Source organism: Anser cygnoides, chromosome 12 (genome assembly GCF_040182565.1).
Source record: "Anser cygnoides isolate HZ-2024a breed goose chromosome 12, Taihu_goose_T2T_genome, whole genome shotgun sequence".
Lineage (NCBI taxonomy): Eukaryota > Metazoa > Chordata > Aves > Anseriformes > Anatidae > Anser > Anser cygnoides.
Genome location: NC_089884.1, coordinates 18596396 through 19173111, shown reverse-complemented (window position 1 = coordinate 19173111; position 576716 = coordinate 18596396). Strand labels below are relative to the sequence as shown.

At 38.0% G+C, this 576716-nt stretch overlaps 6 protein-coding genes and 2 long non-coding RNA genes across 19 annotated transcripts; 3 read left to right on the top strand and 5 right to left on the bottom strand.

Moving 5' to 3' along the window:
• The first annotated feature begins 5901 nt into the window (after positions 1-5901).
• LONP2 (lon peptidase 2, peroxisomal) lies at positions 5902-51834 on the top strand. Of its 2 annotated transcripts, none has more exons than XM_013186832.3 (15): positions 5902-6184; positions 7047-7281; positions 8091-8222; positions 9530-9652; positions 10545-10708; positions 11409-11503; positions 13323-13581; positions 21329-21470; positions 26888-27038; positions 28688-28814; positions 29879-30012; positions 38163-38305; positions 41790-41997; positions 43269-43459; positions 45407-51834. In XM_013186832.3, the coding sequence occupies exons 1-15, from the start codon at positions 5952-5954 to the stop codon at positions 45626-45628; spliced, it is 2559 nt and encodes an 852-aa protein (XP_013042286.3). In that variant the 5' UTR covers positions 5902-5951; the 3' UTR covers positions 45629-51834. The 2 variants fall into 2 exon arrangements, with proteins under 2 accessions (XP_013042286.3, XP_013042288.3); XM_013186834.3 differs by lacking the exon at positions 5902-6184 and adding an exon at positions 6458-6747.
• On the bottom strand, positions 9648-10632 carry LOC136791781 (uncharacterized). The gene is made up of 3 exons (XR_010834412.1): positions 10493-10632; positions 10193-10303; positions 9648-9835 (listed from the first exon to the last, which is right to left on the bottom strand). It is a non-coding gene; the product is annotated as an uncharacterized lncRNA (long non-coding RNA).
• Positions 49459-116246, bottom strand: SIAH1 (siah E3 ubiquitin protein ligase 1). The gene is made up of 2 exons (XM_013186837.3): positions 116138-116246; positions 49459-51834 (listed from the first exon to the last, which is right to left on the bottom strand). Exons 1-2 carry the CDS (start codon positions 116184-116186, stop codon positions 50984-50986), a joined length of 900 nt encoding a protein of 299 aa, XP_013042291.2. The 5' UTR covers positions 116187-116246; the 3' UTR covers positions 49459-50983.
• An 8554-nt stretch (positions 116247-124800) lies between these two features.
• On the top strand, positions 124801-399059 carry LOC125184179 (uncharacterized). Of its 9 annotated transcripts, none has more exons than XR_010834401.1 (10): positions 147460-147882; positions 148381-148510; positions 192230-192320; positions 197349-197466; positions 311722-311787; positions 388155-388234; positions 389275-389506; positions 392605-392774; positions 394226-394339; positions 395660-399059. XR_010834401.1 is itself a non-coding variant. In XM_067004331.1 (7 exons), exons 1-7 carry the CDS (start codon positions 251524-251526, stop codon positions 395927-395929), a joined length of 789 nt encoding a protein of 262 aa, XP_066860432.1. In that variant the 5' UTR covers positions 251213-251523; the 3' UTR covers positions 395930-399059. The 9 variants fall into 9 exon arrangements, 1 of the variants encoding a protein (XP_066860432.1); XR_010834399.1 differs by lacking the exon at positions 192230-192320 and adding an exon at positions 173981-174142; XR_010834400.1 differs by lacking the exon at positions 192230-192320 and having other exon boundaries at positions 147463-147882.
• Positions 128786-147457, bottom strand: N4BP1 (NEDD4 binding protein 1). 3 transcript variants are annotated; one of them, XM_048073347.2, is made up of 7 exons: positions 147043-147457; positions 142774-144536; positions 135570-135700; positions 135051-135147; positions 133143-133250; positions 131493-131600; positions 128786-129310 (listed from the first exon to the last, which is right to left on the bottom strand). In XM_048073347.2, exons 1-7 carry the CDS (start codon positions 147307-147309, stop codon positions 128974-128976), a joined length of 2811 nt encoding a protein of 936 aa, XP_047929304.1. In that variant the 5' UTR covers positions 147310-147457; the 3' UTR covers positions 128786-128973. The 3 variants fall into 3 exon arrangements, with proteins under 3 accessions (XP_047929304.1, XP_047929305.1, XP_066860427.1); XM_067004326.1 differs by lacking the exon at positions 128786-129310 and adding an exon at positions 129318-131301; XM_048073348.2 differs by lacking the exon at positions 133143-133250.
• Positions 389506-424291, bottom strand: LOC106039609 (transcription initiation factor TFIID subunit 4-like). The gene is made up of 8 exons (XM_067004602.1): positions 424282-424291; positions 423246-423801; positions 421726-422040; positions 403446-403539; positions 396207-396269; positions 393907-393988; positions 392486-392625; positions 389506-391425 (listed from the first exon to the last, which is right to left on the bottom strand). Exons 1-3 carry the CDS (start codon positions 424289-424291, stop codon positions 421905-421907), a joined length of 702 nt encoding a protein of 233 aa, XP_066860703.1. The 3' UTR covers positions 389506-391425; positions 392486-392625; positions 393907-393988; positions 396207-396269; positions 403446-403539; positions 421726-421904.
• Positions 423837-426985, bottom strand: CBLN1 (cerebellin 1 precursor). The gene is made up of 3 exons (XM_067004333.1): positions 426507-426985; positions 426294-426413; positions 423837-425136 (listed from the first exon to the last, which is right to left on the bottom strand). Exons 1-3 carry the CDS (start codon positions 426777-426779, stop codon positions 424939-424941), a joined length of 591 nt encoding a protein of 196 aa, XP_066860434.1. The 5' UTR covers positions 426780-426985; the 3' UTR covers positions 423837-424938.
• Positions 426986-435468: 8483 nt separating this feature from the next.
• LOC136791822 (uncharacterized) lies at positions 435469-443822 on the top strand. Its single transcript, XR_010834626.1, has 2 exons — positions 435469-437096; positions 443010-443822. It is a non-coding gene; the product is annotated as an uncharacterized lncRNA (long non-coding RNA).
• Positions 443823-576716: the final 132894 nt, after the last annotated feature.

Sequence of the window (576716 nt, the reverse complement as noted above, 5' to 3'; positions counted from 1 at the left end):
GAAAAATCAGATATTCCTTTGTGTGAAGAAAGAACGATTGAGGATATGTAATAAAGAGCCTACATTAAAAAACAGACTTTAGAATTTCCACTTCAACCTTATAGTGAGTAGAAAAATTAGACATTAAAAACAAATGAACTTTAAAATGCAGTTGGGTTACATTATGGCATCCTTTGAATAGCTTACATAAGCTTACTTCCTAGATACAGTATTTTAAAGGTTTTTGAGGAGTTTGTGATTCATGCCAAGATGGTAGGAAACAGAATTCATGCAGCACTTGGGGAAAATGAAATACTCCTGAGGGAAATACTCTTGAGGGAAATAATCTAATGAACAGCTGATTTTGTAAATTCATCTTGTGCATGGGGGTGGACAGTGTCTCTATATAGTCTCTCACCTGGTAAGGCTGCAAAATGTACATTGTTTCATCAGATGTATTGCAAAATCCTTGCAGTAACTTCTTTATACCACATCAGTCTTACATATTTTTTTTCTTCATATTAACTGATGTATAAAAATACAGCTTGGAATCAATTCAAAGCATCAGTTTGCGTCTTCAAGCAGTGTGCTTAAATACTTTGTTGCATTGTGAGCCAGATGATATGTTTGCGAAGAGAAGCTCTTCAATTTTTATATTGTAGAGAGAAAATTTGAAAAGAAAATTGGCAAACTTTGTTTTTCTCTTTCATTCACATGCACAGCAGTTGAGGCTGACAAGAAATAGTTTTGAAAGAACACCACTGCATCAAACAATCTATAAGTTTAAACTAAAAACAGCATGAGAAAGGGAAAGTCTGATGGGAGATTGTGTCATCTTATAACATAGCTGCAGGAGGTTGAGCCAAGGGCCTGAGAACCCTATGAAAGTGCCAGTGAGGGGGCAGAAAGAAGAAAGTATGTGCATCTTATGCAGAAGAAGAGAATTAAGTTCAGAGAGGTGATAAAACGTTAATAGGCTAGGAGTTTATATTGCGTGGAAACTTAGCAGTAGATGTTGTTAGTCAGAACAGTGTTTTTAATATTCAACATGTACTACTCTGTAGGCACTATGAAGATGTATCATTTTACAATTCAGTTTTGCAAACAAATTCAAATGGTTGCTGAGATTAACCTCTACAGAATTTACTACAGGTTTTAGATTTCTACCACAACCCACAAGAAAAAACGTCCTCAGTTTATGCAGAATGGCAGCTGCAAAAACAGCTTGTACCTCTTTCCTAACTTTTAAAAAGACAGAATCACTTTTATTTGCCCTCAGATCATGAGCCTCTGGAAAAGGCTAATTTCATATAAAGGAAGTTTTTATGTAGTCAAAGCATTTATAATATGGGAACTTTAAAGTCCTAAAACTAGGATATGGAGTAGAAAGACTTCACTACTTTTTTATTATTTATAATTGGTATCTAGTGGGCAAAAATAAATATCATTGGGATTAATAAGCAAGTTAAGGATATAGCAGCTCTAAAACATGTAACATCAAATATGCACAACCTTAGTTAAGCCAATCAAAATGCAAAATGGCTTAATTCCTATGCATTGATAAAAGTAATATTTGTTATAATTGTATTTTGTATCTTTGTATTAAATTACATCCACTTTAAAGTAATTCTAAATACTATTTCCAACCAATAATAGTGAGTGCAAAATACTAGAAACATACTTGAAATGAAAATAGATGTACAGCAAGTATATGATACATTTCAATTGGAAGTTTTTATTACTTGACAAATGCAAATTTTCAAAAATATGAAGTAGATCAAGAAGGACAAAGAAACTACCAGTTTTTAAAGGAAAACTGCCTAGGATATGCTACATTATCTAAGAAATCTTCCCAGCCCTCATGTACTAATAAATTCTAAAGCTCTTCTAAAACATTTAAGTGTTGAAGCATTTAAAGGTACTATGCGGATATGAATATAGGCAGAAGCAGTGGCCAGACAGCAGGGAGATTCTATCAACACTCCTATCAGGAAAAATTAGGGAGAACTCAGCCATTTTCAGTTGCATTTGTAATCTACCAGCAGGTGAATTAGTATGCTCAGTGTTCCAGCTGAGCTGCTTTGTTTTGTACTGTTTATTGCTTGGCTGTCTGGTGTGAAACAACCTATATAAGGACTGTGTGAGGAATCCAGAAGTATTTGGTAGGGTGCATCGACATCTACTCATGCCTATTAAACCTCAAAGAATGATGATTCTGGAGAAAAAAAGATGAATAACACTGTTTCAATTCTGAATTTTCATTTCAAAATCTTTGTAAAGTATATTTATTTCAAAATATCAAATAAAACACTTTCATAATACAAATCATCACTATATGGTATAAAACTTAGATTATCTCATGAGTTACTCCACTTACTCTATTAAAATATTTTTTTCCATTGGCCATAAATCTTGAGGCAAGTGTTTTTATATACAGTTGTACTGTAGCAATTTCTGTGCCTAATTAATATAAAGGTTAGGTCATGTTATGTTAATTTAGACAATCATTGTATGCAGTTCTAGCTGCAGCATTAATATGAACAAAAATGTCTTGATGTGAAAGTCAGTCCAGTGCTTACAGAAGTGAAGAGTAAGAAGAACTGAGGTTAAAATTTGTTTATATTATGTCTTATCCTTCAGTACAGCAATCAGTTCCTAAGTCCTTCAATTGAGAGCAATGTATATGGAATGAGGTATATATGTGGTGCAAGGGAAATGATTAGATATATTCAAAGTAGAGAATTCTGGATTAGGAATCCTGAGTTGTTTTCATGATTGTTCTGCTGATATGCTGTAAGCCTGGGGACAGCAACATTACTAATTTCAAGCCTTCCTTGTGAAGTACCTTGATCTTATTTTATGGAGATACTGAATTCTTTCATGTTCATACAAGTGAAAGAAAGAGCAGAGCTGGGGGAGAGTGGAACAACTTGAGTGAGTTTTATAGGTACGAAATAAACACATCTCTGAATTGCTTGATTTTTTTTGAAGAAATATGTCTTGCAGAAGACCCATGTTAAAAAATGATTAATATATTCTTGTCAACAAGCTCAGGGAGATCATTGCTAGCTATCCTTTCAGTCTTTGAAAGATATGAAATTAATGGGACTCTTTACGTGCTTAATGTGGAAGAGGTGGTTTTGTACCTTACTGAACTGAGATCTAAAGCCCATCTGTTTTAGTCACTGAAAATTCCGTGAGGTCTAACTGTTGTGTCAGTCTAGCTTCAGAGAGTGGAAGCAGGAGACTCTGTGGAGCTCAGGTAATAGACACAGATTTATGAGGTGGGAATCACAGTTGTACCATGCCATCTGGGATAGTATGCACTACCTTGTACCAGATATCATATTGATGCAGATCTCTGTCAGTCAGATTTGTACAGCATCCACCACAAAGTGTTAGTGCATAAGCTGTGTGAAGCAGCTACAAACTTCAGGTTTGATTTTATAAGAAGGGAATATCAAATGTGAACACTAAGAAGGTATTATCTCTTTTATATACAGTTGCAAGGCCACTACTGGAATACTACTTTTAGGTCATCTACCATTTAATGAGGATGAAATCTTAAAAATAAATAAATAAATCAGAAATATACTTTAACAGAGAAGATTAATAAGTTAAGTGGTGGCTTGATCTTGGAGTATTGGTAGTGATCACAGGGGAAGGATTTTTCTCATAGTAGGCAACTTCAATCTAATAGGTAACGATACAGCAGCAGCTGGTCTTAAACTGGTATTACAAGCAGGATGCAAATTCTAACAACGTAATCAACTGTTGAAACACTTAGCTGTGGAGGTGGTTGGTTCTCTTTTATAGCAAGTCTTTAAATCACGGCTGAATTCCTCTCCAGGCAATACAGTGCATCTCAGATATTGTGGACTTGATGCAGAAGTTGCTGGTGAGATGCAAAGGAGGTCAGGTCATGTGGCCATTGTCCCTTCTGATCTAAAAGCTTCCGAGTTGGAGGCACAGAATTCTCTTAATATCTTAATGCTAGCCTGTTTCTCAATGTGCCGAGAGATTCAGCTAGTCAGAAAAAAGTTCAAAACAGCTGTTGCTTAAATGTCATCTGATTGTATTTAAGCAGAAAACAATTTAGAGGAATAAAGTACTATCTAGACATCCTAATCAAGATGTGTCCCTATTGTACTGGACACTTAGTTTGTGCAGTAAAATACAGTCCTGGATATTGGGAATTGCTTGTGGAAATTGAAAGGGATTTTAAATCACTCATTGAAATTTTCTGATACGGTTCCAGAATGAGTTAAACTATTTTTAATGACCAGAGGGACTAGTCATTTCTGAAGAAGGGAAGAAAATTATGGCCTGGAGAATAAACATGATGAAATTGGTAATTTTTTTTTTTAATGAAAAGATTCAGATTGAGCAAATTCATCAATAAATACGATGAGCAAATGTTTAACCTTTAGGTTTGGTTTGTGTTCGCATTCCAAACTAATATAATTAGAGAAGCTTAAACATATGTGAATGTTGAACATATGTTTACAGAGTAATTATGTTTAACATCAGGAAGTTCACAAAACATTTTCTATATTCTTGTGTTAAGTACTCTTTTGCATTAGTATTTTCTAAATGTCATGTTGAATAGTACATTAAATTCTAGGTTCTTTCTAAGTTGTCTGAAGTGACTGTTTTACAGAGAAAAAATTTTTCTCAGCTGTAGTAATTTCTTGCATTTAACCATTGTTATTACTTCCATATGTCTTTTTACTGTGACATTTTCTTCTAGTAGGCCAACAGATTAAGGCATTAATAAACTGCGTGACTAAGCAAGTTTCTTACTGTAGCTATACTTGTGCGTTTCAAAGTGCCAGCTTGTATAAACAGTCCTTGCTACTACACTTTCACCTTTGTATAGGATTACCTTTGTTCAAAGCATACCGAGTCAGTCAGTGATTAACAAGGGATTGGCTAACATAGCTCATTGCATTATGCAATTTTAATATTGCACCTCTTTTCACCAGTGGAGGGTAGGGGGAAAAAAAAAGGGCAAGTTTCTGCAATCAGCTTGTTCATCTGAACTCTCCATAGGCCTGAGTGCTCACAGTCCATCCCTCGAGCAGGCTTTTGCATGAATGAGCAAAGCAGTATTACTAGAGCAAAAGGAGCTAGACACAGCACAGCTGTAACAAATGGTGTTGCCTCCAGCTCTGCTGAACCCCATTACACTGCACTGAATGTTGCCCTGCATTAGTGGCGTCCTGGGATCAGCCTCAGCCCACAGGTGGCCCTGTGAAAAGGCGGGGAGTGGATTTGGCTGTGTCCTGGGCACCACCACTTGGTGCTTGAATCCTCGCGTGGCGAAAGCTTGAGGTGAAGGTTTGGGCCTTGGTCCCTATACTGCTGCAGAGGGGTGTTTCTGCATGTCTTCCGTTGGGGTCAGGGCTGCCTGGAGCACTGGGGAGCCCCTGCCCCAACAACAGCCTAAGGAAAGAGGGCCTGGGCCAAACATGTGGGAGCCGTGGGAGCGTGCCTTTTACTCAAGGAACTAAGCACTTGCAACCAGTAAATGGAATCCCCAAAGCCTTGCCTTTCACTATTTACCTTTCTATTAATGGAGCCTAATGTTATTACAAACTCATTTATAGCACTTTTTGGTGTTATTTATTTATTTAACAGGCACACAAAAGGAAACCCTGAGCCTATTGCAAGAGCTAGCCTGCCATCTGGTGGCCGAGGCTGCCGAGGCACAGCACTGTCCCCGTGCCATCACCCCCAGAAGGGGCGACAACAAAACAAAACAACCCGAGGTTGGGCCGGGGCCCGGCGCCTGGCGCGGCGGCAGGCGGGGCCCCTGAGAGGACCGGGCCGCTTGGCGGCAGGTGCCGCGGGGCCTCCCCTCCAGGCCCGTGCCTCCGGGCCCGGCCGGTCCCTCTCGGGTGCCCGTAGCGGGCGGGGCCGGGCCGGGCCGTGGGCGGGCGGCGGGGCGCAGCGCAGCGCAGCGGGCGGCCATGGCGGCGGGCAGCGCCATCCAGATCCCCAGCCGCCTGCCGCTGCTGCTCACCCACGAGGGCGTCCTGCTGCCCGGCTCCACCATGCGGACCAGCGTGGACTCGCCGCGCAACATGCAGCTGGTGCGCAGCCGGCTCCTGAAGGGCACGTCGCTGCGCAGCACCATCATCGGCGTCATCCCCAACACCAGCGACCCCACGTCCGACTGCGACGACCTGCCCTCCCTGCACAGGTGCCACCGCCAGCTCGTCCCGGCCGTCGCCTCGCCCCGGCTGGCACCTCCGGGGAGCCGGGCCTTGGGGACGGGGCTTTGCTGCTCGGCCTCCCTGGGGCTGCCTCTCCCCTACCCGGAGCTTCTCCGGAGGGGACGCGGTGGCAGGGACTGGGGGGCTGGCGCATGCCAGAAGGTTGGGAAAGCAAGACCGGGGTGCAAGAGAATAACGCGATTCGATAAAGTTTAGGGTCATTAAGGCTCTACCCATATTGTTTTTTGTTGTGGTTTAATAAAAGTAACACAGGTAGAGACCTAGGTTCCTAAAAGCTAATTATATTTCTGTGGGATGAAGTACAAATAGAACTAATATGCTTTATTCCTTACAAAACTTTGTTGCATTAGTGGATTCAGTAACGTTTTGCAAGAATGTATTTTAATTCTGCTTAAGCAGGTAGTTTAATCATAGTTTAATCAGGTAAATGTGAACTAAAACATTAATTCTGGATGAGACAGACAATTTCACTGAAGAACAGTAGTTTACAAACGCTCCGTTTTCTAGTGCAAATAGTTCAAGCAGAAAGGTAAGCATTCCTTTCCTGTTCCAAGATCCCTTAAATTATTTATGAAAAAGTTACTTGTTCCCAAAAAGGATGTGTGTATTATATTGCTATTGTTAGTTTGTCAGTTACCTCATTCCTTTTCAAGTTTTAAGGTTTGGTTTTGTTAATTTGTGTGCAAAAGAGGTCATGTAATTCTGTTACCTTTGTTGATAATGAACTATGACCTCAGAGGTCCTACAGTTCAGTTTCTTGTTGGTAAGGGACACGTGAAATGTTCTGTGGAAGGTGCCGAGTAATACAAAGATTTGATCTGTTTTTAGGATTGGCACTGCTGCTCTGGCAGTTCAGGTGGTTGGCAGCAACTGGCCCAAGCCGCATTATACATTGCTCGTTACGGGCCTCTGCCGATTCCAGATACTGCAGTTGCTGAAAGAGAAGCCGTATCCAGTTGCTGAAGTTGAACAGTTGGATCGACTTGAGCAGTTTACTAACCAGCATAAATCTGAGGAGGAGCTTGGAGAGTTGTCAGAGCAATTCTATAAGTATGCAGTACAGGTAAATTATTCTAATCCTATTTAGTGTATCGGTGTACTTCTGCTTGTACTTAGACTTTTCTTTGTTTCTTCTTTTTGCCTTTCTCTCCCCCCTCTATCATGTTTTTCAGTGACAGGTAAAGTTTCAGTTCTGCTAGAAAATAAATTTTTGACATAGCTTACGGTTTCTGTGTTGGGTTCCAGGGTCTCAGTACAGTTCATTGCAGGATGGGTGTAAAATGCATATATTAGTATTACAATAGCTTGATAGTGTTTCATATATGGTAATGCTATAAGTATACTCTTGTAAAAGGAACACTTGAATAAGTGTTTTTTCCAGGATTCATGATACACATAACTGATTTATTTACTTTTAAGTATACGTTATAGTATTTATTAATTTTAAGTATGTTATTAAACAGGAAAAAACATATAGAATCTTGATTATAAACAGTTGTCCCCAGGGTATATTGAATTTGTGTTTAAAGGAAGCGGAGAAGAAAAATTATAATAGCCTTAAGGTAACTGCAAATATTTGTAATCAGGATGTTTGGGGGCTACTAAGAGATGTAGGCATTGAAAAAAGCACTGGAAACTATGATGATACTTTTGAACTTCTTGAACCAGTAGAAAGCCCAAAGTCTCAATTGTCCTATGCTGAGTTAGTGCTTCTTCTGCGTGCAGTTTTTTTCTATGTTTTTGGTAAAGCATCTAGACACATTTCGTACTAATACTTAAAGATGCACTGCTTTTTAGGTCAGATAGTTGCTTACATAATTTAAAAAGAAACATCAACAACTAAAAATATTGTTCATTGTGTGTTCATTACAGTTGGTTGAGATGCTGGATATGTCTGTTCCTGCAGTTGCAAAGCTGAGACGTCTTCTGGACAACCTGCCTAGAGAAGCTTTGCCAGATATACTTACTTCTATCATCCGTACATCCAACCAAGAGAAGCTTCAGGTATTGTGTTTTTAAACTATTTAAGGAGAATTAGGTGTTGGCTATTTTCTTATAGTTAATCACTTTTTAGATAATTTTGAAGTTGCTTACACATGATATTGAACAGCAATAATGTCGTGCTAGAAAGTATTTGTGTTACAACTGATAGTGAATATATTTAACAAATTTCGTGCTGTTTTTAAAATATTTTTCCTTATGTCTTTATGTCAGAATTCACCTAAAAGTTAAATATTAGTTAGTGCTGGAAACGGATTATTTTATACAACAACCAGAAATAGAACATGGATTTCCCAATCCCGTGGTAAAGATTATAAATCTATCTTCAAATTGTGTTGAAATCTTGCTTGCTTATCAGAGTTGACAGATCACTATATATTTAATGCTAAGAATTTCAGGATCAGGTTCCTTTTAATCATTTTAAAAAAAACATTTAAACTTGTGGCTTTTTAAATACTGAGACACTAGTGAAATTCGCATCTTATGTCACAATAATGTTATATAAAAATAATGCTTATGTTAGGATACTTACTAGTCTATCTATAGTTAATTGCTGTTTTTGTAAGTTGTGTTGTTCCTTTTCTTTTGTCGCTGCCAGTGCTATGAACTCAACTTTCAATTGAAAACGTAACATAAATTGTTTCAGAGTACAACAGATAAAAATAAATGCAGTACTTTGAAGAGAAGTTGTGCACTGTAGCACAACCTCCTGCTAGAGGAAGGTATATCAAACAACAAATTTACCATGTCCAGTTTTTGTCTGAAGTGATAAAGAAGAGAGCAAGTAGTGGAAGTTGTGGAAATAGAGCCAGATTCTACCCATTTCCGCACATTAACATAATTAAACATGAAAATAAAATAATGTATAAAGTCAAAAAAAACAACAACAAACCAAAAAAAAAAAAGAACAACACCTTAACGCACAAGGTGATTTTTTCTGGGTTAGCTGAGGAGATCAGGCTGTAGTTTATTCAAGAGAGAGCTCTTTTCTGAGGCTCTGTAACTGAGAAATAGAATGCTGGTAGATGTTTGACACAGAAAATGTAACTGAACTAACAAGGCACTTTAAAAACGGGACAAACTTTTGTTCTTTGAGGTACTTTGTAGTTTTGGCATACAGACCTTAAGGCTAGATTTTGTATGCTGTAATCTCTTTCATTTTCTTGCTACTTCCTTTTTTCCCAAACCATCTATTTCATAACAGTGATCAAAAAACAGTAACAGCATCAACAGGGTTTTCCTTCCACAAAATCCACATTGATAATCCATTAGCGTGAACTTGTTGGTTTCTTATAACTCCATGCTCTTAGATTTTAGATGCTGTTAGGCTGGAGGAGCGGTTCAAGATGACTATACCATTGCTTGTTAGACAAATTGAAGGACTGAAGCTGCTTCAAAAAACAAGAAAACCCAAACAGGATGATGATAAAAGGGTATGGACCTTTATATCTGGCATACTTAAATATCGTAAATAAGTATAAAGTTGCACTTTTAAACAGGCTAATGAACATACATGATTCTAATCTGTGCAAAGTGTTGATCTGTGGCCATAATATCTCATGGTCATTCTGTATCAGCAGAGAACACCCAGCTGTCAACTTCGGTTGTTCAGGTACCTAACAAAGAAAACATTCTTTTAAAGTTACCCAGGCATCATTTCTTTTAATCTGGGCATTTTCTGATTTTGAATAAATGCTCTTCTTTTTTTTTTTCTTTAAAGAATCATCTGATGACCAGTATACACACATGGTATGTGCATACTGTGCAGTGAAAGATGTACATTTTATTAATAGCATTGAAGGTGAATGACACCTTTTGAAATGCAGATACGTGTTTGAAATGCAAATGTGTGTTGTGAAATGTAGCTGGCTAAACTGGGGCAACCTAGACTTTTGCTGCATCTAATTATATATATGCAATTTAGAAATCAGAAAGTAATTGAGAAATGAACAGGAGTAAGAGAGATGGCTTACCTGTTTTGTATGGATTATTCTTATTCTGCCCAATATGATGGGCTGCAATGCTAAGCCATTCAAAATATCACAGTAATTCTTCTCAGTTTTGTCCTGGTCGTCTGTTACCTACTACATAAGACGACAAATACACTTAGCGAATAACGTACAGTAAAATAAAAACTAACTTTTTAAAAGTTATACCAGCAACACCTTTTCAAGTAATTTAGTAGATTAAAATCTGACTTTTTCTATTAAGTGGGCTTTCCCAAAATCTTGCATGTTTTTCTCATGGTTTCTATTCAAAGTCAAAGTACCCACCTTCTTTAAAAAAATGGTGCTATTATCTGGCTCTCTGTTATCTATTTCATAGGTTGTAGCTATTCGTCCTAATAGAAGAATCAATCACATTCCAAGCACTACAGAAGATGAGGAGGAGGAGGAAGATCATGATGATGTTGTCATGCTGGAAAAAAAGATAAGAACATCCAGTATGTCAGAACAAGCTCTTAAAGTTTGTCTTAAGGAAATAAAGAGGTAGGAGACTTTCAAATGAGGGTTTCATTTCTTTCTTTTAGAAAGAAATATTGCATTCGCCTTTTACGTGATTATGTATTTGTGTTGGTTGTGTTTTAGAAACAATTTTTAGAATTTTGGTAAAGTGCTACTTTTTGCTTATAAATTTGATCATTTTGTCTTTTTGTCATCCTCTCAGATTTTCCAAATACAAAGTCTTCTACATGTGGATTATATATTAATAAAGCATTAAATTGTAAGCTCTAAACCTCGATGTTATGAAGTGAAAACGTAAAAGAAAAGGGGGAGACAAACAATACTACTGCTGTTAATAATCAGTGGTTCAAAAGATCCAGATACTAGTCTTTTTTCCTCCTTCTTTGGTGAGGAGATAACTGGTATCGGTGGTAGATGTGATAAGGTTAACAACCTCCTCAGTGATAATGTATATGTATTGTGTTGCATGCATTGTGTATGCAACGTATGCATAGGTATATGATACATTTTTTTTTTTTCCTTTTTTGGTTACATAACGCAAGTAAACTTGTTTTATATTCTGCAAAGACAATCTCCTAATTGATATAATAGTTACTTTTTTTAGTATTGCAGATGTTGGAAAGTTAAGAGGGTTTGCTAAATATCTTTCTTGTAGTACAGGAGAGTGTCCTACTTTGCAGTTAGTTCTTCATTAGCCTTATGAAGTCTGTGCATGTACTTCCAGATTAAAGAAGATGCCGCAGTCAATGCCAGAATATGCTTTGACAAGAAATTACTTGGAACTTATGGTAGAATTGCCATGGAACAAGAGTACGAAAGGTAAATGCTTCTTTTATTGTATGTCTTTTGCACGGACATTTTAGGACAAGTACCTACAATGCAAAGACTGCATACTTAGTTCTCTCTTGCAAAAATTTTTTTCATTGCTTCATAGTAAAAATGTTATTAGTTGTACTAAAGCCTTTCAGCTTACCTTGTTTAAGGTAAGATCTGTATACTGAATATTTTAGCCAAGTTTGGTTAAGAACAAGAGGGTGAAAAAGAAAAGTTGTAGGTTTTTTTTTTTTTTGTAGTAAAATTTTTGAGTACAATAGAAAAAAACAAGTATCCTCTCAGCTTTTTACCACAGTTTTCAAAAGCTTTGAGCAGAGATTGATATTATTCATATAAGAACAGGATGCAAAAATGGAAAGCAAGAAAAAGGTAGAAAATCAAGGCTGACGTTTCTTTCTGACCAACATGAGTAGATTAATTGGGCAACATGACTTTCCAGAAGGTGTTCTGCTGGGGTAAGGGGTTTTAGTTCCTTCTAGCTTTTGAAGAATGAAGCTTTTAAATGACTTTTAAAACAATCTGATCTTAAACAGAAATTTAATATACCACACCATCAGAAACATGTCTTTTGCCTTCTTCGCACACATGGTGACAAATCTTGGTCTTTTTGAACTAGAGCCTTGTGTGTTCACGAATTTTCTTGTAAATATTTTCTTTAATCACTAAATTGTAAAAAGGTCTGCATACAAATGCAGTATTACTCAAAGAATCCCAAAGTGGGTAAAGTGTTTGTTGACTCTCATGTCCTATTGGAGAAAGGTGCTCTTTAATCTTGCAGAATTATGCCATGTCACATGGTTCGAAGTTTTTCCTTGAAGCAAAGTTGCAAAGTTTGTTTTCGTGTTCATGTTAGTGATACTTCAGACTTCATAGGTACAGTGAATAAAAATATACGTGAATAGAAAAATGGAAAATCGAATTAAAAAAATCCAGAAAATTATGGTCATTAATTTTTTGTTCAGTGTTTCATTACCAAAAAAAAAATCACATGGCTGATGGGACTAATAACTGCTGTCTATATGCGAAACATGCACAATTATTGGTATGAGGAGGTTTGTATGTGCAGCATGTAGAAGTTGAAAGGTAGGTATGTGCAGAGTTGATAGACTTCATTGCTTCCTGCCTTCTCTCTTTATATTATAGACGAAAGGACAGAGTTTTGTGCCAGAAATTTGTGCTAAGCATTAGTTAATGTTTGGTGAGGCCTGACAATTTATCTCAAATTATGGCAATTGCAAAAGCTTAACTGTCCCAGTCCTAGTATCACAGGGGTATTTTATATAGTGCACAATCACTTAAAATGTTGTATACCAGGTAAAGCCTGCCATTCAAGCCAATAGGATCTTGCTTTGTTACTCAGATGGTAGCATAAGTAGATGATGAAGAGGAGGTAAGGATGAATTTGTCGTTTGGTAAGACCTGACAGGATCAGACTTGTTTCTGTAAGAAAGCAAATGCTGAAAAATTTATACATCACTGAATTGCTGTTTAAGGACAGGTATAAAGTTCATTTGAACCAGATTTCAAATCTCCGACACAGTGGAAGGGTGTTTTGTTTGTGTTTGTTTTTAAATTCCATTATCAATAGTATCTCTCTAGCTGAAGTTTACTTTCCTTATTAAGGAAAAGAGGATTATAACAACTTTGTTTCAGTGAAACATTGTGTACAATTGTATGTGTTGGGAGGATTCCATTAATGAATGTGTTTGAGAATGTATTTGTTTCTGTTGTACTGTAGAATGAATTGTTTCCATTTCAAAAGGGAAATGTGCTTGATATCCTTTCTGTTGTCAATGATCGATAGATCGCCTTGAAATTCGTGCAGCTCGAATTCTTTTGGATAATGATCACTATGCTATGGAGAAGTTGAAGAAGAGAGTTTTGGAGTACTTAGCTGTCAGACAGCTTAAAAACAACCTCAAGGGACCCATTCTTTGTTTTGTGGGGCCCCCAGGAGTTGGTAAAACTAGTGTTGGAAGATCAATTGCAAAGACTTTGGGTCGAGAATTCCACAGAATTGCCTTAGGAGGAGTCTGTGATCAGTCTGATATTCGAGGCCACAGGTAACAATTTACTCCTTTCCTACATGTATTTTTTTCCTTTATTATGGAACATATTGATTATTTTAATTGTTCAGCTGATGTAGAGAGATTTTACTCATTTCAAACACTGGTAGTTATTAATTGATTTTCATTGGTATTCAGTAATATAATTCAGGAGATGATAATGGGAGAGTACATTCAGTGTTGAGATAGGTATTTATCCTTCTGCTATTGCCCTTTATCGTAACAATGGAGAACAGAATAATCACAAATGGATCTAGAAATGCAACACAAAAATCATCAACTGCAAAGTTCACAAATTTGTGACTTAAGAAATGACATATGCTTGGGATAATTAAAAGTGCATTTATATTTCTAAGCCATTTAATCTTCCGTTTTATTTTGGCCCTGTGTACTAAAATTCAGTAGGAAGTCTAATGCAAACAACTTTCTTAATGTTGGATCTGATTTTTCTACTTTGAAGGGGAATGCAAAGATTTAGTTACAAGAAATAGTGTTTTATCAACAATTCAGTATGTTATAACAATGTTTGATACTAAAGCCAGAGTAAAAACTGTAAGAGTGATGCTTAAAAGTTGCTAGAGAATAGCAACTGAGTTATTAATAGTATTTCACACTTGTTGGTGTACTACTTTTCCGTTTTTTCAAGGAACTTAAGCCGAAAGACTTCAAAGGAGATTTTTTGGTTAACTTTCCTTAGGAATTTTGTTTTCATCTTACATCTCTTTACACATCTATTCCTTAGTCTTCTAAACCATTTGTTTATATTAGTCTGTTTCCCATACCTCACAATTGGAAGCATGACAAATGGGTAATGTAGATAAGTAACTGCTAAACATCAGTGCAGCATTTTTGGTTCCGTTAACCATCTTCTATGCTTACTGCATGCAGTGTAAGAAGTTTGGAATAATGAGTTTGTTAGGGCTCTAGAGATCTGTAAAACTATGTGATTTGTCCTTACAGCAGTTGGCAAATTATTGCAAATTAAAACTATCACTTCTTTGATGATGCCGTGTAGCAGATAATTTTGCCCCATGGCTGTGCTGCTGTTTTCAGCTCTCAGAATACACCGTCAGTGTTGCTTCAGTTCCAGATTATCCTGTGATTTCTTTTTGTTTTCAAGGCATAAAAAAGACTTTGGTATTCTTATCACTTCACTTCTGATTTTAATGAAAACTTAAATGCCTAACAAAAGTTTATTTTGTGGTATCAAACTTGTCAGTGCGTAAGCTCATTGTATGGGTGAGCACATTGGAGTGGTGGAAGTTCAGAGTCCCAGCTGGGAGGAATGTAGAAGACTTACTGGGGAATCTTGTGATGAAATTCTTGTGCATAAACTTCTAGGAATCCGGAATGTAATGTATTACTAGGAATCTAGAGTTTAATATATTATTGATCAGTCACTTCTTCACCCAGAACATGGGAGAAAAAGTATTGAAACAGTGGTTTTGTACTTGATGACAACTTGAAAATTCAGAGTTGTTTTGTAAACCTTTAGTTGAGCTCCCTTGGGAAAATGAGTGATACGTGTTTATTCCTATACACATTCTTCTGTCGCAAATCTGCAGGGTTTTGTTTTCCACTGTTGGACACACCTAGCTTGGCCTAGAGCATGTAGCTTGAATGATCATCTGTAAGTTTTTTCTTAGGGTAGGTTTAATCAACATACCCAGCAGCCACTGGAGGGCTAAATATTGCATAGTAGAAGGTTGTAGATACATTTGTTTTAATATATCATTTTTCAGTGTCTAGCAACACTGTGTCTGTGATTGTTTTGTAAACCTTTGCAATATCTGGCCTTCTTGCCAGTTTACTTGGATACTAATGGAAAAAGAAGCAAGACTGCCCTCCTTCTTCACTGGATGTTATTCCTGTAATTCACAAAGTGTCATTGTTTTAGTAAGTAAGGATTCTCATGTTTCAAATTACTTATGGTATGGATCCTAAAAGCAATTTAAACATAATTCAACTACCAGTTGCTGTTTGAACTGGAACCACTAGAGGCTGTTGAATACTAAGCATTTACAGACATTAAGTAACTTTTTCCAGAGCTCAGTACAAATCAAGCATTTCTGAAAGGGAGACCATGACTGTGAAACAGACATTATGAACAAAAGTAAAACTGTCATCAACTCTTACTCAATTGCTGGTAATTCCTTACTGTTTATTTTATTTTTGGCTTTCTGTCTTGCACTTACACCTAATACAGAAGGCTACAGTTATGTAATGACTTTAAAAACCGTCAAATTCAGGTGCTTGTGGCTGTCATTATAGTATTTTTGAAGGCATTATTAAATTGTTAATGCATGTGAGAAGCTAATCTTCATTATAAAAAAAATGCAAAAAATTAGCTGATGGGAAGTATTTGATAAGACAAAAGGAAAAACACTATTCAGAACTGACAAGAGTTTTATGTGGTTACTCTTCAACAAATGACTGTATGGTTGAATACTAGAATTTCATGGCAGCTAGTAGGAGTCCCTTGTAACCGACTGCTTTTGCAAGGTTTGTGTAAGTAAAAATCAAGTTGAATACTTTTTTTTTAATTCTACTTCAGTTTTTGTTCTGCATTTCTGCTTCTCAGATTTAATCAAGTTAAAACTACAGCCTTTCTGTAAACTGTTCTCTGTAATGTCCTTTTGCATGAATAGATCCTCCAAGTTAATCCCAGTCAAGTGAATCCGTATCGTGCTTCCAGCAGCAGTCATAGAAAGGAATTACAGAAGCTGTCTGAACGTGGAGGAGACATAGGCTCCTGTTTCCTGAGTTTTACTGTTAAGTAGGTTGATCGTCCAGTACTACATGTTGGGAGCCCTTCTTTTTCTCCTCAAAGCTCCCATTTGGGCTTTAAGGTGTAAGTTAAAAGTTTCTATTAACACTGCAGAAAAACAATAGTATATGTATCTACTAATGTACTAAACATTTACAGAATGTACTGAGTGTACTAAAACATTAAGAAAGAAACTGTGGATCCATTTCATTTGCAAGCAGATAGTGCCTGAAATGACATTCGCTTTGGCAGCATGTTACTGTCGCAGGTGAAAGGGGTGTACTGCTAGATTCAGCAAGCAAAGCAAAACGTATTGGATTGCAGCACAGAGGGCGGTGGTGTCTCAGTCAGTGTGCTGTTCTGTGTGAGGTGTAACTAGGGCAATCTGCAAGTGCCCAGTTTCTACCGTCGAAGCTTGGATCATGTGCCTGCAGCTGGGGTTTCTGTGAGTCTCTTTTGATTGGGTGCGGAGCAGCTACTACTGTTCTGCATTCCCCAAATGAAGTCATCATCTTGGTACAAAAACAGAACTACTTTATCAGACATCCTCCAGCTGTTGTTACATGTACAACTCAACTACACCATATGTAAAAGTTTGCTCTTTTATTCTTGTTGGTAACTTGTATTTAAAAAAAAAAATCTGTTACCCAAGAAGTTCACTGAGTGTAAGATCTCCTCAGTACTGATACTTTGTTCCGTGCATGAACTGTATGATCTTCTGTATTGCATGTGTGTAATTTTCTATTTTTAAAAAGGAAAGATGTAATTGCACCGTTCATTTATAGAAGTGCTAGTGAGATCACCGTGTATCTCTTTCTCTCCCCTGTGTGAAGCACTCTTTCGTTTATTATCAGCACTTTTCACTTTCCAGAAGCTTGGATAGTTTACTTCTGGCTTAGCTATATGCTGAAGATTTGTTCAGGTGCATCTGTGTGTGAAAAGGTGCAGTTCTTGACCAGTCATAGTACAGGCCTTGTTGTACTAGGAAAAAACAAACAAACAGTTTGACCCCTGCAGAATAGCTTTGTTACACAACTATGAAGTGTAGATGCATCTACGCAAGTGCTTTACAAATGTAACCTTTGACCTTGGGAAAAAAAAAAAAAAACTGTGGTGTTTTGCAAGTAGGTTCATAAATAATATCTCCAGAGGCATTAGCTTTGTTATCTTTTCCTAATTCTGCTGTTTGAAAACCACTGTAGTTAAAAACAATTTAAAACTTTTTGTCATAGAACAACATGAAGAAATTGGGTCATGTTTTTGTCCATAATACTAAGACTGCTTTAAGGGTTCTGATTCATTAACATTCCTAGTGTACCTTGGGAGAGCTGATCAAGTTAGATTTTCCACCTGTCTTTTCTATGATAGGTAGCTCCTGATGCCAGGCTGTGCATCTCTAGTGTTTCTTAAGGGTAACTTTTCACTGATTTAAAAATAAAAAGATTACTAAATTATAGACCTTCTGTGGCATGAACTCTTAAGGTGTTTTTCAGCTGCTACTAGAGAGGAGAGACAGCCAGGAAACTTGATCTGAACTTCCTGTTTTAAATGGAAAGGAGCTGATTCTGTTTCTAGACTGAATGCATGGAGAGAAACAATGTGTCAAAAAATGAGCAAAGGCACATTATATCAAAATGCTAATGTTAGAATATCATTTTTCTTTCTTTTAACCCTTGTTAAAATAATGAAAATAGAGAATAACATCCTTACAATCGGTGGCTGCTGCTCACAAACAGCAATGTTCATTTTCACAAGTTACAAGGCAAAGGTTGATGTCCAGACAGATAAAAGGCCATATCTGCTTGTAATTTTAATGTTACAATATTGTAGTGTTTTTATATGTAAATATCTGCCGAGTCTCCCTCTCAGAGGACTCTTTCATTGAGTTGTGTTTCATAGTAACTGTTTAGAAATAAAACAGGCTGTTTGTATTTTTAAGGTAAAATACTAGGTTATTGTTCTTTGTCGTTAAACATATGGCATTAGCATTCGTTACTCACCTTGAGGATCGTGAGTCTTTGATAAGTAGCATAATGAAATAGGCATTTGTCCATCTCTGATAAATGAAGGTGTATCACAGATTTAGACTGTTACACATGAGAAGAGTAAATTGATACCTAGGTATTTGTTATCCTAAAATTTATAGGCCCAAGTTTCTATTGTGTAGATAAACTTGAACATGCTTTTATCTGAAATGTAATATGTTGATTAAACATTTACATTGAAGTTAATTGTTTGATTTACCAAATCTAGAGACAATTTAAATTGCAAATGAGAAGAAGAATGTACAAGAGGGAGGAAGAGAAAGACTAGTCAATTGTTAAGTAGTGAAAGGAAGAGCAGAATACTTTAGCCACCATGTACTTTTATCATCTATTATCCTTAATTCTGTGGAGACGATGGTATTTTGCAGAACTCCTCCATATTTCTTGCAAAAAGTTCCTTTAATTTTGGCCTTTGATTTCTTGAAGATCTTTTGGGTTGTATAGGTAACCATTTCATCCTTTTAGTAACAGTAGATCCATTTCAGTTGGACTGTCGTTCCTATTTTTTATGTGGTAGCTCATGACCCAGGGCTTATTTTGGATAGAATGCATTTAAACAAAGAATCTTTTAATAATTTGCTGTAACTGTTGGAATCTTTTTCTCATCTCTTGCTTTAAAAGCCCTTTGATTTTGATACTCTTGATATTCTCTGATCTGTTAATTTCATGTGACTTGTTACAAATTGGCTTGAGTACCTGTCTGTTTTTCTGTTTTTCCATCACTGCATCTTGATGCATTGTTTCATCCTTCCTAGTGCTTGGTTTTTGTGCAATATTAAGGAACTTGAATGTGTACAACAATTTTACTGAAAGATTTTGTATATATGAGAATCTTCTGCAAGTGTTCACGTGTCATTAAATACCCAAATCTACTTTAAACTAAAATGACTGTGAATTGAAGTCTGGTTTCAGGGTTGAGGGGGAAAAGTGCATTTCAATCTGTGAATAACAATTTCTGCTGTTTATCAGGGAAGAAAATCCCTGTTTTTTTTTAAGTGTTTCTTTTTGGAAAAAAAAAAGTTTTTTTTAAAGCGGTGAGGGGTACAAGGGTGTGAACGAACACGTGCTATTCAGAAAATCTTTTGGTACCTAGTACTTTTATTTTTGAACTGTTTTGCTGCAGTCAGATGGTAAAGGCAGAGAAAGAGCTGGTTGTTCTCAGTACTTTCCCTGGACTAGAGAAACCCAGTATACCTCCATTCAGTTTATAAGCCAAAGCTGTTTTTCTATAACCAGTCGGAACACAGTTATCTCAAAAATGTATAGAATTTAAAAGGATCAGCTAAAACTTAGTGTGTGTAAATACACACGTGTGCTCAGTGTATTGTCTTTAAGCATGTACTTGAGAATAGTGTATCAAGCAAGTAAGAAGGTTTAATGTTTACTTAAATACGTTATCTTATTACTGGTATAGATAGAATATTAAAAATATTCAGGCTGCATTGTCTGTGAAGCATATAAAATTATTTACTGGTGCAGTAAGCACCCTGTTGAAAAAAACAGAAAATTGGTACAGTGATTAGTTTGGTTGCACTGCTACGTGATTCACTTCTGTGAACTTCAGTTCTGCTTCTGTCTCATAATTTTTTGATAGCATTTTATGGGATCCTTTCATGCTTTTGGCAAGGTTGGTGTGTGCAGATGGAGAATGAAGTGACATGCTAGTATAATAGCTCCCCCGTGCAGATTCTGGATCAGTAATAAATGTTATATAGTGTACTTCTCAGTGGAGAGGAGTGCACTTGTTCACTGCAGAGTACAGCTCTACAAAAAAAGCAGTGAGGTGACGACAAACTAGTGCATACTGCATTGGTCTGCTCCAGTCTGTAACAGCTGTCTCATGGAGGTGGTAATAAGCAAACTAAAATTCTATTGTACTTCTGCCTATTTAAAAGATCTTATCAACTTTTATTTTTGCTCAGATCCAGAATTAAATACAGTAACTGCAGTTTGTGCCCTCTGTTGTCAAATATTATATGGAACTAACATAACTGCTGTGTGTTTTGAGAGTGGTTGTTGGTGTTTTTTATCTAGTATATTTAAGGTCTTCTCTAGTATGTTTTGAAATTACTCCCATGATACTTTTGGTTTCATCATTCTAAATGTCATCCTGTTTATTTTGGACTGTGTTAAAACAGATCATGCGGCAAAGCAGGCCTGTTCTGCATATCTGCTCTCTGAGTGTCATGAGATAGGTACTCTAATTCAGCACTTCATGTATCTCTTTCTTCTGAGTGGTCGGCATTTTGTACTGTTAATTATTGTATTTTGATTAGTTAAACACAAGCAGAAAAAGCTATGATAAATACAGCAAACAATTGATATGTATGGATGTAAAATATCTGTATTTATTGTGAAAAAAGTTTTACTAGCTTTGCAGAATAAATTCAGATACCTTTTTGTTCCACTGTGCTGTTCCAGATCCCATTTCATGTTGATAGGATTCTTTTTACGAGTATCAGTTAAAGGAGTACATATCAACATTTCAGCATATTTGGAATTTGGACCTAATTTGTAACGTGCTGTGTAAACTCTATTGTGATGACAAAAACCCAGTATCATCTTATTAAAATTGTAGTATTAACGTTCCCAAATCTGTTTCTGCTTGCTCGTACAGTAGAAGGATGCTTGTACAATCATGCAGAATGCCTGTAAGCCATAAAGTTTCCATATTCTTTAGTGGATATGTAGTTCATCTTTCTAGACCAACTAGTGCAACATGGAACTGGAATTTCCATGTTCTAATATAATTGCTTATATTAGTTTAGATGCATATTCCGTATTTCTATCTACTAGTTCCGAAAAGTTGTGCAAGAAAGGAAGAATTGTTATAAGGCGCTTATTATTGCATTTTTGAGTTTTGTTTTCAATGTTTCTACTCCTGTTTCGTGCATCTGACTCCTCTTTCCCCACATGCATTTATTTCTCACAGACGCACCTACGTTGGCAGTATGCCTGGCAGAATAATCAATGGGCTGAAGACGGTTGGAGTTAACAATCCAGTATTCCTTTTAGATGAGGTTGATAAACTGGGCAAGAGCTTGCAGGGAGATCCTGCAGCAGCCTTACTAGAGGTAAGAGATATCAAATTACAAGTATTTTTTCATTTGTAACTAAAAAGAATTAAAATATTGGACTTGGAAAATAGGAATTACTGGAGGAAAAATAGCATGAAGTGTTAGCTTTTTTACTCAAATACCAGATACTATGTTTGAAGTTCATGAATTTCTCTCAATTGTGCACAAAGCAAATGCTGTCATACAGTATACTAAGAAAGATGTTTTTAATGTCAGTGATCTGTACTTAAGCTCGAAGATGTATGTTGTACTATGTGTTCTGTATATTTAAAGACTCTTCAGGCCTTAAATATATTTGGAGGATTTTTAAGGCATTGGTTTTTAATGACCAAATGCTGCTAGCTATCTGAAAGAACTGTTGACCAGCCTGAAGGTAGCCAAATTTTTTTCAAGTTTTCCCTTTATTTCTAGGAACAATTTTAATACAAGCTTATTTTGGAGCTAAGCACTGTTCCTAGCATGGAATATGAATTACTTGCATGTTCTTTTAGCAGCATTTCTTTAATTTATGTTATGATTAACTTGCTGAAGCAAAATTTTTCATGTAAGTCACGGTTTCCGACTCCTTGACTGATTATGATGTGGCACATGGCTTTGCTTTCCATAAGTCAGCTATTATGTTTGCCTGGGAGTGTGCTTTTTCTTTAACTTTGGGACTCAGATCAAGATACAAATGAATCTAATTTTGAAGTACGTGGTATAGTTTTACCACAAAGAGTTGAGACTTCCGTAAAGATACAGGTAAATCCGGGACTTTGGTGAAGAAGATAACTGTTGTAATATCTATCAATTGTTGAGATATTATTAATTAGGATTACAGGAGGCTATTATGATGAAGATGAATTTAGGCCTGGGCTTTGCAGGTTTCATTTATCAAAGGAGTCTGCAGTACAGAGCAGTAATGAGTTGCCAGAACCTTGCTTGTCCCTTCTCTTTCCCTGGCGTATGAAATACGATGATATTCCAGTGTAATTCCTTCTCCCACTGACTTGCATATTTAGCAGTTTTGTTCTAGTAGTGTGCTATAGAGAGGAAGAAGTATCTTCAAGGGTATGGGGAAGAGATGAGGAGCCTTGCCCTTCCTCATCATCTTAGCACTGAAGATTGTGCACATCTTTCTGTCCTAGCACTGCTGAAGAGGAAAGGAGGGGATGAGGAAGGTAATGGCACAGCAAGGGTTCACTAAACTGGAACACTTCAGACTGTTCACTGTTAGCGTACTTAATGATTTTGGTATTGTGTATATTTAGTAGTTCGTTAAACTGCTGTACTGTTATCCTGTACGTTATATGTTACTGTTACCCTTTGTACGTTCTCTCTGACTATAGAGGCTACCATGCCATCACTGAAAAGCTTGAACTGCTTCTGTGATTGTTCTTTACCTGTTTCAGTCAAAATGAGTTGGATTAGTAAAATATTTATCTAAATTTTTTGAGCTAGCCTGGCACATTTTCACTGAAATGATTTAGCAAATAATCCTATAAGCTTCTCAGTTGTCAGACTGAAGTATGGTTAACTTCTGTAGCTGGGAGGTTGTGGCTGGGGATAAAAGTAAATGATTCTAGTGGTATTTGCCTACAGAGTCATTTTATTGACTCTTTTTTAATGGTAGTGTTTAATATAGTGTTTAGAATATGAAAAATGCTGTGTTAGAGCAAATTAAATTATTATTTTTTAATTATTTGTGTTTGAATTTTGGGTATTTTTTTGTTGTTTTGGGATGCTTCTGCTTTCCATATTTTAAAGCCTTATTCTCAGTGGTACTCAGCTCAGCTTCTACTGTGGATTATTCCAGTAGAGGCTTGTTAGGTTAGCTTCCAACTGTCTGCTTGGGCTGCGGTCTTTATGTAAGTTATTGCTAATTGACCAGAAGTTGCATCTGGAGAAGTAATTGCTCTGCTAACCATGTCGGGGCTGCTCTCACATGAGATGTGTATATCTCTGCTGCTGTCTAAACATCCTGCAGCAGGTGCTTTACCTCTTGTAAAGGAGAACTCATGCCTGAACGTGACAGCTTTTCGTGGTGTACACTGTTGGAAAGTCCATCTGGAATGAGCGAAGGGGGCTATTATGTAAAAGAACAATAGCAACTGGTCACCTAGATAGCATATTTGTTTTTCAGACTGCTGATTCTTGTTTGGTAAGTGCCATCATTAAGTATAAATTGCGCGTTCTTTTTTTTCCTTACTGTGTAGGTGTGTTAAACACTCACTGACTGTCCACAGTGTGGGAAATTGCCATGCCCTATAAGCTTGGAAGCAAAGCTTGATGTTTTATAATTGCCGGATATGTGTTTAGGTCTAGTGCTGCTGGAGAGTTGTTGCTTAGGCAAAGCAGAATGTCTTCTTATTTCCAGTTACTGTTCATCAACAAGGGAATGCTTTAGTCTAAATTTAGATGACCTCACTTTAAAACAGAAGAAAATAGAAATGGATCCAAGTGCTTGATAGCGAGTATTTGTATGCAGGAAATTAGACCAGGAGCATAGCCAGGCAATTAAATGTTCATGGAACTGATTCTGGATTTTGTGGTAATAAAATGCTGGTACAGAGAAGCCTTTGTAGACATGTGAGCTATTGGCCATAAATTAATCAAGATGTTTTGTTCATTAAATGTTCTTTTTGTACTTAATATTTTTCTATTAGTTGTGTATCTGAAAACTTTTGAACTTGAACTTTAGCACAGATAACTAGCTAAAGAACAGTTCTATTTGCTTTGGAAAATCTGTTTTGATTGTGTAGGCATGGTCCTGTTTTATGTCTTAAGAAATTGATACCGTAACAAAGAATTATTAGTCCAAAGAAACTCTAACCCTTGTAGAAAATGTCAGATAATTCATATTTTTAGGTATTCCTTAGATAAGTTGTTTTTTATTACAGCTTGCTTTACCTTTATCAGATAGCATTTTGCACACAAGTACAACTATTTTATAATAATACGATGTTATAATGAGCAGCCTAGCACTTAGTACAAATTGTAAGAATTTCTAGTTAGAGACTAGAAGGAGAAAGAGATAAACATGCATGCAGACACCTGCTATAAAAAGTGATAGTTTGTTCTGACCATAAAACATTTCTATTCTGAAGATTTTTAACTTTTCAAAGATTTAACAGAATTTAAGAGTAATGAAAATTAAGAATTGTTTCTTTCCTAACTAGCTAAGAAGTGTTCAAATTCTTTTTTTTTTTTTTTTTAGAATTATAAACACTGTTCTTGGCTATAATTCAAGTTGCTAAGACAAGGCATGCATTCATTTGGGTATGGGCAGATAAATTATTTTGACAGTAGTGTGCCATTTCTCAGGAGATGCATAGGTCCCATTATTTGAAACATGAGAATTCATGTGAGCATAGCATTGATAATTCATCATGTGGGAAGAAAAAATGTGGCAATACTTCAAGGGGGGATGGAGTGAGGGCGGTACATAGGTGGTGGTAAACAACGCATTTCTGAGTGCCTGAGCAGGAGCACAGTGAATTGGAGCAGTCACTGCATTTACCCAGGTAAATCAGTCCCGACTGACCAGGTTACTATTTGTGATGGACAAATGACTGAATTTGTGCATAAAGGAAGAATGGTGAGTGTAGCTGACCTTGACTTTAGCAAGACTTGGGCCAGTTGCACCCACAACATTATTCTTTTCGAATTGCAGCCTGGCTGGGTGGACACCTAGACAGGTATAAAACTGGTTGGATGATCAGGCTCAGACTGTAGTGATTAGTGGGTCTGGCTCTGTCTGCAGGCCTGTAATATTCTGAGTACCACAGGCTGTACAGGGACCTGTCCTCTTTATTGCTATTATCAGGAACCTCGAGGAGGTGATGGCATGCACTTGCATCACATCAGCAGATGTCACCAAATTAAGGGAGACCGGTCACAGCCTTGAGGGCAGGGCTGCTATCCAAGGAAACCTAGACAGGCTGGAAGCATGGGCCAGCAAGAACCTGACAAATTCAGCAAGGATAAGTGCAGAGTCCTGAGCTTGGAAAAGAACAGTGTTATGCCAGAATACAAGCTGAGGAAAGGCTGTCTGAGCAGATCAGTTGAAAAGGAGCTGGGAATCTTTGTTAATACCAAGGTGAATGTGGTCCAGCAGCACATTCTTATCAGCCAAGAAGGCCGACAGCATCCTGGGTTATGTTAACTGGACATAGCCCATAAATAAAGGGATGTGATTGTCCCCTTACTTGGCACTTGTTAGGCTGCATCTAGAATATTGCACCCCACTTTGGGTTCCCCAAAACAAATAAGATACCAAGAGATTATGTGGAAAATTAATTTGAAAGCCTGTTACTAATATGCTAAGTGAAAATTCCAGCAGTCTTGAACTTTTTTAGTGTAAAATGATCATTTGAAAAATAAACAGGAAGAAAATCACTGCGAGCTGAAAATACTTATTCAGATATATTTGCCATCACCTTTGTCTTTACCTCTGCATAAATTGGTTAGAAATGTCAGTTTCTGATACTATGAACTGAATGTGATAGTGAATTTTAAGGTGAGGAAGAACTTTGTTCACCGATTATTTTTATGTGTGACCCAGCCAAAAGAGAAGTTGATAGTTTCATTTATGGAAGAAAATGGTGGAGTGAGTTTTATTTTGTTCATTCACTGAAGAAAAACTACTATTTTAAAAATAATTGTAAGTATACTAACAATGAAAGGAACTGTTACCTTCCAACAGTATAAATCAGAAGGAAGGGTAGAATCTTGGATGCAGAGTTAAATGGCTCGCAGTGACCTCAGTCCCATGAGAAGTGACCTACACAGGACCTCTTCAGCCTTTGGCATCAACTGCCGGTCTAAAGAGTTATGCTGGCTACAGTGGTTGGAGCTGTTGCTGGTATTGCATATTAGAAAACTTGAAGAGCAATCATCAGGAAGTTTAAAAAAAAAAAAAAAAGGGGGAGAAGCTGAAAGAGAAGATTCAGAAAACATTTTAAGCAAGTAAATTCTTAAAATCAGCAGTGTTCTGTAGCGGAGGTACATTAGTGGTCACAGAAACGTTTGGTAGCAATATGTGATATATCCCTTGTGCTGAGTTAATTAGCTTCCAGCAGTTTCTGATATGCAACTTTATAATTTAACCTCATTATGCACATTTTATGTTAAAAATAATTGTGCTGTTTGAATTGTTCATGTTGAATGCAAAGCGATGGACAGGTAGGATCTATTTCAGTACTGCTGTCAATAGGACAGAATTAAAGGTTCTTTTACCAACTTTTTTTTTTGGTATGTGGTATGGAATCTAGTTTAAAGTAGTCAGAGCTAGGCAGAGTATTGAGGCTTTAATAATATTCGTATTATATTTTGTGAATGTAAAGTCAGATTGACAGATCCAATTAAAAAAATGTGTATAGTTTATTTACGTCTAGTGGAGCAAATGCCTCAATTTTATTTTCACTCTTGTTAAGGTCTTGGATCCAGAACAAAATCACAGTTTCACCGATCACTACTTAAATGTAGCCTTCGATCTGTCCCAAGTCCTTTTCATAGCTACAGCCAATACTACAGCTACTATCCCACCTGCGCTGCTGGACAGGATGGAAGTCATTCAAGTTCCAGGTAACACTAAAGTGGTTTTTATTAAAATGGCTAGTGCAAGTCCTTAAGGTTGGGTGTTTTTCCTGAAATAAAAAGCAGTTCTTTAAGCCTCCTGGGAAACTAGACTTTATAGCCAGAATCATCAAAAGAGACTGTTCACAATGCCTCCATTACAGACTCCGTCATGAGACTGGAAGGGTTTAGTATAGCACTTACTGAAGTTCAGTTTCAATTATATGGAGATACATTACATTCTCTAACAATGTTTTCACTAATTGATGTGTTTGTCTGTTGGTGGGTGCATCTTTTTAAGATTCCAATGAAGAAAGAGATCTTTGAAAGACTAAAATTATATTATTCTTCACATGAAGTTATGAATAACCACAAAGTTATCATACCAACAGCCCTTTAAGTTGTAGCTGGTTAAAGACTAATTGCAGCAACTGACTAGGTCTGACATTGAATTAAGTACTGGCATGAAACGGAAAAGCTCCTCCAGAGACCTGCATAGTTACTGTAAAGAGAAGAATCTCTTGAGCATTTTCTGTCAGCCCACACATTTATAATTCTGTGTGAAAATTGCTTAGAAATTATTAGGACTTGAGAAAATGAAGCTGGATGTGAGCATCACAGGAGTTAGAGCCCATAAGTATTATACTTTGGTAAGTATGCAAAGAAAAATAGCATAGCTCTGTAATGTACTTAGGATATGCTTATTCCTCTTTCTCATTGTGTATTTGCTACAGCAAAGTAAGTTCTTTAGGGTGTCCAAAGCCTACTAGTACAAAATTTTTCAATTTTTAGAAATACTGTTTATGAACTAATAGCGTGAGAAGAAAACTTACTGCATTGAACTATTTTCTGAAAATATGTTTTCTAATCTGTGTGAAGTAATTCAGTAAACTAAGGACTAGATCTTCAGAGAAATACAGGAAGTGTAAATTTTAGGCCTCGCATAAGCAACCTGAAGTGGGAAGCCTGCATCTGATATACAGTAGCCAGTCTTTTGTCTGAGCACGGGCTAGACTGGGGGAAATCTTGGTCCTACTTTTTGCTCTGAAGATTGTGTGTTTTTATATTAAATCACAATTTGATAATACACTGCACCTATCCCTTTCCTTTCCTAATGACAGCCCTAACAATTAAGATAACTCTCCAGTGTGGCTACCACCTTGCAAGGCATCAAAATGACTTTCAGGATTGCTGAAACAGTGACTGATGCTGTCATTGTGTGTGCGCACGCACGTGCATGCATATGTGCATACGAAATCCAGTTTTCTAGACATATACAGAATATGCTTTATGTTTTATTCTGTCACATTAAGCTCTCTTTAGAACCCTTTAGATAGGAACTTGTGCATCTAGATGGCAAGTACCTGAGCAGAATGTTTCTTAAATAGGGGAATTATTTCTAGACATGAGTGACAAGCAGTTTAGGTACCTAGAATTTAACTACTATAAATGTAAATGAGAATGTTTTTCTGATTCTTCTGAAGTCTTACTTTAGGGGCCTGAGTAATTTTTTGTGATCTGGAGGTAAGTATATTGTTTGTTTATTGTTTATTATTATTATTAAATTCAATCAGGTAAAATTATAACTGGTATGAAATTTGATGATATTATAGTATAAAAGCAAAAAGATCAGTAAACATGCACTTTTTCTTCTGAAGGATACACTCAAGAAGAAAAAATTGAAATTGCTCATAGACACTTGATTCCTAAACAGCTTGAACAACATGGCCTTACTCCGCAGCAGATACAGATTCCACAAGTAACCACTTTAGACATCATTACTAGGTAAATCCGTTGTTCATTGCTTTAAGTTTTCAATAACTTCTTTTTCTTGTAACTAGTGAATTAATTTTAGAGCGATAATACAAAGCATTTCTTAAGATCTGTTGTCCTTAATACCTTTAGAAGTTCAACAGTTGGTAACTTGTGGAATTGCTCTTTCTGAGGTCAGTCAGGTTCTGCTCTCTAAACCCAATCATTCTTCCTTCCCTAGAGAATTCCTTGCCTTTGGCTCTAAGAGTGTAGCTCTGGATCAGTTGTGTTGGCACAATTGATAAGGCAGCATGAATAAATAGAAGCACTTGATGCTAGTATTGCTGCAGTGTTCAGTGTGAATCCATGGTCTTGGCAGCAGACAAGCTTTATTTTAAAGAATGAAATTTTATTTCTGTCGTCTTCATAGAAAAAAAAAACGTAATTATCATTTTGTTTCTTGTGATTTGATGGGCCACATTTGTCTAAAAATTGGAATTCGTTTTAAAAATTAAAAATGCATTTTTAAACAGCTTGTACTAATTAGAACTACTGTTTTAATTGGACAGGAGAGCAAAGATACTAATCAGAACATCTTTTGAACTTGAAAGTGACTTGTTTACAATGGAAGAAGTGTATTAATGAATTGATATATTTTATGACCAGGAACAGCATTTTGGCATTTAGTAAATGTTTTTGCCTGACATTTCTTCTTAATTCATAGATTAAAAGAAAATATTCTTTTCTAGTCGGCTCATCTAATTTCAGTGAATTTTATTTTTAACTTAAAAACAGTACTCTCTTGATTTTTTTATGCACTTGAGAAGAGTTCAGTGTTATTGGAGTATTGTTTAGCATTTCACTGAGGTTCAACTCCAAGCGTTACTCATGTCTTCTTCCCACTCAGTAGTTTTCTTTCTAAACTTCTATCAGCAAACAACAGTTACTTTGATACTAGCACATGACATTTTTTATGTTTATTACAGCAGCCCAAGGTCTCACTGCTTTCTACGTTTCATTTTATTAGGATGTATTTTTTAAAAATAAAATGTGTTTACATTCAAAAGAAATCTCTCTTACAATTGTCTCTATGCTAGATACACTAGAGAGGCAGGAGTACGCTCTCTGGATCGAAAGCTGGGAGCTATTTGCAGAGCAGTGGCAGTGAAAGTGGCAGAAGGACAACACAAAGAAACAAAGCCAGATCGTGCTGAAGTGGGTGAAGGAGAAGGTGTGTATTTTTTGCATGTTTTACTAAAAAGAAATCTTCTAACACTGTAGTCACTAGTTAGCTGATTTATCAATGTTTTCTTCTTTTTTTATGCTTCTTGAAGGGTTTTTAAAGTTTTGTGAATAGAGTAACATTCTTACGTATGTTCAAGTAGTGCTGAATTACAGCTTGGGACGCAAATAGAGTGATTTCAGCCTACCAGAGTGGTAACTGAGAAGTACAATGGATCTGTTCCATATCTTAAGTATGCAGTTCTGATTTGTGTATATTTTCATATCTTGTTGGGCTTTTTTATGCAAATCTTTCACTTTTCTCTTTCTTTAATAAAAGGCTAAGCAGTAGCTTAGTTATTGTATTTGAAGAGTTTCTTTAACTGTGTTCTGCATGCTCTACCAGCTCAGAACTCAATCACATTGTTTTGCTGTATTCTGAAATAAATGTCTGCTTGAAGACCTCTGAAATTAGGAAGGTTCTTTTTATGCACCGTTGACTGCAACATAATCATCACTTGAGGGGTTATGGCCATTTGTAAAACTCATTGGTTAGAATAGTATCCTAAGAAATATGCTTCAGTGATCTTTAGTGATAAAGATTTAGTACTTTCAATTGTTTGTTTGTTTGTTGTTATTCACTGTCTTGAAGAATGGGAAGCTTAGATTTTTCCTTTAGCTCTGCACAGTAGAATTTGATTATTTTACTCTTGACAAATAGTAGAGTTTGTATTTGATCCAAACATGTAGTAGCACTTGATGCTTGTCATCTTTATTAAGTTTGTTCTTTCCCATGTATACAGAAGACAGTGACTTCATATTCCCAGTGATCTGTAATCTTTGTTGGCAATTGCATCAGTTGAAGGTAGATGAGAAGTATGAAAGGACAGAATCCCAATCCAAAGCTGAACTTCTAGAATATGGATGGATAGTCTCTAGAATCATCTAGGTTGGAAAAGATCTTTACGATCATCAAGTCCAACCATCAACCTGACCTACTGAGTCCCATCAGTAAACCATGCCCCTTAGTGCTGCTTTAGTCTTAATAAAACCTAGCAAATGGGGTGTTGGATGTTTTGTTTGTTTCTTAAAGACTGCAGTGAGTCTGACTGACACTTTATGACAAGAAGTACTGCCAGTCTTTTGAAGAACAACTGTGTCCCAAAGGACACCAGAAAGCAAAAACTGCAGAAAGGCTGCTTACGTTTGCTCCAGAATATTCACAAACATAAAATACTAAATAGATATCAATTGGTTTGATCACAGAATCATCTAGGTTGGAAGAGACCTCCAAGATCATCTAGTCCAACCTCTGACCTAACACTAACAAGTCCTCCACTAAAGCATATCGCTAACCTCTACATCTAAATGTCTTTTAAAGGCCTCCAGGGATGGTGACTCAACCACTTCCCTGGGCAGCCTATTCCAATGCCTAACAACCCTTTCCGTAAAGAAGTTCTTCCTAATATCCAACCTAAACCTCCCCTGGCGCAACTTTAGCCCGTCCCCCTCGTCCTGTCACCAGGCACGTGGGAGAACAGACCAACCCCCACCTCGCTACAGCCTCCTTTAAGGTACCTGTAGAGTGCGATAAGGTCTCCCCTGAGCCTCCTCTTCTCTAGACTGAACAATCCCAGCTCCCTCAGCCGCTCCTCCTAAGACTTGTTCTCCAGACCCCTCACCAGCTTAGTTGCCCTTCTTGTCCTCGATGTCCTTCTTGTAGCGAGGGGCCCAAAACTGAACACAGTACTCGAGGTGCGGCCTCACCAGAGCCATTGTTGTGAAAGATTCCACAACCAAGCCAATGTGGGGGAAAAAAATACTAACTTTTTTCCCACAGCTAGAATAAGTTCCGATTGGTATTAGAGGACAAATAGAGAGACTCATTATCTTTTCCTTCAAAATAAGGCAGCTTTCAGGTCTGAACGGTGACCCCTGACTTCAGAGAGTAAAACCTGGAGGAGGAATTATAACTGATATTTGTACGAATACAGTGTTATTAATTAGAAGAGCATATGAAAGAGTCTTACTCATAGTAAAAACTCCATAATTTTTCTCTAGAAATCTGTTTTTTGATGGTCTTTTAGCTTTTCCTTGCTTTTTTCCCCTAAGTTGGTATTCATTTCTGAAAATTAAATCTTCTTTTACATTGTTGAGTTTTTTAAGATCGTCATAATGTCTGTGGAAACTGCCTGTAATATCAGAAGTTTGAACTTGGGTCAGTTTAATCAGTGGTTGCTTAACTGGATTCAGCTCAGTTTTGAAGGTAGAAAGTAGGTAGACTCTCACAGTAGCAATGGTTGTGCATGCATGAATGACTGTGGTTTAAACTTTCCCATCTACGTGCATATTTATTATTGTTTGCCATTTAGATTGTATGTATCTTGTCTCTCTCCTTTGTGTTGGATGTTTCTGAAGTCAGATACTGAGTTTGTCAATACTTCATGATACCTGAATTAGCTCTTGAACCAGAATGCTGAGCCTTTAGGCTGTGGTGGCTGTGCTTACTGGCAGCAAGAAAATCAGGTTGTCTTGGCTACTGGGAGTCGTGTTTTTGAAGTATTTCTTTGCACTGAAATATAGTTGTATCTAAGATGTGTTTAAAAGGCCTAATATGATTGCTGAATAAGAAACCTAGTACCATTCTGCTCCTCAAGCCTTCTGATTAAATAGAAGTAGCTTCAGAGCACAACTCCCGATACTGTCAGAAGGATCATTTTACTATTAATGCACAGCACAAAAAGGAACTATATTAGACATCTCAATCCAGTGAGAGAGGTATTTGCAATGTTAAAATTAGCACTGTACTTGCAACTTAGGAGAGGTATTTACACTGTTAAAATTAGTACTGGATTTGCAACTTACCAAAGCTAAGAGAAAACAGCAAGTTAAGTGATCCAAAAGAGGACGAAATGCTAGGATTTTTGGTTGACACGTGATTTGGAGTAGGCCCAAAAGAAATGGTCTGTGAACAGTTGCCTTTGTGCCTCTGGACTTGGAATTATTCATAATAAGAAGCTGTATTAATAAAAGGGAGTTCAAGGGAAAAGTGGATCTATAGTTAAACTTTGGTGTTACAAAGATGTGTGTAGAATGATGTAGTCAACAAAATGTGGCTTATTTTGTACTAATGACGTGCTCATACCTAGCTGTATTTTTAGCAGAGTGTGTCACTTGCTGGGAATGTATGAGAGTGAGACATGTTTTAAAAATATTGTTTAGATTTTATTCAATCTGTTGGAAGCAACCAAGTATTTAAAACAAAACCTGGAAATAATCCTCAAACAAATACTTGCAAGTTGACACAAATAATGTAGCCTAAATTTCTTTCTTTGGTTGTATTGCATGTTTTTTTCCTGTTGATGAGTGGACGTGTGCAGTTGTGTGTAGAGATGGTGAATTTTTATTTCATATAGTTAATGACTCTGGAGGAATACTTAGTCAAGTTGTTGTATCTTAATAGCTTAATTTTAAATTTTCTAAATTTTTCTTATGTATCTGTATAAAAAGACAATTCAGTTTTGCTTTAAACATCTGTCAGTGACTAATGTGGGATTAAGACTCTGCAGTTAATGCATTTGTACATCACAAGATTTGAATATGAGAGAGTAAGTAAGCTACAAGCTCACCTTGTGGATTCTAACATGCTAAACTATTTTTTGTATCTGATTTGTAGCACATCAGACTAGTAATATTGTGCCTGTGCTGTTTATTCAGCTGAGTGCCTTCTGGCTTGTGACTTTATAATAAAAGGTGAAAGAAATGAGGTACTAGAACCACAAATTTTCCATCATTATATTGATTAAATCAGATGATTAAATTAAAGTGGAGCAACTGTTTCCAAGTCTTTGTAAACACGCGGCTTTTGACACTCTTCAGTAGTGGGGTCTCGAAATGCAGAATATTGGCAGTAGCAAAACTGATGCAAGGAGATAAGCTGTCAAGAGATGTTTAGCGCTTTCCAAAAATCTGTGCCTGAAATACACTGGCAGCTTTGTATTGCCTTCATTGCTCCTTTTATTCCTGAGCTTTATGACAAAGTTGGGAAGTGGAAGAGTGTTAGTTTGCATCAGTCATTGAATTTGTACAGTGAACTTCAGGAAAAGCAAATGGAGTCATTTTTCAGACCTCTCCAGGGAGGCATCCTTGTGTACAGCAACACTACCTGCTATTTTACTGAAACACTATCTGAGGTTTATGAGACACTCATCTAGTGTTTGACACTAAAGAAAATTCCAGGAGTCACAAAAATAGGTGAGACTTTCCTATTTTGGAGCAACTGCCTCAAGACTACAATGCAGTAGCTGGGATCAGATCATGATACAGCAGTTGAAACCCAGAGTGAAAAATGATGTATCGAATTCAGACTTGAAAAGGAGGTTTAGGAAAGTTTATGTTTAGTAACTAAAAGTGATTAATTGAGGATCCTATCTACATTGAAACCAAGGTTTTGAAAATGCTTAAGTATTTCTATAACCCAGTAATGAAACACAGCTTGTTCTACTACCTGGGGATGAAACTACACTTGTTTGTGAGTTTATATGCAAGCATTACTAGTGCTTAACTAAATAAATCATATGAGGAGCTGAGAAATTTTACATGTTGAAGTTTTCTTCATCTCTTCCAGTTACTTGCTTCCATTATATCTCTAGAAGAAAGCAGCAGTCTTAAATTCCTAAACCTTTGTTTTTGTGCCATGGAATTCCTTTTTAGATGAAATCCTGACATATATAGTAAGTAGTTCATTGTCTGTGTGTTCTTGCAGGAATCCATTTTCTTACAAATCCAGTATTTAAATGCAAGGTTTTGTTTCATTTTGGGAACTGCAGATGTCTGAGGAACATTGTCTCAGTCTTTGCTGAATAGCTGTACTGAGTAGCTGTGAATTTTACTTTCAAGCATTATCTGTTTTTTTGTTGTTTTTTTCCCCCCCCCCCCTTCTTTGACCTAACCAAAAAAGTCCTCTTTCTGGAAACTGAAATTTTACTGATTCATTTTAGATAAATGTGTCATTTAACTTTTAATATAATTTATGGTCATTCCTCTGCTATAGGTAGGGAAACATGTATATGCCATCATTAATGGAATCTTGATTACTTGTGCCTTTATAGATTCTTCACAGTCAGCAGTAATGTAAAGGTGATGAAATAATACATTTTTTTCCATCAAAGAAAAAGTTAGTGTTTGTAATATATTTGAAACGTGACTTTATGCTTTTATAGCAAATCAGTTTATGTCAGAATTTAGGTTAATATTTTTTTAAAAAAGGATTAAAAAAAAAGATGTCTGGAATTTGTTATTCTTACAAATTATAAAGTGGGGTCTCCCAATTAGATTATATAAGCTCAAAGAAAGAGGTTTTGATTCTTTTAATAGGGCAGGTGGCCTCAAAAACTAACTTACTGATTTGTTTACGAGAAGTCTGTCTGCTTCAGCTGCATACATAGAACCAGGTGAAATATAAGAGCAAGCAGAAATGGGAAATTGTGTTTGTTAGGTAGTAAAATCCTGCTATAGAACAAAAGTAGTTTCTTTTAAGGTCAGTTTTGTTTTAAAATATGAATTGCCATATCAAATTATTTGGGTTTTAAAGATCTGTAGTACTGGAATTGGAATCTGAGTTGCAGAAATAGAATGCAGGGTTATGTTTCCAAGACTTGTTAGTATTTGTGTATTTAAATTTATTATGTACAGAAATAGTAGTTCAACAAAAATATAGAGACATGCTGGAACAACAGGGGGACCATCTGACTAAGGCAGTGTTTACAATAAAGGAATGGAATTTATGCATTGAGCAATGAGATGTACAGTGGAAAGATTAATGGCTGTTGGATAATAAATATTAGATTTGAGTGCTGAATGAAAGCTGAGTTGGTACTGTTATAGTAATAACGATGTAGAATATTTTCCCTGAAACTGCATGGACACATTAGTGAGAATTGCACTGTAAATAAATTAACTGTAAAAAGGTTTTCTTTATATGCCAGGATTAATAAAAGGGTAGTTTATATCTCATGAAATGAGACATCCGCTTTTCATCCATTCTGAGAATTACTTCTGTAGCACAGAACACCTGTTAATGTTACATTAAATAGATCAGATCATTGATCTGTATTTTCCCATAATTGTTTAAAGTCCTGGATCTTCAGTTAGTGTGCATGAATTAATATGCAAAGAAAGACAGTTTCTTCATTGAATGGGAAAAAAATCAAAGAAAGGAAGCGACTGTAAATAATTTTCCAAAATACACTACAGAAGGCTTGGAGCTCAGTATACGTTCCTGCATAATAAAGACTTGCTTAAAATTTATCTTAGGTTTGTATATTTGGGGTGGGAAGAAATATCTCCGCTGTATGGATGTGTACAATGCTTTTCTTAATGGCAGCCTCAGGGCAGGGAGGCACTGCTGTAAAGCTCTGCCACAGAACCTTAGAAACATCTGGATTGTTCAAGTATTTTTCATTTCTCTGATAAATGTTTCACTAAAACATTGCTTTGGGCTCTCAAGAAAATGGTAATGAGTCCTTTGCATCTGGATCAAATTCTGTGGGGAAATGACTCCCTGCTTGCCTTCTCCTTCTGTATACAGTCACTGAAGTATATGTACAGTGTAGGCCTACTACAAATGATGTTTAAGTTCTTCAGCTTATTCATGCAAATAAACAGCTGCACAGTCTGATTTGAAACAATTCTGAGGCTTTGATATTTGTATGGTCTGCATTACAGTTCACTTTTGTACAGAAAACACATTTGTATAGAAAAATAAAAATTTTACCACGAAACAATCGTATGGATAAGCAATACAATCATACTTTAAATGGAGGAAGGAAAGAGCATGCTTTTGAATGCACAAATACTGCTCTAATTGCTTGGTCTCTTCGTAGTGACACTTGAGTGTATTGTATTCAAAAGTGTCAGGCTAATTGGGTTTTATAGCCCATCCTGGAGAGTGCATCACACCTATACATATTTCTGAAGACAAATAATTTGATCTTTGAGGAATGTTGCTGCTACTGTTTATTGTTCAAGACACGTTGAAATATCCAACGAAAGAGAGGAGCAGAGCCCTGTTAAAGGTTAATATTACAAGATAAAATCAGTAGATGAAGTTAATTGTACAGAAATTGTTTGGAGCTTTTCCACTGAGCAAGGACTTATATGCTGTGAGCCAACTGGGTATTGGAAAAATGAGGGACATTGATTTTGTGAATTAAGATTTACATTGAGTAAAGCCGTAATAGTCCTTAGAGACAAGCATTAAAGTAAAAAGTGTAGTGTGAAAATATCTGCTGTGTAGGTAGCCCTAAAGGTGGGCTGTGTTATATTGGGGCTGTGGTTCCCACAGGGGTGGGATGAGCTAGGCTTCCTTCCACAGGAGCTGTCTTCGGCATGACCTGCAAGCACTGGTTTCTGCAGCTGGTCTGTTTGGCGTAGGGGGTGTGCGAGCTTGGGGTATGGAGCCAGGAGGGCAGAGCCACGAGGTGTGATGTCCTTGTTGGATACTACCGAATGAGATGTTAAGGAACAGGATGTGGACTAGCTCTAAGTAATGGATGCAGCTGCATGGCAAAGCAATGTGTGGAAGTCTGTCCAAGATGCGCCTACTTTATTTGACAGGGCTTAATTATTCGTCAGAGGCTAAGCATTTAAAATCCTTTTATAAGGAGACCACAGAGAGCACAGTAGCAAACCCCTCCCATCATAAAAGAGAACTTTAATTATAGAACTTCCAGTAAGATTTCCACATTCAGCTCCATTTTCTGTATTACACTACATTAAACACGATCACTCCTGCGCTGTTTACTCCTTACACTGTTTTTATGCACAAATCTGATGAAAAGTGCAAAGTCCTAAATGAACTTAATGTATTTTTGCTATTTGGCCTGGCTTAAAATGTATTTGAGCAGGTGAGTTGTATGTCTGTCAGTGGTCTAGACTTAATAGTATCATTGCTGAACTCTTAGAACAAGTTTAGTCTTAATAATTAAATTTGATGCCATATTACCTTTAATTTGACAAGATTTTTGTGAAAGATGCTTTAAACTCGTTTTCATGAACTTTTCTAAATATTTCTTTGAGTGTTTTTTCTTGTTATGGTTTTTCTAATTCCTGTGTCAAGAAAGGCTGCCAGAAATCCTAAAATAGATCTTCTTCTCTTAGATTGCAAAGAACATGTCACCGAAGACACAAAAGCAGAATCCATCAGTGACACGGCTGACCTGGCTCTGCCACCTGAAATGCCAATTTTAATTGATTTCCATGCCTTAAAAGATATCCTGGGGCCACCCATGTATGAAATGGAGGTAACATCCTCATTTTTTTCTGCTTCACTGTTGTTTCTGTCTATTTTGACTAGTTGACTATTTTATTGCTATTGGCTGAGTTTATACAATGTTAACTTTAAAAAATACGTGTTAGAAACAGGATTGTGTTTGTGTTCCACCAGGCATTTTTTCACCTAAAGAATATATATATGTGTTTGTGTGTGTGTATATATATGTATACTTTCTTTTAATTGGGAGCACATAAATAATGTAATGGCATGACTTTCTGTTGGTAAAGATGCCTGCAGCAGTGCTTAAGAATGTGGTAGTGTTTTTTTTCACTTCATAACATCTTTGCTTTTGTTTGGGGGATGTTTTTGTGGTCTTGGGAAGGAAGCCAAAATAGAACCCAGGAATCCTGTCTCTGAGGCAGCTTTCTTAAGGACTATCCCACATACCTCCTTAAAGCCAGTCAGCATTCTTGGGTATTTAAACCACTTCACTTTACACCAGAGTTCTCAAACATTCTTCAAATTAATGCAACACTTAGCCAGTAAAAATAAATGTTATCGTCAGTCACCTCCAGCCTCCTAGTGTCTGCTTTGCTCCTCAGTAGGCATATTCCAGAATATTTCCTCCATCTGTATGTTCCTACATTTTATGAAAATGCCGTCAATTCAAGTAGTTACTTTGGGGTTCTTTTTTCACCCTTTATGTTGCAATTATTCTCTGCTTTACTTTAGATCCGGGGAAACTGGCCAGGTATAAGTAGGATATATAAAACTCTGACAGGAATCCAGTTGCTGATGGAACCCTAAACCCTTTTGTTATTTTTTTTTTGTTGTTGTTTTCCAGGGAAATAACTTTGTATCTAATATACTTCCAATGACAGTTCATCTGGCCTTTAGGGCTAAAATACTGCAGGATTACTTGTCTCTTCTAAGCTTGAAATGCAGATGCATATAAAGCTGTTATAGTGAATTGAACATAATAATCAAGCCAGTATTCTGATTTCTACAAATGTTGTATATTAGTTTTGTAAAGGTGCTAAAAACTAGATTAAATTGTGTAAATCTGTGCAAAAGTTCTGGTCACTTCCAACTGTAGTCCCGTAAGAGTAGAATTAATTCAAATAAGTATGAAAGATTGTAGGCCAAGAAGTGCATGTGACTTTCCTTAGATGTTCTGACTAGTTTTGAACTTGCTCTGGAGTTGATTATTCTTTTAAATTTGGTAGTGCAGCTGTGTTGACAAATAATCTGTGCTATTTTGTTCTCTTTCTACAGGAAAGTAGTGCAAGTAAAACTTTTAAAGTGTGCTTCTTAACTCCAAATATATAAATGCAGGAGTGCTGGGTTGGTTTGGTTTTTCTTACATGAACAGTTGCCATGAACATGCATATAAGCATTTGATGTTGGCCTATATAACCTGAAATAAGACTGACTGAAGCTTTTGACTTTTATATCGAAGGCTTTTAAAATGTTTCTATATTTAGTAGGCAAATTAAGGAGTGGATAAATAGAAGCAGAGATGAATCCACACAGCATCAATTCCCTGAGCAGTTTAAGATTAATTTTCATGTGCTATTTGCTGCATGTAATAATGAGGAAATATTTTTCAATACACATCCCTCTATAATTTTTCTCAGTGCAAGTTGCTCAGGTAGCCATGTAAGTCCTGTTTTAGTGAATTTTCCCCACTAACCTATAATTACTTTGATTTTTTTTTTTCAAGTGTCCCCAAGATTCTTCCAAATGAAGAGTATAACTCCCATCTCAATGACAAGAATTTCAGATTGGCTAGTGTTGTTTTTTTCTGGTTTTGTAGTCTGCAGCACACCTCTTTTCCTTCTATACCTAGCCTTTAAAGCTTTGCCTTTGACCTGCATTTTGCCATTTATAATTAGTTGAAATGAAGATACAGTGGAGGCAACCCCTGTGTCAGTACTTGGGTGAGACTAAGCAAATAGAACAGAAGACATGATGTGACTTAATTGATTTGTTGTCCTCCAGGGAATACCTTAAAATGAGTGATTCATCTTCTGCCTTTTCAGTGCATTGCTTGTATGTTTTCTGCAAAGGTCTCCCAGCAGAAAGGCATGACAGATTACTCAGCTCATACTTGTAGAATTAATTCATTTATCACAAATAAATAATTTTACATGCCACTCTCCAGAACAATGTTGGAATAAATCACATGTTATGGCTTTGGAAGAATAATCTTGACGACAGTTGAAAGTGTAAAAGACTTGATGAAACATTTCAGCACAGCATGCTTTGGGGGGAAGAGCTTTATGACATGTCCAGCGTGTTTGCAGTACAGTATTTCTCTTTTGACTTGGAATTTAGCATATTTATTTATTTATTTATTTGTTTTGTCTTCCTTCAATCACTAATTCTGCTCAGGTAGCAAAGCACTACTGGCTTTGCATGGAGAATTCATCCATTTCAGAAATGAATCAAATTAATTTTCAATTCTGTATTTCAGTAGCAGACAAAATATTTTAAAATGGCCTATCGCTTTACTTTACAAAGGCATATTTGTCTTTGCTCTATGCACTGCCTGACGCAGTAAAAACTCTTCCAGTTTCTGTTCTGCCTTGTAATAAATACCTAACTTGGTAGTTCAGAACACGCTGAATAACTGTATGATCCGTCATCGGGGTTTCTTCCACTCCTTGTAGCTCAGGAGAACAAAAGGACTTTCTGTAGATTCTAAAACTGTCTTTCACATAAAGGAAAAAAAAATTAAAAACTGGAACCTTCATGGAAAATATCCTGCCTCTCTTTTCTTCTCTTAACGCAGGAGACTGGCATTCAGACACTTGCATTGCTCACATCAGTGACTGGACACAGAGCTTAGATAAGTAGATCATAGTCTTGTATGGAGCAGAGAGCTTGCTTAATTACTTTTAATTACTAACGAAGGCAGTCAGATTCTCTATCCTTTCACATCTAGCCTGCTAGCACACTCAAGTACTTTAATTATTCAAAATTATTTGTAAATGTTTGCTATGAACATTTGAAATAAGTGCATGAATCATTGTGTTGTGAGACAGGAGTTCAGGCAATGAAACCACTTTTTAAAAAGCCCAAATGTTAGGGAACATTCAGGCTTAGAATTGATTTTTCATGTAAGTAACAAGAATCAGGACAGATATGACTTAATCCATCTGCTGGAGGTATATAAGCATTCAGTCAGGATTGACTAAATACTTGAAGTCCTTTGAAGTGAAAAGAAAGATTCTCATTGAACGGTTGGGGGTGGGGAAGGTTGCAAGAGCGATATATCCAGATGTTTGCCATTGCCTCAAGCTAAGCAGCCACATACAGGTCCTAACGCTGTAATTAATGTTTACATGTAGGCAGAATTACTGCTGCATAAAAAAAGTAAATGAGATCAGACACTTGGGCTTAACCCTTGTGTTTTAATCAGTACAGCTGTTTTGAAGGCAACTATCAAATTGTTTTTGCAATAGCTTTGTTAGGACTGTTTCTGAAATTGTTTCCTGTGTTCCCTTCAGGTATCTGAACGCTTAAGCCAGCCAGGAGTGGCCATAGGCTTGGCTTGGACTCCACTAGGGGGAGAGATCATGTTCGTAGAAGCCAGCCGCATGGATGGAGAAGGTCAGCTGACTTTGACTGGTCAACTCGGAGATGTCATGAAGGAGTCGGCACATCTTGCAATTAGCTGGCTGCGCAGCAATGCAAAGAGATACCAGCTGACTAATGGTAGGTAGGGAAAAAATGACAGATGTTCCACAGTCGTATTGCCTTACAGATGTTGTGTGTATCCATTGACCTCTTATTGTAGGAGGTGTGCACATTTAGGAAATATTAATATCACATGAAAATTAAACGTCCTAAAACATGGTATTTTTCAGTAATTCAATAGATTGCAGCATTGCTAAATAACAGTAGAAGTTACTCATACTTGTGGAAATGTAGCAAGTGTTAACAGAGGAAAGGTTTTTCCAGCAATCAGTGCTGTATGGAAGTTGAAATCAGCTCTAGCGTTCCTTGTTGTTTCTTCTGCTGATTTCTGCCCAGCTGAGGTTTTAGTGGCCTCGTGAGCAGGCTTGGTGTAGGCAGAACACGAGTTGTCACTGCAGTCTCCCACTCTGGTCAGTCCCTGCCTGCAACAGCCTGGGATTAGCCTCTGTGCCCAGATGCTTCTGGGAGTTGTGGCAGACATCCTTACGCATTTTTCTACAGCCTTTCCAGCAGCAGTTTTGTGCCATGTGATAGGTACTCAAGGCTGTAGTTCTCCTCTGAAATTAAGGTAAAGCTTCTGGTAAAAGTAGGTTTTTATAGTTTGCTTTAATATTTTGAGAATTATTTAGGCTTATATGGTAACTGTTGAAGTGCAGTGAAATAGGAATTTCATCCATATTAGTTTTAACTCTTTTTATTACCTTCTTTGAATTTCCAAAGATTTCTGGAAACATGCTTTGTAGTTTGATCATTGTCTGAATAGTCAAATAATAGCTAAATAATTGTCTGCCATCTATCATTATTTATAGAAGTTTAAATAGATTTAAAAAAAATATCTTGAACATAGGAAATGCTGCTAGCATTAACAGTGTAAACTAGAGAGGTAAACATATACACAGTTATGTCCTATAGGTGAAGTAATGTGAAAAGACGTAAATGAGAGAGCTACTTTATTATATTAATACTGCATTTTTTTTAAAGAGAGCTGCTTTTGTGTGGTATGGTCTCTGAAAATTTATATTTAAGGTTTGGGACATAAAACTAAAAAACTGTATGTAGGAATTCCTTAGTCTCTACATTAATCCCTACTCTGAATTTCCCAAGACATGCAAATGAGTTATGTCCCCTCGCCCCCCCCTCCAGTACCTTTGCAATATAGTGTTGTTTTTTTTCAGCACAGTTTAAAAAATAGTGGTAAGACTTAGTTCTCCGGTGGCCTTTCAGAATGAAGACCAGGAACAAAATGGGTTTAGATTTTTCACATTCAAACCCTTCTTTTTTTCTTTCAGCTTCTGGAAGTTTTGATCTCCTTGACAACACTGACATCCATCTGCACTTCCCAGCTGGAGCTGTCACAAAAGATGGACCATCTGCTGGCGTTACCATAGTAACCTGCCTTGCTTCTCTCTTCAGTGGGCGGCTGGTGTGTTCAGATGTAGCCATGACAGGAGAAATCACACTAAGAGGCCTTGTTCTTCCAGTATGTATCGTTTGAGAAAAGAGCTAAGTTGTATTAATTCTCCATATTGTAGGTGTAAAGTCTGTTTCTAGCCATTTACAAAAGCACAGTCTTGCTGGATCATTCCCTTAGCAGCAATCCAGGCTCTTTTGGTGTAATTGTAAGAGGCTGATGGAAGCCAGCCTAGGCTAGTGCTGTATACTCATGTGTCTGCTTTGCATTTAATGTTAAAAACAGCCTTGATGCTGTTTTCAGGAAGTGCACATTGTTAGCATGTCTAGTTAGAAGGGAAACCTAGAAATCCTACAATTCAAGATAGTTCCAAGATAAATATATTGCAATTTCAAAACATGTTACCTAAAACTATTAGTACAAAAGTATCTCTGGTTTGACTGAAAAGTTGGGGGTTTTTTTGAGCTCTCACGGTAATTTCATATAGGTTACTCTCAAAATTCTCTATGTATTTTTAGACTCTTACATGTTGTTACTTATATGTAGTTCAGCTGAATGATGTTCCCATAAAGCTCGTTAAAAGCATATGAGGGCAAAGGGAACTTTCAGCAAATAAAATTTTAGTTTTAAGTATCAAATGGAGACTGGCATAATTGATTAGAACAGATATAGATGATTTATCATCTCATACCAAATAATGGACAAAGGAAGGATGAGGTTGGAAAACAGTATTCTGTTTCATGCAGTAGAGTAAACCAGAGCTAACATAATTAAAGTAACGGACTGGAAGGCTCTCAGAAGTAGCGTTCTGGTGGCAGTTAGACTGACAAGATTGCCTGTTGTTCAAGGCTCTGGTGAAAAATAAACAACTGCCTTAACTCTGATTTGGTTTAAGTTTGCTGAGCTTTCCAAATAAATTGCTTTTATTGCACCAGTGACCAAATATTGCCTATTGTTTAAGGTAGGTGCAGAAACTACTTGTCTGTACTAAATCATTTTTTATAAATGACTCTTACCTTCTTTCTGAATGTTGGCTAGGATCTATTATTAGTAATTTTAATTCATGCGAGCATGCCAGTAACTGCATCTGCTGCCTGAAAGAAAGCAATGTGGTGAGTATGCAGTAGCAGTGTCCAGACTAGACTGTGATCACCATGAGGATTTATGGCTCTCTGTTACTTGATTTGCAGAAGCCTAAATAGTACTTTTTGCTATAACACGAGGCTTTCCTTTCCTTTAAAGCATCATAAAAGTACAGGTTTCTTCTGTAAGATGGTCTTAAAATAGGATTTGAAAAAAGTTTATGGGGAAGAAGCTACAGCTGTGACTAAAAGAAAAACTAATTTTACAACCGTCTTTACATGTGATTACAAACTCAAAACAGGTAGCTTATTGAAGTGATGCTTACTTTCCTAGAGCAAAGCCATCTTTGCGCGTTTGGGGTACAGGTTTGCATTTTCTTTTAACTCAAGTTATTTGTTGTGTAGCATTGCATCTGTAAGATTTTTCCCCCTTTCCCCTTCTAATGCTGCCTTTATTTTGAAAAACTTTTGTTCTTACGTAGGCATAGGATTTCAGCATGCTGTAAGAGAAAAAAATGCATTAAAGCCACCTTTATTTAGAAAATAATTTCTGAAAATGGATTACTTTTCAACTTTTGATACATGTACCTGCATTCCTAGATGAATTTTTAATCCAGAGAGATTTTTTCCTTCTGTTATTAACTGTTATGGAAAAAGAGTGCTGTAGCATAACATATTTGGAACTAGGTGATCTTTAAAGTTCCTTGCAATCCAAACCATTAAATATATTTCCCTTGTTAAGCACATAATGAGGTAAAACTACTGCTAAATTTTTAATTACTTCACTAAATGATTGGGGGAAGGAGAACCTCATTAAAATTTAACTCCTGCTGTGACTTCTAAATTTGTTACAATAATTACTTTATGAGAGTAGCATCATAGGTTGTTTTTTTACATATATATATATATATATATATCTCCTTTTCCTCATTAGGTTGGGGGAATTAAAGACAAAGTCCTGGCAGCACACCGAGCTGGACTGAAGAGAATTATCATTCCTCAAAGAAATGAAAAAGATCTTGAAGAAATTGCAGTGAACGTACGGCAAGATTTGACTTTTATTATGGCAAGCTGTCTGGATGAAGTTCTTAATGCAGCTTTTGATGGAGGATTTTCAGTTAAGCCCAGAGTTGAGCGTTTGAATAGTAAACTTTAAGTAGACAGGCTGAGATTAATTTCTATATCAAGTTCTAATAGAGATCAGTAACTATCAAGTATAAATATGAGGTACACTTGATTGTTTAAACGTGGGTGTAAGTGCAATCAAAATAAAAAAATTACTTTAGCAGTTAACAACCCAAAACCGCATTTTATGGGCATGTGCTACTACAAAGAATCTTGGGGAAAAAAAAAAAAAATTATTTCTTCATAGTGGGTTTCAAGTATAAAAAAGCTGAAGTTCTTGAGAAATATTTGCTTACTTTATCCGGTATGTATTTATAGAAACGTCAACAGCTGATTATATCCGTAAAGGGGGAAAAACCCCTAGACAGGGAATAGTATGCAATTTGTGTATTCAGAGGCCACAAACTGCAGCAAATGCTGCCTAGCAAGAGGAGCTAATAGAGATGGGATGTCACCCTGATTTGGTGCAGTTTTCTTACTTAGGAAATAGCATTGAAGCAATATACTAAGGAGCAGTGGCATCACAGGAAAAACATTTTTTGAAATTAAAAAAAATACTTAAAGGATTTAACCAGATACAATATAGTCTAAATTAAGTTAGTAAATCCTTTCAGCACTCACAAGAGTTGTAGCCTGTAGCAATGTCAACGTAGATATTATTTTTCAAACCTAAATATAGGAATGCATTAACTTTTGTCTAGGAAAGGAGATAATGCACTAAGGTTCACATATGCAAAGTTGTACTTACAGCACTGGAAGGAGGTGGAGTGTACTTGAAAACTTCATGAGAAAGACTGAGCACGGTAACATTTTGGAGGGACAAAGTACACGTCCTTAATTCTTACCCAATACAGAACTAGGAATATTGATTCTGGGATGCTTGTTTAGACTCTAAAATTGCTTAAATTGATTTAATGTCAAGAAGACTACTGGATAGTTAAATTGCATTAGGTACTGCACACTGTGAATAATGTAAGGTTTGAGAAAGTGTATCAGTATCCTATCTGAGCTGATAGCTTTGTGTCTTATCTTCCCTTGAATGCTAGAGAAGAAGATAGAAATTTAACCTTACGTAAGCTACAATTCTTGAGTTTTTCACTGTTTTACACTAGGGTCAAGCACAAGAGAAAACCCAGTATCATAGTCTGTTCTTGCTCATTAATCCTGAAACAAACTCAAGTGTGCTTATGAAGTGCAAATTGTATCAGTTACAAAAGCCTCTTAAAAAGCAACCAATAAATCAAAATTAGTAGCTTGTTTTGCTTTAATTTCCATAGATACAAACAAAGCTGGTTTACCTATTTACCTGGAACTTAAGAGTAATTGTATTAATAAATTCAGTGGGTATTTCTGCACCTGACTTATAAGATCTCAAAACTTTCACAGAAGACTTCATCAAATAAAACGTTTCAAAAAAAAAAACTTTGTTTTAGTCTTTTAAGAATTGATTATACTCTTAAGTCATTCACTAGCTAAGTTCCAAGGGTAAGAGGCAACAAAGAGTCTTTATGTTCTCTGCCTTACAGAATACTTGAACACAAAAAGTGCAAAAAAAAAAAAATGACAATCAGTAAAATAGCAGAAAGGAATGGTAACTAATATCCTGCTTGGCCTTCACTCAACACCAGTAGGGGAGAAAAAAGTGTTCTCTTTACCAAACTTAATTAATATCAAATAGCAATCCTGCACTACTTTATGCTAGTAAGAAAACAGACGTGCATGGAATTCCAGTGCAGTCTGTTTATACATATAGAAAAAATGCATTTTTTGAAAGACAGTAAATATAGTTTTGTTTGTTTGTTTGAAAAAAAAAAAAAAATAAAAGGCTTCTACAGCAATTTCACTTCAGAAGAACAGGGAGTTGCTCCCAAAAAAAGTTGAGCAATGACTTTCTGCCACACCACTCCACTGTCTTGTGTACATGGACTTTATCTAAAAGGTGAGGAATTTAATGCAACTCTAAAGATCTTTATCTGGATTTACTTACAGATTTTCATGTTCCCACTTGTCACCACAAAAGGTGACTTGGTTATGTTACTTTGTTGGGATATATATATATATTTTTAATATAACCTAAGCATTATCCATTATAACAACAGATAGTTACGTTTAAGTGTATTTTCTATTGTTTTCATGAAACACTCTAAAGAATAACAATCTGTGCAGCAGCAAACCAGAATAACGATCTTTTAAAGTAATTTTGATACACTGTGGATTATTCTGCTTTGCACTGACATTTAAACAGACCTGATAATAAACATGAGCGTGTCCCTCAGAATGTACTATAAGGTAACTAAACTTATCAAAGGTAAAAGGCAGCAGTGGTAGTTCCTTTCCTCTATGCACAGTCCACACTCTAAGTTGCTACAGATAAAACTATCCCACTAGTGCAATTCATGCTTTTAATCATAGTAGCCTTGAAACAATACTGAATAATGCAATGGTATAGATAGCAATACAAAACAGTTCATCTGCTTCAATTTAAAGCAATATTGCAAACAAAAACTAATCAGACATGTCAAAACAGAAGCCAAATACATCCATATTTGTCAAACATTTTCCTTTTAAGGCTTTTTTTTTCAAGGCAATGAAAAACAATGGAGGTAGTAATAGGGGATAAATATAAGATCTACTGCATTTTATCTATTAAAGACAAATTTGAATACTCTCCCAATACAGCAAAGAAAAATAGTACTTTCTAAAATAAATAGCTAATGCTAAGACATTGGCAGGCTTTAATACACCATTTATTTTAGATAAGGTAGTAAGCTGTACAGATTTTTAGTACGTTTTCTTTTTTCATATATAACAGAGCAAGGTTTACTTACCAGATCCTCAATCTACTTAGAGGAGATCCACTGAATTATGCTTCCAATACTTTTGAGGATCTGGGCCTAAGTATAATTTGTTTAGTCATTCCATCTGATAATGGGCATCAAATGTTTCATATAGGTTTTTGTTGTTTTGTCTGTTACACCAAATAGAGTATCAATTTACATCATAGTAGTAAGTCCAGCATATGTTAGTTGTGCTATAGCGTGTCATCTGTAAAACACAATGAAAAAACAGCCTGACCATATCAGTTAGCTTCTAAAGCTCATTATAAATGCCCTTTTTAGTCCCCTTCAGAATCATACTCTCAAGTTCCAGCCTAAATAAAAATCACTGTATATCAATGCAGAAAGGTTTCAAGATTCACAGTTCTTTTGGGGACACAACATGAGTACAAGCAGCAGCAATCTCAAGTAACTCGCACGCTTACACAGCCCTGTGACACTCCAGTTGCAACTATCAGGCTGCTTAGGGCAACCCGTACAGGTTCTTAGCCAGATTTCCTTACAGAACTTGAGCCGAAAAGCAGATAACCTTGGCAGGTAAACTTCAGTCCAAGCCAGCCAATGAGGAGTGAATGGGTGAGCTGGTGAGTAAATGTATGCCTATAAAATCTATTTGCGTATTTAGCTGAGTTTCTGTCAGTAGACAAGAAGACAAAACTTGGGTAAATATAGACAAGCTTAATTAGGTGAGAGTAATTACTGAGTTCAGAAGACTGCAAATAATTAGTTGTCTATTTGGTAAAGAAAAAAAAATGCTAGAGTGAAAGATTTGTTTTGAAACATCTATCTACTGTTACAGTACATCTTTTAACTGAAATTTGTGCAAAATTTCAACAGCCTAAGAAACAAATTATAACTATTTTTTTCTTTCATTACACGAAACCAATTGTTTCTGTAGTAGTGTATGTATCCAACCTGATGAGTTTTATGCTCCTTTTACCTGTACAACTACTTACCTTATGCACCAAAATAATATGAACAACACTTAACAAAGCAATTTCTGATAAGAAAGTTAAAGACAGTGCACAGTAAATAAACTGTATTTTAATGTGTTACAAAAGTAATTCATAGCCAGACTACCTCTCTGAACAGATGCCCATTACTACTAGGTTTGACAAAGATTTCCTTTAAATAGCTTAAGATGAAACAGCTTTTCACCTTATTCTTTTTTTGTCTCTGCGTCTATGTTTTGTAACACAAATACCATTATACATTCATGGTTATTTTTTCACATATAGGCAGTCTGCATAAAGCCCAGTATCCTACAAAAGCTTTTATGGCTGGTGAATCATACCTGTAAGAGATTACTTGCATCTGACTGTGTATCATGTCACTAAAACGATATACAAAAATCAGTTCAAGAAATTACTTTAGTAACAACCAAGAGACGTGAGGACAAGAAATTGAGCGAGTGTAGTAGTAATGTGTCAAACTTTGAGCTAAAGCAAAAAGCAAAAAGTTGTATTTTAATTTGCCAGGTATTCTTTTAATGAGAAATATAAAAAGACTGCAAACATCTCATTCTGACTGCCTTTTTTTTTTTTTTTCTCCTTTTTTTAAACAAATGGTCTGTTTTATGGTTACAAATACTGTGCAAGACAATACCTTCTTTGTACTGGAAAACCAACAAATACAAGGATGCAATAGAGTTTCTAAGCATCTCTAAATTTGAAACGTGATTTTTTTTTTTTTTTAATTTGGAAAAATCTTGGTAATTCATTTATGTTAGATCATAACTCAAAGTACAACAACATCTAGACCTGTTTTTAAAGGAGCTTTCTTTCCTGATACATCTTTGAACATAATTACTCCTTTCAAGTTCAATACATTCACAAAATAGCTCAGTTAAGAACAGTATCACCAATGAATTGACTACTGGAAAGAGACAAAATTTACCAAACATACAGAAATATTAATTTTACCATAGCAATTATGCATATCAAAAGATGACACCTGTAGTTAATTTTAAAAAGATACAAAAAAAAGAGAAAAACCTGAATTACAGAAAAGAAAGTCATATTTATTTAATGAAAAACTAGAAGTTAATAAAAATTAGCAAATACACAAAAAATATACACAAACAGCAGCAATACTATGTAGTGACTTACAAAGGAGGGGGGGAGGAGGGGAGCGGGACGCAGCGGCCAGAGACCAAACCGCTCAACATGGCTTGTCAGTCAAAGGGGGAGGAAAAGAACACGAACAAAAACACGAAACAGTATCCTTTTCAACAGTACAATCAATCTACAAACAAGTTTTTAGAATTATTTTACAACATTTCCTGTAGAATCAATTCTTAATACAAAAGATGCCCATTTTGGGTGTATATATATTTTCAGTGGTTTACTGTTGACTTATTTAAATATATTAGTGTTACTACATGCAACTGCTTCCTGTAATTTAACAGCCTTTCCTTTTATTTACCTTCATATATGTCTATCCTCCATCTACCAAATAATTTGTCTGACAGTCAACGATGGTTACCCTAGTTTCTGCTAAGTTAAATGCGACTGTTTTCAACACTGGCCTGAAAAGGTTTGATTGCCATTTCAACACATTGATATAGTTACATTGATGCCTAAATTGCCATTTTCTGCAAAGAGCTGTGCAATGCTGGTGTCAAAGACTAGACAGTCACTATTCATAATGGCTGTTGCAATTCCCTCATGGATAGATCGAGGAGTTGCTTCCCAAGTCAATCGCCGCCTATGACCGTTTAACTCAAGTCGATAAGCAAAGTTTTCTGCTTGCTTGCGTGTTCCTATCAGCTGTACAATCGCAAAGAACTGCTGGTGACCATCATATTTTTCCTGTTTCTCCAATACTAACATGAAATGAAAGCCAAAACAAGACTGCATCATAACCCAGTCAACAGCACCAGGAAGATTAATGTCTGTAGCAAGGAACACTATATCTTCTCCCTGAAGTGTAGTAATTGACTTATGTTGATGCATCAGATGTGGCATTACAGCATCCAGAGAACCTTGCCATTTACATGAAGCACCAGGACATGGACAGGAATAAGGCCTAAACTCACACAGCTCCTCATGGTCTGCTTTTTCTGTGTGTGGCAAAGTTATCTCACATCCGGAAGAGGCATATTTACATGGGAATAGTACAGAATTGGCAACTTTCTCCATAGCCAGGTTACGAATGGAGCCCAGCGGGCCTCGGCAAGTTGGACAGCACGTAAGTTTGGGGCGACAGTTGCTACAAACAAGATGGCCACTCTGACACTGAAGAATTGGTGGCAGCACATAGTCAAAACAAACAGGACACTCAAAGAGACTAGCCAAGTCATTATTGGAAGCTGTAGTGCCAGTCAGTGCAGGCACCCTCTGTGATGGCGTACACTTTGAAGTACCTGTAGGTAGTGCTGTAGCAGTCTGACGGCTCATTTCTGTAAGAGAAGAGAGGAAAAAAAAGAATGAGGATAGAGTAGAGATTACATCTAAATGCATTTTGTTTTCTTCTGCATACACTATTTCTTGATTTACAAAGAAGGTTCAAAAGAAACTAGATAGAAATGGAAGCAAACCCTAAATATGTAATGCCAACTGTGGATACTTTACATGTAGATTATCAGCTGTGCTCCACAGAACAGACAGATCTATGCCATGCAAATTTAACAAGGGATGAATTTCTGCTAGTTACTCTGAAGTGGAATTTACCTATTGGAAGCTGCAGGGTAAATGAGTAAAGATATGCTTAATGTAACTGAAATCCTTAAAGGTTTGTGTTGTTTTTTCTGTTGTTGTTTGGGGGGTGGGAGTGTTTTGTTTTTTACTATTGTACTTTCAAAACATTCCATCCAGATCACTTGACTGTAACAAACGGGTACACTACACTACAATTCTCAAGCTGAATTTTAAGTTGCTGTGTATTTAGTGAGATAAGAAACTAGCCATTTTTAATGAACACGCAAACTTCAGGATAGGACCTCAGTAATCATGTTTACTGTATAACCATTAAAAAAAAGTAACAAGGAAAAACACAAATAAAAAGATCACTACACTGCTTTTTCCCAGGATAGAATACCAACTCATTTTCTTATTTTTAAGTCCTACAGCTTAAGCACAGCTATTGCTTTCACTTGCTGAACTAAACCATTTGCGAAAATACCAGAAAAGAAACACAAAACATTTAATTGAATATCCCAAACAAAGAAATTCACAAGATGAAATTTGAGAATTAGTTTTAACATTTAAGCACTCAAGTATGCCCAGTACCTTGAAAAGGCACTGTTTATGAAGTTTTCCATTCAGTGGAACAGAACTAAAGTTCAATTTTTTCAAATGTCCTCAAACCGAAGTTAACGGCTGTCTGACCAAATAGTTCTCTCAAGGGTTCAACAGTGGTAAAAGTCCCATATTTCTTACCAAATATACATGCTACACTTTGTACTGCACCCCCTCAACTCTCCTCCTACTTGTGCAAAAGGAATCACTAGTAGTACCAGGCAAAATAATCCCTCAATTTTGAAAAAATGAACTTTACGTTAAGTAAAATGCTATCCAAAATTGGATTTCATTACACAGTGACATTCTCAACCACCTTAAGTGTTTCTCTGCAAGTACACCAGCTCTGTACCCATCATGTATGTATAAAGCTCTCAAAATAAACCTCATCTTTAATCTCCTTTGTATTTGACATGGGAATATTAGGCAATAGGCAAGCTTCCCATATTTAGAATCATTTCAACCACAAACAAACTTACTCATACTTGGACCAGATACCTCAACGCAGCATACTGTGCATGCTTTTGCAAGACACACGTTATTCAGGGCATCAAGTGAACAAACAAAGAGATCCCAACAGGCAAAATAACTTATCCCTTGACGTTCTCAAAGTAACCAACCATAAGCAGGCAATTTTACCCTTCTACAAAACCAGCTCTCTAATCCAGAGGCTAGTAAAACATGGGTGGCTAAGATTCGGTGTTCAGCTGCTGACTGTCTCTCACACACCCACTAGCAGCAGCATCTCACCCCTCCCAAGTCTCTTTCAACTCCAACTTGTTGGACACACAATACCCAGTTCTCATCTTTGGAAATAAAGCCATACAATGGTTTGCGTTGCTGGACCTTAACTGATATTGTCGAGATAGGAAAGGAAGGCTTGTTTCTTTAGCCATATTTTCCTACTGTAAGGCATTCTACCGAGATGGAAAGTTCAAGTTATCTGTGACAAATCAAATCTACGTTCTGGGGAAGTGATACTGCACCAGCTTGCTGCAGCACAGGGATTCAAATGATAAGCCCCTATGACAACTGATCACTGCTGCTATTTTTCCCCAACACCCGTAGGTGGGAGACTCACGATGGCACACTGCAGTTCTGTGGTCTAGGAGAACAAATTACACACAGAATGATTGTACACAGCAGAACAAACTCTTACCATGCCATTTGCTTGGGAAGAGCTTAGAAATTGCATGCATATTCATACATAAAATTCTAAAAACATTTCCTTTCAGAAATTGCAAACATTTCAGAAAAGCTTGTGCACACTTCATCTTACCTGAACCCATATATCCTGATCCAGGGACCCCCAATAACCCACAGATAACACTGGTGAAAACCAGGGTGTCAGACCAGTTTCCTAGGCAGTCAGACTAGCTTGGTGAGCTTTGGTTTGCCTAATTACACCTCCCAGAGCCCATACAACAGTTAAATTAAGCAACCTACAAGCTTTGCAAAAGACCTTATGCACAGAGGCACTTCGCACTTCAGCTTTCTAAGCTCCAAAAGCACTGAGGAAGATGAGAATTGTACAGCTGTGCTTTACCACTTCTGAATGGGACCAGCCTTTACGCACAAATTCCACAACCAAGGGCCATCCAAATGAGCGGGGAATGGAAATGAGCAGGAAATCTGTGAACCAGACCATTGAGATTAACAAGCATTGAAGAAACTGAATAAATCTATAAACTGTAATTTACCAAGCCTAAACCTGCCCAGAGCCTACATTTTCATCTCCCCTGTTAACATAAAAGATGAATAATGCATCATGATGGCAAATAAATTGATTGTTTATAGCTGTCTTAACAGATACAAGTTTATCACAAGTAGAAGTGCTAATAGTGTAACACAGTAAACCTCTATTCACCCCTGCTGAATTCCCCAAAAAATATAATTACAAACCAAGTAAAACTGGAAATAAAGTTTAAAGGTATTTTTAGTTATAAAAGCCTTGCTATAGGTAAAACCAAAACAAACCAAACTACATGCACTATTACTCTCTTCCCCCACAGTGGAGATAAGTCTCCAGGCAGCACTGACAATCTACAGTGCTGGGTGTGCGTCTGCAAAAAAACTAGTTCCCACAACACAAATTATTCAAATACTGTACAAATTTGTAAAAGTTCACCCAATGGGAAGAGTGAAAAGGGAAAAATGGTATTTTAAGAATTCCTTGTTCTAGATCAAGGAAGAGCAATGCCCTTGGCAGAAGCAGCAGGCACCAACCTCTCGTGGAAAGCCCCCTGCACCCCAAAATGCACCCCCCCGCTGCGCCATGGGCCAAAGCACCGCCCCAAGGCCCAGTTCCCACTGGGGCCAGCCAGTGGTTCCCATGGAGCCCAGCAAGGCACAGCCCCATGGCTGCAGCACCAGGTGCCCAAACCACCACCGGGGCAACCCCAGGGCAGAGCAATGGGACGGCACCAGAGCACAGCTGCACAGGGCTCCGGGCTGAGGCAGCACCGTGGGGGTACCAGCTTCAGCCAAGGCGTGTTGCGATCAGTGGTTCTGTCAGCACACAAACTGAGGCGACAGCCTCTGGGTCAAGAAAGTCACCTTAATAATGCTTTCCTCCTGCTCAAAAATCACATCCTGCTGAAGAAAGGCTGTGGAACCTTGTATCAACCCTGTAACATGCAAATAGAGGCCACCTTCCAGAAAGGTCAGTAACTAACGAAATACAAGCAATGTTTAACATTCACCACCATATGTGCAATGTGCAACATCCCCACCTGTTACGTGTCAAGAAAGTTTCCAGCCAAAGCAGGCATGGTTGAGAAAAGCCACAGAAATGGCCTTTAAGAAATTCACCAGGATTGCGCCCTGGAGTGCTGGACACAGGCCCTGGGCTCTCCCTCCCGCGGCTGTCCCCTGAGCAAAGCCACCAGCACGCACCCCTCAATGCACTGTGACCTGGGGCACGGGGCCTGCGGAGTCTGCGCAGCCCCAGCAGGGTGAGAAGAACCACGATGCGAACGGGAAGAGGTGGGAATCTGACTGGGGAAAAAGCTGGGCTGAGGTGCAGACAAGAGGAAAGCAGTTTCAAGAAAAGTTCATAAAGAGAGAAGATCTCACATGCCATGGCAGTAACGGCAGCGTACGTGAATAGATTGACACCCGCTCAGCTTCTCACCTTTCAAAGGCATTAACTCCAGACCCATCCTTGAAACTAAATCTCTCCCATCTCACCGAAATAGAGGGCACCTTCGACAGCTTCAGGTTAACACCAGCCACTTCTGAAATATCTTCACTCATTTTGAATAGACTTGGGGTTAGTGTTTTAAATTCCTTTCGAGAGGGTAACTGAATATGAGTTTTGGGAAAAAAAGGAAACACCACAAAACCCACAAAACTTCACATAGTCATCTTAATGGCTGGGACAGAAAAAAATATCTAATTATATAATGCTGAAAGAATGGTTCAAGGACAGAAAAAATGCCTTATCACAAGTTTCTAGATGTAATGCAATAAAATCTTCAATCACATTTTCGAACTAATTGAATCCAGAGACTCACATTCAAAATTTATAAACTCTTAATGCCTTACAGCGATCAACAAGATAATACAAAATCTTTTAACTTTTTCAACTGTACAATCATATTTGAAAATCAGACTTTTTTTTTTTTTAAATACCCATTACAGAGCACTGGAAATTAGATCACTTCATAACAATGTTCAAACTTGTGGCAAACACTGACAGTTTACTCTCTGAGATGCTACATCAGCCAAAGAATGTCAAAACCCAAAGGCTAAATGAACTGTTGAAAATAATGATTAGACTAGTCTAAATAATAACATGAAAGTAGATACAGAAAAGTTAGAGAACATCATCAGAAATTTGTATAATGTAATATCTGTAACATCTGTAAATATTACATGCAACAAATTAAAAAGATTCAAAACCCACTGATATTGCCCTGGTGGCAGAAGGAAGGTTTACTGAATGCAACAGAAGCATGTGTGCCTATTTAGAAAAAAGGATGGTGAGTGTGTATGTATACACATACATACAAAGTACATAATCTCATGCTCAAGTAACTCCAAGTGTTACTGATAAAGAAAACCCAAGTGAATATTATCTTAAGAATGAAGGTAATTAAAAAGCACACTTTGTTCCTATTAAAAACGGGCACCAGTGTATTTTAAGTAGGGAACTTCCTTGCCATTTTTAAAGTGGCACTAGGTTAATTTCATATTAAAAGTCCTTAGGACACCGTATTTTTGTTCCATGGCTGCTCAATTATGAAAAAGTCTTAATCTGCTGGGGATAGAGACTCCAGGACTACAGCACTATGTACAAGCCAGTTGCCCAACTGCATGTGCTTAATATTTCTGAAAATAATTTTCCAAGCAATTTATCTTTCCTCTGTCCCCTCTCTTGCACTCATATTCACCCAATGTACAGCAAAACAGAAGGGAAAGAGGTTTCAGCAGGCTCTATTGAAAATACCATATATTGCCCTCACCACTACCACGCCTCAGCACATACATACGGCACTAAGTGTATTATGCACAAGTATCTCAGAGAGCAACTTCAAAGTATTTTTTTTTTTATTTCTGTTATTTTTAAACTCATTTGGGGGCCCAATTTTTTTCCATTTTGAATTCTGGAAAACTTTAGATCACAAAGAGCCTGGCATGGTTAACGTCAAATGTATGGCTCCCTATGGAAACCCGACGCTGTTAGACACAAAAGTACATTGCTGCTCACACAGCCTCTGTGCGTACTGACCTGCTTCAAAATTTTAGAAGCATTTACAGATCATGACATAAATTATTAATCAACTACATAACCCAATTTAGTCTCCATCTATTGTTTTTAATTTATGAATTAAGAATTTTTCCAACCCTTCCAGACACCGTTTGCTTTGGTGCCCTTAACGATACTCTGTTATTTCAGACACCTCAGGGCTGCTCTCCATAACAACCAAAAGCCAGAACAACCCAATCTAACAGTGTATTTTAAGCCAATACAAAAATTTAAAAAAATAAAAAAAATAGGCAGATCTCATGATTATTTCATTTTGGAAATGAAAATTAATATTCCAAATTCATTTCCAAATGCATTTTGGAAAGTATCACCTCTCCAGCTCACCTCCTTGTCATACAAGGTTACTGTAATTTCCACTACCTTGTAGTGACCCCATCTGCCTGAAATTGCAGGTACTTATTTCTTGCCTCCAGAAAGCAGCTCTCTATGAACACCTCCTCCTAATAATCAGGAAAGGAAACCCCCATGGATTTACAATCATGGGACCGGTCATGCTCTTTGTGGCTACATCTGCAGCGAACCACCAGACCCTAAACCTCAACATGTGTCTGATGCTATCCAGTCTGTCCTCTTGCACAGAATGCTATCACCAGTGAGTCACTGCTAGTGGGCAATCCAGATCGTCTCCAAATTCAGCACACGTTACGTAGCAAATGCAAACAGCACTCTGTAAACAAAATCAGTATATTATTACGCCCATTAAATTATAGTGACCTGTTTCTAATCCAATACAAAAACTTGAGCCTTGGCCAGTGTTGTTAATATTAATCATTAATATTCTGGCATAGATAGAAGAATAGTTGAACATCCAGCCAGAAGGTGGCCTATTTCTAGCTGCCAAAGATTTTCTTCCCAACAACCTTATAATGTACAATTAGGAAGGAAGAACATCCTATAGAAGATGTACAACAACCACATAAAACGTGGCATTCATTTTTAAATGCAAAGAACTTTATCAATTTCAAGAAGCGAATAACCCATACTCTGCTAGCCTGGGATATCAGACTAAACTGTTGGGATAATTCCAGTCTTGCAATGAAAGATGAGCTCAGAAACAAAGTACACAGACAATAAATAACTAACTGATAAACCCCCAAATTTCATTCTACAATGAAAACTAGAAATGTCTGATCAATAGCAAAAAACTAAGTTTTGCCCACTCACTGTACTACACAATCAGAGAACACCCCAGCTCTCACAGGTCTTATAGTAATGCTTAGAACTAAATAAGAAAACATGTTTCTTTGTCAATTCAGACCATCAACAAATTATTATAAAGCAATACATGACATTTATCTCCCCCTCCTTTTGAGCTTGGAAGGAGAAAGCTAAGGGAACTATAAAGGACGTTTCTGAAAATTCAAGCTAGACCAAAAGCAACTTATCAAATGCCTCCACTAGAAAAAGAAAACAGTGATACGTTAAACAAACTGGTATAAGCAACAATAGCAAAAATTATTGATATTTGGCAGTCTATTGGAATAAAATAAAGTTAGGCTAGTGAAACAACTTTTTCCATTACATATAGCTACAAATACGGAAGAAAAAAAAACATTCTTTAAATACAAATCAAAAGCAAATGCTTGCATTAAAAGGCTGTGGACCATTTCCACATTGGAGTTTACCATAGTTTTCCTTTTTCAAAAGGAGCAAATAACTTAGCTTGCTGATACTGCAGAACACCCCCACCTACTACAGAGGCGTCAGGATGGTGATACAGAAACGCTGTTCAAAGATGCATATTCTTGCACTGTACCTTAAGTGGGGTTCTGGGACCAAATCCTCCTCTTTTCTCAGCTCACCAGCTCTGTGTCCTCCACATCAATACCAGCAGGCAGCAGCCAGAGCATTCCTTGACAGAGGACACCTGAACCTCCAGCATGCCTGCACCTGGAACCTACAGCATCACAAACTACGGTTTGAATTCAAAACACTGCTTGTCCCATGCTAGCCTCCTCTAGACACCACACTGGAAGTGCTTTTCTGCAGTCTGCCAGAGCTTGAGCACAGTACTGCTGAGATAAAGCAGAAGTACTGATTTCAAAATAAAGATCACGGCAGAAACCACAGAATCTAACAAAATAAAGACAAACTTCATATGAAAATACAAACAACTCTACAGAAACAACAAATATCAGGGAAAACAGTTTTATTTTTTAGTAACATTTTGTTTCCTTTTACTGTGCACACAGCACTACATCAGGATCCTCTTCCAGCAGTAACTCTGAACACTCATTTCTACAAACGCAGGTAAACAGTTACCTTTTTAAAAGTTCCAGGCTCAGCATGTTGCAATAAAAAGGCAGGCAGGCATACAGGGTGGCCAGCTACAAAGCAAGTTATTAACAGCACCGGAAAAAAAAGCAAGTTATTTTTCATGCTGTAACATATGCCACCACCCAGAAGCATCTAAAGCAGGAAGCATTTAATTCTGCTTTTTGAGATATCATAGCTGGACTCTGTATACAAGTTAAGAAAAAAAACAACAGCACGCGAAACAACTCTGTAAGCATTAACAACAAATCCTACCAAGTGTGGCAATTTGGGTGCTGTGTTTCTGTCCTCAGTCTGACTTTGCAAAAACTATATTCTTCGCTGTATACTGTAATTGCCATGCAATATTGCATCACCATTCCTGTGTCTGTGGCAGACACAGGGAAGAGGGTGTGGTATGGAAGTGCCTACCTTAATTCAATAAAGCGCAACGAAAAGAAATACCTGTACTCTGAAGTGCTTTCACATGCAAAGTCTTCCAGAGATAACTATTCCAGTTCAGATTCCAGATCTGTTTTATGCTCAGTTACTTTCCTGCATAACTAAATAGGGAGCAGACCATCAAAATAACCAGACCTGATGAAAGAAAAAGTCGTGGCCCACAAGAGACCGATCCCAATGCAGACAGCTGCTTTGCAGGAGGAGGAGTCAGAACACAATTATGTATATAGACTATTTTTTTTTTAAAGATCTCTCTATTTTGTGCATTGCGTAGGTTCATACATATTTCCATCTTAGATAATAATCTATTCCTGTGATTTTTAATCTGTTCTGAATTGCTGTATGCAGGGCTGCACCCTGGAACACAGTGGAGCCCTCTGAAGAATGGGAACATGGCCTGTGGAGGGTGCATGGGAGGGCTTCGGGAACTGAGAGCAGAGATCTTTGTGCCACAAGGTACATCAAACATGAACTCGTGCATAAGGAGAACATCCAAGTACCGCAGATCCCACAGCAGTGGCACTGGGGGCCGATTCACAGATTTGATTCTTTCCTATAAAAACAGATGCCCATCTGTACAGGAGGACTGAATCAAACTCCAGTGTTTTCAGTTTTCCCTTTTTCAGTCCCTCTTACCAACAACTGGAACTTTTACATGATCTGAAATTAATAATTCATCAGAACTTCTGCAACCAACCTACCCAGAATCTCTAACTACCTCAGTCATTTTGAGGGAGAAGTTGTACAATGTCTATATTTTAAATCCAACTATTTAACCTTCTGAAGTGAGAACATTTAGAACAATGACGGATAAAGACAACATCCTTACTTTCACATACACACACCAAATGGATAAAGCGTATAACATTTCAGATGTAAAGGAATGAGTCCGTACTTTTAAAATGGGCATTTCTACATTTTTAAAATAAGATTTAATACTATGGACAAGTAACTCAAAAGGAAAACTCTAAAAATCTAGGACGGGATACTGGCTTTTGTATTTTGATTATATAGTGCAGAAAATAAAAAGCAGTGAAATTGTCTACTTTATAACAAATATATCACCTTAGTAAAAGAATTGCATAAATACGGTTGCATTTTCACATTCTTGATAGCTTTAAACCTTTCACTATTTCCTTTCTTTAAACTTCCATTATCTACATGCCTTGTGTTTCTAGCGTCAATTCTCTTTAGTACATGTGCCTCCACTAAAACCAACACAGTTTACTTAAGTGACTTATTTTTTCCCTGCTCATTAGTTTTAAATCAAGTGTTTCTGTGGTACCGTAGCACAGGGATTCGACTGTCACCATTAACAGTCTTTTGTTTATTTTTAAATTAATTATAGCAATGTTATTTGCATTCTCAAACTTGACTACTGGTAAGTTACCACGGTCGTATTTGCGTCCAGAGCACCAGCGCTGCTGTCCGTAGCCCTGCAGAACATGCTTCCCATGAAAACGCAAGTTAGAACGTGGCTTTATGTCACAAATATAAGCACTCTTCAGCCAGCATTATCAACCTGAGGCACAGCAACCATATGCTGTGAACTGCTGACTTCACAGACCACCACGTTACACAAGAAGATTCAGCATTCCTTGAAACCTGACAAGCAGAATTAGTGGTACTAGAGCAGTCTGCGGCATGGGAAACCTGCGTTTAGTTCCTGCTCTGTCACAAGTTTCTGAGTCACCGCAGGCAAGCACTTCCCTGCCTGTTCAAGGTTTTAAAACACTGTAAGTAGCTGCAAGTCTCAGACACCAATGCAAAAGGGAATGAATTAACACAGTAAGGATACTAAATTTACTCTGTAGACCCTTTTCAAATTTACTTCAGGTTAGTAGTTAACTAAACGTTATTACATGCTAAGTGACACTATGTTAAATCATTGTTAAATTATTTTAACATCTCAAACTTTAAAGTCAACAATAGCCAAACTGCAATCACTGCTTACTTTCCAGAGAAATGGTCCAAGTCCTGCTCACATATGGAGGCTTCTATTCCTTCCAGTATTTCTACATCAAGAGACAAATTAGAGATGAGACATTTGCAACACCCTTCTCATTAATTTTATTTTACCTAACCTGAAGACTTTCTTCCATCAACTCCACATTGACATTTTATGAAGAACTGGTAATAGAAACCTCTCTTTAGAGGAATCCTTGTATTACCAAAAAATTCTCTCAACTTTCCCTGTAAAGATCCAACAACCCAGCTTTTGAAGCAAATGATTCATATTCAGCAGAAAAAGAGCTCTCAGGCGAGAGAATTACATTTATTTTTTTATATTCCCATTAAATTTGCTTCAGGTTTATCTAAATCACAAAACAAAATGGGCTATTTCATGTGTTCTTATTGCCTGGGAAATGCTTCACGGTGTACAAAATTAAAATCCAGCCATAATCACTCCGAAGTCAGGCTTGAGTCTGTATCAGAAAATGAAACACAAGATATTACAAATGCTTTGGAAATGACAGGCACAAATACATCTTTCTGCCACTTCATGCTCCCTTTCTCAGCACTTTCTAGATGCAAACATTACTACATCCTTCTCTGCAAAATACCATCCCCTCTTCTGTTATGTAGTTAAAGCAAAACTTAAGTCTATGTTGCAGTGCTTGATCTGGAACACCGAATCCTAACAATGACTCATTAAAGCTTAACTGTAACCTTTAGTATTTTTTTTAAAGTTTTTCTTTTACAAGAGTGTTATAAAAAACGTGTTAGGTCAGAAGATCAAGCATTCAAGAATTAGTTAAGAACAAAGTTACATAGGTGACTCTCCTCTGCATATGAAGGAACAACCTTCATGAAACAATATTTTCCCCCCACTCAACTCTTTTGGCAGAAGAGCATGTGTATACACACGGAAGAAGTATAATTGCACAAAGAACAGCAGTTTTTCTTTAAATTGAACACCTGATTTAAAATAAAACCAGGGCAGCAGTTGTTTTTGACATGCATAGAAACGCTCTTAAAATTACTGCTTCACAGGTGCTGTTTTAGAAGAATGTCCATCTAAAGTTCTGTTATGAAATGCATACTTTTATTTGTAAAACATCATTTTTAATGGTATTAATGACATACTTGACCTAGCACAAAGCCAAACTAAAATTTTACAGTACACCATCAACATCTGCCAGCCAAATTATCCCCTAGTCACACCTGTGCAACCAGTCTTCAAATTACACCCTTGGCATACTTGCATAATCACACAGATATCAGCCATGAAGAGCTAAGCCATACACAAATCTCTCAACTGTATCGACACTTCCACGCTCCAGAATGGAAGGAAAATTCCTGTGAATTGAACTCATTTCATAACTCTAACTTCATAACTCTATATATACACATATATATGTGTGAATATTTTTCAAAATCAATGTATACATAGAGATCATAGTTATATATAATTCAGTAATCAAAGGATCAGCTAAGAAGAGCATTTTCACTGCTTTTTACTGTAAAAACTCACATCAATTAAAAAAATAGCTTTAATTAAACGAGAAGTTTACCACGTGTACCTTAAAATGAGATAATATATGTGTCAACACCCAAATGTATATAAAAGTATGCTGCAAATATGATCTCCAAAACAACACTAGATAAATTAAGAAGATACCTGATCCTAAGACTAGCAAATTCTGAGGCCCATGTCTGGTCAAAAAAAACCCTACCACCACCACCAAAAAGGTCCATTTTCATAGACTGGAGCCCTGGAGTAAGGTCCAGGTGCTAAGCTGATACAATGAGTTATAGACACTACATTTTTAAAGAGAAAGTAGCAGTATTACACACTTTAAAGGCTATTAAATATCTTAATAGCACTTTTAAGAACTGCTCAGTTACATATTTGTTAAGAGCCTTCAGATACCATTACAAACAATTAAAAGAAAATGGTTTATCTACAGTACAAAGAACAATCCACCAGATACAGGCTCCATGGCTCCAGACACGTGCACACAGTGTGTCAGAGTGCAATTCCACCATTTCTGCAAGAAACAAAAGCAAGCTGCCACCGAAAGGGACGGCTGTGCTGCCTGTCTTTCACGTACTGGTCTCCTCTCTCTTTAAGGTAACACATTGAGTAAAATCAGTCTTGCACAACTATGTGAGTGCTTACACTGGCACAAGGAAGACATCAAAAACAAGCCGGCAATAGAGGGCACGACACTGGGCTGTAAGCCTGCACTTAGACCGAACCCCACATGCTCCTAGGAGAGAGGATGACTTCTCTTGCAGCAGCACTGGCTCTTATGTTACCATGTCGCAAGCTGTTCTGGGAAGTGAATCAGATAATAGTTACCCATTTCTCACAGGTGATTGATTAGTTTTCAACTAAACCTGGAACTGAAACAGGCCTGTTTCACATTCACGTTGGTGCCAGCTTCACTGCCAACGATAACACTACTGTTATCGCTGGCATCCTGCACAGAGACTGTCTTCAGGTGCTGCAGAACCGTACCCTCAGTGCACTCCAACTAGCTCAGCACTACATCTTCTGCTACTTCTTGTCTAGCACTGATGTGTCAACAGCAACTTATCATGTCGTTTAGAAATAAAGCTATCTGACTTCAAATCACTACCGACATCACATCGTGACATAAAGCAACATGTACTGAGATTTACAAACCAACTTTTAAACCTAATTATTTCAGTTATCAATCCCTTATAAAATGTGGAAAACACAGACACTCTTCTCATAACAGATCTGTAATACAGAGTCAAAGAACAAGATAAGCCTTTAAATACACCTACAATTCTAGGCTAAACATCCAGCGATTTTTACATAAATGAATTTATTTTCAGGCTTTCCCTCCTCTAATTTAACACCAAGTTGCTTTAAAATACTCTTCCTCTAGTCAAAACCTTTTCAATCTTTTGACAATCTGCACATTAGAAAAACTTAACATACAATTTTCCTTCATATATATTTTTCCTTTGACATATTTCATCTGAACATGTGTTTGAGAATAACTCTTAAAAAGTGGGACATTGTAAATGCTCCTCCTTGACAGCACTCAAAATACAAACACTGAAAAGCCACTTCAGTCTTTCATCAAAGACTAAATGAATTTTTGCTCTGCTTAGCTCTGTGTGTGAGAAATGTAGGAAAGAACGTCAAAATATGAATTTATAGATTTTTATACCACACACACCAAAGTTCAAAGAATTACTGTTTCACATTAAAGGAGCTGATAACTACTTCTCTAAGCAACAGAAGCTACTGTAACACACTGCTTTTCATGTCTCAGGAAGGTCACCAATTCTTATAAGAAAAGATACAAACAACTGTTTCTAGATAAAGCAAACCAAAAAGGAAATGGTTGACAACAACTGTCAACAGGTGAATTTGCTGCTCTAAATCAATTTCCCTGCAGAAATATATCTACAGTATTTTTTTTAATGCATTTCCGGATGGAAAAAGACAAATACAATTGTCACCATTCAAATAATATTTTACTTCCCTACTGAAAGCACAGCCCATCTCAGCTTCCATGCTCAGCTCTCAGCCCTATGCTTCTACAAAGAGAAACGAGTCAAAATCAGAAATGCACCATTTGGTTAACTGTAATTATCTAGCACTTTATCAGATTAAAGTACTATGGTATTAGTAACCAAATCTCTCATTACTCCTGTAATACCATAAAGAATCACCATTTTATAGATTAACTCAAACAGGAATATACTTAAAATAGTTGTCCAGGGCTTTACAGAAACACAGCAGGCTCTCTGGACTAGAACATGTGTGTTGTATGTGTGCGCGTGTATCTACATTTTATGAAGTGTGGCACAAAACTGGAGAGCATTAATGGTAGCATTAATTACAGGTTTTGTCTTCTTTACCTAGCATAGCTCACATCTGAACACTGTGTAGCATGGCAGCAAACAACCCCAAGTCAATGACTTGGAAAGATCTGTTACAAACAGTTGGGTACTAAGAGGAAAAACTCAGGTAAACCTGCAATACCAAGTCACAGTGACCAGTATTTGTCTCTCTCTCTCCATTTCTAGTCCACCATGTGATATCATACACAGAGAACACAGACCCAAATTGCATTTCTGTCCTGACACTATTTAAGATGTTAACAGTACATGCACTTTGAAACACTGTAAATTGCCTACAAGTTTTCTTATTAATGAGGCAAAACATTTTATTAAGGGTAAAAATGTCTTTACTTGCAGTGTATTTCTGCTAGTGCTAAAAGGGATATCTCCTACTATTTCTTTATTCCCACAACTATTTTTCACTTTTCTTCATGCCATTTTTCCTTAAAAACAAAAAATAGCCAGTAACGTGATGTCCTCCATATACGATGTTCATGCTTAATAGAGTAAATTTCAGAGAAGAAATCCTGAACTGTGGGCCTTAACTGATGGGTGAGATAAATACAGCTTGCTGGTGCCCTCACAGGATACTTCGCTGCCACTGGAGCACTTAACCAGGGATTCAGGGAACTCTACGGTCAACAGCTGGAAACACCATTTTTACCTCAGCTGTCCACAGGCTGGGAAGGTGCACCACAGCTGCATAACCTAGTTCCTTATGTGTGTCCAGAATTTCAGATACTGTTGATTTACCTTGATTATTCTGGTTCAGCTTAGTTCCCAAAAATGAGACAACCACTAAAGCAAAATACCCAATGATAACGTATTTGGCACAACAGTCCAACTTTTAAAGCTAACAGTTAGAAGAGCAAAAACAACGTTACAAGCAGAAAAATAAAACAAAGCTCTTTTAATTTACAATTATGAACGCCACGTTTCTCATAAGAGTTGTATGTATAGTCTTCCAAGATATTTCAAGTGAAGACCAGAGCTCATAAAACTGTCCCGCTCAATTTCTTTGAGCATTCAGACCAGTACGAGTTGCTTCTGATACAAACTCACCCATGCTCCCCTCTCTTGTGCATTACAAGCAGGTGTCTTTGATATCCGACTAGTACTACTTTCTCAGTTCGCACTAAGCAGACAACAGCAACAATGCTCATGCTTCAGTACAGAAAGCACTTCTGCTATTTAAAATATTTACTTTCCTTAGTTCACACCTACTTAGCTGGAGCCACTGGATTTCTGAGCTAACTCCTCTAGTACAGTCTAATAAGACTACGGTATTAGAACCCTACCAACACAACCGATAGATTAATGGACACCGTAACCTGTGCATGCTTTCAGGATGAAAATACTCATCATCTCATCAGTATTAGCATTCTTAGGTCACAACAGGCTCCTAGAAGTATACAAGTGAAAGCTCTTACCCTTATGCTTTCCTGCACTTCTCACTACTGTGAAAAGCGCTGAAGGTAATTACAAACGTGAGTTTCCACTGAAGTTTGTGTAATTATCGTTTCTAGCACTCAGTTTCAACATCAGTGTTACAGCATAGAACAAGTGATAAAACCCGATCCGATCCAATTTTTTCTTTAGGTACACTCCCCAAAGTTATTTTCTGCAGCACATACCTAGCTCAGAGATCTGAATTTCACCCTAATATCGGCCTCAGTGTTTGAGCACCTGTACTCCAATACCCCAAATCTTGAAGACCAGCTTGAAGATCTCAGGGCTGAGAAGAGCCCCTTCCCTTTTTCCTCCCCCTCTGGAATGCATCGTGCTTGCCTCAGAGCTTAGGAGGGAGATAGAGACAACTGAAACTATGTTCCTGCCTGTGGAACGTCCCGTGTCCTTCATGACCTAGTCTAATTAGCTACGAGCCTCCTAATATCCACTCATCTGCCACCTTAAACAAATTAACTCACTTTATCTATTTACTTAGTGCATAAGTAAACGGCTCGTTACAGGGGGACGGCAGCATTCACCAAGACTGCTTGAAAGAGAGACTGAGAACACCGAAGAAATACGGTACGTTTTACAAGCAAAACGTGACTTGGTAATACGTAAAAGGGCCACGAGCTCACCACTGGAAAAGTCACTTAGCTCTCCTCCCAACTGCGTTGTGTTTCCCAACAAACGCTATTGTTTCCAAGCCAGGGTTAACCCAGAGGGGCGCAGGGGCAGGAGCCGCGGGCCCCCCGCCGTTAAACTCGCCCGGCACGCAGCGGGGCAGGCGGCGCGGCCCCCGCCGGGCTGGAGCCGAGGCGGCGCGGCGGGGCAGCCGGGCCCGGTGCCTCCCCCGACCGCTTCCCGCAGCGCCTGGGCCGAGCGCGCAGGCCCCGGGCCGCCCCCCGGCCCCGCCGGGCCCCGCTGACCTTGGCCGCGCCGCTCCGCTCGCACAAAGCGCGGCCGGGCCGGGCCGGGCCCACAAAGGGGCAGCCCCAGGCGCGCAGGCCCGGGCGCGGCGGACCCTCGGCAGGAGCCGGGCCCGGCCTCCGCCCGCCGCACAATGGCCTCCCTCCCTCGCTCCGTCCCTGCGTGTCTCCACAGGCCCGGCCGGGCAGCAGCAGGGCCCCGCCGCCCGCCCGGGCTACGCTTAGGCCGCGCCGGGGCCTCGGCCCTGACGCTCCCCCTCGCCGGGGCCTCGCGCGGGCAGCGGCCTGCGGGGCCTCCCCTCCGCGCCGCCATCGCCGCCTCCCCACCCCGGGCCGCTCACCTGCGGGCGCCGGGCTGGGCGGGACCCCGCTGCGGCGGCCTGGCTCCGCGGATGGCGACGGGGCTGCGCGGCTCTCGCCCAGACGCTGGTGCCCGGCCCGAGCCCGCGGCGCGCTCCCTGCCGCCCGACGAGACACCGCCACGGGGGCGCGCCAGCTGCGGCGGAGCTCTGCTGCCTCCCTGCCTGCCTGCCAGGCGCGCTCCCGAGGCGGGCGGGCGGAGGCGCGCACCCGGCAGCGTCCCCGTTCTTCCTCCCCCCCCGCCCCCGCCCCCCCGCGCACGCGCACCCGGCGGCGCCGCGCGGCCCGGGCTCGCCCCGCTGCCGGCACAGGGCTGGCGGCGCCGGGGAAACAAAGGCCGCGGCCCCCCCTGTGCTGCCCCCGGCCCGGGCCCGGCCCTCACCCGCCTCTGCCCGCAGCCTTCGGCGGCCCCCGCGGCCAGGCCCCGGCCGAAGTGACGGGGGCGCCGCGGGGCGGTCGCTTCCACCCCCCGGCTCCGTGCGGCCCAGCAGCACGGGGGTGAGGGGCTGCTCCCGCCGCCGCCTCCCCCGGCCTTAGCGGCACGCTGGGCCCCGCTCCGGCGGCGCTCTCAGGGCGCGCGGAACTTTCAGCGCTGCGGTGGAACTAAATTCAGGGGAATGCCTGGCGTGCCGGGTGCAGGGCCGGTGCTGCACCAGGCCCTTGGTTCGGCTACTGCAGCTATTCAGAGGTTTGCCAGAGGAGAGCCACTGTTAATTTTATTTTCAGTAAAATATTTAAAAATAAGTGTCTTTTTTTTTTTTTTTTGACTGACCAAGCACTTTCTTGGTTGGTTTAAGTGGTTATCCAGATGGTTCTCCATACCCTACTCACACCTTTCAGGGACCAGACAGCACAGCTTTTTGTATAACGTTCTTACGTCAGCTCTGCCCATTCTGCTCTTATTCAGAGGTTTTTATGACTAGCTTTAAAGCAGCTTCGTAGAAGTACATCACTGTAGTGATGTGGCACAATATGTATCCAACCCCCCTTTGAGAACCTTCCCAAGCATAGTACTAGCTATTTATTGCCAAAGAACGACAACTGCAGAAGTAAAACTTATTTGCACATACTTTTTTCCTGCACATCTTGAAGCTTTGCAGTGTGGTGGCTGAGCCTTTTCCTTAAGCATTCACGAGGAGCCATACACATGGCAAGGACTGCTAACCCACCATGGGGTTGACTTATTGAATACTTAAGGAAATACATCATGATGAAGTATTATTTTTGTTCTGAATATGGACACATTCCCAAAGGAACATGTTATCAATATTAGAGGCTTTTTTTCCAACTTTGATTTCAGTTCAGAGTAAGGCCAATCATTTGACGTATTTTTAAACATACAGAAGTCTATACAGTACTGGAAACTTCAAAGGTAGTCCTTCATAGACAACGAGGAGGAAAAAAACCTTCCCTAGCAGTGGCAATTAGTATTTTTAGATAGGAGAACCAGAATGCTTATCATTTCCAGCAGTCTGCGTGGTTTATTACAAAGTATATCTGTGGTTGAGGCTTTAATCCTGCAAACATGCACTAACATTTTGCTTAAAAAAAAAAGTTAGTCTCACAGTCCTGTATCAGATCGATGCCTTGCTGTTTTATAAGTATTATTAAACATTTGCCTTTCACTGAATAGAAATTACTTCCTTGAGCAGTGAAACTAATTAAGCCCAGTTTCTATGGGACTTTTATCCTACCTCTCTCCTCACCACAATATCCTCCCACTTTGCTCCTGTGTTCTTGCTGCTGAAACGCCTCCAGCTTCCCCATGTGTGAACCCTTCTCAGTGCCCGGCTCGCTCATGCCTGTAACTAACAGCTGTCCAAGAGGGAGCCACCCAACGCAGCTGTGTGCATACACCCACTGGTCCATCACCCAGCTCACCTCTTCGCATCTTGATGCTCTACAGCAGGCAGACCAAGGAGTTCACGTTCCCCTCCTTTCAAGAGGACCCCGTATTTCAGCCTAGATCCACTATATTATAACACTTCAAGAAAGGCAAAAGTTGAGGCTTATTCCTCTCAAACTGGGGTGAAATTAGGCCACAGGTTCAAAAGTTAGTAGTGAGGGCTTAATGGAATGGACCCCGTAGCAAGATTGCATGGGCCCCATTACAGTAGGAAATCAGGGTAAAAAAAATGTCCGAAAGGCATGTCAAAAGGTCATATAACCCATCTTCCTGCTCCAAGGTAGAATCAACTGTGCCCCTTCTTTATTCCTGACAAATGTTTGTCTCAGCAGCTCATAAAAAAAAAAAACCTCCTGTAGTAGAAATTTCAAAATGTGACTTGTAATGCCTGTTCTGTAGTGTTTATCTTCCTTACCGTTACATTGTTTCTCCCCACATATAACCTGAGTCTCCCATTTTAACTTCAGCCCATTCATAGAATGCTTCAGTGAACACAAAGAGTTTTTCCTCTTCTCTATTTCTGAAGACTCTAATCTTCAGTAAATTACATCAGTTCCCTTCCATCCATAGGTCACCACTGCAAGGCCTCTGACTATTCTTGTCTTTTTTTCCCTGCAACGGTTCCTTTTATTCTTTTTTTGACTATCGTTCTGGGAACTGGACACAGCACTCCCACTGAGGCCCTTTTAAATGCTGAGTAATAAAGGCTGACTCTACGGACACGCTGCTAAATCAGCGGTATCAGTCAATGTTATAATTGCAAATTGAGGTTAGTCTTTTTAACATCAAGTTTTAATAATTATTAATTTAATGAGAATTTTTGTATGCATTGTTTAGTAAGAAAAGAATTTATTATCACTATGGAAGTGTACAACACCACTGTGGTTGATAAAGTTATATTCATGTAGACCTGTAGTCTAACGGGATTACCATGTTTCCTTATTAGACAAAAGCATCCATAAGTCTTAAGTTTCATACTAAGATGTATAAAACTGTTTTTTTCTCTAAAATTTAGAAAATATTCTTTCTTAAAAGTACTATTATTTCGTATTTATTAATTAAAATGGATAAACTGATTCACACTGTTGCTTTAATATTTTTGAAATTCACGTACATTATTTAATACACATGAGACTTTAAGTGGCATTGAAGTTATTAGTTTTGTGTTTATGTAAAACTCATTCTTTATTTCAAGATTGAAGATGATATTACCAACTCTATTCTCTAGATAACAGTGTATTAGCAACACATGGTAGCATTCTCTTGAGCTTTAGAAATACGATTGCTAATGGTTGCTAAACTGGATACTCAGATTTTGTGGCTGTATCTGGTTTCTTGGGCAGAAGCACTGCTTCTGAGCATTCGTAGTAACACTTGATCCTGGTAGCTAAGTGCCTAAGTCCTAAGCAAAGCAGCCAAAAATAAACTATTTTGTAAGCTTGCATGTAATATCACTGAAGCCAGCAAAAATACACATGCTTAAGTGAACTTTCTCCTTACAGCATTTTAGAGTCTCTAGAAGTAATGAAGAATTGATTTTCACCCAGTTTTGAATATCCTATTTTTAGTACTTTTTTTTTTTTTTTGCATTGAAATTAGAACATTCAGCCATTAAGAAAAATGAGTACATAGGTCCAACAAAACACAATCATTTTGAGACTTGAGTAAGAGAAGTACCTGGAAGTAACATTGTACACTTCTTACAAATTTGTGACTACACAAATTACAAAAGGGGATCTAAGATAATCATTCATAAAAGTACTAAATATAGCATGATTTTACAAGAAAAATACTATCCTTCATATGGAAAATGATACATGCTATTTACAAATATAAAAATATTTTTATCCTTTTTGTCTAAACAACTAATATCTTCCTCATACATATTAGTGCATTGGATGCATTACTTAGGATTTCTGCAGTCCATAATTTCCCAGTATCACAGAAACAAAAATGACAAACTTTCAAAGTTTGTCTCAAACATTCAGTAGGGCTCTTAAAGACAATAATACTGATTAAGATGGAAGACCAGTTATTGATCTCTGCTATCTTTTTTTTTTTTTCCTCCCCATTTATATTCTTCATTTCACAGGCTGCAAAACACCTACAGGTCCCAACCGGTTTGTTTAGGAATTTTCTGATGGCAAACAAACTTGCAAATGAGTGGAAGAATAGCACGACTACTTAGAGCAGGTCATTAAAAAAATAAATACAAATCTTACTTTTTCAGGTAAACACTGACATCTGTTTTCATCCCATCACACTTTTTCCACAGAAATAAAATTCTGAACTGACAAGAACTTCACTAAAAAGCAGTCTGGGGATACGCTGAAGACCTTTATATATAGAACGTTGAACTAAACGTCATTTGTAAGGAAGCACAGATTCTCTGAAACATGTATGATATCCTACTCTTAACTGCAAAGCGTCATATATGTATAGTATTGTCGACTCCTATAATTGTACTGATAAATACTTAATATGACAAAAGGCCTGTTTTTCTTCCTGCAAGGCTTTCTTTAACATTTTTGATATTGAAGTTGTTCCTTCAAATTTGGTTTCTACTACAAAAAGGGAACAAAGCCTTCAAAAAGCAGAAGCTGAAGTTTCAAAAAGTTTTTTAAAAAATCCCAAACTTGATATTTTAAATAATAAATATTTCATTTTGAATCTAATGTTATGTTAGACTGGTTGGATTTGACAGTCCTGATGTACCAGTTGACTCCATTGGATATATTCATAGAAAACGTATGTTATAATCTATTGTTAATTACTGAGCAGCTATGTAGTAAGTCTTCAAACATTTAAACACAGCCTGAAAAAATACCAGACTCTACTTAATAGTTATTATAATTGACTAATTTAACTGATCTCAGTTATTTTGTAGAGAAACATTTTCTGCATTTTATTTGAACTTCATAAATTTGATTTATTTACCATTTATGTTCTTTTTCAGAATTTATAAAAACCTGAAATTAAAAGAAGAGGAAGAAGGCAGTTTTTATAGAAAGATAAAGGGAAGAAAGAATAATTTTTAGGTTAGCCATAGACACAGAGTTAGGAATACATAAAAACAATATTATTAAATTGGAAAAAAATTGCTAAATGCTTTAAAAAAGTTATTCTGGGGAAGAAAAGGTGCCTTTACACTCTTTAAAATCAGATATACATATTACGGAAGCATTTTCAGAACTGTAGATTTCATACAATACCAGATCTACTAACTCTTCAGAAGCACTGTATAGTTAATATAAGACTTGCCCTTTTACCCCAGCCTCATCCTTTCTGGTAACAGCCAGCAGCTTGACATTTTGTAGATACCCTAGCATGCAGAAAACATAGAATTAGCTTGCACATGTGTTTTTTTCTTCCCTTTATGTAATATTTATTTAAAAATAAATCTTAAAAACCTATCAACTAATGGTAACTCTAGCAACTCTGATACGTTATGGAGCTCCACAGAAATATGTGTGACCATCATATCTCTAGACAATTGTTATCTTGCTATTTTAAGTGGGAAACAAGTGGCTGTCTGCCCATATGGGTGAAGTAATTCATCTAAATTCTGCTTTAGAACAACAAACTCTGATTTTTCAAGACAGTAGTACGCTATTAGCGACACAAGAGCCAACACAAGCACTGTCCTCCTGAGAATCAGTATGAATCCAGAGAGAGACTTAAGACCATCAAGTTCTTTTGCAAGAGTCCATAACTAGTCATTAGACAAAATACAATTCCAGTCAGCACTGACCTGTTTTAGATTACAACTGCCTAACTAAATTTAAAAGCCTTTAAAACCAATTAAAATCTCCCGAATCACCCAGTTCTTATATATGTAAATATGCAGTCTTCATTTGACTCCTGAGTAAAGAAAGAAATGTGTAATTATATAGCATTTAAAATTGTTTAACATTGGAAAATTTCTGTGGACATGTAGCACACAGAACTATATATAAATTCATAACTGTGTAACAATTCAGTAAGTCAATTACAAGATGAAAAACTGATTTTAAAATAACATTAAACTTGCGTAATAACTTTCTCTCATTTTGAGATTTAAATGTCTTTAGTAAGGTTGAACAAGATAAGGTGTTTTTGAGGGTTTTCTTTGGCAAGGTTTTTGGAGGTTATGCCTGGGTGGAACAAATTAGTCTTGCACCATGACCTAAGAACAACATAACTGGGCAGTGGTAGGCAATTAGAAACAATACCAAGAAATAAGCCATCTGTTAAACAAATAAATAAATCTGTTTACATCAGAGACAATTACCAGATCTATTCTTTTTTTTTTTTTTTGACAGGCAAACTGTATACACAGATAATCAAGTTCTAGCTAAAGCCTAAATGTTACATATAAAGTTCTGAACCAGACTCAAATACCTTTAATTTAACCCAGAAGCAAACAACAAGCAGTGTACACAAACATCTTCAGCTACTAGCACAAATATGTAATTTTTCCAAGAGGTGCTGAGTCCCATACTGAGCTTCATTATAAGCAGTTCCTATCTGAATTCTTGCAGATTTTGTTATGTTATATTGCTACTCGTGGTTCAGGCAAACAGCCAACATTTAGAGCCTTCCTAAAACATTTCAATCAGGAGGAGACCTGTATAGGATTTAGGTGGGTCTTTGGCATAAGCCTATTTATTTAAGAAATTGCTTCCCTGAACATACTGAAGGGAAAAGGAGAGCAGCACCGCTTTCCTTGCTTACAAATTCTTTTTGTCCTTTTATAAAATACTTCTGAAAGAGGCTCATGGCTGCTCTTCAAGCTTTCTGATAAGGAAACACCCGTTAATCCCCATTTCTATGCTTGCAACCAGTTTCCTGAGGCACATGATTAACACCTCGCTCCGGCCCTGCCACATTCACCAATTCCCACTGTTCCGGCTCTCCCACCACACATGAATGTTACATTGTTCCTGTTTAGCCCTTACTTACTGACTGTGCCCAGGCCCATGACTGAGCACAGTCACGAACATTTGCCAGAATAAGAGCACTTTGAGAATACCTCCAAAGAAAATGGTCATGCTTCCACCCCCCACCTTCCTCTCACCATACAAACAGGGACAAAGTGTCTTGTTCTTCATCTTCTTCATGAATCAGTAAGAATGAGAGCACCAGCGTGGGGAGGCCTGGACAAAGCAGCGAGGTTTGCATTCAGCTTTAAGGGAAGGGAGATTAGGGAGGTTTGGTTCGTCCTTGTTAGTAACAGTTTTTCAGGAGACCTGGGGTGGGCAGCAAGATCATACACTACAGTAAGGGTCACTTGATTCCCATTCCTGTCCATGCTTTGAATGTGTTTAGAAATCATTATCATTCACAAGAATGTCTCGTCACCGGAAATACATCAGCAAGTCACGCACTGGCTAAATATAACACCGTACATCAGGTGCTCCGGAAACAGTACAAAGTCAGGGTCTTTATTACGAGGTAGCCTTTGTCATGCAACATTCGTCTTCATTTTGCTGGGGGTTTAGTCTGAGCAGACACCACCGAGAGCGTAATGAGGATTACAGAATCGGAGGGGCCGCCTCACTGAAGAAGCTGTGGGCCACAAAGAAATCTGATTATGTGCTTTATCCCTGACACTTCTGATTTACCAGAAAAGAGGGAAAATTACCAGAGACAACATTCTGTTTTTCACACCTGAGAACAGATAAAGCTTGAGGCATTATAATGTTCTTTGATACGTGTGCCTATTTTATACTGCAATTGGGGTTTTTCACGCTACTGTGATACCATTTACCATCATAGCACCCCTCGTTCCCAGCCCTTCGCTTCTGCCTGTACTGCACAGGAAAGCTTTTGACTCACAGGCTTCCTTTTACTCAGTGAGCTCATTAAAACACCGTTATCCCTGGGCTCAAGTGATTTTTTTTTTTTTTTTGAAAAAAACAGCCTGCTTTTCAACAAGATAATTCAAATAATATAATATGACAAGAACAGGTTAGCCATCCCATTTGGTGTGGTGACACTGGACATAAATAACACCACTGTAATGTTCTCCACTGGATTTTTATTATTATTATGGTTGTGTGTGTGTTTTATTTTTTTTTCCATCTTTTTTTCCTCAGTTGTGTGGAAAAGACATGTCTTTGGTTAAAGTGAAAGACTTTTTTTTTTAATGATTAGGCTTCATCCATTAAAGATTAAGCATATGCACAAAAGCAAACCTAAAATTATGTACACTCTTAGATAGCTATAAATAAATCTATGCTTGTTTTGATTATTTCATGCATTTACTTAAAATGAAAAGCTCTCGGGAAGATCATACATTTACAGAGCTGCCTGAGAGAAAATTTATAGCTTGTCAGCTGCATAAAGATATCATCTTCCAAAGTATTTTTGGGTGACACGGTAACAACATTCAATAAGATGTTAAACAGAAATCCTTTGCTAGCTCTGCCTGTGTTCACTGTGATACTGTTTAGAAGTTTATTTTTATTGAAATGAAAGAAAGTACATCATCTGAAAATAGAGAAATACACTTTTTTTTTTTTTTTAATTATGGTGCAAATCCTGCCCTGTTAGCCCAGCGGGGATGAGGAGAAGCATTATATAGTACATCCATTGCCACGTGGATCCCACAAGCCAGGACTGAATTCCAGCAGGCACACCCCAGGGAGGCACTTCAAGACATGATAAAATACCGTAACCTTGTCTGCCTGCACAGCCTTACATACAGTGCTAGGAAAACCTACAGTATCAACATCTTATTTTAAATAATCTGCAATTGAAGGTATATCCAGTAGAAGCCTGCAACAGTCTCAATTTTTCTATTTCTTAATGTATTATTGTAACCCATGCTTCCTTAAATATTTATGAAAGGAGTACCAATGGAAAAAATAATTTGTTCAGAAGAACATAAGCTCTACAACATGGGAATTTCTTGCTGCAGAACTGTTCTTGCTGCTGACCATGGAAATTTTGGAGTAGTGGTAGGGAAAGCTACTGCCATCACAACAAAATCAATCATCTCTGTATGTATCCTAAAGTACGCTACTTGGAGACCAATTTCAAATAAATTAACTCCAATAGTTTCAACAAACGTGTCTGTCCCTTTAGTCATCACATTGTAGACAATTTTCACAACCAATAAATTTCATCTGTGAGCTTCCAATAAACAACCCTTGTAAGTGGTACAAAGGCAAGCCCTGGAATGTGACCTATCCTGGTAACCAACCAACACAGCGTCTTCCCCAGCTGCACACCAAAGCAGCTGTAAAACTGCTTTTAGCAAGAAAATAGAGTTCATATGAAAAATCCAACTAATTTTCCCCATCAAAATTCTCCTCATCATTGACTCTAAAGTTCATATAGTGCTGCATCTAAAGTAATTCGTATTTATTTAGAACAGAAATTTCCGTGCATTCCTGAATGGCGGAAAGAACTTGATTCCAACTACTAAATCTGCCACCTCTCCTCATTTCCTATTTCATTTTGACTGTTTTGCACCCTTTCGCAATGACTGCTCTCTTGCAGGGTTTTAATCTACTGTTCAGGTTCAACTGCTAGAATTGCGCATTGTGTTTTTCAGGGTTGCAGATCTCCCTTATTCTCCTTAGCTAGGAATTCCATTAAGAACTACATCAAGCTATGGCCACTTTACCCTCTTCCTCCTTTTTTACTCCATTTTATGGTGTTTGCCATAAGCTCCCCCCTTTTCTCCCAACATTGTCATCACCTTCTCGATTGCTGACTAACAATTAGACATTGAAAAAGCAAAAGGGTATCTGGGGTTGCTACCAAGGAGAAAGTACCCCCTGGGAATGAAAACAACCCAGGGCTGCTGCATCTGCTGGATTCTAATGGAAATGAATTTAATTTATCTAGAGGATAGACAATGGGCCTTATTAGTGCCAGAGGCCATCTGAAGTGTGCACATGTTTATAATAAATCCTCACAAACTATTTGAAATTTCATTCATCTTTGGAGCTTTCTAGCTTTGATATAACATGGTGCTTAATGAAGCCATAACAAAACCCTTTCACTATGCAATTTTTTTTTCCAATATGGCTTTATGCAATGCAACCTGGCTACCAGCACCAGTGAAAGCTGTGTGGCCGTGGTGGACACCTGTTTATGTCAGTAGTGCTAAATACACTGTCTCAGCAGCCTAAGCTTGCATGCCTCAAACCCATAACAGTATTTAAAATACTATACCCAAGACCTGCTTACCCTAAACAGGGTGATAAAAAGATTTCCTCACACCCAAGAAAGGAAACAAATTTCTACTGAGTTCATCAATGCAAATTAAGCACGGAGGTTATCAATTACAACCTTTCATGCTGATGGAGGGCAAAAAGCAAGCAAAAAGTGACTCTCGCTCCTAAAATTCTTCACCTGAGAGAAGCACTTTCCTAAACCATTCCCAGTTTATTACCTTCGCCATTCCCATTTTCTTACCTTGAGTTTTGAACTGCAGTTGCAATGACAGTGCATTTTGATCTGGCCTAAGGGTGTTAAAATGCTACAGAACTAGCTAACTTCAGACAGAAGCCCTAAGAAAGGTTAATTTCTCTGCTTTCCAGATCAGTTGCCATATGCAGTTTTTGTGTAGCAGAAGAAATTAACTCAGACCAAGTGCAATAACTGTGCTCTTAGCCATATAGAGAAGTTACAACGATAACACAAAAATATCATCTGACAGATGTTATTTCTTACTACAAAAGAATTAACTCCAACATAAACTATGAGTAATGTATTCTGTATGCAGTATATTGTGTTAGTACAACATTCATTTAGGCAGGCCTTATTTAGGCAGGCCCTTTTTAATGTGCCCCCTTTGTACATGCTTAATACACACAGTACCAATCTTCCATATTCTAGACTACCCCAAATTCAGACAGACAATTAACAACAGAAGCAGAACAGGACTTGGAACACTGTCTCTATTCCTAGGAGCAGATTCTGTGTGTCCCAGGGGAGGATGGAATAGTTGCTACACTTCCCCAATTGCAATTTTTCCTTTGTTTCCAAAGCATGCAGGAAAAGACCACCAGCACGTTTGATTTGCTACCTCGACAGTACCCACAAGAGGACTAGGAAAAATCCTACTCTTCATGACTGTAATTCATGGAGTAGCCCAACTGAACAACCATGACACTAGAACGCTGGTGGACTACTACTCATCCTTTTGGTGTCACAACTGAGACTACACAGGGAAAAGCAGTCAAGCTGCCATGAGCAAGCCCCATGGCTAAGGCGTACATACATGGCTCAGATGCAGATGGCTCAGTTTCTGTGATGTAAAACTGAATTCAGTTTTTTCCCCCTCTACAAATGGCAACTGACCACCTCTCAAATTAGAGGATGCTAAAATGTATTATGCAAAACCACATCAATTGGATTTTCAGATATCTTGATCATGCTTTCCTACTTTTACTTGCATAGCCTTAATAATATCAAGACCAGCTTCACACCAGGCTAAGTTACACAGCTAATTCTTCTTTTATTAAAAGCACCCATGCTTGTAATTCATAATCATATGCCAGGGTTGCAGTACACCAGTTTTTGAATGAGCATACAATTGGAAGGAGAGTTCCTGCCCCATAGAGTTCATTATATAAGATGTAAGAGAGAAAGGAAAATTCAGCCAAAAGAAAGTGGCAAGACAATAAGAGCTAGCAATATAGGAAGTAGTTACAGTGTACTGACATCCTGATATTTATCCTCTGTTTTGTAGGTGTGACAAAAAAAGTTTACTGGGTTTTGAATGAAAACAACAGTTTTGCAGATGTGCAAAACCTATTTTGAAGCACAAAAAGCAAAACAGAAAAACGTGAATATTTTAACTGAGTAATTAAAATAGAAATGCACAGATCATACTGTGTTGAGATTATTGAAGGAAGTATTTAACCACTCAGTACCAGAGGTAACAGTTAAGGACATGCTGTGAATGGATTTAAGGAGGAGGATAGTTTGTTTGTTTGATGCAATATATAAAACAGAACCATATGATCTCAGAAAGAGATCATATTCCCAAAGTCACTGTCTAGAGGGGGGAAACACATTTTAGCAAGACAGCAGCAGAGAGAAGTACCAGAATATGTTCATCTATTATGAAGCACAGATGCGTGATCTTAAAAATACTTTTTTTTTTTTTTTTCCTGGCTGACATACCATAGCCATTGAGAAGCAGTGAATTATAGTGCTGAGAATCAACCCTCCCAGTGTGGCTTTGGAAGGCATTTCACATTCACTAGTTACACATTTAAACAGAAGAATCCCCTGGCATCACCGCTGGCTTACACACAGCTTCACTTATACATACTCCATTCTTCATGAGGTGCCCCCACCAGCCATATAACATTACCTAGTGGAGAGAAATCAGCAAGGCTTCTCTGCTCTTTCTTAGTAAGACAAGGCTTCTCTTTCCTCTGGGTCCTACCATTTCCTTTTTGCTACTTTATGTCCTGAGGCACAAAAGAGCAGCAGCTGCCTTTCATTGTATTCCTCTGCTGGCTGTGGGGAGTAGTTTTCATGCTTGATGCGTATAAGACCATCATTAGGAGAGATCCATTTTAGCCATAAAACCTCTCTCTGATTTGGGAAAAGATAAGGTTATTTCTTTGGTTACATCTTTGTGTTATGCCTTCTCCACTTGCTGAAGGTCTAGGCTGAATTTCATCTTCTACAGAAGCAGAGCTTTGTATGTTTATGCTTCTGCATTAACAGTTACATAGAACTTACACAGGAGTGCTTCCAGCTTATAAAAGGCCTTGGAATTCCCAAAGCATTAGAATTGTGTGAATAGCAGGAACATTTGTACCCCCATTTGTGCTACAGGAACACAGCCCTTTACTGTCTCTGCAGCAGACATGCAGGAAGATTTGAGGGCCAAGCATGAACAGATGAGCTATAGCCAAACAGATCTCCCAGGCTAACTCATACATTGCATCAAGAACTGCAGGTATTTCTGTCCCTCTGATGGTGGTGCAGTGGTGAACAAAAAGCTCTGCATTCTACTTCCAGTTCCATGGAAACTGCTGTCATAATTCTTCTGTAAATATATGCCAACATTCCGAGCTGTAATTCATGGAAATTCTCCCATGGGCTTCAATAGTTGGTACAGAAGATCTGAAAGCGTTAACAGTGTTCATCAGTAGTTTGGGGCATTAATCCTGTCTGATCTTCATCAATTCAAATGTAATTGGTCAGGCATCAGATCTTCAGGAAGCTCTCCAGGTACTTGCTGATAGTCCTCAGGAAAAGTTCTATTTTATTATATTCCTTTACTGAAACATTGGCAACAGAACTGCTTTAAACCTTTTGCGTTTTTCAGGGGAATTTCTAACAAACCCTGTGTTAGAATCTCCATGGCTTTAGCAATTTGAGCCTAATGAACAGACTAATTGCTCAAGTCTTTGAATCTCTCAGCTGGAAAGAGATTGCTACCTGTAATTTAATTTATTAACTGTGCACATACCTTTAATTCTCTGTAGAAATTAAGTAGAGGATAAGAAGGCGAATAATCTCTCTTAAAGCCATAAATTTAAGTGGCTATGAATTAACTCCCTCAGTTACCACATAATCCATCATATTTTGCTTCTCTTATCCTCACATTACAGAAAAACCTGACTAGAAAAAAAGGAAACAAAGAGAACTTGTGAAAAAATAGTTAGGACCACTGACACACATACCTGGATATGTGCAGCAGGAAATTAAAATCATTGTCACAGGCAGGTTTTCACTTTACCCTACTAACCTTTATAGGGAATTTTGCAGGCAACTTCCTATTTAGAGAAGAATAGAATATAAGAGTCTACACGGTGAGAAGGGACCTTCCAAGCTAGACTGAGACATTGTACAGGGAGCCACGTATGCTCCTCTGTATTCCAAGACCTCTGTTGAAGTTTTTGCAAGTCTGCATTACTTGAGAAATGAAGAACGGGGCAGCATCTGCACCTCTTGCCTAGAGCATAATTCAAAAAGGAAAATAGTATTCTTTTTAAACATACAACTGAAAAACTTACAAATGATGAAATAATAAGGTTTTGGACTTCATATAACCTGAGCATAGTCTCCTTTCCAGTTACCATAATCTAATTTCACCCACAGTAAGATTTGAAATAATTTCATTACTAGAGAGGTAAAATATACTGCACATCTGTAAATTAATCATGAGGGATGGAGGGAATATTTTCATGTGGCTCATGAAGGAAGATGGGGTTATGATAGACATAATTACTTCCCACTATTGAATAGTGCTCTCCAGTTCAACATATCCAGAATTTTCTGGCTACACAGCACTTACAGCCCCTACAATGACAACAGCTCACAATACAAATGAGTTACTCCTTGGTAACAACTCAGCGATGTTACAAAGGACGTGGCTGTCAGACTATCAAATTCCTCCCTCACAGAAGGGCCATAAGGCAAATCTTCAAATCTAAGCCAGCATTCAAGCACGGAGGAACAAAAAGCATACCCTCTCAAGTCTTCAAGGAAACATGGAGTCAGTACTTATCAAGACACAGTTTTCTTTGAACATTATAATGCTTGCTATTGTCTTATTTTAATTCCCCGTATGGATTCGTTATAACCATTGTCCTCCTTGCTCTGCGTCACCATTCTAATCCCACAGTGACTGTGATGCTGCTCACATTCGGTAATTACTGTACCACTCTACAGTGGAAGCGTGTTAGATTGCCAATGTTTATATTGCGATTTACAGTGCAAGAAAAAGGCCACAAGTGAACCTTATCTGCCCATCTGTCACCAAAAACTCTGAATCGCATGTCAGAATTCTGATTTTCCCCCAAAATACAACTTGTATTTCTTCAATATTTTTCAAGCAGTCTTTCCCCCCCCCCCCCCCCTCCCCAAAGGGGATGGGGTATCAAGGGTTCAAAAATGAAAGCCAGGGTGGATTCAAGCACACCATGCAAGAACACCTAATCTCTCAGCATCATACAAAGCAGACAGATTCAGTTATGTTACGGTACAGATAACCTTCTCCATTATTCCAAAGTAAAAAGTGTTTGTTTAAACTAAATATAACCATAACAAATGCATATTTCTTCATTTTATAAGTCAAACTGAAGAATATTTAAAGCATTGTAAAAATTATTATTAGTAAGATAAATGGCATTTTCCTCTTAATGTGTATTTTGTGTGCTTTGACATGATCTGGGAAACCAACCAGAAGAAGAGAACTAAATAGATTTATTTACACGGTGATACTCTGCCAACAAGCACTGGATACAAGGGCTAGAAGTCAAGTTCCAATCCTCTGAGTGAAATCCACAATAGAAAATGATGTCACCACTTCACTTTTTCTGGAAACATCGTCTGTCTTTTTTGCTACCCATTTGTCAGCACTCCATCAAGCTTCTGCCACGCTATAGTAAACTGTTAGCTACCTCAGATTATTATTAATGTAACATCTTGCACTATTTGGCTTGATAATTTTGAAGCCTCATTAGCAAAGGTTACATCATTAGTGAAGACAACTCATTACAAAGAAAAGCTGAGCTTTTATACTATGTAGTAATTTCACAAATTATATTAGTGATACCAATCAAACTACTTCTGCACTTCGTACAACTGTGCTTGTATTAGGTATTTTGTCAGTATGAAGAGAAAGTGTAATTATCAAACATTCACTCTGTGAGCAGTGAGATCAATAACATCTGGTCTCCTGTCCGGAATTCGAGCACTTGGGACATCTGACCACTTACTATCGCAAACATAGTAAGAACAACAACAACAACCAAAATAAACGCCACTTAATTGAATACATTAGCATAAAATGCTTCTTAAGGAAACATACTCAAGACACTCTGCTCCTATCACCAACTGCAGACACCTGTACGTGATACACACAGGATAAAAATAATAGAGATCTATGGAACTGCCTGCCATCTTTAGCATACTATGCTTCTACACTCCGCTGCGGACACAGCTTGAAGCCTAGCACTTACTTAGTTTTATTTTTCAGGGATTCTAGGAAGTCCTAAGAGGACCTCCAGATGTTGTCAGAATGCCTTCAATTTACTCTGAAATGCGTAAGCCAACTGCACTTCAATTGCTGCTAAATGTTTTCCACCATTCTTACCCTGCTGGCATTACACTCCCTTTGCAGAACCTGAGCTTAGCATGCAGCAGCCATTAAACTTATCTTGACCCATGCGAGGGGCCAGAAGAACTGAATACACTGTCTATTTTAATTTCTTTACAGTCAGCTTGTGGAAAAAGGTCAGTATGCAGAGTACGGGTGTGTCAAAGCCCATTGACACAGATGGCAATGTTACGTAGGCACACAGGGGTGGAAGTTTGCACAGGAAGTTGCAACTCCAGGTTATTTTTTGGAGACACATCACACACACCAGAAATCCCTGCAATTAGCTTGGTTGATCCTAAGGAAAGAAGGGTTAAAAATGGTGGAACCGTATCTACTTTCTCCATCCACTGCTTTCAAGAGCAACATCATGCAGCAACAGAGATACTCTGGGCACTGGCACCACTCTTAGGTGGCCATGACCCCATAACCCACCCTGCTTTAAGCTAAATTCTTTCTCAAGTCACATCAAAAGCCCTGTCCACCCCGCTTACTGTCTAGTCTGAACATATCCCACAGTATATATTTTGCTTTCAGAACCTTTTTTTTTTTTTATTATTATTTCAGCTACAACCTTCCTCCTTTACTGATATTCCTTGGAATATATACCAGGTTTAAAAGAAGAGTCATTTATAAAATGCTAATAAGTAGTCTGTAACTCTGGAGAGTAACATACTGCCATTAGGCTCTGTGACAGAATGCTTTCTAAAGCACGCGTATGCATTTTTCACAAGGTATGTAGAATTAATCTTTTTTACCCTAGTATGCGCAGAAATAAAAATGCAAGAAGGCAAGTTTCCCAAAACATGCTTTTGCTAGAGTTTGATGGATTTGCCTTTATTTCACATATGGAAAACAGCAGAATACATTGTGCCTTCCCTGGTATATGCATTTGTTCATATTTCCTCTTGAACTCCCCTACTCAGGAGGGAGTTTCCCAAACGAAGACCTTCCAAGTAGTGCTCCATATCAACTTTGACCCTGAAGCATCTAGCTGACATGCCAGTATCTTCCAATGGTGACATATCTATTCCCCTGATACATGAGCACCTTGAACTCAGTGTTATGTACTCCAAATTGCAGGGATGAATTCATCAAGATGCAATGCTGCTGATTTAGTAGGATTGCATAGGGTTGTATTTGGGTTGTTCAACTTGGCAATATTTTCATCTCTATTTCGAAAGCATACCGGAGAAAGGCAAGAAAACCCCAGACTACCCCATTAGCTTCATTTCTATTTTTCTCCACTGCTAGTACTCTGACAGATGTTAGTAAAAAAAAAAAAAAAAAAAAAAAGGAAAAACTGCAGCACGCCAGAATACTATTCCTTTGGAAAGTGTCATTCTGCCCTGTTTCTTGCATTCTCATTTTCAATACTGTTCATATCTTTATCAGCAGGTCTTCTGAATACCTGATGCACTCTGAAATAATTACATTTTTCTTCCATTTCTGTTTCTACCCCCATACTAATGTCTTAAGTTACACAGGTAAAGACAGAATATAATCACAGTACAGACACCAGAATCTAACCATTCCTATATACAGAACTTCCATAATGAACCCACAGGTAATTACCCACAGGTAATATCAGTATACCAGTAAAATCCTCTCCTGAAGAACTCAGTCACATCCTTGCTGTCCCACTGAGGCCAGTAAACACGTAAAAAGACAGTATTTGTCCCGTAATAAAAATACCCCACCATGCAAAACCAAACCTTCCAAGTGCCAGTTTTCTCCAAATATATATTTAAATACATATATATTTAAAACAGCAACATTTAGTCTCCCAAGTACTTAGTTCATACTTCCAGATTTAAAACCTAATACTAGCAAAGCAGTTTTGAAAACATTATCCCAAGCTAATAAATAAATAAATAAAAGGAATTTTTGAGTTGAGAATTCCCCTCTTGAAATGCAGCATGGATACTTAATACAACACCTCATTTGTTTTCCCAGCATTTTTAAATACAGGACAATTGTGCATTCACATGTTCATTGAAATTTTATACTTTGTTTCCAATAAAAATATTTTTGTACAATTTGCTAATTCTCCAGAAGGCTTTCAACATGCTTTGCTGGCCAGGTTGGACCATCTGCAAAAGCATTATGGTATTAGCCTATCATTTCATGTTCCTGTATTGTTTGTCCAGTTTATACTAATGCTGCATGAGCTTAGAGAGGAAGGGAGAAGGACAAAGTGTGATCCATAGCTGGCACATCCGGAGTCCCCCTTTTTCAGGGGAACTATAAAAATCATTAAGTTTTTTATTATTAAAGAAATATCGCCCTATTCTTGTGGCAAAAGCAGCACCAAATCCATTAGTTTTGCTCAGTCACAGAGAAACAGAACAATTCAGGTCCAACACCCTGCTCAAAGCAGGTGCAAAAAGACCATTTGGAACAGGGTTTTTGTCCTGTCCTGTTCACCAAGGACAAAGATCCTATGACTTCTCTGGACATCCCTTCCAGTGTCTGACCACCCTCACAATTAAATCATTTTTAATTCATATCTAGCTGAAGTTTCTTGTGTTCCATCTATTGGTTTTTTTGCCCTATCACTGTGCAACCCCCGAGAACAGTCTCTGTCTGCCTTTCCTATACCTTCCCATTAAACAGCTGTAGAAAGCAATAAGGCTTCACCTTCTCTTCTTCAGGTTCAACAAATTCAGTTCTCAGACTCTCCCCTTGTATCATGTGCTTCAGCCCCCAGGCTATCTTGGTGGCAGTTTGCTGAAGTAACTTCAGGAGAATCGTAGAAAACTTTGGGTCAGAAGGGAAGATCATTTAGTCCAACTCCACTGCCATGGGCAGGGCCACCTTGGTGCTGCAGAGCCATTAAAGGGTTTCTATCACTTGTGTACCAGACAGATATATCTCAGTTAATTGACTGAAAGGTTTCAAATTCTTTCCAAAGCAACAGTAGATTGTTATTTTTTTAACCAATTGATCATAATGTATCATACTTTCACATTTTATGTCCTCAATCTTGCACAAAGATTTTACATGCTACAATACACATGATTTAATATGTATCAATACAAGAACTGTCAAACTTCTGTTTTCTAAAGTTTTTCTGCTGGAATGAGGAGCTAGAAAGTAGGACACTCGCTGCGTAAGGCTTACCTTCACTCACAATAAAAAGAAATATTAACAAGGACATCAGGACTTTGAAATGTGTCAAAGTTTTGCTGTCCTAGTTTTAAAAAAGAAACAGCAATGCAGTGTCTGCTACATTGAGACTGACTCCTGGGAGCCAGAGGGAAACCAGATGAAAAGCAACTTTTTTTATTTAATGACAGCACAGGTTACTAAATTTAAACCTCCAAATAGAGACATCTTACAAAGATTTTTAAATGATACCTTATTCCACTTTAAAAAAAGTTTCTAAAAGTGCTATCCATATACAGAAAAATAACAGCACAGGGATTATGTCACTTCAAGAATACATAAAACAACAGTCAATGATTGCGCACTTCAAAAAGAAAGAATGCAAACAGCCGCCTTCTCTCAGTTAGTATTGACAAAAGCTAAACAAAACCATACGCCTCCTGCTCACGCTGTACCTCACAGAGCATGGTTCCAATGGGGCTCATGCAAACAGGGCAGAGGAAAGGCAATGGCCTCATGCAGGCTGGAGTGCTGGACCAAGTACTGCTTTTCTTTCTAAGAAAAGACTGCATAGATCCCCACATAATACTGCACCTGTATCTGTCTGGTAGTAGCAGAACGCCTCACATTTTCTCTGGATGGTTTCTGAAGCACTCAGAGGATCTCCATGGTTCCAATAGGGAGCCAGGTCATGTCCAATAAATAAATTGGGAGCCCACTTAAACGTGCACTCAGCCAATAATACAGCTTTCAAACTATTTTTTTTTTTTTTAAACTAAGGGACACCTGGAGCAAAACAGGGATTCAACAATCTTAATTCCCATATTAAATTACTGACTACATTCCTCAGATATTTACCTTTCAGATACATTAGCCTACACTGGAGGCACAAAATCTTTGACCTCATTTAAGCTACTGCAAAAACAGAGACATAAAGATGACAGTGAAAAATATACCTAAAATTAGAAACTGAGATATTCAGACAGCATGTGCTAAATGCTGTTTTATTCACTGTCAGAGAGGGAGTGTTGGAATCAGGAAGTTCCCCAAAAACTGAAAATGAGAGTGGCTTGAGGAGTGAGAAGGAAGTGAGAATTAGTCTAACTAGCTCCTCAGTCTGCCTGTAGGCAACATAATTCTTTATATTTATTTTGTATGATTCTCCAAGGAGTCTAACCCCAAACAGTGAAGATTTTCAGCCCCTGGCAGGTGTCTAAGGCTACTAGGTTATGGTGACAGGAGTTAAACAGACCTACTGCAGCCTTCTTGCATAAAAAGCCACAGCCTGCATGGAAGCATCTGACCTTTGTTGAAAGTCATACCAGTGTAAACACAAGTGTTGTCTTTCCATAACAAGTACTTGCATAACCAGGGCAATCCTCTGATCAGATGAATTCATGTACCTTCACAAAATACATGGAAGCAAGACTGTAGCTGGAAATGACCCAACTCAAAAAGAATCTATTTATTCTCCTTTCATTTAAGGAAATATTCAGAAAGATTGTCACTTCCAGTCTTGTGAGTAGTGGTTCAGGAAAAACAACCAGCCCTCCTAATTTTCTTTCTTAGCAAAAGAGGATTTATTTTTATTTTTTTGAGTGTCTTAGTCTCTCATATTCAAATCTCACTCATTGTAGCAGGCTGGAGTTGGTGTTTCCTCCAGCTCATATCTGGTCTTTGTTTGCAGTCTCATTTTCTACCCTTAATTTTTGCCAAATAAGACGTTAGTGGCACATCTAGTAATTTTAGACTTTTCTAATGGATAATAATCAATACAGTTAGTGAAACTCATCTAATATAATTACAGGATAATTAATGGGGGGAAAAAGGGCTTTTGTCTGAAACACTAAGATACCTTGGGGGAAAAAAAAGTACTATCTATGCATAAAACTTCAAAATAAACTTTTTTTCTTTGAAATATTGCCATGAGTGCCAATATTATTGTTTTTCTGAAGAGCAATGTAAAATATGACACTCTATAATGACCTAACTAGTAAAAGCAACCAAAATGAAAACGATATATGTACACACATTTTAAAGAGCTACCAATAGAGGAAGAATGCACTGTTTTGAACTGTCCTACCTAACTTGTCTTCCTATATATATATTTTTTTAACTAAATATAAGAGGCGCACAGGCATCTGGCTTCTTGACACAACATAGTTAAAATGGATCTCTGGTCTTGCCCAGCTCACCACACCACATTGGAAACTTAATCCATTATACCTCCGAATAATCTAGAAGAGACCTAGAAATAAAAATACTAAAATGAATTCAAAGTAGTCATTGGAGGAAATGGGCCGGGAAGAATTTGTTCCTTTTCAATACAACATTTAGGAAGAGACAAAGTAAATACAGCACAATCTCAATCATTTAGATGCCAAGAAAAAGGATCAACTATGTTTGAAACAAGTGATTTATTATGGTTTATGTAGTCCACGTATGCGCCCACATCCCCCTACAGGGATTTGGATACCAATGTCACGTGGACTTTTACCTACTACAAGCTGGGAAGGAGGCCAAAAACAACCTTTCCACTGGCCTTTGATAGCTATGTTTTCTATCAAGCCAAGGAAAATTGCAGAGGGACACTCAAAAAGTAACTGTATTTTTATGCTTCAAAAATCTGGACTGATTATTTTTATAAATAAAATTTTGGAAATGAAATTGTGTAAAAAATCTCAGAGAAAACCTTCATATCAGGTACAAGAGATATTCACATAGTTGACATGCATAGAACAGATCCCACATCAATGTTCTGCACATCCACATTGCTACACCGTGCAAAAAGAAAAACCAAAAAAGAAAAACCCCGAACTTAACACAGAGCCTTCGCACTGATATTTACTGTTTGATTTCTGAGCATTTTTTTCCCCTCTTTCCTGCCAATAGTAAATATTTCTACAGTTTCCACCAACACTGGAACTTTAAGTTGAAGTGAAACACTGCATCTGAACAAATATATCAATAGCTGGCCTGACTGACCAGCTGGCTCTCAAGAATCCCTCTGGCTTTCTGGCATAGTTAGGGTTTAGTCTTTTAGGATCATACCTATAGCTTTTAATATTTAGAACGGTTGTAAAACATACACTACTCCAGTTTCAAATTATTTAGAAAATTTATTTATATTCTCTCTATTATGTAATGTCTAAAGGAGATCTGTTCCCCTATGAAGAGGCAGCCAGGATAGAACTTAAATATTCTAGATCACTGCAATAGCATTGGGCATTTATGTTTAAGTAACTGATTCATGCCCCAGTAACAAAGTCCCAAAGCCTACGGGAAGTAGGACAGAGCATGCAGGATTTGTGCCCGGTCTGCTGTGTCTAAGTCAAAGTAGCTGAATAACACTAATTGTATCCCTTATGAGGATGCAAGAGTTAATTAAACCTTAGGTAAGATTTCCCACAGTCAGAAGATGATACAAAATTGATCTTTATAGCCTGTAACATATTGGCATATCATAGTTTTACAAATTGATAAAAACAAATATTTGTATTAGCTCAACACAAAGGACTAAAAAAGTGCAAGGGATCAGGATAGAGAACTGAGTACAGTAGTTTATCACAGAATCAGCTAGGCTGGGAAAGATCTTCAAGATGATCAAGCCCAACCATCAACAAACCCACCAAGTCCCATCACTAAATGGCATCTCTCAGTGCCACTTCCACATGTTTCTTAAATACCTCCAGGGACAAGAACTCCAACACTTCCCTGGGCAGCCCAGTCCACTGCTCAACCACCCTCTCAGTGAAGAAATTCTTTGTGGTATTCAATCAACCTCTGTAACTTAAGACCACTTCTCCATGTCCTATCACTTATCACATGAGAAAAAGCTGCCACCTCCTTTCAGGTAGTTGTTGATGGCAATGAGGTCTGCTGTCAGCCTCCTCTTCTCCAAGCTAAACCACCCCAGTTCACTCAGCTGCTCCTCCTAAGACTTGTTTTCTAGTCCCTTCACCAGCTTCACTGCTCTTTTCTGTATACACTCCAGCAACTCAATATCCTCCTTGCAGTGCAGGGCCCAAAAGTGAACACAACATTTGAGGTGCAGTCTCCCCAGGGCCAAGTACAGGTGGATAATCACTTCCCTAGTCCTACTGGCCACATGACTTCCGATGGGTCAGGATGCCATTGGCCTTCTTGGCCACCTGGGCACACTGCTGGCTCATGTTCAGCCGGCTGTCAACCAGTGTCCTCAGGTCCTTTTCTGCTTGGCAGCTTTCCAGCCACTCTTCCCCATACCTATAGCACTGCATGGTGGATGCTCAAAACAAGAGAAGCTTAATACAGGCTGGAGTGCTTATGTTCAACTAGACCTCTCCCCACCTCCTTACTACCCAACATGCTTTTATTACATACGAAAAGGGCTTCCAATGACGTTTATGAACTTCAAAATGAACAAGACTTGACCATGCAACTTAAATTCAACCAAAAATGCTCATCACTTCGAAGTTACAGCTACTTTATAGTAGTAAGGAGTTACATTTACAGATTCACAGATTTCTCTAGGTTGGAAGAGACCTCAAGATCATCGAGTCCAACCTCCGACCTAACACTAAGTACTCCACTAAACCATATCCCTAAGCTCTACATCTAAACGTCTTTTAAAGACCTCCAGGGATGGTGACTCCACCACCTCCCTGGGCAGCCCGTTCCAATGCTTAATAACCCTTTCGGTAAAGAAGTACTTCCTAACATCCAACCTAAAACTCCCCTGTCGCAACTTTAGCCCATTCCCCCTCGTCCTGTCACTAGGCACGTGGGAGAATAGACCAACCCCCACCTCTCTACAGCCTCCTTTCAGGTAACTGTAGAGAGCGATGAGGTCGCCCCTGAGCCTCCTCTTCTCCAGGCTGAACAAGCCCAGCTCCCTCAGCCGCTCCTCGTAAGACTTGTTCTCCAGACCCCTCACAAGCTTGGTCGCCCTTCTCTGGACTCGCTCGAGCACGTCCATGTCCTTCCTGTAGCGAGGGGCCCAAAACTGAACACAGTACTCGAGGTGCGGCCTCACCAGAGCCGAGTACAGGGGCACAATCACTTCCCTCGACCTGCTGGCCACACTGCTTCTTATACAGGCCAGGATGCCGTTGGCCCTCTTGGCCACCTGAGCACACTGCTGGCTCATATTCAGCCGACTATCCACCAATACTCCCAGGTCCTTCTCGGCCAGGCAGCTTTCCAGCCACTCATCTCCCAGCCTGTAGCTCTGCTTGGGGTTGTTGCAGCCCAGGTGCAGGACCCGGCACTTGGCCTTGTTGAACTTCATGCAGTTGACCTCAGCCCATCGCTCCAGCCTATCCAGATCCTCCTGCAGAGCCTTCCTGCCCTCGAGCAGATCGACACACGCACTTAGCTTGGTGTCATCTGCAAACTTACTGAGGGTGCACTGGACGCCCTCTTTGTTCACTAATTAGTCAACAGTATCAATGCACTTCATGGATAATAATGCTCATAGACAATAATAAATATTATCACCAAGGGATATTTCTTTCATGAATTCATGACAGCGTTGCCTTTTCATTTATTATTTAGTACGTCAGTAGAGTTGCTCAGATTTGGTCATAATGATCTAAATTAATTTACTCTTGCAGGAAATAAACTGGAAATGTGCCAAAGGCTAACAAAGCAGCCTATCATATTTATAACATCAAATGGCGAAGAACAAAAATCAATTCATAGAATCAGAGAATGGTTTGGGTTGGAAGGGACCTTAAAGATCATCTAATTTCACCCCAACCTGCCATGGGCATGGCCACCTCCTGCTAGATCAGGCTGCCCAAAGCAATTCAGAGTGATAGCTTCCACTGGCCAGGCTTAGAAGTTATTTTGCTGTTATATCTTTGCCATGCAATTCTGAAATATTTTCGTACACCTCTATTACATATTCTATTATTTTTACACTGTAGTGTAGCGTATTCTGCACTTGAACACTTCTATTTTTTCTTAAGATACTTAGTATTAAAGGGCACTTACTGGATCTCAGTTAGTTGGATTGACAGTAAATTTTATCTCAGAAGAGTAATGCAAACAAAGTATTCAATCCTCCAGACACCTATTGCAGTGCATTGGAGAGAGGCCAGTTCTCACTCACAATGTTCTTGGACTAAATTGAATCCAGATGTTTACATTGAATAAAATATTAACAAATGTCTCCCAAGGGCAGCCAGTCATTATTGAGTGCTTTAATAACCTAAACCAAAAATTCTTTAAGGTGACAACTAGCTTTTAGCCAGAAAGATACTTTTGTTTATTTTACTTTATATTTTTAATAATGTAGGGTATATTATTCTAATTTAATTCCAGCTTGTCATCAACAAAATACTTATCTGGGATAATTATGAAAAGCTGTAGAACAAACCATTTATGAAAGCAGTAATAACTTAGTTCTGAGCATATGGTTCCAATTTTGTTTTTCTTTTTTCCCCCCATAAACATAAGTTACTTGTTGTAGCTTTATTTTCATAACACAAATCAGATATCTTTGAGAGAGAGATCTAGACATAAAAGAAACACTGTATATGTATTTCAAAACTTGGCTCCAATAGCCCACCATTTCATCCCTGTAACAATATAGTCCTATTTAACAGTCTCCCCATTCTTGGGGATTAAATTCAGAAAAAGGCTATTATTTAATAGGAAGTTCCTGGGAAGATATTTCATCTATACATTTCTTGGGAAGATTATTTGACTCTCTCTACACAAACAAGTACTGCAGCTTGTATACACACAAATCTCAATTCTAGGTTTCACACATGTCAGTGCAAAGTTGACCTGTGAGGACTCAATAGCACGTAAAGAAATGAATATTCATTTTCAGTATGTTTGTTCATGCAGCAAGGTAGAATGTGATTCTTATTTACATTTCTACTTCCATCTTGAGTAGTTTGTCCTAATTTGCTTCATCAGGAACTTACAACATGCAGGAAACATGGTTCATTTTACTTCCATGAAGTATTTTGAAAATTAAAAACGCATACTAAATTTTCTGTTCTGTAAATGTATATTTTTCCACTCACTTTAAATGCACTTACCAACCTGACACCACCAGCACCACCCCCAGTCCAAATATAAGCCATTTTCCTGTCTCTGAAGACGAAAGATGCCCATTTTTCTCATATGCAGAAGTATCACCCTGAAATGCCACTAAGTTTTAGTCAAGAAAACTCCTTCATTACTAAGACTCTCCAGGCATTCTTTTTTCTTCCTCCTTAAAATGACTCTGACAAAGCTCTTCCCCTTCCCCATTCCAGCTGTTGCAACCATTTTTCATGCAAGGAGTCTCTGGCCTCCTGTTTTACCAGGTGTATTTACCACATCAGAGTGGTGAAACATGGCTGTATCACAAGGAGAAGTCTGACCCAGAGACTTCAAAAGAAATTAGTTTTGCGTCCAAGAGAACTGTTTACATTATGTGTGTTAAAATGTAGATTTTCCAAAAGCTGGAAATCCCTGCAAGGTACAGACATTTCTAGAGAACCTTTAAACACAAATGCTGTGAGGAGTTACTACTAAGTTCAAAGAATGATCAATGTCAGATACACCAGAGAATTTAACAATCCCATTTTATACTTCTCTAAAATAAGAGATGGAAATATCTGGGACATGTTAAAAGCTTTCAGTGCATTTGTCACAAAGATACAATGGAATGGACAAAAGTGCATCAGCTACATCTCTCAGCTACTATTCAGACAGAAATACTTGCAGGACTTCCACACTAGGGACGCAAAGGCCAAGCCAACAAACATGCTTGGTGAGGCCCTATTCAGTGACAAGGCAGGAGAAGGTATCACATTAATTTGCAACCTGAAATTAGGCAAAGAGTCTGAATGCCTTAATCTGTTTTGCAACAACAGATATGCATCCTAAAACTGTCAATGATGTAAGAAGTAGACTTTCTGGTCTTGCCTTCTGGTTTACAACCAAGGAGTTTTTTTCAGAACTGTTTCAGGGTAGCAGGCTGACAAGCCTCCTTGGCCATTGACATATACATGGCTACTACCTTCTCTGCTGCTGAGTTTCCTATCAGTTACTGTAATGATTGACCAAGTATGTCAATGACAAAAAGTCCAGTGTTATACTTAATTGTGGAAAAGATGTCACAGAGCAGATTCTTCTTTCTTCTACATGGACTGGATAGTATCACTGAAAATATTCCATTTACATATATTTTATATTTTGGAGATTCTTGATACTTAGCTAATGGAAAAGCAGTAGGTCCTAAGAATGTACTCAGACACTACAAAAATAACTGTAGTACACAGATCTGTAACAACTGGATTACAGCTCACTCCTTCCAGGCCCTTCTCCTCCCTTGAAAATCCTGGCATATTAGTCTAAGGGAGTTATATACTTCAGGTTCCCCATGTTTTTCCAGAGGAGTTTCTAACTTCTAGGTGTTTGTACACAAACTACATACAAAATGTCAATACAACCATAAAACCAGCACTACCTCTCAGAAGAACACTTAAGCCTAGATGGAAATTAAGAAGATAAGATTAATTCAGCTGTAAAACTCAAAGTTCCAATTTCCACAATTGTTCACAACCTCTGCTGAGCCAGATCCTGAAGCAACAACCAAACTACTCTGATTTGCCTAGGATCCATCAGTATATCTGATTATGCTTTCACCTACCACTACAGTATCTCCATACTTTCTATTTAAAAATCAGTAAAATCAAAGGTGTATTTCAAAGTCTTTGTCATTCTTCTTTCTTGTAAAATCAAATGCTTGAGAAAGGTTTACTTAAGGAATATAAATGTTCTTTATCATCATAATTATTTGATGCTGCCTGGGTTTTCTTGGATTGAAGTGGTTCTCTAGATTATATATGTAATTCTAATAGTAAGAAGACCTTTCCAATGAAAATTTTGAAGAAGTTCCCAAAGATGTTCAGTGCCTGGGTTTAATCTGCCCTGCAAGCATACTTCAAAGCCAGAACCACTTAAATGAAAAAAAACTGTATTCAGGGCTTTCTGATCTCCATCATCCCGGGGACTGCAGCTGGTATCTTAACATTTCAGAGACTGAAATTCTATCTTCAGTGTAGCTGTGGTTTGATCTATTAACTACTGTGTCCTGTCACCAACTTAATGAAAAAAACTTGGAAGACAATATGTTATGTAAATTTAATCCATGTAGCAGCAGCATTATCTAGCCAAACATTACCCCTGGAGAAATGCATATTTCACTAAGTGTGACTGCCACAATAGAAGATGTTCTGAACTTTGTTTAGAAACAATCTAAACAGCCACATCATGTCTCTAACTCTTGTCCTATAACTGATAATGAACAATTCAAGCACAAGACTGATGACAGGAAACATCCAGAGAAAATGTTTTGTGTGTACAGTCCTCCTGAGAAAGAACTGATGCTGGTAAATAGGAACCACAAAATATGCAAACTTCCTGTTTGTAATGGTAGAGCTGTCACAAGGGAAGAATCACGGGCACAAACAGTTTGAACTTAAAATAATAAAGTATGTTAAACAGAAAACAACAGGTTCAAATACCTCCACACAGTGTTTCACAGCCTAAAGAATGTTGCTTTAAAGTCAATACAAGTTTCTAAGCAAATAACTGGAATTTATCTGCAAAGTTATCCCAGATGGTCCTTCTTGGCTTGACACCACAGTAGCTGCCTCAATAACAGGCGTGATAAAACTCAGTCATCGTATTAAGATAACAAAGCAGCTTAGGGAATATATTACCATTTGGAAATTCCCTGGAGGATTCCCATGAGCCAGTTAAATGTCAGATATTATCAGTGTCTAAAAGAGACCAGCATGCCCTCTTACAGATGTGCTGGGATGAGTGTAGGAGCTTCCTGGGAGACACAAGAAATGGAACTCCTCCCAGAACGCCAAATGACTAAGAAGTGGTTGCAGAAAAAGCCTTAACTTCAGAATATGCATCTTTGTTAATAGTCCTTCACAAATAAAGCCTCATACAAGAAACAAAGACTCATTCACTCTGAAAATTGCCCAAGAAATGAACTCTGAAACTAATACGTTCAGAGAGGAAACAAAAATCCTCCTAAACTTTGACCAATGAGTAGCACCATTTGGCTAAGCAAAGCACTTGAAATGGATATTAAGAAGTCCTTTAGCCTTCATTCTTAATTTGTGACCTCTGACTCTCCCTCAGATCCTCCTCTTCTGCTCATTACCATCTCTCATTGCATTAATTTAAGAGTTTGCTCATAAGATCCTCTAATGCTAGTTCTGTTCATACCATACGCTCTTCAGCTCCCAGTAGGATGCTATGGGTAAATACTTGTGTACTCCAGAAACACACCAGAATCTCTTCACATGGCAATCACATGAACATTCCCTAGCCAAGAACAGACTGGTAATAAATATTAACTTTATCCAATGGCTTGGTAAGAATTTTAGAGCCAAATTCAATTGAATACTGGCCTTTACAAATTTCATGGGGACTAAGGTATGCAATTCTTGTGTATCATTTAAAGGAGCTGGTAATTACTCAAGTACTGCTTAAAGAAAACTGTGTAAGTGCACACTGAGTGAGAAATAATACCTAATCTTGAGATTATGTGGTAGGAGAAAGAAAAATTTCAGAACTTTCATTTTTCAAAATCAAAGTGTTTAGACATGGCAGAACTATCATCTTGTATTCACCATCATCGCATCATTTACCATGCTGTACTTTTAATTTCAAACTTGAAAAGCTACACTGAAGCTATTTCACCATCAAAAAGAGAACTGAATTTGCCCAATTGAAAGTTTCAGAATTTAGACACAAAGAACTGTGTTTATGGATGAAATTTTTTTCTTTTGTGACAAACAGTTTCTTTGGAAGTACAAGAGAGAAATATTCTCGGTAAATTAAATACATCTTGGAAAAAATCTTTCAAAGGCTTCTTAACTGAAGTTGCTTAGGCTCACAAGAATATTTTAAATAGCACATAGACATTTGAAAGTCAATGGGAACAAAGCATCTTTAAGTTTTATTTCATAAGAATTAGCAACAAATAGCTATTGAAAAGACAGTTTGTTACTAGCATAGAAATACGGCTTTTTTTTTTTTAAAAAAAAAAAAAAACAACTGTGCTCTTGTAAAACCAAACCAACACCTGATTCCTTGTTCAAACACTTTCTGAAAGTCTGCAGAGCCAACGTAGAAAAGGTTCGAAGCATTAGAGGTGATTTTAATCCCTTTAATGAGGTAGCAGTAATTGCCTTTACTGTTCTCTTCTAATCAGCAATGTGCTAACACACTTGCTGCTCTGCCAGGCAGCTGTGAAGTGTACTCTTCCTTTTCCCAGGGCCTTGATTATTGCTTCCTCCAGTGACCACAACAATCCATTCTGATTTTCATTAGGGATGGCTGTGGAGTGGAATCCTCTTCTACAGACAGAGCCACATGAAACTAAAATGCTAACATTAAGTTAAGTGAATTCTTCAGAGCATTCGATGGGCACTTTAAAATATGCAAGACAACTTAAACAATCAATCACCTGCAATTTCAGCAGTATTTCCACTTAGCCAAAACTAAAAGAAGAAGTGCTATTAAGAAAACACAGGTATATTCAGAGCCTCTAAGTCCATGCCAAAAATCAAATCCCACAATGTTGTCTTCTATGCCCCAGCTCCCCAAGCACAGAATTTGCAAAACAGTAGGTTAATTTTGGGTGAATCAACTCTTCCTTACTGCAGCTTTCTCTTACTTAAGATGAGGCCATCCACTTGCCTTGGATGAGAATATTTTAAATAAACCCATTCATATGGGATTTATCCTAGACTCTTCTGCAAGTCCTAAACATTTATGAACAGTATGAAGCACATACCAAATCCTATTTCAAAACAACACAAATTAGCTTAAATAGCTACATTGACAATGCCATGGATGGTGTTAACTAGATCTGAACTTTCCTAGAATGCAAAGATCTTTGAAATCACTTCTGCCTTTTGTCTTCGAAATGAGAACCTCTTTATTAACAAGGGTTTTGTATCTGCCTCTGGAATGGAAGAATTACTGTTACCATACCCAGCTCTGCAGCCCTACACACCGACTTTTCCAATAAAGAAATAATACAGAAAGCACAAAACCATACCAAGCACCAGCCAAGAATTGCACATAAACATATTCAGAAACTCACAGTTTTTGTCATCTCTGACAACCAAACACTGTGCAAGTTACTTGACCAGATCTGAAATCTGATATACTTACACAGTCTAGCCCTGGCAGGGAGTTTTCCCCTTTCTCACGCTAGGAATGTGACTTTAAACAAAACTACATAGCTGAATTACGCTCCCACATAATCATTTAAAAATAAACTAAATTTAATTTTTTTTTTGTGAATTCATTTTCAAAACTTTTCTGTTGATTTGTATGCTTAATCCCTCAGAGAAGTACCATGCCCAGACTATAACCTTCTACATAATTATTGACAATTAGCAGGGCTATCTGTGTACTAGTTATCTAGGACTTTGTTGAATACACGTACACTACAAAGCACATCTCAAAAATAGAAGCTTCCATTTAATCTCCTCTGCATTACAGGGAAATATTTGGCACTTGTTCATAATACATTAGCTTCTAAGTAACATAATAACAGAGCTAGCTGTCTGACTCCAGGCTATTTCTGAAGCTGCTAATTTGATTTTTTTCCAATAAACAGAAGAGTTTCCCCATTATACATAATATTATGTAGCTTTTTTGCTTGCAATGAATTATCCCAGGTTGCCACATAACTAGATAAACTGAAAAGACAAATGTTGTTTGTGTCAAATAACCTTCATTGGTAGCATCCACTACGCACAATGTTGGATGTAAAGTGACAGTATAATGATTTTTTAATAAACATACTTTATACTTTTGACTGATTTATGTGACAGTAATGTGTCTTATGTATCAAACGAGGAGGGGTGTATGCTCAGAGGGCCACACTAGCACAAAGTTGTAGCACGGGCATGGCCCAGGGTGGCTGGACAGCTGAAAGTCATGCAAGTTCCATGTGCAGATGAAGTTGTTCTAGATTAACACTGTTTTTATAGATAAATTTACTTGGCATACAGGAGGACATTCCCATATCTAAGGAGAAAAAGGAAGCCAAAACCCTTTGGAACCATCAATATAACCGTGTCCATTTAAAAAAATGCACACCAGTACAGCATGCAAGTGTTTTTATGTCAATAATGAGCTTCCAGTTTAAGTCACAACTTCAGGATAACTCCAGTACTGTACATACACATTCTGTCCCATCTCAGACTTGCTCTTGAGCTCAATGGAGCAGTTTCAAGGAGAAATGAGGGAAATTTTTTTAAATTTTATGTCTAAAGAGCCAGTAAAACAGAGCTGAGGGGCTTTTAAAAGAGAAAAAGTGAGAGTTCTCTTGCCCAGTGTGTACATGGAAACTTATTTGGTACTTAAACATTTCAGATTTAGGTTTTGGTTTCATTATTGGTCATTGCAGACTCTTTCGAAACACAGAAGACTGAATTTAGAATTGAATTCACATAACTTTGTTCTTAACTCCTCTTACTGTAAGAATAAGACTAGCAATCAATCACAATTTAAAGAATGCATTGCTGTATGACTGACTTGATCCTACACTTTGTTCAGTTAAATACTCTGAAAATGATGTGAACTTTTCCAGTGATGACGCAACTACCCCTGCCCCCAGACCATCAAAGAAGAACTAACATTAATTTAGTAGTTTATTAAATCACACAGATCGTGTAAGCAGGTTTTTGGTACAGGTGCCAGTTTCTCCTAGATGACATGCTGCTGTTTAGCTGAGATTAGCCAGACTGCCAAGGATATGCAAGTATACATATTTTGCCTTGTAGGAAGCCATAAATCAAAGATGTACAGTTTCCCCCCCAAAAAAGAGAGATATAATTGTTGTTAATAATCTCTAAATGTATCTTTGATTGATATGCAGCTGATACTAAGAATGTATTTGCATTTCAATGATAAAACCCAAAATAACCTGAGAATTTACTCGGACTTGCTGATTCCACATTTCAGATTTTATTTGGTATAGTCAAACTATTTACTTTTCAAAATATCAATCTGAAGATTGATAGGTTTACTGTTATTTTGACAATTTGTTAGAGTTGAAAAAAATAATTCAGAAATAGTCATTTTCTGGTCATTCAAATCCAAAACACGCAACACTCAATAAAACCTTGGAAAACAAAAATGGACAATTTGAGAAACAAATTAAATGATTACAATACTCTGTTTAAAATGATAATCATCTCCTTGAGTGTTAGAGAACAGAGTAAATAAAAAAAAAACAGGAGTCCCTCTGATTACTACCTTAGGATTTAGTCACAAACGTTCCACATGTTGAGAGGAAAGGATTCAAAGAAAGGAAAAGATCCATAGCCTGGACAGCAGAGATAACAGTGATGATGCCACTAGTGGGAGAGTAAGAGTGGAAAGAATTGAGAGAGAATTTTCCTATAGTGAACAGTTTCCTACATGACCCTTTTCTTATTAACATTGCTGGTACACAGTCCAATCCTTGAAGACAACGGGTTAGCAGTGCATAAATATGATAGCTCACTCATGCAACAATTCTGAAGCTTTTAGTACTGCTGTCCAAGACGCTCCTTTTGTAAATGAGGTCTTCGGCAACCACATTTAGATTTCTTAGTCATTTTATCCATCAACTTAAAGTAGTAATATTTAAATAAATACATTCTTTATTCCACCTTTCATATCTGCTTTCATGAAAAGAAAGCAAGTAATGACTGCTACAGACATCATTCATAATAGTTTATTTCTTGTGATCTCACATAAAAGTCATTCTCATCACTGCCTTCTGAAAAAAGAGCATCACCTCCTCACCGAAGTCATTTCTAGAAGGGCCAAACAACTGCAGTACAAGCTGACAATAACAGGACATGCATAAGCAACATCTCTTTCCAAGTGATGAGTACCCAGAGAAATTCCACACTTATAACAAGCTGGGAACATTTTTCTTGTTGGTCACGAGGATCCAGTGCGCCAGTTCAGGGGCAGGAGGGAAAGAAGTACGAAGTACTAAACCATCTACTTCCAACTCCCAAGGAGACTTCAACTACACATTTTTTTCCTGTAGCTCTTTTTGTTCTTTCAACTGGAAGATAAAATAGTAGTATGAACATTGATGCCACCTTATGCTGCTCATATTGACCTGAGAACCATAAATATTTTTTTCACAGCCACAGGCAATACAGGACCTGGACTGCAGCATGTCAGTTCCACATATTGGCTGCTCTAGAATTTTCTCAAGCTAAAGGGAGACGTATATTTCTGGTAGGATGGAAACAAGCAGCGGGTAATCAAGCATCTGGAGATGTGTAGCGTATGTTAGGAAGGGAGTTGAAGAATAATAGATGGAAGTTTCTTGTTAAAACAAAAAGAATGCATGCCCCCAGGCTTCAGTAAAGAACAAGACATCTGAATTCCTATTGTCCTTAAGTAACCACTGCAGCCATCTCTGCAGACATCTTCATGGCATTAATATCATGCTATTATTCAGGTATTTCCTCTTCCGAGTACTTAGTCTAAAACTTCTAGTTGTAGGTTTGGTCACCTGCACTTTCATGTATAGGTCACATAAGGAAAATGAAATTCCCTAAAACCAGCTTAATTGTGTAAGGCCTCCAAGAAATGTTTAGTTGGCATCATTCAGTTTATTCCGTGTTGTACTGAGAGAATTCTGCTAATAAAAGACAAAGTTGCCTTCATGGCATGAAAAAAAATAACCTTATTTCAGCTTATAAATGATTCATTATTTGAAAGAAAAAAGGTGCCCTGTATGCAGAAAGATCAAGCAAGAAACCAGAATAACTCTCATACAAAATTATTTTAATAGTTAGGGTACCGTCACTTCAGTAAACAATTGTGTAGAAATCTGGAAGCATTTTTTGTTATAGAAAATGTATTATGAAAAAGGTCCTTTCAGGCTGGGAAGGGAGTGCTGGATTGCAAACCACGTTATGCAAGCTTGCTTCTCTAGAAGCCAAAAACCCTGCCCCATCAATTGCATAACCAGCTCCAAGGGAGAGCTGAGCCCTGTTCCTTAATGAAGGAGCCCCGATGGAAATTCAGCAAGCTACCAGCCTTCCCCAGGCAATAAACAAGGCATTTACTGTCACTTGGTATTTACTGGAGCCAATTGTGTACAGTTTGATTCCCGCCCCCCCCCCCCCCCCCCCCTTCTCATTTCACAGTGTAAACAAAGAAACAACTTACAAAAAAATGACACTAGGCAGACTGTCTCCTGTTGACACCATCCTGATCTGGGAATCATATTGCCCCTTTGAAATGCTGAAAAAGCCTGTAGGCTGCGGGTACGATTCTGAAAGGAAGTGGGAGAGGCAAAAGCAAAAACAAGATGCTCTGCAATGGAATGCAGTAAAGAAAAACGAACATTTCAACCAAGATTTAAATTCCTCAAGTGTGGGACAAGACCTACTGATCTCATCCTAACAGCTGAAACCAATACATAAACCCCACATATATAGACATAATGTCTATATATAGACGGTAAAAATCATGCTTCACTACAGATCAAGATAACCATTTGGTAACCGTGTTTTTACTGTATTGTACATTCTAGATTGTAGCTCTCAGTCCTGTTACAGGCCATGCCAAACTGTTTTGTTAGGTTTGTACACGTAAAAAGTTTACATAGCAAAGTGTAACTAAAAATAATGGGATAACTTGCATTTTCCACGTACACCTGCACTGAGTCTCAATCAGCATTAGTATTATTCTCCCTCTGATATTAGCACTGCACTACTTAAGCTTTCTGTGTGTATACTGCTCTTGCTTTTACTGTTCTCTGTGAACTGATTTAACATACAGGATGCTGCACTGTTGCTTTCCCATTACAGTAAAAAGGAGAAAAGGAGGATACAAAATCCAACGGAATCTTGACAGTCTGTTGGACAAGTCTGGTGAAGGGATGACACTTCACTTTCCACAGCCAAAAGCACATGAAGAACTACTAAGAATATTGGAATTTATGTGCATCCCTCCCTGACCACCCCACTGCCCCCCCCCCCCCCCCCTTTTTTTTTCCTTTAAATTTCTTCCCTTAGCCTTCCAATCACATCCAGCTTGGAAAGGCTGACTAGAGATTTCACTGAGACGCCGTGCTGAAATTAAGAACGGCAAATGTTGAGATAGACCGGTAAATGTTGTTTAAATGTAGTTTTTCACGCAACATGGCTTTACCCTTGATATAATGGCAGAATTTTTATGGCTAGTATTGTATTTTTCTAAATATTACACTTGTTGATTACTGGTTAGGGTAAAGATTTTATTTATTTTTTATTTTTTACATATATATAACAACATTCAAATTTGCATAGTTTTTTTTATAGCAGCAGTTTACAAACAGTATCTCCTGGAAAAGTCTTGTGTTATTCATATAATACATTGCTTTGTCAATCTTTTTTTCCTGCAAAGCACTCAGCAGAACTGAAAGATCTGTAAAAACTTCAACTGTTTTTCTTTAAAACCACTAGTATCCGAGTTACATTTCCTTCACAGATTTACAGAGAGACTTAAGTATGACAAAAGTACCCACAACTGAAGAAAGCAGCTGCACAGTCACCCAACAGGAAAACACACACCATTTTTTATATTGTGTCACATTTTACTCGAAAAAAAGTGCTACCAACTAAATATCTAGTTCAATATTTCTAAGTCCATATAAGCAATCGACTGCAAAAAGCAAAACAATGTTTCTGTTCATAATATAGAGCCCAGCAATTAAAGATCTGTGCACTAACAGGAAACACTCAAAGAAAGGCCTTTTGATTTTTCAGTTATTAAGATTCCTTAGGTATGATTCATAAGATTAAAATTGATGAAATTCAGAGTCAGCACAAACCCTCATCTCTTTCTTGGATCAGCCTGCACAACTCAAAGGATTGAGCAACATATCCTAGCTGCCTTTAAGATAGATTCAATTACCCTGGCCATGACTCAGGATAGCCTTGATTATAAACAACTAGATAACCAAACACAAAGATAGAAATTATAAGAGATACATTAACAGGAGCATTTTTGCACATGATACACAAGGAGTGAGATAGAACTATCAAGAACTATCAAGTGCCATTAGTGAGCATCTACAACCAAACCAGCTCTGAGCACATAATATTTTCCCCTTCACTATCAATTTTCCTACAAGTGATGTTACAGCATGCATACGGGTGATTCCCTTTGTTCTGTTGCTTTATTAAAGTGACTGCTTTACTCCCCTTTCTTCCCGATTGCTTAGAAATCCAGCATCTTTTTTTTGAGATATTAAACTTCCCCTAGAAGGATGTTTTGGCCATACCTATTTCTGTAGCATCCTAAAAGTTACTTTAAACACTGATGAAATTAAGTAACACACGACTGATCGACCAGAGCTTAGCAAGTGAAGGCCTTTTCAGCCATCACCTTTGCCCTCACATTGTTTTCTAATTAGTTACTGTGTTTGAATCTATGCCGAAACACACACACAGTTAGCTAAGCATCCATTAAAACTTCACGCAGTAAATTAATCAAGTTGAGCAATCCTTTTTCACTCTGTTAAGCCAAATATATATTGCCTTGGCATTATGGAAACGCTTCAAGTAACCAAAGTGAAATACGTGCATTATATATAACTCTGAAATGTTTTCAATTAATGGAAAAGTTTTGGCAGAAAGAACACTTACTTTCCCTCGAAATCAATGGGAAGGAGTCAATTAATGCAGTTTTGAAAATTCCCTTAGGTGTACAGATGAATATTCAGTTACCAAATACAATTGTAGTCAAAATTTTCAGTGAACTAGAGTGGCCTGGATAAATTGCTTATTTATGATTCACTGTAGTAGCTAATGTCATGTAACACACTCTAAATAGAGGCACATCTTCTGAGGCAAAACATATCCAAATGTATTCCTTGTATGATTTTAAACAAGTTAATAGAGATTATATCATCCCATGACGTGAACTACTCATGTTTTTGATCCAAAGTATAAAATTCCCATAAAACAAAAAAGACATTAGGGCAGATATCTGTAGATACAACACAATTGGGCTACTTCATAAATAAGCAACCTGCGACCATTGCTCTTAATCTACAATATTAGTCTCACCCTACTAATTGCCTCCACAAACTCAATTACACCAAATTCAGTTTCCATCTAGGAACTCTCATTAAAACAAAAGAATTTGCAGCTGTATCTACTTACAGATAGATTTGCTTAACAGTTATAATCTCAGTCAATTTCCCAAGATTTAGTACTTTTATTAAAGATATTTAATAATCAGTTTTGCTAATAAAGAAACAGAAATGCAAGTGAGACAAAGTCAATTTTGACATTTCCTACCAGTGAGGTTCCATTATTTTTTGAAAAATATCTTTATCGGTGTAGGTGACAAAAGAATCTCTCACCTAGTCATTTACTTATACACAGATGGGTCTTAATGGCATGATCTCTCTTAATTCTCTGCCTGCAGCATTTTATCTCCCAGAATGCAAAATCCAGACCTTAGGACTACCATCCGAATTATTATGTGAACGACAATTACTTATCATCTACACGTCAGGCTATGTGATTTTCTGGTCATGTTTGGCTTTAGACTCTATGAAAGCACAATATATCATTAACTACATACAACATGTAGGCTAAGTATGAACACAGAAGAATGATAGTAGCTTCTGGAGAAGCAGAACAATAACTCCTTGCATAGCGAACTATTTAAAAAGACATAACTTAATTATAATGGACTGCAAATAATGAAGAAGCCCAAGTTAAAAAGCAAGTCAGAAATCTGCCATGCTTGACTTTGAATAAGAATGAAGTTGTTATATCAAGGAAGCATCTTGCCTCCGTATAAACATCAAGTTTTTTTGTTTTTTTTTTTTTTTTTGGTATGACGTATTTATATATACAATTACAATAAATATCCTAAAACATATGGATCCAACAAATACATGAATATTGCATTCCTTTCTTCCCTATATGCTTTAAGAACGCAACAGTATGCCTGTGAGCCTGCCAAGCAAGTCTTCTGAACTCATTGGTAAAGAATATACATATTGAATAAAGCCTCATAAATTGAGCACCAATTCTCTATTACCATGTTCAAACCAAGTTGCAAGAGGAAACTACTAACAAACAACTCTGTAGTTCCAAAGCTGCAAAATTCAAGTCATTTCATGCTTTCAGTGGACCTCTTTACACTTTGTAACATAACTTACAGAACAAGGCTGGTGTGATTAAGACTAATAATGTGCATAGCAAAATGCATAGTATACCTTTTCCTATAAAACTCAAATGTAGAGAACTATAGTGGTTTAAGATTTAATGGCACTACCAGCAAAGTATGGATACGTCTAAGATATATTTTCTTTAAATCTCCTACGTTACCACCAACAGTAGCACTTGCAGGCACTCTTTTTAATAAAGTAACTCATTATTAAACTGCCAGACCAGACTTTCAGCAGATGGAGTTAATTAACAAATGTAGCATACCAGGCCGGCAAAGAACATCTCAAAAAGAGTTAAAAGCAAAATGGTAATACATGGAACATTGATCAATTCCATACCATTTGGTAATTGTGTTACCATTAAGCAGATCCTGTCTTCCACAGATTTACCTTGGTGACTAAACAAGCATATGATCTGTGAAATTTATACCTACTGTGATTAAAAAAAAAAAAAGCTGTCCGTTGGAAACTTTCATAGGCTATTTCCTGTTGATTTGTTCTACTTAGGTATCTAGCTAGTTTTTGTTGGCAGAATTTGCTGTTGTTGAACAACTGGAATGCTTCAACTTTTACATTGACAGGCAGGTTTTCTGTATGTGTGTGTGATCTCCCTATTTTACATGTCCTGGCTGTTCTGAAAATGACAAATCAGGTTGAAAGGCTGCAGATGAAGATTATTTCCCTTCCATAAAGTATATTCTGGTATTGTTGTGTCTGCAACTGTGCACCAACATATGTACATAGAAACCAACACATACAGCACTCTGTTTTGTTTCTGAACAAAAACATGCCATGCTTCTCAACCTAAGGTTTGTTCCACAACAAACTTGAAGAGATTCAGAAAGAGTTTCAACAGTCACCTTCTCAATCACCTCCAAGCATGCAGTTCTATAGACTAAAATTTTAATGAGAAAGCTCTTAAGTATTTTCAACTTTATCAAAATTTTAGCTTCAACAATTACAACTGTGACCCCCCTTTGGGTTCCCCAGTACAAGCAAGACATCGACAAACTGGCAAGAGACTGCCCAGCAGAGGACTGCCAGGATGGCTGAGGCCTGGAGCACTTGCCCGGTGAGGAGAGGCAGCTGAAAGAAGGCAGGTGCAGCCTGGAGAAAAGTGCAGGGCTTTGGGGAGGCCTAGCAGCAGTCCCCCAGCACCTGCAAGGAGGTTATTGAGGAGCCACAGATAGGCTCCTCACAGCAATATATGGTGCGAGAGTGAGAGAGAAGAGACAAAAAACAATCAAGAGAAGTTCAGACTGGATACAAGGAAAAAGTCTTTCAAGCATGAGGCCAGCTGAACAGTGGAACAGCTTGTCTCAGTTGTTGGAGGTTTTTAAGACCCAGCAGGATTAAGGCCCTGAGCAGCCCGATCATGTAGCTGATCCTGCTTTCAATAAGAGGTTGGACTAGATAACTTCTGAGATTCCTTCCAACCTGAATTAACCTATGATGATACTAATTTTGAAAGCACCACTGGGCCCTGCTTTGTACTAATTGTTGACCAAGTTCAAAAGCAGGGAGAATAAAATAGTTATGACCTTTTACCAGACACACTTAGGCTTCACAAAGAACATAAAGAACTTTGGTACCAATAATGGCAAAATAATGAAAGAAGCACTTCATTTTAAAAACGGAGAAATAATTAACTAGATGCCAACTATGCTACTCTGAAAAGAGGAACTGCATAGACATGACACTGCAATATTCATGGAAACAAGGGTTAACATAACAAAATTCTTGTATTTGTACACAAGCAATTTCCTTTCGCCCATCCTCCCCAAAGGGAGGTTCTGTAAAGTCATCCTGGGGTTTGAGACACAAGCTTGGTGCTTTATTTTTGCTTCAACTACAGTATAATTTACAGTTACTGTGTTTATGGGTAATCTCAAATCCTAACTTGCATACATACAGCTGTAAAGTCTACCAATACAGAAGGATCCCTAAAGCTACACTGTTATATTTACGCAGATACAAGAATATTCATAGACTCCACATAAAGTTTTTTCAGCATATAGTAAGTTAGTTACATTTACCTCCAAAAATATTCTTATCCAAGAATTGTTTTATGCTTATAACTTCATAAGCAGTGAACAACCATAGATCTTTAGAGGGATACCTTGAATCTATAAATGAAATTCTATGCTATTTTTTTAAATTCAAGACCATTTGTTTGCCCTTGAGTATACAAACAGTCCCAATTAATTAAAAAACAAACAAACAACAAAGCAAAACAAAACTTTTTTTTTTTTTTTTTAATTCTTTCAGAATAGAATCTTATTTCAAATACATAATGCAAGTACTTTATGTAAGGGTCAGGCAAGAGGGCTGGGACTGAAATCAGAAACCTAATGAACTGAGATTATAACAAAACATGGTCACAAGGAGTCAAAGGCAGGACAGAAAGAATTAAAAAGTTAGGGGGAGTAGGAACAGAAGATCAAGCTTGTGAGAAATGGCCAGATTAATCTATTTCTAGAACATTAAACTATTTACAAATGCAACTCATACTGCTTGAAACAGAATTACTATAATACTCTGAAAACTGCATACCCAAAATTAAGGGATTTTGTAATCTCCCTGTGTTCACGTCGTCATTATCATAAAATAGCAATAACAGCCTCTTATCTCATCAGTTCATAGCAAAAATAAAGTTTGTAGAGCAGTGGACTCTAATAATGAGAAAAATATGAAATTGCAGAAAAAATAATTGTTCTATCTTCAAAGTAGAGTTTAAACAATGTTTAGTTAAAAAAAGATAAAAGACTGTACAGTACAGTTATAAGAAAAGGAAAATATTTAATAGTGGTATATTAAATCAGCAGCATTCATTTTGTTTAGTGAGTGAAGAGAACCACAGAAACAAAATCTGTAATTAGAGTCTGGGATTTTTACTACTAGAAGGAAAATAAATGAAGTTAAGAAATGTAGATGGCTTGTTTTCAACAGCCCCCACACACAGTTCCAATGACAGACTCGGTCAAGCTGTGATAAATTGGGGGAACTCTGGTAACACTTGACCAAAAAAAAAAAAATGTTGTGTACTATGAATCTTCTAAAAACCGTAAAATGTACATATAATAGTACTAATAAATTAATGATTCTTCAACTTGTTGCACTGGGTTTAGTTTAGCTCAATAAGAAACAGCATAACTTGTGAATGTAACAGCATATTTGAAAAGTCTCTAAAGAAATTATATTTTGATAGGAGTTTTTTCTTTTTTTTTCCTATAAGCAAGACTGAAGAGTGAGTGTGATAAGATACAGAGTAAGATATTCTTCAGATAACTTTAAAGCCTAATGCTTTCTACCTGAGCTTAGCAGAATTTCTTAGCATTGGATCTGCACAGGCACAGGATTTGGGGCTGGGTTCCATCCCACTGCTCAGAAGCCAGGGCTGCAAGCTGCTACTTCTCAGAGGCTTGAGACTTGGCCGAAATGCAGTGAATTTCCACAGAAATAGCAGAACAACTGTACTTGATACAAAAGTCTATTAACCACACCAAAGCTGTTGCTTCCAAACAAGCACTCCTGAGAGCTTTCCCTCAATAATTGCTAATTGATATTGTGACATATTTTTGCTATCTCCATTTTTGGGGGATACTTCACATTCAAATAACTTCATTATGCTGTAGGCAGCACGTGTATGTTTAGGCCCAATCCTGATTGCTTAACTTCAGAAATCCCCTTACAGTTCTATAGCATATTACAATTAAACCAAGTCATTGAAGTGGAAGCTACAGACCTGTCTTGTGGTCACGGCTCATCAAAGTGCAAAGCAAGATCATGTCTTTGTTCAATATCAAGTGATAGAACCATCGATTCCAAATATCAGTCCTGCTCCTTAGCCAAAATATACCATTACTTCTCTCCTCCCCTTCCTATTCCTCACTTCTTCATTAATAAGATGTTATCATTGTAGAGTCATGACTTCTCAAGTACCCTCTATGACCTACCATTTATTCTCCTTAGCTCACTAAGGCTGGTGAGCAAAATGTTAGGAGCTTGCATACATTACTCCTCAAAACAAATAAATAAAAGGAATAAAGTAACTTTGCAATGTTTTCCAAGCTGAATTTTCAGTGATATGAACATACAATTATATGATTATAAAAAAACATGGGCAGATTGGACATATAAAATTTTTTTCACTTCCACTACCCAATTGAAAAGCTTTTTCAAGATTTTCCTTCCCTCTTACTGATTTTTTTTTTAAATTATTGAATACATTTTCATAATTCTGTCTCTAACTTAAGAAATTAAGCTATGTCGTAATGCTTAATAAAATTCAGGCCAAATAGAACTAACATATGGTAATACCAAAACCATCAGCCACTCGAATAACACAATTACTGGCAAAAAGTTCAGTCATTGAGACTATTTTTTCGTAACTAAAAACAAACAAACAAAACAAAAAACACCAACAAACCAACAACCACAAATGTAGACCCATTAAGATCAGCTGAATGAGAGCTGCATGGCTAGGCTGCTGATCTGTGATATCAAAGTCAAATTTTAAAGTATTTATTAGACTTTGTTAGTGAAACTGAGAAGGCCATAAGCTTCCCAAACAGCAATAAACAGCAATTTCACTGTCGTGGATTATTTCCAGAGATTGCCTTTGTGGCCAAGGCTTTTCCTTAGCTTTTGAGCTTTTTTTTTTCCTTCCTTCTTTTTGAGAGAAAGAAAACAGCTCCAGTGAATAGGTTACAATGGCAGATGAGCATCCTGGCTCAAATAATGAAACCTTCTAATGATTCCTAGGTAGACACGTAGGCTTTCCCAGTGAACTCCTAATTTTTTCCTATAGCTAGTGCTGCAGAACCTTTCCAGCTGGTTTATGATGAACACATGCCCCCCCCCCAAGAGCATATGCCCTTCGTTACAGTCCCAGATTAACCCAGTTTGTGTCAACTCAGAACCCACACGTTGCACCTTTGCAGGCTCTGGGAACACCTCGAAGAGCCTCTCTCTCTCTAAACAAACAAACAAAAAACCACCACAAAACAAAAACAACAAAACTCTCCTCTTCCCCCAAATGCAGCTCCCACCAAACAAAAACAAAACAAACAAAAAAAACGAACCAAAGAAAACAAACAAACAACGACACCCCCTAAATAAAACCCAAAACACACAATTTATTTAGAGAACTATTACAGAATTTTATCATGCAGAGAAGGGAAGTTTTAAATTTTTTTTTTTGGCAGGTGCAGTAGAATCAAGGGTAGAAATACTAAAAAGATTTCCTCTATTAAACTAGTTAAACCAAAAAAAAAAAAAAACAAATAAGGTCACTTCCAAATTAAACTCTAACTGTACACCAGTTATGACACTTCCAGAATTTAGAAGGATGCGTCTGCAAGTCTTATCTTCTTTAAATCCAAAACCAATTTTGTTTCATGAAGGAAAGTAGTGGTACACTCAATATCCCATTTGCAAGTGCATTGGCTCTTGCAACGTAATTACCTGGCTCGCTAACCTCACATATCCAAGAATTTTTACATGGTAACTTCATATTAAGCAATTCACAAGAAACAGAAGATATCACAGAACACTTCTGTAATCAGATATGCCGCTACACTATAAATTATTTTTGTGCAATAAAAACCTATACTAATAAATACTGAGGCAGCTGTTAGAGGAGCCCTTATGGTTAAACAGATCATCATCTCTTTATCACTGGTTAAGCACAGGGAAATTCCTCAGGAGACAAACCCTTGTAAGAAGCTTACCTCCCAACTGCCAGGATAGGGAGATTAATGGCACCGTCAGTCACACCAAATCACCATGATTGTTGCTTCACTTTTATGCAAGCCTTCTGTTGCTTGCTAGTTATTTCAAAACCACCATGGCTTATTTTTCTAAGCATAACAATAAAAAGCATACAAAAGTTTCAAAGAAACGTTTACACTTACTACCATACTGAACAGCAGTCACAAAGGAATGGTAGAGGGGGAACTAAAGGCATGGAAACTGACGCGAGCGAAACAAAAGCTCATGAGAGAGACTGGGAGTTTATGACAAGGATCTTTCAGGCCAAGAGAGCTCTGATTTCATATTAACCTAAGACCAAAGCATCAGCACAATTTAACGGGCCAAAGACATTCAGAAAGTCTGTGTGGCATACTTTATACTAGAAATGGTCTTTCTCCTTTGGAGAAGCACCATCCTGTACCAGATTTAAACAAAAACAGATACTTTGAAGTAAGCTGAAGCACCTAAGTCAGCCTCTGCAATGAGATCCCGAACCATTAATGCCTGCAAGTGACAACTATTAGCTCTGACGCTGAGTATCTTAGGATTCCTAAAGAAGCGAGCACATAAGAAAGTTTAGCACCAAACACATGATGGCCCCTTAAAACAATATCTTGGCCTGCACTAACAATTGCGATGAACAATGAGCACTGTAACATTCCCCACACACTTGAAAGTTCAGGCTGCTTGTTCCTACATAGCTTGCAGGTTGTACTGGAACCTGCATCTCGCAAGTTTACCAAGTCCCTGTTTCATTACTGTGAAATTAGTCCTACTTTATTCATCTCTGAGTACAGGAGATCCTGCAATGACCCGTAGCCACATTTGGAGCAGGCACTGTTGCAGTTTACATGGAAGTGCTGCACAGCCACGTAGCTGCAGTTGTGCATTCCTGCGGCATATGACACATCGCTCCAGACAGTGCGAATAGCAGGCAACCTGAAGTATATTTACCTCCCACTGTAAATCCACATCTGACCTTCCTTTATGGAGGCAGCCACATTTTGGTGATGCTATACAAATTCAAAAGATGTGCTTTTCAAAAATATAAGTGCTAAGGTTCTACAGGCACACCATCCAAAGATCCTTAAATATAACTGAAAACACGCAATGCTTATGTACCTATACACTTTCAAAAATTCTGTAGAGCTCCTGTTTCATCTAGACCTTTATTGCCCTGTAAAGCTCCTGAGTGCTTTTTCAAAAAAAGTTGATCTGTTGAAAAAAAAAAAAAGAAGAAAAAAAAAGTTGAAAGTCCTGAAGCACTATCCATTACAAATGGATGAGTTGACAGTAAGAAATTTGTTTATATCTTCATGTCCACAAAATAAGTCTAATGTAAAAAAGAATCAGAAAAAGAAAGCCAATAACAGAAGAGCTGAGCGATAGCTAGCTACCTACTGAAAAGCAGAAAACAAAAGGATAAGAAAATTGATCTCCACTGGTTTCATTTCCTCAAACACACATAATATTTCTTCTTAAAATTATTGAAAAAGTTTATTATATTAACTACCTAGTCACAACAAGGAAAGAAAATGCAGTGTACTTGGAAAGCATTTATAAATCAACAGATAACAGATTTTATAAGATGATGCAGATTATATGTTTTTTTTCTGCAAAATTTTGGAAATATTGCAAAGGTAATGGCCTCATCTTTGCAAACATTATTCTCTCTAAAATATTTGTTTCTATAAGTCAATAATAATATAACATTGGAACAAATATACACAGGCAAAAGTTCATTCAAAGGTGCTAATTTACATCAGGACTGATATGCACATACCTAACTTGGAGAGAAATATTATATCTAGCTACCTCAAAGGGTATTTGGGCACTTGAATATACCAGTGAGAACTATAGTAAGATTTTCAACAATTACTTTTGCTTTTAAATTCATTCTACTATGTTTTACAGTTTTCATGTAGACTTAAACCAACATAATGGAATAGCTGGTTTATCCAACTACCTGCTAGCTTATTTATAAATAACTCATAAATATCTACTTTTTTCACTAAAATATTATGATATACCTTCCTACTTAAGACACAAAAAGATGATTAAATCCAACATGAAAATGGACTTGTGTAGACATAACAAAACATCACATTAAAAAACTGACATTGTGAATTATGAGTTGTTCATATGTTTTTCCATCTCAAAATTCTATGTTTTCATTACTGGTTTGTTCCTCCAACTCATCAATACATCAAAACACAATAAAACACATCATAGGCTTTCAACAAAATAAGTAAACACGTACATAGATAAAACAACAAGAAACTGACAAAAAAAAAAAAAAAAAAAAGAAAAACACAAAACTACTAGTAGAAAATGAGTGGAAAAAAAACCAAACCTTACCTGTATAACATCCATCAAACCCTTCACATGACTGTGTAATCACAGTCATTTTTTTAAATTTTCATTTCAGAATAGAAAGTCTCCCTGAGAGGACCTCTTGCTCTGAACTTGCAGGCCACTTAGCATAGCAAAACCTTAATTCAGGTGGATCTGTTGGGTTTTTCATAATACCAATTACCAATTATTTCAGTATATATTCTGTTTCCCTGTGAGCTAACTTACATTGCCAGTGTATAGCCTTAGGAGTCATGGGGGTGTGGGCTATCACAGGTATTTTCAATATAATCATGGCAGAAAGCTTCAGAGAAAAACCTGGTTGAAGAGTGAACACAGGTAAGATTGCAGCCCACCACAGCACAGGTTGTATTTTCTTCTCCACAACTCTGTTAAGAGATGGTGAAATCCTTTCTGCTCTTTTTCTGTCATAGCAGGAATGTCATCAAAGCAGCTTTGTCCTTTTGCAAGCGCAGGGACTGCAAATCTTCCCCTGATGAGCTGCATAATGATAGGTTCTGATACTGACATTCGGACACTCAAAAGCCAAGAGCTGTGTAAACTATGAACGATAGAGTATGCTTCAGTGGGCCATTTAGAAAAAAATACACTATGTTATGAAGCTTAAGTTTAATCAACATATTTTCAGTTTAAAGGTGTCCTCCTGGTTTTTTTTTTCTGTTCTGCAGGGCCAAAAGTTATTCTAGCACCTAAGCCACATATATAAGCTCTGGTTTAAATTTCTTTGGTTTGGTTTTTAGACAACTATGCCTCATCTTGACTTTCTACCAATATTCACGAGGCATGACAGGTACATGACATTCATATTTTGACACAAATATATATTTTTCTACTGAAAAACTTGATGAATACTGTTTTTAATATTTTTAATATATTTTAATATTTTTTATTATATTTAATATGATTTTTAAATATTTTTAAAATATGTTATAGTATGAGTTACTGCTCTCTGTTAGCAGCCAGCATTTTGGGACAGAACTATATCATTTGATATAAAAGTTGTTCACCATGACAACTTCTTCAACTATGTGATTTCATGTCCTGTAAATGCAAAGTGTGGGAATACAATCTCCATAAAATTAACATGGATTTCCTGGTTGTTATAAGCAACTGCTATACTGTGTGTCTTATCAGAAGCTCATCACTCAGCAGAAGTAAAATACTACTTCCCACAAGTCTATCTACATCTGTGTGCAGAGAACATTGCTTTGTTCTATCTTCCACCTCTGCCCTAGAATATGATAGCTTCCATTTCAATTCTATATTTTATATATCGCTTTTTTTCTTCAGAAATGTGCACAACAGAAAATATGGATCTATTCACAATGTTGCTCAGCAATAGTGTCAAAACAATTAGTAGAACTGACAGTTGGCAGAAAGGTGGTTAACTCAGCTCAAATGTCAGTAAGAATAAAATGTTAAGCCTGTGTATTTTACAAGCCAGCTTGTATTCAACAATAGGATACAATTTAACACCCAGCTCCTTCCATAATGACAGTCCGTGCAGAGACACAGTGAGGCAATAGGACCATCTATGGTAGTTTGGTAAGTTGTCATAACTCATGAGCACAATTTATTCAGAAATATAACCATTGAATTTTCAAATATATTGTCAAATTTTTACTTGTGGACTAGAACTCATTCCATATACACACTCAATGTGTTTCAGAGACTTCTGCTAAATACTGCTTATCAAATTTCTCACCCTTTGCACACTGATACCTGATCAGGCCTTCTGCCCCATGTCTGCATTCTCTAACCACAAGACAGCCTTAAACAAAGTTCTGGCAAACAGACTTTGTGTTTGTTTCACTCAGGAAGAAAGTGGAAAGAAATCTTCATAATTTCAAATCTTCCTTTTTTAATTCTTTTTTTAAACAGTTTTAGAGCAGAGCATAGAAAGGCTAATCACTTTATCGTATCATCCATTGGACTGGAAAGACCTTTCCAGTCAGAACAGCGCACAATCTCTACTGTTTGTTTTAATACCAAAAAGATATCTTCCTTGACCAACAGCTTGCCTTCCTTAATTTAGTGGAAATCATCTTGTGAATGAATGTTTGTGTATGTTTACAGCATTAGGAAATCCTATCTTAAAACTTTCAAAGTATACCTACTCTCCATTTTATAGGAGGGAGAGAATACATGCAAGCAGCACCAGTATTTAATCCATTACCACTACAACTAAATAGCAGTTCCCGTAATGAGATGGTACCACATATGCCTTAGATGGGGAAGAAAGATCTGCAATCTATTTCTGTTTCAGCCACTACAGCACTGACTAACTGCTGGTAAGTCACTCCACTAATGCTCTGCTGCTTCTTCCCCTCCCACCTAACGGTTTATGAACAGATACACACAATTTAGGGCTGACTCCTATTATGTCCTTCTTACTATGTATCACTCACTATTAACGCACTATGATACAAACGAGGCAAGCAAGAGCTCATCAGTGATGAGAGAAATAAAGGGCTATAATATTTTTACAGGAACATTATAAACTCATTTAAGCTGCTTTACTATTTGTATATAATTAAATATTACATTAAAAGAAATCCTAACCTCCCCTCTCAAATAGCTCCTCAAGTAGCAATTACTTTCACCTCCTACCAGAAACATCTGAATAATGTCCATGGAAGGCCCTGAGACTAAACCCACCAGATGGGCTAGATGAGATATTCTGGACTTTTGCATGAATTATTTCACTCCATCATAATTTGGAAGGCTCATAGCTGCTGTAATACTGGAAAGCCTGATTTGATTTCTGTTTATAAAGTTGAGCTTTGATGGATGTTATAAAACAAAGGATAGGCAGACAGCTTCTATATCTTCTCTGCATTTTTGTTGACAGCAGAGATCTGAGGGCTCTGACTCATGACCTAGAGCAGTTTAAACCAATATGCCAGCTGTGACAACTGAGAAACCAGCACACAGCACTCTTGCAGTAGCAAGGGTAGCTAAAGTGAATCTCCTGCAAATAACACCAGTAACATTTTAAGCTACTATAATACATACCAGTTACGAATCAGAGCCCTAAATAATTTCTAGTCAAAACTAATATATTGGAAGTTTTCATATAAAACATTTGTGTGCATACTGAATCAGCACAAACTCTACAAGTTTATTTAATTTCCATGCTAGTATTCTCTTAAACCATTTAATTTTCAGTGCTATCTCCTTACTCATGTACTCAAAAAAACAGTTTCTGGCTCAACTCTGTAAAGGAAACAAGTTTAAACATTGTGAAACTGAGTATTGATGTTATGTGTTTCAGACTATGTTACTAAGCCCTGGAAATTTCTCCTTAGGTTAGGTGCTAGCAGCTGCTAGACCTCCATATGTGCATGCCAAGAGAACAAAAAAAAAAAAAAAAATTGGCTAAGAAGTTAAAATACAGAAAATTCTATTTCTGTAACGTAAAGAGTATTTGGGTAGCTGCATATGCAACAGAAAACATTAATTTGTTTCCAACAAATGTCAAATATTACTATTTTAAAGCCCCTTCACTTCAGAATGTCAAGAATGTCATTATCCATATTCTTGGTGTTCTGCCAGTAGGAGATCTGGCAAAGGACTCTGATGTGCTCTTTTTAATTCAAGGCCTCTGCTGCAAAGATCTCCCACAGAGAAGTATTTATAAACCACAATGTATCTCCTCCTCTCAGAAAATATTGCCAGATCTTCATGCTCTGCCTTTTAGATATTCCCAATTTCCTCCTGTCTTTGCAAGACACACAACTGACTGGGGCTCATTTGGATTCAAGGTGCAGCGATGCACCTCACACAAAGAGTCAGAGTGGCTTCAGTGTCATTTAGTCTTGCATGCTCTTAAGTCACTGTCCCAGTGAAAGGGCTGGCCCCTTCCTGCCTTTGCTTTTGGATTCTGCTTTGCTGCTTACCTGGGGTCTGGCAAAACTAGACAGGCAGCTCTGCCCTTGTCCTGTTATGCGAGTCTCTGGGGTATCTTCTCTGTTTTTTAACATAATCCCTCTGAATTTCTTTTTTCTTTCTTTCTTTTTTTTTTTTTTTTTTTTGATTTCTTATGCACTGATATCTTAATTTTTGGCAAGCAGAATTGTCCAAACAGAAGATTTCTGGTTGCAAAGTTGAATTCAAAGAACTTATATCAACTTACTACCAATTTCACTCTCGTCTCAAACCTGAGATATTAGCAAAGAAAAAGTAACATCCCTGAGCCAAGAAGCAAAAGTTAAAGCTAACATATGGCAGTAAGAATACCAATAAAGGGGTAAAATGATACAGTAAGACATACAATTGAACTTGTGCACTAAGACTGAGTAAGTGTACAAATATTTATTAAGTTCATATATCATCCCATAACATTCTGCATTTTCTTTGGAGACCAAAAATGCAACTGTTTACCTTTAAACTAAAGAATTAACAAGTGGCTCCCTCTACAGTTACAAGACTGTTATCACTATTAATATTTCCAGAAACTTTGAAATGGTTTTGTGGCCAAAAACACTGTATAAAATTAGAGAATTGAAACACTCATAGTTTGCGCGTACCTTCAGCATTTGTTTTAAAAAGGAAGAGAGGGGTAATGTGCCTATATATTTGTGAGCTGGCTTTTTTTTTTTTTTTGTAGTAACAAATTGAATAAAATTTTGCTCAACAAACCTTTCTGTTAATAATATGAAGACTCTAATTCAAATAGTGTATGCTTATTCAACAGCTAGGTTGAAAAATTATAGGTTACTTTGGGTTTAAACAACAGTGATTCCTATACTTAGTGACAAATGAAAATGTAAAATTAATCAGTATATTCCAGCAGAACTCTGTTTTTGGAGCATAGTTTTCATTTTTTTATTAAAAATAGATACCATTTTAGTACTCTTATGTACATCAAAATTACCAGTCCTTAAACTATTAAAAGATGTACTCAAGTGGAGACTGGAAAAGAGGAACCAATATATTCAAAAACAGCTTTCTTTTCAAAAATGCTTCCTTTGAATTATCCATTAAAAATTATATAGGAGAACCCTGCAGAGTTTAGATGTAAATGCAGGCAGCAAAACTTGGTTTTTATCATACACAGCTGTGAAACTTCAGCAGTACAATGGAGATCCATTCTAAGCATAAGTGCATACAAACAAAGGTGAAAAACATACATATCTAAAATCCATCTATTTTTTAAAATTCATCATCTATTAATTTCGATTGAACATTGTGATATTTCTACTGTGTCCATAGATTTACATACCAACATATTTGTGCAAAATTGAGTACACACCGTAGCCGTCAGGAGCACTAAAATACATAGAACATAATTAGTTGCACTGCTGCAAGACCCTTGGGTTTATGTTCTGTGTTAAAAGGGAGAATCTGCACATATCAGAGACACACCCAGTTTTGTAACCAGACTCCTCCAAATACCAGGATCCCCTACCAGAGTTTATACAGCTTCTCACAGCAGAGTATGTAGTCTTTGAATCTGCAAGGTAGTTATTATTCTAAATAGCATTTATTAAAATAACAGGTCATATGCATGAATTGTAGCAGAGCTGCAAACTTCCCAATAAAACAGAAGCATTCAGAACATAAATCAGACCCAGATCTAAAAATAGCATTGGATGCAACTACAAAAAATTCCAGCAAGTAAGGCATTCATAGCAAACACAGCCTGAGAGCTTGCGAAACAGAAGGAAACACTGTCAGAATTAGAAAGACACTGCGTGATTCACTGTTTTTCATGGAACTTTCTCAGGCACTTCCTCTGCTGTTGCAAAAGGCAGTTCAGAAATGCTCTTCCAAAAAAACAGACTATCCTAATATGGCACTGACAGAGAAAGGAAAAACAGCAGCACCAGCATGGAATTCTAGGACTTATTTGTAGCTTTGTTTACTTAAAACCTGATAAAATTAGTTGTATTACATAATGCATATCTTAAAATGTAGAGGACAAACTTCTTTCAACAGTGAACTCTTCAATTTACCAAAAAATCTTGTCCTCATACCAGGAATCAGAGTCCAAAGACTTTATCCCGGAAATGGAGATTCTATAAAATATTAACGGATGGAAGAGGATAACTCTGTACCACTCATTGATAGAAGATGGTTCCTGTTATCTTCCACTCAAAACACTGCTTTTAATCAAAATATTTTTATTTAATTTATTAGCACATAAAAGGAGAAAAATGTATCTATTATCAAAGTATTCCCCTCTTGATTCTGTCATAGGGAAGTGCTGGGAAGTTGCATTTGTCTTACAGAGCCTGTAAACGAGGAGCAGTCACAGGGAGTTAGTACAACACTTAAATCCTTAACTTCTCTCTGGAAAACACAGAAGAGAATCCTGTGTCCCCAAAACCTATTCCCCAAGCTAACATAATTTGATTAGGTTGAGCTGAGATTTTTTCAGCAAAGAAAGGCTGAGTAGCACAATGTATACTTTAAGAGCAGACCTTAGAGAAATAAAGATTGCCACATACATATATTCTCACAGCAGCTCCTAAAAATGAAAATGTGTGAGGTCAGAATCCACATATGTGAAAGAAGATATGTTCTTCAAGAAGTGTGTTCAGACATGTACACAGGCTCCAGACAGTTTAAAGGAGCCAATAGCTACCACCAGACCAAACGTAACAAAGAGTAGCCATTTCCCTTTACACCAAGAACAAACAAACAAAGCCCCAAAATCCTGCTGGCATTCTGTCTACACTTCACCAAGTAATTGTGCGACTATGAAGTGATTAATCTATTCTTGATTAAGTCCAAGTATGCATATCTATTTTGGAATAAGTACATAATACTTAACATTTTTTAGGCATAGCTCAATCACTCAGGACAAGAAAAACAACTCCCCAGACCTCTGCCTTCAGTTGTGGCAAACCAATTTTTACCAATAGAGGTATTAAGACTGAAACCCATCACCTTTAATACAGATAGCTATGTTGTTTACACAGCATTCGCAGCATTAAATCATAGACGTAACAGGAAACACATCTGATTATCTCTTTTATCAATTAAGTAAAAACAGAAGTACAATTTTGACCTCTGACACCTCTTGCTCTGTGTGGAGGTGCTCAGCAGGGTAGTCTACCTACAGTTTGCCACCTCAGTTTAGTACTGACATTACTATATTCTGTCAGGGCTACCAGTGCGGATACAGAGTTGACATTTAAGCTTACCTAAAACACATACCTACTTTAGAGCTGCTCTGTGCATGGCTGAGGGATTTGCAGTTGCTGCCTGTTCCACCACCACCAGGCAGGGGTTTGGCTTGTGCTCTGCCGTCCCCTACGAGTTTCCCAGCAGCCTCTCTCCCCTCAGGGTCTTGCATTCGCCCTCGGCCTTGACCTGCCTGCTTTGGCTGCAAAACTGGACCAACACACAAAAACCCAGCTCAGTTGCTGCCTAGGCTGCCATATGAGGTTGCAAAGCCTTCTGCTGAGACATTTTGGCCATCGGCCATTTCCCAGCCTTCCTGATTCCTCACGCTCCTTTTCCCTCCCTCTCCACAACAGCTCACCTGAGGTGAAACAAGATGGACGCCCCCAGAGGCCTCTCAGAGGAGCAGGGCTGCCTTGGTGCTGGTTGTGGAGTGAATGATGCCAGAGCCAGCTGGGGAAAACTTTCATGTCAGTACTGGACATCTGCCTAGACAGAACAGATACTGGGATGTAGTGGGATGAGGAGAATTTACAGAGGAGGCCACTGCTGTGGTAAAGCTTGGCCCTCAGTCACCACTTCCACCCACCGTACTGCGTGGTTTTAGGTAAGTTGGCTCTTACTTGTGCCCCATTGTCTCTGTTTGAAAAATGGGAATTATTATGCTGACCATCTGTGCGGAACATTTTGGGTAATAAGCAAAAAAAAAAAAAAATATTCTTTGCAATTCTGTAATTCCTCGCATCCTAGCCCATTTTTTTCCTTGTTTTCCACCCATTAAAATTTAAGCATTCTCTCAGATCTGTCTATAAAAATAATGGGACTTACATAGTAATATTTACTCTACACAATGACACTCTGTGTGCTCATTCTCTATGTTAAACAAAAGGTCATATACAATTACTTTGTTAACTTATCATTAATTAATAATTTTTTTTCATAGGCAAAAAGAACACATGGGCATTTGCTATATAGCCAGTGAGTTACCTGCTGCCGGCAGGTACTCAAACAGCAAACTTGTGAGTGGACCTTTATGATGCTTCCACGTTAATGTGTAGAAAAAGAACCTTGATTTTGCTCCGTTCATTTCTGTAACAGTCTCTTCCTAGAGATTTTACCTACTCATATTACGGTTTCCATCTTAACTTTTTTTCATCAAAGAACAGCTTTCCCAGATATCACAATATTTTGACAGCTTTTCATGTTTTTTTTTTTTTTTCCATACGAGTTAACTTTAGGAAATATACTAGTATTTTGCAGTAAATACAACTGTCTACTTCATGTTTTCAAACTGATTTACTTTTTCCTGTTAGGTACAGTCAACTCTGTTTTCCAAGATGATGGGAAAGATGCGCACGACATTAATGCTGGTAGGAGAAAAAAGCCCAGATACCAAATTATAGGGGACACTGGGAAGCACTTGTCCTGGTTCCAGTTAGGACAGAGTTAATTTTTCCTCATAGTAGCAATATATAGGGGTGGCTGGCTGGGGTAGGGGGCCGGCTGCTCGGGGATAGGCTGGGCATCGGTCAGCGGGTGGTGAGCAATTGCATTGTGCATCACTTGTTTCTTACACATTATTATTATTAATACTATTATCATTATCACTATTATTATTGTTGTTATTATTATATTCCTGCCTTAATAAACTGTCTTTATCTCAACTCACAGGCTTCACTTTCCCGTTTCTCTCCCCCATCCCAGAGAGGGAGAGGGGAGGGTGAGCGAACGGCTGTGTGGTGTTTAGCTGCCGGCCGGGTTAAACCACAACAGCACTGTACAAGGACACTTGATGGAATTAGCTCAGGTTCAGCCGGAATGACAAGTTCAGGCTCACCATCAGTGTATTACTTGCTTGCAAAACCACATCACCTAATGTACACTTCTTCTGCCAGCAGAGAACCCAGCAGTATCTGCAGTGTGAGCTATCTAGGATCTGGAACACTGCAGGAAGCAGAGAGCTCCAAGATCATTACTTAGAGCTGGATTATGTTGGTCCCAGACTGACACATCCAGAGCACAATGGATATCTGAATTGCAGTTCTCTCTCTACACGAGGATCACAACACAGCTAAACCACAGTTACATGTTAGTTATTACACAGACAACTACTTGAATGTACTCAAGTGATTGCGATATTTTACTATTTTAGTATCGAGTTGGGCAACCACACGGGTATGCAGTGTGTTTTTTATTGCCCCTTTTTTTTTTAATCTTTTGCTGGTAAACTCAGGGCTATTCTGCCAGGTAAAAATTATACCTACCTGGAATTATAAGCGTCTTAGCCTGGACAACAAGGAAATTCTGAGCAGGATCAAAAAAATATTCCTTTCAGTAGAAATATCAGTAAATTGAAAGCTGTATTAGCAATATGTACCACCTCAGAAAATTAGTTTATTCTAGGCATCAGGAACATTCTGGTTACATTCAGACTTATGGACATCACACTTGGACTTTACCTTCTCCTTTGATCATTCCACTCTGAATACTTTGTACCGTTGATAAAGGAATGTCACAGGCCAACTTCCATGTGTAAGAAAAGCATATTTTCTTTGCCATAAAAAATTCTAAGAAAAAAGAAAACTTGTTCTGGTGCATTTTTACTTATGTTAGACTGAAGGAGGCTTTCTAGGCTGCTCTTCTTCATACAGGGCTAGTTCTGTTGTGCACTGAAATAGAGGATTTTATGGCTGTTTATATTTCCAGCAAGTAAGCGAAACCTAAGTGAAAATAAAACTGAAAGACACTGATGATTTTGTTTTAAGTGTGAGATGGAACCCTGGGTGTTGCTCTGTCATACAGCACAGCATTACAAAAGTTCCATCCATTTTGTTCTAGGAAAATCAAACCATACTGACCATGGTTGTCACTTTCCCCATTAGCAGAGATGCAATGCATAAAACTCAAACCTGAAGGCACAACAGAACCTTAAAAAAAGGAGGGGAGGAGGGTGGCAAAGAACCTTTGGCCATCAGTAGGCTTCTGCCATCAAATTCAGTCATTTTTTTCATTAATCAGTCTGTACTCCATCTGGGAAAAAATGTTAAGATCACAGGTTTTAGATAGCTACTATTCCCAGCTAGGCTTCTTGTGTCATACAAAAGTAATCAGCTACTACTCCACTGAGCACTTGACACTACATCCTTCTTTAATTCCTTTCAAATTGGATGTTTAGAACAGAAATGAACGGCACGTTTGCATTTACTGGCATTGATGTAGCCCTTGAATTTGTTGCCATTTAGTGAAGACTCTACATATTCCATCAAGTCTCCCATACTGGATAGCAGTCAACATGGTACTTATCTTTTGCTGTCTCTGCAGGGTCATAGTTCAATTTTCTTCTTCCTTCCTTGTGACAAAAATTGAAAACGAAACCATACTTTATTTGCATCGCTGTACTATACAGTTCCAGTTTTTCAGTTGTGAGTATACTGATACACAAAGGAGATAGGGGGTAGTTTGTATAGGTTTGGGCCCATTTTCTTGATTCTCCTGATAACTTCTAGAAAAGCCGCTTAGGTATTAAGATGACAACCCCATGTCTCTGTGTCTCACACCAATGTAGAACTAAGCAGAATTATCAAACTCACTATCAGTCCTCCTCAGGATCCTATTCCTCCAGAAGAGAAGCCCTTATCTGATTGCAATTTACTCCCTTACTGCTTACTAGAACACCATCCCAAAACAGTGACAGCAGGCTTTAGGGACCTGCCTAAGGTTTTGTGGGGACAGACCTTGCTGAACACATAGGACTTAGTAGGTGAGCATTGCTTCTTTGCAAAGATGTGCTGGTCAGAATAATTTTGCCCACCTGACCCATGAATCATCCCCTCAAGCATTCAGGAAAAAAAAAAATAAGCTCTGTCCATTTGGATGTACAACCATATTCAAATAATTTATTCATCCTCACTATTTTTTTGAGATGCTACAAAAATTGTTCCTAATATTTTTAGTTTGCTCTTGCTGCAACTCCTGTTGAGAGAACAACAGGACTGCCTTCTATTTCTGACCTCATAATGCATATGAAAAGGCCATCCAAGACAGACTTTCAACACCTGATTTTCCTCAGTATATTCCAACTCTTTTGCAGCCAAAAAAGTGATTTCAGAACCTAGCACACTACTGGAGAACAAATCACTATTCATATGCTTTAGGGTAAAGCTAAGCATGCCAGAAGTTTAACACAGGCTCTGAACTCCATGTTTTCTTTTCAGTCTAATTTGATCACCTATCACAAGAAACCTGTTAAAAGGGCAACATGACTTAAGTGTGTTCATAGGCACAGTAACCTTCACTTTGCTCCTACTCTCAAAAGTCTCACTGGTCAGTTCTTGAAAATTATGTCCTCTTTCCTCCCCCCATTTTTGGGCTAGATCCCAAAACATATTTGAGGGAGTGGAGCTGACTGTTAACTGCATCCTATTAGTTCTGCTCAAGATGGCATGTCATTTCTATATAAACAGCATCGCATTCTGTTAATAGCTGATCACAGCATTCTTAGTTCAAATAGGCAGGGCAAAGACAAACAGAAAACAGCACAGATTGTTAAAGGTACTTAAGTTATTCTGAAAGTGTATTGATGGTCAGAAGAACTTCTAATTTGAAAGCAATGTTAATATCACAGATCTTTTAAAGCATTACAAGTAACTTCAACTGATGGGAGTTGTGGTTTTAAATTTTCCTGCTGAAGTCTTACTTCTAACTACTCTAACGTAGTATCCCACAATCTGGATGAACAAGTGCATTTTTTTTGGTCAGTGTCCATAGACTGAAGAGACATTTTAGCCACATATACAGAGCTTACTAGTCAGCTGTAATATCAGAAGACTGCTTAGCATCCCTAAGTTCTTCATATAATGTTCGGTTTTATCCATAGCAACACGTACTGTTATCCGTCTTGCATTTTAATCTTTCTTTATAGAAAAACTAGCGCTTCTGAGTACAGGTCAGTAACCTTGCTTTAGAACACTACAAACCAACAGATGAATAATGCCATCTTGTGACAGTACTGCAACAGTACACCAGACTCCCACACAGCAGATCTTCAAATGGTTGTCCACAGACCTTATGAGCATAGACCATTTCCAAAATAAATGATGCAGGCCTAAGGAAAGCAGGTACACATATACATTATACAGCAGCCCTTGCATCTGGAAATGTTAGAAGGGTCTGCTTGTATTTTTATGGAGAAATATGTGAAGGTTTGTAAGCAAAGGAGGTACTACTATAAGAGCATAGGTTTTCTAAGAATATCTATACCCTAGATACAAAACAACAATATCTGACAGGTGCATGGCTTATCTTATAGGATCTTGTCCATGCATCTGGAAAACATATCTGAAAATGAGTCATTTTTAAACCTATGATATGACTTATCCCCTTAGAGTTTGTGTGCTAACACACTATTTAAAGTGATAGCAGTTCTTTAGAACTGCTACTGCTTTAACAAGCAATTAAAGGGAAGCAGAAGAATTTTTCATAGAAAATATTAATACAAATCTGTAGTAGCAGCAGTTTTTAATTTACCAAAAACTGGCATCTATTAGCAACAGAACATACACAAAAATACCTTTGTTTATACAAATAAAATTAGGTTCTGAATATTCACAAAGTGAAAGAGCAACATTTTTCTTCACATTGACATTCATTGTTAATCAGATCAGTTGCGATATAAAAACCCTGCATGGTATTCAGTCAAGCACCATGGCAGACAGTGCATTAAGATCTCTCATGAATGGGTGATCAGCTAGTATTTGATCAATTTTTTGTCTCTGCTCATAATCAGGAAATATTTTTCTCAGGGCTTCTCTTAGCTGTACTGTTTCTGAGGCAGATCTCTGGGGTGGAATTGCTAGACAAGCCTTCATGTTTGTTTCCAGCGGAAGCCACGTTGCTGAACAATCACCGTGTACTCGGTTTTTAGGCTGTCGACTGCTACTGGTTGGTTTGGGGACTTGCATGAAGAAAGGTGTCTCAGAAGAATATTGTCCACTGTTCTGTAAAGCTTTTTGTCCTGACAGAAAATCTCTGTGGAACAAAATTAAAGTTTTGGTTAAATTAAGGTAGAGGGAATGCTGTGTCTGTACAACCACAGAAGAAAAAAAGCCTGCAGCTCTTATACTTCACTGCTGCTCAGCTAGCTACTGACTGAAAAATGTGTATCCCTTGATTCCAAAAGTGAAGCAAAACTGTAGCTAAAACATTTTTCAGCTTGAGTCTGGCATGCTTAACAACATTAACTAACATTATCTAGGACTATTTCCAATATGGTGTGAATAATAGGACATTTACTTGGCAGAATACAGCAATAGTCAAAGCTCATTTTATGGAAGTATCAACACCAGTATCGAGCTAAATGGATGTACTGAACACATATACTCTGACTCAGAACACGTGAAAACGTGGACAGACCAGAGGGCTTCAGCTGCTCCGCAAGATCATTCCTCATCTACATTTGTTCATGACTGAGAGCTGTCAGCTGTGCCCATTTTTAGGTCAAAGCCAGGTTTTTCTCATTTAATATCCTTAGTGGGGCAAAAAAGTTTTTCAGGATCTGAATACCTTAATTACTGAGATTTCATTTCAGACTATTTAAAAAGTTGTAGCTAATCAAAGCTGCTAAATTTAGGGCCAATTCTACTTCAGACATCACCAAAATAACACAGATGCATGAACTGGAAATCACATTACAGTCCATTTTCCTATGACCACGGGGAAACTATAAAAATTACAGGGCTCTATTTTAAAAGCATTTAGGGTACCACCACCCACTACTCAGCATGGAACAGTTCTCTAATTGCTTAAGATCCTTCCAGTTTCTGATCTTATGCCCAGCAACCAATGGTGCCATTTATGTTTTCTGTGTCATTTAACTCAGAAAAGTCACAGGGAAGGAACAAAAACTTTTTACACTGGCACCTTTTCTCTGTATTAAACAAACAAAACCCAAGACAGACCACCACAAACCCACAAACCAAAATCAATTTCCGGTTCCAAATTTCCAGGTAGGAAACCAAGCTCTTCTAGACTCCTTTCAAAAGAGGTTGTTTCCCCCAACACTCCCCTTCCCTACTTCTACAATCACAGCCACCTCAGGACACACTGTTATCACTTGATTTTCCTTGGACACAGGCAGCTAAAACAATGCTCCAAATAACATCTCATAAGGGCTTTATATTAGAGCTTCAGTACTTGCCCAGCTTTTCCTTTTGCAATTCCAGTACCACATTTTCTTTTTTTAATGTCAACATTACACAGTTATCTTCAAGTCAACCTACAACTTATAGATATATAGATATAGACATCTCCTCTTCCTCAGAGTTTTTCAGTAGCCAATATTCCTGCTTATACTTTTCATTAATCCTGAAGTGCACGTGTTTGGATTTTGTATCACTGATTTTTAACTCCTTCACTTGTTTCTGAAAACCTCTCTCATTATTCTTCACTGTCATTAGTATTTATAATTTCTGAGCTGGTAAAAGAAGAGCAAAGATCACCTTAATTTCTTGTGCAAAAACAGTAAAACCATTCTCAAATCTTGGCACATAATGGAGAGCAAATTCATAGTTATGAATCAATGCACAGAGTAAAATAATCTTAAGTAACAATATGTTTATTAATATTAAAAATTATGAATCAAATATGAATGCACTTAATAGCAACAGCTCTCCAAAACGGATTTATCAGTACCATACCCTCAAGTGTGAAGTGAAATGCCTCTCCTGTGACAAAGAATATGAATTCAGAGTGTTTCTTTTGTAATACCCCTTGTCCCACTATGAATAACGAGTAAGTGATCAACCAAAATATTTTAAATACCACCACACTGTAATTAGCAGGCAGACCACCACATACCCAAACTACCAGTAGGTTTAGGCAATTACTAGCACGCTGCTTGGACCACCTTTACATGAAAGCCACCACAGTCAAAACCTCAGAGGAAGTTAAGGCATTTGTCTTACTTATCTTAGTTCTGAGAGAAATGTTGATGCAAATGTCACCAGCACTTTCTGAACAGACTGAAGTAACAGGGAAAAAAAACATGTTTTTGTTAAGCAACTACATGCTACAGTGTTTTGGTCTGATTTCACTGTACCGTTACTATATAGGTCTAAATAAGTCTTCAAGTGAGCCACAAAAACAGGTCAGTGCCCATTTGATATCATAACTGTCTCAAAAAAAAAAAAAAAAGAGAAAACAGTGCTTATACCTGGAACAGCCTTCACTTTGAAGGAAGTCATCTAATCTAGGTCCGTTTCTTCCCAAAGGATCATCAGGAACCATAAATATGTCCCCCGCAAAAGTGTACTGGAGCAACCTGCAAGAGAGTTCTTTCAACAATCTTCACTTGTTAACAATGAATTCATCACTCCCCACCCTTCACTTCCAAAGCACAGGACAACCTCTCTTAGAGCAAACACTTCCTACCATATCAGGAGCTAGTGAAGCTTAACTAGTGAATACCCACTTTAATTACAACCAGCATTCACTGTCAACAAAATTTTATGGGCGCTTATTCCCACTGCACTGCAAAGTACTGAGGGTTTTTTTTTTTTTTTTTGACAATACCTGTTGGGTGACTGCAGGGAACAGGATGGAATTTTCTAGATGATTAGAAAGGATTGTTTTTTTTTTTTCAAATTTGTAAGGATCCTCAAACATGTACCAAAAATGCTCGTGTTATCAGAAAGCTGGACAGCCAACAAACATTGTTTAGATGCTTACAGTTAAGAGACAAAGAAGCCTTTTTTCTGGAATCATTTTGGGACAGTGAGAAATCTGCATTCAAAGAAACCAGTTCAACTAAAATTTGTCTGTGAGAAGAGGATTTGGTATAGTGGAATTTCCCCAGAAGTAAAACTAATAGCAGATGTTAACACAAGATCTTGAAAAAAAAAACACAAAAAAAACAAACCACAGCCTAAGAATGACGTGCTAAGTATTCTTGCTAAAGAAGCATATGAGAACAGAACCTGACTTGGGTAAAACTTGCTAAAGAAATAGCAAAAATATCTATGTGACTAGATAAGAACTCAAGCAAGTTTTCAATTATTTATTTCAGTATGCCTACGCAGAACCCAGTCACTGCTGTAGATGTATGCTCAGAAGGTTATCAGGAAAATTGAGAGACTAATAGGAAATTTAGGCAGATTAACAGAAGACCATCCTTTAATAGTAAGGGGGCCTGATCTAACTGGAGGAAAAAAAGCAACAACAAAAGAAGTTCACAGGAGAAACTATAATCCCCAGAGAATCTACAAATTGAAACAGCAATACTTGACAGCTAAGCAAACTTATCTAAACCCACAGGACACAACAATTGCAGGGAGACAGCTGCAGGGATATGTTGCAAGTGTTCATTACATTGTTTTGCCATGCCTATTTGTTGTACTACAGTAAGTGTGAGTGATTCTGAAACCTTAACAGTGACACTGTGCGTCTGCATCAGCCATTATATCTCCTTGAAGAAATGAAATGTGTAACAAGAAAGACTGTGAGAACGGACCTAACAGGATACTACTCTAACAGGACGTGACACTGAACTTCAGAAGAGGCATAACTTGGCTGCCATACAGAGTTTCTACTTACATGAGCAATTAAGAGATACTTATACGAGCAATTAACAGACATGTATTAGAGGATACATGAATAATAGGCACATTAGGCTACTCAACACACAATTATAAGGCCATTAATCAAAGTAGTGAAACAAACAGTAATTTCTTCATTTCTACCAGAATTGCATCACAGATTACCTTCCTGTGGGACTTTTTTTTATTTTTTTTTTTTTTTTAATTATAGTGCCTACAACTGTAAGGACAGACATCCTTTAAACTTTCATAGAAATCTAAGTAATTACCTTTTCTGAATAATTTCTCTCCAGGCAAATGATTCTGTCACAAATTCTCTGAAGTTATCATTAGTCACAATGACACCTCCAGTTTTATCAGCAAGATGTAATAAAAATCTGTAACATTCATTTCCAAGACAGTTAAGGTAGTCTGCTGTGCTGAAAATTGTTCAAAGATCTAGAAAACTAAATATTTTCACCATCCAAAAGTAACTTATTTACATGAAAACAAACATTTGAATTACCAGAAAATTACTTCATTTTGACCCATTATATAGCTTTAAACAACAAAGTTTTAGGTAGCATTTATTTATTTAGTGCAGTAGAATCTTTATGGAGGCTTTTTTCATTTGTGGGGGGGGATGACAAACACCACAAAACCACAACCCCCCCCCAAACCCACAGATTCATCTGATTCTGAGGTATTTGTAGACATACATTGCTTGCTTTACAAGAGTACAATATTCACTAAACATTCTAACCCAAACTTATTTTTGACATACCTTCTTGTTTTAACTTTAATGTCTGTGTCCTCCAAGATAGTATTATGCATGTTACTTAATTATTTGCTTTGTCAACATTTGCTAACAGAGTGCTGCTATCGTTTTGTTGTTAAATAATGACACACTAACTATTAATTTATTTAGAAAAACCCATGATTTTTACCTGTCTGAAAATAAGCTTTTTGCTAGCTGAAACACTGTGTGGAGACTTTATCAACAAGATAATAGATGTTACTTTTTTTTTGAAGACAGATGGTTACACTTCTGAACAAAATGCAAATATGTTATCATAACATTCATTTCCACAGTAATCTCAAGTAAAATTACTGCACCTGCACAGCATTATATATGAAAGCCAGGTGTATATAAAAATATTAGTGTGTAACCAAGTCCAACTTGGCTGTCTTCTACAAACTACTGGGATTGTTTTTGCTACATCATTAAGAGATTGGAGTTCCTCTGTTTTAAAGTATAGAGCACTTAATTTAGCTTTTGCATATCAAATTTTGCACTCAGGTACATGATTGTACAATTAACAAAATAAGCATTGCCCATGGTGTAAAGAACTTGACAATTCTGCAGTCAGAGAAAAGTATGACTGATTATTAGTTAGAACACTGCACTTGCTGTCAGGAACAGTTTCGAAGCTACCAACTGCTCATCCAAGCACAGTTAGGAAAGATGGTTGTCGAGGGGAAAAAAATCAGCACAAAACCCCCTTAACCATTTTGTTCTTCTAACTGTGTACCAAGACTGGCAAAATTTGGCAATACCAATGAAATCACTAGCACACCCTGCTACACCCACAATAAGACCTAAAGCTTAGTAGCGCACTGTTCATTGAAAAATGATTCCCACAGTCTGAAGCTAAACTTGGTTGCTGAAATTAACTTGGAAATTGAATAGCCCACACGTTGTTACAAATACACTGGAACAAGTATACGCCTGTATTTATATGCAATAATGACTTAAGAGAAAAAAAATATATATTACCTGAACAGTAGCTAATTTATGTTAGTGCTCCCCAAACTTAAGAGATAAATCAATTTTCAGGGGATTTATCAAGGGATAAATCAATTATCAGTAAAGCATAAAAACCTTACTGGAAGATTCATTTCTTCCTCAATGTAAGTCATGACATTTGAAATGGATTCACTTTTTTTTCCTTACAATTGCCATGAGAATTTTCAGAAATTCATAGAAAGTAGCAAACAGTATGTACAAAAATATTAAGAGATTTACTTTCTTGCACTGTTATAAGAAAATTTTATAAATAAAGCTCAGTCTTGTGTTGAATGCACAGAGCTCTGTTTAGACAGATTGAACAGCTGGCCAGTACTACCGATCATGAAGTACTAAGCTTTTACAACCATTAGTTGGGTTTAAAGATTTTATAACTATGCATATTCCGCACCTGTCATCATGAGCAGCAATCCTTGCTCCCAAAACCATCCTTGCAGGGGTTAAAGACAATATTCCAACATCCTGGAGCTGCGTTAAGAAATCCTGTTCTGTTAAAACATGAAACAACTGTTCAGTTTTAAAAACAAAAGCTTTCCTCTTAAGCTATTTATAGATGACAATTAGTCTGATATAATTATCAGAGAAGATGGGTTATTTTTGTACCTATTAATTTACAGAAATGACATTGATAGTTGGAGAATTACTAATATAGAAACAGAAGAGGAAGATGTTGAACAAGAAATTAAAGGGCAAACAAAAATAATTAAAAGAGGGCTTCCACTTATGGTATGGCCTAGCAGTTAAACAGCATTTCAGAGTGCCTCACACTGTACGTTGAAATCAGATTACTCATGCTGAACAGCCAAACACTGCTCATGCTTTCTTTTTCATTTATTTTCACAGAAATACCCCAATAATTAGTTACAATTTACTTTAAATAAAGAAAACATTAGGAAACTATTTGCCTTACCTGTAATGTAAGGATCTCGTCTTGTTCTCCACTGCGGAACAAATACAGTAATATTTCTGTGGCCACGTTTCCAGAAGTAATCAACAGCTATTGCAATTCCTCGACAGGAGAAGAATTTCTTTAAACCATGACTTGGGGAGGAACGGAAGGAATGGGAAGAAAAAGGTGATGAGATTAAGTTCACTAGAGTCTATGAATATAAAGAAAACAGAACAGAACATCGCAATGTGAAGTTGGAAATTATACCTACAGCCTCAGCAAAATAAAGGTTGATTAATGTTACAGATGAGGAATCTTATACATTGAAAAATGTCTTTTGCACAAGAAGAGAATAGAAATGTCACCTGCAACTTAACATAGCTCAGTCCCCTTTAAGTTTTCTTAGCACAGCAATACCTAAGTAATTAGAAATGGATTTACCTTTAAAAAGAGGCTAATAGCAATGGTTTCAAAAAACCTATTGGTTATACATTAAAACAATCAGCACGTATATATGATAGTTCCAAATACAGTCCTAATACAAAATGAAACAAAACCTTTAAGTGGTATCCCAGGATTAACTCTAAGAAATTCCATGATAATCTAAGACATTAGGGCCTCCTTTCCCTCCATTTCAACCAACTCAGTTACTATTTTCAAACAAAATAATGAAACTTCTCTGGAGAAAGTTCCAAAACACTGTATGCGGCAATCCTTTCTCCTTTAGAAAGTAAGATGCTCTACTTGTTTTTTGCAACTCAATTAAGTGACTTCCATGAAAATCAACAATTGCCTACTATGAATGATGCAGAGGATGGAGTTGATAACCCTTTAAGGTTCTTCCCAATATGAATTATCCAATGATCTATCCAATTATCTATTTAACAAATGGCAGGAAGTCCTCCTTTGTGTGACTAGACTCCAGGAATTGAGCTTCAAGAGAATAAAGAAACACCATAAAATAAATCACAGAAGATGGAACAAAAGCTACCTCTAGAATAAACTCCTACAAAACACCTATTAGGAGCTTACATAAGGCTAAATATATTAGAGGCTAGACTTAGACAGAACAAAGACGTACATAGAAAAGACATTTAGGCTGATTAAAACACACTATAATTGAGAACTGATGGCATAAACATACAAAGCATCTCTTACAAAGTAATTCATATTCTATATTTTGAGTTAGATGTTCAAAGACTGTTCCAACAATCACTTTGTAGTAAGTGGTATTCATATTTTAAACTGTTCTTCAATTAATGTGTAATGTTAGGCTTAATATAAGCCTAATCATAAGCCTTATTAGTTTTGAATGAAATCTTATCTTTAAACCCCTAGTTTAACCAACCAGGAAGTCTTCTAAACCCTAAGTTCTCTACAAGATCTCCATTCAAGTATTTTACAGTGAAATTCAGCCTTTAGTAGGATTCAAGAAACCCCTTTCAAATTTCTGTATGCCCTTTACAATAAATGTATCAAAATGTGAATCTATTAAGATTCTGACTAAGTTCAGAGAGAAGCATTTTATGCAGAAGGGCAGAAAAATCAGTAAGCTACATCTGAACTATAAAAGGCAGAACATCTGACTTACTAACAGTTTGGGGGGGGAGAACAGATATGCTACACTTGTCCTACTAAAATTAACAGCAGAGAAAAATCTCATCACAGGAGAGATTCCTCATAAGCCTTCTAGATCAAACCTAAGGGCAGTCATTGTCCCTCTAGTTTAGTGTTGGATATCCCACTACAGTAACCCGAAAAGCTTTGTTAAATACTTTTACTATTTAAATGGTTCTCGGCTGGACTTCAAGAGATGCAAAGGTCTCAATGTTCATGTTGAACATGCCTTCTCTACTTCTCCATTCTCCCGTTTTAAACCTTTACATCTGCTAACTACTACATGACTGTATTCTCAATTTTTAAATGTTTTTTTATTTTTTTCTCAAATTTTAAATGTTTTCACGCAAGGCAGCCAGAAAGAAACCCACAGCAGCAGCTCCTGATTTGTACCCCATGATCACCAACTTCCGCTCGAAAGCGATTAAAAATAAAAAGCAAGTATGCTATTAGAAACAATACACTTTCTCAAATACCATGTAGAATTAAGCTAGGCTGTAACACGAATAAATACATTAGTGCTAGATAAGCAGAAATCTGATACTTTATTTGAACTAGGTAGGTGTTTGAAGGACAGCAGGCCATCACAGCAAGGTGGTCTTTTCAAGACATCCATCTCAAAGACTGCACCTGTTCCCTAACTGCCACTGTAAATACAATCAGCTATCCAAGTTATTTAAAAACCTAGGATGACCCTAAATAGGTATTTCTAAAGATAAAGAAGAGATGATCATGGAGAGCTTAAAGCAGCAAACAGCAGATTGCTTTCCAGGACACGTAAAGTCTTCCCTTTGGTTCTGTAATGACATTAAGGAAAGCATGTATCACAATTCACAAGCCATTCTAGCAAAAATTCTAATTCCATCAAATTACTTTTATTCTGTTCTGAGTTTCTTCAGCAATTTAGTAACATTTAAAATGACCTGCTAACTATCTGGACACTTCAGTCTACCCTGAAAGGTCTGTTTTTAGCACAGGAAAAGAGGCAGTTTTAAAAAAATACTTCTTAGCAGTTGGAGTAAACTGGGCTCCTTCTCATTCAACAAATACTGAAACTACAGTTAGCATTAATATATTAATGTGCAGTTTTTACTGGGCTGCATGTGACAAGAGAACAATTCTTCAGCTTCTTGCAGTTTTCCAGAGTTAAGACCCAATGCAAGTGGAGATTCAAGCCCATTCAACCTTAGTCCAAGCTTGTGAGCAAAGCATTTGTATCTGCCTTAAAAAAACCAGGCATGACACTTAGGGTGCAAAAATACATATGAATGGAAAGGGATGTCCATAACCTCAAGGTACTGAGAAGCAAAACTGAACACAATTCAAAGCAAAACTGAAAACAATTCTTCACCTTCTAAGATGTAAGAAAATAACAAGGCTTGATTTAGCCAGAAGGAAGCTACAGAATAACTACGTTAAAACAACAACAAAACACACAAAAAAACCAAACCAACACACAAGCTCCCCTGCATTGATTCAGTAGGATGTTTAAACATCTATCATTCTGCTACTTTTGGTTGGTTCCTCCGCCCACTGCTTTACCCACCCACCTTTTTTTTTTTTCATAAGGAGAGTTTTCATATAGTTGAGCAACAGGAGGCAGATGTTACAGAACCGTATTTGGGGACTGTCTGTACATCAGTGGGACCCAGCTGCTCCACCCTTCAGCAGTGGTCTCCTAAGTACTAACCCCAGTGGGTACACAAGACAATCCATTGGGGCAAGCAAAGAAAACATGAGAACTTCAGTAATGCACATATACTTATTCATTTGTCAATTATATACATGTATTGGGGGGGGTGCATGCTCAATTTTATTTATTTATTTTTACTGACAAGGATATACAAACGAAAGTCTGGAGACTCTGGTCTCAGCCTTCAGAGCACTAAGTGGGTGCTTATTCACTGCCTTGTTAATTCATTGGTTTTAGGTGCATTTGGTTGTTCTTAAAGCAAACAGTCTCAAAACACCATGTTTCATACTATGCTTTATCTTCTGACATGTCATAAACATTCTTCTCTGTAGGAAGAACTATACATTCTCTTACAACAGAATGCTGAGTTTAACAGTTTCAGATTAAATATGTAGATAAAAAAATCTCCCTGCACTTAGAAAAAAAACAGACAAAGAGGATGTGGTATATTTGTTAATTTCTACATGACCCCAACAATTTACATTTCTCTTCCACTAATACACGTTTGGGAAATGTTTCTAAAAAATTCAAGGTAGCTTATGACTCAGTTGTGACTTGCACTTCTACATCACTATTTCCTAAATAACAGAGTCTGAACAATGAGGAAGTACGCTTGCTTTATGAACTGTTTACTGTAACAAGATGCTGTACTTGAATTAAGGCAGTGACAAGAGTAATGGATCATGTAGGGCTTCCCCTTCAAAGCTAGCAAGACTGCAAGTCAAATGTCAGAAGACCTTACTCACCTAATTTGATTAATCCTTCAGTGATTGACTTTAAAAGTTTTACTGTTGTCCCTCTCAAACAAGCTCTATGCTCTTTAATGTGTGCAAATCTATTGTAAGGATGATCACCACCTTCAATTAGTTGTCACTTGGTAGGAAAGGTTACATATTTGAAACCTTCCTGCACCCCTCCTCATAAAGTTACTTAGATTTACTTTTGACAATTAGTCTATGGCATAGATTTCTGGACTAACTACAATTTTTTTTTTATGACTACATTACTATATCCTTGTTCCTTAACTTGCATTTGAAGCTAAGTCATTTAAAAAGTATGCTTTGTTCTGAATGGGGGACAAATGGTGACCTAGCAGGAACATGTGCAAATACATACAAAGCCTGTTGAAAAATAGGTAATAAGGTATTGTTATATGAAATAAGTTTAAAGTACCAGCAGCAATATTCTTGAATATTTGTCCAGGAATTTCAAGGTTATCGTATGTTACATGTTAGAAGTTGAGACTGATTCCCAAACTTGCTGAAGAGCATTAACAGTTCTAAGAGCACTTCACAAAAATGTCTCAAAATTTCAGTTCTTAAGCAAAACTCACACATATTATTAGACAGATGTTGTGCGAAGAAAAGAAGTTAGAAGCATTTATTAGCACTAACAATTGAGGAAGTCTGGGTATTCCATAAATTCTGGTAAAGCATTTAGGATTTCCAGTAGACTCTTCATAACCATGAAACAACAATAACCAAGGGCATCTTTGTCCATCTCTTTGAAACTAGATGCATCTTCGCCCCCAAGAAAATTGTGTGCATGCAAATGCAGATCTGTGTTTATATAGATGCATCCATGAAACTATACGTGCTGTCAGCTGTCAAAAATAGCAAATTCATTTTAGGACAAAACTTTGACATTATTTTCTTACAGTACATAACATTATAATCCCCCCCCCCCCCCCAAATATTTTCTTCCCCTAAACAGCATATAAACCCATTCTTTAAGGAAACTTCTTTTATCTAATAGCTAGAAATAGATGACATCTTAATCAGCCAGACACATTTTTCTCAGCATAAACGGGCATTGTACAGAATTCCTGGAAACTCTGGTAGTATTCTAGCCTACTATTAGAAAACATCCCATTCAAGAATTAGTATCCCAGATCTAGCTCTTCTAAGACTGATAAAAGGCTCTTCAGGATTTCTGACCTTTCAAAGTAAGCTCTTTTTTGGTTCTGGCAGCAAGGTTTCCATTTGAAAACTAGTGTTTGTACTCTGAAGGATTATGCATGTTTAGCAGAGAAACTTTGAAAACACACACACACTTAAATAATAAGTTCTCAGAGTAAGTTTACTCTTACCTATTGTTACATTTACCAGTGGAGCAGAAAGACTGTCAGAGAAAAAAAAGTTTGGTCTTAAAAATTACTACTTCCTCATTAAGAAGAAATCCTGCATAAAACTTATTACTGCTCACACTTTCACGTTCTAAAACTATGAAAACAGTCTCAAAGCAAGCACTGACAAACAGTTTGACATGCCTGTCAAAACTACTTAGTATAAAGAGAAAAAAAAATAATTTTCTTCCTGACTAGAGAACAGCAATCAATTCAAGGGTAGTTTTGATGAGACAAAAGTTAAAATCAACCAAGCAAAACACTAAATTTTTAGAGATATAGGTTCTAATTGATTTTTGCTATTCCAATTGGTTATGATAGTAAACTTAAAAGAAAAAAAGGAAAAGAAAATGTAATTGGCAGCACTCTCCAAAGTTGCCTACAATGAAAACAATGGGAAAAAAAGGAAAGGGAATTAGAAGATATCTATACTAACAGAAAACCCCTGCATCACTGTCAGTGAAAGGGATTTCTTAATCTTTTAACTGTGCCCATTTCATAGGGTTTGTTTGTCTGCATACTGCCTTGTCAGCCAATCTATTAAAATTAGCAAACAGCCCTGTAAATGTGTATTGCTGTTTGCATATGTTCTTTCAGATAACAGGAGTAATAGGAGATGAGGTACGTGCGTGCTCACACAGTTCCTTATTCTGAGAGTTTTTTGGATGGATACCTACATTTGCAAAAAAAAAAAAAAGAAAGCAGATTCAAGCACTAATATGCAATGTTGTCAAAGGACAAGCATGTTACTATTATACAAGAACTGCCACTTTAAAATTGCAAGACTCTATAAGCAGAAGTGGGGAAAAAACACACTTTACTCTTAAATTGATGGTAACTCAATTTTTCTCTTAGGTGCCAGGAGAGCAAGGTAAGTTTCATGCATAAAATTGCTTGCAACAGAGCTCACTGAAATTACTTTGGACTGACGCATTATGTATCGAGATGGAACACTGATTATTCCAAGTAGGTAGCTTTAAAAGAGCACACATCAGCCTTCAAGTTTAACAGTTGCATAGTAAGAAATACTGTAGAGTTAACTGATCTTTCATTTTCAGAAATCTTGTTATCAAAAAGGATCCCATTTACCTCTAAGGTATAGCTGGTTTTAGATTCCATCACCCTGTTGTTTTTTTATTTTTTTTTTTTTCAGATTTTAATATTTGGGTTTCATGTATCTGAGCTGTTTTACAAATTACCAACGTTCTACCAAAGAAGGCTAGTTTGGACTTAAAAGGCTATAGGGTAAATCTTTCCAAGAATATTGCAATCACCAATCATTTTAAATCAAACCTTTCCATATTCTAATTAATCAACTTCAAAGCATGGATGTTTTTTAAATCAAAAGTTAATCCTACAAGAATTGTTTCATGATACGTCTCAACCACACTATTATTAGTTGAATTTGTGTATTGCTCTAATTGTCACACAACGAATCAGCTAAAAACTTCTCAATTTCCTTCTACGCACTGTATCTCAACAGTGACTAATTTTCAACAAGTCAGTCATAAACATGACTTATTAAACGCGAAATAAAAACTATAAAAATTGCAACGTGTTAGAAATTAAAATGGCTGTTTATCTCACATAACTTTTCATTAATAAACTTTCCCATAACTAATCTATGCAGCCACTACCAGTATCTGAAGGACCCCACACAATACACGGACTGCTGATCACCAAGAAACTAGTTAGCAAAAACTTTACCTATGCCACAGCAGCCTCCTTATTCCAACTTCATTTGAAAGTTTATTAAACTTTAAGAGATAGCTGATAAGAACAATACTTACGACATTGCAACGTTGCTTCCATCAATAATGATATGTTTTAAATACGGATTCCCAGGTTCGTTTTTCAACTCCAGCCTGTATGGCTTTTTGAGAGATTCCAGGAATCTTTGAACCCCGGTAACTGAAGGATCAATATGACGTCCGTATGGTCCCACCGTCTCTCTATCAGGACTTGAAGGATGTATTTTTACATGGGCTGTAGTAGATTTGTCAAAATCTGATGTTTGGAAAGTGTGTTGGTTGCGCGATCTCACTTGAGAAGAGCTGCTGTGTCCTAACTGGTCCTCAGCAACAGGATGAAGATTCTGTACAGCTGAGAGCCCTGCAGATTTTTGCTGAGCTGCAGTTTTAGTCTTAGCTGAGATACGCTGCATATCCGAGCTCCCTCTGGCTACAAAATCAACATCTTTTGGAACTCCTGACTGTATATGGCTGAAAGTTATAACACCATCAGTTTCTGTATCACTTGATGTTGAACTGCGATTCTTACCAGAGCAGTAAGTATCTCTTTGCTTACAGCATAGAGTTGAACTCTTACCAGAAGGAGAAACGGGTTTGCATATCACTGTATGCATTTTATCTTCTCCATCAGCTTGTGTGCTTGGCACATCTCTTATATTGTGATGTTCATTTTTTGTCTCCTTTGAAGCATGACCGGATTTAAGTAGATTTTTACTGCTAGAAATGCCTTTGTCTTCTAGTTTTTGTGAATTATTTGTATTACTTCCTAAAGGAGGATTTATAGTTCTGGGTTTTTGAGATGATAGTTCATGTTCTTTTTGAAATTTTAAGTTTTCCTTTTCAATTTCTTCTAGCAACGTTAATGGTTCCACAGATTGTCCTAGAATGCCAATAACTTTTTCTACAATACTCTGGGAATAGCCCATTGTTCTGAAAAAGTTCACAAGAATCTTATATTCCATTTCCTCACTGATGTCATCGTCTTCTTTAATAAAGTAATTGGGATCATCTAATTCACCACAGCTATCTGAAAGCAAATCAATAACTGCATCCTTCTCAGAAGGATCACTGTGGGAAGTGGATTTCATTTCCTGGTCATTTTCCAAAGAGAATTGCTTTTTAGGGAGCCTTTCCTCAGCATCAGAGGATCTTCTTTTACATGATTGCCTTTCTTTAGGCACAACTGCCTCTAATGAAGGCACAACATTTATGGGAACAAAACTTGTCTCAGGAGCATCAGAAAACACCGTGTCCATTTGCTTTGTAAGTTCAGTTACAGGTGTCCCAGCATTGTTTCTTGCTTCCTCACCACCTGTTCTTCCATCTCTGTTTGTAACAATTACTTTGGAAGCTTTGTCCTGTAAAAACTCTGTTGGACTCTCAGAACCCGTAAGATCTATGATATTGCTCTCTGCCTCACAACATTCAGTTTGCGTGAGACTTAGGAGTTCTCTTTTCAGTGAGCTAGGCAAAATTAGCAAATCCATTGTATATTTATCTGCATGTGCTTCCACAAATTGTCTAAATTGCTTTTTAATCTCTGATTCATTGTCACTTGGTAAGCTTTCATTATTCTCGAAAAGGTTCACAAACTGCTGAACATGACTTTGAGCCATAACAACAGCCTCTGCACCCCCTTTAATTATAAGCAGTCCTATTTCCAGCACTGTTATATCAGCACAGGTATCCTGAATAAGACTGTTGAGAAACACACTCTGTGCGCCAACAAAAATGCAGTGCATGTCCTTTGGGTAGTACTGCTTTTCTTCGAGTTCAGGCTCACACAGTCCCTTAATATACTCCTAGGAGGAGAAAAGGACAGCAGAATGAATACTTATGAAAAACTGACACACAAAATTATTCAGTAACAGACAAATACATTAGAAAATAAAGCCAGCACAGCAAATGTGACGAAGTAAATACTGCCAGTAAACCAGGTAACAAAGAGAAGTCAGGTGTTAAAACAGACTTCATGGAACGTAACTTCCTTTGTCATCCCATTCTTTATAAGTTCACTTGAAACTGACAGTAACGGAGTATATTAGTTATACACACTGTATTATGTACTTTATTAATGCAAAAAATCCTTACCATTCTTGATTCTGAGAGCTCTTCCTATCTGGAAGCCCTCACGATCATACAAGTATAGGCATTGCCATTTGTATCTCAAATTTAAGAATGGTTAAAATTTTAGTATTTGCACCAAATTCAACTTTACTGCTAATATTTACAGAGTAACTTATTCCATTGGGCTCTAGAACAGTATCTATGGTATATACAGAACTGAATAAAAAATTGATTAGCTAGCTTTCAATTGTGCCACCCCTTTTTTATTTACTAGGTCAACTCATTTGAAACAAATCTTGATTTTTCCACACAGTCTTTAGCGTAAAGAGTGCAAGCATTTATTATTTAAAAAGACAAGCCAGAACATATTTGTCATCCCCATTCTTCGGTCAGACAATACACACTGCATGAAGTGTGAGGTTGTAAAGACAGTTTCTGAAGAATTTCCAAAGGCTTATTGAAATGGTATTCTATACTTGTAAGTAGTTATTATGTGTGTTATTTGTTTTGTACTTCTCACTGTGGTATGGCAATGACAACTAGTAGCCCCAGTAGTATGCATTAAAATATGTCCTATCAAAAAATCATGCTAAAACACAAGACAAAAAACACTATCTGGACTCTGAAAGATTACATTAATAACATACATTTAAATTTTAAAGCTACAAGTGACAAAAAAGACTACTACCGAAAAAAAAATCAGACTCTAAAAGCTTAGCAGCAAGGCAGCTTTTCACAAAGCTTTGGAACACAGCGTCTTGAAAAAGCAGATGATACTGACAAATGATTGAGAAGCTAGTTCTGAGTTAAACATGGAAAGCATAACTGGAAGTTATTTTTTTTATTTATTTAAATAGGTTAAAGATATCACATTATGATTTTTGCCACTCAGAAGTTACTATAATTAAAGTAAATTCACTATACTGCCTCATTCTATCATAGTTCAGAAATTTTGTCAAAACACTATATTATTTTTTCAGTCAGCATTATTTTTCACCAAGCTGTCCCTTTCTGCACTTAAAATCGTATAATACAGTGAAACCAATTTCTAAGCTGCAGTCATTGCATGTGCAGATTCCCAAGCAGGCCAATTTTTATTGTCTTTCCTTACTCTGGGAATTTGAAATTCTCTTTTAAACGAAACTGATTTCTCTTTTAAATGAAACGGTTCATTACAAGGTAACCAACAACACAAGGCCACTTTCTATCATCTCTGAGTCACATCAGAGTAAACATCGAGGCGGGATGCTTCAACACTGTACTAGCACAAACTGCTTCTGCAACAAATCCACAGAATCATGTTTTGTCCCTTAGCCATCACATGACTGCTTTTGCTGAGATTAAAAAGAGAAACTCAAGATAGGGTCTGAAGACTGCTCTGCACGGAAGTGAAAAGTCTCCCATACCCTTTCAAGTATGTAGAGTAAGAAGCATTTTCCATGTGACCAAGAAAAGAAATAATTAGAATATTAAAATCATCTGCTGTTTTTCAGGAGGAATATCCTTTACACTACCTGTAGCAGTTTCTAAAGTCTCTGAGCCCAACTGTTACAAGCAAATTGGCTTAGAGCCAGAGTCAATTAATCCAACAACCTTAACGTTCATAATATTTTTCCCAGAAGTTTTATGCATTATACAGGTAAGGAAGCAAGTATTTAAAAGTGGAATGCAGTTCTGAGAGTGAATTAAGTCATAAAATACAAGCTAAGGATCCCCACCAATTTATGGCTTCACAGCAAGTAGCGTTACAAGCAAAGACGGGAACGGCCTAGACGACTCTTTTTTAGTTAGTTTAGCGCTCGCTTAGGAAGAGAGCTATGGCCCGGAGGGCTGGCCCTGCCGGCTCGCACACCGAGGACAAGCCAGCTCCACGAAGCTGGAGCCCTGCCAACAGCTGCCTGAACGCCACGGAACGGGCTACGTGTGCAAGGCACCGTGACACTTGGCAACACCCAGCCGGTCCCCAGCAACTCCCCGTGCAGGGCAGAAGGAGGAAACGCCCGGGGGACGCGCCTTGGCCGCACAGCCGCGGGCCCCGTGCCAGGCGCCGAGGCCCCTCGCAGCTCCGCCGCCATCTGCCAGCGCAACCGCTCCCGAGGCGGCGGCCGCGAACTCGGCCCCGGGCGTTTCTCTTCCCCTTCCTCCGCCCGCGTCAGCGGCGCGGGGCAGCCCTGCGCGCCCGGAAGGCCCCGTTCTCCTGGCCCTGCAGGCAGCGTCCCCGGCCCACCCGCATCCGCGTACCTTGGCGCAGCGCACCGCCTTGCCGCCGCCCGCCAGCTGCACCCAGATCCTGGCAGCGGCCGGCGGCCGGCCCGGCGGAGGGAGGGAGGCCCGCCAGTCCTCCTGCGCCCCCAGCACGGCCAGCCGCACCTCGAACAAGCCCTCGATTCGGCCCCGGCTCCCCTCCAGCAAACGGCTTTTCTCCGCCGGGACGGTGAACTCGTCCGGCCCCGGCCCCGGCCCCAGCCCTGGCCGGGAGCCGCAGCCCGCCCCGCAGCGAGTCGCCATCAGCGCCAGCCGCGCCGCGCCGCGCTCCGGTCTCGCATCCCGCCGGGCCGCGGGACAACAACACGGGGAATCCCCGGGCGGGCGCACCGCGGCCGCGCGTCATCACCCCGCGACGGCAGCAACAACAGCGGTGGCACCACCCCGTCTGCGGCCGCGCCGCCATCTTGTGGAGGGCGGCGGCCGCCGCACCCGTCGCTCGGCTAGGGCTCGCTCCGCCTCTCGCTGCTCGCTGGGGCAGCTTAGCCCAGAGCAGTGCAGGGCGCGGGGTACGGCACCTCCCGCTGAGCTCCGCCCCGCGGTTCTCGCCTTCTCAAAGCGCCCCGAACGTGCCCTTCCGAGCGCTCAGTCCCGGGCGCCCTCCTCAGCCCCCTTACGGAGTCCCCCTCACAGAGACGGTCCTGAGGAAGGCAGACTGGGGGGGGCTCCTCCGGCCCCCCTGTTGGGGACAAACCTTCCCTTCGTACGCTTGTATAGCCCAGAGGCTCTGTATTAAGTCACGGTTGTGCTCTGCTGTCGTCGTGATGGATTTCATTTGGAAAAAAAACAAAAAACAAACCACCACATGCGGAAAAAGTAAGTCATCCCCTGTGATCGTAAGGGGAGCAGTACGGTTCTACCCAGCCCCACATCGTTAACTTTGATATAATAAAAATAGAATGATAAAATTTGATAAAAAAAAAAGACAGGTATTTGCTTAAAAACAAACAAACCAACAAAAAGAAAACACCCAAAACAAGCAAGCAAACAAAAAATCTTAAAATGAAATGTAAAGGATAAAATTAATTCATATAAAGTAGCTCTGTGGCTTTACTAGTCTTGAATGCCTGGAGTTGATAAAACTGAATAACCGTTGTAGAAAGGAGTAAACATTTAAGGTTTTTTTTTCTTTCTTTTCTCACCATTGACAAGTATCTTGTATTCTCCCTGATTATTTGATTCCCATTTATATCATCTATCTCTTTGTCATTACTGTGAAATTAGTTTTTGGCAGCTGTTCATTAAATGTGGCCTCCAAAGGGAGGATGAATGTTTTATGGTTTTGTATCTAAATCTACTTTTTTTTTTTTTCAGTACCCTTCATGCTACACTGGAAAAGAATAAATATATAATACTGTTTCTCCAAAGACATTTGTATCCCTATTTAGAAACTTCTTGACCAAATGAGAGTTTGCACTTAGGCAGCACATCTGAAAATCTCCAGGTATGGCTATATACTTTTTGCTACCTGCATTTAAATTTTTATTTCTCTCAGTGCAGTGTAATTTTTGTCTGTGGCATGGTTAAATGAGTGAAGTTACATCTGTGCATACTGTGTTTACACACATCTATGCATTTTAAACACGATATGGTTCTGATGTTGGGTGCCATACTTGAAAAAAGACGCTCTATTTTCCAGAAGATATATATATATGTGTTCTTAAAGAATCCCCTTACGTGTAGTTTAAACACTTAGGTTTTGCTCTCCTGTCAGTTACATTATTCCATAACACTCCCTTTCTCCAACATTCACATTATGTAATGCTCAGCTGGGCAATTTCTTGAGGTGATTGGTGCCATCAACTGTTAAATTGTGGTCACTGCAGCCGTTGTTGCATTATAGACCATTAACCACACATGAAGTTATAAGCAAGAAGCTTTATATTAAACAAACAAACAAAAAAAAACCCCACGAAAGACAGTATTTTGAGATACAAAATATAATTAACAATCTGAAAGAAAATGCTTTTATTTCTTTCTACTATGTCAACACTGCCTTTTGGAAAGTCCCAGGATAGCTGAAAGCTTGCTGGTTTCAAAATAAAGTGGATAATGTTTAGTGCTCTTTATACTTTCTTTTGGTGTTTTGCCACACTTGTTGTTATAAAACTTGTTCTCAGAGCTGAATTTATTGTAATCTGTATAATTCTGAAATAATTCTTTACAGTCTGTGTTCAAAGGTGATTTACATCATTGCAATGGCCTGCAACTGCTTCCAGGGAAGTCATTCTGAGTGACTGTGGTTCTGTAAGATATGATAAGACTAAGTAGCATGTGACATTTTAACATACAAGACAAACTAAAGCCCTTTGTAAGTGGAAAAGACTAATGCTATAGAAAAGGCTTACTTCTGTTTACAAAGACAGATGAATGTTTGTAAACAGTTGGATTTTTTGGGGCTTTGAATGTTTGTAAAACAAGTTCGATTTTTCTCCCTGCATTGTTGTGACTGAGAACTAGAAAAAATATTTTGATTATATCAGTTACTTTTTTTTTTTTTTTTCCATTTTGAAACTGCAGACTTAAGCTTCCTCATACTTCGGAGGAGTTGCAAGCCTCTTGTCCCAAGCTTATATTCAGGTGTACTAAAACCAGACATGCGCTAGGTTGAGAACACCAGAAATTCTGTTACTTTTTATAATAGGCTGCTTACAAAGAGGATTTGTCAAGGAAGAAAGACTATTCCAACCTACAAGCTGTTCACAGTAGAATATCCAGAATGATAGGCCCTGTTCAGTTGGAGGGGAGATTTCAGTTTCCTGACCTTTTGGGCACATCTCCTAAGCTGACTTTAGAGAAGGCAAAATGCAGCGTGTAACTGGTAGCAGTCGAGGCAATTGGTGACACACAGTGCCTGCTCTTGCATTTCCAGCTGGAACACCAGTGGGACATCTCACAAATGGTTCTGACTGTACAGTAAGCAAGTTGTTGGCAAGTTGTTCATTATTTGTATTAGTGTTAGAGAAATACTGTAATCCATAAGTATTTTTTAATTTCATCTTTTAAAATAGCTTGCTTCAGCTGCCACCTACAACTTCCTGCTTTTCATTAAAGCGCTGCAATTGAAAAATAGTTGTATAAATGGTTTTGTGAAACTGTGTCTTCCTGAAGTGTTTGGGCTTGAGTTGTATACTTGAAATAGGACCTGTGCTAGTTCAAACAATGTGGAAATAGAATCTTTTAAGTTATTTCTGATCATAGATAGCTATGCAGTCTATGATGATGCACTTTACAGATTCTGCTATGATCCTCATCATTAGTCATATGGTCTTCACAGGGGTTATTCTTATGCATAAATTTAAATATATGTTCTACTATTTGCAGGGTGGAGACCTACAATACTGGTTTATAGAAAATATCCTGCATTAATTTGAGTAGCAGAAACTTTAATTGGTAGTCATAACATAAATAATGTAGTAGCATAATATTTCTAAAAACAATACCTTAAATTCCATATATCTCCGACCAGGAAAACAACCGTACTAGGGCTCTCAAATCTTTGTGTAACATAATCCTAAAACTTTAGACAGTTTCTGATTATATCGAGCTCTCATTAGGCGATTTTGCTATACGCTTGAATTATTTTTTGTTTGTTTACAGAAGTACAAAACAAATAAAAATGGTTTGATATAAAATAACTTTACAATGCTTTATAAGGATGAACTTCTAGACTTTTTTCAAGTCTCCAGGTATGCAGTGGCAGACTTTATATTTGCTTGAAGCCCTGGTGACACTTGTGATTAAGAAGGTTTCCCTTTTGTGGAGCTTATTGCAATGCAGAGGCCTTAATGAACTCATAGATCAAAGCTTTTTTCACTTATTTCTTCAGTATCAAGAGGCAAACTTTTTGAAAATAATCCAAGACGTAGGTTCTGTAACTAGCAGTTTCTGTTATTGATCTTTTTCTGTCCCTTAATTTTAATCGATTACTTTTTTTTTGTTCCAAACTATTTTAAAAAGAATCTGTTGTGAATATTTGAATCTTTATAAAAGAAAAGACAAAAGTATTGCAATTATATATGCATCAGTCGCTGAAAGTTGGTAATATTTTTCTCTGCGTAATGGAGTCTGTATTTGTTTTTTGAGGCTTTTTGAGTGTGTTTGCTGGAGTTTCTTAATTAGTTACAAAAAGCTGCAGGTGTATTGGCAAAGACTGGTATTTAGTCTGGGAAATGTTCCAGAAGACAATTTTTTTTTTTATTAAATGTAAATATTTAACTCTATTATTATGAGTCACTTTAAAGGTGCCATACTATGTGTTTGCTGTGTATTTAAATGCTATGGCTTCAGTGGAATAACTGCCAAAACACCTGATCATGTTAAGAGTATAATCGTGAGAGGGCACTGAACACTATTGAATGACTTACAGAGATGACAAGTGGTATTTGAAGGGAAGTCACCCTCATGCAGCTGTCTGAGGAATACATAGCCCAGCTTCAGCTGCAAAGAAAGTGTGCCTTGCTCAGTTGCCACTCTGTGAATTAAGAAGTGGTTAACTTTAGCAAAGTTTCTGCAACTGCAAAAAGGAAAGCGGTAGTCTTGCTAAAGCTCTTTCAAATATTTTTTTTTTAGTTCATGAAAAGCTAGACTTAGAATCCGTTATGGTTTACTTCTGCAGCCTGATTTTTTTTTTTAATTATTATTATTTTCATAAATGAACATCTTGCTCTTATTCTCACTACAGGAATTTAAACCCTTTCTGTAAAGCACTGACTATGGTGACTGAGCAGTGTTCTTGTATGTACTGTGCCTGTTTGGTAGCTGACTGCTTTTAGGCTGGGGCCTTCCAGGGGGTTTCTGCTGTTCTGGGAAGTTTACTCCAGTGTAAAGGAGATGGTGGAAAGCAGCACCAACAGTTGAAAGGTGTAATGTGTGTAATAAGCTCCAAGGCTTACAGACTTTCTGTGAGAATACTGTCTAATGTAATCATACTAAAGTAAGTGGGATTAATTGTCAGCTGTTGTAAAATAGAGTATTTTCACCAATTTCAGTTAAATTTGACGTGAACCAACTGGACATGGTAGGCTTGCATAATAGTGGTGAAAACAGCAAACTGAGCTGTCCTTCTTTACATAAAAACAGTGATGCGTTAACATTTGATTCCAGTGTATTTTACTGCATGTCTCAGAGCAAAGATAGTTCAATTAAATATCAGTGAAGGGCTTTTTCTAGACAGAGACCTCTGGGAATTGTTTTAACCCTCTAACATTTAGAAAGCATATTTAGAGAAATGGGATGCCTCTTTTTATGCGCTTGTATTAGCAGCGGTGGAAAAAAAGAAGGCGTTTTCAGGAAGGTATGATCCTATTTCATCCTGCTCCACCAGACATCATAGAAGTTAGCTCTACATTTTGTATTCTAATGAAGACTCCTAGATCAAACTCTTGGAGAAACTTGGAAGTTACTTTATATGATAGATGATATTTTTCATGAAATCATGAACATCTTCATATTGGTATCCTGTCAGTCTCCAGTTATCTGCAGTCTATTAAGTCCTAAAACAACAAACTTTTTCATAGATGTAGAAGTACAAGAAGTCAGGACTATCTCTGACTGTATTTGAGCACTGCTAAATGCAGTTTTGCCATGGAGATAAAATATTATTATTAGAATTCCCTGCCTGGTCAATGTCTACTGTTCAGTGGTTTAAAACCATGCCCTATGACTTAAAACACTTTATATTTATTTAAACCTGTGTATTGCTTCTGAGTCCAGTTAACTGATAGTGATTTATATTAGGTGAGGATTGGAAAGGGATTAATGCTTACTGATTTAAATGCTGACTGATTTAATTTTGGTTATTTTTGTACTGTAAACAATTTTGAACTGTAGCCTTTTCACTCAGTCCTTGAACAAATAAAGGTGATAGAAATTTTAAGATTTATCTTTTTAAAGATTCTCAGTCATGCCAAAGATCAGATTATTGAAGGCAATAATGTACCCAATGTCTATTTATGTGACTAAGTTACTTTGGAATAGAGCAGTTCTGTCCAAATACCTTTAAGAAGCTCCAGATTATTTTTTGCTTGCACCAACGTAATTTGGGAGTTAACTGTGTTGGTATCATTGGGTCTTTTGTCGCTTGAATGCAAAATGAATTAAAAAGACTTGGTTAGTAGTTCTTCGGTGTTTGATCTCTTTCCCTGAAAGGCATTTCAAACTGTAACCCTGGTGCCTTACTTGCCCATCAAGAAACTCCTTACCATCGTAGCTGTAGTACCAGAACTACCCACTGAGTTGGGAACCAACCTGCGGTCTGCCACACCTCAGAGGCACTGCGTGACCTACGTTAGTTGTTAATGAATTGTGTCACCTTGTAGCTGACAGATCTATTCTATCAGCTTCACTATTTGAGAAACATCATTGCTGTATAGAAGTTACTACTTGAAATTTGATTTATTCAGAAATACATTAAGAAAAATCAAGTTTATATGGTTTCTTTACCAAAAAATATAACTTCTATGAACTGTAGGTTTTATGTTCACTCTAGCTGTTTGTTTCTGAGAGTTTCCTCTACAAGGCAAAACTCTTCATATATTTTAATTAAAAGCCAGAGAAGAAATAAATTGTCCTTGGCATATGTTGTGCTAATGAGCACTGGTTAGTTTGAAAATACATGTTCATTGGTTTTACATGATAATTTCCCTTTGAACCAAAAGACCCTGCTTATACAGAAACATTTTCTGGTAGCAGTAGGGGGCATCATTTCACTTTTGTAATTCTTCAGAGACGTTATCCCAGTGCATTATGTGTGCAAACTGAATTTTCTTTTTTGTTTATGGCATTAATCCTGGGGTTAAGGTTGGCCTGTGGTGAGCAATAATAAGTTTAACCTTTGACTTCACACAATAAGATGTAATTTATCATTTCTAGACTCCTTTGTAAGTGCCATTACCCTCACTTCTGTTTAAGATAAATTGAGACAAGTGAGTACTTGATATCACTTAATATCAGTGATCTTTAGATGCATAACATAAATCAAGTTTACTTATTGTATGAGCTTAGTTCTTTATCCTATAATTAAGTCTTTTAAACAGTACAGACTTTTTTTTAAAGTTTGTATTAGTCATTTTTTGTAATTCATAGAATATGTCCTTTACATAGATTTCAAACCAGTAAGTATAAATCATGGAATGCCTAAATACAGAAACTGTAAGAAATGTGGAAACAAACCAAACAAGATATTTACACTCATATATTTAATTGCTGTATAACTGTAATCAGGAAAGCATTTTAAAATTATGACAGTGCTCATTTAAAGACAACCTAAAGGCAATTTAACAAGTAGCAGCAGGTAAATAGACTGTTTTTAATGGCCATTATTTTCACTTACAAGGTATGTGTATCTGCTATTTATAAAAACTCACTATATTTGAATTGTTAGTGAAAGTTTAATTTTATTTTAAAGCACCGTTTTTTAATTTGCATTGTATATTTACATTGCTTTTTGTCTTGTAATTGAACAAATAGCAGGTTTATTACTTGATACTTTTCAAGGAAGAAAAATATATACTTTTAAATTGCACATACTGTGAGTGTAGAGAGTATACTTGATCTTTTTTTTTCTATGATGAGAAAGTGCTGATTCATCATAAGTATTTGGGCAGGGTGGGAGGCATGAAGCATATGCTGATTTCATACAGCGTGTTTTGGTTTCAGGGAAGAACTACTTAGATACAATAATTCAGGCTTGTGTCCCTCAGTAAGACCAGAATTTTGACTCTCTCTTTCTACCGTATCAGACCTATTATATTTTGATAATGGGACCTGTTTTTATCATAGCAACCATCACCCAAAATTTTGCTATTTTCATGAAATTTAAGTAGAATTTAAAAGAAAAAAAACTGAATAGAAATAAAGGTTCTGTAATGCTATTTTGGAAGAGTACTAATGTTTGGTAAAGTTCAAAATGTATTTTTCAGCCTTGATTTAATCTTTTGGCAGAGAAAAACAACTGTAGGAACTCAGCCTGTTTATGGGCCCTTCACATGAAAGCTTATATAGAAAATGTTTGTAATTATGTAATTTGCATGGTAGTACAACCATGATCAGTACATTTGGTCTTTGTATCACTAAGGGCTACTTGATCGTAGTTTCAGTCCAGCTCCTAATTTTAGAATAATTGTTTAGCAATTATTCTGTATAATATTTAGCAATTATACTGGCTGACAGTATTTGTAATATGTGCTGATATTTGAATCTTCACTAGTTCGTTTAAGAGAAGCTGTCTTTTGGCTGAACTTTCTCACAAAAAAAAAAAAGAAAAAAAAAGGCAATTAGTTGATTAGTGTAGCCCTTGCTGGATAGTTATAGGTAAGAGATGAATATAATATTATGAATCCAACAGTACCAGCTGCCTCTTATAATACACCACAGACAGTGGTGGATTGTGATGGTAATTAGATTCCTCAAAATCATAGAAGGATAATTTTGAAAATCTTCCTTCAGCCTGTATGGCAGAGAGATTCTTTGTAATTTCCATTAAGTTTGAGTTATTTTAGGTAATGAAGATGTAATAGTAAGAATGGAAGATACCATTGGTTACACTACCGTTATACACTACAGCTATACTGAGTCGAATGTGCATAAATGTGAATTAAGGAAGGAGAAGTTATTCTAGTGATATGGGGGGGAAAAAAGGGGGGAGAGAAGGAATTTTTTTTTTTTGAAATGTCATACACGTTCAAAAAGATTGTTTTTTAATAGACCAGAATGCTGTATTTGAGAACAGAAGAGCTACGTGAAGAATGAAGGGTGTATTGGCTGTTGGTGAACCAAGAACATGTATTCTACTAAGCTATTATACACACTGTAATATGCCATATGAAATTAAGTATGTTTTTAATACATACTAAATCTTAGGAGTGGCAATCCTTCTTACAGTGTTGGAGCATCAAGTAACTTGGTAACTTCCACAAAAAAACAAAGGAGTATTCTTCAGCTAACGATATTAAACCAATACTTTGCATATTGATCAGTTGTTAGAATACCTATAAAGTTTTGAAGCTTGGAAAGCAAATTCTCTTGTACTCTAAGATTTTCTAGATAGAAACGTGTCTACATGCCGAGTGTGTGCATTTGACTCACGAACTCACAATAAAAAGATGATCCAATTTTGTGCACCTGCTATTTTCTCCACAGTTCAGGATGCCTGGTAAGGTTATCAGAACTGTTATGACTGGAAATCCCAGTCTGGAAGTTGAAAATCCCAGATAAAGGAAATAAAATGAAAGGATACTACATAACACTTAAACGCATTAGTCTGCCATTGAAAGTGGTGAAGATGAGGTTTATACTGCAAAATGCTATGGTTTCTACTTTGCAACCATTCTCAGGATAAGTCAAGAGGCTCTTTTGTCTGGCATACTAGCAGCTATTAATATTTAATGCACAGTTATGATAAAAGACAAAATACTGGGACAAGACAGATGATATTTCTTCTGAAATGTCTGTATTGGATAGCTCCTACTACTAAAGTGCTGCCTTGACTACGAGGACCAAGAGAAATACGGGAATGCCATGTATTTTATCTGCTTTAAAGGAGTTGTCCCTGTGGACCCACCGGAAACACAGCTAACACAGTTGCTGCTACTTTTGCTGTCACTGTGTCATTCCCAAGTTGACTGAGGAAGTCATACTCATAGGAGGAGAGAGGGGAATGGAAAGGGGAGTCCTCACCTGAAGATGTTAGTCCTACATGTACATAGTACATACTTCCTGCACTTTCATCCCTCATATCCTCCAATGTGTTGAATGGTAACAAATAGAAGATGCTATCAAAAGTATAGCTCTGAAGTCTTTCTTAATTCAAATATTTCTTCTCCAAGATGGAAAAAAGTTGAGAGAGCAAGGGGCAAACCGTCTGTATGACTGATGATGTCTGCTGAGGATAAAACATATGTCTGATATCCACATGTGGTATGCCTAAAATATAAATATGTATAAACAAACAAATTACTAAACTAATGGTAGCCATTGAAAGGCTAAGCTCAGGTGAAATATGGCTCTGAGCCCTGATGGGTGAATATACAACCTCATTTTCCTTTTGTATTTCTTTGTGCATTTGATATAGAAGTTGTAATCACCAAATACTGAAAATAAGTATGTCACCTATGGGGAGGGAAGGAACATTTCTTGCTTGTCAGAGGCAGCAGACATGAAGGTCTTGCATGACTCTTCATTGTAACTAAGTGGAAATGTCCTTTTTCCACTGGGTAAATAGTAATTGTGGCAGCTTTGCAGGCTTTATATCAAGCAGCGTGAGGTTGTGTGCGCAGTATAATGTTTTTTGTTCCTGACGTTTTTTAAGCCACATCTCAGTGGCACTGAACATGGATTGGGATCTTCATTCTACCTTCCCTTCCTGGTGAGTTTCTCCTTCCTTACAGCAGGCTTTTTTAGGTCAGAAGAATGGTTAGACTTTAGAAATTGCAGTTTAAGATTTGGAGAAAAAGAAAGTTGTGGCTCATGTGAAGAAGAGGAGATAAGGATGGTAGATGAAGATGAATAAAAGTCTTGCAGCAGGGGGCTTCTGCTGACCCATTTCTTTTAATCGTTCCAAAGCTTTTCTGTGGTGGATGCTAGCTCCAGCTGCAGCTGAATCATTGGTGTATCTAAACTGGTGCAGCTTCTGGGAAAGTTTCTTTTTGCAGGAGCAGAATGTTTCAAATAAGGATAAATTCTCCTGGTGCAATTATTTGCTTATACGCATTACAAATGTGTGCTGGTGCTGCTGGCTATCAGTGGCTTTTCACTGGGGCATGTTCCCTTTTATAGGCAGGGACTTAAATACTGAGAAAATTAAGTGGGAAACTATAAAGTGAGTGAAAATTCCCCCTCATACAAATAAAAATGAAATGCTAAGAATTGTTTTGAAATTTTCTTGTGTGGGAGAGGCTGTACTAATTGTGATTATTTATTCTGTCCTCTAAAATCTGCACTGCTTTGGCCAGTGGCCAGGAGAAGAATTGCATTCTGACAGTTTTGCCTTTTTATAATCCTATCAAATACTCTTAACTACCCAATTAAGGCAGTTTTTCTTCCACTAACATGCTTTTTTCCTTGTATTTTCTGTCAAGATTTTTTTTTCTGGGTTTAAATGCTTGAATTACTGCTTCAAAAGGACAGTTGAACATTTTTAGATATGCTGAGATCGCTTCAGGTGATTTTTTTCTGATGGGCTGTTATGACTTAAGGGTTCTACAGATCCTAATGCAGTGGCATCTGAAAGAAGTTTCTGTGCAGGTGGAGTCTGGCTGTGGGTTTCAATGTGTTGCATTTTCTCTCTATTCTTCTTGTAATACAAAAAAATTCTGGGGAATTTTCAAGGATTGCAGTACACTTCATTTTCAGTTGTCAAGATAGCTGACAGTTCATTGTAGTATTATGAATAAATTATTCTCGGGTTCACATGTAAAGGCACAAGTGCTTCCTTTTTATTTATTTATTTTTTCTGTCTGACAGTTTAAACTTATATTAAGCATAGCATCATCTGGATACATACTGCATGAAAATATAGACTATTAAGAATGAATTATTAACCCAAAGCGTTTGCTATCTCAGATGCGTTGGAATTACTCTGCAGGCTACTAGGGGCATATGTATGTGAGAGAGAATAGGAGGCCTTCTAATAAAATGTATAACAGGCTGCAGTATCAGCAGATGTCATTGTTCAGCAACTATTTTCCGTAAGAGAGAGTTATTTATTGCAAAGTGGTGTGCAGAGATGCCTAACCATGTTAGGAGAACAGGAGCACTGTAGTTTGTATATTTACTTTAGGTAATGTTTTGATATCTAAGGTAACTGCATCGCTAGGACTGTGGTTTAAATGTAGCTGGTAAACCCATAATCCAATCAGCCATTGTATTTGGTACATGTTTTTTAACAGTGATATTTGAAATATCAAAGTTTAATCTCGTCTCAGTGCTGTCCGAGGAGCTGCCAGTCTCCATACACTTCTGCAAGACTCTTTAGAACAGTCAGCTTGCTGGAAACTGAAAGAATGAGCTGTAAATATGGTCTTTTAAATTAAATGTTTGGTGAACTTTGGTGGTGACTTGGAAATAACATAAATGTATAGGCAGCATCTGCCAAAATCAAGATTGCAAAGTTTGTCTTTTGTTCTTTGGTTTGTTTATATTGGATGAGTAACTGAAGAGCATCAGGGTACATGTTTACAGCTTTAGGAAGACTACCTTTGATTTTGGTGGATTTTGAATCATATTCTCAGTGATTTATTACTGATTGTCAGAAGGAATAGTATAGTTTGGGCCTGATTCTTTTTTTCCACTGTAGATCTAGAATGCCTAAAGATATGGAGAGGTATTGTCAGAATGCTCCATATAAAGAAAATGACTATGACCTGAACAATTTGAGAAGGTTTCCTTTTGCTTTTAATGTAAAATTTAATGCCAAGACCTTTTTTTTTTTTTTCTTTTTGTAAAAGGAAAACTCAAAATCACCTGTCACTATGGAAAAAAGTGTTGATCCCAAAATAGTTCAGATAGTTAATATGCCATCCTCAAAACCCTCAGTTAGTTGTCATGCAGGGTTGGAGAAAATGAAGTTTAAAGTTGGCTAAACTATATACATTTTTTTTCCAGGTGACTTCAGCTCTGCCCAGTAACTTTAGTATCCAATGGAGAGTTAGAGTATGCTCAAAGTCAGCCTTTGTGATTGTTTTAAAATGTACAGAGGAGGTGAAATGATGCTGTTCTTCCCACTTTTACTATCTCCCAGGCTACTCTGCTTTTAATGTTTAGATAATCATCTCCACTGTTTCTTCTATCACCTTCTTTCAAGTTTGAAACCTTGATTTTTTTTTTTTTTTATTTTTATTTTTTTAACAGTATATCAGCATCTAGAGGTGGAATGAATGCAAGTATTTGTTAGGGGTAGGGAAAACAAACAAAATAAAAACAATTAAAAAATTAGGTTATTTCAAACATTCTAGTCCACCATATTTGAAGTATGACCTGCAGAACTGCTGTCTCAATGCTCTTTGCTATTGTCATGCTTTGCAGCAAACAGCATTGTTTAAAGGGGTCTGGACTTGACAGATTCTTATATGCATTCTTTGGAAAGTTCATGGCTGCGTGAAGGTCTGCTTGATTTATTTTTTAGCTGCAAAGTTGAAGTTGGTATTTAGGGATTATTTTACCCATTGAAGATAACAGGGATGAATTTGAACTCAAGCTTGACAAGTTTCATTCAACTCTAGTATGTGGGACATTTTTCTGGTTCTTTTTCAGGTGGAATCAAATAAGTTATAAATATGTCTCTAGGTACATTGAAGAATTTAAATAAATGTGAAAATGTCTTTGAAAATAAAACCTGAAAGAATAAGAACAGTGCCCTTTTTCAGCACTGAGTTCTGGTCTTGTGCACGGATGCTTGAATTTCTAAAGATCAGAAGGAATTAATAGCTCTTATTCTGTAATAACAATGCAGCCAGCCAGGAGATAAGTTGCACCCTGGTTTTCAACTATCTTTACAGACCTATGATTCCCAGTTTCCAAGGATGTTTGTGACTTTTAAGAAAGCAGTTGTATAATTTATTTGAAATTGGACGTACATAGAAATACCTGGTGTTCACAAAGCAACTTACTAGTGATCCGAGTGACAGAAAATTCATTCCCTTTGATTAACAGAACCACCTTTACTGTTATGGATGTAGAAGACAGTAATTAAAATATATTTAATATAAGCCACCCTCATTTTGAAGCTGCCTCAGTTTGCAGCCCTGAGGGAAGCGAAGTAATTAAGTTTGGAGGCAGCACTGAAGTGAAGATACATGGTACTAGCAAAAAGATAAATAATAATTTGGACAGCACTAGCATAATAGAAGGCTTCCATTAGATTCTAGAACACTGCTTGTGACCCTTAGTGGATGCACTGCACTAAGTGATGTTAATTTCATTAAATGTTAATGTTGGATATTTTACATAGAGACAACAATGTTAAGCCATTATTATATGTGGTTATTCTCCACAATGTCCATTCCGTGCTACAAAAGTGATGCTGTACCACTCAAGAGCCTGGTTGGAGTTGGCAATCAAAATCTCTCCAACAGTGAAAACAAACAACAACAAAAAAGCAACCCCCCAAACAATCAAACAAACAAACCCCACATACAATCTGAAAACTGTTGCAAGATCAGAAAATAAAGAGGAGTCATTTCAGATGGAATTAAAAGCAGCAATTGGAGCTGTCTGTGGATGGAGTGGGAGTGGTAGATAGAGAGGATGTGAGCAGGAGTGGTGATGCTGGCCTTGGAAATAATCATTTCTGTGGGCTGGGTAAAACAAGCAATTACATGATCCTAATTCCATGGGAAGTGGGAGTTAAGTACCCATCTCTGAAGCTAAAACTTGGGGATCTTGATATTTGCAGGGAAGATAAATACATCACTGTCTGAAACATTCCATTTTCTGAGAATCTGCAGCTGTATTTGTCTCTTCACAAGCTCTGTGAGAGTTTGAATGAATAATTCCAGAATGACTGTTGGTTTCATTTCTGTTATTTCAGTTCTGCAACTTAGATTCTGGTGTTTCCTATATGTTAGCTGTGATGTAACATACGCTAACAGTCTGTGTGTGTGTGTGAATTGGTAGGGATACGTTTCCTATTTCACTGACTGAAGTAAATTAAATTGACGGCACTAGGAATTTTATTGTCTGTAATAATATCAGCAGGAGTATATGGTTCTTTTTTTTGCAGATTTCAGAACACATAACGGTTTCATCAAGACAGTGTAAGTTACACTAAACTTCAGAATGCCTGTACCATGGAAGTATTTTCAGCACAGTTTTGTTCAGGCTTCCACTCGCAATATTTTGCTAGGTGGTGTGAAAGAATGCATCTTCTAACTGAAATCAGTTAACACATCTGATGTGAAGAGCCTAAGAGGATCCTTATCTTGTTGAGGAAAAACTTGTGTCAGGTCTTTCTTATGAAAAAGAACAGAAATAAACCCTGTGTTCCTGGGCAACAAGTCTTCTCAATAAAAGAATTTCTATTGGCTATGAATATATGTGAGCTTTTGCTGAGAGCATACTGGCTGGCACATTTTCCTGTACTCACTGCGCTGTCGGTAAGCTGCTGTGTTATAAAGTGCTTTGGGACACTCTGTCCATAAAGAGGTACAATACAGAACCAAATTCTGTTTTATTTGATTCCCTGAAATGGTGCAATTCATTTTAAGTAAATACTGTTGTCAAAGTGATCTGAAATCATTCTATTTAGGCATCTGACAATGTCAATACAACGCTCTTCTGAACAGCTAATCTGAATACCAAAAGGAAATAATAGGAGATTACATTGGTAGGAATAGTCAGGAAATACTATGATGGATAATGTGTTTCAGGGGTAAAGGATGTTCATTGTACCTAGTAAATTTCAGGATTTTGTATCCTCTCTCCGTAGTGTTGTCAGTTAATTTTTTTCAAAAGGTTTTGCTACACAAAAAATGATAAAGCCAGTGGCGTTACAGTAGCATAAAATCTGCATGTACATTAGAATTATTCTGGTATTTTAATGTGTTGAAGTGCTGGAAGTTTTGCGTGAACATTTGTGTCTAATATTTTGTATTTTAGTGGGTCACAATTAAATGCATATCTGTTGTATCTTGAATGCTAGCTGGAAATATAAGTGAGGTGGCAAAGAATTGCATGTAAGAATGAGGAAGTAACCCCATTCACATTCCTTTTGTGTCTTTTTTTTTCTGTTCTTTTCTTTTTTTCTTTTTCTGCTATCTATTTACACATTTCTATCTTTATGAGATTGCCTGTTAGGCATGCTCCAGAAAGGATCCTCATTTTTCATCTTTGTTATTCCTTAACTAGAATCCACAGAATCAGCAACACTGCATCAACTATGATCTCAGAAGAGTTGGTAACTATGCACTTTGATTTCAGAGAAGTAATTGTTAAGAATATATTGCAGTTTTGTGAAGTGCACATCTACTTAACTGTCTAACAGTCCATTATTGTTGTATGTACTGCATACAATAAGATCAGTCTGCTGTGATAAATATTTTAGAAAGGGTGAAGGAAAGCTGCAGAGGAGTAGTTGGACTGTTTGCCCTAAATGTATTGTCTGGAAACCAGGTGTAAAGGGAATCTTCAGTGGTTACTCTATCTTGTACTTGGACAGCAGTGAGAGTCTGTCAAGGTTTAACCGAGAATGGGTTTTGGATCCATGACTGAGGAGTTTTTGAAAGGATGACTGCAGACAGAAAGAAGTGCTGTTGGCCCTACAGTATATGTAGCATTCTCTAAACAAACTTGAATTGCTATTGCTAAATTTCTTGAAAGTTTACCTTCTGCCTCTTATTTTATGTTCAATATCCTCTAAGAATTTTTAGTTTTACAGAAAAATAATAGGCTGTATTTTGCTGTTTACATTTTGCAGTTCTACAGCTGCCAGTGCTAACAGTTTCCCAGTAATAGAGTGATTGCATTCAGATTTCTCAGCCTTTGTGAAGGTTTGTGTTCTGGATGGGGCTGTTTCTTGCAGGAGTCTGGACCTTCACTGCAAGGATAATGATTTGGTCCTACTTGAAAAATGTTAATTTTTTTTTCTGATCCCTCATGACTCTTTTCTGCTAATATAAAGTCCCATAAAGTAATACTGCCTGGAGCTGTCATGTTCATACATACACCTTGTTTACTAATTCTTCTGAAAAGCCAACAAATGCAAATTGGGAATCTGATTGAAAAGATATAAATAGGAGTGATATGCATGCAGAACCTTTGCTGTTGCCCCACTGCTGAGGGGTAGCTGAAATTCTATTGCGTTTGCTTTTTAATGATGTACGTATCAGTTCTTTCCCATCCTCGGGTTTTAGCAGTTTTGTAGAGTTAGCTTATACAAGAATGACAGTGGGGAAGAAGGGCTCATAATAGACTATAGCTTCTACCACTAACTTCTTTGGCTCTGTAGATGCTATGTATTATAGCCAAAGACTGTATTCTTATTTGGATACCAGAATTCCAGTTTTCTAGTGTCCCATAGGAAAAAGAAAGCAAATTTTTGAGAAATAAAAAATATGGAAACGTGTCTGCCATTCTGAATGTGTTTTTTTTTTTTTTTTGGAATGCAAAGTAGTTGGATACTGTTTTGGGTGAAATGCATCTGAAATGATCTGTTCTCAGTCAGCTTAGTGATTTCACATGTCAGCTGAAGTCTCACAACCCTGTTAGTGTTATGGTTCACTTCCTTCATCACTTCTTTCTGGCAGCGTTGTTTAACTCAGTTGCTGTCTAGTCTTTGTAAGGAGTAAAACCATTAGATACAAGGCCAAAAGTTAACATTCACAAGGGAATAAATAAGGAAACAGTAGGATTTCCTACTATAATACTTTTCTGAGTTGTAATTCTACCAGAGAGGATCTCCAGAGTAACCACACATAGTTGATAACTGTTGTGCGCAAGCTCAAAGTGGATTAATTCTTTAACTCTCTGCAGCATAACTTAGTTTAGGTTAGAGACAAGAGAAGAAATATAAAGATTTCCAGGGCAATTAGCATCAAGGTGATTTCAATTATTAGATCAGAAATGAAGAGGAAGGATCAAAATGTTAATGTGTGCCATAGGATCAATACAAAATTTAAACTGCGAGAAACACAGAAACCTCAGAGAGGAAATGCATAGTTCAATTAGAATAGTGGTTTTTTTTTTTTTTTTTGGTGGTTTTGAGTCAAATAGCTTTTGTAGCAATGATTCATGAGTAGTCAGTAAGAAGCATTGGTGGCTAACTTCTTGTCTTTGTCACATACTTTACATTGGTTGAAGTTATTTTACCTGGATCAGTTTTATATCTTTGTAAGGGTATAGAATTGCTAGAGAGGGAGAGAACAAGCAGTAAAATGCTGGAAATAACACTTAAACTTTGTAGTGGAAAACCACTTTGTGAAGGGATACTCTTTTTCTTAGAATTCTCTTTCACATTTAGTGTTCATCATGGCAGTTTATGTTTCTGATGAATTTCTCTGATGCTTTAGAACAAGAAAATGTATATATTGTACATATGAAAGAAAGACACAAAAGTGAAATTCAACCCGGGGTCTTGGACTGATTCATTTTGTGTTCACCAAGCCTTGGTGAGAAGCTGACAACTTGAAATAGGTATTCTGAGGTGAGAAAAAATGTGCACTGCATTCACCAAATGTTCACCCTTTTTTCAGATTATTATCCATCTGCTATTTTCAGATATTTGTTGTTACTATATTTTTTGTTATTTCTCCCCTAAATTCATTTAAGTATTTCTTAATTTTCCTGCCAAGTTGTTTTCTTTAATTTCAATTAGATTCAGCATTTTTTACTTTCAAATGGCAAAGTCCTTGAATGACTTTAGCATCAAAGTGATCAAAAGAAGTCACCTGAATACCCAATTGCAGTAAAGGTGTGTGTGTGAATGATACACATAGGAGACGTGAGAAGAGCAGAAGATGCACTGTAAAGTAGTGACTGGGCTGTGGAACAGATACTGTTTCTGGCTGCTTATAAAAGGTCCCATCTACTCTGTTTTTCAAAGGAACTTGTGATAATGTTACTTTTGTCCATTATATATTTATACTCCAAAGTATTGAAGGAGAGTCGTGTATGTTTTCACAATAATATTGCTCTTCTTGTGACTGGCATTATTATTTTTCAAAACAATTCCTCTCACCTCCCCTTGCTGCTGATTCTCCAGTAATTTCCCAGTATTACAAATTCACGTTTGGTTCTTAGTATTCTTGTGCATCATCAGTGAATGCTGTATGGACCGCTTGTGGTACAGGGAACACAGAACTAGTGCTGCAAATGGTTTTGCTCAGATTTTCTGTAAAGTGAGAGGCCACATAAGGGATTCTCAATCAAGGCATAAGGTTACCTAACAAATGATTTCTCAATACCAGAGCTTTTACTTATGAAAAACTTTAAGAAAATCCACAGGGAAAATCTTTGGTTCTTTAGCTTCATATTTAGATTATAGTAGTTGGAAGTTAATTAGCCCTGCTAGCCTTTTTCTTTTAGGCTAATTAGTAAGAAAACTGGATTTAAAAAAAGTCAGTCATTTTGAGAGAAAGAACCTCAACATTTTGTACATAACAGTCCCTTTGGAGGATATTATCTCCATAATGACCATAGGATACTCTCTGTTCTGACAGAATGTAGTTCTGCAATCTCTGGACTCATTTAGATGATGTCTTAGTCATTAATGATTTTAGGCCTAGCTGCTTGCGATTGCCAGATGAAACCACATGACATGTTGTTTAATTATGCAATGATCAGCAGCCTTTACATTTTAATTAGGAAGCCACTGTAATGAAGCCGTCCCATTTTACATGTGGCTTATTGGGCTGAAAGGTAGTCTTCACTAATTGCTTGTTTGGAAATGTAATTTTGACACAGCAATACAGGTAGACTGGTCTTCCCTTCTAATGTGTTTTCCAGTCTTTTTTTATTATTATTTGGCTAATTAGTGCTAATAATTTAAAAGCTGCATGGCGTTCCAGAACTCCTGCTGTTTATGATACGTATAGTAGTTTCATTAACAGATTTTAGTACTGTTAACACTTGGTGACATACTGCTAGTATCTACTCACAATTTTCTTTGGTTTTGCCAAATTACAGGGACTGTCACACATTTCATTCAGATAGTTGTGCATGAAAGGGATTCCTGATGCAAGCAGTTTAAAGAACTATGTTTTAATAACCGTTTGCTGTACTCTTTAGAGAATATTGGCATTGAAAAATGCATGATTTGTTTGTGTTAAGATTTTCAGTGATTAATTCATGAATATATCTGCAAGACTGCCAAGGTCCCCAGCATAATGAAAGCCTATCCTTTTGTAGTTGTTTGTTTTCATTTCAAATCAAAGCTGTCTTGTTAGTTTGTTTGCTTTTTTAAAGCATAGTCTGTTCTTTCTACCGGGGTGTTGATAACATTTTGACAAGTAAAAGAATTAATTTGCATTTAAAGACTCAAATAGGTAAAGTTTCCTTCTCCCACTGCATTATTTTGAGATATGATAAGCGGGAACATTTCCCAGCCTGCTCCACCAATCCAGTCTGCATGCTATATTAAGTCCCTCTCCTATTTAGTTTTTCATTTTATTTGGAACAATAAAATAAAGTGCATTGAAGTTCCTCAAAGGGCTGGTACTTGGCTCTGTGTCCTTTCTCCCTTGAATGTAATTTTGCTTATATACAGTTGGGCAAAAAAAAAAAAAAAAAGTTGCTTCAGTTAGTCAAGAGACTCAGCAGGAGTGTTTCAGACATGCGCTGCTGCTGCTCAATTGGTAGAGCTTTCTAATGGTCAGACTCATATCGATTAAATCCAGGGTTGCTTACTTTCACATGGCATTCACAACCCTTCATTTACACAACTTCCAAAATCACTAACTTTAGGTTTTTTACTCAGCAGCTTCTGCCAGCTATATGGGATTAAGATACAGATGAGTATCTCTAAAAAAGACCGTTTCATTGAAAAGGTTTCCTGTGCTTTTTAGTAAATCAATCCCATAGTTTTATCATCTGTTCCTAAGATAAAATAACAGATGAGGAGTAAGGACATCTTTTATTGTGTATTTTCTATTGTACCTAGTAAAGTAAAGATTAGAGCTTGATGATATCATTTGGCAATACTGAATACATTACAGAAAACTTTGGTTTCACTGGTTTGACCCAGTACAGTTCTTGGTTTCGGGAAACCAGAATGCTGGACTAAGGAGATAAGAAGTGATTGCTGGTAATCTAAAAGCTGAAGTGTTTGGGGAATACTGTGGGCCCTGGGGACTAAGTGCACAGGGTATGGCCCTGCAGCAGCAGTGGGAGATGATACTGGCTCTTGGGATTCTCTGGAATTGCTATAGAAAGAAAGGGAGCTCAAGACCTCTAGCAGGAAGGGAGATTTCCAGCTGTGAAAAGAATAGAATGTAAAATAGGAATGTGCAACAATATGGAGCTCTGACAGTAAGAATTGTATTTTTGGCATACATACAGCAAAATAAGGTTAGGGTAAAAGCAGAGTGTGAGGAGAGGAATGGAACTGAAGCTTCTAAGAACATATAGCCAGCATACTTATGTGTGTACATTGACAGGAAGGCACAAACATTTTTTTTTTTTTGTCTTATTCCTTACCTGATGTGGCAGCCTTAAAATATAGCTGGAACGTTCTCTTATGATGGTATAGCAGGAAATATTCACTTAAACACTTGACACATGCATCATATAGAAGATTTGGTAGCAACCTTCCATTGCAGGCTGTAAGTGATATGACATAAAAATGAATTGTAGCAAATGATTTGCTTTTAAACATTTACTGTGAGGCTACACAGCTATCTTCAGCTACAAAAGTTGTTAGTCATGGCCTATTAGGGCAGAGACAGGATATCTGGAAAAGACTGAACGTCAGGATATTTGAGCAGCACATCTCAACTAAAAAAATTTCATCAGAATGGATTTTGGCAATAGGTTGCTCTTGGCTTTGGCCATGCATCTTCCTGTTGGTTACAGGAATAAAAGATGTTTTTGTTGAAACATGGGCAGTGAGCTGCTCTGATGTTTTACTCACTGAACTGCAGTTGTAAATGCAGCTTTGCAAATTCACGGGTTTCAACTTTCTCCTGCCAAAACTTTAGCTTTCAGCCAAATTAGTTTTGTGTGTGCATGCAAAGTGGACAGGGGTTGCAAAAGACAACATGGGTGCATAGAGATCTGAAGTAACTTTTCTATCAAAAATATGACACAAATGAGTTGGTAAGCAGAATTTAATGATGCATGTACTGCTTGTTTCTGATCTTCTTTATATCATTTCAAAAACTAAAATCTTACGCTTTAAGCAATGGGACTTGGCTATCTATCGTTTTCATGTTAATTTTCCATGTCCATCTGTCAGGACTTGATCGTTCATGACGCTAAGTATCTTTGCCTTTATTTCACATAGCACATGAGCAAATGCTTCATTTTTACTGTCTCAGTGGTCTAATTGTATTGAGTGTACTTTTGTAGTCTAAAGTCATAACTCCATAGAAGTCAGCAGGGTCATTTATGTGCTTAAAACATTGCCAAATGATGAACAAAGTGCTCAGGAAATTGTATTTTAATAGGATGAAACAGACCTTGCTCTTAATCCAAATGGTAAGCCGTTAAAAGAAATTTTCTCAGTGCCCCCAACTTCTCACCTGAAGCATTCTCTGCACAGACTAAATTTCTTGTTATCCACTTCTAGCCAGGCCACGCCCATGACATATTGACACGTTTTCATGTTGATTTGGCTAAAAAAAAATAAATCTTTTCAATAAACGAGTACATTTCAGTTCAAGCTAACATGAAACAATTTATTTGCCTCTGGTCTTGCAAGCTGAAATTTCTTTTCAGCAAGAAAAAAAAAATCTCTGGAAAATTTAGTTCTGCTGATCTTGCAATCTCTTGAAAAATGCCCTCCTTGTTCTGATAACCATCCATCTTCTTCCCTTTCTGTTCTGCTTTTCATGTGCTGAATTTTAAATATTTATTTGGACTTTAGAAAGCTGCCTTTAGTGCAGCTAGTCTTTTAAAAATGGAGTTATCACTAGGTATGGAAAAGAAGATAGCAATGTGAATAACCATGTTACTTTATTTTCTCAAATATGTCAACGTGTTTAATATAAGCATACAGTTATTTTCTCCAGTAAATTTAGGTTTCTTTTCTTCATAGCTTTGCAGCTTGATGTTTTAAAAACCTTTAAAATGAGAGGCCTGGAGATGAAGATCATTAAATTTGCATGGAAAAATGAATATCAAACATAAATGATAGCTGCATTTTTCAGTAATGTGAAGGTCTTGAGAATCTGACCTGTGCAAAGAACAATATTTGCAAAAGTGCCCTCAAGTGATCTGAAATGGTAGGAGGCTTCCCTTTACAGTACAGAGAGACTAGAGCTTGATTTTGCATGCTCTCAACCTCGTGCTATCTAAATAGACTTTGAGAACAGGATATATAGTCCTTTACTGTGTTTTCAGTTGTTTTGAGATTATAATTTGATCATGCTTTTCTGTAATTTATTCAAGATATTTTCAGTTTTATGCTGACTGCATATGAACTATTTGTTAATATTAAAATCCTATTTTTTAAGTTAAACAATAGCAAAATGGGCTTACTTTTAAACTTAGATAACCAGACCTTTCTTCACCTTCATAAGAGAAATTCAAAGCTATGTTATTTGTGTGTATGTTTAAATTTTACAACTTTGGTAGAACTGCACAGAAGATGAACTTGGCCTTACTTATCATGTTAAACCCTGAACTTAAATTTGTATTTCTCTTGAGGAAAGGATGGTGTATGCCCACTTCTGACTTGTACAAAAGACATGAATGATTCGTCTGTTGTCAGTAAAATTATATGTGGTGGTTGAGACTCACTGTCTGTTGTGTACTAAATCCTTGGCCTATTGTTTGAGGGGTATATGCACTCAGGTTATGATGTCATTGTGATTAATTGTTTCTCTTGCCTATATTCATATTGAGAACTCTAGTCTAAATCAGGATAGAAAATCTTGCTGAATGGTAACAGTGTTATTCACATTATTAAGAAAGAGGTTACATTTTTTCTACCATTCTTTAGCTGTTTTGGAACGCAATGGCAAGAATAATAACCTCCATATATACTATATGCTTATTTCTGGTTAAAAAAAAAAAAGATATATCTGTTTTGATATCAACATGTAATCTATTTTCTCTTCCATAATACAATGTTTATTTGAAAATGTTAATAGGAAAGCTCTGGTGGACTAGCTTAATTTTATTAACATTTCCAAAACAACAACAAAAATATGTTTAAGAGTTTTCATTTTACATTTATTCCATTAGAGTTCTTGTAGACAATTTTGAAAAAAATAATTAGTCTCACTCATACCACAGAATAAACAAATGAGTATGGAATACATAGCATATGGAAATAAACTTTGTGTAATTTCAAGAAAAAAATTTTGGTGGACAGAAATTTACACTTGTTTAAAAATGTTACAGTACCCTCTCTTTCTCCCCCAATAGGACTTAATAAGCTCTCCTACTTTCATCTGTTTAATTCTAAGTCCATTTGGTTTCTTAATAGCTTGGATTACACTGATGAATTTAAATGTAATTAAATTGAGGAGACTTAAATATTTGAAAAGCTTTTAAATTCTCAGAATATAGCTAAAATATGAAGAAATTTACTATGATTTGTCTTTTCAAGAGAGTGGCTTTGGATGTATCTAAATTCAATATATGATTAGATAAATCTGACCTGTAGAATATCTAAGTAGCCACTATTTTTAAATTGCACCTATTGAATAAAAGAAAGAATGGAGTATCAAATTATCCAATAAAATATTTTTTACCTCTATTCTTTTAAAATCAAGTACAGTGTTAAAATTCCATTTAGAATAATTGTTTATGGTTGCATATCGTACAGTATTTTGTCTCTTGGCACTCCTAGCAGCATATTAGCAACTGAAGCTTATGGATTTTTCCAGACAGATTTGTTAAAGTATGTTTTATGTCATTTGTTCAAAAGTTTATGGAAATCTTTTTCTCATTTGAAATGGTGCGTGATTCCATCCCTGATATAAACTGAAGTAATGATTCTGCCATGTACTGTTCTTTGCTGGCTTTTGTATTGTTCTTATCAGCCCCTACTGCTAAATTAAGTGGCATAATTTAGGGACTCATGTGCTTATTTGGCTCTGAAATCACAGTAAGAGCACAACAGTCTCTCAGGCTTGACTTTAAAAACTGTTCCACCAGGTGATTACTTCTGAAATGAATAATCCTCATTGCCAAAATATCCCCTTATTGTATCTAAAGCTGGAAAAGAACAGATCAACATTCAGGCATTTTTTTTTTTCCATCCTGCATTATGGCATATTACTTAGTATGCTATATGACATGCTGTAGGTAGATGTCACACAACCTTATATTGATATCAATTTCATTATAAACTGCCTTTTTAAGAGAGAAACAAACAAAATTAAAGGTAGGCAAGTACATATCGGGTATGCAGCTGAAGTAGTTAAAGGTGCTTAAATCACCAGCTGGTGGTTTTTCTGTTAATCATGTCTGCTTCAGGTTTGTAACATTACTATTTGCCATATTAGATTTAAATTAGATACTTCTGTAATTCAAATCAACTATCCAACATGTAATAAGATGTTGAAATATTAGTGGTTGCATTAGGATTTTTATGATCCTGAATTTTAATTATGCTATGTTAGCATAGCTGGTAAAATACCTGAGAAGAATGAACAGGATTATTGTCCCTGTGGTTAACTCAAAATACTAAGTATTAGCTCTGTTATTTGTGCATTGCACAGTACTACATAGCATTTTAACAAACTGATCTATTTTGTAAAACAAGTGAGCGAAGGGGATAGCTTCTATATGTGCTTAGCAAAGGCCTGAGCCAAAGTCTACCAAAGGCAATGGGAACACTTCGGTGGATTTGAGTTGTTTTAAATCAGGACTGGGTATAGCAGGTTGATCACAGGATACACAGGTCATTATCTAAAACCAGGTTAACTGTAGAATTCCACTCATACAGCAGAACAGGAACAAGAAATGTTTGTACCATGCAGAAGTGCAGATTCCTTGCTGATGAGACATTCTCACCACGTCTGAAAGGAAAATTGTTGCTCTTGTCGCTGACAAAACTCATTCCTGGAATGTGAAGGAGTCTGTCTCACAAGGAGAACAGATTTTACAGATAGAGAAGAGAAATGCAAGCAGAGTAAGGAGGTCTCTCTGCAAAGAAACACATCACAGAGCAGAGAACTGCGCCAGAACCCAAGGCAATGCAAACACACCAGCTAAAAGGCAGAGCTTACTGGCTTTTTAACTGAGCGCTGTTAAGACGTGCTTTCTTCTGTAGTCTCCTCATGTATTTACAAGCTGGTTCAGGGAAGCAAGAGCACAGGGTCCCCACTTCATTAATACATGTTCACAGTGACTTTTGAGATACGTGGTCCTCTATAACACACATCAAGGCATAAAATTTGGATCTATATCATCTAATTTGGTGCCTGGGTTGGTCATTTCTCTTTAGAAGTATCTAAGAATCTACAGCACGCTTACCACGTTGTCTAGATGTTGCGTGTAGCCAACAGTCAGCCCCACAAATCCACAACTAAATACTTGATATGAGAAGAAAACCAGCTTTCTCTGTTATATTTTCCATGTTCATTCCCAGCAAATATTTGAAAATTTTAGGGATTTTGTCTGAGAGGTAGTTAAATTCTGCCTTTTGTTGTTTTACAAAAATAAGTCTGGAAATATATACTACTTAAATTTATCATGTAAAGAGAATGGGATAGGAATTAGCATTGCAACTACCCTGAAAGTAATAGAGAAACCTTAAATATTTTCATTTTGTACCATGAAAGATGCTTCACATTACAGAACTGGCCTTGATATATCTCAGAATGAGCATGCTGGGGCTCATTTATACTGAGAAGGCTTTTGGTCATCAGGATGGAGAGAGAAAAAAAGCAAAGCACTTCTAACAGATCAGGATGCTCTGCTGGAGAGTCCTTGTACTGAAAGACACATGTGCAGTGCCCTGAAAATTAAAATTCCTCACTCTGTTACTCATCAAAAGAATCTTCTGCTGGCAAAGAAAATCCTTCCTTTTTGTTTCTTCATATGAATTACTAAATGTTAACTAATGCTCAGTGTTCTCACTGTCTGACTACCTCATTCTAAATCTTGAGCATACCAGCTGGTACTAAATTGCCTTTTTACTAACTTGGGCCTTATGAAAAAGACAATGGTTAACAAATGTGATCAATTAAAGGTTTATTTTTATTTCCTCAAGGTGAGACACAGTCAATTATCTCACCTGTTTAGAAGAGTTGACTTCATGTTAACCCAATTAAATGTTTTAAGCAGTGACTATATTATTTTTTTCTTCTAGCACAGCTGCCCCTTAGAGTGAGAAGAAGAACAACGCTGCACTGAGTACTTTGCTTGTACAGAGAGCAGCTGCACAGCTCCAGTAGTGCACTGAGGCTGCCTTTCTGACTTCTGTTGGGTCTGGGGGTTGTCCTGTCATGAAACCTGGAAGTAGACATTGCTTGTAAGCGAACCTACCATGCTGACTGTTCTCTCTAGTTGATGTTACATTGTGTTAAATTAAAAAAAAAAAAAAAAAAAGAGGGGAAGAAAACAGTAAAAAGAATCATTGTAGTTAGAGGGGGGGAAAAAAGACCTGTTACTATTGTAGTGTGCACACAGACAGCATGACAACATTCTGTGTGGTTTCTAATGCTTTGCAGAGTCTGCCTTTAAATGATTAATTAACATAAACATTAGTTAATATACCTTTCTGATGTTGTGTTTTAAATAATAATAATAATAAAAAAAATTAGGTTCCTTCAATGAGCTCTAAGGAAACTTCAAATCCTTGTACCCCAGAGTCCTATCTATTGCTTTCAGCACCTGTTTTTCAATGGTTCTTCCATCTGAGAAGAATTTGAACCTTCATTTAACCGTTTCCCTGCTAAAATTGCCTCCTTACAGAAACATATTTGTTAATCACAGTGATATGCTGCCATCATAATCATCACTGCAGGCATACTGGCTGTGTATTTAAGTGAGGGATCCTACCGATTTGGATTACCAGAAATAAGCTATTACTGTAATATCTGAAGTTGACTGGAAAATTCTCATTGCGCTACTTTTTGTTGTAAAAACTGGACAAGTTCCCAGGTGTATTTTCTTCATCCAAACACAGACTTTCTTGTCTGACAAAATACATTTTTTTTCACCTGAGTCCTAGTTTATTTAAATAAATTACCTAATATACGTATATACAAATGCTAAGTGACCTTGTAGTGACAGGTACTGGTGAGACATTAGAGACACTCAAAAGTAGCATAACTTTCAAACATAGGTGAAAATTTTATAATTCAAGACATTGTTTAATAGAAGCTAGGTCTAGAAGATTAGTTCAAGCAGAGGGAGAGAACTCAGGAAGTTAGTGTTTTATTTATTTATTTATGTATTTATTTATTGTTTAAATACAATTTGAAAGGAATAGCAGCCATGGCTTTATAAGGAAAAATACTTACCGTTATTAGAGATAGCAATAGAATAACAACACAGCTCATCACTTTGTTAACAAAGCTATTAAAGTGAAAGCTTGAACTGTCTTTTAAAAGCAATATTTTGAACCCTGGTTCAACAGAACGTTTGAGCTTGTGTTTAAGAACATGCTTAAGGTCCTTTTCAAACTTAAATTCCTCAGAAGTGTTGCTGAATTGGAGTGGGCCTATATATACACATTTATATATCTTTTTTTCTAATCAGAATCTTATTGTTCTTTTAATTGGTGTTACTTCCCAAATGTAGTCCTTTTCCATATTTGGAAGAAAATTAACATGAGGAGCATAATCAGAAACTACATTATTTCTGCATTTTCTTTACAATTTGAGAGCTATTTGCTGAATGATAGTTTAAAGAAAATGTGCATCTTTTGCCTTTCCTCTAAAATTATTCTAACATATACTTACTGAGGTTCTTTAAATCTTCCGTGGACTGCTTTTACTGGGTTGGTTACATTCAAGGTTTAGCACATCTCTAGCAGTAAACAAGCGTGTTGGGCATGTTATTTGATGAACTTCAAAGATTTAAGCACTCAGCTTTAATTACTGATGGTTTTAGCAACAGCACAATAAAGATAGACTCCTGCTTCACTAAATCAAAGAAATGTGACTGAGGGCCTTCTGATCCAATTGTTCTCATTTAGTTCAGTTCTCACAAACATGGTTGTAAAATATTATTGTGGCTTGAGCTGACATGAAACACTATTGTCATCAATCAAATGAAAAAAAAGTGTGAGAATCAATGCATAACACAAAAGCGGTGGCTTCAGCTACTTAATCAATAGTGCATGTATTTCACAGTTTTGTTGCCCCACCGCCCCATTTTTTTCTCTAACTTCTGTTTGTTTATTTTATTATTATTTTTTAATATGTTATTGTGCAATCTGGTAAGGTTTAGCAGTTGTGGGGATGAAAGGAACACTTCCCAACCTGGATGGCCCCTGAAAGACACTGCTACTATATAACATTCAAGTGTTAATGCTACTCAGTAAAGCTCTGTACCTTTTAGTTGTTCAGTGATAATAATAATATTTGTTTCCCTGCTTGATACAATTATGCACACTATATTGAATAGTTATGATTGTGTGGCTTGACAGGATTCCAAGGTTTTTCCAGAGATCCTGCTATATGAACACATTCAGAGCAGTAAGGCAGGTTTAATGGGCAAGTTGGATGAAGCGTGAGGCCAGCTGGTGTCAGCTGCCTCTTAACAATGGTAATATGTATCAATCATTCAGCATGGTTTTTTTTTTTAGTTTTTAATCTTTGAGGTCTCTTACCAATAAAAATTATTTACTGGAATTTAAAGGGGAGTATTATTTGGAGGGAGGAGATGAGATGTTCCCTGCTGGCTTAATTTAAGCTTGTGCTGAATAGATAATCTTCAGCCAAAACGAGCATTACCAGCTGACACATCTACTGTCAGAAAGTTAACTGATGAAAACAAAAAGAGATTCTTGTCTGGTGAAAGAACTCTATCTCTGTAGAGAATCCAATGCATGATTTATGCAGTATCAGGTTATTCTTAATTTTTGCTTGATTTCTTCTTTTTTATTTGTTTATTTTTCCATATCTCAGTGAGGAAAAAAGAAAAACAACACAAAACAAAACAGAAAAACAGTATCTAGGCGTGTGCTTTTTTTGGTTTCATCTAAATGTTGCAGACTGCTCTGAACACAGGTTGCTGTCCAATTTCTTGATTTTAAAAACCTAGCAATCTAAAAAAGCATGTCAATGGTTTCTTCTACTAGCAATTGGGCTCAGATCCTTTCTTTTCTGTATTAAGTCTCCTATGGATCGAGTGTCCTCAAAAACATTCTGTATAGCTTTGAAATTTACCGAAGTTGATTTTTCTGGATATCACAATGTATCATCCCATATTAGCTATTGCCTGGCAAATTTTTTCTATGCTAGGTGCTCTTCTAAATGAGCTACTTTCATACCTTCCAATAGAAAGATACACACCAATTTCAGATACCTCCAAAGAAGTATCACAGTCATCTGTGGATATGTTCTGGAAGTCTTAGGTAAAGTAGGTTTCAGTGGAACTTTCAAACTTGGAAAGTTGATGGTATGTTTACATTGCACTTAGATCACACCTACTTAATGAAGCAAAGCAGAAAGTCATTGTGGTAATTTATGTTTTTCATCAGTTAGCATATATTCTAGAGCATACATTCTATAGCAAACCCATTCTGGAGTCAAAGTAAGCAAAGGTTTGTCTCCTTATACACCTATGTTATTTCTAGCACAAGGTCATGTGAGGTATGCATACTAAAGCTGCGGACACGTGAATGAAATAAATTCTGGCCTAAAAAAAGCCATAAACACATCCTCTCTCATGACCCCAGAGTGGAATTTATATTGAGATTAAAGATCTCTAAGAATATTGGATACTATAATGGTAGTGATTTATTTTTCTGAACTATAAACTTGATATCAATGCTATACATCTGCTATGGATAGCTTAGCAAGGTTTTCTTTGCTTAATGTAAGCTTTAGTAAAAGGTGAAGTAACATCCTCAAGAAGCTGAACTGATTATTGTTCCACCACATTAACTATGTTGTTATCTTTAAAAAAAAAAAAAATAAAAATTCAGCCATGACAAAAGCAAAAAAAAAAAATCCTTCTGGAATTTTGTCTGATCTGTTTCCTTCAAAAATACCCCACAAATTACACAATGCTTTGTTTGGAAAAAAAAGAAAAATAATAAGTGTAATATCAGTTGGGGAAAGATTTTCAATTTTTGCACTGATATTTTGGAGGGGGAGAGAGGGTACACAGAGGATGGACTTTGAAGACAAAAATATTGTAGCCAATTAGCTAAAATGTTACAATTGGTGCATTCTAAGCTTGATGGGCTCATTAAGCATTAAAACTCCTTGACATTTCCCTGTTGTAGTGATAAATAGGAATGAACAGTATGCATTTATACTTTACTAAATTGTGTCTTTTTGGCTTCTTCATCTGTTGTGTTTTACATGTTTAATTTTGCATCCATTTTATTAAAAAATTCAGCATTAAAGATTCTTTGTTGTTCTTCTAATTATCTTCCTTCAAAAAACCAACCAATCAACCAAACAAAAAAAAAAAAAACAAAAAACCCTCTTAGCTTTGTATCAGTGATATTGTTTGGTTTTAAAGTTTCATAGTTAATGCTCATTGTTAATTTGCCAAAAGGATATAGACTAATTTAGCATGTCACTGCTACTTGGTGAAAATGTCATCATTACTGATCCATGAGTTTTCACAGAAACACAGAAAGGAAGGAAGGCCACCAGTCTTTAAAACAGTCCAAATGATTTTAAGTCCATTTTTAATAAAGGGTTGGTGAAGAGAACCCTCTAAACCTTTTTTTTTTTTTTTCTTTCCTTGACATAGTTAAATACATTTAAATTGAGTTACATTTAAATGGAGTCACAACTGTATCAAATTCAACAAAGAGGCAAGGAGTGTTTTTTTTGTTTGTTTTGTTTTTGTTTTGTTTTATTTCTTGAATGAGATTGTGTTAGTCTTTTTATATCCACGAAATTAACATCAGGACTACCTACCTTCTTTTAAAACAAAACAAAACAAATTTTACCCCTTTTTTAATTATCACAAACCTATTCCAAGTTCTGAAAACAAACCACCTGCATGGATACTAGTGACATGGACTGGAGACTAAGGCTTATTCTGTCCTTTTATTTTTCTTTTCTTATTCATAACTAGTGGATTCTGAAGTCCTCAATTATTCAAACATACATTCCCTACCTCTCTGTTAGGAGAAAAAACTCATTTTTTCTAGAGTTTAACAGACAAGTAGTAGGCTAATAATTCTTAACTTCTTTATTGGATCTAAATGACAAGGTTTTAGAAGCAGATGTGGCTGCTGGGGTGGCCTCTGTGGAAGGAATTCAAGGGCTGCCGTGTGCAGGACACAGCTGGTTCTAGCCAGCTTTGCAATGGACCCACCACTTGCCAAAGCAGAGCCATTTGAAGGAGGTTGTGTTGCCTCCATGAAAATGTTTTTAGGAAGGTGTAAAAAACATGGAGGAGGAGAGAACAGAGGGAGCAAGAAGATCAGAGGTGCAGGAGGTTTTCCATGGTACAGCAGTCACAGCCTGGAGGGGACTTTGACCCGTGGATGAGCCCATACCAGAGCAGGTTCATAACCGAAATGACTGCAGCCTGTGGAGGACTTACGCTGGAGCACAGGAAAACTGTGGGAACATTTGTGCCAGGGGAGGTTTAGGTTGGATATTAGGAAGAACTTCTTTACGGAAAGGGTTGTTAGGCATTGGAATGGGCTGCCCAGGGAAGTGGTTGAGTCACCATCCCTGGAGGTCTTTAAGAGACATTTAGATGTAGAGCTTAGTGATATGGTTTAGTGGAGGACTTGTTAGTGTTAGGTCAGAGGTTGGACTGGGTGATCTTGGAGGTCTCTTCCAACCCAGATGATTCTGTGAATCTGTGATTTCTCCGACCCTCTCTGAACTTCTCTGATCCTCTTTGACCCTTCTCAGAAGTTCTTCCAACTCTTCTACTTTCTTTGACCTTCTCTGAAGTTCTCCAAGCTTCTCTTACCTTCTTCAATATCTTTGACCTCTTAAGACTGTCAAATAAGGTCAAAAAAGATTTCTTCTGTCCTCTTTTCGTCTCTATCCTTCTCTTTTCTGATCTTGTCTTTGACCATCTTTTTCTCCATGTTGTCCAATATTTTCTCTGACCTTCTCTTCCCCTAGCTGACAATCTCTTTTTTTTTTTTTTTGTCTTCCCTAGCATCTTTTTTCTATCTTCTCCTGTTTCCTTCCCTTTTATAGTGCTGGATTCTCAGAATCACATTTGAGACAGGGTCTTATAAGTCATTGTTTTCAATTACAGGTTCACGTGGAGCTGGATTAACTTATTTCTTTGGTCAACTATGAGTTGTCAACACTTTCTCTTTGTATTGCGCATCATCAAGTCAATATACGTAAATGTTCTTTTGAATTTTTTATTTTTTAATTTGAGCATAAAGCTATATGAGAATTTTTGCTCTGGTCCTCAATATATATATAATATATATTTAAATATAATAATATATTTATAAATATATATATATAATTTAGGTTGTTCCAATTGGATACGGAGGTGACATTATTTTGTAGAAATTTTGGTAGAAAAAAGCTCTTGTTCATTTTTTTTTTTTCTGTAACACTGTATTGCTCCTGACTGGGAGCCCTGTGGACACTGAGGAGTTGGTGATTCACAATACGGTTACTCTCAGTAACCCCAAAGCTGTGCTGTGCCGCCAGCACAGATCCTTTGGCTGTAGAATAACCTCGGCAGCTCAGTGTGATGGAGAAACCTGCAGCAGCTCCTGCTTGGTACTGCCATTGCACTACCTCGGTGTCCTTGCCTTTGTCTGAAAGTGCAGCAAGAAGTCTCATGTAAACTTCTTTTCTGTGTGATGGTAGAAATAATGAATAGAATTATTTTCTTGTAAGAAAAATCATATAATATCTGGATTGATCCAAAAGGAGAAGCTTCTCTCCACAGACAGGGGCTGTTCAGTGTGCCATGGAAAAATCCATGCAGGATCTGTCCAATGCTAAACAAATACAGGGTTCCCAGAATCTTGTAAGATTTACTCACTACCTATGTTCCTCTTTTTATTCTTTCTTATCAGAACAGCTAATTTATTAAGCCATTTCTTGTCAGGCCCTTGTTACTGAGATCCAGAAATAAACCTGCAGCATTTCTCTCTGTGCCTCCTCCCCAGCCCCTGCCGATTCTTCCCCATTGTGAAGCAAACACCTTTTACATTATGGTATCTCTATTTATCTCTTTGGAAATTGTCCCAGCTTACATTACATTCAACTCTTTTTCATATCATTGCTATCACTTAAAACACTATATAGCATTGTGTGGTTTTGCTGTTTTTGTTAGGAAAATTCCCACTGTATGTATGTTTGGGGAAGAGGTTCAAGCTATTATCTAATATGCTGTGCAGCTAACCACAGAGTTGTTTTTCCCTATTTTATAGAGAGGGTGATAACAAGGTAAATTCAGCTTAGGAAATGAAATCTTTTTTCCCATTCCTAAATTTTAATTCTTCTCCTCAGTGTTCCAAACTTCAGGTTAATGGACAATCAGATTTCAGCCAAGATGTCTCATAGCATTGTAAAAAGAAAGCATTTGAAGATATTTTCTCTTCTTTCTTATTTGAAATGGAGTTTTCCTTAGTGCTGTGTTCTCATTTTTACAGTGGTTATATTCATCTGTCATTTTGCTTAAGCAGTCACTCTTTAGGTCTTGATTACCCTTGCTTTGGGCAATCCCTTCTCTTTTAAATAATACGATGAAAGCAAATCCAGTGAGGCTTGCACAATGAGACCTTTAAGGTGCCGCCCAATCCTATTTGGTCTTGCTGCGACAAAGATTGGTCTTTCCTTTCATAGAATTCATGAGCACAAATGCAGTTGTCATTATACTTATAAAAAGCAGCCTATGCATGCAAATAGTTATTAACTGTATCAATGCAAGGCTCTTTCTGATGCTGGTTGAATTACTCGTAACAGAGATGTTTGTCAGTACCAGGGAATAAAAGCATTTCTTTTGGGAAGATCACTGCAGTCTTTCTGGACAAAACACTGCATGGGTTCTTAATATTTTAATATAATTTGAATATAATTTTAGTATTAATAATATTAATATATTAATATTCTTTTGATTCATTTTAAAAGGAATTATGACACACACACACACAAATTTAATTGGGTTTTACTTAAATTGATAAAAAGCCAAGATTGAATATCTATTCAATATCCAGTTTAGGAGGTTGGTTCATGTGCCTCAGTGTAATCTATGTGGATGAATCCTGTTGGTTCTTCCTGGGGTCTTCAGGGTAGATTTATAAATAACTAGTAATGCAAACAGGAGGGGAAAAACAAAACAACACCACAGGCTTGACACAATGAAAGCTGATAAGAGTTCCTTGCATCTCTGGGGCCATTGATTTAAAAACCTAAATACCTCTTAAACCTGTGTTACAGATTGTGAATTGTTGTTCTCCTAGATGGCTTTATGAATAATTCAAGTAACTGAACAGTACAGCCTGATCTTTATCACAACCTAGGAGAAAGAGCAACAGTTTCTTCTAGTATCTTTGGTTTTGGGGGTGAGGTTGCAAAATCTTCAAGTGCTTTGCATCAAACCTCTTCTTCTGCATTGTGTCTGCCTGGCAAGTGGAGACACTCATCACTATTTATACCTCAGTTACAGGCAGAGAGTGAGTAGCTATGTTGCCACTTTGTGCAAATAAATCAAAGATGCTAAGTCCTTATGGAGGTGTTTGGTAGATCATATAGCACAGAGACAAAGGAAACAAGAAACCTCTAAGTCATAATTTAGCTCATGTAATCAGTTTCTGAACATAAAATATTTGTAGAACTTATATAAATTTTATGGACTTATAATGGTAAATGCAACCCATTATCGAACTCAACATTTATTTATTTATTCATTTACAAAGCCAACAATGCTGAGCTAAAAGTGAGAACCAGAAACAAAGCTAACTGATCAACCTGAACAGAATTGGACTGTTTAAAAAAAAAAAAAAAGTATTAGGAAAAAACATGGAAACAACAATATTTTGTGTTCAAATTTTGAAACCTAGATACATTGGAAAAGCATCTGTTTACTTTTTGTGCAATAATTACATTGACATGTGAAAGAGCTATAGATAGCTATATTAATGTAACTGAGAACTAGGAAGGGTTATTTGATATAGGCTATTATTTTTGATGCCCCAGTCAGTGTACAGGAAAAGCGGCCTGGATGAAAAAGGCTTGATAAAACTTCATTGTTCAAATATATGAATAGAAATGTTTAGCTTACTGCTTTAACTTAGATTGTTTAGCAGAAAATCATAGGAAAAGGTGAAAGCTTAAAATTAAAATAAGTAATTGCAACTGAAAAATGTTTCTCTTTCTGGCTCAGTTAGGCATGTACTTAAAATCAATTTATTGGAACGGAGTCTGAAGAGGAGGCTGAAATTAGCACACTCTTTTAAGTGGTTAGTGAGTTTTTATACTTTGATACTGGAATTTATAGAGTGAAGCCAAAGGATTTTTTTTTTCCCTTTTGGTTTGTTTAGGAAAAGTTACACAGAGCTAGGTAAATATAATCACTGCAGAATTTAATGTTTTGCTATGGGGTTATTTTCACCAAGAAACAAGCAAACAATGAAAAAGAAAAGAAATCTGAAGCCAAAAGAGATAAATGAGATTGCTACAAGTAGGAAGAAAAAAAAAATCATTTGTGAATATGAATGCTGAATAATTCAAATTTTCTGAAATGGAATACACCATATAGTTTCCTTCCTAAAGTTACTGAAAAGTATTTTTAAATATGCAAATAAGCAGCAGTAAGTTGCACCAACGTTTTTGTGGGAAACCATGAGATTTTCTGATAGTTTCCACAGTAGAAATGCAAAGCTAGACAAAAATACCAAGCTTTCTTCTCAAATGAAGTTTACAAATCTGCACAGCCATTTTTTCTTTGCTTTTTTGATGTTTGCACAATATAATTCAGCAGCCTGGTATACTTCTAATCACAATAGCATAATACTCCACTGATGACACCTGCCATCAGTTCCTTAGTTTCTGTTATCTCTATGGTGGCCCTAGCTTTTAAAGAGTTCATTCACTGGAGAGGAAGGAAATGTCAGTGATCTCTTATTGTTCAACAACACCAAGGGGTTTTCTGAGATTGGCAACCAGCAGAACGTTGCAGTGCAAGTATTGTATAAAGCTGCCAGCATAGACTTGCATAGTAGATTAGCATTTTATTGCAAATATAGAAAATGACTGATGTATTTTCTAGGTCAGGGCGGAAGAAGTTAAATAAATAAGGATACTAATGATTTGAGTAGGAGAAGGTTGTTATTAGACACATTTTGCATCAACTGTGAATGGGCAATAGTAATTTTTTTTTTCTTGCACTCTACTACAATATATAAAGTCCTGAGCACTAAAATGCTAACTGTGATTTTAACAAATTGCAAATAATACCATGCTTATCTTCACTTATGTATCTCTTAGATATAACATCACTGAAATAGTAGGCATTAGTGTGGATAGAGTTGACATATTTTCCGTTCTAGGAGAATTATTTTGAAGAGAAACTTCCAGACAGTCGCTGTAGTACTTGGAGGTGTTTTTTATTTCTCTTCTTCCCTTGAAATGTATTGTTTGTTTGGATATGAAAGAGGAGTCTAGCTACAAGTGCCTTACTTTTAAGGAATTTTAAATGTCTGTAATTGTTTGCGGGGGGGGGGAAGTAGTTTAGTAAATGCTTTAAATCATTTGCTTCGTTCCAAAAAAAAGTTCTTCATAGCCATAGCAAGTCTCAGATAAGCTGGTGGAACTCTGGGTTTTCTGAGATACTACTTAAGAGATTGAAGGCAGCAAGGGGAGGAATGATTCCTAAGGCAACAGGATGGTTTCTCCAGATCTTTAAAGGTCTGACCCTATGCTTCAATTTGGAAGTGTGTGAGTAAGGCCTATGTTGTCTGAAGGAAAAGTAATTAGGAAGAACAGGCTCAACAGGAAAAAGAGCATTGAAAGACCATTTAAGGTTCTTAAAGAAAACTAATTTGTTTCTCGACTCTATTTATTCTTCATTTGTAGCTATTTCTTGTTTTACTCGTCTGAACTAAGTTTAAAAAACGAAAGTTTTGCCATTGAACAGCTCATAAGGGTAACCTTTATTAGAAATTTATCAGCTTTAGTACAATGCTGAGCAAATTTCTAACTGCCTTTTGAAAAATTTGATGAAAGTCATTTCTTTTCCCTTTTTTTCTTTCTTACAAATGATTACCTTTCTCCTATGTAGTCTTGCTCCTTCTTTGTAGAAAGAACAAGATGAGGTTAAAATATCATTGTTTATTTAAGATAATTGTTTGACAACTTTTAGAATTTGCACAATTCAAAAAGAAGTCTGTGTAAATGTGACATAGGCACAAGTGACAGGAGCTGATCCTTAGCCTTCAGAATGCTTCTCTAAAGGGAGTTTTGATGCAGAACAGGTGGCTTGGCAGATAAATCTCCACCTGGGTAAATCCTGAGACAACAAAGTAGCCTCTTCTGACCTTTTTGCTGTAAATTCAGACAACTCTTCTGCTACCTAAGGTGGAACCAAAGAAGATATAATTTTCTGCTTTGGCTTTATAGTGAATTTTTCTTATTTTTCCTTATTTGTTCTTTAGTTATTTTTGTCATTCATTTCTATGTTTTTAAGTAATTTTGGATTATTGCAAGGGTAAAATATGTGCAGAAAAGTTATAATGTTTGTATATTTGTAATAGAAGAAAAAAATTAAATCTACAAGGTTTAATTCTGAGGTCATTTCTCATTTCTTACCAGGTAAGACCTGACAGGGGTTACGTGAGACTTTGGCCCTCTCTTTGGAACAATTTAAAGCAGAACTTCTTTTTTTAAAAAACTGAATTTATTTCAGGTAAAAATAAAAAGGCATTTTATTTTTAGCCTTTGCAAAAAAAAATCAGAGTCTATATCCACAAGGCAACTTAAGACTTGTCACCAAACTGCCAGATAACAGGCTTATATTGGTCAGGAAAATATATTACAATTTTATCTACTTGTACTGTTCAATAAAACATTAGTATCTCAGCATTTTTATTTAACAATAGGCAACCTTAGGCCAGTAATTATGCAACAATTATAATCATAAAAACTGTCCCCTGCTGCTCACCTAGAAACAAGAATATATTAAACCAGAACTAACCATCTAAGAGGAAAGCAACAAACTACACTCATTTTTAATGCCCCTGCAGTGCACCATGGGAAGATAATAATTCACCCTCTAATTAGTATCCCTTCTGCTGCTGTTGGCGCAAGGACAGACAAAGAGGTATCCGCTTCATTACAAACTTGCCTTGGTAATCTTTAAATGTCTTTCTTCTCTGCAGGTTGAATGCATGCAATAGGGGCAAATAGAATGTGCAATTAAAAAAGGTTTGCTGGTATTGTTATTCTGACCATGCATGCTAAGTCTAATGAGTATACTGAAAAATCAAAAACAGCCATTTAAATGCACTTTTTTTCTTTTTGGCTATGGTATATTTCTTCCTTTTTGTCCTTCATTAGTTTCTACATTAGTAGGAAAAAAAGAGAATACACCAATGGGATAAGAGAGTGATAAATTTGCAGCATAACTGCAATAATTGTGTTGTTCAGACTTTGAGAAGTTGGTAGATGTCCTTAATCTGGTTTGAGAAAAACTGAATGACGATAGGCCTTAGTGCTTTAGAAGATTGAGTTTATTTGTTTCAAGAAAGTATATCAATAATAATGCATTTTATTTTAAAAACCAGAATAATTTTGCCACAGGCCACTATGGGTTTGAAATACTATGAAGTACTTCTATGTTATTTTTAGTGTAGAAATTAGTGATAATATTACTTTTACATTACTACTTTCCTTTAACTGACTTGTTTACATACGCACAGTGTACTTGTTGATTAATTTAAGCTTATTAAAGAAAATGTTACATGCCTGAGGGTATTTTCAGCTTGCCAATGTACAGCCAATTCCAGTCATTATCAAGAAATTTTAGTTGTTGCAATGACCTGCTGGTACAGTAAAAAACAAGGCAGCAGTGCTAAGAACTTGTGCTCTGGTTTGAATATGGCTTAAGTCAGTTCACTTATTTCCATTTGATAATGATCTGGGTCAAGTCCATTAGCAGTTCTGTAACAAAACCAGGTGAAATATTGCCTCTTGAGTTAATTTTGAGGATTATCTTCTGAGTTTCAAATTACCTGCCTGTAACTTCCATTTATATCCAGTCCTGCCCTATGTGAACTTCTTGTATAATCACTAGGAGAGTTGTGTATGCTTAGGGGAGATGAGTATCATATCTTATTTTTTGTGGACAGTCAAGAGAAAAATCAAAAGTAATTCATAATCACTTCCATTTGAATATGCTCAACTAAGAGCTGGTGGGGGCTGTGTTATCAATGTGAAAGGATGCAACACTCTTATTCAGCAACTCTCTAGCCTTGGTGGTAGAACTATTGCTTGTGGGACAGAACTGAAGTCAAAGGTGACTCAAAGGACATATAGTACATAAGTTGCAAGTACAAAGGGCATATGGTTTATTTTCATTCAAATAGTGTTTCCCTGTTAATCCCGATTTGTGTTAATTCAAATATGGACAAATTAAGAAATGGATAAATTTGCTATCTTAGACTACGTGTACATTTGAAGAAGGAATTTGATGCCATTTTAAGCTATCTTAGGACTCATGCTGGGAAATAAAAGGTCTGGAGGTTGTCCTGTTTTAAAATCAAAGAACAGGTATCTTATGGAAAGCTTACAAGCTCTTATCATTGATGTATCTCTCTGGAGAATAAATGGAGAATGTGATTAATTATTTCCATAAATTTACCCTTAGCATTAAATTCACTTTAAAACGTCAAAATTTGATTTGCTCAGCACTCAGTCATATCAAAATTACTTTCTAGAGTTACTTCAAAAGGTAATTCAGTAACAGAAATTGTGCATAAGAAAATAATTGGATATAAATTACTGTTATGTGGTGTTTTAGTGTAGCATGAAGCCACATTTTGCATGAGTAAGAATAGAAATAAAAACAAAATATCCTAATGATATTCTCTTTAAAAACAACCATACACTTGTAATAAAGACTAAACCATAGGGCAATTGCTAAATCACCAATGACATTGTGGAGTTAATGGATCTGAATGTAGTACTAGAACACTCCCCCACATGGCCATTAATCTCAATGGAGATGCTTTCTGCCTCAGTCATTATTGCTTATTGATCTGACACGTTTGACCATAACTTCTCATCTAATTATGTCATAGACATTTCTTCTTATCCAATTATGTGGTGCACTGTATCAGGTTACATTGTTTTTCATAACTTTACTTTAAGTCTCTCTCTCTTTTTTTATTCTTTTTTTGTAATACTGTTTATCTGGTAAAAATGTGCTTAAATGTCTGGGACAAATTGTGGAAATACTTCCTTAAACACACTAATTTCTCTGGGGCAGGCCAGAATCTGCGAAAGGGAAACATGAACATCAGCTAGCCATGTTGGTTGTTTTTGCTTTGTTAGAACTAGTCTTTCTCAGAATAAATGTCAAGGTTTTACTCTGTAAGAGGATGGGGGGTGGGGGTGGGGGGGAGGAGTCATCATGAAAAACTTTGTTTTTATGCTTTTTAACTCCATATGTCTTTTATCTTAAATGGGAGCTTCCCATTGCTAGTCTTTGACACTCGGTCTCAAGGAGATGTTGTGCTTCACTTACGTCCTCTGTGTCATGTTATATTCAAAGTTTAATGCAGGGAAATGGAGCCAAACAAAGAAAACATCTCAATGACAAACATCTCTGATTTTGCTTGTTCTAGTAATGAATGATGGCACCTTGGGGAATTATTATAGTAGTAAATATAATAGAGTTATAAATACCAGTAAATAAATTAGTATAGATTCAAGCTTCATAAATGATATTTTAATTATATTACTTTATTTTTTCTTGGCTTTTATTTTCAGAGGTATCACTATTTCTGCAAAAATTGGTCATGTTAATCAAATTATCATTGATTGTTTTTAATCCAGAAAACCTTTTTCCTAAATTTATTTCTAAACTATAGGAAACTATCAACAGTTAGAGGGTCTGTTACTCTAGTAGAAAATGTTTTAATTCAAGATTACAATTTTTAAATGTAATTATTTGTTGTTATTATCCAAATATATTGAATTTCTACTGTAAATACAATATTTTTCTTTAACAAAACACACTACTATTTGGTGAGATGTGAGGTTTTTGCTAAGGAGAAAAGCAAAAGCTTAGAAGTTCTTGTTTTAACTGATCTTTACTACCAGCAATTTATATTGTCTGTTAATGAAACCCTTGGCATAGCAAAAATTATAGTGGAGACTTTGCTGAGAAGGAGAAAAGGCATAAAAGGGGTGAAGATGTTAGAAGGATGGAAAGGAATGGAGTACTCTATTATCAACATTCTAGTTTAAGTTTCTGGTGTATCTGAAGTCCTCTAGATTACATTCAGCTGACATGCTAATTTTTTGCATCCCTTGGGCTTTAGAACACAGTTTTGTACCTAATAAGTCACTGAGTTTTCACTCTTAGCTTCAATGCAATTGACTTCAATTTCTAGTTTCTGCAGGTGAGACTGAGAATAAACAGCAATAAAAAATGGAATAGTAACTAACAAAACAGATAAAAGTATTTTAACATCATTCTTAAATAGCTTTTTAAAGAGGCCAGTATTTTACATAATGGTCCATTATTACTCAATCCTATATTAATCATCTATAAAATAATCTTGATTTAAGGTGTATAATGTGTAATATACCTGCCAGTAAAGCGTATCTAAAGATATAATTACTGTTGTGTAGAGTAACCATTTTCTGAGGCAACCTTTCACAAGCAAGGTAATGTAGCATTATGCTAGTTTTTTATATACCACAGCTCCTCCACTCATTATATGTTTTCACAGATTATTTAGTGATAATCCACATATTGACCTAGTTCGCACAAAGTATAAACAACAATATTTCTCACTGTTTATGATTAATCACTTGAATATTTTAAAGATTAGAAGATTCTAGAATATTCATGGTATCTTAGACCTAAACTTCTGGAAACTAGAAAAGAAATCTTTAATGGAGTTTTATGATGTTTGTATAACAATGCATAATTGAGAGTAATTGATAGTAAGACTATCAGCATCATCACTTTGAGCTCTTGATCTGTTACTTTGAACACAAAGTATCTGTAGCCTATATGATTCCATTTAAATGGAATGAGATCCAGGACTCTAAACATGTTAGAAAGTGGTGTTTAGCATAATGGAAATGTCACCAAATGTTAGTGGTGATGGTGAAGACTTGACTGGCTACTCTACGTAGGTGTAGGCACGTAGGGAGCTATGGCTTTGTTAAAATATATTTGTACCTGTATTTGAACAGTTCTTGTTTTCCACTTATATTAATTGAGAATTATTTAACACTCCATGGTTCTTTAAAGGACTACATTGTAAATTGCATTTCTTTTCTGAGCTGGGCTAATGTTATTGGGCTGAATATTTTGTGCATGCACAGGATCAAATGATTATTAATAGTTCTAGTCTTTCCTGGGTTGCTAGCTGCACAATAATGAAAAAAACAGCATGGTCAAGGTACAAATCAGCTTGAAACATCTCCTGTGAACTTTTAATTCTAAATTAATACAGAGCAATTAAAAAGCTTGTACTTACATATTTCTTTTAGACTACAGTAATGGTTTGGAAGTAACAAAGACAGACATTCTGATTAGAAGAGACCAGGAGTTCACAGATCAATAACAGAATGTTGCAATTCTTTCTATAATTCCGGATGATGTATTTTCTTTCAGTGACTTTCACTTTAGAAGTAATCATGGAAATTTGTAATTGTAAGATGAGAGGGCTTTGCTCCACAAATTCTAAAATAATGTAAAATTTAATATATCTATGAATATACCTGTCCTGCTGTACACATTGCAGTAAAAATCATATGGTTTACATCAGCTGAAGAATATAGTCACACTGTCTTCTATATCAACAGAGACTATTTATGATGGAATCTCCTTTTGGGAGTGACAACAGTATTTTAGAGCCCACAGAGTATGAGCGGTTTTCTTAGAAACATGGGGCTCTCTTACCTTTTTGACCTTAGTTATAGTGACAGAATGCAACTAGTGACTTGGCTCCTGGGAGTCAAGGTTTCTCACATAAACTGCACAACCGTTCTGGAGAAGGTATAGCCAACAAATGTATCTCATAGACAGGTGAGGGCTCTGTGATCTACAACGGAGGAAAGGATTTCTGAGTTCTTTCATAACTTCAGAAATTATTGATGGATGAAGAAGAGTTAGAAAACCCACAGATTTCAGACAATGAAGCAGTTAGAACAAATTTTCCATTTAGTGAAAATTAAAATGTTTTGTTATGATAACTAAATAATTAAATATTGGATGAAGACAATTCAGAATAAAGATGAATAAATTTATTTAATTTTCTTCTGACTTTCCCACTTTATTATAGTCAATGCTATCAAGAATCATTCACTCTGGATGTTGGATTTTGATATATATATTTTTTTTCCACTGACTAATTGCGTTTGACTTTTTGTCTTGTGTATTTCTGCTTTGGACTCATATTTTTTTTTTTTTTTGTCTTTTAATCTGCAATGTCATTGATGCATCATCTTTTTCTCTGTTGAAAGAAACAGGTTGAGGGGTTGGATTGCTGAGACAGGATTACAACAGTGTATTAGCAATGTCTTTCTGTTTCTAGAGATGTTGCAGGCTGCTTCTGCTGTGTAGCGTAGCAATTATTAATTAATTTACTCTACTTCATGAAGTCTGCCCTCAACCCTTCCAACCCCCGTTCTTCAAAATGAAAAGTTGGACTTTAAAGTAGTAGGTGCCTAAGAAGAAGGAAGGTTTTTGATGCTATCGCTAAGGCAAGTACTGAAGAGCTTGCATTATCCATCTCGGAGCTGGCGTCTAAGAGATGTGCTATTTGAACACCAGTAAAAATTATCTGAGAAGTTTATTTCATCCATAGAGTTGAGCGGGAAGGTGAGAGATACCCATCCCTGGACATCTGAGCTTTTCTTATAGAGAATCTGTAGGGTTATTTCTGTAGCATTAGAACCATGTAGCCTACCACAGAGACTTGGCCTTTAATGCCAAGTCATTTTGCTTGCTACACCTCACATTCTTTCAAATGTGCTGCACTTCAAACCTGTCTCTGCTCATACAGTCTCTGTGTTTTTGCTGCTGCTGGAGGATATGTCTGACAGCCTTTTTAGAGTCTTTCTGTGATTTTTCAGGTTCTTGACATGGTCTTTGACCTAGCTGCCTCAATGTGCTGCTGCTACTCCCTTGTCTCTGTTCTCTCTATTCTTGTACAAAATTTATAGCTGGATTGTACAGCTTCTGTCTTATGTTATAATTTAAAACTTTGATGCGATCTTTAACAGAAATACCTCAATTGCAGGAGTGCAACATCACAAGTATGGATGATTACTGCAATCTTCACTTCCGCCACCTTGGACAGGCAGGTCCCCAAAGGCTTACTGTTAAAGCAGGTACAAAAGGGGGGCAAGATGTCGACTGTCTATGCCTATGTCAGCTCTAACATTAGGGCACAGATGAAACAATTCTAGTATCTCCTAAAGGGCTGCACAGCAGGATACATTGCACCAGCAGCTGCAGTATGTGTTGAAAGGCTGGAGCAGATGCTCTCTATTCACTGTAGTCACCACTGCAAATTTAGCACCAGCAACTTTCACAGACTTTGAGCCCTAGATATCGGGACAATATATTGACACTCAGTAGGGAATCATACTAGAATAAAGGAATAGTCTTTCATTACTTCCAGTCTTGTTCACAAAACTCTAGAAACAACATGAATCTTACTGTTCAGGATATTCTGGTAGTTCATGAACTGAAACCTATTTTCATGCTTGTAGAAAGCTATGAAGAGTATTATTCATAAAATGTCTACTGTAAAATATAAGTAGTGCTATCTGAAACTGCTGATTTCACCATGGCCTAAAGTGACTTTTTTTTTTTAAACTATTCCTAATAAACAAAGATTCCTATCTGCATTTGCTTGCTTTGAATTCTATGGAAGCAGCAGTTTTCTCACTACAATAAACCCAGATCAAAAAGTGTTTTCTTTTGAATTCAGATCAGCCAAATGGGCATCTCTTTCTGAATTCAGTTGTGCAGCTGATTTCTGATCTGCAGCGTAGCTAGGGGTTTCATGTGGTAAAAGGGGTATAACTCATTTACACTGAATAATGTATGCATATATAATATGTGCAAAACAGCCAGAAGCCAGAGAAATATCCTCCAGCTAACTACCTGTGTTTAATAAAATTTACTGTCCTTTCATGGAACTCCAGTCTTACAAGTATCCTTTAAAATTTAGATTAGATGTGTTTTACCTAAATTATTGTACTATCAGAGAGTACTATACTACCATCTTTCAGTGTGTTTCTGTGATTCTGTGAACAAATGGGCCTAGGACTTTAGAGCAAGCTTCATTCTTTATATGTGCACGTTAGCAATAAAAAATGACTTTGCATTTTGATGCATTTCTATAGAGATATACTTGAGGTTACCCACATGATGCAGGACTTCCCTGGTGAAATGCTTCAGCTGTTAAGCAGGAGGTTGGATTTGAACTACTGTAATGGCTCTTTCTTATATGGTCTTAAACTCTGCAAACAAGTGCAAAGCTTCACTGTATTTCCAAACACCAGAATCAGGCTGAGTGGTCTTTAACTGTTTCCTTGTCTTTCAGGAGAACTAGGGTTCCGCATTAGCCAGCATTTGATTCATAAGCAGTTGCTACAGGTAAATAGAAAGCTGCATTGTTGTCTGCAGGAGACTGAAAGCTCTCAGACAGAGATAGTTACTGAGAAAATGAAGTTTTGTAGGGAAGCATGCTAAGCAATCAAATAGGAGCCATTAAGCATGTTGTTTTTTTTCCTCCAGTTTAGATTCATTTAGCTGTTGAACTTAGTGATATGGTTTAGTGGAGGACTTGTTAGTGTTAGGTCAGAGGTTGGACTGGGTGATCTTGGAGGTCTCTTCCAACCTAGACGATTCTGTGATTCTTTTACAAAGCAGGACAGGAAGTTTAGTTCAAAAGGATGTAGATAACTATTTTACATTACTTATGAATTCCATGCGCCATTTAAGAATCCATTAATTTTGGTCTACTTGTTAAGATACTGAATACCTCTAATTCTTAGGATTTCCCATAGATGTCAGTGTAGAAGACAAGTGCACCTATTTTCCATTGTTACTGTTTCATACGAGCTCTTTTTCTCTTATAACCTGAAAATGATTTCTGTATCGACAAAACTATTAGAATGTATTTTTCTGGAATTTGACTGATATTAAATTTTTTTTTCAGTCATGTCAAAATCTTATGGGAACCCTTTGCAGAGGGAATGCAGATCATTAGGCAGGTTACTATTATTCAAGTTATGCAAATCTTCATCATGCCCTGTTGTGGCAAAAAGTATTGGGCCCATTAGTCATGGCTGCTGAGCACTTATAGCTTCAAGTGAAGACAGTAGGAGGTAAAGGTGCTCAACCTCTCTGAAAGTAGGGGTTATTACATTAAAATAGATCTATCATAGTAAATTGAAATGTTACAAGTATAGTAAGAGTTCTCTGACGTCTACTTTAAAATATGAACCTCTGGGGACTGGTCTCACACCATAATCTGAGCTGCAATATGAAAGATTATACTTTCAGAGAAAGCTCTATAAGTATTAGGGCTGTTTCCTATTGTTCACATATCTTTTTCTTTTTTTCTTTTACTTTTTTTTTTTTTTGGTAGACATTTGTTCTTCTTCTACAAGTTGAAGCTGTCACTCTCCTCTGTTTTACCTTGTTAGCTGGTATTTAAATATATACTCTCCTAGCTCCCAGCTGCTCCCCAGTCCTGGTTGCTGTAGGATCAGTGCCAAGCATGGAGCGTGCATTATGATCAGGTGTGCACTCACAGCTCAACCTCACAACCAACAAGCTTGGAATCCTTTGCAGTCCCATGGGTTTGTAGCCCTGGACTGGGTCCTTGTATCAAAATTGTGTTAGCAGACTGCAGCAGATAGCTACAGCTTAGGTGGCCAAGAAAGCCTATGTACCTATGTGGGCATAATATATATTGGACTTTCAATATACTTATCATTACTAAGATATCACCATTATCATCATTTGTGCCGTTTAAAAGCTTCCCTGGAAATAATATTCTGAACAGTACAATGATTAGAGAAATTCTCTTTTCTTTGTTAATCCAGGTTTAGAAAGACTACCAAAGCATTCTCAGACATTGATGACACAATTGGATGATCTGTGTTAGCAGCTGACACAATTCTTCCAACACTCTTCTTTCTCTCAGGTTAAGTGTTGTAGCCGTACTTGTTTTACCCATGATGTAAAAAGCAGCCTTGGAACTTTTCTGTTAACCTAAACTGTTGGGTACCCCTATGATGATGCAGGACAGATGCATGAAATCATCTAACATCCATTCAGGTAGCACATTAGATAACGAGAGAGGGCATGCAGTTAACAGATTTTTATTTATTTATTTTTAATAAAAATGCTTTTCAGCTTGCATTCATTAATGGCCCAACTGCTAATGACTTAGGGTTGTGAGGTGTGGCCAAGTAACACAAGGTAAATTATTCATTTGCTTAAAGCAAGTCTATAGGCCAGTGCTCTGCTTAAGGCTGCCTTAGACCTGCATCTTAGTGCTGTCAGGATTTCTCTGACTGAGAAGGATTTTTTGAAACTTATTTGATGTGGACTTTTATTATATTTGAACTGAAAATGAGCTGTTCTGGAGGAGATCCTTGGAGAAGCTCCACCAGTACAGGACACAACAAACACAGCAGCAGCTGCAGCATCAGCATGCTCCTCACACTTTCAACTAACAGCTCAATGAAAGATTTTGGCAAGGCAGAAGGCCCAGTGGATGCCAGGTTGGCACTGGTACCTGTTGTGTTTTCTTTGCCTTATAGGATTGAAAAAAATAATAAAAAAAGGTAGCCTGTTTTTATGATACTGCAGCTTGAGATGAGGGGGAAAGGGAAAATAAATTATTCTTTTTAGGGTCTCTCCCCTGTCGTGGCCTTTTACCTTTGTTCTTCTGCATTCTTCATCATATTAATTAGGAAAAATATTCAAAGTACTGATGTCAAGGACAGTTTCTGGAGTTGGATGATAAGTTTTAAGGATAATAATTTAATGAATATTAACACTACAATTTCTTCCATATATTGGTCCATGTTTTCATATTTAAGTGCTTAAAGGCATGCTGATCCCATGCAGTATCTCTCAGCGCAGAACAGGTTTGCCCTCTTTCCCCAGCCAAAAGAAAACAGCTGTGCCACTGTGGTGTAATGCAAAAGCTAAGTGGGGGACCTGTTGAGGACAGAGACTATCAATTCAAGAGAACTGGCAATATGACTGGTGGGACTAAGTAGCTTCACGTGGCTATGCATTATATAAATATATCAGCTGAGGTTGGTGCTAGCTGGCAAGTTGCTGCACTGTGTTCTATTGCAAGATAGAGAGATCCCGAAACTAATTGCTTATTTGGCATACTGTTACACTTATTTGTCACAAGCAGCTAACCATAAACCTTTAGGTCTTGAAGGACGTTCTAGTTAAATGTACACATTTCTTTATATTATATATCTGTGATGTTACTATGTTTATCTATCTTAATAAATAGTCTCTCTAAAACAGGACAGACTGTGTACGAAGTCTCGCTTGCTTAATCTAGAAGGAAACAGAGGCAATTACCTTAATTACTGTACCACACCTTTTTGAGGAAATACACCCTTACTGGAACTTGTTTTTATTTTTTTCCATTTGAGTTACCTCTTTTCTTCATATACTGTCCCCTTTCTAAAACATATCCAGCAAAACCTCCCTATGCAGATAATGTGACATTCCTTGGCAGCTTTTGATTTGTTGCATGGGAGAATTGCATTTTGCTATTTTAAATTAAATACTTATAATAACACCTTGGGTTTTCAAAGGATAATATTTCGTTTTCCTAAATGACTGATTTTAGTTTATCTTCATTTCCTATTCTCAGGGATCATAGGGATTTTTTTTTATTATTATTCTTAACTGGAACAATATGAAAACTTTTTAATAATTAAAAAATCTTAGAAGTAGACCTAATTTATATATGTACAATTATTTGAATTATACTGACATCACATATCCTTTCATAATCTAGCAATTGATTTTCCCTTATGGTAATACTATGACTTTGTTTAACATTTTGTAATTACTGGAACGAGGAGGGAATGGAACCTTCTTAATGTATGTTTTGTGCCATCTCTTAGAATGATTTCCAGAGCTACATATATGGGCTTTCTTTGGCAATTTCAGCAGAAACTAAATTTGTGATGAAATGCGTCCTCAGTATCTGTCTTCCTGAGGTGTGTTGAGGTTCTGCAGATACCACTAGTTTCCAATTAACTTGCAGGCTAAGTTCAAGTTGCTGATCTTGACCTGTAAAACCACAAATGCCTTGGGACTAGGTCACCTGATACCATTTGTGACATTTCTTGCAGGTGCCATCAACGAATCACCTGTGACAATGGGCCTCATCTTTAACAGAGTGGACCTGGTGGAGAGGATGTGTTGGGCTTGTTTCTTCAGTCTTCTCTTCACCCTGTGGAGTTTCTAAGGGTGAGCTGATTGATTTAAAGGGTCTAATGGAATATATGGGTGCACAAATTATGAATACCAAACTTATTTTGTTAGTTTGTACTTAAACAGCAAGATACGCTTTGTCAAAGCAAGTCAGATCCTCCTAGTTCTTCTCTATGGAATGATTCCTGTTGTGTTCAAACAGAATGCCAAGGTAAGGCGTAATTTGATTATGAGTGTTTTCTCTATGACAGAAACGAAAAGTAAGGAGAGAGCATTTAAATGAAATATGTTATTGAAAAGGAATAAAGGTGTGCTGAGTTTCATATGCTAAAGAGCTGAACTTGGTTCTCCTTCCTGGAACAGAAGCCATACAGGACACTGGGTAAATCACTTAAATTCCTAACTCCAATTAATTTCAAGAGGAATAAAATATCTAAATACTGATGAAGAGGTAGGCTTCAGCTACTCTATGAATTGGTTAGTAAAAGTGGAAAATAGCTTTTTTTAACTTTGAGTATTATGAAGAGGCATTCTGTGCATGGGAAGTAGTCACATGTTGCAGTGATGGAAACCATATACCTCCAAGGTTTGCTTGTATGCATCTCTAGAGCATTACTGAAAATGTCTGTGTGATAACAGAAGTATACAATTTTTTTTTCCTGTCAGTAGACCTGATGAAAATACAGCTAGATCCAAATTATTCTCTCAGTAGGGAGAATTACTTAATCACAGAGAGAATCATTTAAACACTTTAATCACATTGTGGATATAAACTGTTTTTTGTGGACTCAATCCATATGTCAATCTTCTATGTTCTATTCTTGGAAGTTCAGCACATTTAATAGGGGTGTATGTTGTTAATCTGAATGATTTTTACTTCCAGACTTATGAATGAACAGAAAAAAAAATAGGACTTATTTTTTGTGGAGATTACACAGACAACAGAGGAAAGTATAAAAGGGGAAACACTGGCAAAACAGAAGTAAGATCAGAAAAGAAATTTGTTTTTCTACTATATCAGGTGAAACTAAAAAATGGAAGGCAAAGGATCTAAATGAAACTCAGTTTCTGATTTCCTCTAAGATCAAGTATGTAGCAATAGATAACACATTTAGATTTAATAGAAGCTCATAATGAAAGGTAAGTTAGTAAGAATTTTAGAGAAGCTCAGAGTAAATAATTTTATTCACACTTGTCAGCTAGACTGAAAAACTTGTTTAGAACAAATGTGAAAAGATAGTAGTTGCCTTTGCAAAAGATACAAATCTTCTTAAACTATCTAAATAGGTGATTATATTTTATATTATGAACAGGTATGCTCAGAAGTATGTTTCTGGAGAAAAAGAAATACTAGGTGTCAGCATGATTCCTGCTTCAATCACAGCTGTAGCAGATTTGAGCAATAGCTTATTTTAAAGAAATGCAAGTGCAAATCTATAAGGAGATCAAAGCAAGTTTGATATAGTACAGCAGTTGTAGAAAAGACTTAAAATTCTCTAAGTAGAGTTTGACAGTCTTGTTTTGAAAAAAGTATTTTGATAATTAGGTTCTGTATTTTGCAAAGACATGGATGCTTGTTTGGCTTTATGCGTCTCACTGAAGTCAGTGAATTTATGCATGGAGAGTTAAACTACTTATGTCTTTATGCAGTCGAAGATTTTGACATTATTTATTGTTTAGCTGTTCCATGGTGCAGTTGTCTTCTGAAAGCAAAGTGGATGAAATGCAGAAATGTTTTTTAAAAGGGGGAAGAAAAATGTGCTAAATGAATTAGTACTTATTGGCACTTGAGAATTTTGCAACAAGATTTAAAACAACACCAAGAGACAGTAATTATTTACTGTGCTTCAGTTCCTTGAATGCAAATTAAGCATAAGCTAAGTAGATCATTACCTCTGTTTTTATGTCCGCATAGATAAACTATGAGGAAAAAATATCACTGATATAAGAAAGCGTACCTATACAATCATCTGCTCTCTTGCTGTTTACCATGCAAAAGTACAAATGTTTTATTTCACCCTGACCATGTTAGCATGAGCAGGGAGGTCAAAACCATTAGCAGATTGATCCTTCTCACACTCCATTTTATGGCCCCTATCCACTGCTGGTTTCACTTCAATGAGTTTTCTATTTCTCTTTTACCAAGCTAATTTAAATAAACAAAGTTTGGGGTTTTCAACTTGGTTTGTCTGCCACTTTCTTTCTCTGTACTTGCCTTTTTTTTTTTTTTTTTCCTGAGCTCTCTCCTCTTCATCTCCTTAGTCATTACCTCCTGCATGCTATCTTACTGGTTTTCAATTCTTTTCATTATTTTTATGACTCTTTCTATTGGATAGAAGTGTCTTATCTTAGATAATCTCTATTAATTTTTGGAATGAGTATGTTTCCAGATTTGTTATTCTTTTTTTTTTTTCTTGTGGAAAGCTACGGGTTTTCTTAAGCATTGGAATTCAGCAAATACAGCCAATTGTAATGTAAGACTTATTAGCAGCTTTAATTATTGAGAATCTACATTTACATCCACATTTACATGCCTATGTCTTAGTCATTTTCCTTACACTTCTTCTACAATAAGATATTCTTCAACATAAAATTAACATTTATCCTAACAAATTTGACTGAATTGCTCATCACTCTTCTAACAATGTTTGATCAAACTACCAGTCATTCAGCTTATTAGTGTCAGTATTTGTTACTGATTTTATTCTTCAAGCAGTATTATTTTCAATTCACTCACTAGTATCCTTGGTTTCTGCACCCTTCAGTACTCCTTATACATAGGGCTCTTTTCTGGCTCACCTAATCTTTCACGACTGGATTCCCGCATCAGAGCTCCCCAGAAACCTGAGGTCTCTGGCGGTATCTGAACAGCTGTGCATAGTTGAACTCTGCTTCTCCATTTTATTTCCTATGGCATTGTTTCTCCTTGTGTGTTTACATTGTGCTCTCAGGAACTGGGAGTGAAGCGATTGTGCAAGCAGGTATGGCAACTTCAGTGCGCTTGTGTGAGTGTTTGTGCAGAAACCCTTTCCAAGAGACTGGTTACTCACTTTGGCTTCTGAGAAATGCAAGGGGGAGTTGTGCATTGTACACACAGAGAATCCAGCGACTTTGAGAGGGTTGTGTAACATCTGCTTTGAAGTAGAATGCTTCTAACAGAGTAAGCATTACTGAAAGGTAATGGGATGACAAAATAACATATAGAAAGATCCAGATGTAAATTATATGGGAAGGGCAGTTTAGTGGAGAATCTAGCACTAGGCTTGAAGAGCCCATAGAATCAATGAAATAAACTTTCTAGGTTTATAGAAACACATTGCAAAGATTTTAAAAATATATAAATATGAAAGTAATGGCAAATGGGTATAGAAAAGAAAGGACAGGATACATAAGGAAATAATACTGAAGTATAACATAATGACATAACGTGAATTTGTTCTTTCAGTTATGGTCACCCCATCTCATAACGATTGCAAAAGAAAAGTAATTCATAGTAATTATAATAGACATAACCAACTGATACTGTAAATCTTATTAATTGATCAGGTGAGAGTGGGGCAGACAGGTTAAAAAAAGAAAAACCCTTTGCATGTTTTATTTAGTGTAGTGTCACAAATACATGTTGGCACAAGGCCCTGTTTGGGTGTACAGTACAAAAAGCGTATATCATGAAGATCTTAATAAATCAAATGAAAATCATGTATGTGTGGTTGTGTTTCTCTGCAAAATAACAGGTGTTTAATGCATGTATTAGGGCACCTGTTTTATTTGGCTGTTATTTGTCCAGAGATGCTTATTCATGCTAAATTTAGCAAGGCTGTGGCAGAGCATGAGTTCACTTGGGAATGTGAATCTTTGAAATATGCTCTCGCTGGAGCTTGGTGAATAATTTAACTCGCTAAATCTCTTTTCCAGCTTGCCATTTAACTGTGAATAGATTTCAATTTTGATTTATTTTGTTCTTTATTCAAGTTATTCAACAAAAAGTTTATGCAAATGCATTGCAGCCTCAGGATAGCTCGTATATTACTCACAGACTATAGGTTCTGCTGCTGGTGATGGGACTGATTTGATACCCGTTTAAATAATTGGAAAGGCTCCCATACACTTCAGTTACAAAATTCTACAGATATTTTTCCATTGACTTCCGTGAGTGTGGGATGAAGCTGTGTTCTCAGCTGGCTACTCGTGCTGTGTGACTGGGCTGATAGCTCATATAATACGATTTCTGCTACTTGACAAAATGACTTGAAAATCCAGAGTTTTTAAAGATTTTCATGAGAATGTTCTCTCAACAGATGTGTATGTCTTCGTGATATTTTACCTTTCTGCAAAAATTCATTGAAACATATATAGACTTGCCAAAATGTCAGCAGAAAGCAATTCAACAATTGTATGGTACATTTGCAAACTCATTAAATAACCAATATATTTTTAGTATTTACCAATCTAAAACCAGCTTAATGCATAAACTCCGAAAGGTATACTACATATATAAATGGAAAAGTCTAATCTGGAAAGAATTTTTACTAACTTATAGCATCACTGTTTTTGAAAGACTTTATAACATTGCTTTTAATATTTAAGAATGTATCTGTTTTATTTTTAGCTAGCAGTTCAGCAAGTTTGGGTTTCATTTCTTATAGTCAGAAGTCCTGTTGGGAAACACATCTGAATGAGAACTGCAGGATAGCAACCTTGCACTATATGATTCACAGAACTGAAATATTCATACATTTCTAAATTATTTTCTTTAATCCCTGATTTTTCTTTAGAAGAGAAAAATGAACAGATAATTTTTGTCTGAAGTAAAATCTCTTGAGATGCTTGTTTCAGTGATCATAATTTAGAAGAGTGTGTCTATTAGGATTCTGTACTATCAAATCTAAAGTATACCCGGGGGTATTTATGAATCTGATTTTATGATTATTAGGCCTTCTTTAGTTGTTTAGGAATTTAGAAAATACTTGTTTTATTGTTTTATTTACAGTGACTAACCATAGAATAGCCTCTAATCATATTATTTGCTTAACCAAGTGAAAGATTTAGTAATATGTACGTTTTCTTAGTAGTTTGGCTATATTTTTGTCGGTCAGTGCCTTGAATTCCCTCCTGAAAAAATTGATGATAAAGCAGTTATAGAGACTTCATTTATATGCATAAGTATCACTCAATCTATCAATATTCTTTCAGTTTGCAAAGTTTCCAAAGTAGCTTATAAACACTTCTTCTATATACACCCATCATCTTAATGTTACTAAGCCGTAACTGTTTTGATGATGAATCTTCATCCCCTGCTCCTCTCTCTGGAGGCAGTTTGATGAATTTTCAGTGGAAGGCCTAGAAGTACTTAGCTTTCTCAGTGTTTGCTTATGAGGCTTGTGTGGTTAAACCTCGCTGTATGTACCTCAATCAGTTCTTTTGCTATTACCAAAACATCTTTACATCCCTCACATTCTGCCCCCCCCCCCCCAATCATTTCAAATATTTTCCTTTTGTACTCAAGACACTTAGGTGGTGGTATGAACCCTTGGTAATCTTTCTTCACATTTCTTTTAATGTTATATGCTGGATTGGCTATTTGCAAAAACGTTAAGTGTATATATACATATTTTCTGTTTTATATAGTTGCTTGCAAGTTACAGGCGTATAATTTCTTGTAACATTTAATGGCTGACCGTGCTCCTTGGACTACCTTGGACTGTTCCAAGTATTCTGTGCTCACGTGAGGTTCTTTACAGTGTCTTTGCAAATAGTGTAGTATCTTTGAAAAGAATAACTTTATTTCTTCTGCAAATAAGATTTTGAAATTCAATAGTGGCAAAGGAAATACAGCAGTTGCTGAGTGATTTGAAGCATCTTTACAGCAATTTACTATTAAATTAACTGGATGACAACTTCCCCAGTACAGTGATCAACTGATGAGAGATGTTTTTTAGTTATGTTTTAAAGAGCTCAGTTAATTCAGTAGATGGCACTATTCCTCCTGCGTCGCTGGGCTAATAACTCAGTTACAAGATGGTTCTCTACTATGATAGTCATCTTGTTTTTCCAGATGAGATGAAATAAGATTTTTTAATATTTTGAATCTATTAAAAGTTCCCATGAGATTACCTGCAAGAACGTATGCCTTGGCAAGCCTTCTGCCAAGATTCCAGTATGATTTAGATAAATTTATGGTTGTCTTCCTGTACGTCTGAGCTATGCCTAGACCTCTCTTTTGAATTCAAATTTTCTGTGCAATGTCATGGCTAATACTGTTGTTCTACAAATCACATAGGTCAGCATAAGCCATTACTGTTACTTAAAAAAAAAAAAAAGTCTGTGTGGACTGGCAAACTGATCTGGAATATAACTAGGCCAGCAAAGAAGCAGCACGCCAAAAAGTAAGCCTGGGTACTTTTTCTGATCTGGTTCACTGTGCAATAACCAAGAAAGTGGCATAAGAGGGAGTGACACCATCAGGAATCATAGAATGGCTTGGGTTGGAAGAGACCGTAAAGCTCACCTAGTTCCAACACCCTGCTTTTTTATCATGGTTATCTTGAAGATAATTAATTCCATGATTTTCGTACTTTTAGGAAACCGTGATTCTACTTAGTTTGGTGGGTGTAAGAGAAATAGTGATGGTGACAGTTTCATTGATGATATTCAAAGCTGCCAGAATAAATCCTGAGTTTCCTTGAAAAATTATTAAAAAATTGGAGATCAACAAAATCAAATGAGGTAGTCCAAAGGACTGAACCAATGATCTGTGGAAGATATTTCATTCAACCAGGCATAAGGTTGCTTCTTTCATACATTCTCCTTCTCTCAAAATAGGAACAATTCTTTCTTCTTTCTTATTTTTGAAGGTTTAACTTTTTTGATGTGCCTGATTTTGATGATATGACAAATCTATATCTTTAAAGCCTTGACACAATTTTCCTGAAACTAAAGGGATGATAGCTAACTGCAAATGTCTGACACAGAAAATCCCCCTCCCACACCTCTCAAGTCAATAAATATTAAATTTCATTTAGGATGCAAGTAATTCAGTGCAAGCATTTTCCTTGATTTTATTGGTGGCTTGGTCATATCCTCTGTTAGTATGATCTAAAAATTCCTTAATGTGGGAATAAAAATGTTGTTTTTGCAAAGTTACATTGTTTAACGGTAAGGAATGGGGTATTGAGATATGCTTGCAGTGATAAGAAAACTTAGCAGGCGACCTTGTAAAATGCAGACAACCAGACTCCTTAGAACAATTAGGTGAAAATCACGGTGTTAAGTCAAGACAGATAAGTGAAGAAACATTACCACTTCAAAGAGTAAAAAAGTCAAAAGAAATTTGAAAGATAACAGGCCGGCAACTGAAGGCCATGTCTGTGAAGCATCGGATAGGTTGTGAACCTGGATTTCCCAGTCAATGGGGAAACAGGGGAGGGTCCTGTCATCAAAAAGTATATAAACTGTGTTTTGGAACCAGTAGGTGCGCTCCTGCTTGTGGGACGCCCGCCATTGCAATCGCGAATAAATTATTACTTCACTGAGATCCTCACCTGAGCCTAAGTTATTGGCTGCGGAGTGTTTCTCACATTAAGAAGCAGTATTGCAGAGTCCTGATGCATAAGTATCATGAGCTTGGTTTGAAATGATGAGACTGGAAAAAAAAAATTCCTCTAGCTTTCTGGCAGAGACTCCTGTGGGTTACATCACTTTTTTTCTTTAAAATCAAAATAAAATCAAAATATTTAATGTATGGCAAAACTGAGTTGTAATTAAAATACTTGTTTTAACTTGGACTACGAAGCCTGTCATTTTCATTATATATAACAAATAATTTTATCTATTAGATCTGTAATTATCCTAGAGATGGAAGATATTTTGAGGGTAGGAAAAGATTTCTCCCATCTTTTTCTGTCACCTTATATATACTTTTATGTAGCTGTGTATAACTTTGTTTGCAAAATACTGTGATATTCACAGCAATCATCTCTATATTTCAAAAGTAGTTAAAACAGAAGCCAAATAGTATTGATTTGTATTAATTGCTTCAGGTCCAAGCAGTCATTCCCCCATTGTGTTGAGTATTGTATAAACAGTATAGAAAGTCTTTACCGTCTTTGCTCCAACTCCAGCATTAAGATTACTGCTCAAAACAGGACAATAAATGACCTGACTTGCTTTCCCTCAAATTAAAGATACCTAAATTTCCAATGTGCTGCTTGTGGTTTGCTTTCAAATATTCAAAAAGTCTGGCAATAAATACATTCTTTACTTTCTGTACAGAACAATATTGATTCTCCTTGCATTCCTTCAAATTCCTCCTGAGTTCTGTCACTCAATAATACGGCATTCCTGTCATCCTAAAAGGATCCAAGATGGACATAGCAAATCAGCAATGAATGCATCCTTCCTTCATTTATTTTGTTTAATAAGGTAATATTGGTCTTCCGTCACTACTGTCAGATTCGAGTGCTCTCTTTAAAGCAGTTTCAAGTTCCATGGATGAATGTTTGAGCTCTCAGCATATGCATTGTGCTAAACCAGCTTCTGCTACCTTCCCAAGGCAAAGCAATTAAAACATTACATTTCCCTCAGCCACCCTGGCTAATGATGGCTACTTATATTTTCTGTGTAGGTGATGGGAGAATGAACAGATCTCCTTGTCATAGAATGTTGCTATTAAATGATACTGACTTTCTTTAAAAAAAAAAAAAAGTTTTTTTTTTTCTTTGCCATGCTGAATGCTTTCTTATCCCTTCAAACTGTGTGGGTCTTGGCCACTTTTTTTCTTCTTTTTGTCCTTGCAGACAAAAAAAAAAAGTTTCTGTGCTAATGAAGACTTAGCTTTTTAGCTCTGGTAGGAGAGAGAAATTTTCATTTGTGGTTGTGATGGCCATGAAAGAGAGTCAACACTATGGCTTGTGTAAAATTTGTTTTCATCAGAGTACACCCACGTGGGAGATTCAGTTAATTTTAGCTCTAGGTGAGGCCCTGAAAGCTCTACACATTTTTTCTCTTTAGGGATGTCCAAGGTTCCTTTTTTCTTTTTTTTTTTATACAGTTCCGGTTGCTCCTCTGTGAAATTGAGGCATGTGCATGTGACAGTCAGTTTTCATGAAGACAGATCACTGTCTGTGCAAGGTCAAACTTCCTCAAGTCCATGAGTTTTGGCAGCCACATCGCTCAGAAATGGCCACAATCACCTTTCAGTCCCTTGTCTGTCTGACCTGCCAAAAGCTTTTGTGGAGCATATTATGTTATTTAGAACACTTTTCTAATGAGTATGAGTATGAAAGGTTAGTTTGCAATATGAGCAACTTAAAATAAACAGAAGTATTTAACTGCTAGAAGGAACACAAGAACAGTAATTAGTTTGAAGCTACTTTGTTGAAAAATGTGGCTGAGAAAGTGATATAAAAACCAGATTTTATCATTTTCCAACAATGAATAACCAGAATTTCTAGAAATGAGTATAGGCCTGTTATTCATACATGTTGAGTGTCCAGTGATTGTGTGAACTTAAACAGCTATGTGCTCAGCACCTCTGGAAAGCATCTATTTAGAAATAATAAAGAAATTGAAGAACCCAAATAGTAATCTTCAAGCATTTGTAGTAGGAGAAAGCATTTTAAAAGACATTAACTCCCATTTGGGCACATATATCAGGACCAGATTTTCAAATACATTTATCAGTAGAGTTCCTATTGTAACACCTGTGATGAAAATTCATAGTCACTTTAGCCATCAGCTTGCTTACTTTCAAAAATTTGTAGGTGTAATAAATTCCTTCTCTGAAGCATAAATATCTAAAGCTAAGAATAAGGGAACTCTTACAGAGCAGTTTTTTGTGTGTGTGTGTGTGAATGAAATAATTCTCCTGTTCTTCTGATATTCTCTCCCTCACATGGAAATGCCTGAAACTACAATAAAACTTCCATGACCACTGGGATAAATAGGATTCAAGCAGATAATGTAAGAGTAGTTATGTATCATCTATTTTAGGTGAAGCAGGGAGATGGGAGACCTACTTCTCTAGTTTCTAGACAAGTGTTTTCTGTTGCTTTCATTAATGTCAGAGTAACCAAAATTAATGAGTCCAGGATACTCTTAGTAGAAGTTCTACAAGAAAAAACTTGTTTGCTTATTCATTGTTAAATGAAACAAAAACATTTCTGAAGCTACTAGTTGATAGTACAAATAACACTTACTGAAAAGTGTTTTTTTTTTTTTAAGTTTTGCTAAAATAAATGTCACAGCTCATAGCTTTTTAAAAAGATTTTAAAATAAAAACTTCAAGGAGATAACTGGATTTTGCATAACATCCAACAACATCCAATAAAATGGTTCAAAAAGTATTTACTTTAAATAGGGAAAGGTAGTCATGAGGAAACTAAACTGGAGATATTTTCTCACTTTCTTCAGTTATAAATCATATTTTAAAACTAGGAAAATGTGAAGTATATTAAATGAAAGAAACAATGTTAAATTTTAATTTTCAATGTCACTAATTAAAAAAAACAAAACATACACAGAGATAACATTGATCTTAAATTTTTAAAAAACAGTGTGATTCACAATTTTCCTTTTTAATATTTAACAGACAAGATTGGTATGACTTTATACACTTAAATGTGTTTTTTGTTGTTGTTCTTTAATGTAAACTAGAACTCATATGAAAGAATGCCCTAAGTGTGTAAGTATAATTAGTCTGGCTATTATGAACCAAATCCTTCATAATCCTAGTGCATACAGAGACCAAAGGAGACTGGATTTGTTTGTCTCTGTAACTCCTGAAATAGAGCTAATTTTCAATGGTTACACTAATTTAGCTTATCTACAAAATGAGCACATATTACAAGTGTTGTTTTATAGTTTTAATATGCTGTTATTAATTTTGTAGTTAATTTAAAGACTTTGGTGCTAATTGATGCTCACCCTCCTCCTATCTCCCTGAGCAAAATACCTTAATTCCATAAAACATTGGGGCAAGAAATAAACCAGATAACCTCTTGTAATCTCTTCTACTTTTTATTTAATGATAAATTAAATAATAAATCTACTATTTATTTGATGATAATATAGGCAACATGTATTGTAAGGGCTTAAGAAATAGTAAATAGTTCCTGAGATAATCTTCACTGTTGCTGTATATGGAATCCCTTTCCCCCAGTATTACACTGTGTTGAATTCCTCCTGTGAAGGAAATTACCTCACCTGTGAAGATGAAAACCAATGAAGAGAGAAAAAAAAAAAACAAAACACAATGAAATTAATGCTATATGGCAAATATACTGCTTAAATATAATGTCTTTTCTACCACGTATAGATGAATATGCAAATACCCACCTACATGTTGACATGGCAGTTTCCAGTCTGTTAACATCTGTGGGCTAGGAGAGACAATTTTTGAGTAGTGGAACTTTGCTGTGATGATTTAAGTTCAGCAGGACTTTGTAAAACTTCTCTAAAAGTTGTTTCATGCTTCTCTGTTTAACCATATTCTAGACAGATCTGAAATTACCTGCAGTTTTCTTAAGGTATTAGATGAAATAAAGCCTTTCAGAAGCCTTTACATGATTCAAAGCAGCTGATATAAATTCATTATTTTAAGGATGAGTAGTGTCACTACTTTATTTGACAGCATTATTTGTTAGAAACTATTTTCATTCTGTAGAAGTAATTGTCTGAACATTTACATTTGTTTTTACAGCCAACATAGGTCACTACTAAAATACTGTGTCACTGACAGGTTTATAATTCTGCTGACACAGGCTGGCAGATAGACGAGCGTCTCCCATGGAATATAAACATAAATTTCAATGAATAAATAGAACAGGGCCTGTTAGTGCAGTCATCAAAAGAGAAAAGCCCCATAAGAAAATAACAGAAGGCTTTTGACCCTTTAAATTATAGCTCACTAGCTCACTGCTACAATCAACTGAGCTTCTTAGCACTGATGATGCTTTGACTGCTCCTGACATCATGTTGTGTGGTATTCACATCAAAATCCAAATGGAAGGTCAAATTGCTCCAAAAATTAAGTGGGTAATAGACCATCTGAATAGCCCAGGTTCTAGGTCAGAGAAAAACTTTTATGCTGTTCTGCAAGATTCTGAGTAGTGTATCTTTAGTGAATTATAGAAAAAGGAAGATATATTTAAATACCTCTGAGTGTTTTCTGTTTAATTTTTGTGATTGTTCAAATCACTCATTCTAACTAGTCTCTTCAAGGTTTATTGCACAAATATTAAAGCAGTGAGGTGCCTTCATGTTATTAATTAGCACTCACTTTCTTGGGAGCATTTCACAGGCGTGGGGTTAGAATTTTCCCCCCCTGACTTTGTTAGGGGTAAACTGGGTAACCAGGTTATCTGCTGGTCTGACATCAACCACTTTTTCCAAAGGGAAATATAGTCCCATTAAACTTTTAAAATATCTTTGAGCACTACTTACAGTTTTTCCTCCTTTTAGAAATTAAGAAAAAGATGAGCAAAGTCAAGGAGTTCAGCATATTGAAGTCAGTGAAGTTGATCCTGTCAATTGTGAATTTAGCCCATTAAAACCAACATGATTTCCTCCTTGTCAGAAGACAATTTCTGTTACAGCTAAGACTGAGTTCAGCAGTTTAAGACACTTTTTTCTAAAGCAGAAAGGTGATCAAAATTGTTTATCAGGCAAAGTCATTGCACCTTGCTTACATTTATACATAATATATTGTGTATATGTAGCTTCACATGCATAGGAAACCTCTATCTATACAGCCAAATAATACATGCTCCAAACATGGGCATGATGTGACTACAGCTACTTGTAAATGGATGGGAGGGTCTATTTCAGAGAACGAAATCCTCACATCTTAGACGATGTAATTTCCTTTTTTTTTTTTTTTTTAATTAGCCAGGCATTGATGCTTGGTCCATTCCTAGATCCTAGCCTGCTTTAGGGCTCTGAGGTCATTACCAATTTGTGTTAGCCATGTTCACTTATGACATTGTGATTAGCAATAGCTACACTAAAATTTACTGGCATCCTTTCAGGGAACTGAAATGTGTGACTAAATATAACCAAGCTACATTTAAGCTTGCTAATTATGATAGTGATATGAGTCAGCCTTTCAAATGTGAGACTCAGTCTGGGCTGTTGCCATCTTTCAATGACTCTGCCTTCCTCGCTTATAGCTGTGGCCCCAGCTGAGCTAGCTGAATTACAGCTAGTTAGATGATGTTCACTAATGTTCCAAACATTACTCCTTTTAGAACCTGTTTTTACTTTCATTGACAGTCCCTTTACTGCTTGTACCATTGCTTATTCTCATACCTGTTATTTCTATTACTCCCATTACTGTCTTTGAACCTTCAGTGAAAGACTCATCTATGTTGTCAGAACAGCAAACCGGGGAATTTCCATAACAAAAGACGTTTTTGTGAATCAGCTGCATTCAGCTTTTTACAATAAGCCTCTTAAAGTGTAGAGGAAAGACTTGTGGACTTGTGTTTTTTTTTTTTTTTTTTTTTTTTCCTTGCAGAAACTCTGTATAATTCAATGTTTGTAATGGTTCCAGAGATGAATTATTGGAACTTTCATAATAGATTCAATAATATATGTAGGAAAGTCTTGTTTTGTCTCTAAACAGATTCAGGCTGTCAGCAGGAAATTTTTACAATGTTAGTCCTTTGATTTCTCTATGTATGGTTGTGGGTTTTTTGTTTCTGTTTATCCATGTTTATTTATTTTTATAGGAAAATTAAGTTTGCCTCTGGCTGAAATTTGTCATTGGCACTTTGGCTTTTCATTATTGACTGATATTTTTGAAAGGCATTGCATGTTTATGCTAGATTTCTCAAATATGAGCATCTTAAGTTGATTAGGTACAATGTGTGGGAGAGTTCTTGAAAAAAATCAAGTAGAGTTGGGTAATTTATAATTGCTCTAATAGCTGAAAACAGGTCTGAAAGCAATTTACAAATAATAGATTAATTCAGAGGTATAATCATCTGTATTCATTAAGAAGAATTTATTTTCAGTTGAAATCTTTTCCTTTAACAGCAACTCTTTGCTGTATTAGATTTTTTTTTTTCTTGAAGACTATTTACAATTGCTAGCATACCTTTTTTCTCATTCAGCATTTACTCTGATGTTCTGTTAAACTTCTGCCTCTTCCTACTCCTATCTCTACTTTACCTCAGTTAACAGTTGTAAGTTAACCCTAGGAAAAAATGCATTGGAGAAGGCAATGAGTACTGTGACACTACAAACTCCTTGAAGCAGACTTAAGCTACCTTGCAGAACAGATGCATTTCTTTAAGGGGAACACATCATGTTGAGAGTCATAGTTAGTCTCTGGAAGAACTTGTAGTAATATGTGTACTTGAAAATGTGTGTGTCTTCGAATGCAGTGGTTCATGCCATCGCTTCCTGGCTTTTTTGTGTGGTGTTTGTAATGCGAACCTGAATGCTTCAGTATGTTTGTGTTGTTCTTTTTTGTAATAGTAAAACATAGTCAGATGTACAGCTGCTGTAAGCATAGTTGCATAGTTCTAGTGAATTTTCTCTAGACTAATTTCAAATATCCTTTGTAAGTTACGAATAACAGTCAAATGTATGCAGACTAACATTATTCTAATAGGCTCTGTGTCTGGAGATGGGGATGGGTTTACTGATGAAGCTTTCAGTCTTCATTCAAACAAAATTTCATTCTTGAATTCTGTGAGTTAAAGACAAAGATATTTTGGCTGACAACTATGGCTAATTTTAGTGTTTATAATATTTTTTTATTTTTCTCCCATTTATTATCCCTATAGACTGAAATAATGGTTTTGTATTTAATGTGATATAATTTCTCAGTCCTTTTTGAGCAGTAGTATTTCTTTGTTATATAAATATCTGATTTAAAATAGGTGCACTGTAGGAGACCATATGAAGATATAATGTCCAACTTGAAATCAAACCCAGTTTATCCAGAGGTCAAAGACAAAGTAAAGAGATCAGGTAGATAAGAAGAGAGATGAATCCGTCATACTTCCTGACCAGAGTTCTTCATACAGTGTTTAAACTCTAGGGATTAAAAATAAATAAACAAAAAAGACGTTCAGAGAACAATATGAGGTATCCACTTGCCTTCAGAGTAGGTAAAATACTTCCAAGCTCTGTAGTCCACTGCCAAAGTTAGGATATGTTTTTGAACTCTCTAATCTTGTGTTATGAGGTAATATAATGCAACCTTCTCCATTGTATTTTTATGGAGTATCACTGCCTTGTGGCTTGGAAGATTTCAAAAGCTTTTCTCATTTTTCACTGACTGTGTATAATCAGGGCATGCTATTTTTCTGTTCAGAACTTTAATTACACATTTTGTGTTCCTGATATAGGGCTATTGTGTAGATGACTTCTATTTGAAGGAAGGAACTCTATTTTCATGCCTGGCCACTCTTACTAATTTGTAAGACTTTTTTTTTTTTTTCTTCTTCTTTTAAATTCAATGTTATAACACTCCTGAGTGTTTAAATTTCTCATGTAAAAATGATCATAGCAACAACTTCCAGACTTAGTGGTCAAAAAGTAAACTGAATCTAAGCAGTAATGTTGCATTTCAGTAATAATATACAATAGGACATTAGGATCATTTTATGGTTATTACATCCACAGATCTGCAGTAAGGTGAAAAATGAGACATGAGATGAAAAGAAAAAGCTTTCAGCAGATATTTAAGATTGGTTAATGCATGATAATTTTTCACTCTGGAATGGTTTATTCCTGAATATGATCAAACCTATGTTATAACGTAGCATAATTCGTGAATAAATTAACCCAAACCCAGACACACTCCACTTTCATAAGACCTGTGAAATTCTAGAACATCAAGTTTAAACACTGTAGAATTCTCCTTGTTCGTGCTGCTGCCATACCTTGCACAGTTACAGCTTCCCTTGAGGCCTTTTTTCCAGCATGTAAATACCTCTTTGTAATAGCAACATCTAATACAATTTCATTAACTAAATATTAAGGACTGATTGGAAATCACTATCAGCCTAATCAAAACCCCATTAATTTTTTGTTGGCTACAGGACTTGGATAAAGGAAGCTACAAGAAATATAAATAACTTATTGTGGAGAACAAGAACATTCTGACACTGCAAATTCAGGGCATATACAAGGGATGACAGATTCCTCTACAGCACTCACCAGTAGCTGTATTTAGAAAAAAGAGGTGGGATTTTATGTTAAATTTTATATTGCACCAAGATTTATTGCACCAAGATTATTGTAAAGACATATATTGATCTGAAGGAAAGAAGGAGTTGGTCTTCAGTCTGTTCTGGCGGGATAGACCTCTAGCTCTGACCCTAATGATCCTGTACATTAAAAAAAAAAAAAAAAAAAAGACTTGCAAAAACACATTACTTCATTACTCTCCCTTTAGTTAGTTCATTTTGTATGAAGCAATAATTACAGTCTCACTGGGGAGAGGGATAGTGCCCTGTATGTCCTGTAGACTGTCTAGCACAATAGTCATCATGACCTTTAAACTGAAGGTTTTAGATTCTAATCCATTAGAAATAATGAAATATATATACATATCACTACATTGACTTTTCTGTTTAGCTTTCTCTAAACATCAAAACAAAAAATCTTACCAAATCTACATGTTTTTAAATTTCACATACACTAGCTTTCAGTAAGATGGAAGTTTTTTTCAGAATTCACAAGGTGAATGATTTCCCAAAATTCTGACAGATATTAAGAAATACAATTTCATCTTGCATTATTGAGCTACAGAACAAGAGTTATTTAAGCCGCTGGTCTGGTAATCTGCTGACCGGAGATTAGTTTCTGGTATGCTTTGAACTATTTACATGATGATAAGTTATATTTCATCTGTAAAAGTCAGTCTTAAAGCACTTCATTCCTTCTGTTTGAGTTGACTTGTACATATATTGTACAAGTAAATAAAATACACTAGATACTGCATGTATTTATTTATCTGCTATATGAGTTAAAAACAAACAAAAATCAAAACCAGAAAGCATTGAAACTTTATTATTGTAGACTACATTGTTCTGTCACAATGGAAATGTTTCGTAAAATTGAAGTCGTCTTTCTCCAGAACTTCATTTGAAAAAAGCAAAAAATAAAGTTTTCCTATTGTTGACATGGGACTTTTCAAATTTTGTTTTAAATTTACTTCTCTCTCTCTTTTTTTTTTTTTTTTTTTTTTTTTTCCTAATACTAGTTTGCCTTACACTGAAATTAAAAAGCTTGTGTTTTTGGCCAGGACTTTTTTGGCTGTTTGTTGGGGTGGGGAACTCAGTAATACTCTATTTCTGTTCTGATTTTATGAATCAAGAATTTCACCCTCTCCACAAATCTACCATCCAGTAAGCACTGGAATTAACTCAGACCCTTCTTTGTAAAGCCAAGTTTTTCTGTGATGCTACCCAACTTGTAGGCTATCTTGTAGACAAAATACTGCATCTTTCAAGTTCTCTCATCACTCAGTTGCACTGACAGCAAGTTTTTCTAAATTTCTTGAAAAGAATAATCACAAATACTGGTTTCTCATGAGAGTTCTTATTCAAAATGCTGGTGAAGCACAGTCAGTGAATTGTGGATTTAATGAGAAGTACCCATTTTGATTCTTTGCATCATTGTAAATTGGGAATAACTTATTTAGCTCTTAATAAAGCATATTAAAAAAGTAATGGGAAGTAGTGTTGTGTCAGAACGCTTGTGCAAAAGAAAACTACTGGAAAGGCTAATTTGTAACAATCATGTCAAAACAACATGGAAATACTTTGACATAGAAAATCTTTCTGTATAATACATTCTCAGTTATTTTAAAAATCCATTTTATTCTGATCCCCTTTATTTATTACCAAGTAGCTAACAGATGGAGCAATTTTTCTGAAAGCAGTTTGAAAGAGATGTATTGTTCCACACACTGCAACTCCACTGATTTATAGCTTCTACAGCTTGGGAAGCATCTTCGGATGTGCTTCTCTAGTTCTGTTCAATGCAAGGGAAAAGGGTTTTCAGTGCAATCTCTCTTTTATGACATAACTTCTAAATTAAAGAACTACACAGTGAAACATTGTACTGCCAGTCATTAATATATAAACAAATTTAAATCATCAGATATTGTGTTTTTACAAACGCTGTTTTTAAAGCTTTTAGCTGTTTTTTTTTTAGCTGTTTTTCTAATTTTATTTTTAAAATAAATCTAGCTTGAGGGAATGAAAGATTAAACACCAATTTAAACAAAGACTATTTTCTTGTGCCCATACAAGCAAACTGTATCAATGTGAGGAAGTAGTCTCACGTTGTGCCAGGGGAGTTTTAGATTGGATATTAGAAAGCATTTCTTCACAGAGAGGGTAGTCAAGCATTGGAACAGGCTGCCCAGGGAAGTGATGGGGTACCCATCCCTGGAGGTATTTAAAAGATGTATAAACATGGCCGTAAGAGGCAAGGTTTAGTGGTAGGATTTGGTAAGTCAGGTTGATGGTTGGGCTTGATCATCTTGAAGGTCTGTTCCAACCTAGATGTTTCTATGATTCTATTCCTACAAGTATCAGTATAGCTTCAGAGCCATGTCATTTATAGACTCTCATACAGGCCTATTTTTACTTAAATTTCCTCTTACTACTGAGATTTTTAGACTGTTACACCTAAACAGGAGTTCTGACAACACGGCTTTTATGTAGTATTTTATTTATTCACAACACTGATTCTAGGCATGAGAAGTATTTCTCAAACACTAATAACTGAGTTGCTACAAACATTATCACCTAACAAGATAAAACTGAAGAAGAAGGATGAAGTCTTTGGCCTTAAGATAAAGGCAGTGAAAGAATGAGTATCTGTGTTTGGGAATTTTCATATATTAATCTTGAGGTATTGTTATTTCAAATTTAAGCCTCTTGTTTAATGAGATAACGCTTGTAAGTGACATTTTAAGAACTAATGGGACTGAGAAGTGGTGTGAAACCACAGGAAGAATAAACCTTTTTAGAATCTTTGCTAATGAAGTATTTGTATTTATGTTATGAGATGAACTCTTTCACTGTTATAATAGTGATGGAAAAGAGGAGGAGCAAGTTACAGGGAGATATTTGGTGCAATATCTGGCTTCCCAGAAAATGGACAATTTATTTGGTAACAGGCACTTCCAGATCACACACTGAGCCATGTCCTTACCAGAAACTCGGGTATTTTCTAGTGGGGTAAGTAGCTGTAAATGCATACCTCCTTCCTGATGGATTGAATATGATGTTATCCTTGACTTTCTCAGTAAAACAAGAGGCCTGTTGGAAAATCTACTTTGGCCATTTGAAATGGAAGGTAGATGAATACTGATGTACAGAATGAACAAAGATGGAATAAGATAACCTAGGTGTTTCATTGTTAGAAAGAGAAATAAGCCTTGAACATATCCATGAATATTATTTCATTAAGTATTGGAAATATACTACCATGTAGAGCTCAAGAATGTGCAGACAGCAAGAAAAAATAAAACATCACCTTTGTAATAAGGATATTGCCCATTGTACCAAACTGCTACTGTCTAAAATCACTTTGTGTTCTCCTGCCAATCCCATCTAATTTGCATTGAAAGAGGTTAAAAGATGATGACAGCTGTGCACAGTGTATCAGTGCATGAGAGAGTACACTTTGCAGTACATTTTGTCAAACTGCGATGTAGCACTGGCGCTGGTCCAGAAGCATGAAAAGTCCTGGCTTGACTTGAAAGGAAAGTAATAACTAAACTCTGTAAGGTAACGGAATAAATGAACCAGTCATTGCTTTTATAGTTGGTAATAGCTCCTGTATTATCATTATTATTGTAGCTCTTGTATTATTATTATTATTGTTGCTTTTGTTGTTTTTGTATATTAACAGACTACCTCAGGGCTGCTTATGACAGATGCTGCACATGTGCATACATAAATAAGCCTACATGCACATATATAAGCACAGACAATAGTGAGAACATGATTGGCTTAAGCAGCTATGATTTGGAGCAGATACACAATATGTAAGATGTGCCATGAGGGAAGGAATGTCATTTCTTCTTACTGATCATTGTAATGCCAGAAGAAGTAATGAATGGAACCGAAGAGAAAAAAAATAAAAATAACAGATTGAAAGGAGTGAGAGTGTTAGTAGAGGATGTAAAACTAAAAGACACTGACGATTGATTTGATACAGAATATATCAATGTAGGAGAAAGGAGGTAAATAGCAATTTCAGCTATACCTGTGGGTTCTAATCCTACATTATTGGGAACAGCTTATAGACTTCAGTGAGCATAGATTCCTGCCATGACAGGATTAAATCTAGAAAATCAAGAAGAAGACAAACGATACATTAATCCAATTTCCTCATTAACTTCAGTTTCTGCATTCACCAGAACTCTTCAATGAATGTCTTCCAAGTTGGTGTTCTTTTTTCTTTGGACTTGTTCAGTAAAAAAAAAAAAAAAAAAAAAAAGGAAATACTGAGATGATAGTTTTCTTTCCTCAACCAGTTGCAGCTACATTATGAAACAGCTTAAAAATCTTCATACTTTGAAGCCTAGGGAGATGCAACAGCCCCAAACTTCATTTGAAGCTAATTCTTGGCTTATTTCTGCAGCTGTCTACTATCACCTTTATTCATGTTGACTTTGCTGAGCCAGCACTGCCTTCTGTCAGTCTTGTACACTGGAAGAACTACATCTAGAAGAGCAGGTTGACTCAGCAAGTGTAAGACCAGCAGGCTGGTGGCAGCCAATTTCAGCAGGAGGATTTGAAAGTTATTATATAACTTGCTCTGCAACCTGTTCAGCAAAACAGATGGAGAGTAGAGGCCAGATGCAAGGGCAAAAAAGAGTAAAACTACAAGGATAATAGGACAGAGAGGAGAACATCAGAAATGGATAAGTAGAGGAGTGAGGAAGAAGAGTTTTCTTTAAAAACAAAAACTGTAGCCCTAGAATACCTGAAAGCAATAAAATTGCTGGGATTTTTTTCATAGTCTCTAATGGGAACTTCATATTTACCTATATAACATGATTCTTGTATGAATGCACAGATGCACTTTTTTTTTTTTTGGTAGAAGTATTTTCCTAAAATTCATAAACAGGCCTTTAATAGCTGTGGTTTATTGCTGATACATTTTATCTGACCTAAGTGTTATCTTATATAGTGGCTTATTCCAAGACCAAGTTAGTTTTCTCTTGTAGGTCCTTGCACACAAATTGCTCAATGAGGGAGGGGAAAGGGGGGAGAGGGGAAGACACCCCCTCCCCAAGCCCCCCACCTACTATTTAATAGTATCATTCATCATTGTTATACAATATGAAATGATCAACATTGCAGATTTGGGAGGATGTCATTTCACTTTGAACATCTCTTGCTTATTCATGTAGAGCATTATAGAATAGTCTGGCTGAAGTCAGTGACCTTGCTCTTTACTGCTGGACAAAGATATAGTATATACTTTTCTGTTAAGTGTTCTGTTGTGGTGATTACTAATTTTGATATGTTTTGCTAGTATTCAGTGTTCAGTATAATATCACAAATTGGTGTTTGAAAGGTAATACAACTCATCTAATCATTATTCATATGTTATTTTACTCATAATTTAATTAGTTTTGCCGTGCTACACGTTTTCATTATTCCGTAAGTCCTTTAGCAAATATTTATTAAAGATTTGAATGTAATTATTGTATTTATTTATTATATTATAATTATAATTACATTATATTATATCATAATTAATAATTATATATTATATTATAATTATATTATATGTAATTATTATTATGAACTGATTATATTACTTGTTTTACATCTGTTTGCTTTTTTATGTGGTATCTAATGAAATCTTAATATTTATGTAAAGCACTTACATAACTTACTGGTATACCTCTGTTAAACTATGGAACTGTAGCCTGCTCTGAAGTTTTCTGGAAGAAAATAGGGGTCCTTTTGTTAATCACAAAGACTTCAAAGTAAGTCCATTAACTAATCTGTTTTGTAGCTTCTTGTATAGCACAGATAGGCTGAAAAATAAAGCTAAAGTTGGTTCATTTAAGCCAAACACATACTAATTACACATTTTTAGCTCATGAACTGTAACATTGGCTGGTTAATCTGTTAAGAGTTTGATCAACTTTTGTACACTGTTTCAAGATCAGAGAAGGATGACATTAAGAAGCACACTGCTAAGGAAAATTAATAATCTAATTTTGCCTAAGATTAACAAAATTAACCTTCATTTGAATATGAAAGCATATAGAGCATTTGGCAATTTAAAACTGTCCTTCTCTGAGGACACAGGAGGCAGTGATGAAACTGCCTATATACCAACTTAAAACTTCATTCTTAGAGGCTTTTACACATGAGTAAGTGCTAAATAATAATAATAAGCAGAGACTGAAACAAACTACTGGTATCTGAAGGGTGTCAACGCAGTCAAGATAAAGAACTGGGAGCTCTTCAAGTGAGTCGGGGTGTGACAAAATCTGTACTGATGAATGCTGACATCCTGAATAAAATCACTACATGACTTCACGTAGGTCAAGAAACTACATTGTTTCCCTGAGCCACAATGACAGCGGGGTGACAGAGATTAATAGCTTTGTATTGACTGAGCAACTTCCAGTTCCTTATCTTTGTCAAGTCAAGGCTCTGTCCAAGAGCTGAAATTGTTATTAGACTTATAATTGCAAAGACATTTAAAGGGTTTCCCCTTAAGGGACTATGAAATCCAATAAACCTTTCATAAAACCTCAAGCATTCAAGTGCAAAACCCTTGTCTCAGAGACAGTCATGCTCACAGCCATAACAGGGGAAACCTTGAAGCTTCATGTATTGAATAATGTTTGATTTATGAAGTTGGTTTTGAATTTGTAAAAGTTTTATTAAAAATATATGAAAGAATGTTTTAAATATGAGTGAGCTGTGTTCACTTCTGTCTTGATCAAGTACTCTGTGTCTGAGCTGGAGGTCTTTCTTCACCTGTCACTTAGATTCATGAGAGCTCAGGAATACTGAATTTGTATCGCTAATTTAAGGCGCTTAATTCAATTTGGTTCAGATTAAATCTCAATTCCTCACTGAAGTTTCAAAATAAAAGCCTTAAGATCAAGCTAGGGTTTCTTTATTATTGTTGATTTGTAAGGAAATGTGTGGAGCATGTAGAGGGTTTTCAGTGCTGCATGTCAGATTTACTTAATGAACCTCTTTGAATGAGAGAATGCAGTGTTTTAAAGCAGTAGATTTAATGCTTATCTTTGTGTCTTGCTTACACTGTCTTATACTGGAACAGTCTAAATTGAGAGATTGCATTGGCCTCAGGAGATACCAGATTCTTTCTGTTGTTTAAGAAGCTTGAGCTTTGCTGGGAATTTGTGGCTTGTTGGTAACCCACACTGTGCTGAATTTTCTGTTACTCTGTTTATTTACTTAGTCCAGAACTTAAAGGGCTTGGATTTATGCCAATCATAACAGTGATCATTGCAGTCATTTTGCAGTGGAGCATGTGATATCGCAGTATTCACAGTGATGTAGAATCTGTCCTGTGATCTTAAAAAAGGAAAATCTTATAAAACATTACTGTGACGTATTTATTTTCTAAACAGTCTTTTTTTATGTTTGTTTTTTTTTTTGCTAAGACATTAAGGCATGGTTAGTATAATTAAAAACTATCTTTATAATATAATCAGTTTTATAGCCGTAATATATTCAGGCAAAATACCTTTTAATAAGTATTCATTAGTTCTTCCACTTTCAACAAAAACTGGATGACTTTCACCAGACTAGTTACTCCCAGTTACACAGTTCTAGATGTGTCTATAGCCACAACAGAATACTCTTTAAATATTCAGAATACAGTTTATTCAAGTAATTTACTGTGCCTTTCCACCTCCTGTAGTTATAATCCACATCCTAGGACCATCAGACCAAGATATAGAGCTTATGCCTGGCCTTCCATTTTGCTCAAGAGAAGACAGGTCTAGTTTTTGACAAAAGAAAATGTTTTGATTTTAGGGACTCATAAACCTGAATATTGAAGTGACTGTAACATCCACATGTATCTGCTGGCCTATAAAAAGGTGTATCACTTGTTGGTCGTGTGTTCAGTTAATTCCCATGCATGTATTAGACTAATGCAATGTTTATCAGGCTCCAGGCTTTTTCTATATTTGAATAATAAAGCACCTCACAAAGATCATGCCGTGTTAAATATTACTGGGAGATCCTGTCTACACTCAAGAGTATAATATCTAAAAAAATTAACAGTGAAAATTAACAGTGAAATTTTAGAATTGATTTTTCTACCTTGTCTTCAGATTCATCCAAAGATTTGATGAGCTATGTTGCTGGGCAGGATAAAGAAAAATAAAAAGCAGCTTCAAGTGCCATGAATTTCAGTCAGTATAAGAACTAAAACCAACACAGCTAAAACTAGCTGGTCTTCATGACATTGAAGAACCATAAATTGCAGGATTAGAAAGAGTTTCTGGATTGCTCAGACTGGGAGCATTTACAAATATAGTGCTAGATGATTCTAGGTTGCCTTAAGGGCAGACTTTCAGACTTTCCTCTTTTTTTTTTTTTTAATGAATTTTTGCTTCTACATTTAAATATTCAAAGTATTAGACTTAATAAAATAAGATCAAGCTTTTTTTTTTTTGTCTTTCTTGAGTTTCTGAGAATTTCTCTGACAACTTTGCTATTGACTGACTTAGTGATTTACATTAAAAAAAAAAAAAAAGTAAAATGAGGAAAGAGGGAGGGCTGTGACCGATGTACTTCAGATTAAGAAGAAGTAAGTATTCATTAATTCCAGGCCCTTTTGACTTGGCCTTTAGATAGAATAATTAGTAATCTTATTGCCCGAAATATTTTTTATTTTCTAATTTGCTATTTTTTTCTTTCCTCTAAGAGCTTTCCAGCAGTTATAGTATAATTCAAATGACAAAGTTATATTAGTCCTTCCATTTGTATATACATTTACAGGTGTGTATATATATATATAAGCATATTGGGATGTATTGTGATGATCTGTTCCAGTCCTAAAATTGTCTTTTGATTATGATAATATACTTAGACATAAATAATAATTAAAGAAGTTTTAAGCTGGTATCAAGGTTAGAAATTCTTACAGTTTGTTTTAACCCTGTTGGGAAAATAAATAATTTTATTTATTACATGTTTATTGCATAGGAATGCAATTAAAGATTAACATTATTTAAAACTCATTTTATACATCTCATATATATCTTTTATATGGATAACATCATTGATGATCTGGCCACATCAGAAAAGCTTTTAAATAAATGGCATTCCATCTTTAACACATGATAGAAGGCTTTCTTATATTCAGATCTCTTATTTTTCTGCCTAGAAATGTTTCTAGAAAAGAGTTTTACTACTTCTGGTTCTTTTTCGGCAGGTTAGTTAAAAACAAAATCCTGAGTAAACTGTGCTATACATATGCGTGCCAGTCCTACTGTAGCTGTGCAGACTGGACTTTACATACCCAGTAAATTCTGCATACCTAGAACTGTTGTGATTTGCTGTACATGTGTGACAAAGCACCCTCTTCTTTCCTGAAAATCCTGTAAGGAAATACAGGAGTTTTGGTTTCATAAGGCTGGCTGACCTTTAATGCTGTGAACATAAGCAGCTTCTCCAGTGGTGTGCCTTCCATCATGGTTTAGTGTTGCTTCTAACAGAAGATTTTGCTTTTATAAGGATATTTTCTCCCGAAGTAGCTTTTTGGACATGGCCATTGAGCTCTGTTTGGGTAAGAGCTGCATTTTTAAAGCAGCCGTTTCAGAAGTATTTGCTGCTTTTGCTGCATTGTTCTCTTATCTGGTAGCTTTTTTCCATACCTGAGAAAGTGGGAGCATTGTAATAACTTAAACCAGTTAGAAATACCTTGTTTTATAACAGAGCATTATATGTATATTATCTAAAGCAGTTGTTAGAAAGTCTGAAGTGTAAGGTGAAAATTGAAGAAAGCCTTAGTGCTTCTATTTGGTATTTTGGAGTCCATGGAAAAAGGAATATCATTAAACCTTCTGAGTAGTTCTGCAAATATTTGATTTTTCATATTATGCTATTTTCCTCCAAAGTTTTCATATATCAATGATATTGCTCACTTCCGATTGCATTGCCATAAATTAACTTGTCTTTGTTATTCAGTGTGTGGTATAAAAATTAAATGGCGTAATTGTAACTTAGAGAAAACTGTACTCAATTGTTAGCCACCGTCTCTTGGCAGAAGATAAGCAGTTCAGCCATTTTTTTTCTTTTCTTGACTGTTTACCTTTCATTGTATTTACATGTATATTATTTTGCCTTTGTTGTTCTGAAATATAAACTCTCTGGATTCTTATTTACATAAATATACACCATTATGGACAGAAAACATATTATATAAGAAAGAAACGAAGAAAGAAATTAACATGTTATGATCCTAAGCCATTTGGTTCCTACACTGTTTTATGGTTTGTTTATCCGATTTGTTGCCTGTTAATGCAACAAGTCAAGAAGCTAGAGAGTTGGTGACCTATTGATCGCATTTCAAAGAATAATGGAGTGAGCAAACTTGTTCGATGCCTGCAAAGTACAATTCAAGTTCTTATGTCCAGTTTTTCAAGCAAAATTTGAATCCTTAAGTAATAATTCAGTTGTGTGACAATAGAATAAAAAATAGAATAAAAGCTACAAATTGGGTGACTTCTTAACTCTCAGCTTAAAAAGCCAGTTGGCAGCTGCCTTGCCATTAATCACCTAAAACTGGAAGATTCATTGCAGCTGGTTTTTCTTTCCTCTCTTCCCCCTCTAAGGCCTCTCCAAACATTACAGTTTTATGTTAGGCCACCTGAATAACGATGTTATATAGTTGTGATTAGATTTATTTATTTATTGGAACAAACACTGCAAATGCTAGCAGCATCTTTAACAAAAATTTTGTTAACAAATACAAATGCAGAAGACAAAATGGTGATTGGTCCACTAGTAAACTAACATTTTAGTATCCATATTTTGTTTTACGCAATGGCCAGTTTTAGAATCATTCATTTTTAGACATCATAGTACCAAAGCTTCAAAACCCTATGCAAGCTTTATTATACCTAGGGGGGGGGAGTATTAGTCAATACAATTTCTGCTGAGCCATGGCCTTCATGCATGTCTTTAGGAAACGTACAATTTCTCACTTTCTCTGTTAATCTGTAAAACAGGGTTAATATTCTGTGAAATATAGATATTTATAACATACCTTGAAATCCATGTTTAGCAGATTCAGTGATCACTCACTGTTTCATATGGTGATTTTTCAATATATTTGAACTTTTGGGGGAATAACAAGTAATATTAATGTGGCTAATGGATAATCGGAAGCTTCCCTGTTAAATATTTCCCAGTGATTCATACCAAAGCTCATAGATGACAATATACTGGAGAAATAAAAATTTTCTAGCATGAATAAATAATTGATTGCAGAAATGTGCAAAAATTCTATCTACAATTGTACTTTATCAGTTATGCTAGGAAGTGATTACAGTGATCATTTAGTTGCCATTTAATCATTTATGCCAACAAATGATTTATTATGAATAATTTTGCTGCAGTCAATGACATGCTTAAAGCACTCACAGAAGCCAGACATAGTGAGCCTAAACCTGTCCTTTACTACATTAATACTGTTAAAAATGTACACAGTATGAATGTAGCTTAGGTTATATCACTTAGCTCTCACTCTGTTACTCTCCCTGTATGCCTCTATCTTGTTAAGATACCTTTTGGCTACAAAAACTACACCATAAAGTTCTATGATCTCATGAGATATTACTATCGCTTCCCATTATAGGCAACAATCACTATTTATGGGCTCTTCATACTGTAGTCAGTGGGTATACTGTTGCCACCGATGAGAAGCTAGCGTTTAGTGGGAGCTGTGGCAACCATTGTTTTGCCAAATGAAGTTTGGCCATATGTTTTGCTACTAAGCAGTTAGTAGTTGTCTGTTAAATTTTGATTTAAAAAAAAATCCTAATTTTAATAGATTTACCTGTGTTTGTTTTTTTCCCTTAAGGACTTGAAATCATCACTATAAAGGTGAAAAGAAAAAACAGATGAGTTATCTTGCTGCATTGTATAAAAGGCATTGGTTAGTGAAAGATAAGCAAATAATTTTACTGACTTCTTTTGAAATACATTCAAGCAAACGGTGGATGCTGAAGACAGCCCAGTGCTATACAAGACAGTCTGTGCTCCCAACACTGTGCTTTTCTCATGGTGTTTTCTTGTTTATCCTGAGCTAGATTTTAGCCAAGCTTCTGAGTCCAAATGAGCTTTGCCGTGCAATCTATTTTACCTTTTTACGTTCCAGAGGGAGATCCAAAACAGTTTTACTCTGTTCATAACAGTGTTAATCTAACTGTGCAGAACTGTAGAGAAGATGAGAAAGGATAAAATAAAATATATTGCATTTTCATTACAGGAAAGCATGATATTTTTTTCTAAAGTTTGGATGGAAGTGCAAAGAGATGAAAAGATAAAGCCAAAGTATTCTCGTCTCCAATTCCTTTTTCCTCAGGATTGAATTTAAATTAAGAAGCCTTAAAGGATAGTAATTATTGAACTAAGTAGAGTTCCTAAACTATAATAAAATAAAGGTTTTCCTTTTCTTCTTAACTATGGTAGTAAAGCACTTGAAAGAAAGAAAAATAGAAAATAAGAAACAGAGAATAATAAAAACTGCAGCAGTTGATGAATGTGTTGCATAAAAATCAAGCTAGAAAATGTTTTTTATTGATTATTGATACTGGATTTTATTTCAGTACAACTGAAAGCTCATTTAAGACTGTATATCTACTGACTAAATGTGATAAGTTTACCAGGTATATCTTCAGAGATGATTCCTGCCCTGAATACTTAGCAGCCCTTCTAATTCAGTGACATGCATAAATACGAATCACATAAATGTAATGTAGTTTAAAGGTGTCCTTATCCTACATCCAGGATTTAAAGTGCAGTAGTGGATTGAATGCTTTGCTGAATCAGGGCCTTATTTAGAATGGGGTGCCATAGTGGCAAGTAATAAACCTTACAAGGGAAAGGAAATTAGGTTAACTGTAGCAAATACATGTAATCGTTTGTCACCTCTGAGCATGACTCCATGGTTTAAATTCAAGTGAATTGCAAAGACACATGAAGCTATGACTATTACAGCTTTCTAATGTTAGGTCTCCTTCCAAGCAATAAAAAGTGCTTTAAGAACATTTAGTGAAGAAAAACTTTCGACCTCTCTATTGATTGCTATTATTTTATTTATTATTATTATTATTTTCATGTGGAAAGTGAGAAACAACTTATTTTTGGAAACTATTGACTTAAAGGATCCTAGGTCTGGGAGAAGAATCTTTATTAGTTTTATATAATCAAAATGTTGAAAATGTTTTGGTTTCTGTAGCCTTAGTTCTGTTTCTTTCTTAAAAGTAATAAACACTGTACACAGGAGTATTGCGAAAGCAGACTTCTGATGGCAACCCAGGGTGTTGGATAAAGTTACATTGCTCTGGGAAAAAAGAATAGTGGTGTTTTTATGAGTATTTTTATAGATGAAAATGCTTGGGAGAGGGTAGGGGAACAGAAGGGTATTTGAGCTATCATCACACAAATCTACTATTCTGAAGTTGTTTGAATGCATGGCATTGCTTCTCACAGGTTGCCTAAGTGAACAGAATATTTTTTAATATTTTGGATTTACCTGAATTTTCCTGCTAGATGCTTACATGTGCAAGATGCAGGTTATTTTTTTGTGTGGAGAGCTTCAAGCCATGTTATGTCCTATTTTCTCCATCCTCCTCTTTAGTCTGTACTTGGGCATATTCCTCGTATAGTTTCACATACAAGCATGTACACAGTGTCTGCTGACTTCTCTGCTATTACTATTTATGAGACAAAAAACTTTGTCAACATCCTTTCATTTTTTATACAGTTTAGTTATGTGTCTATTAGCCTTTAAAAATAACTTGTTGGTCATGTTAATAGTACTGTTAAAAATATTTCATATTTCTATAATTATTTTCTTGACAGCAAGAGGTCTTTGGACTAGCTGGAAAGAAGAGACCTTCAGCTGAGCATTGCTAGAGATAAACTAGGTGAAACTGAGGGAAAAAGTCACTATGAAAAGATGAGAAAATAGTCAAAAACTTGAGAGAGGTTCTGATTTTTGCATTAGTCCTTACTACTCTGTTCATACATAACTAGCCTTCTGATGAGTACTTTTTAGCAACATGTTCTTGATTTGCTGAGTTTTACTTTATGTTGGAACATATAATTTAATCTCAAGAGACTAGGGAAAAGTGCCCAATATATTTCAAATACAGTAGTTATGGAGTAAAATTGATCACTAAAATTGGTACCTACTGAATCACACTAGAATTCACTGATCTGTCAAGAAACTGATATAGTGGTTTATATGAAGTGATCGGTGATTGTCTGAAATTCAACAGCTGTCAGCTGGTGGGGAATAGTATGTTGATAAATTGATAGAATATCTCCCTATACTTTTTGATCTGTGAAAAGGAGGATGGTACAATTTTGATATTTAGTGTCATTTGTGCAAGAAGTATACCAAATTTGATTTATCTTATGGAAAATGTAAACAGTTCAAATCAGATAAAGTTTAGTAGCAGGGATATGTGAAAATTTGCAGCCTCGGTAGCATTGCAATTGACACTTTGGTAATCACTGAAATAGAAGTAGACAACTGGACAGAATGATTTAGAAAACGCTCATCACATCTAGAAACTACAGATGAGAAGGCTGCTGCAACTAGAGTGGTGGGCTGTTCCATTTAGATCTAATGAGAAGGTGGCTAGAAGAATAACAGGGATAAACTGAAGATCATGGTTTCACAAAGGGGATATTAAGAAAATGGAGGAAGCAGAAACAAACTAGTTAAAGGGTTGTAAAGATTGGTCAATGTTGTTCAGTATAAATAGACGGATTTGTATTCAGAGGCAAGATGGTCATGCTCTAAGTGAAGACAAAAGAGAGAGCATTCAAAACAATGACCAAAACAGCTTTGCTCAATGTGAAGATAATACCAAGCGATTATCAAAGTTTTCCTTTTGAGTAGTTCTTGCCTCAAGTGTAGGGGAATGTACTGCTCCTAAGCTAGAACATAGTTGCCATTGAATATTCAAATATTTGCCATTAGAGGAGAAAAAATCAACTTAGTTAATTGTCACATTACTAGTAATTTAAGCAATGTTATTTCTATTACCATGAGGGTACTTTTTTTTTTTTTTTTTTAATATCAAAGTAATAGTGGTAGAGTATTCTTGGGAATTTGTTGTGGAATTATGATCAGCTCTGAATGTCCTAAAAAGGCTGCAAATTTTCGTGTATCCCTACTGCCATATGTAGCCAATAATTTCCATCACAACATCTCTGTGGAAATTGAACAAAATGTCTTGATAAGAACAAAATTAACACAGGTCACACATCACCCCATATGGCAAGTCACCGTGCCAAGACAACTCAAGGTGCTTTGTAGTAGACGGAAAGTCACTAACAAAAACCTTTCTCTGTCAAGCAGTGTTTCTGTTATCTAAAGAAAGTTTGACATACATGTCTTCAGCCAAGATCCTTCAGTGGTTTTCCATTACTTTATTACATTAGCTTACTTTGACCTAGAAGCAAATATAGATGCCTGACTCCAGGTATCTCTCAACTAAGCACAAGCTCTGTGTCCCTGTGTACTCACTTCAGATATCCTGAGAAGGGGAAAAACAAACAAACAAACACCACAAACAAAAAAAACTTGGAATATTTAAAATTAATTATAAATTCTTCCTTACTGTATTTGTACTTGACCCCTGGAATTTTCATATTCTCTTGTTGCGTCTGTTCATCTCCCCCCTTTTTTTGTGTTTCAGCTCGGAAAAACGGGCACATATTGCTTTGTGGATAGTGTATGGGAAGTTGTCCTCAACTAAGACTATGTGCTGAGAATAGGAATTGTAAGGGTTTTTTTCCTGATTGATTCATATGCTTTTGACTGCAGTGTGAAGAATCTTTAATGTAGCTAGACCATTTTAGTCTTATAGCATCACTGAACAGGAAGCTCCCAGCTGAACTCCTCCCTGCAGGGCCAACATTTTGCCTATTTGCAACTGCATCTTCCACATACAATCAAGTATGTGAAAGCACTGTGGAGCTCTTACTGAATCTCTGCTTGTGTCTAGAATTATTAGAATCCATAATACTGCCTCTAGCCTAGCATTTTCCTGCTGTATTCTATGTGCAGGTTTAGAACCTGTTTCTGAAAATGCCTCAGTAGTAATGCAAGGTTGTACCTTGCGTCTTGTAATGCACCTCATCTTGTAATTGGCGCAAAATCAAATGTAAACGTACAGTATATGCAGCTACAGAGTTTCCAGTTTGCTAAGATCACACACAGAATCACAGAATCGAAGGGGTTGGAAGGGACCTTGAAAGATCATCGGGTCCAACCCCCCTGCCAAAGCAGGCTCCTTAGAGCAGGCTGCCCAGGTAGGCATCCAGACGTGCCTTGAATATCTCCAGAGAGGGAGACTCCACAACCTCCCTGGGCAGCCTGTTCCAGTGCTCCGTCACACAATTTGTTTTTAACTTGGTTTTGTGAGACATCTTGGTTTTATTCAACTGCTCCAGCACCTTCCAAATGTATAATTTGTGACATCCTTAATTTGGGGATGTTATTGTTCTCCAGATAGCATATAATAAAATAGAGTTTATTAAATATACAGGGTTGAAAAGGGGTATTGACAGCAGTTCTCCTAGCGAGATTAGATGTTCAAATGCAGTATTGTTTTGCATTGCTCGGACTAGATTACTTGCATTCCAAACTTTTGGGGACATGATTGCTCTAACAATTTAGGAAAGTAGCATAATGTATATTCCTTTTTATTGCTGTTTGTAGGATTATCAACAGAGGAAAGGTAAATCCTTTCTGTGAATCTTCACTCTCCATATTTTTAATAAGGCTGAGAGGAATCTGGTTCTTATGGCCAGCTTCAAGCGTCTTTGAAGTCAAAAAATTTTTTTCTAACTCCCTTAATGAATCTGTATTGGACATAAACCAAATTGTTATTCCTGAGTTAGGAACTAAAGGAGTTATCCAGATTTAGAGAATGCATTTTAATTTTCATATCAATTTGAGGGAAATTTTATTTGATTTAAAGTATCTTTCATGTATTTTTTTCATAAATAAATGGGTAGGGGTGGGCAGATGACTGCATTTTCTGGTTAAGTAAACTACTCTGTATGGCTAGAAGGTTTACAAGAATTTCATAACTACGAAATTACTACAGGCAATGAGGATTGGTATTTTTAGGTGGTGTTCAGCATTATGATTGTGAAAAATAGGTGTATTCTAAATCCTGTTAGCTTTTGCAGCTAAGTACACTGAGAGCTGTTGAAGACTTCTGTTTGTGGACTGAAAAACTATCAAAACATTGGAGATGAACATTTGAGGCAGTGCAGAAAAGCATATTGACCTTTCAGGGTGCTTACAGTGTGAAAGAGAAGGTTATTCCCTATATGATCATGACTGAAGGAATCCATATTTGAACAATTACTCTGTTCTTCATGGACTTTCATGAAGATGCACTGTGGGTTTTCTAATGTAATAATTATTTCCTGTGTTAACCACCATTTCCTGTGTTACAACATGCATAATCACTCACAAAAAAACAGCCTGTGTGTTACTCCATCTACTTATGTCTGTTTCTATAAACATATAAAATGTCTAAATAGAAAGTCAGGATTAAAGATGGAAAAGAGACAAGCCCAAATGTGGTGTAGTAATCACATATGACATAGACATATTTTATCTTCTGGGAACATGACTAATGGTGTTTTGTGTACTTTTTTGTCTACTCTCCAAATTAATGCCTTTCAAAACGTTTTGTGAAGTTCTCAGGAGAATGGTGTTTTCCCAGAGTATACCTTTACAGTAGCACCGAGAAGCAAGGTTTCCTGTCCCAAGTGGTTTTTTTTTTTTTTCCTGTTGTTCTGTGAGGACCAAACTTGACACCCATCCTCCTGTTACCTGGTGTATGAAGCTCCCAAGTTCCTACTTTGTAATCTCAAAGTTCAGAATTAACTTCCACTATGGGCTGCTTTCATTTTGGGGAGATTTACAGTATTGAAAGACAGGATGATATAAATGGAATAGAACGCCTGGGTCTTGCTCCCTATCTCATTCTCAGTGTGCTTTGATCTTTTCTCTGCTTCCTCCAGGAAGCTCAGTATCAGAAAGGGAAAAGATTCTACCTATTAAGCGTAAAAGATTTCTGATTTTTGATGCAAGAGCATCCACCATGTTAATAGATTTGCTCACTGAGCAAATCTAAGTGCAGAGGTACTATCTTTTGTTCTTGGTTTGCACAGTGCCTAAAAAAATCAGTACTGACGTGAGTGAAGTTCTCAAGAATGTTGTGTATTTTACTGACTTTTACGGGAAACTGGCCCTGTGATATTTATTTAGAAGAAATAATACAAATGCTATTCTTTTAACACCTGAATTCCTAAGGTGCTGTGTATTATTTATCTCTGTTATGCAGAATTACATGTGATTGTGACATAGCTGAGCAAATCTTTCAAGAAGTGTTGAAAACTCTCATCTGTTGAGAAAGTTAAAATCTGGGTAAATACTCCAAACGTTGGTCTGCTTGCAGGCTAGGACTGCTCTTCTTCCCTCCCTCATCAAATCAAAAATGGAAGGCTTCTTCTTTCTGCCTCTGAATGATAGTATCCTGACTAACTTATTATACTAACTATACCTGAAAGCCTGGATTTAACAGAGCTTTGGCTAAAGATTTAACAGACTCTGTTACTCTCCACACATTTCTCAGACTTCATTGTACATAACTTTCCACAGAGTCTTGAGCCTCCTGTGTAATATAAGGCGTTAGAAACTCGGGTTATTACTGAAGTGGCAGCCTCAGGCGGGAGAGAAAATTGACACAAAAAGACACATGCTTACTTTCCTCCTCCCTTCTGCCTTTACCCTCACCCAATGTACCACAAAATTTCAGAACTCTGGTTTCTGAAGCATGCCATTTTTTTGTTCTATTTGCTGTGCTAAATATAATCTTTTAAAATGTAGAAAAAAAAATGATTAAAACATCTTTGCCTACACTTTTATTTCTCTTTAACTCAGTCTATCAATTGTGTACGTGAAATTGTGGCAGGATGCCACTCCCATAGCAATAGTTAAGCCTTCAATGAAGCTGCCTCAGTTGCCTTTTCCTCTTTCCTAATGACTTATTTGTAGCTTGAATAGCTTTTTCTGCACACAAACAACTCTCCTCCAAACCTTCTCCTCTAAACCCCCATGGCAGCCTCCCCCACAAGTATAATATGACAATCTTATTCCCCTAAGGCACTGATCTAACTGAAAACTGAAGCATCTTCCCTGACTTCATAAAGATCCAGTACAGCTTATATAGAGACAAATCTAAGAACTCCTACTTGATAAAAACTAAAACTATATGATTATAAATTTGCCCTTTCCTTCAGGCTGCTCAAGTATCCAGATTTCCATGGAAAGTCCTGAGAAGGTGTATTTTCTTGGCCCTCTTGGAAGCTCAAAGGCTGAAAATAAACATCCCTTTCCATCTGTATTCTTCTGGAGCAAGTAGCAGAGTGTTAACATTTCAGATTTTGCCAAAATACCCTACTTGAGGATCTGACTTATGATCTATATGAGGATTCATTTTCTTTCGGTTTTGTTCTTTATCTGTCTCAGCCTCTAACCACATGTATTAGGTTTCATCTGTCATACAGAAGTGACAAGATATAGTACTATTTTAACAGTTCATACAACCACATTTGGCACTGCATTTTAAGATTTCCTGATCTGAACTCTGGTTTTGTGTTTGATACGTCACCCTGTGGAAATGTAATGTTGCATTTTTATTTAAATCCTTTACTTAATGGGCTGAAAGAAAGTTGGCCAAACAAATCCCCAAGCAATTGTGTTGTATACATATTACTACTGTGAAAGAAAGAGATAGGGAGCTGAATACTTCTGAATTTGCTGAAGTAGTTCTGTGGTGTTACTCACAGGTGGCTGGAATTAAATTGACTAAGTGGTTTCTCCAAGCACAGCACCTGTCATATCTTGTCTCCTTTTCATAACTTCAAAGATATGAAAGTCATAAAACCAAGCCTGGAAAGGGTCAGAAGTCACTAGCTTCTTTGATTGATGTTTTGTCATATTTTGGCTCATTACTTCACCAGAAATCTTCTCTTCTAAATTTCAGAATTTATGAGCTCCCACAAAATAAATATTATTAAAAACAAGGCAAGACGGTCAGAGTGAATCTAAACAAACAACATGCATGAATCAAACTCTTATGCCTCCAGGTTGCACTCAGAATAAGAAGATACAATAGAGATTACATTCAATGTATTTGTTATCTATTTCTTTGACCTTACAGCCACCTTACAGTGGCTGAACCATTGTTCAAGGAAATATTTTTTTGCTGTTGTGTACAGAAGATTCTTTTTAATGAACACCACAGGGTTTACTGATCGCTCTTAATGAGTTAGGAACAAGTGTCCTGCAGGTAAATTGTCACATATCTTTAGAAATAAACCAATCAATGAAGGTGATGTATAGGATGATAGAGTTATCTGTACTTCTCCAAAAGAGAAAACAAATATATCAATGTCCTTAATGTTTTATATAAAAGACACTTAAGGAGCTGGCAAAAACTTTGTTAGACTCGTATTTCAGATCTTCAGAATCAATAACAGCAGTTAAACTGAGATTTAGGGACTCTTACAAACTGTAGCAGCAACAACACTCAAAGAAACTGAGGGTTGTCATGAGGAAAAGAGGTCTGCTGTTGGCACAGTCTTTCAGTGTGACTTTTTATTTTTTCCAAGAGGTATCTTAGAAGAGAAGTAGCAATCTCTCAACGGTACTGTAACATACTTTGTTTTAGGCAATAACCTTACCAGTACAATTTAACAGTGACTTTGACTACCTTAATAATGTGTGGCATAAATCTGCTGTTCTGCTAGAATTCAACCATGGAAACAAAAAAATTTTTTTGTTGTTGTTTGTTTTTTAAAGTTGTATTTACTTCTGAATATTTGAACTAGGATCTACTATTTATAAAATTTTCTTATTTTTTTCAATTGGATTTGATGCAAGAGAAGCATACTCCTTTACTTTATGTATAATGTATTCATAAAGCTGTTACTAACCTTGAAGATGCATTTATATCTTTCTGCAATATTTACATATGTGTTACAGATATTTATATGTAAAGATTGCTTAATCTGCTTCTCAGATACAGGAGGTGTTGGCCAGACAGCTTGCATTGCCTAATGCACAGGAAAAGAAGGGTCATTGAGGCCTTCTTTTATGGGAGAGGCCCTTCTCCAGTGGATGTCTGTTCTGTCTCTGTCATGTTGGCCCTCAGCTTTTCAATAGGGAATTTTCATGAGTTTTTGAGAGTTCTGTTTTCAGAATTTGGTGATATGAGGCTTATCGTAATAAACCCTTTAATAGTTTTCTTGATTGTTTGTTTATTCAGTTGAAATACTTTTAGTCCGGGCATCTACTCTGTACAGGTCAAACATAGCATCTCAGTGAGAAGGATGTATAGCTGACCTAACTCTAATGCACTTTCAACATAATCCTATGTATTTTGTGTGTGATATGTAATACAGCAACTCCCTTACTACTAAGCTTTTCAACATGTAAAATGGAAAGTAACGTTATTGTACAGTTCTTTAACATTTTCCTTTTCTACATGCAAGCAATGTTTTGCTTAAACAGATAATACATTTTAAAAAAAGGAACAAGTTTAAAAGTGCTTTTAACTTATTTAAGGATGTTCTTTCTGTGGGGGGAAAAAAAGTTATTCTATACTGTTCTGTTATTCTTCATACTGAAATGCATGCTTATAGAAGTATATTTCTAGTTCTTGTAAAAATTGCAAAATTTCACATTAGGATGTTTTTTTTTTGCCATGGCTGTACTTCTCTGAAACTCCTTCCCCTAACACCGTAAGGAGCAAGCAGACTGGGTTATTGTATAAGAGGTAGGTTTGTACTTCAAGTTTGTTAGCTGAAACATAATTACTTCAGGAATCTAGAGTATTATAATTAAGCCAGAATAAACACGTACAGCTGCTTCTGACTTCAGGGACTAGACATTATTGAGTAGGTCAAAATGTATCAAAACTGAAGGGAAATTCTGAAAAAGTTTTTCAGTTTATTGGAAAATTTTCAATCAACTTGCGATGGCACTTTTTTGATTTTCAGTGGTTAAAAATATTTCTAATTTCAATGAAAAAAATATTTATAAACACTTGGTTTTTAATTTACCTTTTCCTTCTTTCTTTCCTGTGAATACAAGAATATGAAGGCTATTTAGAATTTAGAGTGCCGTTTCTCATACATTTCCAGGTTTATTTTTTCATGCTGAATATCCCCAACACAAGAAAAATTAGAAAGGAGAAAGGGAAAAAGCAATTGATTTCCACATAGAGTTCTCTGAGCTAACGCTACTAAAAAGTTGGCAAATTTAGTGTAGGAGAAAAAGAGAGAGGTGAGATTGGAGGTCCCTTATAGCACATCTTGTTACTGTACTTGCCAGACCAATGGAAGAAAAAGGACCTGGACTTCTGTGTGATGACTTTCTTGAGCATCATTTGCTGTTTAACTTTTTATAACAGTAGTGACAAAACTTTTTGTTATCTTGTGTAAAATTAATTTTATAAAGCATTGAAGTGCATAGTTGTTTGTACAAAGTTCACCTGGGTGGTGGTACAAAACTTTGCAGTAACACCAGTTATTTGCTGTCACAGCTGCAGAACATGCCCCAGATCGTCTTACTCCAATTTTAAACAGCAAAAATTCACTGGAATTGAAAAGTTTCAGCAATAGAAGAACAGGTTTCTGTACTTGGGTAACAGCTACATTAATTTATGCAAAACTAAGAAGTGGCACTAAATATTTATCTTATTTATCTGAAACTAATGCACAATAAAGAACAGAGTTCTTTTGGGTTGTTAATAACCGGTCAGATTTTCTGACCTGGATGTAGATCTTGGAATACTGTTCTTGAAATTGTCACTTTGTATGAGACATTCCAAGAAGTGACAACACTTCTGAAGTGTGTGAAGAGCACAAGCTTGTTTGTTTAAGTGACCTCAGAACATCCTTTAGATAGTTCTACTGTTGTTGTCTTCACTGGTTCATTTCAAGAATATAATTCTCATGCCAGTTGTATTTGTTTTGCTTATACCATTTAGGTAAATTAAAGAAATTTCTTTTTCTTAATATATCCATTTAGTACATTCCTATCATTGCCAGACTTCTGCTTCTGACTCAGTCATTTCTTGTCTGCTGTAAATAGGATGTTCAGCCACCAATATTAGCTATGCTGTTACCTGGAGAGAGGCAATATGGAAAATGTTATTTACGGAGAAAACATGCAACCATTGCACTGCATGAAAAAGTCTTCAATTTCGTAACAACTGAGACTAGAGCTGCAGAATTTTCTTAATGACTGATTTGTTTTTTACTTTATAGATAATATTCATTGTTACTTGTAATTCAATTTTGTGAATACTGCTTTTCTGTGGAAAAGGCGTTGCGTTTCTGTAGGGTTTGTAGGGTTTTGCTGCTTTGGGTTGCAGAACGTAATGTTACATTTTATCATATTTTTTAACTAATGTATATTTTTCTTGTACTTGAATTTTAAAAAATGATCTCTCACTCTGGAAGCACTCAAACTGATGCAAGAAGTAAAATACAAAATTTCTGAATGCCTTTAGAAATGCTGGTGGTCTGAAAAAATCAGAGGTATCAATAGATATTTGATCGTTTTCTGTCACAACAGATTAATGGTTATTTTACAACAGCATGACTATATAATCTTGTATATGGTAGTTCATTTTTGATGAGTCTGCTTTGTAGTATATTTCCATTTCTATGCTATTTACCCACATAATTTTTCTGAAGCCTGTACAATAGTATGGGTTCAATTTAGAACAGGAGTTAGTTCCTTCTCTGTAATTAAGGTTAATTGTTAATTGCTTTGTTAATTTTGCTAAAGTTTACAGTGTATTTACAGACCAGTCTTGAATACACCACTTCAAATGATAAACCTAATTGTGTTACTACCAGTTGATTGAATTTGTGAAAGCTGATTTCACTTCATGAAATAAATGTCTAGAAGCTCAAACTTGGATGTAAACCCCCCAAAACTTGCAAAGGCATCACTAGTACATTGATTAAGCTGGGATTATGACAAGGTATGAGATACAAATCTTGTCTAGTGTTTGAACTACACTTAAGTTGTAAGATCAGAACTAGTGATGCATGGCCCATGAAATCTGTGGTAATTTATAATATGCAGAAGCCCAGCATTTTGCCTGGAATTTTTTTTTAGTTGTGTATATTTAGTATATATAGTCTCACTGTTAGGTGATCCTGAAATGCTTTGAGAGATTTACTCTCAATCTCATAGAGAAGAATAAACTTTGTCTAGCAGGAGATACGAAAGAATGTGACAAAATAAATTTTTTCATAGTAAGTTAATCAGTTACTCATGAGCACTGAGAATGTACTGCTTTTTTAACTTCTCAGCTGGTTTTGAAAGATGACCTAAGTAGGATTTTATTTTTATCTAATTTGCTTTTCTTGTCTCTAATGAGACTGAGTTGTAGCTATTTGAATTGTAGTTGGTGTTTCAGTTTGATCCATTAGTTCAAAGATGCTATGTCACAGCAAGAAACCCTTGATTTATTTCCAGATCTCTTGCAGATGGTTTTGTCAAGCAATAAATTTTCTTAGAATTATTTAGATTATTTTTGGCATTTTGGATTTAGCGAGAAAAGTGCAATAGATCACATTTTTATTAACACTTCTAAATGTGTGCTGATTATACTGTATGCATCTACGCAGAAAATCAATATTAGTTTAAGCTTGTTAAGATAACTGACAGGCTGGTTATTGCTTCTGCCCTCAAGTGTCCACATGTATATTGCTAGCCATTCACAAATAGTTATTTTGGCTTAAAAATGAACCTCCTTAAGGTTCCATATATTCATAGATTGTTTCTTTCCCTCAGATTAGTGTTGTATAGATTTTACCAGTAAAACAGTATTTGTTTCATAATTTGTTCATAATAACGTATAATGGATGTTGGGTTAGAGTTTTGTTTACTCATACTCAGAAAGACTATGTCTATATTTACAGTTCTGACAAGTAGAAGTGTAGAAGAGAGAGATTTGAAATCCGTCAACAGAATTTCTTTTCTTAAATAGACATATTGGAGTGAAACAAGAAAATTTTATTAAGAAGGTTTAAAAGCTATTTGAAATCATCCATATAATAGATTACCATGTAAATAAAATGTGTTAATCTTGCTACTGTGTGCTGTGTCTTGAGTGGAGAGGCAGTGAAAAATGAAAATCAGATTTCAAAAAAAAAAAATCAGGCAAACTGAACATAAACTTTTTTTATCTTTTGGAATTGGGAGATATGACAATAAGGTTATTTGCATATATTAGAAGAAAATCAGTGCAGCGATTTTACTTTCTGTTTTGCTCTGCTGCTATATGGAGTTGTAGTAAGTCATCTTGACTAGCTGAGCAAGGAGTGATCCCGGAAGCCGTGGGTCTTTCCCTTTATTTCCCAAGCTGTGCATGTAACAGCTCAGGAACAGATTCTTACCCTATCTTCGCTTTCTGCTGTCCCTTTCAGTTTTATATTGAATAGTTTATTAAAAAACAAACAAAAAAAAACCGCTGATGCTCTTTTGCACAGCTGTTTCTGAATTCCTCCTTTTTAGGCTCAGTAGATAGTACTGACATTGGCATCTCATCTTTTGATCAGTCTTAAACCTCACCAATGGTGGTTACAGGCAGAATACACTTAAACTGCCAAAGGCTATGGCTGAGTCCTTCTATGTGCATTTAGAACTAAAGAAAAGAAGAATATGCCTTTTATTTGGTTGTCACAAAACTGTCCATCAAATAAACAAGTGGGAGGTCAAATCTCCTTTAGCAAGTCTTGCTTTTCTTAATCAATGAGGTTTCTAAGACATTAGGTTGCTTATTGGTAAAAGAATATTGTTAAATCTTGTCCTGAAATTAGAAAATAATTTGTGAATAAATAAGTGTTCTGATCTTCCTGCATTCTCAGGTGGTCACACAATACCAAGAATATGCCCAAGAAATGACCACCTAGGTCTTGAACTCTTGCTTTTCCTTTAACTGAAGAGATGTAGGATGTTATTTCCTGTTTTGCTATCTTCCACGAATAATTTCATAGTTTATCTTTCACAATGATGTCTTGCATGCTTCAACCACCCTTAGAATTCTACCTGTGGAGCTGGAAAATTACATGTTCTTGATAAGAAACACCTTGCCATTGCAATGCTTTTCAAATTTGGACACATTTGTAGCAAATGACACTAAGTTAGAATTTATCGTCAGTACTTGGAATTCAGAAATAAATCTTCTAAATCAAAACTTGAATGCACTACTTGAAATAAACGTTGGCTTTAGAAAACCACCTGGATGCGTTACTGCACAAAAACTGAACTTTCCTCAAGATAAACTGCAGGTTGTGTTTGTGCAATGCACTATATGAATCACAGTTTTCCCCCTCTTTGAGTTCATCTCATCTGCTACAGGGAATTATACGAAGAAGTCCAGCGTTCTTATGAAATCTATTTCTGTTCTCAGGTCAGTTTTTCGTGGTCAGACATCCAAATTACTGAGGCTGTGATTACATTTGACTCTAGATGCCACCCTGCCAAATCAGTTTTTATTTTTTTTTTTTTACACTTACACTGCAATTAGTATCAGTGAAACAAATGCAGAATTGCACGGGAAGGTTGTTCTCTCAGAATAAAAATGAAACACACCTTTTGTGTTGGATTCCAGGATCTTTGTGGATCATTTCACTTGTCTTATGTTTTTTTAAACATGTTCCTTCTCTATTTGCAGCTTTGTAACTTTGCCAAATATCAAGCAGGAGGAGAAAGTCATTCCAAAGGAGAGAACCTTGATTCAAAACAAATACATGCAACAATGGCAAAATGAGTACAGAATATTAATTGACCTAAATTTCACTTTACATAAACATTCTCTTCTAAACTCTGTGAAAGTTGCTCCTTAGTGTAAATATATGCACAAGAGTACAGCACTGAATATCACTCAATTTGTAGGAAATTTTTCAACCTAGGACCCCAAACAAGTCATGCCATGAAAGGCAGAAAGGATGCCAAAAAGTTGTTTTCCTCAGTCCCACGTGAATTTGTGCAAAACCAGATTTTGATGTATTTCCCACTTTGCCAAAAGCACAAAATTGAATATTTCCCTTGTTATTAAGTTCTCCATAGAGAGGCTATTTTTAGATATATCATTCATTTCTTGAATCATATTGGAGATAGATACATAAGAAACAGGTAGTGTTCCGTTTAATTTTAATATTTATTTCAACATATGCTTTCTTCCCACAGTTTTTAAAGTACATTCATATTAAATGGAAAGTAAAGCACAGGCATAGGTACTGAATATGTTTTGTTGTTGTTGTTTTTTTAGTGTTTACAGGAAGAACTTGGAAAGAAATGATGTTCCGTAGGGAGGTAAATTATATGCAATGGATCAGTGCTCTGCTACTGTTCTAAGCAGGAGGAGAAGTTGTTCAACTGTCTGCATGATGTTGAATGAGATCATGCAGTTTTCCTGTCTATATTCATCTTATGCCAATTCACTACAGGTAGCAGCTATTTCAAAGGCCTGGTTCCGTATTCCCATTAAGGCAGCTAAATATATTGATGAAGTCATTAGAAATAAAAGCTTTCACTATTCTTGCGGAAATGATGTAAATGCTACAGAAAGCATTAGCATCATAACACATGGTATATGCTTTAGGATCTTCTCTCTTATTGTGTTCCAGTATTAAAAGACCAGAGTTTGATCTTTATTTTTCAGGAAGAAAAAATATCTCGTTTGCATAAAATGCTTTTGAACAGATTTATTGCTTTGTTATTCTGGTGGGATGAGGAAGGAAACGGGATAGGATAACAAGTTTTACTGATTGCTGCAAACTGCAGACAATAGAACTAGCACACAGCTCTTTTGCTACAGAGTACCTACATCTTTGTACCTGCTCAGAGTTCTTTCTTTGGATCAGATATAATGATCACCATGTTGTGCCCTTCTTGGCACACTGAACACAATGTGTGTGTTAGGGCTTCAGTAGTGTTTTAATTTTAACTGTGGGTTGAATCTTAACCTCTTGCACATTAATGTTCTAAGATGACCAAAGAAGTTCAGTAGGAGGAAACCTTTATAACTTGATATTATATAAAGGGGCCATATAAACTCAAGGCTAATTGATCTTATGTAGGTTTTTGAAAGAAGTGAGCACTGTAAATGTAAACTGAAAATAAAAAGTCACGTTTTGACAATGAATCTTGGTTTAAAAATGTGGTTTTGAATAGTCCTTCTCATGCATGCGTACTTTCATTAGCGATCTAAATCTTTCAGTCACTGAATTAGATGATTATTAAGATAGGCTGCTGCCTTCGGAGTGATGCCCTCCTCTGTAAATTGATTATAAAATGAATTCAGTATTGTATCTTACAATGCACTAAAGCTTGATCGTAAAAATGGAAGTGTGGCATCATCATTCCCCCCATAGTTTTATGAAGTCTTGCAGTGAAATATTGCAAACTACTAAAATTTATAAACTGTGAAAAGCAAAATATCCTGTATTTCTGAATTACCTGTTGAAATTAAAAATTATAGTTTCTGTCTACTTGTGGATGCCAGTGGCTTCAAGTGGATATTTTTAGAACTCAGAACTTCTGAAATCAGATACTTGGTGTCTCAAATGGAGCAGCAGCTTGCTCTATAACTGTGTATCTTTGGTGGATGTTGTAGTGCTTGGGAAAAGGGTTTAATGGAGATGTCACACATTGATTCTGGCATGCTTGGATACTGTCTTATTACAGTGAAGAGCAGGAGGTACCAATAAGAATATGCTTTTAGCTTAACTGATTGTTTTCTTAGGAATCAGGATATTTTTTTTAGCCTTTAAGACAAGAGCTATCCTAGTGAACGAGCATAGATAAGAGGTGTCTATTGATGTGCTATTTACTATTTGCTCATTGTATGTCAAGTATTACAACTCCTTTTTTATCTGCTATGTTGAACAAAGAATCAAATAATAAAACAGCAGTGAAAGTTCTCGCCTGGACTGTATTTTTAGTCCTAATTTGCAGGGAAGAAAACTGAAGCAGAAGTATAAGAAGCGAAGTGCCAGATAAAGCAGTGTGGTCACTCTCCTCAACCTGTTGGAAGAAATTCTCCTTGAATTCCATCTGCTGAAGCAGGCAGACTGGGACCTGAACAGTTTCTTTCTTGCAAGGGGGTTCTGTTAAACAGAAGTCTAAAACAGAGCTTTCCATCATTTCTCTCAACTGTAAGTTGGAACAAACCTACCCACAGAGGTGACAGCAATTGAAACTAATCTTTTAAGTGTTTACTGGCTGATGTCTAAGTAATTCACCCACCATTTCTACAGAGCTCACTGATATCAGTTGTCTTTTTTTCCACAGATTACAACGACAGTAGAATTTAGAAGTGTACTTTCTGTGAGGTGTAAAACACATGGCCAATGCATAATTTTCCTTGCTACTGTTTACAGAAATTTTGCAAGTGGACTTGGAACAAGATCAATTGTTCTGTAAAATTTATTATAAAAATATGGAAGGCTCTTGAGGTAAAAATGTTCTTTTTTTTTTTTTTTTTTTTCTCAACAAGAAGAGTAAACATTTTTGGAGCACAGGTTCTCCAGAAATTAACTCTGATTTTTTTTGAAGCCAGTTCCCTAAAACAAATGGTGTCTTTGCAACCCTGTAACATGTGCCTTCTTAGTAATATTTCAACACATTGACCAATTTTTAACAAATTTAGCAGAGGGTAGAAGTCTCAGATATTAAGTACCTTTGCATTTCATGAAAATTGGCATTAGATATTGCAGAGAAGCATGTTTTTATTTTTACTCAGGGAAGAGAACAACAAAACTAATCTTTTATTAGACATCAGGGACTCTGCATGGAATCTCCCTTGAGATATAAATCTCAGCTAAGATATTTGACTTTGATAGTTTTGAGGCTCAGAAAATAATCAGATGTGGCTTGGGGAGGGTTTGTGTTTTTTTTTTTTCTTCCCAATCTAAAAGAGCATTCATATACTCTGAATCTGAATGATTTCAGACATTAAAATAAATAAATTGCAATTAGAGTTGTGATGAGAGCATTCAGAATACATGTCACTTGTGACAACCTGAATTGAACATGAAATTGTTCTACAAATAGCAAAGCACTTAGAAAACTGAAGGGGAAGCATACAGAAAATACATGTTTACATGGCTCATAAGACTGAATGAGTAAATATGGGGATTTGCTACTGTTTCTGTTGCTGCTTCATCACCTAAAGAAGAAAGGGTTGAGGACTTCCATATAGTTTGGGGTTTAAGGAATAATGAATGTGTGTTTTTTCATCCCTGAGTTACCATAGTATCTGGTTTCCCTGGTTACCAATGACCAAGGAAGGGATGCTAGGGGAGCTGGAGAATTTTATTTTTTTTTTTAATGGCGGGGGGAAAAAGAGAGGTCAGAGAAGATTTTTTGTGTGTGAGAACAGAAGAACAGAATGTGAGAATAGTGCCGGAGGATAACTGTCGGGAAGAGATTTTCTCTGAAATGGAATTTATAGATTTCTCTTCAGTGGAAACAGCTGAAGTAGTTAAAAGAAAAGAATCACTTGTGAGAAACAAATCCTGCTTTTTTTTAATGGACTCTAGAATTCAATGGTTCAAGGTTGCAGACTATCAGTGGTGTGATGATTTAAAAAAAAAAAAGAGGAGAGAAAAGATGTATAGCTGTCTGGAAATAAGTAACCAGTTGTGTCTATACAGGTGATACAAGGTGGATTTGACCAGATTTTCTCTTCCAGGGGTACAAGCTTTGGCTTGACTTCTATTCCAGATTCTCCAGAATACTGCCTTCATGAGTCGCCAGGGATGGTGCATCTACTAACTGATACTCAGAAAGGACAGTGTTGGCCAATACAGATTACTGCAGTAGCACTTGGGGACTGTGGTTCTGAACCAGTCTTTTCTGTGTTGGAGACTTCATGACAGAGTTATCTTGGTTCTCTGTAAAGAGAATGTTATCCTGGTTCTTCACAATCCAGAGGATTTCTTTGGTAATTCAAAAGCTGGGACCTCAAAGTGGTGTCCAGAAGGTAAATTTATGGAAATCCTTTTATTGTTTCCTTAGGGTGTGCTGCAGAACTGTAAGTGGAAGATTAAATATGGCAGCTTAGAACAAAGAGAATTCTCAGTGTTTGGGTGGGTTTGTTTGTTTTAAATCAAAACATTGTTGATTTTCCTTTTTTGCTTTCAAATCATCTATTTCACGTCCAGAAAGCTTTCTGAGCTATCCAGCACTTTAACAGTGACCAAATAAAACAAACACTCCTACGCAGCTTCCAGTTTAATAGCAGATAGCAAAGGAAAGCAGTAATTGCTTTCATCCTTTAGACTGGTTGACATGTAATCAGAGCTCTGATCTCCAAGGAGGAATTATTCAGGCTTGGAGAATTTTTGACACCTTTACATTAGTAAAATATTTTTTTTGACATTTTTAATATTTTTATTCCACAAAGACATGTTCATGCCAGAGAAACTCAGTGAACTCCCACAAATATGAGTGATTCTGCTGCCCCACTTCCAGTATCAGAGGCAGCTTAGATGGAAGCATATTCATGGTTTCTTGCTAGTGTTTTTTCAGCCATATATTTGTTTGATTCCTTAATTTCTCTGGCAAATTACAGATAATTGACTGGCCCTGCTCCTCCCTAACCCTAGCTCAAGACTATATAAAGGCTTAAATATAAGAATAATAAACTTTATTGTGTGTAAACTCTTGTATATGGATGAAAATTAATTCAGTCTTTAATATGGTCTTTTATTTCTCTTCATGTGGGCCAGATGGTAGGAAGCAGGTGATTTTGCTAGCCAGAGAATTTTAAGCATGCTTGCAATGTTATTAGTAAACATATTAGTAGACACATCATTTTGCTACTTTTGATTGTTGGGTTTGTTGATGGCCCATTCAATCAAAGTTCAGTAAACAAGTTTTGTTTTCCAAAGGTTTATTTCACAATTCTATTTTCAGTTATTTAAAATGTCAAAAACACTTCACTTCTTGTCTTCTAAGGCAGAAATTTATATATAAAAAAACAAAACAAAACAAAAAACGCATACGCAAAAAAGCGTATGGGTCCTTAAATTCATTGAGTCTAATGGACTCTAGACTTCACTGGTTCAAGGTTGCAGACTATCAGTGGTGTGATGACTTTAATATCCAAAGCATTTCACTAGCCTAAAGAACGCCTTAATTCATCAAACTGCTTCTGTAGTACTGTAAAAATACTCTTGGCTTTCTAATATGTTACTAATTACTCTTAACTTAGATTAGCAGTTACAGTGACTTTAGTATAGCTATATATTGAGTACATGAAGGTAGAATGTGGTCTTGCATTTTGAATCTTCAGTTTTATTGTGCTCATATTCTCTTTTATTTGTCAATATAACTGAAAATATTTTTAACTTTCAAGTTCCCAAATTAACTCTCAATTTCTCTTATTTATCGGATTTTTTTACCCTCAACCTTCCAAAAGGGTATTTCTATTTTTATCCTTATTTGCATGAGTACAATGTCAAATGTACATATGGAAATGCGTTTGCATCTGCATATTATCATGCATGCAGTCTTATGCAGGTGTGTTTTTTTTTTGCATTTGCAGGTATGCAATAGTTAAAATATAATTGCAAGCTAGTCTCAATATCATCAAGATTCTCATTCATGTGGCAGCAAATGAGAATTTTATAAAAGGATTGGAAGAAGATGTTCAAGGAGAGCCTTCCCAGCTTAGAGGCAACATGGGAAAATGCACAAATGTGGTTTCTTGAAAATATAAGAGGTTTGGGCCAAGATTATGAGCTGATCAAAGGAACAAATCTTTTAATCACATGCATGGCTTTATTATTCCCCAACAGCATTTTGTGTGCAGGAATAACTTGGTTCCTTGCAGACGCTTCTGCCTTCAGTAGTAGTTGTTTGCTGTGCTTGTGCCATGAGTCAGGTTTTCTATGCAATGCATCTCTGCAAATTCTACATTTTGGTACTTGTAATCAGAGCTGAAATCACTGTTGCCCACCTACAGGGTTTAAGAGACCAAGTGACATCTGCAAGCCTCTAAAGTGCCTTTGGCAAAGAGAGCCACGGCAGCTGCTTCAGCTACCAGGGCCATTCCCTAAAGTAGCCCAGGGAGCTACTTTCAGTTGTACAAATTAAAGTGTGATCTTGGCCACTGATGGTCAAACTGGATCTCCCCAGTTCTGAAAGAGAGGAAAGCCACTCTACTCACCAGCATCCCTATAGGAACATGCAACAAGTCCTTGGTTACTGAATAGTGGGAACTTTTAGTCATCCTCCTGTGCCAGATGCTGATTCTCTGGAATTGTCATCTTCAATATCTAGATGGAGTCTGATCTGATCAGAGATAGGAAGGTTTTCAGAAATGAGATTTCCCCTCCCCAGCTTTAAAGGTAAAAATTTACCTTACCTCAGGCAGAAGTACTCGTCTGATTTTTTTGATAGATCACAGAATCACAGAATCATCTAGGTTGGAAGAGACCTCCAAGATCACCCAGTCCAACCTCTGACCTAACACTAACAAGTCCTCCACTAAACCATATCGCTAAGTTCAACATCTAAACATCTCTTAAAGACTTCCAGGGATGGTGACTCAACCACTTCCCTGGGCAGTCCATTCCAATGCCTAACAACCCTTTCAGTAGAGAAGTTCTTCCTAACATCCAACCTAAACCTCCCCTGGCACAACTTTAGCCCATTCCCCCTCGTCCTGTCACCAGGCACGTGGGAGAACAGACCAACCCCCACCTCTCTACAGCCTCCTTTAAGGTACCTGTAGAGAGCGATGAGGTCTCCCCTGAGCCTCCTCTTCTCCAGGCTGAACAAGCCCAGCTCCCTCAGCCGCTCCTCCTAAGACTTGTTCTCCAGACCCCTCACCAGCTTCGTTGCCCTTCTCTGGACTCTCTCGAGCACCTCCATGTCCTTCTTGTAGTGAGGGGCCCAAAACTGAACACAGTACTCGAGGTGTGGCCTCACCAGAGCTGAGTACAGGGGGACAATCACTTCCCTAGACCTGCTGGCCACACTGCTTCTTATGCAAGCCAGGATGCTGTTGGCCTTCTTGGCCACCTGAGCACACTGCTGGCTCATATTCAGCCGACTATCAACCAGTACTCCCAGGTCCTTCTCCGCCAGGCAGCTTTCCAGCCACTCATCTCCCAGCCTGTAGCGCTGCTTGATATTAGCTAACTTTTATTTAATATAACAACTATATGTTCTTTTTTTTTTTAATATATAACAATGTTTTCTCATAATATTTCTCAAATATGAATCTTTTGGTAAATATTATTCCTTTCAGACTGCTGAAAAATATTCAATTCAAAATGTGACTCATTTAGTGGCTAATATTTAATACTTAAAATTATATTTCACTTTTCAGTGTCCAGATGAGTTTAAAAAAAAGTCATAATTACCTAACTCTGAGACAAACAGTATGAAATTTTGTATAAAAGCTGCCTTAAAAAAGGGCAGTCTTTTAGAATTCAGTCAAAAGGTTGCCAGTGTATATATTTTGCTACTTGTGCATAAATAGTAATTTAATTTGCTGTTCTGTATTGCTGACATATTCTAAAAATGTCTATTGGAAGAGTATACTAAATTGACCTTTCCTTTGCTTATTAATTTTACAAGCAGTGTTAGTTAATTCACTTGAACAAGGTATTGTTGCCAGTAGTTACCATTAGATGTAACCCAAAATATCCCATAAGTGTTAAGAAATTTTCTCATTTCAAAAGTGAGAGAAAATAAAATAAAATAAAATAAAATTAAAAAAAAATAACCCTGCAATAAATAAATAACTGCAACTTGTTAGATGAATGCCTGAAGAACACTCAAATCACCTGGAGAATCCAGTGCTGGTACAGGTGCTGTGCCTCTGTTCTTATAATTTGCAAGTGAAGCCAACCAAAATGATAAATCAGCTGTTGAAAAGTTTTGAAGGAAGCATGCTAGTAATCTTCCATTAATATAGCATTTTCACTCAGAAGATCTTTAATTGTTGTACAATAATTCTCCGGAGACTCAGAAGATGCTAGTAATTGGTAGAAAGACATTAATTTGTTTTCTGAAATGCAGTGCCTTCTGGAGTGAGAAATACCTCTTATGGAGCAGGAGTGAAAATTCACTAAAAGCTAGAAGGGTAGGGAGAAGACTCCAGGTAAGTGTGATGTAGTAATGTGCGCAGTTTTCTCTGTAAGTGGGCAAGAAAGGTGTATTAATGAACTTCTGGAAATATTTTAATGTCTCATGTTGTACATAGTTTCCTTGTGTGCCAGGAGACTGTAGAAGGGGTGCATGCCTATACTGTCACACACTGATCACTACTGCTGTATGGGAAGCTGAAGAGGTCTTATAATTTGTTTACAGAATTTTACTGATTGCTTTCATAGTGTAGTTTGAAACTTACTGTGCTTTATGGAAAGGATTCATAGTGTGAGGAATGTGAATGCTGTGCAAGCATAAAAAGTTAGAAAAAAAAATGTTTTTTTTTTTTTTCTGTTCTTCCTTCCCCTCTTTTTAAATTTGAGTTTCCCAAATCTGATTCAGGCAACACTTTAAAAGTGATGAAAATCTGCAAATCACTTGTTAGTATTAAATGTTCTGTCTTTCTATACGTAAAAGACTGGATGTGCTATACATTATCATTCAGTTGTGGGAGAAAAAGATTTCATATTAACTGTGCAGTATTTCATGTTAAGACATTTACCTTTTAACGACTGATGGCCTAAAGATGTCACTTATGTTAAAAAATAATAGTAATTGCTATTCAATTGAAGTCATCTTTTGGATGCAGGTTTTCACATTCCTAAAAGATGAATGTTTTTCTAAAGTGAAGGTATTGTTAAATGAAGGTAGCCAGTCAGCACAACTCTGTTGTTTTATCAGTGTCTTTAGAGCTGCTTTGTTTTATGCTCTCTTTCCTGAGGAGATCAATAATGGATGGCTGACATCATTCCTTCACCACTCAGAAATGAGAAAGCCTAAATGCATTTCTTTAGGGCAGGCATGTTTTTCATCCTGAGCTGAAAAGCCTGTAATTGAGTAAGGTTTATAAGTGTGATTGCTATTGGTGTGTGTTCCAGTTTGACGTGCCTGTGAAAGGTTCCACTGGCATTTACCTGGCTCTTAGGGATGTTGACCTCATCTCCCAGACCAGCCAGCATGTGAAATGTCTCTGTTGAGAGGCACATATACAGAATGATCCTAATATTGAGAAGCATTAAGGTTCACTTTGTGATTGCGTTGGTAACTTTCTTGAAGTTGGCTGGCTCTACGTAATTTGTGCATACTTTATCTTTGTGTTTAATTAAAAGATAAATAAATAAATAGAAGGCATAGTAAAGAACAGATGGGGATGGCCCCTTGCATCATCGACTTAACACCTCTGTCTTCCTGTTGAAGAGAATAGGAAGGCTTTATTAAGTTTGCAGTCAGTAAAAACATGGGAAAACTGGATGGCTTATCTGACAGGACTTTCTACTGCTATTCACAGGTCTAAAAAGTCAGGAGAAATGTATGCCTCTGCAATGATGTGTCAGCGTAAACATATTTATTCTGGGGGGACAATGAGTCTAATTAAAGAACTGTTACTATCACTTGCCAATTTCAGCAGCATTTAGCTCTCTAGTCATTAATTCAAATGGAAATGTACCTAAATGAAAGTTACTGGGACAAAGCAGTGGAAACAAAGAATGGCAGGTTCAGTATCAGTCCAAAGTCATGATCCCTCTCCCGTGTTATGTATCCTTTTACCACTCAGAATATCTTATGGAATCGTAGGCAGCCACCATTGGCACAGCAGGTCTCTGATCTTGCCAGGACACTCTGTTACCTACCAAATGGACATTGAGAATGGCAGAAGTACGTTCCAGATCCAGACAGCTGGTCTGATTTTGTTTTTGTTGATTTTTATTTTACCTTTTAGAAATCTTTCCATGATACACTTGCAATATATATTCTTGAGACTGGCCCAGGTGCACAGGGGGCCACAGTGAAGGTCAGGCTGACGTTGCTGCTGTTGAAAATTTTGTCCTAATCTGCTTGTTTCACCCAACTATTTGATTTGACCGGTTGTCTGCTTTCTGTCATGTGCATCACAGAAGTTTATTGGAAAACCTAGCAAAATTCTGTAATTTAACGTATTATTGCTTTCATCTGTTAATTTGGAAAGAAGCAGATAAAACATACTGGTTTACAATGTATATGAAACCGTACTGGGATACAGAAGCACCAATCTTTTCGCATCTTTTGTACTGAATTTTGATTTATAAATAGATTTTATAAATATAAATAAATTTATAAATGTAAACAAATTTAATAAATTTAGTTAAATTTAATAAATTTAGTTAAATTTAATAAATTTAACAAATTAATAAATAAAATAATAATTTTAATAAATATAAATATAAATACATTTTGATTTTTAAATAGATTTGCATTTCTAGAGTGGCTTGGTGGCTTATTTTTCAGTTCCTTTGTTTCCTTTTTAAAGGAAGCAACAACTTTGTGATATGTCTTGTGAATCTTGGATGCTGTGACAGTGCTGGTACTTGTAATTGAGATGATTGCTAATACTAAACAAGGCTGAAAGTCGCAGCTGCTCTGTAAGAGCATGCATGGGCTGTCTGGGCCTGGGGGCTGGTGGTGGGGCCTTCGTTAGGAAAGGTCAGGGTTGCCCCAGGCCCACCACAGCTGGTTCCGGGTGGTTCTGGATGGTTCTGGAATGCAGGGCGCAGCTGAGCCTGTCAGCAGTGCTGCAGGTGCTTCTGTGGAAACATGTTGGGGAGAGGGCAGAAAATGCAGGAAAAAGAGAGGAAGAGAAAAGAAGTGAGAGACAGCCGAGGGAACACCACGATCACAGGAGGAGGTGCTCCATGGTGGAGCAGATGCCCACTGCAACCCCGCAGCAGGGCAGGTGAATATTCCTGACAGGAAGAGGTGCTGAGGGGCGACAGCCCATGCTGAAGCAGGGGAACTTGTGAGGGGAAGGAGGGAACCATCAGGCTGAGGTGTGGGCGGGCAGCTGGGAGATACCCGGCCCTGAGCTGAGGGGAACCTGCCTCAGGGTGGGAGGTTGTGCTGCTGGCAGTGTGTGTGTGTTGGGAGGTGATGTTTCTCTCCTAGGTGTGAGCACAGAACTTTATCTCCAGAAGTAAAGTAACCCCACAAATGCTGTAAATCAGAGCCACTTTTGAAATCTGACCTGTATCTTCCTGACCACATGAGCTCAGTTCTAGCAGAAGTGCTCCTGTGTTTGTTTTGATACACAGTGAAAATAAGTGCTGGTTCTCTTACACATAAATATGCTATCTATTTGTGAATTGCGTTCCAAACTCTTTTATCAATGCTGATTGCTGCCTGGGGAAATGATTCCAATATATCAAAGCCTGAGAGAACAGAAATACAGGATTGGCTGGGTATTTCAAAGCAGAATAAAAAATGAACGTTAGAATTTATGACAAATAAAAGCAATTTGTGGTACAGAGGTGTAGGCATTGTATTAAATAAATGCATTTAAAGTATTGCATGTAAATTAAATAGATATCTGAGTTTAAGAGGGAAGGAAAATGTGCCATGCATCAGTGTTTAATAAAGTATTTGTAGGTAGTAAGAGACTTAAAAATTAGATTACCTATAATTCACTCTGGCTACTTAGAGTTAATTTTTTTTTTTCCTGTCACAGAATAGGTCACATTTACTTCCATTGAGTACTATTTTATTCTTAAAGGGGGATTCTTCATTTGCTTTGTCTACAGCAGAAAATACTACTCAGTGTTGGAAACACGGGGAGCACATTCCCTACAGCAAGGTATTTAAAGACAGCAAAAGGGATACCTTTCACTTTCTCTGTTATGGTGTGGCAAGGATAGCCTACTGGAAAGGATGAAAAATATTTTAGGTGTCCAAATTAAGTGGCATTCACCATTTAACCTTTTTTCCTGAAGCATTTCTTTTTTTTAAAAAAAACTTTTATTTTAAGTAAATCTATTGGTTATTTTCCATTTTCCAAATGAGACATTGTGATGGGAGACATTTTATTTCTTTATGTTAACAACTTATATGAAACAGTACCATTAAGAGTACATAGAGGTAGCTGTGTGACACAATGACTATGGGGTATGTCTTAGGGATCCTGTTATGTCTATCCCATATGCTCCAATGCTTGAAGTGTAAAGCTGACAGCACTTGGTATCTTATTTCAATCATCATTTGACACCTCAGTCACTCTTACAAACGTAGCTAGCCAGCTCATCTGTTACCTGGACTGTATAATTTTGACTTGTCTCAATTTATTGCACAATTATGTTACATGTGGCAGTCACTTGTGAATATTCTTTTTCAGCTGAAGAGCAAGTTGACAAAAAAAAATATGTTGAAAGTTATGATACTTCAAAGGACATATAATCTGCTGTGCTTTTCAAAACCCCAAAATAGGTAAGATAAAATCAAATTTTATACTAGATTGTGTTTTGCCAGTCAGACACCATTAAAATTTGACAGGCATGATGTGATCCAATGAAATGTGAATGACATAACCCAGTGTGACATAACTGATAGGCCAACATAGAAATTTAATAAACGTTTCCAATAAGTTTGCTATACTCTGCCTGTCATGTCTCCAACCATTCCCCTGTGTTATGTCAACATTTGGGTCAGGTACTTGGTTTTAAACAGATTATGAAATGTAACAATTTTGCTTATTTATAAGAAAAGCAGTAGATATTTCCTTGTACCCTTTCTGGATAGTTTAGATATGAATAGTGTTGTAACTGTAAAGAATATTAGTTCACTTATGTGGAAATCATTTTGGTTGTAAATGGTCAGTAGAGCAGCTACAAAATATATGGACTCACTTAGCCAACTTACGTATAACTTGCATAATAGAGACGTGGTGATGTGACTAGCTACAGCCCAACTTGCTTCTTTCTTAAGTTACTGAAAAACTGCCCCAGTTTTTTTCCTAAAACTAATCATGTCAGGGGCTTACTCTAAGAATTATAAATGAAGTGTCTACTGATCTACTGCTTCCGGTTTACTCTCCTGCTGCTGTGAGGTTTTTATTCTAATTTGATGAAAACCAGATTTTGCAGCAAGACTTCCAAACCTCCTAAAATGACATTTAATACCTAAAATTAACACAACATAAAATATTATTAAAAAAACCAAAACTCTATACACTCAGCCAGATAGCAGTTCTGCATTTCCCTATTTTATTGTCTATAGAAAGTTAATAAATTAGAATCTAAAGCTCTAAAATTTTTGTAGTCGTATAATTCTTATGACTTCTGTGAGAGTCGACAGCCTCACAAATATAGCTCATAATTAGAATTCATTCTCATATTTGCATTATTGGTATTTTATATGGAAAATATATTAATACTACACACCACAAAGAATGTACTTGCGCATGTCAGTTCTAGGAACTTTATCTAAAAGCCTTGTAAGCAATTTATGCTTTATTAAACAACAGCCAATATAACTAACAGTACTTACATAACAGTTGCTTTCACCACCTGAGTCAAAACGGCTCTATGATCTACTTCAAATTAGTCAATGTAAGTGTTTGCTAAAAATGGACTGCATTATGGAAACCAGAGGGCAATTGTAATGCAGTACATTACTTCTGCATTTGAAATGTGGACTAAGGAATCAGCATAAGCTAATTTAATGTACAGGTATCACCTTCTCAAAAAGAAAGAAAAAACCCTCTACATGCAAATCATTATCAAAACTGTCACAGCTGTATTTGGAGACTAGGGATTATATGAATAGACTTTGTTTTATTTATTGCAACACTAAAGTGAAAAATATTGATTTGAAATTCTAGGACTAGGTCCTAGGTATCTGATATCTAGATATCTGATACTGGATATCTTTCTTTTGAGCTTTGAGATCCAGCTGTAGAATTTAGTTGTAGAGGTGCACGGACGCTCTACTGAGGTTAAAAAAAAAAAATAAAATCTCCTCATAAATCTCTAAGGAATAAAATCATGGATGCATATAAAACAAACTAGTAATTTGTCACTAGTGTAATCTAATTCAGTTTTTTTTGTGCATAAAAGTTCAAACATTTGCAGGTTCAATTCTTTACATTGTTTTGTGCTGAAATTTAGTATAATAGAATTTATTTCCAAAAGAGGTTTCCCATAGTTCATTTAAGTGGTACAAAACCAGAGCTTTTTTCACATATTTTTGAAAGTTTTGTGTTTTATTTTAAAATGTATTTAATTAAATAAATTATGGCAGAGCTTTTTAGGGGGCAGCAAGGGGAGGCAGTGAAAGGAGACTGAATTGCTCCGTGGCTTAATACATGGAGCTGGGGAAGGAGTTGTGGAAAGGGAGAGTTTTGAGAGTATTAGAAGACCATTCAAGTTCACGTTTGGAACGCTCCCTACCTGTGAATGGTTGTTTTATTGAAAGCTTGATCACTATAAACTTTGTCTTCATGTGCTACCATTGCACAATGAATGGCAGAAAGCCCAGGAAATCTATCTAAATATTACTGTCTGTATGACTGGAGTCAATTGGCATTGGCAGGTGGGGATTTACACCTCTATGAAAAAGTAAGTTTATTTTACTGCTGCAGTTTTAAACCTGAAAAGACCTTCCCAAGGCAGCTTAGAAGCATAGCCAATATTCCTTAGTATTTCCTAAATGTGCGTATTTGCTAGAAGCAAACAGGAAAGTGCCTTGATAGTTTTTTATACAGGCACTGCCTCAACTCAAAGTGTTTCACCTTTGTGGCCGAGGTGAGAGTGGATTAAAGCTTGTTGTACTCCCTGACCCACTTTCATCCATCTACTGCTTGTGGGGTGTCTGTTGATTGGCACAGATCACATCTATCTGCCCTGATGGCAGGCAGTGTTAAAGCAAAGTCCTTGCAGAAATGGTCCAGGGCTGCCTGTTCAATGTCAAATGTGTGATACTGCAGAAAGAATAGCAAATATGATTAGTGACGGTGAGTGTACGTGGCATAATATACTCACACACCTGCGTTGCAAACTGTGGTACAGTGTGGAAGGGATAATACTCACCTCATCTCCATCAAGTTGTCTGAAGCTTGCCCCAGTGCAAACCTGGAGGTGAATTTTGGCTGGAATTTAGCTGCCAATCTATATTCAAAGTACAGCATGAATATACTCAGTTGTTTCCGTAAAAATAAGAAACTGTTATCTCCACATGACTCCCACTTTGAAGGTGCCTTATGCCTTCATAATAAGGCATAGAGTCCACAGAGTTGCTCTGAATACATATTTTACTTGAAATTCATGCACTCCTTTATTATGGAATAACTTTATTGATGAAGGGCGTTCGAGTAACTCTTGAGTCCTGAAATGTACTGGTTAAAGACAGGAATAAACTGCGTGTGTATAATAGAAAGAATGAAACTGTTCAGCTCCTCATGCCTGATGTATCAAGCCTCTGTGATGTTCCCCGCAAAGGCCAGGAGCAACAGAGGTGGTGACTGTAACTTTTTTTGGAAATTGCCAGATGGTCTTGTTATTTTATTCACATGAATAGATAATAGGTAGCTCAGGAAAGAAGTGCTTATTGTCAGCTGAGATATAATTATTTCTGGACATGGAATATTTCCATTTAAATTTGCTCTTATTATCTTAGTCCCTATCTGAAATAATTTTCTTAAGGATGCTAGATTATACAAACTAAATGTGAATGAAAATATTGAATGGTACAGAGTCATGGGAATAATACTCTGTCTAGTGTTTTTAGAAAATAAGCCTCGGATACAAATGTCATGATCTGGTATTACATTTAATATAGGTATTTGTCATCATAATGCATTTATGGGATATTTTTCTTGAAAAGCAAGCAATACAATACATTTCAGTAAAATTGAAATATAAATTCTAAGGGCAAAATAAGTAAAAGATAGAATGCAAGTAATGATAGTGTCCAAAAGAGATTTGAGATTTGTTGCTAATGAATACAAATCTTTTGTAAGTTATATTGAATGGCTGCATTCAGCAAGTCCAAAAATATTTTCTTCTGAAATCTTTAACTGCATTCATCTGTACAAGAGTCTCTGCATGTGTTTTGTCCGTTTTCTACCTGTCTCTTATATGTGTGTCTCTATGGCTAGCCCCACAAGGATATCCAGAGGCAGGAGCAATGCAAATCTTCTGAAACTACTACCAGCTCACTGATGCGCTCTTGTTTTAATTTCCTCTTCCCCTACCTTTCTAAGATTATATGCTTCAACAAGCAATCCAGAGATGTCTTGCTAATTATTGTGTCATAGATGTGTTTGCTGACTACCAACAAAAACCAATAAATGTTTTTCACCAAAGATAAAAAGGAATCAGAGACACGTTGGTGCTTAACTAACGGACAGTGGGTCAGATTCACCCCTGAAGTAACTTCCATCCCCTATGCCTTGTCATAGTTGTCATTTCACAACTCCTTCTTTACCTACAGAAACAGTTAGTTTCACAAACCTGTAATTGGCATGATTGGACAATTGCTCCATGCAAAAGGATTTGTTAAGGTTCAAAACCAAATCTGTTATTAGTTGCTAGTAGCAAGAGATTAAGGAGCCTCGTGTGAAATTAGACATTTTTCTCTTCATTCCAACCTTAGGTTTGTGCTTATACAGATAAAGTGCCCTGCTGGTACATTCCCTCTCCTTTATTCACCTGAGAAGGAAAATTCATGTAATGCTATTCCATGCATTGTATACATTTCATTTGCTGACGAAAGTATTTCCTGTTTCTTGCCTGCCTTCCATTCTATGCAATGTCAAGTGAAATTAGTGATAGAATGAACCCTTTCTGGTAACCAATGAATTGCTCACATGTTCTTTTCCAGATTTGCTAGGGGTTTATCAATGTTTGATACTTTTTGCCCCACTCTGATTATATTTTTGTGTACGTCTGGAGGAGAAGGTATCATCCACTAAAGATGCTTTACAACAAAAAGAATTAATCTCCCCTTGGAAATGCACCCTGGTTACTTAGCATTTATGCCATTTGTTGCAAGCCTTATTTTCAAGTGCCTGCATTTACACTAGGTGTTTGTCACACTACCACATTTGCTGTAGCTGTAACAAGAGCTACCTCCCCTGCCCAGCCTCAATGTAGGGTCTAAGTGATGAATATGATAATTAACTATACATTACAATTCATTAAATATTCTTAATTCTGATGTGGGAACAAATGAAATTCATCATTAACGATTGAGTTTTAGGGTGAATGTGTGTGGGTGCATGAGAATATGTATGCTTGAAGAAATTTATGCAGATTAAATCCATTAGCAATTTTCTGCACACCTCATTAAGCAAAATATCAAATCCCACTTAGCTCTTCTGCTCTCATTAGACAATTTAAACTGTACTATTCCATATCACGGAAAAAAAAAAATCCCTAGTGTAATACCCCACTAGTGAATTCTCAAAATCTACAGATGTCATACTAACACCTTGGACTAATCACATTTTCTCACTGTACTGTATCATTGTTAAGTCTGCCAAGAGACAGACTGCCTGGCTCCTATAGAGGGGTTCTCTGGAAAATAAGTACTTCTTGTCGCAGAGTAGTGTGTGTTCCCAAGCACCTAAACTTGCCTAAAGCATGTGTGCAGCTGTGTATCTGGTGTTGAAAATACTTAACAGTGAAGAGTGTTGAAAAAGTTGCCCTTTCACTGCTTTTGTCAGAAAAATACAGATTCATCAGAAAATTGTTTTCTGTGGGAAGATGTTACCCTTGCTAGAACTTGATAATGGAGTCATTTTTTGGGTCCGTGATAGCGTATCTGTTGTGGCTACATCTATGTCAGGGGCCATAGTTGAGTAGTTATTTCAAGCCAATGTAAGGTGACTTCACTTTTAAAACAGGACTTCTCATCTTGCCCTACCTCCAGCAACTGCTCCAGTCCTCCTTTATGAGATCTTACGTATTCCCATTAATTGGCAACAAAAGGGGACAAGCTGGCTTTAAATTAACCTGGCAAAATAAGACTGGATTAGTTTTGCTATAGTTAGGTTTGCTGATCTGGTTCACCACCTGGCTTTGAAAATACTCTGACACAAAAGAAGGAAAGAAATTACAGGTTGAGGCTAGAAAGAGGGAGAGCAGAAATTGCTTCTTTTAGAGGTAATACTGCCTTATGGCTGTTTAAAGGCTTCATGATACTGTGGCAGTATTGTGATCAGTAACTGAAAGGAAGCTCTAGAAACTAAAGTCAAATGAGAGTAGGTGGAAAACCATAAATGGAATTGGTTTGCAAGAATTTGTCACTATTTTTGAAGAAAAAAGGGAAGAAATGTGATTCCCCTTGTCTGTCCATTCACGCAGGACAAGAAAAGATGCAAAAGAAAATACAAGCTATTATTGTGATTTAGTCTATACTGAGTGAAGATCCAGAGAGAATGGCAAAACTTCTATTCCTTTCTCTACCTACTGTTTGACTGCTTTCCCTGTTTTTGAGACTGAAAAGCACCAACCAGTTTTTATTTCCATGCCCAAACTCTTTTGTCCAATGCAAGTTCTCATAGTCTAGAAACAAACAGAGGAAGGATTCTCAGCTGAATACTCAGGGTTGAGGTCCATTTACCTTTTTTTTATTACTTATTACAAATGAAAACACAATAGAGCCAGAAAACACTAACAGATACTTAGTTCCTTTCTGCATAGGATATGTCAGTATTTTGTTTTTAAACTAGGCTAATAGTATTTTTAGCTTCTGTCCTCTCCTTCCCTCTTGCAGGTGTCAGAACAGGTAGAATTTCTGTTTTTACCTCACCCTGGAAGCAGCAATATATAAAAGAGTAGATGAATTCTTGCAGTGCCACATATAGTGTCCTTTGCTGCCTTTGATCATTCGTCATTTTGATCATTACACAGTTTGAACAAAGTAGCTAATCAATCCCTTCTCATTGTGTCCTTCACATGCTGCCTGCTACCAGCTTTGTTCATTTCCTTTATATTCCAAACTGTACAGTAAATAGTACTGTAGGTCTGCTCAGCACCAGTGGGTGGGCCTGCCACTTCTGCTGAGAGAGGAGAGGTGTTCCTGCCACCAGCTGGCACCGCACTCGGTCAATCAGGAATGCTTTCGAGCCTCACCAGGGTACGTGACTCCTTGTGGGAAATATTTTGTACCTCATTATGCTTTTTTTAGTCAGTGAAGTGCACCCCACATGCTGAGAAGCAGGGCCATAAGAAGAAATTGGCAGGTAGAAAAATTTCTGGAGCACTAGCAAAGTCTCCTGAACCCTATTTCCTCTTCTGTTCAGTTGCACAAAAGCAGACCCAACTTGGCATATATGAAAGTAGCCAAGTAGGTTAGTGATTTGTGGTTTTATTGGCTTTGTATAGACTTGTGGGGGTTACAGTTCCCAGATATCCTGGTGAAACTGGGACAGTCCTAACTGTGTAAGCAATTCTACTTCTTTCTGTATGAGTCATCCAGCAGTCCCAGCCTCAGCCTTCATTGACCCCAGCCCTGCATGAGCGAAAGGGGTTGCTGGTGGCTTCCCACAGTGTGGGTCACTGAGACACAGGCTGGGGTTCTCAAAGCCGTGGGACCTCTGAAATGATCTAATGCACTGTGTTTAGACCTCTGGAGGGAAAAACTTAATTTTCTTAATTATTTTCTGTGTCATCTGGCAACCCAGAAAGTTGAATCTTCCCTCAGCTGCTGTGAAGTCCATAGTTCTCTGGTCTTGCCAAGGGAAGGGAAGTTTGTCAGCTACAGTCTTGTTTGCTTATGAGCAAGTGCTCGTAGCCATGGGTAAGCTCATGGCAGAGAATCGTGTTCTCAGTTTCATTTGAATTGAAGGAAGATTAAAAAGAGGATGGGAAAGAAGTAATTGTTTGTTTGTTTTTAATGTCATTTTTGCCTTTTCTCCTGGACCATAACCCATTCCACATCCCTTTGTTAAACCATGAATACATTGTATGCTAACCAAATAATTTCTCCTATTATACTTTACATGCAATAAAATTCTTCAAATTCAAAGGTCACCAGCCAGACATGTAAAATGACTTCATGAACGGCTTCAGCTCATTAATCATGCCTCAGTGTAGTGGTGGCTCTCCTCTGTTCATTAGAATAACATTTCTTTGCACTTTATGGCAAACCATCATTATAATGCAGAACAAGGACAACAGTGTGAAAGACTTTTTTTAATGAGACTTCATAGCTGCTCATGGTCGGACTCCCCATCCTGTTTGCTCTCGAAAGAGCCATCTGACAAAGGTTCAGAAGGATTTTACCTGATGAGGAGAACTATGAAGAAAGTTTCACAGGGAAAACTGTCAATGAGCTTACAGAAAGCTGCATAAACCTGGCTGCCCTGTTGGCTGAGCTGTCAGTCTTCAAACAAATGCAGAGAGAAAATCTTTAATTGTACTCACCCCACAAATGACATTTTATGCTGTGTCATTGTCATTTGCAGCAGTTCTTAAATTGCAGAGAAAAAGCAGTGGTTCAGGATCCCCAGGATCTTGAGTGGACTCTGCAGTTAATAAAGAGAAACTCTTTAGTTTAATAATTATCAATTATTGAGGAAAATAAACTCTTCAGAACCTCTGAAACTAGGTTTTATCATCAATGCTTTTGCTGTTAGTCTAATATTGTTTTAGTCCTTACCTTGGATATAACAAAGAAATGGAATCATTCCAGTAGTGCTGGACTGAGCTAATTTAAATCTCCCTTAATAAATATTTTAAGGGATGTTAATAATATTTTAGTATCTTTCTTCTTTAGCTGGAATAATGAAATTGCAAAAATGGCTTATAAAGTTTTGTGGATGTTCATTTTTAATTAAAATGTTCTCCTCTGTTTTCCCTCAGGAGTGTAGCTACTTTGTTAAGCACTAGAAAAGATAGCAAGGTTCCTCACAAAAAGAAGCACAACTTGACTACTGACCTCACGATTCTATTACTCTTTCATTTCCTGTCTGTGAGGCCAGTACAGGTTATTTCCCCAATATAAATACTTACAAATCCAGGGCCTAATCTTGTCCTCTTGCCCAATTTTCAACTTCAAATGCAATTTTAATTCATATGGCAAGCAGCATAAAAACAGTTTTGCTCAATCCTGGTAGAGGAGGTGAGTAATGATGAGAGGAGACATACCTTGTAGTATTGCCAGCCTCAACAGGCAAAATCAAGTGTTATAATCAGTGCAGTTATATGGCATTGCATTGGTTTCTTTCTTTTTTTTTGGCTGTTACCAAAAACCTGTAAACTCTTTATATGCCCCTAGTCGCTACATCATGAAATGGTCTACATCCAAGGCTTCAGCAGCTTTGCTGCTGTTCATCGCTGCAGCTCCTCTGGTATTCTGTACATCTATCTCTTTTTCTTCTTTGCTGGCCAGCGTTTCTTTCCACAAGGGTACTGGGTGGGCTAAGGGCAGGGAATTGTCTTCTGTCAAGCCTGGAGTTAGGAAGAGGTGGTATTCTTCTCCAGTTCCCCAAGTACTCCTGTCAACACTGCGTGAAGCAAGAGCAGTGGAAGTAGAAAAAGCTGCTAAAAGTATAAATTGTAATTACTAAAATGTCCATGAGATGCTTCCTACAGCTGCTGTCTTCTCCAAATCATGAAGTTGCTTTTTGTAGCGTCTCTTGCTATATTTTCCATCTTTCTCTCTAATAAACCAATAAAAGACTCCCCCCCCCCCCCCCGTAATCTCTTGTTCTCTTTCCCTTGTGTTGCTCTGATCTGTTTTTTCAAGTGATCAAAGACCCTGTTCAGGTGGTCTGTTGCTTAGTTGCCACCTGCTTGGAATTCACTCTTAAGAAATTGCTTTGTCTTGACAAGTAGCCTTTTTTTTAATTTTTTTTGTATTTTTTCCCCTGGGTGCTCCATTTAAATGTATGATCAAAGTTTATTGGCCTGCTCTATTTGTACCATGTTAGGTACAACAATTTTTCTTGTCACCTTCTCTGGATTTTAGATTAATCTGGAGAAGAGAAGAAGCAAGAATGCTCTGCAGTTTAGAAAAAAGTTTTCCAGACAGGAGTCTGACAACAAAACAAAATGCAGTCTCCAACACCAACCAGGCTGTGCATAGGTAGACATCACAGTTTCAAGTACAAAGAAAGGTATTTTAGTGTTGGAAAATTTTCTAGACTATTGCTTCTAGGATTTTGTTTTTCTTGTAGACTTTGGATAGAAGGCTAATTCCATCTATGTATACAAAAGTACCTCCCAATGATAACATATAAAAAAAAAACATCCAACAGTCTGTGATGTAAATATTTGTCCTACATAGGCAGGCTTGCCTAGAGAGAAATACCTGTACTACTGATATGCTATTGCCCTTCCTGTTACTCTTTTCCAGATTATGTCCTAGTGGCAGAACGAAAGTAGCATATGCACTTGCCATGTGCATGCTAGCGTACTGCATTAACTTCATGCTTCCTTTTCAAGCATATGAATGAGAACAGAGCAAATTGACTGTCACAATTCATCAGCCATGCATTAAGCAAGAGGCCCATTGATGTGTAGAGCAGTGTTCACACCAGACATGAGATCAGGAGCTGTTAGCAGCAAACACCTGCAATAGCAGGATCAAAAGAAAAGGTAGACTTGAGGTGAGAAATGTGGTTATAAATCTGTATGCAAAACTGCGTCTATCAGCACCAGCAGAAATGGAAGACTGAACAACACAAGGATCACATGTTTTACCCAGTCCATTATTGATGTGTATGTGCTCTATGCTATATGCAGGTAGAAGACTGCAAACAGTGTATGAACTCTAGACTAAAACTATATCAAAGTTGGTAGAAACATCTGCTAGCTTTGTTCCCAGCCAGGAACTTATCCCACGGTTGCCAGTGAATGTCTACTGCATTACTGAAATTTCTGTGATCTTCAGTGGACTTGAGTGGAAACTTCCTGATGATTCATTGGATGGCAGATAGCAGAGAGGGCTGCGGACCTATGTCAGTGGAGAGCAGTGACTCTATCACAGTATGGGGATTTCTTCTGGGAAGTGCAGGGGCTCAAGGGAAGTGAATGAGACAGGCCCGGAGCAGGCTTCTGGCGAGTGCTATATTTCCAAGTTGCCAGGTCTATAGTTTAGGCATATTGTGACATGCCGGATGTGGTCTACAGTTAAAAGAAAGTTCTCTGCTAAGTCATTTTTTTTTTTTTTTCCCAAAAGCAGCTATGAGGTTGCTTTTCTTTACAGATGAAAACAGGTTGAACTCTTGTTGTAGTGTTTCTGCACCTCTCCACCTCCTCCTTTTTTTCAATGAAAAATAAAATTGTAAGTAATGACAGAGGTTATTGGAAACAGTTTTGCTTATTCAACCAGCAAGCAACAAATTCTTACTGTACTATTGATCATGTGCTGTGCTATATTTTCACAATATGAAAATATCAGTCACAAAAATCACTATTTATAAAATAATTTGATATCTAAGTATGGAATGTATGCTTCTTTTACGCTTTTTTAGAATGGAACTATATTTTTTGTGGAAAGGCAATTTACCAAAGTGACACTTACGTTAGTTTCAGCTAATACACAACCTAATGCCAAGTGAGTTCTCCTAGTACTCTTTTTGTATTCTCTGAGGCTGTTTTTATATTAAATCTATTTCAAGTTCTCATTATACAGTATTGGCTGTAATTATTAACTTATTCCTAGAATTATAGAATTAGAGAACCATAGAATCAGAGTATTTGAGGTTTGAGGGGGCCTCTGAAGAGCCTAGTCCACCACCTTCCTGTTCAAAGCAGGGTCTGCTTAGAGAAGTATGCTCAGGGCTGTGTCTAGTGGAGTTTTGGATATGTCCAAGAATGAGGTCTCTACAATCAATGTCTGGACAACTTGTACTAGTTTGTGACAATCCTCACAGCTTTTTTTTTTTTTTAAGTGGAATTTCCTGTATTTCAGTCTGTATCCATTGCCTCTGACCCAGTCACTGAGCACTAGCTACAATTCCTTTTCTTTCTACCATCAGTTATTTACACATGCTTAAAAAATAGAAATAAATTTAAAAATATGCAGATGAAGATGATGATTCTGAGGAACAGCAAAATGTGCTGTAGATACAGCAATATCTAATTTCTACATGAATCAGCTTGCAGCATGGGAAATAAAAGCAGGTAAAAGATTTTAAAAAAAAAAGTCAGGATCAATACTTTGATCAATTGTGGAGCACCTGATTCAGCTGTGGCTGAGCCAGATTTTCTTTTTCTTCATTGCCTAGCTAAATTTTCTGGGGAACTAGCAATCATGAAGTTATCACTACAGTATGATTGTCTATTCTGTTTTTCACTACTTGTTTTTATATATATATATATATATAAATAAACAATGCTGACAATGAGAAAATATTTTTGTTACTTTGTTTGCGTAGGTACAATGTCAGCATAGAAGCAGCTACCAGGGAGATCAAAACTGTGAAAGATCAAACATTGGGAGCATACTTTACTTCTTACAATTTGTCAAAATTACTAGGGGTCTGTTTCATTTAAAAGTGTTACAAATTGAGAAGGAACGAACAGTTTTGCATCATCAAAAGAGATTTAAGTTAGAAGCATGTGTGTTGAGTCTGAGATTGTTTAGACGCAGGGGTTGCAAAGGATGTAGAAACATTAATAAAACTGAGTAGCATATGAATCCAAACGATATAGGAGTTCAGAAAGAGGATCTGGGCCCAATTCTGTCTCATGCTCCTAATAGTGAAAGTAATGACTTTAAAAGTACATTGAAGAATCAGGCCCTATTCTGTTTAAAACAGTGCGTCAAACTATTTTCCTCTATAGCATCGTTTCCATGTCTCTATGCCATACTCATAGAAGGGACTATAAGGGCAATGTTTCTATATTAAATGTTTTCATGAAGCATCTGGGTTCTATTTAAACTCCACATTTCAGAATATTGAGAAGTTTTGTTAATTGCTAGGTTATAAATCCTCTGACGAACCAACCTAAGTATTTTCCTTTTTAACTGGTGGTAGTCACAAGAATCGACTTTTTTACTCCCACTATTTTCGTACCTAATAGCTTAGAGCCTTGCAGAATTTAAAATTATCAAACCTTAAACAGCTTTGTTCTGTTGAGGGGGCTCTAATGCATGAAATTCCTTTGCCAGGTGATATTTGTTAGATTTCAAAACAAGAACAGAGTCAGAAACTCCCAACCTTGAAGTTAATTAGAATTCTGATGTTACCATGATTTTGTGATGTCTGAATGTCTACGCTAGAACTGTGAATTTAACTAGAGAAAATCTTTTCAGCTTCTATCACAGAATGCAAAAGCCCCCTTTTCTGAATCTGAATGCACTTGCAGCACACAAAGGATTAGGACCTTAATGTTGTAGGCAGGCAGAGTCTGACTGGACCTGCATTGAAGACAGTTTGGCTGTACCTGGCTACAAAATCTGTCTTCTGTGAAGTGTGTGTGACTGAATAGTTTTCTTAGATAGGATTTTCCTGTTTTTCAGGGTTCAGGGGAGGGTGGCACTGTTTTGGCATCCTTTCCACAGTTATTTGTTAACCTACTGTAAAAGGATCATCCAGATTTAGCAAACTGGTTTTGCTGCCCATTCTGCCAATTCCAGTTGGCTATGTCTCCTACAGCTACACAATGTTCTAATTTTTCTCACTCACAGTTTTGTAATCAGAGACAAGTCAAAGAAATAAGCTGCCCAAGTAGCCCTTGCCCAGATACCTAGAAAATGAGATTTTTCTTTAGTATTGATTCATTTTCTATTATTTTCTGCAGGTTAAGGACGTTTATCAGTCACTTTTTGCCAGCTGTCTTTCCAACTTAAAAGTGTAGGTAAATAAGATCTGTGTGTATTTAAATGTATGTAGTCTAACAGAAAAGTTCCGATGATTAACTGACCCTGTTTGTATTCATGTAGGGCTGATGGCAGAGGGTACAGGCCTCTGGTTTACTGGTTTTTGCACCCCTTTCTGTGAAATAATTACATCCCCAAAGAAGGTAACTGAGGTCCGAGACCTTTGGTTTCCTACAGGTGTCTGAAAAACCTGGTATGTTAAAATCATACTTGGCCACTAGGTTCTAGTAATTGCAGATGTATCTTTTTATTTATGGCAACAAAGGTAGTTCTTGTGCCTGAAGACTAGGTGACTGTACAAAGATATTTATATGAAGATGCAGTGGCAGGGACTTATTAGGGATGCCTCCTGACATTTGGCCTGTGTATACGCAAGGCAGCAAAGCGTGAAAACTTGGTGAGTTGTATCTATTCAATAATTACAATGAGATTTCTTTTTCATTACAAAACTGAATTTTGTAGGTCATTTAACGTCTTACCTGTTTTTAGATTTTTTTGAAGGATGGGTGCATACAGTACTAACTTCAGTATGCCTTTAACAAAACTGATTATATTAGTGGTTGTTTCAATATTATTAATGATTTGCAAAAGTATTAAGTACATATGTCAATTGATTACTTAGAATTAAAAGTAACATTTTCTAGGCAATGAATTCTTATAGCAGGCCATTGGTATTTTGAAAACATCCAACAGCTTTAAAGCAACAAAGATATTTTAGTTTGGACTGTGTCTGTCTGAGTACTACACACACAGTCTGATTTACCAACCAAGAGAAGGTGAGGCTACAAGTAATGCATATCTTGTATGCGCACTGGGGCTATTTTTCTGAGTGTGGGATTATACATAGAAATCTTGTTGTTTTTTGTTTTTATTCATCCCAAGAATGCATATGCACATCAGATCTGCCATTTCCCCACAAACTGTACATAGATTTATAATTTCTGTCTCATAAACAAGGACTGAGAATTGTACATTAGGCTATACTTCGAGCAGTAACTTACAGACTGGCCTCATAAATGCAAATCCTTGCAGTTTCTGGATTAAGTTCTTTTAAAAAGACCTACACAAAACAGGGGTGGGAACTTCTGTTAGAGAAATTATTGACTTTATTCTGAAGCTGTGGTTGGTCCAGTTTCAGCACAAGTTAGAGAAGTCCCAGTTGAGCTGAGAATTGATAAGGGAAAGTGAAACACTTTTCTGCTTCACCAGCTATCTCGTCTCCTTGGCTGCCTCTGCAGTTCATGGGGGTGTGAGCTCTTCCATTTGTAGAAGAATTGAAAGCTTCCCTTCCCCCAGGGAGCAGAGGAAATCCATATGACTATATTTTGGCTCTTCACGCTGCTCAAGGGCACAATTTCAAATACAAGAGAATGTAGCTTGCCTTTATTAAGACCAGTCAAAAATGTCTGGATTGTCATTTTTTATCCACAGAACTGATGAAATTTTGACATAAAACCAAAAAAAAGGTTTCTAGCACTTTTGCATTTTGATACTTCTTTATAACAGGGAAAGTTAGTATGAATGTACAGAAAGATATTTTTTGAAAAGAAATAGGGAAGATTGAAGTGTTTATATTACTTGATATGGAATTTCAATGTATTAAAATTAATAAATCTGTGCTTTTTCTTTTTCTGAAGAAGGCTCATAAGGGTGATCTCTTAGTTCCTACAGTCTGTGTATGAAAAAGGCAGTTACCAAGCATAGAATAATAATCTGTGTCCTGTTAATATATTGACCTTCAATTTTCAAACTGAACATATTCCTATACAATTGATTAGTGGCCCTACAGGCCACCTTTCACTCTGTTGAAACACAGGAACAGGTGAAGCCCCGAAAGTACAAACTTTCCTCTTCTGTTCCATCTTGAGTTTTTTTCATTCCTATTCCAGAGGAGACTGAAGAATAAGACAGTTCAGTTTCCAGACCTGCTGTCCCCTTGGGGTCTTGTAGCAGAGATCTCAGTTAATGCCAGTTCTGTGCGTGAGTTTTAAGACCTGGGTGTTTTTCCGCCCAAAACTGAGTTGAATATACTGTTATATTTTTTTCATATAGGTCATCTAAACAGCTGTTGAAATGTGGAAGCTTCCAGTCACTGCTGATCTGAGTCAGGTTTTGAACTGATGACCTGCCGACGAAAAGCTTGAGTCAGATTTCAGTCCCCAGAGTCATTTAGACTGCCTGCAAATGCATAATTAACATTTAAGATGCAAGTCTTTTTTTAGTAGCAGGAGATGAGGGAAGAAGGTAGTTAGTGTTTAATAATCTGAAACGCCCTGATAAAACACTTTGAAGAAAATGTCTATGCAGCTGTAAAGTGCAAAATTTGGTGTTACAAAGGAAATACGTTGAATCACAAGTCAGGCAGGCAGCATTTAAATGAAATAAACAGCAACACTTCCTTTTTCTTGCCAGTTCGAGGATTTGGAGGGAGGGAGCACAGTGGTAATTAGACATGTTTCCTATAATTCAGGTGGGTGTCTTAAGTCCTTTCTCTAAAGAAGAACTATATCTTACGAAAGGCCTTGCAAATACAGGCATTCTGTTTAGGAGAATGGTGTCTTCTTCCCATTCTACTACACAGAAGTCTCTTTTCAAAAGATTTTGATTTCATCTTGGTACAGAACGCCCTTTTGATTATAGTCCTTTTTTTTTTTCTTTTTCTCTTTTTTTTTTTTTTTCTTCATGAGAACTATCCTTAGTCTGTTTAGGGGAGTGAGTTTGCTGATTTCCTTCTAAAATAGCAATGTTTTCTGTGTTAAGCTAAGTTTAATTTAAAATTTGCCAGTGATAGAATTTTTCCATGGCATCTCTTTGAAGACTTTCTGGTGAACTAACAGATGTGTCATTGACTCTCTGTTGATAGACACAGTAACTGTATCTTCTCTTAATACTGCCTGATGACTCCAAATTATGCACATTCAACCTTTGCCCTGTTCTCCTTTGATGTGCTTATAGACTTTTATATCTGCAAATTTTCATCATAGATGAGCGACTGTTATGACCATCAACAGAGACAGATGGAAGGTAGTTATAAGCTCAGTTTTACACAGAAAAAACCTATAGAAACATAAATGAGATGCAGGTTTCTTGGCATGCTTTCTTTTTATGTGAAAGACTTCCATTGTCCCAAACCTCCCAAATACACAAAGAAACAACTCCCCTCTTTATCAGCTTCTCTTTTCCAAACAGGATTTTTCAGATCAAATTTGTAATTAAATGGGAACATTCCCCTGGTTGAACTACAATAATAAATGTTCTTGAGTGAAGACCAGGCTGTCAAGCCATGGTTCTCAGCTGTCAAGTTGCACTGTTATACTGGGGAGCCTGTGTGAATGAGCTCTGCTTGTTTAATTTGATTTTATAAAGAGGCAGGTTTGATGTCTCTGTAGTGTTGTTGAATGGAGAGGGCTAGGATACATGTTGTGAAGACATTTGAATGCTTGCAGATGGAGTCAGGTGAGATTATTACACCCGTTGCATGTGGCAACTGACAGTAGAGCTGCTGTTAGTGGGATAGAAATATCTGCTACTCAGAAAAGATAAGAAGGAATAGGAGCTCCAGGATGGTCAGATCTACCGACACACTAGTATTGTCAAAAGTTTGGGAGCAGGATGTCTTGGAGGTGATCCGTTCTCCTAGGTAATACTTAGCTGTTATCATTTGTGCAAGGCCTCACCTAAGTTAACAGGCTAATTCCTGGTTACATGTGATGAATAGAAGAGAAAAGATGAATAAGGAACTAGAATATGACTGGAAGGGGTTTCCTCACTGCTTTGGTTATTGAAAAGCCCGTTTCTTATTTTTGGCCTCTATTAATTCATGTCCTGTTTGCTTCTGTTTAGTCTTATTGTTCATTAGCTCAAGAAATGCTCTTCCCTCAGTGATGCTTCTCTCCCCTCTTGCATTTAGAGAGCCATCGCATTCCCCTCAGCCTTCATTTTGCTAGACTGAGGGAGCTGAGCTCTTTTACCATCCGCTTTCAAGTTCTTCATGCACCTTTTCAGTCTAATATCTTTCCTGATGATTTTCCAGGTTGAGTTCATCTTTTTAGACAAAGGTCATGATCAGCATTATACATACATATAGATAGTACTCCAGATAAGATTTCATTTTCCCTCCTCTCACAAAAAGATTATTCATGTTACAGTCTGACAGTTGACTTGCTGAGAATGTCAAGATTTTGCACAGGTCAGAGCAATCTCCCTCCTTATTAGAGCTGTAGGTCTTTCCTCTTTCACTTTGTCTCATAATTTCAATTACTTTTGATAATATGCGTGAATCATTTTTTTTTTCATCTACAGGAACAAAAAGCAAAATTGAAATCTGATTTTTAAAATTTTAGTGAAGGATTTTTTCCTCCTTTATCCTAAACACTATGCTAGATTAAAAATACTTCTGTTTGTAACAAAACTGTGTATTAAGTAGCTATCAATGATCAGTAAATGAGCAAATCAACAGAAATAAACAATTATTAAAGAAATATTTAAGAAGAATTTAAATGATTTTTTAAATGTTTTTTTAAATTAAAATGTTTTTTTAAATTTAAATGTTTTAAGCATGCATTGTAAAAGCGTTCAGTGTTCTCTGCATGGAAATGTCTTAAGTTTTCATAACCTACTTTTGGTAAAAAAAAAAAAAAATATTATTAAGATAAGTTCTAAGACATACCAGGTTTATATACCAAGAGTTAAGAAGAGCACAGCTTTTAAGGACATACTATATTAGCTCTAAAATTTCACATTACACTGTGAAAGACTAAGAAATGCAGCTCCTCACTTCATTTAATTTTATGCCACATTGTGGTACAGTTAATTATGTGAAAGTGAGTCCAACAAAAATAACTCACTGATATTCATAGAATCATTTGTGGTAGAAAAATATATCTCCCTGAGTGAGGTCCTACCTCTGTTGGAATCTATGAGATTTTTTGACTGTCTTGATTAGGTAGATTTTTGACCTAAGTGTATCATAGTATAGTTTATGTTTGCTTTCTGTCAAAAACAAAGTTACAGCATGTTTAATTTATTTACCGTTTGTTGGAAACAAATACCTTCCCATCACTGAAATGTCTAACCAAGAAAAGTTAAGATTTACATGAATGACAAATAGAAGATGAACACCGTAGTAAGGAGGACAGTTCCACCAGGATGTATATAAAAAAAAATGCTGAACTGGAAAGTAAATTGCAGTTCTCTGAATAACTAATTTAATTTTTACTTACCCAGTAAGAAAGTCTGCAATAACAATAATAATTGGAAGAACCTCCAGAGGGCTTTGTTAATGAATTACTAACTACTCACAACAGCAGTGAAATATTTTTAATATGTCTGCTTGTGTGAAGTCAGCCCCAGGTCAGACCAGCGCTATTTCTCTGCATCACTCACACCCTTACAGAAAGGTCATTGGCAAAAGCTTATGCTGGCCTTTCTCAGAGAAGAGAATTTCAAGCCAGGAGAATTCTTTGCCAGAGTTGCTAACAATCTGTGCTATTAGAGATCTTTGTATAAAGCAGGATGCATGGTCATTTTACAGTGCTGTCAGCAGGAATTTGCAAATACTTACTAGGTTGTGGAAGGGAAATGCTAACATTTACTGGAGAAGTTGCTCTAAAACCAGTATTTACTCAAATGCAAATATGAATTACCCTAGTGTTAACAAATGGTTGTCTGAAATACTTGCAGTGTTACATACACCCATAAGGAGTTGATATTTATCTGCTAGTTGTGTTGGCCACACAAGCTTTCATATTCCATTGAAAAGCAAAATGCAAGAACATATTTTAACCAAGATGAAGTTGCAGTATTTTCCTGTATTCTTAGTGGATGAAAAATAGCCAGTACAAAAGGCTTTTTGGGGAGATGTTAAACAGTCAAATCACTTTAATATTTCTCTTTTTATATTAATTTCACCATATCTTAGGTAGGATACATCCTGCACTTTCTTATAATCTTTGGGCAACAGCAGTGATTGATGCTTCTTTGCCACTTCAAATTCTGTTGATCTTCATGGAATACAGAAGAATAGGGCCAAGAAGTTTGTTTTGTTTTGTTTTGTTTTGTTTTGTTTTTCTTCCCTCTTTCAGACATTCATAGCATCCATGTGTACTTCTGTGGGGGCAGTGATTCTTAATTCTGTCTTGTTACAATCAGAAGAGTAAGAATGATTTTTTTTTCTTTTTTTTCCCCCAGCCTCCCTAATAGTGCCTTTAGAAAATCTTTTTTTTCTTTTAATTATATCACGTTTTGTTATACATTCCATTTGTGATGGAGGGTTCTAGATGATAAACAATTTTAGTGGGAAAAAAATGAGGTCCCGCAGAATTAATTAGCAAAGTTTAAAAATAGTAAAATATTACTAATACTTTACCCTAATACTGTGTTTTTTTCAGGACAATTTTCACATCAAATCAATCATTGCCATGAAAGATAGCCTGAAGTGCTTTCAGGTGCTTTTTCATTTGCAACAGCATCCTTCTTTTGTGCCAACCAGTCTTATTACCAGTCTAGCTAGTCTCTGAAGTGAAGCCCAAACACAGAGTACAAGGAAGGTACCCTTCTCTTCTTCCTTTACACTGAAGTTATCCCCTCTCTGAAAAGACCAGAATCTAGGAAACTTTATGCTCATTAGTAGGAAAAACATTAAAGATACTCTTCACATTCATGTTCTGACTGCAGTGGAAAAAGGTCAGCCCTAAGTTGCAGAGCTGATAGTGCATATTACGCTATTATGCTGTAAACTAGTGTATATTGGTTTGCTTGAAAATCACAGTATTTAGTTCACTGACTGAAGGAAAAAAATAGAGCCAATAAGAAAAAGGAGAGGTCAGGTAGCAATTTCTTCTATTTGTTCTTTAATTATTTTTTTTACTGTATTCCTTGATTCCTTTTTTTTTTTTTTTTTTTCAAATAGCAGTAGAAAGAAATATAGGTCAAAAATCAGTAACATCACATCTCTTCCAGGTTATGCATAAATATTTTGAACAAGTGATAAGGGTCAAAGAGGGAGGCCTCAATGGTTTTCAAAAACGTAACTTCATTTAAAATGAAGCTATCCTGTATAAATAGAAGCTCACCTCACATTTGAGAGCCGTCTCTTCTAGAAATAAATTATGTGGGTAACAAGTCATATTAAAGTACTTTTACCTAATGAAAACAACCACTAAGGAATTTCAAAGAATGGAACTTGGTATGTGATGTTGTGTACTATAATCTCTAATTGCTAGAGAGAAATAGAAAAAGAATAACAAGATATGAACTCCCAATAACCTAGCCACCTTCTAGAGGATGTTTAAAGCAAATTCTGCCAAAATTTCTTGCCAAAACTTGTACAGCCAGTGCAATACTGCTACCTTCAGCAGTGGTGAAATGCTAGTTTTGTCTGAGTCATCTAAAATGCTTTGCAGGAGTGATAGGAAATGCACTGCTTAAGACCTTACTAGCTTTCAGCATTGATATTGCTCTTATTATTGGTATCAACTATGTAACTAGTTGTGTAACTATGTATATAGTCGGGTGCAGTTCTTCAATGTGACAAGAAAGAATGGTTTCCAGGTAAGAAGTTTTTTATTGCATTGATCATGCCAGCTGGCCAAGAGTCAAAAAATAATGATTGCTGAGTCCTCAGTACAATTGATTTTCAAATTACAGCTTCAGATTAGAGGGTGGCACTTTTTTTTTTCTTCAGTGAATGAGGTAATACCAGGACACCCAAGTAAGTCATTAGTTTAAATTGGTATCACTTGAGTCACATGGTAACAGAAAAACTAAAGGTGATAGCTACAACACCCAGGGAGTACTCAAATAAACAGCACAGAAGTAGTGTATGGATAACTTGCATTGTGCTGGCAAGTTCCAAGACTGGCATCCATTCCCAGTAGCAGAATTCCAGTTTGATTCCAGAGCTGACCCACCAGTTTAATATACTTCCTTGGATTTCAAAGTCAGGTTGACAAAAGTCAAATTTTGTTTTGGAAAGCTCATTGCACTCTGAACTGGTATTGTTACTGCCATTTTTTTCATCTCCTGTCTTGCTATGAGATATGATTTGGTTATTTTACATTTTTTATTTGCTGTCAAGGTCTTTTTGAAGGAAATTTATTTAAAGGAAGGAAAATTGTTTAAAAGGTGCAAATTTGAAACACTTCATTCTTGTGAACAGGCAGGTGTTTAAAATGTGATGAGAATACAGCATAACTTCAGATTATCCATCTTTTCTGTTTTCATTTTGCACCTGAGCATTGTAGTATCCGATACGTTTTTCTGATACAATACTGTGCATAGATTAGATTACACTATTATATTATTCCTTATAGGAAAGCTCAGTAAGAATAGAGGATTGTTTTGCATTTTAAAATGCACATGATGTCTTTGTGATGAAAATACAATAATGTAGAGATGCTGCACTCTTCATTGCTTCATCTTACATGGTGGTGTTTTCCCTAAGGTCATTTCAAGCCCTGCTCTTTTCTACATGAAAAGTGTCTTCAGACATTTGTACATCCTTGAAGCATCTCTGTCTTTCCTCTAGTGTCTGTGGTTTGCCAAATACTGGAAGAGTTAGAACCTGTCATTCTGGAATACAGAAGGAGTTCTGTATTTTCTTTCCCTCTGCTTTTTCTTTTTTCCCCTCCTTAATTAGGTGTCAGTGAACAAAGCTAAGAGTGAAGTTATACAAAGCATTGAATACAACAGCACGTTACAAGAGAGGGGCCTAGTACAGCAGCAGGGGGTTCTTTAGGAGTGGTCAGCCTGACCATCCAAGCCTGTAGTCACTTGCCACCTCAAATAAACAGTCTGAGGAGTCTGACCAAGTGATGAGTAGGCAGAGTGCCACCTGAACACATGGGCATGAGTTTGGGTAGCAAAGAAGCAATGTCTGAGCACCAAATGCATTTGCTGGATCCTAGATGCAGAGCCTGGCATCCCAAGCAGCTGTCCACATTGCAGTTATGCATCAGTGGACATGAGAATGTGAAAATGCTAATCTAGCTAACTTTTGGCTGGATTGCTTTAGAAAATCCTGTTTATCTGCATAGAGATCTTGGCTTTTTTACATTAATCATGGTGATGTGCAGAAAGATGTAAGAGAGCCCCAGAGAATCCCCTATTATTTGTCAGACTGAGAAAAATTAACATATCCAACCAAAATAAAAGCAGTTGGCTTTCTGCTGAGATGCCAGAAATGTATTGGCTTTTGTGTAAGTGGTAACAGTGGCTATATCCATTTCAGAGGTGCCTTGTTTCACTTCTGTAAAACTGTTACCAGTGCCATGTTCCTACTCAAAGGACACAAGGCAAAGCATTTTTTTAGCATATCTGGTAAATCTTCTATTATGGCATCAAGACAAGTACAATACCTTCTTTCCAAAAGTAGCGGACAATACTTCTTCAGACCTTTAAAATATACTTACCAGCACTAGATGTAAAATTTTATTTTTTATTTTTTTATTTTTTAATTCTTAATTGGATTTTCTTGAGTAGCAAAGAGGCTTCTCCAAAACTGTAAGCTGAACCTTTGTAATCAAGTTTTTTATTCAAGAATGACAAGTGACATTTTCTAGGAGCTTGGCTTTTTGATTTAAGAGTCAAAATCTTGTACTGAGGCCTTTGAGTCTATGTAGTCACAGGTGTAAGAAGAGCAATTTCCCAGTAATATGCTGTAACGTTACAGATGAAGTAGAAACTGAACCTCAGTGAACATGTCTATGGGTATCTTCATTTTTTTTTTCCTTTGAGAATGGTTTCACTGAGGCACTTAATTCAGAAAGAAAGGACAAAACAGACCCACGCTTTGCCACCATCTCATGCCTATTTGGTTGGTCCAGCGCCAGTAGTTTCCAGTGCAAACAAATTGCTTAGCAACTGTTTGTATACAATTCCTAGATGCTTTCAGTGAATCAAAAGACATGCCAAGTGCATGTGCCTGTCAGCATCTCCATTCAATGTAGTGCTCACAGCCATCTGCTCTGGATTCTTGCTGGTCCCACTCTCTCCTGCAACCATTCTGTGCTTCAGCTCACAGCTAGTAGGCAGTAAGACTGATACAAGCAGGAAACAGAACAGCCTGATGTCTCCAAACAATCACCTTTCTGTCAAAACTTTATGTTCCTTGATTTCTTTTGCTGCTTCTCCTGTGTCCTCCCTTATCCTTTTTTCACTTGGCACATGTAGAAACAGAACAAATCCTGTGGCAATGTATACTAGTGGTTTCTCTTGACTCACAGGAACTTCAGGAGGATGGTAGTTGGTCAATGATGACTATAAAATTTATTTTCCTATGCAGATTGAAGAAAAAAGTCTCAAAAAAGGGTTGTAAATTAAATGCAGTGGTACTATTTTTTATATGTTACCAGTACAGTGGCACTTAGTTTCAGAAAGTCTAACTTTTAAAACAGAGATCTAGTCTCTATGCACATCTTTGTGACAGCATCTAGGACAATAGAAAGATTGAGACCTTGATATTGTATATCCTGGAAATAGTGCATCTTTACTGTTTGATTGCAGGTGAAAAAGCAGAGTATACTGCAGAAAATGGTAGCAACTTAATCTGGATCTCTTCACCAGTTAGATAACTTGAATTCATGTCACTGCTGTTTGCTTGTTACTGCATTTTTTCTGAATAGTAAAAGATTCTTAAACAGAATACATTTTGTAGTGAAACTCATGTTTGCTATTTTCTTGTAAAAGATAACTGACTTGTCAGCCAGTCATAGAGTAGAAACAATATTGACTAATGTATTTCACACCATACATTTTCAGAGGTATAGTACTGAAGAGTTATAGCAAGCGATTTCTCTTCAGTCTGGAAATTATCTGTTTAAAACCATATGGAAAAGTCTCTAAACTTTCCATACAGTTTAAAACTTCATGGAAATATATATGGAGATATAGCAAATATAGTATATAGAAATCTCAATGATTTCTTACTTCAAATCAAAATTCACTCCGTTTTTTATTCTCCTGGGGGCAAATTGTTTTTTTCAATGAGAATGCAGATTACATGGCTGGTGGCAGGTAAACATAGTAGCTTTTAAAGAACACTTTTCTATTTTTTCCAAAGTAAAATGTAGTCCTGGTTTTATGTCATGTTTATTGGTTCCCTTGTTGATTAAAAGTGCATAGTTCTTCTGTAATGTCATTTTCCTCAAGCTTTTATATACTGTTTGTTATTCATGTGGCAAACACAAAACCAAGCAAACCCATTTTTCCAGTGCTAATATGTTTTTGTGTGCTCCAGGTTTCCCAGGGTATTCTGAAGCCAGAGAGGCTGAAAGTAGAAAGGAGTCAAGTCTGATAATGATAGGCATCCCTACAGCTGAGAGTTAACATAAGCACATTTCCCCCTTGAAACTTGAATATTGAGCTTTCAAAATTCAATTTCCTTACAGAGATATTTTCATTTAGCCAGCAAACCACTGTGCTGCTTGAGTTAATATAGTACATTAGAATCTACATGAGATTGCCACATCATCCCTATTTATTTATTATGTAGAGAATAGATTTGTGCTGTCCGAGCAAGGAGATAACCTGGTCATTTGGCTTATAATAGGATATATGGGTTATTTTGTGTATGTATGTAACATTTAGGATGGGATTTGTCATAGAATCATAGAATGATTTGGGTTGGAAGGGACCTTAAAGATCATTTAATTCCACCCCCCTGCCATAGGCAGTGACATGTACCGCTAGCCTGGGTTGTTCAAAGCCTTAAATAATTGCTAAAGTCTTAAATAATTACAGTCTTCTAAAATGTGTTATCTAAGCTATAGGTTCTCACTATAATACTTGAAGGGATATAAGCACTGTCAGAAGGTAATAAGTACTGCCTTAAAATAAAATAAAATTATTTTAGACGTGGGAATCTGCAGGTCTCTCCCTCCCTATCCCCTCTGTTAACTTTAGGGGTAACTGCAAGACTGGCTTAGATCAGTTTTCTAACTTTTACAGAGATTAAATTAGGTGATGTAGTTTTAGAGGACTTAGTATTTGATATGTATATCATCCATCATTCCTTGAGTTATCGTGTCTTGGGATCAACTGAATAAAAATCTTTACTTTTTTCTGAAGTTATGTCATATTTTTGCCATAATTTTTAAGTATTCCTTCCTCCTTTGAGCATCTCCTTTTATTTAAGATTGCCCACCATGCTGCTAATTGGACTATATTTCATTTGATTAGCTTATTCTGGCATGGACATATTGACATCAACAACGCTTGCTCCATTATTCATATTTGCATAATGATGCATGCATGAGATTTGTAAGGCTATTATGCAATAATAAGCTATGTATTTCCATAATTATGTCATAAGCAGTTCTCTCATGAGTAGTGTCAGTGAAGTCAAACAGGAATGACATTACAGTCATAAAAACATGAGAAAAGCACTTGTCTGCAATAATATCAGCAATGACCTTACAACTTGTGGTGCCTCAAGTGAAACTAGATCATTGCTAACCACATAGTTTGATGGATGGGTATATTTATAAGCGGGATCTAGCTTGGTAAATTGGAAGCTATTGATTGCAACTTTTCCAGAGAAATAGTTGCCACAAGAGTTCATCCTTCTTATGTGGGTACCATAAAAACATTTGCAAACAATCACAGGAAGCTGGATGTTTGTCATATTGAAATCAGAGGGGATGCAAATCTCAGCCAGTACAGATCACCATGTCCTGAACTGTGAAGAGGAAGATGGGATGAGAATTTTAATCTGAAAGTGAATTTTTCACTTGACTCTTATCTGTATAAGTGATACATGAAAGAGCACCTGTATCCCTTCCAGTTCCTTTATGCACCCTTGGCTGCTGTACAGAGGGCCATTAAGAGAATCGAGTTTGAATTCTTTGATACAGACCCACCTGTAGGTTTCAAAATAAAAAAATAAAAGTTATATATGCCTTGCAGCCAAGTTGTATGCGTTTTTCTTTTCTTGGATTGCTGTGATGCTCTCTTCTTGTTTTTACAACTTTCATTAAAGCCCACCTTTGAGTTAGACAAATCAGAATGTCAATTTTACTCTTTTTCCTTTAAGGTTTTCTCTTTGAACCTTTGTTGTAAACATCAATAAGAGATTATTCAAGTCTGAAAATTATGTACGCATTTTTTAAAAATAGAAATGTGGAAGCTCTGCCAACATACAGCAGTTGTTATAGAGTGAAGCTGAAGGGAGCAGCAACAAGTTGTTTAATAAGAATAAATGAATAGTCAGGTGACCTACACATCTGACTGCACCTTACACGTGGGTAATGCAGACAGTTTATTTAAAGTATTTTTACCGTATCACATCGTTGTCTGTGCGAGTATCTTTAATGATTTTTTTCATTTTTGTATAACATTGTGATTATGCTTCTGTACTTTATTTTGGTGTTTCCCCAAAATAATAATTTGTAGTCATGAATCAATAGTATTTTGGGGTCATTTTAAGGTCTTAAACTATTATGTAATGGAGCTAACTAGAAAATAATTTATAGTCAAAGTTATCTTAATTGTGTCTTCATTTACTTGTCTGTAAATAATTACCCTGGTTTTGAATCTTGTGCTTTATTTTCATACTTACTGTGCCATTTTGCATCACTGAGTGATCATTTAAATATTGTAACAGTGACATTCCCAGGATTGTTACTATGAAAAGTAAATGTGATAGAACAGACACTAACCTGACATTACCAAAAGTCATTGATGCTGCTTATGAAAGGAGACATTCCTGTTCGAAGCATTAAAAAGTCATCGTGAAATTTGCTGAACTTTTCATCAACTACTTTTATTCTAAACAAAGGTATAATAAATGTGTGTGTATATATATATATATAAAATATGATGTAATACAAGGACCAGGTTAATCCTTTTGAGATTGTAAACACATGCTTAACGATGTCCATGTTGTACAGTCAATTAATTTGTCTGTTTATGAGACAAATGTGGGTGTGTTCAAGTGGGTGTTTAATCTGAACAGAAACCAAATAATTTATAGAACTGATAAGGAAGATTTTTTTATTCTAATATGGTCATTTTTTATTACATATAAATTTATTTTACTTAGTGAAAAGCAATACAGCCATACACCTCTGTCTCTGTTAACTGTGATTTTGCATGTAAGAAGCAAACTACATATATAAAGAAATTACAGATTGAAAATAAGTTCACATCTCTCTCAATCTTCCAATAAAAGCTTTTGAACCAAGGGCACAGACTGCCTGACCAGTGAGCCGTGTGATAAAGCACAAACAGTGCAGGAAATGAAAACCCTAGGAGTAGCAGATGATGTGGGCAGGAGGCACAGGTATTTCACTCAACTCTATCTGGTTCACTCCCCAGGCTCTCAAAGAAAACTTAAACATTATTTACTCAACCATGTGCTAGTTAAAACCAATATCTCTGGACCATCTGTTCAGGAAGATGACCTCATGCAACTTTCTGCTCCAACATTACATCAGTGTAATTCTGACTAATCAATCTCTGCTTGATCGCATTTTCTTAGAATTTTACTTACCTATAGGAAAGGATAAGGAAGGAAATGATATTTCAGCGTCATTTTAAGAAACGAAGGAAGACCCTTAGTTATTATAAAGTAGCTTAGCTTTGCTGGGTCATGTGAGTTTCTCAGATATAACCAGATGAAGGGCTGGCCCAGGTATATTTAATATATCAATCCTATAATTATATTTTACAGTCTGTTCACTATGAAATTTGTTCCTTTTCAGGACACTTTTCAAAGGTGAGCTTATATGTTAAAGTGGCAGTTGTCTGTAACAAAAGAATCTTGCAAATACACAAATAAAGCTCAAAGTAGAAAGGCAGTTCAGTGCCTCAGCGGAGGGGTTTCTGAGTGGAAAGAAATGTGGGAAATGAGCACTGGTCTTTCAAATTGTGCACAATTTGTGTGCATGTGTGTGTGCACTTGGTTTCCAGGAGTTTAGCACCAAAATGAGTGCCTGATGCCAATCCTATTTCATCTACTCAAGGTAGTATTGGACCCTTAATCTGTATTTGTATTTAATAGCTAAACTGATGGTAATGCATTTTTTTAATGTGTTTTATCTCTAGATTTTATACTGAGCTTGTTTAGTCAAATCTAGTTAATGTGTACATACCTTAATTACACTTGAACACTGAGCAGAATTTGGTCCAACATTCCCCTTGAAATGCTGTGAAAGCCTAGTCAGACATTCTAGCACCAAACTTGGTTTTACAGGGCATTTTCACGTTACTGTCACTTCTGTTTACTCATTCACACCTTTGCTGCTTTCTGGTATAGTTCCTGTTTGTTGCCAGGCAACTCTAGCTGTATTATGCAGTGTTCTGCAGTACACCCAGAACTAAATTGCAGTGTACTGTAAAGCAATAGCTGATGTTAGGCTGTACTATTTTTTTTTTATTACACCATACCTTTGTTTTCTGACTGTTTGTTTCTAATTAAGTGGTGTTCATTGAAAAGATGCAAACTTTCCAGATACATAGTCAACAGAAACATTAAGAATGCATAGAAATGGGGAAAAAATCTAAAGGCATTCTTAGTTTTTATTCTTGAATCTTTTGAAATACCTTTGTGATGTGCCATGGCTCTTTTGAGGCATCAACTCTTATGGCATGTGTTGTTATGCTTCTCAGATTAAGTACATTGCATCAGATTTCTAGCAAGCATCAGCACTATGAAGAAACAGGCAGGAATGCAAGGTGGCTGATTAATCTGTTCTTATTTAGATGGTTGTAAAACCTCCGGACACAAAGAGATTCTCTGTATGTGTTTTATAGCATGGTGATATGTGGAGCCAGTGGCTATGCTGTTCTATCCATTAGAGCTATAAACTTCTTTAATGAACCTGGACAGGAGATTGTGGGGAAAACATTTTGTGTAAGATCCTGAAAAATCTCTCTGAAAAGACAAGTAAGGAATGAAATTTACAGTTGCTGGGAATGAATACATGTCTAATGCTGAGGAGGATAAATCTCACACAAGGGAATTCATTTACATACTATTAAAGTTGACATGTTAATATCAAAGCATTAAAATATGTAAATAGGATAAACATGCACAAAATCCTAATTACTGCTTTACGTTATCAACTCATTTACTCTTAATGATATTTTATGACTGTTCAGCTGTGTCAGCAAGCCATTATATATATACATGAAAAAAAACCCTACTACAACTTGATGATAATGCATTTTTGTAGATTTCTGTTTCTTCCTGAAAAAAATTCTTTCAGTCCTAAAAGAGTATGATATGGAAAAGATCCCTGCTGCTGAATGTCCTTTTTGCATGAACAACATATGCTTTGGGTTTCTAGTGGTTCACTGGTCTTTCCTTTATCCTGCTTACCAAAACAGGCAGATTTATATGCAAGCTAATGAGAACTGACATTCCTTACACTATCTGCTACAGTTACAGTACAGATTTAATCCATTGCAGGTGTTATATCATTACAAAATAAGCTAGAGGCATATGAGCATTGAGGAAAACCTTAACAGTTATTATCATAGAAAAAGATGCTTCATTTTATGAAGCATTCTACCTTTTCAGTTGTAAAGTCTTTATAGCAGGGACGAAATTTGTCATAAAATCTGTACTGCCAACCTGTAATAAGACAGTTGCTTTTTTCCCCAGTAATTTCAAGCAGTTATTGAAATCAGAAAGCAGTGGTATGATATTTCTTGATTTCACTAAAAATGTCTGACTTTTGATCATGTTTTATTCATTTCAAACAGTTGCTTTAAATTAAATGTACATTTCTTTTGGGATGTCACACTACTATTGTGAGTCTCTTGATTTATGACAAGAAACCTTTCATGTCAGAGCAACTTGAGACTTACTGGATTGTGTTATGTCAGTGTCTTTAGTGGTCTTGAAAAGCAGTATTATAGAAAAACAAAATGTTGGGTCAATTCATAGAGTATTTGTATAGAAAATATTACTGTTACAGTCAGTCTTGTATATGTTAGAAAACTCTTAGTTTGAAAAATTTACTTTAAATTTAACTGGGATTTTTTTAAAAGGTATTTTGGAATGTTTTTATTTATTGCTTGCTCATAGAGGATCAGGTCCTATATAAACTGTTTAGTTCTTTTTGCTATTCTATAAATAAACATGAAGGGAGTCAAATCCTGGAGGACTGGGACTATAATCTGAGTCTATGCTTTTGCTGAGGATCTGATGTGATAAAGAGGATAAGCGGAGCTAAGAGATTGACAGAAACAACTTCTGTTAAAGAGGAAGTTAGAGACAAAAGGCTCACACAAAACTATTTTAAGCCAAGGGCAGATGACACAAAATTCAGAATTTAATGAGCCTTAAATGCCATAGAAGGTGCCAGATGTACAATTATAGCATAAAGCCTCTGCACAGTTGCATACCTTCCCAAACAGTTTTAAAGGCCCCTCAAAATTCACACTCTCATTAATTCATATCATAACATGCTCAGAAATAGTCCAAACCATTTCAGATAGTCTGTTCCAGGGTAGGTCTCGTTTTATCTGTGAGAATTTGTTGCTCAGTTTTCCTGACACTACAGATCCCTTCCACAGAAGCATTGTTTTGCAGCCTCGCTGCTCACCTGCATCATCTTGATGGGTGTAACTTAAGAGGCACTCTGGAACAGGCTGAGTCCCTGTGCAAACAGGCATTTCCCTGGTGTGTCTTGGAAATTTCAGTTCCAGTGTGCCACTTGTTGCCCATGCTTGCTTTCTTTGCTCTTCCTAATTTCTGACTTCATATTCAGAGATTTTTATTTACCACAGTTTCCACTGATGTTTTCTTTTGGTTCTTAGGGCTGTATTCATCTCTCATCTGAATAATGGTTATAAACCATTTTTGCATCTAAGTGCAAGAGAATTAATACTGATTTAGACTGTTTCCTGCCAGATTTAGAAGACATTGCAAGCCTATGCAGATGATCAGGATGGGGGTACCCTATTCAGATAATTTTGGAATGCAATCATAGAATGGTTTGGGTTGGAAGGGACCTTAAAGACCATCCAGTTCCAACCCCCCCTGCCATGGTCAGGGACACCTCCCACCAGATCAGGTTGCTGAAACCCCATCTAACCTGACCTTAAACACCTTCAAGGATGGGGCATCCACAACATCGCTGGGCAAAATCATACCCTTAGTTTACAGTTATCTTAGTTTACAGTTTGAATTGTTCTTTTAAATTTAGGCTATGCAGGAGACACCAGCATCTGTCCTGTTTCTGATAGCAGTAGGCCTGTGTGATCCCTGTTTCAGACAAGCTGAAAATACTGTCTTTGAGATACCACGTATGTGTGTACAAAATTGTTTTTATCAACAGCGGTTTTTCAAAGAATGCTATTTCGGTGGGATGAAATGCTCTGCTTGTGACTACTGGCTGAGATTGACGAGTCATTTCTGCTGCCATGAAACACTAGCATTTTTGTGCAGGATTTTCATTTTAAAATTCAAAATTACTTTTTCAATTCCAAGTTGATCTAATTTACAGAATAGGTGTAAGAAAAAAGGGGAAAAAAAAAAGGACATCTATCTTGAAGGCAAAGAAAAGATTTCTGAAAGTTCTTTTTTTTTTTCTCCACATTTTGTTTTTCAACCACAACACCAGAATGTATATCATCTCCTTAGCTTTTGTGTTTTTTACATTTTGCTTTGTACTGATACTGATCTGATCTAGTCCAGAATATACACTGTAGCCATATAAAATAATTGCATACCTTTGCTAGCTGTATGCTAAGGGGTTCCTAATTACATCACACTACTTTACAAAAATATCTTATGGGACAGACTGGTTCAGTGTTGCTGGGGACAACATGCTCAGTGGTGTCCCTACTTACGTTGCAAAAAAGAGCAGTGAATGCTCCCTCAGAGCCATATGGCGTCATGTGCGTGGCTGGAGCCATTGGGCCTGAAAAGGCTCCGTGCCAGCTGGCTGAGCCCTGCTGGAGAAATGAACCACGGCTGGTCATCCTGGCCTGCCTTCAGCCTTGATTTGTATCTTGTTCTCTCCTTTTACATGTGCAGCAGGGAGGAAATACTGCCATACACTCTTTCTCTTTGCTATATTACTGGGCATGCTAGAAATAGAGCAGTGTATAGAGTCTATTTCCATTATAAATAGCTTATATAAAATGTTTTTTGTTGTTGTTGTGTATTATATGATAATTTTTCATATTGTACTTTGAGTGTTGAATAGAAGCACTATAAATTCAGAAGAATGTATGTTTCAGCACCCAAAATCAGGGGGAGTCGATATAAATGTATAATAGTCCAGTTCTGGGGAAGGTCTAGCTTATGGAATATACTTTAAATACTGTATAAATGCACCAGTTTTCCATGTGGTTCTCAATTCGTGTTTCAAATCCTGACACAAAACGTGCAGGTGTGAAGAGAAGGGGAAAAATGGTGATGGTGAGGTTGAAGGATGGATCACTTTATGCTCTAAAGTGTTTTGCTTTTGCAAAACCAACTTGACATACATCAAAAACAATGAAAACTTCAAGACTGTGACTTGAATATGTGGGAAGAAGAAATGTGGAACATACTGGACAGAACTGATGGATAAGAGAAATCAGGAGTGGCTTACTTCAAAATGGGGAACATATAAGTTTCTCTACTAAATGTTGTTTGTTTGTTTTTCCTTCTATCATCTTTTAATTTATTTGCGGGAGTGTACTTGTTTGTTTCAGTTTTTCTTACAGAGTTTCTTTTTCCAAACATTTTCTTAAATTGTTAGTTAGTGCCTGCACTTTGCCGTTATTTTGCAGGGTTTCATTTTTCTGTAGTAATAGCCAGTTGGAAGATACATGACTTCTGCTTTAAACTAATGGAAATAAGACACTACAAAATGACAAAAAAAAAAAAAAAAGACAACAAACAACCACTCTCAATCTCTCCTCAAGTCATGCAGTTATGAAAATAAAAATTCTCCACAAATATATGAGTAATAGATAGGGTTTGAAGCTTTACTGGAAATTTTTTTGGCTTTTCTTCATGTTGGAATCTCATTAGTTAACAACTACAAAACTATGTTTAAATGTTAGATAGGTAGATAGCCTAGATTAATTATCTGGGGAATATGTGGTTTCTCATATAATCCCATGTATGTATCATATTCAAACTCTTCTGCCACCCATTTCACACTAGATATCATCTTTGAGAGGGCAGTTTTGCCCTCTCGTTTTGTCCTAAGATCAGGCTCTGAAATTCTGTTGCTTTTCCAGTGGGATTTCAGCTCAGTTTGGGGAAAGGGAGAGCAGGCGCCCTAATGTTTTTAGTGTTTGATATGTGCAGTGCACCATGCTGATGGCAGCTAATTAATTACCTCTTTTGGAGATCAGGTGAGGAATATGATTCATCTGCAATGGACACAGACCATAGAGGTATGGAGAGAGCTGAATGAAGCAACACGGTGATTCTATGATGCAACAGATTAAATTTTCAAGGACTGTTTCTCCAATTCTTTATTCTCCAATTCAACTTAAACACGTTCTTAACTTTTATTTACTTACATCCTTCCCTGTTTAGTAGGCCGTGAAATCCTCTATCTGTGAGCAGTAGATATCTGATCTCATTTGCCTCATCTCTGCTTAATAATGATAATAATAAAATCACTTCTGAAAGAAAGCCAAGGTAAAATCTTCAGAATTGTTCTACTAGCTATATTTAAAAAAAAAATCCTCTTTAAGGTTGCTTCATTTTTTGACCTTCGTAGAATTTTTGTGTGCAGCTTAAAAATAAATGCAATGTGAACTGCATTTTTGTCTTTATCTCAGCGCATCTCTTTGTGGACTTTCCTGAATTCAGCTCAAATTCTTAATCTGGATAGACTGCAACAAAATTAAAAGGAATTCACTGAAAGAGAAGTTTGTCGTTAGTAATAAATTAGTATCTTGTCTTGATATTAGTGGCTGAAGTATTGCAGATAAATTAACAAGTAATGTTTGAGAGAAAATGAAACAAACTTCCATATTATATAACTAAGCTGTGTGTTTCTGCACGAGACTGGGTTATTGCTTTAGTTTGCTGTTAGGAGGCAAAATAGCAAACCAGATGATGAAATTAATTTAATTTAAACCAAATAAAGAAATAGAGTTTTTATTTTTAATCTCTAAAATACCAAAAAAGTTATTAGAAAAGACCGGAAATATATTACTAGTAAGAGTGGTTGTATCGTTTTAACAAGTGGATTGAAATTGGAGTGCTTAGTTATGTCAAGGTATATCCTTAGGTTTTGAAGGCAATTCTCCATTGGCTTCCTGATATTTGTTTAGTGATATTACCATGTGCTTGAGAAGAGTGACAAACACAAGAGGGATTTTAATATTTGTATGACTTAGGCTTACTATGTGGTGTTTATCTTTTTATTTTAAGCTCAAGATGCTGAAAAAAAAAGTCTCTCTGTTGGGATTTGAAGTCCTGCCAGAGCTCAGGCATTGGCAGTAGGCTATTACCTTGTCTTCTTCCAAATGGCTCTTGACATTAATCCATTGCCAAATACGTACAAAAACCTCCTTACAGATAAAACATATCAGGCTACTTGAACAAGGATGCAGATAACACAGCAGCTGAAAATATGAAGAAGAAATTAAGCAGGCTGAGTTAGTATCCTCAGCTGAGTATTTTGGGGACAACTTGTAATTTGTTACTGCAGTTATTATGAGAGGAGTTGACTAAAGTGTGCATGTGGTGATACCGTTGAGGTGCAATTTACCTTATGGGGTAAAATATGTGTTAAGTTACAGATAGCTGGCCAAATTCTCAGCTCAGTGTAAATCAGTATGACTTCACAATCTTTAGCAGTCTAGGTGATCAGTCAAGTATTTTAGCTATTGTAGTTTACCCATCAGTACGTGATAAATTGTGCAACAGAACTTCAAATTTTTTTCCTTACAAAATTCAAAAATCTTCCATAAGTGTAGCATTACTAGTTGTGTCCTAACAATCATCTTCTCTGGCAGCCTCTGCTATTAAATTTAATTAAAAAATAATTGAAGTAACTGTATCTGGGAATTACTAGTCCTAATCCTTTTATGGTATTATATAACTTTGTATCTGAGGGATCTGTGTACTCTTGGAGGCTGGCCACAGCCTTTGGATGAGCATCTACTGTAATGGTAATAATTCACTAGTTAATTTATGAATTAGTTGTAATATGCTTTTATTTGTTATCATTTGTGAGAGAGATTTAGACTGTTTCTATCAAAACATTTAATAAGCTTGAGGAAAAAAATCAACATCAAATATGGCATCACTTTGTTTCATATCTATTTTGAGAGGTGAGAATCCTACCTTGAAGAGCATGGTGTTATATGTTAATGGGCATATTAAATCCTTTCTAGTTAACAGTAATTTATTACGTCATAATTTATTGCACACATTAATTTGAAAATTCAGATGTACATACAGTAAGGGGTTTGGATGATTTTACCTAGAGAAAGTAGTACGAGGGTAAGTATTCGACATCCTGTCTTTTGCACATAGAAAATTTTTGTTTTGAAGTTTCATCATAGTCTACTTGCATGGTCATTGTACAGGCCATTTTTAAGCAGATTTGTAGATGGCCTACCATCTGAAAACAAGAATATAAATGAGAAGTTACCAAACACCACTTGCTGAAATCAAATTACTGAAAATATGGCTAAGAGAGCTCATAAACTACATGTGTGTATATATATATATATATATACGCACACACATACATATAACAAGTTTTTGTAAGAATTTTCCTTCAAACAATGTTTATGAAACATGCTGTAATAATTTAGCAGTAACAATAGTTTAAAATCTTCATGAGGATTTTCAGATTGTTAAACTATTACCTAAATGATTTAATATTTTATATGGTAAATTGGTTAATGCATGAAGTCATTTCTCATCTGCAACTTCATTGTTTATGTATACATTTAAGATTTCTTTGGAAAGTCAGAATGCATACACTTCTAGTGTTAAGGATACCTTAAGCATATTTATGATTTATATAGTATGAGTTGCTTTGTTTATGAAGTTGTAAAGAAATGGATTTTCTTTTAAAGGTAAACTTTATCAGTAAAAAAAAATAGTGCTTGCATATTATTCGCTGACTACTAAATCCATTACAGCCTTTCGTTTTTACTATCTACTTTACTTTCATACATCTGTACGGATTACAGGTTAAAATAATACATATGTATGTCATTTTGAAGTTTCAATTCTTTATGCAGTAGTTAGGTTGATTTCACTAGTTAATTAGTTAATTTATTATAACAAAAGCTTGTTTTCAAAGTTTTTTTCAAATTCTGTGGATAATGAATGCATGAGCTAGAAAACACTTTGGATCTCTTTTTCACAACTGCTTTTATTGTACAACATGAAACAAATCAGTAATGAAAATGTAAACAGTAATATAGTAATAGTAAAAATATTATCTTCCGTAAGAGTCTAGTGAATTAACTGGAAATAGTTCATTTCCAAATCAACATAAAAACATATTAATGGCAGGTGATTTGGAAATCAAAATAACTACCTCACGTACAAAATCTTGAACCTCAACCTTAAATCTCTCAAGAGTACAGGCATGTTCGTCAGAACATACGTTTTTAATAACATACAGTAAGTTATGTGTTAAAGGAAAAAAATATTTATAACATACTTGTGCTAAAAAGAGGAGGAAAAAAGCATGCAAAATATTCATTTTTGCCATATTTTCACACACATAAGAAGGCAGTTATCTGAATTAAAACTTAGAATTACAGGAAGTACATATTCACTGGTAGTGTCAGTTATATCCATGTGTATCCATAGGCTGCTGTGACTGATTCCTTGTAGACAGCTCCTTTCCCATTCATAATCCATCTCCTCCTAATTGCTTGTCCTACAACTTATTTGTCTGATTTCCATCTGTTTCTGATTCCCTCGGGTTCCCCTTTGTTATCCCAATGACCTGTTCTCCAGTGGCAGCAGTTCTAAAGGGGTGCAAGCAAAGCGAGTGCAAGTTTGGTAGTTCTGTAGTCAAACCTGATTCTAAAATAAATAAATAAATAAATTTACAAGTACCAAACATCATGTTTTATGATAACAGTTTGATTTTCAGTGCACTGGCTAAGTGGAGGCATACTGAGTATGTCATTGTTTGCTGAATTATGGATCTAAATCTCAGTCATTATTTCATAATATAAGCTAATTCCTACTTAAAACAACAACAAACCTCTTCCTGTTTTATTTTAAAAAAATATATTTTCATCATCTCCGAAGAGCTGTTTCTTCTCTTGGAATTAATTGAGTCAAAATAACATCAGCTTTTCCTCTGAGTTGGGTTGGAAAACAGGCTTTCAACTATGGTACCTTGTCCTGCAGAAGATGTTAGCTTGCATGAGGTCCAGTTGCATTCTGTTCCTCAAGGTAATTGAAATTCCTCAGAGTGGTGAAGTGAACATGGACTTTCAGAAATTTTGTAAAGTATCACTGAAAAATAATTTGCAATGTATTTTTTCAATCTTTGATCTAAATGTGCTTTATGAAGATTTATAATCATAAAATCATAATCAGCATTCACAGAAATTCACACAGACCCACTTTGTGATGAGCTTATGGTCTTCTAATTTACCTTCTTCCACAGCTCATCATTTATTTCAGTTCAAAGAGAACTAAATTACAAACAATATTCCCTGTCTACCCTGAAGGGTAAAATTTTTATAGCTGTGGTACAGAAAGTTTTCACTCCAGTTAATTTGTCCCTAAGCAACAGAATCCTGCATGTTGAATTCCGTTGCTGCTCAGGAGCAGGATTTCTAATTTACTGATGGCACATCAATAGTACCAATTCCGTAATACAAGTAAAACACAACAGCAACAACAAACAGAGCTATTAAACTTGCCTTTATCATATTCTGTGGCTTTAGGTTTCTTTTTTTAACAGTAAGCTATATTCATGTACAGACTGTAAATATCATGCATCTTTTTCATATTTACAGTAGTAAAAATGCCCAAATGCCAATATTTTTAAAACCCTGGGGCCTCATTGCTCATAGCCTATACCGTTGGTTTGTTTGTTTTGATGCATGAGCATCATACTGGACTGTACTGGGAGCAAATTCCCCAGCTTTCCTTCTTCCTTGTGTGCTTCCATCCTGTGGCCCAGCTGGTGCGTGCCTGATTTTTTGATGCAGCTTTGCAAAGGGTTTTGTATTTTGGGGTACCTGCAAATATTTTCAAATTTACCAGTCTAGAAATAGTCAGAAATATCTTCTTCCTTTGATTATGCATGACTCTAACTAGATATGAGGATGCTCACAGCTTTTTATAAACAAGCTTTTTGGTTTTGTAGATCACGTTTAGTTTATCTGAGGTATTGGTTGCTATATTGCTGGAAAAAAAGGTTTATTTATTTTTTTTTATACACTGATGCTAGTAACAGCAGACATCTAAATAAATGCAGCCGGATGTGATCATTATTAACTTGTCTGTTTTGCCATTGGTCTTAGAACAGCAATCTGTGTGAAAACTCATTCATTACTTCTACAATGTGAACTTGTTTATAGTGAAAAGCATCTATAAAAACCTTTCATATTAGTCAAACTTTGATGTATCCTAGCAAAATTTTTGATGTGCTTTTTGAATTCTGTGTTTGAATATTCACGTTAAAGGGTGTTATTGCTTTGCACACTATAATAGACCAAATAATCTTCATGAGTATGGGCTGTGTTACAAATGAACCTTGGAAGTCTGTCATATAAATGCGTAAGTAATTCTTTCTGTGACAAAAACTGTTATTTAAGATCACCGAAGGGAAAAAAAATCAGAGATTGTTTTTACTCTTATATTTCCTCCCTGCTTAGTTTGTATATGTCAGTTGGGTCTTTCTTATCCCATCTTTTCCATAGTTTCAACTTTGTTATCTTCAGATTTAGTTAGACTGCCTGTCTGTTAATAGATTTGTACAGCACTGGACAAGTTGCAAATGACTTAACTTAGTAAATAAGTAGTAGAAAAAAAGTCTGGAACTATTCAAATAGTTATGCTCAGTACTCCGTTGGCATGCAACCGTGGACTTGTGCTACAAGCAGCTTGCCAAGAGCTGAAGATGATGATCCTTTACCAATTTTTAGGCAAATTTTTCATAGAACTCATCTCAAATTATTAGTAAAGCAAGAAAAAGTGTTAAAAAATAAGTAATGAGAAATAGTGTAACATAAACAAAGTTAGAGAACATTAAAATTCTTGAAAGAGAAGAAAAATGTTTTCCTTTGATTTACTATAGAAACATGAACAGATGTGGTAGTCCTAATGGCCTTCTGTAGAACATAAAAACTAAAATGCCTTTTGTTCTGACAGTTTTTAAAGTATTTTGAGTTGCGTTTAGGGATACCGAGGAGTAGATGAAAGAACTTCAGCTAGAGGTGGTTTAGAGAACAATTCCAATACAACTATGTGTTGTCTTACATTATTTATTATAAAACTTTACTGACTTGATTTATTAATGATTATATCTCATTGTATTCGTGTTTGTGTTCACTGAAGAAAGAATTGTGTTCTCTAGCATCAGTGAATGTTTAAACACACAGTATGAGATCGTCCAAGGAGTACACAATCTAGAGTATATTAGGCAGAGCTAAGCTGAACAGATATATTGGGATTACATTAGATAGGGTGAAGAACGTGTTTTGAGTCCCCCCAAAATGTGCCAAGCCTCAATTGGTTTGTGTTATGTCTGTGTGACTCTAGTTACAGGTCTTAACTAAGGACCAACGGAGTGCATAGTGGGAAGGCCAGATGAAGGAGCTTCCTTAAAGAATATTCAACTGAAATCCTGATGGCTGCAATAATAACAATAAAGTAAAAGCATAGAATATATAAATGATTGGTGTTCTGAAGAGGTAGGGTTTCAATGCCTGATTCTTACTTCTTTCTTTGCCTGGAATTTCTGCTATGAAATAGTGCTGATCATTAGCCTTGTTTAAATTATTATCATTTCAAAATGATCACCTTGTCTGAGTGCAACTCAAAATGGATCTGCTACACCTCTTAATAGGCAACCAGTCAGAAAGAGACCAATCTCTTTCTGAATGATGCTAAACTCCTTTCACAGAGCCAACTTCCAGTCTGTAGACTTCTGGTCAGGAAGTAGCCATGCTTTCAGCCATGAATGTATGCTTTTGTGAGCTTTTTCTAACTTTGGCTTGGAAGCTGTAGCAGAATGCTCTTTAGCTCAGACAGTTTATTTTTTAAAAATCATTGGGGAAAAAAAATACTTTTTCTTTATATTCCAAAGCAAATTCTTTGTCTGCAGTGGTGTCCTAGGAATGTATACATTTGCTCACAAAATGTAGCCCTGACGCCTTTGCCTAGTTAGGTGATGCCTTTGAATGAAACCATACAAAACTGAAACAGAATTTTTTCAATTTTATTTATTTAACACTGTATGCTATCACTGTAGTTGTTCTTTCTATTCCCCTACCACAATAAAGCTGTAGACAATACCCTACAGGAAACTTTTGAATGTACTGAAAGGGGGGTTATTTTTAGAGGACTACAGTTCTTCACTTGGTGGTCTGTAATAAGAAAACACTTTAGAACACAATTCAAATCATATGTTAAATACTGGCTAATGTCAGTCTTGATTTTGGGACAGATAGTTTCTGTTACATTTTACTGGGAAAATATTATACTATATAATATAAATCTGTATTTGTTATAATTCTTCTGCTAAACATAATGGTAAATATATCCATATAGAAATTCAGCAATAGGCATGTAGCTGTGTCTGAGCAGGGACAAGCGAGTCCTGCATGTCCTTCTCATGCAAATACAGAATCCTTCTCCCCAGGTTCTTACCTGACTGGATGCAATGGGGAAACATAGGATAGCCACCTATCCAAAAAAAAACTTATCTAGAGTTGTGTGGCATAGTTTCATCACAGTGTTAATGTGGTTGTATCAGCTTTGGAGATGAAGTGGAGAACAAAAGATGAATACCAGAGAGACAGTGACTTGAAACCTAGAACTTGACATTAAAGGGAAACAATGCAAATTGATTTTGTAAATCCTCCAAGTGTAGAATTGCCATTGTTTAGGCTACATATTGTGAAAACGGTAGTTTGATCCTGGTTCTTAAAAAACAATTAATTTTAAACAATATTTAGCGCATCACTAATGAGATTTGAGGAAGTGCATATTGCTTCCTGCTGGATAAATAGCAAGCTAGCAGGACTGTCTCATGCACCTGGTCATTTCAGGAGTTGTCTGTCCTCTTGAGAGAAAGACATATGGAATAGACATGGGCTACTCTGACCACTAAAATAACATTTTTTCTGTAACTTATTATAGACTGTATAATTCATATGCTCTCTCAATGCAGTAAAATATAATTTTCACCAAGTTAAGGTGGTTTGTGTTCTGACAACATAAAAAATTTGGGTAATTAAATTGGTTACGTAACAAATCAAAACCACCATATTTCCTTAATTTTATAGATAGGTTATAGTATTTTACCAAGGAATCACAGTCTAAAAAAATATGTTGCTTCTTTCAGAGGCGTTTTTGTTTTACTATAAAATATGAGTACTTATACAAACATATATATATAGTATCTATTCAGAAGAAAGGCTACCTAATGAAATAACTATATTTCTGGCTTATATTTCATTACCAAAATTTTATATGCAGTATTCTAGTGTTATGACTGTAAACAGCACATTAATTTAGCCAAGCAAAGACAATACATTTATTTTTAATCTCTCTCTATATTGTACCTTTTGTTCATGCACTAATGTATTATTATATATGTGATTCATAGTTATCAGGCACTTATAATAAGTGACGTATTCCCACAAATTGGGAATTTGTAGAAATAATGATACTTTAAAGTATTATAAGAACTATATTTCTCTTTGTTTCATTGCAAAATGGCAATACACATCCACAGTTCCTAATCTGATTTCCAGATTTAGGTGTTTAGTCAGTGAGGGACAGTGTGTTATGGATTCAGGATGAGTTTTGTGGTACTGTGAGATTATGGATTTGAATGACGTCCATTTCTATGAAAAAGATTATATCTCTTGATAGGGGGTATAATCCAGTGTTTTTAAATAAGCAGTTAATAAAACATGCTTCTACTGCTCAAAGAAGATAGTGCATGGTATTTTTAGCAGCTCACTGTTTCTGATAATAATTTAAATGAAATCAATAAAAAATACTTAGGTGTATTTTGGGCTGCTTTTTTATACCACCTGTATGTTCTCTGTCTTATAACGTGATATATGATTGTTGTGGTTTAACCCGGCCAGCAGCTAAACACCACACAGCCGTTCGCTCACCCTCCCCCCTCCCTCTCTGGGATGGGGGAGAGAAACGGGAAAGTGAAGCCTGTGAGTTGAGATAAAGACAGTTTATTAAGGCAGGAAAATAATAATAACAATAATAATAATAATAATGATAATAGTATTACTAATAGTAATGTGTATGAAACAAGTGATGCACAATGCAATTGCTCACCACCCGCTGACCGATGCCCAGCCTATCCCCGAGCAGCCGGCCCCCCACCCCGGCCAGCCACCCCTATATATTGTTTAGCATGACGCCAGATGGTATGGAATACCCCTTTGGCCAGTTTGGGTCAGCTGTCCTGGGTCTGTCCCCTCCCAGCTCCTGCTGCACCCCCAGCCTGCCCGCTGGCAGGACAGAGCGAGAAGCTGAAAAGTCCTTGGCTTGATGTAAGCACTGCTCCGCAACGATTAAAACATCAACATGTTATCAGAGCTCTTCTCACCCTAATCCAAAACATAGCACCCTACCAGCTACTAGGAGGAAAATTAACTGTCCTAACTGAAACCAGGACAATGATTCCAGTGTGGGTTTTTTCTGTGCCACCTACAGCATCCACTCTCCTGCTTCTCTTTTAGATACAAGTGATTAAGTGATGTGCAAAGTAATGCAACATTGTTCACTGGATTTATTTTTTTTTAATTATTGCTTACATGAGTGATAGAAGATAGGAAGTAGATTGAGGTGTGAAAATATGACAGGTTGCTTTTCTGGAATTGATTATAGACAAAGGTGGAATGGAGCACAGGAAACTGAACTTGAGTGAACTTTGGATCTAGAATATTTCATTGCACTGCATAACGCTCTAGTTAAATGGCTAGACAATTTAATTTAATGGCCATTGCCATTTTGGAATGAAAACTAAAGACCTTACAAAAACCTACTAACCACAGTAAGAAAAAGGGTGTTTTCCATAAACATGTTCTCTTTAGTGGTCTTTTACTTTGTCAGAGTACCTGTAATTGAAATTGTAGTAGTAACTATTAAAAGTATTTATACTGAAGCTATTCCGGTTGATGCCTTTATCATCCTGAATTTTACTAAATCAAAAACACGAATATTTAATATTCCTAAATGTTTCCACAAAGCCTATAGCCACTTACAGGGTAAAATTGAATTGCCTCTAGCTCACACTAAAGAAGAGGTTCCTTTTGAAACAGCTATTCTTAGAAAACAGGGCTATAGAGCACTGAGCGATAGAATTGCTATGCATAATGTTAGGGCAATTTCTTTTTGCCTTTAGGTGATTTGACTAGCTGACATTTCAGCACAAGGATCCTTCAGTGCAATATAGAGAATTTGATGTGACAGTGTCTCTGAATCAACCACTGAACTTAAAATATTCATTATATATACAACATACGTAATAGTCTCTCATGTGATCAAAGAGTTTTCTCTTTTTTTTTCCATACGTAGTTGTCTCTTCTGCTTCTCATTTTCATTTTAACTGAAGTGTGCTTAAATGATCACACTTCAACCCCCTTTCCACTCTGCAGGACGATGCCTCATGCATTGCCATTTCTGGTTCCCCACCTCTTGTGTTTTGGTCAGAGTGCTTCTCGTGCCAGTTGAGGGAATATTTTAAGTGCAGAAGAGCTAGCAGCTCCCTGCTTCTGAGAGGGCAATAGCAGGAAATGTCAAAGTCTGTCCTCATCAGTTTGGATTAAAGCTGAATGGAGTATTTGGCAAATGCATTAAAGGCAAGGCAGAGTCATGTTGGAAAGCTGCAGTTTGAACAGTCAAATTGGCAAAGGAATTAGGAAACAAGTTTTTATGAATAAAAGGATTAGGTACCCTTAATTATATAGCTTTATTGGCGTCATATAAAATAAAAATAACTTCATCTGATGTTCTTGAAAACTGAGATTGAAAGGAAGAATTTTGAGGGTGTTTAATGGCAAAAATTCTGTTGCAATGAATGGGGCTGAGACAGGTCAGTTACCCTCACTAACTTGCCCTATTGCTGGCTTGAGCACACAGTTTGTAACTTCCAAGTTCCTTCACGGTTTCCAGAAAAAGCTGGATGGGCTCATTAGCTCTCCTAGAGCAAATAATGTTGTTTCTTGACTGGTGGAGGGCAGAGAAGAGGCAAGCCGGCAGAAATTACTCAAACACATGGACTTTGTCCTTTGTGGTTTGAAGTTTTTTACTCTGAGCAACATTGCAGTGTCTGGGTGAGAAGGGGCCCTTCAGTGAATGGATATTGTCTCCTTGGTCTCGTTTTTTTCATCTGTGGAAAAACAATGAGTGTGCAGGATCAGCTACACCAAAGCAAGCATGTTAGTGACTTGAAGTGACAGTGTCTGTAGGAGAACATACAGCGCTGCAACCTCCGAGTCAGCACCAAATGGGTCACTGATTCACTTTGATTGCAGTGTTACTCGTTTCCTGTCTTAAATAATTTATAGCTTATTTATGTGTTGCGCTGTAATAAAGTCATAGCTTTTTGATCTCTAAGGTGGGTGTTGCTGCCTTTTGTAGAAGCAGAAAATCTGAAACTCATAAATCATTATTATCCTTAACAATCGTTTACTGTACAGATGTCTCAAAATAAACCAAGGGGACAGGACATTCTGTAAATTTAATGGCATATCACTTAAAACATCATATAATTGCAAGGTGTTTGTTGGAATAAAAATTATACCTTTGCAGGTTAAGTAAAGAATCACTAATAAAACTGTAACAGACATACATTATACAGCATGGGGTTTATAATGAATAATTGCTAGGTTATTAGTGCTTAACAGATTAAGGGTACTTCCATTTATTACCGTGCTCTGCTAAGGATGAGCATTAATTTTTTTTCAAAGCAAATTCACTGGAAACAGACAGTTTAAAATTTATGCTTGTAATGATTGCTACATGGTCCATTAAGACCACCTCTAAGTGAGCTTAATTTGTAGCAGATAAATGTACATGTCTACATATTTTTCAATGTAGTTTATGGTGCATCCTGCACAGCTGTGCCCAACTGATTAAATCCTCACAAAATTTAAATAGGAAACCCATTACATAGACAGTATTATATCCATTTATCATACACACATTTTCAATTTAACTCTCTAAGCCTTTGTGCAGGATATTTTCACTGATTCATTAAATATGTATAGTAAGGCTATTTTCTCTGGTTTGTTTTGCCCTTTTGTTTTCTGGGTTTGTTTGGTTCCTCCTTCTCAGTTCTGTCATCCAGTAATTAAGAACTTCAGCAAACTGAACATCTACAACAATTACCTCAGCAGTGATTCTAGATATGACAGTCACAAAATTACAGAGATTCTGGACCCCAGATTTGTACTGGACAGATAGATGTGCCAGATGCTAAGGCAAGTTGGGATTGCAGATTTTTCTTGTGTTTCTTCAGCATTTCTTATTGGTTAACTCTTAGCATCTCCTCATGTTGTTAAAATGCTTCCTAGGATCCCAGTCTGAACTGTCAAGCTTTATCTCTGCTTTATATGAGACTCAAAACACCTAAGTCATAGTTCTAGATTCTAGAAATAGGATTAGAAGCATTCATCCAATTTTAGAGATCAAATTTAGCTGCTCTGAATTATTATCTGAAATCCCTGCTATCTTCATTGACTGTACTGTAAATTTAAGCTCTCAACTTCATAAGCCCTGAGCCATACATAAAATCAATGATATAATTTTTTTTCCTCAGATAAGAAACACATTTTCACCTTAAACTTTTTCTCAGGGTACTCCTGACTCCTCTGGCTTTAAACACTTGGAGAACCAAATGTTTGCTATGATACAGAAAAGGAATATTGGAGTAAGACTTGCAAATGTGATATTATAGATGGACTTACTATCTTAGATTACACAAAATGCTTAGGAACAGAGATAAATTGTACAAGAAAAACTATATGGACATGCATTTCAGTTCCAGCAGCACGCAAAAACAAAGCTAGCTGAACTGGATAGTTCTTGAACAACCTGTAGCTGAGGTCACAGTTTTTAAAGGTGTCTGCGAGAATTTGGACGTCAGAACCTGTGTCTCAGTTCATTCAGAGACATCTGTTTCAGTGTTCATTTTCCTAGGGATTGTTGCCAGTAGGAATCAGTTGTGACTAGTAAAGTGCTGGCTCTAGGGTCTTGCCAGTTGGTGGCTTCTTCAGAGTGTGAAAACAACAAGTTTCTGTCATCACAGGTGTGAAAATAATATTGCAAGTGCATATGATATTATTTCTAGATTTCAGGGAGAGAATATTTCAATGGATGAACTACAAGTAATGAGTCACGGGTAAAGTCTAAAGCTATGTTATTATAAACATACTGTTTTATTTTCTTTCAGAAGTGTGAAAACTTCACTAGTAGCTATCTAGTTTTCAGTGATGTTTTCTCATGGAAACACGGGTCAGTGTCTTTTTCAGCTATTCGCAAGTTTTTGGAGACTTGCTCATGATATCAAGAAATTGTTGGCTCTGGGATTCTAGTCTATATATAACTATCTACTTCATCTATATAAAAACAATGTTTGTGCTTGTGATGAAACTGTTCTTTGTGTGTGTAGTGGATAAACATTTTAACAGAAGTGTTTATTTAAAAAGGCATAACAGTGCAAATGTATGAACCTGAGGATCTTTATGTCACAATCTGTTATCTTGAAACCTTACCAAGACAAACTTACTTCAGGGGAGTCTGTTTTATTTTGCTACTGGCAGCAAAACGATTAGTCATAAAATAATCTTATAGACAGCTGGTTGCTGATTTAAAGACTATTCCCTTTACCATATTTTCTGAGGATTTTTTCCTTGCATACTTTAATTTTTGAGGAATAGTTAATGCATTCATTATTATTGTTAAATAATAATTGCATTTTAAATAACAAATTTAGCTAATTGTATGTATTAAGGACTTTATGAGCTCTTCAGTTTGATGTTGACTTTTCTTGCAATGAATAGATGTATGAAAAAGATTCTTAAAGTATCTATCAGAAAATAGAAGACTAATAGTTTCTGAAATATTTCAAGAGCAACAGAAGAGTAATTGGTAACCGGATTACTAGAAAGACGTTGGCCCTTAATCTACTGAAGATTTGGAAAGTGATAAAATTTGAGGTCCAAATTATACTAGGTAACTAAACATTCTGTTCATGGCTGCTTGGCTAAATTCTAGCCCATATTCCATCTTACCTCAACCTTAATAGTTTAAATTTATCAAAGCATGGCCAATTCAGAAGGCAGTTTAAGGAGAAACTATTGCCCCAGCAGTCAGAGGTAGCTAAAGCTGAGCTGAAAAATTTCAAGCACAAAATCAGTGAAAAAAAACCAAAATCTCTATATAACTTAAATATAGGAAATACATTCTGATGAGAGACACATGCAGTCAACAGTAGTTCTTATTTTTTTTCAGTTGAGATGTTTGTCATCCTCAAAATTCTAACAAATTAAAATATGTTCATGACAGAAGCTGACCTTTATGAAAATACATTTTGCCCTCAGATGAAGGAGGTTTGATTATCATATAGTTACCACTGCACACATACAATACCTGGCTTGGAAAGTAGAAGCCATCAAGTTTAATTAAATTTTGTTTTGTTTCAATTGAACTGACTTCAAGTTGGAAAGTATCTTCACAATTTAACTAAAAAATGAGTCTTTAAACAATAGAAATATATAGCACCACTGCTGCAGGGATATTTTGTGAAGCTCTGAATAAGACTATTCAAGATTTTACTCCCTGTGCTGTACCTTATAGTGTTTGATATCTGTGGTTTACATCTTATTGCATTAACTCTGTGTTATATTCTATCTTTGTGTTCCCCTATGTGTCATATGATTGACTTCTGATTTTGTTCTACTTTTTTGTTCCTTTCAAAGTGTGTGTATATATATATATAACCATAACTAATTATGTTATATGCCAAAACATTTCAAACACTGCTTAAATATGGAGGAAATGTTTTCAAGTAACCCTGTAGTGTGATATTAAACAGATTTAACACAAACTTAATACCAACATAAAAACAACTTTCTCTAAATTTAAGAATTTAAGTCTTTTTAGAAAGTGCATTATTCTTATTTAGTTTTAAAACAGCCACCATCTTTTCTGTGTTTCCCAACTGTTCTTTTCTGTTTGCTTCCAAATCCTCCTTTAGAATCTTTTTTTTTTTTCCATGAAACATTTTTTATGATTGCCTGATTGCCTCTCCTTTAATTCTTTCCCTTCTGAATCATTCTCTCCTGAATTGTATGTAGCTGGAAGGGTTGGTGAGCTTCTATGAGTGGATACCTTAGTGTTATTTTTTTGGAGCTCTGCACCATTGTGCACCTCCTATTTTGCACTCAGCTTTGGCTGTGTGTAAAAAGCACAATCCAGAAAGCACTTTAGCTGTGCAGTGTGCATGTAAGCACAGTGCATGAACAGTAAGTGACCGGACTGATGATCAGTAACATCCCATGTGTTGTGCAGAGGCATGTCCAACTCAGAACAATTTTGTGATTTTACCATGCTCTGGAGTATAAGTTTCTCTGTTTTTAAGAGTTCTTGGGTCTGAAGTAAATGGCCCAAGTCCGTGGGGGGGGGGGGGGGGGGGGGGGCGGGGGGAGGGGAAGAAACAAAGAAAGCAGTAGGGAGGAGAATGAAAAGCTGGATGAGTGGAAGTATAAGAAGCTTATAGGTCCTAATCTTGTAAATTCCTCAGATTTGGGCAAAAAAATACAACGTTGTAATATAGGCCTGGTTCCAGTAGCATCCTTTGAACTTATCAGCTTCCATTTCTTCATTTTCAGTGTCTGTGTTTACTATGTGCCATGGAAGGCTGTGCACTTATATACTGGTACTTATAAACTCCCAGCGGCCTCTGGCTATCCAGCCAGCTGCTGGATATTCTAAATAACTTGATCAGTGCAATGAAGCAATGCAGAGGAGCTGGCATTGGCTGTTTTAGTGGTGCAGCCATGGCCAGATACATTCTCTGAGCCAAAAATGTTCTCTGCTGAAGTCCCTTGTGGCCAGTGTCATCTTTTAAAAGATTGCTTGGGAGAAGCATATTCTTACCAAGGTCCCTTTGGCAACATGAGTGATTTTTTTCTGCTATATTCTGTGGCTTATCATTTGAATCATTCTTTAAGGATATGCTCTGGGCTGAAATCCTATTTGCACTATTAACTTTTATTCTGTAATAAGTCACTTAAGAACATCAGATTGTCTCTAAATAGGCTTTTTATTAACGTTTTGTTCAAAAATAATAAATTATGTTCAAGTTAAAACAGACTTTTGTAGCCTCTGCAATGTAACCTTGAAATTTAAAAACTCTTTTTAAGACCAAGCAAAGCCTTCCTGATAGATTGAGGAGTTTATTGTTTTATCAAAGAAGAAACTCAAAGGAACTGCTGATTTTTTTTCTTCAAGCACTCTACTTACGGTCCAGCTTTGAGTTGTATATAAATATATAATAAATATCTAGTGTCTGTAGCTATATTTATATATTTTGGGAATATGAATAGCTCACAAAACCTAATTAGCTTTTTCATTAAATTCTGCCTGGTTAGTTTCAGTTATTTGATTTTGATTCCATTGTTTTCTCTGATTAATTTTGCAGTATAAGTATTGAAGTCAAAATGTAGTTTGTATGAATTTTGTTTTGACTTGGGAGGTCACTGATACTTCTTAGGCTCTTGGTCTGTGGGTGCATGGGCTGTCTGGTTTTGGTTCTTCTCTCTACTTTCCCACTTGTGAAATGAGAATAATTAATAGCCACAGAGCCAAGATCCATTTCCATTTTCATTTACAATAACGGAAAGCTTTGTATTGGAGCATTAGAGCACTCTTCCCTAGGAATGTTTTGAAGCTTAATTAGATGGCTTCTGCACCTTACTTTACTTCTCTCTTTTCCAGCTAACTTTGTATCATAAAAATTGTTCTAGACTTACTCCATTGTACATCGTTTGCTAATTCTCTACAAGAATTTCAAAGGCAAGGTGGAGGAAGAACACTTTTTTTTTTACTTACAAATTAAAGTTGTCATATGAGGTTTGTATCTGGGCTGAGAGATGATAGGCATGGATAAATACAAAGGCTTACTTCATGTTTGAAATAATAGATCGAGACAAAAAATGTCCTTTACATTATGTTTTTAATTACTCATTAGAGTCCAGTTTGTGCCAAATTGCAGTATACGTGGGATTTTGTAGACAGGAAGAGAACCTTGTGAAGCAAACTGAGTAGTATTTATAGGCTTCATATACTTCACATAATATACCTTCAGAGGTTCTTAAATGGTTGGGCAACACACAGACAATTTTGTTTCCAGAGTCTCAGCCAAACAACTGTAACACCCAAACAGAAATTGTTCCTTGGGTGTTGATTTTAGAGAGGTTTAGCCAGGGAACCAGTCTCCTTGCAGCTAGCAACTTAACCATACAACTTACTTTCTCCAAAGACAGATCAGTGTTCATTGTCCACCAAAATAAATTAATATGCATCTGTTTTCTTGGGTGACTCTTTGTACCCCAGTAATGTGTCCTGCTCCCATACCTGACTGAAAGTCAGTTCAGTGGGAATTACACAAACATAACTGAGAGAAAAGCCATATTTTTGCGTGCCTGAATAATAGCTGGGAAGACTGTGGCTTTCTCATTCTGCTGCCCAGAGTAGCACACCCTTTGTTCTGTGGGAGACAGTGAGGGTGGAGAGGCTGTATACATGCTGTCATCAGTATTTCTGCTGCCTCTAGACCTATTTATGGCTTATGTTCTTGTGTTCTCATGTGTTTGTTCTTTTGTGTTATTAGAGAAAATGTGTAGGGCTTTCATACATACTGAATAAAGATTTCCAAGAATAAAGGAGAAACTGTAATCTGACTCCTTAAAATGCTCTTGAATTTCAGCTTTCATCTAGAAGATGCAACATTTTGGTCCAGACTGGAAGGATAAATGCAGGCCTGTTTTCTGTATGCAGGTCAGATGGCACCCAAGGTAGCAAAAAGCTGATGAGAACACCAAAAATCCTGTGAGAGTAGTTCAAATGAAATTGTGCTGGCATATGTGAACTTGAAAGTTAACCCAAGGACAGCATCAGTCCTTCAGCTCAATGTTAGTGTAATTCAGACAAAAATCAAAATACATCAAAATTAAGGTTGGACCAGATGATATTAGAGGTCTTTCCAACCTAAATGATTCTATGATTCTATGAAAATTAATCACCTATGGAACTACGTGAGGAGGAAACATTTTTCTCAATTTACTTTTGTCTAGGTATTTGCAAAGCATTTCTAACCTTGCTACCAAACTCAGATTTGGCTTATTATAACACCTCTTTGAATAGTCATGGTGTCCCACTGAAATATATCTCCTAACTCAAAGCATAATGCTGTGTTTCTACTGTTGTAGCCTGTATATAGCTATGAAAACTGTCCGTTAAGTACTTATCTGGCATTACTGAAGGATTTGACCTTCTGCGAAGTCTAAGTGACATTACTGAGTTCTCCTTTAATACTGTTTTTGTTATCCCTGCCCTTGTAAGTCCTCTCCTCCAAATGTTTTAGCTTATTAGTTTATATGCTATTTTCATTGCAATTATGGCTAGAGCAGGAATGTTTTGTTACCTTTTTAACACGTTGTCACCATGCATCATTTTTAAATCCTCATTGCTCCTTATTAGAGGTTATTTAAGCTCTCCGCTCTAACTGGATAATGAAGCATACTTAAGATACAAACTAGCAAAAGCTTTTTAAAAGATTTTGTTGCATTGGTGACAGTCTGGCACTTTGGGATTTTGTTTAGTTGTTTGTGTCATCACTTAGGTTAGTAAAATTTAATAGAAATGTACATAAATGTCAGACAACTGGTACAGCCTCTACAGGTATGACTGCATGCATGGGCCAAAATATGCAAGGTCTATGCATGCTCCACCCAGCCCCCGCAGTATGGTGCCACCTTCTTGTTTCTTGTTTACTTCCACTGATATAGATCAAATAGAATAGGGTACAGTGTGTGAGCTGAATAACTTTGATTGTGTCAGGAAAATCTCAGGATCCTTAAAAAAAACAACAACAAGACAGAGTGAGGCAGGTGAGAGTTATTGATGTGGCCCTGAGATATATTACTCTAAAGGAAATTGTGAAAACTCTAAAGATTTACCTCCTTTATTTCAATTACCATTTTGTCTCGTTGCATGGTCTCAATGTGTATTACCCAAGCATGTCATATTGTAGTGTGTTTATTACTTCTTGCAACATCTTTGCAATGTAAAGAAGTGTTACCATTATCATCCTCAATAGTTGTAGAAATTTGAGGCATACAGCCAGCAGAGTACAGAGATACTCCAAATAGCAGAGCTTGTGCTAATATGAGAATTGGGATTGGCACATTTGCAGTGGCACAGTACTATGCCTGAGTTAATAAGCCATGTATCTCAAGAGTGTCCATACATGCAGGTGAAACACCACACAAGCCTGGTATTGCCTGAGGAGTGCTTAAGGGGCAGATCTTGTATCCTGCATAGTCCGTGCTGCATATTGCACCAAGTAGCAGCACAACCTTAAAGCATCATTAGCATAAACTTCTCTGTTTTGTGGCGTCTGAGTCATGAGGCTGCATTTTGAAACTGAACCCATGTCTCCCGAGTCCTTCATTAATGTCACAGACCATTCTTCTTTTCACCTCTACAAGTAAGCTAATTTCAGTTTTGTTTTCATTTCTCAGGGTTTTATACACTTGTAAAGCACCTCTGTATGAACTCTTTCCTTTCTCTAATTACACAGATTTCTTATCCATTATATTTTGGGAATTTACTCTTCCCCTACAGAATTAGATGGGGAACATTGTGCTGCTTCCTAAACCAACTCTCGTTTTCAATTCACTGCTGAAGTGCATTGGCAGAACAGACACCTGCTGCTTGAAGGACCAACCTCTGATTAGTTGTTTCATGTTTGTATCTCCTGCTAGTAAAACAAAAATTGTCATTGCATTATTGAATGGAGGAGAATGCTGTGGCTGAAACAATGCTGTCTACTGTGGATTTGCTGTATGTAGACCCACATGATGCCAGAGCATAATCCCAGGTAGTGATTACCTTTTAGTCTTTAAAAGCTGAGGGGATCCACAAATCTGTGTTGTTCTCTGTATTCAGGAGCAGATCACAACTACAGAAGTGAATTGAATTGTTTGATGACTGGAATATATATGTTTTCTGGGGGGAAAACGGCAGAATGAATTGGGGACTAAGGCATTGCAATTCCAAAAGATTTTAGTAAAGAAAACAAAAGACACAAGCAAAACAGGGAAATTAGCTGGCAGTTCTCAGTTGCTGTGCTGTCAGTAGGTGGGAAACATCAATTGGAGCGGTCATGATTAATTGAAATAAGGTTGACTGACCGGAGAATATACCTGTCTATGCAAAATATTGATGAGTAAGCAAGTGTATACAGGTAATTATGTGGCTTCAAATAATGCATCAATTCTTTTAATCTGAGAGAGGATCGTGTGGATTAAAATCATACCCAAACATTATGGTAGATGGAGAGGCAAGAGTATATGATTTCAGAGCCCTCTAGAGGCATTTGTAATAGAAAAACATCCTCATGTACTATTCAATTGTGTTTAGTTAACATTGCTATAGTGGTAGTTTTAGGACAATTGGAATGTTTTTGAAATATTACCACATTTAAATTTTGAAGTAATTCCTAGAAAAGCTAATTATTATTGCTCTGAGTCAATTGTCTGATTTTCTTGAAAAATAGTGTTTATAGGCCAGAATATACTTTTTTATTTTTATTTATTTTATTTTTAATCATTGTCAGAGATATCAGTGGATTTACAGCTATATAACTACAAGCAAAATGTGGCTGTTCAGATCCTCAGACAGCAATAACAATAGCGAATTATGAAGCATATGTATTTTGGATTATGGATAGTTGATTTTTCTTTGAAATTGGATTTATAGACTATCGTTTACTAGAATTGTTTCTTTTTTCGTTGTATCCTTTAGAGTGGGTGTTTACAGATGCACTATTACTAGAGCTACTTATAGTAAGATCCGTTTTGAGTTAAGTCAGGCAGCCCGTGCTAATTGCTGTACAGAGACACTCTACGATATAATATACAATGTCACTTAAGCCCTGTTCATAAAGACCTGAGTTTTCAAATGTTCAGTGCATTACAATGAGTTTTGGTTTGGGCTAAATTGAGCTATTGATTTTTTGGTAATTAGGTTTTAATGAATTGTGTTCACTCAATTGTAGGTTTGTCAAGGGAATTCAAAGAATGGATTGTGATCATTTTATTCACTTTATTTATTTATTTTTAATGAGTCTAACATTAGAGAGCTCCTTTTCTAGACATCGGTAGTTTTGATTTTTGTTAGCTTCTTTCAAGTCCAGCGGATACTTTTTTCTATTACGGTATTAGTAAAATTTACATAAGACTGTAGGAATTTGGCTTGCCTAAAAACTGATGAAGTAATCCAGCTCTTAGAAATTTTGGTTTTCATACTGTTGCTTCCCTATACCATTTGTGTTTAACTGTTTGACTGGAATTGGTCAATATGTGTTTTTGTTGGACTTTGACTTCTTTTGCTTGCTTACATGTGTTTTAATCTTTATCCCTGGTCACTAAAAAGCTGCTTTTCCTTGTTGATGCTTAATCAAAGATCATGGCAGTAGACAATCCCCTGTTCTGATTTAGTAACATGCCATGTGTTCTTTTCCATTAGCTTTTCTTTTAGTTTATTATTATTATTTTTTTATTATTATTATTATAGTTTATTAAACTATGTGCTTTAGAAAGAGAAACACATGCTGTACATCAACCTCCAAAATACTGATAAAATGTTGCTTATACAGGTTAGTTTATTCCTGAGGGGTCAGAGGCACTTTCAGTAGCCTTGTAATTATGACTACAATCACTCTCCTAATGGGAAATCAACATCTTTCCCTGAAATAGTTAAATAGCTTAAAAATCCCTGTTTAGTGATTTCTTTATTTAAATGTAAACTTTACCTTTCTCATCATCTTTGCTAGTATATTGGACATTCCACTTTGCTGGACAGCAATCATGAATAATTTTTGCTGAGCAGAGAGTCCTGGGTCAGCACAACTTTCTTCTGAGCTGAGCAGTGAGAATGTGGCCCTTGGTGGGTAACCCTCCAAGCAGGACACAGTCTGCTCCTGACCAGTCAGGTGCCTCTTGCAGGGGAGATGCCAGACTCTTCACGGCACTTGAGTGGGCTTTATCTTTCTTATGGTGATCACAGCTAATCCCAACAGCAGATTAACTTGTTCTTCCAACTACAGCAGGCTTCTCCCTCCCTGAGATACCATCTTTGATGAGTATCTGTATGCTTAGATGCAGGGCTGTTTGCCATCTCAAAGCAGTCGTGGGCCTCTGTTGAGTGCCTTTCCAGACCAGTAAGTGTCAGTAAGTAGCGTGTCAGAAAGGTATGAACCAAAGCTAACGTATCCCAGAGAGATGTGACATATTATCTTGTTTAAACTTCATAGCCTTTGCATTAGAATTTTTAGATGCATACAGCTGGTTTGGGATGCAGAGAAATAGATATACAACTGCTTGCACATGGTACTTTCATGTTGTTTTCTTTGATGCTGACCTACCATATGCCCTTGAGTAAATAAGACATTGAATCTTTCTATGCTTTTGTTCTTCCTACACATATTTTTTCTACCTTTTATATTCAATCCGTAATATTTCAGCTTTTTATACTGAAAAACAAAAACAAACCTTTTCTGATATATTTTACTGTTTTTGTCATTAACCATTGCAAAGAAAGGTTCTAGCCTGTGCTTTCTTCTGTATAATTTGCATTTGCTTAGGTAAGAATCAGGCAATTCAGACACGAAAACAGGGACAATAATTCAGGCTTGCCATATTTTACCATTTAATTTCACTAAGCATGGTCATCTGTGTCTTTCAAAATACATATTAAACATAACATAGTTCCATGTCCCACATTGTACAACTAAAAAAAGGACACTGATCTATTACAACTGTGCCTGAATACTTCTAAATTTGTGCACAGCCATTTCCATGTAGAAATATGCACTTTGCACATGTGGCTGTGCAGTTTAATGCCATTAATTTAAGTTTATGATATGAACGCACCTGCATGTAAAACACTATTTTAAAATCTGGTCATGCAGATCTTTCTTTTTTAATGAGGTTTTTGTTTTTTTCTTTTGGACAAAAATCTGCATATATTTGCATACTTTATGTGTATTTTTAGAAGAGGTCATTGTAAATTGAACTTAAAATGGTAAAACACAGCCTGGGTATACCCAAGTGTGTCACTCATGTAAATATAAACAAGGATATGTAACCCAAAGTGGAGATCTCAGACCTGGCTAAAATGTGAAAAATCTTTTTTCATTGGCTAAGGAATACAAAAAAGTTAGGACCATGAGAATGTGTTCTTCAAGCTTCCTTGTGTTTTCCTCTGAAAAACTCACTCTTTTCTTTCAATTATGTTTGATTTTTTTATTACTATCAGTACATGTAATAGCGATATTCATTTTCTCTCTCTCTAGCTATGATGTTGTTTACTGATAGTATTGCTTGTGATTACAGTGTTAGTGTCAGTTGTGCAAAACATTGCCAGGCTTTTTATTTGTTAGGATATTACTAGCTGTTTAGAGGTAATGCTGTTTTTCAGGTTTTTAAGAACATTTTAATACAACATTAGTAATGGTACATATTAGCATCTGGAGGAAGACAGAGAGAGAAGAGTAGATTTTTGGTGGCAAAAGCAAGTATTTCCAGATCAAGAGCTTTCTTCTTGTTTCCTCTTAGAAACTTATCTTGCTTTTGCCATAAGTTACGTTCATGGATTCCTTTCCCTGTGACAGCCTCCTTCTGTTTAAATCCATCCAGTTGAGCAGGACAAAACCAATTAGCTGAAGTCAGGTGAATAGGATACTTAGCGAAATAAATAAATGTTATGCATAAGCTATTCATCCTGCTCAGTTGTCCTGAATTAATTAACAAACAGGCTGAGCTTGAGTTTGGATACACATACATTTTAACTCTTCCTCCCGAAAACTATGTAACTCTGGTGTGTTCCAATGCAGTGAAAAATGTCAAAATGAAATTGAAGAGAGGATGGTAGTGGTAGGAAAACAATGCAAAAACAAGGTATAAGAAGATCATTTCCCAGCAAATAGAAGTAGAATTCATAGAAAAAAAAATAGTTATTAAAAAGCAAGATTTGCTGGCATTGTTTTCTTGTGCGTTCCTGTGTCAAAGTTTTTTTCAGCAAATTTCCAAGTGTTTTATCCATTTTAAAGTACCTTAGATGACACGGTTTCAAGGAACTCCCTTAGAATATTATTCCATGGGCAGGTACATCAAATTATTAGCATTACCTTACCAAGTTCAGCCTTTTCTCAGTTTCATCCCATTATTCCTGCCCCATGGGCCACATTAAATATTTTTTCCTATTTTTGGCATTTATGTCCTTCAGACACTTGAAGATGCTTATCATTGATCCCTTAGCTTAGACACAGAAAAAAAAATGCTTAAAAATCCCTATTTTGAAGTACAAGGTGCAGGGGTACAGCATTTTTTTAGTGGATGAATATATCTTAATAAAACATTTTATAATGTATTTGCAAAACATAAGAGGAATTAAATATGCATTATTTTTTCTTTAATTCTTGAGCTAAAGTGGATTTTTTAATTGATTTGATCCTTTCAGTTGACCTGTGTTACAACAGTTGGATCAGACTGGGGACTTTGAATCATCCAAAATGTAAAATTTGTCCTGCTCTGAAGGTTAAACACCCTCTTAACTGCTTACTTATTTCTGCTTGATCCAGTGTCGACTGGGGGACCAGATCCACCTCATCTCCTAGTAGCATACTGAGATGGTTTTCTCTGAGATGTGCTGCAGTTGTTTACAGCACATATACAACCCTTTGTTGAGGGTATAATTGTTTCCTACCATCACTGATTCTTTTTTCTTGTTCACCTTTCTAGTTATCAATATTGTTGTCTGTCTTGGAACTGCAGATTTTCCACAAAAGAAAATTCGGTTGTGTCAAGGTAAGTGAACAAAACTATATTAGATTGCAAACATTCTTGTGTTAAAAAGGTTGCTTTTATCTTTGACGCTTTGTGGTACTGTTGTCTGCATGTGTATGTATGCTCCATGGTGAACACCTACAACTGAGGAATTATTCAAACAGTGAACAAGACAGCAAAAAAATGCTGCTTGCCTATGAACCAAGAAAATGGATCAGAGCTACCAGCAAATATTTCTCCAAGATCACACAACTAAACATTCAGATAAATGGAATTTGTATACCTTTCTGAAACACTGTTAGATAATGTTTTAACTAGCACAAAAGCCTGATCATCATGTATAAGCTCTGCTGAAGATGTATTTTGCTTTTTCCCATAGCTTCTTAAATTCTAATTCTAAATACTCCTATTTTACTCCTGAAATGTTCTGTTGCATTTTTTGTTATGAAATGGAATATCATCATACTGTCAAAGTACAGACTAGTAATAAATAAGACTAACAAAGTTATTTTAATAAAGCTGAACAAGTAACACCCTGTCTGCCAATCAGCTGATTAGTTTTTGATTCTGAACATGTATTTGATCATGATTAGTGATACTTTCTGTTGCATGTGTTCTCTATCCATGTAGTTATTAATACTGAACATGATACCCACCATTAAAAATTGTAACTGTATTCATTAGCTATCATGAGTTCAGCTCTGGTTCAGGCCAGTACTGACTTATAAACATACTTCATTGCCCTAACTAGCTAAAATTGATTTATGCCAATGGCAGGTAACAAAAGGTTTCAGCGCCTCAGAAAGCCCTTTCTACATCTTAGTTCCTACAAGCTGTGTTTCTAGCAGATGGCTACCTTTCAGCTCCCTAAACCTCACATGGGGACTGGAGGAAACTGAGGAAAGTTGCAGTGCTGTTACTGTAGTACAGCTAATGACAATCCTATGGCAAAAAAATCAGAAGAGGCTGAAGCATTCTTATAGGGTTATCTCCTGAAGTATACACATGTACAGAAAGAAAATACAGAAAAATACTGCAGTGGGCTATTAAAGGGGAAGTTCAGATAATAAGGCCCATCAGATAGTTACCAAATACTGCTGGTAGGCATATCAGAGTTCTGCACCTGAGAAGAACAGGAATCTGCTCTCAGGAGGATATTTTAATTAGAGCTGGCCCTGGAAGAGGCAGGGTATCGACAGAAGCAAGTGGTCATGGTGAAATGTTGGTGAATAATAAAGCAGGGAGAGAAGGGAAGAAATGAAAGACCAAGAGGATGCAAAATAAAACAGGTCTATACATTTTAACAGATGCAAATAGTGAACTTGAAGATACTTCTGTAAATGTCTGTTACCCTAAACTAGCTACTGGTAGTGCTTAGGTTTTTTTATTTAGTTCTGTTTCAAGTTTCATTGAAGATTTCTGTTCCTATCAGAGATAAAATAATTGTTTGGTCAGTGTTTTGGAGTGAGTTCTTCACTCCTGAAATGAATCAGGGGTAGTAAAATTTTAACCTATAGCAGTAAACAGAAGCTTTGCCATTATTTCAGTGGGACCCATTTCATCTCTTTTATTTTATTACTGTATGTTACTTCTATATTATTACTTTGATTATATAATCATAACTGTTGCAATCACAAGAAAGAGTTAAGGAAACCACTGAAGCTTTACCTTTTTAGAGAAAAGAACACAATGGCACAGAATATTTAGAAAAAAAAGTAATCTGAAGGAGTCACATAGATATTACTGGAATTATATCTGGAAACATAAAATGATCTAGTAATTACTGTCCTGGCATGGTTTATATTTAATAAATTAATTGTATTTGCATACATCAAGTGTATACACAGCGATCTCAGAGTCATCCCTGTCAAATTTCATGAATCTATGAGTCAGGTAAACATCTGCAGGCAGTACAAAAAGTGCGCTTAGTCAGACAATTTATCAGGACTGCATAAAAACTGCTTCTCACAACCCTTCCCAGTTAACTGAGCCAAGACATAAAATAGCATCTGCAAATGTTTGACTCTTGATCCCAAAGCAAGGAATCATTGCTAGGCTGTTCACAGAGTATAGCTTGAATGTGTTATGTCCAGTAAAGCAATATGGCACACAAATAGATACTACAGTCTTAAATACGTGGGATTAAAGCTGACTGATTAAAGTTTATATTAATGTTACCGTTGTCAAATCCAGTTTTCTCTTCATCAGCGTGTAGCTGATGCAAAAAAATATTGTCATCCTGGCAGTAAAAATAAGTCTCTGTCCAAGGTGGTCTGCAAAATACATATCCTTTCAATTCTGACTGGTCTTTGTCTTGACAAAATTACTGGTGATTTTTAAATGATTTTCACAGCCATTAACCGGAATTGAAGTACCATGAAGACAACAAAGTTTCTAAAAATAAACACAATTTCAGTTGGTCTTCACCTGAGTCTAACCACAGTCCACATTTATTTATTTATTTATTTATTTACTTATTTTATTACTCAAAAGCAGCTGGGGATTCAATCACTGTTTGCTGTTTGCCAGGTATGTTTTTGGACAGTGCAATAAAGTAGTTAAAAAACCCTCCCTGTAGGTACAAAAAGCCATACGGGAGACAAAACATGAGTTACAGTGACTTTTTCTTTAAGATACACTTTAAAAATGGTCTTAGACATCAGCCTGAAATACTGGGTACTCTAATGCTAAAAATGGAACATTTACCAGAAAACAATTGTACATTTCTACCAGAAGCGTATTCTAAGAAGCTGCATATTTAACTAAGTAAGAATGATTTGTACAGGCAAAGAATTTGAACATTATGTTCACTAAAAGTAGCTCATACTTTTGTACATCCTTAGACAAACTAATGTGAATCGCTTCTATAGGCTTACTGGGTTTTCTTCAGTAGACACACGGATAGTGATCTCAGGGCAGTATAACACAAGGAAAGCATCAATTTCAGGGGTACCCCAGCTAGTCCCAGCTGGCAGTCTCATTATCATTTGAATTAATGTTGCTATTTAATAAACTCTATGTGAAGAGAATGTGGCCATATACATGTCTGATTGGCAGAGCATCTATAAGAATTTCACATAAACAATGGTTTCAAAATTACTCATAAAATGTGTGACAATCAGTAAACCTTTAATGATTGTCAGTAAATTAAACAGAAGGGTTCAAAGACTTATTTTTGTAAATAGAGAATATAGATGATGTAGAACTATTTTTGCAAATCTTATTCCATTTATGTGCGTATGACTGCTGTATAACCATCTATTTAGTTAGTTTTCTGATGGGGTGGGTATCTGAACTATGAAATGATGTATCTGTTTTCCCTCTTTCACTGATCAGCTAATGCGGTCAACTTCCTTCCTCCCATCTCCTCCTCTGTATCTTTTTGGCTGTAAGCACGTTTTATAGCCTGCACTTCTAGCACTTCCTTTCTAGTCTATAAAAGGCCAAAAGGAAGATTCAAACAAGTCTGAAGATAAGTAGTCAGGTCATCTAATTTATCTCCTCTATGCTGACTTTTGTTCATCAGTTGAGTTGCTGCTTTATAGATGAGGCAGTCTAATTAGGTCCAGAGAACATCATCCAGGAGTCACTGCCTACTGTAAGATACTATTCTTCAATTTTAATGAAGTATTATGGGAGTCTTAGTTTTAAAAACTTCATTCATTACTGTTAGGATAATAATAATAACAATAATAAAAGTAATTTATCTGGATCAGCATTTCAGGAAGAAACATATCTGACGTGCAGTGCATAAACAATGAGTAGCTAGAATATTTTGGAATGAGCGGTATTTATTATCCTTACATTCTTGAAAGCGAGGAAAATGATACTGAACATGACAGACCAACAGCAGTTGTGAAAGGAATGAAAATGTTCCAAAGGAGTTTTACTTGTCATATCTACTACAATGTTTTAAAAAAAAAACTATTCTGGATTTCCAAAACAGCATAGCAGCATTTACAGCAAAATAAAATCCACTTTTTAGGGTACAAAAAATCTCAAGAAAAACAACTAGAAAATCCAAGAGTGGTTTAAAGCTAACCATTTCTAACCATTAAATACATTTTCATAAAACTGGAGACACTTCTATTTTGTTCCAGCTAGAAGGGGCGCTGCATTATCTACTGGAACTATCATTTATATTTTCTTTCCATAAAATCAGTTAAATGTTATTAATTGATCTTAGTTCTGAAGGTAACTTCTTTTCTGCTGCTTCCAGTAATACTTGCAAAATTAGAAAGCACTGTCAATGTTAATGAAGGGGAATAATATCAGGACCTCTTAATTATATATGCTGAAATTCATCCCCATGTCTTCAGAGGAACTCAGTGAATGGGGAATTTACTTTATGTGTCACAAATCTGCACCTTCCTGCTTTTGATATTACTTACAATTTGCACTTGGAAAAGCTCTGTTTTAAATCTCCAAAATTCATTTAACAGGAAAGAATGCAAAGTCAAAGCTTCACTAAAATTAGTGTACATGATCTTGGGCTTCACCTGAAGCTCATGAAATCCTTACATTTGGGATGCATCGGTTTAGCACATCTCAAAGGAAGAGGTTTAATATATGTCAGATAAATTATCCTCTAGAGATGTCTGTTTCTTGCCATTCATTGACTGTAGTGAGATCCTAGGCAGTACTTCGGATACAGATGCCTGTGTAGATTCAGACACTCAGCAGACAAATGGAAAATCCCCCTCCCCCTCTTTCCTGCCACCTGCCCTATGTCTTTCCCTTGACTTCAAGGACTTAGCTCTAATCTTTCATCCTCAATTAATGCACGAATGAAAGGATGATTTTCATGTGCTTTCCACTTCTATTTTAAGAAAGGAAACAAGGGTTTTGAGGGAAATCTGGGGATGGTTTATGTTAGTGCTCAATTACACGTTATTTAGACAAGGGTAAATATTAGGATTTGAGAATCCAGCACAAGAGTAATAGATTTTTCTTTCTTTAAGGAAAATAGCCTATTTGCTTTACTGCCAATCATTGACTGTTTCAATATGTTCAAGCCTAGAAGGCTGAAAACAACGACACAGATGTGATTCACATAGGGCTCACCAGCATGGTGCTTCAATGTTCTGGCTTGTTGGAAAGCTTCCAGGGGATTTAGGAAAAGAACATACTGCAGAAATGCAAACCATTATTTAGCCAATTAGTTAGGAAAATGTGTTGTTTCAGCATGATCAGATTTAGCTTTGTTAATTTTTATTTGTTCTCATGAAAATTTCCCCACACAGAACAAAATATTTAGTCACAGAGCTGTTATCTATAGTTAAAAGGGTTATTTATCAATCAGAAGAAGTTTTAGAGTATCCTGTGTATAGAAGGCTTACATATCTCCTAGGTGACTGTAGGAATAAAGTAGAAGCATACTGCATAACAGGAAGGCAAACCCATTATTCTTTAAGCAATGTAGCATTTGAGCCTAGATCACGTTTTGTACATGACGTTTGAGTATTTTGAACGTGTAAAACCTAATTAAAAGACCTTTAGAATTAGATTCTTCTTTCCTAGAACAAGTATCATCAATATATTGTGTCTGGAGAGAGGTGAAAGAGACTATAGAAAAATGCTGCTTGGTGATGCTGTTCTCCTTCCATGATACCCTTATGGACTGGTACAACTGATAAATGTGGGGCTATTTTTAAGCATGTAATTAAATCATCTTGTTTTACGTAAAATGAAGACACATTATTTTCTTGTTACTGAGATGAATGTAGCGTAGATGCAAAAATTTGCAAATGAGAATCAAGAGTGGTTTTACAGGAAGGACTTTCCAGGCTTTCCACATAGTAATGAAATATGATATAAAGCAGCACAGTGTCAATAAATCTACAGGATAAAGGTCAGGTTTACATCGATGGACAGAGCTGGCAAATACATTTGTTCCTGCAATGTCTGTGTTTTAAATGCCACCCTCTGATGAACCCAGTGCAGAAATACACTTTAGGGTTTGATGAGATGTCAGTTTTGTTCAGTGCTGATCAAATAAGATGAATGAAAGTGAAACAAGAACAAAAATATTACTTCTGTCATTTATTTTTTATGCATTACAGGAAGTGGGTCAGTTGGGGAGATTTCTCTTAAACAAATAGCAATCACTGCACAATATCACCCATTGATCTATTTCACAGCAGGCAATAGCCTTTTTGTCAGAAAGGACACACAATTCAAATACCAGAGAATGCATAGAAATGCCCAATGACAGGTTTAAAAAGTATCTTCCCCTCCTTTTATTGACAAGCCATCCCTTTCCACAAATCAATCTAGGCTGCAGAGGCAGGTCATTCCAAAAAAACTTCCAGATCTCCAGGGGAGGCAGATATTCAATAAAAAATGTGGAACATTAATTTTGCCTAATGTAAAAGAAATGTCGTATTTAGCAAAAATAATTTGTTCTTTATGGTAGGAACATGAAGATACCCAGTGATCTGGCGATTGCATAAGCCTAACCGTAGCAATTTGAAGGCCCTCTGCTTAGGCTGAGTGACATATCCTGTCATTAATTTATCTTCTTCACAAAACTTTATCAAATGCTACAGTCCATGTATTCTACAGGATTGTAAATATTTAAAATAAAAAATAGCTTTGTGGATAAACTGTTCTGAAAATGTGACGCTTGCTTTTTACACTTAATTTGCTTATGAAATTATTTTAAAGCATTTAAATTCAATATCCTGCTTTGAGTGACTCTAAGCCACTTTCATGTGTCTGAAATTAGGGAGCTAAATTCATATATATGCATCTAAATAAGTGGCTTGAGTTCCTGAGCATTTATGACCTGCGTGGAGGTAAATGTTATTTCCAGTTTATCATCTGTATGTCAGAGCAGCTAAAAAGCAATACAAGAAATGCTCTAATAATATTTTACATTTAATAAGGAATTTCTGCTTTATATCTGTTATATATTCAAACAACTAAATACTTCACTTTGTTTGACAAAATATCTTAGTTGATCATAAAATTCACATATTATATCTTCTTCTGAAGATGTGTATTTTAATGCAGTGGCACCCATAAGCAGAACAGATTAGATTTAATTCAAAAGACTTCTGTCTACTACTTTGGCCTGTTATTTGTGGAGGTCAAATAAAAAACTGTAAATTGTAATGAGTGTCTGGCATAAAGTAAGCATTCATCTAGTAATGAGCCGAGATATGTGAGAAATGCCAAGAACCTCTCACCTCTGGCTGAAGTCTGGGTTTACAGGTAGCCTATAATCTTCACTTTATCATGCTCCCTTTTAGAGGAATAATCCTCCTCTTCACAAGTGGGGAGGGAAATAACAGTACTTGTGAAAGGGAGCATTGGTTACAGGAGCAAACTAAACAGAAGAGAAAGGGACCTACAGGCTGATTCGTTCCTGCTCTGTCCACTTGTTGGATTATATACAAATATTTAAGTATTTACTATTCAATATAAAAAGATGACAGATCTTAACCATGGTAACCACTGTGTCACTCACTATTTAGTATACTTCTGTTACCCTTGCAATGCCGAGAAATGCCATTAAAAGATAAGCAAGTATTCAAAGCTTCAAAATTTGTTGATTATATTGTATAAGGTATTCAGAAAAAAAAAAAAAGGAAAAAAAAACCAACCACCATATCTTACTATTTATATTCTCAATAGATATCCAGCTCTTCAGAATCTTCTTAGAACATGAAGAGAGTGAAATGATGAGAGAAAATCTGAGAATGAGTCTCATTGCATGACAAATCCAGAGCTTATGTGGAATGACTCCTATTAACTTTTCTCCATTGTAATATTGGGATTTGGGGATTTTAGCTATACTTTCCATTATGAGTTCTCTTATGTGATGCTGTATACTATGTTTACTTAAGCGATAAAGCAATATGCAGTGGGACTGTTAATGAAAATAAATACATAACATTTTAGGGCAATATGACAAAAATATGTAGTATCATACACGCTTACATTTAACAATTATGCCACAAAACTGAGACAAAGCCTGGATTGTTTTGAAGCTCTAGGCATTTTACTCTGGAGATTTACTGTGAAATTATCCTTTTGTATAGCAAGGCTTGGGCTCTCTTTCCATTTCTTAAACCGTTCAGCTACTGGTCTGTTGGTACTCCCCAAAAGCCAGAGGAGGTTTGTGTAGTGATCTTGCATAATATCCCTTGCTCAGCACGGCTGTGTGGAGATTGGGTGTCATGGCCTGAAGCACATCCCCTCCACCTGAGGGCTTAGCTGCCTGGGCTGGGAGACAGCTTCAGGTGCAAGGCTGCAAGGAGAGCTGCTTGAGCTGTGCTTGTTAGGGGCTCCTACCTCCTCACCTGGGAGCTGTGCTTAAACTGAGGATTTGGGGCTTAGCCCCTCCATGAGCAATGCTGTTGCCTTGACATGTCCTGGCTTGATCCTGATCCTCTCTCAGAGACTTGCTTCTCTGCCTTGAACTGCTGTCTCTCTGGGGATCTGGATCCTTGGCTAAGCCTAGGTTCCTTTACTAGATCTTCTCTGCTTGCCTTGCTCAGGTATGGTGGGATTGCCTTTTTGTCTGTGACAGCCCTGCTGCTGCCTGCCTGGTTTTCATGGTGAGCTTCTGGCTCTGCTTACTCTCTTGAAGTAGGGCCTGACCCAGTTGCTCAGCCCCACTAGGGAAGTGAAGGGGAGTGATCATCTCCAAGCTGGAAGTGAAGTGGGCAAAGCAAACCTGAAGGAGACTGCTGACCTCCCTGTGCATTATCCCTTTGACTCAGAAGAACCTGCTTTTTGTAGCCCTCTCTTTTGACCAGCCTAGAGATATCTTACCAGCTAAATGTAAATTATACCAGAGGAAGGAAAACAGTATCTTATTCTTATTTGGCTCTCAGGAAAGACAGAAACCATGCATAATGAACATGAAAAACTCATAAATTTAACTATACCTCATTTCAGATTAACTTTTCTGCATCTGCAGACTGTATGGAGATTTTCCAGATACGTATCAGATCTCCTAATGCAATATCCTTCATGTGAAAGGAGAGTCAGTTACATTTTCCTTCTCAGAAGGAAATATAAGAAGGAAGAATATCCTTCCTTCTCTGAAGGAGGAATAACTCTTATTTTTCTCCCTCAAATCTCTGTCAGAACGTTACTCTCTTTAAAGCACTTTCCTTTCATCATTAACAAGCGTAATTGACCTTTTTAATAGTAACAAAGAACAGAGAGGGAGTGTGGAGAGCACTTTGTATATACACACAGTGGGATTCTTGGCTGTGCCCTCTCTTACCCTTGCAGATGAAGCAGTTGTGAGCATTCAGCGACAATGAACTTAGTGGCTGACTTCAGGGCATATTAGTATTTTTGGATATTTTGGCAACAGCAAACGCTTGATAGGGATGCAGTGAGCTATCCTATGGAATTGTTCTAGCAGTGATAATTTCACTTACCTTTGCTGACTAAGCATTTGTTCTTATATATGGTTTCCAGTTGTACTTTATAAATGACTTTAATTTGCAGTGCATTACATGGTTATGTCTCTAAATCCCCATGCAATAATTTGTATATTTTCCCTTGATAGTTTAATTGTTTGTAATTTTTTTGAAAGTAACTTCTTGGTAATCCAATCCAACAGCTACTTTCCCTTACTTCTGAATAGTAAATCTTTAGGTACTGTTTATTCAAATTACCCAAGGTACTGATTTTACAACATTTCTAATCTGGATAATGCAAACAGTATTATTCTTCCTCTTCCTTGGGGAAGGGGGAGGGTGTGGAAGAGAAAGCACCACAAAAACCCATTTCTTTGCATAAATACAAACCAGAACATTTAATTAATTTTGCTAGTGTAGCTGACAAATGGTCTGTATGTACTGTAAATGGGGTATATATATCATGTATACTTGCACTTTAGTTAGAACTTTGCAGTATCTTAATGAGTCTGTGTAAAGAAAGGTTTTAGTTCCAAAAAATAAAACTTCATCTTAATCAAATCTTTACAGGAATTTCAGTGTTCTAAGCTCCACAACATAATCCCTGATACTTTAAATTCAAGAGAAAATAGTTGGGTAAATAAAATTATTTGCTAGATGGCTATATGAAAACACACACGCACACGTGAGCAGAAGGAATAGGAAAATTTGAAAATCTGCCCTAAAGTCCAGTTTGTTCATGATGGGTTATTCAGTGTATGAAACAAAATATTTCTTTGCCTGTCAGTGGGCTAGGAAAGAGAACTCTTGGTGGTTTGCTTTACAGTGAGGTTTACTTTTTGATACTGGTGAGTCCTACTTATCAGATGAAAGTGCTTACGTTCAAGAAAAGCTAGAAAAGGATTACAAACTCTGTGATGGTCTTTTTAGAAAAAACTTTGTATTTGCAATCTCATTAGAAAACTCACCAAAAAAAAAAAAAATCCAACAAAACCAACAAAATGGGTATGTGACTTAAAAGTAGGATACATTTATCATTTCAGAATAAGTCAATCCTGCCAACTTGTTTGTGGAATTTTCTTGCACCTAAATTTCTATATCTGACATTTATGCAACTTCCCATCACTTCTAAGATGAAATAGCTGGTGCATCTAAAAGTTGCTTCGACCCTCACTAGCTGATGAAAAGGATTTTTTTTAATAGCAATATTCAGTAATATATTAAATGCTTTCTAGTTGTCAATGCAATGGGGACTTCTGTAATTACATGGGAAAAATCTTTTTTGCTTGAGAAATATAGAAATTCTGAATTCTTTTTCTGCTCCCTAAAAACTCAGAATTTCACAATGTACATATGTACTTCGACTGTAGGCCAGTTCTGTTATAGTTTTTTACCACTTTGAGCTTTATGAAATGAAGCTAGTGTTTTGCATAGTTGCTAAATAACAAATATATTAAACTCATGCTACATCTTACATCTTCTGTTAAAACCTTCACAAAGCTGTAAAATGAAAGTAATGAAACAAATTGATGAGTAAAATTCAGTCCATTAAAATTGTCCTTTTAACCCGTGTAAATAGAAATTCATTGATTTTATTGCAATAGTTTATAGAAACTTAGTTGGTAGATGTAACCTCTTCCAAATGGTTGTCTTATGTCTTTAACTGATTTACCCTTCTTTCTTTTATTGCCATAGTGCTATTTTCCATGTTCAGTCCATCATTGAAATATAAAATTTCTATCCGAATTACCTTACTGCTTTCAAAACATGTAATCCTGAGTGCAGAATCTTGTTTCTTTATCAGTCTAGGCAGAAATAAAGCAGAAGTTTACAGACAGCTTCTATAAGTATGGTCATTATCACACTAAAATCCAAAGCAGGTCAACAGATGTCCTAATAAATATGGCAAAATGAAATACGCCATATTTAGATTTCCTAGGCTTTTCCTGGTCCCTTTGATGTAGATTTTTTTTTTTATTTTTTTTATTTTTCAATGCCTGGCATTCAGAAATTCATTTAAGACCTCCTGATTCTACCCAGCATTTTTCTATTTTTACTCTTAATCCATTCAGGTTTCGGGATGTGATAAAGGTAGATCTATTATGATCTGTAGGAATTCACAACTTTTATGATCCTGACTTTATAGGTTGCGGACAGTAGACAATTCAAAAATAATTACTTGAAAATTTGATTCACCATTTATAGTCCCTGTGTTCCCAGTCATCTCAAATAAGTAGTAGGAGGAATTGAAATATGGAGAAAGTTAACTAAAACCTCACTATGTCAGTCATATAGAATCAAATATAATTGCTCAGATTTGTATTAAAAATAAATTCATAAGGTAGATTTTCCTGCATTTCTAGTAATGCATTTTCCTGTCCCTCCCCCCCCATTCCTTTCCTATCCCCTAGTCTTTGTTAATGTTTCTTTAATTGTCTTTTAATTTGTATTTACTTAGAGAAAATGTCCTGACTTCCTACAAATTGATATAATTAAGGGTCAATAATTAAAAATTATTTTTTAATTAAATTATTTTGATATTTTACCAGTTAGCTCCTCTCGCTTTGTTTTTTGGACAACTTTACTCTTTATTCTTCATAAAGGACACAGGACCTTACTGGTTGTAGTCACAGTTCTGTAAATAACACATTGGAACAGCTTTTCATATTGCCAGTGCTTTCTATATTCCTCGCACAAATACAGATACATTTAGGCATATGTGTCTGCTGAAATGAGGCTTAGTGAGATACAAGAAACAAGGGAAAATTCTTGTTCAGCATTTGGCTTTTCTCCAGTGATGTCACATCACTTCAGACTAGGTTAGTGACACTGGGAATGGGGAAGGAAAGGTCAGTACGTGCCTACTTTCTCTTCTCAGTCTGCTGAAAGTGCTCTCCTAGCAATGTGGATATTCTCTCTGGTCAGTTCATCAGAAATAGCTGAGTCAGATATCATAAAACAGCTAACATACATTTGCTTGCCAGAAGCTCAGGCATATCATAGTCATAGTTTAATTAGTTTAATTGTTACAGGTTTATTACAGCAATAAAATATGACATAGCTGTAGCTTGTCAATCCTAAAACACTATTGCTTCTTCATAATGGGCCTGTCCAGAGATTATCAAACTACTGGTCATGAAATTGGATGACCCTGTGTTGGTGTCAAAGAGATTGAGAGTATTCATCTGCCATTGCAAAATTTGTCCTGTAAAAAAATATGTGATTCAGATAGCTGATTGTACATATCTTCATTTTGAATTAAAAATGAAGTTGTCTTGGCTTCACTGAAATTTTACTGAATTACTATCAGAACAGATACAGTTGATGTCAGTAGTCATTTCTGAACACAATTGATGCTGAAGGAGGAGCAAGAGCTTAGTGTTAAGTGGAAAGATACTAGGGTAACCCTCATGGGCATAGCTGAGTACACAGCAGTGAGGAGTTAGAGTTGGATCAAGAAAGAATATGGTTCTCAAAGTGGTTATGATTACTAGAGACAGAAGTGAAGTCCAAAGAAAAAAAAATTTGAAACTGAACACATGAAATCAAGAGAGCAGGCCAAATTAGAAGATGGCAACAAAGAGAGTAGTAGCTCAGGAGAGGTATTCTAAAGAATATTTGATAGGAGATTTTGTGCTGCCAACTAAGGTTATTAAATCAGCAACTAGAGAAATCCTGAGGAAAGAAGAGCATGATTGATGTAAAAGAAAATACTTTGAAGAGCATAAAGCATTGTTAAATAATATTGATTGTGCAGGTGAAAGAAAATCATCTCCATGAAAATCTGAAGTAGCGTCTCCCACTGAAAGCATCAAAAATAAACCTTTCTGATGTGGATGGTATGCTAGCAGAACTTAAAATGGATTAGGATGCAGGGTGAGAAACTGGACAGTGATCTAGCGATTGTGTGAGATTGACTTAGAGCAAAGAAAAGGTGTCTGGAAGGAATGTACAAATTACAGAACAATTTCTGTAGTGTTGAATGTCAGAATGATGTAAGCCACTCTGAAAAGGATTTAGAAGAAAACAAAATGAATAGGTAGGGTAAGGCCTGAAAGGTTTTTAAATGAGTGGATGGCAAACTGTATGACCAGTATTAATAACACTGGCAATTTGGCATCAGACCTGCTGATCTCAGAGTTTCTTAATTTTGGAGGGAAAAAATAAGTAGGAGTTTATGAAGAAGGAGGTGAAGATGAGGCCTCTACCAGAAACAGAGGTTAAAGAGTAGTTTAATTGTCACAATCAGAAGCCATCAGTAAATTTGCAGGAGTAATGCTGGAATGAATTACAGAGTAAATTGACAGTGGTTTGGAAAATATTTTAAGATTACAATGCAGTGCTAAGATGATTCTTCACTAGACCAAGAGAAGGAGGTCTAGGGAGGGCATGTACACATGGAAAAGAGAAAGAGGGGAAAATTGCAAAGAACGTCTCTAAAGGCAGAGATGGGTGGTGAGAAACAAGAATCAGAAAAAATTACCAGTGGATAGACAAATTTAGAATACACGTGTCTTCTGTAGAAATATAACCATGAATACTGAGGTTGTCTTGTAAACATCTTGGGGGTAGGGGGGTGTCATTAATGAGAATGATGGTGATGTTCATAGATAAATTCTTAGCAACAATCCAGCTTCTCTAGTCAAGGAATTGAGAAGAGACTTTAGAAGAGCTTTGCTGGAATAACTACTGTGGTACACTCATTTTCATGAGTATAAGAGATGGACAGTAGACTCAGCTTCCACTGCAAAGTCATTAAATTTTGCACAAGATTTCTGCTACTACTCATGAATGTTTCCTTTATTTTTTTTTTATTATGAAGCTTCAAGAGTTCTGTTTCAAACGAAATTTTATCAAAAAGATCTAAAATTTTAAGAAGTAGAGATCACTCAAACTGCTCAATTATGTAAATGAAAAGTATATGTTCATTTTGTTTGCTGTTAAAAATGCATTCATGGTAAATCCCAACCTGTCTGTCATTTCAATTTGACTTGCATAAATAAGCTATCTCTGCTTAGAGAGGACTGGGGGCTGTGTGATTCTTCATCCTGGTCACTTTGTGTTTTGCACCCTTTGTCATGATGCTTTGTTTTTCACTTTTAAAGTGTGTGTACATCACAGAAAATTTTGCCTTTGTATATGTGCTTGTGTTTGGTGTGCATCTGTTGCCAAGGAAGTGGATTGTAGGAAAGATTAAAGAATATATTTGACCTAAAAACCCTACCTACCTGGATCTTTACAGGCATATGTGCACACATACTTCACGAAAAACAAATGCACCTTTTATGTTCAGAGGAAATGTGCACGAAATCTGGTAGGTGAAATCCTGACCCCATGAAATCAGTGACAAGCTCTATGTTGATTTCACACAGACCAGTACTTGGCCCTGTAGACCAAGGTGCAGGTGTTTCTGTTCTGATTTATGCAGGTGTTTCTGCAAAGCAAAGCTTCTGCTTTTTTAATCATCTCCACTGGAATATGAGGAAACTATTCCAGTTTAGCATAAAATACCGGAGGCAGTTCTTGTTGGTGGTTGCAGGGGCAAGAGGCTGCTGCATTGGTTGCTTCCTTTGGAAGTTCATTTCATTCAGTGGTTCCAGAAAATAATATATATATTTCAGGGCTGCAGAAATCTTTCCTAGCCTAAAAATGCAGTTTGAATTTTGTTCCAGTAGGTAAATATTTTTTAGGGGTGGAGGTTGAAACCTGAACATCTCAGATTTGTTCTTCAAAAGTACACAAATGCTTCAGAAGCTGTAGTTCTATTAACTTGCATTGAAACACAAGTCTCTAAGTGCACATAGTCTTTCTAAAAATGGTGTTTTGGTGATATTTTTAAAAGCTTCCATATTGATTTTTTTCAATTTCAATGGAATTGATCAAGATAAGCTTGTGTAGTATTTGAATATATTACTTTAGCAACTTCCACGTTTAGCTACCTGTTCAGAAAAATACAGTTAATTTTCGATTTACCAAAAGAGAAGCAGTAGATATGACAGGACACTGAAACAGAACATATCGTGTCTCCTTGAAGATTGCACTTTTGCATTAATGAATTGGCAAAAAGCCCCAGGGTATATAACAAAAGAGGTATGTATTCTTCTGTCTATATGGTTCAGTTAAATATCCTGCTAACTGATTCAGAATTACTTTACTACCGCAAATAGTTCTCATGAAGTGTTTCCATCCTTGCACCTCTAACGCAGCAAGCAAAGCAAAAATGCCAGCTGCTTGGTCTGTATGTTATCTGAGGCACATGAAAATAGGTCTCCAATTCTGGTAGTTTACAGTGTTTCTAAACTCAAGCAATTAATTCCAGTCCCACTAAGATCCATTTAAATTTGATAAAATTGCTATAAAATTTGGGAGAACATACTGTGTAAACAAAATCAGAATTAATCCTAATCCCAGAAGTCTGTATGAATACTGGCCATTGTCTCCCACATTCTCTCATCTCTCCTTGCAAAATTATTTTTCCTTACCATTTATAACCTGGCTATACCTCACCTCTTGCTGTCAGGAGAGGCACAACTCTGCTTTTAAGGTTTTGAAAATTAATTGGAATACCAAACTTTTGGTGTTTATCCCTAAAGCAGAATCATACCGAAACGCTTATTTTAAAACTGAAAATTGAATTTGTCATTTTGAGCCCCTCCTTTCACAAAAGCCTCGAACGAGCCTCATCAGTAAAAAATTCTGGCAGTATAGCCATCAGTTGCAAAACCAGCCTAGTTGTAGTTACTTCTCTTTCAATGCTGCTTTAATAATTCCTACTTAAATTTTTTTGTTATTCTCACTCATACAACACTTTCTTAATCTGAAATTTTTTGTCCTAAATCTCACTCCATCTTTTCCCTCCTTTTCTTCCTACACCCACATAATCTTACATCCTTTCTTCTTTACCCACGTATTTCCTTCCAATTCAGCAACATTTTATTTCATCAAGCACTTAACCTTCCCAAGCTGCTGCCATTACTTGCTTCTTTGGGACTTGCTTCCCAGTCCCTATAACAGGAGTGGAAGGAATAAATATCAGTCCTTTGAATGGTGCAGCTCTGCTCCTACATGGACAAATTCCTCTTCAAGGGTCCCTTATAGAAAACTCTAATAGATTAAAAGATCAAAAGACAGTGATATCTGATAGTTTGTTGTATGCCATTTCTGCAGTGGTATACGGAATTCTGGAATACAGTTCCAGTACTGAGATGCTGCCATGGAGAAGACTACGATTATATCAGATGACAATATTTGTGTCTCTGTTACCTTCCCCAAATCCAATATCTGTTTGTTGTTGTTTTGTTTGTTTGTTTTTTAAGTTATGTTTAAGTTAAGTTATATTTATGCTCAAAATGCTGAGTTTACATTTAGCATGGCATGTTTGGCCAGCAGTGCTTGTTTTTCTACATGCATCTTCCAAAGTCCATATTTTCAATTTTGCTGTGAAATGTAACTGAACATATTTTCCGCAGCTGAATCTGCCTGTCAGTGCATTGTGTGGGACTGGGCAAGGGAGCAAGCAGACAGCTCATGTCAGAGCTGGTATTTGGTGAAGGAATGGAAGTTACTGACTGATCTCAGGAAGTCTAGTCTATGAACCATGTCCTGGTAGATGACTTTTTGTGCAGCTATACTCAATTTTACTTTCTTCTCTAGGTTCATGTCTGTGTTGAGTGTACTCAGCAGGACCTACTGTGTTATGGCATACAGTTGACTTTATCCCTGTGATACACATTTAATCAGAGTCCAGTTCTGCAAAACAGAGCAACTGTGTTAATAGATTTGTCCAGCCATCCCTGTGGCATTGGAGTGTTTTCATGTTAAGGGAAGAACTCTTATCAAGTCTGCATACTTTAGTACGAATGTTTTTACTTGGTAGACTTTTTCAAATTACTCATCTCTACTCAGTCTCATTTCTTCAGTTCATATTGCACGTTTGATGACCTTTTGAATTTATTCCATGGTTACAGTTCCTTTCCATCTTAACTATTTTATTCCTTCCACGCACTCTTTCTTATTAATTTTATGAAAAATGCTTACTTGTTTTTTTATGCTTTCTCACTGTGTTCTTGTCTGTATTTGAACTCTTGTTAAATGTGGTTTACTGATCATACTAATCAGGGGCCCAAAAGAACTTACAAAGAAAATGGAGGGGAAAAAAAAGAAAAAAGGGGCTTGCTATGAATAGCAACTGCCTTAAACTAGGAGATATCATACTGAATGAGCACCAGGAAGCTTCAGCAATTTTTAGAAATGAACTTTAAAAAATCCTCTTTTGGTAAAGTTTTTTTATTATAATTATTTTAATTTGGTTTCTACATAGATGCAGAAGTACCAAAATACCAAAAGAAATCTCCTTCACATTTGCAATCTCACTCTTAAAAATGCCATATGATTTATGATTGTTGATTTACGTTACAAATTTAATGCATGCTTTAACCCTCTGTTCAGCCCTCTATTTTTAAGCATGCTTTCCATGACTTCCACTAATAACTCACATTTCATTCAATTTCTTAGAGAATCTTCACAAAAATATGCATCTTAACTGGACTCTGAAGCCCTGGGCCCATAAATACTGAGAACCTTTTAGGAGGCAAATTCCTTCATTTCTCCCATGCCATAATTGCTTATCTCATTAAGAGATTGCTCTATTAAAATTATATTTGTATTTTTTACATCGTATATTTGAAAACATGAATGTATAATGTCTCCCTGGGACTCTGCACCATAATGATGAAAGATACAAGTGCAGTCTAAGACAGACATATTTAATTAGTGAGCAAACTTGACATTTTCAGTGTTTAGACTAGACAGGGAAAAAGCCAAGAGCAAACTAGCATTTATTTTTATTTTTTTAATTTTTTTTAGATTGCAGAGCAGAAAATAATTTATTGAACTCAAATGAAAATGAAACTATTCTATATTTGGAGTGGATAAAAGGCCATTAGAGTTAGGATTCATTACTTAATCACAAGTCTAAATATTCCAAATGCCTAACTAGGAGCAATTATATCATTTTTGAGTGATAACCATTCAAATTCTGTAGGTAGCAATGGCAGACCCATGTCTTCATTAATAAAATATTTAATTCAGTAGCACCTTCTATACATACACAGAATTACCTTCTGAAATCTATTTTTTCCTCTTAGAATTTGTTGAAAATATTGTTGCTATTTGCACTGTGATAACACAAAATTTACAGCATTATGTAAAGCTGTTAAAACTTTAGAAGTATTTCTCATTTTCTCCTCATTCATGTGCTGATCAATCCAGTAAAACATCCCACTTCACAGAAAAGGCAGTTCTGAGATCTCATCCTCCTTCAGCACTCAGTGAACCTTATCACACTGAAACAGGGACCGGTTGAAATGTGTTCTTCCTCTAGATCTGATCTGGATTTGAAAGACTGGAAAAAAACACACTATATTCCCCAATACTTTCTTTAGAGGACTCTGTCCCAGATTGCAGTTCCTCAGTGCAGAGACATATTTTATTTTCATTTTTATAGCACAGTTAGTAAATGCTACCAAGTTGCTGTTTACCAGGAAGCAGATTTGGCTCTTTCAAAACCTGCTACCACAAAGGGACTACAGAGAACCTTGCATCTTCCATACACTTTGGTATTATTCTTCTATTTCTTCTGTTTATGCTCTTTACACTGCTCCTCCGGCTCATGTGAAGAAAAAGCTGGTTTAATTGTTATACTGGGCAATGATGAGAACTCTATCAATAAACTACCATCAGTAAGTAAACAGAGAAAGGTACAAAGCTAAGAACAAGCCAGCGAGTCTGCACAAACACAGGAGATGTGGAAGGAAGTTGAGAGCAAAGCATGTTCACAGAGCAGCTGAGCTCCTTGGGGAGATGAGGGAGATGCTCTTTCTGAAGTGGATCGACTTTTATTGGCAGTCTTTAGCTCCCTGTGAGGGCAGTGAGTTCAGCAACTCCCATGCATGTCTCCCAGCACATACACGTGTGTAGGTGCTATCAGTACACAGAGACAATGGCATCAAGGAATAAGATTGATGTTCAGAGAAAAACCTCATATTTGGTGCTTGGTGGGGTGAGAGAATGGATGAAACTACACTGTCTCACTGTAGGGATTTCCATACATAACATTATCAAGAACAATGGTAGTTAAATCATGTTCCTCTGCCTCTTGTCCTGTTGTTCCCAAGAGAAAGAGGCAGGATGGTATAGTCTTGAGGAGAACTGCCTTTGGGAATGATGGTTACCTTTCCGTAAGTTGGAGACCTAAGTATAGGTGACTCAAGTTGTTTAGGAAAGCTGTTCTTTTGTTCTACATAGCAAATAAAGACCTAAAGAGATACCACTTGAGGTAGTTTTAATATTATTAAAAATAGAAGTTGTTACAGCTCATTTTCAGAATTGGTCTGCTCCTATATAGGTACCAATGTAAGAATGAGATATTCAGACGTGACCAGCTCACCTTATAACATATATGGTCAGATTTCAAAATTACTAAATATATAAAGTGTTGAGCTCTGCAGATTCAAACCACCCATTTTATTCCAGGTCAAAGCTGAGACCTTTACACATACTATAAACACTTAAAAGCATACATCTTTATTATGAGGAATCCTTAACACATTTTATGTACCAAGAGTTAATTATTTTGCTCCTCTTTGATTCTTTTTCAAATTTAAAATACCAGTCACAAATGTCCTTTACTGTTTTCTAGGGCAAAATAAGGAATATATAGCACTAAATGACAAATGCAGTCCTGGTTTCACTAGTGGACTCTGATGGCAGAAGGGGAGAGGGTCTGATGCTGTTTAACTGCTAAGGTCACAAAACATTGGGTAGTGCTAATTGTGGATAGGAGGTAGCAGCCCCTCAGTCCTCCAGAAAATCTGTTCCAGGAACTAATAAAATACTTTAACGCTGCAGATTAAAGATCATCCATCAGAGAAATTCTCACTTGTAAAACGAAATCACATTTTTCTTAATTCTGTCAAGCTCGTGTAATTGTGTGTGTGTGGATGAGAATGCTGTGAGGGAGAGAGGGGGAGAATGGAAGTTTTCAGGCATTTAATTAATTTTATTAATTTCACTTAAGTTAATTGGGACTACCCTTTAGTTAGCTCTGAATCTTTCACACCCAGCTTCACATACATCTTACTTGTAAACAGAAGGACTAAGAATTATGATTTTTTTTTTAATAAGAAAGCAGTAAAACAAAAAAAAAAATCCCAATCTGGGTTAACAGAACAAATATAAACAAAAAATATTTTTTCTTTTCGGGTTCTAAGAAAGTTTTAAATGCACTAAATATACATGTGTGGATTTTTCAGAGTACCAAAAGCTGATCACAGCTATGTGCTGTGTGGCTTGTAGAATTAAATCACTGCTCCACAGGTGTGCATCAGTGGAGTTAGTTCTGCAATATTTTGGGAGACTAAAGTCAGCATAAAGTATTGATCTGACATTTAACAACCTGCCAAATTAGAAAATGTAACATGGAAAACCATCACATCCATAGCAGTGGTATATTACTTATTCAATAAAGATGGTATACTGTGTTAGGCTATGGCATAAATCAATGAGATGTCAGTTAGCATTTCGTATAGAACTATTTCTAAACTAATACACTTTTGCAGTGACATTGTTTGATCAAATTTCAAAGAATTATACCGATTTGTTAAAAGAAAACTGGCAACTCCATTATGTTAAGAAAGATACTGGAGTATAGATTTGTTGGTAATCCCCTTGTTCTTCTCAGGAGCTGCACCGTCTCAGATCAGCGCAGTCCTGAAATAAGAACTAGCATTTTGACCTGTGCTGCCAGGACACTTGTTTGAGTCTGGCCAATGTTAGTTGTGTGTAGTCAATAGCATTTATAAATCAGTCGGAGACTGTGTGTTCACTTCAGTTTGTGTTTCCTGGGGCAAACCATCAGACCTCAAATACAGCCAGTGTATTTTTTTCTGACCTGGATATTATTCACTGGCTGTTAGGAGAGAAACTGAGTGTCAAATGAATAGCAATACTATCATTGTTATTGATGATAATAAAGGGATGTAAGACTGTCATGTTAGCCCCATTTTTCCTAAGTTAATATATATTTTGTCCAAGATTTGCTTAAATATTCCTAATTTGTCACAAAACCTGACCAAATTACACAATAGACGCTTACTTAGAATGAAAGCACGCCTTATCTTCTGAATTTCTTTTGATAGCTGTCCCATCTTTCTTTCCCTTTTTTTTTTCAGTCAGTGAGGTTCCTATCCCTCATCTGATCTTTCTTTGCTGAATTAAAATACTTGTGCCTTGGAATTAATTTATATCAGCACAAAGTTTTACAAAATCAGATCAATGGGATTTTATACCTCCTTCAGTGTTGTGAATGATGAAGTGACATATAAGAAGGCAAACCTTTTGGGCTGGCGGGTGGAATGTGTTCATTTGCATCTACTGCTAGCAGGTGGAATGTGTTCGTTTGCACATACTGCTACTAGTTCTATGTAATATTACTCAACAGATCATTAAGGTTTGTGGTCAGTTTTTGGGTTCAGTTGTTGGGGACTTTTTTCTCAACTAGCAATCTAATTTTCGTTCTTTGGGAATCTGTTATTCTTTGATGGGTAATGAGTGATTCAGTAGAAGGAAGCAGGAATAGTTCAATTTCACAAGCCTTTTTAATTCAGGGTTAGAGGATGAAAGAGAAGAACCTACAGAACCTGAGAGCTAGGGCCCTTAGGATTTAGCTAAGGCTAGCTTTCTCATCTGTGGAGTTGGTTTTTTTCATTATATCTGACATTTTTTGAGGGTGAGTTTTGTTACAGTCTATTAGCCTATGGCACTGGGCTGGGAAGATGAGACTTCACTGAGATACAGAATATATATAAAAAAAAAAAGAGAGAGTGAACAATTGAAATTACAGGGTTATTGGTATCTTGTTGTCAAGGTAGCTTGAGGTTGGTTTTGTACAGAGAGGAATTCAGCTTGCTTTTGTGTGTGATACTGTGAAATGAATTCAGTGCCCAGTGTGCTCCAACACTAATTATGAAACTTTCTAAAAACAAAGAACAAAACCAAACCAATTCTTTCTATCTTACTTTCACTGTTTAACTCTTGTCATGCCTTTCTGGGACCACTATATTTGATAAAAGTGAAGGTTTTAAATATGATCAATTACAGTATGTATCTGTTCTGTCCTGGGTTACACATATTCATGGAAGGAACAGGAGAGAGAGTTTTGTATGAGATCACTTCTCAAGGATGTAACTTAGGACATTCGAGAGTCAAGATCCTGATTTCACTGCCATTTACATTGAGAGGAGTGAGCCAATGTCAGCAAGGAGCTAGTAACTGCCTGAGTAGCTGCTAGGCAGATTATCAAGTAAAACAATAATACTGTAGTCATCAAATATTACCAATTTGTTAAATAAAGGAGGATCCAAGAAACGATACTTCTAGGACAATTTAGGGAGAACCTTCTGAGCAATTTCAAGATACCTTTATTCAGCCTTCTTGAATACATGCAAGAGATTAAGACAGTGAGTAGATGGCTGCTGTCTATGGGAGGTCTGTAGTCAATAGGCACAGGAAAGATTTCAAAACTATCTTGGTGAATACTGTCTGGAAAAAAAAAATAGATTTTGTTCCAACATGTATATATTCAAGGTAGTATATTTAGGCAGGATTAAAAAATGGGAACAAATGGCTTGGTAGCAGTTTGCATCAAGAACTGTAAATTTAGTGTGAGATGTCGAAAGTATTGTTGTGAGTACAGCAGGTGTCCTATGAAATGTATCAATAGATATATAACCAGGACTTGGAAAACAACTTTTCTGTTATGCTGCTTACCTTCAGTACTATGACTAGTTTTAGTTCCTGAGTGTTAGGTAAAAAAGTGGGGTTCACTAGAAGATTTTTTACATAAAGACTTCTCTCAGACCTCTTTAGTGTTCTTTCATTGAGGTTGAATGGGTCAATTCTTTCAGCACATGCTCTTTGTTGCATTTTCTGGATCTCTGATATGTTTTTCTCCTCTGAAATAAGTCTTTAAATATGTTTAAATATGCTATAAGAGGAAGGAAACAATCTATTCTCTATATCAATGGTAATTGGACAGGCAGTATTGGATTTATATTGCAGCAAGAAAATTCAGATTAGTTACTAGAAAAACCTTTTAAAGATAATAATAGTGAGTTATTGGAATAGATTGCCTGAGGAGGTTTTACAGTCCCCGTAGTTGGAAGTTTTTAAAAGACAGTCTAGACAAACATCTGTCAAGACTGATATGTTTGATCTTGCCGTGGGACAGAGGATGGATGAAATGACCTCTTGAGGTCCCTTCCAGCCCTGCTAGGAATCCATAAAATCATCTTTAAGCTCCCAGGGGAGAAAAGAAATATCCAAGCACAGAGAATCTGCTACAAATGACCTTTGATAATTTCATTGACAAAAATTTGGAAGTGGTCTCAGAGTACAGCTAGTAATGATGAGATAAAATTCTCCAAACTAATACTAACCAGTAGTTTCTTCAATCATAATTCTTATAAACACATTTTTAGGTTAACTCTGTGCACTGTGACTTAAGTTAAGGCTTCTTGTTGAACATAAAATTAAGATTCTGTGGTTGCAGAAGGAGGGTGTTCATTTGAAAAGAAAAAAACAACACATTTTTCATTACCACATTGCCACAATTGTTCCTACTCTCTCCAAGACAGGCCCATCAAGAGAGAGTATACTGATAAACTTGACTCTGGATATTGTTGTATCTGCAGAACACCAAAGGACTTTTTGTGAAGAGATTAGTGTCCTCATTTCACGGCTCCAAAGACAGCTGCAATTTGACTTAAAAGAGTTTGCCTGTAAGGATCTGATTGCTAAAGAATCATTTATTTCCAGAGTTCTCTGGAGCAGTGTTTTTCAACCTTTTGCGATTTTAATACCCTTTAAAAAATCCACAGAAGATATTGACTCCAAAATAGTGATCATAAGTCTATTAACTGAGAGTTTGGTATTAAGGGAACTGTAATGGTAATCAGAAAAAAGCAGTCTGAGTTCATAAGTGTCTGCATCACAGATCAAAATCAACTACTGTAGGGCTGTGCAGTACACAGAGGTGAAGTAGACTATAATTAGTTGAAGGGAAAGAGCAAGGTCTTCTGAAAACAAATTTAAAGATACTTTTCTATTTACAGATGAAAAAGTCTTTTATGAGACATACGGTTAAAATATAAAATCAAATAATAAAAATGAAGACTTTTCATAGAATTGCAAGACATTTCAGATCAGAAGAGACCTCAGGTGATCTCTAAGTCCAACTTCCTGCTCAAAGCAGCTTGGCTGTGATGAAGTCAGACCCAGTTTCTCAGGTGGGCATTACCCACCTGGGTAGTCAAAGCCTTCAAAGACAGAGATTGCATATCCTGTTACACTGCTTGACTCTTCTCTTGGCTTTACCACCTATCATCCTTTGAAGGCTGAATGAAGATTTTTTTCTTACTAATGACAATGTCTATGTAACAACAGCAACCAAAGTTCTCAGTGCACTCTAGAAACATTAATCCTATGCACTTTGTAAACATTAATCTTTTAACAGATGTTTATGACTTTGGTCTTTCAACTAGCTTGCTGTCATCTGTATAAAGAAATGATAATGCTTACTTGCTTTTGAGTATTTGAGAACATTTGGTGAAAACTACATTTTAAATTGAGAATTTTCTTCTACAAAAATAAGGATATTTTACTCTTGCATAAATTAAAATAAAAAAAATCATATCCCTTTTTACACACGAAATATGCAAAACTGACAAAGTAGTAGCTCAAGGACTAATTTAGTAAGAAAATGCAACTACTATTATCTCTTACTGAATTAAAGAACATCAAAACTATCAAAAAGATTCATCTACTATGTTGAAAAAGGCTTTATACGTCCCATTGAAAAGAATTGTGCTATTGATTTTATTGCTTTCAAATACATTGGTTCTGGAAATAAAATTAGGTATCAGGATGCAGGAGAAAAAAATCTTATATCATCAAAATAGAAAAACAACAAAGAATTGAGTACCCTCCCCACATGTAAAAAGCTCTTTCTAAACAACTGAATTAATTTATCTCTACAAGGAAAAAACAGAGATAAATAGTTCATATATCTTCAAAGAAGACAACTTTGCAATAACTAATATTCTTGAAAGAAAATTGATTATAATTCTTTTTCAAAGAGTATAATATAATTTTGGAGAATATTCTCTTTTCTGAATCACTTACATGAAACATTAATTTCAAGCAAATTAATGAGAGAATCTCTCTTAAATTCTGATTCAATGTTCTTATCAGTCAAGAATTTAAATGAAAATGTAATGAATAAACACATGCATATCATACACGTGCTGCAGAAGAGCAAAACATTTATAGAGTGGTGTAGAGAGGGAAGTGTAGTACAAAGTAGATATCTAGCCCAGTACAAGTGTAAGATGACGCCTGGTCCCCAGGTCCACTTTGTATACTATCCTTATAACTGTACTGTGTCACAGAAAAACACAAAATGCAAAATTTAATGGATGCCAACCTGCTGAGCTTTGTCCACATATCCACCATTCATATCAAAAGGAGCTTTGCAGTTTAGAAGATTTAAGGATCAAGATAGAAAAACAGTATGAAAGGAAATCTATTATGTATTGTAGCTCACCTGGTAGGTCTGAGGAGAAGCTATTCATTTTGTCTAGGAATCAAAACCTCTTACTGAATATGATTAAGGCTTTTAACTGCAGACATGGATGGCCTGATGCGTGATCTTTCCAAATTGTTCAGGTTGTGTAAAAGATATTTTTAGATTTGGAAATATTCTTCTAAATCCTTGTAAATTGTTTGACTGAACTTGTGTCTTCCTTTAAGGAATAGTAGGAGAAATGTCCTGTTTGCTGCCAGTTCAGCCCTGGCAATGTGCTCATTGCTGCACAAATGGTTAAGGACATTTGACCTTGTTTGTTCATTGGCAACGGTTTGATGCAAACCTATAAGCCCCCTTGGGACACTTGATAGGGCTTCCCATCACATTCAGCATTTTCTGAAAGTAGCAAAATGTTTTCTTGCCATCTGGAAGCTGTAATGTGCTGCTCTCAATTTTTCGTGTCCTAATTCTTCTGCCTAAACCATGTGAAATTTTCTACCTTTGATAGCAATCTCACCTTGCTCCTTAACTATAGCATAGAATATGACCTACCATGTTCCTTTTCTGTCTTATTACTAGTGTTTATATCCTTTTTCTGGAATACATATGAGCTTTTAAATTATTTATGATAGGCTATGTTACTGAGAAGAATATGAATCAAAATGGCAGACTAATAAATAAAATTACTTTTTTTTTTTTTGTCTCCCAAGAATTACATGAATACATGTTGTTTTGCTCATTTATCCAGTGAGGACAGAGACAAATTAAATGTCTTTCATTAGGAGAACTTTATCAGAATAGATAGTATGTATTATCAACTAGACTGCAGTTTTGCGTACACTTACGTATGTGATTAATTTTATCATAATAAAATGAGGCATTTGCATAAGTATATTCAGTGCCCTTAAAATTTAAATCTTTTTTTGAGTTGGGCTGTACTGATAACTCAATAATATGAAGGACAAGAGGACAACCCCCACCACACCCTTTTTTATACCCCACTCTGATTTTCTGACAATCAGACCTGGAACCAGGGAAACTTTTTGTAGAATATGATGCTGTTTGACGCTCATTTATCCTATTATGAGACTGCAGTTGGATGAGGCTGCTGGTCAGGATAGTGAAGTCAATAGCTGGTTTCATAATTAGCATAAAAAGAGGTCCAAGGAGTCTTTATTTCTTCTCTTTGCCTTGAAGTGAACAGCTGCTCCAGTCATGCATGCTAGACAAAGAATGCCAAAGCAACCCTCATTCAGGATCTCTGCTCATCTGACAAAGGTTGACTTATGTAGGGTTAGGAATTCCTCCACTGTGACATTTCTAACAGTGTAAGAAATGAGAGAAGCTCCACACACTAAGACAGCTTTTGTAATCAAATCTTGTAATTTGATGGATGCATGGCATTTAGGTCTATTGATCAGTGATAAAATAACAAGGAGAAAAAGCATTAAGATACTTCATTGTCAAAGGCAAAGATGGGTTTCTTTTTTTTCCTTCTGATAGCAATATTTAAGGGGAAAATATAGTGTAATGGAGAAAATACTTTTAAACATATAGCTTATTTAAAAATGTTCGTGATGTTAGGTTGCTCCAAGAAAAAGAGATTTAGAAACTTCTAAAATGTCAGCAATGTGAAATATTAATACTGAGTCGAGTTGAACAAAAAGTCTACTTCCTGATAGCACCTCATATTTGTCTCTCTGATATCTCAATAATGACTGCCATTGCAAACATTCTTTTTCTAAAGCATTAGGGATCTTCTTGACAAACTACAGGATTACAGTTTCAGGTGTATGTACCCAGGTAACTACAAGCTACTCCTGTCCTCCACCTCCCCAGCTGTGGAACAATAGATTTTTTTCTATAAGCAAAAATCAAGATCAGATGCTTCAAACTTACTGATGATAAAATCTATTATGGCAGTAGGAACTCTACAGTGTCTAATTTGCTTTTGTTTTTGTAACAGATCTGTTCTTCTGAGGAAAAAAAATTCAAATCTTTTTGTTGTCTTTTTTGTTTGTTTGTTTTTAATGTTTGCTCACAAAATATACTAGGAAAAAATGCTTTCCTTCATATCACTGAGTTTCATTTTCTTTTCTTTTTAACCAGTTTGTGTTTTTTTTCCATCAGTTGGGCAATGCATCAGTGAAGTCATAGCATTCTCAGTTGATGGGGCTGGGGACTGACCATGGAAAATGCACAGCAGGGGATAATCAGGTCCATGTTAGTAGTTGATAATGAAGGGAATGGTTAGAAATCAGTGTGTGGGGAAAGTGTGGAAATCTATTGAAAGTACAGATTAACCAAAAATTGTTTTAAAAATCTTTGTGTGGAAAATGCATAATGGAAAGGGTTTCTCTGACTTCAACATGTGGGCCAGCAGACAACTGATGGTTGCAGAGCAGTATAACAGTAGGAAAATTAATACATTTCAACTCTATAAAATTGACACTTTATACATAAGCTTTGCACAGAGTGGATGAGAAGTAATTGGTTCTTACACTTCTTGAAAGTCTGTGACTGCAGCTTTCAGAAACCTGCCACAAGAGGGAAGAGAGGGGAGAAAGATTCTGGTATCCCTAGGCAAGGAATTTCTGGTTTAGTTAGGGGACTTGCTGAAGAGTGGGTGTGTTATCTGCATTTAGGAACACAAGCATACATGTTAGCTGGGGTAAATATTTTGGTAAATCACTGTAAATTTTGAAATGTTTGCTAAGCAAACAAATAGCTGTCTAGACCTTAAGTTCCAAGTAGTGTACAACTGAGATGTTCATCTGGAGCAGTTACTCTTTGTTACAGAGTATAGCTGAGCCCTTATTGTTTTATAGATGGTGTGGGGTTTTTTTTTGTGTTAAAGAGGATTAGCTACCTAGCATGTATGTATGCTGTAATCTTTCTATATAAAGCTATATATTTCTGCTTCCTGGCAGAAAAACCATTGAGGATATGAATTGTATGATTATCATTCCTAGGCAAACTCTGGGAAACAAGAGAGAGGAACAAAGTGAGGGACATCTTATGTACTTTTTTCCCTATACTTCTCTATTTATCTGCTTTTTGCAAATAGTGCCAAACCAAAATGAGTGAGGCTTCTTTCTCTCCCCAGCCTAGAACACTAATATGTTCTCCTCTCTATCAAACTTGAAACTTTCTTCACTTTATTTTTAGTATGCAATAAACAACTTTTATTATAGAACTATTATGTATTATAGTAGTACTTCATAGTCATAGATAGGTTACCTGCTGTAAACTACCTACACAAAGGTGACCTAATATATTTATAACTGTCCAAATGTTTACAATTTTGGATTTTCTTTTCTGTCTGTCAGTACTTTCTGTAATTAAGTAAAAAGAGAAGTGATGTTATTCTTATAACTTCAGGTGAATTAGAAAAAAGGTTTGCAGCAAAGATAGTAAAGTAATGAAACTGGATATTGAAATATTCCTTGGAGAAGACTCGTTCTTTTGCTTAGCTTAAAAAAGAAATACTGAAGTTAAGGAATGTTATTGTATTTTGTAGTGACTTCAGGAAAACAGATCCTAAAATAAGTACGCACATCTTTCACACACTCTGGAAATTTTGACGTTTTCCAGCTGAAATTAGTCATACTTTCCTTCTCACTTATTTACATGTTTGTTTATTTATTTAATTTAAAGCAAATTCAGTGTCACTGTAACTCTGGGTGCCCTAGCAGAAAACTGAGGTTTAAGAGCATCAAAAATACCAGAGGATAGTAGTCATTTCTCTTCTCGACCAGCATTAAGCATTTCATGTCCTTTTTATGGCCTTCTCAGATGGCCGCATTCATATTACCCTGACCATCTTCACAGGTAGCTTTCCTTTTCCTCTTGTCCACTGGAAGGTCGCAATAGTGCCTGAGAACATGAACTGGAGATACTTTTTCTTTCAGCTGAAGGGAGAAAAAACACAAAAACATCAAATGGAATTTGGAAGGGATATTCCTATTTATATAAAATAAATTGAATAAACCATGACAACATGGAAGATTTGGGTGAAGGCAGAAATTTGAAATAGTTGTCTAATTACAGCACTTCAGCTCTTGCAGCTTTCACCCTCTACCCAAGCAGCTGTTGTCCCACCAGTCCGATACTTCACTGTGGATCCAGGGAGCCTGGCACTGAGCCTGTGCAGCACAGCTGCTGCCTTTCAGGGGTTGTGCTGTCAAAACTGCACTGCTGCTGGTTTGGTGGAGTCTTCTCAGGCTTCCCTGCCAAATCATTTGTGCGTGCTGCACAAGACTCACAGATGCATCCTGTAAAAGGATGGGGTCTACAGAAAAGGGGGATCATTGCACAGGATTTCTGCTTGTTGGAAAACAGTCTTTTAGAGGAAAAAGCCTTTTTGTTTTGCCTGAAGTTTAGTTGTATTCCCAAACCAAAGTATAGGACTGGAAAGATGGGGGCTATCCATTTCCTTGCAGATGTATTTAAACAAAATTCCTGTGCTGTACACAGTACTGCAGTATTGTTTATTGAGTCAATGTAAAAAAACAAACAAATAAAATAAAACCCTATTCAGTAGGTAGAATAATTGTTAGTCTGTATTAACATATGAAAACAAGTTTTACTAGGTTTTACTGTCAAGGAATACAATTCTCTTTTCCCTGTATTTTGACCCTGCAGTTATATGTGGTCAGGAAATCAGAAGTACTTTACTAAGCAGTAATTAAGACTACTCAACAACTCAAGATATGAAAGAAAAATGTGTCAATTCTTCTCATTGTTACTAATAGCCTATTGTTTGTTTGATGGCATGTAAGAAATTAGTGACATGCAGAGTGTAATTATTGTACGCCACAGATGTTATACAGTTTTAGATTTAGAGTAAAGTCTTTTGTATTGGTTTATTTGCTATCACAAAGAATGGGAAATAAATAACAGTTTTCTTTGCTTTTTGCTCCAGAGCAGGTAATAAAAAATAAATAAATTAATCTAAGTGTCTGCTGGAAGTATGAAATGCTGTGCCTGCATGAAGATACAAACACATGCATGAAACCATGGCAATTATGAATGCACAGCCTTGCACTGCCTTGAAACCCTGAAAAGGAAAATATACTTATTGAAGCAAAAGATTGTAATGTTAATGTGAACTGCACATAGGAATCAGCTTCAAAATATGGCAAAAAAGGAGTATTTTATGTAGTTCTGTCTTCCTGTGTCACCTAAAGGAATAAACATTGGTTTATTGTAATCACATTTTCATTCCAAAATATACAAAAGAGTTTAAAACTCTATGCAGCTTCCATTTGAAGATCATATAATGTGCTGAATAAGTTTGAATTAAATATACACCAAACATAAAATCAGACTAAGTTCCAGTATTCATTCGAATCAATAAATAATACTATGTAATTCCTTCACCACATAGCTAAGGATCACAGAATTGTAGGGGTTGGAAGGGACCCCCAGAGATCATTGGGTCCAACCCCCCTGCCAAAGCAGGTTCCTTAAAGCAGGCTGCCCAGGTAGGTAGGTGTCCAGACGGGCCTTGAATATCTCCAGAGAGGGAGACTCCACAACCTCCCTGGGCAGCCTGTTCCAGTGCTCCGTCACCCTCACCGTGAAGAAGTTCTTTCACATGTTGGTGCGGAACTTCCTGTGCTCCATCTTGTGGCCATTACCCCTTGTCCTGTCCCCACAAACCACTGAAAAGAGGCTGGCCAAATCCCTCTGTCTCCTACACTTCAGGTATTTATAAACATTGATAAGATCCCCTCTCAGTCTTCTTTTCTCCAGGCTGAACATACCCAGGTCTCTCAGACTTTCCTCATAGGGAAGATGCTCCAGGACCCATACCATCTTTGTGGCCCTCCGCTGGACTCTTTCCAGGAGATCCCTGTCTTTTTTGTACCAGGGAGTCCAGAACTAGACATAGTACTCCAGGTAAGGCCTGACCGGGGCAGAGTGGAGGGGGAGGATCACCTCCCTTGACCTGCTGGCCGTGCTCCTTTTAATGCACACCAGGATCCCATTGACCCTCTTGGCCACCAGGGCACACTGCTGGTTCACAGTCAACCTGTCGTCTACCAGGACCCCCAGGTCCTTCTCCTCAGAGCTCCTCTCCAGTAGGTCATCTCCCAGCCTGTACTGATACGTGAGGTTGTTCCTTCCCAGGTGCAGGACTCTACACTTGCTCTTATTAAACCTCATTTGGTTTCTTCCTGCCCATCTCTCCAGCAGGTCCAGGTCTCGCTGAACGGCAGCACAGCCTTCTGGCGTGTCAGCCACTCCTCCCAGCTTTGTGTCATCGGCGTACTTGCTGAGGGCAGACACTATTCCCTCATCAAGGCCGTCGATGAAGATGTTGAACAGGACTGGACCCAGCACTGACCCCTGGGGAACACCGCTAGTCACAGGTCTCCAGCCGGACTCTGTGCCACCGATCACCACCCTCTGAGCTCGGCCAGTCAGCCAGTTCTCAACCCACCTTACTGTCCACTCCTCTATCCCACACTTTCTCAGCTTTGCTATCGGGATGTCATGGGAGACAGCATCGAAAGCCTTGCTAAAGTCAAGGTAGATGACATCCACTGCTCTCCCCCCATCTACCCAGCTGGTGATGCCATCATAGAAGGCAACGAGGTTGGTCGAGCATGACTTCCCCTTGGTGAATCCATGCTGGTGAATCCATCCATGCCAAGGATGAATTTACTCATACATGTTTGCATACTAAATATCATGACTTCATCATGACTTCAATCTTACACTGCTCCGCATTAAATATGCATCTTAATTATTGAGGACAATAGTGTGTTCTTATTCCTTATGAACAGGACCTTGACGCTGCACCATGCAGTTTTCTTTCCTTCCATTAACTTGTGTGACCGTTTTCTTGTTAGAAGGTTCTGTTTGCCAAAGTTCTGGCCCCCAGATGCCAAAGACAAGGGAATGCCTGTGTATTGCTCAAGGCAAGACTCTCCGTTCAGGTTGTTCCGGAGCTCCACCTTTATCCTAGCTCATGTGGGGAGTTTGTAGGGAAGATTCAGTTGAGAAATGATAGTGCTTTTGAAAGACTACAGATGTGTCAGTTGTGTAGAATAACTTGCTGGTGTCATGCTTTATGAAAGGAATCTTAATGCAAATAGAAATTAAGTTTTCTATTTTTAAATGCTTCATAGATTTCAAAGCATTTTTCAACTAGTTCCTTGTTCGTGTAGCAAAACTCATGCAGAATTATACAATCTTGCAGATGGTTATTCACTGCAGAAAATATTTTTTTCTGTGTGCTCTATGTACGTATGTGGGTATCCTCTAAGAAACAAAATTCAGACTACAGTAACTCAGCATCTCACATCTATACATCTAATATTCCTTTCTGCACTTCCCTTAGATCATATGGCTTCTGGTTCAATAATGACTGTGTGTCTACAAATCACACAGCAGAGGCAGAACTTTAAAGAACCACAGATGATGAAAAACCAGAATTCCTGTCTTGCACTGCAGCCTGTATCCTATTTTCACTTTTTATTTGACCCTGCCTGAATAATCAATGTGGGACTGGCAAGGAGGTATCTAAGGAAACAAATTCAACAAAATGCAATTACGGAAAAAATCATTATTCAAACATAATGTGTTTTCTATACAAAGCATGGAATAATTTGCCATGTTGTACTGATCTACATTAATGGGTTATGAGGATTGGTTTGTGGACGTTACCTCCTTGTGTTTTTTGTGGGAGGATTTTGCATTTTTTTAGTCAAATAATATGACATTTCTCAGATTGGCTGGAAAATATTCTATGCTTCATTCTGCAGTTCCAAAGTAACATACAGATTAGCAAGTGTGGGACTGAATGTTATTCTGTCAACTTCACCTGGCTTGAGGGAATCTGATTGGCTTGAGAATCTGGTTGGCTTGAGGGACCAGCAGACTTGTATCCTCACATCCAAAGAGCATTGCTGGGCAGCAGGACAAATGCAGAGCCCACAACACACAAGGATACCTCCTGGTAGAAAGCATATAAAGGGTTGCTATGAGAGCTCAGCTATAAAAAGGCTGAGTGAAATATGGTATCACTAAAATGCATAGCAAACGTCAGTGTGATTTCCATGCTGCTAGGATTTGATTTTAATTCAACAGGAGTTTCTAGAATGAGAGAAAAGGTCAGATACACAAACCTGCATAAATCATGAATATAATATATTTCAATCAAAGCTTACTTTTATTGACCTGATGTTTCCTAAATTTTAACATGGACATAACTGTTTTCCTTGTACTCAGAAAATCTTGTTTGAAATAAGACTTAGAAAGTGTTGATGTCTTTCTATAGCTAAACAAAAGTAATTACTGAATCTGTGGGAAATTAAGCTGAAAACTTTGTAAGAAAACTTTGAAATATTTATAAATGCCTGAAATTGGAGGCGGAATTGCTACTTAAAAAGCACCAGTTCTGATCTTCTGACATCAAATGAGGGTACCAACAAACAAATAAGCTGAAATGTACATTGCTACAAGTCATTTTACCAGTCATTCCTTTAGCACACTGTAGGAGACTGAATACACAATGAACAGGTAGCTGTTGGATAAATTACATCTAACATTTATTTTTCCATAAATGAATGTCTGTGATAATGTCTGTTTTAACAGAGTTCAGTAATATGTACCTGATGTTATTTAGAAGGCTACAGTTAGCTTAATATCATCATTCTCTTCCTATTAGAGGAAAAAATTGAAAATAAGTTTGTCTCTTGATTTAAGACAGGTAAACCATTGTTAAGGAATATGCTGCAGCACTTTTTAAAAATACCAACTTCTTATTTTTATCTTATTTTTTATACAAATAACTAAAATTAAAATCATCTAAAAAATCAATCATTTGGGCATAGAATAAAATACCACCAACATTAGGGGAACTATAAAAATCCTAGGATCTTACCAGAAAGTTTTGGGACCTTTCAGTCTTTGCATCTTTAATGGACTAAGTCAGGTGTATCTGCACGCAGAGGTTATGTTGGCTCCATTGGGATTTGTCATTTCATTTTGTAGTATTGCTGCAACAAACTTTAAGCTACAGTACAAGCCCTCCAAAGCACATGAGAGTTTTGCTTGTATGGTTCTTGCCATTTATTTGGAATGAATACTTCTGATCATAAACCCAAATGCTCCCATTAGGTATACAGTTATAAGCGAGTCTAAAATGATTCTCGCAAATGATTGCAAGAGCACGTCAGTGACTGATTTGCCCATAGGAAAGCCAAAGGTAAATTGTTCCCAAGATGGAATCCAACAGAGCTGAAGGAATTGAAATGTTCAGAGTGAGATCTACAAATCCCCTTTTCATTTTCATGAGTGTTATAAAGAGTTGTTTGACCCTTACTGGAGTATTTCCTGAGAGTACTTTACACTGTAGAAAACTGTGGGTCTTGTCTGCTCTGACATACAGAGCATGCTGCATAGAACCATCTTCCTAGTCTTTGCATTTTGTCCTTGTATCTTACTGAACACTTGCCTTCCTGCCAGAGGGAACTCCATACCCTATTAGTTGCCCTTTTCTGAAGGTGTTTATTCTGCCAGTTTCTCTCCCATCTGTTCATGATTTGGGTTTCTGTAAAGGTAAGGAGAAATTATTTATGTAAACTTGAACATATATCTCTAAAAATGATTAAATTCTTAAAAATTATAGCAATCTATTGTAGGTGACTTTTCCAAACTTGCTTGTCTCTTCCTTGAGATTTGCTTGCCATATCCCTTTCAGAACTGATCTGGAATGTTCCTGCAGGAATCATTGTCTTTCATAAGTGAAAGAAGAGGGACTTCTTAGCACTTTTCTTACTTATCTTCTGATAATTAAATCCATAAAAAATAATAATAAATAATAATAAAAAAGAAAAGTTTAATTATGGCTTTGTATAAAAGCACAGCTTCCAATAAAGCAGAGTAGTGACGATGAGAACAGAGAAAGGAACAAATACTGACCAGATTCAACAAAAAGAAAATATATTAGTCAATTCTTTCTGAATCCCCAACAAGCAATACAGGAGGTACCGAATACCCTCCTTTTTCTACCTTTTTTTCTTTTTCAAAAGTCATCATAAAACACAATTGATGACTGGTAATTCTTGTTTCTGGTTTCACATTCTGGTTTCCCAATAACACTCAAATTTAGCTCCCACAATGTTAATTTTTATGGAATAAAATACCACTGCTGTTTTCGACTCATAAAAACACACAACATGCCAGAGTTTTAAAGCATTCAATCAGTTGGAACAGAGTATAACAGACTCCGTTTGCTGATTTTTTTTTCAGAGGCAAACGCTAGTGATACAAATAAAGTCACTTCCAACCTCTCATTCTGTCTAATCTAATCTTCACATTTATTTGATCACTATTGCCATGGTATCTGAGAAACAACCAAAAATCAAAAATAAAAATACTCCAGCATCTGCCCCTCTTCTGACCTTCCCATTGGTTTTGTTGCTTAATTAAATTTCTGAAGAGTTTTCTGGGAGGAGTGACAAGAGCCGTACCGAGAAAAAGACAACTTGCAGAGGAAATCTCGAACATTATTCTGATCTTAAGTGTTGTTCTCACCTGCAAAGAGCTCCTACAAAGTTTGATTTTTGCAAGAGATCCCTTAGATCTCCAGTTCTTAAGAAACAGTATTTTATTCCTACAGCCGTACTCTGTTTTATTTACCTGGAGTGTGTAAAGAAATGCAGCATTTTCCTCTTTTGCTGTTACCCGAATATCTAATACAGAGCTTCCTGTATGACTCCCTCTTTGAATTCCTAAATTGTGCTGTTACTTCTTTATTAACACTTACCTACACTAATTTACAGCTTCAAACTATAAGAGTTATCATGAAAGACTGCGAACAGTAAGGGCTCTCTACAGAAGATGATAAAATCTTTGTTCTTCACATAAGCTTATATATAAACATTGGTGCAAAAATCCTCTTCAGGCTCCATGACATTCTAGTACTTCACATATCACTTGAACATGGACTGGAAGTAGATCAGGCTAAAAGCAATTATAAAATATATTGCTAAAAGCAATTATAAAATAATTGCATTTCTTCAGATTTCCTTAGATCACAACAGAATTTCACTAGAGGAGGGTCTCTGTAGGAGCAAGGTAAGTTTTAATAAAGAGACGTGTAGCATATAGAACTTAGGCTTTGCTAGCTCATTTTATGTAAAATGCTTTGGACACAGGGACTTCAGGACTTCCATACTGCCACACAAGCGGAACTTACTTGTTTTTGCTAAAGGAGGAGAGATTTAGATTAGATAGAAGGAAGAGATAGAAGAAAGAAACACTCTTCTCTTAGAGAGTGGTGAGGCACTGGAACAGGCTGCCCAGAGGAGCTGTGGATGCCCCATCCCTGGGGGCATTCAGGGCCAGGCTGGATGGAGCTTTGAGCAACCTGGTCTGGTGGGAGGTGTCTCTGCCCATGGCAGGGGGCGGGGACTAGATGATCTTTAAGATCTGTTCCAACCCAAGCCATTCTATAGTTCTGTGTCTTGTAGAAGACCAATGCAATTGTTGTGATAGTGTCACCAGAGAAGAAAAGTAGAAGGTGAAATCAAAAAGGAAGAAATTTAAAGGGTTTTGGAGTTGCTGTCTTTGATTAGCAGTGAAAAGAAACCATCAGTATAAGCTGATGGTTTTAAAATAGTGTGTTTATTTGGTTCTGATTATATTACGCTGTGCCTTACCTGAATAGGAAGGTTTTAATTTCATGCTCCTCCATACTTACAGCAGCTTTATAAGACTATAATCTGTTAAGGCTAAGCTCTGCTTTATTGCTTTCCTTTCACAATCAAATGATTTTATGTAGTAATTAGTCTTCTACAAAAATCATAAACATTAGCATATTGCTAATTTAAACAGCAGTTACTAAATAAACCATTTTCCATGTGCAATCATTGGTGCATTTCTAGGGAATGTATTACATCTGAAGCATTGAGAAATGTGGTGCTTTAAGAATTCCAGTTTTTAAGGTTTATGTTTTAAAAGCTAATTGGGGGATTTTGGTGCCCAGTTCTCATTGAAATACATTTGCTTCTTTTGAAAAAGCTTATCTTCAGCAACTATTGATTTTAATAACTGAAATAAATAAGCAGAGAAAACAACTACTCAATAATTTTCAAGAAAGTTGTCTACTAACTTTCTAAAATAGAAATAGAACAGTATTTCTTTGACAAATTATTGGTATTTGACATGCTATACCTAGAAATAACCTTATCCATCAGAAGTGTGTAGTACCCAAAATATGATATTTTACTGCTAATTTTCCAGTGTAGACTATCATCTTAAGATAGGCATTGCTAACATTAAAGCTAGTATAATGATTGGGTTGATATTATTTCAAAGATCCCTGGTTATATGATAACATGCTGTGGACTTGCAGACCTCTGTGACAAATGACACTCTTGAGCATCCCTTTTAATTTCATGTGTTTAAAGGAACAATCTCAAATTAAATAGCACATAATTTTTAGTAAATTCATTCAGAAACTTTAGAGGTAACAGAATCAAAATACATTTTAGAATAAATTAGGTCTTGTCATTGGAATAAAGGGCTGCATAATCATAATGTACAAGCTCAGGGAAAAGCTGTGTGCACGGCCTTTGTTGGGCAGACCTCAGGTTGGGCCTTGAATCCTCCACTGTGATTATTTAGATTCCACATAAAATATGGTCCATTTCTGATGTAATTCCTTATATTAAGTTCTTTTTTATCCTGGAAAAAAAAAAAGAGCACACACCATATTGTCAGTTTTTAGGGAGGTTATATATTGCTAATACAGATATCAATGCTTATTGAAGATATTTCTTTTTATTCTTTTATGTCTGAAAGCATGCAGGTTTTATTAAATGTAAAATACTGAAAGGAACACAGAATCCATATTGCATGGCATGTCCTGCTGTGGCCTTACTTTGCCAAAGAAATGTAGCAAAAAAAGTGCTGGTAATATCCTTTGTCTTCATTATAAGAATCTGTGTTCCTACATTCTTTCTGATGTAAGGCCATTTACCTTGACTCCCAACTACATTTAATCTCATTACATTCACTGTCATTATAGCAACATCTTTATTCCACTTGAAAGACTTTAAAGCTCTGGAGGATGATATTACAGTAAGGGCAGAATATGCTTTATTGAATAGGGTCCTGTGTAAATTCCAGATATGATCACGCTATCCATTTTTATGAGCCTACTCACATGATTCTGGATTAATGTAGCAATTGTAATTCTTCCAGTAAAATATGGGGATGGGAAATCAGACCATAAATAAGCATCTTAAATATTTTGATATGGAAAGGACCTAAAAAGATGTATTAAAAGATCTTAATATAGATCTTGGCTGAAAAATGAAGTTCTGTACTTTTCCTCTACAAAAATGAAAATGAGTCTGCAAAATGAAAATGTGTATAAATACAAATACCAATGCTAGAAAATAAAATAGTAAATTAATTCCAAGACAGGAAATGACATTACTATCTTACTCTCAATATAGAACTCAGTGTTTCAAGGATTATATATATATATATATATTTATTTATTTCTAATTTCAGTAACAAAATCTACACTGCTGAGTTGAATAAGCTTTATTCCTGGGGAAACAAACAAACAAACACATCTAGGTTACTTGACAGAGAATCAGCCTGAGGAGTGAAATTTCCGCAGTCAAAATATTTCAGAAAAATAAAAAGCCAGAGTGGCAGGGTTGGGATTCTCATCGTGTACATCTCGCAAGCAGCCCACGGGGTCACTAAAGGAGTCCCAGAGTGTCCTGAGAGGCAACAGGGTTCCCAGAAAGGCGGTAGAACCCAAGAAGCTACTGTCATCTGCTCTGTCTGTTCAACTTTCTTAGACTTTTTTAAGTCCATTTATGAAAATATATCTTTGTGTTGGATTACCTCTTTCATTCCTTGTATTCCTGTATACAGTTGTATAGACCAGTAGGTAAAAGGTGGGTGCAAAATTTCTTTGGGATCAGATAAAAATACTTTCCTTATGCCTTGCTCTAGACAATGAAATAAATAGCTATATGGAATTAATAGGTCATAAGTTCTATTTTATGAAAAACGTAGAAAAAATATTCTTCATGCATGTCTGAATAAAGCATTGTTGAAGTACTCCACATGACCATGCTGATAAATAGACTTATCCATTAACTGAAGGGCAAGTTATTGGTTCTTGCCTTTGGTCAGTGACAATGTTGAATGATCTTGCCATTTATTATGGCAGATTTTATTAGGCATGTTATTATATGCTACCCATACAATTTTATGTACTGGTAGAAAATGAAATTATACTTTATCAGATTATTTCTGTGCCTTTAAGTATCCCAGATGGTTCAAGAGAGATTTGCAAAGTGTAGAACTTCTTAATGAACACAGACCTAGAGGATGATAAAGATGATTCTGTCTGCTCTTTAGTCTTTGAAGCGGCAGCATCCATTGCTTATCCAGATACTGACCCAAGGGAGAGCTAACAGTAAAAACTTACTTTTGGAGAGGTGGCAACTAAAGATTTGACTTTGCTTTGAGAATGGCCACAAAGTGTAAAGACTAGGTATGCCTTAGGCTAATATAAACACAATATCTTTCTTTTTGAAGGGGCAAGCTTTCTACTCTATGAGCTTAAATAGATATTAATGTTGCTAATTGGTTCAGATAGTTTAGGTAAATGGTGTTTTTTTGAAGACCTCAAGTGCAAGATTAGTCATATCAAGAGAAATAATTGCCTACCTAGCCATTTCAGTAACCTCTGCTATTCTCTCCTTTCTCCCCTTACAAAGCAACTTCATCAAGCCGTGATAAGCATTGCTCACACAGAACCTCTAAGTCTTGCTTTAAAGAGGCACATAAGTGATGAAAAGAGAGAAAAGACAGTCAGGAAATAGAACTCAGTGAGGTTATAGATTCTTGCAGATTTTTTCTTCCAAACTGTTATTCACTAAAAAGATTTTCCTTTCCCTCATGCCACAGTATTATGCTCCTAATGCTGTATATTCCTGGCAGATGCATGGCAGAGTATTTTCATCACTTCTATTGAACTTGGGAGATGTTGGATCAGGCTGACACAGGGCTTCCTCACAAAAAGATTCATTGGTTTTTCCACTGAACAGAGTTCTCATTACTGAGGAACACAATCTAATTTCCACTTATACAATGGATAGGTCCCATAGTTCACAAAAATGTATGGAGGGAAAAGGTGTCTTGCAAACCTATCACTCCATCTTTGGTCTTTCAGAGTTTATCCTCAAATGAGTTCAACAAAATGCCATTTGTATTTCTTTTTCATATGTAATTCCATATGTATGTGTCCATATATGTGACGTTTGTCCTCAGGTGCACAGTCAAAGGTTTGTACAAGAGTATATTCCTGATGCAGTAATTGGACTCTTCTTTGAAATCTCTTTGGAATGATGGCTCCCTCTACTGTTACTATGCATTTTGGTGGCCATTGTTTAAGTCACCATTTCCAGTAGTGTTTTATAGGCATTTTTAATAACTTCAAAATATTCAATTTAGTATTTGCCAGTTATTTCAGTAAACAGCCTTGTTCCATAAAAAAACTAATGAATTTATTACTTTCCTCCTTTCTGATCAACCAGGAAAAAAAATCTTTTTCTTGCATTCCCACTCAGATATGTTCTGTTTTATTTAAAAATTAAGAGTTTTGTGCCTGTGTCTTTCTCTTCTTTATTAGAATTAATTGAATCTAATTTAATATGAGGAGATACCAAGTAATCCCTCTTTAGAATCTTTTTCTGTTCCAGAAGTGCTGTTTTCATTCTACTAGATATCAAAAAGTAACAGATTGGCTGTTTTTGCCACTAGCTCTCCATCATGCTGGAATTGTTTCTACTGCAAAAGAATCAGGCAAGGTCAGTTGGTTTTGTAGTTCTAAAACTCATACAACTGAAAAAAATTGGTTGGTGGAATTTGCTCCTTTGGGAAGAGAAAACCTAAAAATGGCAGGTGTACAAACTGGTAGCAGAATCCTAGCAACAGTTAAACCTACAGAGAAAGCTTGACATAACCTTATTGTTTCTTACTAATAATAAGAAATATCACTAAGGTGTTTTTTTTTCCTCAAACAGTATGTAAATGTAGTTATGTAGAAGTTGAAAAAGTAGACATGTTAGCCTATTCCAAGTAAATACGCTTTGACTAACCTTGGCCATCTTAAAGGATTCCCTTAATTCATAATTTTGAGAGTGTATTTTTCTTTGAAAAAACAAATGAGGCAGATAAAACATTCTTTAGCGAAAATGTTTGTAGAATTGGAATCTGAATTATTTGCTGACACACAATTGTTCTCACTCACTCTTCCTCCCAACTGAATTTTAATTCAGCAATCTGAGATTTTACAAAACTAATCATTTGGTTTGATCCTGTGAATACATTCTCCTTGAATAAAGAAAAAATCAATAGGTGAAAACAAGTGATGAGAGGAAGAAAAATCATTTTCCTATGCTCTAAAAAGGTAGCTGTTCCTTGACAAATGGTAGCATATTCTACAATTAGCATTATAGTATGTCTCAAGGTGAAAATGCAGAAAAGACCAGGTTCTCTCAATGGAACACGTCAGTGTCTAGTGATGAGTATGATTCAAGTTCACTTTGTCCTCCATCACCTTGTCATCAATTTTCTTAACTTTCGGCAGCAGCTGGAAAACATTTTTCTATTTGCCGTTGATATGTGCAAGTTAATCAATAGTGTTAATCTGCATTCCAGATATCTGGAAAGTGTGTTCCTTACTACTACCGCTGTTTTTTCCCTTATGTTTGGAAACCTACAGATTGGTGTATGTATGGTCTTATCTACCATTATTGTCTGATTTCTTTGATTATGATAACACAATTTTGTCTATATGTTGTATGAGAAATGCCTGGGCTTTTGGTAAGAGAAAAATATTTTTTAATTCAGCTGACTATATCCACAGATACATGCGTCCATGTTCTAAACAATTTACAAGCTTTCAGTAAAGTTGAAGCAGACATTGTAACTTTAACAACTGTAGGGTTGATACAGATTCAGGGAAACTTTAAGGTCTTTATTTTACTTTTGCCCACTAATTTGCCAGCAGCATCTTTTGAGTGCACCTACCAGAAGAATATGCTTGCAGATAGAATTTATCAAGCATTAAATAGAGCTAAGTGCATATATAGAACATTGTTAATTATGCTTGGTCATCCTGCTATACTGTGGAGAATAATATATTTTTACTTCTCATGTTCCTTTTGGGATAAATATGCCATGTTGCTGGTTGATAGCACTGACTCCAAAAGCTGAACTGTTTGGCTTACTTTTTGACTGCTCTGTGTTCAGGTATCCTGAACAGCAAGCACAGACCTCATCCGTCTGTCTTGAAAGTACATTAAAATTTTCTACTAGAAGTCTAGTTTGAGTCCTGAAACAGATTGGAAATTATGAAAATGATTCAGTATTTCAAGAATCATATGGTATTACAGGATACTCTATCAAATTACCTTTCACAGAAATCTCTTTTCACCTGTTAGTTATTTATGTTATGGCTGTTGTCCTCAAATACAGCAGAAAGGTAGGACTTTCTGGTCGAAAGGGAAAAGACTTGTACAAAAAATAAGGAGAAGATTTGGTTTCTTTACCCTGCTCCCTGATCTTTCCTAATTTATTAACCTCTTATTGAAGCTGAACAAACCAGCTGATAGCATGCAGCACTTTCTACAGTCGGCATCAGCAATAATGCTATATTTGCAAGGCAAGAGCTTAGATACAGTGAGTAAGGAACAAAGCACAAAAACTTCAAATTCCTCTTCTTCAGTGCTTATGTTTCATCAGATTGTTAGTTTTCATTCTCATGTCATTTAACGTTGTTATAATTTCCATAATGTGTGCTGCATTTTTTACAGTGTTTTCATTAAGTATCATTCTTGCCTCCTTTGCCCGACCTACCATTTTGTCTGTGTTCAGGTCTGTACAGAAGAATCTTCACTCTAGCTTTTGGCTCGTGCTTTTTTGAGCCAAGCTTCTGCCAAGTGTGTGGTGGGGCTGTAGCTTTACTCTTCTCCAGAAAGGTTCCTCTGCTTACTCTGTGGAACAGCCACAGGGGGAGGAATAATACTCAAAGCCTGTGACTTTAGGCAGTCATAGGCAGCAATATGGGGTGCCATGGGTTGTGGTAAGCCAGGTAGTAGCAAGTAAGAGGTAGGACATTGCAAAGTTTTTCTGGTTTGTGTCGAATGCCAGGTTTACCAGAGAAGTCTACAGAAAATGAAGATACAGTGCGTGCCACTCAGTAAGAACTTAGAAGACACTTCAGTGATACCTTTCCTAACCTAATCCCTGACAGTACTCCCTAAAAATGAACAGATGTGTCGCAATTTGAGACTGGCTTAACAGGTGAAATACCAGTCCTTATATTCCTAATGGTCTGACAGACTGCAAAAAAATTGTACAAAAGCATCTGCAACTTTTTTTAGATCTCTACCCAGGAGAAACCATGTGGCTAAAACTCTCAGTCCTCCAAAGACATATTCTGGCTTGTTTCTTTTCAAAATAAAATCAGATGATCAAATGCTCCTTTCTACTTTGTAGAAGAAAAAAAAAAAAAAAAAAAGAATGTTTAAGATTTTTTAAAAACATTTTTCCCTTATTTTGTGTTCTTACCAGAATTTTGCTATTCACAGAAAAACTGCAGTTGTTTTTGCTTTCACTCTTTTTTCTTGTAGGGGTCGTGTGCTGCTTTTAATTGCAGCCTTATTCCCTACTGAGGCCTATACAAGTATTATCCAGAACGACAATTTAGCTACTACATTTGGACTGTGACAGCTAATCTTCTGTGTCAGAGGTTTACTGTACTGGATTTATTAACACCTTCACAATCTTCACTAGGCCTTTAAAATTCTTCAGGTTAAATTCATCCTAAGTCAAGCATAATGAATTCTCAATTCTGTCTAAATTCTGTGACTAGTGACAAATTCCATGTGATAATGTTGAACTGCAGAAATGTAAATGCAGAAGAAAAGAAAAAAAGGAGCAGTTGTAAATACTGATGAGCACAATAATTATCCACTAACAATGACTAATGAATAAATCAAGCATACAAAAAAAGGATCCCGAGGACCAGGAGTCAAATCAGGAAAAAGACTGTGCTTTGTGTTTTACAGTCAAGGATAAATCTATACTTTTCAGCACAAGTGCTCCAAAATGTTACCTCTTTGTTTCAGAATGTAGCTTCTTTTTTATGTTAGATTTCATTAACTGTGAAATATGTGTAGAAGAAATATGTGTCAAGAAAATAATTCCTTCAGTTATGTTTATGTGGTGACATTGATTTAAGTATGAACCACATGAAGTGTCATTGATCTAAGCAGGGATCAGATTGAAACATCCAAGGGAAGAATATGGTACTTCAGTTGCATAGGAGCAAAACACCCTCTACAGTAATTAATTCACATGCACTTTTCTTAGTGAGTCACAAGCTCTTCTTGTATGTATCGAGACTTATCTGTTTCAACAGTGGGGAGCATAGGCACATGAGTCTTGTATTTGTTGTTGTAGTGAGCAACAAATTAGCAAAAGCCAATGTAATATTAACCTCCTTTAATTGCAGTCTCCTTCTTGTCTGTGTGCTCTGCTGTATATATTTAGTTGCACAGTCTCTGGGTGCTGTAGTGTTTGCAGTATGATCATAAATAGATGACTGTGCAATTCATTTTCAGGCATCAGTGGTGAATTTTCATAAACCTTCAGTAGTTCTTGAAGAATTTAACTATTTCAAAACATTAAAGCAAATACTAGAATCACTTCATATATGCTATTTCCATGTAGATTCTTTCAGACACTGATAAAAGTTTAGATTCAGACTATAGATAACTTAGAAGATAATTCTATTATTATAGAATAATATCAGTATATTATCAGTATATTAGTATAGTAATATATATAAAATTGTGTATTAGAATAGTAATAATATTTAAGCATATTACCAAATCCAGAAATAATCCTAAAACAATGGAGAAGGCACAGATGAAAATGCAAATGGAAATCTAGGAGTGGGATGAATTGGAAAGTTCATATCCCAGCAGGTGGCAGTATACCAATACCCAGATGAAACTAGAGAGTATTTTATGACTGGAAGTGGTAAATATTTGATGAAATGCAAATTTAAGATGCCAAAAGCTGTAGTAGGTGGGGAATTCCTTGAATTTTTAGCATATTCCAAACCAGGTGTTGTGTGTAGGACAATTTATCACAAAAATCATCAACCTTAATCCAGTGGCTATGTACTGAAATTCTGCTTGAACTAATTCATCCTGTAGAGTGATTTATTTCCACTTTCTGTAATATTGTATTGCTGTACAAAATTAAATGCTATATTCTGTCTAGAAGAGGAGATAACCTGTTTGTGACTGAAAGAATGTGGTACCATCATGGCTGATTTTTCTATGAAATATTTCTTGAAATAGAATCTATATCAGAATCAGGTTTGGCAGAGCCATAACTTTCTGAAAACACTGTTTGAATATGTAAGGTGTAGAATTACTGTGGGAAGTGATATACAGTTAAAATTATTTTCTGTGTAACAAAGCAGTCTTATACTGCTTGGCTGATCTTTAAACAAAAAGTTAACATATCAAAAACACTTACTAAAACCATTAGGTTTCTTGCAGTGCATTACAGTCCAATAATTGTAATGAAGAGAACTGATCTCTTCATGTTAAAATTCTAACAAGGGAAATATTTTCTAGACATCGCTTACTCTAGAAGTTTGTTTTTGTTTTTCTTATTTTCACTGACTTTTATAGAAGTAGCCATCATTCATAAACAGTATCCTAGGCTACGAAATACCTTATTTATATCTATTTCCAAAGGTTTTCCGATTTGGGGATATTAATGGGAGATGACTGAAGAACATGTTCTATTGTATTATGCAGCATGTTTTTTAAAGCCACAAATAGCACAAGATTTACTTTTGTGTATGCATTACTGATTATTATTGTCTCAGTGGGTAATTATTTTTGCAGTATTTACTTAACCCCTTAATACTTGAACTTATACTGTTCTGGTGCATGTTGCACAGTGGGCAGAGGAGGCTACGGCAGCAGACATGAGGAGTTAATTGACTTTTATTGAAGCAGTTTATAGCTTTCTCTTGTCTTCATCCTTAAACACTACTGATCCACTGTAAACTAAGATCTATTGGGACAATATTTTTAAAGATGTTTAGTTTTCCACTAACCTACATTTTGTTTCTGTTGTTTCATTTTTTTCCCCCAAGATACCATAGTGATAAAAAGGATAAGGTCATTGTTTCTGAGTCCCTCTTTCTTAAGGTGAACATATTAAATTCTCTTGCCCATTAAAGGGCAGATGTGGTGGTGGTGTGTTTTTGTTTTTTTTTTTTCCTTCCCAGGGGAATTTACACACTCTTCAGTTAGTGGAACAGAAATTGAGGTAATTTAGGTAGCTACATTTGCTTAGCTTAGCTAATATAAACTACTGTGAAGAGATCTGAGGGGAGAAGTATTACCCTTCCTAAAATATCAAATCTTATTTCAGTTAATTCTAATGGTTTGCTTCTTGTAGTATTTCACCATTATCAGCACTCGGTGTGTTTGAGCTCTACTAAAGATTTACATGAAAGCTTTATGGATTACACTTTTTTAGAACTCAGAGGATTTTATGGATTGTTATTCATAACATCTGCCACTTAGAGGAAAAAAAAAAGTCTTAAAATGCTCCTTTAATGTGTATTTAATGCTTGTGATACAATTTTATATTAAATAAGATTTGTTTTATTTTAACAGTTGTGTTTGTGTAGCAGTAGGAAAGATCTGTTTGCTCTATAAACTCTTAGGTCTGAGGCTTATAGCTTGGCTATTAAAACTTTCATTAAAAGGAAAGTTGATTTTTTTCAGCATATGACATGTAGCTTTTACTAAAGATGGAAGACTGGAATAAGAGTACAAAGTAAACATTTTAATGTTAATGAATACTTACCAGTAACCAAAAAGAAATAAGTAAAGAAATAACGTAGACCCTTTCTATTTTCCTGCAGTTTGCTTTATTTTTTTCCTAAAAAACAAACAAACAAAACAACACAATACTTTGCTAGAATTTGAGAGAGTATTGCCACAAAAGAGATATTGAAAGATGTTCTAAAGGCAGACAAATTAAGCTTAACCCCTTTTTTAATTTTTAACCATGGGAAACTCTCATAGTTAGTTTTGTGCTTGACATTGAACTGGGCAGGTGTGTCCACATAAGGTGCAACAGAGAGGATTTGCATGCTGGCTTGCTGAAGTGACAGAATTGTGCAAAATAACTGCAGTGGTCTGGCAAGCTTCAGTAAGCAGGTGGATCTGAAATACCTACCTCCAAAATTACAATGCTGCAAAAGCCTGCTTGCCTGCTACCTAACTAAGGACATGTCTACCCTTTTTTGCCCACATTATTATTCCCCAGGCTTCTCTTCTGTACATCTTGACATATCTATAACTGCCCCAGTCTGGAGTTGGGCAGGGTATCCTGTAACTCTGAATACATTTGAGATCCAGAAATTCTGTATGTGTGTATGTGAATATCTTGTACTGTGAATGGGAGAATTTGTATACGCATATAGGGAGGCATACATTTGCATAAAAGAGAAGATGTTGATACTGATTTTTACTGAATACAGATAACACCGTTCATTCAGAAGATTTAGAAAGCCATTTCTCCTTTGTATTGTCACCTTTTTTGACCTGCATTTCCAAATGCTATTAGTTTTGAACAAATATTATTATGATAACAGTACTACATTAATCAGCAAGAGAATCCTTTTTTCAGAAATATTTTTTATCAGGAAAAAAAAAAAGATAAAAAAAGATTGCTCAAATAGAAGTGTATAAGAAATCATGAAAATTTCATCAGGGAACTTTTCCAAAACGGATACAAGTCAACTGAAGAAACCAGAACAGTCAGTAGTCTGATAATTAGAACCCCCACCTAAGAGCATTTAAAGCAGTGATTGGAATCTGGCCCTGCAGAGCACAAGGATGTGCTTGTACAAAGAGGAAATAGTTTTTTTTGAGGTGGTTTTCTTTCTCATAAGCAATAAATTACAAGAAGATAATTGGGAACAGCCACCATGGGCTTGACAATGATAAATCATATGGGACCAGCCTGAAAACTACTCATCTAAAAAGGCAATGGTAGAGAAGAGAACAGTAGTGGATGTACTAAACTTGACTCAAGAATTTTTTTTTTTTGCACTGTCTTCTCTTCCACAGTATTCACATTTGGAAACTAAGGAAGTTTGGGCTGTTAAAGGGGCTGAAAATTGGCTAGATCACCAGGCTAAAAGGGCCAACCAGTGCTATGATTTGAGAGTATGAAGGAGTAAATACTAAAGCTGTTTATGTTAAATGTCTTCATCAGTCATCTGGCTGATAGGGAATTGGTTGAGTTGCCATCCCTGGAAGTATTTAAGAGACACGTGGATGTGGTGTTTGGAGAGAGAGTTTGGTGGCAGACTTGGTAGTATTAGGCTGATGGTTGGACTCGATGATCTTAAGGGTCTTTTCCAACCTAAATGATTCTATAATTCTATGAAGCAAGTGAATACAGTTGGCCAAATTATAGAGGATGCTAAATTGGAAGCAAGTCATGGCAAAAGTTAGAACTTCAGAGCAGAGGGATTCAGAAACTTGAGAATTTGGCCAACATAAACCTCATAAAGGTCAACAAAGTGAAGAGCAAAGTTTTGTAGTGGGATGGAAAAACACTGTGCCTTGGTGAAGACTGGGAACCCACTAAGGAACAGCCAGCCCTGCTGGAACCTTGGAGTTACAGGGGATGCAAGACTGAATGTGAGCTAGCAGCGCCCTCTTACTGTGAATAAGGCAAATCACATACTGGGCTACATTATGTATGTCTGCTCCTTGCTGGTGAAGCTGCACCTCAAACACCAGATCTGTTTTCAGGCCCTCCAGGTCAAGGCAGAATTTGACAAACTGGAGAGGATCCATCAGAAGGTTGTTAAGATCTTTAGGGACCTGGATTACCAGCCCTGTGTAGAGAGGTTGAGGGAGATACACTTTCTTAGTCTGGCAAAGATCCTAATAGCAGCCTACGGCTACTTGAAGAGGAATTACAAAGATGACAGAGGCAATCTCTTCCCAGCAGATAACATAGCAAAAGATGATAACCATGAATAGTGGCTTGGGAGGTTTGAATGAGGTCTTCCTATCAAGACTGCCAATGAATACACAGCTTGTGAGTGTGTTTTTCATACTCCTACATGTCACAATCATTTATTTTAATATTTTTAACACTTCATCTAATTTCAGTTGTTTTTAACAGAGAATGAGTTTAAACCAGGTGAAAATTTCCACAGGCAGTTACTCACTCCCTCAGCAATCTCCTGTCATATCACTGTGTTTAAGTCTCTTAAGGGAATATTCAGATTTCTTTTTTGCAAAGTGGAATGAATTGAAGACAAAATACCAACTTGGAATTCCCCAGGAAAGGCAGCTTTCAGTCAGCTTTCATAACAAGTGTTAAGCAGATTCAGAGAGGTTTTTAGTTTATGGATTTATAGCACATATAGCGCATCTCCATTGACCCAGTAGACACTAACAGTTTTGTCTGAGGCATTAAAGTCTGATGGGTTAATGATCAACTGATTAAAAATTCTCAATAGGTTTTGACGTAATAGACTATCATATTCTATTAAGTAAATCACACAAGATTATTCAAAATTGTAATTCAGATTAGGAAGAGCTACTTTTCCTAGAATATAGTAGAGAGACCTAGAAAATAAAGCACTAATAGAATTGCCAGAATAATTTACTGTTGCATGACATGAAAGTGGCTTAAATCTTTGCTGGCAGATAAGAACACATAGTAATAGTTCAAAGTGATCATTACTACTTAATCATGACACTTTCTGCTGGAGGAGGTGGTTATAATTCTCCAAAATTATGCACTTGCATTTCCTCAACTCTTTCTCTTCTTCCTCCTTATGGCATATTTTAAGTGACAAGGCTCATATTGAAATTAAATTTGTTCCTATCAGTTAGTGAATTAGTAGAATGACCACAAAATAGTTATTTAAACTTTACTGAAATAATGAAAAGCATTTCAAACCACTGTTATCACTGTTACCATCATTGACTTGAAAACTAATGGCATGTAACATAATTTTTATTTTTAATCTGATCACTTAATATTTTATTGATATATTTACAGGTAACAGTCTCCAACATAAGTATTCCATATCCTATTTCTCATGTTTGGTTTTGCTACATTACATTTGCATTATTTTCTTTTTGTGGCATATGGTGGAACAAAGTTTTATTACTGCTTTTTTTAGTTTATCAGATCAACTTTTTTCAGCAGAAACACCCGTAGGAGTCCCTGGAATGTATCTGTGAAATTTAAAAACAAACAAACAAAACAAACCAAAACCACATGAGTACTTTTGTGCCTCTTAATATCCCATAAATGATTAAGAGTTATGAAAAAGATATTTAAAATAACTAGTATTTTGTATGCCAGTGGATTCATGCCCAAGGGGCATTGGAAAAGCAAGCTCTTTCCAGGTTTTTTGAGTATATGCCTACTTTATTATGCTTAATATATCTTAATGAAATTGTTTTGAATACCATGATCCAAATAAATCCAAATGTTTTCCTTTTAATCATGGAAGTCATTTTTTGGCTAAATTTGCTGAGACTCCTGACTGGAGAACTGGATTGCCTACTGCAGAGAAATACTGCCAAAGCTTTTCAGGGTTAGAGAGAGATGACTTGCCCAGCATTACTCAGTATCACCTCTATTTATGAAATCCAGTAAATGGTGAAGGTGTGTAAGCTCATTATATGCCATGAAACATCTCAGTGTTGTCTCTCTTGTTTTGTCTTCTTAAAGAGTCAGCACAGTGTCTTCCAAAGCTCTAAAAATGACAGTTGAATTTTCTAGATATACTACTGACCAATAAAGTCTCACAATGGAAGAAGACTTAGTGGACATGTGTAAGGGTATGGACATGGGTAAGAGCATGAATCTCACAGAATAATGCAGAGCGTGACTGACCACAGCTGTTGCAAAGAAGGATGACTTTATCTCATTGCAAAGGGGACAAGAGGGTGGTCTTTGTTTTATATAAGCAGCTGTGTCAGTTGACTGTATGTATCACAGCTGAGTGGATCAGTTAGCAGCGTAAATGTTTCTCCCTCAGTTAGCCAGACCAGCATAGGAGGAAGTGAATACATGGCTTAGCCCAACATAAGAGTGTAAGCTAAACAACTAGCAAATGAGTTTCAAAAAGAACTACTGACTTGTGCTGGCTTCAACCCACATGCTCCTTCTTGGCAACTGGGGACACCCAGCACTGTGATGGCGAGCATATTAAAGCAACCAGTGTTGGGAATCACATCGGTATTGTGATTGAACTGTGTATTGCAATTGCTATATTTTGCTAAACATAACTTATATTTGCATTGTGTTTCAGTGTATTTTGTATCACTCTGATAAATCAAAAGTCTTGTGTAGCATCAAATATCTTCAAATAAGTTAATTTAAACATTTCACCCTCTCTGCATGGAATATCTAAAAGAATCTGGTCAAAGAGAATTGGACTCTTTGGAGAACTGGTACTTAATGTTTTATGTTTAATTCACTAGGTTCTTGGTAAAGCAAATGCAATTTGCAAGTCAACTGTTGAGTGGAAATACCCTTCAATTAATATTTTGGTTATAATGGATGTGTTAAAATGAGGGAGATGGTAGTTAATGACACCTTGAAAAGTAACTTTTTTCATGGATTTTTTTTAAATCCATTGATTACTTAGGGACAGTGATTGTTTTAAGTTCTGTGCTTAGTCTTCCTCACTGTAACAGGACTGAACTATTTCAAACATTCTGATTTCACAACCACGCAGGGTTTAAAATATACATTTCTCCCTTATACCATTAGAATTAGTAAGAACACATGTCAAGTATGTTTGTAAGAGTAAATTGCTCCTTCCTTGATGTTTCAGTAGTGGATTCTAATTTTTGTCTCATATTGGGCTTTCTTTTCTTTGTTTTCATTGTGTTTTCTTTCTCCCTTTTCAAGTGTTCTTCACTGACACAGTCTCTGCTGTGTAACCTCCCTGACTTCTGGTCAGGATGGGGTGACTTCGTTTCATTCTGCCTTGCCTGTTATGTGGCCATTTGTTCACTAATGTCAAACATCTACTGTGGCATGTTAGGTCAAGCCATAAGAGGTAGGCTTCTTCTGATACTATCTAGCACATGGAAAGTGCCTGTCCTGTGGAATGATTATAGCAATCACAGCATCATAACATCTTCCTTTATATCAAGTACACATTATTGTGTGTGTGTGTCTATAAGATCTTCAGTGAAGCATTTTTAAAATGGCTCTACACCTGAACTTTCTGACTACTGCATCTTGTTTATCTTTGTCTGCAAAGTCCCAGTCTATATCTTGAAGGCACAGATGCTCTACAAGATTTTGTTCTTGCTCTTGGGATTAGAATTTATAATTTATCAACTAACATATTGTTCTTTATCACTAGAAAAAAAATTGTACAGAAACTAGCTGTTATATTCAAAAGAGGAATGTTACAAATCAAGGATATCTAAAAGACTAGACTAGGCAATCCAAAAAGCTTTTCAGCTTTGCACCAAGTGACTAATTGTTAAAATACATTGAAAAACATACCTTGATTTTAGGTTTTGCGGAATACTTTCACTGAAATTTTACTTATCCAATGCTACAGTTATAGGTAGTAGATTGAAAGCAGTAATAACTGCAAAAATCTAGAGAACCATGCTGAAAAATCAAGAAACATTAATTTTGTGTCATAAGAGAAGTGCTGTGCAAATAAAATGGTATTTGACCCTTAGGCGGTGACACTAATTAGAGGACTTTTAGATTAGAGAACTTTTAGGTTTTTATGATTAGAGATCATGTGCCAGTTTCACATATCTGGGAAATACTGGCAATTGCATATAAAAGGGCACAGTGCATTATTTTAATGTTTATATACAGAATGGAAATAGTGAACGTAATGTTTTTAAGTCAGATAGTTTTTATAGCTTGTCATATAGCTCACAAGCAAAAGCAAAGAAAGTTAAAATTAATTTACTCAATTCAAGAGATCAAGATTCAAGAAAACATGATTTTGTTCTTTTATAAAAACTACAGAGAAAAAGATTTAGACTTGTAGAACCGAGAAAGAAAATTACTCTGGGCAAAATCAATGAGACTATGCACAAGGGAGAAAGGGATACTCAGCATGAGTTAAGGGTTAGTAGAAATAAGCCTTTAGTGTGAAATTCAATCCTCTGCTAAGTACCAACACAGACATATCACACGAACCAATTAAGGACCATTTAAGAGTGATGTACTTTTTCATTAAGTGTCTCTTAAATGTAAAACTTGACTAGGTCCCATCAGTCAAATATTCACTTAAAGGTGACCAATAAAGGCTGTGGAAAAGCTTTTCCTTTAAACTACCTTTTCTTTGACTGGGAAAAATCTTTCTGAGAAGCTTAAAAACAGTCTATAGTAGGAGGTTAAAACAGTCTGTGATGTTGCAAGTCCCTAGTTTATTTAGAATATAGAGATGCACTGAATTTTGCCCTGGAAAGCTGAAGTGCCTCATAGAACAGCTTGTGACGAAAGAGTAATTGTTTGCTTGATCATGAATTAGCCTTCCCACCTTTTCATATCATCATTTAACTCCATTAAGTTTAATGGTTATACATACACAGTTTTAATGATCTCACATACAGATAGCAATGGAATATGCAATGATCACATAAAACATTATCAATTTCATCAATATTATTTTTAATTACATCCATTTGCAGCATTACAATAGAAAACTGGATCACAATTGAATATGCATTTTTAGAAAATGTAAATTATTACCAGATAAAATTATTTGGAGAGGAACAAAACTCTATGAAAACAACATTGTGTCTTTGTGGGGTATTCTTAAACAGCAACAACAAAAGAACAACAAACAAACAACAAATAAATAAATAAATAAAACAGAGAAAAGGCTGAGTTTCTAGTGAATCAGTATAATAACCAAAAGTCTGGAAGTTCTCATTTATTTCAGTTCCTCTTTCATGACATCGTGATGATATGACAGTGATCCTTTTCTAGAGAGGTTTCCTTTTTCCAGAACAGCTGTTTCCAATTTTGATCAAGACAATTGGAATATAGAACTGGCTATCTATGAAAGCTCATAAGAAGGCAGCAAAGATAGTGAGATGTACAGTGAGATTTACGTAAAAAGAACTTCAAAGAAGATAAAGATTCAGAAGGTATAAACTGAATCTCCTTCAGATCATTTACCAATATACTGCTGAGATTCTCACCCTAGGGTGGTTTTGTTTGGGAAGAGTAGGAAGCAGTGGGGAAACAGTTCACTGTTCAGAATGGGTATTTTCTGCATTGCACATCTCAAGGAAAGAAATACCTCATGAAATTAAGGGACAGTGAATGTAGAACAAATAAAAAAATATTTTATGTGAAAAATAGCCTATTCAATTTTCAATGGTATACAGATAATGTGTCCATATGTAATGGGGCTGGGTTATGTTTGCTAGTACTATTTGTAGCTGTGATGATACAGATGATCAAATCTCATGTGTCAGAGAAATATGATGAAGAGAGAACACTTCCTTCTTTTTCTTACTGTCAATTCATAGTCAGATGTTTTATGGGTATATAAAGTAGAGACATAAAGTATGAGAGGAGCTGTAGAACAGTAGATGGACCCATTGTGACAAATTCTGTATTACTTGCTCTTTGAATATCCAATCCAGAATGCCTACTTTTGCCAGACTGCAGAAAATATTTCTATTTTAAGGGTTAGTTTGGACAAGCAAAGCTGAAAAATGTTAGAAACAAAATAAAACTATGGAGTAGAGCTAAGTGACCCAATAAAACTATCTTAAACTTTTTTTTTATTTCTATGACATCTAACTTACAGGGCTGTAGTTCCAACTGATTTCAATGATTCCTGTGACTTCCATTACTATAAAGAAGAGATCAATCATTGCACAAAAAGGCATTTCCAGTTGAGATTTTTCTGTCTCAGTACTGTGTTACACATGTTCAAGCACTGTTTTCTCATTTGTCACTTTTTGGTCAAGACATTCTATGTAAAAGATTCTGGAAGAGGTCTGTCACATTAATACTTTCCAACTGAAGGCGCCATTTGCCAGAGCATATATTCAGTGTCACACTCCTTAAAAGAATTGCTTTTGGCATCACAGCCTAATGGTATTACAAATCTTGTCACAATATCAGTAGTGAAGTGGTAAGAGAGTTAGAAATATTAGAATGGTACTCCATAGTCATATAACTTGGCAAAGAATAATCTGGCACTTTTCTTCCTCATACCAATAAAATGTTGTCAATCTCAACTCTCCTGATTTACAGTCTGATTGGAAGACCACTGGAATCAATCTTCACCTGTCCAAGGGGAGCAAAGAATTTTAACTTAAGCATTCCACCATGTTCAAGTAAGAAGAAATTTGAACTTGGTGCGTAAACCAAGATCAGTAGCAACATCACTTGTTTCAGGTTTAGCAAAGAAGTAAATCACCTTAGGTAAAGATTATTTTGGACAAATTGTAAAGCAAGATCATGTAATCCCACAGACTCCACATGGGCTTCTGCATACCCAGTACAACTTGTCAAAAAGCCAACAAAGAAAGCAAGAATCAGTGACAAATTTGACCATATCAGACTACTGACTGCAGCCTGTCACAGAGCTCCACCAGATAATCGGATAAAGAAATATTTATTTTGAAATAAATATTTATTTAGTTCTTTTTACACAATTCTGAAAACCAAGCAAGAAAATTTCCAAGACAGCAGTAGCTCTAGAAAGTTTACAGAATTTCCTAAAATTAAATGGAAATCAGAAAAGTATATAACCTCTAAATAGAAAATAACATATTTATTCCATTATCATTAAGACACTTTTTCATAATTACAAACAGATAAATCGCGTTGTTAATATGAGACATCTAAATTAGCTGGGGACATGAGTCATTCAGCTGCAGCTTGTACTTCCTAATTCTCTGTGGATGTGTTCAACTCACAACAATCTCACCAACTGATGCACTTTTTCACTCAGTTAAGTCCATTGATTTTGCTGATCTCATGGAGGACACATTCAGGTGGTATGCATACCATTTCACCTGACATCTTGATGTTCTCAATAAAGACAAATAAAGACCATACCATATGATGTCCTGCTCAGCAATAAAAGGGGGGGGCTGGAGAGAAGGGGAAGTGGAGAAGTGGAGGACTCCTGTCATGAAAGCATTGGTCTTCCCAAGCAACTGCTATGTATATTGAGGCTCTGCTTCCCAAGAAGTGGCTGAATATCACTTGCTGATGGGAAGTAGAGAACAGTATTTCTCCTTTTTTTTCTTTTTTTTCTGTTTGGCCTTTGCTTTTTTGTCTTTCATTAAACTGCTCCTTAATTCAACCCACAAGCTTTCTTTTTTTCATCATATTTTCTCCCCCTGTCCTTCTGAGGAGGGGTTTGAGAGGGTGGATTGGTGGTGCTTAGCTGCCCATTGGGCATTAAAACAGTGCAAGAATTATTAGTGAATTCAATCTATTATTTAATACTATTAGTTGGATTTTAATTTCAGATCTTAGAAAAAAGTGTAAGCTCTTTGCAACAATAATTTTTTGTTATTATCCACTCTGATGCTACCCTGATGAGGCAAGAATTCCACCGTGTTGCTGAAGCAGCAGAAAATCATTAGGAACAAGTAAGCATAGCTAAAATGAAAGAACCTTAAATATATTCAGACTATTCAATCATTTCTGATTGATTAATCTTTAATTACCTAATTTTTATTATCAGTTCCTTTAAGTAGACTGTGTTAAATCTTTACTAAAGAAAAAATTAAAAGCAGTGATGGAAATAAAACAGTTGCATCGTGCAAGATGCAATTAGTCTTCTTTCTGTAAAGCCATCAGAAAGCTCAGTGGCTCCCTGAGGTATATTTAAATATTCTTTGATGAATTTTCTTGTGTCATGCTTGATTGTGTATGTCACACACTTCTAAAGAACATGTACAGTGGGAGCTATCACTCCTCCTATTTAACTGTAATACTGCTTCGTTTATCATAGAATAATGGAATGGGTTGTGTTGGAAGGGACATTTAAAGATCATCTAATTCCAACCTGCCTGCTGTGGGCAGGGACATCTCCCACCAGACTGGGTTGATCGAAGCTCCATCTAGCCTGGCCTTGAGCACTTCCAGGGATGGGGCATCCACAGCTTTTCTGGGCACCTGTTCCAGTGCCTCACCGCCCTCATAGTAAAGAATCTCTTCCTTATGTCTAATCTAAATCTACGTTCAGTTTACATACATTATATCTGCACAACGACCATATTTAATAGAATCCTTCAGTGAAAAGCTTCTTGTCAGTCTTCTCGTTGTGGGAAGATTGTTATCTACAAAGCAAGCATTCAATTTGAGTGTAAGGAAAAGATAGGGTCCTTTATTTGTCAAAGTAGCATGTCTAAGTGAATGCAGAAGGCTGCAAACAATTCTAGTCTTTTTAAAGACCATTATTTTCATGTGTCCGTGTGGTGTCAACAAGTCACTAAGTCAAAAAATAGATGTAGTCGTATGTTGGAGTCATGGAATGTCCCTGCAAATGTTGGGCAGCATCCCTGCTGATGAGAGTTAGTATAATCCTTCCTTTACTCTGCCACTGCTTTACTCATTGCAGTTCACTTTGTATCACTGCTGTCACCTTAAATCATCCCTCCTTCCTTAGCCTTCATATGATTTTCACTGTTCTGTTGTTTATTTATGTATTTATTTTATTTGTTTATTTGTATGTGCAATATCAACACTGTAAGCCTGGCTAGTGCTATAAAGAAGTGACATTTCTGCATCCTCTTGATTTTCGGCACCTGGAAAAGAGAGGACTTTTAACTTTTTATTAAAGGATATATTTGAAAGAAATTATAAGAATCTCCACTAACTATAATAATGTGGAAAATTTTAATTTTGGCCTGTGACATATATGTATGGAAATATATGATAATTACTGCTTGCTTTTCAGTAGTGTTGGGATTCTGGTGTCCTTGGACTTTTTTAAGACTAGTGTGAGCTCTGACAGGCACAGGCCATTTCACCCACCGTGCTACATTTGAAACCTTCCTTCCTATTCCCTACAGTCTTCTTCAGTGATGATTCTGTCTCACCTTTACCTTTTCTGCCCATCTTTGCCCTCAGTCCAGTCTCATTCTTTTCAGTTATCCAGGATCCATAGGACTCTCTGGTAGTATCTTTCTTCTTGACCATTCAGACCCTGTCTCTCCTGTACTCTACAGCCTAATTCCCGTTTCTCTCAATTCCTTCTTCAGTGTCTTTGCATGGACTTTGCACAGCTTATGTCCCTAGAAAACTTTTTATCCCTCTCTAGTCAAATAGGGTAAGTTTTTTCTTGTTCATAGAAATGGTTGAACTTCTCTGAAATTTTTCTCTCTCTCTTTTTTTTTTTCCCTGAATTTTTCTGAACTCAGCCTGAGTCTTGGAAATCTCCTAGAAATTCTCAATCTAAATAGTTCCTGTTCTGTAAAGCTATGAGCAACTGAAAACACAACTTTATGATGGTAATCATTAAACTTTAACAGGAGACAACCTTTGTGCCTTCCCTTTTCATCTGTGCCAAATCATATTTTGACTGAAATAGCCTATTCTTTTTACCATAAAAATTATTGAGAGCGTCACCGGTCATCACTATTCATGATCTTTCGCTGTGCTTTAAAATATTCGCATAAGAAACTGATTTCAAAATATAGATGTTATACATCCAAGTTTACACAAAGTTTAGTAGAGAGAGATAATGTATAAATGGAGGACTGGGCAAATTTACAGTTTTTATTACTATCAATACATCTTTTTCTTTTCACAAGATGAGGGGGGGAAGTAACTTCTTTGATGTTAATTCTATTTTTAATTAATTTTTAGGGTCATGAATTAACGTTACTAGAAATTGTGAAAACTGAAGTTTCACTTTGACGCTGTACATTAGAGTTTAATGACCTAGACTTATTTACACCTAAATGAGTTTTTTAATGGTCTAATTAATAAAATATATCAGTTTGTCTCTTTAAAATAAGCCACTCTGAGGGTAGTATTTTTTAGTCATTTCAAATGCTTAATAAAAGATGAAAGCCTTCCATTATTTTTGTGAGTACTTTTCTAACAAGCTGTTTCATCTTAACACTCAGGAGATTGGACTTCACATTCAGAATAAATTCAAGTTGGGATGAATTAAATTTAAATTTAAATTCAGGTGAATTTCACCATTTTGTGTAGAAAAAAAATAAAGAAGAAATGTTTAGATCTTGCTAAACTTTTGTGTGAGGAATTCTAATTCCCAGGAACTCTTTTCAGAAAAGGATCTTACTTTTCCTGCTGGAGTACAAAAATTGTGAAATGAGAAATACAGTCTTCTCAGCACAGAGTAGGATGAGCCCTCTCTTTCTCTTGGCTTGATCCAAACTTGATCCATGGCAGATCAAATCCAGTTCTATAGGTTTGACTTTCTTAGGAAAGTAATTATGAAATATTTTTAAATAATTTTTAAACCTTCTTCCCAGCTGCTTTATCTAGGATTCAATTTACATTGGAAGAAGACAGTCTATTACTTCTCTGAATGTTATTATCTGTTTTTTGGAGGCTTTCAAGTACTTTGTTGAAACAAATTTTACCCCCTTTCATAAAGAGCAGAAAGTTAGAATATAAAATGATTCAGGACTTGCCCAAAATCACAGAGAAAATGAGTGACAGACCCAATTCATTCTTAGGTGATTCTTGTTATTTTGACACAGGTTAACATTTCTGAAGTGCAATAATAATAACTTATGTAAGTGGCAAATTTCAACTACAAGAGGACCCCTACTGGTTTCCATGGGGCTGCTTGTATGAATCAAGTTGAGCATTCAGATAAGGTATTTGCAGGATTAAGGCTTTACATACAGTGGAGACTTGAACTTTAAATAAACTTTAAATAGATTCCCAATCCTTTGTGCTTCCCATTTTCCTGTGTTGTCTCTCACTCTTGAAATAGGGCATATCAGGCAGCTAGAAGAACTGAGCAGACAACTGGAAGGGAGAAGGCTGTCTCCTATGAATTAAAAAATCTAAAGTCTGACCCCCCCAAATCATACGCTTCAGTTTCAGTAACTTTCATAGCTTTGATATCAATCCTGTGATTCTATTTTGGTTTGTCTTCTGATTTTTGAACTCCTGGGGTTGGCTATACTGACATCATCTCTAAATTTGGTGGAGAGAGAGAAAGGCAAGCATTGTTAGGGTGAAGAAGCCTGAACAGCAGCAGCTGCTGATCTGCTCAGTCAACACAGTCTATTTTATCACACGGCTTGAGATCGAAGGTTTCTCAAGTATATTTTTAGCACATTAAGTAAAAGCTTATTTGTCTTTTGACTGAGGTGATTATACCCTTGGTGAGGTGCTACTGCTTGTTCTGCAAAATAATAAAGACTGTTAATTTTATGATAAACTCAGAGGTGCCAAATGAGTATCACTCAAACCTCTATTATTTTACATTCATAGTCAGAATGTTCAGAAAACAGACCTGCATATATGAAGTCATGACCATCTCTGCTTTAACGTCCATTGCATCTGTTACAGAAGTTAAAAAAATAAGTTACTTGAGTCTCCCATTAGGGCTGGAGAGCTGTGCAATGTAAATAAATAGTAATGTAGAAAGTAGCAAGATCCCTAATATCAGAACAGGGGATACTTCTTTTTATAAGCTCTACCTCAGTAATATTTTTAGCTTCTATCCCTTAGAGAATGGATTTGTGGCAAGAAATACAGTATGTTAATGGAATTCACTGTCATCTAAATAGATCCTGCACTGTTGCCAAATGGAGATAGGGGGCATGAAGTATTGTAGACCATAATGAATCCTTCAGTTTATCATCAGTGGTAATTTGGTAGTTTTGTGACAGACTGCTGAATCCATGCACCTTGTGAACCCACTGCCTATAACTTGTTCCCAGATATTTCTATAGAAAGAAAAACATACAACTCTACAACAGAGCTGTTGCTACATGGCACCATCCGATGCCACACAGAAATAGCAGTGTGCTAGTGCTGAGTACTGGAAGCAATCTGGCAGCCATAGCACAGAGCTGCAACTGGGTTTATTACTCTGATAGAATTGCAGTACTGACATAATGTTCCTACTTTCAGTATCAAGCTAATTTGGAGTTATCACAATATGACACTGTGTCATGCCATATAGATGCGTATCTGGTGAAATGGGACCAGAGAGGGGAAATCCTGGCTCCCACTAGAGTCAGTAGGAGTTTTTTATGTTAGTTGGGTCAGGATCGCACCCATGGTCTTGTATTGACTTGGGGTCTCCCACCTACATAGGGGTTCATCCCACAGCTGGCATCATCACAGTCTCTTCATTGTAATTCTTTGTACCATCTAAGTTGTTTTGCAACTGTTATGAGCTGAAGAATAAAAGATAAATCTCTGGCATGTCTTGTCCATTTAGACAGAAATGTCTTTAGGAACAAGGACTGCCTTTTACTGTCTGTTGCTATAGTGCCTAGCACAATAGGGGCCTGGGTCTTAGTTGGAGTCAGTGCAGTATGCTCATCATAGTAATAAATGTTCCTGAGGAGACAGAAGACTACAACAGCTACTCTGTAATGCACTCGTGCACCATAATGGGATAAAATAATTTGACATACAGAGTAGTCACATTATGTACGTAATTACACCTTGCTATGCAAAAACTTCTCAGTCACTAAAAATAATCCGTCTTGTAGCACTGATGATCTTGCAGTAACCCAAATGATTTTACAGATCCCCAGGCTCTCTCTTACATATATAAAGATACCATAGTCACTAACACACCACTGAACTCAGGGAAATGCAGCTACACAGGAGAGGAAATGCAGAAAATATTTAACAGTACAAGAGCTGCAAAGCAGAATGTGTGCTTAAGGAAAAAAAAACAAACAAACAAACAAAAACTGTTAACACTGCGGAGTGTATTTAAACAAGTAGAAAATTATCCACCTGGATGAAATTTGACAAGAAGATCAAACTTACATTAACCCATTTCATCCAAAATGTGTCACGTCCACCTGAATAGTGTCCTACCAGTGAAAACAGGCAGAAATTTTCCAGTAAGAAATGCTTCATTATAAAATGATGAGTTATTGAAAACAAAAAGTATTTCTCAGGAAATTCCCTGAATCTTTTTTTTTTTTTTCCCCCGCCCCAACGAACACAGACAGGTCTCTATTATTTGTTGCTCTGCAGTGCAGGAATACATATGTTCACATACCTTCTAGGTATCTCTGGTTGAGGTGGAAACCCTGAATTTCTGAGGTCTCTGACTCTTGTTGGGGCTTATGCAGCTTTGACTCCCCTCTCCACAACAAAGAATTTGGATGCCTTAACTACTGCCTGTGTGGAGGTGGAAGCCTGGTAGCCCTGGGAAAGCTTGCCCAGCAGAAGCTCATTCTTTTGTATCCCCAGCACTGTGCACTGTAAATACCGAGAATGCTGGTTGAAGTGACAATGTCCTTATTTTGAGCTTCCTACTCTTAGTAGGTGATAGATGATAAACAAACAACCCCAGGAGCCCTGAGGATCTCAAATCTGTTGTGTTCATAATGGGATATTTCCCGGGCTCATCCAGGATTTATACAATTGGTTCCATTTTTTTCAGACAAAATAATCAGCATCAAAACAACCTAATTTTTCAAATGCAAATTTTTTAGAATTGTAGTATTATTTATTTTCATTCAAAACAGAAATGTGGAACGGAGGTCTTGAATGTGAGTGAAAGCAACTCCAAACACAGTCTGGGGAATTAGTGCTCATTCCTCAGAGCAAGTGCTTCATATGAATTGATAGCATCATTCCAAACTTGTCTTAATTGGTGGTTTACCATCTGAGGTGGCTTCAGTTAATTTATCCTGTGACATTTGGCATATCCTGAATGGGAGGCTGATAATGACTGGCACTTAATTCTTCGTAGTATATAGTTTACACAGGAGCCAGTAAATATTCTATAACCTTCAGAAATCCCACTTTTTAACTGTGACATTCTCTGTTTTATAGTATGAAGATGTGATGAAGCATTTATACACCATGTTCAGTCATGGTGTGTGCAGAGTTCAGAGCTTCATGACTCTGTTACACAAACTCTCTTCCTGTGCGTGCACAGCTATAATCTTTCCCCATGACAGAAACATTGAAAATATTTTGTAGATGTGTATGTTAAAGATACTCCCTGCTACCCATAAAAACAACATTCCATTGCATCAGAATTAATAGCTGTGGAAGGACTGAGCACAACTGACTGGTGCTATGAAATGTCACTACATTTACATTGAATGGTTTTCTGCCCTGTGCTGACATGGAAGAGAGCTAACAGCAGTTTAGATTAACGGATAGTTGTGAGTGACCCATCCCTGGAGGTGTTCAAGGCCAGGCTGGATGGGGCCTTGGCCAACTTGATCTAGTGGATTGCATCCCTGCCTATGGCAGTGAGTTGAAGTTATATGATCTTTAAGGTCCCTTCCAACCCAAGTCATTCTGTGATTAACAATCTCTGGTATTCATTTAATTAGTATGAAATTTGCTCTTCATGTGGTAAATCAGAATAATTACAGCTCTCAAGTACAGTACACCATTAATAAATATTCAAGAACTGTAATAATTCACCAGATATCTGTTGTGAGAAAATTTTATAAAAAATAAGAAATATGTAGTGCCTGTGTTAGTGTATACTTAAGAGCAAGGGTGACCAAGGCTGCAGGTTGATGTCTTGAACCTTGTAATGTCCATCCATGTAGACTAGATGGAATGACAAACCTGTATGCTTGTCATGCAGGAGCTGCTTTTACAGGTCATTTGTAGGAAGATTTCCCTGGGATTCTTGTTCCGGGGCACACCTTGCTTGACAGTATCAAAGAATGCAAATGAATTCAGTACTTGCATAGGAAAGAGTACCGAGTATTGAATACCCAACATTAACCTTCTGGCTGTGGTAGGCCTACTTCTATGTGGTAACTGTTTGCAGGATCAGGAAATATCCCCACCAACTGTTTTGCAAAAATTATAATAAACAGTTAGTCTTGGAATTATTCCAGCAGATCATGCATGGGGAGATCAAAAAAGAAATGTTGCTGGCATTGTTTTTTTGTATAACAAGTGAGGTGTCAACACTGTGCACTGATTGGAGCACACAGGTACCTAACAAGAGAGGTAAGGTGTATGCGGAGGGAAAGAGAGAGGAAAAAAAAAAAAAGTTTGAGATGGTATTTGTTTAAAGCGAGAAATCCATCATGTGGCTTTTTTAAATGAGGATAAGACTACTCTCTCCAGCTGCATACAAATGGGAAAGCATCTCGCACATTAAAATGGAACTGGCACTTTCAAGTACTTCACTCAATATGCAGAAAATGATACTGGATGTTGACAGCTTTTCTTCAAAAAGAAGACAGCTGTGGGGGTCCTTTTATTAGATTGCATAAAGAATCCTGAAGTGAAGTTTTCCCAAGTAAATAGGCAAATATTCAATAAAACAATCAAGTGCTGTTTTTATTTTGCTGTTCAGTATGAAGTTTGTTACATTTCCTGCAAATAATACACAAAACAAACCCTTTTTTTAGGACTGTGGGAAGTACTCATATATGACAAATGGTGATTGGTATATAGATGTGCTGAGCTGGTAATGTCTGTGTTCTCCAGAGCCTATGAATCATCTGACAGTGCCAGTGTGATGTCAAAGTAGAACAATGTTTCCCTCTTCCATTCAGGAACTTCCTGCCTTCTGCCCTAGAAACAGAGTGGAAAAATCTCCTTAAAAATAGAAATGAGCCCCTGTGAAACCACAAACACTGTCCATTCCCATCCTCTTTCTAGTTCTCAGTATGAACTATATATATTGTCTATATTCTTATATATGTACCCCAAGCAGTGAGCCAAATCCTGGATTCAAACACTCAGAATTATGTACTCACTTCTAGCTAACTTGAAATTGCATTATCCCCACCTCTCGTTGGCTGGGATCAGACTGGCAGCTATCCCTAAAGGTAAACTCATTAAGGTTTAGATGCAAAGTGACTCTTAAGGATGGAGTTTGGATCAGGAACTGCCTCCTCCATGTCCTAGTTAGACGGTGCTGAAAAAACTCATTCTAAAGTAGTTTGGAGTTTTTTTGAGTCTTCTCCAAGAACAGAGGGAGACATTTGGGAAAAGAATAGTTTATACTGTTGAAAATGATGGTTATGTCTTTCATCAGATATTTATGATCTTTGTGTGAGCATCTGGGACACAAAACAGTTAATATGCAAAAAGAATTAACTGGGATATTACAGAACATCAGCAAAGACATAGAGTATAATTTTGACAGGTGAAACATGGAGATGAAAATCATCCTAGCAGTTCTTAATTTCCATTTCCACTCAAAAGACAACTTCCCAGAGATGAAGTACTACTCTGAGAAACATCTTCACTTTTCTTATGCTTTACCTCTCACAGACTGAACACAGACCTTTGCCTTTCAGAGGAGGAATGCTTCTTCCCTAAAAGTTTATTACCTAACTTGTTTTTTCCTATCTTAGTCACTTCCTGGAAATCGAACACACCAGAGGTTTCTTCGTTTGTTTTTCCATGTTTGCTTGCAGAGCTGAAGTTAGTTAAACACCAATTACAACTTGGATAGGTGACAATGTAATGCCATTCCTCCTTAGTCCCCTTTTTCAAGTCTTGGTAATGTACGTCTTAATCACAGTGACTATTAAGTTATCACATGGGAAGCCAAATGTATTAAAGATATGTGCTATTTCACAGTTAAAAATGATTGCCATTGAAGAAAAGTAAAAGGAGTGGTGAAACTGATGTACTGAGAGGGTTTTGTAAATCTCTGCAAAGATACAGGAGCACATTGCATAGGGCAATGCGAGTTATGTCTGTACCTGATAGTGAGGGAGTCAGACACCCAGTTCTCATTTGAAAATCCTTACCTAGTTCTGAAAATTCATCCCATTTTGACTCTTAAAAATGTGTTCTTTGTTCCTCACTTTCATGTTTCTGGTAGAAATGAGAGGCTAAAATCATCTTTATGGCTTGGCCCTTGACAAGTTTTTCCACTGGCTCATTCTCTATTGCCTCGTGAAATACAGACATCTCTCTTTGCCACAAAGACCATTTGAAGCTTACCCCATTCTCCCTAATTAGCTGACCTTTGCATCTGACCTCCATCAGCACTTAATGAAGGGTTATTCACTACCTTAATTAGCCAGCCCCACATTCTCCATCAAGTCTCTCCTAACCTCTTCCAGCATGTCTACACAAGGCCCAGCTGTTCAGCCATAGCTCAGCAAGGTGCAAACTACAGTTGTTTTTCCCTGACTCACTTTCCTCTATTCCTCACCTATACCCCCAGAGCTAAAAAGGGGTTGGCCAATTTATTTCCACCTTATTGACTCTTATGCTGTATTTCCATTGGGATTTCAGTGACACCTGGGACTTCTCTGTGCTAGAATACATAAATGTTTCATAATGTTAATACAGAGAAGGAAGGGGAACAAGTAGGAGTCAGGTTGCCCACAAATGTTGAATAATGGGACTAGAAGAAATGCTGTAAGTCACTCTAAGCTGAAAGCTTACATTAACATCTCTATTCCATAATTACATGGTATACTCAACGGCTCTCAGCTTTGGCGGGCATTGCACAGTAAAGATGCATTAGAGTAATTATATTGTAATGACAGAAGATCATGAGTTAAAGATGTTGTGGATCCTGTTAGTATACACATCTGAAATTGTTTGGAGCTGATGTGGGAGGTGTATCCACACGGAATTTGATAGCACTGATATTGTAATTAAAACTGAGGAGATGGGGTTTGTACTTATTTCCTACTGCTGCCTGAGAATATTAATTAGCTCATGTAACCACCTGACCCTAGCAATAATCAGCTCTGTTAGATAGAGCAGGAGGGAAAATGTGAATTGCCCACTAAATATTTATTAAGAAAGCCGAGATGAAAACAGCCCAGTAGTAATGGAGAACAGAGGCTCCTGGAAGCCCAAGAGCCTCCTCCCTGGTGGAAGGAAGAGCAGAATCCTTCCAGTCTCCTCCAGTCTCTGCTCCATGGAGGCCAAGGGCATTTCTTGCACCACACAGAAGACAGAAACACACCTGGTTTGCCACAATGAGAATCACAGTCTGTAGAGGTCTTAGGTTTCTGAAGACAGCTGAGACTTCTTTTTGTTGCTTATATTCCTGCCTGCACAGGCTGTAAGGAGAAGAGGTGACCCCAACAGGTAAAAAATGTAGGTCTGAGCTGAAGAGCATCCCTAGGCCGGGATGCCCTGGATAGACCTATGTGACTCCAAGGGCTTCAGAATCACCCTCAAAGAGAAGGGAAATGATTATTTCATCACTTGCAAAGATGGGATGAAGAAGTACAAAGGAAAAACCTGCATCTTGTACCAGGAAATCCCCTAAGAATTAAACTAAATAGAACTGAAAAGTCTATCCTCAAGTCAGCATGCATGATAAATGCCACAGCCCAGCAAAGCCTTTATCTGTAGCTTAACTAGTTAGCTCTGTTTCTCTGTCAGGTCCTTGTCTTGTTTGCTGCAGCAGCAGTCTTCCTAATGGTTTCCAGATAAGACTCATTACAGAGTTCACGTTTTTGTCCTTCTCAAAGCTCCCTCACGTCTTCCTATCACAATCCCCTCCCTAGTCATGAGGATTCGATCACCTATGGTATATAGCCTTTAGAGTCTGTGTGGAGGGGCAGGTTGTGTTAAAAATATGGCGTGTACCTTATCGCTTCAGGGTTGGATAGGCAGTAATTCTCAGAAAAGGTGGTAGAGCACGATGCTGCTGTGCACTGGTGCCTTGCTGCTGCTCTGCTGGAGATCTGTGAGCAACAATAGCGCTGTGAGTCCTCTTTCTTCTTTTCTGACAGCACCTTAGTACCTGTATCTTAATCAGTCAGTGTCAGGCAGTGTCACAGGCTCCGAACGCTTCTCTAAGCAAAGCACAGCACAAATACCTCCCTGCTGCTTGTAGCTTAGGTTACCATTACTAGACTAAGCTGCCCGATGTAACAGTTAAATGCTCCAGACAGGCCGAAATCTTCAGCTGCACTGGCACCGACTCTTGTTCAGACCAGGACACCCCTCAGCCCTGGGCCAGACAGTTTCTGTGCTCTCGTGACTTGCTGCAGCTGCCACCACTGCCACCCTGCTAATGCAATTTCTGTCACGTATGTTACAGAGAAGGAGGAAATCACGTACATTTTATATCAAAATATTGCGTGCCCCTCAAGCTATCTAATTTGTAACTTGCCTGACTGTCATGATTTAAATCACAAAGGATTAAGGGTGGAACCTACCCAAAATGAAACAGTGACATAAATAAGAGTTTTAGAGGAAAAAACAGAATAGCTGACTGTAGGGAATAATTGCAGCTCCATCAAAGTTAGAGTGGTTTACTGTTCCCAGCAGAGAATCTAGCATCAAAGGGAATCCTAAACCTGAAACCCTTGGAAAGAAGTGGGTTATCAGCAGATACAAGCTGATTCATGTAGAGAACAAAGTGAACATTTTGCAAGCGGGACAGCCTGACTTTTCCCAGCTCAGTGGCAGCGTGCTCTTCCTTGAGCATGGAGAGGTTAAGTTTGGGCCTTGAGGCCTTTTCCCGTGTAAACACATTTTCCTCAAGGCTCTGTACCATCGAGGTATGAATAAATGGGGCTTTAGTTTTAAAAGATTAAGTAAGTTACATCTGTTCAGAGGATTCTGCCAGGGAAATTTCCAAGTTCTATAAATTAGACCTGTGGTTTTAACACAGGGATCTGGTAAACCTTATTCATCCATGGACACTGAATATTTACAGCAGCTTTATTAATTTTTTGGTGTTTAAATGCTTTTCCAAATGGGGGCCAGCAATCATAAATTTCAGCAACTTGACATTCTGTTTGTTGGTTTCCACTCTGTGGGCTCTTCTGAGACTGTATAGACCTTTGTTGTGTGTTGAAGGGAAATAATTGGTTACTTGGAGCTCTAACCTAGGCTTAATTAATGTGGAAATGCAGAGGAATGATGATGACTTTATACAAGGTGTTTTGACTTGCCTGAGTCAGTTTCTGCAAAGAGGAGAACCATCTCCACGTGCAGAGGAAGGTGTTCTGCGTGCTGTTTGCATCTTGGATTTTCACTGACAATGCTCCTTCTGTCCTCCTGGCAAACCATGACCATTTCACCCCTTCCCAGGGTCAGGTTAGGAGCGTGGCTCAGCATAGAGGCATGTCTGCCACAGCATGGTCCAGCACTGCAGCAGATTGTACCTGTGCCGGTATGATGGCAGCTGTAAGATGTCTCCTACCACACGTACACAAAAGGATGCAGAAATCAGTGGTACTTTTATTGCATGCATAAGGTTATTCACCATTTGAGCTGTTGCAGGGTTGCGACCTTGTTTAGAAACTAGATATTCAGTAAAAATAGTATGTTCAATTTTCTTTTTCAAAATCTTATACAGATTGTAAATTGGAAATGAGAGAGAACACAAAAATGTTTAAGTACTGCATATGCAGACGCCTCAGCTTTAGTAAAATGTTATGGTTTTATGCCTCTATCTTGTAATTCATTTCAGCTGCCCCAGAAGTAGACAGTGGTGTTTCAGCCGCTGATTGCAGAGGTCATAACCTTCTGCACACAATATATTGAACAATTCCATCATTCCTGCCTTCAAAGTGAATTTAGACTGACATAGCAGAATAGAAAAAACGCTTAATAAACTACGAGTTTTATTGCACACACACACAGTCTCTTAGGCATGCATTCAGCAAAGACCGAGCATGAAACTATGATAGGTACACTAAAAAAGGCAATCTGTTCATATTAATATCACCATTCACCACCCTGAGTAAAAAAGCTGTTTTCACTTATTCTACTATTTATCCCGATCAGCTTTACATTCATTAAGAAAAACAAACTTGTTATGCAAAGTGATAAATATGAAATTTAAGTGAATGGATCTTTTAGGGGTTGTGGTAGATGCAGTGCACTACGCCAAGTGAGGGATTCAGGAGATGTTGCCCTGGCAAGCCCTGGTCTGCGTGCATGTCCTCTGGCGAGGAGAGAAACTTTCCGCTGCACTGCCCCTCCAGCTTCCTCAAGAGCAACGAGGGTGAGTGCTTCCAGGGACCAGCTCATCAGCCCAGATGCTGAATCAGCCCAAGAATTTTTAGCTGCAGGGGAAAAATGGATCACACCAGAGGACTTTCTCCTTGAAGAGAACTTCACCCTGTTCTAATCAGAGATGCAAATTTCTGAGGTACTCTGGGCTTCTTTAACAGTTCTCAGCATTTTATTGCAATAAGAAATGGAAATCACGGTCATGCTCTTTTCATCTTAGGCATAACCGTTAGTTAACCCTTTGATGTGAAAAAAATTTGTAAGGGAAATCCCCCAGGCTTTCATCCCCTTGAAAAGATCAGTGGCAAAGCTATCCAATACATCATGACCTGTCACTAGCACATTCTCCTTCATAGTACCCCCTACGAGAAAGAGAAGGATTAGTATCCCTGATTTCCACATGAGCTACTGAGCTTTAAGAGACTTAGACCAAATTCACCAGGACATCAGAGTGCCTCAAAACTTTTGAGACCCTTGAGCCCAGATGACCTTCTAGAATTCAGGACCAAGGATGGGAAGGAAAGCCTTAAATGCAGGACTTCCATGCCTTAAATGTTGATCATAACACAGAACCATTCTTCCACTATAGAGAAGTTCCTCACCATAAATAACTCTTCATTATCATCACTTGCTTGCTAATTGCTTTTGCTTTGCTGCCTGACTGTTTCATTATCATGTTGTACAACAACTGCTATCTTACTTTTCAGCCATATGTTGTCAGTCATATTTTTGCTTCCTGTCACTGCATTATTGTCAGGCTCTAAGCTGTTTATGACTCTCTGAAATGTGAAATTTTGGTCTTGTTCAGTTTTCAGCTAACCCTGCTGCTTAGATATAGGAATATCACATTTACCATACAGAGAGATTTATTTAAAAGCCAATTGTGAATTACACTGAGGAATCTGCAGTAAACCATGACAATAAATAATGAGAGGATGTTTGCCTGGAGGACTTCTCCCTAATGAGGTTTGGTCTTAAACAGGCATTCTGTTTGGAAATCAGATACTTTTGTTTCTTGAAATTTTTCATGTTTCTCCCTATTTAGTAGGGTTTTCTGTGAGATTTTGTTAATAATTGACCATGGGGTCACTAATGGTTCACATTACAGGAAAATGTGTGACTGTGTGACTATGAACAAACTGGGGGGTGGGGGGGTGGGGAGGATATTGTTATATGTAATTCCAATTTCTGATATTCATTTATTTGTTTGTAACCTAAAAACTCTTAACAAGATAGTACAGTTGTTTTGGAAGTAGGCATACCCAACTGTGCTTAAAAACACTGTGGACAGTTGTTAATTAGAAAATATTTTTAGGGTTCACATTTCTTCAGAGAAGAGTTTCTACTCTGAGGTGCATCTCTTTATGTTGGTACCTTATTGATCCTTATGTAGGATCTGTTTTCAAATTAACTTTTCTCAGTGAACTCTCACTTCTGTAACTGTGACATTGCCAGTAGTTGGCCCTCCAAAACCTGCTTTCCTTCACACATGCCAACCTTGTCTGCTCCTCCAGTTACATACAGGATCTATGGGGTAATGTCAGCTAGATGGATGAAAATGTGCCCCCAGTATTCCCCAACCTCCATTGTTCTGTGAGGCCCACAAGAATGATTTTGCAGCACCATATTTTGGGCAAACTCTATTATAAAGAGTTACTCATAATGTCAATGGAGGTTTATATGATGCATGCAAAGGACAAAGAGTATCTATAGGGAATGATGCATGACTTATTACGTTTGTGAGAGGTGCGTGCAGTTCTCCTGACTCTCCTTGTAACCCTTGGCATCACATACCACGAGTCTCTAAATTAATTTCCTATCTATTAAGAGTAGTATACTATTTCCTTAAATATTGGTACAAGTAAGAACATGAAACACTTTTTACTTGAGCAGTGGGAGGCATGAGAGTGGTTACTCTAGAGACCTGTCCAGTTCATTGGGCCTAGAAAGTTATTTGCTGGATGCATCCTGGACTCTGGAGAGTAGGTGGAGAGCCTGGTAATGGGATTGGAAAGTTACCAGACTCCAGGATTCTCTTGTGGACAAACTCCCATCAATATTAAAAGGTAGCTGAAACGTATAGCAGGACACAGTTACCAGAAAGTAATATCTATGGCAGATACCTTGGCTGGATCTTTCAGACTAAATTAACCTGCACCCTGATTTTGAATAACTATCCAGGATCCCTAGATGAGATATTTAATCTCTGCTCATTAGCAGCTCATTCCCACACCGGGCAGAACTCTCCTTAAAGTAGAGCAAAAGAAAAGAATAATATTGTCAGACTCCTAAATTAATAAAGCTCTCTCCTGATCTAAAGCAGCCCAACCGTTTACTTACTGCAGTGAGCAGCATGTCCTCAAGTTACGGAGATTGACAATGGAAAAATCTCTCTCTTCACCTCAGCTGCACATCTGATAGCCCTTAGGCAGAAGGCAGGTTTGAAAGGCTTCTAACCAGTAGCTGCACAGTGTCTGGTTCTTCAGGTAGCGTACAGTTCAGCAGCCAAGTTAAAAAAAAATGCATCGCTCCGTTCCTCCTTGCCTTCGGCAACATCTGCTTGTGTGACAAAGTGAAAGCTCAGTAGTTCTGCGCTTCAAAAACTAGTTTGATGTCTGACTTATATTCAGAGTGCTCGGTAACTCTGTGCTTTGTACTCACCTAACTGTTTTAATCTCTCACAGTGCAAGCAACTTGATAAAGTGATAATCAAACAAAAGATTGATAGAGGATGTAGCAAGCTTAACATATCCCTCCGATTCTTCTACCGTGGAGTGATAGATTCTTCAAGAAGAAAAGAATTCCCCTAGTGGCTTCATTGTTTTCCAGGCATCTTTCTAGGTGAACTTCTCCAATGGTAAAATCATTACAAAGTAGAAATACAATCTCTCCAACGGCTAACTTGAAAACCTAGACTAATATAAGGAGCTATAACACAGTAATGAATCCTACAGGCAAAACAGGACTTGTGACCAGCTTTATAAAGGGAAGAAATGGGAGAAAACATTCCATTAGGAGAGTCAAGCCAGAGTATTATTTTTGGCTGCCTTATGTTTTCAGACGTTACAAAACCAAGTTCTCTTCAAAAATTGGAGACCAAACTCTAAAATGAGAACCCCCTGAATGTTTTGAAATGTGAGCTACTATCTGTGTTGTATTTTTGAAAATTGAAAGGGAGTGCTGAGAACACTGATGCTTGGGTATTCTGAAATTTAAATCTGGAGCTGGTTTCAAATTTTACCTCTCAATGGCAGATGCAGTATTTTCTGCTTCCATTCCTTCAGAGGTTGTTGTAGGGTGCATGTTACATGATGAAAAAGGTTATGGTGAGAATAACTAATTCTTAGTCAAAAGAAAAGCAAATTTCTTTTTGAGAATGACAGTAGTTAGATAGCTTAGTTAGAGATTTACAGTGAAAGTTTAGCAAACATACAGAAGTCTATGTGAAGTACTGAAAATTAGAGACATCTGAAAGAAATACTATTCGCTTTCATCTTTCTTAAGAAAAAAAGCAATTGCAGTCAATTATATTTTAATTTTAATATTGGCTTATAACTATTTGTAAGATCACTTTGAGATTAATAATGCAGTTTACCCTAACATTAGATAAAAGCAGTTTGCCTAATTTAGAACAACAACAACAACAAAACTTAAAAAGTGCATCATTCAAGTTGGAGTGAATCTTACAGTCATCTGTGTAGCAAACAGAAATAGTTAAGGACAATGTAATGTAATACCTTTTTTTTTTTTTTTTTACTTAATTATAATCAAATCAACATGGAAAAATCAGTTTCTAATTTAGTTTTAATCCTTGTACATATGGAAAATTTTGGATGTCTGAAATCACAGCATTTCTACCATCTACAGAGAGATTGTGACATGTTTCAGTGCCTTGCAATAAGCATAAAACAAACTCAAAACGACCATGCTTGGTAATTGTATCTAAGTTTAAGTAAATAGTAAAATTATACTAGATGAATGTCAAAGGTCATCAGAAGGCTTGAGCCATGCAGTAAACTGTGTAGCACGAGACTGAGTTCCTTTTCAGAATGGTTGCTAAAAATATGGCATATTCCTTAAAATAAATCTATAAATATAAATACATATGATTTTAATCCCAAAAACCTAAACTACGAGAATTACGGGGTCATTGAAAGAGAAAAGAAAAAAAAAAGGCCAAATACTAGACAGAAGTGGCATCAGGGGAAAGCAGAAATAAGATGCTCACTTTGTCACTAAACAATACACACTCCCAAAAAGCCTTTGCAGGAAATGTCTGGCTCGCTTGAGCAGCCTGAAGTTGATAATGAGACATGGATGAATTAAAGGTATTGGTGAGCCGTTGTGTTACCTGCAAGCATGCAGGGCTCTGTCTACCTTCCTTCAGCATCTTTTGGGAGTGAAGAAGTAATGTCTACCTTGTGTAACAGCTAGCCTGGCAAACGACTCACACTGTGCCTCAAAGATCTCTCTTAAATCTTGTCCATGTGGCTATTGCCTTCCTTTTTTATGCAATCAATGTTACACTGCTAGGAACAAAATGTGGCCTCTTCTGACACTGCAGGAGTCACTAATTCCATATAGGTAATTATGACACAATATAATTATTTTTATAATATATAACATTTTTATAATTATTATTAATATTCATAGTTATGAATTGAACATATAATAAAAATTAGTCTTCATAACAATCATATTATTATGATATAATTATATTACTTATAATTACCTATGTTTATGGTATATATTTATTGTAATTGTATTATGTATGAGATATATACATATTTGATGTATTTACATTTTAATGTGTTCATATTACTTATACTTTATATACAGTTTTATATATATATAAAACATATATTCCATAATTTATATTTATATGCTATATTTATAATTTACATTATATGCTGTGCATGAAATAGGTATCGTATTATACTATATTATTATATATTTACTTAAATTTTAATATCTTGAGAGAGAGGGGGAGAAAATGACAACACAAAGGCTATAGGTGCTTTTCAGCTACTTGGGTGGGCTTGTGGGGAGAGGAGGATGGGTGTTAAATTTCATCTGTGTTTAGTTTTCTTTGTTTCTTGCCTTTTTTTTTTTTTTGTCAGCAATAGCAGCTGCTTCTTTGGGCCCCAGCTAAGGCTGATGCCAGGAACGAGCATCTCAGATGTGAAGTGTTTGACATTATGTAAGTAACGCAGAAGCAATTTAACTCTAAAAAGCAAGTGAATGCTGTTCTCACAGGCTTTCCTTTTGGTTGGTGCTTTTGGGGTGTTTTTTGTTTGTTTATTTAAAGCACAACTCACCTTGACACCCAAGTTCATGTAGCTCAGCAGCACACTGCTATAGTAAAGGCAGCCAGCACCCGCTCTGCAGCTCCCAGGGTGCAGGGAAGGGGGTACTGGCTTTTCACTGCCTGCAGCACCCCAGCAGCCCCACAGTGGAGGTAACGCCCCGGCCCCGGCTGAAGCAGTCACCCTCTGAACGCGTGGTTCAGCCATGCCCCAGCACGGCAGCCGCGCTCTCTGGCTGCTTCCCTTGCACGGAACAGGACATGGCTAATAAGGAGCAGGATTTTGATGCTGCAAAATTTTCCATCTGTTGTTAGGATTTATAATTACATGCAGCTCACTGTGCACCTTCAGCGATCCGTAATTGGTAGGCATTTACCTCATTAATCATTCAAGTGGTGTGAACTACTCCATGCTCAACTGCAGCAGTTATGGTCAAATTTACATAGCCTTACTATGTTTTAAATCATTTACCACATGCAGTTTGTTTTTAACTTTGGTCGATCCTAAGAACATCTGCAGTTATTGTAGCAGAGGTGTGGGTTTTATTTTAAATTTTTTTTTAATATCATGAAGAGCCACAAGATGGCACTGATTCCGAGGCACCTCGGCCTGGCTGGCCTCCTCCTAGTTCCCAGGAATAAGGTTTATAAGGTTTTACCATTGCAGCAGCTCAGTTTGGGCTTTATTATAATACTTTTTTTAAACTGAACAACTAGTTAGTGGCACCAATACTACTCAGCTGGTAGTGTGTTTTTTCTTGTTGTTTGTTTGCTTTGTTTATTGTTTTGTTTTTAAGCTATTGCTATGAAATGCTGTGATTCTGTGTTGCTGCAATGACTACGATATGAAGCTTTGGGTGTTCTTTTTTACGATAGATTTAATTTTCTCACATCATATGTGATGGTGTTTATTTGTTGTTTTTACTTTATTTTAGGCATTGGCCAACATATACAAAAAGTATACAAAGACCAGACTGCAGAAGTCCACCAAGAGCTGACATTTGTTATTCACTGCTATCAAAAGGTAGAAACCACTATTCATGGGGCACTCACAAGAGTGTGATCGCATGCTTGAACAAAACATTTCCTAAAGAAATGCTTGTAATGCTGTCAGTACACAACTTTCTGTTGTGGTTGCTTCAAGAGCCTCTTCCTGCCATCATGCTGGTAAGTTCATAGTCAGTCAACACAGTCACTCACTTAGCAATGTTTCTGAAGATCCTCGTGTACTTTAGCATTAGACACTCAGCTCTGCACTCTCCAGGTATTCCCAGTTGGTTTCTAATGTCTCGTGTCATTTTGCTGTAATAGTAAGATATTGTTCATTACTTCGGACCAAACTGTGCTTTTTAGGCTGGTTATAGAATCATGAACAATGCTCCAGTGGCTCATTTGATTGATGAGCTGTAATAACTGTTTTCAGATCCCTTTGTTGTGACACTGGCTTTTCAGTTACAACCATGTATAATAAATAGACTAACAAATGTATTATTTCATTCCTTTATTAAATCATTAATTACACTGCAAGTTCTTTAACTGCATCAGAAAACTTTCTGGATAAAACCATTATACTGTCATTACTACGGAACTCACCCCTCTTACAGGGATAACATTCTTTTCAGTTAACACACTTAGAGCCAAATCAATTTCTTTATTTTGCCTGGAAACCGAGTTTGTTTTGGTTATGGAAAAGAAAAAATCCTCTTTTAAATTCCTTCCCCATATAGAAAAACAAACATACTGGCTACACGTTGAAATAATACAAAAGCTGTGTTTCTTTAAAAATGGGATGAATCTCAATTTTTTTCCTGGGTTTCAATCAAACTCTTAGCCAAAGGAAAATATAAAGAATAAAGACAGTACAAATACAGAACAGATGTTTACATTTAAACATATGCCATTCAGCTGGTCAAAAAAATTATCCAGACACCAACATATCAAAGGCATCTTACTGACATACGCTATCTGACATGCTTCCACTAATGAATACACACACTGGCTTTGATGCCAACCATGCAAATCGTGTCTTTCCATGTGAACAGTTTATCAGACAAACAGTCAGATTTGTGCCTGTACAGGAAGGTGTATTTTGGATTTCCTCTGGAGGCTGTACCACGCTGTAATCATACAGTATGCCAAATAAGGTGAAGGTGTGTCAAAGCGTTCACGCCCTCTTATTTCTATTTAGGCCCAGGAATCTAAGCACATCTGCTTACAAGTGAGAGCCAGCTTGCTACCTCTGCCGTACAGTATTACATTACATTACAGCTGTGGGACACATTACCCCTTCTGGGACAGTAACCTGTCTCCTGAAGAAGGCTCAGGGAAGAGTAGCTAAAACAGCCTGGCACATTTCAGCCTGCCACACTTCAGGTTCTTTTCCTCGGCAGTGAAGATTTTCTTGGTTTCTGCAGTCCTTCAGAATCAGAGTATAAAAACCAAACAGATTCTCCCAGCTTTTCCAAACATAGGCCTTATTTGCTGTAACTGTTCCATACCATGTTACTTGTCTCACAAAGGGACCCCCCCAAGAACAACAGAGCACGACTACTGCTGTTGCTGAGCTGTTCTCCCAGTGGCAGGCAAACAGACTAAATTAGACACAATGGGCTATTCCCAGTGCTAGTCTCAAAACCAACAGCTCAAGTTCCTTGACATATGGCTAGCGGTTCCAGTGTATGGGAGGTTACTACTTTGCCATAGGAGAACTGGGCATAGGAGAACTGCAGGGCAAGCAGGCGATCAGGCCCAGTCAGCATGGGTTTATGAAAGGCAGGTCCTGCTTGACAAACCTGATCTCCTTCTATGACCAAGTGACACGCTTGGTGGATGAGGGGAAGGCTGTGGATGTGATCTACCTTGACTTCAGTAAGGCTTTTGACACCGTTTCCCACAACATTCTCCTCCAGAAACTGGCTGCTCGTGGCTTGGACTGGCGTACGCTTCGTTGGGTTAAAAACTGGCTGGATGGCCGGGCCCAGAGAGTTGTGGTGAATGGAGTCAAATCCAGTTGGAGGCCGGTTACTAGTGGAGTCCCCCAGGGCTCAGTACTGGGGCCAGTCCTCTTTAATATCTTTATCGATGACCTGGATGAGGGGATCGAGTGCACCCTCAGTAAGTTTGCAGATGACACCAAGTTAGGTGCGTGTGTCGATCTGCTCGAGGGTAGGAAGGCTCTGCAGGAGGATCTGGATAGGCTGGACCGATGGGCTGAGGTCAACTGTATGAAGTTCAACAAGGCCAAGTGCCGGGTCCTGCACCTGGGGCACAACAACCCCAAGCAGCGCTACAGGCTGGGAGTTGAGTGGCTGGAAAGCTGCCTGGCAGAGAAGGACCTGGGAGTATTGGTTGATAGGCAGCTGAATATGAGCCAGCAGTGTGCCCAGGTGGCCAAGAAGGCCAACAGCATCCTGGCCTGTATAAGAAGCAGTGTGGCCAGCAGGTCTAGGGAGGTGATTGTCCCCCTGTACTCGGCTCTGGTGAGGCCGCACCTCGAGTACTGTGTTCAGTTTTGGGCCCCTCACTACAAGAAGGACATGGAGGTGCTCGAGAGAGTCCAGAGAAGGGCAACGAAGCTGGTGAGGGGTCTGGAGAACAAGTCTTAGGAGGAGCGGCTGAGGGAGCTGGGGTTGTTCAGCCTGGAGAAGAGGAGGCTCAGGGGAGACCTCATCGCTCTCTACAGGTACCTTAAAGGAGGCTGTAGAGAGGTGGGGGTTGGTCTATTCTCCCACGTGCCTGGTGACAGGACGAGGGGGAATGGGCTAAAGTTGTGCCAGGGGAGGTTTAGGTTGGATGTTAGGAAGAACTTCTTTACTGAAAGGGTTGTTAGGCATTGGAATGGGCTGCCCAGGGAAGTGGTTGAGTCACCATCCCTGGAGGTCTTTAAAAGACGTTTAGATGTAGCCCTTAGTGATATGGTTTAGTGGAGGACTTGTTAGTGTTAGGACAGAGGTTGGACTGGGTGATCTTGGAGGTCTCTTCCAACCTAGACGATTCCGTGAAAGCATATTATAGGGCTTGGTCAGGCCAGTACAGGGTTAGATGCTGAGGTACTCAAGCTCTGTAATGACTTGAGCATACTTTAAAGGAAAAAGCATCACTTCAGGTGCCTGGGGAGCTTTGCTGGCCAAAATCTAAGGTACTAACCTGAGAGTCAAGGAGGTTCTTGTGGGATCCCCCCAACGGCTTAGATGTGATGTTAAAGGACGTTATTAGGATTTTTGCTTTTAGAATTCAGTGCCTAAACTTCTCCTATATTCTTGCAGGGCAGTTGTTCAGCTCAGAGCCTGTGAAAGCAAGAATACAATAAACAAAGGCCATACTGAACTTTACACAGATGCCACCTGGAGGAAGGCCAGGCTGTTGCCAGGGATTTTGCTGTGCCCACATATGTAAATAAACAATTTAAAAAAAAAAAAAAAAAATCTGTGTGAAGGTAAGTTCGCCCTATTGTCCTCCCTTCTCCCACTACCCAATTCATATGACCTAAATTAGTACTTTTCTCTATTAAATGTCTCTCCATCAGAATGTGCTTGAGTCTAGCAGGTCACCCATCATTTTAGGCCTCAAATACTAATCAGCTGAGGAGGGTTTCCCTGTGACTGTACTAAATAAGGAGCAATTCTGAAGTGTTATTCCTTCTCTGGCCATTTTTAGAGCCTAATGCAGTACACTTGCTGGTCCCACTGATGCCCAGACAAGGCTTTCAGCTCATAGCTGGCTCACATCCTGCCACTTTGGAGCACAGCGAGCAAGCTGTCCTCCCTCTGTAGAGACACAAGTACATCTGTTGCTCAACTCAAGGTGCTGAAGATAGGCAGCACGCTAACTGGCATTCAGTGTAAAAATGCCAAGTGAGTTGCAGGTTTGATTGCAAGAGTTGACGTGTTCTGTACTTGTAGTCCCAAGCTTTCTGTCTTTAAATAAAAATACTGTTAGTGTTTATAGAATTTCCCTGGTTTATTTTATCAGCCTCTCTGTGTGCTCTCTCTGGTATAGAGAAGGGAGGAAAAAAAAAGGCCATATATTTTCTTTTAGTCACCAGTTGGTCCTCCTTTAAGGACCTTGTAAGACATTTTTTTTGTGTATTGTTTCTCTGCATATGTGGGCAGCTTTACTACTTCATCCCCCTCAGGACCACTTAACAACATCAGCAAAGCAATTAAGTGTAGTTTTCAGGAAAATGCCAGAGGCATTACACTGTCTGGATGGGAGTCTCAACCCAATTATTTTCAGCTAGTTGTGAACTGTGGAAAGTGGACTTTACTTCATTATAACTTCAGTTCCCACTGATTAAAAGTCTAGTGTGTTACAGACGGTAAGGAAAAATGAAACAATTAAACTTTCCATCAATAAAATTGCTGCATATTCTTCAACATAGGGGTTTACTTCTCTCCAGAGAAGTGATTAAAATGAACTGATTGAACTATAATTTGATTGACTGAAGAGCCTCAATCCATCGCACTAAAGCTTAAATTCCATCTTATTGCTCTATTTAACTCTGAATATAAAAAATTACTGGCAGTCTTGCAAACCTCTTACGCAGTCACCCAGCTGAAATTTCTTACCATTCATGGGCTGCGGTGGGTTCTGTTCTTTCTCTGCTGTGTGCGCATGATTCACAATGGACTGAAGAGACGGCAATGACACCTAAGAAATGACATTAATATAGCTTTAAAGAAAAAAAAAAAACAACATAAAAAGACCTATTAAATTATCAGATATCTTTTACCTATAACATAACCATTTGGGGATTCTAAACTCAACCAGAGATAGAATTAACCCAAGACACTGAAGAGAATAATTGTCAGGTTATATTCAACTGTTGCAGCAAAAATTTGCATATTCATCTGAAGAATGCAGCTGTGATGCACCTTCCTACCACAGGTCTGTGTTCAGCAAGGTGTGGAGTTACCAGATGCATAGGTGTGTGCGTGTGCATACATATGACTCTTTCCTTCAAGGAGATATTGAAGAGGCACACTTAGGCTGGTCTCAAAGGTAAGCTGTGCTGGCTATGACTCCAGATGCCTGGGTTCTAGGCCAAAGAACACAGGGCCTGGGTTTCTTTGGACCTGGGACAAATTTTTTAAAGGTTGCTTATTCATCTCCACAGATGAGTAAGTCCGGGACTCCTATTGCACTAACGAAAGCCAGTTAAGAAACAAAGAGATGCTTGCTTTTGTCAACAGGTTACTATGATACAGCAAATATCTAGATTAGCATTTCTCCTCTGAAAATGTAACTGAAATGCTATTACCTATTAGAAGGTTGCCACTCTATTGCATGACATCGATTTTCTCAATTCCTACCTTCTATTTTGAAATAAAACACAACATTGGAAATACAGCTGCACCACAATAAAATTGAATTAGAATATTATAGTGTAAAGCTGCAGCAAGGACACATTATGTTGTTAATTAAATGAATGAGGCTAGGTAAGATGTGCAGAAAAAGATGGGCAAGAACATCTGGGTAAAATACTTAATGTACTTATTTTCACAAGCAGCTCAAACTCCAAATGAAGTCAATAGATGTTTTCCCACTAACATCATCAAGCACTGGGGCATGTGTTCCTTGAGCTGTAATATTTACTACCGAGCTCAGTTTGCTGTTGAGCTTTGCTCTTCTGGTTGTGACTGATATACAAGGCTAGCTTCATAACCAAGCAATAGCTCTGATGCATAACAGTTCCAAACCTTGGACACTGCCAATCCCAGTCTTACAGGGATTTCTGATCACACTTAAGGGTTACTAATTCACCAAGTTTTTGGTTTTGTAATTTAAACATAGGACATACCACAATTCTTCGTATTTGTTAGCCAAAAACTACCAAGACTGCACTGGAGTCACTAAGGGAATATTGATCTGGTAAAATGCTGCCACCATCTAATTTAGAAGGAACACCTTTGACAAATTATATTTGGCAGTTAATGATTGCCTTGCATTATTGGCCTTTTCTTTTGTTTCCTCTTTCATTTTGATTACCAATTACTATGTTATCCTCTACTTCACCTCAACATTTGTAACTTTGAACTATGATATGCAGGACCAGTAACAGAAAATGAGACAAAGGCAAATGCAGAATCACAAATTTCTAGGTGCCCCTGAAGACTGCAGGATATGTACTACATTCCCTGTGCCCAGTTTTATGTACACACACCAGAAGCACATAGGACACCAAACAGCTTAAATGCCTATTAGAATCTTTCCGTTCTTACACAGACAGATACGTTCTCTCAATTATAACACCTTTGTCTGCAAAAAGGCTGCATAAAAAGGAGCTGTGTTTGAAGTTATTTTTATCTTATTTTCTTTCAGGACAAGAAGTATTTATTTGACAGCAAAAAGACAAGCCCCAAGTGTGAAACCAGCCTCAAGACTTCTCTTATTCCTAAATTAGAAAGTGGCAGAGATCTTACAAACCATTTATTCATCTTTCACAGTGCTCTGACATCCATGGCAGCAAAAGGAACATGCAAACAGTTTCTTACCATTTTGACAAGAGTCACAAGTAATCTGAGGAGTGTGCAAACAGCATCAAGGGCAGAGCAGGGCCTTCTTCCAAGCCCAGCCTGTGCAAGCAGATGAAGGGGAAACAGGAACCTTGTGACCCAAGGAATTCCTTTAGATGTCCCCCTCCAGAAAAGCATCATCTGCGTATGGACAGGAACTTGCCAACAGTTTCACCAAACTATGCTAGACTGGCACATCACAGAAAAAAATTAAGACTGATTCAAACTGTATCTGCTTTCTGTATTTGTGGGTTTCCTGACAGATGCACATGACTAACTACTCCCAATTACCAAACAGAATGTCATTTTGCTATGGCTGCTGCCAATCATGCAAGTGACTTCTCTGTACTTACCACCCTGTTAGAGAGAGGGATCAGCATTTTCCCCCCCCCCCAACAGGAAGCTGATTTCAAAATCTGTAATTACAAAAAAAAAAAAAATATATATATATATTAGCCAGCAGATTTATGTTTGAAAAATACATGCTATAATTACAGAGAGATCATAATTCTGTTTTTGAGGAAATGTGATTACTGCAATTTCTTCATTAGGTTATAGCTTCACTATTTAAGAAAACATTATTTAAAAGGCACAGTGTTATCTGATAAAAACCCCAGCGAAACATAAGCAAACACTTGAATACTCTCTTCCTAGCAACCAAGGTCTTTCAACAGAAAAGCAGCATTTTTTTTTTCCTGCACCTTGTATTAAGCCAACTTTCTAGTTTGTAACCCTTCGGCCATTCTATAATCATCAAATAACTGGAATATAATTTTAGATGAAAGTCTAAGCCAGTGAGTAAGCCACCTCATTGTTCATTTAAAAAAAAAAAAAATTGAACCTTTTTTTTTTTTCCTCAAACCGCTCCATGCGTACCGGAAACCCCTCTAACAAGCTCTGAAGAATTACCTTGGGACAAAATTCCCCATTGGGTACATCCAAATCTGCTTCTGAATGCCTGTCACCACTACTTATGTGTGACACTACAGCCATGGGGCCAAATTTTCAGAATTCGGTTTTCCCTTATTTCACTGATGGAAATGTCGGGAAGTTAATTTTAGTTACTAAGATTTTTCATATGTATTAAGTTGCCACGTGACTTAACTCTTATAACTACCAGCAGTATTTTAAGTGCTGAGTTTCTGCAATTCCCACTGAGTAGAAAATACAGATACTAAACACTCCCTTGAGATTTAGGTCTGTCTTTACAGGCTGGGATAGCTTTGATGGTTTTACTGAAAGAACACTTTGGCTCTCTAAAGACCTTCGATAGATGCTAGGGACCCCAAAACAAAAACAAGAAACCCAAACAAGAACTGTAATGCTAAGTAACAATGAATGAGCAGTGGTAGCAAACAACAGTGAAGGCCATTTTGAAGAAGTTTGTTCAACTGACCACTTCTTCCATATCACCTCTTTTCTCCTATGAGAAAATACTTTAAAGAGAATGTTCTCCTCTACACTCCTTCTTTTCTTACCTAAGCGTATTTTCTCCTTTCTTTCTTTTCTCAGATGAGGGATACTAATGGTGTTGTTGCTAACTCTTTAAAGAAAATAAGAGCGGTACCTGGGAAATGTCTTCCATGGAAAAGAGGAAAGATAGCTAAGGGACAGGACGTACCCTTCTTGACACATACGGTGTGCTCAAAGAGCCAGCTTCCCTGCTTCTCCCCAAAGAGCTCTCAGTTGACTGTCCAGAAAAGTGCACGGTCTCCCCAGCTGTTAACAGCAGGATATACTGCAGCACTTGACTGCTGCCGCCATGTCATCTCAGTGCCCCTGAGGTCAGCTTAGCATATTAAATTAACAGTGTTCCTAGTCAAGGCAAAAAGTCTGCAAACAGAATGGTGCCGCATAATAATGGGATACAAGGGGAAGATACCTGCCTAAATAATGTTTTGGAAAGACTGGGGAGCATTGAATGATTCTGACCTATGTGACTTAGTGCCAAATATACATTACCACACAGAAGTCGCAGCAGATTACGTGTCTGTTTACCACCACTTAATATTTTCATAGCTTATTTTAGAATTTTTGGATTTGTTTCACCCTTAATCATTTATTTATGAGCTTAGAATTATTAATAATTTGAAGCTTCATTACAAACTATCCTGGGGGAATCTCACCTGCCTCATCCCATTACATTATTATTGCCAAATATCTAATTTACATTTAATAAGACATCAATTGAACATCAATAAAATAACAATGAATTAATAAACTGTATCTTCATAGAAATACTAATAGCTTAAATATGTAAGCAAATGCAGTGCACAGTCTGCAGGTCAGCTGTCTAATCTCTTTGAGAGCATTTGTCAGAATTGTTTTGTATTTAGAATTTGATAATAAACCATAAAAAAGTATTTAATTGCTCTGGTCTTAAACTAATTCTTGTGGCAATTGTGAACCAAGCCAAACTGTGAACCTTTGAGGCAGAGCTGGGACACAACCAAGTGTTCTATGTAGGTAAGAAGGTGATCTCAAAACACTAGAAATGCCTAAGGGACCTCAAGTTTTCATGAAATGAAATGTAAAAAGACTTTTGGTTTGGGTAAGTATGTATATTTTAGTTTAATATCATCTCTTAAACTGAAATGTTTTATTTTTCTATCCAGAAAGTTAAAATTAACTTTTTTTTACTGACTGAACATTCTGCCTGAAAACATTAAAATAGCATAGTTCAGCATTGCTGTTTGGGCGTTCTGTTTTAACAAACTATCACCCCAAAGGACAAGTTTTGACAAATATTTCTATTCAGACAGAAGTGACATTATTTCATCCTGGGGAATTTCAGTAAAGGCCTTTATCCGATTCCACCTTATAGCTCTGCAGCAGTGTTTATCACTAATTGGGGACCACTTCCATTTACATTTCCTAGGCTCGTACAAATCCCACATGAGCATTAATGGAGGAAGAAGAAGAACAAGAATAAAAATTTCTCTTATTGGGTATTCTTTTTTTAACCTTCTAGTTCTTATTATTTACTTTCCTTTATGGTTCAAATTTTATCAGGGCTTGAACAAGAGCCTTAGATGGAAAAGGTGACCATTTGTCAGTAACAGCCTTATCCTTGTCCTAGTTCACTACGAAGGACTCACTCCCTGTTCCCTCAGCCCCTTACTTCAGCAGGATTTACTTGAGGGCTTTAAATGCCCAGCTGTGGAACCAAAGCCAGAAGACACTATTATCCTTTTATGACAGTTTGATATTTTTAAATATGCATTGAATTTCCTTTTCCTTTTCATCCATGGCACGTTAGTCTTTTTTAGCTGTTCATGTCCATTATTTGTCTATCTCCATTACACAATCAAGGATTATAAGGCCTCTGTCCTCAAGCACGCAACATGGGTTGATGCAAGCATTTAAAACTTTAATGGCTCTTGAGTTTGAGCTATTTACAACTCCACGGAGATATGCTATTCAAACCTTAGTTTAGAGAGATTTCTGTTTAACATTTTAAAAACCTTAAGAGCTGAAGGGGCCATAAGACATTCTGGTCTGACCTCCCACATCATATTTTTACTCAGTTACTTCTATATCAAGCCTCACAACATACTTGACTAAAACACATCTTCCTGAAAGACTTCCAGTCTTAATCTGTAAGTGGAAAATCCATCATTTCCTCTCACCCATTTACACTAGTGTTTATCACCCCACACTCAAAAGTGCATCTTACTTCTCAATTGAGCCTGTCAGCCTGTCCCTCCCACCCCAGACACTGATTTTAACTTCTCTCTGCTACGCAGTGAATCAGTATTCTGTATTTTGAGCCCATAAAGGTGCTGATATACTATAACCCAGCTGGACTCAGCAGTATTAGCATTTCTACCATTCAGAAACACGCAAACAATTGCATGCATACATTCACATCTTTAGTATGTCTTTTACCTTGCTGGACTCACCAAAGTCCAGAGTCAAGTACAACTTCTGTTCTCTTCCTCCTGAGCAGATCCAAGTACATTCCTTTCTGGGGCACTCTCACAGGGAGACGATGAAAAGTTTAACACAGAGAAAATGTGCCCACAGCTTTGAGGGACAGCTCTAATTTTAGGGCAACCAGCTTACCAGATTTTTCCATTTCCTCTCATTTAATCACACTCAGGTTTTAAAAGAAAAATTCTGTTCATCTCTCTTTTTAAAAAATAGCCACTCTGGACTAGTTTCCTTGCCCCCATTCAAACAATATACTCACTAATTTAAATGGATATTTCTTAAGAATACAACTTTTAGTTTCCGGGCCTGCCTTGCAATGGATCCTGTAAAAGTCTAAATAAATAATGTACACCAACTCCCCTTTAGCTAGTGTAAAAACAGTTCCCAGAGTGACAGCTATCAGTTCATCTCCAGTGAGAGCTGTATAAGCTATAAGCTCTTCTATAAACATGACAATAACAACCAGTCTCTTATTCCTCTCTTACATGACCCTTAATTATGGCTACTGTATTATGAATTGCTCCAGAGAATGCTACAAGGCTAGAGCGGTGTTCTTCTCTGGACATCAAAGACAGTGCTAAAACCCTGCTTAGGAAAGCTCCTCAGAAACGTGCTGATGTTCATCCCAACTAAGGAACGCTCTGTTTGAGAAAGAAAGTGCACAGCTGCAGCTCACTGCCTCCTGTTCTTGGGCAAGGAGAGCACCCCACAAAAACTGATAATCCACTTTGGAGGGGAAGATGCCCACCTGAAAACACAGAAAAGCCCACCTCTCATGAAGCTCTCAAGAACTATTCAGACTTTTACCTCAGCCAAACCTCTGTATTCTGCAAAGTTCACCATCCTTAATAACCTACTGACCACTGAGGCTTGCAACACAACAATGCAAAAGCAGTATCACAAATTATGACTACATAACGGAGAAAACTGAACTAGAACCCACCCTTTGAGGCACTCTACCACCAGCATCTGTTACTGCGCTACAAGAGTTGTAACATGTTTACTTTGTATGTACAGTATTTATGGGCATCCTTCAGCGATAAATGCAACTGTGCATGCTCCTGCAGTCAACTAGGAAGGCTGTCTATACAGGTGCCCCACAGAGACCAACAGGGCAGAATCAAGATTCAGGCTGACACCAAGAAATGAATGATTCCTAAGCATTTTATATGTGGGTAACATTAATCAATACTTACACAGTAATTACTAGAAAATTACTGTAACTGCCTCTCATGAGAATTACTGGAGAATATTATGATCTTCTGTGGGTATGTAAAAGCAAGATATAGCTAAATATTCGTAACAGGTGATGATATATGTTATGATAACACACATGGCTTAGACTTGTTTTAGAATATATAATGACTTACTGCTAGCTAACATCTTACAACAGTATCCATCTAGGAACTAATGGCTGGCAATTTATCAATTCTTAATAAAGCACTGTGCTTAGAAGTATTACTGTTGATGTTGCTCTTGATTTTGATTCAGCTGATTTTTGTCTGGGCTCAGCACTGTGGCTCATCAGTGTTTCCCCAGCTCCCTCAGGATGTGAGGGTTCCAAATTCCTACTTGATTAGACTTATAAAAAAAATAATAAAAAAAAATTAAGAACTGTGTATGCAGCACTCCCCTTATCTGTCCCCAGTCTGTGTGTGAAATTAACATTGGTTCAAAATGCTGGACATGCACGTGTGCATGAAGAACACAGGTTCCCAGACGAACACTGCATTACCCCCAGGCGAGTTACACTAGCCTGAAAGCACACTGTCAAGGCGTACTGCCACACTCAATTAACTGAAACCCAGGTAGCCTCTGTTGCACCATGCAGGAACAGTATTTTCATGTGAAACACATCTGTAAAGGTAAGTTCTTTCAGAACTTCACAGCCATATGGTGACTGAGCAAAAATAAGTACAATTAAAACTCTGCCAAAATTTAAACCAGTTCCATGCCTATACAATCATTATCACTTTAGATGTTTCTAAAGCATGGCTGCTTTTCAAGTAGCATTTCATGTCACACATCTCAATTGTCAAGGGCTGCCATAAGCCACTATGACATAGAAAGACATGACTCTCGGTTACGTCCCTAGACAACGGGTAACATTTCTTCATGAACGCTTCTCTTTCCAAGTGTCTCTTGCCTACGTCCTTCAGACACTCTGTGAGCCACATTCATCAGCTGTGGGAGCTCAGCACCTTTCCAGTGATGCAAGTCAACTGATGGGGATTGCTAAAGATCAGCTCTCATGTCATTCTGAGCTCACAGAAGTGTTCTGAAAAGGGACATTTAAACTATTTACTGTCATTCTTGTTGCAGTTTAAATGCTGCATAATATTTTGATGAAGCTTTGTGACTCCATAAATCTAGTGTCCAAATGAAGGACTGCTGAAAAAAAAAAAAAGCCACTGATTTGCTGCAAAAATCAACCTTCCACTGCCCAATTCCATTCTTAATGAATAAGACAATTCAGAAACCTACAGGAACATGCTTTATTGATTCATTCACAAGTCACTAAAGCCTGCTGCCTAGGTTCCCTCCAGTAAGACTAACCACACATTGCTTCTAGCGTACTGAATTGCAGGGAAAGGTGATGACTCCACATCTGTTCTGCTGGAAGTCCACTGAGACTAAACATACCCAATAAATGTAAACACAGTACAGCACTAGGTTAATGATAAATGTGTGTAGGAGACAAAGAGACTTGCATTTCCTCTTTATTATCCCTTCATTTGAGCCACTGCTTTAGCTGTAATTTATTTACCCAGGACAGTTGGGCCCAGATGCGTACCTGTTTTTTCACTGAGGTACTTGCTTTTCTCAATTTTGCAGATGGATTAAATAAGCCAGGAGGAGGCCAACCTGTATGTGTGGGGTCACACAGAGAACTGTAATCTACACTGCAGTAGATGCCTGAATCCATTCAGGTTCAAGACCTAATTTGGCATAAAGCTGGTTTGTAGCTGTACTGCACTGTACACTTTATAAACATATCTTTCAATAATCTCCTGTGCTTCTCATGAAAGCAATAACAAGCAGTACAAACAGCTGAGCCTATACTGGGCAAGCTTTCCTATTAAATTCCACTAATACATCTCAGCTGTGACCTGTAGCAATCTGGGTAACCTAATAAGGCTGACTGTCCCATAAGAATCTGGGATGATACACTGTCTACCTGCAAGACATGAGAAAGTACAAGAGAGCAACTTGATACCAAGTATCACCTAGCAGTCAGCGAAAAAGGGAACTGAAAAAAACAGATATATAAGAAAATACAAGAGAAAAAAAACATTATTAAGAATAAGGAAGTCTGCTTATATAGCCTTACAGATACTTTAAAGTGCCACCATTTCAACATTCTCTTCCAACTCAAAACATTACATATGCAAGTCCTTTTTAATGGAATATGCTACACTCAGATTTATTATAGGGCTGTATGGTAACTATAGTTATTCCAATGCAAATTCTTTGAAGTAAAGCATTTTGTCAGATTCACCCATGTTTTGCCAGAAACCTAAATAGTTTTCTGCCTTACAACACAATAGATTTTAGAGAGCCCACTAAGATCATTCTAATACATATGCTTCCTTTTCATATGCTTTTAATAACCGTTCACAGACCCAGTCAAACGTAACAGTCTCTACTGCAAAACTCACCCATTTAGCTGTATTATGATTTCAGTCCCTTAGTGCTTTTAGTACAAATCTATGTACAGAATGGCTTCAGAAAGTGGCTTCTTCTCTTGGATATCTGTTGGATAAATAAAGCAACAAGCAATTTAGCGGTGTACAGAGGAATTAAAAGAATTCTTATCCTTTTTAATATTTCCCATAATTCCAAAATCAACCAACAACCTCAATATAAAACATATCATTCAACATATCACTTTTCCTTTAGAATTGTCTCTCAGCGGGGTAGCGTTCATAGCGACGTTATCGCTGTGCGCCATACTGTATGTTCAAAGCCGTCGGTATTCAATGTACTAAGAAGTGACACTGAATCCTGCAATCAAAAATAAAAAGTTCCAAAAAGATTTCAGAATTTACATTAATATAAATAGCTGCACTGAATGCTTTGAAGATGGAAAGCATTTTAGAGATTTACATTTCAGTCTGTTTTGAACAGATAAACAGACAAAAATATGTTTTGTAAAGGAACAATAAGATTTTCAGTGTAACACTTTCCATAGTTAGGTTGTAAGAAACAGTAGGCACCACAGAAAGAGTTATTTACATTCACTGTACAGAAGGCCTATGTTTCACTTCTGCCTATTACTTGAGCTTCTGAAGAGCATCTGATTTTCTAACCTTAGCATCTATTAAGGTGAGCCATAAGCCTTCTGCAAATGTTCATGCCCACCACCATTTCTACTATTATTTTGCCCACCCAGCTCACCCATCATTGTTTAATGACGAGATTCAGAAGGTTTATCGAAGGTTTTCTTTTCTTCTGAAACACAAAACTAATGTTTCCAAAACATTCACACATACACGGAATTAAAAATATTGAGAAAAGTGCTCTGAAAGGAACTTTAATTGGAAAGATACTTTTTCTAACACTGCTTCCTGTCACTTCACTCCTCATGACTGAAGTGTTTTTGTAGTTTTCTGTGTTCTCCCTTAGAGCTGTGTAATTTGTTTGAGTTCCAAATCCCCCAAGAGCTCTATGAGAAACCTCCAGGGTTTTTCTAGTATGTAAAGGTCAGAGCTGAAGAAGATGGGGACGGAGCATGCCGAAGACAAGTATCAGAATCTCTCATTTTAAACCCATCACTGACAGAAAAAATGGACAGTAAAGCACAACGGGTAGTCTCTTAAAGGAAAACCAACTGTGGTGGGAACCTCTAAAAGATCCTAGAAGGACTGAAAACTCACACTCCTGAAATCAAAAGGAGATGGCTTTCCCAGAGATGTTCTGCGTCGAAGTGAAAATAGGCTTCCAAATTTCTTGAATTTCTTAAACAAAAAATCTTACACCAGGAAGTCCAAACAACGTGGATCGCATATTTGGCTAACATATAGCATTTGGTATTTAGCGAAATCTTCTCGTGCTCTGCTCCTGGGCTCCTCCCACCACACTCTCCAAAGACATCTTTCCTCAGCCCTCATGCCAGCCTCCAAATTCCTGGCAAGATGTTGCCGTTTTCGTCTAGATGTTAGACGATCTTCCCCATGCTGGCTGGCTCCATTACTATTAAAGAAGTGTCGGCCAATCTCAATCTCAGGGTTCCCTAACAGCCTTCTTCTCACTTTTATTGGTTAATTAACATAATTGCTTCTAAGGAACAACTGTAATACTAATTAGTGGAACAGGTGCCATAACTAGCACAAAGTCTATAAAGAGAAAACCCAATATCCCACCAGACATATGTAGAGGATGTACCTTCCAACATTACAAATTCTCTTCTAGGGGACCTGAAAGAATTCTCCACTGCTGTGCTTCAGTTTTATCTTATTTGTTATTGTCTGTTTAATCAAGGTCTTCTGTAGCATAAATGTGATCACCATAATGCTAATCTCTGCACTAGACATGCAAATATATAAACATTTGTGTGCCAAATTATTAAGTTTTTGTCTATAATGTTATGCCCCTATTTACTATCTATATTTTATGTCTTATGGATTTCTAAACATTTAAATTTATATCAGTGTTGTCACATATCTGCAAGCAGAGACAGTTTTATGAGCACTAAAAAAGCTGCAACACACAGCCACTAAATACTAATGACATAAATGGTATCCACTAATGGTCTCTATTTTTATTACAATGCAAAACTTCAATATATTGCAATTATCACTGCTTTCAGACTGAGCCATACACACCGTATAATGCCAGGTTCCATCTCCATAGCATAAAATGGCATTATTTGTTGTATATAGTTCAGCCCTGTACTGCAGATGTTGACTGAATGCTCAAGTCAGCAGTTGTAGCTAAAATTCACTTTATTTACAGAGTCTTACTGTTAACTAATACCTTAAATTGTCAGATATGCCAATGCATTAGACATTTTTCAAAGCCAACTGCACTAATAGCGTGTAAGCGTAGCATATGTCTTGTTGTACCTGTCAACAGCCCAGTAACTTTGCAAAGGTAAAGCATGTCAAAAAAGGAAATTATATTCCTACGCTTCTGTGTTAAAAAATCTTTAGTGAGAGATTTTTCTAAAACATTTCAATACAAAAGTGCATTTGACAAAGCTTACTTACTCTCTTGTAAATGAGTTTCCATTTTACCTTTGTAATGTTAAATGTTAAATTCTTCATTCATAATTAGAACAGTGCCTCCTTTACAGCAGCTATCAAAGAGAGAAAAACTTCAGGACAGTGGAAACCTCAATGTTGCCCACAGAACTGGATGAAAAAAAGGCAAAATCTCTCTCAGAAATGGTGGGGAGAATTTAATCTAATTTCATCAATGCATTTTACTTGTAGTGTAACTTTCACCAAAAAAAAAAAGGAGTACTGAGTTCATCTCTCAGACTTTCACACCTGTTTACCTGACATAAAACATGCCCAGTTATTCCTTTTCATTGACTTCAGCTGAGAATAACCTACAGAAAGCTGGAACTTTTCTTTGAAACAGGAGACATTTCCCTATTTCCATGCAGCTGGGTAGTCATTTACACAGGGAAAACACTGGAGACAAAGTAGGTGTCAGACTTGCTAGCATTTTACATGCATTTTCTGACACAAGGCAGACAACAGAAACGTGCACACAAAATATTTCCCTTCAAGGGCTAGCTAGTGAGAACAGCAGAAACTCGCAGAAGACATCAGTGTAATTATTGCAGAGTTCCTGTATATTTCCAAATGCTACTTGCCTTTAAAAATACAATGCAATTATCACTTTTAACTTTAACCATGGAAAACCACTCCATGGAAAAATAGTACTATGTTTAAATGTTCTTATTCACCTTGCACAAATCTAAACATACATGAATGACTATAGAAGAATGAATGATGTAAAATCCATAAAATAATAATACCTAGAGCTTACAACTGAGAATACTGATATGGTATTCCTTATTTTTTCATCATCTTTTCTCTGGCAGTAATATTGAATATGACAAGTACTTTCTAATGTAATCTGAACCCACTTCAGTGTTCTAATATTTTGACTGAATAGGCTTTATCAAGGATCCCAGTTAACTGTCTCTGTTCTGCAGTTATAAGAATAAAATATTCCAACTGAAAATTCAGTGACATTTCACTTCAGAAAACAGGATTTCTCAAAAGAACAAACATTTGTTTAAATATTTGGAAGAAAATACAGCTTTTCTATATAAGTAAATATTTTACTTCATTTTCTCAACCAGAATTAGAAATTCTGGCTAATTTCTCAATTCAAAATGTTCGTCCCTTCATTTGTAATCCTCACAACGCATCTTAAAACTTAAAACAAAACAGACTGATTGACCTCAATAAAATATAAGAATTGAATATATGAGTACATGAAAAGCACCACATTTTTCCTGAAGAAACTGTTGGGTAAATATAACCCATTTTGAAGAGTATTTTTGGACATTATAGAGTTTGTAAAATATGACATTTTACTTGCCCATTGAAATTCTTTCTCCCTGCTCAGCAATCACTTTGTACAAAAGGAGAGAGCTCTTTTAATAACACCATGGACAAAATTCTGCCACCCAGGATCAGAATTACAATGGCCTCGATGGTTATTGCATTACCTTCACGCAGAAATATGTCCAGTGAGTTTCCAAACTCAGACTTGACTGAAAACTCCTTTCCCACCCTGTTGCTCGTGTCTCTTCTACAGTGAAAAAGGATGAGTTCTTGTGGAGCATCTCTTTACCTAGTTGCCCACACTAAACCATGCTCCTTCACTGAAATGACAGTAACAAAAATATGGAAACCAACAGGAGCCTTTCTGTATACTTCAGTGGATGGTCTATCAAGCCCAAAATGAAAAGCCTCTTGCCTCCATTACCTGTCTGGAATGTTTGGCTATAGTTGGTTTTCTTTTCACATGTAAAGTCGTCAACTATTTTAAAATGCATTCTAGGAAAGTCAGCTGCCTGCATCCACATTCCCTCCAAAGAGGCTTGGGGGTGGAATATTTAGACTTAAGGAAATGGTTTCTAAGGTGTTTCTTCTTATTATAACAATACAATAAAATAGCTATAATATCTGGAAGGTTTAGACTTTTGTCTTGTAACCCTGCAGATGAATAGCTTCAACCTTTGAAAGAAATTGCAGTATGAATGTCTATTTTATTCCAGAGTTGTGTCTGAGCAGACTATTAGTAGAATACTGATAAATGCTACAATAGCTATTCTTTTTCCCCCTCTTCGGCTTTTATGCCATTGCCAATACCTATCCTTCCCCTGGTGCTGTCAGCTGATGCCTGTCTCATAACTCTCAAGCTAACAGCATTAGAAGAAAAAGAAATTAAGTTCAAATAAACCTGCCAGGTAGAATTCAACATTATGAGATTATGGACTGAATTGTTTTCTGAAACAGGCACATATATGCAGAGTTTTACCACTAATGACCTATAAAGAACTTACAGATTAAAAGTTAATTATTATAATAATATTTAAGAGAAGGGGAAAGATACTAAAGCTGATTATTTTCCCTTTTCTAGTAGCTCTGTGATTTTTAATGGCAAGTAATAAATAACTTAATCTTCTCTATATACTTCCTGAGGACCATGTTTGTAGCATCAACCATTGCACCATGTCTGCATACAATCAACAGGTACTACGTAGTACTGGAAAACGTGCATGTGGCTAGTAGGGTGTTTAACTAGGCCTCTGCACATGTAAACAGACATTCTGATGCACACAGTCGTGTTGGCACAGCTCTAAATGTTTGCTCTTTTGTAGTAAATCTGAAAACATAAGAAGCTGCAACTGTCGGTCCTGTGAGTAAAAATAAATCAGTGAAACAATGGAGAATAATATGCAGTATAATACTAATAACATAATATTTAAGAAGAAATACAAAAAGTAATTGCAAGTCATGCAAGTCAGAAAGGATGAGTACTTGATCACGATACCAACTATAAACAGCAGTATAGAATTACGTGTCTTTGTGAAACAAATTGGTGAAGTTTAATGTATTACAGAAAAGTTACTCATGCTACAGTTTATGCCATACATTCACCTTAAAGCCACAGTTGGATACTTCACTGAGATTGCAGCAACCGCTATTGCCATCAGAAACAACCAGCTCCCCAACCAGCTCTTTCAAAGAAGCCAAACAACAAAGTGCCACAGAGAACAAATACATTTTTTGCTCCCAGAAGCGATGTCTTCAGTGAATTTCAAGGAAGGAGCTATGTCCCAGAGAAGTTTATATGGCTGTAACTGATGTTTCATTTGCTTTGAAAATGTGTAATTTGTACAGCTCATACAGTTAGGGCTGGAGCAAAAATAATGCACATAAAAGAGAGAACGAAGAGAAACAGAAATCTTTTTTCTCATAGAAACCTAAATATATTTGCGAAAGATTGGAAACATCTATATGTTCGTCCAATCTTAACACAATCCAAACCAACAACATTTTGTTCAAAAGGCCCTAGCATGTCCATAGTTAAAAGTAACAGCTCTACTCAATAATAAATTCATTTTTTATTTTATTTTATTTACTATCATGGTGGTAACTACTACTGACACATGCACGAATAGAACTAGAGAACAGCCAACATTTGCTCATTGCTGGAAAGCTGTCTTACACAGGCAGAGTGGTGAAGACGAACTATCCTGGAAAAATGTTATATAAAAACTAACAAAAACCTCTGAATATAGTATGTGTGAAGCAGGATACTCAAGGAAAGGATGAAAGCACACAGCAATTTCAGTTTTCAGGAATGCTGAGTCAGCTGTGGCTCTGTTGGTTGGAAGCCTGGACAACAACAGACATCAGAGGAAATCCTACACATCTGCCTACCACAGGAAATGTGACTGGTAGGGATTTCAGTGCCCAAACAACAAACAACTATAGCTGTCTTAAAACACTGGTGTGGGTCTGCAAAAAATAAAATAAAATTAGCAATGCAAATGGCTGAATGTCAGTAAATGCAAGAAGTGTAGGAAATTAGAAAGATTCAGCAGTCATGGTGAGGCAGGTATCAAAAGATGAAAGGAAATCTAAGCAGAATTGGGAAAGCAGACAAAATTGACAAACGGTACATAAAGCAGCAGCTGACGGAAAAAGAGGAAGCTTCAAAAAGAAGTGTGAACATTTATCAGGAGACTTACATAAGGTGATTTGTAAATATATCTCGACATTTATAAAAGGCAAGGATTTCTCTTCAACTATTTTCTTTGTGCTGATACTCATCCATAGTTTCAGAGACTGTCAGTTTTGGAGATTACATCATATGCATATTATTCCTCCAATATACTGAAACATTTTTTGACCTTTTCTGAATAACAAGAGGTATGTTTATGTAATTTAGTCTGATCCACTGTAATTCCTAATCTTTGCCATCATATCAAATACCTTAAAGATATTGTGCGTGCTCCCCATAGCACAACTATTTCAAAGAATGAACAAACAGAGTAAATAGATGTGCTGGTATTGTTCACACACAACTTTAATGATTACCCAGAGTCACCCAGAACCTGTGAGAATTTCAAATGCTTGTAAATTTGCAGGTTCTCTCACCAAAGTCAGAGGAAGTTATTTAGCATACATATAAGCATAGCCAAACCTTCAAGTACGTTATCAGAGTTTTGATTTCAGCTTTTCCGTATAGTAGCAAGGAGCTAAGTCATCGTCACATGGTGTTACTGGAAACATGACATTTTCAACGCCTACCCAAGAAAAGAATGCAGTGGTCGGCATACCACAGGTAAGTGTTCCCAAAGCAACCACTAGGCTTTTTGACACTTCCCTCCAAGGCTACAAGGGCCAGTTTTCTGGCCAGATGTCCCAACGTCACTCTATCTCCCCTGCACTGTTCTGCACTCCCTACAGACATACAACAGCAGCTGTTTCTCTAACCCAAAAGAAGCTAAGGATACGCAACCTGAGAGCAATAGAGCCACACAAGACATCTGAAGCCCATAACCTTGAGCCAAAGGAAAAGGAGGGATACCTACAACCAGCACATTTCACATCCCATGGCTGCCCACGTCAATAATCTGTCCTGACAAAACTTGCAACATTCAGTTCTCCAAGTCAGGCTGAGGGGCTTTGCCAGCCACACTCGTGGAAGCATTTGTGGCACACAGCTCTGCCCTTGGAACCTGCTCTGTGCGACGTCCCCCTGCCTGCTTTGTGGCAGCACGGCTGTGTTCCTACAAAGGGGAGCTGCACGCAGAGATGGAAAATGGCTACAAAGGGGCAATAGGTGAGAATACTGCTTCCCCTCAAGTTTTATCACCAAAACGACGCCCTCCCACACCCCTTACGTCCACTTCTCCTTTCTGGTGGCTAAACCGAACAGTGAAACCCCTTCCAGGACAAAGAGGGCTCATAAGGGTCTTAGGATATGGACTGCAGCGACTCACAATCTCATACAGTGCTTGATGGATGTCCTGGCTACCAGATCTTTTATACGACCTCAGGAAAACCTCCAGTTGGTTTCCTCAACCTGTCTGACTCATATTCATGTTGCAGAAATGGCAGTGAGTTTCCCCGCTTCCCATCCCCTCCTTTGACACTCTGGTAAAGACAACAAGCCACCACTGGGCCATCAAAGCTCTGAACTAAAAACCCACTGGCCAGCATCTGGTTACTTTCAACACGCAGTCTTCCCAATCCGTGACCAGCTACCAGGAGATTCCCTGCTACTGCCAGCCTTCAGCTGGTACCTTTCCCACCTCTTCCTTTCATATTAACCTTAAGCCCCAAATATCTGAGCTGTCTAACTATGGGAATGAATCAGAAGAGAATTAAAGGCATATGTAAAATGAAGGTTAAGAGCTGGGGATTTCTTCACATGGCTATGCGCTAAGCAGTAAGGAGCTAAATTAAAGGCAGTAGTAAAGCAGAGCTGAACTTTCATATGCAACCCGTCCACTTGATATGTCTCTCCTTTGTAATGAAGATACTGCTCAAAAACATAAAAACTAACTAGCTGGTATAAACTAACTTTACATAAGCAGTTATGACCTAAACAAAGTTTGAAGAGTACATAGCCTCTGGGTACTCTTGCCCCAGTAAGACATTTTGAGTTTAAATTTAGATTTTTATTGCCCTTGGAATGCTGAGATAAACTTTTAGTCCCACAGGTGCAACTCCAGGAAGAGACTATATTAAATTCTGCTGTTCGTGAAGGAGTGAGCCTTCCTTCTATTCATTACCAGGCATGCAAGCCAGGTAATAAAGCTGAGCTGTTTTTATTTGTATACAATGTGCACCTTATTATGGCTAGCAGAATTCTGCAAGAGCAGTTCCTATTAGCAGGTGGTATCACATGAGCTGGGAATTACATTGGGGTCTGTGGGGTTGACAACACAGCCCTGACACACACCAGGACCTACCAGGGAGCATGCACAGATTTTGTTCTTCAATTCTCTAGCCTGGGACAGGTATCTTATCTCCAGTTTCCGTGTTTCTGCAGAAGAACATTTGGAATTAACCAAATTACAAATGGATCAGCTTACAGAGATAGCACTGTGAAAATTTGAAAGCGAAATTAAACATCTGAGTTTTGAAAAGCCACACCAAGAATTTGCTTATTTGACAAGGAAAAAGTCTTGAATACCCTAATATTAGTAACATGGATTTGTCTTAAGTGCCCAGTATTTTGCTAGCAAAAGAAAACAAGTAGTTATTGCCAGGTCCAAGTAGAAGTAACAACTCTGAATCAGTATCAACCTGAAATACTAATCAAATCAAAAATCCGCTGTTTTATCCAAGGCTTCTTTGTCATTTCCCAAACTGAGTCTTTCTTTGAGTCAAAACAGTTCAGTTAACTGGGAACATGAAAACAGCAACCTTTATCTCACGAGGTGCAAGGAAAGCTTCACCCACTTCATCACTTCTTTAGTCTTTTTAACTAGAAGAAGCGCTCCTTATTTCAAATGTAACGATCCATAATGCTGCACAGGCCTTAGGCACAATGTTTAAGGAAACAGATTTATTATGCAATGAAGCGGTGATTCCTACACATGAGAACTGATGCAAATTATCATTTGACTCAATAAAATAAACTTGAAAAGCAACTCACTCAAAGTTATGCAGATTCTAATAACCTGAAAATAGTCTTCAGGGCAAAATAATGGTAGCCGTCGCTACGACAAAGAAACTAAACACGGTGTAGCTCTTGCTATAACTTGTCATTATCTTATTGATGCTCTCTCATAAAAATCTCATTCAGTTCTGCTTTTATTTCAGCAAACAATTGTAAGCCTTCAAGGCACTGTGCCCATGCCGCAGGTTGAAGCTCCCCACTTGTGACGGACACGTTTCCACTCTGGAGAAACAGACAGAAGTTACCCAGACCTGTAACCTGCTACTAGCAGCTGGAGTTGGTACGAAAGGCAGTGTTAACTAAGAATGGAGCACGTAACCTTATTGATGCAGTTCTCTATTGTGTTATTTGCTTCTCAAGGTGGTATGGAAAGGAAGCCCCGTGGTTTTAATCATGTTCATTAAAGGAGAAGAGACCTTGCAATCTCACCTCTGACACATTTACTAACTTTAAAGAATCTATCATGCTTTATTCTGTCTAGGTTTTGACTGATTGAGATGTTTGAGATTTAAATTTTGGACTACTTTTATTTGTTGTTACAGAGGGGAATTTTGAAGAGAAAGCTGCAGGGTTGTTTGTTTATTTTTTAAACACTGTCTCAATAATATAGTCAAATTGACAGTGTGTCTCTGATCCCCTTCACCCAGAGGAAAGTTTGTGATTATGTTTTCTTTCTGCACACAATATAAGCCAAAATTGCCAAGCACTCTCTACCCCTTCAGTTCCTAAACTATTCAGTTAGAACTGGCTTAGATGAGCTTCTCTTTTGCTGGCTCGGGGGGGCTTCCTCCATCTTCTGTCTTCACTGTTGTATCTTTACAAAGTTGTTTTTTTTCTAGAATAGCCTCTGATTTGTGGTTCTGACCCTGAGCCTTTCTCCTCTTCTACAGTGTTCTGAAGTTTAATAAGACTTTTGATTTTTTTTTTTTTGGACCTCCTACTGCCATCTTTTCTTTATGCTTTTATAGATATTGATAACGTTACGAATTATACTGTACAGAAATAAAGCTCGCTATAATTGAAACTCACTGACATTTTCTTCCAGTTTTTGCAAGGGGTAGAGGCTCCATGGGAATTTATTTAAAAATCTCCTTTAATCCTCCTGCAGGGCTGACGTTTCCTCTCAGAAAAGGAGGACACCACTCCAGCCAGAAGAAATGACATAGCATGAAGGAAAAGAGGAAAAAAAAGTCCTGAGTCATGAAAGCAAAGAAAAAAAATACAACTGAAATAGAACAGAGAGGATTAAACTCCACAAACTGGAAGGGACAGAAAAGTAGGATGGAGCTGTAATTGAAAGGAAAACGAGGACTGGCTCTACCTAAGAACTAGGTAGATCAAGGAGGATCAAGAATTTGACCAAGACAGAGCTGAACTAGAAGACACCTCTCACCTTTTAGCTCTGCTCATTATCTACTGTCTTCTGTTCCCTGAGAGAGCCAGTGGCCCTTCGGACAAACTTTCTTTCCTGTCCTTCCAGGGCTGGGGTGAATACCTGCTCTCCAAGGGACATCAGTCACTTGTTCTCACATCACTGAGAAAAGGGAAGATCTGTACCTAAAGTTAGGAAGTTGACATGTATTGAGAATATGTGCTTCCCTTAATTCTTGGTACCCTGCAAGTCTGATTTCCGTGGAGGCAAAAAAAAACCACCCACAACTGCTAAGAGCTAAGCACGCTGCAGCTGTCTCTCAGAAATCAGAATGCCTAATACAGCCATCAATAACTAACCACTGTCCACGATCACAGACCACAGCCTGCTTGCCACAACTGCATGCAATCTAGCTGACTCCCTGCAGACCTTTTTGTCAATTAGAGAAGCTTTTTTTCTTTTCCTCAGTAACTGGTTCATTAACCTTCTTTCTACTCCTATAGCCCATTTTGGAAAGCCCATGTTTACAGTAACTGAACACACTCTGCACTCATCAAAAGGGGTGTTACAGTGTTAAATCAGAGCCCACAGTTATGGAATACACTGCTTAATCTAGCATTCTTAGCAGTTCTGTAGTGTGAGGTAACAGCATTTGAAACAGAGCAGTACCATATAAAAAAGTGGGAAAGGGCACTATTTTCTGCAATCATTCCCATGGAATGCAGACCTGGATAGAAAACCTATGATCCTATAATACTCATCCTTCTCAACTGGATGTTAAAAACTAAATCTCTGAGCATCACGGCTGTATTTTAAAGGTGAGACCAACTATAATAATAAAAAAAAATCCTATGGATAATTGAGAAATTTCCTACTAGTTGGAGGAAAAAAAAAGAAAGAAAAAATAACATTAGGTATGACAAGTTTGTGGTATAGGTGATATATGATAGTAATTGACATCCTAACAATAGGAGACTATAAAGATACCCTGAAATTATTTTCTTTTCTATTTCTTCCCTATCTGCTTTTCCTCCTCTCTTTCTTCAATGAACCAGATTTGCCAGCAAGGTAATTTAATCTTCCGGGGATAACGAAAGTCTTCCTTTTCTAACAAAACTAAAAAACCACTGGTCAAGTACAGAAAGCCCAAGAGGAAGAATTATCTGACAGTGAGCTATGGTTTTTTATCTCCAGGAATGGTAGCAGCAGTATTCTGGAAGAAATAACATTGATTTAGCTAGAATGTAAGGAAGACATCTTCTGTTTGACGTATGTTGCTTTCTGGGCAAGGGTAGGACAATAGCTTGTATGCCCTCAACAAAATGCCTCCTACTGTGTTCCCACTATTATTTAGTGAGAAGTATTTTATTCCCTTGTAACACTGAACTCTGAACCATGAGAAACTTCATGCTCAGCCATGAACCGAGATGGATGCTTATTTAAAGAGCTACCACTAGGGTAATTATTCTGGGCTCTTATGCCATGCATGACTGGGAACGGGAAGAGTCGTTGTCCTGTCCTGTACAGATAATAAAGTAAAGCATGCCAGCCAAAGAGACATGTACCATTTATCTCCTTGGTTCAGCAAAGCAGACACTGAAACCACACCTCAGCTCTTGCATAAGTTTACGACCCAGAGCAATGTTTTTTATTAGTTTCTGTTACTGTGTTTAACAGCACATCAGCATGCCAATGAGCATCAATAAAAATACACCTTTAAATAATAGTAAAAGAAACGCACTGCCTACCTTGGGCTTAAATGCAAATACAGAACTAAGCTCCATAACTGTGTTTGTTTTTTTTGTTTTTTGTTTTTTAACAAACAGACAAGATTCACCTCAGAATGGGCTGACTGGTGCCCATAATTCCTTCTAAAAGAATGTTCCAATTTTTAAAAGGCCACTTATTTGCTGGTTTAAATATAAAATAACCCTCTTCTGTTATCCAGCCTGAAGGTATTCATGGCTGATAAACTTATGCTTAAGTGCTTTAACTTTAATAACATGAAGCACCTTGTTGCTTTCAACTGGATAAACAGACTTTTCACATCAAGCACATTCTTAAGTGTTTTGCAAACCTGTAGGCCTCTCAGCAAAGTATCTCCATATATTGATATCTATCTCTATCATTTCCTGAAGAACCAATGAGATGTGGGTAGCCAGTACTTCAGTCAGAATTAACGTATTACTGGTTTCCAGCACAGATTGTGATACTGTATATCAACTGGATTCTTCTTTCTAAATAAGATTAAGTTAGAAAAGGAAAAGCACAAGCACAGCATGAACAACCCGTAAAAGTAGTGGAGAAAACTGGAAAGGGGTACTAATGGAAAGAATTGTTTAAAGTTCAACTCAGAGATGACAGAAGTAGATACATAACGAGGCAGACACAAACTGAGTTAACACAGAAAAGGTGGCCTTCTCTTGGCTGGCAGGGCTAAAGTATTGGGCTTTACCAGAAGAAACTGACTAAACCAGTTAAAAAAAAATGAGAAGCTGCACAAGTGGTGGAGGGATCACAGAAGATGAGCAACAGCTTGAGAAGACATACACAGAAAATGTTTCAACATCTAAAGGACTGTCCTTCAACAGCACATTGCCAGTGTTGTAGGCAAAGAAGTGCTGTGGCAAAGGGTTTAAAGCTTCGCTCTAAGTGGTCAACTGTGGCCAGACCTTACCTTGCTTTCCCTTAAGCGATTAGTGCTTCCCATCACATAACAGTCCCCCCCCTTCAGGCTTGCAAAAATGCTTTCCTGCTGCACAGAAGCAGTAAGGGTTGTCTGGCATTCTTCCTCTGACCCTGAGAATGGACATGAGGTTAGATGCAATCTGGCCACAGTGTAGCAGGAAGAAAATTTCCATAAATTGCAGAGGTAAAAGCCTGAGCTAGAGGCATCTGAGTCAGACAGGAACTCACTCAGCTGCACTACCTACAGCAGCCTTTGTGCAGAAGCATTCATGAGACACTAGTGTAGCTACGGTAAGACAGAAACACAGCGTGGTATGATATGCTGTCACCATTAAGGTAAGATGTGACAGATCTATTCAGAAAATATAACATGTATTCACACAACTTCAAATTAAGAGCATACATGGGAAGCCAACCTGAAAAAAAAGAACCCTCCCCTTCTTTGGAACATGCTGACATTAATCGCACTAATCAGACCAGCTCTTAATGATATCAATTTAGAAACAACACCCCTATGTTGTATTTGCAACATCTTCCAGCTTTGCTGAAAACACACTGCAATAAGGGGAACATTAAAAACATGCTTAAACATTAAACTAAAATTATCATTCTCCAGTTGATTCGTAGTTATATAGGACTCATTTATCTTCCCAGCTGCTGAAGTATAACCAAAGGGATTTGGCTGCATTACCACTGTTATTACCATAAAGCAGTCATGATCAAACCTGTGGGTATTGACTAGCTGGCCTAGAGAACCTGAACATCAGTTTGCCTGGTTTCAGAGGAGCCAATACTGCCTTATGCTATGAGAATCTGAGCCATAAAAATCCACAAAAAAGGAAAAGAAACAGAACTTGTGTTTCTGTCTTTGATACCGTGTTCTCCACGTTTTTGTATGCATTTCACTTGTTTTGTCTTAAAACAGCTCCAGACCAATTCAACAACTTTTTTCTCACATGGGACAAATATTCCAACCTTCAGTATCATCTAAAAGACTGCTAGTGGACAGAGAGGAGATGGTTTCTTTTATAAATCCATCTACCATTTGAAGGAAAAATAATAAGGGATGTTATTCAAACAAATACTTTACTTGACATTTTATGTTTCAATGCTTTTAACTGTTCTTCCTTTTCTACATCCTTAATAAATGGTTACAAATATTTTAAGTAGGGCGAGTTTGTCACAGGACTAGAACAGGTGAGGCCACCAGAACTCTATACTGATGCAACTTAACGTGACCATCACCAGGTAACACTGGACAGCTCTGACCCTCTGACACTCCAATTATCTTCAAAAATCTATCTTAGACATCTTAACTTCTGGACAACTACATCTTATACCATGCCTTTGCCACTGGGATGCCCCCCAGTTATCCAAAAGTTTTATATGATCTCAAAAACACGGCCAAAAAAATTCAGTTAGTATCACACAACCAAAATGAAAATAAAGTAGAAGAACAGGAACATGGATATGTTTCTTGCAAAGTTCTAGTTATCCAAATAATCTTCATCTCGTGTAGATATAGCAGTTGCACGCAACTGCAGAGGTAATAGGACTGGGAGGTATTTCTGTAACAACACTATTTCCTGGTTTCTGCCACAATGTCCCACGGGTGAAATAAGTTGCAAGAATTTGCACTGCAATACAGCTATGCAAATTTTTGTCAGCAGAAAAATCTCATTTAACAACCCACTGGAATTTAAAACTACGCCTTGAAATCTGAGCGCTGGCACTTCTGCTTTAATAATGAAAGATCCTCCTCCTCCACTTAGAGAAAGAAGATGATTTTCTCTCCACGTATCCATTCCAAAGCCCCTTCTAGTCAACAAAGTGTTTCCACTACCTCCATTAGGAAAATAACTACGACTTTCACGGACAAAAAATACTGCACTAAACCAGCACTTCAAGACTCACTTATGTCTTAGCCCAATGTGGGCAAATAATTCTGATCAGAGCTGTGCAATTTTTCACATACATGATAAGCTAAATGCGAAGTTGGTAAGTTTATGCATATTAATGGTGCCCAATTACTTGCTGGGCTCTCAATTAGCTTAATCAAGCCACGATAGGGACCTGGGAATATTGCAGGAAATTCAGTAAAGATCTCTGCTCAGTTCATCACTGCAAAATGTTGGCCACATAACAAACTACATGGCTACCTGAATTATTATTTCTAGTATGTATATAATAATTGCAGATCATCAGCTCAATATTCTGGATAGAACTGGTTGTGCCATTTCCAAGGAGGTGTTTTAAAACTAGGGGCTGCAATCCTCCGGGTTCTAAGAACAATCAAGCCCTTGGAAAGGCTCTTCGAAGACTAAAATAGTGAGATTAATCACCCAGAAAGGAGACAGCAAAGGAACAATAAAATCAGATTAAAAGGAGAGAGATCAGAAGCTTCTCTTTCCCTACACCTCAACAGACAGAATCATAAGGAAATTCAGCTCAGTTGACAGCTGGGAAATACAAAACCAGATAAAGAAATGATACAAACATTCAGAGGGGAGTTACGGATCAACGCCAATCAATAATTTTAGCACATTACTTAAGTTACAGGGAAAATCAAAGTATGAAGAAGAACTGACCCATGAAATTTCAAGTTCTGTAGACCAGATTTTAACAATTATGGAATGAAGAACAGTACCACGTAAGTGGGAATAAACACAATACTTCCCTGTTCTTTCAATGGAAATGTTATTAATCGGGTCAGCAGATCAGGTAGTCTGCAGTGTTTCACAAGGGATTTTGAAGGAAAAATGTTAGAATGAGCAATATGACATGCTCACTTTTTTTTAAATCCAGACTTTTTATTTGATAACAGAGAAATACAGAATTACTTCGGTGACAGCAGCACTGAGAACAACCGTCATGAAGTTACTTGTTATTTTCATTATTAACAGAAAGCGTTCAGGATTACGTTTATTTTCACTAGTATTTACCTTTTAAAAAGTGTTATTTACTACTGACAAAGTTAGGAAACAGTGCCAGTATAGAAGAAGCTCAAGGAGGATGGCCCTGACTTGAATGACCCTGAAGCCCAAAACATCAAAAGCACATTAAAATTTATTACCATGAAGTGCAAGAATTAAATGAGCATTTCCACTATAAGCTGACTGACTACTAATTGCAAACAAAGCAGGAGTCCTTCTGTGATCCTCTAGCCCCTGAATGAAAGTTGTATAGACCAAAAAAAAAAAAAAAAAAGGCAGATTATTTCTGGATATCTCTGGCAAAGAAATTTTCAATATTTCAGACTGGAAATATAACTGAAGTTGATGCACTGATATGTCTTCTAATATACTGTACACAACAAGATTAATTAATGAAAAGTAATCACATCTGTCTTTCTTGTGCTCAGATTCTTCCAGCTTCTCTTCCTCAGGTCTTCTTTCCTCTGATAGCTTAGCAGAGTTTCACAGTCTTCCCCAAATAGAACTACTCTCCAAAATGCAGCAGGGGTGCACACAAGAGAAAGCATGAGGGTAAGATCAAAATGTGTATGACCTGCTACGCTACGGTAGAATGAGAATTAAAAGGCTGCTGATAAGCTGATAACCAGAGCACTGGAAGCAGCAGTCTTCAGGGAAAACTCCTGACACTCCATTCATTTTTGTTAGTGACCTTGGCACAAGAAGCAGGAGACTCTTGGGAACTTCTCTGCAAGTCCAGATGCCTGTGCAATGCTAGAACCATTCTCTGATAGGACTACCACTCCCTCCTGAAGGAAAATTCCCCAAACTGGGCTTTTCAGCAATCCAGAACATCAACCATTTCTTGTTAGAAATCTCACACTGTAAGAAACTAAGTTCAACTGGCGAAACTTAAAAAGGCTCTTTACTGTGACTCCAACATAGGTCTAAAACTGCAGGATGAACAGCGTCATCATCCTCACTTGTCCAATGGAAGGCTCACAGTCGCAATGGGGGTTAGGAAGGGACAGCTCTGCACTCAGATGTGCACAGCTGCTAACACTGGGGTGAACACTGCTACAGATACAGGACCACTAAAGCAGAGGCACTCCATTGCCCTGCATCCATGGAAGCCTGGAGATGCTAGTGGAAGTTGGGAGAAATGTGCTTAATTCAGATATCCCCAGTGCAGGCAATGCAGCCTCTGGTTCATGCTGGGTTTCCAGCAGAAGTGCTGAGGGCATAGAGACCAGCAATGTCCCAAGGACGGTGTGACTGATTACTGCCAGTCTTGCCTGAGCCCTCTTCTCCCACAGTGAGGCCCGTTTCTCACCACAGATGCACAAGGCCTCTTTTCTTTGTGGGAAAGCAATCAGACAGGCCCTTTGGCAACTCTTAGCTGGCATAATATACCCCATAATTCCCCCTCTGACCCTGCCTGAGGGAAGGCAGGAAAATCAGCTCTGCAAGTAACCTCCCTCCTGCTCCTTCTTGCCCCCACTCCCCCAATTTCTACACCACAGGGCTTCCCGTGAACATGAGCCTGCACCCCTCGTCTCTCACATACCACTGGAAGCATCTCCAGCAAAACTCTCTGATCACTGTGCTCCCGATAACCCTTCCACCTCAGTGGAACAGATGATCCCAGAGGTCACCCTCGGGGACACAGCACACAGATGAGACAGAGCTGAAGTGCACAGGCTGCTTCAGACTAGCTCTAACCCCGTACTTGAGTACCGTCCCCTCCAAAATCCCACCTGGCGGCTGGACCACACTGTCCCACTCTGCTCCTCTTACCTCTTGCTCACCTTCACCCTGCTCCAGCCAGAAAAGATCAGGGCAGCGGGGCAGGCGGGGCGCTCCCTGCCAGGCGCTGCCATCCGCAATCCTGCAGCTCTGCTGCTCGCTCTGACCCCGGAGGAAGAAGCAGCTCTCCCCTCTTCCCGGCAGCGGCTCTGCCTTGGAGCCGAGCCCGCTCAGCACGCCGCTGCCGGCACACCAGCCCGGAGAGGCTGGAGGGAGCTGGCTGCCCGGCGATGCGCGAAGCCCAGCCTCTGACCGCTCCTCGGGAACGACCTCTTCCCAGCAAACTTATTGAGCTTCAAGCCGTACCTGGGGGGGTAGAAGAGGGAAAATTATGTTTTGCAATATGGGATGTGCATTAACTATTCCCAGGGTTAACGGCATTTGACTTCTTCTTTTGGATCCAACTCGCTGTCTCCTACTGGAGCTATTAATCTTTATGTTCACATTTTTCACACAGAAGCAAGTTGGTTTGTTTCTCCCTTTCCGCCCCCTCACCCCCACATGCACTCCCTAAAAAACCAACAATTAACAATGCGGATTTTTTTTTTCTTTAATTCCCCTACATCTGTGTAATTATATTCACATTAGAAATCAATCAGCTCTGGTCATTACCATTAGTGATATGCTCATAAACCAAACACTAGTCATGCTAATGAACTGAATGAAACATAATTTCTTGTTGTGTAAACTGATGCTCAACTCTAATCAGCAATAAATTCAATCAGACATTACTTACATCAACTGAAGATATATTAAAGCCTTGTAAAGAGTCACAGCCGCTCAGGGCTCAAAGCCAAGGCACGGCCGCATGCCTGGAAGCGGGCCGAGCAGGACAGCGGGTGTGGGAAGGGCTAAGGGCGGCTGGAGCCCTGAGGAGATGGGGACGAGGCCTGGGCACCCAAGGGAGCCCTGAGGAGCCCCCGGGCCCCCTCAGGGAGGCAGGGCGCCCACCGCGGCCCTCACCCACTCCCGCCCGGCCACGAGCCCGTCGTGAGGCGGCGGCCGGCGCCGCTGCCTAAAATGGCGGCTGCGGCCTGTGAGGGCGGGGGCCTGACCTTGCCGCCCCCAGCTCCCCGCGCGGGGCCGCGGCCACGGGCCCAGCGGGGAGCCGGCGGCCGGGGGAGCCCCGTCGGAGGGACAGCGGGGTACCCGCGGCCGGGAGGCGGCCCCTCCAACATCGCTCCCGCCGGGGCCGGCAGCGCCGCGGCGCGGGGCAGCGGGGCTGCCCGGCGGCGGTGTGGGGCTTTACGGCTACCGGTGTGGGGATTTTACGGCCCCGCCCGGCTGCGGCGCGCTAACCGGGCTGTAACGACCGCGGAAAGTTGCGGTGGAAGGAAGGTGGCGGCTTTGTTTGCTTCGCGTTGAGGGAGAGGGAGGGAGAAAGAGAAAAAAAAAAAAAAAAAAGGACAAGAAGAGGAGCATCAGCACCACCACCAGCCCCGCGGCCTCGGGCGCTGCCGCCCGCTCTCCCCGTGCCGCGGTCCCGGGGCAGCTCCGCTCCGCGCCCTCACCCGTCCCGGCCGGCTCCGGGCTGCCTCCGGCGCGGGGCAGAGCCGGGCGCTGCCGCAGGGAGCGGCCCGGGGCCGCGGGGAAGGCGCTGACAGAGAGCTCCGCGGCCGCACGCCGGCTCCGGGGCGCGGGTCCGAACTCCAGGCGAAAGCAACCTCCCGTCACGAACCCTGCTCCGCAGAGCTCGGTCGTTCCCTCGCCGGCGGCTGCCGGCGCTGGGGCTCCCGAGCAGCTCCCGCCGGGGTCCGGGGGGCTCCCAGCGCCGGGGGGCCGCGGGCTGCGGGGGGAAAGGCGCCTCCGAGCCCCCTTCATAGGGCAGCGGCTGCTGCGGAGCGGCTCCCGCGTCGCACCTGGAAGCGAAGCGGCAGAGCCCGCGGCCGCCCCGCGGCTCTCCAGCCGGGGCCGAACCTGGGAATAAAGCACGAAACTCATCGTTCTCGTCTCGATGCCCGTCCCCGAGGAGCACGTTAAACTCCTCGTGGGGAGCCGGGGACGCAAAAACCCCTCGAGGTGTGCCGCAGCCTGGGCGCAGGGCTGCCCCCGAGCCCCGCCGAGCCCCTTCGTTTCACGCCAAAGTTTAGATACAACCGAAATCCGGGTCAGCACCGTTTAATAAAAGTAGTCATCTCTTTGAGTACTGCAAAATTATAGCATTTACATCTTGAAAAGGCTGTAAACAAAATAATACGAGCGAATAAATAATACGAGCATCGAAGTATACATCGTAAGATAGTTTTAGACGGCTGTATAAAATGCGATCTGGTCTCTAGACTATCATACAGATAAATGCTATCAATAATCGGATGTGAGGGCCCGCAGGAAGCTGCCTAGCGGTGGGGCCGCCAGCCCTGCCCGGGGGCTGCGCGCTTCTCCCGCCCCGCTGCCTGCGCCGCGCCGCCCCCCGCCTGCCTGCATTGAGGAACCTTATTTCTGGTTAAGAAAAATAAAAGTCCCATTGAAACTTTATTGAATTAAAGCAAAAATTAATTTTCGATATTCACACATATATTACAGAGTAATAGTAAAAGTTCAATATACTTCCTGGCATTTAGTTGGGCCACATTTTACAAGAGCAAAACAAGCATCAAAACATTTAGCAGCCTTAAATTTCACAATCACTCAGAATTACATAGAAATATTGAAATACTCTAGTCAGCCTTAGCTGTGAATAGTTCTTCGTGTATAAATTTTTCCTTTAGCCAGCCAGTACACAGCAAGAATTGCATTTTTTCCTTCCATCATGGCATCCACGTATTCAAAAATACTTTGCTTTTTTAAAAGTTAAACTCAGAGAAAGAGTCAAGATTAACATGTTTTAAAAACAAAACTACAAAATATGCTGTAAAGGACAATGAAAATATCTAAAGTCTACTTGTGTGAGGCAGAAACCATGGGGGAACGATGGCAGATTACACCAGTGACACAGAGATGGGAACTAATTTTGTGGGAGGAGAGAGAGGAATATAAATGGGGGTTTGATCAATTATAGTGTCTCCCGCCTGTTGGCTGCAACACAACAAAAATAAGTAGTAATTCTTCAAAGCGGATGTACACAAACCTAAGCAGGATTTAGCTTCTTTAATATTTGAATGTAAAAAGTCTGCTGTCCACGGCTCTTTAAACCCAGCTACGACTTGGGAATTTGTAAGAGATTCTCTGACTTGCGGTTCTCCCTTTGCTCGGTTGAGAAGTGCTTTAAAGTGGGAACACTAGAAATCCAGAGAACGTCGAATACTTCCAGCCTCCCATCAAGTTGCCTCTCTCCAGTTTTAGATAAGCTCTGTCTCCTTTCTCCATCTGAATCAGGACTCCATTGCTAGCAGCTTCTCGGGTCACATCTTGGTCCCCTGCAAAGGCAGAAATCACTGGCCACCCATTTAGCATCAAACTCACCTAAAGAGCAAGATAAAACAAAGCCCTCTGTCAATTAAAGCCAGACAATGACATCGCCGGGGCTCGCCTAGCAGGTAAAATGCTTAGTTAGGAAAGGGCCTCTTTTGACAGCTGAAACTCCAGCCCCATAAAAATTAAATATCAATCCGAACCCAGCTAAGGTATGTACTCTAAAGGAATAAGGCTTTCACCGCTGTTTCAGACCCACATCAAAACACCCGGTGCATATAAAACAGGACATTGATCCTATTTTGAAGGATTTCAATAGGGTGCCTGTATGTTTTCAGGCTATGAAAAGAGCTCATACTTATTGAAAGATGGCTTTATGCGAAACCTCAGAGACGTGAGGTGCAGAGCCACAGCCGCCAGAGTCAGCGCGTTTGAAGTGTATTCAGGAGGTAGTTTTCCTTTGTTAGGCAGCAAAGACAATATGCCACAACAGTCAATAAGCTCTGCTCAGCTCACTCTAATGATCTCAGGGCCGCGTACCCCACATTAATAATACACTACCTGCCCGATCTGGATGTGTGAAGCCACTTACACCAGCATGGTGCCACAGCTCTGCGTTCCCCTTTTCGATGTACATCGCTGCACAGACAGATTTTCTGCCTAGGTTATGCTACCTGGCTTCACACCGATAGTTTCTTATCCCTACCTAGAGGCGCATACGCATCGAACCCCACACAAAAGGCGCGTATGCATACAGGTATCTGCACACGCTGAGCTATATTCGCGATGGGATCCGTGCCACAGGCGCCTCCCCGCACCCCAAGCCCCCGTGAGACCTCCCGGGAGCGGTGAGGAGCCGGGGCCGGGCAGCGCTTCCCTGGGCTCTGCCCAGGGACGTGCCTGAAGCTGGCGACAGCGTGGGGCCCGTCCTGGCCAGCAGGATGCCACCACCTCGGGCACGGTGCTACCTACGGTGGGATGCTACCACCTCGGGAGGGCTGCCACCACCTCGGAGGGCCCACCTCCGGGGGCCACCTCACGGTGGCAGGGGCCGCGCAGAGGCCGGGGGGTGCCCGCGGCCCCTTGCCGCCGCCGGGGGGGCTGCGGGGGGAGCCCTATGATGCCCGTGGGCCGGTCCCGTCCCCGCCGCCGCCCCGGGCCGCTCCCCCCCCGCGCCCGCCGGTCCCGCGGAGCGAAGCGGGGCTGACCTGGATGGTTTGCCTGTTGTAGACTTTCACCACGTGAAAATTAAAACTGTAAATCCCTTTCCTGGGCGCTATGAAAGTGCTCCTCTCCGAGTCGAAGTTGCTGCCGATGTTCACTAGTACCTGCGAGGGAAGGGCACCGTCAGCGCCGCCGCCGAGCCCCGCGGCCTCCCCCGGCGGCCCCCCCGGCCCCTCGCCCCCCCCCGGCCGCCCCACCTGGTCGAAGTAGATGATCATGGTGCGGTTGCTCATCTCGGAGGGCTCGTGGTTGGTGCTGCGGATGGCGGAGAAGGCGACCTTGGCGCTGCCGGAGCGCACGGAGATGCCGAGCGCCGTGCCGGTGGGGTCGGACGTGGGGTTGGAGTCGCACACCACGAGGCACTTCCCCTCCAGCACGATGGGCTCCGTCTCGTTCTGCCCGCACGCCAGCCACGCCGCGCCCAGCAGCAGCGGCAGCAGCAGCCCCAGCGCCAGCCCCGGGCCCCGCATGGCGCCGCGCTCCCTTCCCCGCTCCGCGCCGCTCCGCTCGCCCCCTGCCCCGCCGCGCTCACAGCGGGGCCGCCAGCGCCCCGCCGGCGGGGAAGCGGCCGCGGGGAGGCACGGCGCGCATAGCGCGGAGCGGAGCGGGGCCGCGCCGAGCCGAGCCGAGCCGAGCCGAGCCGAGCCGAGCCCGGGGAGGCGGCGGCGGCGCTGGCGGCGAGCACAAAGCCGTGCGGGGCGCGGCCCCGCCTCCACACCGGCCCCGCGCTGCCGTCAGCGCCCCCGCGCCCGCCCCCGCCGCGCCCGGGCCCAACCGGCGCCCGCCGCCCGCCGCCGCCGCCAATGGCCGCGCGGTCCGCCCGGCCCGCCCGGCCCGCCCGCCGCCCGGCTCGGCAGCGGCAGCAGGTGCCCGACCCGCGCCGCGCCGCGCCGCAGCACCGCGCAGGTAGGAGCGAGGGGAGCCGGGGAGCCCGCGAGGGGCGGGCGGGGGGAGGCCGCGAGGGTCGCGGACGGGCCCCCCGGGTGGGCGCAGGGGTGGCCCCGGTGCTGCTGGGGGGACGGGAGCCCGCAGCCCCCCGGGACCCTCGGGACCCCCGCAGCCCCCTGAGCCAAGACCCGGCCGCTGTGCTCACGGTCCGGGGGTCCGCGTCCTGCCCCCCCCCCCCGAGCGCCTCTGCCTCTCCGCAGGCTGCAAGCGTCGCCCGGTCGCGGTGCACGCCGCCCCGGGGCTCGCCCTGGCTGTGCCGGGGCAAAATCCCTGCCTGCAACTGCGGGAGAAGAGAGTGGCGGTGACCTGCCGGCGGCACAGCGCTGCAGCTGCCTGCCTTCCTAACCGGCGGCTGTTCGCAAAGTTAAACTCGTGGTCAGGGATAAAAGACTGAAGAGGAGTTTGCAGCGTCTGCTCTGGGAAGTTTAATACCGTTCAAAACTGGGCTCCGACTGCAAATCAGTATGAACTTTGATAAAGTTTTGATTAAAATTTTTGATTCGATTTTTAGTTTATTTTACTGGGCTGCTCCGATTGCCTTTACCTGGCGCGTGGATCTCTCCCCGAGAGTTTAGTTTGTGCAAACAAAACTTTATCCATGTTTTTGCCCCGCTAAGTTAAGCGTGCACCAGGAAAGTTGCTCAGACGAGATGGGAAGTGCCACAGTTTGCCGGTGGGCTGGCACTGCCTTTGAGGGGACGGGACGCAGTTATAGCCAGTGGCATCGTGCCTCCGGGACACCCAAAATGCCCCACACCGTTATAGGCGTTTGGCCTCCAAGCAGCCTGGAAAACAACATAATGGCAAAAGACATGTAGGGCAAGGAAAATGGCCAGAAAGGTGCTGGGGAGCTAATGTAAGAGAGACAAAAACTCTCCTGGGAAGCAGCAAATGAAGCGGAGGGGGGTGGGTGGAGCCACGCACACCTGCGAGGAGGCTGCTGTGTGGCACTGCAAGGTACCGCGCTGGGAGCCGTAACGTGCCATCGCTGCCTGGCCTAACTGAGAGCCAAAGTCTGAATCAACAAGTGTATTTAAAGGAAGTTATTATTTCTAAACGTTTCTAAGAGGCACTAATAAGGCTAAACCAAATCAAAATCAGCTTGGTGTTTTCGTGGGGACTCCTCTGGGGGGAGGCAAGGTGGGCTCTTGTTCTCCAGCCATCCCACCAGCTCCCCAGGCTCTGAAGGATGGAGATAACACAAAGAACAAGAACTGAGGGACCTGGAAAAATGAGCGAATCTGTCACTTTTACCAGAAGCCCTCTTCTGCAAATAGGAGGTGGTCAGACAGGGAAGGAGGGGATGCGGAGTTCCCCAAGCGAGACCCCATCGTTTCCATGGACTATCAGTCTTGCACACTTGACTAGCGCTGTAGCACCCAGCTTCTGCTTTAATAAAGTAATGCCAGCCATGCAAATTAGACATTACTTCATTCTCATTAAATGTCACACGCTGCGCTAGGCAGTTATGTTGATTTTCTCTGTATTGACAACAGGCTCTGACTTGTACTGGGAACAAAGAAAAGATGCTCAGCAGGAGGATGTATGTACTGATATATAAGAACATGGCTTAATTAGTGATGTGTGGCAGAGAGCTCCCAAGCTAGGAGTGCAGATTTGCAAATCCAGATGTTTACAGAGGGCCACGAATTACATTACTCCATCTAATTACAAACTGCCTTGTTAATCAATGTCACTGAGATACAATAGGGCAATTGATGTTCAGATACAATGGCAGCCGGGTCAAGGTATTAACAAACTATAATAGATGCTGTAGGTATTGGACAGAAAGTAAGGTATTTCTCAAGCAGAACCCTTTTTGGTTTGTTTTTCAGAAGTACTTATATGGGTACGGAGAAAATGTGTGAACTGTCCATCTCATGGTAACTAGCCATGACCTAGTTGTTGACAGTTTGAGCACAGTCTGTAGAACGCCTTGAATGTTTCACCCATGCTTAAAGAAAAGCACCAACTTGGAAATAATCTGGAGGAATAAAGAAAAACAATGGAATGATCCTGAAGAACCCAGGAATCTCTGAAGAATTGCTTTAGAACCAGTTACTGTCCTGCTCAGGCAATGAGAGGGTTGCTTGTCTCAGTCCAGAAAAAATACAGAAAGACCAAAATAAACTGGTTTTTACCTTACAGAAGAAAGTTTAAATCTAAGAGGTACTGAACTAGATCTAGATCTCTAGAAAGTAGAGCACAATTTAGCCACAAAGCAGTTTAAATCATGAGCAACAGCATTACCTACCCTGCATTACCTTGTCAGTGAGCCTTAATCCTGTTTAAAGGAAAGCACCACTGGAAACTCAATCTGACTAGACATTTAACTTTAGCTCCACTTATGAAAAAAAGCTTCTAAGGGGGGCAAGCATAAGCTTTTCTGAAAACAAGTACAGAAAAATCTACTAGAAGCCTTTTTTTCCTTCAAGAGAATAATTTATCAAGAGTTTAACTAGCTGTGTAGAAAACCACCCTTTCACAGACTACTGCCTTTTGATTTAACACTTCTTGAGTACAAAATACAAGGTCTGGCCCGTAACTGGATAACCTATATGAAATGCAGTTTGTTCGCTGCTATATTAGTTTATGAAGGATAAACAGCAAAAAGCAATTCAGGGATTCATATATGGCCATATAAACTTAAGATACTCCTCTTCCCAAGCATCTACTGGGATTCTGCACAAAGTCTGAGGATGTGTGAAAATGAGATTTAGAGCAAAACAGCTCTTGCTGATCCATACTGCACACTATCTACAACCATCTCATTTTCTGTTGTAAGAGAGATTTGCATGTGTTTATGGAGATTTGCTTACGGTGTCACCTTCAGCTACCACAGCAAGCAATTAAGGTATCTCAAAGAGCAGACTGAGTTCAGTGAAGGAGTACACAGCAGGAGCAGATGAACTGTTAGGGTCCCACCCAGCAGAAATGATCTGTCATTCCACACCCCGTGGAATAAGAAAGGCCGCAGAGACTTGCTGGGCCACGTGCCTGCCAGCACAGGTTGTACAAGCAGAGGAAGGACGGAAAATGGCACAGACGGTCTGCTTCAGATGGCCATGCAGAGCAGCACCAAGCCAAAGGAATTCTCTTGTGATCACTTGTGGTTGTAGGAGAAAGAAGGGATGCTGAGGGTAAAACCCAGCCAGTAACATGGACCCCTACAGAGTGCATATGCTTGCTGGGTGCATACCTGAGAACAACCGCCAGGTAGACATTTGCAAATATTCATTTCCAAACATTCTCTAATTTTAGTTGATCAAATTAAACCAGATTGCTTCCCAAGGTTAATCATACGCTCCTTCCTATAGAGAAATAGTTCTGATTTTTTACTTTCAGATCTCACTTCTGGCCAGAGAATATCAAACAAATTAAGCTTAGCGTTTTCCCCGTATTGTAATGTGTTTTGAAATGTTCGCAAAGACAGTGATAAAATGTTGAAATAAAAATTCACCTTTTGCAGTTACCATCATGGCAAATCTCAGTCTCAGAAGGGAGAAATTTTGATGGATACGGGTAACTGCAAACAGAAGGTTAAAAGAGAAACTGTTAGATGATCTTAACCAAAGTGGAGAGTGCAGCAGTAAATGAATATGAAACTGTCGACCTTGAAGGATCACTGGGCTGTACGGATATCGGGTTTTGTATGTTTTCCAAGAACAACACAGTTTATTAACATAACATGGGTAATGTTGTCTGCTGCTTTTTATTGGCTGCCTGCAGCCTTTGACATCTAATCTCCCATTTATATATTACATAGGATAATGTTAAAAGTGGGAAAAATGTTAGCTCAATGCCAAAGATACTTGAAAGCACCATCCTTGAGACAATTATTAAACATTCTGGTTTATACAACCATAATTGTCCATAAGTCCACAGTGCTGTCAAGCTTTTCTGTCTTCTTTATTTTAAAGTAATGTTGGGTTTCAGTCTTGCCTTGAGAGACTGTCTGCTTTACAGCTAGATCTCTACTGTATTTACTGATAGCATGAAAGCTAATGCTTGGATAGGATATTAGCAGGTTTTCTTTCAGTAACAAAAAATTCCAAAGTGAGCAATGATGCCAAAGTCAGGAGCTTGACCCGTTTTCCTTGTCATACACTTCTGTCAAAACATGTGCATTGTTACAAATAACTAACTCACATTGAAACTTAGTCGCTATTCAAATAGGTAATTGTATTTTAACAGGGCAAAATTCCAACCCAAGCAGCCAGAGAACACTCAGCTAAAGCCAGTGTGGGTTGGAACAGCGTGTGTGCTTGCTGTAATTGTAAACGGGGCTACCTCGGTCATGCTTCCTTTTGAGACTTAAAAGAATTAAGACCAATACTGTCCAAATGTTAACTGAAACTCCTAATAATTAGGGGTTATTAGGGACTGTTGGTTGGGTTTATTTTCTACTACAGTTCTCTTGTATTTGGGGATTCTATTTATATGCAGAATTAAGAGCTGTGTTTGCACAGGTAATCCAATCTTCTCTGTGTAATTTAGCCAATGATTTTTTTTTCCTGGCCCTTAGTTTTGGCTGTGTTTCAAGATGAACACTGAAACTGCATTACTAAAAATAATCTCATTCAATATATTTTACCTGAAAGGATAAACCAGACCAGCCTACAAATGATGGGTAAAATTCTGTTTTTTTTTTTTTTTTTTTTTTTTACTTACCCAGGAAGCCTCTCATTGCACCAGAGGTACTGAGCGGGACTTCTCCGTGTACATCCTCCCCTCTAGTGGCTGCTCTTCTCACAGAAAAGTAACAACTCGTCAGCGCTTCATCTGTATTAGGCACTAAGTGATGGGTACAGGATGGAGGGATGATAGACAGGAAGGCAACAAGTAGACACAATTTTTAATGTACTACAAAATTCAAATCTCTTAGTGATATGAGCCTTATCAAGACAGAGATGCGCAACAAGAGCTGTAGATTTGACAGTATTTTTGTGAAAAATGCAATGTTTTGCTTGAGAGATGATAATAGTTGTGATCACTTACATGCAAGACCAGCTTCTCAGCCATTTCTGTCCCTCACACCAATCTTTTTTTGTTGTTTTGCCTCATTTATCCCATATTGCCAGTACCTTGCAGGACTCACAGAGTTAGAAACCGTCAGTAACTGCCCGTAAACCAGCCATCCCACTTAGCTCTTCCAAATGTTTTCCTCCTATCCACTACATACTTTCTCAACATCTAAGTCTCCATGTTCATCGTTTACTGTTCAGCTATTTCTATTATGGGATTAGTGCCTATAATGCAACCCTGCGCCCCCTCCCAAATTGCTGTCACAGTGCTGAGACAAACCCATGACCGGTAGGAGGATGAGGCAGCTCAAACAGCACTGCAGAAGCCCAGCTACCCATAGGTAGAAAACAAGGCTGCAGAGGTACAACCAGCACGTGGGATATTTTGTAAGGACCTATTTCTTGCCTGCAGACAGTGGCAAGTGGTCATGCAAGCAAGTCCATGCGCCGTACTGCAGCTCTGGCCAGCTTTTCCAGGCATTGAACCAGAGACACTGTGGGGCCTAAACACCTCAAGCTCAGTGGGTAGGCTGGAAAAATATCTGGAAAAATATCAGAGGGGAAGAGAAAACTTGCTGGAATTTCATTCTTGTCTCACACGGGTGTCAAACGGTGAGAGTTTTCCAGTCCTTCAACTGAAGACATCTTTATTCCTCTCTGCTTTCTGTCATCCCTTTGCTTTCATCCGTTTATACCACTATCATAGCAGGGCTGCTCTGTTGCTCTCTCCCGCCAGACACGTCTTTTCTGGTTCTGAACAGAACAGTCTAGGTCTTTGTAACCTACAGCGAATGGAAGATTTCCTTAATGTTTCTCAGTGCTCTGACAGTATATGCTAGAAAAGGCTATTAGATACTTCCCCTTTTTGACTGCACTCGTTGGAAATATACAGTGTCTGGCACAGAAACTATTACAGGGCAATCCCAGAGTGCCTTTCCACCAGAAACCAAAATCTGACATGACAATGATGACTATCAGATCTGGAGGCTTAACTTTTAACCACAAGTTATCAGCAGTTAAAATCCTAATATTAATATTTCATTAAGGTCTCCTCCTTCTGAGTAACTAATTCATTACTCAACTAGTTAAAAGTATTTACAGGCTTCCCAGCAGAATTCAGAACAACCTGTGGTTAAGCAATAACTCTAAAATAATGGATTACTTACAAATTCTTTGAACTTCTACTGGGACAATTCTCACTGTATTTTATTTCTCTCTAGGTTTGAATGAGAAAATTATTAGTAGTTATGTGTATTTTCAGCAAAAAATTGAAATAATAAATTCCATCAGATACTGACTACAGCTACTTTTTATCATAAAATTTTACAAATTCCCCACCAGTGAGCTCATTAGTGTAAATGATAGAACCTTATCTCAGGTTTAAAGTCAGCATTTTTACTTCACTACCAAACAGCCTGTTTCCTTTCGTGACATGATAATTGAGGACTTTACTCTTGAAAGCAAGGAGAATATTCCTCTCTGTTTTTGCAGGGCAGTCGAGTAGGGCTGGCAAAAAAACAAGCAGGCCAAGTGGGATTTCAGTGTTGCTGTTATCCTTTTGGAAGCCTTTCCAAAAGAAGCAGAGCCTCTGCAGGGGAAGAAGTGCACTTTGCAACACAGGGGTGTTGTGAGAGGCAGGTGTCAAGGGAAGGCAGAGGTTGAGGGCTATTTCTAAAGAAAATAATAGACTCTTCCCTCATTCCTTGTTCTACCTTCCAAAATCTTTGTGGCATTGAAGTACCATGTATTTACATACCTGCTGTTATGCCAGGACAGCATCAGTACTGCTCAGCATACCTCAGTTCCTCACCACAGCTGGGAAACCACAGAATCATGCTGGCAACAAGCACAGGAGGTAGAATTCTCCTCCTGGCTTTCCAGAAGCACCTGCAGAGATGGTGGTAAGAGGAACAGAGTTAAGCTCTTAAAGACACTGGCAACTAAAATAAAGGTAACACTCAAAAATACCTGGTTGAAAATGATGACTTCCATGACAGAGAGGGGGAAAGGAGGGCAAAACTCTTGAGTGCCAACCAAACTGTCATGACTCCAGGCTGGAAACTACCAATCTAGTAAGGACAGAGTAAACCTGTAAACGAACGTATGAGCACTGTTCCATACTGCTTATTGAACTCTTTTTATATATAGTGATCTCCCCCATTCATCACAGTACATCAAAATAACTAATGAATAAGGGCAAGGGCTACAGTTAAACTGTTCAGAGGGCTCGCTGTGTTTGGGGTAGCTGGTCAGAAAGGGGGGTGAGGCCATTGTCATTATGTCAGGTGTTCATCCCATGCCTTCTGAATTCGTAACATTGCCAATTTCCATCTTCTGCACACATCTGGTATTTTAAGCAGTTGTCTGTGGCTCTGAACGAGTGCCCCATCCCCCAGTACTCGTTCAGGCAAAAGCCTGCCTGGCTCCTGGCAGTGCCGGGGAGCCCTGCTCGCATTTGCACCCGCAGCTCCCGCGGGCCGAGCGGGTGCCTGGCACGTCAGCCCCCAGCAGGGTCCCTGGGCTCCTGCAGCTCCGCTCCGACCTCAGTGCAGGCAAGCTTCAAGGCAGTTCGCTTGAGTGACACGAGAGAAAATAGGATAGCTACAGACATGAGAGCCTTTACTGGTGAAATGCTGGTAGTCTTCAACAGTGCAACAAACAAAACAACAAATGGCGAGCTGCAGACATGGAGATTTTGTGCAGCTGAGTTAATAAAGGCTGGAGAGACATAGCTGTCTGTGCCATAAAGTCAGTGATGATTTTTGAAGGAAGCCTAATTCTAGAGACAAGTGCAGCTTAGAAAAAAGTCCTGAATGGAGTTAAAATACATTACTTTGGGGGAGGGGGATATTTCTCATAGAAAACTAAATGTTTTCAGTAATTGGAACAACATAGTTTTAAATATTAAGTCATGAAACAAAGTGCTATTAATTATGTGGCTTGGACCACACTGTACACTCCTACCTCTGAATGTTGGGTTTCCAACTGTGCAGCACGCCGGGCCTGCGGTTCACATGCACAGACAGGTCCTCACTGCAACAGCATCCTTTGCAGTTCTGGCTCCTTGTAAAGCTTCATCCAAAGCCTGTCAGGCTCTGAGTCCATTTTGTCTTTCATCCTCTCTCAATCTTGAATTTACTTCACAATCTGTGGCTTTGGATGTTTTATGTAGTTTCTGAAGCTGTATTTGCACTACAAGGTAAGGGTAGAAAAAGAATAAAAAGCAGAACTGCTTCACAAAAAGAGCAAACTTTTAGATTTCCCTTTTTTTTTTTTTTTTTTTTTTTTTTTTTAAGGCTCACAGAGGACAGGAAAGTGCCTGTACATTGCAGTAAGCTCTGGGCCTGCTACAAGGCTCAGGGCTGTGGAGAAGGAATTTTTTATTTGCTGAGCATCATAAGGATCCCCTAGTGGCACCGGTGTGGAGGGTGGCTGGGATATGCGGGCAGTTCTGCTCTTTCCTAAGGGCCAAAAATACTTGTTTCATAAACTGCTGATGTGCATGAACTTCACAGGAGATACAACTTGCACTTAGTGTAGATGTGGCTACTGCTTAGCCCAGCTTCTCATTTACACTGGAGTAATTTTTGCATATATATTAAATATCAGAGAGGTGGAAAGCACTATAGATGAATATAGGTACTAGCTTGTCATTTGCACTGCTTCCACATGTACATTTTATCCCCTGGGGGAAAAAAAAATCCAAGATGAGCCTGTCGCAAATATCACAGTTTCTTACATATTCCTTCCCCTAACTATACCCAGAAGCCGATTGTCCATCAGTGCCCCTAGCAGCTTGTGACAAACCGTGGTTTCAGTAATTACTGAAGATCCATATTACATCTGTGATACTGCTCACCGGAGGAGTTCAGACCTAGAAAGACAGGCATCATCATTTTTCCTTTGAAGCTGAGACCAAGTCTGAGTCACTGGGCTGGCCACTGACTGGCTCAGCAGATCAGCAGTGGCACCAAACATATTGTATTTATTGAACATAATGGAGGGGAACAGTGAGATATAGGATGGAAACTGCAGTGATACAAAGGGAGCTAGACAGCACCGGATAAGGAATTGAGTCAGGTATTGGCCAGCTACCAGGAGGAGCATATTTTTAACAAAGATCGTTTGACGGTCAGAATCGGGAAATAAAGGGAATTTTGCTTTGTTTGCAGTCCCCTGTATTGGAGTGATCCACACTTTACCAACATTGTTCAGCACGTCTTTAAGGTATAAAAGTGCTTATGTATTTGCCAAGATGTTAATCTAAAAGGACTTTTTGCGCTTGATGACTTTTTTATTCTTTTAGCTTTTCAAGTAAGCAGGGATTTCTTTGTTTGGATTATGCAAAATATTACCATTGGAGAAGCCTAGCTGCATTCAGTGACTCTGCATTACTCCATTTTCTTACAGGGTCAGCACAACTCTTAAAGGCTAGAGTGTACGAATTGGGTTGCATTATCTTTGCACATTGCCTTTCCTTTATCTATGGAAACTCACCCCACTGGCCTAAGCCCTTTTGCATGACCACTATTTTATTTACAAATTGGCAGTAAAGTGCTGCAGTCTCTCTGACAGTGTGCAATTGCACACGATCTCTTTAGGCTTCAAGACATACCTTTCATAAATGATGATATATTCTAAAAGACAGTCCAATTGGCTGCTTTGCATTTTGCATATATTTTTCATATTTCCAAGACAGGACATATGCAAAACCATTTTACTGTGGCAAAACCACAGGAAATATGATGATTTGGAAAAAAGGCCAGAGACCAAAGGTTCTGTTCCTAATTCTTCCACTCATGTGCTGCAGACTGGGTAAGTCACCTAATATTTCTCTGCCTTTTTCCTGCATCTGCACAAGGTTATTTTTTCTTCTAAGGGTTTGAATTCAGTGAATGAAACTCTAATTTATTATTATTAATATATTCCAATAAACGGTTGCAGTGCTTTAGCATTGCTTTGAAGTCAGTCAAATAAGTATTAAAAGAAACCATGAGTTATTAGAAACCTCAGTTCAGTCCATCTGATATGCCTGTGTTGAAATGTTACTCGCGGGACGACCTCCTCAGAACAAGAAACTGATAAAGCTGTGTGTGTGCTAAATGGATCCTGGAGTTTAGAAAAGCTTTTTCTCTCATCACTCATCCATTATGAAAACACTGACATAAGTCGTGGCCCCAAATCACTAAAAGCAACTTCTACTACATAAAGCATTTAAATGTGCCAGTAAATACCTTATAATGGCATCATACCTATCACCATTCATACAGTGCGCTCCTATCTACTTTCATTATTCTCTCCTTCCTCCTACCCTGCCTTACTGTTGTGAATTATGGGCAACTCTTGGAAAAGTGACATACACTTTAATTATGCACATAATACTATAATTGAATCAAACTACTTTGTTTCCCGAAAAAGCTATTCTTTATTTGCTGGCAGGCTGCTTGTTTGTGATCCTAGCATTGTCAGTCACATCAGGAAAGCCATCTTAGTCATAAAATAGCTATTGTAGGGGAAGTATTATTGGTTCTGTACAGGGCTCTTTAATGGTAATTATGTACAGCTTTTAGTAATTTTAAGACTCACCCAAGCATCATTGAAACAAACCATTTGCAATGACATGCAATGATGCCTGCACAGTATTTTTATAAGCAAACTGAAATAAGACATTTTGGTGGTAACATGTAAATTAGCCTTGAGGCTTGCAATGCAATGCTCATCAAGTGTGTAACATTTAATTACAAGACCATTGAGCATGAGTGAAGTCCTCCGAGATTTTCATCCCTACAACAGAAAGATTATCCTACTGAACAGACAATTTGATTCCTCTCCTCAGACGTGGAGCAAATCCTCCAGTCCCTCAGCAAGCCAAACAGGCATTTACAGGACTGATATCTTTCAGGACCTCATCTGGTAAAGTATTTTGTGGAGGTACTGGTGCTTAAGATACCTTGTTGAATCCCACCTGCAAGGGATTGAGACTTGCAGGCACTAGGCACAAAGTACTGTAGTTGGAAGGGGTATAATCTAAGGAAGAAGAGCTCAGTCTGGGCCGTTCTCATTTCTAACTTAATAAACAAAACCATATTGCACTTATGGAGCTACATAGTGTGCACAGTGTGGTGTCTTCATACATTCATTCGGAACTGGTTGTTTCCAATATGCCCAAGTGCACAGCAGCACCAGAAACTCCAGCAATTTTGTCTTCTGCACCAAACCAGTGCCGTTGGCATCCACGTGTGTACAGAAACACAGATTAAATCTTTCATCGGCTCCAGCCCCTAGCACAAACAATACTAAATTGTTATTTGTCTCAGCCTCTACTTCTAGATGCTTCTAGAAAAGGTTGTGAATGTTTTGCTGTGGGGTTTAAGCTACAAGATTGATAGCTGAGGGCATCTATTTTCTAAATGTGGGACTCTGATGTTCAGAAGGCAGCTGGTATGAGCAGCCATATGGTGATAAAACAAAGGAGAAATGTCACAACAAAGATTAAGTGTATGGTCATAAGTCATCCAAGCACCTATAGAGCTATATAACCACCTGCCATCTATGGAAATCTTGCAGTCCTCCCAGTGGCATTGCCAGAGGAGATGCCTGGGCATCCACTGACAAAGCAGAGGACCAGCAGGTACCTAAAAAGCTGCACACAAAGGTTGCACTTGTCCATGGTCTCTCTCCAAGACTGAGCACACATGATATGTAGTAAACAACCTTCCTCCATTTGTTTCTTTCTCTGACTGATTTTCCCCTGCCTCTGGCAAACACCTACATGCTCTTCAGAGCCCAGTTCAGGGCACGGTCAGAGCCCAGTGACTGCTGTCCTCAGATTTTGAGGGCTTGTGACCAAGGTCTACACCCTCTCCGGTAACATGCTTTATTTTCTGGTTATATACATTATTCTCCAAGCAAAATGCTCAATGAATGCACTTGTGGATGTTTCCAATGTTTCCAATGACTAACTCTACCAGCTTACAGTAACAAAGACAGGAAAGTGGAGAAACTGCGAAGTATTTCATACAGGTAAGTTTTGTAGCAATCATTTGCAGCTTACGAAGCATTACCTAGTCTGATGACGAGTGTTATAATTTTGTTTGTTTTCTTAAAGTCATAAAGCTTGGCATTATATAAATGTGTGTAAAATTTGTCATTTGTTAAAAAAACAGTGCAGAAAGTTTCTATCCTCATTTTTGGTCTGTATCTTTGATGAATTGCATAAAAAATCAGAAAGGTAAAGCGGGAAAAACAAATACTGTTGTGAAAGAGTAAACTGTAATAGTTTTGCTCATAATTTTAAGGGCCTCCTCATTTCTGAGTTTTGAATACTTGAAGTTGGCAACATTAGCGTTTTGTTAGGAGTTAGGAAAGTTTACAAGAATTTGACTACAAAAACTGATTGAAATGAACTGACATCTGAGTTACAAGAATCACATAGAAAATTGTTAGCCATTTCAAAAATCCAAAATTGATACTCTTTTCAAGTATTCTTGAGAGATGAAACAACATCCTGTACGTTTGCTGGAGATAGGAGTTTGATTTTCAATTAGTGCACTAAATATATTTGCTAACTTACTTGTTGCAGACAACATAATGTGTGTTGTCCTGGTTGTCTAGATGCTGGACAAGGAAAAGCCCGAGGAACTAGCTGCCCAGCTGGCTGTGGCAAGGAATGTGACCAGATCAGAGACAGCTACCATTAATGTTCTGAAAAGATATAGCTTCCTAACAGTCAAATGTTACCTTTTTATGCAAATAGTCATCACAACAACATGCTCAATCTTTGCTATTGCATGATTAGTGTTCTCATGTGTAATCAATAAATGCCCAGAGCCTCTCCCTGTAATGGCTGTTTTGCTCAGTCTCTCCAGTAGGGAGGTCTGTTCAGCACCAGGTTTTCAGCAGATCAAAATGAGGAATCAATAGCCTGAGAATAATCTGCCCACTTGTCCTTATAAAATATTTGTATTTTTTCCATGCAAGATCTAACAGACCAAATGACTTTTCCAATACAGAAGGGTTTAGTGCCCCGTATGGAAATGCATCATCTACACAATTGCCAGCACATGATAGAACCTCTCAAGGTCACTGGTGAATGGACTGAAGGGCTTTAATAAAGCTTTAAAGTCAAATCATGCCAAACACCCACCTAAATGGTTACAAATTGCCTGTGAGTACAGTGCTTAGGTGAGCGTGGCCTCAGAGAGGATGCGTGGCTTTCCTCTCATGAGCACGCTCCACAGATGTACCCCCCTGCTGCTACACAGCAAAATGCAATGTCCTCTCTGCTCTCTCTGTTGTAGACCTTACCTAGGGAAGGGATGTTGATGCCAGCCTCCTTTCCTGGTTGGTTTTACCGGCACAGCACATGACAGCCGCCCACTCCTCAGTCTGCCCCATGAGCGGGGAGCGGGGCTGGGGGGCACTTCTGCATGCATATCGTGTTCTGCCCCCCAGGTGTCCCCCTCTGGTTTCAGTTGTACCATATCACCTTTTTTTAATTTGAAAAGTGAACACACTAAAATTGTTATTAATAATTATAGTGGTCATTTAAAAGGACTTAAGGGCTATTTTCAGTTGGTTTCTTTTCTTGACTCCTTTAATACAGCCACAAGAACAGAGTAATCTCCACAGATGTCGTTTCTGATCTGGGATATATATGTTCTTATCGTGGCTTTCAAAGCCCTCAGCAAAGGGTCTGAGGTTACATTTTCTTTTTTAGCTTGGTTTCCTAAGGAAATGAGGGTCATGTCATTGCTGTCTGTCTGTCTGTCCTGATTTTTCTCTCATACTGCCTCACAGAAACTTTTTAGCCTGTCGGACAATTTCAGCTGAAATAAAAAAGCAATGTAGGTCTTGAGAATAAGTGGATACCTGTAAGACTTCACAGACATTTTTGGTTGGAGAGAAGAAGGAAACACAGGTCTCCACTGTAGCTGAGCAAAGGTGAGGAAAATGCAGCCTGTGCCACATGCTTGGCAGCAGCTGACGAGCAAGCCAATACCGGCTGCTCATCAGCACGAGGCTAAGTTTGGACAAGCCAGAGCAGAAACTGCTTCTTGGCTGGTGAGGGTGCAACAGTGAGACCTGGCAGCTTGCATCAGCAAGAGGCTCCGAGGAGCAAAGGGCACGGCTCTCTCTCAGGCAAGCCTCTAGTTCTGCGCTTCACAGCTGTAGTTACAATTGCATCGTCATATTCTGTCTCCCCTGCCAAAATATTCTGGATGTTTTGCAGATGACACATGGCAATGCAATTCCTGTTTTAGAGATGTTACAACTTAGGGACATAAATTATATTAATTCTTAAAACCTACTCTTTGTCTGAATCTTGAGTTACAGGCTGGAATATAACCTCACTGATCAAAAACATCCCAGCTGCTCTCAGACAGGGCCCAATCTTCTTTGTGTGTGTAGCTGAAACAGAGCTCCCACTAAATTCAGTTGTCCTGCAGGACAAAACTTGGGCTGTGCTGCTTTGTGTTTGTTTGGTAGCACTTGACAGGATAATGTAAGCACATTTATTTCTATATACTTTATAAGTATCAGTACTTGGTGGTAGGCAAAAGCAGTGAGAGAAATACACACAAAAATTATATATATGAAAACATAAATGAACGACTGATGGTGACAAAGAAAAAAAAATCACCACTACAAAACACAAAATCAATAGATTATGAAAGCTACTCTGAGGCTTCCACTACTATCATCCCAAGGTTTTATTATCAAATATCAAAAAATCATTACTGCAGTATCAAAACATTCATAATAACAAAACAAAAATTCCACTCAATCTGTTCCTGCAGGGATCTGATCTAAAAGTCCACAAAAAAAAAATAATTGCTGTGAAAATGGCTGTTAGCCAGTTCTGTCATCAGCCAGCCTCGGTCTCTGACTGTACACTAGTCACTGCATTTCAGTGCCACCACTGTAGGTAACTTCAAAAGGATTGCTCAGGCAAACAAACTATAACCAAATCAGACAAAGTATGAAGCCTTTTAGAAAAACTCGTAAGTACTGTTATCGGGTGCTCTATTTGAAGCTTAATGTCTTTTTATATCTAGCATATCTGATTCCCTATCATTTAGAGATAATAACTTATTAGTCAAAATAAGCCCTACGTTGCCTCCTTCTGCTAAAGACCAGTTCTTATCAGCTTTAACTTTCACCACATTTCTTTCCTCAAAAGCAAGCGGCACTCCAGATAGCATGGGAAAACTTCAGCATTGCTCTCTATGTGGAATAAAGCTTTAAGGAAATCAGGTTTCTACATGGAACACTGCTTTTTGTTTGTTTGACACTAATTCTGCACCTTTCATATATACTTAGGCATAGTACTTTCAAAGCTAACATAACTCCTTTTAGAGCCTACAGATAAACACAGCTTCTAGTTCATAATGGCAGTATTTGGGGGATCATTTTCTGTTTACATGCATAACAAGAAAAGGAAAAAAAGCTTTCTGGTTCAGTTCACCCAGGGAGATCTGTTTCATTCCCGTTTTACACCTGAAACCCTGAATCTGACCTGAGATTCATAACCCAACTCAGCTCTTTGTAGTGCACTGTTGTATTTAACAGAGATTTTATAAGGGCTTCCTGTACTTGGGGGCAAATCATAAATGTACACCAGTAATAGAGGTTTGTCTTGTCTTATGCTTAAAATAAATAAAACGCATTGCACTTCGATCACAACTTGTAAAAATTATACCTTGTTTGGCTGGCTTTCCTCTCTAGGGTGCCAGGAGCAGATGGCCATTCTGAATCTCCAGAAGATGCACCAAGTTGGCTGACCAGACCAAAATAAGAAGGTTTAAAAATTAAGGGTTATATGCAGGACCAACAGAATTAAACCAGGCTGCTTTCAGTTGGACAAACTCGTGAGACCTTAAACTGTGCTCTTACTTGTGGGAAAAGACCTGTGGGAAAAGTACCCCAGCCCCCCAAATGAGACCTTTGTAGCCGAGGAACATCAAATCAAAATAGCATGTGAGCAGAGTGCAGATCTGGCTTACATATTCTGCCTACGTGGCCTTGGCTTTTCTTCTGCTACAGGCAGACTGTCTGAAGTCACCCTCCAGCCTTTCAGCTGATAATCTACTTGCTGACAATAACTAGCAAAAGACTAACATTGCGCCTGGCTCTGCAGTAGACTCAAAACAGCCCACAGGCACGGTGCAGGGTCAGACTGCTGCGAGGCTGTTTGTTTATTTTGGTTGACATTTTCCTTTGTCAAGAATCTGTTCCTTGTTATTCAGCATGTATAGCCCTGCACATATCCTATCTGTTTAACTGTCTTTGGATAAAAGTGGGTATTTTCCCATGTCAATGAATGTTCTGGTGTGAAGCTGTGAGCTGGCCTCAGAGAGAACCACCCCCTGCTGCGTATCTCACTTCTGCATTGAGTTTTCTTTGTTAATCATGTGCAAAATAAGAAGGCTTTCTGTCTAGCAAAAACCCATCATTAATTTTTCATATGAGCACTAAAGTCTTGAGCAGAATCCTTAAGTGGCTTCAAAGAAAAAGGAATAATAAAGCCAAGGAGCTACATTTTCCTTTTCCCTTTCTTCATTATTTGATATTGTAAGAAAACTTCTTAATGCAAAAAGTACAGTTCTCTCAGTTGCACAGTGACACATTCATTTTGAAGACTACATTTGACCTTCAACTTTGTCCTTCATTAGCAGGACTACACCTAAACACGCCTTCATTTTACTGCAAATGAGACAGATGCAATGTGTATTCTGCTCAGATCCAGCATTAGGATTATCCCAAGAGTGGCATTTATGTCCTTGTAGTTCTTTGGTATAAATAAATATCAAAGTAGGAAGACCAATCTGTACTCCACTAGGAATAATAAACTAAAATAATATGGCACTGATTCTGTTTGGGTTGTCTAAATGTGTTTTTATGATTGTATATGTTTATGGCTTTCTCACACAGCCACCATGAATTCCAGGCAATTAAAAAGGACATGAGTTCTGAAGCATTTTAAAAGGGGCTTTGCCTTCCAAATGGTATGTATTAAAAGTAGAATACATTTTTTATTGACAGGGCTACTGCAAAGTCAACAGTCACACATTTCCCTTGCTCCAAATTTCTTCCCCTTCTTCTCCTGCCAGCAATAACTGATTAGAATATTCCTCTAAGCTGAGAAGAAAGGGAGGGAAAGACTACTTTTATGTTTGCACATATATTAGTCACATTGCTAGCTTAAGCCTGTGCACCCTAGATTTGAAAGAAGCTCAGAGGTAGTATATAGCAGGCCTTGTATCAGGTATATCAACCTACCTATATGCTAAACCATCTGCTTTTTCACATTGACCAAGTTCAGTGTCACTGTGCACAGCTGAGAACAGGCCTGTCCCTGCTGTACATTGCCCAGTTTACCTACACTTGACCAAGTGGCACAGATTTTTGAGGCATGTTTGTAGAAAAATAACCTATTTAATTGGATAAATAAGTAATTCTGCTCCAATCTACCTTGAACTGGCATGAGTTACTGAACAAAGCAAAGACCTGAGTAAAAAAGTCAAAATATGAGCAGTGAAAAAGCAGTACTTTTGATCATACTGTTAAAAATTGCCAGGTTAGTTCTGTTATTTACATCAATTCAAAGACAGAGCTGAGAGAAAAAAAAATCTTTAAACAATTTTCCAATTACAATCTGAATTAAGTCCAGTTTCAAAAATTTATATTCAAGAATACTTAGACAAGAAAATTGAATTTCATAGGTAAACCAAATAGGTGCATTTTTTGAAGGTAAAAATATATTGTTCCTACCCCAGGTCTCCAATCACACAACTTTATACATGAGAAAATGCTAATAAATGTAAGAAGAGAGAGGATGATTATGTTTGAAATTTCCCTTCCTCCACTAATTTTTATAGGAGTTTACGATTCCTTGATATTAGCAATCTATATACCCTGTTCCACAAAGTCTCCACAGCAGTCACTGGAACAACTCATGGACTTGGATGGTAATAGAATAAAATCTCAAAATCTGGCCAGAATCATGAAAGAAGAATTTACTAAAAAAGTGTAGCTACAACAATGATCTGCTCCTAGCAGATCTAGATCAAGTACCTGAAATCTCTGCGAGGTCCAGGGACACGGCACGATAGTCTGAACTTCAGCTCTTGCTCCCTTGGTTCCATCAAATCCGCGGTACACCCTTTGGATACAGATAGGCTTTGTTACGGCTGAATAGTTGCAACAGCTTCCAAAACAACACCTCTATGACCTGTGCTCTTCCTCTGTTTTCTAATGTGGGATCTAGCTGATGGACTTTCCCCAGAAGATATTTTAAGGACTTTGAGAAGAGATGCACAAGGGCAGGAGCTAACTGAATGTCTGAGAAGGGCTGCCTGCAGTGCCTGAACACCCTGAAGAAGAGGACTATGCTGCTGAGCTTTTCTCCTGTCACCTGCCACAGCAGGTAAGAGTAGGAGGAAGGCTGAGTGCTGCCATTCAGACACCTCTATCCCTTTCTCTCTGGAGCCTAGGGAGATGTTTGCATTCTACAAAAAGAGGTAATTTAGGGGATATGGTGGGGAGGAGGGCAGTCCCCATGCTTTCTGATTCTACCTGTCCATCATTACCTTAAAATCTTGCATGACCTTCTCTTTTGCTCTTTCTTTGTTATCATAAATTATCAGTTTAAAACTCAATGGAATTGCTGTTTGGATTTAAAAGAGATGTGCTCGCTGGAGGAATGAAATCCTGTACTGGGTGGTGACTTGCCAGTCCACAGTGGCACCCAGGTACTAGAAGACAACTTTTCAACAGGTAAAAAGCAGCAACAATCAACACTGATAACTTGTGGCAACGAGCACTGTCAGACTGGCCTCCTGGACACTGCAGCTGAATTATTAAACAAAATGGCAGAGCAGCTAATTAACCTGATAGCAAAGAAAGAGCTTCTATCTAATGTCTGTTTAGCCTTGTACAGTAGGAGTGAGCAGTAGAAGAGAGCATGCACAACGGGCTTGGGCAAACATGAGTGGAACTTCTACCTCAGAGGAAACCAACCTTTCAGAGTCCACAAATAACAATGTTTTATGTGAAAATCACTAGGGATTTCCATCGCTTTGGTCATAAGACATTGCCTCTTCTGCACTGTTCACTGTAGCTTTGGTCCGTCCACCTATTACATAAATATTTTACTGCCTATGTAGTCATAAAAAGGACTATTATCCCATTGTGCTTAAGTGCAGAATGCCAGCTGTGTTAATAGAAATGTATCATCATGTCATTGTTAAATATTTATACTGTTGTAGCACCAAGAGACCAATCCTGTCAGGTTTGCTCTGTTAAATTTTTAATGAACGATAGTCCCTCACAAGCTGACGCGTGTCTGTGAAAGAGTAGGAATTGACACAAGCTTCCTGTGTTTCCAGAGGAAGGGTGTAAATCCTGCTCAGGACCCATGTTTAATAATAACACTGCTGCTGAAGATGAAACAGGTGCTCTTGAGACAACCTTTGCCAGTAACACAGCAGAGAGGAAAAACCTGATGAGCCCAAAGTGGTTCCAAAGACAAGTAGTAGTAAACTTGTCCTTCCCAGGAAGTTAAGAGGCAGAAAAAGAAAATAAGCCGAATTTCAGCTCATTATAATGAAATTATAGCCTAGTTTTTACAGGTTTACCCAAACCAAGTTCCGAGCCTAGAAAAATTATCCATTAATTTATGAAGATGCCTAAGCTGGCTGTTCAGTCCAGGTTTCTAGCAGCACACCCCAGAGCTGCCCCATACACGACTGAGCTGCAGGAGCAGAGCTCTCGTCCTTACCCCTGCAGAACGGCTCTTGCTTGTCTATTACAACAGGAAATGTTTTGAAATGTGAACAATGCTGGAGATCTGAGGGCAGACAGCACAGATAATGAAAAGAAAAAAGAACCATTACTTGGAAATGATTGTTGCTTTGTCACTTTTCCTTAATTTCCTCAGTAACTGGTAGAAACCGTTCCTTAGAAAATGTTTAGGAAATAACATCCATAACACCATTTCCCTGCCTTGGTCTTAGCCATTGTTTCTGTGCTTTTCCTTTTGATGACAGGTGAGTTTCAATGGTAGTGCTTTTTATGAATACTCAGTGTATAAATTATGTGGAATAGAGCCTCTAATTTCAAAATAAATTTCAAAGATTCTCCTCACCTTGAGATGTAAAACAACTGCATAACATTTTATTTAGTTCTTCAGAGACATTACGATCAAAAATTTTGTTTTAAATAATGCCCATAAAATTCCTATATTCCCTTATGAAAGCAGAATTCCAAGGAATTGAATAGCAAGGTTTGATCTCCAGTTAATTTGTTAAATTTATGTAACTAATACACGTTCACGCCATAATGTAATTTAAAAGGAAACCTGTTTTTTGTAATTTTTAATTGAGTACAGTCCATGGCTAGAACAAACTGACCAGCAGGCAGACCTGAGCAGATGCAAAGTATTTTTGAAGTCAGTGTAGCTAAAGCAATTTGCATTAACAAAGAACTAAACTATTGTCAAGTCTCTGATTCTAGAAAACAAACAAACAAACAAACAAAAACTTTGTTGATCCACACTGAAACAGCAAGCTGCATGTGGGGACAAGGATTCAGCTGTTTGGATTTTTAGGTTCGTTGCTCAAGGTTGGGAAATAATATCCTGCATTCCCATGCTCATTTTTGAGCCCTCCCTTGCTGTTCATTAGCAAATTCAGTGGTACATTCTGTGCAAAACAATGATGACATTTTTCCTTATTCCACAGAAAGCTTTTGGATTTCAGATAAACTTCTTGTAAAATGTTGGCATGGAAGAGATCACGCAAAACCACAAACTCTCCCTGCCTACGCCACAATAGCAAATATTTCCCCAGTACGTAGAAGAGCAACTTTCAATGGATACTTAACTTATGTAAAATAAACCAGCTTGATCAGGAGCAACTGAACAAGGCTCTGGAGTTGTCCATTGCCTCATGGCTCGGTGACTCAGCAAGGATGTGAAAAGAGGTACATATTTGTGTGCCTGGTTAAATCAGGCAGTGAAATCTGAACGCTATTTTCTTGCACGAGCTGCCTGACTACTGAACTGCTGGCCACACTGCCTTAGCCAAAGGCCCCACTCAGTTTCATCCTTGTAAAATTCAGTGTTTTGGCTCCTACAGAATGGCTTTGGCCTTGAAATTCAGTGCCTTACAATGATACACCATTTATTGCAACATCCTCAGTAAACCTGACTTGCATGTTTTGAAAATAATCCTGAAAACGTTGAGATGGTACCAAAATATGAAATTATCTTGAAAATCATGTGTCCTCCCTATTTTTGTTGCATGACAATGAAAGAGCTGACGGTTGGCTGCAGTCTTGCAGCTACTAGGTCTGGATCACTGTACGTCACGAGCCTTTTCACAGGAACCTGACAAATCTCTCTCATTAATAACAAATGACAATCTCACTGGTGCTACAATGCATGTTACATTTAATCAATTTGCTATTTGTATTCATTACGTACATCTACTATTTTGGGTCATGAAAAATTGAAGAGCACTGTGGATAACAAATGAGGTAAGATGAGAAAAAGTACTATTAATTGGTCAGTTGTGCTTGTCAGTACATTTAAAGTATTTAAGGCAAGGAATGAGAAAAGCCAATTCTATGCCTTCAAAGTAAAACAGAGCATCAGGACAACCACTGGTATGGTACCCAGGTTATGACAAAAATTCAATCGTCTAAACACGTGGTGCTACGACAAGCTTTAGAAAGCTGTTTAACTACAGCTATTACTTAAAGAAGTCAAACTAACTTCCTCAATTGAAGTGTATTATTGTAATGCCTGCTAGCATGACCATGCTATAAGTAAGTCTGTCAGCATCTCTCTCATTGCCCCCACTGCCAGGGGCAGCTATCTCATCTCTTTTACGTTTCAACAACCTCAAAGAGGGCAAACAAATTAGTGGCTCAGATGTCTGTTTCTGCACTAAAAAGGGAAGAATAAGTTAAACTGTTTTGATTAAGAGAATATCAAAATGCTGCCAAATTTTTAGGATTTCAGTTGCATTTTCTTGTCAACCAGAACTAAACGTAAGTATTAACTTTGCAAGTGGAAGAAACTTGTGTCTCTCTGAGAGACAGGCTGATGCCTTTTTGCATTGTTAGACCCAACGCTATCTGTGTTTAATGAACAGACAATGATTACTTCTACCTGTTAGTTTACAAGCCTTTCACCAAACCGATGACTCCACTTTACTGCATGTACTCAGATGCATAAACCAGAATTTCCATATTACAGTATTTCAGCTTTTTCAGACTGTGTAAAAACAAGGTCTAGTATATGTGTGGCAGAGGCAGTACTACCCTCTTTACACTCCTCACTGAAGTTATTTTTTGTTCCTTTGCCCAGATTAGCAACATATTTGAACACAACACCAGGCACTGTGTCCACTAACCCAGATTGGCCAAGACTGGCTTGGTCACAGTAACTGTTCTGTGTCTGCACAGTAGATCTTCCTAAAAACAAAATAAAATAAAAAATCTGGAGTTAAAATAAATGCTGCAAGTTCTTAATAACTACTACTGTGCTTCAGAATTAAAATTCATTCATATAATCATGCTTAAGGAGAGGCAGTGGTCAAGGGTTCCTGCTAGGCAGAGTCACAAGTGTAAACTTCAGACTGTTTCTGCTGAAAAGGGTAGCTTTAAGGTTGAATCAGAACCAGAGAAAAGACATAAGAATAGAAAAAGCCACAGCTGACAATCACTTTCTTGAGAAAAAGAACCACGGTGACAAGAGAGGGCAAGAGTGCTGAAGAAGGTGATGACTGCATTGCTGTGACATCTGGAAAGTAGAGTTTGGTCATAAAAAACTGCTTGGCATTAGCAATTATAGTAGCTTTTCTTTGACATTGCCCCTGAAGTTTAGAGGGAATATCATTGATTTCATAATGAAAGCTATTCATTTTGCAAAGGTTTGCTGTAAAGTGTCATGAGGAAAGGCATCCTCAAGACATTAAGAAATATAATGAAAAACCTGCAAAAAGGTGTAAAGAATTCTAAATCACTGCATTGTCTATATATTAATGTAAGTAGGAGCTAAATGCACTGGCTGATTAATGCTTCCTTCCCCTGAAGGAAGGAGAATTACTACAACAATATTAAAAGAAATGCAGGAATTAATAAAACCAGCACTTGCAGCACAGTGATTACACAGAAAACAAGACACAGTAAAGCTAATGTGCTTTCTCAGACAGGATTTGATCTAGTAATTGGCAGCTAAAGCTATTCAACTAGGCAAGATGAAGTCTTCATTACCTTCACATAAAACATTTTTCTTATCACTTAAGTACCTTGCCAACTGTGTGTGTGTGTATACACTATATAGTCTATCACCATCAGCAGTGGGGTGTGAAAATTCTTGGCTTCATGAAACCACTCTAGAAAACAATTTCGGGTTATCAGGGAGCTTTTTTAAAAGCTTGTCAAAAGTCTAACTGTTTACTTCTCACCATCCTGTAGTCAGCAAAAATGTTAGGCTTTTGTGAAATCATAGAAGTATCGGTTTTTGAAGACACTGCATGTGTACATCTACTCTGAAGACACTCTCTTAAGGCCAGGAAGTTCTGGTTACAGCGTTTGGTTACAGCGTTTTGTAAGTAAGGGTCCAGATGGTTGGTATAAACAAAAGAGTAAAGGCAAAACTAAAAAAGTGATATATAGGATAGGATTTTCTAGACAGGTGTGAACTTCTAGGACATGTCCCGGTCAGTCCCAGCATGATAAAACACGCTGACTCCCACTGCTTTGTAGTGTTTGCATGTCCAGCAAGACCTTGATCCCTGCCCTGCATGTCAGCAGACTGCCGCACCCTTGCAGCCATGCTAGGGCTTTCTGCAGGCACAGCACTCTCCCCACACCGTATGGTTGGGGTTGAAGTAGGTATATTTTATATATGAATGCGTAACGGATATATCTATTATTTCAAATATTAGAGGATGTAATCATGTAACTTAGGAGCATGCACTACCAGATTTATTCATATATTGTACATCTTGTGTTTATTTGGAGAGAAATTTATGCATTAAGCAATCTGAGTAGTGGTATGTACTCAACTTTTATTGACTCACAGCTGGTTGGAAGTAATTAGATGATTTCTCAATGAGCATCAGAAATCAGCCATAAAGTTCAATTATTTTGACATGAGAGATCAATAATAGGAATCTGAAGCAATTACGGGCACATGAATCAGAACTGTTTGGCTAAAAACACTCATGAGGTGCATCTGTCCCTGACTTCAGCTACAATGTGATTGTAAGTTCAGTCAGTGGTGGGGTTCTCCTATCAAAGCAGACGTAGTCAATGGTTTAGGCTATTAACATGAGCTCTTATTACTCTGCATTTCTAGAGCTCACCTCACTCAATAGGCATCCTGGACTGAACACACTCTTTCCCACAGTAACTCTGAATGCAATATGAAAACTGCCATCATTCCTATCTGAGAAAAACAGAGATAACAGTGTACATGCACTTCTCTTTTAAGCCAGCATTCACATGGTGTCTCTCACATTAAATATTGATCAAACTTCTGAGTTACCAATCTTCATCACTGAACAAAACCAGAGGCAGTACTGGGATGCCCACTGTCAGGGCCAGTCCTGAACCCTACTGCCACCTTTACCTTCCTCATTCAAATCTGTTTTGTTCCCTTGCCCAGATTAGCAACATATTTGTACACAATGCCAGGCACTCTGTCCACTAACCCAGACTGGACAAAATGGTTCTTCTGCTTTATTCTGTCTATAGGTGAGCCTCTGCTTGTTTCCTTCCACTGCTTGCTAGCCTGTACCACGTTATAACCACCGCTGGCTGAGCAGCTGTGCTGGTCGCTCTTCCAAAGTGCTGCTTCTGCTCTTCTGGCCCCTGAAAGCAGACTGGCAGCAGGTTCTGCAAGTCACGACTTGGTGGGACCAAGTCATTAACTACCATGTGCTTCCTAGCTCCACACCATGATGCTTCCTGCCCGCTATCCCAAAGTGATGCTGGTAATACCTACAAGTGTTAATAATGCAAAGGTACTGTACCCCTTAAGTGCCTGTCTTGTTCCCAGTGTCTTCTCCCAGTTCCCTTGCTGTAATAAGCAGACAACTGGCACTAAATACAGTGTTTTTTTCCTGGGTATGCTAATGATTTGACATAAAAGGTAATGTTAGACACAGTTAGGTACAGATGTGACTTTGGCAGTTTCCACCCTTTCCAATTTCCTTCTGCTGTCTTTGAAGGAAGTTTACAGCCAGCAAAAAATTAGCAATGAGGTATTGCTGCTCTTTTGTTTCATTTACAAATGGTACTGCATGGATCAGATGTTGACTGCCATTTCGTCTGAATGGCCCCAAACAGGGTCCACCATTAGGAATCTGAGGCATTTCCACTTTTGTATTCCAGTTATTGCTTTCCAAGAATGTGGAGGACAATTCTGCAGTACAACACATTAGCCTACAATACAAAAAATAGTGAAAATACATCTAATTTAGGCTCCCACATTCGATATGAAGGGTTAATGCCTAGGCTCTTCAATAATCTATTGAAGACCATACAGTATGTCTAAAAGTTTGACTAGGCAAACCATAAAGCTATGTTCAAAATACATTGCTCTATTTGTTTTCAAATGACTTATTCAATTAAATAAAATAAGCAAAACAAAACACCAAAGCCCTGAAACTAAGAAGGATCTACCTTAGTAGGTTCAATAGTTGGGATGTTTTTTACCATAGAGATGAACATGTACTGAGTCGTAGCACAGATAATTAAGAACCTTTTGGTGTCCCTCTGTGGCTGACTGGTACATAGAGACCATGCCTGCAAAAAGACCAGGCAAAAACCTTTCCCTTTTTCCTACTTTCTATCCCAATTCAACAGTCAAAATATTGTTACTTTAAATATTTCAACCAATACTAGAATGGGTTAAAAACATGAAAAAACGTAATGCAGATTTTGTTTAAATTTTCTCTCCACCAACAGTCAAAACTTTCACATTTTATTTTCAAATCCATAATTTTGACTAGCTTTGCTCACCAAAAGAACCTGAAAAGCAAGGCAGGCTAATTCCACTAAAAAGAGTTAAAGAGTTTCTCAGAAACCAGAGCTTTTTAAAAAGCAATAGTAAAGACTTTGTGTAGACAAACACTTGAGAAGCACAGACTATAAGGAAAATAACACCTTGTTTCTTTTAAGTGTTGCATCTAATTCTGTTTTATATCTTAAGAGCTATAAATATAAACTTGCTGATTATACACTAGCATCATCACAATACCAGTGGGGTCTTAGTCAGCCATCCCAATAGCGCATGTCTGATTTTCGAATGTGAGTCCATTAACTGTTGGGTCCAAACCTCTTCAGACCTTTCAAATCATGCCTATATGCTGGTCTTGCTATGCAGGGACTCCTCAAATTAGAGCTTTGCAAATGGGGCTCGCTATTATTTTCCCAACGGCTGCTCCAGTAAGCCACTGCCTGCGTCTGTGTAAGATCCCTGCAACAGCCACTTGTTTCGTTTCAGCACTTTCTTAAGCAAGCGTGCTTGGAAACTCCCAGGCCCATTAAAGGTAGAACATGCCAGCAGCCCAAGCAGCCAGCCAGTTCTTCAAAGGAATCTCCTGGCCTTCGCATTATTTGTGTCGATTGTCCAGGGACAGAGCATTTATTTCTCGAAACTGGGGCCACCAGCGTAGTGCAGCAGCCAAGCCAGGTCGTGCTGCCCGGATTTCCTTCCGTCTGCTCTGCCGCCCGTTTCTATGCCAAGCCTCAGCTGCTCCCCACATAGGCCTTTCCAAAACCAAGCTCCTTTCTGGCCTTTCTCCAAAGAAACACTGACTCCCGAGCTTTCCCTGACCACTGGGACACAAACGAGCCAGCAGAAGCAAGACTCAGCCCACCCCTCTTAAAGTCAAGTAGCAGCTCCTGCCACCTCCCACCAGTATGCACATTTGGCACTACTCTGTGTTAGCTGCCATGGCTTTTGCTATTTCAGAAATACTCACGTGTGTATTGTCTCCCCTTGTGGTTTTTGGTTAATTTGTAAAATTCAAGGTGATGTTATTGTATTTTTCACTTCATCTGGTTCTGTGGAAGGAATCTGTGTGATTCTGGTTGTGTAAGCACTAAGAAATCCATCCCTGAGAGACGAGCAATTAGTCAAGGGGAGGCTTAAAGTCGGATTCCTAAGGAAGGAGGTAATGTCATGGTGGCAAAACCTGTCACCTTTGCCCAACCATCCTGAAGAGGACTGTTAATGCACAGTGCAATCCACTTGCATGACAGAGAAAAGGAGACTGGGGTGGAAAGTGTAATAATCTAAAAACAGTCAAAGAGAAACAGTCTCCATTTTCATGGGCCACACTGTCTTGCAGTGCCACAAACGAATCAGAGTATCAGCAACTAAGTGATGGGCAGATATTTAATGAGTTAATCTCATTAGGATATTTGAACTCTCAAAAGAGGCTCAAGCCATTAGCTACATGAAAGCTTTGAAATAATCCTTTCAAAAGGACCATAAGATATACTAGAAAGTGGTTAATGCGCTGTGAACCTTCCCAGGATTCCCCTCAGATCAGGCTTCTGGCAGGAGGTTGTTACTGGCGGGCTTCTCCACAAGTCCTGCAGCCACAGCCACTCATAGGCTCAAGTCACCCCTAGAGCCCATCAAGGAACAGCACCAACAACTTGGATTTCTGATGTTTCTAATATGGGCCTTGATATTCTACACCTTACTTCGCAATTTCTAAATCCTTTATCTAATCTGGACAGTTAAAGCTGGACTAGCCTTACATTGGAGATATGACTAAAAGACCCCTAATAATAGTATTAAATTCAAGTTATTTAATCTCACATTCTGTATAGGGGCAGTATTCCCTCTAACCTTTCCTTTTCTTTAACTTGAATTTAGTCACAATCTGTGCTTATGCTAGTTACTCTGTGTCTAATTAACTAAGCAGAGGGTCATCTAGAGCAGTATCACATCATCACTGTATTGTTAGTGGCATACCACAGCTTACTCAATTGTACCTCTTGAATTGTATTGTATAACTGCTTTCTGCCCTCTATTTACTTGTACTAGCTTTAGTGGAATTATTCAGATCAATAAAATGAACAGTATTTGACCCTCTAATAGTAAATGAAAGGCATTAATAGAAGAACCTAGAGAATATCTTCCAGCCATAATTAAAACTCGGGGCAGAATAATTTTTTCCATCATCGTAAATCACAATGAAACGTGGATACCTAATGTCTGATTATTCAAATCTGCTCCATGAAAGCAGTCAAAAAAAGTCCACCCCTTTTAATTGCTAACAACTATTCCATAGTTTAAACAGCAATGATATGAAGGGTTCTTATTGTTTAGAGTATTATAAAATTTAACTGTAAGTAATGCATTTTCAAGAGTTTGGGGACATTATTAAAGTTCATTTCCATGCTGCAGCTGCAGGAGTTGGAATTATGAAAGTGAAGAAGCTGTAAAATTGAAAAGGTCAGGAATGACATTCATCTATTCCAGCTGTCAAATCAAGGGAATGTTAACAAAACTAGTCTCTGGTAGAAAAGCTAATTGTCTACATGTATTTTGGCTGCCCCAATACACGTACTGTACTGTGGCTAATCTATAGGAAAGACCATGCTGGAGCAGCACGTCATTTTTCAAACAGACCTTTTATAAACAAAGCAGCCTTGTTTCCCTAAATTAGCAAGCTCTAATGATTATATAACCCCAGTCAGTCTATAAAGCAGCCAAATGTTTCAAGTCAGCGTTTAAAGAAAAAAAATATGTGAATGAAGTTTATATACTCCTGGAAGCAGAGTTCAATTTTCAGAGTGCTGGAAGTACAGGGCAAAATTTTAATTTTACTTTAATGTTGCGTTCTTACAAGCAGCATTTCTAAAACGTCTCCTGCCAAGGCATGTTTTATTATAGCAACACGTAGGAAAGTCTCTATCGCAGACCAAATCTTTTGTAAATGACCTGGATTTAGTAATCCCTCAGTGTGAAGGACCTTCTCTTCAACAGTCTATTCCCCGCAGGGTGAGACTGCAAACACCTAAACCCAGATCATCAATGAAGGCTGAGTCTAGGACCTTTGCTATTGAGCAACAGACCCCTGCCCTGTACAGGAGGAGCTCTCAGCAAGGGACAGTGAGAGACTTAAGCATTTTATTACACACTAAATCCTACCTTCCATAGACAATGACACTTCTCAGCAACTGAGAACAAAGTAAAGCAACTCCAGACCATGCCACACATTCAAGGGAATCCAGTGCTTAATCTTCTCTAGATAAATTCATTGCAAGCCCCTCTGGATATTTTCTATTGTTTGTTTTTGTGTTTTCACCCTGAATGTTTGCAAGTAATTCTGTATATCAGAGGTCTATACATACAAGTCTACCAACCACATGTAGCTGAGAGTCAGTATGAAAACTGTGTTCCCATATTGCACCATATACATCACCTCATACTCCAATTTATCCTGTGTTATGCAATACAGATGCGACAGACATAAACAATCCAATTTGACCTATGACAAGATATTATTAGGTCAGCATGTAGCTTTCTGGGTAACTTTTTAAAAATCTGTTATCTGACTTTTTTTTTTTTTCTATGGGGCAGTATTGCAAAAGCCAGAAACAATACTGACAATTCATGAAATATTCAAGTGTACAGTTGCAATCCTTTAATAAATGGAAGTGACCTTCAAAACAGACATCCCAAAGATAAAGAGAACTTCTCAATAGATGGCATTTGTCACTAATCAATGACTCGAAGAACTTACACTCTTCCTAGAAATGAATACAAAAAAGACCTTTCAGAATTATACCGCTTTAAAAGTAAATTGTTCACAAAACCCATGGAAAAGAACATTAATGAGCTAACAAAACAACAGAACAAAACATCAGACAAGTGAAGGATAAATCCCTTTTGCCTATTGGTACCTACATCCATGTCTGGAGTCATCCACACATCCACCTGCTGTTCCCAGGGGCTGGACAATACCATCCGAATTAACTATGTTAACATTTCTTTGACTGCATTGGTACGTCAAAATATGTATAACATTTTACAAACATATTTCCTTTTTCATAGTCACAGATATCTTGAGCTCTAACTGGGTCACTGTATTGGAACAGATGTAATCTCAGCAGAATACTGTGAGAAATCTGGGCTACATTAATGACTGATCCAATTACAGTGGAAATCTCCAGAAAACCCAGATTGATTAAGAACCAGGAGATAATTATGATGTACTTCTAGGGATGACCAGATGGACAAGCCAGTCTCAAACTCTTCAAGAGGACCACAGCTGAATGAGTGGTCCTTATGCTGCTGCCTACGTAGCTGAAGAAATTCCCATTCTGGGGTTATGATGAAAAAAGACAGACGCTTACAGCAGACACCTGGGGGGACTGGATTTAAACGTCCTATACTGGGAAGCAGCGTGGCTTAGGCACTGCTCTGAGGACAGGGTGACAGAGGAATGAGTGAAAGAGCAGGAATCAAGAAGCCACAGGCAACTTTTTGTCCAAGGAAACAGCCCCTTATAATTTAATATTAGGTCCTCTTGAAAAGTTGTATTCTCTCTCCTGAACAGGCAATAAATGCCACCTTCCAAGTAGCAATCTGATACCATGCCAAAGCAAACCCAACAATCTACAACAGCTTTGCACCTAGAAAGAGAGAATTAAAAATACTTGAGAAATCTGAGTATAAACAGCTCCTTTCACCATTCCAAAACCAGGCAAAATTTCACAGCATCCGTATCTATGATCTTGATAACATCCTTCATTAGAGACACCTGCCTCTGCTTCAATGAAAATCACATCTGTGAGTAGTCCATTAAGGTAATTTGGATCTAAGATGATGTTTGAAGTGTAACATTTAGTTAATTATGAATTTTGCTGAATCAAGGTCTTTTTTCAGTTAAATGTTTTACCTGAAATGATATATTAAACAGTGGAAGGTAATATTTCTCATTTATAGAACTTACTGCCAGCTCCAAGCTAGTAAATATTTACATTTCAGCCACTCTGATAGCTAATGTGACCTTTCTGTTGTACACTTTATACCTGTGCTGTATTTTACTTTCAGTGTTAACATTCTTTCTAGTCCATCTTATATTAATAAGCAGTATTTAAATATATGCAAATTTCATATTTTAGCTGATGTTTTAGGAACATTTTTAAGGTCACCCTGCTTGATCTATCATACAGACATAGCAAATTTATGCACCATATATCCTATCTCTACTTGTTTCTACCTACATCTGTCTTCTCTGATTGCATTTGAATGGGCTTATTTTCTATTTTAAATAAAAGATTTATGCCTTAGCTGTCAGTTTGCCTTTATTTGAAAATTTAATTTTGTTTCTAGAAGTCTAGATTAACTTATTAGATTTAACTGTCCCTTGTGCTTTGCAGCGATAGCAGAAGTATATTTTCCCTTGTGGAGAGAATACATAAACAAAATGCTCTTGGCTTAAAAATAACGAATGTTATTACTTAGACCAATACAACACAGTTGGTCCAGGAAACAAAAAATGGTGTTGATTTTTTTAATTTATGATGGTGAGCAATGGGAACTGACTAATAAATATGACATCTCACAAATCCAGCAGCCTCCAAAACCTGGCAAATGCTTTGCAGAAAAGGTGTGTTTCCCCACAACGTCCCCTACACTTAAGTTGGACAATATCCTTCCATGGCACAGCTCCACTGGGACACACAACTTGATTCCTGATACTCATGGATTTATTTAAATGAGCAACAAACGAGAATCTGCCCCATTGCTTTCAGTTAGTCAGAAGCCTGTTTATTGATTCAGTGTGGTATTTCACATCTTCAGTATGACATGTTCTTTAGTATCCCTCAGTAGTGCTACATTCATAATATTGCTCATCAAGCCCTGGAATTTCAGGGCTTGCCTGAAAGGATAACCGACTCATTGCAGTTGCTGTGCATGGTCCAAAACAGCGGAGTTTTCTGGTGGGAGAGTGGGTGGGTGGGTGTGTTTGGAGGAGGTTAATCTTTTTCAATTGTGTTCATTCATTTTGACCTTTTTCTCAATTTTTCATTTCGAGAAGTACTTGGGATTTTGACTGATTCTTTTTCTCTTCGTGTTGCAACATCCACATAGACCTGAACAGAATCTATTTTTAATCAACCCCTGCACCTCTTATAAAACTAAAAACCTACAGCTCTTGATTCTGCACTCTTAAGAATGCTTTTGAAAAGAATTAAAGTGTTCCCTTATCAATAATGTTCATAGAAGCACCAAGAGGTTGCTGTATACTGATGTCAGAGCAGAGAAAGCAAAAACTTGAAGGATCAGTATTTACTGGGCTGTGTTGGCAAGCCTTCAGTCACGTAGTTGTAAACGATATCCTGATTCACTTTGTTAAATATTGAACATCATGAGCACAGGACTTTTGTGGAGAAACAGAAATTCGCCATACAAAGAAAACAAATACACGTATATGCTGGTTTCCCTCACTCACAAAAAATCAGCCAAGATAAATGGCACTTAAGACCACAAAGACCTTTGCTCTCCCATTCAGAGCAATACAGCAGTTATTTACTATGATAAACAATGATGAAGAATAGCATGGCCAGCTGTATAAAAAAAAAAAAGACAGTAAGGCAGGTAGTGCAGGGCAAAACTGAACCTGCTTGACAGCCTTCAGTCTGTGACACACTATAGGTTTAAAGTGCCATCAGATCCAAACAATCACTGCACTAATCAGTCACTCTTGACATCTCCCCCATAAAAATTAAGTGAAAATACCACCAAGCACAATTTCCACATATATGATGATGTCAACACAAAGTGGAGCCTTCACAAAGTTTTTCAAAGATCTTGTCAGCTCTAGTGTCAATGCACTATTTTTGGAACAATCAGAAATATGACCCTCCTACTGTCATATCTGGGTAAAGAATACAGATTTACTATGTAATATCACTTCGGTGTGATATGAACACGTTGGTGGAGGCACCATCTAGCAGGGAAGGCTCATGCTTATCTGCTCTCTCAAGAGCAGGTTCCCCTGCTGCTAAGGGGCAGAAGTAAATCTATTCCAATCAATCCCTGCTGTGATAGTGAAAACTTAGCAAGGATGTGCTGTGTTAAATCCTAAGACAATGACCATTTCAAAGCATCAAACAAGTCAGAAAATAAAAAGGTAAGATCAGTAAGGAAGTAAACCACGCACTATACATGTAAAGATTTCTTCACCATGCTTAGGTAGAAGAAAAAATTATTGTGGCAACTGTTTTGTTACAGAAAGCACCATAGAAATCCAAATCGATTGTACAAACCACTGCACCAACACAGCTGAAAAGACAGCTCCTCTAAAGACAGTAGTGTGGTTTTGATTTAACAAGTAATTAATGAATACATAAACCCTGGACAGAACTTTAATCTATCCCAGTGCCAAATAATTATTCATTCCACGTTTAATCCTGTTCTGATAAATGTAATTAATATTTCACCATGGCACTGCAGAAGAGGAGTACCTGGGAGCAGAGAGAGGCAGCCTTCTGTTTCTCCCTCATTGCAACTGTGGAGTGATAGGTGCTGTCTACAGCTGACAGGTAATCCAGAATACAGTGTTCCCCTGCAGTTGTAAATTAGGGTTTATGCATGGCATACATTGTGATTGTAATGAGGCTTTTCTTCCTCTGACCTATTATTAAAATAACAAAACAAAAACCAACAATGAAAAATAACTCACCAGAGCTTGGTCAACCATTTTTCTGATCTGACAGCATTTGGGAAACCAGTGTTTGCACTAACTAATGCCTTGGTCTATACAATGACACTGAGTGTATGCCAGGGCTGTGGGTAGAGAACAAAGCACGTGCAGATTGTCTGCTTCTGTCCACAGAGAGCAGAGCTATGTGTTACAACAAGTGAATAAAGATTTAAGTCCTAATTTTACTGCAGGAAAACACTGGCATCTTTTTTGAAAGCTTGAAGTGTAATCAAGAAATGTGTTGATGTGTACAAAATTAAATTGCAGGAAACCCTATGCTGATTTTTTCAGGGTGACATATTTCAGGAATCCACATATTTCAGCAAAGAGTTTTGTGAAGAAGATTCTGTAACAAACAAATTGCCTTGGGATCCTGCTGCCCAATTACTCAGAAACAGAGGCATCTCTTCACAGTTGTCTCCTTGCTCAGCATTCTCCAATATGGCCACAAATTCTTTTTGCTAAACAATTTTTAACTGTACTTACTAGTATAATTTCTTCTCCTTCCAATACACAAATAAACCTGCAATTAGCAATTCCAATTGCCCTGACAAATTTTTACAGTCCTTGCAAGAAACCCAGCTTGTGGCATAAAAGTCTCCCAGTATCACATACTGACGCTCAAAGGAGGCTGTAATTTATCCCCTTCCTAAGATCCTGTATTTTGCTGCTACCTCAGCTATCATTAATCTAACCCTCCATTACGTCCCAGATCAGTAAAGAGACAACTTTCAGATGGGGGTCTCTGGTGGAGTAGGACTAAATAGAGCTCCATGAAATCAGGTGGTTTTAGTTTGGGGGCCTGCCAGAGCTATTTTATACACAAACTCATTTTCACACCTGGTAACTGCTCCTCTGTGGTGATAGCTACCTGTAATTTCTAGACAGCAACTCTAGGCAATTATTCTGGAAGGCATTTGCACGTTTACAGAGAACTTTGATTTAGGATCATTATTTTATCAGCTAAGATTAATTTCAAAATATTTTGTTTCCCATTAGCTCCAAATATTCTAAAAATGCACTAAAAATTCTTACTGCTTGAATAGAATCTGAAACTGTTGTGAACTTGAGTCACATCCCTTCTCAGAGTACAATAGATTTAGAAAGACCTACGTACCTTCTAAATGCTAGTTTTATGTTCATAAGAAACTACTAAACTCATTAGGAGCAACGGATCATTGAGGCAAGTATCCTGCTTCTGACATTGACCAGCACCAGAAGCTTCAAAGGAATATACCCCTGCCTGCAATATAACCTGCAATATAAAAGTTTTTGCTTATTGTGTTTCTGGATTGAGTCAACAGTTGTTTTTTTGTTTGTTTGTTTGTTCTCACTAGAACCAACTTAACAAATAATTGTATAAGCCTCATATTTACCTTGTGCTTGCAGCAATGGATGATATTTATACCCTTGATCCAAAAGTCACACAGACCTGTTGGCCAGCTGCTGCACTGTCACCTCATTTCTGAATCCCACAAGGAAACCTTTTCCATATTCATGAACATTGCATTCATTTCTAAGATCCTGGAAACCCTCACCGAGGCTGCACATTATAATCCAATTGATTCTTTATCACCTAAGATCAACAAATCCTTAACTCATTGTACAAAGTGTTATGTGATATTTCATATACACATACACACTTTATTACATTTTCCCTACTGTATGTGGATTTTATTTCTATTTAGTTGTTCATTCTATTTGTTTAAAATGGGGAAGATTGAATTATTCATAGATGTGAATCTACCGTTCCATGTTAGATTTGATGAGACTGTATTACGAAAAGTATCTCTTGTAGGAAATGCATCTCTCTGCCTTGTAAGAAAACTGATGTTGAATTGAAATGGTAGGTATCAGCTAAGGTTAGACCCATTCATGCAAATATGACCTTCAATTAGTGAAGTACACACATCTTGAGCTCCAGCCATTTTATCAGACACACACTATAGGATGAGGAAACGCTGGTATCTTCGAAAAATTCTACTTTGAGGTGACCTTCTACTTTGCCAGACTCATTAGGCAAAACAAAATATAATTGTGCAGCTTCTTCCTGGTCTCTCTTCAGAAGGTTTTCAAGAAACCTCAAATTACAAATAATGATTTAACCCACGGATTCATGCTAATGCACAGCAGCTTAGACAGTTAACACATTCATTCTTTGCAGTTCCCCAGAGACACTGGTTTACAGAGTTTTCTTTTACTTAGCAGCAGCTATTGACTTTTACATAGAAAACACTACAAATCCACTTGGGTCCAAATTTTTGAAAGAGTAAATACCATTGTGAAATCCCTAAATCAGCAAAGAACAACTCAGTGGTCCCCTGTATTTTCAGCCACATTTTCAGGGACCAGTAGTTCTCTCACTGAGGCATCCAAATAGCAGAAAAGCATTTCTGAAAATCTGGCTAATGTCAATACTTAAGTAGCTGAATCACAAGACTTCTTTTATTCCCATTCAAAAATATAGCACCTGTGGCATGCAAACAAGTAGAGACACGCATCATGCTCCTAACTGAAAGGTCTAATATGTTCAAAGAAGTTTGTGGCTGCTAAACAAACATTTATCCAAGCCAGAATGAAAAATAATGACATGATCATTAGAATCTCTGATTTTTATGTGAGCCCTTTCAGCAATATGCTGTAGGCAGCAAAGAAATAACATACAGTGCTTGTTTATAAATTGTTGTATTCCTTTTAGGTCACCTACTAGAATATAGAGAACTGAATTAGAGAGAGATGCTTAAGTACCTAAGCAGAAAAAAATACCAGCAAGAGGTCTTAAAGAAATAACTAGAAGGCTGACTATTGGAAAGCAACCTCCAGGGCTAAGAACAGCGCGCACTTCATGAGACCAAAGAGGATGTTAAACCATTATAAGACAAGAATTGGCTAAACAAAGGAGGGCTTCCCAGGAAAGGTCAAGGAGTTGGAAGGGATGGAGGGGGATGTATAGGGAAAGACTGCCTATATATGCTGGCATTGCTTGCTGAAGTCAGTTGAGGTATAACAACTGACATCGGTTAAGGGTTTGGTTGTGCAAGCCTAATAAGTAGGATGAGCTAATGGACCGATACAATTGGATCAGGATGGATTTCCAATGCAGCAGAGAGAATCTGAAATAAGCTGCATTGTGTCCATCCATATCAGCCCATTTAATTTGCTGGCATACTTCCTCTAGTTTCCTAAACTTAAAAAAAAAAAGAAAAGAAAAGAAAAGAAAATGTTTGCTAAACATTTCTTTAGTTTGCTGAGTACCCAGATATGTCCCAATACGCTGTTTCTTTACAAACGTGTCTTCTCTTCTGAAACTATTCGACTTATATTCTGCTTTAGCTCTGCCTGTCATCATGCATGTTTAAGTGCATCTCCAGCACTCTCCCAGGCAGGTGAGGATGGAGACATTTGTGGGTCTCCCCTCACCTTCGCACAGACCTGGTAACGCATCCAGCAAGCTTCCATGGATGTAGAGCTTTCTCTCACAAACTGTACGAAAATAACTTTCTAAATCAAACTTTAAACAGGTAAAGGGCAGTTACAGCACCGTTTGCTCCAAAGCTTTGAAGAGGTTTTCATAACTTCGGCTAGCAAATGTTTGCACTGCTTTCATAAAATCTCTTTAAGCCAGGGGCTCAGGCTGGACTGTTAAACCAGGCTCCTTTCCCTTGTCTGGCTCCGAGTGAAATCGGTATTCCTTAGCTCCTACAGTACTGCTGCGACCACAAGACTTATAGCTCGGGTTGTTTGTGCCTTCACGAGTAGAATTTATCCATATTTACCATTTTCTTCTCCCTTACTGCAATAGCCGGGGAAAAGAAGGAGCCCCCCTCTGCTCCTCCAGCACAGCACGCAGCCTTCAAAGCGGGAGAAGCCCGGGCTCCCCGCCGTGCCGAGCCGTGCCGAGCCGTGCCGAGCCGTGCCGAGCCGTGCCCAGCCGTGCCCAGCCGTGCCCAGCCGTGCCCAGCCGTGCCCAGCCGTGCCCAGCCGTGCCCAGCCGTGCCCAGCCGTGCCCAGCCGTGCCGTGGTGCAGCGCCATCGCCACCTGCTGCCCCTCGGCGGCACAGCAGCTTGGGTTCGCTTCGGATCCCCGCAGCGTGCCGGTACCCGCAGCGAGAGGAGCCCGCCCCACTTCGCTTTGGGGTCGCTGTGGGTTCCCCCAGGCCGGCGCAGCCCGCAGCCTGCTCTGCTCTGCCCTGCGGAGCTCCCGCTGCTCTCCCGGCTCAGCAATATTTATGTGACATTTCCCCGCGCCGCGCTTCTGAAACCCCGACTTTCTCTGCAGTAGTGGGAAAGAATAAAACCAGTAAAGGAAAAAAACAATCCCAACCACCACCAAAAGCTCCCTGTGATGTGTGTGCTAAGGCAACCACTGAGGCGGGCGGCTGTCACGCTGCGCCCCAGCAGCACACCCGCTTGCGACCGATTAAAATACATACAGTGATGATGCCATGCACGCACATGCACACACCTCGCTTGCAACCTGTGGGAATGCGTGGAGGCTTTTTGAAAAAGGGGTTTTCTTCCCTTCACAGCTGTTTGACAGAAGACCTTCTGATGTCTTACAGAGCAGCAGTGTCCCACAGACCACAGCTTGAGAACCAGCCCTGCAGTCAGGGCCACAGGCATCCTTCATTTACCAGCTACTTGATTCGTTTGATGCAGACTGATACTTGCTCCTGGCCTTGTTGCATTTTGTTTTAACTTCTGTTTATAACAACACCTGTAGTAGGTTCTTTTATGTATTAACACATAAAACCACATCTCATACACAGGTAGCAAAAACACTGATTTGCTAGTGTGTGTTTCTCAAACTAGCTGGGTTCATTTTGGCAATGTACTTTATCAAAGAGGTATTTTGCCTGCAGCAAAACAAGCTGTCAGCTGCTGCGATGAACTGTCATATATCCACATTTTAATATGAAAAATAATTATTCCTCTGTTTCTATTAAACAGCTACCTATTCTTCAGGCTGGAACCAGAACTGCTTTTACAGAGTATCCAGCTCACTACTGAGATGATTTAAATAGGTTGACTCTAACACTGTAAATATGATCAGGGCAAAAAGCCAGCCAATAAAACTGCCAGTTTTATCCTAATAAAGCAGGGAGGCCTTTGCCATTTCTCTGTAGCAGACAGTTTATTGTCCAGCTGTATGCAACAACTTTAGGACATCTGGCCACTTAACCAGTATAGATGAAGTCCTGAACGTCAAAGGAGCCATAAGTGAAATAATCAGCGGTATGATTCTCGCTTATACTGAAGTCCCCACACACAGCTCTGACATCAACAGACTGCATGGTTCTGGCATAAATTGCACAAGATGATTTTAACTTTCCTGGGAGCTGTAGGAACATGACAAGGAATCTTGATGGCAAGAAAAATCACATCTGAAGAAATGTGCATTTCCTAGCCTAGGTCATATGTGGCAGGACAAAAGTCTGGGAAATGCAGGGGTGCATTTATCTCAGCTAGGTGGTGGTAGGGCTGTGTCTTGCAGCTGAAACAAGTACTTTGAGAGTGCTTCCCCCACTTCTCCTTTCCATCAGTGATCAAAGCAAAATTAATGTGACTGTAGGCCTTGGTCTAAGAGCACAGGCACTGGGAAAGTCCTTGCCCATCTGCCAGCAGGGAGCAGTGCCTGCTGGGCAGCACCACCTCCCCAGTGCCTTCCTTAAGCTATAGTTGGGCACAACAGGAGCATCAGTGGTCCCAGCTGGCACACATACACAACAGTTTCAGCTGAGTCAGCGTGGTTGCCTACTGTTCTGCTTTGTAACAAGCTTGTGGCTTACCTGTAACCTAATTTAGGATGAAGAATGAGCTCAAAATAATGACAAACATTCAGATCAGTCAATGCTTGGTACTGTCTGTGCATAAAGCAATGATTCTTTGCTCCGGTCACTCTACCAGCAGCTCCTGCCCAGGCTGAAACACTCACCGAGTTACACAAGCAGCCCAGCCAGCTCTTTCACCCTGCAAACCCTTCTGTGAGGCCTCAGGTAGTCCGGCACACACAGAAAACTTGCTTTATCAAACACATCAAACTCACCTTTGTTGCTACAGTTTAAAAATAGACTTGACATCTGGATTTTCTGTTTTATAGGCAGAGTTAAAGTTCAATATATTGATCTGAGCTGCAAGGCTTATTTTATTCCGGGTGCAATCAAAGCATGTGGATTTCTACAACTTCAGGTGCACAGCTTTCATATGACTGCAGGCACAGAAGCTGAAGATAGACTAGCCTGTGTGAGCATATTGGTGGGCAATGCTGCCATATCTGCATGTCTGCATGTTTTCATCCCTGAAAATGATGCCACATCCCAAGATTTTAACAAACTTATTTCCTTCAGGATAGCTCTGAAGAGCGGTTATGTGTCATGATGGTATCTGCCCCCACTGCCATTTTCTCAGGACTTAACGTCACTCCTCCTTGCGTGATGAGTCTATCACAGGAATCTGTGTTATCTCACAAGAAAGGCAGTGATGGATTTGGAAGGCTTAAGTGGTCTTCCTCCCATACCTGTCAGCTCAGGGTCAATTACAAGGAGGCTGGACTAATGCAGACACAATTTGCTGGATAAGTGATGGGATGTGGTTACCAGCCTACCTGTTTCATTATGGTAGTAAATTGTCACACAGCTGCCTCCCAGACACCCTCTGACTACAGAAATACAGGAATGAAGCATTAACCCATTACACAGAGGAGGAAAACAAGATAAGGACATGGTAAGTTAGGAGTTAAAACAGGAACAGTCCTCAAATATCCCTCCTCTCCAAGTGAATTCCTCCTCTACTGAAATGCACAACTGTCCTTCATCACCTACCATTTTGTTTGTGCTTGTTCAGTTGTGGAGAAAGCTGTCTGATGAAATGAAACATCTCCCAGAAATGAGGTAGCTGCTAAGTGAGAGTACTGGCTTCACACAGTCTTCATGGCAAATGCCTTAGGACTGAGCTGTTCGACCTGGAATGGAAAACAATTTTGTTTTGTTTTGTTTTTTATTTTATTTTCCTTCCCACTGGGCTTAAGTCTTCCCTGTCTCTCTGTTGTGCTGGTGAGAGCAAATTTCACCAGAAACTGAATCAATTTACAAATATTTTGATAGATTGAGACAGTTGCTCAGGAAAAAAAAAAAAAAGATTAAACATATGCAGATAAAATATAGCGTAATGTGAACAGCTGCTGCACAGACCCACAGCCTATGTGGACTTAATTTTATTTATACCTTTTAAAGGTTATGTGGGTTTCCCTGTAAAATAGAAACAAAGTGAACATTATTTCTGTTGGTAATAAATTAAAGAAAAATCTCAGATGATTAATCCTCCAAAATGTGCAGTCCTGACTTTTTGTTCTTGTTTTGGCAGGAAGACAGACATGCAAAATGTGCTAGCGCTGCTCTTGTATACACTCACATGTCTCACTCTATAGATCTGGTCGGCAACTCCTTTTGAGGCTGTCTCAGTTTCTGACTGGAACAGGTCATTACGTGTGTGCCTCAATCCATCACTTCCGAAGCATCCTGTGAAGAAATTGTCATTAGAAGCCAGTGCAGCAAAACCAACCATCTTCCATCTAAAAGTATGACTTGCATTTTTGTATCACATCTCATTTTCGCTATTCCTGACATTACATATCTATCTGTATAGTTGCTTCCCTGTAGTGGCAGAGATCGTGCTGTACCTGCTTTTTCTGTACCAATTACTGTTATTTTAAGACTGTGTAGAAATGTCTGCGAACAAACATTAGCTGAAAGTTCCTGATGCTGTCCCTTGCCACTGTCATTGGTGCCTCATGACCATAAAACCCCCTGCCTATAGCAGTTATAATGGATTTTGTTTCAAATTCTGGACACCTGAGCAGTATAGTACTCATTGTGTTTCAAATATCAGGATCAGTCTATAAGTAAAGGGCAACAAAATTCAGATGAAGCTGTTGGACTGAGTGACATAATGGACAAACTGCTTCTCCGTAAATGCCAGCATTTACTGTAACCTCTCTTGCCCAGGCTCCGTATAGAGTAATCACCACCTGCACAAAGCTATGAAGCTTTACTGTATAAACACACCACATTTTCTCACTTTAACAGAACTTGAGGTACATATTTTGACACTCAAATGCACATACTTAATCCAACACTGGAAAATAATATGTTAGTGGGGGAAAATAATTCTATATGCATGACCCTCAGAAAGTTCAACTATTCATCTTTTCACACGATAAGATGGCAAAACACAGGTAAAAACATGCTAGTTCAACTGGATCACCAGTTAAACAGCACATGGAAGTGCAGGGTGCTCAGACGACTGTGAAGCAGCTGTGCATAGCCAGAGCCATGCTGCATGGGAGCTACTCCCCACAGGACACGATAGGTGAAAGAGAGCTAGCTCAGAGCCCTGCTTCTGCTGACTCCTGCCTCGTAGCAGCCAGGGCAGGGCAGGACAGTCAGGGGTCCCACAGTGCTGAACTGGCTCCTTGTCTTCAGAAGATCAGCACCGCAGGATGTCTTTACTTTTTTAAATGTAAGAAGCCACACAGCACCCAGCATGGGGCCAGAAAGAAGTTAGGGGTGAAGGGGTTAAGCTCAGTTGAAGGCAAATCTTGCAAAGGTAACACTGCTGTTGGGAATAGCACTCAGAATTTTTAAAGGGTAAGCTTTTTGGCCCAATGATAAAAATAATCTATAAATGCCCTATTCAAATGTACAAGATGTCTCTTAATGCTTGTTCTCCAAGCACTTCTCTTGTCAAATTCCACTTTGTGACTGATGAAAAAAAATATCTATAGTGTTTCATAATGACAGGACACAGCTAGTTTAAGGCTGCTGATGAATAAGGAGGCCTTGAACACAGCTACGACAGTGCAACGTTTGTTGTTTGCCACATCAGAAAACAAATGCTGAACCACTTCATTCAGGGTCTTCTATTCATCAACCCCTTTAAAAAAAAAGAAAAGGGAGCAAAACACTGGGACTAGAAATAACACTGTGTGGAACAACGTTCTCAGCACCAGCGCCAGCTTGCTGGGGAGCTGCCACTTGTGAATCGGTGTCCTGGCTTTCCGTCATGCGTACCTCAGGGAACGAGGACTATTTAGCCCATATTTTCTTTTACCTTGTAAGTTTGGTGGATGGCAGCTGAGCTCATCTTTAACAAATCTGTTCCTAGGGTTGGCCATCGACAGCTGGATTATCTCTTTGTATTGTTTTTCTTTTCAAATTGTGGCATTCTATAACACAATCCATTTTGCATTTGCTGAGGTCAGTGGGAGTCTGACCCCCAGTTAAAAAGCTTTTTTGGATCAGGGTCAAAAGACAAAAAGTACTTACAGTTTCACACGGGACTGTAGGAAAACATGTCACATCACAGCAAGGAGAACAAAGAGAACAACTACTAATCACGTACCCGGGACGCAGCCACAGCATCAGCAGTTACGGGGCTCTGCCCAGAAGGTGGATGGGCATCAAAAGCGCTGGGAGCAGTTATCCTGTGAATTACAAACCAGAGCTCACCACCTTGTTCCTTAAGGGGAAAGTACCATGACTTTTAACTCTACTACAATAGTTGCAAAATGTTGTGTTTTTTAATTATTTTTTTTAATGCACAAAGCTTTCTGAGCTGTAAAAAAAAGTTTCATATCACTTTGTTTAGAAATATTAAGTGGGTACATTTACCACAAAATTTCTTTGTAATAAAATGTTTTCTAACTTTATGAAGAAGCTTATATTACTGCTAATTAAGATGAATAGTTTTAGGAGATTCTGAGAAAAATAACACCTTTACTCATAAAACTTGATGACAACATCTAATGTGTTAGAGGAAAAAGTGATTACTCTAATGCACTATAATACTTGATATATAGTCTCATGGCTCTCCTCTGCTGTGTTTTGTATAACCTATGAAGTCAAAGCACAGATAAAAAAAATAAATCAAAGGTAGGACTCACATGATTCACATTTCAATAAAGAGGAACTAAAATAGATAATGACTCCCAGGCAAAGAAGAAAAAACTTGTATTTCTTGTAGTTTTCCAGCCGTGACCTCCTTAGAAGTTCATTATATCACAGATCCATTCTAATTAGCCCATACGTTAACTGTTCAGATTTACCTGACAGCATACAAATTCTGTGCTGTTATGCAGCAGTTGGGTATAGAAAAGTTGCATGTTTAAATTGCATGCTTCAGGAGCAAAAAGTATTCCAGGGAGTTTGCAAATGCCTTTGTGCAGCATCACCAGTCCCTTGCAGGCTTCTGCCAGGACATGGCAGACCCTGTCAGGGGAGCAGGATTTGCACATCTTTCACCTCCTTTCACTGTCACTGATTAGTAAGAGTTTTGGAAATCCTGTAGTTATCTCCCCTCTGCCCACTCTGCAGGAGGCTTGTAACTACCTCTCTTTTTTTCTCCTTTTTCTTTTCCTTTTTTTAAACAAAGACCTTTTAAAAGACCTTTTTTTAAAAAACAAAGACAGTTACCAGCTCTAATTTAATCAGAAGTTTTCATGAATGGTGCTTCCCATCCACCTCAAGCAGATTACATTTTTTTTGTTCCATTCTGCAGCTGTGTCTTTTCAGCTTTGTAATGACAAACAGACACATGCGAAGGAACAATTAAACATACCTGTATCGTCATGTTATTTTGATAGAATTTATCTATAAATATACTCAAATACTTCTGGGAAAATAATATATATATATAAAAAAGAATATATTCAAGAATACGCCACAACACAGGACTGCCATTGGAATGGTGACATTTTCTATGAGATTCAGAGAAGAAAGGCAAGCTGTTGATCCTCTTTAATCTCGACTTCATTTGCAGAGCCTCCTCAATCCACGGGTCTCTTTCCTCCCTTAGGATACCCTCCTTTGGAGTTTGGGCATGGCAATTCCATGACAAAAGACCCCAGGTACCCTGAGACAATATTAAGTGGCAGTCAGCGTGCCACTCAGAGTAGACCGAACATCTCTGGAGGCTTTGACTCGCTGATACGCTGCAGTGGACTTCATGCTAAGGTGGAAAGGCAGACCTCAACAGTGCAATTACAAAAAGCATCAATTGTTCCCATGTCCTCTGAAGTATTAATCGTGTCCATGGCAAAATTAAGTATTTTAGGTGTATAAACCAACTGTTAAATAGAAGAGTAAGAATTCAGACAGCAAAGGAGCTCAAACCTAGCTATTTTCTGTGAGCACTTGACAAACTTCCAAACCCATAAAGTACTGTTCTGGTAACACACCATATGGGCAGGCGAGCCCACATATAGGAAATTTTTAAAAGCACACAACACACAAATAGAGCCAGTTTCCATTGTCCTAAACATTGAACAGTCATTCACATCAGGGCAAAGCAGATAGAAAATGAAATCAGGATGAGAACAATGACATATTAATATTGCTATGCTCTTTATATCAGTGTAAATACTTTTAACAGAAGAAAATCCTCCCCACAAACAGACTTTTTATTTTTTTTCCATCTAGTGAACTGTGGGGAAAAAAAAAAAAAAGAAAAACAAACTAGTTGGAAAATAATGTATTTGAAAAACATTATGACATTCCTGGTATAAACTGTCGGATGAATATTTGAGAATCTCTACCTTTTACTAGAGATCCGCATTCTCAGCAAGCCTGAATGGTTGTCCTTAACCTCTTCCTCATCTGGTGGAAAAGCAAAGTGACCTCATTGAAAATTTCTTTCCATGCACTATTTTCATCTGCATCCTTCTAAACTCATCGCTCTCAACTGCAAAGAAACAAAGAAACTGAAGAACTGCTTAAACGAGTGGGTGAAAAGCAGAATGTGACCACTTTATCAACACAACACGCTAACAGAGATCACATGAGGCAGTCCTTTGTTTCTGTGAACACACGGATTTGCTGGTGACAGAAGCAGCATATCGCCAAAGCTGTGATGGCACTGACAGCCTTGCGTGGGGCACAAAAGCACAAATACTTTTCCTATGAGAGACCTTGACAGTACTGCTCAGGAGCCTACAGCTTTGAGTACCATGAGAAACAGCTTGCTGCTTTTCTGCGCAGCAAAAACATTCATGGCTACCAGCTGCTGCTTTGGCACTTGCCAAAGATGTCAGCTTTGCTATTTAGGCAAGATGCTGAAAGTGCCATAGTAAACTGTTCAAGTGCCTTTCTGAGCTGATTATGGCTGAACACATTAAAAAAAAAAAAACCTGTTTAAACAGGTCACTTTTGTTGCAGGATCCTGGGCCTGGTGACACCTTTTATTTCTCCTGTGCTCAGCACAACAAAATAGGATACGCTTTCACTGGTTTACTGTCTAAAACCATCTACATGTGCGTCCATGGCTTGATGACAGAACTGTGCTGAACATATTCTGGTAGAGGCATTGCATACCAGGGCACAATAGAGATTAATTGTTCAAGATGTGCTCTCCCACTCAAGGTAAAAACTAGAAACTGATTTTAGTAAATATTTAGTAAATATTTAGTAAATATTTGTACTGCATTGTGCCAGTTGAGTATTTCACATGCTCTGTGCTAGGCAAATGAGCTGCCCAAGGGTATTAGCTTCACGGACTATTTGCAGTTCTCTAGAGCTCTATCTGCTCACCACTGACAATACAGCAAACAGAAAAAGCCCAAAAGGTGAGTTACTTGCCCTGCCCTTCTGTCATGTACAGTATCATCTCATACCTTGTCTACTTACTGAAACAATTCAGGATATTAAACATTAAAATAGCTCCGCAACGCAAATGGTCACAGCCTCCACTGTACCGGTCACAGTACATCAGCTACAAGTGCATTTAATGGAATTGCACAATGCTTGTGCAGGTGTTCTTCCTCTGTCCTGTGCGCTGGTGTACACAGACTAGGAGGTGTCCATGCGATCTCAGGATAAAACACAGCAACCTGAGGTTGTTAGAGGCAACAAGCAGCTGGAAACAGAAGCTTTGCTCGGTCATCACACCAACTGCCAAGAGAAACTTCACACAAACCTTGCATAAATGCACACTCTGATGACAAAGGCACCTCCTTCCTTCACCCCTCTTCTGTTCCTGAACCTCTCATGCTAACTTAGAAAAAATAACGTTAACCTAAATTAATAGCAAGTCACCTTTCTCCTGCTTGCCCCATATCTTACACACCCACTCCCCTAGAAACACCCAGTATAATAGGTGAGATTTGTAGTGAAGCCCTAACATTAGGGAAATGAAAAAATCTGTCAGAAAACTGACAGCTCAAGAGGTGGAAAAAGCAGCCTGCTGCCAGTCCTGGGCCTCTGGCCACAGGGGTTTGCTCTGGCTCCCCTGCTGGGACTCCCTGAGGGTTGCAGCAGTCTGAGTCCGAAGGCCTGAACTGAGAGCTTGCCTGGGGACAAAACGAATGCCTCCATCAAACACTGCTGAGAAAGAAGCATGGATGACTCCTCGCTGGCAAAGGTGTTTCCTTTGCGAACAGGAGCGAGCGGTCTCCCACGTGAGATGACTTGGACAGGCTCCTGCATGGCTCTGCACGTGGAACTGGTAAGGATCCCTTCCACCCTTCTGAACCATTCACATCACCGATCTACTCACAGTCCCCTTGGGGCACTCTGCCACCCTGAACACAGATCTGCACAGTCATCCTGGCCCTTGACTCACATAATTCTGCATGTAGATGCTTGGTACAAAGATGCATTCAAGAAGCTAAATAACAGATGACCAAAGTAAGGACGTACACCAATGTGCTGGTGTGCTCATATGTAACTACCTGAAAAGCAGATCTTAACATTTTTACAAGTTATTCTACCTTGTAATTGTTTTCTCAGCAAGAATGCACACTTACCAGCATCTCTGTGTAGAGGTAACTCTCCGCACACTTCTTGGACTACAGGATACAGGAGAGAAGCAGCAAGCACTTTTGATGGGATAGACAGAAGAGCTATCACCCTTATAGGCCATTTCCATCTGCAGTTCTATTTCTGGTACAGAATCCTTTGTCCTGCAGATAACCAAGAACAGAGCAGCAAATGAGAAAGAAATTATGTCTTGCAGCAAACAAGAAGAGACAAGGACTGTATCCTCAAAGTTCAGATGAGAATCTAACTCTGCCCAAAGTTTGGTGACAATCAGCTCTAGGATGTTTTCAAGGCCAAATCTGGGGAAAAAAGAGAATAAAAGATTTCATTGTACGTGTCCATTGCATGGAAAGTCTCTTGAACAATGTGAGATGCTTTATATTTTAGAAATCTATCAACCAGATCTAGTACACTTGAAGATAACAGAAAGCCTCCCACAGGCTTTACTGGGCTTTGGTTTAGGTTATGTGTTTTAATTCTTTTTTCCCTATGGCAGAGAAGCACAGTAAATTACAGAGGTTCTCTTTGCTCTGTTCCTCTCCAGGCTGCAGACAGCGTGCACAGAAGCCTCCTTCCATTTTCCTCCATGTTTGTGTTTGATAGGGGCTCCATTTAACCCTCCTGGTTGTTACTGCTCGGAAGGATTTAATGGCTAATGTTCATCCCTGGTTGCACTTAAAGATAGCATTTATGTAAAGAATTTATGCCAAATTGGTTTTATGCCTTGTGTGAGAATGTAGGAGCAATAATAATAACAAACCAGGCAGTAATGCCTTTTTTAATTCAAACTCTAAGGCAGGCAGATGTCACTACTCATAACAGTCAAGACAAGTGAAAATATAATCCTGAATCATCATCTCTGATACGATCATTTTCACAATTAAAATTCAGAAACAGAAAAAAGGCCATTTTCATGTATTTATCATGATAGAGATGATAAACACAGAAGTGTGGTATTTAATGCTTTTTGTAAGTTTTAGTGAATATCAGAACAAATCAATACCAGCAGTGTTCAGTGATCAAACCCCAACCTTTCCTAACTTCTAATGCCCTGGGGGCCAGGACTCCGGAATGTATGTAATCAAGCATTTTAAAGGCCAAAGACCGAAACTTTGGTGATTAAATGCCCTACTTATCCCTTGGAGAAGTATTCAACATATGCTTCTTCCATGGCATTATAGATTAAATTAATTTCATCACATCCATAGCATGTTTTATTACTTCTAAGCAGCATCCCCTAATGTATACAATTTCCAGACACTCTCTGAAAATGAGAACTGATATTTGGTGGGAAGAGACGTCAGAAGGACCATTTACTGCTTTAAAGTGCAGTAGATGGATGACCAATGAACTCATCCATTCCAAGGCAATTTTCTTCCTTTACTACTGAAAGGTTTCATCCCCTTGGATAAGATGTTCACTAAAAGAAATGGAGGCAGTTTTTCATGATGATGCTTTAGATGATTTTTTTTAAACATATTTGGGCATTAACAGGTTTCTAAACCAAAGAAAACCATAGCTTTTCTCTCTCTGTCACGTCTTTTTGGGAGGAAGCAGCGTTCCTTTGTTTTCTTGCTGTCTGAAAGTTTAGTATGATGAAAATATGAAAACAAGCTTAGAGTAGTCCTAGAAAATGTGTCCGGTCTCATTAGCATTAGAAATGTTGTTCAGATCAAACATATTTAAGAGTCCTTATGCAACTCTTTCCAGCCAGGCTTTCAGTGATCTCTTGTCAGCATCATGGGACATGCTACCATTTCTATTCCATGCTTTGACCATTTTCAAAACTCTCCTGCCAACCCTCCGTTGCTTTAAATTCATCCCTACCCAACTGCTCAACCACATGCTGCCTTCTCTCCCCTGCTCCATCTCATCTGCCACTGTACCCACTCTTTTTCCTCCTGCTTGGGGCTTTTGCCACAGCTGTTCATACAGCCAAGGAGCAGTGCCGCTGAATTTTGCAAGAGAAAAGAATGTGCAGCCCCTTGGTTTGTTAAGACATCCTCCGCATTATTTCTTTTAGAGGCAGCCACCTTCACTCTAGGATTTCTAAATGGGAGGGGGGAGCTGGGCAGGGAGGCAGGAAGATGCTTGTGTAAAACGGCCCTTTCTTGTAAATAAATCTTATAGATTCCAGTTCATAAACTAGATTAATAAAGCAACTCTTGGATAGAATTTAGAGAAATTTTGAACAGTGCTTTACAAAACAGAAGGTAATTAACCCTGTAGCATATGAAGTCACTGCCCTAATATTAATGCATCACTTGCACACCCTGGCAGCAGGAAGAAATATATAATTTTATTTTGTTTTTTAGCATATCAAGTTCTCATAAAGCTAGACTATCGGGCTATCTAGTTAGTGGCATGGTTTATATCTCCTAAATATCTGAGCATCTGCTAGGTACTTGTGGATTTATTCACAGGCTGCCACAATGAGGCAGTAGTAAGTTGTGGTGAATATGCTATTTACAGCACAAATGATGCTGAAGTGTTAATTAGTGCTAATTTGACTTGGCCCATTTTGGACCTCTGACAATCACAGCTCTTCAAAAGCAAGCAGAACAGGCATATGCTTATCCAAGGAAAATTTCCACCTCTCTATTTCCCCATCTATTATAATATTTCTAATGAAAGATGCAAAGAAATTTAAAATATCTGTTTTCCTAAAGTAGTAGCCAAAGAGAGCTGCTACTCCAGGCTTAAAAGAAAACATTACATATATTTGGCTTAACTGAGACTGTCAACAGTATTAGAGCAGGAAGAAGCCAGGAAGAAAATATGTCATTGAGTATAGGACCACATGTTGAGTTGCATACTCTGAAAGTTACTTTTTTTTTTTCTTTGAGATAAGCAAAAGCTGTTTCCCAATAAGAGGGTCAAGAACAGGAGAAGCCAATTTCTCAGTTTTCATCCTCTGCCTTTGGGGCCCTGATAACTTTACTTGCCTTTCCCCCATTTTCACTAGATAAATCAAGCAAGTGAAGAAAAACAGCTTAGAGATTTAGTAGGTTCATCCTTTGAGAAACACAATGCAGTAAACTTTCTTGATCAGGAATATTTTTCTAGTAGGACAAGCTACGTAATTAGGTTCCTTATAAAAGAGGACTTTGAAGCTACACTCTGCCTCCAAATACTCGTCATTTGACCCAGAAGGCAATAAGTGAAAATTTCAGAACAAATAAATAAAAAAAAAAAAAGCTGACACACTTGTCTGGGTGGTAAAGCTTTCGTGTGTTAACAAAAAGTTTGATTTGCACTGCTTTTGATATCTGCAGAATGACAGGAGAACTAAAGCACTACTCAGAGAATGACAGTGTAGCAGAATGAGTCCAATGGAGTTATCACTCAAAAGAGGACAGTAACTGCTTCAGCTTCAGTGATCTCTCAGGTGGATGAAATACTGGGCAAAGGGGTACTGGATGTTTTCTGTAAATTATAATCTAATGATAATAATTAAATAAAATATTTAATTTAAATACTTTAAATACCTAAATACTGAAAAGTACTTAAATAATCCTGTTTCATATTTGATTAACTGAATTTGTGTTCTGTGCTTCTGTTATGAAAAAAGGAATAAACACAATAATTGATATTTCTGATAACTGCTCAACTGATCAAACTATTGCTACTAAAAATGAGCAGTTTCAGCATCTTCCTGGGAGGAAAAAAAGATCACAGGATGATGCATGCCAACTTACAATATGTTAAAAGCATGAAAATATTTTTGTTGTTTAAAAATCTACAGGCCCTACAGTTGGGAATAAAAGATAAATATACAGTAAACGAAAGCAGAAATCATTTAAAAGAATATGGACCAGCATTAGGAATGATGTAAGTCTGTTGTCCCATTTTGTTCTTCTAAACCTACTGGAAAATAAACAAAAAAGTAAGAAAGATGCACCTTGAAACTGTTCTGTTGTGAATAATTCCTTAGAAACATTTCTATCATGTGGCAGGTCACGTTCATCAAACCCACCTATGGATTTTACATTTAAACGTTTCTCACTTGAAGTTGAAGCCTGCAGTCACAGGAAAAGTAACCTCTGATCACCCCTTCTCAAATCAAAACTGTGATCATCTGCAGGGCAAGAACAGCTGAAGTTTCCTTTGCATTACAGCTGGCACTGAACCTGGCTGTGTGCTACCACTGCTGAGCTGAAACACTGCAGTTACTGTCACCTAAGAGAGTCCAACATAAGCAGGACTGCAGAGGAGGGGAACACACAGGATAGAACACTAAATTATATTTCCCCTTGATTATTAAAAATATTACTTATGAAATATATCAGGAACCAGCCAAAGACTAGTTTATAAAATATTCCAGAAAATGCTAATTCATGAAAATTAACAGAAGCACGACAATTTGTTGGAATTTCAGATTTTGTCCTTTTCCTTCTCCCTATTTCAGTGCTCATTTTTCTCCCATATTCTAATGAGTTCTATTAAAACATCGATAGAGGAGGAATCTCTTTGTACATAGATATACACACATGCACACACTGGTGACAATGTCCTACAAATACAGTGATGCTCAAGATTTTCATGTTGTAGCTTTTTATGTTTTCTTTTACTCAAAAAACCCTCCTAACACCACATGAGACAAAACCACTTTGAAACATACAGGCTGGAATCTCTGCTTTGCAGAGGATAGTGCATTTTAGTCATTCTTCATTCTTGTTTATTTTTTTTCCAGCTTTCTGTGTTCCTGTACCATCTATTTCCATGGCATAATTATAGCTATGGAGTTCCTTAATAGCAGCAATGGGGAGAGCTTATACATAAGATTATGCTGTCCCTGTGGTTTCAAGGACAAAATCACATTTTAAGGACTCCAAAAAGCGGCATAATACAGTGATAACAGAGAATCTTAAATGAAAAACTTGGTTTGCTACTCTTCTTTCAGTGACCATGGAAGACTGCTTGAGTTATTTTCATTAATATAATTGATGGCAAGCAAATTTTTGTAGCTTTGATTTTAAGTTTGCAGATGTGAGGATTCAGTTACAACAAACATGATATCACAGGCATGTAGGAGCAGCAGAAAGGCAACATACTGACGAAGACTTTCACAAAACACCCTGTGATTGTCCACTCTTAATGTTTCTAATGCCATATTGGCTTTAGAGTCTTCTTGTGCAAAATAATATTGTGGGACTTCTGTCAGTGTAAAACGGGGATTTTACACTGAAAGAAAAAGTGATTTTAATTTACAAAATTCCTGTTGCGACCGTTGGTAACACTGGGGCTCTTCATCCCTCTCAGCAGCAGGGGGCTCTTGGAAGTGAGAAATTTGTTCACTGTTTCCCAGTGACAAACATTTCAAATGCACTCTCTTCTCAAAGACTGTAAGGGTGTTTGTCCCTGGACTGCAACCAACACACTCTGAGATCAGAGCTGGACCCTGAGCACTGGATCAAAATTTCTGATCATCAACAAAAATCATTTGCTATGCACTACTTCAATGAGCATAGCCACACTGTGCACACCTCAGCCAATTCGCTTCCATCTTTTAACCGGACAGTTTGGAGAAATGCTACTTTTAACTAGGGCTAAAATTTTCTTCAAATAAAGAACCTATACTTACAGTACAAGACAAGTTTACTGTGTAGCTACTTGGGCCAACAAAGATGTGCAATAAACACATTCTCAGTCCTCTTTCTGCTTTTCCCCACCAATGCGATGTGTTTAGCAGGTAACATCTATTTCTAACACTGCAGACAAAAACAGCACAGCTGCTGCTTAATTGTACAACGCACATATGCTGACAAGGTTGAATGCAGTGTGAGTTAGACAATTAGTTGTCAAAGATGATTAAGAACTGTGGGCAGCTTAATTCAGACAAGTCAAACACTGCTCTGAAAATGTCTCAACTGAAAACAAAGCTTTAGAATAGGCTAATAAGTGGACATCATTCAGAAAGAAAAACTGCTGGACTTTGGGGATATTTTGTTAAGGGAATTTTAAAAGAGGCAATAAGGACAATCAACCATGGGGATACAATTTTTTAAACCGAAGTAGCCCAGACGACTCAGAGCCATCAGAGTGCAGCAAGCTATTTGCATCTGTAACTAACAGTTTTCATGCACAATTGCTTTGTTATTCAAACTATGCTTATGGTTGTGATGCATTTAGGGTAAAATTTAATGCTCTGGAGAACAGTCCATGCATGATCTAGGAGCTATTAAATCCTAGTTTGCTGAGGTGTTGAGTGATACATTCCTTAACAGATGAATTCCACTAGAGTCAAGTATTAGCCTTTGTTCACACAGCTCCAGGTTGATCAGCCCTGAAAACTGGGTACTTGTAATACAGAAGAAGAAGAAACGGCATTTCTAGAGATCAAACTCTGTCACTGTTTCAGACAAAAATGATTTAAAAAAATATATATATATTTGAATTCCTTTTATGTGCAAGTGTTTTTTTCTCCAAAAGATGAAATGAACATGAGAACAAATTTAGTCCCTATTGCTACAGTAAACTGAAAATCATTCTTTGTTTACCTGTTCAGAAATGGAGTTTTGCTTCAATAAGTATTAAAGAATTGGTTCTTAGCAGGTCTGCAACAGGATTAACTGAAGAAAGCTTTCTGAGGCAAAACACACTCTCAAAATTTCCAGTAATTGGCTCATGCACAAAACAGGTTCCCCCTAAAGTAAGAGTTACTCTGTGCATTCCAGCAGCAGTGCACAAGCTGGGGGCCAGGCATATTTACACTGGGAAAAAAAAAAAAGGCCTTAACACAATAAAAATATTGTTAAATAATTTTAAGCTAAACATCTTGTGCTTGGATTTTTAAAGAGCTAAGAGTCTGTCAGATGAGGAATAATCCACCGTGATACAGTTAAAGTGCAGTTTCAGGATGACCTGCCTCCACATCTTCCCCATTAGAGCAACTTTTCTTTTAAGCTGTCCCCTCTGTTTGCTTGTCAAATGCTTTTGAAGAAAGAAAACCAAAAGTTCTTGACAGTGCTATTAAGGCAAGCAACTTATGCTTTCCTGTCCCTCTTCCTCATGCCAGTAGCCTGACTCACCTCTGGAATATATGTGCACACAGGGACAAGTTGTTTTGGTGCTCTTCTCCTGAAAGTACCCACAACCACATCCTCGCAAGTACAACTATTCGACCTTCTTGGGCTGACACGTCAGGTCTGTCCACATTCTGATGCAAACTGAAACAATACAGCTGTGTAAACACAATCCTAAATCAGTCCTTACAAAATTAGTTGAGAAAACAGGCTATTAAGCTCAGGCAAGCTGACCATGGCTACATAGTTTTTGCAAGCTTGGACAAATCATAGGCAGATTTTACCCAAGTGCGAGTGGGTTCAACAGACCTTGTAGACCTGCCTAAACACAGTAATGCACTAATTGCTTGCAACTAAGATACATGGGGAAAAATGCTAACTGCAAAACCTCTTTTTGTTTAGGATCTCAAGTGCAGAAACTCTACGCAAGCTTGCTCTTTTAGCTAAAGCTGAATTTGTCCATAGCTTTGGCAATAAGCCTGATTCACTAATATGCACAGAATATCTTATTATGGTCAATGCCTATAACACAAGATGACTGTAAGGAAAGGTCAGAGGTGTTCCTCCAAAACCAGGACAGGCTTGCACTATGGATGCAGACAACATTGGTACCAGGTGGAAGGTTGTAATTAAAGTCATGAGTTTTGATTCATTTCCCTACTCTGACTCTCATTTCCTATGTCTTTTTGGGCAGATGTCTCACACATCATCCAACTTCCTTCCTCCCTTCCTGGTTTGCTTACTTAGACTGCAGATCCAGGAAGCAGAAATGTTTTCTCAACATGAGCATAGTCCTTTTTATCTGGAACTTGAAGATCCACCTCAGATACACAAAGACATTCAGGACCAAAGTCTACAATGGAAGCTGCTTGGCATGAAGGCTGAATGGGCTGAATGAGCAAAGAAAGAAATGTCAAAAGTTTTAAATACAGTCAGTTAATGGAGAAAACTCCTCTCCCCCAAAAGCATTGGATACAGAAACCTATAAAATGTCATAAGTGAAGCTCTTTAATTCTTCTCATTAGAAGATGGGGGGTTTGGACCAGATGACCTCCAGAGGTCTCTTCCAACCTGAACCATTCTGTGATTCTGTAACTGTACGATTATTGTACACGCTTGTTAAGCTTAAATGGATTGTTTCTCCATCAATTCGGAGAATTGTGTTTTAGCTCCATGCGTAATTCCTTAAATAATTACACATGCAATAAATTAGTGAAAAATCAAAGAAACTGCCTGCACTTAGAAAACCAGCTTAATTTGGCATGCTCTACTGCACACTTCTAAAAGCTCAAAATCTTTCAGGCCCTGCTTAAACCAACAGCCTCCTCACTGTGCAAGTAATCTTTATTTAAAAAAATAGCAAATTAAATTTGGCACTAAGTGAAGTGTGAAATTCTTAAGCTGTCTTGTCAAAAAAGAGACATCGGGGTCAGATAGGGGCTGCCATCCTGTTGCCTCCAAGAGCATATGCCTATTTAGAAAATAAACTCATCAACAGTCATCAAGTTAGGTGGGAAAAAAATGTTGTTATAAATCCCTCCTGCTCTCTGCAAAAGTCACGGTACATTTTTTTAAATTGTTCTTTTGAAATCCTCTCATTACATTGCTTGCACTGATTAAGCTGAGCTATTTCTGCTTGTCCTCCTCCTTTAGGGCAGGGTCAGTTCTCTCAGGTGCCTCTGTTGACGTTTGCTGCTTTGTGGAGAAACATTGAAGGAAAGGGGTGGAAATCTCAATTATAACATTGCAGCATACAGTTACTTGCAAAAAAAAAAAGAAGTACAGAGCCCATTTTTTGCCTAAAATCAAATAAACTTAAAGAGCATTATAAAAACTGTTATAATGGCTTTTCTGTTATCAAATCTGACAAAAATATTTAATATCCTGAATATTTAATCATCTATTATAAACACACACTTAGACTGCAGACGTGAAGCAGAAGTTTTACCACTCTCAGAACAGAACTTTTTAGAGAGTTCTGAACTGCATTGATTAACATTTCAAATCCATGTGAATATCCCTGGAGTAAGCAGAATCATCTCTCCATCTATACAGTGTTTTCTACTTAGAGGAACTAAAAATCTGAGGACTAGATGCTAGATTGGCATGTCCACGTCATTTCAGAAGGAGTCCGACAGTGCAGCATCACTTAAATAATGAAGCACACATCTGGAAGAATACTGCTTAAGTTGGTTAAGTTTGTGCAAGGTCAGTTCATACTCTAAGCTTCTGTATGCTGAAAATTAAGTAAGAAGTTTACAGGGCAACAAGTAGAATCACCACATAGATCTTGGGGATTGTTTTGCCAGTAGGAAGTCTTTCTTTTTAAGTCAGTATCTATTGTATAAATACAGGAAGAAGCATTATTATATTGCTCTGAGAAATATTTTCTGAAACATTCCATCAGTTAATGAACACCTCTTCTAAAGTACAATCATTTCTTATCTAAGGAAGGTAAACATGCTACAATACACCACATAGTGCAAAGTGAAATGTGTACAGATCTCTTCATAGAAGATCTACTCCACTACCATGCTTTGCGAGTTAGGGGTTAGTATTAACAAAAGGAGAATAACCCCTGAAGTTAGTGGAAATAATTCAGGATTAGGCTTCAGAAAATATATTTAGTTAGTGAGTTTCACAGAATGACAGTAGCTGTTCAGTATGAACTGTGGTATACAGTATTTTATGCATAACATTATCATTTTGCTTTGTGGAAAATACATCAATCGTGATAGGAAGAATTTCAAGGTGAAACATTATGTGATAAAAGGAAGAACAGACATTTTTATAAAATCAGACTAACACAGAAATGAGGCAAAAGTGAAAAACTATTTTTGTCACTCAATAAATGACATTGATGGTCTACGGTATGAAAAAGGAACGGTTTGGTAAGTGATGTTGGTTAAAGCTCAGATCCCAGTGATCTGAGATCACAGATCTAACAGATCTGTGTCTAACAGATCACATCGGTGTCTAACAGATCACAGTCTAACAATTATCCAAAATAGCCTTTCTTCAGCAGTGCTGGAAATGAGCTATCCACATCCCAGCTCAGTACTTTAACTGCAAGCAATCTTTGCCTCGTAGTCTTTAGCATTTAAAAAAGGCACTCAAATACTTTTTGCAAGTTAGCTTATTCTCCACTATTTGAACATTTCAACTCCAACATCCTTTCGTTACTGCTTTGGAGGTTTTCTCCTTCTCCATTTGGCAAGCATCGATTTTCCATTAATGCTTCTGTCAGAGCATGAACCAGCTGCTATGTCTCATGAAGTGATACAGAAAGAGGAGAGCTCACCCTCAGACAGATGCGCTTGCAAACACTGAACTATCAGCAGGAACACCGCTCCCTCTGATCCTCTCCTCTTGCTAGTTTGTTCCTCTTTGAAGGGACAATGTCAAGTGGCTACCCAAGGGAAGGGGTCAGAAAACACTATCACAACTTTGCTGTACTTAGTTCCCTGTGATCATCCTTAACTGCCATGCCAGCAGACATCAGGGCTTGATAGCTGAGCTCTTGTGACTGGGGCTGGCTCTTTCCACAGAGCAACTTAGTGCTCCAGTCATCACAAATTATGCTTTCTGGTTTTGTTGTTTCTTGCTATCTGTTTTCTGGGGTTTTGTCCTGAAGTGACTGAATAGCCAGTGGAAAATCCTAACAGATACACAAGTGTGCAGAGTAACTGGTACAGCGCATAAATATGTACACATAAGTGTATAGAATAACAGGCACATAGGTGCACACAGAAATCAGAAACAAGGCGTTCTCCTTACTTGGCTTTTCCCATTATTCTCAGCTTTATATTACTATCATGTGAGAATAGTCAGCATCCTCTAGGACCAGGATATTGTAATATGAAGTTAACACCTTTAATTTTCCATTAAAACTATGGCCTTTTTGATGAGCTATGTAGACACTTTTTAAAATAACCTTGGTTTTACGAGTTACTTAAAAAAAAAAAAAAGCATCTCTGATTACCAAGGAAAGCTCTGATATGAGGGTACAAGTCCCTTGTGAAAAGTAACATCCCACACCCCAAGCACCATTTTCTGAACTACAATCTCAAAGTCTCTCATTGTGGTGTGCCTGGTCGTTTATCCCAGAGTACGCACAGAGAGCTAGTCAAGGTGCTTTTTTCCTGTGGGGTTCAAGAGCATCCTATATGCCTGATCACCAAAAAGATGTTACTTATGCAACACGTTACCATGGAGAGGAGCCACTTCACGCTTTGCTCACGTTGCACTTCTTCACTTGTTTTTCTACCTTGAAAGCAAGGACACTGTATTCTTCTACGCGTGGAAAGCATGAAGCACATTCACTTTAGCATCATTTCTGTTTACTCTTCTCTGTTCAGAGCAGCAAAGATCTACTGTCAGATCAGTATGTGCTAACATTTGATTTCCTTCTTGCCTCCAACTTGTTCAGTCGCTGAATAAAACTGTTATTTTGCTTTCTTAACAGACAGACCACCTCTCTTGGCAGGCTTATTGACAGCTGCCTACCCACTGATGCCTTTCCTCACAGCAAAACAACTACTTGGATGTGGAAAAACAGCTAGAAAATTACAGGAACAGGATGGTACCCCTTTTGAAAAGAGGTGACACAATCCAGCAATTCAGGCACTCACCACACACAAAGGTCCATCAGCAGCCCCAGTCCTGGTCACTGGTAGCTGTGTGATGACCTCGCAGCCCTGGGGTCTCCCCTCTTCCAAGAGGCAGCTGTGGGGCTAGAAACATCACGAGGGACAAGATTACTGCAATGAGCACAGAAGCTGACCTGCCAGCCTACCTTCCCCTACCGCTTTGTGGAAATACATCATTACAGAAGAGATCCTGGCTGCTGGGGATCCTGCTCCTGGTGGCCAGGTGGCAATGACATTCCTGCTGCAGCACACGGGCTGGCTGCTCTCACCTCACGTCATTCTGCCATGACTTTTGCTGGTAGATACCAAGGATCCCAGAGATGCATGTGTTAATACCTTAACTGAGCCGCCCAGTGCAGCTTGCTGCCTCAAACCTGTTTCAAGCTACCATCCGACTGCATCTTGGCAGGTCAAACATTCAGGATTTTCTTTCTAGCCACTAGAATTTAAACCTATGTAATGACTGACAAGAGCCCCAGAACCACAGCAGTCTATACACCCTAGGACCAAGTATAAAATATTAATTTACTAACACAGCACCCCCCCCCCCCCCACAAAATTGTAGGATTGACTCTATATTTTCTCAATATATCTTCCTTGAAAACATAGCAGCTCAACTTCATGGTAGTAATGAGTACCCTGTAAACATCATTAGTTTGGGAATCATGCATTGACTTATCCATAGCACAACCAGCAACCTGAAGCTGAAAATCAAGGGGTTTTACATGTTCCTTGCTTTTTAAGGCTTCTGGACTATGACCAACAACACTTAGGCTGTCCTGTCATGTACTCTACTCTGCACGTGAAAATCCCTGGAACAAGGTCTCAGCTCTGCTGAGCTACATGCCAGCAGCCACGAGGTGGCGCACAGAGCAGAACACACTCCTGTCTGCAGCCGCACCAGAAAACTGCAGTAGTGCCACAAGGATCCAGAGAAGGACATCCTTGCTTCAAGCAGACACCAAAGAGACCTCTACTTGACACAGTTACCTTTTGTGCTTTGCCTGGCAGCTCACTGCTCATCTGTTTTGCTGGAGAGTTGGTGCAGCAAGACTGGAGAGAGGGCAGAGCGAGCAGGGGGGCGTTATCAAGGTGAAGAGGGGGCACAGACCTGACACAACAGGAAAGCACACTGAACGGCTGCTGCCACCACAGAGATGCTGGCCAGTCCTGTTGTTCCATCTATATCCTGAAAAAGAAAAGCTGGTTGCTGATGCTTCTGAAAACTGCTTAGGGAAAAGCTGATTTCACACAGAAACAGTGAGTGTGTGGATCAGCAGGCCATGGCAATAGAGACAAGGGCGTTAATAAGTGCCTTTTTTTTTTTTTTTCTTTTTTTCTTCTTTTTTATTCCTGAAGGAGACCTAACTGCAAGGAAGAAAAACATTTTCAAACTGCATCAATAGAATAAGTCCTAGCCTGCCTTGGTGTCACGTGTGATAGCCTGCTCTAGCCAAGCATCTCTCATGCATTGTATCTCTTATGCGTCGTGCACGTTTAATTACTCAAAGCATCTCTTTCCATGTCAGATATTGGTAACCTAGAATTTGAGAAGCAAAGAGAGTCCAGCTCAGTACCCTGCACTTGCAGCCAATGCCAGAGTCAGGAACAGCACCCAGACATCCTGACAGCCAGGCAGAGAGTACTTCATTACTGGAAAAAAATATCTGTTTTACTTTGTCAAACATGCACACTGAAGCAATGATCTTTGGCAATCTCTAAAAATAATTTTAAAATGCCCTCTTCAAAATTATCATTGAACTCAAACTATAATATTTCCTTTAAACAATTCACCATCTTTCTCCTTTCTAGCTCAAATGATCTGGAGTGCATCCACACCAAGAAGCAGAATTGTTACAAGAAAGCAATCATCCAGAGATTCCCTAGAAATTTGCTTTCTGGTTTGGTAGAAAATGCCTCAACAACTGCTTTTTGCATCACATTTTGCACAGAACTGGGTTTTCTATGAACACAGTCTACAAAATGCAGAAGTGCAATAATGCATTTATTGAAGCGGTTTGTCACACCGCAGAATCTCATGGTATTAGATACTGTACATAAATTCAGGCAAAAAGTCAGTTTCTGTGCAAAAGAAATGAATAATTTAGGGTAAGATAAAAAACACTGGAGAAGTTGAGTAAAAAGATAACATTGAAATACACACAGGTGTTTTACTCTAAACTTGATTCTATACTACCATTGCAAAGAAAAGAAGTATCAACTATTGTGAAAATCCAGAACTTTCCAGACTTTTACATACATGTTATGTCATATAACCTCTCTGTCCCCTCATTTACTCACTAGTAAAACAGAAATCATGCTTAATACATCTCCCTCATGAAGCATGATTAAATGTTTACAGTGCTTTGCAGTCATTTGTTTGATAGTATGGCTGTGGAATACTGTTGCTAAAGACAAACTGTTCAGTATTTACATCTGCTACAGTATTGACTAAGCTCATCTTTCCTGTTTTTAAAGTTTTAACTAAGAAATGCCTAATGAAATTTGCTAGACTAACTGCTCATGTTGTCTCTGCTGGTAATGCAAAAGCAAACGGCTGTAAGTACGGTACCCTGAAGGCAGACATTAGGAGTTTCTCTGTTGAATCCAACAGAGAAGTTTCTTGCATCTCCGTTGAATGCCATCATGCTGTGATTAGTTAATCATTAAGTACATAGTGCTTTTAATTAACTGCCAACTCTGCTTGGGCATCTGTTCTGAAAATCACATCCGATCATGCTTTTCCCAGTCTGTGGCTATGGAGCTCTTCAATAATACAGTTGTTGCTCGATTCTCTAGCTCTTTCTGCTGCTAGGTAGATCAAGTCCAGAGTGTCCTACATGAAATGAAATACAAATGGTCTGCTTTTCCAAGGAAATAAAACTAAATGGGAATTAAACTTATTTGCCTCAATAGATAATAAACGTTGTTATTAAAAAGCAGGTTGGGTCAATTAACATTTTTTTTCTGGAAGAAATAAAAGGCTAGAAGAGTATTTTTATACTTCATTCCCAGCACTAGGTGGGCTAGCTATTTTGTTTTTTTTTTTAAACAATAATCTTTAACTGTAGAAAATAATCCTTTTCATTTTATAAGGGTGAGGAAGACTGATAATATATACAAAAGATTCAGCAAAATATTTCATTTGACTTAAAGTGAGAGGGAGATAGACAGTGCAAATGTTCCCCTGCAAATACTACAATTCTCTTTCTACATAGGTCAATCTCTGCTGGTTTCAAAAGGCTTCTTTTCAAGTGTATTTTAAAATAAATGGATGGAAGATTTTCTAATGGCCCAGCATCTTTGGAGCATGTACCTGGGGAAATAATAAGACTGTAACATATTTTAGGTAACACATCCCAGTTTAAAGGTGAAAGGAAAAAAGCAACATTACAGCAAGGAGAAGGCACAGTGGGGTTGGTAGGCAGGGTGTCTTCTGCTGGTGCTGTCAGTCTGGTCGAAATCCAAGTCAAACAAGTGATCAGAGGATAACTGTGGCCACTTGATGGCATATCTGAAATGAAATAAGGGCAGACACCTAGACCAGAAGGGACACTCATTGTGTAGCTCTGTACTGGCAGATTCAGAAAGACCAAGACTTTGCTGGGTCACACTACTCCTCAGCTCCGACACAAGGGGCTGGATACCTTGAGAGCTCTGCCCTGCCCCAGAACAGGCTGACCTGCGAGGTTAGCGATGGATCGCACACCTCACAGCATGAGAAGTAGCTGTGCAACTACGTGCCTGCTCCATTATCACAAACAGCACTAGTGCAGCAAGCAACAGTCTCAACCAATGCTCTCATGGTCCATGTGAGAGATGCTTGATCTCACTGCATATGTGTGCTGGCCATGTAAAGGTTTCTGGATGTCTGGCAACACAGCTGGAAATAGCCAGAAGAGTGGCCACATGACTCTTTCTATTTAAAATTTCTTGGTACAAGATAAGGACATGCAGTAACCCCACATACACTGCAGGACCACTGGCAACTTCTCTGCTGCCACTCCCACACCTGTATGTGCTAACTGAGGTCCTCCATCTCCATCTGGTACTTACCATATTTGAATCTGGGCTAGTGAAAAGGTAGAATTCATAAAGTGCCCGTTATTTCCATAGAGAAATGTAAGCCAAGGAAAAGGGCGTTCTTTGTCAAGTACCAAGTATGGAGAAGAATAAACCAGAATTAAGCTTTAAAATTGTAATTCGTTAAGGAGTGCAGCTAAGAAATTCGCATGAACCTTGCGATACAGAATAAAACATTGCAGCTAAACAACAGCCAGTCTACAGCAGATAGGCATGTAATGTTTACAGTTAATGCAACAAACACTCACTGTCAGATACGCATTTTACATAATAACCCCTTTTTCAACAAGTTCAAAGTAATTCTCTTGTTTTCTTTAAAAATTCCACTGCAGATGTCAAGATGTGCCAGCACATAGAAAAGAGGTATTTCATAACAACATAAAACCATGCATTTCTAATTGTTTCCATACCGAACTATAGTGAGGGCACCACTTTTATATAGGGAGTTCAAGGTATTCCTGGGAATAGGCTCTTTTCTGATGACATCATAAGAATACGGTCACTCAGGCAACAACTTGTTACTATGGTAACTACAGTTTTTACAGATGCTGAACGCCAGCGAGGTTAAAAACACTATTTCGAGATTTGCTAGGTAAAAGTTTGCCAATATTTGAGGTAAGAAGCAACAAGGAGTACACTGCAGATGCACAGCACTGAGCAGTTCTTTACCCATTATTGGGAAGCTGAGAACAATCGGCTTTATCTTCAGGCATGGAGTTCCTGGGGTAATCACATTTTCAGATATGTCCTTGTATGCCACAGCAGCTAGAACCAGGCCTGAACACTAATTTTGTGATTTGGGGGGCGCTGGAAGAAAAGGATTGCTGCTGCATCTAAAAGAGTCCCTAATAATATAGACATTTGGGTATCTAGAGTTCTGATGCTTGCAGAGCAGAGACCACACAAACTGCGAAGACAGTTTGTTATTATAGCATGACATATCTGTGGAAAAGAAATGGATTCTTTTTCCCTGACTGCAAAGAATTGTAGGATATGAGATAAAAACATCTAACCCAATTGCTGTCTGGGCTGAGACTACTGTCAGATGAAACCAGTTACAGAATGCTTTAAAACTAGAAGCCATGTCTTTCTGCCCAAGAACTTTCTGCATTTGACTAACTGCAAGCAAATCTCAGAGGCTCTAGAATAATGTCAAGTTAAAGATATCAACTTGTCCATTAGCCTGCCCTCTGTAAGACACTGGACAATCTGATAAGCTAAATCAGATTTTTCATCTGGTTTTGTCCCCAACCAACACAGAAGAGGCTTACAGCTAACATTCCCAGTAAAACAAATTCCCTATCTTAGAAAGTGTCATAAACACTAGTCAGAATCCATGCTTAAGCATGTACAAATATTAGAAGAATATTTTTCATTTTGCACCAGCAAACCTCAAGTCATTCAGATCCCCAGAAGTTGAACTGTCTGCCAGGCTGAGAAGAGTGTACAGTTACCCCTGCAGCCTCTTCCCTTGGCAACATTTTACAGGGAAGAACCTCAAGTATAATAAAAGTGGAGCTTAAATGGGCCTGTTACAAAGCAAAACCTAAGGTATTTTCTTTATAATGAATTTGCTGCCACATTTGAACTAACTGGCCATTACAGGCAGTCTCAGAGGAATGGTTAAAGCCAAATTATAACACTTATTCCTGGGGTGGTCTCAGTAACAGGATACTGAGATGCAACCACAAGCTTCAAGAATTGCTCCTGTTCTGGGTCTGTATGAAAGCCATCCATCACCAAGGCAATAAAGATGACGTGCTCTCAATACAACTACGTACTGTACTTCTTTATTTTTTTTATTTTCATACGTATCCTACCAGGCATTTCATACTGTTCGGGGTATTTCTTTTTGAGTCCAGGAGAATATTAAGGCCATTGCTGGTTTTCATTGCCACACATTATCCAGCAATCCTGGCTCCTATTGGCAGCAGAGAGTCTTCTCCATGCAATTCTCCCCCATCATCTGCGAGAACAGAGATGTGGAAGAGGCCAATTACCTTTTGGAGAGAAGGAAATTACTTGCTTATAATTGAGTTCTCCGAGTACGGTGTCCGCTATTAGAGCCACACTCATCCTCCCACCTCCCCCGAGACCTGGGGTTTTATTCCTATTTAAGTTCTAATTATTATAATTAGTCTGAAAAGGATTTGGGAGTTAGGGGCTATGATATGCCATATAGACCCCTCAAGGCATCTTTTTGTACTAACTCATTATGACCAGTTCTAAACTTTACCATTTAATCTAGTCATTCAGTACCCAAGGTCACAACAGCTGAGACCCCCTGAGCATCAATCCATAGAGACCACCACCTTCAGAGAACTACAATTAAAAGGTAAATAATTCCCTTGCTGCCTTCTCTGTGAGGCAATGTTACAAGTCAGAGAACGGAATCCAACCTCAGCCTAATTACTACTCTGGTGATTTACGCAGTTGCGATGAAAAAGTTGGCAAATACTTTTCCATTTTTCGAAACAGAATCACAAAGCCAGCCACAGTTTGTTTCAGACTGGAGTGGCACGAGTCAGCCTTACAACAGTCAAGTTACAAACTCTGTATCTCTCAAACTCCAAGAAATTCTGAAGAGCTACACTCCAAGAAAGTCAATTCATCATCATGACATGCAGGCCACGGCAACTATTCTTCACGACGCTAATCAAAGATTAAATCCTTTTCTTTGTTTATTCCATCACAAAACCACTGCTGAATCAATACAAGTTTTAAATTATTTGAATCAGGCTGTGCATAAAAGGATTGTAAGCACTCAAAGCTGGTGTTCTTCTGAATTGAAATACGAGCAAGTACAGATTCTTAAAAATATCATCATCCATGTTGACAGATTCCAAGAAAATCAACAGATGCTGGTATTTTCCTGAATGACAACAGCCTCCAGGCCTGAAAACTGTAAAGTAAAGCTTTGAAATTCACAGGAAAGAGCATAAAATGGTATTAAGCAAAGTAATTTGTCACAGTGCCAGCACCTGGATTCCAGCGCACAGTGTCACTACTTGGAGAGGGTGGCAGTTCCAAAGATTTCTGTTGCTGAATTTTTGAAAGATAAATTAATTACATCTGCAAATCAGAAAAATGCATCCATGTCTCTACCAACAGAATACCTTGTGCAACGCAATACTTGCTAATTATGCAATACATGCCATTAATCACAACTACAAAACTCAATGGCAATACTGAAATCTCAGTGAAAAGGTGGCTCTTTGAATCAGAATTTAGAAGGTGTAGGTAATGTACACCAATTTCTAGATAAATAAGTCCAAGCTCATTTATAGATAAAATATGTTAGTAATCAGTCTCCTAGATTCGTTTCTTAATAACCAAATCAAAACTTAGCACATTATTATACACATATTACAATGCAGTCTGTACAATTTCCATAGTGGTTTAGCAGTAGATGCTAACATCACACTAGAAGATTTGACAATTCCAAGTCTTTTATTTTAAGTGAGTGCATCTAGAGGAGGGGAAAAAAATAAAGAAGTTGTATTTGTTCTCATTTTTCCACTAGAACTGTGTGTGCCAATTCTTCAGCCTGAAAGCAACCTGAATCCCTACCCACGGAGCGTAGGTGTAGCAGCTTCAGCAGCGTCCCTAGCCATACCATGTCCTCCTAACCAGTGCACACAATTAAGCACAATAGATAATCTTTGCTCTTAAGCAGGGACCACAAAATGAGTTCTCTTACTCCCAGCTGACATTAGTATCACACTAGGGACCAATATGAAGAAGTTTGCACTGTTGCTGTCTGAGCTCTGTGTTTGCAGGTGATAAATAGATTCCACTTTCTAATTTTGCTGGGTCAGAAAGATCCTTCTAATTTTCCTAAATTAAATTATAGGCTCCTATCATATTTGTAACCAGGTGCATTAAATACAGAAGCACTATTTCAGCTGCTGCTGTTTCTTCCTCTTAAGAAAATAAAATGCCGTGTTTTGGGAGAGAAGGTTGAAGGACAAAGGCAGGGAGTAGGTCAGACATTGATACCTTAATCTGGACACAAAAATGCTCCTGTAGTTGTTCCAATGGCTGAGTCCCCATACAAGAATTGTGGCAAGACTAAATATTTGTCCCAGCCATCATGCCACTTACAGATTCTGAAAGTCAGTTTTTACTGGTGGCCATTCCGCTTTAACTACATTTTCAGAAGCATATAGACCTCTGGAGGCATCATTTAGGAGAGAAAGCTCTTTAGTCTCCATCTATTGACTGCAAAGGTTATGTGTCATGGGCAGCTCAAGGCTTTTCAGTGGTGTAGGCAAAAGTTAATTTCCCCTCCTGAAGCCCGAGGAACAAAATAACTTATTTTGTATTTACCACTTGCAGCAGCAAAACTCCATGCGAGGGTAGGGCAGCCTAGGAGACTCCAGCCTCTCTCCCTCTTCCAATCTCAGCTCCCCAGGATCTGGAACCCACGCTCCTCCCAAGACATAAGCCTTGTGCTGACATGTACAGCAGTCAGCTCAGTCTGACCCGGCCTGCCCGTCCTTCTCACTCCCAACAGCACCAAAACCCCCAGCTGGGGGGAGATGAGGAAAGCACGGGCTCCCTTTCCTAGCCCAGCCCAGGTGGGAAGCCAGGCTCAATGGGGGCTGCTGAGCCTCAGCACCCCCAGGTACCCTGCCTATGCCATGCCCGCGGGCCAAACACACTGCACTCTACTGACTGTTTGCAAGCAAAGGGTTATTTCCCTCCAGAAGAAAGTTGTGTGTTGCCCAGCAGACACACAGGACTCAAGCAGACTGTAATTATATATTAAAAGGGAAAATTAGGGTGCCAAGTCTTTGATTTGTATTCCTGGCAGAGAACTGTCAATAACACAAGATGCTGCATTTTTGTGTTTTCCTGAAAGTGGCTTTTACAGAAGGTTTTACTTTAAATCAGAATACAAACATGGAGAAAAACATTCCTACTGGAGCTTGTCTATGGTGTGTTTTCCCAGGCTTCATCCTCTCATGTACTTAAAGGTCACCTCAGCCAGAGCTGCAGAGATTCATCGCCAGGTCCTTTTGTAAAGTGCTAAGCAGAATCTATACCATGGACTATCGTAAAACTGCTGCCTTCCTCTAACAGTGTGGTTAAGTTCTCATTTAATAACAAATACATTATTTAATCTCCAGGGTCTGATATCTAGCATATCCTATACCCATCAAAAGCCACAAGTCTCCCCTGTAAAGCTACTCTCAGTACCTTGCATCCCACAACTGTTAGTTCCTTGCTCGTCCCACAGCTCTGGAAGAGGCCCACTGCCGTTGTTATCTATGTCCCAGCGGAAGCACTTTCCTTTAAGGTACTCTGTTTCATCAAGTTATTAGATGACCTGAAGTCCCTGAGAGCCCCAGATTAGCGAATCTAGACTTTTACGTGAGTATTTTATTCCTGACATTCCACCTTTGTGAGATGGTTGTAGGTGAATGATTTTTCTGCTGTGTCAAAAGACATATTGGTTTAATTCAATGCATGTCTGCAAACAGAATCACATCTGTTTGTCTCTGCAGATAGCTACCCAACGTGAACACCACTAACATGCCTGCCTTCTCCTTGTGACCTGTAATAGCCATCCTTCCCTCAAACCACACATCACTGATTGTGCAGCTCTGAACTCAGGCCCATACCTCTTACTTGGGGTCTTATTGTCTCTTCTGACCCTTGATTTATCCTTCTGGAGATTACTTACATTAATATTGATTGCACTTGAAGATGGCGACACAGAAGTGCATTAAAGCTCTGTAACAAGGAACACATGCAAACAGAGAAGAGCATGCCTGACTGGAGATGAAAAGCCACAAATTCTGCTTTCAGAAGGGAGGAATGCCCTCATACACATTTTCCAAACCTAAAGTTTAGAAATTTTTTCTCCTCTAGTCAATGAGAGCTCATCTCTGGCACAAAAATTGCCTGTGCTGTACCTTTGGTCCCAATCATATTTTTAACAGGTCTCCAACGCTTGCCATTTGTAGTCTGCTCTGAACATGCACAGATTAAATATACATCATCCTGAACATATATACCATTGCTCATTTGTGCAATTTTTAAAACCTCTCAGAAAACAGGATCCTAAAAATGCTGAAAATAAAACCTGTACCGTGGCCAGCAGCCATATGCTATTTTCTAAGCAGCAAACCATGGGTAACAAAGTGAATTTGTTTCATACCCCATGGCAGTGAAGGCATTCTTCCACCAAGATGCTGTTTTACAGCGATTCAGCTGCAGATAAGGAGATAATACATTTATCTGATGCTATGAACATGGAGCAAAAAAATTGTTTCCAGAAAAAATATGAAGTAGAAAAAGCATTTACAATATTAATGTATTTTGAAAAAATGTTTTATAATCTGGTAAAGATGCTGAAAGCAGAACAGAAGTGCAGCTGCTTAAATCATTCCTCTGTTCGAAATGCTTCTCTGCAGTAAACAGTTTTACAACTGGCCCCTATTGTGGTCACCTGAACACAAGCTACCTGGCTGACTCGAGTTGGAAGAACATAGTCGGGGTGTTACAGACCAGCTGGGCAGGAAAAGAGCAAAGACACGGAGAGTTTCCAGTGACAGCAAGCCATACTGGCTATGCTACAGGAAAAAAAAAAATAAAAGTAGATACTTCTATCTTTTCAACATCTAGACAAGTACCTAGAGACAGGAGAAACAAACAAACAAAAAGTAACTGAATTTTTAATATACAGAAAATCAAATGAAAGAGAAGGTCTACCTACCCATACCAAGCTTGGAACCATCTTAATTATGGTCATGGCAGTGGCTATAGCTTCAGTTAACTCAAAAGATAGACAAATCTTTATTTTTCTCACAGACACACAACTGTCGTTGCTAATTGAAGAATGCCAACTGCCTAAGAGTTGTGACACTTCTCTCAACATTTAGTCCGAGAAGGCTAACAGTCCTTGACACTAGAGGACGTATGAATGACAACCTGTTAAAGCAGGAGGGGGAGAAGAAAAGAAGACACGATTCCTAGCAAAACAAGCTAAACATCTACCTGTACCATCAAACCAGAAAACGTTGCTGCCTGGCATATCTTTGTAGGAACAGACTGTAATAAGTAAATGCTTTATAACAGAATAATGTAGTTTTCCCAGGTACAACTTGGCAATACATAGGCCTTCACTTAAAACAAAGCTTCTCATCACAACCCAGCCTGAGTATCCATCACGCTTCCTTTCATCCCAGTTCCTAACTGCAAAGAGACATTGAAGATGAGTGCTAACTAGTACATCTGAGCTGAGTCTCATCTACAGCACGTGTATTTTGAAGGCACTGGATGCAGCTTCAGAAATCGTAAGGATTTGGAGACTTGCATAAGAGCGTGCAGAAGGCAGAGGTTTGCTTTGCTTTTAAAGCAACCGTTATAGCACCCTCTCTGCAGACAATACGGAGTAAAGGTCTAGCAGCTTTCCAACGAGCATAAACTGAAATTAATTGCCTCACTTGCCTCCACATCTAAATCTCTCACTTGTTGTTAAGCTGCTTCTTTCTTCTTGGGAAAGATATAATGCAAGGAATTATAATTTCTCCTCTTTGACTAATGTATTCATTTTGGGGGAGATGCACCCAAGTATTAAAAAAATCTGGTACACTTAACATACACTATGGCCACTCAAGCCATTCCAGTCTGATGACTCTGAACACCCAAAATGTTTTGTAACTATCAAACAAATGGCTGCCAAGGATCAGACTTTTCTCCCTCTCTCCCCATGCCTCACGTGGAACAAATTCCTTCACCACCCCCTCAAAACCTGACTCCTTGATGTCTGCCATCTAGACAGGCTTTCTAGTTTCATACCACCTGCCTGCGCTAAACATTAAGAACACATCTCCAACTAATGGTAAAGATGCATCAACTTTAGAGTAAAATCATTATGGGGGTGCTGAAAATAACTGTAACAACCCCTAGTGTTATAAATGCCCAAACTGCAGAATTAACCTTAAACATACAAATAAGCAACTTTTACCAGCATGGAAATGAACACTTTTGACTCCCAGACAATATTAATTATGTTCCTTAGCTCCAAATTATGACCAATTTGGAGCCATTAATGCAGGAACAGAGTTCACGGCTGTTTTGTGAAATGGCTTCTCAGTTCAAAAATGAATAAATAAAACTTTTTTTTTTTTTAAAATCCTCACTCCTTTTTTTCAGACCAGACCAGAAGGAGGTGGCAGACAGTTTGGAAGAAAGCCCTTTGCATAAAGTTCTCTGAGAAAAAAATATTGTTAATTAAACCTCTGCAGAAGATGTAAGCTTCACTTACTGAGAACAAACCTAAGTTATTTTTTTGTTCCCTGCACAGCTTATAAATATTACTTTAACAGGACAGATAAGATGTTTCTGCCCTTACAGCTACGACTAAGACTGTTAGGGGAGAAAATCATTCGATGTGGGGAACTATATGTCCTGAGAGACACATACTTAATTCATTTGTAACCTGTAAACTGAACTAAGTCTAGGGAATGTTTTGGACTTATTAAACCATCATATTACTCACACATAGACTGTTTGGGCATCCCTAATTTATAAGCAAAACTGAATCCACTCCTAATTATGGAGCCATGACCAGTTCTTTGATAGAACTATTTTTTTCCCAATTCAAGTACAGCCTTGTAGCATTTGCTTCTTCTGAGGAACGAATGCAAATTCCTTTCTGTTTGCACTCAACAGCAATTAAAACAGTGGCTGCCATGCAGATGCAGAGAACAGGATTAAAAACAGAGTAATAAGAAAACTCAATTACATCCCAACCATCCTGCAGTTAAAGCTACAAAGAGGCTCACAATCTGACCAACTAATTCATATTACTGTTAGGTATGGGTGAACTTAATTTTAAGTTTTGTCCTATTTTATTTCCATTTAATATTTATGTTCCTTCAAATGACCATCCTAAACTTTCAGTTTGTACCTGTAGGATCTGATAACACCTGATTAGCCTTAAATATAGAAAGAGAAGAAAGGGAGGGGAAAAAAAGCTGTATCTGACTAGCACTTGTGTTGGCAGTGAAAAGGATTGGAAGGCGCAATCTATGGAAGTGAATCAAGAGGCCAACCTCTTACACTGGGGCTCAGGGAGGTTCCAGTGAAACTCCATGGAGCCACTCTGGTGATCACCTTCCCAACTTTTCCAGCTTCCTGCAGCCATCAACCGAAGGAGAAGGTTCAGCTAGGAGAGATTATAATACTCATGTCATTTTTTATGAGGATTGATTTACTTATCAGATTAAGAGAGGTAATCCATTTTCCTTACTACAGCAATTAGATCTAATCTGAAGAGCATCCCCCCCAGCTTTATTGACAGTCCTTTAAATCTAAATGAGAGTTTTAGAAATGCTTCCCGAACAGTAAAATATTAGTTTTTCCTCTGTCTTTCATTTTTATATAATTAAGAGATAAAGTCAATGGAACAGAACCTTGCCAGGCGATAATGATCTCATGCTGACAGACAAATAGTAAGGTGAAAAAAGCATAGGAAAAGTATATTTTTTAATTCAGTGATTTAATTTGCTATTATACTAACTGATTAGCATCTAAAGTACAACAGACTGACAGATTGGTGAAGAAGTGACAAAGCTGGTACCATAAATGTTCGTTGATTTACATTCTCATTGTCTTTGGAAATTTGCTGAAGCGTTTGGGAAGAATGCTTTCCTCCACCCCAGCTGAACATTTCTCCTTCACATATGTGGGCATGTAATAAGTTCAAATGACAGAAACCAAACATTTAGTCACCATGAGACTGATCTGGCAGGTACCAAATCTGTGCATTCCAGCATCTGGAATGAGGAGGGCCGGGGCATTAGGGCTCCCTGTCACCAGCGAGGGCACGGGTGACTAAGCTTCTGAGTATGGGCACTGACAATCTTTTCCAGGACATGTACTGGTACTGAAGAGACCGATCTGCTCTTTTTGAATCCATTATTTTCTTACTCATTTTCATGTAATTTTAGCCCTGCAGTTTCTGAACATCCTTAGTTTTGTTCTCAATATGTCAAGAGTTTCTTATCCCTTTTTCCTATAGTAATATTCACTACTGCTGCTGTTATCACAAGATCACTTTTATTCCTAAACTACCACCAATTTGATTGCTTTTCTCACCAAGTCAGCCTTACATTTTGTTCTCGTTTGTAAAAATTAAATAAAAAGCCTCATGCTCGTCTATAAATATGTCACAAGAGACAGTGTGTTCTGTCCCATGCACTGGATGCACTCTGTTACAAGTGCAATACAAAATGCAGCAGCTCCCTTTAGGAAACCTGCCATTTATATCAATAAAACAACTCCTACTCCAGTGCTCACCATCATTACTTATAAGGTCAGTTCTCCTTCAGGGTCTGATCCATGGTACTGAGTGTGCTCAGTATCAGCATTATGATTTTTAACATTTCAGTGGAAGAAAGGCTCTAAGACCTAGCAGTATCATGGAAAATCAGGTCTTTACTTTTAATATTCAGCCTCTGTCATAAAGTACCTAGCAGAATAAAGAAAGTGATGACTCATTCCTCTGTCTTCAGCCTTTTGTGCATCGGGCATAATAATACCGGTTTCTCAACTTTTCAAACTGGGGGGCAGGTGAATTCTTGGTGATAAGGATGCATTTGCATTTCTTTGACACCATATGCAGCTATTTGTGATAAAAATGGCTTTCACTTCTGAGAAGTGACATGCTTTTGAGGTGTGCTGTATAGTCATCTTTCAGCATCTGAGGGCATAGTGGACCCTACATGTTGTACCACATTTAGACGGGCACAAGGCAACCTAAAACACAGCCAACTAAGGTATAGCCAGGTTGCAAATTAAAACAAACAAATAAAACAAATAAAAAACATAGAACTGTATAAAAAGCAAATCAAGACAAGTCAAAAATCATAAAGGATGAATTATAACTATAAAAAATAGGACCAAAACAGCACTAGCACTGTGCTATGAGATTTGCACAAAGGCAGAATGAAAGATTTAATATTTGATAGCAGTCGACAAAATGGGAGCACACAATACTATGTGCAAGGGCACAAGCTGGTATTGGTCTTGGATGAATTTCAGGGAAAGTGAATATTAAGTAGGCATTAATAGCATTGCCCTGCTTAGTGATACACTACAGCTGGCTCAGGTGCTTGGAGTTTAGGAAGAGTGTTTAAAATATTAGAGGAAATACGAAGAGGCAATAGAGGAATTAGAGGGTAAGATGCGTGAGGAGAGACTGCGGGAGCTAAACTTACATAGTCTCAAAGAGAGAAGGCTCAGGGGGCCTCAATCACAGTCTATAAATACCTTCAAGGTAATAATATAAATGAAGGAAGGGAATTCTCCAGTCTCAGAAGATAGCAGGACAAGGAGCAATGGCCTGGAGCTAAGGAAGCAGGAGCACAGGGTAGGTTCTGGGGAACGGTTCTTAGCTCTGGCCTCAGCCGCACTGGATGAATTCACTGCGGGGAGGAGGAATTGTTCTCCTTCCACCGACTCCGGGGTGCCGTGCCCACATGCACGCACACACCATGCTTGATGCAGTCAAGACGGCGCTAATCAGCAGAAGCCCCCCCTCAGAACGCGTGCAGCACAAAGCTGTGCATCAGCACGGCCACAGCCATACGTCGCGTGGGCTGTCACGGTCCACGTGCTGACTCGCAGGTCTTCCTGCCGCACACGTGATTGTTAATATGGAGTGATTTTAGAATGAAGCACTCATTAACCTGACACCACTCTTGCTAGCAGAGAAACAGTGTTACGGTTCTCCACGGCTGCACTTCACTACACTGGGATTTTTCTCCTTCTTAGAGCACTGTTACAAAGGCTGGTTTCGCACATTCTGCAAAGGGTGAATAAAGCTCAAACCACATATTAGCTAGCACAGGTGGTGATTTGACTTCCATTTATTCACCTGGTTCAGTACAGAACAAAAATTCAGGGTGCTGTACAAGTTAAACAGAATGAGTCCTCGTGTGGCTTATCTATTCCTAAAATACATCTACATGCAGAAAGAGGAAAAAGATGACTCCTCCATTTTGGGGGGATGTCCTCCCTTGTCCTGGGAAAAGACTATCCAAACCTTTTTTTCTTTTTTTTTTTTTGTGCTAGTTTATAAACAAATCCCAATTTCAAGTTCTCTTTACTATCCTCGCATCCACCCGATATGGCAATGATGGCAGTTCACAGCTCCACAGCAAAATAAGGAGCAAATTCTGCAGATGCGCAGAGGCATCTGCATCCAGCAGAGGCAAAAGCACTGAAAATGAGAAAAGACTACAGAGACTGTGATGAAATCTGGAAGTTTCTGAAGTGGCTTGACTGACCGTGATATGGCAGAACAAGAAAGAAGCCCTGAGCACATAAGCAAAGCACAGCCAAATAATCAAAGCAGCAGACTCAACTCCTGTGCAAAGGGTTCAAACAAGGAGTAAATGAAAATGCCTTTTGCTCCAGTGACCCACAAAGACACCACTGCAGTTCTTGTACATTAAGGGATGGTTTCCCAACAAATCAGCTCCTCCCCTCTGGACGGAAAGAAATCAACTGCCTCCACTTTCTGGGAAGACCACTTGAGTTTACCAGAGTCATAACATAATACTGAAAAACACAGAACAAAACAAGGGCCTCAGCACTTCATGACACCTCACCTGTCTGATCTCTCTACGTTGCTAGCACCTTCTCCTGTGCACTGGCTCTGATCACCAGGAAAAATTTCAAGCAAAGGGATTTGATGCGTACCCATTTTTTCTATTATTATTACTTTTTAAAGTGTTTCTCAGTTTTAATAAAAAATAGCAACCCTCCTGCATCTGGATCCCCCTCTACCAATGTAACACGCTGGCTTGGCGCTGATAAACTAGGTTGCAGCTAACCATGTCGTCATTTCACACAGAGGCAGATCACCCACCTGTAACCCACTAAGCCACGGTCCTCCTTAAGCTGACAGTGGAATAGTGGTCGGGAAATGCTTTGGCCTCGTAACAAGCTGTCTCTTCAAATTCTTATAAATCTTCTCAGTCAACATCTCCTGAATTTGTGCTTTATGTCTAGCACCTTGCTGGTAATGTGCATCTTGAAGGCTTCAACCCAGAAGTTACCATGCCTTTTTGCAAAACGCTACATTAAAAAATCCCAAAGCAGTTACTGACAATGTACAGCTGACTTTAAATTACGTTTGGACACTTCGCATGTGGTGCTCAGCACCTCTGAAAACAAAACAAAACTAAAACACCTTTCAGAATGACACATATGTATAAAAACTCCTGAAGTATACAAACCTGAAATGTTCGGCTGCTAAAGGCTCGCTGCTTTGTTAAACATGAATCAGCTCACACTTCAAAGAGGAAGCCAAAATTATATTCGCGTACAGAAATCTCTACGTTTTAAAGGGTGCTTTGTGCTAACATTTTCCCCAAATAAATCCTATTGTTATTCAAAAAAAATGTGCTGAGACATGTTTGAGGGGGTTTAAAACTGTTTCCTAAGTCTCTATCTGAACAAGCAGAGCAGCATCAGTTGCAGTGATGGCTTCCCAGCTAGTATTTGCATGCTGGAAGTTACCACTTAAATGTACTAAAGTATATATTTGTGTAAGCTACCATACTACATATTGACTGAAAGGCTAGGCAGCTTTGTAAATACACAGTGAAAAAATTATCTGCCTTATTTGTGTGTTGTCAGGAGACTGGAATCACTTCTGGGTAAATAAGATGCATTTATAAAATGATCTAATTACGTATGGTACTTAACTTGAAAGACCTGTAGCCATTTTAGCCTCTTAGGAAAAAGAGCATACATGTTTTATAACTCTAAAATAATGATTTCTAATAAAATATTAGGAAATATTACAGCCTTAAAAATTACATATCCCAAATTTGAGAGAGAACATCAAGAAAGCACATATTTGGCATACTAACCAAAGCATAAGGCAAGGCACCACAAACACCTAGAAGATGCATAAAAATTCAATTTTTGTCTCTGCATGTCCTTGCAGTTACTGTGAAAATCCATCCCAAATATTTCTCCTAACACTAGCCAAAGTGGGAAATTTAAGTAACAATATATACAGAAATTCTGTATTAAACAAAATCACACACAAAATTTGATTTCTCCTCCTACAAATTTTGATTCATAAGCTGTATTTGAAAAGCTTTCCTCAGGAAAGAAGTCCCACTAAAATTAATAGGACTACTCCCATAACTAAGTCTTCTTGCATAACTTTTAAAATGGCATCTCTGAGAGTTTGGATGGTAAACCTAATTTTCAATGTGAAATTCTGCAGCAGCAATTGTTTTCCTACAAAATATAGTAAACAGGAAGGTAAAGTAGTAGTGTTTTTGATTTTTAAAATCTAAAGCAGAGTAAAAAAAAATCTCTCATTTTGGTATCTGTCAGAACATGGTATCATTGACGAATATTAACATTTACACTTAGCAAATCCCAGAGCTTTTCAATCCACAAGGAACAACATAACTCAGCAGTAGCTGTAAAGAAATGGCAATTTTATGTTGTCAAATATCAATCACTAAATATGTGTCTGTCTGGGAAATGACAGCAAGAAAACATGGAAGCATTTTAAGGTGACAAACACTGACCCGTTATTAGAGGTCTTTGAATGTTTTATTATTATGCGATCCTGCTTGCTAATAGCAGATCATCAAGTGATGCAAACTGATGCAGAGCTATGTCACTGTCCTTTGACATCCATTACTACCCATCCTTCTTGGAGCGGTATCCTCTGGGCTTCTGGATTGTAATTTTACTTTTTAAGACACCTTTCTAACTTGACATTTGTAGTCAGAGGCTATCTATGTCTACCCTCTACAGAGCAGGGTACATTTCTCAAAAATGGATTAAAAAAAAAAAAAAAAAAAGAGGAATGAAATGAGGAAAAAAGGGAGAGAGACAGAAAAAAATACAGCCCAGTAACTACTGAGGGAATCTCAGGCTCTGGAGACATGCGTTCAACTCTCTGCTCTGCCAAAATCCTTGCATAATGTGAGGAAATCAATTAGTACCTTATCTGTGAAATGGGGATACTCAATTACTCACAGGGGGATTATGAGACTAAATAAACAGTTACAAATTTCAAGTGATTTAGACAGTATAGAAGTAAAAGACAAAACAGAGAAAGAAGCATATTAAGATTTCTGTTCACCACCACCCCTTTCTATCCCCCAACAAAATTACTCCAGTGACTTCACCCCCTCTAACAGAAACAACTTTCCTACACCAGCAGTTTCATCTATAAATTCCAGTGGCCCAAAAGCAGCTCTCCCATAATGTCCCAAATGACCAGTGTCCCCGGGACAGGTAGCAATATAAAACAGTTATAACGTGGATAACAGCATCTTACCCAAACAGGAAGCTACGGCAATGTTTCCTTCCCTGCAAAAGTTATCAGAAATGGGAGAGAAGCTGTCATGTCCTTAGCTTTCTAGTCATCAAACAGTTCCTGCAGCTGACAGAAGCTGGAAGATTATCTCAAAGTGCTTGCGATGAAGACAAATTTAACTAAAGACTCTACCCCCAGTCAGACCTGAAGAATTTCAGAGCTGCAGGTTAGACTATTGCTGAAAAAGGAGAACATCTCCAAGATTTATAGTCAAAATAGGTATAACACGTGTCATTAACAACTCACCAGCTCCCAACAGCAAGCATAGGATGTCACATGAGCTACTGTATTTAGCTTCTGGAGCTAGCCTGGGAAGCAACCTACACAGCACCATGTGCTGCTGCTGGCAAATGATCTTTTAATGGCAACAGCTATATGGGGCTGCATCCATTCAGCTACTGCATTGCAAAAATGATGATAAATGATAATGAGGAACTATTGCAACTATCAGAAGTATTAGTAAATCTTCCTACTGCTTCCTATTATAAATCTAGAGAAGTCTTTAAGACTGCTGTCAAACCGCATGAAGCACACCACGCAGTTAACTTTGCAGCTGTTGACTTGGACTTTGGGACTAAATTCAGCAGTCCTGGAGCAAGAAACCTTTAAAAATTAAACCCAAACCACCCCAGATCAACCACTATCCTAACTCCTCCCAACTTCTGAACCTCAGAAAGGTGTGGTGATGAGCTGACCTGCTCAGTGACTCTCCCTGCTCCAGCACTGTCGCAGAGGGAGAAGTCTGGCTTTCTGTGGTTGCCCAACCTCTGCTCCCACCCTGTGCCCTTGGGCCACAGGTGGGATGCAGAGAACACTTTCCAGATGGCTGAAAAATGTTACTCTTAATAGTGGTGTCACTGGGGGCTGAAAGCTAAAAAGGAGCCTCTGTATAGTATTTTTTGCCTCCCAATAAAGGTCATTTATTAGAGATATTCATGTATTTTCATTTATTTTATTAGAAGATGCCAAAATCTCTGCTGATAAAATGTTTCCCTTTTTCCTTTCCTTTCTTCCCCCTGATTTTCACTCCAGCTAGCTAGTAAGCCATACAGAGTGTTGGGGATTTGTTAGTGATTGACTACTCATTAAATTAATGTAAAAATATACCCTGGCATTTTCAAGCACCAGTAATTCAAACCAGGCAAATTAATAGGCTACCTTTTTTCTCCAAATACTGCTGAGCATGCCGTAGGCAGCCATCAACTTGAAATTATTTTTGTTAAAGAAGGATGTGAGCTTACAGCACGCAACTCAAGGAACTTCTCTGATGAAGCAATAAGAAACCACTTAGCGACAACTACATTTGAAAAAGCCAACCAAAAACTTACGGAACTTTTGCAAGACGTTTTGCTGTGTTCTACACGGGTACCTGCACCTGTCTGAGCGATATTAGCGCTGCTGAGTTGTGTAAGGAGTCATGAGCTCAGGTAGACATTCGTCTTCACGTGACAGAATCCAAACTCAACATCATTGCTCTCTCCTCAAACCTCAGTGTGACACTGCAGAGTTTGAATTCTCTCAACTAGCATTTACTGCCATTAAATCAGCTTTTAATTATCTGAAATTATGATAACATCATATTAAATCAATGCCCAAATCTTTCAATCCTTGAAAGAAACTCATGTTTGGTTTTTTTTGTTTTCTTTTTTTATAGAGAGATCACCACTCAATCCATTTCTACAGAGCTTTCTAATCATATCTTTAATTAGGATGAGAAGCTGAAAAAAAAAGCCTTTAAAAAACAAGGTATTTCCTAAACTTATAATAATTTTGAAGCAGAACCACTGACACCACCATCTGGACATCACTTTCTTTTCCTCTAGTCCTAACATGGAAACGGAGCCCTCTAACTCCATTGTGCTATCACAGTACATCTTGTATAATAACCACAACAGCTTCCTTAGGGTAAAAAAGAAAAAAGCAAGAAAAAAATACAAAATAGCCACAAAAGACGTGATTTTTAATTCAAGTCTGCCCTCCTGGTAATGCACTGTTTGTATCAGCAGTAATTACCCCCTTATTTTATAAGTACAACACGTATTCAAGGAAATTTATTGACCAATTGGAAAGAATAAGAAAGCCAATTAAAAATAATACACCGAGAAAACCACCACCACAGCTTCTGGATTAAACACATTTCCTGCACTTGTCTTTATCCCAGTTCCAAGTTTATATATATATAACTTATTTCCCATTATTTCTTCACATAGATTCAAGGCTGCGGTAAATGTTAACTTTTTTCAAAATTTCTGCTTTGGAACATTTTTATGACCATTATAATGGTGATAACGTACTTCATGGTCTGAAATACTCGTTCATATTCACCTCTATGTTCTTTAATGTCACAGGAAGCTGCTGTCACTTGTAAACTTGTGGATCAAAGTGGTTCTTCTTTGGAATGAATAGTTTTAACACTTGATCAAAAAACAAGAAATAGAAATACTGTATTCTATAAAGTAATATTACATGTAAATATACAATATATATTACTTTGTAGCATGCACTCATAAATAATGGTGTTTGAAATTCTGTAACAAATTCAAAATGAGAAAATGAAAAAAAGAAGAAACTTGTTTATGAACTTTTTTTTCAAAAAAACATTAAAATGTATGGTTTTGTGGAGATTTTCAACTTTAACAAAACACACATTTCCCCATATAATACGGTTTTGATGAAAACCATCTTGCAGGCAGCAGGGAACAATTCAGAAAAGCTGGCAGAAGGAACTAAAGACCTAGGTTAGAAATCAGGTCCACTTAAATCAAGATCCGGTCAATAACTTCTCTCCCTCTTGACACACTGCATTACATAAATCAAATATAACTCTTCAGTATACAAACACCATTTATAACCACTTTATATTTCTTATTTACTTGAAGCCAAACTGTACTTTATATAAATTAATATTTTAGAAATAATCCTTTAAAGCTTTCTTTTTCCCTGGGTACATTCATAAATTTGGATTCGTTGTGTGTATCCATCCAAATGCAGTAACAAAAAGTAAAAGCCTTAACAAATACAACTTTGGGAATCGTCACCTCTTAAAAGCAATCAAGATTAGCAATTATATTTTATGTTATGTGCTCCAAATATCGTCGTGCTCCAGCTCTTAAGGAGATTCACACTGGCAAATGATCAAACTCAGCCATGCCTTTGCATACAATGCTGCATACAATTTCAAAGTTTTTATAAACTCATTCTGGCAACAGTCAAATCCTCTGAGCTAAGGAAAGACTTAGTTCTGTGTGAAGGTGCTTTATTCAATCATCTATGCCCACTAGAAACCACCAGTTTGAGGTTTGTGGCCTGTTAATAGTTCTGTAATATTTTTCCATTTTCTCAAAAGTTTATTCCATCCAGAGGATAATTTACCCTGCCTGGAAGATGGAAAGGTGCTCTTTTTTTTTTTATTATTTATTTCTTCCTTGCTAAAGGAATTTTGCCACACCTATTACCCTCTTATTCTCCCTAAAACACCAGGGGATAAATGTAAAATAATAATAATAATAAAACAAACAAACAAAAAACTAAAAGATTTATCCCCAGAGACAGATAAAGATGCCATACTGGAACAAGCAAAAACATGAGTGTATCATTAAAAAATACCAAGCAAAAGTGCAAGAACAGACCACCAGCATGTCAGCAGTCCTCCCTCAGAAGGGGGAAAGCAGGAAGCCAGAGGCCACGCTGGTGCCTGCAGGACCCGAGAGCACCAGCACCTCACTCCTGTGCTGAACACACCGCCACGGTGTGGGCACTCTGACTCACATCGCAACAGAGCAAACGACTCATCAAATACCTGAGCATTTCTAAACACGGTAAACCAATAAATTAAATTCATAAAAGTATGTAATTCATAAAAGTGTGCAATAAATCAGTTTCAACGTTAGGTGGAACTAGAATATGGGCAATATAAAGCTGTATAGAGCTATAAATAATTAACTTAAAGATGGGTATAAAAATATGCATGTACTGGGAAATGAATGAGAATGAAGTTTCTGCCTGTGGAGTAATACAGACCTGAAACTGGTTTGGGATGCTCATTTCCAGCCCAGCTCTCCACGCCTCTGGAGAGGCCTCCATGCAAGGCTGGAGCATGGAAACTCCCAAACCTCACAATCCTGCAGCTTCATTCTCTGCCTGCCCCAAACTTTACCTGCAGGATTAAACCCGGAACAGGCTGGCCTTGCTGAGCTGGCAGGCGGTGTGGAGAGGACCTGGAGGCAGAAGGGATGCTGCTTCTAGTTCACAGGCAAGAAAAGGCCCTCAAGGCCACCAGGACGTACCCCAGACTGGTGCGGGCATACAGCTGGGGCCACAGCAGCCTTGTAGCATCACCCCAGCAGTCCCTACACTTCCTGCTCCCCCAGGCCACCTCAGCAGCCCCTGGGTCAGCCCAGCCTACCTCAGCCACGCGACGCAGCACCTGGGCATTGCATTTCCTTTTGCTGCAATGGGGACTCCACACAAAGGTGAAAACCAAAATGTTTAACACGCTGTGATGGCAAGGTCTGACGTTGCTGTCAGACCAAAACAGACACTGGTGTGGCAAACCTTAACTCTTCAGTGATCGCTACTAGCCTTGGGCACAAATAAATCTAGGCCAAGTCCAGATAAGCATGAAGATGAAGATGCTCAATGCGAATTTCATATGCACGCAGTCGGTCAGTGCTACCCTTCCGATTTACTCTTGTTCTCATCAGCTGGTGAATTGCGACTGGGTTATACAACAAAACAAAAGCCAACTCAATATGGCTTCAGCTTAGAAAAAACAATTGTCACCATCTATCTGAATCAAAGACATGAAAAGTTGGTACAACAGTTTGCATTAAAACTCAATCCCCACAAAAGACAGAAAACTACCTGCAAACCTCCCCAAAACATTCCTTCTTTCTTAAGATACAGCTATGAGTTTGCAGTGTAGAGCTGAGCATTAAAAAACAAAAAAAGTAGAGATTATATTGTACCTAGTTGCATTTGCGTCATTTATATTTGATAAATCTTGAACCTTTTAAAGAGATTTAGTCCTTTGTATTTTCCCTGCAGTTACCATTTCAGTCCTTTCTTTACATCACCACCAGATGGGGCTCACTTACAGCTGAACTCGCTGGACATTAGATGGTTTTATAGTACATATACGATTTATGTTGTACACAAACACACATCTATTGAATGCATATTCATTTTCACAGCACATTTGCACACTTTTCTTCTCATGAAAAAAAATCCATGTTTTTATTTAGTGATACAGCTGGTTATAGATGATTATTATTTTTTTTAATAACATTAATCCCAGAACTACTATTACACTGTAAGGCCAGTTTAGATTAAGTCGATAGCAGCAAGAAGAAGGGATGTGTTGCTCAAGAATTATAGTGCCAGCTTTCTAACTAGTTTCCAGGTCTGTGAGACCTGTGATGTGGACTGTCTTATTACCCGCCTTAAAATTACAGACTAATTTACAACGTGCTACATCCAGTTCCAGTGTAATCAGTAACAGCAAAATAAAATGCAATTCTTTTAAGACGAACTTCCAATCTATTAAGAAACCTCCAATGTTGTTTTGATATAGCAATCTCCCTCCCCCTGCCTTTTATTTTTTTAAGGTCAAAAACGAGGAGTGAAACCTCTTGCTGTACAGCCTGGAAATTCAGTCAGGGAAATGCCCTATTTTTATCACCTACTTTCTCTCTTTCTAAAGGCTTTCTTTGCTATGTTATTTTTTTCCCCCTCTTCCCAGTTATGCATGAGCAATAATTCCCATAGAAAATAACTGAGCTTCCATTTTAGCTACGCAGATTTCTCAGGACAGATTTTGTGAGCGAGGAAGGGCTTTTAGCCTGTTCTCTCAGCCCAGGGTAGCAGCACTGGGTACTCTCCGGTTGATGTCAATCGGAAACATATTGTGCTAAGGATAAGCAGCAGCAGGGACCCCAAAATACCTGTTTGATAAAGACATGCCATAATGGTAGACAAAAATAGGAGATAAATGCAAAATAGGAGAGAATAACTTAAAAGTCCATCAGATGCTTAGCTACAATGGTGAGAATATAAAACTATAATTAAGATAAATGCCTGTAAATCTTTTTTGTTATTAATAGTTTAAAGCCATAGTCAATGTGTTTAAAAAAATACTAAATTATGTGACTTCAGCTTTGAAGACTCCAGGGGGCTTATCAGACCTGGCTCCTGCACAGGCTAATCCCACTTCTGCAATAAAAACCGTATCTCCAAGACAGAGTGCCTCTGACTACATGGTTTGGCAGCACCCACTTGATTCACATGGTGCCTACTACTGTAGCGCTCCATCAATATTTTTCCACAAATGTAATCACAAGAGCATCTTTTCAGACAGTGACTGACCTAGCAATTGATTAGCCTTCAAGATGCATCAGATTTTAAATAAAATCTGTATGCAGAAAAGTCTTTTTCATGCATCGTCACCAACATACCATGACAAAAGTCAGCCCTAAAATGACAAATATTGTATTTGATGCCAGTTCTTTTTTCTAAACGGGTGCCGGAACTCAAAACCTCTCAGTCTTATGACAAGACTCAAAGGAAACACACATATTTTGCAGATCACATCACTAAAGGAGACTGGAAAGCTCAGATTGCAAATAATTAGGTACTTAAAAAAAAAATTAGCCTGTTTCTCGAATATTTTCTTTTGGCAAATACTTAATTTTCTTTTGTCATACTGAATTTTCCTCTACCATGTGGAGTTTATTTAACACTCACACTTGTGAGATAAAAATCTCTGACACTGCAACATTAGGAAAATATAACACTATCGAAAGCAAATTCAGATTTTATGATGCAGATTTTATGATTCTTAATTTCTGCCTTTTGCAAAATATTGCTAGAGCTGCTCCACTTTCAGAGATCTTCTTTTCCTATTTGATGCTGGAGGGACTTTTCTGACTGCTGAGCTAGGAAGGAGACCAGCTATTCTTCCTGGGCAGCTGCCCAAACCCAGTGCCTCTGCCCCTGGCTGCACGCCTGGCTGCACAGCCCAGGGGGGAGGCAGGCGCGGGGAGCAGAGTGGCCAGAAGTCACCAGGGAGAGAAGGCAGACAGAGAAGCAGGCTCTGACTGCCACTGACATCACCCAGTCCCACTTCCAGGCTACAGCTGTAGCTGGGGGCACAGAGTCAAAAGAAAAAAAAAAAGGAGCAACAAAACAGGAAAGAAGGGAACTAAGGGCTGCTAATCAAAAAATGAGAGAAGAAAGGAAAAAGGGAAGAAAAGCTTAGCCAGCTCTCCCAAGTCTGAAGCAGAGGACAAAGCTACACAAGAATGGGAGGAATGAGTTCTCAGTAACTGCATGAGTAAGTAATGAACATCGTCACATAAAGGAGTAGAGGATGTTTGTATCTTCACACCACTTGGGCGGTACTCACTTTCTAGATGTTTATATCTATCAGCCTCAGTTTCCAGACTTCTCCAGGTTCTTCCATTATGTGGCCAACATCTAGTTTTGTGCAATAACATTCATGCTAACACTGACTTACAAATACTAAGTTCCTTCCAAGAGTTCCATGATGAGAAAAAGAATCACTATAAATGAGAAACGTGGTCAGAAGTTCCCTTGAAATTCCTGGAGAGATGAATTCCTCTCACATATTTCCACTCCTCAGCATAAGCAGGAAGGGTTAAATGTTTAACAGTGATGGTTCCCCTCATCAGAACACCATTTTGTTACTTAATACATTGTTATTAGAATGGATTTGGAGGGGGAAAATGAAGTTACTCTGCAGTCAGTACAGTAGCAGAGGGAGATACTCGAGCTCAAACAGTATTTAAATGTTTACATATTCAAAACCAAAACTAACAGCAAAACAGCTGCTACACAGAACTTTAGAAGCAGAATGAGTTCACTTATCTGAACAGCTTGAGTTCATAACCCAGTCCGTTTACTTCTGACTTTAAGCACTGTATCCAGCAGCAGAAGCACATTTATATTAGAAGACAACACCACTTTTAAAGTCTCCATTCCTTCCTCCTTTTGTACTCCAGACTCACACAATGCAGACTAATGAATACATATTCAGAATGGAGTTTCTGTCCTGCTGCTGCAGTATGCCTAACTGCTTACCAGATGCTGTTGCTCCAGTTTTCCATGTGAACATGTTCCGTAGCCTTCGTACTGATGCTATTGCTTCCTTAATCCTATGAACAGTCCCAATTAGTACTGTTGATACCTAGCAGTCTGTCACAGATTTGTGCTTCATGCTTGCATGGCCTAAACCACAACATTAGTTCTCTTTTGAAAGCCTGCAGAGTCCTGGCCAGAATAAGGCCTTGAATAAGGCCAGATCCATACAGCCATTCTCAGTCCTATCTGTATCCTTCAGTGTAAGGCTTATGGCAATTGCTTCTGAAAACAGGTTATCTTCTGCTGTAACAGCCCTTTAGTAAGGTTAGCAGCAGGAAGGGATAGCACCGTTGCAATAGTTTTAAATTGCATTCATAATTTGTCAGTTAAGGCCAGCGGACATAAAACTGAATTTGCTCATTCTGCTGGATCCAAAGCACAGGATAAGAGTTTTGGTATATCAAATAAACTTTAGTAGATTGACCTTGAACATTCATTTATTCTCTGAGAGCACCAGAAGCTATAAAGAAACATATTAAAACATACAGCCCTTCCCCAAAGAGCTTACATTTGAATGCTTGACAAGACCATGACAAGTGATAAGAAGGGAGAGGGATGCATGCTGAGAAGAGGAAGAATCACTGCAATAGGATCTCAGCTTCACTTGGCAAGGGGAGAGTTTGCAGGTCTACAAGCTTTCTAAGAACTACTTATTGCTCTGATGAGTGAAAAAATAAAAGTGAACTCTTAAGAGTTTTAAAAGGAGGTGAGTAAATAGAGAGACAGAAAAACATATTTGATGCAAAGTATGAAAAGGAAAGGCTCTCAAGGCTCACATCATTTAAAAGGAGGCAAACAACAATTGTCAGGTCACAGAGCTAGGCCAGGGCAGTAAGTGGTTTTGGAAAAGCAAGAAGCAGCTGTAGTGTCTCTTTCTGGGCAGAATCTGCAAGGGTCAGAAAAAAAAAAAAAAAACGCTAATTAAGAGGCAACAAAATAAAATATTAAAAAGGCAGGTACTGAAATGTGGCATTTGAACTGAACACACTTGACTGTCAACCCAAACGCCATAAAGTTTAACACTGTAGTTTGAACAGATGCTTAATTGTATGCACTTAATGAACCATCATAAACTAGGAAGATTCCTGATATGGTTGTAAGCAAGTGTTATACTGCATAATGGGAGGTACAGAGAAAGGAATCTCAACCTGATTACTAAATGGTTACAGTGGACATGATGTAACAGACACAAATAAAAACTGCCAAGATCTTAAAAGCATTTTATATTTCAGCAGGCAAAAATCGGTCTGAAAACGATGATGAAGGTCCCACAGTTCAGAAAGCATCACTGACTTTCACCAAGGCAAGAACTGGAGTTGAAGGATAGTTATGAAACTATAGAGTGGTGCAAAAAAGTTGATATTCTAGAAAGAATTCCCTAGTCATGAAGAAATTCTCTTTACTTATGGTCTCTCACAATGAAAGACATGCTTTGCCAGGGAGGTGTCTCAGCACCCAGCCAGGAGGAGAAGGAAGGCAGGCAAAGGGGGACACCACGCACTGGCAGCGCTCCTCTGGCACTCAAAGGCACCCAGGGAGTGGTGGGCTCTGCTCAGGAATCCTTCCCCTGTCCTCTGCAAAGGGCATGCCATGTTAGTACTCTCCTTCCAGTTCTGGGGCAGGGAGATGCACCTGGGGGCAAGATGAGGCAGTACAGAGAGAGCTGGAGCCCACAAGAGTCAATTCACTGGAGGTTTCCAGGTTTGGCAGCTATTAGTTTTGGTGCCAGCTAAATGCTGTTGTGAGATACTAATTAATATATATATATACGTAACATATATTGCATATTGCTACATGAGAACCTCAAGGCTTGACCAGCAAGACCTTGATTTTTCCAACCTTGATTACAGAAATTACTAGATCTGTATCATGAAGACATGTATTTTGTGAATAACCTGAAGAGAAATTAATCGAAATATTACACGCTACACACTCACTAGCATTGTTTAGAATACATTTTGCACACAAAGATTAAACAAACCTAAAGCTCTTACACCAAACAGCCAGAAACCCAGGATGGGAAAGATAAAACTACTGAAGTAGGATCATTTCTCCTACTTAAGGTTTGGCATTTGTGCATTTTCTGAAATCTTTTATTCTATTTTGTAAAGGAACCAGCTATGGAATCACAGTTTGTCAAAGTGCTATTGATCTGTGTGTTTCCCCACACATGCACTCTTAAATGAGTTGTAAGGGGGAACTGAGGTGCCTGTTAAACCTAAAGCACTTAAATATATTTAAAGGTAACTTGTGACATGCACTTTAAGAAACGGTTGCTCTGCATGTTTCCCAGCTTCCAGCTCCTTGATGCTCTCTGCCATTCTGTAGGTGGCTTCCAATCAGAGCGGCCGCCACCGAGGGCCGGGGAGATGGCTGCCAGGGTTTTATTTTATATTCCAGCTACAATGCAGGGAATGTAAGGCAGCAAGTGTGTATGGCACGAATAATGAGTTGTACTAATTCACAGAAATTCACTTTTTTTTGCTGTCACACACTGCTCCTTTTTCTATAGGCCAACACTTTGAAACTTCATTTTTATGTGCCATTTACTTCCCCGGGGTGTAAAGCCTGCTAAAAATATCACCATTTCTTCTCCTCTGATAAAAGATTATTTATGCAAAGGCAGAATAATTATTCTTGACATACTAGAAGGCTCCCTCCCCCCCCCCCAAGGTAGTTTCAAATGATACCTTCGTAAAATACAGCGAAGGTCAATACAATATTGTCAGCTAAAGCTCAACATTGAACATGGGTCTTCTGAACTCAGGATACTGGAAGACTTGTTAAATGAAGAAAAATAATTTGCAATTTGACAGGGCATTTGATTTGAAAGCATGAAGGGAAAATGACTGGGACAATGAGGTTTCTGTAAACAGTTACCGCATTCATCCCTAAAGAAAATGAAATAAGATCTGTATGTTGTAGAAATATAGTAGCAATTAAACCAGGCAGAAATATATGTGGGGGAAATCCTGACAACTGGCATCAAGAGGTTAACTCTTTTTTTCTTTTTAATCACTAACTAGTTCTGTCATCTTTTGGTTCAGTGCAAAATCTCCCCAGAGAAGCGCCTCTATTCTTTGAATGTCCATAAGGCAATTAGGTTTTACATTTTTAAAACTGAAGGGTTTTACAGGATGAGCCAATTTATATGTTTCCATAATAAGAAAAGACTCAGGGCTACTGAAGTATCTATTTCAAAATGGCTTAGGTGGTGCATTATTGAATCCTACAAAGCCAAGGGGCTTCCAGGTCCCAGAGTCTTTAACAGTCATTTTGAGGGAACTACCTGGGCAGAATACAGAACAGCTTCATTTTTGGAAACCTGTAAAGCAGCCATTTGCTATTTGGAGTTCCTTCAACATGTGCAGTACAAAGCACAGTAAAGCGAGGTCCTGGCTGGAACACAGGATGTGGAAGGGTGCTGCAACAGCACTGGGTAGTTGTATTTCTTTGCTCCTGAACCGTTTTATTTTCTTAATAAATGCTGGTCAAGTCTCAATCATAAAAACAATCGGGTGGATATAGCTGTGAGCAAAAATGGGTGATAGCTTTCAAACTAGAAAAGTGTAACAGCTCTATCTACCAATTAAAGCCATTCAGTGAACAAATCTGATGATTAACTGGATATGTAATTAAGCCTTTATTATTAGTCTAATTGGATGGTTAGGGGAATTATTAAAGCTGTTAAGATTCTGTGTAGCAATCTGGCTGCGCAGTACAGGCAATATGAAATTCAGCTCATTACAAGCAAGGCCAAATGAACATATTTGAGGGGAAATTTGAGACAGCTGCATCCAAGTCTTTCAAAACAAACCCAAACAAACCTTAAAGCCACAAGTGGAGTTCAGCAGAGACAGCTGTAATGTCCCACTCCACACTCCAACATGCATGGCAAGTAGCCAAACACAGACCCATTCCCAGGAGGCAAAGGAGAGGGCAGTTTTTTCTGTGGTGCCAGCTGAAGTATCCTCCCTTATCCCCCCATCATTACTTACTCCAGGACAAGGAGGAATTACTGCAACAGAGGCCTCTGACCAACTATGGAGCTGAGCTATGACAGCCTCTGAAGCGCTACGAGCAGCCAAAAGCTGGTTAACTCCTGAAAGAACTTGGTGCTTCAAAATCTGGTCTTAGGAACATAGAAGAATGAGAAGGAAGGTGTGTGCAGACCACTGCATAGGCCTAGCAAAACATTAAGCTTTACACAATCACTTAGTCCGTGTTCTACTTCTGCCAGGCCAAAGTCTAGGCTCAGCACTGTTCACTGCCATGAGGAAACAGCAACTGGCTGCAGGTGGAAGCTAGCTCTACCCTATACCAGAACAGACCCCTGTGAATGAAGAACTAAAATTAAGGGGGAGAGTAGAAGGCCAGATAGCAATTCTTCATCATCTGACAGCAAACAGTCTGATCTTTTCTTTCTATCATGTTTTAAACACTTAAACAAAGGCATAACAAGTATAAAAGTATTGCTGGTATGAGTGGAGAAGATCAGTTTAAAAGCCCCAACACTTTGCTGTGGTATGAATCACAGCACAAACCACAAGGTAGCTGTGAAACAGGTCTGCCATGTCCTTTAGCAAGGGACATTGTCACGCAGCTCTCATCAATCCTTACCAAAAATTAGTAATAAGGAAACTCTCAAGCTTACCTGATGTTTGAGAAGGCAGATAATGCAACATAGCAGGCAGGTGGATTTATGGCTATTGAAGAGTTACTTCCATCAGTCTCAATGAAGTAACGCTTTATTGCTGCTGGATCAACACGATGCTAAATGGCCTGATACAACTCTGTTGAAGAAAAAAGAAAACAAAACAATAAGTGATTTTTTCCCCAATGAGCAAAGTAAATGCCTCCTAAATTACTATGTTCACTGAACAAGTGACCTACTGTCCTTCATATCTGAAAAATTGCAATATTAGAATGTTTTCTAGAAGTACAATTCAAACAAGCATAATAGAGAGCAATAAACCAAGAATAATAGTTGCTGGAACTGAGGCTGAAACAGGTACTGATCAGCCATGCTGCAGCAAAACTAGAAGAGCCTACATCCTGACCAGAGGAACTTCCAAGGACTGCAGCTGGCTTAAGTACAGAAGTACACAGTTTTCCCTGGCTTCATATCCTTCCAGACCCAGCTTCCAGTCACTTGCATGCACCTGCACACACAAACACAGGTTACGCCAAGGCAAGCCTGCATAGGTTCTGCATATCAGCAGCCCAAACACGTAACAAAAATCTAATGACAAGAGATACATAGATATATTTGGGTTATATTTCCCATTAGCCATCTCTTATGTAGGCAATTAACGTCAATGGGAAACCCCACCACCACACTCCAGTTGCAATCAGACTGTTTTAAAAATGCCAAAAGCAAGATGACACATGATCTCAATGCTGCTGCATGCATACAGAATATATCTAACTCTCTGTGGAAACCAGCAATAGATCTGATACGCTTTAACACTCTGGATGATAAGATAAATCTAAGTGACTTTAAAAATGGTACAGAATGTTAGAGAACTCACAGCATGTGTCTTTGGGTCTGATTTAAGCTCTTCCCACATATAAGATGCTCACTGTTACTGCTATTAAGGAATTTCACTTAGAGGGGATTGCCTCAACTTGTAATCACATAAAAACCTACACTATTCTCTGTGAGAAAGTCTGGTATGGACTAGACATTGCCACCTCCAATTAAATAAATGTAATGAAATGAACGAAAACGTGATTCCATCAATTCCAAAATTTGTTTTATAGAATAACACAGAAATTGTATTCAGAATATATGGTAACTACAGTTAAGTGAGCATAACTCAAAGAAAAGACCTAGTACATTAATATTAATAATAAAAGTCTAAAAAGACTCAATCTCATCTATATATTTGAGACCAGCCTTGTGCCGGCACAAGTTTCTTAAACCAAAATAATATGAGAAGAGGTAAAACAACCATTTAAAATAAAGGGCATGTTAGGTATAGAAACAGACTTTCCATTTTTTGTTTTTATTTTTACAGCAAAGGGAAAAGAGAGAAAAAAAACACCTCTTCTGTTGCCATTAAATTGGGACAGTTACTTTCTAATTTTGTATGTCCAATATTTCCTTATTTTATGGAGTTTCATGCCACAAGGTTTACTTAGAAAAAAAAAATCCTCACACTGTTTGAAACAATTTACTTCATGGATAAAAATAATTCTGAGAATTCTCAAAAAACCCAAACCCTCTATTGTAATGTTATTTGGGCTTTTACATTCTAATTGTTGCATATTTAAGTATTACTTCAAAATCTTCTGGTCCAAAAGTGTAACAGAACTTCAAGAAGGTGTTCACTACAGAAAGGCACTTAGACAAAAAATACATGAGAGTAGCAAGTATTAGAAAGTCACTGGGAGCAGCCTTAGTTAGAAGGACAAAGGTCAAGAGAAGTATGCATACAGGATGGTATGGCTGCATCATCTTTTTAAAAGCAAAGAAACCCTAAAACATCTCAAATGGATGACTGGAGAAAATGTCATATTAAGCTCTTCAGAAGTATGCTCCTTCTCACTGTCCTTGATAAAAATCTGGTGTACATGGGTGTACACACACACCCACACTAATAGGAGGAAAAAGCACTGCATGTAATCTTAAATATGGGAGAGGTGCTTTGGGCCAGACTTTCAGATGCACCTTGAGTTAGCAATTTTCCCAGAAAACATTGGAGAAAAAAAAAATAAAGATTTCCTCTGAGTCACTGCATTGTTTCAGTTTTATTTTCCTAGTAGTTAAACATTTCATTTTTATAAAACCCTCTGAAGTTTATATAAAATAAGACTTGTGTGAAAAAATACTGTGGCAGAGCTAATCATAAGCAGGTACTGAGCTTTTCCACAAACAAAACTGTATTCCTTTTAGAGTTGAACAGCGCTGAAAACCACAGGTTGATGAAAACCAGCTGTTAGTTTATAGGCTCCCAGTCCAGCAGCTGGGGGTGCATGTCTGTGCTGGTGTGCCTTCGTAGACCCCCACGGTGCAGGCACTCGGGGAGCACTGCGCTGCATCTGCCTGCAGGGAGTTGCCAAAATAGAGCCTTAAACAGCTCAAAGAAAAAAGTCTTCATGTGGAAGGGAAAAAAAGGCTTACACTTTGGTGACAAATTCATCGTCTCCAGGGTAGGGTGAATATTTCTAAGGTCAACCTTCCAGGACATTAAAGCAAATTGGAAGACTTCTACATATTTTCATAAGATGGCACATAAACCCCAGGAAAAAAAAATATTCCGAGATCACTGGAAAAGGAAAATACAACTGATGTAAAGATGACATTGCAACTTACAAAATATTCTGTAACATCTCTCAAGAGAAAGGTGAATCAAAGCTGCTATTTTGCTACTTTCTTCCCCATGAGAAAGATGAAGACCTGTCATTCATCAAAGCAGGCCTCTTTAAGTTAAAGGAAAGCAGAAGAAACTACCATGTAACATTTTAAAGAGTAAGAGAATTTTCAGATGTCACCAGTCAGTTTCTTTTCTAGAATAATCCTTACATTTCTTACAAAGCACGCACGTCCACGTGCACGGAAAAGCTTTCTGCACAGGGCTTCTGCAAGCAGCACCTACATTTCAGTGACAACACTGGGGGAGGTTCTCCTGGCGAATTTTATCCCTGTTCAACAGTATATAAGGGATAGAGACTCCCACAAAAACAGCAACTTAATCATTGTTTTATAAACGATCATTATAGTACTAATTACAAACTCCACAGTGCATATTTTAGCTGAGCTTGATTTATAATATTACACAAAAGCGTTCTGAAGCTGAAAATTATTGCATATAAAATAATATTATATCCTCCATGAGTTAATAAAATCTTATTCTCTATAGAGTCTCTCTCTCAAAATATTCTCACTGATACAAATATCCAAGGTGAACAAAGCACGCGGACCCCAAATTTTTAGGGCTGTGCAAAATATTAGGCAGTGTACAGGGCCAGCTGGAGAATGCCATTCATTAGAAAACATGTGAAAATTCCCCATCCCAAAGGCTTCGCATAGCACTTCTAATTTTATTCAATTTAAATTCAATGAAAGAGATTCCATTCATTTCAAGTTTTGGAAGAAAGCTCTAGGTGGAAGCAGTGCCTTAAGAGAGAAAGAAAAAAATATATATGTTAAAAATCTATTTTCATCCATTCATCTTTTTCCACTTAGCAGCCTTGAAAAAGACCAGAAACAAAGAAATGACATCCTTCCACTGTATACTGCTCTGCATTGCTTCCTACGTGTAGAAATGGTCTTTAGACAGCTCCATACTTGCTCCTTCAGTTATTCCTGAGAAAGCCTAATTTCAAGGTTGTGCTGTAGAGGTTTGTGAACCACGCTGCATGTCTTTGTCAAGCTGCATCAAACTCACCTGTAGTTCTGCCCCACTACACCATGAGGAAAGCATCAGTCCTTACTATTAGACATACAAGATAAAAAAAAGAAAAAGAAAAGAAGCATTTTGAGTACTTCAAAAAACGTGATTTACGAAAAGCCCATAGTCAATCACAGATTTTTCACAATGTCTGATAAGCATGTGGTGCACAAAAAAATCAGGTATTTGAACTTCAAACCAGTACCTTTCAAAATGAATGTCCCTCTCTGGTAACTCACACTCACAGAGTATAAAGGCAACTAGCCTCAGACAGAAAAAGATCTTGTACTATTAAGATTATGACATCAGGTGATTTTGTCCCTTGGTATGCAAGAGAAAAGAATTCCTCAAAGAGCTTTCAGAAAAAACAGCAAAAATTTTAACTGGAGAAAAAGTACGTTTACCTTGTACGTAAGTCTTGTACGTAAGTCTGCTCTGCTAGCAGACTACTAGAACATTTTGTATGGAAATCACAATATTTGCAGCAATAAAAAAGCACAAGATATGCAGAGCTATAAGAGGGTGAATGGGAAGCTAAAATCTAAAAGTTACCATGAAGGAACAAAGGACTGGGACACTGATGAGGACCTGTAAGCACAAACCCTTTAAATATTCCAGCCTGTGTGAGGGAGAGACTTCAGAGTTCCCAAGTTCTTATTCTTATTTCACACAAAAAGTGTGAAAAAGTAAATAGCAAGGATATAAAAGGAAGCCTAACAACGTAATGCACACTTCTTAAAATAAAATAAGCCCTTGAAAGCTGAGAACTAAACTGTTTTTTTGTGAAATAGAATAGAATAGATTTTTTGTGAAATAGATAGAATTACAAAAGAAATCTGTAATATTCATATCCTTTGCCTGTCCCTCAACTATACTTACAGTGGAAGCTTGATCCCACACCCCTGAAATAGGTAATAGTTACTGTACCAGAAGATGAAAATATAGTCTCATCAAAAGAAAACCATGTTACTAAGTAGTCTGTTAGAACCTCAGAACATTCCCCTCAGAAAACTGTTGTTCTCAAGAGGCAGTAGTGGCTGGGTGATGACCATTGATCACTACGTTAGAAAAATCCTAGAAAAAAATATGTCAATCGTAAATGCATTTACAAACATTTTTCAACTTCAGCTGTTGTCTATTAACCAGATTCCAGAAGCAAGATAATTGAGAACTATTATATAGAGCCATAATGTCTATGTTTTTAGGTGGCTAACAGAAAATTTCTTAGCATCCAAGAAATGAGTACTTATATACACCCAAAAAAGGGGAGCACTCAGGAGAGGCTTCTAGTGACAAAAAAAAAAAAAATAAAATTCTAGTGATTTTAATCATTAGCAGATGCAATAGCAACTAGTTGTAGATGCCAAATGAAAAATAATGCTTAATCTGCAAGTGCACTTAGGAATGGGTGGTCGGAAGGATTTGGATTGACTACTCAAGACAGGAAAGATTTCAAAACATAAAAGCCTAGTCGATGGTAATTACTCTTGTAGACATGGTTTTATTTTTGTGTAGATCCTAAAGTCCCATCAACTTTCAACATGACTTGAGCTCCTCACTCAGGACAGAGCCTTTGGAAAATGTTCCAGTGACTACAGACTCCTCTGGTCTAGTTCATCCTGGGACCCTAAACCCCAGTTTAAAGATGCCTTACATGTCTCCTGGGAGTGGTGACCTACCTCAACAGGACTAGCAAAGTCTCCTGATGTAGTGTGCCAGCTGCTAGTTAAACAAGAACTTGCCACGCTCCTAAAAGAAAGCAAGAATCAAAAACTAGCCAGAGTAAGATAGAAGAGGGGTAGGACACCCAAAATACTCTATGGATATTTTGCAGTTGAGAGACTGAAAAATCTCTCCAGAATAGCACAATTACATCCTTGCAGTTGTGGAAAGCTCTGGGTAAAGATTTCCAGCATGCCTCTGGTTTGATTGCGCCATCAGTGCTCATATGCAAATGTGCAAATTATCAGCCCTGAACCTGAAGCACAGATTCTTATCCAGCCTCTGCATCCAGCACTGCTTTCAATACTTCTTTGCTCAGGCTGAAGTCCATGAAGATAATTATTTTCCAACCTTTTATTCCCAATGTCTTCATTCAATAAAGCTAGAGAAGTCTCTGTCCTTGTCCCCGTTCCACACCAGTTTTACAACCCAAGAATGCCTGATGGACATCTCTGCAGAAGGCTTCAGCAGCAGCTCAGAACTGAACGTATTATTTATTAATTGGGTAGGTACCAAAGCCTATCAAACCTCAGCTGCCGAGTTAAAGAATTTTGGCTAACATCATGTAGCTATTACTTGTCATCTTCTAGTTCATTCAGCCAATATGTTAGAAATTAAAAGACAGTTTGTAAATAAGGATCCACCTTGTACTGAAAAGTTTCTGTCCTGCATTGTCACACAAATGTTTAGGGTAAGCTGTTGGAACAAACAGCTGTAATTTTGGCAACATGTGAAAGATACCACATTTGCAAATCAGAGGAGACGCATGTAAGGTTCATGCATGCATACAGTGCTTTGCTGTAACTCCATTTGTTTATTGCAATTGTTATCCACATGTGAACAACAGCTCTCAGGATAAACGCTGTTACAGGAATACAGTCTCAAACCTGAAAATGAATAAAATATAAACATTACTGTGAAAGAAAGACCTTGCAAGGTCAACTGTAGAACAAGGGCAAAACCAGCTGCTACACACACAGAAGCATCAAGCTGCAGTATGTGTGGTTTGTATGCAGGACTCTAAGGAAACTCTGAAAACAGTGGGTCAAAGGAGAGAAAGGAAGAAGTATTACAGCATCAGCTAGGTCATGGTCTTAGCAGCTGAGCAGCAAAAGATATGAGAGTAAAAAAGCCAAAAGCACAAGCACACTACCAGCTCTTGAATACAGTCTCAAACCCATCAGTATCTTTTAACTGATTTTTAAAGAAGGAGCTAAAATGTGCTTAGCAACCACCAGCACCAAACACAGCACCGAAAGGTCAAGAAACATAGTATAAAAATAATCATCTAAATGTAAAGGGCAAATTCTCACTTGTAGTTTTTCTGCAGAACAGACCCACCCCTTAATCAAGAACAGTTCAGATAAATGTACAGGTCAGCTCCATTATCCAGTCTCAAGTCACTTGAAATTCCTGAGTAACCTATGAAACATTGCCTTACTTATTCACTGAAACTACTTTTACAAAGAAATCTATTTTCCTTAAAGATTTTAAGAAACTGGGTGTGTAACACGGCAAGGCAAAAGTCATGGATATCTCCCACAGTGTTTAGCAACAATAATCCTTGATATTTCTATATACCGCTTTCCAGATCTATGCCAATGCACTTAAAGAAAGGAAGCAAAAGACATAATTACTGTGATGTGGAAACTGCAGCGCAGAGGTATAAAGAAGGATGCCCAAGGTCAAGCACAGAACCCAGGTGTCCCGCTAAGAGTGGTATAACATAGCCCACGTCTCAGCCATGCAGGGAGCCCAGTGCTTTCAAATCAGAGCAGAGCAAGCTGATTCCAAGCACAAGGCTTCAGGACAGCATCATATTGCCCCGTGCTAGTCAGCCTGGTGCCTGTGGAGCACAGCGCAGCGCTAGCATGCCTACGTTGATGTGGGAACTTGAGTCACATGTCGTCTATGCGCCATTGTGCAGGCAGAGGGTGTTCAGGGCCCTCGCCAGGCACACTGCATCAACCCCCTTGCTGCCTTACTGTCCTCATCTCACATGCAGCAACAGCAGTTACAACAGTGGACAACACTCTACCTATGAAAATAAGCACCCAGAACATCCATGCCCTCTGTTTTGAAAAGCTAGCTTCACTTAAAAATCGCAAAGTACGCCCAGTATTCTCAAGGACTTCAACACTCCCGTACTAGATCAGCACCATTTACAGAAGAGATTTCAGTCCATGGGGCATTTTATGCTCTGCTGGTTCGGGGCTTGTTGTTTTATTTGGTTTGTTTTCTTTTAGGTCTCGGTCATCCTCCTTCCTCATCTTTGCAACGAATCTCATCTGAATCCTATCTACTGGGAAGGAATCCAATGCAGCACTAAATTTAAGGCTGACAATGTAAATCTATGCCTAATTTCTGTCCCAGGTTCAACTCCACACTGCACCAGTTTGTGTACCCCATGAGCCCTCCCACCCTCATCTCTTGATTTTGCTCTTATCTTCTTTTCTTGTCCCTCAACTACCTGTGCAGATATGATCTACGTGAGCAAGTCTGCAAGGCCCCTCCCATACCCAGACTTCTACGTACCAGCTTCTGCTATCCTTCCCAGGGAGAAATTAATTCATTCAGATAAATCATCCTTATCATCCTTACTGGTTATTCCAAAATTACCCAATTTCTGCTTACATGTTTGACTGTGAGCTTAGAAAATGGATAGTGCTTTCATAAGTGAAAAACTCCAGAAATACTATGTAAATAAGTATTTTTTTTAAGGCAGGCAGTTTAAAGAAGCTTAAATTCACACAAAAATACATAATTAATCTCATTGTAACATTGTGGCTGAGTAAAATTTAATGTTATTTGAATTATGAAACAGGGGTAAAACAGCTGCATTATTTACATACCACACTAACCTGATTCTAAAATTGTAATTCATAACTTGATAGCAATGTTAAAAGATATTTTTTGTCATGCCTGTAAGAATAAATCTGTTTTGAAGCCATTATATGGAGAGACACCCCCCCCCCCCCCCCATACACAAATACATGTGTAGGTATCTATGGCATGACCCAAATTATTCCTTTTTGGGGGGGAGGAACAGGACGGATGTTTTCCTGAGCAAGGCACACACATTGTTTGTATGCATAAACCTCTCATCCAACAGTCTTGGCCCTCATATTTGTTAACGCAGTTTATTCAGTTAAAGAACTGCATATGTATTTGTAACAACACTGATTTGGGAGCCCTTTTTTAAAAAAATAATTGAAAGTCTCATACATGAGGTCAGTACTCCTCAAGTATGTAGCATTCATACAAGTAAACAGATTAATATATAGTATATATTTTGATGACCTGATTAAGTGCCAGAGCTGGCACACACATGCGTGCCCACACACAAAATAAAGATAAGGTAGATTCTTTGTCAGAGATATATTTGAGATTAATGGGGAGTTGGCAGACTGAATGTGTTCCACTGCACTGAAGCAATTACCGTAGTAGGTAAAGCAAGTGATAAAGATTTATTTAGTACAAGGCTGATATTCATTAATCTCTTTAAACCCCATGTTAAGGTGGTTTAAAGTACTGTAGCTCTTCTCTGGAAAGGTCTGTTGAATCTATGACAGAAAAGGCAGACCTGCATAAATGCAGTGCAGCTCTCCATGGACTATGACATTTCTATACCTCCACAGGGAGGCAAGTATTTTAGATTAGTTTGGTTAGCACTGCAGATGCAGCATGCTGATTTACTAAACTCTGATGCAAGTTCCAAAAATAATTAGCTTATCAAAGATCCACCTTCCTTCCTCTCTTTTATTAGTGTGCTAAATATGGCATTGTTGCAAGGAAATAATTCATTTCAGTAGTGTTCAGACAGAAAGCGCAGATTTGTCAAAACTGAGGGTTTTAATAACAGCTTATTCTCAGTGCTGGCTTCTTTTGAATGATGCTCACATTACATGACTAACTAACCAAATGTCATTCAGCTACATAGCTCCTTCCATACTATTACAATAAAAGGAATTAGTAAGCATTTCTGAAAAGCGAGTTATTTCTTGGTCCAATATCATAAGAGCAAGCATCACAGATAGCTAAACAGACATACTGGACACAAGATATTTATGAACTGGGGTTGAGGTACCACTCAATAAACCTGTTGAATGGAAAAGAGGCTAAAGAGCCCTACAATTTCATACTTTTATGGCAGACTTATTATAACATATTCAGTTTAGGTGGGCTGTTTTTTTCCAAGGGAAACAAACAAACAAACAAAAACATTTTTATTTGGCATACAGAAAATGATCCCTTTGAAATAGGTTAGTTCCTTCAGTATTTAAGCAAGAGTCATTTCTCAACACATCAGTAAGAAAGAATATTATTTCAAGAGCCACAGTCAAGGTTCCCAGATACTGCCAGCGTGCATATAAATAATCAGCAAGACACCCACTGCCCCGCCTAATTTTTTATCTTCAGAAAGCATATTAAAATGATTTATTTCTAGTCTGCTACTCATAGCAAATGCAAGTCAGCCTCTCCTTACCTTGCCAGTGACAGGGATATCAGCAGAACCCCAGGTACCAGCTCCCCAGTGAACCGTGCCTGGGGCAAAATCAGCTGTAATAATTCCAGCAACTGGAAATGAAAAGGAGTGTTAACAGTAGAAGCTAATCCAGCACACATTGAAGTTACATCAACGACTTACACTACGAAGCAGATAAAAATAAAAATCACCAATTCTAAACGCAAAAATACATTCAATGAGACCCCACATAAGGAGTGAAACACATTTTAATCAATTTCAGTTAGAAGATATTTAAAGTCTATATTAAAACTTTCTCGAAGTAATAGAAGCATGCAGAAAAATGAATTAGAAAAAAAGTTTTGCATATAAAACCATAGCAAATCAGTAGGTATCCTCTTCATTTTAATACTATTAACTTTTTTTTTTTATTATTAATGGTTTCATTCTGTAGGCTTACTTAACCCAAGTTGGCACAAAATAATGGGGTTGGCCCACTGTTTCTCTAACATTTTTACACCCATATTCCTCCTTATCTCTTTCCTGCTCTCCCTCTCTCTATGTGGTCTCTACAGTTTCGTATTTTCATTGAAATGCCTTCAAGAAATGCCTTTTATTCCAGCAACATGAGATGGTTCCATTGTGCTGACAGAGTTGCCTTTTCCAAAAGAGCAAAATTCTCCAGAGACCGGGGTTTCCAGATCTGAATGCTTAATTTCATATTCTAGCCCAGCAAGGGCAAGGATACAAAAATACTGGAGCAGGTGATCAAACTACACAAGCTAGTTATGTTGAAATATTCCTTCATTTTCAAATGTTGTTTCAATATTAACAGCTATCAAAATATTTTTGAAGATCGCTATTAACATTTCATACGTCTATCAGCCTATCAACAACGCTACTCACTACCCACAAAACTCTGCCAGTTTTTAAACACAAAATTAAAAGAACAGATATTTTTACTAGATTGTTTTTTTAAAAAAATGCTTTGCCCATCAAACAAAAGCAAATATTAGCAACCACCAGTTTCTTTTATCCCATTTCTTAGTTGCTTTGCTTTCCTTGGCTGGGAGGTAAACAAAATACCTTTTTCAGTGTACAAAATTTTAAAAAACAGTACCAAAATACTTTGCCATGAATTTAAGAACAAGAAATGTTAATATCACAAACATCATGTTACAGCTAGCAATTGTCAACTTGTTGGTGTTCAGCTCAGAGAATTTGTAATCATGACTTTTTTTCCCAAGTCTTCTATGCCTATTCTAATATCTGATAGGAATCTTCATTAGTTTCAAGGCCAAAATCTGAAAATCAATTTATCTGACTGAGCTGAGTTAAATAAAAGAATAATTAAAGTCTCTAATGAGCAAAAATCTTCCTTGTCTTTCAAATATTACTTAAATGCTAAAAACATAAGTGATTTCAGTGGAAGAATTACATCTTTCTTATCATTTATCTTCAGTTTTAAACTGTATCTCTAATAAAAACAGCATTATAAAAATAATGTCATGAATTAACTTTATTCTATGCAGTGACTGTTCCTGATTCACATTCAAATGGGAATATCCCTGTCTTCCCAGAAACAGACAATCACAGAACTCAAAGTTCTCCACATTCACCATTGCCTTCCAATAAACAAAAACAAATTTCCTAGACAACACCCTCAAGATCTATATAACACAGGGCTGTCCATCCTCTTTTCTCAATACCAGAAAACCACAGGGCAGGAGCCCGTGGTTCTTACTTGAAATACCCCCAACATCACAAGCAGGTGTAAGGAAACAAACATCAAGGCCAAACAAAAATAATTTTTTTCAAAACAATTTTTTAAATTCCATATTTGATTTATTTTTTTTTAATCAGTGTCCTCAGCCTTTCTCATAGGTGAGATGCTCCAGTCCACAAAGATGATTAAGGGCCCTTTGCTGGACTCTCTCCAACAGCTCCATCTCTCTCTTGCCTACAACTACTGGCAAGCACAAGAGGTAAAGGGGAGAAATCATGATGCCAGAAAAGTTGTTATGACAAATTCAACATGGTCACATAACTCATAAAAGGTGAAGTCACCTGTGAATTTATTCATATTCATCAAGTGCTTGCCAAACCACAGCACCAGCCGATCACATTTTCTGTGTGAACCAAACCATTTACAGAAAAGCTATTTTAAACACTGCTTATAAGAATTTCCAATATTTTCATGTCCCAATACCTCTCAAGTCAGGCTCCCTCAGTGCCCTTAGTCAAATGATATCAGCCTCAGAAAGAGAGAAAGATTTTAACAAATACATTTTAGAAATCTCAAAGTGATTAAAGTAGTTTTTCTATGCATAGTAATGAGGTGGTTTTCAGGTTTGCTCTTAAAGGGCTCAAAGCAAGTTTGAAGATGTGATCTCAGAGCTAAAAGTGACATACCCACTGGAAAGCTGGTAGCATCCCCTTCACACGATTGTGTAGAAATCTAATGTTTTTAACCTGGATATTAAAATAGCTGACTCAAAACTCACCATTACTACTAAATTGACCCTAGGTATTAGGCAAGTATTGTCATTGGAAATACAAATACTTGATGAATGAGGGAAAATATTAACTAATATTTTTTTTAGAATGTTTTAGAATGACCATATAAAAAGATATTAATCATTAAAGGGCAGAGCTGAAGGTTAATAATACTAAATAGCAATAGGAAAATCATCACTGTGTCACTAAAAGAGCCAAAAGTATTTGATAACCATTTTTCACATGGCCACATAATTAGCACTACCCCTCTGCTACACGGGTATGATCATCATTAAGGATTTATGCTAGTGAGAGGTATCACTGTGCAACTATATTTAAAATAAACTTGATCACAGGATTGAAATAAATTGCTAAGATTCTTGTTGCCATAACTCATTATACTTTCTTAGTAGAATACTTGATATTCTTTATTTAAAAGAGATTTCTTGAAAACAGTGAAACACTTAAGAAAAAAAACACTGGAAAATAATAATAATAAAAAAACAGGACAACTACAGGCTTTTAGGTCTAGCTCTCAAGGTCAACTGATATCATTAGACTTACATGAACTCAATTCAAGTTACAGCAGGGAAATCACATTAGGAAATATGGGTCAAGTCATCCTGCAGTAATAAAGCTGTTACCTCCAGACTCAATTGTTGAAAAATTCTGTAAACCCTGTCATAGTTTAGTATTTCTAACATTAGAATCACAATTTAACAATGAAGTAGACCAACATTTAAAAAGTGTCACTTAAGTATTTATTCAGATGTTCTGATGAAAAAAATATAAACATACGAATACAAACAATATCTCAGTTTTAGTCCATAACCATTTGGTCCCTAACCATGTTCAAGCAGCAGAAAAATATATCGAGATAAATGAAAACGCCCTATGCCTTGCATACTGAAATAGCTAGGATAAAGAGCGACTTCAATGTCTGTGTGAGCTCAGGTGTAGGACTGGACTGATATGACCAACACAGTAAAAATACAAGGACCAAAGAGACCAAAGAGAATAAATGCTATGTAAATATGAATTACAGTGTCAAATTCAGACGAGGTGATGAAGTGACATCATCAAGTAGACAGAGCACTAAATCTAGGGCACTCAGTTACTACAATCATACGCTCGGTATAAAAATTAGGTTGCAACATTCTCAAATGTATATTCTCATTTACAGTTTAGGGAGGCATTTTCCAAGCACTCGGTGTTGGTGTTACTACTCCCAGTGAAGTCACATGGACGTTAACAATTGATTTCTAAGGAAGCAGGCATAGACTGAGCACTTTTGAAATCCCACTGTAAACGATTTTCATGGAGAGAATCTGAGTTTGTATGGCATCCATAGGATTACAAGCACCTCCAAAGGCTTCCAAAGAATAATTAGATACAAATTAGTGCTCGGTATACACTTAGTAAGAGCTTGCAGAACCCCTCAGACATTCAAACCTGCTTAGCTGAGGAGGAAGATGTGTGCAGGTATACTAACCCCCATTTTCAGCAATTGCTGCTCATATGAACAAACTGCCAAAGATGATAAAAAGCCAGCTACAGTGGACACCTAAAAGCTCCATAAGGGATCCCCACAAACCTTCACTCCCTCCTGCCCATTCCCAGCTCAAACACTCCTTGGTCCCTCTCGGAACTTCAGGCTTCAGCTCTAGCTTTCTTCTCATCCTCCCGCCCCTGCACGGAGCAGGCAGAGCAGCACTGTCTGCAGACACAGTAGCGCCGCAGATCGGGGACAGCCCTGAAAGAAGGACAGTAAAAAATGTGCTCATGCACTGTACTGCCTGACCACAGTATGGGTTTAACAGGGTTGGAGCCACAGCTCAAAACATTTAGACACAGAGAAAGCTTCTGAATACTCTAAAATTAGGTATCCCAAATGCTGACATTGTTTCAGATGATCACAACAATTAGCTGAACCTGTTTTGTATGGTTTTATTTTACACTTTTTTAATGTCATGCTAAATGCAATTCTCTTTCCAAGTTCAGTATGCAAGCACACACATTTTTTCCATACATTACTCAAATTTAGGCCTTGAAGTACTAGTTGGATCTCTTTTTCAGAAGCTAAATGCGGTGGAAGCCATTTAAATGAATAATGCTTTTTTTTTTTTAATGGAACAGTGAAGTAATATAAGTGGGGCATATTAATTCCCAGACATGTGAAATTTATTGTCACTTAGATGCCCACTGGGAATAATTTATGCATCCTCGATTAAGAAAATATTTTTAATTTGAATTTGCATATTTTACTCATTATGACTAACCTTGACACAGTCCTTTTTGGAGGTGCCATGCCCTCAGGTGGGAGTTTACAAAGTGCCCATTTACCAGGAAGAAATAATGAAACAAAAATGCACATGTCTTCTAATGAGAAAAATAAGGTGGGTCTTGGACAGTATGCACCCTGGCTTACAATAGTCTTCAACGCTGTCTGGTGCAGTCAAAACCAGATTAGATTTGATGAAATAAAGGTGACCTTTATTCAAGTGCATGAAATCACAAAAAGGGATAGTATGGTAAATTCCAGCACAAGAAGAAAACTTCAAAATAAACAAATAAATTATAAAGTCACATGGGTCAAATTGAGACAAAAACTTTCTGTAAAATTAATCTCTCCATTATCTGCCATTACAACAAAATGCACACGCCAGTGAACAGCTTCTGGGAAAGCCTTCTGTCTTCATAGCTTTTTTTTTTTGACAGATCCAGCAACTCTGAAATTCTTAGATTTATAAAACCAAAATTTAAAACTCTTTTCCCTAAACCATGGTCAAAGTCAATATTAAAACTCTAGTCTCTAAAATATTCAAAAGCACATATACTAAAGAAGTTTTTAAAAAGAAAAGATAAAGCTATTTACATCTCAAAATTTCACCTTGCAAAATTTCCTGATTCTCCTGGCCTCTACCTGGAAGCACAGAGAAGCAACATCGTTAAAAAAACAAACAAACAAAAACAAACAAAGAAACCACCTTTTCCTTCCACATTTGGGCTCTGCTTCTGCGTGAACAATGCCCACAGATCTCATTGCTGTGTGGATGAGATGGCCAGAGCCAGCAAGGCTGAAATAGGAAGAGGCGTATCAGACCACAGCAATACATTGATTTAAGGGGTAATGCACTCACCCTTACATAATGTACAGAATGCTGCTAGCCTTCACCATAGAAAATAATATCAGAAAAAAAGTCTGAAGGAGACCAAGACCCCCAGGCCCTCACACAGATGCACAGCTTTCACACTTTTGCAGTGAAGCACTATGCCTCTAAGCTTTGACAGAAAAATACTGAAATAGTTCAAAAAAGCAGTCAAAGTATAAGTTAAGTGTGAAGAAGCATTTGCATGACCAATTAAAATGTGGTCACATTTAGTTATTAAAATTAGAGAAGGATCTGGCTACAGCAAAAAAGCATAATGGATCATTCTGAAAAATCACTGTGGGCCGTGTGGGATGCACACCACAGAACTGGAAAAAAGAACTGTGATGGACAGGAGGAGAAATGCACCATGGCCAACGTGCAATTACCTGTCAACTAAAGAGCAGAAGAAATGGGTGGTTACGGAGAACAAGTAACCAATAAAATGGAAAATGCAGAAGAGACTTTCAAACATATTCAGTGCCTACACAAAGACCTTAAATACCCAAAGGCTGTCTTAACAGTAGTCTAGCACTTTTCTGGGCAGCTGATGTAAAGTTCAGGAGCATAGCACAGTGATCTCCAGAATGAGAACACTGCTGCAAGCTGTTTTCAGGGAATTAAAGACATCCAACTCCAAAAACGGAAGGATGGCCTGCACATTCACAAGCATCCCTGAATAATTCACATATTCTCATTCATGCATAGCTTTCTTCAAGCAGATTAATCCTTAACTACTACTTTTTACTCGAACAGCTAAAGATACATTATGACTTATAGTCTAAGGATTAAGTCTCCAGTTTGCAAAAAAATATTATATACATAAAAATAAGATGAAATTCCAGGCAACCTCAAAGGTTTCTGAGGTTTATGTTTTAAAGTTCTGACTGTTTTCCTACGAGCTTCCTAAAGAAAGAGGCTGCAATTAAAAATCTGTGGCCTTCTGCTAGTACAAAATCAGCTGTTCTATAAAGGCTCATACAACTACTGCACAACTGTACTACAGAGGAAACTAGGCAGACTCCGCAATTCACATCACTTATTAGAACTTCAGTTTAAAAATTAAAAAAATAATAAAAAAGTGCAACAGCTGATTTCATAGGGAAGACTGCAGATTTCAGAACTCCTTACAAGCGGTAGAGCTGAAACGTCATGCGGGTTTCAAACATGATTGAATTCAACCTGATTACCAGGTTGGCATGGGTCGGCACCGTGTCGGTTACAGGGCGAACACTAGAACACTATTTAATTTACAGCCTGCAATCAAACCCATGCAGGTGGACTACAGCAAGCACGAGAACCCCACCATAGCTGCTACAGCTCTGTGAAGAGACGAGCCTGTTGCTCATCCGGTGATATTACAGGAATTGGGACTGACTCTCAGCAAATGAACTATGACCTCCCAAATACCTGAGGAAATACATTTAGGAAAAAAAACAAATGTTACTCAGAAAATCCACTTGTACCACCCTCACAGCTGTATCTCCCAACAACATCTTCTGTGAAATGCAGCAGAAACTTTCTCACAACTTCTTCAACTCTCCATTTCCAAGCAAAATTAATATCAAAGTTCATGAACAGCACAGTATTCCTACAGTGCTGTGTCAGCATTTTAGATCCCAAAAGGTAGGATTTCCTCAACGGAAGGATTTCCACAGAGTCTAGACCAAACCATATGCAACTACAGCTAATCCAGCTGGAAATACTAAGATCGCAGTGGCAAAGCCAGGGGCTTTATTAGTGGTGAGCAGCTGCTTCCTTAAGAGGACACCATTCAGTTGAAATATGTCCAGTCCCTTGAGAATAGCTCTGCTTGCGTTACTGTTCTCAGCTGCAGTTTAGGAATTAAAAACTAGTTGTTCAGAGCAGTGGGATTACAGAGCAAGGTATTCTTCATTTTTTGTTTACAGAAGTAAAGACAGTGTAAATAACATATTTCTACGTGTATGAGCGTGTTTTATATATGCATTGCTGCAGTTTAAAACTTTCTTTACTTTTCAACACGAGCTTTCAGTTTCCTTTAATACATAACTGCCCAAGATTTCTTGTTAGGTTTCTGTTAAATACATATAATAGAAGGATGAAATAGACATTAGAAATCCCACTAAAACATTTATAAAAGACAAAGAAGCCATGGCAGTACAAGAAAATAGCTGTCACACAAGATCAAATGCATTTCCTTGCTTTATCCTGGCAGTGCCCCTGCAATGCAGTGGGGTACACTATGGACATGTCACAGATGCTCAACACCCAAGCTGGCAGCAAGGGAAAAAGGAAAAATGACTAAAAGATTGTGTGATAATCAAATTATGTCCTTACAACATATATACTAAAACACACATCTGCTACACACAAAGCCATCCTTAAGAGCGCAGTGCAGTTTCAAACAACAGCATTTTCTTAATGAAAACACACGGACTACAATCTCTGTAGGCTGAGGATTTCCTCCTCCGTCCTGCAATGTACCCCAGTGCCAGAGGAGAAAATGGTCTGTGTCACGTGCTATAACCAGCTGATATTCCAACGGAGAACAACCCGTAACATCTCTGGAAATATCACCAATGGAAAAGCATAGCTGAAAACATCCTTACCTATTACTTCATATGAATAATAAATTTATATGAATAAGAAATCTAGGAATCAAGCCTGATTTCTCAAATACATAGACACAGAACACAGCGGTTTTGCTGAATCATTGCACTCGATTCTTAAATGTGCCTTTTATAGAGGCATTATTCCCAAGTACATGCGGCTTAACCTTATTTTTGAAATTCCACGTTTCTCTATACCATCCCTGGAGTATTACACAGCTTAATTAGAATCAAAATAAAATGTATCACTTTTTCAGCCAGGTGGAAAATGTCAAAGACCTAAAGGATTTAATTTTGATACATTTAAAAAAAAGAAGACTGAAATACTTACTTATGCCTACTGTTTTCTAAAGATGATTTGCTGAAAAATGTATTAAAAGCAGCAAGTCAATTATGATCAAGCTCAGACAAATGATAAGAGAAATCCATTCTTGTAACTCTTCACCTAAAAAGAAACAAACAAAAAGAAAACACCAGAAAGTAAACTGATCAAAGGAAAGAGGAAAAAAAGTGCAATGGGAGAAAAATTAAATACTAACAGTTTTTAATCTTATTAATTTTAAAACCTTATTTTTTTTTTTTTTGCATTTCCCCAATGAATCTCAACAAGAATACAGAGGCTAAATTCTGTGTAAGTGAAAACAAAAAAGACTTTATATCAATAAAAATAAACAATCACATATTAAACAGTCTTTTTCCTAAAGGTTAAATGTTTGTATGAAGAAAAGTAAAGTAAAAATTCTTGGGCACAGTGCCTCACTTTGCTGCAGGAGTTCTCTCCCGTTTGCCAACAGCCACCTGACACAGTCCCTCACACCTCCATCAGCCAGCTAAGCAGTGCAGGCGTTCGCTGAGAAGCAACTCCGTGCTTCCATAATCTGCCAGAAGCTAAACCAGAAGCCTTGGTTTACACTGTGATCCACTGGAACTTTTCCCTGCCTTCAGGATGCAAGGTGACTTGCTTTAGGCTGGAGAAGAGAGGACATTTAGCCTGGTCCAGCTGATCTCCAGGAAAAATGTAAAAAAGGCTGTAGACTTGCAGTATAGCAATCTGTAGAGGACATGTCTTACACTCTTAGAGAGAATAGGAGCAACAAGAAAATGTCAGTGAGCTCTCTATGCCACAAAGTCCCAGAAAAACACAAGTCCATGAGCAAGACCATTACAAAGACAATGTGAGTTAATCTCACTAAATCTGCAGCCAACTCACCTTAGCATCACTAGTTGAAAGTCTTATTTTTTTTATAAGCCCCTAACTTAGAAACCATTTATGACTACTGTAAATGTCATAACACGTTTTAAAATATGAGCAGCTGCAAAAATTTACACCAGCCACAGCCCAAGCTCAAAAAGGTGTTTTTGTTTTGTTTTGTTTTTTTAAGTTTTAATCTAATTTTCATATAGACTCAATAAAAGAGATGACAAAACATGGAATCCATTACTTGTATTTAATGATTTATAAAGTCTGATGACCTAGAGAACTAAAACTGAGCTTGTTTTGCCCAGAAAAATCATCTCACATGCGAAGAAGACAGAAAAAGTGCAATCTTTAATCACCTGCATTACTGGTTTCAGTTAAGAACACAAAATTGGTTTAATCTTACACAAGTTATGTAGTTCCAGCCTGAATCCTTACAAATATAGATGTTTGAAATTGCCTACTCTCCTTTGAATGAACCTGTTGATTTTTTTAAAGTAAAATCTGAATTACTCGAGTATTACATTATGTTGAATGTTGATTTCTTTAAAGAAAAGAATTCATCGACATTCATTGACGTTTTCTTGTTGCTCCTGTTCTCTATGACAGTGTATGACACATCCTTTACAAACTGGTATACTACAACTCTATAGACTTTTTTTCTTTATTTTATTTCATTTTTATTTACAGAAAACAGGCTGGAAAAAAGGAGAAATGCACACCAGCCCAGTCCCTTCTCCAAAAGCAGTCCATGTGTGGTTCCGGGCCAGGAGTTCATCTAATTTAAAAGGTCAATATTGCAAAAAGTTTTTAAAAGAAACACAAAAGATTTTTAATTGCTTAAGGAACCATAAGCACTTCAGCATTGATACTGCCAGTCTTCTAGATGCTAAAACACAGTTTGGACTCAATCTTTGATACATGTTACACCATGTTGGGGATTAGGAATTAAGTTCCAGGGTTGCATATAGCATAATATTAAATCACACACAATGCACTATGAGCAATCCTCTGCTGGCCCAATCTACTGAAATGATTTATGCACAGAAATTTTAACTGTACAGCTGGGAGACTGCTGCACATTTGCACCTTCACAAAGAACCCCTGTCAAGCAAGTCACCGGTATAAATGCCATTTGGGCAGGTTTTAGACTGGCGTGAGATTTAGAGTTTCGAAATAAACCCACCTTCTTTCAATATGAAAGGACAACCAACATATTATATGGAAAGTATGCAGTTTCTTATGCACAAACATATAAATACATTTTATGGCAGTCACATAACAAAAAAAGAACCACCAGCATTAAATAAAAGACCTGCCACACTGCAACCTGTTGTTACTCCTCAGAGTGATTAAAATACGACTTCACCATGTTGAAGTGTCTCTCCTCCCCCTCGCACCAGCAAACCCTTTCTTCTTCGGTATTTGTTATACATTCTCATTTATATTATCTGTCTAGCTGTCTGTCCTTAGATTGTAATCTGCTTAGAACAGGCACTTTCCCTTCTTGACCATTCAGCAAGCACTGCAGTTGGTGGTACCATGGACAAATATTAAATGAAGCTCTCTGAAAAGAGAAAACTGTAAGAGGGAATTCTATTGTGTAAAACAAACGTTCCCACGGAAGAGAGCTAAGGTACATGACTGAACTAGTTTTTACTCAAAAGACTATTCAAAATATTGAAATGCTCCTCTGCATGTTGTTTGCTTGCACATAGACAGAGATGGCATGTTTTTGTGGGCCTCATTCGGACAGCCTTCAGGAGCACAAGCTTCTGCTGAAATTTTGACAAGAAACATGACTCGTGTAATTGTTTTCGGAAATTTAATCAGTGCTGTTAAAAATAAGTCAATGCCAGAAATGGGAGTTGCTTAGCAATTCCTCCTTAAAAAGCAGGTTATATACCAGGGAAAAGATTTTAAGCAAACCATATTTCATCTTGCAAATGGAACAGTGCATGAATGAAAAACAGGGGCTACAGGCTGACAGTATCTCTAGAGCACCTGCTTGCTGCCCTGCTGTAAATTTAAGTAACCTTGCAGCATGCAGTAACTTTGAAATTAGAACCTGTCAAAGAGACTTTCTATATTATTTGTTTCAGTGCCTGCAAGTTTTGCCTTTCTGTTGGAGGGGAATCTCCACCTAGTTTTATAAAATTTGAAACAAAAAAAATTCCTCCAAGCCTCAGTTCAGTGGCAAAACAATTCCACAATTAAAAATCTCCTGGAAAAAAAACAAAAAAACAAAAAAACAAACAACAACAAAAAAAAACCACATGAGATGTATTCAGGTACAGCTGTGAAAAGAGTTTGCACAATTTGCTGCGAAGCTCCACTCAAACCCCCTCCAATCCAGTACCCTTTTGCCCTCAGCATCCACCTTCTCCCCTGTTGAAATCAAGAATGCAGAGTGGATATTGAAATTAACTAGTACAGTAAGTGAACTGCAGAATTAGTGCCAGTCTAGCAAATTAAACAAGGGAATAACCTAAATTTTTTTCCATTTTTCCTTTTTTATTACCAACAAATTAGAGGGCTCCAGTAGATTTTATCAAATACTGAGCTCCCCACTCTCTTTCTCAAACTGCATAAATGCCTTGAACTCCCAAAAGAACATCGCCATTCCTTAGCCCCATGTAGTTCTCTTTCATTTACCCACTTCCACAGCACCATTTTCAAAGACTTATTTTAGCCAAAGGGAACAAAAGTGGAAATCCTGAAAGGAGATCTGCAGATTTTTCCAGAATTTTTACTCTGCCCCCTCCACCAACTGTCCACAAGACCTCAGCTCCCCTGCTGAGATATCCTTTATGGATGACTCCTAAGGCACTTAAAGATTAAAACAAAGGAAGAGCTTTACAAGTCTTCCGCTGCAATGCCAGCCATAATAGTTTAGTCGCACTCTCTGAACACAAAAGAGAAGCCTACCCTTACCTTTGAAGTTGTAAGCCTCAGTCAAATTCCAGAAAACAGCAGACAGGCATGACAACGTATTATATAATTTATTTTGTGAACTACACAGAGACACGCACATACTACGTGATCTGATCGCACACTTGAAGTACAAAAAAAAACAGTTATCAGCTACCAGATTGAACATGTTTTCTTTAAAAAGTAGTGCTAAACCAACCAAAGTTGATAAACAGCCTGATGGAACAACACCGTAAACATTCAGAAGAATAAGGAAAGCGTCTCTTTAATGCATAAGCCGTTCAGAATTGAGCCCCAAGTGCTGCGCAACGCTAACTACAATAGGCAGCCTGCAGGCTGCTTCAGAACTGCACAGGCACTGAATGCAAAAAAGAGCCACAGTGCTGCTGCGGTGGCATCGGCTCCAATTCGAGCACAATAAGAGGGCAGAGCACAGCCTTCTTCACTTGCATCACAAAAGGAAGAGACCAGACATCGCAAATTTTGTGTGCATGCCCTCAAACTGATGCTTAACAACACAAAACTTTTTACACATAAACTCCAAACCTCTAATTGATATACACAACTGGCTAATTTATCACATTCTTCCTTCCTCACAGTATCACTTGCTTTGCTTTCAAATAACGCTTAATTTCCAACCACTCCCAAGGCACAATTTAACCTAAATAAATCCATTCAGGTATGCTTCTGTCATCAGTTATTTTTCAGACTACTAAATTGTAACTATTTATTATTGCTTTGAATTTTGTGCATAGATATGAGATTAACTGGTGATACAAATAAAAGGCCAGTTTCAGTGATAGTTTTATTCTTGCTAGAACTAAAAGCTCTTACCCAAGCAGCTTCTCTACAACTCTGGAACAAGACCATAACCTGCCTGTATCAGTAATTCTGGTATCTTCAGAAGAGGCCATCACGGGTACCTGCTCTGTTTTGATGCATCCCCCCTGGAGCACTCTGCACATACGGAAAAAAAAAATAGATTTAGAAAGATGGCAAGTCCGACCACATATGGAGTTGATCCTATGCGTTGTGCCTCTGTGCAAACTCCTTCAGGATCAGGAAATAGCTTGCAATGTCATAAAATGCAGATCTCACTATAAAGCTGACAAGTAAAGACAAACAATGGAACTTCTTTTACCAAGTCTAACCTATGCTAGCAAGCCTTTCCTTTTCCCTTTCCCTTTCCTAAACCTTCAGAAAAACTCATCTTTATGAAAGAACAAGCAAGCAAGCCTTTCCTTTTCCCTTTCCCTTTCCTAAACCTTCAGAAAAACTCATCTTTATGAAAGAACAAGGCATAGCTGACTTTTAAGAAGGAAGCAAGACCACTCGAAACAGGAGTTCTGGAAGAGCTGAGATATAGCCTGCTGGATATGCCTGAGCATTAATTTGCAGAGAATCCCGTATCCTATTTTGCAACATGTTTAAGAAGAAAAGGCATATCAGTAACATCAGTGACAGGATATCTGAATGCGACAAACTATCCTATGGGATGATAGCTTGATATAACCACACATGTATTTTCTAAAGCTAAAAAACATATTTTGACCATTTATTCTGAATACTTGGATAAAAAAGGACACAGGCTTTCACTCAGTAATGTCTCTCTTGAGCTCTCTAGATTTGAGATGCATTAGAACATGTGTCTCGAGAAAATTACAGTGTTTAAATCAAGACTTCAAGTGACAGAGAACCTACTGGGGCAAGATGTTCCAATGGTTAATTACACTATGTTCATTATGGTACATAGGGCAAAACCACTCTGCTCAGGAGACATATTAAAGTCACTAGAGGACAACAACCTAATCTGCTAGCTCCAATTTACTTTGTGAAAGAAATTCAGGCTAAAAAGACAAGGCATACACATGCTTTCTTAAAGCAGGAAGTGCCATGGCATGCTCCACACCAAGTGGAACCTCCTCATCTCCTTAATTAGGGCCAGTATATCATCCATCTCTGCTGAAATCCTGTCCGTTGCTGTATAACCCAATGCGAAGTCTCAAGTTTGAAAAGACTGCAGAGTTCATCATTTCAGCCTGGAATAGGCAAGGGAAAATATGCAAACAAACGCTTTCCATCTAAAAATATTGAACAGCATGCAAAATAATAATCTAATAACCTAATGCAATGGAAATGCTTAAGAGTTGAAACGCAGCAGCTTTTTAGTAACACAAACTGTCTAGGACAAGAAGAGATTAATATTTTATCCCAACTGAATTTCATGAGGAATTTTGATAAGAATGTAATTTCCCAAGCTGACTTGCAAGCCAGGCCTGTGAGGAGGTGTAACACCCCTGCTTGTATGTGAAGCAGCCTCAAATCTATAATTATCGCACATGTCCAAGAGTTTAGTTTTACATATCATCCAAAGTCAGCACTCCAGCTGTACACTGGCTCATAACGCTATTCTTGGCACTGTTTATAAACACAGTACCATTTATTTTTGTCTTGAGCATCTCCTAAATGCTTTGCACAGGACACTTATCCTAAGGGACATTCCATATGAATATGCTCATCTTGTAAAATCTGGCAAGATTACATGAGAATGGCACATAGGATATACTAGACAAAAAGAAAATTAAACTGGCTGGGTAAAATACCTATTCAGACTTTTTCATCTTTGGTTTCTACACACATTGTGTATGCAATATACATTAACAGTGAAACTCATCAATGAAACTGCACTGTGTTCACAATATAAGTTTAAACACTGTAGGATTACCATCATTTAACCTAACAGAATACTGCAATGCCTGTACTGAAGCCTTTCTACACTTTAGGACATTCACATTGACATATGTTCATCCATGAAGATATACAAATACATTCTTACATTTCTTTAAGAGTAATTAATTCTAAAAAGCTTTTAGAGCACATTGTAGGGTATTCAGCACAACACTACCATCACCGCAGTAACATGATGCTAAGCACTGCACTGGCACCAAATCACTCCATTGGATCAATATTGTTCAAAGAATTTTTAAGAGGAAAACCTCACAAGGATCATGTAACTGCAATCTTCAGCCTGCACATCTGTCAGATAGACCACAACTCTTTGCACCAGTTCCTTCTTATCCTCTTCTCACTCACTAGTAATGCTTCAAGATCATTAATCATCCCTTGATGTTCTCACGGTATTACCACCCTGGGACAAATCACCATAACCCCCCCCCCCCAAAAAAAAAACCAAACAAACCAGCCTCCAACAGCTCAGCACCAGCACGGCTCTACTGACCAAGCAGAGACAACTGCAAGAATGGTGCTTTTGAACACATTTTTCAGTCTAATGAGGATTCTGGCAGAGCAGAATGAACTAGTGTGATGGTTTTCTCCAAAACTGAGATCGTAAGTGAGCTGCCTACCATTACGCAACAGGACTGGCATCTTCTAGCACACAGTGAGTGAGCAGATGATAGATAAAATGCAGTCAGGGTACCAGGCAAAGGGCTCATGACGCATGACACTAGCTATTGTGAGATGGAAACTTGCTGTGTGCTTGCAGCGGATCGGGAGGAATTCGTAATGCCATCTGACCTGTCAATGCACCAGTGCTGAACTGCAATCCACTGCCTAACAATCTGCAGAGCAGGGATATAGATGCTTTACACTGGGGTAACTACACTGATACATCCCATACCAGTTCTGATGTCTACCACACTGGGTCATAGTTTATGTAAAATAAATAAATAGATAAATCCCAAACAAGCCTGTGTGAGCAACCCATATACAGGATGCCATCCACTCAGTGTCAAACACACCAAACACGAAGCCATTACATGCTCTTTCTGTACAAGTATGTTCTGTTTACATATTCAGTTTTGCACAGAGGTCTAAAATGCTAATTTCTTGGCTAGCAAAATTGTCAGAAGAGTGTTGACTTCATAAAACAATCTATGAGGTATCTGGAATTTCCTATATATACAAGGCAGAAAAGCAAAGTCATCTTGTATTCTAGATTCATCCAAGATTTCCAGGTATCCAGATAATGTATCTCTGGAAACATCAGACATGCTCAGATACATCTTGTTCCAGGTATTCTGAATATATGCAGCAAATCCAGTGCACCTGCAGCACACAGCATTTCCATACACAATCAGCTTGTTGATAGCGATTCATGTTTAACGTCCTAAACACAAACAAGGTTTTATTCTAAAAGGAGATAACTAGGCCACCCTTGCTCACTGGAGGAATGATCCTTCTCAGCCACTTTTTCAAAGACAAGTTACATGGAGAACACGTTATTTTGAAGAAGGCTATACACTAAAATCAAATTACACGCACACCTCTGTCTTTTGCACAGGTAACAGCATCAGGGTTGACGTCTTCTCTGTAAACTGAAGCACCAGTGCACTGGAAGAGGAACTGCGCCACCACTGTACGGACAGACTGTGCTTTGTGAGGCACGCAAATAATACTGTGAGCATAGACAGCAAGGATCTGCCTTCTAACATAAGCTGTCTGATCTTAAGAAGCCTGTCCTAATGCTGCAGAAAACATCCTCTGGCCTCACTGGTCCCAGAGAAGCAACGCTTCAAATTCCTTTGGACACACTGTGGGAACCTCAGTAATAAAATATGGATGGGAAAGCCAGAGTTCAACTTTGGAGTTGGAAGTCCCAGGATCTTAGATTTAAAAAGAAATATCTTTGCAAGAGACATGTGAAAGGTAGATGCAAACTTGCCTTGCACACTGGAGATATTTAACAGGAATAAAATATTAACATCTGATAGTGATGCAATCTGTAATATTGCATATCAAACTTAGACAATATATTCCTGGATATCCCATAAATTCACAGACAGTGCAATGACAATAGGCAATTTTGCAAAGCTGCTGAGTTTCTGCTGAGCACAGGATATCTGCATTAAATAAAGCTATGAATCAAAATCTAGTTTAAAAAGCATTTTGGTTAGTTCATTTCCTTCCACCAGAAAGTAATTATTATCTAGCGTTCTCCCACACTTATCCAAGTACATAATGAAAGAGAAGCTATAGCGCAGATTTGGAGTTTAGAAGTTCTGCATGAACTACAATTTAAAACAAATCTGATCTCAGTATTTATCTAAATAAGAAAATTGTATATATTTCTTTAACATGTATAAGCTAATAAACTACCTTCCACTGCAGAGTTATCTATTTAGTGAACTGAAAGGACAGATTAAAAAAAAAAAAAAAAAAAAACACACCCAGATTGGGATAGAGATCTCAATTTACTAATTCAAAATATAAAACATTACAATTACAACTATTAACCTCTTAACTACATAGAGGTGGTGCATCAAGTTTGAATTAGATGCCTATATTGAACAGGAAGCCAAAGTAAAGACAGCGTGTCATTTTAATGTGCTTACTTAGACCTGTATAATTTTCACACTTCAAAATAACTACAAAACAGACATCTCTAATGGAAAAAAAAAAAAAAACTGCCTCAGATCCAGCCATCACATATAAATTCAAAGACTGAAAAAAACATTCATTTGAATTGCTGCTTTACAAGTGGCCAGTAAGGCACTTTGTGAAAATTACTGGTTTTCAAATGATATTTAAGTCTTACTTCGAGAGGAAAAACTCTTTCAAAGAATAATAGTTTTTTTTTATTTTTTTTATTCTATCTTCAATGGTCAGATTTCCATAATATGAACTGCTTGATAGTCACTTTCCCTTTAAATTATTTTTTAACCATACAGGCAGTCACATCTGATTTCTGATTCTCCTTACCTTACCTTTCCTTTCAATTACTTCAGTTCTTAATACGAACAATAAGAGTGCTCATTGCATGTCCTCTGTGGGACTCCTGGAACTTAGATACTCAATAGACAGGTGCATAGATAAGGATTCAAAGTCTTTGTTCCACTGTCCAGACAGAATATGTTTAATCTTTTTTTCTACCTTTTCTATGCCATTTAAACTTTAACCTAGTAGTAACTTTTACTGCCTTGATTCACAATTCAAAGGTATAAAGATGAAAAGTCCTTGCCTTGGAACGTAGCTTGAAAACTTCATTCTTAGTCTGTATTTCTTTTGAACTTCTTCTTGTGGTTTTTGTCTTTATTTTTCCAGGGTGCCAACTTTACCACATAGGACTTTCCAAACCTAACAGCAGGGCAACCCAGAAGGAAGAAAAGTAGAGCAAATTTGTCCAGAATCAGATCACCTTAATGGAAAATATTTAAATTACTGACCAGGGTTGATTAAGAGGGTAATCGGTCCATTCTTCCCCTATCTTTTCAAATATGCCAGTAGTGACAGACTCCTGTAAACATACACATCAGTGTACGAAACATGGGACAAAGACCTAATATAAAGGATCCACACCGTGTACAACACATCATGATCAACTGCACAGAAATAATTTACAGTAGCAAGCATGATATAAAAGTAAAGTATCTGGGTACTTAAAAGTATACCCTTTACAATAGATGAGGTAGCTGTTAAAGAATATTTGGTTCCTATGCAGATAAACATACAAATTTATGGAAGATTCGCATCTTCGAGATAAGGAGAGGGAAAAAAAAAGGTATCTTCCTGGAACAGGAGAGGTGGTGCTGCTGCACGTCCTGCTGATTTAGTAATCCACCAAGCTGCTGAGCAAGGAGCCAAAGGCATGGGAACACGTGCTGATCTGGTGCCCTACCCTGAGGGGACTAGCCTCCGACAGAAGGGCAGGACACCAACCTGCTCAATTTGCCACAGCTCATCTGTGAGAGCCCATCACGCTGTTTCAAACTTTGTATGGGAGCCATCCTATGAAATAAAAGGTTTCTCTGATTCTTCAAATGTAACGTCTTTCACCTCTTTCTTGGTTTAAGGGAGAAAAAAAAAGGCAAAGTCAGAAGTGGTGTATAATGCCCATTATCTGAACTGCTTTTCAAAGCTATTAACCAGAAAAGCTCACTTTTGTAGCTGCTTTAAGACCTTCTAACTAGACTGTCAGTCAGCTATGAAAAGCAGCATTGCCTGCCCACTGCTAAGAAAAACACCAGCAAGGCCAGGAGGATGCTCCGTGCCTCTCCGGCATCACTCCCCAGAGACCAATTACCATATCCTGCAGTCAGGCTGGGTGAAGAGCAGTCTGCTCTGCTGGGCAGGGCCTCGTTCAGGTGACCACATAAAAATAAAGCCAGCTTTATATAGCCAAAGCCACGTGATTGCATGTTCCCTGGAATAAGACAACCTCCAGAGATGGTGATCCAGTTTGGCTGCAGAATTTTCCAGGGCCCTACAACAATCAAAGCCTGGGATGGATTATTTTAATCCAGATAACACAAACAGCATTTGCTTATTTACTTATTTGGCAAGGATTTTAATGAGCACAAGGCCAAAAGAGGTAGCTGTGTCTATCTAGCACCCTTTACTTATCATATTAGGAAATCATATCCTATTCTTCCTCTTTAGGGAACTGCCATTAAATCTAAAAAAGTATATTGTGACATCTAGCCCAATATTGCTTAGCATCTTTATTTAAACTCCTACTTTGAGAATAAGAACTGAAAGTCAGTAAGTAATTGCTTCAAGAAAACAGCCATTGCTTATCGATGCTAGCACATCATTCAAATTACTTCCGAGTTACTAGAGCACTTTTCTTTACTGAAGTTATCTCTTTCAGTTAAAGGGAGATCAAGCGAATGCCCCCTTCAACAAGGTGAAAGCCATCAGGAAGACAGGACTACAGCATTGCTATCAGGTAGCAATGTGATTACCAACATAAATCCTGAAGCTATAAAAAGCATTTAAAGTAATTATGTAAAGAATATGCCCTCACACTCTACCATTTAAAAACCATTTAACTTATCATTTAAATTTACTAACAGATGTAAACTCTTTTCAAACACAAAACTGATGTCCATCACTGCATTATCCAGGCTGTTAAAGAAATTTCAATTTTAATTTATAGAGCTATGCAGACTTCTAAAGTGCTTCATTCACCATTTAAGTCTAGATTTATAACCAGAAATTAAAAAAAAAAAAAAAAAAAGAAAGAAAGAAGAGAAAAAGAAAAAAGAAAGGGCATATATATACTATACTTACCAAATCTGGGAAAAAAAAAAAAAAGCCAAGGAGTAGCACTGGAGAAGTCTGAGGCAGTATTATAACTAGCTTAAAAACCAAAAGACCTAAATAAAATGTTTTTAAAATAATTCAGATTAGGAGTTAACTCTAAGTTACCTCTGTCTTCACTAAGAGGAGGTGAATCAAATGTTTCTAAAGGAAGGGAGGGGCCCTCGGAGTCTGTTTTGACCTCCTTTTTCTTGGACCCTGTTCTTCAAATACCCAATAAGCAAATAATGCTTGGTGACCTAAGGACATTCCAAACACTTCTGCTTTAATATTGCTCCTCTTACTGCCCTTCCTGGCTATTTCTTATTTTTAGGACTCCTCTAGATAAGTACTAGGAACAAAAGTAAGTTATTTGGAATAGAAAATAACAAGAAATTGTCAAAAGAATGAGAGAGAGAGAAAAAAAAAGAAGTGGTAAAGACATGTCTGTGACTCATAAACCAAACAGGCACAATATCTCCTATGCAACTTATAAACACTGGTATTACTTCATTTGTAACGTTCAACTTCAGCTTGACCCAAAAAAGCAGCTCTTAGGTCTACCAACTAACATATGGTCCTCACAGACTGTACCAAAAGTGGGGCCTTAACATTTCTCATTTAGAGTTGCACGATTACCCGAGAAACATAGAAGATTATACAAGAGAATCAAATTCTGGAAGAAGTCTGCAGAGGCATTTTCCCTGGTTTAGGATGTATATAAAGAAGGCCTGACAGGTTTTAAGTTCTGTTATCTGCTTGATTCATACCTCAAAAATATTTTAGGTATGTTAAGCCTATTCTTCCCTGGTTTTCCTGCATGATTTACAGGTGATGTATTTTGAAATATAAGAGTTTAACAAAGACTTCTCTCTCAAATATTACCTAAAGATATGCTTAGATATTTGATGCACAAATAAGACTCAAAGAAATCCACAAGATTCAGATTTTAAATCACTTATTCCCTTTGGCATACTCAATCTTCATTTTTGTTATGTGCCTGCTGGCACAAATTCTTTAATTCTCTAGCTGTCACACACTGCTTCAACACCACCTCAAATTCTAATACAAAAGTAAAGTCAGTAACAAATAATCCTTGCAGGATTTTTTTTCTTCATAAAGAAAGAATAAAAGAAAGAAACCCATTTTTAACTTTATCGGACTCATTTGGAAATAAACTTTTTTTTTTTTTTACTTAAAAGTTGCTTATGGGGGAAGAGGAAAAAAAAGAAGGAAAAAGCATGAAGTTGGTTTCTATGCAATTTATGAAGATTTTTTCCCTCATTCTTAATGAAGTAGAGAAATTCTGCATGTTCACTCCATGATCTAAGTCGGTCAAGGAAAACGGCCACTTCTAAAGTAAACATGACCATTGTAGTAATTTTAAACTGTATAAATAGAAGCAATAACTTAAATCAAGTAGTCAAACTATAAAAATAATTCTAAAAGCATAAATACTTGTTTGTATTTACAGTCAGACTTGCCTATGTCTTTTTTTCCCTTCAAATAAATGTGTCTTTAGTGTTCTTGAGACAATTAGAAATAACTGTATTGGAATTGCAGTATGGCACACTGTGTCTAACAATAAGTTAATTATATTTCATTGCAAGTGTTCATTAGATCAAAAATGCTTCCTTTACTCTTCTTATGAAAGTAAAAAACATAATCGTAACTAATATATTTCCCCCTGTATTCATCCAAATACTAAAGACTAATATCTCAGGCACAAACATGACTGTCTTGAATACAGAGCAAGTCTAAAGTGGCAGTCAATAGATCGATTATTTAGTAAAGCTGGGATACAGATATGTTCCCTACAGCTTGCAAAACTGTCACCAGCGATATTGATTCTGCAGATTCCTTCGAACAGGTTCATGTTCACTCCAGCTTCATCTATGACTTTCCGCAGGTTTTGTTGCTACAGGCAATAAACTCACAAAACGTCCCAGCTGGACCAGGCGAAAGAGCTATGTCCTGTACTCCTAATTCAGAGGCAGATACTCAGCCTCTTACAGTCTATTCTCAAAGGTATAACAGAATCATAGTTGCCTTGTAAGTTTACAACTATTACTACGTTTTCTTATTACTGTAACCTGTGCATCATGTTAGCACACAGGGCAAAAGTGTTGCTCAGGGCTTAATATGTTGAGCACCAACACAAACAGAAGAAAAAAAAAAAGATGACTTCTCTATTAAAAATAGCATGCAAGACAGCCAGACAATGACCAGCTTAATTTCTCAATCAATTTCTCCAAAAACCCCTTCACAAAACCTGCACGACGCAAGAGGAATGAAAACCATACCTTAACCGCAGACTGATTTACAATCCCTACACATGCAACAGAACTGCCGTGGGTAGTTATGAGAGCACTTTCAAGGACAATCATTCATCCATATTTACCAGCTTGCTGAAACTACGTTAAAAAAAGAGAGGCCATTACAGAGGATTGTGAAGTAAGGCATCGAAAAGAGACTGCAGATTTTATACTGTTAACCTGGTTAAACTGGGAGAGAATTGTATGCCAAGATATTTTAATCTACCTGGAAGGAATCACTGACCCGGAGAATTACAGCACTTGAAAAAGAGGACAGCAGAAGGTACTGCTTCTTTGGTGACCTATACATCAAAAGCAGTTATACCTCTGTAGCGTATAAGATATTAACCAGGCACGATATACCACAATCCATAAACTGCAAACTGTGGGAAGGGTAAACAAAAGGAGATACATACTGCCTTTACGTTTCCCCCGAGCATCCACAACTGCGCACCAGCTACTGGGACAGAGGACCTTTGGTCTGAAGTTGTGATTCATTACATATATTGCTATGCCCTTAGTGAATGCTGAAACCAGGTGAAAATGTTCTTACCATCTGCTGTGGTCACCATTCCTTGTCAGAGGGTACTCGCCCGATGTAACATGACTCACGAGCATCACCAACGCGGCCATCGGTTCGAGCGATGTGTGGTTCATGATCCCAACAGGCCAGACTGCGTCGGGGAGCACCTGGACAGGTAGCCAGGTCCAGGATGAAGGGGAAATTTCCCTTCACTAAGACAATGCAGATCACCCAGGCTCAGTAGGGGTGTGCTTTTTTAGCCAAGTTCCAGCCTGATGCATTAAGGCTGCCAGCTGCGGAGGGAGCAGCTCCCTGCCTGGCACTGCAGCTCGGTGCTGCCCCGCTCTCACAGTTGCAGCCAACGTCTCGAACACAGAAAGTAGTGGAAGAAAGTCAAAGGCGAAGGACATCCTTGCCTTGGGCAGCTTCTGGTGGGGTGGCATTCAAATAAAGCATATGGAAAATTGTAGAACAGTTGGACAGAGGTTATAAACTGATGCCTGAAATTAAATTTCTCCACTACTACAACATGATAGTCCCAAAGAACCCTATTGACTGCCTTCTCTGAACCTAATGGTAGGAGGCAGCAGTTTTTATTCTCCTGGTTAACGTGATCAATGTGTTTAATGGTTATTAAACTTTATAAATGGTAGCTGCTCTTGGAGTAAAGCCAGACTGGTCAGTGTGGGTGAGTGCTGGAAGGGCTAGGGAGAGACAGCTTGCTAAGACCTTCACTAGTATTTTACCGACCGGTTTACTTAAAGATATTTCTCAGCAAGGCCTTTGGATAAAAGAGTTGAAACAGCTGAAATAAAAGAGAAAAAATACACAGAACCTGCACCCAATTCTGGACAGTCCCTGAAGTTTCTAGAACTTCTGTTTTTCTCTGTTTCCTGCTTATTTTTTCACATTAGTGGAAGCATTAGTGATGGGTTTTAGGTATCCTCTCAAGGTGAACTGCTCTGTTAAAATGGCCTTCTGAATCCCTTCCATGATATTGTAGGTCTAGAAAGCATACGCAATTGGCATTCCTCAGTTATGTCCTGCTCATAGAAACTGTACTGAGACCAAATTGCTTTGTACACAGAAGAATTTCTGTTGGCCTCAACAGCCTCTCCTGAAGCTGACTGACTATCTCGGCCTTCTAGGGCCTGATTGAAGCTGAGTCCCAGGTAGACTGTGGTGGGCTTTGGTTTACATCCATCAAAAATTTGCATAGACACCTTCTGTTTAGTTTAGAGCCACCTTCCCATCCTGAAGTTTTTAACTTTGTTATTTTTCTCCCCCAGACTCGTACTATGGCTATCACTACTGCTCACTCACTCTTCAGCCTCTTTTTACATCAGAACAGGCCCCAGCATTTCTATCTGAAACACCCCACACCTAAAGTAAAGATGCTTTCGCTGAGGGGATGTGCCAGCTGATGCATTGGCTTGAATCTGGGGATTTGTCTGGATCTTTGCCCAATGCTGCATGTCCCAAAAGCAGGGTGATGCTTTTTAAACATGTGCTCAACAACAAGTACAAAACAAAATATTCTTGCAGATATGGATTTACACTTATCTGCCATCTGCAGAGTAAGTCAGGGAAATGAACTGTACTGGGGATCTATTCAGACAAATCAGTTGGTGCAGAAAATAAACATTTAGTTTTGCTGCATACAGAAAGCATTCAGGCTGTCCTGGGGCTGTTTCCAGGCACAACTCAAAGCGTTATCTTGAGTACAGTGAGACTGTTTCAACTTGGATGTCCAATTCTGGTGGGCACCCCCGTCTGGCTGGGTAGGAACTCACTGTTTGAGGATAAACGTGCTTCCCAGGGGCCTCAGTCAGTGACTGGCAGCAGAAAGCCCAGCACTGGCCACGCCAGCCACAGCCTGGAAAGATCCTACAGAGAAAACTACACGGCTTTAGCCCACTGCATTCCTCAGGCAAGTAATGCAAAGAAAGTGCTTCCTGTTTTGGGGAGAGTTATTTGGGTATGAAGCTCTACTACTGTACCAGTGAGAATCAGATTCCTGAAGAATGAAGAGCACGTGCAGTAACGTGCCCAGGAAGCTGTTGGAAGCTGCTGCACACAAACAGAAGAACAAAAGGGTCAGTCACCACCACACGGCCCACACCACTTCAAACACCACCACAGCAGCTGTTTGAACAGAAACCTGACACCAGACGCTCCCCAGGACTGTTTGCAGGAGGAACTTTGAATTCCTAGAAAACTGGCATAAGCGATACTCAGAGGCTTTCAATAGTGCAGTTCCCAAATGTTAGGAAACTAACAGTTTTCTGGAAAAGTAAAGAGGCCAAACTTTCAATTTTTGCCAAGTATTAAATAAATATCTTTGCTAGGAACAACCGATCTGCTGCTTCACAAATTAGTGAAAAATATGAATCATTATATTGTATTTCTAGTTATGTTCACCGGACTCTCACAGCTGTATTACTTGATTGTATTACAGCATAAAGTGACTGGAGACACCTTGGCCCCGCAGCCTTTCTTGCTATTCATGCTGCCAGCACACAAGACCCTTACCCAGGGGAAGACATATACCAACAGAGCTCTAACAACCAACCTCCTCTGTTAAATCTAAAAGGATGTCAAACAGCACAGCAAAATGCAGCATCTCAAGAATCAAAGCCATGACATCTCACAACTGGTGCCACATGTCCCCTCCAAAACACGGCCATCATCCTTCCCTGCTTGGCTTCAGAAATGTAGCAGGATGTTTCTGTAACACGGTAGTGTCAAAATAAACCTGTTTTGTTTGTTTTTCTGCAGGATGACCACAAATAATGAACAATGGTCAGGATTCTTCTGAGACAGTCAATTTCCATTTTAGAAGGTTGTATTTATAGAGGAAGGTTTTGTTAATTGTGTCTTTTTTTGATCCAATCTTTATTCTTTGGCCGTTTTTCATATGGCCATGATGTGAAATATTAAGGACAGAAATACTTAATACATTTCTTCACAGTAATTAACAAGGAAAAGAAGACGCTACAAAAGCAGTTGAAACAAGCAATTCTTTAAAACTAAGAAAAAAGTCCCTGGACACAGCAGTGAGAATAAAGCTAATCTTAAAGAAATATTCTGAAACTTCTAGACTCCTAAAAACATAAAACAATTAGAGATGAGAGAATACCAGAAGTATAGATTTTAAAAAAAAAAATGTGTAAAGGCTTAAGCAAAGAGGATGAAGAAAGGTAAAACATCAAAAACTAAGTCAACCTCAAAGAAGACACCCAAGATGAAGAACAGAAATTTTAGAGCTTATGTAAGAGTTAGTAAATGTTCTTCTAAAGAACTGTTTTGTAACTTTAAGGAAGCTTTGCCCATTTTGCTAGAAGCCTTTTATGTGATACTACATTATTAAGGGCCAACAAGAGAATTACTGTAAAAGCTAATCTTCCTCTCACTTGAAAAGTTAATCTACCATAGTGTGTCCTTTAAAACTATTACAACCTTAGGTCCTTTTATGAAAGCTCAAAAAGGCAAGACTGAAAATAATACTCCACAGCCTCTGTTGCAGGGTGCATAAAAGAATAAACAGGGTATGTTTAAATCTACTAACTCTAACCAACTTAAGAGAGACAGTCTAAGACCTTAATTAACCCAGCTTCACAATTTTTATTAGTGTTTTATTAAGAAAAGTGTTAAAGAAACTAAGAAAGCCACAAAATAAAAGCTAGTTCCATGCAATAAAAAATAGTTGTGTTTAACTTCAAATGCTCTCCCTCTATGTTTGCATTACAAATGGTACACTGTTCAGTTCAGGTGCTGGTGTTGCATTCATTTACTTTTCAGTTTGCTTTTTATATGCTTAGTGATTTTAAAGTATATCTAGCACTGCTTTCACTGAACTCACATGGAGTAGAATCCTATGTAACCAAAGTTGAATTAAAAAAAAAAAAAAAAAGTTATTTGACAAAACCAGAATGGCAACACTATTTCAGGATAGCCACACAGAATAAACACCAAAACACCACAAGAACAGCCCTCCCGACTCTAAAACGACTGTTTAGCTCCAACAAGGATGGCATAAACATAGAGCAGGAGGCACTGCCCATATGGGATGAGGTCTTTCTGGCAGAACTGACGCCGTGCAGCGAGGGGAAGAGCAGGGTAAGACCAGTGGTGCTGGAAGGGCACCCCACAGAGACTGTACACCTCTCTAGCAGGCCCCTGGACTACTTCAACTTGCAGGAATTAGACTACTTGTAAAGATGAACAACTGGCTACAACCACATCCCCTTTGTGCTTAGACTGGGAGAAGAGAGGTTTTATTTGTTTAGGGGTTTTCACCAACCTTTGAATACCTGCTGGAGCAACAGTTATTCCTGAAAATACAGTGTTTGAAGATGCAGTAACAGCTGTGTGTTAGACAGTCATACTTTAAAGTGAAAGCTAGTATTTTTTTTTAACTCAAAACATAATCCCCACAAGTAACGGAGCTCTCTGAATTAAAAAGCTCCAGCGTTCCTCTCAGCTAGGAGTGTGTACCCGACTAGTGACTGCGGCTGCAATGGTGCGCACGTGCATGCACACACACAAGTTCGTATGGCAGGGGAAAAGAGCTCATAATTGGGTCCTACTGATTCAGTGTGTGAGCTTTTCCAACCTTGAGCAAGATCTCCACAGGAGATACCCACCACAGAGCCAGATCTGTGGACTTCTGCACCACAAAAGTAGTGGTTCTTTGCTGCTTAACAGAACTCAGTGAGATTAAGATAAAATGCTTCCTCTCTACATGGTTCTTTTAGCAAATCAATGATTTTGCATGTGACAATAGACTGTTAAGCCATTTATTTCTTCTTGCTTTTTCTTTTGGTAAATGAAAAGAATTATTTTAATATTAAAAAACTATACTATTCATGAAAGCAATGAGAATACTGCAGTGGACAGCATCTTCTTAGAAGTTAATATATGCAGTTAGTGAACAAACTAGTAGCTGAATATACTCTCCCTTTAAAAAAGAACACCAAGAAGATTGCCTTATTTCCACCTCACAGTTACTCCCCAGCACTGCATGTAAGGCTCCTTTTCACAACAGGATCAAGACGTGTCCCCTTGAAGACCCTAGTAAGCAATACGATGTGCCATATTTCAAAAGAAAATTTACGTGGTCTATAAAACAACAGAAAAGGCATCCCAACTCCTTCAAGCAGTGACAACACACTGCAAAAACTTGGATGTCCTAGCAGAAAGGCCAGAGGGAGCAGCTAGCCCAGACACTGCAATTTGGAGATTCTGCCCCCCTGCACGTGAACAGGAAACCTCCCTCCTGCCACCTGCAACTGCAGCACCATCTTAAAGGTCTTTGAAGCGGAGTCCAACAAATCGAGATGGCTGACAGGTAACAGAACAAGGTTTCCAACATGAACAAGCTTTGAGAGGGACATGAGAAGCAGTAAATAAGGTTTGTAAAAGCAGTCTTAACGTACTGTGGTGTTACTGCTGCATATGAAACAACAAGGTTAGCTCTGAAGGCAGGCTAACCAACAAAAGCAACACATAGCAGCTGCTGGCAAAACTCACAACTTCACAGAACAACTAGAATGAAACTCCCAGCTTGTACTGTTTGCACTGCATAGATGAAAATGGATGAAGACAAACAAATCCATATTCACAAAGCATACTTGGGGCATGACCAACAACCAAACCTAAATCACTTTTCACCCTGATAGATAATCAACATTGCAAGTTAAAAATATATAAATTGATATCAAAGTGTTATAATTATTACAACCTTCCTCATCCAAGGTTGCTATGTTGCCTAGTTTAAAAACCCCAAATAGTATTTCTAGTTTGTTAAAATCTGCTTGATTTCAGGAAACAGAAGTGGTGTATGTTTTAGAAGAAACCCTGATAAAACAATGCAATTATTGACGGATTTGTTTTTCTGTTATCATGAAAAAGTTAATTCCTCAGTCTCACTATCTGGGAATACCATGCTCATCCCTGTGAATCTTAAGAGTGAAACATCCCCTTTTCCAGTAAGGACACGGATTTGTGACAAGTTGCATGGCAATATCAAAAGACTGAAACATTAACTCAAATAAATGACACCAAAAAAAAAAAAAGATAATTCTCTTAATTTTATGACACTCTACATCAAGTATATCACCTTAATTTGCACTTATTTTGTGTGCATTACTGAAAAAAAAAATACAGCATGGTATTAGCAAAGAGAAAGATGATTGTATTTTTCCAAAAAAAATTTCACATAAAGAACGAAGAGATAAGTGTTTATGGAACTGAAGAGTTACATGGAAACCAAATCACCAACAGAGTTTACCATCTTCTAAATTAGCCTGAATTTAATTCAGACACTGTGATAGTAAGACAATCTACCTACTCAGCTACCAAGAGAATGATACTAATGGAATTAGCTGGACAATCTGGACACAGATATATTTTAGAGGCTGTTTCACAGAGCGGTCACCCAGTACTAAAGCCTCATGAACTAATTTTGTTAAGAGATTTCAGTGCTCGAGTTTACAGAGGGCTGTGTCACATGAGAAAGTCTCCTGGGAAACTTGGCCTTAGGAAGGAGAATGTCAGTAGGTGAAGATTGCTAAAGCTGTGCAACTCAAGGCAACATGCTGACAGCATAAACTGTTAGTGAAGCATACTTGGAACAAACCACATTAAAAAAAAAAAGACCTCAAATTGCATGATGATGGTCATTAGATAACTTTAATTTGTTAACTCTCGTATCAGAAACGCAGGCTAACACACAATCTTAACCTTCCTCAGTAGTTTTACAAATACACATGGCACTGGTGTTAAGCAGTGCAAATAGGATGGTCTAAAGATTTTTCAGAATGGTTCCCGAAAGTCAATATGGAAAAAAGGAGGAAAGCAAGCAAGCGAACACAAAAACCCCACCAGTTCATTTTAGTTGTTAGAAGACAGTTATAAAAGTCACACAGAAAATTAGAAAAGCTGTAGGACATACTTTATGAAAAAAAAAAAAGTCTGACAGAATCAGTAGGGGATGTCTGTAACTAATGAGAAAATGTAGGCAAGCTAGAGAGGCAGATCAGGTCAGAAATGCCAGATATGATGGAAGAATTGTATGATGTGACAGTGGAGGCCCTGGAGACAACAGACAAAGACAGAAAAAGCAGAGAAAGAGACAGCGCTCAAGAGATGGTGCGGAGAGAGAGAAAAGAGCAGGTTTTCTAGCAGAGGGGGGGGGGGGTGAAATCTGAGGACCCAGGGAGAGCCAATATATAAGAACCCAAAACTGTTTGCCAAGCCTATTTACACCGATTTAATCATGCAGAGTTGACAGATCTCAAACTAGGAGCATAGTGGGGAGGGAGCACTGAAGATAAGAACAGGCAAGAAGATGGATGGTAGATTGCTTAAGTTTTTGAAAGTGCTTTTGCTAAAGCAGTTTTAAAGAAAGGTGGCCACCATATGCAGCAGAGATCTTGTGAAGGATGAAAGGAAGAAAGAGCGAAGCTACAGATCATGCTGATGCCAAACAGACAATGAACATGGAGAAAGCAGCCTCGGAAAAGCTAGAGAAAACACTAAATCCAAAAGAGAAGGATAAGAAAGGCCACCCAAGAACATGAGGAATCAAAGTACTAAAGAACAGCAGATTAGAGGACTGAAAAGAAACTGTAGATCAGTGGTAAGAAGCAGAGAAATCTTATTTTATAAACTGTGCAACCTGAAGGGCAAACAGGCAATACAGGGCTGGAAACAAAAAAAAGTTATAATACTGTGCAAGAAGGACGTCAAAGTAGCATTTAGAATGTCCATGAAACAGCTCTGTCAAGGGTTCCAACAATAAATTATTAAAAAGTTATTTTAAAAAGGGGCTGTCGTCATCTAATATAATTAGACGGATGAACAACATTATCATCAGGACAAGGAAAGTAATACTTGCTTGATTCTCCACCTATTCATTTCTTATTAATGGGGAAGCACCAAATATTCAGCTTGTCTTCTGGACTTCAAATGCGCAGTTTTCCTCGTAGATAGTAGCATGCCAGCAGAAGTCTTATAGCTACTAATTAAAACAGAACCAAAACTCGTATTAGAATAGGGGATACAAACTGTATTCCCCTTCACTGCACTCTTCAGCACCAAAGAAACACTGCTGTTTAATCAACATTTGGCCAAACCAACCACACAATACGAACACTAACAAGCTAAAAAGCCAACCCCAAACTCCCCATGTTCATCAGCTCTTACTGTGCAGATCCCAGCTTTGGAAAGAAAAGAGGCTTAATCCGTGTAGGGTCAGAAAATCCCAGGATTAAATGGGAGAAAGGAAATATTTGTGCTCTAGAGAAGTTAACATTTGCAGCAATGCAGCTGAAATGGAAGTGTCTCTCATCAACCAAAATGAATTACAGAAAGTAAGCAGTTGGAGCTATTTTAAAAACGTGTAAAAAACAGGACCGCAGGGGGAAAAAAAGTTAGGTGAATTATATTGTGAATCATGTTAAATTGTTCTTAAACATTTGAAGGAGAAAGGAGAAAATTAGAAAAATGAGAACTATGTACAACTGCTCTTATTGTGAATTGTCACTCCTTTTATGTAACAAAACCATCGTGACAGTGCTACTATAAGAAGGAAGAAACAAAAAAAATCACACAAGAGGTAAAGGAAGGCAGTCTTAAAGTCTGCTTATCAGCTGGCTTTTGAGCAACAAGTTTTTACAGAATTGAAGCAATTAAATACAAAGATACTTTTAGTAGAACTCAAAAGCATCAAAGTGGAGTGATTCCACCACTCTTGCTCCTGCTATCGGTACTTCTGTCCTCATAAGGAAGAAATCCTCAGAGTGAGCAAGGTCACTGCATCAGGTATCCCCTGAATCACGAAGCTTCCCCCCAGAAAATCTGAAATAATGATTCAGAGGCAACTTACGCATTAGTAACTGCAGTGAACACAAGATCGTACAGGGCAGAACTTCCAGACAAGAAGCTTTGGACAGCCACAGGGCAGTGCTACCTGGGAAGGACATAGGGCACGCGGCCATCGTGCCTCTGCAAGCCGTGTGGCAAGGCTGATGACAGAGGGGGCTGGCAGCTGCTTGGCCAGGATTCTGACTAGCTCCTCTCCCTCGCCCAGCCTTACACCACTGAGTGTTCCTCCTCGACACAGATGAGAAGAATCACAGAATCGTCTAGGTTGGAAGAGACCTCCAAGATCATCTAGTCCAACCTCTGTCCTAACACTAACAAGTCCTCCACTAAACCATATCACTAAGGGCTACATCTAAACGTCTTTTAAAGACCTCCAGGGATGGCGACTCAACCACCTCCCTGGGCAGCCCATTCCAATGCCTAACAACCCTTTCAGTAAAGAAGTTCTTCCTAACATCCAACCTAAACCTCCCCTGGCGCAACTTTAGCCCATTCCCCCTCATCCTGTCACCAGACACGTGGGAGAACAGACCAACCCCCACCTCTCTACAGCCTCCTTTAAGGTACCTGTAGAGAGCGATGAGGTCTCCCCTGAGCCTCCTCTTCTCCAGGCTGAACAAGCCCAGCTCCCTCAGCCGCTCCTCCTAAGACTTGTTCTCCAGACCCCTCACCAGCTTCGTTGCCCTTCTCTGGACTCTCTCGAGCACCTCCATGTCCTTCTTGTAGTGAGGGGCCCAAAACTGAACACAGTACTCGAGGTGCGGCCTCACCAGAGCCGAGTACAGGGGCACAATCACCTCCCTAGACCTGCTGGCCACACTGCTTCTTATACAGGCCAGGATGCTGTTGGCCTTCTTGGCCACCTGAGCACACTGCTGGCTCATATTCAGCCGACTATCAACCAATACTCCCAGGTCCTTCTCGGCCAGGCAGCTTTCCAACCACTCATCTCCCAGCCTGTAGCTCTGCTTGGGGTTGTTGTGCCCCAGGTGCAGGACCCGGCACTTGGCCTTGTTGAACTTCATACAGTTGACCTCAGCCCATCAGTCCAGCCTATCCAGATCCTCCTGCAGAGCCTTCCTACCCTCGAGCAGATCGACACACGCACCTAACTTGGTGTCGTCTGCAAACTTACTGAGGGTGCACTCGATCCCCTCATCCAGGTCATCGATAAAGACATTAAAGAGGACTGGCCCCACCACTGAGCCCTGCGGGACTCCACTAGTGACCAGCCTCCAACTGGATTTGACTCCATTCACCACAACTCTTTGGGCCCGGCCATCCAGCCAGTTTTTAACCCAACGAAGCGTACGCCAGTCCAAGCCACGAGCAGCCAGTTTCTTGAGGAGAATGTTGTGGGAAACGGTGTCAAAAGCCTTACTGAAGTCAAGGTAGATCACATCCACAGCCTTCCCCTCATCCACCAAGCGCGTCACTTGGTCATAGAAGGAGATCAGGTTTTTCAAGCAGGACCTGCCTTTCATAAACCCATGCTGACTGGGCCTGATCGCCTGGTTGCCCTGCAAGTGCCGCGTGATGACACTCAAGATAATCTGCTCCATGAGCTTCCCTGGCACTGAGGTCAAACTGACAGGCCTATAGCTCCCCAGGTCTACCCTCCGGCCCTTCTTGTAGATGGGCGTCACATTGGCTAGCTGCCAGTCGACCGGGACCTCCCCTGATAGACAGGACTGCCGATAAATGATGGAAAGCGGCTCGGCCAGCTCCTCCGCCAGTTCGCTCAGTACCCTCGGGTGGATCCCATCCGGCCCCATCGACTTGCGTACATCCAAGTGCTGTAGCAGGTTGCCAACCATTTCCTCATGGACAGCAAGGGCCACATCCTGCTCCCCATCCCCTTCCACCAGCTCAGGGTACCAGGTATCTGTGATTTCGTACCACCTGAGTGGCACAAGATTTAGTGAGTTAGAAAAAAAATGCAAACACATTGGCCCACTGGGTTTGGAGGTAATTTCTCACAGTGCTTATTTTTCTTTTTGTACACAATAGCACACAAACTAAAAGCAAATTCAGCCTCATGTTTGTTTCCATAAACCTCTAGTGCAGACACCAACCACTGTGTGAAACATGCGTGCTACATGTGGATGAATCACACTATTCACTCTCGTACATTCAGTTGCCTTAAGAGCAACAAAAGATTTCCTAGTATAATTAATCCTCTGTAATTGTACACTGCCACCAAAGGGGTGGTCCTATTCCCATACTTTCTTCCCACAACCAGCAGTGGATTCCCAGCCCCTCCCTTGCAAGGGACATGGGCACCGTGCAATCACTACATGAATCGGTTCAGCTCTCCTGCGTGACGCTAGATTCATGTTTAATTTGGGGAAGGCCAGTTTTTCATCAAACCAGCTTGCTGAACCAATCCTCCTCGCTCCTGCAGCCACAACAGCACTGGATTTTATGCAAAGGGAAAGCCAAGGCAGACAAGCAGGCAGGATGGGAGCAGGATGGGAGCAGAAACAAGCAGTTCATCTCCCAGTTCACTGGGAGCTTGCAGCTACTCCAGGTGCAATGAAACAGCAAGTGGCACTGGAGTACAGGTGTAAAGAAAGCCCTATAACAACATAGCTGTTTGCAGGCCACGATCTGCAAACTGAGTCACAGCTAAGTGCGGTATTAACACTCTGTACTTGCTGGCTGCCTCTGAAACATCTTTCCTGACTCCCTTCCCTGCAGGACAAATTGCATTTTCCAAACACTAGCTCCATTTTACAATGTATACTTAATAGCAGTGTTAAATCAAAAATAGCAATGACATGAAAACATCTGCAGAATGAATTCACAAGAGAGCACTTTTAGTTCATATTTGTCCACTTCTGTCCATGTTCTACTCCGAAACAATCACACGATAGCTGCAAAGAAAACTAATCACTGCCTCCTGATTAATAAGACTTGCTCTTATTCGCTAGCTGTAAATGCAGTAAAGTACAAACACATTTACATTTGCAGAGAATTTGTATGCTATCTTAAGATCAGTATGTATAAGTTAAACCAACAGTTCATATCACTGTTGAGACATGAAACGAGAGAACTCAATCCTCCCTTAGGACAGGTGACCAGAAGTCCTGCAGCCTGTCAATAATTCAGCTGTGGTGAAAGACCAGTGACAAAGCACAAACTACCAGCAACCAGGAATCAAATCTGGTGCAAAGAGCAGGACTAGCATGCGACAGACATCTGGACACCATAAGAACCAGCTGTCCCACACAGAAAAAGTGTATGCATATGTGTGTTGGTACACATATATATTTGTGCTAGAAACTCAAGTTACAGGCACGTATACATCTTCACTTGCTTTGCTTTGCCATTCTCACATAGGAACCTATGTGGGTTGACTGAAAATGTGTCTTCTTTTGAAAGGCTGTTTTGTGTCACTGCAAACATCTGCTACATATATTGCTCCATGCAGGAGTAAGTCTCTAACAGGAACCTCAATTTACTGGATAAGCCAAAACAGTGACAGTACAAACGTGCAGAGGGCAGCCCTGTCACAGAACTGCTGGCCTCTTGGCTGCAGGGGCAGGGCAGTTCGCATGGCACCATCCCTGAGAAGCTCAGAGGCAGCCTAGGCACAGCCCTGTGGTACCACCACAAAATTTCACGTACGACTTACTTGTCATTCTGAACTTTTGAGGTGTCTGTTGTCCAAGAATAATTAAGTATTTACCACAATATAAATGCATGTAAAGAGGTGTTGTTTTTTTTTTTTAAGTGACCATATATTTGGTTGTGCATTCCATCAACATTAATGGAAGTAATGCAGCTTGAATCATGCTCACTGCCAAAAATACACCTGTTAATGTCCTTGCCACAAACACAGCATTTTGATTTAAAATATATTGTTTAAAATCCACTGAAACAGATCAGCCATTCGGAACCCTGCTCTGCTCATATCACATACGTTAGACCCACTTTTTCCCATTTTAACATATATGTGCACATAACCAGGACCTGCTTTTAATATCTAATCGCCAAACTTCACAAAAACTAATTTGTGGCTAAATGCCCCATATTTTAAACCTCTGCCCTACCCTGACTATGCAAACTTCTACAAACTCTACCTCAAAAGATCACCTCTTGGTCATATCCCCGGATCTCCTCACCATTTTCCTCAATCAGTTCTCATAACACAGCTCCTTTGTTTCTCACCAAAGCAGTCTCTTATTGTCATTCTGACAGACCACTCGCTTTTTTCTCTGGTAACCTTTCATCTTTCTTCTCCCAGAATACACATGCAATGCTCACTTTTTTTTTATTTTTTGTTTGTTTGTTTTTCCCCCTTCATCCATGCTAGTTATTAAGACTTAACTTGGCCCTTCCCAAGATAACACAGCAGATTTATTTTATTGATTCCTGATCTCACCTCTCCCTCCGTCTCTCTGACACTTCTTACATCACGGCATTACTTTCAGTTCACTAAGCAAAAAAGCACACTACTTACTCTCCATCCACAGGACGGTCCTTTTTTGCCGTACTTCACTTACTGCTCCCCCTAATAATGCAGACTGCCTGCTCTGCTCACCTTCCTGATTTCCTTCAAAAATTAAAATATTGTGACAAAAAAAAATAATACTGAGAACTATCCTATATAAGCTATGGAAAGTAGCCTTGATGGCTACTTCCAAAGTAGGTTTCTAAAAGCATGAAATTTGGTTTTCAGCCCTGGCAGTAACAGAGAAAATGGGAGATAAGCTGACCGGGTGTAGAAGCAGCAGTTTGAGGTTACCTCTACTCATGTTCTAAGGACAGTGAGGGACATAGTGTTGAGAACATGATACATCTCTGGATGTCACTTAAAACACCTGCAGTTAATACTAGCTAAGGACTGTAGTTAAGACAGGTCTTAAGCCCTAGGAACTGAGTTTCTGCTATGACATTTAGACAAATGATCTGAAGACTGTTAGTGATTAGCACAAACAACTTGCCTGGGATGGCTGGCAAGGTCACTGCTATCAGTCTGCCCATGCAGAACACCTGGGCTCCTCATTCTCCTTCTCTGGAGACAATCAAAACCTGCCTGGATGCGTTCCTGTGTGACCTGATCTAGGTGTTCCTGCTCCAGCAGCGGGATTGGACTAGACGATCTTTCAAGGTCCCTTCCAATCCCTGACGTTCTGTGATTCTGTTTATCAGTTCCGGACTGACCAGACAGACCAAACCCAAGGTGCAACCGAACCGAGCGTTCGCCTCCCCGAGCGGTGCTGCCTGGCGTCAGGTACGGCCGGCCCTCCGCTGACAGGGCTCCGCCGTGCCTTGAGGAGGACCGGACGGGGACGACGACTGGCGCCCCGTTCGCCTCAGTGCCGGGGGCTCCCCGTGAGGACCGGAGGGTCCGTGCCACTGGCCCGCACCAGCGCCTCGCCCGCAGGAAAACGAGCAGCGGCCGCTCCCCGCCCTGAGGAGAGGGTACGGCCGCCACCGCCTCCTTCACGCCTCTCAGCGCCGCGGGCGAGGAAGTGGCGCCCACACGGGAAGGGGACGGGGCACTGCCGCTGGGGGCGCTGGGGGGCGACAGCGCTCCGCTGGCTCCCGCCGCCTCCCGCCTCAGCCGCGGCCATGGCGACGGCCGGCGCCCCGCGGGACGTGAGGCGATGGAGCCCCGCCGGCCGCCCCCCGGTCCCCGCTCACCTCCTCCCGCCGCCTGCCGGTGCCGGGCGTACCCTCCCGAGCCCGGTGGGCCCAGGGTGGGAGCCGTGTGCCGACCTCAGCCGCGGCTGTGCCCAGGCAGCGGCAGGGCTGCCTGAGGAGAAGGAAGGCGCCTCAGGAGGAGCCCGCGGTGCCCCCTGCTGCTGGCTGCCCGCTGCTCCCCGGTACCGAGGGGCGGCGGGTGCGCGGCTGCCTCGGTGGGACCGGGTGCAGATCGAGTTCTCCCGGCTGCACAGGAAATGTTAATTTAATATAAGCTTTAATTACCTTACACATTTACCCCTCGAGCTTGTGACCGTCGTGTGCAGTGACCAGTCCATGCATTACCCATGAGCCTTCCACACCCTTGGCCCCTAACTAATTTTTTCCAGCATTACGGGCTAGAAACTCCTGCTTTGTTTGGTGTAGTCCTCTGCTGTCACCACAGGAAATGATACTAAACTGATCATTAGTAAATCCTCACACAACCAGTGCTTCTCACCTCATTCACTAGCCATTAATGAGCATGTTTGGGGATGCTGGAGAAACACAGGACTCCAAAGGCTACACCTTCACCACTTCCTGACACTATAGGCATCAAGAAAGAGCACAGCAAACCTTAGCGTTCTCCATTTTGCAGAGTACCACAGCCCTGACCACTCTTCCATTTCCTTGGGAGACTCCTTCAGTTCTTACAAACGTCTGTAGTTCTCCATCAGTTCCACCAGCACCACACCTCCAGTGGAATCACCATCACTCCTGCCTCCACTTGTTTTCTCTCTCCTATTAATCTGAAGACAGATGAGAAAGAGAGCTAATACTGACACTTGGAGTGTCATTTTAAAGGTGTCTTTCCAGTCTTTGATTTCCACTCACAGTAGGAAGAGGCAGCCTGGTTGGACCTTACTGGTCATCTTCTCAGATCACCTTCTAATGATCCATCAGCCAAATCCAATTTGCTTGGCAATTTTATTTGCCTTGAGATGTTGATCAGTCAGCAGGCCAACTAGACCAGCAGTATTCCTCCCAGCATGCTATGGGAATGCAAATGTAAGAAAAACTTAAGTCTTTATGTAGAAACCTTGTTAGGCAAGCTGGGGAACTGTGCATATGTGGCAGTAATGGTCCAGCCCCAACACTTGGCTTTGTTCCCTGTGTAGAACAAATTTTCCATCTCTGATAAAAGACCAAAATATATTGACATGAAGAATTTGCCTTGATTTTGACCCCTGTTGGATAAAGTCATCGAGACCTTGGGCTTGGGTGCCAACAGCATGTATGCTGGCCCTCTGAACTTAGTGAGCTCTGTAAAAAAACAGGTTTTTCCCTGTTCTCCTTCTATCCCATTAGCTATTCCTTTGATTAGTTTGCCTTCATCCCTCAGGGTCTCACATTTCTTTTCTCTACATAATATGCCATACGTTGTATTACTCTTAGCTCAGTCTTAGAGCACTGTAGAACACATTTTTCTTTCTGGGCTTGTCCAACATGAGCTCATATTCAGATCTCTTTTTCTTCCCTTGACCAGTGAAAATAAAATATCACAAATAACCTAATATATTTGGATCCATCCAAATCCTTAAAAGCTGTGGTAAATCCTGACATCATGGAGATGGGTGAGAATTAGACCTTGAGTACCCACAGAAATCAAATGTATGATTACATCCTTTGCAGTGCAGGGCTCCAAATTAGCCTGTCAGGTTTGCATGTACTACTTCTGCTGACTTCAGTGGGAATTGCACATATGAAACTAACAGAATAATCAGGCCCTGAAAATTTAAGCTTGTGTCCCCAAGCATAGCTACTGCATTTTTAACTGATTCAGTGTGAGATGCATCTGTGACCCTAGAGCAACTGCAACAGCTGGGAGTATGTGCTGGCACCCAGAAAGCTAGTGCTTTCTTTCCACATGGGATATACAGCAATCTCCAACCTGCCCTGCTTGTATTTAAAACACAAACTTAGATATAATATAAAGGAAGTGTTTCTGTTACCATGACATCGAGCAAGAAAATAAACATTACTCTCCCTAGAAAATGAAATACAAGGTAACAGCGTTTTAGCAAGTCTAATGGCAGAAGTCGGAGCCATCATAACACATTATAGAAGACAAATGAAAAGGTTGGTTTTGATAGCTTGAAACAAAAGAGGAAAATATTGAAATATTTTGCATACAGAAAAAGAGAAACACTCTAGATACTCCATGTTCTAACCAGGTGTTAGAAAAGCACTATTTCTATTTTCATTTTCATCTTTTGTTTTTGAAAGCCTGCTTTTTTTTTTTTTTCCTGAATTCCCCAACTAAGAGATAGGACTAGATATAAAACTCACTAGGTACTTCCTACAAATCTCTCAAACAAAAATTAGATTATTTTTCAAAACAAAACTAAAAAAAACTCAGGAACAAATAATTAAAATTAAAACACGGGGAGCATTAGCTATTTTCAGTAAGATGCATACTGCTGTACTTTTCTTGAAATAAGTAAGTATTTAAGTATTTTATACCTGACATCATAGGTTCAGTATCCCAAATCCTCAAATTCAGTCTGATTAGCCACTCAGGAGAGCAAGAAATTATGTAGATAATCTAATCAGATATAAAAATGAAGAGTACATATACAGTTAGTATTACATAAGCATATGGAAGTTGGTGTAAATAAAATACATCCAATTATCAAAAGAAAAAAAAACCTAGTAACAGTCTCTATTCCTTTTCTTGAAGACCTCTTTGTAACAGCTGGTAGATAACTTCTAATGATAACTCAGTAGAAATCACTTCATTCAACAGATATAGGAGTTACACTGAGTTCTGAGCTCAGAAATGTTGCTACATTTATTTGCATTCCTCTTCAGGACAGCAATGCAGTCCTTATTCAATTTGTGTGACTTAACTCTCATGATACGACCTTGCACTGGTACATTATTCAAATAAATCATGCACATAAATCCCATTTTATACTATTTTAATTTTGCTCTGTAATAAGATGTCTTTCAAAAAAAATATGAAAAGGTTTCTTTCTTTCAGTATTGAACTGATACGCTCAATACTGTAGATGTAGAAATCATATGCCTGTCTGTTTATTATGGTATACTAAGCATAGATCTGGGGGTTTCTCTGCCCTCATTTTACAATTTACAGGCAAACCTGCCTGGTACAGACAGAAGAAGTCAGACCCATTATTTTCAGCAAATCCGTTGCCTGCCCAGTTCTACGAAGTAAAACCATGACCACCCAACTTGATGTTAATTATTTATTTTGTAAAGTTGTTCATTTTATAGCTGAATTAGTGAAATGCAACTGAACTGAGCCAAAGGCTCGGACTGGGATGCCATTTTGACATTCTCATCAGGGAAATGATGCTGTAAACACCCATACTTGATTCACATGCATGGTCTCTTGGTCGCCTACAGTAATGCCCATCTGTTCGGATGGCATCATGCCCACTCAACTTGCTCAAGGGAATACATGCTGGGCAGTGATTGGCTTAGGTAAGTATTTTTCAAACTGGGTCGGTGTCGACCTCCTTTTGGGAAGGCCCAAGAGGAAAAGGAAACAAAAAGAATTTTCATTTTTTATTTTAATGGATTGTTTTCATTTAACATTCAGCAAAAACACCACCATCTATAAAACATTCCGTAGATAGCTTTGCTGATTCCTTGTTACCTGTGACCCCAGCAAGGAAAAATAAATTAAACTGTATTCTCATTAAAAAAAAAAAAAAAGAGTTCAACCTGTTATAAAGTCACTGTCCATGTAACATTAAGACCATCTTATCTACAGAAAAGAACCCTGTCTCAGCAGGCATTGTCACATTCTGACAATTGAATTAATTTTTTTGTTGAACATTGGTCAACACTCAAATATCTGAATTCGTAGATATTCTTACCAGAAGCCACAGCCTGAATTCTGTGGGGAGAGTGATGAGCAATATTATGCCTCAAATTATTAGTCAGATCAAATTAATGTTATTGTACAAAAATATAATTCCAAGATATAGAACAAACATGCACACAGATACAGATGCTGGAGATGCAGTATCATGAAAGGATTATTCCTAAAGAGGAATAATTTCCAAATATAGCCTTTACTTCTCCAAAGCCAAAGAACTTTGCTTTAGTGAAGTACATTGTACAGTGGAGCCATTGTCTGCCACATTGCTTTATCAAACAAAAAGGAGGGGAGCATGTCACCCTTTCTCCCTGCAAATAAACTGTTGTGTTTTTTTTTCTTTTTCTTTTAATAGAAAGCTACCATTAGCTACCAATAGAAAGCTACAAAAAAAAAAAAAAAGATGAAAATAATCCGTCTCCTTTTCATTTGGGAGACAAAAGCCTTTCGGTGCTGCGTCCATGCGCTCTGACTACTGTTTTGACACTGTGTCAAGATGCTCCCACTCTGCTCCAGGTCTCAGATCACAGTTGGAGTGTCTTGATACAGTGTTGAATCAGTAGTGTCAGCAAGTCTCAGAGCAGAGTCAAAGAGCCTCAGTGTAGCCTCAGAGCAGGTAGTCAGAGAGACCTTTCCCCTAAACTGAAGCAGGGTTGGGGGGTGCTCTGTTTTGTTTTTTTATTATTATTATTTTTAATTGTTTGTTTTAACACATTTCGACCCAGCTGCACCAGACTCGTGCTTTTAATTACTAACCCTTCTTACACTGAGGTATCAAAGCTAGCTCTTTCCCAGCCCTGAAGAGCTGTTAAAAAGCAGCATGGAATAATGTTAATATTTTCTTGAAAGAGCAAAAACCTAAGCACAGGAACTGAGGAGCTCTGCTTTCTCATAACAGCCAGCACTGTAGCTAAGGTTTGTTAACAAGGCCCGACCCTGCTTTGGCAGCGCCCTGTTCAGCTGTACCACGGCAGGGATGACCACAGGGAGCCCGTGCCCTGGGACCCTGCTTACCTGCCGAGGCGTGATCCTCTGCTGCTGCAGACCCCACTAACCACACCAGCAGACAGTGCCAGTGGAAACGTGGCGTATTCTGCCATGCCATAGCTGCAGCTCAAAGCCCTGGTGGCCCCGAGCCCAATAGGAGCCCTCTCAGCAGTTTCACTGGGGTCACAGTTTGTCTTGCTCGGAGCAGAGCAGGTTGACACACCTGCTGTCTTCAGCGAGATGATGCCACACGCAGTTGGCACAGAGCAACCCTGAGTGTGCCCTAGCGGCGCTTCGGCAAGGCAGTCAGTGAGGACCTCGCGGTCCGCACGAGGTCCTGAGCGTTGCTCGGGGTGAGGACAGGGACTCACGTGGCCAGGGCACTGTCCTGAGGTACAGGAGGGGAAGGCTTGATGCGGGGAAGGACATCAGCTTGGTAAAGAGGCCAAGGAGGCCTACAGAGGTTAGTGATATACAAAGAAGTGGATAGGGTTTGAAAGCTTTGGTTAAGGGCTGTGAAAACAACAAAACAAACAAAAAAACAGGACATAGGTTTAATGCCTGAAACTTTGTCCCTTTTTACCTGTTCTATTTTTATTTCACTTAGAGAAGCAATGTACATTCTTTCTTGTAAACCCAGCCTCATATCTTTATAGGATCACTAAAGCTGCAGCATGACTTGAAAAGCTAAATGCCACACTAAGGCACCCCTCAGATGTTACCAAATGGAGAGATGTTGTAAGTGTGGGCAGAGACCAAATTAAACATATCGTAAGCATGGGAAGCAAAGGAGATTGGCAAGAGGAAAACTGTAAGGCCTGTACAAAATAAGGAGCAGGAGATGGTGCTAGCTTTTAACACAATTTTGTAGAGTAATACTCGTTAAAATAAAATCAGAATATCTTAAGTACTGAACGTGAAAATTGTTCCTCAGCTTCTTCCTAGGAAAGAAGTCTCTTCCCAGTGCTGCCCGAATACCCTCCTCTGGGAGTGCTGAGGCACAGGTAGCAGCAACGGTAGTACAGGACTGCATGCCAAGCACAGAACCAGGCCTCGGGTTTGGGGACACGAAGGATGTCAGTACCTAAGAAGGCATCTGTGGAGCGAGAAACGATCAGGGTTTAGAAAGGAAATAACTAGTCTTAAGAGGCAAGATTAGAAAACCTAAATAGGTCAAAGTCAATTTTGCTGTAGCTTTGCATCCGAATCTGTAATCCAGTCAATTTTGTATGTTAACACCGGGGGCACAGAGATCAATGTATATAATTTAGGTTAAATGACCACTGCAGAGTGGGATGCATGTCTTCTTTTCACAGTAGAGCCAAATTTATCCCTGATGTAAATGCAGTGATTTCACTGGACTTTAAGCAGAGATACATTTGCTCATTTCTGTGGTCAAAAACCTCCTCAGTAACTTGTCACTTACACAGATGCAACCCGCCCACATGCAAAGGTGTTTTTAATTTCTCATTAATTACTTATTCCTTCTAATTATTGTGCTGTTATTTATTAAATGGCATATTATTAAGGCACAGTTAAAAATATTTCCACGAAAAAGCAAAAAGTGCTCAAGATTGTAGGTACTAGGATCATTTCAAAGCCATGTGTGTCAGGCCCTGGTTTTGGAAGCTGTGTGACAAAATGGCGGCAGAGGCTGCAGGTTGGTGGGAAACACAGCAAATGCAGACCTGGGCGCAGGGACTTACCTCCCCACAGAAAGCCGAGGCACAGTGTCTGCCGAGTGCTTTGAGATCCCTGGAGCTAGATGTTATTTAAGGTGGAAAGTATTTCTCACTGGCTTTGGTGGTGACTTTCTTGCAGGTAGCTGCACAGCAAGCAGAAGATGGGGATTTCCTTCGCATGGGCTGCAGAGGAGCTCTCTGACCTGTCACGACCATTTGCCTTCAAACACCACAACAAGCAGGTCTGCCCCAGTGCTCTCCCAGCTGTCGCTGGAGGTAAGACAGAAATTAAAGGTCGTATCATCTAGACACAAATTAAAATCTTTACTGGTAGAAACCTGGTGGAAAGTCTCAGAATAGAATGAATTATGTATTTGAACACTTAAGATTTCCTTGCCTTTATTGCAGCATGGGGTCTGAACTCTGCTTTCTTCCCTGCACTTTATTACATGGTTAGAAGTCCCACAGTAGGAAACTTGCAGTTTGAATTTTGAAGCACCTATAGTGTCATACTTTTTATTTTAATATTTGTCACCAACGGTGCCGACAGATAAAAAGTGCTGGCTCCCCACAGCATGATATGCGGGATTTTCAATAGAGCTACACAATTGCTTCTGCTAAGTGCTTGCGGGGCTCACAGTGCCAAATCCCGCAAATTGCTGCATTCAGGCCACTTTGCAGTGCTGTATGTACTGAGGCAAGTGATATTTAAAAAGTTAGTTGCTTGCAGGAGGGACATATACCTAAATGGCTGATTTCTTCCTAAAGTCCTAATAATTGTTTGAAGACATCGGTACAAATGAATTCAATAGTGTTAGCACTTAAGAAATGGTCAAAACTTTTTGCGTCACTTACAAATTATGCTATGTATTGCATTTAGTTTTAGAAAGAAAATCTGTTCACATAGCTCCAAAGTTTTCTGGCCAAGGAAGTCCTAGAGCAATGTCACCAATCATACTATTTATGTATTACTACTTTCTCTTCTTCTTAGTCTTTTGTTTGTTTTAACCTTAATTTATAGTAATATCATTGTTGATAACCCAGCCTCACAGCAGTGTTATGGTGTAAATTATTTCCTATGCATGGTAATGCTATATGTGTATTAGTGTAACCTGAAGTATCAGGGGAGATTTTTGTATCTCCTGCCTTATTCACAGGTCAATTAAGAAACTGATTAAGCCCAAAAAGTCTATGATGATAATTGTTGGAAATAGACTGGGATGATAATTGGTTTAATGACTGCTAAAGGAGTCATTGGGATGCGTCTCTCTCAAGGAGCCTGAATGGCACTTTAAGAGCTAGATTCATCCTGGGTGTTGGTTATTGACTTTAATGGTATTACTCCAAAATCTGATTTGGATCAACTTACGAAATATTGCAGATAAGACAAATAATTTTAAAAGGATGTTTCTGCTGAGCTTTGGTGTCTCTCTTGAACTACCCTATTCAACGTCAACTCCTCTGGTACAAATTCTGCCTTTACAGCTTGAAGTGGCTCTATAAGGTGGGAATTCACTGAGGGTTTTATATTTTTATACATTTTTTTCTAGCATAGCAGGAAACAAATTCTATATAATAACTAGAAAATGTAGGCCGAGACCATCCTCTGCACAGGAAATTTCACTCAGAGGGTTGGACACCCAGCGAGGTCCTATTCACAGACTTCTCTTTGTATTTTTCTGCCTGGAACCAAAGAAGGGGATTCATGCCAAAACCCTGCAGGATATGGAAATCTATCGGCTGTTCTGTGCTTCTACGTGTCTTTCAAAGTGGCTTCTGATTCGGGGAGCCCTAAATTAAGAACCATGGGCTTGGGGTTTTCAGATTTTTTTTTTTTTTTTAATAAGGACTCAAAACCTGCAGCTTCAATTCAAATAGGAGTCAGAAGCATTCTGTACCTTTGAAAAACCCCTGACATTTCATTCCTCATGCTGAGGACCCAGAACAGCAAAAATTTAGACCAAAATGATTTCTCCAGGCTAGTCAGTATTAGAGAATAGTGTAGAAGTTGGAAAAACCTTTGCTGCTGGTTCTCAGTCATGCCTAGGCTTGGAAAGGCTATAAGGTTATAAATCTTTCAGTGAAAAACAATTCCTGCTTCATGCCATCAACATTGCCTGAAGACATCTGCGTAGGGCATCTCTAGAGGAGGCTCCCATTACTAGACCTATGCAGAAGTATAATGAGAAACTTGCATCCGGTTTGAAAGACATTAATGAGTCTCTCTTGGATACAAAATATTTGTTCAACACCCTTATGGGCAAAGTAACACACAGCTGAGTGGGAAGCTCTGGCAGAATAAGATGCACCAATAGGTCTCAGAAAAGGATGAACACAGCTCTGCAGAGTCATTTTTTCAGGTCCATTTTGCAGTTCTGGTACTTACACATGTCTGGGTTGCTTTGAATATATATTTTCCAGCACCTACTTCTCTGTTTGTTCCAGTGGGGTTTCATTTGCTATGGGGGGTATTCTGGATTCCTCACTGGTTTCTTCTCTCATTTTGTTTTTCTATTCTCAATAACATTTCCCAAACAGCAATGACAAAAAATTCAGTATCTTAAATGAGCTGTAGACATTTTTACTGAGTTTTCCTCTCCCCTCCCCCAAGATTTCTTGCACACAAAAAATATTTCAGGGTTCCTTTTTTTTTTTTTTTCCCCTAAGCTTGGTGCATCATTGAGCTAATGATGCACAGTCAAGCTACCCAGTATCGTTAGATTACCTAAGGCTCTGATCCTGGTGTGCCTTACATATGTGAACATTTAACTCCTTGAAGACAAGGCAAACAGTTGTATACATATTTGCAATGCAGCATGTCAGTCCCCAGAAAGCAAAGAAGGTCGGTGTGTTCTTTCATGTAATGTATCAATAACTGGAATTACTCTGCAAAAAGAAGAATGGAGTCCGGATTTCATTTGTATTTTGTGCTCTATCACAGTGCTAAGCTCCTCAGTAAGAGAAGGAGAGTTAACATTCCCATTCCCAATCGCTACAATTGGCTTCCTCTTTTCTTGTGCCCTTTCATCCAATAACTGTTTTGTAGCCTGCTTAGTCTTAGCAAACACCAAACTCTTCTGCCCTGCCCAGTGTTGGACTGTCCTTCTCAAGCCACACCAAAAACCACAGATTCTTCTGTGTGAGAGACTTATGGCACACAGTTGCCATACAAACCTTGGAAAAAGGAAATGGAGAAGGCCTGAGGGAGGGAAATGTAGAAAAGGCAAAAAGATCTGAAATTAAAAAAAAATCAGCTTGCCAGGGAAAGGATGAGAAATATATACGGCAAAAGGCTATCACCAAAACTCCAGATTTACCTAGTAATAAGAACAGCCTGTGCAGACCTAAAGCATCCAGGACATGGCTTTTGCTCAGCAGAGAGCCTCCGTAGCACTGCTTTGCACTGGTGCTAAAACCAGAGCGAGACACAGGGTATTTTGTTTGAACACAACTGCTCTTGGCATTGTCACAGACATTATCAGGCTAGTTAGGGAGCAAGAGGGAAAGTTAATCAAGCTCACGCACTGCATCCACTGGTCTTGTTGCATGAACATTGAGGGGTTGCCTTCCTTCTCCTTTCAGTCCATTCACTTCTTTTTCCACTGTTTGTACACCGGATCTCTTCATGCTTTCAGTTTTTACTCCGCTTTCCAATCTT

Bases quoted from the DNA above. Each gene is read 5' to 3' on its own strand.
- LONP2 (XM_013186832.3), top strand. From the start codon at position 5,952: ATGGCGGCGGGCAGCGCCATCCAGATCCCCAGCCGCCTGCCGCTGCTG. The intron at 13,582-21,328 runs GTAACAATTTAC...TATTTCTCACAG, and splicing joins TCTGATATTCGAGGCCACAG to ACGCACCTACGTTGGCAGTA. The intron at 27,039-28,687 runs GTAACACTAAAG...TTTCTTCTGAAG, and splicing joins GGAAGTCATTCAAGTTCCAG to GATACACTCAAGAAGAAAAA.
- SIAH1 (XM_013186837.3), bottom strand. From the start codon at position 116,186: ATGACTGTGATTACACAGTCATGTGAAGGGTTTGATGGATGTTATACA. The intron at 51,835-116,137 runs GTAAGGTTTGGT...CTTCTCTTACAG, and splicing joins GTTTGATGGATGTTATACAG to AAATGAGCCGTCAGACTGCT.
- N4BP1 (XM_048073347.2), bottom strand. From the start codon at position 147,309: ATGGCGACTCGCTGCGGGGCGGGCTGCGGCTCCCGGCCAGGGCTGGGG. The intron at 131,601-133,142 runs GTAATTACTTAG...ACTCTCTTGCAG, and splicing joins AGAGAAATTATTCAGAAAAG to GTTGCTCCAGTACACTTTTG. The intron at 129,311-131,492 runs GTATAAGCACTG...TTTGTTCCACAG, and splicing joins CAAAGTGAAGGCTGTTCCAG to AGATTTTCTGTCAGGACAAA.
- LOC125184179 (XM_067004331.1), top strand. From the start codon at position 251,524: ATGTTGGGGAGAGGGCAGAAAATGCAGGAAAAAGAGAGGAAGAGAAAA. The intron at 252,557-253,090 runs GTATTTAAAGAC...ATTCTTTTTCAG, and splicing joins AGCACATTCCCTACAGCAAG to CTGAAGAGCAAGTTGACAAA. The intron at 389,364-395,659 runs GTAGAAACCACT...ATTTTCTTTCAG, and splicing joins TTATTCACTGCTATCAAAAG to GACAAGAAGTATTTATTTGA.
- LOC106039609 (XM_067004602.1), bottom strand. The intron at 422,041-423,245 runs GTGAGGGCGCGG...CTACCCCCCCAG, and splicing joins CCCGGAGCCGGCCGGGACGG to GTACGGCTTGAAGCTCAATA.
- CBLN1 (XM_067004333.1), bottom strand. From the start codon at position 426,779: ATGCGGGGCCCGGGGCTGGCGCTGGGGCTGCTGCTGCCGCTGCTGCTG. The intron at 426,414-426,506 runs GTGGGGCGGCCG...CTTCCCTCGCAG, and splicing joins TGATCATCTACTTCGACCAG to GTACTAGTGAACATCGGCAG. The intron at 425,137-426,293 runs GTCAGCCCCGCT...CTTGCTCTTTAG, and splicing joins ACAACAGGCAAACCATCCAG to GTGAGTTTGATGCTAAATGG.